Source organism: Homalodisca vitripennis, chromosome 3, assembly GCF_021130785.1.
Source record: "Homalodisca vitripennis isolate AUS2020 chromosome 3, UT_GWSS_2.1, whole genome shotgun sequence".
NCBI classification, from domain to species: domain Eukaryota; kingdom Metazoa; phylum Arthropoda; class Insecta; order Hemiptera; family Cicadellidae; genus Homalodisca; species Homalodisca vitripennis.
The window spans coordinates 80,080,311-80,657,026 of NC_060209.1; the positions used below are offsets into that span (position 1 = coordinate 80,080,311).

Genomic DNA, 576,716 nt, shown 5'->3' on the forward strand with positions numbered 1-576,716 from the left:
TAGTCCCAACCCAGAACCCTATGAAACACTATGCTCAACTAACTGAAAACTAGACAATACCATCCAATAGTACAACTTGGTATTTATCACTCAAATAAGATGCGAGAAGCTTAGAACTCTGGTCCACAATTACATAAAAGGACGATTTTCTTTGTAAAGTACCATGAGACACAGTGTCGAATGCTTTTGTAAGTTATACAATTTTCAAGCAACACTAAGCCCATTTTCAAGACTATTAGAACATCTTTGTATAAAGGCCAGCACAGCATTAGTGGTGCAATAACCAGCTATATAACCAAATTGTCAAGTGCTAAATAAGTTGTTTTTTAAATAAGATAAAAGTTGGTGATTAGTGTTCATAGGAATGTTTACTTTTTCTTATAACTGGGACAACTTTAATATTGTTCAAATCAATAGGAAATAATATAGACAACTGCTTGCTTCAGGATTATAGCATTCAACCCATGCACATCTAGGGCCTTACTCAGGCACATTAAGATAGAGAAGAGATAATCTACACTATCAGTAACAAAATCAAACGTAGTACGAGGGTTGGTCAGGCTACTGATATAGTTTAAATAGCTATTTTGCTGGTTAAAATACTAGCTACAACCTCTTTAACTTTATCAGTGAACGAGTCATTAAATCCATCTAGTGTGATTTTAACATTATTCAAATTAGATTTTCGTTGAGAATTGATACATGACAATGACATATAACATTCAACGTAGTCTTAGGTTTTTTAGATGACTAACTTATTAAATTAGAGTAATATTCACATGTATCTTGTTTGAATTTATTTCTATAGTCTCGTTTAAGTTTATTGTACTCTATTTTAAGATTTCTGTGCCGTAAAATCTAACGAAAATCTTAACTGTACCGTTCATCAAAATCGGATTAGTATTAGTACCCAATCTGCAGAATTTGATTGCAGAGTCCAGGATTTTGGTCCAGTCAGCAGCTAGTGTTTCGTGGAAAACATAGAATATACTTGAAAAGTTGAAACTTTTACTGTATGCAAATGATGCGTATAAAAAGCGATTACCAAGTTCGATCAAAATTGGATCAGTGGAAAGTATCCAGTCGTATCCAGTCAATAGAGTAGTGTTCCAGTCTAAGGGATTCTGATCTAGTCTGCAGGTGTTACATTATAGAAACTCATGTTTAGCATAAGCCCGAGAACTTTATGTAAATGATTTGTATTTAAAAGCTATGCTTAAATTTGATCAAACATATCTACGTAGTGTTATAGTTCCAATCTGAAGGATTATGGTCTAGTCTGCAGATGTTTATCGTAAAAAAGCATACTTCAGATAAACCTGAGAATGTGACTATTTTTAAGTATGTTAGTGATGCGTATGCAAAGGCGATGTAGAATGTTTGAATAAAATCATATTAATCTAAATACTCAGTCTGCAAAGATTTCTCTCAGTCTGTAAAATATTAAATCCCTAAAATGATAGGATTAGTATTTTTTTTTTTTAACTTTAGACAAAGATATGAAATAACCCCTTTTAAATTTAAGCCAAAACCGTCAATATAATATACACATTTATTTTCAACGGACGTACATCCAATTTATACAATATTAATAGCTGACACAGTTAAATAAAAACTATACAATGCAACAATTTAATAAAATACATAACTAAAAGTTTTCAGCAAAAACATAGTTCATAAAAAACCACATACAAGTAAATCAATTAGTAAAAAATATCATTATCACAGCATGTGTAACAAAAAGAAATAACAGATAAACAAGTGAATTACCAAGCAATACAATAAACTTGCTTTAGAGAATAATAAAAACAAGATAACCCATGTCAAAAATTTCACTCCAAATACAACAAAGTGTATCAAAGGCTTCAAACTGGCTAGGTGAACAGTAGAAAAAGTACAGGTACCTAGAAATTCTGTTTCCCATCCGTTGTATCCGCCCCATTGTGCTGTTATATTCCAGGAAAGATGACTGGTGCCTTTTCTCAAACAAATCCAGGGATCTTGTATAATGTACACACGTTCCAGAAGAAATGCAGAATCTATCAAATCGCTAATAAGCTTGTAAAGAAACATGGTATATTGAACGTCCCTTCGGGCATCCAGGGAGTTTAAATTTAGTTTTCCAAGTCGGACTGGTACTTCACTATAGTTGTATTCCAATAACCTATAGCCAACAATTCTAATACGTTTTATCTGCACTCGCTGGAGTTCTTACCTAAGATAAATCTGATGATGTGACCATACGGTGGAAGAGTATTTCAAAAGAGGGTGGATGTGCACACAATAAATTAATATTAGTCTCATTGGGTCATTTAGATTGCGGGAGACCCGTGACAGTATCTCCAATATTATCAAAGCCTAGCCACACACATTACGCACATGCTCAACAGGACTTAAATCATGGCATAGAAAAAATCCCAGGTTTTTTGTTGATGACGGCCTGTTTAGCAAATGACCTGACATAATTGTCACAAGTTACTGGAGATTCTTTCCTGTGAAACGACACGACAAATCATTTTCCCATAGTTTAAAGCCATACACCGATACTGAAACTCACATAGGCTATAGCAACCAATAAAGAATAATCATCCATAGTTCTAACATGGTAATAAAGCTTAGTATCATCATAAAAAAGACAATTAACTTCAGCTTGGTTGTGATCGACATTTATGAACAGATTGAACAATAAATGGCTAAGGTGGGGAATCGGAAGCACCCTTGAAGGTGCTATGAAGCCATTTGACAAAACGTCAGCAAACTTCACAACTCTTCTATCGGCCAGATAGCTCTTCATTCATAATGAAAGTGCCACACCGATACCATAGGCAACTCAAGCTTAGCAGTCACAGTCGAATGATCATCTTTGTCCAAAGCTCTGCTAAAATCCAAGTTGATTAATCAAGATTTAATTGACTATATGTTTATGATAAATTGATTGACAAGATTTGATGACATCTAGTTGACTTCTCTCTAAGAAGACTTCCACTAATGTTGTGAGACACAGTTCATGCAATTATCAATAAAAATTGTTCTTACGCTTTTTTTTGATAACACTAACCATTTTTTAGAAAAGGCCATTCAAAAATTTTCTTACGCTGTATTGTCTATAATATGTACAAGTTTCCAAGCCACCTATGAGGTAGTGTGCATAGCGTGTCTTTTTTAAAATCGTTTTCCCGGTAGGCCTATTCCACAGTCTATTCCAGTAAAATTTAATGAATGATTGGTTATTCTTCTTCTTTTCGGTCGTTGCACTCTTGTCAGAGTGGTCGTTGTCGATCAGCTCGAGTGACAAGTTCCGTTATATTTGGTTGTAAACATATTTTATTTGTCATCATTTTTGAGGAAAAACATTTACAGAACTTTCTTACGCTGTATTTTCCATAATAAGCATGACTACTTTGCCTATGATATCATTGGGTTTGTAATATAAGTAAAACTATAAGTCTGCGTGACTAATACGTTCAAATTGGCTGATAATTCTGTGAATATGATGTTAAAAAAACGGAGTTCCTAATTTTAAGAGACCTTGTTTCCTTGAATAAATTCTGCCTGCTATTATATTGTTTTTGTGGCTGTTCCGTCTGTTTGCTTTACTGAGGTCGCACCTAAAGTTAGTCTTGAAAATTTATTCAAAGTGAAAACACGTAGTAATTTCAAATATTCTCTGCTAAAGTTTGTGTTGTTGAAAATATGTTGCCATTCTGTTTTATTTACACTAAACTTTTATTTTCAAGTGAATGTGTTACTGTTGATCGCGGCAACTCAGAGACGCTAGTATTCAAAGGGGAGATCAATTTACTAATTACTTGAAGAACGTAAATTCGGTGACAATTCATTTGCAGTGTCGCAAACAATACAATCATAAGAGTACAATTGCAGCAGCAAACCGGTAACATGAAGAGGAATCAGCTAGTACCTTTCAAAAAAGTCCTTCTCGTACTAGAGCACGTGTGAGTCATATTTTTCTTTTAAAAATTGTGAATGGGGAATACGAAAAGAAACAAGCACAGAAGTTTCGTCGTAAAATTTGTAACGTTACAACTCTTTCATTTAAAGACTGTTATAAAAGCAGCTCAGTCTCGTTCTGATGACACCGCAAAAACTACTGTTGCTCTCATCGGGTTTGAACACAATTTAGTTGCTCCATAATGATTGATTTGTTTCATTTTTAAAGACGACAACTGAAGGTCAAGTTGGTCGTCCTCAAAATGAAACATTTAATCTCGCCATGGAGGTAATATTTTCATATATTGAAAGTAGTGATGACTGCCAGTTTACGTTAGAGGAATTAAAAAATATTTGTAAGTTGATAAAAGAACAGTTAAATTACGTTTAAAGTTAAATTATGGTAATAGAGTCATCATTACTCAGAAACAAGGACAATTCACATTTGTATGTTTTCTTAGTAATTATCATAATTACTTTTCAATCAAGCTTGGAGTGAAAAGAAAAAACCTAACGGCAAAGAAGAGCGATTGAAGGTCCTAGCAACAGCTGCGGCAGCAATTATTCGGGAAGATATTCACTTGGTTCAATCATATACTGTTTTACATGCTATGACTCGCTGTGATACAACATGAGCAATGTTTCGAAGGGGCAAAACAACAATTTTTAAATTGTTTGGAAAAGAAAATTTTATTAAAACATTATGTTTATTAAGACAATCATGTTATTACACAAGCTTTCGAAGATATCAACTCTTCACCAGAACCTCTAATCGCCACGGAATTCGCTTTCTTCAGTCTGTATATGGAGCTACAAAAAAAATACTTCCATATGCAACTTTCGTAGCTTATCTTTTGCAAGACAAAAAAAATTATTTACAAAATGTTCATTTTTATTGTGTATATTACCAGGTTCAGGTGTGGCTTGGTTATAAACTAGACCCAGAACAATGGGGTTGGAGGCATGTCAGTAATGTATTGGAATTTGGAACCAACCTACACGCTTCTTCCACCTGCACCAGAACACTTCCTTAATTCTATTTTTTGCTACTGCAAAAAGGGGGTGTAAATTAAGATGCGGCTGTAAAAAAGTAGGCTTATTTTGTTCACTAGCGTGTACCACTAGACTTGTTAAGGCCAATCGTGTTCAAATCCAAAAGAAGATTTTCACATCAACTACGAAACAGCTGATGTATCGCTTTTAGTACAATTTAAGTCAACTCAAGAAGATGAAGAGGAAGAAGAAAATAGATAGAGAGAGTGAGTAGAAGGTGGAGGGGAAGAAGAAGAAATAATTAATGACGATGATCTAAAAGTTTTGTCTGACATATCATAAAACTAACCGTTTTGCTGAAAAATTCAAAAAACCCATTTAGTGAACTTTGACCTTAAATAAAACTGTTTGCAGGCATGGGATCGATGGGGACTTTTCACAATTTCATAACAATGGTGTCCCTAACATCTATGCAAATTTTCAGCTTTCTGGGAATTTTTGCAAGGGTCAACGTCTAAATTGACCGGCCTATAAATAAGACAATAGCACAAAATTCTAAAACATTCCGGTAATACCATTTGGACCGCAACCTTTGAACTCGTCTAACCTATAGAGATGGAAAATGTCGTTGTTTAGCTGCAAACGCGTTGCGACGTTATTCTGCCAACCGATAACAGGTTGCGGCAAACGTGTTATTTTAGCAACACTGTTATCGGCTGACCGTTGCGCCTCGTCTATCCATTGCGCAACGTTGGTTCAATAACGTTTTCCAGTGGCTGTTACCTATAGAACGTTACTGAAATACCGTTACTAAAAAACATGGACCACCATTCAGTTAACGGACTTTGTTACTATTATTAAGTGTACAAAATTCGTCATTTAGCTGCTTAGTCTAGTTTACTATAATTTATTTTGAGATAATTAAAAGTATCTTTTGGTTCAATTAAGTACAAAATACAGAATCGGGTTTTTATTGTTTGAATGTAAACATTTCACAGCGCATTGTACATTTTACACTATAGATAAACATTAAAATATTCAAACTGAAAAATGAAATATTTTAGTGTATTAAATATAATGTTACACTAGGATTACTTTATAAAAGCTATAGACAAAATAATACAAACCAAATAAAACGTTTCTGTAAATATTATTATATTAAATGAACACACCCTAGGCTTTTTTTATAAAAGTAATTTATATACAAGACTAAAAGTTCTTTAAAATACATTTATCTTAAAAAATAACGTGTTTTAATTGCCCAAATTGGTATTTACACGGAAAATTGACAGTAAAATAAAACCGTTAAAATACGTGTTAGTTACACTACTAGTATGTAAATGAAGAATACATTAAATGGATACATTTACATCTAAAATATAATTATTACGAATGTGAAATACATATTTGATTATAAAATATATTGAAATAATTATAGCCTACAACTTAAGTAAGATTTTGTAAGTGTAAAGTAAAAAACGTTGGACAGTGATATTTAGCTATAAAAATGTACTGCTGTGATGTATACATTACATATTTTAAACTGATAACTTATATTAACTACAACAAATAGTAACACAAATGACGTTTTATAATTGCAAAATGTATACATAAAAAACTATTTATCACAATATAAACAAAATGGTTAACACTGCTATTTCTAATTAAATCATATAGGAACACTTTATAAATTACAAATATATACATACATAAAATATTATTGTTCAAATGTACATTACAATTACACTGTCAAATATTGTACTTTAGATTAAATGAAGATACACGAATGTATGGAGATTCAAAGACACAATTAAGCATATTTAGAAAATAAAATGGGCAATATAACCAAACTGTACACTATGGCTTCATAGAAGATTAATTGCAAGAAAATGAATTACATAATTTCATATATTTAACTTGCAGAACTTATATATAACTTAAATTTTTATGATTTCTATTTACTGTAGAAGATTTAGATTTCCATTCAAAACAGCAACTGCTCTGCTCGTTTTGAACTCAGTCTTGATCGGCGTTCTGTCAAAAAATTTCCTGCTTTAGAAAAAAGTCGTTCACATGGGACGGATGTAGCCATGACGTTAAATTTTAATTTCACCAATTTGCTCATAATAGGGTATACATGTTGATTCTCTTTCCACCAGCCCATAGGATCTTTTTTCCGTCCTAGATAGCTGTCATCTAAGTACCCGTTCAACTCGACAATTGCAGCGGAGAGGTCTTCGTACCTGAAACCAATTCCTTCATAGCAGTGAACTCCAAAAAGCTTACAACGCGTTAAAGTTAAACAAAAAGTAAATACGTGTAGTTACAAGTAAAAACCCTAATTTAATTTATTGAAAATTCTAAATTTATGAATAAAATTTTAAAGCGGTTACCTGTAGGTTTCTCCTTGGCAATTATGTTGTCAACGTCCTCCCAGACGGAAAATTTTGCGGAATCTACGTTGCCATCTTTGTTTTGAGTGTTACCAATTTCTTCATCATCTGCTGTGCAAGGTTTGCCATGTGTCTCTGTCCAGATTGCAGCTAAAAGTTCTGTACATGTTTTTTTGATCAATTGCTTTGCAGTTTCGTCTTTGAAGACAGCAAGTTTGAATCTGGGATCTAAAAGAGTAGCAAGTGCTATTGTTTTGCTGTGTTCAACATTTTCCATGCGTTTCTCGAGACCATGCAGCAGTTCATTAATAATATTTTGAATAACTGGTTGAATGGCTCCTTTTTTGCATTTTTTTACACACGGACATCAGGCCTCTTGTTAGGGGTATCACTTGGCTACCTGTCACGTAGCGTTCCCCACTAATCTGTGAAGTGACCTCCTCAAAAGGACGTAAGATTGTGCTTAGCTCTTTGCATAATCCCCACTCTTCCTCTGACAAAACAGGTAAATTTTTATTTATTAAAGCGATAGTAGTTTTTACCGCGTCCTGCAGCTCTACAAAATCTGGAAACCATATAAAATGTAGAGTTCCATCTCGTTGAAACCTCTTGAATAAGTTTTTTTTGGCTCAAGGCCCATATTTTTCTGGGATATCAACAGTTTTTTCAGTTGCATTTGTGCTCCTTTTAAAAAAAGTCACTATCAATTTTATTTTGTCAATTAACATTTTTACCAGCTTTAACGCATCCTGAAGAATCAAGTTTAAGGTATGGGCAAAACAACCAAAGTGCTTTCAATTTCAAGTCCTTTTGTACCGCCCCTTTGATGTTACTGGCATTGTCTGATACTACGACTAAAATCTTATCAAATAAATGAAATTTGTCAACAATAGTTTTGATCTCTTTTGCTAGATTAGCACTTGTGTGAGAATCAGACAATTTTAGAACATTCCAACAATATCGACTTTATTTCATAATTTTCTGAAATGTAATGGGACAGTTACACCCAAATAACTTTCAACATTTGTAGAAGTCCAGGTATCAGTGGTTAGACATACACTTTGTACTGAGTTTAACTCATTCCGAACAAAATTCAAGCATCTCTCATGTTCAGCTGGAATCATACTATTGGAAATTGTTTTTCTACTTGGCAATTTTATATGCGGGATTCAAAGCCGACACAAAGTTAACAAAACCTCTGTCTTCGACAATTGAAAATGGCTGAAAGTCAGTAATAAACAACTGTAAGAGAAGTTTATCGAGTTTTTTACGTTGAGTCTCACTCAGCTTTTTAGATTGGGGTAAAAATGATCTAATACTTGACTGGTTACCGTCACTAGAAGATGAAAAATATGCACTTAGTGGATTTGAATTGGTTAGCGCTTCTGAACTTGGTTGTTTCGGGGTTCATTACGTAAAATTGATGTAGAGCCTATTGTAGAGTTTTTAGTAGAAATTAAAGCTGTCGTAGGGCTTGGCAAGTTAGTTTGAAGTTTTATCTTTTTTTGGTAAATTTACAGTAGGATGGCGCTTTTTCAATGTGGTGTCTAAGATTAGTTATAGTTGACTTATAATTTAATACTTGCCCACATAAATCGCACTTAGCAGTTTTTATGTCAGCGTCAACCACAGTATAGTATGTCCACAAGTAACTGGTTTTTTGCTTCTTGTTACCACTCATTTTTAATATAAATTAATTACAATGTAGATATTTATAAATAATAAAAACAGTAAACACAAATTAAAACGTGTTATTTCACATAACTTAATCACTCTACAATTATTTGTCAAGAATTATTTTAAAGAAAACATTAAGAAATATAGTTATTTTAAATAAAAATTTAAACCACATATAGTTTAATAAGGCAGAGATTACACTGTATGTTGCTCTTGAACAAATTAAAACAATTGTACTGCGGGTTGTGGGAATGGGATCATAATAGAATAAAACAAAGTGAATAATCAGGTCAGGTTTTTCATGTTCCGAACAGGCACCATCCCCTCCCCCAAGCCGCAATGTCGCGTCTCCAGTATTTTGATTATTTTACTTTACTATATTATCGTTACGGGTGGTGTTGTAATAACAGATCAAGCTGCTGTTGTCATTGTCAAGCCGTAGATAGATTCCCGGCAATGAAATAATTGTCATCCTACAACTCTGTTGTTTGTCATAACACCGTTGCTCAAATAACAGGTGAAGAGTTTTCAGTCTGCCGCTATTGACTGTTACCAGCACAGGCTTACCGTTGCCGGCAACGAAACGAATGAATTCATTGTTCGTTGTCATCCTGTTATAACAGGGAGTTTCTGATAACACGTTGCGGGGATAACTGTTGCCGCGCGGCAACACTGTTATTTATCCTGTTATGTTAAATAACGCCCATCTCTACTAACCTAGATAGTTCGTCATTAGACTTCTTTATAAGCAATCTGCAACTTAATAAACAGAAACGAAACAGATACATGTGTTGAATTAATAGGTATAACTCTTATAGTGATGTATAGACAGATGAAATTATCCAGCGAAAACAAAATTTTTATTGATCTGAGGTTTTGTAATCGCCTGTTGCAAATTTCTATAAATTAAAAAAAATTAACAGTCAATAACTTAACAATAAACCAATTTGACTGTTAAGTTGTATTTTTTTACAGCTCTATAACCTTCACGAAGTTACTTTCATATCAAGTTAACCTTAATCCGAATACCACAACCTGTTTTGCCTTAGATTACATAAACAGAATTTTAATCAACCAATGATTTATATTTTCAAGACCAGTTTATTCAGTACCTGTAAATCTATCATAGTAAGTTAGTTTTCTTGTTGGAAGTAGTAACGTTTTGTCGAATATTGAATTTGTCGGTGAGTTGAGAACTGTATTTTGTTGTCCTTCCAAAATTTGGAAAGGTGTTTGTAGTTAAACAAGATGATATGATTTTTGCCTTTATATAGAGTTCTGTTTCATTACCTGAAGGGTGTTCAGCAAGGGATTGTCATTTTATATATCAGTGAAGTTAAAAGGCCAGAGTTACCAATAAAAATATCAACATTATTAACATATTCTGCTCTGCTCGTCCCCCTGAACAAAACTATACATGATTTTAGTGGGTGGGGAATAAAAAATTACTGTCTTTATAAAATGGAAATGTCATGTGGTTATATTTGTGTTCTGTGCTTCTTGTTATCAACTGCAGTATAGTACAGTAAGTGCCCACCACCATGATAAAATCATCAAATCTCTTGAAACTAAACTGTTGAACCAAATTACATTACAGATATTTAAAATTACAGTATAGTTCAACTGTTTTTATATCTAAACAGTAATAATTCAATGATGCATAACAAACTGTCTATTTATACAATTTACCTAGAACAAAACAGTGTAACATTAATTAGTTACTTTTGGCTATTATGAAGAATAAATGTGTCTCACAGCTTGTGGCAAATAACACATGCATATCACCATTTTGCTCATGGGTATTACTAAAATACATACAAATGGTTTCCCTTAGTATAAATCAATTTGAGAAAGTTTGGTTGAATTGTTTGCATTATTTTCAAATTTACTTTTATCCATATCAGTAATGAGATTCCGCTTATCAACTATCCTATCTTGCAGAAAAGGATTTTGTTGTTAGATGAATTTACAATATTTTTGTTTGCATTGTCAAGTTGCGTTTTCTAGTTAGCAGTACTGGCCGGAGGTATTTGAGATCAGACCCTGTAGAATTTGATCTTTTAGTGATAGTACCTAGAGGAATGTTTGCCACCATCAGCATGAGGAAGCATCTTGATTGAGTGTCTGTACTTGTGTCAGGCCGATATGAACATTTATTCTAGGAGGTTTAAAAGTACAAAAATGTCTTTAATGTGGGTAAAATTCACCTATTTTTCTATACATAAAAGCAGCTGAATTATACTGATATATGACAAAAAAACTACTAATCAGTTTTGAAAAAGTGATATTTTTGTGTTGTTTCGTTGTGTGTTTTTTGTTTTTATTTGTACCTTTTATTAACATGTGTTGCTCGATTACTAGATTTGAAATACATGATGGATTTAATTACATCAATTTCTAGATTTATGTCTCAGAAATGACTTAATTTATCTTATCTTTGTCCTAGAATATTTATGGAAAAAGGAAGATGGCTACTAGCACTTTGGTGAATTTAAAAGAAGGCACCATTCGAGGGAAAGTGTTAACTGCAACATCATTCTCTAAAAAGAAGTATTTTGCATTTCAGGGAATCCCATATGCTCAACCACCTGTTGGTAATTTACGATTTAGAGTAAGTATTACTTTTATATTATCAGTGCAAGTATATAATGTGGTAATGTATCAAATATTAAACAATACCTAATGTACCACTAAACATTATTGTATTGTCTGCCAGGATCCTCAGCCTCCTATTCCATGGCAAGGAATAAAAGACACAGTGAGAGAATCCCCGCCTTGTCCACAGAAACATATTTTGCTGCAAGACACTGTGGGCAATGAGGACAACTGCTTGGGACTCAACGTCTACACTCCCGATGTAAGTGATGGCTAGTTAATAAAAAATATGCGGAAATTTACATAGACAAATTCATGTTTTTGGTTTGTTTTTTACCATACCATATACAATACTTTATCATTCCTTAAAGTTTTTCAGAATAACAACACATTGAAAAAAATGTTCAAAATACATACACAGTATAAATTCAATACTCCCATACTTTGGAATAATGTCTAGCGGAATGAGTTGGTAGGTCTGTCAGCTAAAATACGTATTGTTCTTTTTAAATTTTAAATACTTCTAGAGTTACATGTGAGTTACCTTACGTCAGAATTCTATACTTCTGTAAAGAAAATAATATTTACAATATACTATTAATTGAAATTTTTGGTTGTTAGAGATCTTATTATTCATAATAAAAAGCAAGCAAGATGTGTTAAGTTTCTATATTCAATTTCCAATGTGCTTTTTTAAAACCTCCAAAAATTAATTTTTTTATACTAATTGTTATTAATGTATTATAATTCTTATGCATACGATTAGTATTATAATATAAAAGTCTGATGATATGTAAAAAAATTTGATAAGAACAACCAAAGAAGTGTAGGCTGCTTATTAAAGTCTCCCCTATAAATTTGTATCAACATATATCACAAGTGGAATTTTTCTTACATTATAAAAATTTTGATGCATCAATGGAGTCTTGCCTGGTAACTGAGTCATTAGCATCTCAGCTTTAAAAACAAACTCGGAGACCAGGATATAAATCTCAATTTGGATATGGCTTTGTTTGCATTGTAACAATTAATTATAGGCATAGATTGAAGTTATGGGTTTAATAGTTATGAGCTAGAGCTTCACATTGTCTGCAAGGGACAAATACGAGTACATATCTTTTTATCTCTTCAACCACGAAGATAAAAATGTTCATGTTTTAACATTACGATTCAATGTTGTTTTCTCTGTTCTCTGTTAAAAATGTTTAAAACCACTAATTTATTCCTCATTTTCATAGTTTCCGAATTAAATCTCATAAACAGCACAGTCAAACATTGTTGGTAAGTTACAGAACACCCCAGAAGTGCTCTAGGACCCATCCAAGCCATTCAGTACCTAATTAGTACATTGGGGAGAGAAAAGAGAGTCATTGAGACAGTATTTTCTATTATTTTTATAAAAGAAAACACACAATTATCCAATAGTTTTAATTTTTTTACACAAGGCCTTTCCACATCAAAGATGCCATCGTCAGGTGTGAATCAACAATTTTAAATAGTATAAATATTTGACCGAATCTAAATTCATCATTCGTCTAAAATATAACTAATTCTTTTTTATCTAAACTTTTATACATATATTAATATTGATTTTATTTTACTTTTAATTATACAAATCTTGTATTAAGCTTTATTCACCTTATAATTGTAAAATTTATACTATTTTAAATTGTTGATTCACACCTGACAATGTCATCTTCGATGTTGAAAGGCCTCGTATGTAAAGAATTAAAATTATTGGATAATTGTGAGTTTTCTTTTATAAAAATAATAGAAAATAGTTTTTTCAAATAAGTAGAGCTCCTCCTTCAATTAATTGAGAGAGTAATTTCTCAGGAGGGGAGGATAAAAAAATTATAGATGTACAATTTGGTTTTCCTCAGGGTTCTGTCCTAAGTTCTTTTCTGTAACTCATAGTGGTGTATTATTTGCCAAATATGCTACCTGTACCTTCACTGATGGTACTACTTTCTTAATATCTGACAATGATCTAGATCATCTTAAAACTAAACTTTTAAGAATTGATAAAATAGCACAAATTTGGTTTATTGTTAAGCATTTAACATTAAACAGTAACAAAACAAAGCAGATTATTTTGAACCTCAGTAATATGGAAAATAACTGATCTTCAAATTTATAGAAATTTACTTGGATACAAAATTAACCTGGACTCCACATGTAAATGAAGCAAATCGCTGTCAAGAGTTTTGCATTTATTATATAAAATTAAACCCCTAAATCAAACAAAGTTAAGAACTACAGTCTTTTCCATTGTCATTTAACATATAATATAATGTTGTAGGGACTTTCCGCTCATGTCTCAGAAATGCTTGTGAAACAGAAAAAGGCCCTGTGGAGCACTGCAGACCTCTGTTCAACCAATATAATAAACTAACTTTCTAATTTACACATGCAAACAGTTTTCAATCATACAAAATTAAATTTGTTTACTTTTATATCTAGAAAAGATATTCACAGCCACAATACTAGATTAAAATATAATTTAAATAGACCAGACTTTAAAAACCATTCTGAGTCATAATTATAATTCCTTAAAATTTTAATAAGCTTCCTCAATCAGCAAGGCTAGTCTGAAAAAGTAGAACTAAAAAAGTTTTGTATTACTGACTTGATGAAAATCTAATAACACAATAAGGTAAATTTTAGAGGATGATATCTAAATAAAATTTTAATCTGTATCGGTATAGGTTAGTGTAAGAAAAATTAGGTATTAATGTTAGACTTAGGAAACATGTATTTGTGGTTTTTTAGATTTTTATATTTAATTTGATCCATTCAGGAAGCTTATTTGTGTATATGACAGCTCAATGGCTGATATGTTTTTCAATTACTGATGGTTTTCAGTGAGTTTGTTTGAGACTTCTACCTCGATAGAGAGGCAAATGGAGGGGGAAATGCCATTTATTTGGTAGAAAGATATTTGTAGTTTAATACCTTCATGAGGGAAGATGTTAAAAGTGTCATGTTCGTATCTCCAAAAGATCCTAAGTTTGAATTGGATTAAATTTAGGGCTTTTTGTTCAAATTATTCCTTACAATTAGTGGTGAAAATGGGTGATAGAGGAGATCTAATTGATATTCCCTCATTTAGACATTCAAAATAAACACATATAGTGCATAAAACAGTTCTACGATCACAAGGATCTAAAGTTTAGTTCTCTCGTTTAATGTTTCATCTTCTTTTAACATATTGCATATTAGAGAAACTGATGCTTTAGTGAACAGATTTTCAATATCAAAGCCAACTAAACAAGATTCCACAAAACTTGTCTTGTATTGAATCACTTTATAAAATCTCTCATATATCTCATACAATGGGTGTAAAACGTGGCATTTGTTTAACATTTCTTTTTTGACCTTGAAGGGAGTTCACAAACTATGTAGAACACAAAATGCTCATTATTAAGACATGTTAATTTGTATTTCTATTAACAAATATAATGATATTGAATATTGAAAAATACTTAAATTGCAAATTATTTTTAATTTTCTTTATTTAAGAGAGAATTGTTGAATGCAGTTGTACCTTAAAGTGAATACAAGAGTTAGCCTATGAGAGCTAAGTAACGAATGAAGACTCTAACCGATGTGGTTCAGTTCTCCGCAGCCAAGCCGGTGATGGTCTGGATCCACGGAGGAGGGTTCACGTTTGGCAGTGGACACACAGACCTGCATGATCCCGAGTATTGGATGGAACAAGATGTTGTCATTGTTACCTGCAACTACAGAGTCGGCGCTTTGGGTCAGTTTGTTACTCTTTCAATCATTATACTGTGGGTCTGCTATGTTTCAAAAATTAAGGCATAGAGTAAGATACACACATATGCATTGTCCTTTTGTTTTATATTAACTGGTATTACTATTAATAAGTTTTCTTTTATCTTTGGTATTTTAAAGGATTTGAATAGAATGTGATTGTTGAGTTTAGCTCCAGTTCACCTTCCTGTTAGTGCAGCATCTGGGATCTAATGGTGTCACAGACTTGACTTCTAGAATCTGGAGTGTTCTTCAGATGACACATAAAACTACAAAATATAGAGTAATCTAGGTGAAGAAGTATTATCATTGTTTCATTAGGTGCGCAATTGATGAGATAATGAAAGTTTCTCTTCATCTAAATTACACTAAATATTGTAATCTAGGTATCTATTATGTCAAAACAGTTTAAAGAAGACTTTTAAGCTTCTTCATCGCAGACGTTTTTTGGATCTATTTAGACAAACATGACTCCATATTCCAGGAGTCAAGTCTGTGACAATGTCAGATTCAAGATGCTTCACTAAGAGGAAGGTGTACTGATGCTAAACTCAACATTCAAATTGAATCAACTCTTCTCACCATAGCTACGTTGAATACTTTTGTACTACCATAGCTTCTGTATGGATTTAAAAATTGATAAACTTTGTTTATAAGAAGACTTTAATTATATGCTAGCTATTAAATCATCGCCTTGCCATATCTTTATTTTGCTGTGGGAAGATTGCCATTCCAGTTTCTATTACTATATCTATAGGTATTTTCTATAGGTACTATATCTATAGGTAACAACTCCATTCAGCATTGTTTCCTCCAATTCCTTTTTATGAGAGAAATGGTGATAGATTTTAGATTTGTTATGGTAGAAGTAGATTTAACAAATTTTTTTGTTCTGAAACTCACATTTACTGACTAATTTGTTGCTTTCTGCTTTATTATAAGATTCTTCATTTTACTATTACAATTATTTATTGATTGGTGGTTGCAAATATTTGTAAACATCTATAAAATGAAATCTGACAACTCTAACAAAAGAAATATTAGTTTACTCATTCTGTAAATTACCCCTGAACTATTATTACTTATAGTGGTTTTTTTATTGCCTTTTGTTTTCAGTTCTGTTTTGTTTTAAAAACTAAAACTAGGCTTTGACATAACACTGTGACATGACCACCTAGTGGTTAATGATTTAAATGAGCTGAAGTTCATAGTAGAGTAAACGTTATTATATGGATTTCAAGTACAACAAAACACTCAAGACACATCACACATAAACACATAGATAAAAAGGTTTACCTTGAAAACTATCTTCTAGGTCAACTGATTAAAAAAACACAAAAGTAAAAATGTTTTACATAATTAGAAATTTTCTATTACACTACAATCTTTCTCAACCAGAAGAGAGTATTCTAGTTGTCTGTTCACTTTGGGTTGCAGAATCACTGTGGGAAACACGAAGCATGGATACCAAATAACTTTTTTCTAGACACATCACTGTATAACTGTTGACATTGTATGAGTACTATATTATGTATCTATGGAAACTGTTAGCCTGCTGAAGGGAGTGGAGGGGGGAGGTACTTATTTTAGGTTTAGGTTAGAAGGATTTGTTGATTTTGTTACCCATTGGCATGCTAATTCCCATTTTCTTAATTGTGAAGGATTGCAGTTTTTTGGCAATGATTTTACTATGTGGATTTAAAACAGTTACTGAATTCTGTGATGTTGTGGCTTGCAGCATGTTGGGTACTGGTTTGTCTTTGGAGCCTACTTTGACGCTTGTCTTTGTCCATTAATTCTTGTTATTAGACTATTGGTTGTGAGGCTTATATATTTTTCAGAAAAATGTTGACATTGTAGTACATAAATAATATTTTCTGTACAGCAGGTGTTGTGTCCTTTTATTTTAAAAGCTCGTTTGTTGATGAACATGTAAAGGTGTCAGTGGTTTGGTTTATAGGACAAGTTTTGAGTTTTTGGTTATGAACCTAGGATTGTATAGGAATTTTTTCACTAGATTTTAGAATTAAAAAGTAGATTTTTCACCTCAGGGGTTGTTTGAAAGTGGTAGTGTGAGCAGATGTTAGGACATTTTTTCTGAGAAGAGGCCTGTAAAATTTTGAACTATCTTTTAATGTGGAATTTAGTGGTGTAGGCCTTGGTTAAATGTTGTTTTGAGAGACAAGAACTTATCATATTTGGTTTTAGGTGGGAGTCTGTTGTTGGACTGAGCAAGGCCGATATGGTTTCAGACTAAATTCTGTTGTACAAAAGCTTCAGTGATGGTGCTGTTGAAAGTGTTCAATTCATTTTCAGGGGAACATATGCGCTGTCCTCTTATAGCTTAATGGCTAAATGAGATGGATCTTTTGTTGTTGTTAAGGTGGCAACTGTTGAAGTGAAGGTATTGTAGGTGGTTTCAACATTTCAAACCAACAATGGTGTTGCATTGGGTATATTCAACATGATTTATTCAAGTAAATGAAGACTGTGTATGTGCAGGGTTTCTATCACTAGGAACTTCAGATGTGCCTGGCAATGCAGGGCTGAAGGATCAGGTGATGGTGTTGCGTTGGGTCCAACGCAATATTGCCCAGTTCGGAGGTGACCCTGGTAATGTGACCTTGTTTGGTGAGAGTGCTGGAGGAGCTTCGGTCCACTACCACCTTCTATCCCCGATGTCCAAAGGTGAGGTGGCTGCCTACCTGTTTTAACTCTATATAGCAATAAAGTTTATAATATTTTACGCTCCATAGAATATAAGAGGAAACTGGCCAAAGTAGAGAACCTAGAATAAAAACTGTTGGGAAGGTCTATGTAACTGATAACAGCGAGTTTAATTGGCGGACATGGTAACACTACTTATTTAGAACAAAAGTTAAAATAAGCGAAAATGAAGAGGCTACACTGAAACTTTGAGAAGCAAATTTTGAAATGTCTAAGTTATAGTAAACATTGGGTAATTATTGGAAATTAAAATATAGCTTAGTGGAAGAAGCTCTCAAAACTTTTGGGCAAATAAACTAAAAATAATTGTTGACTATTGTGTATGTATTTGTTTTGGATGATGTTGAAAGCTTAGTTAGAAGTACAATAAATGGTGAGAACGATGAACTTGTTGATGATCAGTTCCAAATCTAAAGGTCTCTGGTTACAGGTCTGTTTCATCGTGCCATCATTATGAGCGGGAGCAGCCTGAATAGTTGGGCTTTCAGCAGTGAGGCTGTGGAGAAGTCTCGCCTCTTGGGGGAGAAGATGGGCTGTACCTCCCAGGATCCTCAGGAGGTACTCCAGTACCTGCAAACTGTTCCTGCCTTCGACCTTGTGAAGGCTCAGTACAAGGTGGTCACAGCCCAGGTCTGTTAACTTTTAAACTTTAACCTTAGATTGATGATTTGGGCCTATTATCAGCGGTGAAGAAGCTCACAATGAACCCTATATCATTTTGACATCAGAGACAACTAGATACAAAATATAGTGTAATCTAGGTGATGAGATATTCTCTTTTTCTCAGGTGCACAATTGAATGCACTGTCATATTTTAGACACAATCCCAAAGCATGATGAGCAATCCTGTAGGGAGGCTGTCGTATTTGGTTGATGTCGTGTTTGACCAAAACAAGATTTGAGGAATGAGCTGGTGCGTTGTTGTGGTGCAGGATCCAGTCACGGCTTGTCCACAGTTCAGGTCGTTTCCTTTGCACTGCATCTCGTAGCCGCCTGAGGACCTCAAGATAATACTCCTTATTCACTGTCTGGCCTCTTGGAGCATATTCGTAATGAACAACGCCATCCTGGTCAAAAAAACTGTCAGCATTGTCTTGACATTGCTTCGACTTTGTCTTGCTTTTTTCTGCCGTTGCTCTTTGCGAGTTTTCCACTGTGAATATTGAGCCTTTGTTTCAGGGTCGTAGCCATAAACCATCATCTCATCACCAGTAATAACTTTTTTAAATAGTCTTGGGTCACTTTTTATCAAATCCAGATTGTCCTGTGCGATTTCCAAGTCGACAGTTCTTTTGGTCTTCTGTCAGCAGCCGAGGAACAAATTTTGCCGAAACACGGTTAATTTTTAAATCTTTGTGTAAAATGTTACAAACTGACGATTTTGGTATTCCTAAATCTTCTTCCAGCTCTCGGACAGTCAATCGACGGTTTTCATTAATTGCTGCACAAACACCTTCAACATTTTCAGTGTTTCTGGCCGTTGAAGGCCTGCCAGATCGGTCATCACTCTCCACTCATACCACTCTTTTATTTGTGTATCGCCCATAGACACATCACCATAAACTTTCCACATCATAGTAATCATCTCTGATGCTGAATGGCCAAGTTTTTGCCAAAATTTAATGCAAATGCACTGCTCAACACGTTCACTAATATTAAAATGCGATGCACACACACGGCAGTACTGTAGGGAACAGAGCGCTGTGACTCACTGAGTGACCGGATCATATTCAATGCCTAATATGGGAAGGATTAGGCTCGCCCCTACCCTCCAATAACTGGTTCGAGCCGGTCGGTTACGCCGCGGCCGCCTACTGGTCGGCGGTCGGATACTTTTTGGACATACCTCGTATATATCAGGTAAGGAATAGCTGGTTACTACTTCTTTCCACTGAGTACAAGTGCTAGTATTAAAAAATTCAAGCCATGTTTCGCAAACTCTTCCCTAAATAGAGGTGAATCCCTTTACAATCTTTATGTGAATTGTAAAGTAACAAGTAACATTCTGGAAAATCAATATTATTTATTAGCAAACGCATGTACTCATGGTGTGGCATGCTCATGCCTGTTTTTAATCTGTATCAAAGTTGACAAATGAAGAACGTTGCACCACATAAAATATTGTACACTGATGATTAAAGGTTTGAATTTGAATTTAACAAAGTACGACAGCTATCCAAAAAGTAGATTACGTTTTGATATAAACAAAAAACAAATTCCAAGAAAAAAACTATTTTATTATATTTAAAGATGACTCTAAAATACTATTTTTTAACATAATCACCATAAACATTTAGACAATTATTATAGCGGTTAACTAGTTTTAAAATTCCATTGTTATAAAATTTTGCTTTGAAACTTAAACCAGGTAGTCACGCAAGCCAGGTCTTCATTGCTGGAAACATTTGATAGCCACTGGGTGTAAGGTCCAGACTGTAAGGCAAATTTGGAAACACCTGCCACTTAAAAGCATCCAGGACTTCTCGAGTTTGATTTACCATGTGTGGTCATGTGTTGTAGGGCAAAAACAAAGTTTTTTTAACTTAATTTCCCTCTGCACTTGTTTTGAATTACTGTTCTTAACGTTTGCAGTTTTCACAATACCTCACATATTTTATCCACATTCAAATCAATCAATAACTCAACAATAACGAAATCAACATGAATAACTATTTTCATGTCCTAAAACACAGTTGCCATAATATTCTGTACCGACAATGTTTGCACACATTTCCTTGGTTTTTGGGAGAGTGTGTGCCCCTACTCCGTAGACTGTAATCTGGTTTCGCAATACAATACAATCTTTATTCATGTATTTTACCCAAATCTCATCTCCTGTAATGATTCGACTGAACAGCAAGTCACCATCAGTGTCCAAACATTTCGATGAAACAGCCATGCACTGATTTTTAGGGGTTTTTGATAAGATTTTCAGAACCTATTTTACACAAAATTTATAGTAACCTAACTTTTGTGTAATAATCTTGTGTAACAAACTCCTTGAAATTTGAGAAAAACTAAGTGAGAGTTCTGTCATTGTGAATCTGCGGTCTTCTGTAATCTTTTCATGAACTTTAGAGACAAATTTAATGGTCACAATGCTTGTAGGTATAATATTCATAATAACTTTATTATTTCACATTTATTCAAAGTTTTTTTATCATTGTTCAATAATCTCTTGTGTAATTTGAACTATTTTAATTTTATTTTAACTGTAGAATGTGGTAGGTATTACACCAATTATTATACAATCTGTCATCAAAAGTTCTTTTGCAATTTGCATAATGACTAACCACTAGTTAAGAAGTCAGCAAGAACCCAGATAAAACAATAACATTAAGATTGTGTACAGGACAAGCAAGATATTCGAGTGTTTCCGTTCACCCCCAGTGTAGAAACGCAGGAGGGGGAAGGTGAGAGGTTCCTGACAGACCACCCCCGTTCTCTACTACAGAAGGGTCAGGTGGCTCCTGTGCCTCTTATAGTTGGAGTCACCGACAAGGAAGGCATGCTAGTCTTGAATGGTATGATCATCATAAGTAGTGTATTTCGTTACTAGTACCAAAAGTGGGTTTTCCTGCTATGCAATCTTGTTATCTATGTGTGTCATTATTATTTGCATCACACTACAACAGCTGATATTTATTCATCCAATAAATACTGGAACATTGTGTGGCTAGCATATTGTGTTCTGTGACTCAATCAGCTGTCAAAAATATTGCATATCTTTACTATTGTCTCACTTTACTTCTAATGGGGACAAAAGATTACTCCTTCTTTAGAGAAAGTAAAGTACTACTTTAAGTAGCAGGTTTCTTGTTTTAAAAAGTCATTTATTTGAATTAAATCAAATATTTGTAACGAATAAAAATGTAAGAATATATTTAGGATCAAATCAGCCAACTACTTGTCTAAATTTTGCTATGGATTTTTGTTGCTCTTTATATTACTGTTATTAATTATTTATTATTGTTGCAGATATTCCTCATTCAGATGATTACTTCAAAGTGTTGAACAACAATTTTTCCCGAATAGTCCCTGGAAATCTTGACCTTCCTACGAATGGTGCAGAGATGATCCGGCAATTCTTCTTTGGAGACAAACCTATGAACTGGGACATTGTGCCTCAGTATCTGGATGTTAGTGAATTTTATCGTATTTCAGGCTAAGTGAATCTACTTAAAGATAATATATACCAGTTGTATTGATCACATTATCTTTGAAGAATTTTGTGCTGAAAGGTGAGCCTAAGTACTATGTTACTCTAAAACCGTTAAATATAATTAGGCCTACCATTTTTATTTATTTTTTTTCTTAAATCTGATAGTATCAAGTTAAAGACAGAAACACATAAAAAATCCAATAAAATGTGATAGAGCATTATTTTTTATTACACAAAATGCTAGACTTGCATTGAGCAATGGATGCAGTGTTGTGTGAAATGCAAAAAATTGAATTACTTTTAAGGATTATAACTATCAAAGCCATAAATCAGTCTATTCAATCGTAATAATTCACCCTCCATTTCCCTGCTTAAAATTACTGACAGCTAGTATATGGTAGACCTGCTTCAAACAGTAATGTCTTATTCGAGAGAACAATTTGTAATCATATGATTTCATAAATTAAAAAGAAATAAGTATGCAATTCTTCCTTGAAAAAATACTTGTTAGGTTATGGTAAAATTTCTATTATTGTATGAAGGTACTTTTAAAGAAAGGATCAATCGGACATCGGAGTCTGTACAGGCTCTAATGTGGCTCCGGTCAAGGTCAGTCCCCACTATACCACTATTATATTTCAAGTCTTTGTTGGCTTTTTTTGTAGCATAGTGAATCAATAAACCTGCTGATCATGTGCGTAAACATGTAGGCTTTGTAAAGATGAAAGGACAAATTATCATGATGGAGTGATCTGATCAGTCTACTGTTATGAGTGAAGATTTAAAACAAATTTCTGTAAAAATGTAGTTTGCCAAAATAGGCATTTTATTTTTGAAAAACTTTGCCAGAAATTTCCACAAGTTCCAAGATCTGCAGTGTATCAAATTTCAACTGTCACGGAAAATAGCTGGTGGAGGCTGTTTTCTAACTGCATCATTCTGGTTCACTATAACCTCACGCCTAACATTGTCGTAAGAACAAAGATGCAACTGATCATCGTTCAATGGAAATGAAAATTTCTAGAATATTCATGAAACATTATCAGATATCATCTTTTTCAAAAATGAGAAATTGGGAAAACGATTGGAAGGTGGTGTCATTTAGAAACGTTTACTAAGTTGTGTAATGGTCAGGGGCCAAAGTTCCTCAATGAGAGGATAAAAAAGCTGGTGTTAAGGGATAATAAATGTTTAAATATTAATGATTACTATGTTGAAAAATACAATTTTTTTTGTTTTTTAAACAATTTACATCAGTAGCGTTGCCGGAAATTTCGTTTGGGGGGGTCAGTCCGAAAATTTGGGTCCGAAACCGGGGGATCCGGGGGACGTATTGTATATTTGCCAATGAGTTCACTGGTCAAAGGTAAATACCAAAAATATGGAGCTTTAGTAACTACGCCTTATAGAAAGTGAAAAGATGTAATAGGCAAATTCAACTCTCACAGCAACTCTAGTACCACAAATTTTCTTGTATAGCTACAGAAACTTTACGAAGTTCGATTCTGGCCGACTAGAAGGCACCAAAGTGATGTTGGATTCACTGGATAAGAAAGAAAAAAAACAAAACAGAGCTTCACTCAAGTGTATAATTGACACAACTATATTCTGTGGAGAAAATGAAATACCCCTTCGGGGACATTGGGCCACTGACGGCCAAAAACCCTTTAGAAAAGGAGGGCAGTTTTCGAGTGTTGCTCGGGTACAGATCAAACTAACGGTCGGAAAATGCACCGGATAAACTCGACTAATTAGAAGTTCGTCTACTTTGGATTTCACTGATTGAGGTATTTATGAATAAGTTATAAATGACGATTTTTTTTGTATCATTACACTGTAGAGGAGTACATAGGCTAATTATCGGGAAAAAATCAGTTTCGGTCGGAAATAAAATACACCTGAAAAACTCTAATGATTAGAACTTCAACTACTTCAGACCTCAGTTATTGAGCTAAACGTGGTATGTTTGATTGAGTTAGGACGACGATTTTTGTTATCATTAAACTGTACTCAACTACCTATATAATTATCGAGAAAAAAATCACTTTCGGTCGGTAAATACCAAAGAAAAGCTCTCTACAGATTCAAGTTTTGATGATTTTGGATTTCACTGGTTGAGTGGTTGAGGTAAAGTGGTACTTATAATTATGTTAGGACATTGATTTTATGTCTTAAAATTTCGGGGGGGAGGGGGGTCCGGACGCTACACCACTGATTTACATTATTGAATGAAGTTTCTCTTGCAATATTACAAAATGGTTCCTGACAAATGACTCTTGCATAAATATTTAAGCTTGTGTTGTACAGCTTAAGTGTAATTCTACACACAATTAGTATGAAAAAACTTCTAAATCAATTGTAATATAATGTTCTATTTCAGTATTATGGGGATATATTCTTCTACATCGGAGTGGACGAGATGATAAAGTTACACATGGCCTGTGGAGTGGCACCCATCTACTGCTACAACATAACCTTCGACGGTCAGCTTGGCCTCCTGTCCTGGTACCTTCCGCAGGTCTATCCCCAGTGTGACCTCAGAGGTGAGAGATTATAGTTGATTTTGTCTTACAAAGAATTAATTCTATACTAAGCCACAGATTGTTTGAATATGCAATATATGCAGGTGTGAGCCATGCTGATGATCTTGGATATATATTCAAGATGAACATCCCTGGACCACCAGAGATGAGTGTGGGATCACCAGAGGAGCAAGTGGTCAAATGTTTCACTGGCTTATGGTACCAGTTTGCTCTCAGTGGGTAAGTGTGCTTCTCTTCTCTCATAACTCACCAACTCTCAGTTATTTCTAATGTGTTATACCCATCTTCTTCCTTACTCAAGAGATCTGGCAAAAAAGGCAGATCATTTGTTTTTAAGTTTGTGCGTACTTCAGTGTTAAAAAGCACACAGCTGAACCGGGTGACATCCTCTCCCTCCTTTCCTGCTGCAGAGTCAGCTATCAACAACTGAGAATAACCTTTGGAAAAAATGTCAACCGATATTATTTAGAGGTACCTACTAACGTTCACTGTTAACTGAATAAAAATAAATTACGAGAATTGAAAAAATTCATGGATTCTTCTTCAAGACAGTGTTGAGACCCGTACTAAATTGTCAATATGACTTTGGTGAAGCAGATATTTCCGTGATAAAGCATCCACTCTCCTAATTCTCTACAATTCTTTGTATTTTCTACTGTTTCCAGTGATTTGCTTTTTTTTAGATTCTTTTCACTTCTTTTTTCATATAGCATGGTTGTGCTGTAACACTGCACTAAATGTCTCAGATTTCTAGATACTACACCACTAAAAACTTCCAAAAGAACCTGTATACCTTTAGTTAAACTCATCAAACTATTTCACTGATTACATCATTGTTTTCTTTTAATACGGTTTTGAAAAAAAACTGACAAAATATTGTTTACATTAAACAAATTTTAAATGAGTTGGCTGATAAATACTTTTTTTAATTGAAATTTTTGCAAAACTTTAAAACAACTTTAAAGAGTCAAGTACAGCAAACTCAAGAACAGCTAGATGTGTAGAATGAAGGAATAACAAGTAGACATGTGTTTAAAGGAACCCAAACGGAGGCGAAGCACAGACAGTTGTCTGGGAGCCAGTTGTAAAGGACCAGTCTGGCTGGAAAAACTACCTGGAGCTTGGCAAGGAGCCGACCATGAGACACTGCAGGCTCCTGCAGCAGAGGATGGTGTTCTGGGAGCGGGCGATGCGTCCTCACTCTGTACTGCAACAGAAACTGTGACCAATGTTAGGAAACCACGATCTTGCCAGCCAGCATCTTTGTAAAATTTATCAACATGTAAACTAGGGGCATAACCAATTCAGGTTGTGTCTGAATCACTGTGACACACTTCTAGGATAATAGTTATTCCCTTTGGAGCTAGAATCGTCCTTGATGTAATTTGTCTTGCTTTTAACAGATATCATGAACCAACCTTGTTCTCTTTTCATTTAAAATGTCTATAATATAGAGGCGAGTTAGAACTTAGTCCTCTCTTCTATTTAATTTCTAAACACCATTGTTTACAATGCTATATGTGTAGTTGTGTATAAAGATGTGGTCTGTAAGAATATATGTAGGTCTATATTTAATATTTTTTATCACGAGTATGAGAGGAGAATATTTGTCAAAAATTTCAAATTTAGAATACATATTATAAGCAATACAAATTTCAGCCTATATATTTTTTAAGTTAAACATATCTATTGTAAAACTGCATTTTATAAATAATCTAAAACATGAAAGTGGGAGGTAGATGATAAGACTATTAGTTCTTAAGATACTACCATTTCCTAGAACCTCTGCAAATTCATTAAAATTGCTTTGTATTCTTGGCTTACTTTTTCTGTTGGAAGGCCTCCAAAGGTTTAAGAATGACAAAAATTGGTTAAGTAATGATTTTATTTAAATTATACTTAAACTAAAAAAACAGTTTTTGTGATATGGAACTTGAGAATAGGAAATAAATTTTTTAAGTTTTGAATCAGATTAAAGATTAAAAAACTAAATTTCATTATCAATAATCCTGTGTATATTTAATATAATACAAATGCTTTATTACAATTATTATTTAAAAAATGTAAATTAACCTTTCTGTCGACCCAACCAGTTATACAAGGAAAGCTTTACAATATAGCCAGAACATCCAGTCAGTCAATATTCCAAGTTTACATTAGCAACATGAAACAGAGATAATGGGATTTTTTCATTTTTATTCAGAATCCCATCCTCCTTTGAAACTTAAGTAGATTGTATATCTATAATAAAAAATAATATATTCAGCACTCAAAAAGTGAGAACACCAATTTTAGTTCCATGTAACTATACGAGGACAGCTATTTCTTTTGAATTTGTTCTAAATAACAAATTGTATAGCACATAAAGTGTTTATTGATTTCTATAGTATAACAGAACTTTGTCACATGGTTCAGATACACCCTGTATACTAATCCATGACAGGAAAAGTTGTAACGTGAAAGATTATAAGCTCTCTGTGATTTACTAAAGTATAGTAGTAAGTATCTGTTCCTTCAAAGTGCATTGGTATTGCTATTTATCAGCATTGAGCTATTATTAAGTTTTACCATAATGAATAGTAATCTCTACTAATTATAAATATATTATTGGTACTTATTTTAAAATGTTTTATTCATTTATTAACTGGCATAGAGGTTTAAACTTTTAATAATACTCAAGTGTATCTCATTGTTATCTGATGTTATTTTGTTAGTTTTACATTTTTATTTTGTACAAGGTGTATGATAAAGTTGGTTTTAAAATAAATAAAAGACATATAAAATATATATATATATATATACAAATATATATATATATACAAATATATATATATATATATATATATATATATATATATTTGTATAATTTAATAACAAGAGTAATATATATTTCACACAGTATATCTTCTATAAAAGGTTGAGGTATTTTATGAATTGCATTTTATAAGTCTAACTATATTATCTATCACGTATGTCAAATTTATATTTGTAACAATAAAACTTTTTGTTATTGTTAAAAAATGTCATCAATTGAAATAATATCCATCTCTGAACAATCTTTTTTTCTCTTAGGATAAGAATCTTATAAACTGCACCCAGTCCTATAAGAACCTTTACGCTACTTCCGGAATGACAGGATATTCTGGATGGGTAAGGTTGGGGGTAGGGGCCGGCTCCTATCGAGATCCATGAGGAAGAATTTAGGGCACTAATCTCTAGTCATGTCTCCTCAAAAGGAGATGCCAGCTCTTAACCAGCCAAAACAGGCAGGGGATGGCACACCCTAATGTTGAGGCTAGCAAAAACCTCTGAGGTTAAGGGACGAACCGACCAACTCTAACAGTCATCTCCTGTAGTTGACTAGACCTATCGAATTGCCTTAGCACTCCAGAATCTCAACATTTGCGGTTAGTGATGTGCTGCTCCTGAACATCTATAAGGTTGCCCAGATTTAACTGACACATTGGTTTTTGCTGTGCCCAGTGGTAGATTCAACTGGAAGGTATAAACCAGCCAGAAGTAATCCCTGCTGGGTACTGATCAATCATTAGTTTATTGGAAAGTAATTCATTAATAATAAGGGAATAGTATGATAATTTCATCATACTATTCCCTTATGGGAGGGTTTCGGACATTTTCCATCGTTCGAGGGCCAGAATCTATCCTCTTATTCAGATATTAAAAAATCTTAAAAAGTATTCTGCAGTAAAATCACTTTCAGTTTCAGCCTTTAAGAAGAATGTTAAACCTCAAACTCTTTCGCATTATAATTTTTAATTGAGGAAGATGTGAATGTCATATAAACTGAAAAGTACATTATTATACATCAGACAAATTTTGACCAAAGGAATCAGGCAAACAACCATTAAAAAACTGCCCACAACTTATTTTCCAAACAAGACTAGTGCAGTATTACATTATTCGTATTATCCTGAGTTTATTTCACGTTACTTACCACTGGAACGAGTCAAACCAACACACAAAAAACTGAATCTGTTTTTCAGCCAAAGTTCGCGTAAAAACTCGTTCAACTTTTAAAAAATCGACCTATGCAGCCTGTCAAAACTTAACAAATATATTAAGACAGACCAGACCCATTACCCCAACATTTTGCTTTCTGAACTGTGGAGCATTAGTGTATTACAGGCGTGTCCCATAAGAGTGAAGGCATAATGTCATATTTTTCCTTGTAGATTCAGCTCTATCGGAGTTAAATATAAAGGTATATTGTGTACAGGCAATTGTAAAAGTTGGTTCCACTCTAAATGTTTGAACTGACCAGATAGCAAAATCAAAATGCTAAGTAAAATATAAATAGAAACTTGACTGTTTGTAAATTTAATAACCCTATCCCTACTCACACCAGATATTCTAAAATAAAAAAGGAAACTATTCCAGAAAAATTTCTAAATTTTGAAAACACAGAAGCCGATCTGGAAACATCCTTTAACCTGACTATTGTAGCTGGTGGTGTATTAGCAACTGAGAATAATGAGTTAAAACTAGAGCTAAATAAAGTTTCCACTAAGAACGAAGCTCTAAGGGAAGAATTGTATGCCATTAAACTAGCAAATTCCAGACAGCTTTTAGAGCTGGAAGATGAAATAATAACATCAAAAGAAAATAAACAACAAATTTTAAATGAAAAAATAATTGCCTCAAAAAGATACTGTTATGCTTGAACAAAAACCGCAAGGAGCAGGGGAAGTTCAATAATAAGTTAATCTCTCAGACTGGCAATGAAAGAACTGATAGCTAAAATTCAAAACTACAGTCTCTGAAGCCAAATTGCTCATTTGGAGTCTGCTTATGTGACAAGTATATTAATGTTGACTCGCTCACAAATGAACACACTAGGTTGAAGAGCTAAGAATAACATTGGAAGAAAGAGAGGAAGCAATATCTAAGTTGAAAGTTGGCTCTGAAGTCAGGCTGAAAAAGCTAATTGAACAACAAAATAAAACTAAAGCTTTCTTAAAATCCCCCATAAGTACAACTCGGGCTTATTTAATATAGACTCCACCGATAATCACAGAGATGACCGATCATACCAGAAAAACAGAAACCCTGCAAGCCAAATCATTAAAAACAAAAACATCTTACAAAACCAAACTACAGAGGTTACAAATTGCTAACAGCACAAAGCCAAGGCATTAGTAATGAACCTCCAGCTCATAATATCGTAGTTGTTGAAGCTGATGTTCATTACCCTGCCTCTATATTTAAGAGTAATAATAATGAACATTACAGTGGTGTTGCATTTTTAAACACATTTGCTTCACTAAGGTAAGGGCGTATTAAATTAAGAGGAGGGCAGTCATACGAGGACTTTTCAAAGAGCACATCAACAACGTAAAGATAACTGCCTCTTTTAGACAATAGCTCTAATAAAACAACTATTGAGAAATCTTTTTAGATCTGATCGAAACAATCAAATAAAGCCGTACTTCAAATGCATAGTAACTTACCTTGTCATTTTTTTTTATTTCATCACCAGTCAATGGTCAAGACATACCCGAGTTTGAAAGTTAATTTGTTAGATCCGATAGAAAAGATCCTATGGATAACCCTGATAATCCCCTCTCGTGAAGAAAGATTTGATAAATTTCATTATAACATTGAATTTATTAATTTTATTGAAATAGGTTTACTCTTTGTGACAAACTATCCAGTAGTGAAATAAATAAACTCTTGAGTACAAAACATTTATCGATAGTAATGCCGTTGAGTGAAAAGCGTTCTCCTGCTCAGACAAACCCATCAAAATCAAAACAAACACAACAGAACAGAATGCACAAGGTCTCTCGACGGAGCGGCAAGATAAAGTCAGCTGCATTGCAGTGCAGTGCAGAAGACACTCGAAGTGATAACTTTAGTTCTAAAACGGAGTTGTGAGTTATTAAAATTATAATCAGTAAAACCTTAGCAGTTAAACATCACAACTTAATTTAGTGAGGTTAAGTATTTTATGTTGGTTTTTAAATCACCAGCATGAATGTTCTTCGGCGAGGTTATGTAAGTTTCAACAAATTTGGGTCGCCGTTTTTAAGGTATTCAACTGACGCTGCTAAAAATGTACAAGATGATATTGATAAAATGGTTAAGAAAACTAAAATTGTAGTGTTTATGAAAGGAGTGCCAAGTGAACCAAGGTGTGGATTCAGTAATGCTGTAGTACAAATACTCAGAATGCATGCTGTGGATTATGATGCCCATGACGTTCTCAAAGACGAAAATATTAGAAATGGTAGGTACTACTCTAAGCTAAGATACTAAGATAAATAGCTTAATGTTCTATTAAAATCTGTTTACTTATTTTAACTTCGAGAAACTGTATTAAAAATGTTATAAGTGGGAATGGGTAAGTTGGGATAGGCTATATTCAGTTTGTCCATATTATTCAAATCAGCTCTTACAAAAATATGAATTACAGCTGCATTATAATAAGCGGCCACCAACACAATTGGATGATGATTATTGAATGATATGGAACATCGGTATTCAAGACTGGATGGACAAAGCAAAAAATCAGACTAAATAACAATAGATATTTCAAAGAACAATATCGTTTGACTAGTTTTCAATCTTAGAAATTTATGTATGAATAGGCCCATGAATATAGTTTAAAAATTAATATATAATTACAACAAAACAATAACATTTACTTACCCTATTTATTTTCAAGAATAAACGTGACTGCTTGTGAATCAAAGAGACGCATAAGTCACTGTTATTGCCGCCATTAGTCAATAACAAAACACATGATTTAATTTTGAATTTATTACACGTTTTTACTTTGAATACGTTTTTCATATTGAATTGAAGTTTTAGGCTTTAAAAATGTTAATATAGAGAAGCTATATTTTTATATGTAAAAGAAATGAATTAGTTTTTCAAATTTTATTTAAAGTACTCTTGAAATGTAGAGTACTAGGCCTACTAACTATTACTTCACAGGGTAGACATGTTTGATAGCATTTAAAAAATGATTGAATCGATCACCACCAATAATCATAATTTCTCATCAACACATGTATGCTTCGGTAATTGTGAAAGTAACGGCCGGAGTGGCCAAATACAAGTTTTGCGTTATGAACTTATTGGAACCGTCCTACAGAACATAGAAATATAAAGGTTTGATAGGGTGGAAATGAGAAATATTGAATTTGTAGAACATAAAAAATAGAACAATTGTTCACGCGCGCAGAGCAATATTTCTATGTTGTACATCTGCATCGGGTGTCACGTGACCTTTTGTGACCGTGATTTAACCTCGTGATCATGTCATTAGATGCGGCGCCAACTTTGGAAACATATTGAAAAATAATATTTAAATGAGCAGAATCTGACCCAAATGAACAATGTTTTTCTTAATTTCGAACTACAAAAAATTATTAGTTGTTATTGGGTTGAGACAAGTGCCTCCAGCCATCAGCACGGGCTGTGGCACCACTCGGTGCTGCCCCGCACTGATGTCAACGAAAGAAAAAAAATCCCTCGAGATAGTACCTATCAGCCATTTCAATAACAAAACAATAACTATTTGTGATTTGAACCTCCTAAAACCATATATTTTGTATCCAGGACGAGCAGAATACATTAATAACATCAAAATTTTGATTGGCAACTCCGGTTGTTAACATCACCAGTACCATCAATGTCGTCAGTAAAACTGGGATTACAGTTCTATAGCCTATTTTGGCTACTAAACAACCAAATAAAATATTGATTCCACTGAAATAATTGGATAATATTTACTTAACCACGTTATAAAATAATCTAAAAGCACTGGTACCAATTAGCTTATATTATATTAATTATATCTCAATTAGTTTATCAATGCAGGGAATGGAGTTTTTTTTCAGAGTGGGGCAATAACAAACTAAGGAGGGATAGATATAACAGGTTTATCAACATTTACATGATAAAAAGGCAGAACATTTGAGCGGAAGAATAGGTCTACTAACTGTATTTGGGGTTAATTTTATTATTTGAGTTTTCGTTACTCTCATCTGGTTTTCATAATTTTGGCAAAACCAGTCTCTAACTCTATGATGAAGGTTATTCAAAGTTTTTCTCTGTTACTTCAGTCTTTGCCATTGCACAACTTTGGGCATCACAGTGTTAATTTATTTTTTGCATTTTCAGATTGATTTCATTTTGTGGTACTAGTGAGTTTTTTCTGCCTATATTCAATATACAAGTTTTGTGTGTATCGACTCATGAGTGCTCTTTAACTCATTGTGGATCGCTGAAGAAATATCTCATCACGCAGAAGCTGGGCATAGTGGCACTGTGACAAGCTTAGGTCACAAAAGCTACAAACTTTGACTGCGTGAATGTCATTACTAGGTTACTGAATGTTTTAAATATTTTTCTTTAATTTTATCAAAAACGTTAGTTAACATTCTATATATCACACTTGATTATAGAAATTGAAGAACCAGCTGAATTTACTCTCTGTATGTAGACTTATAAACTTTAAGTATGACGTCCATTGTCCTCTTGGAACGTAAGTAATATTGCTAAATGAGGTTGTAATATTTTTAGCTCTCCTGTATTCATGATGACTCATTTTAAATCTTTATATTTTACTGATCAATACTATCTCAGGGGATGTTTTTCGTTCGTCACCATCAGCGTGCACTGATGTTAAAACTACTAGTTCCTTTTATGAAGTTTTTTAAAAGTATTTAATTTCTTTAAACTTGTACCTATTGCTATGTGTCCGATATCAAAACAGGAATCTCTAGGGTTTTCTGTTCATTCTTTGTAGCCATCTGAACCTAAGACAATCCCTATAGTGAAATAGTTGAAAAATGCAACTATTTGTTATTGTCTATTTTAACATCTGGTTTTTATCTTTGACTTTAATTTTTATTCATTACATCTTTCTGCTTTTGGTGCCAAATCTTGATCTAAAAAATGTAGTTATAATACCATTTATAATTTAACATGTTTACAAGTATGTCAATGGTGAGTATTTTAAACGTTCGCTACGGCAAAAGGCTCCCAAGTACTTTAGTTTATCCAGAGACCACTATTTTTGGAAGAGTTTTAACTTACCAGGGTCCTAAAAAGCTATATAATTATAAAGAACAGACTTTAATTGACTAACTGTTAAAATGACATGTCATTTTGACCATCGATTCTTGTTGTCTGCCTCCCAAAAGGAATCAATGTTGTAATGGCAAAATATTTGAACTAAAGGACTTGGTATTTATTTAATCACTTGAATAAAATAAACAGATAGTAGTTTTTTAAACATCCTATTATCCTAAATAATTAAAGATATTCTTAGGTACTTATTGAACTGATGTTAAAATACATAAACTTATTAGTGAAAAGTGTACTTGTAAATTCAACTATTCTCAAAGTATTGAATAACCCTATTAATTTCATTAAAAGCTTGTGATTTTAAAGTTTCTTCTGAATTTTATGTGAAAATACATTTTTTGATATGCCTTTTTATTGGATAAGATTTTAATTTCAAATACTCTGTTTGTATTTAACCTGTTTCCCTAAAAATTAAATAAAACAGGACCAAAAACTGATCTCTGACGATAATTAAATGTTATTTGGTTAGTTAATATGGATAGTTTATTTTCTGTTGAACTTGTTGAATTTTGACCAAATAAGTATTATTTTTAATCCATCTCAAATTAAATATTTTATTCATAATTATAAAAATTTCTTGTTATTAACACAGGAAAAAAATCTTAGATAAGTCTAAGAACACAGTTTAATTTTCCTCTTCTACTGTCTAATACTTTAATCACAAACTTAAATGTTTTATTGACTGTCTGTGGTAAGTTTATCATATTGTATGTTAGAAATTAGATACAGATAATACATCAAAACTTGTAAAATAAAATGTAATTTTAAACTCATATAAAGTCATAAATTTATAGCATTAAATTCCAACTTTACTGTACGTGAGATTTTGCTGGTGTTCGTACTCAACATCCTGTTTTAGACTTCTTTAAATTGTGTGCCTATTGCTATTTTTCTCATCAAAACATGAACAGATAGGGTTATCTGCTTTTTTCTTGTGATCATCTGAATCCAAAACAACCTCTCATTTGTTAAATATGGTTTATAATGGAGCTATCAAAGTTTTTAATGAAATAGTTTAAAAAAATGCAACATTATGATGTACCTTACAATTTACAACTTCTTTGTTTCTTTGATGAATGAAATATTAATTTTTGCGAGTGTGAAGATATTACTTTACTGATTTCCCGAATGGCCAGGTTGTGTTATTATACAGTAGAAAATTGGCTCTCATCTACTATTTAAACTTTTACTTGTATTCTTTCTTTTTTATAATGAGATCTTATACAATATAATATTATTTTTATAGTAAAAATGGCAATTAAAAAACTCTGAAACTCAACGTATCAAATTATTGTTTTGCAATTCCTTGTACTTTAATTAGTATGAATTACTGATGATCAATGTTTGTTTTCATTTTAATAAACTTACAAATTTGTTATAACATTTTTGTTAAATGAGTTTATTTTTGTTTACAGGTGTCAAAGAATACTCAAAATGGCCAACCATACCACAGGTGTTTATAAATGGCGAGTTTGTTGGTGGTTGTGACATTCTGCTACAAATGCACCAAAGTGGAGACTTGATAGAAGAGCTGAAGAAAGTTGGGATACAGTCTGCACTGTTAAACAAAGAGAACGAAGAGAAATCTAAAGACAAATGAGACTGGATGTATTGTTAGATAGAATGTTAATTTTGTGTTATTTATTTAAGTAGTTGTAAATAAATCTAAATGAATTACATTTGAGTTGATTATTTTCATACGCTAATGCAACACTACCTGCAAATCTCAGTTGTATTACTTATTATAGATAAACCGCTCACAAAGAATCCTGCGCAGAAGCAAATACCTGAGCAGTACCGCTCAGAAGGGGCCCCACTCCAGCGGGGGATTGTGGGACCAGCACCTTTTTGTCTCTGTTTATCAGCTGTGTGGATTGTGTCTCGCTCGAACAGTTTTGTTTACACTGCACCTACTTTACCTGTTTATAACTATATTACGTTTTTGTGTGTATACAAGTGTGGCTGTCTAAGCATAAAATATTAATTGAACTGATTAATATAACCATAGATGTGTCCAGGGAGCTTGCATATGTGTTGTTCGTCAGTCAGGTGAAGAAATGATCCGGATCAGTGTTTCAAAATATCAGTTCATCTCGAACGTTTTGTTTACTTTTTCCTGCCAACTGATATATACAGTATTTGATTTTTTTCAAATCAGATATATTATTTTTAATTATTGTTAAAACTTACAATATTATAATTAAGTTAATTAAAACCCCTTATCCATGAGAAATAGCTTAATATTATATGGAACTAACTATAACTAAACTATAGAGTTTATGCATTAGGTTACACTAGGTTAGGATATTACCTAACCAAGAGTATTAATGTCACTAGTCTATTCATTTAATTTATTACAAATTTTGAATCTCATGCGTGGATTTCCATAGCATTATTTATGAATAGAGATTTTTGCTCCAAACATGTCATTAGTTATGCAGATGGAAGTGAGAGTAATCATTCAGGAACATGACAGATATAGCTGACGAAGATGATAGCTTGTTGAAGAAAAAGATTATAAGTAATGCTTAAAATACTAACCCCCCTCAAAGTGATTTGACAGTATATGGATGCCAACCCATAACCCGAAAAATGATTAGGGGGAGAATCAGGGTTTAGCGAAATTGTAAGTGAGCCAGCTGCACATCCAAGGCATCAAGTCAGGATGCCTGCATGGTCTAAGGCACTACTTTTGGACTTGGGATTGGCCTTCGAGTGGCATAGAAAGTCTTGTGTTAAACTTCCACGTCAAATGGTTAATGATGTACATAGTGCCACTAACAAGAACGGTTCACCAGTATTCAGGTTTCTTGAATCTGTGCTTTAATATATTTTGTCAAAATCATTGCATATTCTTTACTATACAAACTATATTACTTGAACCGCAACAGACAAAAGTTGTGGCTGACATCTTATCTATATATATAAAAATGAATGTTTGTATGTTTGTCCTTTATGGAATCGTTGAACTATTGGACCGATCATGATGAAAATTTGTACGTATATGTATTTTTCCACGGAGAAGGTTTATAAGCTATGCCCATCCCTTTCCCGATTCAGGATTCCGCCCCACTGGTTACAGAAATACCCATAAGAAATGCATTGCAGCAAACATATGTTAACGTCTTTTCAAATTTTTAATCAGCTGTTCTTTGTAAACATATATTACACTTATAGTTTTAAAGCATAGAGTAAGCTTAAGAGAAACGACAAATTTTGTTTAAACTGTTTTTGCAATCACTGTTAAACATAGACTTTACTATCCAGATAATACAATTCAAATTTGACGTAAAAATTCACCTTTAACTGCAATATTTATTTAATATAAACCATGCTCATGCTTGATCAGAAGAGTAATGCAGATATCATAATTACTATCTTACGTTGGCTACAAATATAAAGAATGTTATAAAATCAACCTTAGTTGTTTTTTTTGACAGAAGTATGGTTCTCAAAACTCCGTGTGTACATATTCTCTCGATCGAGACAACAAAGCAAGCTCAATCGTGGCATCGGAGATATAACTAATTTAATCTAAAATTTATTATAGTAAAAAAAAAAATTTACTAAGTAATATAAGGACTTCGGTTCTTAAGATTTGCGTGCGAAGCCGTGGGTAACAGCTAGATAGAGGCAGGAATATGGTACATACCTTCATAATACGCCCAAGAGGCTCACGATGGAACGACTATCAATTATCTCAGCAATGTTTAGAATGTGATAGAAAAAGAATAAGTGAATATAGTGTACTGTTTTCAACGGGAAATTGCGTGCGAAGCCGCGGGCAACTTTTGCAAAAAATTATTGAAATGCGCAGCAAAGCGCGCCGGGCCCGCTAGTCATTAATATTCAATTGAAGTTGTTATTGTAGTTTTGTCTAACTTTAGGATTATCTGCAGACCACAAGGATTTTAAACTAGGTATTCAGATATGTTTCTTGATACAGATTAAAGATTTACTGGGTGTCTAAAAATTCCACTACACCTTACTTTTTGAATGGTTGAGAATTTTCAAATATCCTCAGGATATGTGTAATAAAGTAATCTGAGTATGTCTTTAAGGCTTTGCCACTCACTCAAAAGGGAGTGTGTGTAATACAGTAATTTTAAAAGAGGTGACCCAGTAAATATTACCTCAAACTAAAGAACTTAATAAGGAAAAATCCAACACAGAAATTCAAACTACTTGTATCTCAAATGGATATTTTTCCATCAAAGATAAAAATTAAATTCAATATTGCACACTAATTGTCAACTTTGAATGTTATTATTATGCTTGTGGTATCAAGAACTGCTTCTCCCCATAACTATTTATGTTGTCCCCATAACTGTCTCCCCACCTATCTGTTGTCGGGTAACTAAAACATATTTTACAGTATTCTCATTGTGTGGCACCTCAATTTGAAGGTCTTGATACATGAAGAATAAATTATTAAAATTAGAATACATTTATTGAGTTGACAATATACAGTATATATATGTGTATATATATATATATATATATATATATATATATATATATATATATATATGTACCAATAATGATACCGATTTTCATGGTATTTATCTTTAAAACTAAAGAGTTATCTTAATAACTACATTCTCTATACTTTCCATACAGTTGGATGCATGCACACATTCATACACAAACAAAATTCGTGGTATTTAAACACTGCCACGAAATATCAATCCCAAGTAGTGTGCTCTATGAACTCACCAACTGAGTAAAATTCACAAGATACCAAGTAGTGTTTTAATTAGATTTTTAAAATGTTTTTGGATTTTTTTTTGGAAAAGTTTCTAAATTTAATGTTTCAGAGAGACTGTTAATGAGTTTGATCCCAACTTGAGAAGGGAGGCGTTCAAATGCTGCTGTTGGGCTCAAAAGCACTCCAGAGCTCTTGTCCTGTCTCTTGTATCACTCACTGCCCTGTGTCAATATACACTTAAATAAATAGTAAAATGAAGTCTAAAATATACGAACTGGGTAGAGTGGAGCTCCCTGAAGGCACTTTGACACGACTCTCTGTTTTTCAATTTTGCGATGATTCTAACAGCTTTTTTTTAGTTTGAATACTCTTTCCAAGTTTGACATGGCATAACTACCCCACATAGTAATTCTATAGGAAAAATATGGAAAAAATAAATCCGTAGTTAGCTGTCATTAAAACATCAGATGTAAAAAAAGCTTTGATAAATGAACTTTCCAGGTCTTTATTTAGGTGTTTTCCTAGAAATTAAGCAGAATCAGTTTCCTCTAGAATTTTATCCACAATTACTGAAGTGGTTTCATAAGTATTTAACCTTTGTATAAAGAAGTTGAGTTCTTAGAGATACAGAACTTGCAGATTTCTAAGTTTGTATTATCCAACATAATGTCCAATTGAAGTTAGTCTTACTTTTGTTCACACAAAACTCTATTTTGTTCAAAGTTAAATTGGTTTTCTTGTTGCCAATGTTTTTGCATCATTATAAGCTATCATTCAGTAGGTCATCCCATTTAAAAAGTTGTACATCCTTCCGACCCCGATTTTGGGATAGTAGGGGGAAATTTTAAAATTCATTAAAAACATCATCATATGATATTTATTTTCATTCGTAAAGGAAATAAAGGGTGTTTATTTTGTACAAGTTTGAGAATAAGTTAGGCATGATAAACGGAAATGAGAAGGAATGTCTGAAGTTAGGACAAATTTATTTGAAAAAGGAAAAAATTAAAAGGATGATCACATTATGTTGATTTAACGAATGAAGTATCTCTCAGAATTAGTGGGGGGGAAAGAAAGAAATTTCAAGGAAGGAGTAATGGTTAACTGGAAAAGTTTAGTTACACGTTCCATGTACTAGTTAGTTGCGTATTGGACAAGGCAAGAGGTATATGAGAGACAGAATGGAATGGCAGAATAACATTGATGCAAGTCCTAATGCAAGAATTATAGGTTTCACATTGTACGTTGGTGGCAAAAGTCATGAGTTGATCACTAGAGTGACAGCTTAGATGTGGAGGAATGGTACCGGCAGTCGATGGAATCTGAACACCATACAGTGTTAGTAATGACTACTTACATGAATTTAATTCATTATCTTGAGCTGTAATCCCACATGCATTAAAAGAAATCTAAAATTGATTGGATGTGATTCTGTTGGACTGTCAGAAATAAATATAAGAGTTATGAAACTACTAAACAAAGTCCAGACATTCAGTTATTGCTCAGTACAATGCGGATTCAATGTAAGGATGTAAACATTGCAAACTCAGCATGCATTTTGGAGAGTAACATCACATGAAAATATGGATTAAACAATCCCTTGAGAATTCAACTATAACCCGAGGAAGGACCTGCCATATTCATAAGCATGAAGGATGACAGTTGCCTCTGGGAGGTTCTAATTTAGAGGAGATATATAAGATAAGTGGTATTTAATATAGTAAATTTAGTTTAATTTATAACATAATATTATGAATAAATGAATGAAAATGCCTTTATTTACAGGCTCTCATATCTCAGTACAGTTACTGTTTTTCAGAACAACTCGTCACTGAATGCCTTAAAAACTAGATAACAAAAACAAAACTTAATTTGAACAGGTACAATAAAATCTAGTGTCTAATTTAAAATAATGCAGTGGTAAAAACTGTAAAATTTGTTATTCTTACATACTAATAGCCTAAGTTAATTGTCAACAATCAAAAAGTTTTAAATGAGGAACAACTGCATTCTTTTAGGCTAAGGGGGAGGTCGTTGTACAACTTAGGGCCGAAGTATGAGAAACTCCTTCCAACTTCATATCTGACTCTACGAAAGTTTTTAGCAGATAGCCATGATGGGTGCTACGTTGCGAGACCTCCTCCCGGAACAACCGCTCACTAAGGTAACGTGGTTCCTTGTGTGAGCAATTTAGCAGCATCCCTAAAGGGGGATACGTGATCAAATCGTCTCAAATTGAAAATTAAACGTATAGCAGAGTTTTGAAGTTTCTGAATGCGATCGATGTCACTCCGCGAGATGCTGTTACCGTAAGCAGGATAGCAGTAGTAAATGACAGAAAAGACCATCGACTGCGTAAGCTGAAGCTTGGAGAATTCCGGCAGCAGACTTCTGAATCTGTACAGGCCTCTTAATCTGCCAAGAGCACGCTGGATAGCATGAGTGACGTGATCAGAGAAAGTTAGGTCACTATCAAGCAAGATGCCGAGAGTTTTGACCTGGTCACACACTACCAAAAACTCACCATCAAGAGCGATCCCCACACCTCTATCCGTCAAGGCCCGTACCAGATTTTGTGGGATGACATGAAGGACACTGCACTTGCCTACATTGAACCTTAACCCATTGTCAACAGACCATTTACTGATGTTCTCAAGGTCTGAGTTTATATGGATATTTCATCAATTCCTGCTGCTCTTGAATTTATTTAGTTCATTGCTGATTTTACATCATCAAAAGTGACTGCATGAAAGTTAAAGACAGCTGTCGCATCATTCATATTATTCACATTAAAGTAATCAATTATTCCATCGCTAGCATCACTTGCACTGCCCATTTTATTATAATATCTATTTAACTCGTTCAAATCCAAGTTGTGCGGTATATTCGTATTAGTAGATTTTCCAACAACATTACACTTCTTAAAGCAAGTCCAGAAATCTTTGGAGTTATTTGAGGATGACAGCTTTTCTGTAAAAAATGTTTTCTTTGCTTTCCACACCATTCGATTAAGTTCTATGCATTTGTGCTATCATAATTTCTATGTAACTTTATCATTGTTTTTAATATCTTCATTTTCAATATTATCAAAGACTTTATTGTATTAATCGTTCTAAATATAATTTACCTCACATTAGAAATATTTCTAATTGAGCTAGCAACTAATTCAAAATACGATAGTATCTAGAGGCCAAATTTGGATAAACATTGAATGTGTAAAAAGAAATTTTATACATTAACCTAATCTTGAGATGCACACCTCTTACACAAAAATAAATGTTAAAAAAATCATAGTTGTAACTTCAATGAATTTGATTTATCTGTGAAATAACAAAAGAAACTTATATGTGACAAGATTGTGGAATATTCTTCAACCTGTTGAAAAGTTGAAGTGTAGGGTGAAAATATCATCCATTAAATACTAAAACTAAGACTGCATTTACATTGCAGCCATCCACATTTGAATAGGTTAAATTTATTTTGGTGAAAAAGTATGTCTTCAACCAGAGCAAACTACAGTAACCATTTAAAAATATACTCAATGTTTTTGCAATACGTTACGTGATGAATTACATGTTCCATAATATTTAATAAGTACGTAAAATGAAAATAAAAATGTATACATGTTTTATTTTAACTGAAGCACAACCAAGCATTTCTGGAGACAGGAAAAATAAAATAAAATAATTTTCATACATCAAATTAATTACATACATTAAATTAATTATATTATTAATGATATCATCATTTTAAAACTAGGAATAACAAATTAACCATTTGTAAGAATTTAACTTAAATACTGTACTTATTGATTTAAAAATCAAACTCATCATAATTATTTTGCAAAATTGACTGGCTTGGTTGAGACTGTTTTGATTCTTGGCTTTTTTGGGAAAATGTTATTTGTTGAGTATGTTGATCAAATCCAAAATCTTCTTCAGAACTGAAGGAAAATTTCAGTTCTGGACTTAATAAATTAGTGTCAGCCAGTACCTGTAATACATGAAATAAATTATTAATTTCTTCACAAAATAATAACAATTTTATAAATGTAAGGTAAACAAATTTCCATTACGACTATACTGTAGATCTGTGTGACGGAAAGAGTCCAGATATTTTCTTCTTCCTATATCGGAGCTTTTATATAAAAAGTGCAACACAATAAATACTAAAAAGAATATATAGGTGCAGAGCAGCAGCTACATACTTTTTCAGGGGGGGGGACAAGCCCTAAATTTGCCGTGTTTTTCCACCAATCAGATTGTAAATAATCCAGAAGTGTTTAATGATTATTATTATATTTGTTACTAGCTAGCAGTTAACCCGCACCTTCATACACAAATTTTAAGATATAAGAGCTTGCTTCTTAATGAAAGCATTTAATAAAGGTCTTAGAAAGCTACGTCATCAAAAGCATCTACTTCCGGCCGTTTCTTCTTCCGGTATAAGATATCTCATGTTTAAGTTGAGTTAATCTTATTGTCATGATTAAGACATATACAGTATAAGTATGAAGGAGTGAAAAGACCTTTGTCTATGGCCTTTTTATCAAGAAAAGATCTAAAAAAGTCCATTCCCACCGTTCATAGTCTAATACGGTGCCACAGTTAAGTTTGCCCTGTCTTTATAAAGAAAATATATACATATGGTAGTTTTTAAGCCCTTCTTTATCAAAAAACCGTCTAATACCAACCTTTGTAATCTGCTTCCCATCTAAGAAACTTCAAGTGACATAGTAAGGTTTGCCTTTTTATTAAGATGACAAAAATATATATACTTACATGCGGTCAATTGTGTCTATTCCAACCATTTAAATTTACTTCTTGTCTCATTTATTTACAGATCCAGAGTTGAGTTTGTGTTGTTGCACCAATCAAGAAAATATATACACATGTAGGTTTTGGAAACTAACTTACATGAAAAGCGTCTATTTCTGGTCTATGATATTTCTGGTTTTATATATATTTTTATCACGATCAAGATAATAATATATGCATACGTAAGCTTAAAAAGACGTTGGTCACTTGTGTTCTTCCGGTATAAGTGATAGAATGGAAAATTCTTGCAACTTTGTTCATCACAAATTTCTAAATAATCGTTTAGAATACGTTTTGTGTTATAGAATTCTTGCTTTTTTCAGACTTTAGTCTAAAAAGCAATGGATCTTTGAGGAAAATTTGTGTCCATTCCCCGGTGTTTCTGAAGCCACAGTAAAAATATCATACACAAGGCTATGTCAAAGGGACCATCCAGTATCGAGTACTTTATGTGCAATCATTCACAGCATTGTACATTAAGGTGGGTTTTATATTAACGTTTATTAATAATAAATAATATTTCCCATTCATTAGATAATTTAAATTGGTCACTGGTTAAATCTGTGGTAAAAATTATATAGTAACTTTGCCTTTGCAACCTGCATAATACTACTGATTAAGGACTGTGTACTTATAGTACATTCTAAATGTAAAAAAATGTTTCTGTCTCGTTAGTAAACTTTAGCTGAAAAGTATCAACAGCTATTTACTGTTAGTTCAATTTGGATTGTAATTGGTAAATATTAGAATTATTATTCCAAATTCTAAAATATTCCTGGATACTTTTCTGATTTTTTCTCCATAAAAACTTTCATTGGACTCCAAAGAATATTGTAAAAAAAAGAATTAGCCACATTGGACCAGCAGTTTTTAAAATTAGTAACACGTTTAGTGATTCATTTTAATTTTTAAGATTAGAAAGATGAGTACAAACCAAAAGTGTCTATAAGGCCTCTCGAATTTTTATTGTTTTAAAAATGAATTTTTCTACTAAAATTTCTTTTGCCATCCTGATATCCTCCGGCTGGCTACAACACTGTTTGAGAACCACTCAAGTATAAAATTTACAATTATAACTTTCAATGCATCAAAACTGGTGGTTATATCACAAAAAAAAATAACTATAAAGTACGGAATATGCCACTCCACGTGTCACGTAACATGCTTCGATGTCACATACACAAATTCAAATCTATTTACCTCATTGCATTATCTAGATGTCCTATGGACAGATAAACATACATACAAGAAATTTTTTCACCCTCCATGCAGATAAAAGAAATTGTGTCAGACTACTGGGTGATAGGTGTCAATAACGCTCAGCCAAATCGCATGGTGAAGTGTCATGCTAAATTTAAAGTTTAGAGATAATATTTCAAGCTATTCTTGCCACATGATATATACACATTTTTTATCAAGACAGGTTTTTTTATAGCAGTGTTAAAATAATAAAAGTTCCAGTAAGCTAGTGAGGATACTACAACGGAAGATACAGTGCGGACAGATAGACAGAAAGAGAGACAGATAAAGAGAAATAAAAATTTACCAGCCCCTCGAGTGATAGACTTCACTAACGTTCAGTCATAAAATCATTGTGTTTTAATAAGAAATATACAATATATCTACGTACATATCTACAGGAGGGTTCACTTCTGGCTGGCTTATACTTTTGAATTGAACCCACACTGGGTACAGCAAAAAGTATGTGTCACTTAAATAAAGACAATTCTATGGATGCCCAGGAGCGGCACATTAACTGCAGAGGATGATGGGAGTTGGTGAGGCTCCTTAAGTGTTAAAGGCAGTTACCAGCCTGGACATAAGGGCGTGCTACCTCTGCCAGCTCACTTTACCTGGAAAGGCTGATACAGAGCTGTTCTCTTACTCATCCTGAATATCCTGTCAATAAGAAAACAAGTACAAAGATTCTTTTAGGACTGAATTGCAATTAGAGGTTTCTCGGTTTCTTGTCAAAAAATCAAAACATCAAAATTTTAATATTGTGCCAAATTTAAAATATATTAGATATATTTATGATTAAAGTTAAACATGTCAAGTAACATATAGAATTAAATCCAAATTATTGTTTAAAATTTTATTCTTTAACTATAAATATGTATAAATTATGTACAGCTTCCCGAAATATCAATATGCTGATATTTTACATGATAGAACAAAATTGAGAGTTAGGGCACTCTTTAGAATAACTTATATGTTGGATGTATCAGCAAAAAGTCACATAACATCCCAAAAACCTTTATTTTTGTTTATTGTATTGTATTGTATTATGTTGTTTGATATTTTAATATAGATATATTTACCATATGGTTAGTGTTGGCCACACAAGTTGAACTGCTAAAATCAAATTTTTCATTGTCTTGTAGAATAGATTCACTTAGCAATGTTTGAACAGGTTCAGTGCTACGGTTGTCTTCAAGATTTTTCTGTTTCGGGAGAGATGTAGCCAATGTTTTATCATTTGTTTCCTGAGAAACACAAATAATTTTAAAATATTGAAGAAACAAACTAATAGTACTGTCATGAGAATATTTTGATTGATATTTTAAATATTGTTTTATGCAGAGTCACAGCTGAGATATTAACTTCAGGCTTTCAGCTTTCTATTCACAGTAGTAATTAGTACTTATTTTTCAGCATTCACATTTATTACTTACTACAAAAAGAAAGTAAGAACCATTATTTGGAAAGAGGTTGTTATTCTTCTACAGTTATGTTGTTGGGATTAATGCTAATCTATACACTAAAACCATTAAATACCAAAAAGTTAAGTAGGTAAACACATGCTCTCATACACTGATATATCAAGAGGTTTAAATATCTAGAAGTACTCCAGTGTTGCTTTACTTTTTATTTTCATAATTGGAAATATTTATGTGTGCTTGCTCAGCTATTATTATTGCTCAGCATTATGACATCTATTTGGAAAAGAATGGTCAGTTTATTTATTTTTTAACATTGTACCTCAATACTTTTTTCCCCCAATATGTCCTTTCTCTGGTTAAAATGTTTGGTTACAAACTATATTTAAGCATGAAGTTTATGAGTAAATTAATTACAATGACAACATTTAACACAGGTTTTCAAGAGTTGAAATTGACCACTACAAATGGAAGTATATTATCTCATATTCATTAACTAAAAGTGGCTTATAACCTCTTAAAACAAAGACGAGCACATTATGGAATGTCTCCAGGGAGACCCAGTAAACAGCTGTTGTAAACATTTACTGGCAACAAATTTATGACATTGGATTCCATTGACCATCACATCAAGATAGCTAACTTAACGTAAAAAAGCTGTTCATTTTTACATATTCCATTTTCGGCTGATGACGACGACTGGGAATATTCTATGAAACAAAGTCACTATTCCCGTAACCTCACAACATCTCGTTCTGCCAAGATTGTGAAAGGTGACCAAGGTATGAAAAATTGGGGACTATATAGTAAGGGATAACAAGCTTAATTGTTTTGTGAAAGGTTTTTCTTGTTATTCTTCAGCATGCCAATCAGGAAGTAAAACAGGCATACCAAAGTTGTAAAATGCAAAACGAGTGAGCGAACCAATAGAAAACTATTACTTTGGTTTTCCTTAAATTTTTATCGAATTATAAACCTTACATGAGTTAAACTGTTAATTATTGATGTCTCTGAAGAGTTATATACCAGAATGAATGTAAACAAGCAGTCTCTTGTCTGTAGACTTAGATCATTGAGTTCACCAAAGTAAGAACTATCACAAGAGCCAACCAAGTCTTGCAAATCATTGGCTAGTTTTGTATGTGAGTCAGATTTGTTGTTCAAGATAACATATTAGAGACTAAATATACAATTAAGGTAAAACAAGACCCAGCAGTGGTTACTTCTGGCTAGTTTATACCTTCCAGTTGAACCCACACTGGGCATAACAAAAACCGATGTGTCACTTAAATCTGGGTAAATTTATGGATGTCCAGGATCAGCACATCACTAACCGCTAATGTTGAGATTCTGGAGTAATTCAATAAGTCTAGTCTACTGCAGGAGATAACTGTTGGAGTTGGTGGGGTTCGTTTCCTAGGTGCTAGCCTATATGTAAGGATGTACTACCCCTTGCCTGCTTTGACTAAAGAGGCTGATTCAGAGCTTCTTCCAAGGGGACATGACGAGATTAGTGCTCTAAATTCTTCCTCATGTATCCTGACAGGAGGCGTCCCCTACCCCCAACCTTACCTATCCAGAATATCCTGTCACTCCAGGAGCAACGCATAGGTCCTTATAGGACTAATTGCAATTTCTAAGCTTCTTGTCTTAAGAGAACAGTAAAAAAAGGTAAAATAAGGCCCATCTCACTGCTTATTATCATTAGTTTCCATTTAACTTAGGAAAATTAAGCTGTGAGAAAAGAAACTGTTGTTACAAGATACAAATTATAAAGCAGGCCACAACAAAATGTCAACATTGTCAAATTATGCCAACCAAGACATATTTTGGTTATTCTCATCTGATTAAAAAAAAATCTGTACATCTGAAAGTAACCACATTTCTACAACCATAATACATTTTGAAAAAAGTGTTATGTTGCATTTCTATATTAAAAAATGATTTTTATCAAGAGAGATATGTCTACTAAAATTAACACCACTATAACTATTACCGAAACTGGAAGTTCACCCTGGCTGATACTAAGAGTCCAAAATTCAAATTCATCATCATATTGAAGACTAGACTGACTTGGTTGGTTTTGATTGTCTTTTTTCAAATGGGAGAAACTGTTGACATTTACACCAGATCCAAATGTTTTATTTGGACTTGAGTAGTTATGATTTGCAGAATTCTCTGTTTTGTTAGTTGATACCTGTAACAAAGTTATTAATATTACTATCTCGGTTCTAATATTTTTTCAGTAATCCCTCATTTAAAAAATAATGCTTTCTTAAGCTTTAACAAATAGTTAGTGTTTTACTTTCTAGTAAATAAATATGTGATTTAGAAGAGTTCAATTTTGTAATTCTCTATAAGGTATGTGGGTCTGTATTTGACTACCACTTTTTAACCATTACCAAGATAAACCATCACCGGGTTACTTAGTATACTACTATTCCTGGCCAGTTGAGAATAATACTTGAGATTGCAGTGTTGTTTAGGGTAAACCCAGGCCCGTACTCAAACTGACAGGAAAACTCTCAAGATACTTGCCACATAATACATTCAAAGATAGGTTTCATAGCATTGTTCAAATAATAAAAGTTCTAGTGAGCTACTTACTACAAAGCAAGAGTGGGCTGAAATCAAATCTTGTCACCAATGTTTAACATTGACTTTCCACTCTATTATTTTTTTCATTTTAATCCATGGATAAGAATATGACATGTTCAAATCACATATGAATGTACGCAGTTTGTTTACAAATTTATTTATTCTGCTATTTTCTCTTTGTCATCTATGTTACCTATAAGACCAATGTAAAAATATTCACTAACGCTCAGCATATTCCCATGACATGCACCATGATCAAACTCAATGTTTCTCATATAGAAATAAGTCTTCATGCAAAATTTCAAGCCTATAGGCCATTTTGTTTTCGAGATATTGTGCGTAGAGACACACATACAGAAATGGAAATTTTCTTGTCTCTTGAGAGATAGGCTTCACTAAAGCTCAATTAATACAAATTTGTTAAATCAGTTTAGAAGTTCATTATTACTAATTTACCCTTTCCTGGGGCAGTTTGACCTGCAGAAGCCCAGTTTGGGCCAACTCCTGCGGAATTAGAAGTACGAAGTACTAATACCTTTAAAATTAAATATCTTTTTCATTTCTACACCAAAAATAAGGGCATTACACAATTTTTCAGGATAAGCATGTTCTTATAGGGCTAAAATCTAGATAGCCACCATTATTTCATTATTTTTGGACCATTGACTTTTCGACTGGATTATGAGTCTAATTTTCTGACATTCAAGGAAGTAATGGTTTAATACTCGTATCTTAAAATCTTTTTACTATCTCCAAAATTAAAACTAATTTAAATATTGTGGAAATTAGTATTTGACTCTCATTTCCCAACCATCACAGTTTTAATTGGTCCTTTTCCAAACCAGCAGATATGAACACTTGCAGAGTTATAATATAGGACAGGCACTTCCAAACCCCTTTGTTAGTGAACACCTCTCTCAGACAATGATTTTGTTCAAAATGTCAAAACTAAACAAAATTAAGTGAGGTATGTCACAGTGTACAAGGAAAACACTTAGTGTTGTACACTTAAAGTACAGTGTATGAATTTATTAAGTTATGTTTAGTGGATGACTCATTTTTCTTTGTAAGCAACTGCTGCTAACCAACAAAAAAATAATTATTACTTAAGATAAAGAAGCTATATAAGATACTCTACAACAAACAGACATACTGAACGTGAGAGACTTTGTCAAAATTATTCTTTAGGTTCTTAAACTTCAGTGAGACTTTTATAAAAATAACACTATTTAGCCCAATACTTACAGGTTGGACTTCTTACCTTTGATAGACTATTATTACCACATGTTTCTTTGTCTATTGTGGTTATAGTCTGAGATTTCCAAAATTCAAAGTCATCATCTTGGAGATCTGGCTGATGAATTGATTGTTGGATGTCATCATCATTACACATTTTATTGTTACTTAAATTATTACAAGAAATTGCTGCATTTTCTTGAGGACCGAGGATAGGAGTTTTCTTAGACTGGTCTGAAGGAGATTGTAGGTGTTTCCTCTTAAAAATAATAAAAAATTTGTTAATTCTAGTAAAATGTGGCAGTAACAAATCACATTTAGATTTAATTTTATGATTCTTCGGTTGATCATATTAGGTGAGTTAAAAATAAGATCACCTTTCCCACATTTCACTACAATATTCCTGATAGTCCTGTGATATGAAACTTCTAAATCATATCTTAAAATGCTTTGTTGCTAGAAGAGTTTTGAAACTAGAATTTTGTCTTTTGGCATCATTACATTAGGACTCCCTAGTTTCAACCACTTTAAAAAACAAATTTTCATAAATTAAAATAACAAGACTTTCTCTTTTTGGAATCAGGTCAAAATACTAACTAATGATTATCAATTAAAAATTTGAATGAAAATTGATAACCACACAAGTTCTTTTTAATATAAGAACATTCAGAACACTTGGAAAAATCAGGTGGACAAAGTTTATCCTGGTGCCATTTTCCTTCAAACACTTTCTTTTTGTGTAAAATGAGATGACCAGTGTCACAGTTGACCACTAACATTCCTCCATATACAGCTTTGAACAAACATTGTTGAGTGTATACAAACTTGCTGTGAAAATATTCTCTTCTGTCCTTTGTATATGATTCATCAATCCAATTTTATGTTCTGAATAAAAGAGCTCATTATATACCACACTTTATGGATTACGTAATGCAATATTACTAAGGATTGAACCAGATTTGAAAAAAGTACAAAACATTGCCCTGTAATCATAGCAGGGGATTGCCACTCCCCTACACCCCTCCCCCTCCCCATACCATTTAGAGGTCATGGGTATATCCTTGTCAGCGTCTTGGCCACATGAGGGCCGTCATGGCAGGAAATAGATCATCTCTAATGCTCAGCCATATCCCAAGGATGTAAATGCACCATTATCGAACTTCCACTTACCTATTTCAAAATGAAAATTTATGCAATATTTTAAGTTTATGGTTCAATTTGTTCTTAAGATATGATACGAAAGACAAACATACATACAAGAAATTAGCTGTCTACCGTAGTAACAGCAAAATACACAAAACTTTAAGTCTGTAGCTCAATTTTTTCTCCTTTCCATATTCTGGATAGTTAGGTTTTACTAATACTCACTCAAATACTATAGGGAAACACGCTACCTAATTGAACTCAATGTTGCTGGTTATATAGAAATGAAGCTTCATGCAAAATTTAAAGTTTATAACTCTTTTCTTTCTTGAAATTCCAAGCTGATGGACAGGAGAACATTTGTTGCCAGTACGCAGGTGATAGGTTTGCTAGTTCTCAGCCAATAACAACAACAAAACAAAAAAGCGAGTTTTTTTATTTTCTTTACCAATCTGTGTTTTATTATCAATAATGGAGACCTTTCTTCTTCAGATACCTACCCTGAACTCTCCATTGAAATCTGACACAACAGTGTATTTGTCTCATTACCAGTTAAAAGTTTCTGCTGGTGATCAATGAAGCAATTCTAGGTTCAATGAGCTGATTTTATTGTCTTATAAAATTGTGTGGAAGTAACTAGAAACATTTTCTTTGATGCCTAAAATCTCAATATTTTAAAAAGTGATATTTTCTCTTTAGCAAGGTCAGTATATCTCAAGATAATAGGATTTTGATTATTTGTCATCATTGTATGTTATAACAATAGAATGCATTGTTTCAAGGATTGACTCTCTTTTTCAAGTGTCAAAAAAATTCTAATAATTTAAGGTTAAACATGAACAAAAGACTTAAAAATAAAATGTGCGGCAATGAATTGTCACACACTAAACCAAATTTAACTACATATGTTGTACAAACTCAAGCAATGCCTGACTATACATCAATAGCATAAAGTCCAGACTGGTGATTGGGTGGAAGTTAGGCATTGGCATTTACTGTTGTATCACAACGCATCATCTGAAACAAAGACAACAAGAAGGTGATGGCATGGAGGGAGAGAGGTAAGGGGAAACGTGTTACACTCAAAGTCATAGTGTGGGACCAGTCTTCCATCTTCCCAGGTGCATGTGACATGTTTAGTGCTTTTAGTTCTGTATGGTGACATATATCCTTGGGTTCATTTTCACCAGTTTGAACTTTATGCTGTTGGTGTATCAGTCACGTATTACTAAAGATTTTGGCATACAACATATTATGTTGTTAAATATTATTTAGCATGTGGTAATTTTATTACAGCACTTTTTAGTTTTAAGTTTTTTGTGCATGTTTAACCTTATGTATAATAGCATTTTGATACCTTAGGAAGAGAGTTTATATCAATTCTCATAACTAAAATTCTATTTTTGTAACATATATAACAATTGTAAATGTCTTAAATCCTATTATTTCTACAAATTATCAATTGTTAATAAACAATCTTTAAACAAAGAATCTCTAGATAGTTGTAATAGCAATACTATGACGTGGTGAGAATTGAAACATTAAAAATATAGTCATGACACCAATCACACGAGCGAGCCTAAGTTAAGTCAATAAATACATGCAATGAGAGATGTGTTAACTTACTTTTCTTTTCAAATTCATGTTGGTTGTTTTTATACCTGCAAAATGTTTACTTTTGTTGTGCAAACCATGCCTTGTTTGTATCTCCTTTAGTTTTCTTTTCAAAACATGTTCAGCATCAGCAGTATTTGTTACCTGTAAAATATAAACTTTGATAAATGTAATGTATAACTAACTAATTTCATTACATAATATATAGATTATTTAAAAAATTATCTTCATGTATTAAAATTGTTATGCTATATATATATATATATATATATATATATATATATATATATATAATATATATATATATATATATCGTATGGGGGACAAAGGCAGCTATCCATAAATAAATAAATTAAAAATTACAATTATTAAAAAGTACGTAAGAACAAAGTTCTTGAGTCATAAATTAAAAATAATATTAAGATCTCCCGTCACAAAGCTAAATCCAAATTACTGAGCCAGTTTAGAGACCCATCCTCCAAACCACTTACAGTAGACCAGCCAGACCACCAGAAAACAATCGCAAAGGGCAGTCGTTTACAATGTGCTCCATTGTCTGAGAGTTTGCGCCACAATCACACGTCTGGTCGTCAGTAATACCCCACTTAAATTTCCAGTGATTACTTCTCCCAACCCCAGTTCGAAAACGATTCAATAAAACCCATTCCTTTCGAGGAATTTCCAAGCCACCCGCTGCTTTCGTAGGATCGGATATCAAGAACTTGTTCCGTCCATCGAATGATTCCCAGGATGACGCCCAGTTAGCATTAGGCGTAAAGTTCTCCTCTATCAACTGGGATGCTGTTCGTAGTGATGGCTTGCGTGATTTGAGCCGGCTATCTTGCTGAGGAAGGTCGGGCGTAACGGGCAATTCGGAATTGGACACGATCTTATTGAACTCTCTCAGGAGAGCCTCTTTGCATTTAATCTCAGGTGGTGCTATATTGCTCAGCACTGGGAGCCAAGGTGTTGGTGTTGCCATGAGAGTTCCAGTAATTGTCCTCATGGCCCTGTTAAGAACGACATTTTTATGCTAAGCAATATTGATAGAAGCAGAATGGTTTTAAAAGCAACAAAAAGTATGAAATGAATCCAATACTTTATGTGTTGGTTCCAAAATAAATGTTATAAACTACTAAGCTATTGTTTAACCTAATTAGGTAAAAGCATTACAACTTTGATTTGTTTATTAAATAGGTTGAAACTGCTTAGATCTCTCTGTCACTCTGAACCTAAGGTTCTGAATTCTTCTATAACTCACACACACTATTGAAGTGATTGTAAATAGATAGTGAATTCCACCTAGAATTGTTGTTTACTAGACTACTATAAAAAGCGACAACTAAAAGCTTACCATATGTTATTAATTGAAATATTTGAAATCAAAAGTTGGTGTTTGCAACCTTGTATATTTAGCATTTTTTTCAACTAATTACAAACCTAATATAAATATTTATATTGAATTAACCTAGCCTATATATTAAAATATCATCCTTGTATTTAAAGCCATTATCAAAACAAATTCTATTCCCTATGCTTGCAGATAATAAATTATATAAAATTATTGTCTATGGTACCATAAAATCTCTCGATATTATTATATAGTTATTTAGTTTTACAGTTATTTTTATTAGTTATTTTATACAGTTATTTAATACATTTTTTATAAAATTCAGTATTGACCTCTGAAACTGAGCGATTGTTATTTAATACATTTTTTATCAAATTTAGTATTGACCACTGGAACTGAGTGATTGTTATATAATAAATTTTTTATAAAATTCAGTATTGAGCTCTGAAACTGAGCGAATGTTATTTAATAATTTTTTTAATAAAATTCAGTATTGAGCTCTGAAACTGAGCGGTTGTTATTTAATAAACTTTTTCTAAAATTCGGTATTGACCACTGGAACTGAGTGATTGTTATTCAATACATTTTTTATAAAATTAATTATTGAGCTCTGGAACTGAGCGATTGTTATTGAATACATTTATTATAAAATTCAGTATTGGCCTCTGGAACTGAGTGATTGTTATTTAATACATTTTTAACTGCTTTTTTCTTTTCAGTAATTTTCATACCAAAATGTATCAAATTGAAATCATGTATAATTTCTTACAAATTAAAGGTACTCGGTTTCATGAATTCATTGATCTTAGATCAGTTCAAATTATTTTGTTTTCGTTTAAACAAAACTGGAAAGGTTGCCTTTATATATATATATATATATATATATATATATATATATATATATATATATATATATACATGATTAAACTTCTTAAGTTTAAAAATTTTATGTGGCTATAATTATCTACTCTAGCCTGGTTTACATATAGTAACCATATATTTTGGAATATGAATAAAAATGGAAATTCTTCAGTTTATAATTTAACAAATAAAATACAAGCTAATTTGTGTTTGGTTACATTTTTTAATATTGATTAACACATTCACAACGGCTTATTTCCGGAATTTTTTATTTGCTGTTGAATTTTTTTAATAATAATGAATATTATTTTTTAATAATACTCGTTTTTTGTGTTAAATGTCTAAGCATAACGAGAAATGTAGGTATGACTTCGCAATTTTTCACAAAAGCAATTAGCCTACTTCAATATTTTTTTTCAATTTTTTTCTGTTTACTCTAAGGGGCACCTAAAAAATTAATTTAACTTTAAAATTAAGCAATTGTACACCCGTTAGGGTACATGATAGTCTAAGGTGTTTATTATAAACTTACTTTTTAACTATAAATAAAAAACTGCAAAGTATTTTAATTTGATTAGTTGTGCTGATCATCCTGATAAAATACACAATCCATGTATTATATAACACATTTTGAAGTTACAAATCCTTAAATGTTTTAGAAGTGTTATACAAAATTATTGAATTAAGTTGAAAATAATCTAAAATAAATTAAAAAGTGTTACTAAAATGTGATGTTAAAATTAGTTCATAACAAAATACAAGAACGGCAGCACATTGATACTTGTTTATACATTTATTTATATAATAAAATAAATAGTCTGTAAAGTTTACTCATTATATGTATAACTTATAGGTTCTAAAGTTCAAGCTAATCAAATACCATAACCTATAACTTAATTTCATTAATAAAAGCCAGATAAATTATACAGATGCTAAAGATTAATTAGTCACACAGTATATTTAACATGGTGGCAGGTATATTATTTTATTGATTATGATTCAAACATTATTTTTAAGATTTACTGTAAAGATTGAGACACATTTACCCCAAGGCTTTCTAAAATTTTCTTTCGAAATATTTCATCAATACTTATTCTCAGTATATTTACACAAGATTTAGATACTTCACACATTTTCTAACCTTTATTAGGCCTACTTGATAATGTAACGAGTAGCGGAAAATTACACGTTATTCAATTGAATTAATTATATACAATTGTAAAAGTAATACTGTATTGTTATAATTAGCAATCACAATATTTCAAAGTAGGCCTAATATTTCCTTATATTACAAAATAAACATATACGACTGTTGCTGCTTTGACGTGAACGTACTCCTACTCGTACTTGCAGTCGAAAGGCGGAAGCGGATGTTTAACGATCAATGCCCACTCTATTATTGTTTAAAGCACGCTCTAATGTATATATTTTAGGGTGAATATTATATTATGCATTGGAGCGTGCTTTTAACAATATTGGTTTTTAAGTGGGTTGTATTAATTAGTATTATAATAAAATCTCTAACTTTATAAGGCTTTAGTATCTCACTGGAAATACTAAAGGCTACTAGTATCCACTGAGGCTACTGTTGAATAACCTTTCAGTACACTTCGAAGAGTAAAAACCTGACTGAGAAGTACAATACGAGAGGACAGATTGACTGGGTTTTGTTTGTGGAGTGTCCATACGAAATGCTTTAAGGAAATTGAGGACTGGTATGAAACGAGATTTATGAACAAGTTTTCTACAAATCCAAGACAACTTGTACTAGTGTAAGACATGTAATAAAAAACATGTTTTATCAATCAAATAATTGTAATTACATAGTTGATAGAGCACTGTTCTTTACTAAAACAATATTACGAATAAGCTTGCTTCTGTTAATCACAATTAAATAATTTCTCTGATTTCAATAATTTTAATCTCCGATGATCAAACTCACATGTGGTTTTCAACACAGCCACGATAAGCTAATTTTTTAAGTTAGATGCATACGTTTTCATAGGCACGGTGGTTCTAACCTTATCTCTCCAATAGTTTCCTAATTGTTGACTTCATCGTTGAATTTTCAAGACCCTACTGGCTTTTTCTGGAGTTCCTCGGGGATCACATTTTCACCCGTTCTTTTCATAACTTTCCTCAGCGATATTATAGACATCATTATTGTTAGGTATCTCTTGTTTTTGGATGACATAAAAAAATCTTTTTTTCTGTAACTTTTATGTCTGTCTGTTTTCTAAACAGGAGTGGTACCAGGACAACTCAATGAAGATAGCTGTTGGAAAATGCGCTTTAATTTCTTTTCATCTATCTACTAATGTCATTCTAATGTATTATCCATTTATTTGTGCTACCTAGGAACTCGTCCACTCTATGCATGATTTGTTAGTTCTAGGGTCTAGGCTTCGTTATAGGAGTGGTCATGTGTAAAATCTATTACATATGGCCTTAGGCAGATCAATATTGGGGTATTTCAGTCTTAGATATCAGACTGACTCACATCGACAGCAGGGGATAAAGATCGGTTCTTGGTTGGTGTTGGTTTAGGTTTCGAATACCGTGACGTACCAGCATTTGTCTCGGTATCCTTATGTGCTTAGCAACCTGATGTCTCCACGTATAGACCTGTTCAATGACTGCGGCTATCTGGCAAAAAAGTGTTTTGTCTGTTATAATTTCACCGTTGTTATATTTTTCTCTGGTAGTTGTATGTTTGCAGTAGGTATTTATTTTATTTCTCCGTTTAAAATATTATTGTCTGTTTTAAATTATTGCTATTTTGTCTGGATTATCATCATTATCATGTAACTTGCTGTATTTTAGATAGCTAGGGGTAACCTTTATAAATAGATAAATGCATGTCTAAATTATGAAATAGTATTTGTATACTAATATTTTGTTGTACAATATTAAACGCCTTCAACTTTTAATAAGGCAATAAAGTTACACTGCATCATTTTACAGCCTATGAATTAAGTGAAGGCGCGTTAAAAATGCTTCAAGATAAGATAGCCTGAGTTAATAACCGCAATGATTCAGATGATTGGTTATTTACTACCAGAGTATTGTGACCTTTATTTTGTAGTCCATTTTATAATAGTTAGTATTAGTTTTATTAAGTGCATATTTTAGAGATACTGAAAATGTGTTGACAAACAGCACGTTTGTGGTCTGATTTAGACGTTTCGTATCACAATGTTTTGATATGAATTGGTCATTTTAAGTAACTTTTGTTATTCTAGACTATAACTAATTGTTTGTTGGATTGGTAATTCACTTGAGGAAGTGGTTCAATTGAAGATCTAAAAATGTAGTCTTTGAAGGATTTGTATCATTGAACCATGGCAAGTTACCGAAAAAAATCCTTCAGCCTTTATTTTGTACTAATCATTCACAATTTTGAATAATATGTAACATGAAGGTCTTCATAAGAAAATCTTTGTTTAATTTTACTTTAATTTTTTTAAAGGTTTTAGTGCAATGTTTCTTATAGAGTTCGAGGGAATAAATACATGGTGCATAAATATGGTTTTCTTATAAAAAATGCCTCATTTACATAATGGCACTGTTCCTAACAGACCCTTGATTATATAAGTCTACGGTGTGTGTTTAAAGGAAAAAAATAACTGGGACAAATAAAGATCCTAAAGGGCGTTTTAGCCCCCTTCTCCGAAATAATTTCTATATACGCTACTAACCACACTGTTTAATTAAAGGCCACATATAAACTCTAAAAAGTGGGTTTGTGTATGGTAACACCGCTTACGGTGCCTTAGCATTCAATAGAAAAATACCATGGCATTCTAAAAAAATGAAGCAGCCTATTGTGAAAAATCTTTTCAAAAATTTTAAAAAATGCATGGGCTATAGAAATAGGCCTAAAAGAGAAGTGATCGGTTTTATTTGACGTATTTTCCAACAGTGCAGTAGTCGTATTGATTGTTAAATCATCAGGAAAAACGCGCTCAGACACTCAGGCATTATACAGATGCGTTAATATGGGGGCCAGTTCAATAGCATATTCTTTCATAAATGTTGACGATAGGTAAATAAATGTCCCTTGAATAACTATTATTCAAGGATAAAAAAGCCTGTACTGTTTCTTGAACTTCAATTTTGCGAAAAAAGAAATAATGTAAAAGTGATGGAATTGAAGTAAAAATATCTGTCAGCGAGTTATTAACAGCTATTGAAGATGATAATTGGCTCAGACGATCCGCAGCATCTAAGAATGAATAGAAACTATTTGCTTGGGACAACGCACCACCTCACCCGCATATTCCAGCTCACACACTCCACGGACAACGGGATTCTTGGATGGTCTGCAGCTATTAATAACCTGTCAGGTCGCTCTCGCAGGGTTACGGCAGCGAGAAATGTTCTGCCTGTCTGAACTTAGAGGCAAGAATAAGTTGTCGGTGACGATGCTTCATGAGGTTATAGCGCTACCGAATCTCATGAGGACCAGCAAACTGCAAAACGTATGCATCATGCAAACTACACCTGCTCTCCCGAACCTCTTCTGTAAGCCACTTAGGACTTTCTGGCCTCGTCACCACCTTTCTGGCCAATGGAAAAGAAGTATTTAGATATTTAATAAGGATGTCAGAGAAAGTTGAAAACCGTGTGATTATTGAGTGATTTTGGAGAACTAACTGCCATGATGCAGATTGAAAAAGGGCTCGGAATTTACTTTTGTTTCTAACAGAAATTATTCTGGTGTATATAACCTTTTCGATAGTAGTTTGTTTATTTTTAGGAACAAAATATTTGATTTGATTTGATATATGAATAAGCAGGCAAGTATGTTATATTGTCCAGCCAAAAGTTACACACCGTCATCAGTCTTTATTGTAATCCTATGAATAACGGTGATACTGTTGAAACTATTAATGAGTTCAGTGAACTGAAGAGACTCGTTGGTTGATTCCAGAATGTTGATGCTAAAATCACCAGCAATCAAAGCATAACCGGGGTCTTTGTTGATAATGGAAGGCACAGCATGGAGCATTTCCATAAAAAGAGCAAGAGTCCATTCGGGGACCGGTATACACAAACAAGGGTAATCTGCGATTCAGGAACCGACATCGCCTTCGGTGGAGTTTTTGACACCATGGCGAGGTTTAAGTTTAGTTGACTTTTTCACTCATGAAAATAGCAGAACTACCGTGAACCGCTAAAGTTCTGCTCAAAAAAGATAAAAGGTGGTTGTCTCTGAGGTTAACAATATTAGCTTCATCGGCAGTGAGCCAGTGTTCTGTCAAAGTCCACATTTGCGTTATGCCAGCATACTACATTTTACATGTCGCCAGCATACTACACTACGCTCTCACTCCGGCGACTTCCACATGAGATCCACCAATTTAAATTACTAAATTATAACACAAAAAACAAATTACAATCAATTACATTAGGCACTACATTATTTATCAATTTCGTTTAGAAAATATTTCTTTTCCAAATTACGTTTTAGAAAGCGCTCACAGTACATACCTGTATTTCCGATATTACTTGTATTATTGTTAATATCGTTATGTTTCCTTTAATTTTCCAAGCCATTCTTGCTGACTTTGGTCGTTGCCGCCCCGTACCCTGCCACGGAATGAATCCCCGTTGCACCTACCATATTTAGACCAAGTATTTCGTAATTGTTGGATTGGTTGTAGGTGTGCCGCTGACTAACAATGTTGACGGCATCTAAGCATCCAAATCTTCTAGATGTTTTGGGTAGCATCATAAAATGAAATATTTATACAGTACAAATAAGCTGGTCACCATTGTGAAGCTGGCTTGTGCTATGAAAGAATACAGAGTCACGGAATACACTCGAGGTCATAGAAAAGATAAAACACATAAGTCTCACTGGAAAACAGATCACTGCGCGATCCTACAGCCAGACCTAGTAACTGCCATGTACGAGACCTAGCGCATCAATAGCGAAATCTGTTGACTGGTCCTATAGTTACTAACATCACTAAAATAAACCTGGGGTTGGATCGTATTTTTAGAGATGCTGCAAAATGTGATTATCACATGATTCAACAGAAGCTCACAGAGCTCATTGTCAGCAGACACTTAGAGCTCAGATTACACAATGATCAAATGAGATAAAATGTTATCATTAGACAATAGAAAATTGTTATAAGAGGCACAACATAAACTACGCTAAAAGCTATTTTGATGGGTTAAGAATTCTTTGATACATCAATTTGCTTCACATTCTGCTTTTGAGATTGTGTCTCGTTTTCTTGTAAATCACCATATCAAAGAATGCCTGGTTCAATTTATTAATTATGACATTCAAATGGCTATAACTCATGCCAGGGATAACATTTTGAGGTGTATCTACCGGCGTTTATGTTCACTAAAATATACTTCAATTTGATATGCATCAAATTATGCTTACGCTGAAGAGCTTTGATTATACTATAGAGAGGAAATCCCGCAAGTTATAAATCTTTAAAAAATCAATGGATCAATTCCGAATAAGAAGTTAATTAATTGACCACAAATAATTTGGCTATGACTATTTCTGAAAATTTAATACTGTTCAAAGGAGATTTTTAATGGAACCACTCCACCTGGATGTATTTTTTTATTCTCTTTCGTACTACGTTAAATTGATAAGCAATTAATTCTTATTAGTTTTTTTGGTTGGAAAGCTCTTAATTTTTTAAGTTGACGTATTCTTGCATGCAATAAAACGTGGTTTGATCTAGTACACGTGTGTTGTGTAACACAGTTTTCTAATTATTTATATATGTATAACATCTGGGCACGTGAATCCACAAACAATGACAGTAATGCAAAGAAGAAGAAAGTAATGTTACACATAATGCTGACTGCTGACGAGTAGTTCCGTAATTTGCCGCTAGAGGGGGGGTGTGGGATGTCTCGCTGTGGTCGAGCAGCGCCAAGCGTCAGTGCGTCAGTCGCGTGGCCGCGGTTAAAGCGTTAGGGTGTAAGTGAAAGTCTACTGGTTGACTTCTGTGTTTGTTGTTCACGTCGAGTTAAGGATAACACTATCTCAACAGGTACACATTACAGAATTGTTCTGCTCTTAATGTTTATCAGTTTTTACGTAACACTGATTTAATTTGTTAAGAATAAGATTTCGTCAGAGAGTAGTATTTATCATTTTCTGGTCTTATAACTTTCCATAATAAGACTCAAATTAATAATTATATTGTTATTCTCCAATGTCTTCAATGTGGGACTTTACCTGGAGCCTGTCAAATTCCCAAATACTTATTTTAGGGATTCACCACTAAGCCAAATATTGTTTTCTGTTTTTTTTTTTTTACTCAGTTATCAAGTAATTGGGTCAGGTTTAAGACAAAAACATTCAAACTAATTAAGACATTACAAAATAGTTGACAAAGCGTGTAAAGAAATTGAGTGCTATAATGCTATAATTGCTAAACAAAATTAGTTTCAAGAGTGGATATCTTGTCGTTGTGTCTAGGAGACAAACGGGAGTAGTAGCATAACAGTCACCTTTGTCTCATGTGATTGACACTAATATTCCTATTATTTAGATAAATATAAAATACTTCAAAACAACACGAGAGTAACTATTAGCTCAGGAATATTTAAATTGACTGTAATATTAGTGGAGATATACAAATAAAAACTGGTGTAAATAAGAAGTGAAAATGGGCAACTTTTCAAGGATAGGTAAATCTAGTATGCTACACCTTTAATTCAATATAAACAATTTCTACACATAACAAAAGTGGACGATGAACGAACTACTTCACAGATCCCGCGCCTCAGTCAAACTTCACCAAAGATTTGTCAGGTTAAGTGTACAGAAATTATCATATGGTGAATAGACCCATTTTGCTTTTCTATTTTCTGTCTGAAGGGTTGTTAAACAAAATTCTTAACTCTAAAACGGTTCTAGTTATAGCGTTGGAATTTGAAATAAATATTTATCTTGATTTACGTATAATTTACGTGATTAAACATAAAAACGCACTGTGTAAGTTTCACATTGTTGACCGTGTTTTAATTTTCATGTCAAATTACACGAACACTGACGTAAGAACAAAATGTGTGAGACATCTGGACTGTCATAAGTATGTAAAACGTATAGTTCTCATTATTAATAATTGTGTGATTAATGAATTGAAAAATAGGATGTATAATAGTAGAAATACATCTATTTAGGTGTAGTTGTAAATGGTTAATCTAAACCAACTACTGTGATTTTACGTCTCCCATTTTTCTGTTCAAAGAACGACTTTAGCCTACCGAAGGAGATGTACTCTTATCTCTTCTCGTTTTTATTAGATGAAAAAGCGAAACGGCTCATCGCGAATAGTTATTTTCGATTTAAAGCACCGCCAACTTCGAGTAGCTAGAGACTACACCATATGCCCAACGAAAAACTTTCCACTATTGATTAATTCATACAGTGATGAATTAACTGTATTAATTATTCAAAGCTTATTCACGATGGATTTAGAAGGATGACATTTAGGTTCAGACGGTTACATCATCACGTGTTCTAATAATAGAATACTAAGTTTCGAGAACTGGAATCTCCTCCATTCACATCTGAATGTGTGTGCAATCACTAAAGTCAAATTAGACAACAGACAAAATCAAACGTATGGCTATGGCTTGACATTTTGTATCCTAAAGTACCCCACACTGAACAATCTCTGTGACTGTTTGTAATTTTTGTAAAGTCGGCATTAACTGTGCACTAAAAGTAACAGTAATAATTTTAAACTTAAAGTATGAGATCACCCTTGAAGGTATAATTGAAATTAAAAAACTTCGTCACTCTGTTAAAATTAATTGTAGCACGATTAAGTGACTATATCATGATTGCACGTAGGCTACTTGTTGAAGAGAAGACTGATCCTTGAGCAATTCGGTTAGTTTCAGCTATGGCACTCTACACGTAGCGTAGCTATATGGTGCGTAGGATTAATTCAATGTGAATGTTGAGTGTAGCTCCAGTTCATCTTCCCCTTAGTGCAATTCCACACCTGATGAAACAATGAGAATACCTCTTCCTGTCGGTGTCTCTGGTGTACAAAACGATGTAGAGTTCATTTTGAGGTTCTCGTCGCCGACTATTTTTTTTTTTTTTTTATTTAATCTCTTCAAACGAACATGACTTCAGTTCCAGGAGTCAGGTGTGTGACATCGTCATATTCCAAACGCTGCACTAAGAGGAAGGCGAACTGGAACTGTAATCAACATTCACATTGAATCAACCCATCCCACCATGGCTACGTAATGTGCAGAACACTCGGTTGCTGAACAGTGCTTTAAAAAGCACTGTTTTAAAGTGTTTAAAACATCGTAGTGCACTCAATTGTGCAACTGATGAAACGATGTGAATATCTCTTCACCTAGATTACACTATATTTTGTATTCTAGGTGTCTCTGGTGTCGAAACGATAAATAGTTTATTTTGAACATTTTCTTCACCAAATATTTTGGATCTCTTCAGACGAACATGGTTTCAGGAGCCAGGTCTGAGACAGCGTCAGAGTCCAGACACTGTAGTTAGAGGAACATGAACTGGAGATAAACAACATTCATGTGGAACCCTTCCTGGTCTGCGTCGTCGAATTAAGAATACACATGGTTATTGGATTTATCTAACTCGACTAGCATATTCATGTTTCTGTAAAAGGAAACATGGAGCTTTATGGCTAATTTTTACTTTACCCTTTTCCATGTCTTCCTCATATTCTATCCCCTCCTTGAGCCATGCGAATTCAGATGGGCTGTCGACTGAACTCTAATCTCCATAGCCGTTTGCTGGAAACCGTCAACAATAGTAAGTTGTTGTTGGCTTTGCCGACATGCCTCAAATAGCTTGAAACCGTGTTAGTAAAGTTAGCCACAGTAGTAGAGATCTGTCTACACGAAGTGTTGAGTTGACGGCTCCTTGTGCCGTCCAGGCCAGCGGTCTGCAGGGTCCCGGCGGCCAGAGGCGGGTGGGCAGTCTCAGGCATTGGACCGGTTATGCTAACCACCATCGCCAGGCCGGGGCCGGCCCGCGCGGCATCTGCTGCTATTGCCGTAATTATTTCTGCTACCTGTGCGGTGTAGCGCGGCAAGGCGACTGTATCGCGGCCTCTGATAACTGATAAGGTGATACTTGTTTTTTGATCTCCACATCTACTAAATGTGTGCCAGTGTTATGTGAAAGAATACAACACACTGTCTAGAGATCCGTGGCCCCTATAATACTAATTAGCAAATAGGGAATGTGGCTGGCTCAGGCACTTTCATACCTACACACGCGCATACCCTACACACAAATAGAGGGAATTAGAAACTGCATCTCCAATTAAATCAATATTTTTGTGGTTTTCATCGTCATCCGAAAGTGATTAGTACAAATATAGTATACAATTGTAGTAAACTTATTAACGAAAAAAATTGTACCAAACAACGCATATTACACGGAAATTGTCATAAAGTATTGCTTACCCACGTGATTTTAAGATGTTGCTGAATTGTTTTTATGATTGATGCGGCACGGAAAAAAGCAGGTGCCGGGCTGAGTCTCAACCCTCTGCGACCTCTACGCTCGTGAGTGTGGGGGTGCATACGAGCAAGGCGACTTCATGGCCCTTCTGCTGCAATCCCTATTTGCTAATGCTATCGTATCCTAAAGTAGGGAAATTATGATTTATAGAACTCTACATACGTTTAAATGTTAGCTTCCCAGTTTAAAAAGTAGGCTACCTATCGCATCTTGATAAATTTTCATTTGTTTTGGTATAAAGATTACACATGTAACACAATTAACTGTATTAAGTAAGAATTATAAAATAATACTTATTGGTCAAAGCACATTGGTGATACAGAGGGCAGTCAGACCACCTCTGTCGTGCGCATGCGTAGCGCTAAGGTCGCCGAGATTCCGTAATACGAGTACGTCAAGGGTCATGGCCCTATGGACAGGTAACATTTACTGACTTGTTCTGTTGCGGAAGTCTTTACCTCCATTAGAGAATAGAAGTACACCTCCAAGTCATGCTTTGCTAGTATCACGTACAATAAACAATATTAACATTTCTATTAGTATAATATCTTTTTCACTTTGTAATTCTTGCAAATATCCTACGGCCTTATCTGAAAAGTGATATACATTATGTTATTGTTGGTTTTTATGGTTACTTGTGGACTTGTTATAGTTTTGCATAACCAGATTTGTCTGTAACTAAAATCCAATTACAAAAGTAATATACTGTACGTAAATTAAGTACATTATTTAACTACCAAGTGTAATCTTTTAGAGGGAGGGGGGGCATAAAGTGTAGATTTGATACATGGCGGTGACGATCTACTGCTGCATTTCGAACTTGTCTTCAAACACGCGCTGCGCCGCACGGCCAAAGAGACGCTGCCCGGACCACAATTGCGCAAGAAGCTTGCCTGTAAGCCAGATCTCAGATAAATTAGCCTGAATGCGTATTGCCTCTGGGAATCGGCACAGAGTCCATTGTCTGGGTCTAATTGGGGTGAGTTCTACGCAAGTGCCAGCCGCCGGGCGAGGGCCTTGCTGCCGAAACAACTACTGCCGGCAGAGGTTAATCGCCGTTTTTACGGTTCAGCCTTTTTTACTAAGCGGCCTTCGTCATTGTTTTGTGAAAATACCAATAGTCCCATTGTTGGGTAACTGTACATAATGGTAGTGTACGGAGTATAAACCTCCTGTCACAAGTAGACCATCTGGATGAGCAAGTATAGGAATGTCAGTAAATCCACACCTCCTTCATCATTCGCCAGCACCTAAGTCAAGTGATTGGTAGCAACAACGAGCTACCATCTCTAGATACCATCTCTAGATTACATAAGATCATTCCGAGCCTTATCCCAGTGGTATCCCCTACTGTCTGCGGATACTCTAACTCTTAAAAAATATTTTGAAACCTTCATGATCAAAAGCAATTCAAACCTAGACCAGTTAAGTCAGTAACTAGGACCAGTCAATACAACGAACTGCTTTTTCGTTACCCCTGTCAACGGTAGTACTAGGCCTGAAAGTCGGATAGCGTGATGTAAGTTTGTGCCAGTGACTTCTGAGTTTTACCGCATCGGTGTCCATGAGGTTCTTGAGAAAGGTTTTATAAATCCTGCTGAGCAGAGATATCTGATTAGCGTCGAGGTACATCCAAATATCAAGCCGACCTGGGCTGGGTTTGTACAGCAATAAATCAGTCGGAATTCAATGGAAGGCTCCGCCGCGATCATAGAAAGTGGACCCATTACGACGGCGTGTTATTGTTTGAAATCTCCTCTCAATCGCAGGATCACGCCGCTCCGCGTTTATGAATGTAACGTTCGCTAGAAGGCCTCGCGCGGCTTTTTGTTTTATCTGAGGTTCAAACTTGCAGCGTTAGACGATAGAACTGAGTGTGACTTTCACCCTCAGTTTAAGTCAATCTGAAGCTCTTTTTTTTAAAGAAAAAGTAAATTACTTGTGGAATCAGAATATTGTATCTTTTATTTTATCTTTAGATACATCAAATTGTTTTGTTATAGTTAGTTTTATAGATATGAAGACAGACAAGGCATATACGTTTTAGTTGTACGCCATCAAAACAATGTTAATTTTTGTAGATGAAGTTTATAATTTACCAACGTAACGTGATAAATAATAAAATTAATTTTGTAGAAAAGTGAACATAAAATTTTAGTTATTAGAATTCCACGGTCGTGTTGTCATGATTATCATCTAAGCGTGTCCAGTTTACAGCTGTCGAAATATTAATAACACAATTATGAAATTCTTGAAATTTAGGCCTCGCTGGACACTCCATCTTCAGTCAACATATGTTAAGGCGGTGCAATAATTTTTCAGTTGTAATAATTATTTTGTTGCAGTTGTTAAATAAAATTGTGGTTACAGCCCTTTAAGATGCCATTTCTGAAAACAGGAAACCTTTCCCACCATATAGCTACGTTATGTGTATCAATCTTGGTCCCTTCTTGGTTGCGTCATGCATTAACAATGTTTCGACTGGAAAAATTTAGTTGGTAATGAAATATTTAAGCCCAACAGCAACGGGCTTCATTGAGCCTACAGCTGTATGCCGCATTGTAACAATTATTTCTTATTTATTTTCATTTTTATTCATTTCAGAAACAATTGATTTCTAAACCTTTTCGGATGACTTCGATAACTTGTGAAATTCGACTAAAGAAAAGTTCTTTAGACATTTATTCTTTAAAATAATTACAATCTTCCTTAAAATTGTTTTTGTTGGTGATAATTTTTCAAATTTTCTTCAAAAACCAAAATTTTAAACTTTTTGACCCTTTTTAATAGCTTCCCATTTCAATCGCATTGAAAATTCCTCTATACTATAAGTTTGGTGAAAACTTACACTGTGTGATTATACAACTCATACACTATCCTCATACTCTCGTTACGATTTCCACATCCAAGTAGCCGGCTTACAGAACCAAGCTTCCATTCATAGAAAGAAGAAATAAAGAGAGAGTGTGTGTGTGTATGATAGGGGGGATTAGTAAGCCGAAGCAACACGCACATAGTAAGAACTGTGAGTAATCCAGATCTCGGAGAGCAGAGGTGGTATTACCCGGAGATATATACTAAGTGGTCCGCAACTTTCCACTGGACCTGTGACTCACACAAGACAGTGATACAGCGCGAGATACGTAACTTCGGTCATGAGCCTTGAGCCGGCCGTACCGGTATCGCCGCCGGCAACGACAGAATGCGGTCATGGGATCTACTGTGAACAGACAACACACGGGACACGCTGGAATATTCCTTCATGAACAGACAGTCGATGCATATACTGTCATGGCTGTAGAGAGAAACCCCGATTTTGTTCATTCTACTCCATACTTTCCCCGAGGGGTCAGGTTCGTAAATGTTACTAAATTATCAATGTTATAAACGATTAATTTTTTACGTGGAATTGAAGCAGTTTATTACCTTATTATTATAGTAATTAAAGCTGAGTAGTAGTTATTGACTTTCGCCATAGCGTAGAGTTATGTTGTTCTTTAACCGAGAAGTTACTGTTTCGGTTATTAAGGACGTCGATAACAATTTTCTTTCACATGTGTATCTCGCTTATGCTTTGACGGATTTCTTTGAAAAAAGGTACCGTTGGAATTAAGTTGGCATCCTATGCTTTGTTTATAACTATACCGCTTTTTTATTTAACTTCAAACCTTTTAAACAGACGCCATTTTGAAACACGTTAAAGGATTTTGTTAATATTTTAATTCTAAAAAGGTTTACCAAATGTTAATGCAATTCCCAAGTTTCATAACTTTATCTCCACTGGTTCAAAAAATATTTATTTTTAATAAAAAACACATACTGACAGATATACGGCAAACTAAGGGTTTTATGACATACCTTAATATGACATTTTTGATCATTTTTAATGTGGAGGACAAAATCCCAAAATATTGAAACACTTTTACTGGAACACCCTGTATAACTGAGAGGTCACAGGTTTGATTCCCGGGGAGGTAAATAAAAAATTTGCGTATGGGTTTGGATCGTTTTCCCTTGAAAACGTTTAGTGCAATTGATTAGAATGTCACTGGTGTAGACAAAACAACCTTACAACAGTAGCCAATTTCAACTGCAATGTCGGTTTTTATGAAGTTGGATGTTGTTATGAAAGTGTCTGACAGTTTGTTTGTCAAGCTAAATATTAAGATGTGAGAAAAATTATCAAATAATACTTTTATTGTTTTCTACTCCCACAAAAAAATGGTGTGGCTGATTAATTTCTTTCTTTAGAAAAAGTCTTCTATCGCAGTGTTATCATCAGTAACCCCGTATAGAATATAAACGCAGGTAAGTGTGTATATTACTCGTGGTGGAATCGTGATTAAAAGAAACAGGTTTATTGGGATTTACTTAACATAATTTGCTCACAAAACAGCTGTGTATCAAAACAAAAGCGGAATGCCTTTCATGAGCCGTTTGAAATTTATAAAGCTAGGCAAATATCGTAACAACGGATCTTTAGATTTAAGATTAATTAGTCTAAAAAGTGGAAAATTTATGCCAATAATTATGCCAGTAATACCGTGTTATCGTTGACTGCAACCACCATGGGCCAGATCGTCTCCTGGTGCTGGGTTCTTCGTGTGTTTAGTACTTGAAACCTCTTCTGGTGAAAGTATTCCAGAGTAACTAGGGTTGCGCGAAACAAATTAATTTGTCTATCCATTCCAAATGGAATTGGCAGATAAGAATTGTTGATATTCTGACACCAAGCACCATCCTTCTAATAATACTAATGTATTGTCACTCTCCCACTCCAGTTCTTTTTTTTGTATTCTGCCTATTTCCGCGTATGTTATTGGTAATAGAAAAACTTCGTGTGCTGTTCTCTGGCGTTATTTTTACGTGTACCGTCTTAAAATAGTTATGTGGATATTTTGTATTGCCTTTTGTTTTCTTTATAGATGCACATTCTAATCATTCTTTGCGACAAAATTATGTACTCTAAGTTATTAAGTTATTAAGAAGGGCCATCAACAAGTCCTTCAAATCGTGTCGTTGTGTGAAGTTCGCCTGAACGATATCTATGGATAGAAAGATCCAAGAATATACTGATCGGTCAGTACCTAGGGTCCAAGGAAGAACCCTATTGCTTACAGTGACAAAAAGTTAAAGAGCAGTAAAGATGCAATAATTAGGGGATAGACTTACAGTCAGTTAGGTTAGGTCATCCTTTATGTCCCAACGGGTCTTTCGATACTTTGTTATACCGGCTCATTTCTTTCAGTTTACACTCCTTTGCTAAGTTTAGACACAAAAATATGGAGGCGAAGAAATATGGAGAGGCCACTATGTTGTTCACTGCCCAAGGCACCAGACTTGCCGCTCTGCAAGCCGCCGTACAAGGAGCTGCTCGGTTGCCTAGGCCACCGTCTGGAGCCTAGGGTCAACACCTCCATTATCTTTGCTTCTCCCACACTGCGCTGCGCGGCTTCCGCCGCATTATTTCCTTCTCTCGCACAAAATTGATACAAGTTCACATTTACGGAACCATTTTGTTTGTTATGTGTATCACTTTCAATTTAAGGGATCTTAACACACTATACTCGTTGAGTCAGAGTTTGTAATTCTTGCTAAGTGTTCAGTGCTTATATAAATTACCACTATGACCTTCCGAGGTAACAATCAGATCTGCAGGACTGCGTAAGGTTAGGTGTTGCATAATCTTATCCGTTATGTTCTTCGTCATTTTCCTTCCATACCATTAAATAAGATCTGTAAGCTATTCGGTTGTAAGTTCGATTTCTTTGATTAACAATGACTTACCTATTAACGGTAAGACTACCTCGGTCAAAACAAAATCAGCGGCCATAAACGCTACTTTCGACTACTAACAAGTCAATATCTTCTGACGCAAGGGCGTATTACAATTCGGATGATCTAATAATAAAATACACAATGTTTGATGAACCTGTAACAAAGATTTTCTAACAGGGCACAGTATCGCGGTCTGCAAAAGACATTACAACGTTTATAAACATAGTGCAGAGTGTCCAGTAATTAATCTATTAAACTTTACCATTTGATTTGTCAGTTAAAACTAAGTAAATGTTGTAATAAAGTGTAGTCCTATATTGCTCAGTTAACCGTCGGCCTGGCTGGGTGTTTTTTTATATAAGAAAGAAGTATATTTTTATATCTTATAAAAGATTGTAAATATATATGTATATCTCAAACTTTGCATAATGGTATACAAATGTTCCAGAAAATATCGCGTTTCAAAATGGCAGTCATACAAATTTTCTATTTTAATAACTAAAAACTGGGAGATTTTATGAAACATTTATAGGAATAGTGAAATATGGATTCATTTTAGACCAATATTTGATACCAAGATCATTTTTTTACCATTAAGAATAATCAAGTGTTAAAGGTTCTACTGAGCCGCATAATTAATGTCGTTTAATTCTAATGAACTGATTGTTAAATTTGTTGCCGAAATTAATACAAATTGTTGTCAGTTTGCACATTCAATATGAAATTGGTTTGCGTACATTTTTGTTTTGATTCATATAGTACATTGAAGATGTTGTATTTTCCCGATATTATCAGATTCCACTGCACTTCACTAGTCTTATCTTCTATCAACCGTTTTTCTGTGTTCTGTTGAAAATTTGTTTGTGACAGTTGTAGCACAGTTGTGTATTTTCGTTACTTATGTGTTCGTTATGTTTTGTGCTATTTTCGTTCAAACTATAACAACTCCAGATAATCGTCGATTTTTAATTAGTATCTCCACCAGAGGATGATCTGCTATAAATCGATACTAGTAGTGTTTTATCTCTAGTGTTAAAATGTTTGACATAGGTATGTATATTAATTTTCAATATGCAGCTCAGGGTTATTCTAGTATGAATTTTAAGCATATGCTTTAGAATGAACGGTTGCATCAAATATAAAGAAAAAAATTAGAGTCCAACCAAAATAATATGAGAATACATCTCTGTATAGATCTTCAGTTCGTCCACAAAAAAGGAAATAAGCAAATGAAACGATGGTGGTAGAACAGTGAATACACGACTAGTAATTGCTGGAGGATGTGCACTGAGCTTACAACTGGCACCTTCACCTTCACACCTGTTAAGACATAAAGCAAAGGAATTTCACACCACATAATAGCCGAATTATTGATAGCCTGTAGTCAAAGAGATAATAAATTATCATCATCAGTTCGGGATGGGAGGGAACAAAGTGGTTTTTGTTGGGCCAGCCCGCTTCGAGAACAAAGAAGGTCCCAAAACTGGTCCCTGCGGCGGCGCCGCCTCGAGGGGGATTGGAATGAGTAATTATCAGCTGTAAACCCAACTAAAATAACTCTTATCCTCATCAGGTACGTGGACGCGGCCTTACTTGTCGCCGAGTGTGTGCCTCTCGAGAGGGCAGCCCTCTCAGCACCACTGGCTGGAGTCTCAGCAACATCGCGTCGCAAGAACAGTGGCACAAAAATCACATTTCACAAACATTTGATGTGCAATCAATGAATGACTTTCTACCCATGACGCTTACAATACGATTGTGATGTTATTCCAATGTAAAATAATAACCTCTGGAGGTTGAATATTTACTTCCGTATTGCCAATAGTGACATTTTCAAAATAAAATTAGAAACACCGTACCGGTAGTTGATTAGCCATACCGAATGCTTCATAAATCAGTGAGACCAGTCAAAAAAAGTAATCTGAGTGGTTCTCGTCAGTTAATTCCATTGTAAAAGCAAGTGCTAACACTTGTTTGCTCATTACACAGAGCTTTGCTAAATAAAACTTGTCTTGCTTATATTTAACCTACATGTAATTTATAATGTAATAATTATAATGTATAAGTTACTATTTTTTTATATAAATTATTGATTGTTTATTAATTAAATCAAGTGAGACCACATAAAAGCCGGAATAAAAATGATATGATATGCAAGAAATAGATATGTGTAATATTTTCAAATAGATATTGTTATTTGAAAAGACTAGAGAAAAACATTTATTATAAAGAAACTGTACGTTGTCTCTGTCAGTGACACAAATAATACTGTCATAAAAGAATTTGCTACGCCACGCTGATTATTTGTTTTGTGCATTATTTGTCGTCAGTGTCGTATCATTGAGCACAGGAAAGTACCATTCTCTGTTCGATGCATCGTATGAATTTCAAAACTTTGTCAAAAGAATGTCACCAGCTGTGTGTGGGCTGTTAACTTTGACGGAGTTTCGTTTGTACACAATTTGTGCCGATGGTGAGAATCTTAATTAGGTTATTTTTATAGACAGTCCATCTGATATAGCAAAGAGTGCGCTATACCTGTGGTCCATTTCGATTGTTGTCAATACAATAGGCTGAGGACCATCCCGCCTCACCAGACCTGACCGATTCGGAGCGCAAGGGTTGAATATTTAGCTAGCTCTGAGCAACTATGATTATTAAAGCTCTTTAAACCAAGTGGCAAAACAAATCTGGTTTTTTTTTTAAGGAGAGGCCGATCCCCTTTGAGCCTTATTCTGTCCAGCCTCTTGGGCCACTAGCCTGTGCGAAGATCTCATCAGACAGAACAAGAAGGAGAGTCGATACAGTACAATGTCGATAGTACTGATAAAAAGTGTATTGGTCACTTGGGGCAATCGTGGGTGGTTAGAACTTTATCGTAATTATTTGAGGAACTAACAATAAAATGTTCTAAAAAATGTGCTTTACAAATAATTATTACAACTAAATTTAGTGAATGTATACAATTATGAAGGACTATTTTAGTAGATTATATAGATAACGGAAACTTATAATAGTTCTGGTGCATATAAAGTATATTTTGTCATGTACTTTATATTCATAAAACATTTTAACTTTATCTCTTCGACAATCTTTCTTGAAAACAATGAGATCAGTTCCGTTTGTTCTCATACAAATCATGTATATTTTATATTGGCCAAATCTTACCCTTTACCAAATGTTCAATGCGCGGTGGGTGTATTTCCGACTTCGCTATAATTTCTTCCATCCAACTGTATCCAGACAGAAAGTTGAAAACGGCTCTATTGTAAACCACCGAAGAATTTGTAGTGTCTACGTGAACAAATAAACACGAGGTAACACAGAGCACGAAGAACACGGCACTCGTGTGTTTGTGCGCACGTGCGGGGTGGTGCGCGTGTGAGTGTGGACCTCCTTGGCTCGTTCACCTCACAGTCTGGTGTGATGTCTGTCCTTCGCTCTTCCTCTTGCTCGGGTCCTTGTCCCTGCTTCGTCCCTCCCCCACCGTCCTTATATAGGTTGAGCCTGAACTCAAATTGCAAAACTCTGGAACATAAGCCTAGGCATATACCCCAAGACTAAAAACAAGAATAACCCCTCCCCTCCAAAAAATCTTTCTTCAAAAACCACATAACTAGCTAGGGTCCTCCGAATTGAGAAAGGCTTTATATTTTGGAGTGGATACAGTAGTAGCCATGTAACTTTGGATCAATTATAAAAGGTGCATTACTAGAGTATTGGAAGTGTGGAATCTATTTTTGGAATTGGATTCAACAATCATCCAAGACGCTTAAAAGAAGTTAGGAGAGAATTTATGAGTATAATATTTTTTTATGTTACAACTCAATTTATGTTACACTATAACGTTCGGATATACCAAATTGTGCATAAAATATTAAGCAATTTTATATCTTTTGAAATGAAATTAATTTTAAGTTGGGAGGCTCCACGTTTATCTGCTTCGGGTGGAAATTGAAAGCGGAACTGCTACAGTGGAAGTTAAGAAATGGCGTTTCTAGCTGACACAGCATTGTAGTTACGCCGTATAGATTCATAAACAGCGTAACTAGGCGTAGTTTATTTAATAACGTATTTAGTATTAAAAGTGTATATTTGTTATAACCTAACTTCGAAACCAATAATAATAATAAAATATATAGACCTTTATTGTTTAGTTTAGATTCAGTGGAGTATTTTGGTGTCAGTTACAATATATTTATTTCATACCATCTGGATGATTTGTCATTAATTTACTCATAGTTTACAACAAACTTACCTTATCTATAATGTTGAAACATAATGTATTTCTTTTGGCCAAATGAGACCGAATTCTATTTACATGGTTACTTCCAATTAGTTTTAAATGGGTATTATGGGGGGATCATGCCATTTTAAGAGGGATTCACCAAGCCGTCCTGATATTATCTCAGAGTACAATACTTTGTCAGAAAGACCATTAGGAAAACTCGTCCAAAATAGTGGCCTCTTGATAAGTAACCAAACAACATAAGTTTCACAGATAAAATAGTAGAGAAACAACATAAAGCTCGTATTTATGGATAGTTTGGAACCTATTGAATTCAGCTATCTAGCTATTTGCCCAAAATAATCTTCTACTATATAAAATACTATCGAAGTACGAAACGTCAAATTCAACGACACCGGCACTTTATGTACCGTCAAAATTAGCGACGCTGCGGCACTCAAAGAGTTATTATTGCTGGTGAATTCGGGCTGAAATGGGAAAGAGCTGATTAGCAAATCTGTAAAATTTACAAATATGCAGTTTCTTAAGGTAGTACAGTAAAAATTCTACCAGCTTCTTCTTATTGGAATCAATACTTAATTTATTCATAAGTTAAGTAGTACAGTAAAATTGATAATAACCGTATTTTGCCAATATCGTGAGACTGCAACCATATATAAGAGAAGACGACTGTTGTGGCTTTTCTTTGGACTTGTACGAGTTCCACGAAGAAGGATAACGGACTGACCGGGCTCACAGACGCGACATTGTGTAAACCCGGTCTGGCCTGTGTCGGACAGGTTTTTCTTGAATCACAACAGTTTTTTTGTCTTCGAAAGAACGGCTATTTGTTATTTTCAACTCATTGTGACCTTCCTTCCGCTGACCGTGCAGGGAATCATCGTTTGGGTGGTCAATCGTTCCACTGCTGTGCCCAGTCTGCGTCCTTTTGAGGTTATGTTGAAGTCATCCTTAATCATAAACGTTGCAATGCTGTACTTCTCTAATCGGTATGCTTTAGAAAAGGCGTCTGCTAGTGCGCTATCGATTATAAGAAACATTATTTGACTATAAATTGCAGAGGAATTAAGTAAGGCAACTTTGTAGATAAAGTACATCGCATTAGGTATGGAAAGGAGTTCTTCTCCAAACCTGCAAATAGTTATCCTTTTTCCTGCTCCTGCTCCTCCATGTAGGGCAATTAAAGAATAATTTCTGTATAACTTACCACCCTGAATAAGCTCCTGGCAGGGTATTAACATTTTCAAATCTGCTTTGTAACGTATTCGGTCCGTGTAATTACCACAATTTCTTTCTCAGTGTTAATTGCCACGGTAAAGACGGTTTAAACGGGTTTCGCACCGCGGTATTGATCGCTAATAAAGATAAACGTGTGTTATTACAGTAATTAAAGCGGTCTGCGGCCAACAATAGCCGAGGAGGCAGTGGAATGCACCTGGCCTTGGGAGGTTAATTTACATAGCGCCTACAGCGATCCGTGCGACCTTGCCAATGTCATCCTACCCGGCTCGCGCCCGCTGTGCTGCGCCTGTCTACGACGGGGCTGTTCTTGTATCGTGCCTACAACACGTGAATTATCTACATAAACAACGCTTAGACCGAGCCTCGCTTTGCCAGTTAGCGCAAGAATTAGACGTGGGTAATTGGTCCACTCATGCAATTTGATGGCGTTTGCAGTCATTTTTATTGCAATGAACCCCTATTACCATAAATACAATGATTACCGAGAGATTATCCGACTGGAGGGACTATATTTATGGTTCGCGTTTACCGCTGTGTGTTCAGATGGTCGCCGGAGCGTTATTCAGCGCCAATGAAGTGGTTGTTGAATTATAGACGCAACTACCTAAACGCCGGAACGCTTCAAGATCAAAATGATCTTTGCTGAGATAGAATCAGGGTTTTATACAGTGCATTATTATCGCTGAGCTGCTCTGTAATTATTGGGAGAAATCCAGAGAAAAATTTAAAAAAATGTAACTTAAAAAAAATAAAATTTAGTAATAACAATCTTTTTTACTTAGACGATTAAAATAACGAACAATTTAACATATGATTATTTCTTTACGTATTGCTGGAAACATAAATAGAAAAGCCCGGAGAAATGTATAAATGTACAAATATTAAATAAATTTTAGAAATAGCGGTTGTATTGTTTTATGAGTTTTTTCCCGTGTCAAAATGCGACGGAGCTGGTCTTTTAGGTGGTAAAGGTATCGATAGTGAATATGAACAATTCAGCTCATTATCAAGATATCGTTCGAATTCGTTAAAATGTAACTCGGTGGCCAACTTATTATAAAATATTTCACAAACAATTTGAATAGAAAAAGGTCTTCGAAGATGTTTTTAAATGGTTTCTTCTTGTTTTAACTTGTTTTCTGCAGTGCTCTCAATTTTGTTGTTCTCCTTCTGCGATATATCCAATAAATTAACAATTAATTACCCTTTTTATCTTTGTGGTCCTATTAGAGCTGTTGTCTATCCTTTGAAGCGGGTCTCTCATTAAAAATATTATTTTTGGACAACATTATACATAGTAGACTTTCATAGATGTAACGTGAAGCCAAGGCTGTTTCGTATCATTAGATATCTAATTTCCTGCCAATTCCGTGGATTCTTGCTCTACAGGCGATTATCGATATATCGTTACGGAGAAAATGAATGATTAAAATGCAAATCGGATACCGCTTGCCCAACAGCCAGATAAGCCGCCAAGCACTCGGTATCAGGGTTCCCAATTTATCCCAACTGTGTAAACGTGTCGTGATCATTAATTACTCTCTCTGTCACTTCCTGCTTCCTGCTGTGTCGCCGCTCACGAATACTTACAGTTTTAATTACATCGTTAGATACAAACGTAGTTCCAATGGGACTGGGTTTCTTTTGTGGACAACTCTGAAGTATCAGTTTGTTGTGTCTTTGTCTCTTTCATCTTCTAATTAAATTACTAATGCCTTCCTTGTTTTTCAGGTGAGCCAACTGAATATCAACAAAAATGCGTGGAACTGTAGCGGAGTAAGTTCGAAGTAGGTTTCAACTGTCACTTTTTATATTTTGTAGATTTACGTGCATGCTTAGTATTTGAAACTGGTATAGAACAATTTTTGGTACTTTAGTATTATCCGTCACTATCTTTGGAAGGATTTTTCTGACTGGGATCCAGAAAAGTAAATTATTAGAACAGACTTTATTTGATTTACTGTAAAGATTACATGTCATTATGATGATCGGTTCTTGTTTTCTGCCTCCAAAAGGAGCTATGTCGGCGAGAAGGAAGCTCTGTCCCTGGTAAGTAAATCTCTTCCAAAAATAGTGGCCTCTAAATAGTACCATAGCACCCAATTTGCATAGTTCATTGAGGGTTTTATAGTGATAAAATATACTTGTGTAAAATTTAAATGCAATTCAAGTACGTTGACATTGACGAAGTAAATCAAGAAAGTGCGGCTAACAAAATAATAATCATGAATCTTAATTTGTACCTTTTTAGAGGGTTACACGACTGAAAAACAAAACACAATGTGTTGGTACTTACACAAGTCTAGCAGTCTCTGGTAAAGGAGCCGTAATGATTGCTGATTGGTTGAGCGTCAGACGATCACGGTACAAGTCCTCACCTTTATAAGTGAATGTGTAGTAGTGGCTTTGCAATTTTGGTTTATAATATCTTCATTGAAGGTGGTTCTTGATGATAGCGAAGATCGTAATATTTGGCTGGAATTGTTTGACGTCGTGTAAACGGGAACACGTAGATGATAGTTTTGGGCTCATCTTAAAATGTTGTGAAAGGAAGTGATCACGTGTTTCAGCTACTCATTTAACGAAACTTTTCAAGTACACCTGGCACGAAGAGAATGGTGTATTCAGCATCAAACATTTTGGATATAATGGGATATTTAAGCCGCCAAGGACATTAAATAATGACTCAGAATATTCTGTGTTGTACATAAAGCAAGCGGGTAACAGAGCTGTGGAGGCCATCGAAACAGTTTAGCATCTCCAGTTCTCACGGTGATCAATCGCTACAGTGTCGGTCGCTCTCACATGAGTCGGCACGGCCGGCGTCACGCTCGCCATATATTACGATACTTCACACAACAATGTAGGCCATCAATACTGGCTGGGGGCTTCACCTCACCTTGGACCAATTGCGAGCCCTCAGCAGCACGGCGGTAACGAGGGTGACGCTCCTTGGGAGTTTGCGTCATGACCGAGCGGCCGATAATAGGTTGAGCGGTTGTGTCACAGAATTGCGTCAAACACGCTTCTTTAGTATCTCACAGTTCATCAGTTTTCGTTCGGAACTTTGAAAGGCCGCCTTCTTAAAAATCAGTCATCCTGTACTTATAGACGTATTTAGAAGAAAACCAATAGTCTGAAGAAAGCATACAACATTATGTATTAGTTTGGTCATGCAGAGTGTGCTGTAATCTGGAATACTGATATAAGAGAGGAGCGAAGAACTGTGTCATCCTTTTTTATGTCCAGTTCAAATTCTAGCACAAAGAGTTAGTAGGTCTACTACTGAATCATTAGTTCTTTGTTGGAAGCAGTTAACAGCTGAGCTTCCTAATAGGTTACTAAAGTTACACGGCAGGTTTTGACAAAGGTCGGCAGTTGTTACGCCAGTTTCTTTATGTTGTGTAATAACATTTATAACAGTTCTAGAAAATCACACAACTCGCGTTTCCGAATCGGCTATTGTCTCTTACACCATTGTTACTGCAGATAGTGGCTGCTACTGTACATCATGCTGAAAAATCTGTGGATCCCTGCTATCTCGATTCCAAGAAAATATGAATTATGTACTAAAAACTTGCGTTAAAATTAAAAACAAAAGAACACACTGAAGAAGCTGGAAAACCACATTTAGAACAATTTCATGTGACACCTGAAGCAAACTGCATGGCAACCTTTTTGGTTAAACTAAAAAAGAACTTACAATGCTCATATTATTGATCTTCCAATTAAAACACATTTTCTAATTAAAACCATGGAGCTACTCGTACATTTGAAATATCCTTTGAAAACGAATAACAAATAGAAAGCATGCTGTGAAATAAATAAAACGTTGACCTTTCTAAGATTTCTAGTGGTTTATGCCTGTATTATACACCGGGTTACTGAACATTCGGCCATTATCTTAGGTAGGTTGGGCTGTGATTTCCTTAAACCGTAAAATGAATCGTTCATAATTTCGGAGCGTGGCTTCTGAATAGAAGTCTGTGGTTCTCCTGATGGCATAATTCCGGCCCGTCGAGTCGTACTTACCGGACTTTCTCTATGTAAAATCGTTCATCACAAAGTCTGGCCGTATAATTTCCTGACGAACAAAGGCTTTGCTGTGGGGGTAGGCCGATATCTACAGGTGCAGTCTTCCCCGCTATAAATCTGGGACTATCAAAGATCACGCCCACACAAACTCGCACTGGCGCAGTATCGCCCAATTATCACTGCTTTCGCTGGCTTGACTTCCAGCCCCTGCCTTCACGTAAACTCGCGGAGAAACCACCACATCGTGGACCCCGCGAGGCGCGGACCGAGAGTCAGGTTTGACACCATTCATTCGGGCAGAGAGTTAATAACAACTGTCGAACCGTGGAGGATTCTGAATTATTTAATTACTTCTTGTGCGCTTTAGCGCCCATGATAAAATGTGATCTTCTACCTATTAAGTTATGTTCAGTGTTCCCTTCTCTGGAAGTATGGGGCCAAAAGAAGTGGCTCAGACAGAGATGACTTTCTCTCCAGTTTTCCCGACTTCTCCTCATTGTTAAAGGTAAGGTAGGATGAGTCATCTTCAGGAACTTCCGTTTGCAGAGTGGTTCTGTCGGGGACCATTTGGATGCAGAAGCAGCGCGGTTGCGGCGTTTCCAGACTTTCTTCACACGCGACCGCGACAGATGGTGGATGTAGGTCGAGAGAGGAGTGACCGGTTCGGGTCTGCGACATTGGACGTGCCCTAGCCTCCCACAAGGTCACATTTACATGTAAGGCCTAGTGCGGCTACTTCCGTGTCCGGTTATACCGGAAATCGGAGAGCAAGTTTTTAAAACGTGATTTATAGTAAGTTTAATCTATTACAAGGTTGGCGTTGAGTCAGCGCAGTAGTTGTAGCCATCTACGGTGGTTTTGGGAAATTGGCCTTCAACGTAAATTGATTTGGTAACCCTGCAAGCTCAATTCCAACAGCTATTAGCCCGTAAGTAAAGAAATTTATTACAGTTAAATTACAAATGAAATTGATTGATTAATGGCAGCTAAGGCATTGAATTTACTAATTTGTAATAATCGTATACTAAAAGAAAACCCCGGCTTTGCACACAATTTCATTTCGAAAAAGATGGACATCATAAACATATTCTTTTGTATGGCATTCAAAAAAATCCTGAGATAGCCACTAAAAAATATTCCAATCGGTTTTTATAAGTAATTCTGAAATTTCTCGAAATTCTCGCCAATATTTAATATTTTATTACATAGCTCCAAGAATTTCAGAAAAAATTAAAATGATGGGATTTCACTGTTTTTTATTAAAATACCAATAAAAACAAACTCAGGCGAAGAAAATCTTCTAAATATGACATGGCATTTGTAAAGTATTACTAACTTTGACAAATGAATAACAACAAACGTTTATTATCACCTGTTAAAACTTGTATAAATTATTTTACTTATTATTCTTGGCTTTGGCAGGTAATTAAAAACACATTTACTATCTGCTGATTAAGCCGAGTCCATAAATAAAATAGATAATGGAGTGTTAATGGAGTTTTCAAGACCAGTGGGTCAGAGTCCGGACAAGAGTTATGTAGTCGCGCTAATATTATATATCTGTAGTTACAGAACAGGTTGTTAACACGTTCACTGCGACTCTAATCACGTAACGACTTTATGTTAGCGGGGATAAAGCTTATACGTCCACCGAAGTGAATGTTTTAACCAGGGACCCTGAGAATGTCCATGTAAAATTTTAGTACAATCGGTCCAGTAGTTTTTACGTGATCGAGAAACAAACATACAACTTTGGATTTTATATACCTATAGATAAATTGTAAAAGGTTTAATAGCATTTATTACTAAACATGAATGGACTGGAAATGTTCAATATTTTGTAAATACCGTACACATTACATAAAAGAATATTAACAACACGCTTTTATTAAAATCTAGCTATTGCAAACTATGAAACGGACGCTTGAGTTATTTTTGCATGGTGTGCAATAATGTTCTTGTTCGAAGTGGTGCAATCGGTTTTTGATAGGAGTAGTGTTTAAACATTTCATTGCCGTTTACAGTGAAAAAACATCTTCCGTAAATACATGAACATATTTGGCCATTCTACAAATAATTTTAAGATTTGAAGTAGTAATCTTGAAAATAGATCCACTGAAAATACGGCTGAAGATAAGTATATGCTTTTTCAGTACAATACGGCCGGAGAGAATTAATTGTTTCAATGTGTAAACACTTTTTAACTATTCATAAAATGTTCTTTTATATTTTTATCCCTGACTTTTAAATAGTATTTTTCAGCACGGTTTCAAATTTCTCTAAATTACACCTTAAAACGCCCATATAAATTCACAAGTGATAAAACATCTTGTTTGTATTTTGTCTTCCGGACAGTTATCATAAAGGACTGTGACTTTTCAATACAAGCAACCAACAAAACCCTGATGCCACCATCTGAAGCGAAATTCTCTCAGGATCTGTCGATAAATGGGTTATCGGGACAAATCCATGTTTTATTTAGTCCTCTTCTGTCTAAACTAGAGCATGCCACCAGGGCAGAATTTACCGCACGGTTTAAAGAACTTTTACTTTTCCATGGAAAGTACATAAATCCGCGATTGGAGATAACACTGGTTATAGATTGTAGCTACATACGGCAGCAGTGTTGGACAAAAGCATGTAAGTGTCAATACCTTTCCCAGGTGAAGGTCCGTGAAAGTGAGACATGTGGTCGAGGCAGTTGCCATTTGGCCGGCTGCAACTGCAACCTCTCCTGCAGCAAGGCTTAATTCCTGCAGATCGAGAAATCACATTCCAAAACCGGTGAATGGAACCGAAGTGCGAGCAGTCCTTGCTGCCGGATGTTGCGCCGCGGCGCATCTCTTTGCTCTTCTTCGGCGGGAAAGTTTCTTACATTTAGAGAAGCCGGTGCTATTTTTCTTAGGTTTAGGCGCACTATTTTTGTTACAAAAACTAATATTGAACATTATAGATGTAGTATTAATTATCATTATTTGTGACCTCAGTTTCATGGGGTTTATTATATCCACAATCCACCTTTTTCAGCAAAAAATACATTAGATTTATTGATTACCAAAGAGTATTTCCGTCCAATCAATCTTACAATATATTTTTGAGATTGTGAATATTCTCAATACTCAATATCTTTCTTGTCTCAGCAAACTCTTCGTTTGCTTCTTTTAACATCCCTTCTTTCATGCATAGCTATATTATGTTTTCTAAGCCGTGGTCCTCCTTTCTATCCTGATTTATATGATTGCATTATCGGCTGTTGGAGGAGGAAATGGGGTTTTAAACAGAGCCACTAGTGAAATTGGAGGGAAATGAAACAAAGTATATATTTTACATTAAACATTCTAATCTCTGGGATTGCTATTCGCTGACCTCATACGGCATCCACAACACCTAATGCACCCCATTTCATGTGGTTGTGTCCCAAACCGGAGTCGTTTTGGATGTAGGAGTGAATTGAGTCATCCACCAATCAGAGCCATTTGTCATCCAAAAGAAGACTTATTTTAACACCTAGCCTCAGTATTGACAAGATCGATCGATCACGCAGTCGACAGTGTTGCAGAACACAAACTGATGTAAATTGCCAAGAATCGGCGAGTAGGTAAATCTGCTGATCGTAAAGAACCGGAGAATTGGACGAGATCTTAAATCACTTTTAAATTAGTTCTTATACAGTGTAATAAATTAGCATCGTTCCTGTCCCATTTCGACGCGTCCTTCAAAATACAAAACTGTTTTCCCTTTCACCGCCTAGCCGAGAGTGGGAGCGCATGTACTCCGAGCCTGACAGTCCAAGGAGACGCTCGAACACGGTGACTGTATCTCTGCAGTTTGTAAGGCCGGGGTAATCGCATCCTTGCGTCACAGACTCGCGTCGTGAGCCCGTTTGTCAGGATAACTGATTTTCGAATGTCCCTGGGCGGTCAAGGGTGATCCAGATTGTATTTAAATTTTACTGTCCGCGTCATACTGCCACTTTCTAACAGTATTAAACGGCTTATTTACTTAATGAAATATTTAAGCAGTATTATTTAGTTTGTTAAAAATTGAGCCATAACATTTCAAGGTCATTAGGACGTACTTACACATTTATATATCTATCAAATGCCTCCAGTGTTCACCTTCCGGTTACTAGACTACCTTTCCTACGGTAGAGACCATTGGTGTCCTAATCGATGTAATATATTAACAAAGCTCTAGGCGCTGGGTGAATTAAGCAGGGGCGGTATTGTGTACACCTTAGCTCATCATCCTATCATGCCTCTCCTAGTTATACCCATACTCATTTTCGCTACGAAGTACGTTGCAGGCAATATATAAATATGCACTTGCTGCTGGTAGAGAGACAGTCCAATGATTGGGAGTATACATGCAATGAGTTTATTTATCACCCAATTTAACAGAACAACATACATTATAAGAGGATGTAGGGGAATTGTCCTTAAATCACATACTCGAGTTTAAGTCCATTATGGACAGTTTCTTGTTGTAATAAATTGATAAATGATGTTGGCTAAATTATACGCGTGGTTTGTAATAACATACTAATTTTGAATCTTAATTCTTATACTTACGCGATATTCGGACTCATAACTATCATCTTAGTTTTCTGGTTTCGGCCTCATAAAAACATTGCTTGCACAAATCAATCTCGAAATATCTCGACCCCGCAGTGAAGAGCTATCTTCAGTCAACCAAGCTAAGGCGAAACTGCCCATAGTACATATTCGTCTGTACAGGTGAGTTGCAAGGAGGCGGATCTTCATCGTGATGGGCAGAAGCTTAACCAACCAACGAGCGTCTATGATAAATACGGCTTCTTCATCACAAACCCATTTGTTGGCTTAAGTTGGTTTTCTACAGCAAGGCTGAAATATTTCTAGAATTTCAATAAGTTGTAAGCAATATTTTGATGTCAAAAGGAAAGCTTGGTTGACAATTAAGATATTGTGGATTTTCAGTATGATCGATGTTATTCTACTCGATAGACTTTTATTTTTTCCCAGTAACCAGAACTTATAATACAAATATTTTACTTTTATATAGATTTTCACATATGTACAATAATTGTGAGAATCTATTTAAAGTGAGATTTATAAAACGTTATTATATTACGCTTTGTATTTTGTAACCATGCCGTTAATTAAGACCGGATGATTCTCGGCTGTTTGAAAATTCATTATTTCACTTCTGCGAAATTAGAAGTTAGGCGCGATTAATTATGGTGATTTGGGCCGAAATGTCTGTCCAGTTAGGGAAAGGATTTATTACCACGGTGGCCGGCGTGAAGCGATCACGTAATATCGGACTTTCGTCTCTCACCTGTGAGACGACCACTTAACGTAATTCGGCTCAAGAGTTATTACGCAAAGTGCTACATGCCGCGGTGACTATGACGAGGCCGTTTATGAAACAGCTTGAACGCCCGAGCTTGAAAGAGAGCTTTGTTCTGTCATTTTTTGTTCCATAAGGTATTGCGCACTTGAGGTGAACGTCCACACATTTTGACTGACACGGAATTAATACGGGTTAGAAGGTTACACGACTGTCGGTCAGCAGCGCGTTACGTAAATACCGTGTTGTCTAATCGAGCTGGTTATGAGGTATGTATTCCAGTTGGAGGATACTTCGCTATTGGCTGAACGAAGTGAAGCTTAACACTACATGGAGCGTAAAAAGTCTTTGGTTGACGGTCTGTAAACATTCAGATGCCGCATTTTCTTCCCGATTCCGCTAATTTGGGCTCAAAATGTCCTCTTGGAATTGCAAAACTTAACTTCACTGTTCAGCCCGTTTGGACTCAAGAGGGGAGACGCTCAGGATATAAACAATTTCTACAATTGTCAGTGCTAGAAACTTTGTTATTGGTGGATTCTAAATAGAGATTTTATGATTTGATTTGAAGGCCAAGGTCCGATTTCATTATAATGTATCAAAGGGGATCAACCCCTAGAGAATGGTAAATGTAAAAGAAACGAATAGTCTGAACACCCTATTTTGAACGGATCTTTTTCAGATTTAGCTTGTATAGGTCATATCTTAACTCAAGATTCATAATAAAAACTTCTGGGGCCAGGGAGGAGAGTCCTGGGTTGAAAAGCGTATTTAAAGGTTCTACTCGGGATTAGGGACATTGGACTTCGGTATATGTTACAACAACAGACAGAATTTACGTAGTGCTGTTATAATTTAAAACACCCTTCTTATTCAATTAACTTTCAACAACGAGCTTTGGGCTTTGGACTTTTGTTGGGAAGAGTCCCATGATTTGAAAATAATTCATTGTTGGGCCTAGTAGGCTTACGTGATTCACAGAGCGCACACGTAGTAACAGTAGGTTCATACCTCAGTAACCGACAACCATTTGATAATGACTAAGACATTCATCACTACTATAAAATTGACGTAACAATGAATGTATCATATTAAAGCATTGCAGTATAATATCAAAAATTTAAATAATGTTGGATTTGGATTATGTTTGTCAGTCAAGAATCAACAAAACCTCAAAACAGTAAAAGTCCTGGACTTAAAAATAGATTATGAGTAAGAGCATTTTCCAATAGCAAGTATTAAAATTGAGCCGACTGTAAAGGAATGACCGTGACTTTATTCTCGTGATTTAACTCTAGAGTCCAAGCAATTAAAGTAAATGCTGTTCGAGTATTTGGACTTGGTATTTGGGTTTGAAGTATGTTGAAATCTCCTATGTTGAATCTGTCAACAGATAAGATTCACTATAAATGTTTTTCACATAGTGCATTCTTTACCGTTAAGGTCGCTTTTACATAGGTCCGACTCCAACGTTAAAGTCGCTTTCAAACAGGCCTTCTCTGCCGTAAAATTCACCTCTAAAACCGAAACCCGATTTGAATGTTTGTTCTAAAATTAAAACCGTGAAACAAAAAGATATTATTTAATCGCGGTCGAAAGTTTATTGTGGGTGCCCAGCAAACCAGAACTGATAGCAAAGGATAAGTAAGCCACTTCTGGCTGCAGCCTCGACCTTGGTGTGCCGCTCCACTGCTCTGTTACGTGGACCGATCACATCTGATGGCTGCACCGAGATAATGGGTGTTCGGTGGATTGCCATTCAATAACAACGATAGCTTTGTTCTATTATGTAATCAAGCCTTCGATTGTTCCACATTAAATAACTGTTTTCAATTTTTTGGAAAGAAATGTTTTGAAATAAACAATGAACCGGATACATCGTAGTATCGAAGGGACCGACAGAACGTAATGCCTTCACTGCATGTCTTTGCGGGTGCAACGTTGGTGCCTTTTGATCCTTTGATCCTAAAATGAATGTTGTTCTTCATCGGACTATGGGGAACCTATGGACCAAGTGCAAGGCTCTAGAAGCTTACTATCAAGAGGTGTAGCTCAGTCGGATAGTCAGACCATAACACGATTTTAAGAAGAACCTTTCTGGTTACTCCGTGAATACGTTCCAAGATCCGGATAAGATATATGTTGTATAAATACGTGTATAATGAGTGAAGTTGTCCTGTTACTGTCATACATTTTAATAATTAGAAAGGGAAAATTTAGTTCGTTAACACCCCAGTAATGACGGTAACTATGGGATCTAGTTTAACGTAGATTTCGAATCACATAGTTATTGGTCTGGTTGCTTAATAGGTTGACTTACAAAGCTGACTAACAGTTTTCACGTCTGCCTATGCTCGATTGACGTCTTCAGTTCAACCTAATACGATAATTTTCTAATTTAGTTGTGATTTGTATACTCCAGCCATGTAATTAGAGAGGAAAATATAGTAAGCAAATTAATATTATTGTGAATTATGGCTTTGTTGATCGAAAAAGACATGGAGGCATATGCACCATCGGAATGACTGGAACCTCATCCCCTAAATACTGAAGTATTTGAATTCAACATTACCCGAGTACTGATTAGGTTTAGTGATACTAGGCATTAAGAGTAATTCAAACAATAACATTTCCATTTTTATTATTAGGAGAAAATGTTGCTTCCCAATAGATGTTTGTCATTTTCGTATCTGCATGTTTTCAACCCTCCCCCCCCCTGAGTGACGTCATATGCAATATATTACTCTACTCGCTCCATTGACTCGATACTCTTATGTTGAACGAGATTGCTGAAAAGAGGAAGCGGAATTCGACCAAAAATTAGAGCGGTGCGTACACCATTGTGCATCCGTGCAGAATAACTCAAAACCAGAGGTAGAACCGGAGAGACGTTGTGGCATGGCGCGGTCGCTGGATTCACTGGAGTGTGGTCCCGGAAGACGTGGACTCCAGTCCGAGTTGCAGATGACCACGAGATGACGTAACAACAGCAGTTCCGCGTGCGCCGTACCTTGACACCTCATTATCTCTGTGATAATATCAGCTGATAGTGGCCGGCTCGGCACGGCACGGTGCGCCAGTCGATAAAATTCACCTGCCGTGACGACTGGCGACTAGATAAGCTCATCTAAACTAGCATCGTGAGCACCTCATAGAGGGTTACCGTTATTGCGGAGAACATGATTCTCCTGCAGTTCGCTCGGTTTCGTGTGTGTTCTGCAACGTAGTTCCAGTGATGATTTGGTTTCGCCACAAAGTCTGAAGCAAGCATTATCCCATGGTATACTTGTCCCATGGTTACGCCGTGGTAAGCCAATGAAAACGACTGTTGAAACGACCGTCTCTGTTCATTTCAAGGAGGTTTTAATGGAAGTAAGAGCAAATGGGTGGAAATTGCATTGCGCAATGTTGCATTGCCTTTGATTAAATTAATGTGCGACGTTTCCACAGAAGAAGAAACCGGACTCCGCGTTTCGCCACGAGCGCAAGCGAAAGGGTCGCATCTCGCATCTCTGTTGGGCGGCGAAGGAGATTACAAGAGATGATATAACCCGGCGGGACGACGGTCTTCATTAAGATCTGAGCGTTTGACCCCGGGGCCGCGTGGGAAAATGAAAAATTAAATTAAACCGACAGCCGTCACGACATCTGTCGTGAGGTGTGGGGACATCGTGACGTGTGGGGACATCGAAGTGCAGAGCTGACCTCCGTGTTCGTTCTTGCAGCCTCGTGGTCCGACGACATTAATGGTCACTTTCATATCCCGTCCATTGCCGCTCGCACAGTCGTACTCCTCCCCGTCAATGAAAGTTGACATGCTGTAATCGGTGATAGCAGTTGCTCTTTCCGTGCATAAATGGTCGAGCATTTGACAGCGAGCACTTGCAAAATGCAGAGTAGCAACGTAGGTTGTATAATTCTTTAGGATATTAAAATTTATCTTGTTTTGTTTTCTTGTTTGATCAAAATCAAACTTTTAAGATTAAGAATCCTTCAAAGTCACTAAATTCAATATACTGTGGAATAGTAGCTGTTACTATATCTGAAGGTTTTGCTCATACGGTTAAGAATACGCCCTTCTCTAGTGCTCAAGTCGAAAACAGTCTGGGATAGACCCTTCCTCATGTCATAAGTATTTGACTAATGGGTATTTCCCGTATAGTCAAGTTAAGGCTAGCATTTTGGTCTAAGTGTCTCATAACCCAACTGCTAATCCCTAAATTCAAATTGTATTTTGATATTCAATTTTGTTATTTTCAGCGAAATATTTCATATTTAAAGATTGGTTTTTACAAAATTATGAATTGGCAGCCTTATATTAAACTTTTTTTAAAGAAAGTTAATTTTTGACATTTAATCATAATATCACAATGTTTGGGTAAGGTGTAATCTTCCGAGGACTTACATGGTGTTCGTGGCTTACACTAGGTGTCGTTCAGAGAACTCTGAGAGTTAACTTTCCCTACCGCACTTTGATATCCCTCGTAACGCTACGTGTTGGAGCCAGAACATTCCAATTTTCCAGCAGAGGACACTCCAATTTGACGGAAAACAATGAAGATACCGAATGGCTTTACTTGTCACAACCTGTGTGATGGTCGAGATGAGGCAACAACTGTCGGGGCTCTTTCCTCAGCCTGATTTATGATCCACAGCTTCGATCAATCTTTTGCTGTGACAGTCATCTTAGTACTCGATCAAGACCCTTGCCAAATCTTGCCGGTAATCTTGTCAGTAGTATTCTGATATTATCTGTCTAGTGTTGGATGCCGTGACTTTCGTGACTGGCTCAGAAATGGGTTTCGCCTTTCACAATACCAAAAAGCGCAATAATAATCCACAATACTAATACATTATCTCTTATACTATTGTGTTTTACTGCAGTGTAAAATTCACATAATAATAGTCCAGTTTATTATAACCCTCAATATATGTTTGGGCTATTAAATGAGTTATTAAAATCGAATGTCAGGACTCAGATGTACGGAGACGCTTGTATTTGTTTACGGACCCTAAACAGTTATAGAATATTGAAAATAACTCCGATATGTTGTGTCCTATATATCCCGCCTTGACATAGCCACTGAGCCATGTACAAGCAGATAATGATATTGTAGGGTCCTGACACAGCTACATCAGCTGTGACAACTAATCCCACGGTCTGTCATCCCGCCTTGACACAGCCACTGAGCCATGCATTAGCAGATAATGATATTGTAGGGTTCTGACACAGCTACATCAGCTGTGACAACTAATCCCACGGTCTGTCATCCCGCCTTGACACAGCCACTGAGCCATGCATTAGCAGATAATGATATTGTAGGGTTCTGACACAGCTACATCAGCTGTGACAACTAATCCCACGGTCTGTTATCCCGCCTTGACACAGCCACTGAGCCGTGTACTAGCAGATAATGATATTGTAGGGTTCTGACACAGCTACATCAGCTGTGACAACTAATCCCACAGTCTGTTATCCCGCCTTGACACAACCACTGAGCCGTGTACTAGCAGATAATGATATTGTAGGGTTCTGACACAGCTACATCAGCTGTTACAACTAATCCCACCGTATGTTATCCCGCCTTGACACAACCACTGAGCCGTGTACTAGCAGATAATGATATTGTAGGGTTCTGACACAGCTACATCAGCTGTGACAACTAATCCCACGGTCTGTCATCCCGCCTTTACACATCCTCTGAGCCATGTACTAGCAGATAATGGTATTGTAGGGTTCTGACACAGCTACATCAGCTGTGACAACTAATCCCACGGTCTGTTATCCCGCCTTGACACAACCACTGACCCATGTACTAGCAGATAATGATATTGTAGGGTTCTGACACAGCTACATCAGCTGTGACAACTAATCCCACAGTCTGTTATCCCGCCTTGACACAACCACTGAGCCGTGTACTAGCAGATAATGATATTGTAGGGTTCTGACACAGCTACATCAGCTGTAATCCCACAGTCTGTTATCCCGCCTTGACACAACCACTGAGCCGTGTACTAGCAGATAATGATATTGTAGGGTTCTGACACAGCTACATCAGCTGTGACAACTAATCCCACAGTCTGTTATCCCGCCTTGACACAACCACTGAGCCGTGTACTAGCAGATAATGATATTGTAGGGTTCTGACACAGCTACATCAGCTGTTACAACTAATCCCACCGTCTGTTATCCCGCCTTGACACAACCACTGAGCCGTGTACTAGCAGATAATGATATTGTAGGGTTCTGACACAGCTACATCAGCTGTGACAACTAATCCCACGGTCTGTCATCCCGCCTTTACACATCCTCTGAGCCATGTACTAGCAGATAATGGTATTGTAGGGTTCTGACACAGCTACATCAGCTGTGACAACTAATCCCACGGTCTGTTATCCCGCCTTGACACAACCACTGACCCATGTACTAGCAGATAATGATATTGTAGGGTTCTGACACAGCTACATCAGCTGTGACAACTAATCCCACAGTCTGTTATCCCGCCTTGACACAACCACTGAGCCGTGTACTAGCAGATAATGATATTGTAGGGTTCTGACACAGCTACATCAGCTGTTACAACTAATCCCACAGTCTGTTATCCCGCCTTGACACAACCACTGAGCCGTGTACTAGCAGATAATGATATTGTAGGGTTCTGATACAGCTACATCAGCTGTGACAACTAATCCCACGGTCTATCATCCCGCTTTTACACATCCACTGAGCCGTGTACTAGCAGATAATGGTATTGTAGGGTTCTGACACAGCTACATCAGCTGTGACAACTAATCCCACGGTCTGTTATCCCGCCTTGACACAACCACTGACCCATGTACTAGCAGATAATGATATTGTAGGGTTCTGACACAGCTACATCAGCTGTGACAACTAATCCCACGGTCTGTTTTCCCGCCTTGCCACAGCCACTGAGCCGTGTACCAACAGATAACGATATTGTAGGGTCCTGACACAGCTACATCAGCTGTGCCAACTAATCCCACGGTCTGTTATCCCGCCTTGACACAGCCACTGAGCCATGTATCAACAACTGTCATCTTCGCCTCCGTGTACTAATTCTGTCGTTCTCGACACTCTAATTAAATTTCACTCAACAATATTACCCCCTCTAGTATACCTTTTCTCACGTATAATATCCTTTGACTGAAGTGAACTTGACCAGGAAGGATTAAAATATTTGATTACGAATATAATATATACAAAAGGAATTTAGAAATAACTCCATTTTTATTCTATTTCGTCGGATATTATACATTATGATCACCGCCTTTTCGAAAAATTTCAGAAAGACCTACACTTTTTTAAATCTCGAGATGGGCGTTAGTAGTTGAACGGGCTAACAGTAATGCCTTTGGTCATCGAGCTGATGGCGGCGAACGACATGCCTCGAGATAGTACTGATCAGTAAAATATAAAATTCCAAAAGACTGATTACTAATGCTTACTAAACATTACAAATTCACATATAACCATTTTAAACCTCTCTAAAACAACAAAACAACAGTGTATCCTTAGCTAGAGGACAATGGGCGCCATATTTGTTGTGCAAAGAAAAGAAATGTAAAATGCCATACGAACTAAAAACGATTCAATATCAGGACTAGTCATTCTAACACAATAAACAAACTTGATAGAGCACCTACCACACTATTGTCCTTAGGTAAAACAATTTCTTCAATTGTTAGAAGGTAAATCCATTGGTCTAGAATCTTACTAGTAAACAAACATAACACAGCTCGAATACTAAATGACTAATGCCTACGGCAAAACTCTAGAAACGTCTTTATTTTGGAACGAACTACACAGCAAAATCTGACCAATCAATTAACGGGGGAAAAAATTAATAACGAAATGCGCAAATAATATGCGTATTGCCAAACAAGAACGAGGGCACAGAGGAAAAAACGACAATGAAATTTCACCATAGAGGTAGAAACTGTTTAAGAAATTACGATAAAGAGGAAGAAGTACCGAAAAACACTTAAATTATCTTCATATGTAATTGGTAGCCCTACTCTAACCTCTAAAATTCCTTGTACTTTTTCACGTAAATGTTTGTATCCCGATTATCCCCTCCACCAATGCCTACCTCTCCTAAGCTTGTTATTCCCCCAATCCATAAACCCCTATTCCTCTTGGTCCCCTAGATTAATGGACTATTTGAGATAAATTTCAAACATATCATTGTGCAATACAGTATATGGATCGCGACCGTCTAAAATGCAATCTGGAAATTAAAATACTTTAAGAAATTGATAAAAGAGGTTTTAGATACCTAACGTGCCTAACGTAAACTTATCCAAATTTAACTAATCCTGATGTAAAAATAACTATCCAATTACCTATTCCTAGTGTCAATCAATTTTAACTAGTAACATGACTGCATAAATGTTTGTCCTCAATGGCTATGAGAACAAAAATCCTCCATACGAATAAACGGGGTTAAGTCGATACACCCCCCGCTGGGACGATTTCTTTGTAAATCTTTTCCACTTGTAATAAATGTCCTAGTGACATCGAACTAAAGAAAAAGGTAGCCGAAACGTATAGTCCATCCATAAATATAGACGGTGTTTTGTAAAACAGGAAATGTAATATGTTACACAGAACAGAATTGTGCTGTAATCGTTGTACAAGATCATATGTTCTCTCCCCGGGGTGCCGAGCCAAGAAATAAGGACTCGGCGGTAAGTGACAAAGAAGGCTTATCTGGACCAGTCAGGCCAGGCTCTCTCCCGTGTAAACTGTATACAGCCTGTAAATCAGCCCGATAAGCCCCCACGGTCGAGTTGACCTCACCACCCACATCACACACCTTACCGCTTACACTTTCATCTACTGCCCCCAACTACACCCGAGACGGCCTGTATCATAACACCGGGTGGGCTGTACCTTCAGAAACTCTCGGTCGTGATAGAATGAAATTTTCTAAATCACATTTGGGATATTGCTTGATTTGTTTTAAACGTTTTTTAGAAAAGACATCCCTCTGTAGCATTATTCTGCCATTGTTCATTGGCCTCTGGCCATGATATGTACTCGCTCTTACTCCCAATTCCGAGTCAAAGTCCCACGTCTCAGACATCGCAGCAACCATCTCTTCCATAGGAATTTACAAGTTTTCTCGAAATCTTCAGCAAACTTTGAAAGAAATCAAATATTATTTATAAATTGATTTTTGTACATATTCGCGTTTTAAGAACTCTTTTAAATGCTGTTCTCCAGAAGTGTCGTAGACTAAATATTGTTTCTAAGCAGCCCCAAGGATTGGTTTATAAATATATCTATGCTATATCATGCGGCTTGTGAAACGAGAATTGTGCCAAAAACTCCCAAACAAGTTGAAACTCGGTACAAAGAATGATCTTATAAATGTATCAGAAAGTTAGTTGGCCGTTTTGGTGTACAATTTCGTTTTCATATAACGGGCGTGTAAACTTTTAAATTCACAGCTCTGTTATTTAAGGATCTATAGACAGAAATCAAAAGTGTTATGGAATGATTATAAGATTTACTAAATGTGTTGTAATAAACCATTTTTTTCGTATCACAATCATATCGCCAAGAAACTGGCTATAGGGTGCTTAAAGAAGGTCAAACTTCGTACGAACATTGATCTTTTATATAGTTCTGCTAAGTTCGTTGGCTAGCTTGCTACCATTTCTTTCCAATATGGCGGCCGTTTAAACTTTAAGAAAATCCATAACTTCGTATTGATAGACCTATAAAAAACTACTAAAACTGTTCTGGAATGCTTGTAACTTTTCCTATAACTTTTTGTTATAAACATTTTTTGTATTTCGAATGATTTTCGAGATACTGAATACATGTAAATCCAATAAGAATAAATTAATAATATTTCACTTGTCACAAAATCTATCTACTACCTCCTGAACCGGAAGGATTATTTCTTGAAAAACATTAAAAACTAAATGTAATTTTGAACCGTCCTAGATTCCTTGCCAAGATAAACGTATACAAGATTTGCTTCAAAAACACTGAGACATTTTAATGTAGGCCCATCTTATAATAAAGGTTATATATTTTTATCTAAACCAAATATTTTCTGAAGTGTCGTAGACAAGTTCATGTAAAGTATCCGTCCTCATATAGAACCTATAGATGAAAACATTTGTTCTAGGTGTATTGGTAAGTTAGTGTGAAGGTAAGTTACAGTGAACCTACATTACCCCGGTCAGTGGACCACTGTGGTGATGAATGGTGTCGTATAAATTAAGTTGTTTGTAAGTGTACAGCCCGACCGGCCGCCCAGAGAGCTACAAAGTGAGTTCTGGTTATCTATACGAGCTCTCCCCCCATAAACAGTACATTGAACCTCGAGATAAAGCTCAGTTCCTTTGCTACACGAGGAGACAAATCCCTTTACATGTACAACACAATTTCAACACTCTTTTACAATTCATTGTCAGAAATTGCAACTGTGGTTTATTCACGCCTCTCCGCAAAATGATTGCAGATAAATAATAAAATACGTTTGATATTATGTTCTTTGAATAATAAATTTTTTACATAATAAAATAACACTTATTAAATAAATACAATATTTTTTCCATAAAACTCTAAATAAATCAAAGTTTTAGGAGTTACAGTCTTGCATTGGTTCCTTATATCTAACATAAGGTGGTGCAATAGACTTTTGGATTTAGAAAATTTCATTCATTTTAAATTTATAGCTCTTCACAATAACTTCCCTGAATACAGAAAATGTTTAAAAACATGTCTATCACTGCATCTGAAATTATACGCATTTAAAGTGGAAAATTTAGGCATTTTTAATCAAGCCAAAATGGAGATATAAAATATGTATTTTTTACAACATATACAACAATGTAAAGAGATACCTAAGCTACATAGGTTAAGAAAGTGACATGTTTATTTATTGTTAAATAATGAAATATAGTTAAAAACAATTAATTTCTTGAATTACATTTTAATTAAATATACATTTTCCGTACGTCACAAATTATTTAAAAAAATCTTATTTCTTGAAGCTATAACTCACGTACCTACTTTAAATTTTGACATTGAACTCTAAAGAGATTTTATTTTGAAAATTGAATAATGCTGATTTATTAAAAAGTAGAGACAATTGATTTTGATGATCAGTTGGATAAGATGAGAAACATAAACATATTCATGTACTCGTATCTCGCAACTTCTGAAACGGCATTTCCCACAAGACAGATTTCTCTCGCACGTTGAATATTCCCAGACATGAGACGTGGCCTATTGCCAGATACGAGTACGTGGGGGGAGTGGTAGTCTCGATTGCCGGACTTGATTTATCTGAAGGGAGCAGAAGAATTCATTATGGCTGAATCATTTGACCTCCTTTGAAATTTCATATTTTATCATAAATGCATGCTTTCTTATCGTTAATCAAATCATTTCTACCATCATTATATGAAATGACTCGCTTTCAGCTCGTTAAATATTCTTCAACAAGAGATATTCCCCAGTTGGCAAAAATATCGGAATAGGAGAATTCGGGAAACCAGTTTCTAATGTCAAATCCATCCGTTTTCGCCAAAAACTGATTGGACTTCATTAAATCATTCTATTTCAATGGGGTTAGTGAGGTTGACTGCAAACGGTCTTAACAGTTTAGGCTTCAAGTATGTGGATCTGGGGTGGTCCAAGGCCATCAAGTAATATTTCATCGAATTTTCATATGACGGGGATAGATCAATCTTGTATTTTTTATATTATTAAAGATACAGAATGTTTGGAAAATGTGAACCAAAACTTTAAAAAAAGTTTAAAGGAATTTATTTTTACTGAAACGGTACAGAAACATAACAGCTTCTTCTCTGATTATATGTCGTCACCTAGTTATGAAAGTTCACGAAAATCCCTAAAGAGTATGTAACTTATAGATAATGTGGATGTACATATTTATTTCCCCTAATCTTGTATAAGTGGTGATCGTCTTAGGGAATATCTCGGGAATGAGGTTCTAGCTGTAATGAAAATTCTCAAACTTAAGAAACCTTCGCTGCAGTATAGTAATGCTGCAGCTCTGTAACCTAGAGGTCATGGGTTTGAATTCCTCGGGAGACCATTACAAATTTGCGAATGGATTTGTATATTTTGTCCTTAAAAATGTATAAACAGTAAAGGTTCCGTTGCCATAAAAACCCCACTTGAAAATGTACTCCTGGATTTTTTATACGGTTTAATTTTATTTGTGAACATTTCTATGATGTTTTTAAAGAGTTTATGGTAAATAACATGGTTCTATCTAATTACACCAATGTAAATTTCAAATTACAACTACCCTCATCCAGCAAAATTATATACGTGGGATCACCCTTGGGCTGATTGGAAATATTTTCGTCTTTGGGTGGGGTGAAAGTACCTGATGCAAATTTCCCAAAAACCTGAAAACCATGAATTAATATTTGACGTAGGCTAATGCTAGAGGTACAAATAAAATCCAAGAAAGTTCAGATTATCAAGAATCCTCGATTCAGAGGAAATATTGATCTTCTCGTTGGTGTATTTGTAAGGCTCGAGGGAAAGCCTTGTGTTGCAATCGCACAATGGTGTATTGTTGCATGCTGTATCAGATGCATATCTGTAGCTGACTCTGACGGAACTAACCATTGCTGTGCTCTGCTCTCCTGGTCTCTCTCGACTGATGGAGTCAGGGATGTTATCATACATCCGAAATGTTTGTTTAGGTTTCCCCCGGCTATGTCGTGCTCACTGGGCATGCATTCCGGTCTTTCGGCACCATTTGACATTTGGTACACCGTGAACTTTCTGCACCTTGCCGGCGTTGCTTCAATCCGCCTGGAGGCTGTTCTCGGAAACGAGCAATCGTAACTTTAATTTGACTCCATGAAAGAATTGGGAACAGTCAGTAAGTTGGTAGATAGATTACAATCCAAAGTCTAATACATTTCAAGTGCAGCCATTATGTGAAACACAAACAACGATTAACGACATTGGAATTTAGTTTGCAATTTATAGTAGAAGGAATCAGTAGAATATAAACTTATCTATTTGGGAACTGATTCATTCATGTTGATCTAAACATAATTAGGATGTGCAAAATGGATGTTGTATTCGTCGTCATTATGTTATTATCACTCTTCGCCATCCAATGTAAACAGTGTTGCAAGTATTTTAATTGACACTTAAGAATAACCCAGCTAATTGACTATATTGCAAGCATGAGAATTTCACTGGATGCAGTTTAGGATCTTGTTAAATTATTGAGGATCCACACGATTCTGTAAAACATATAATCCTTAATTGAGCTCATAAACATCAGCTGTAATGCAGGTTTACGTGTTGGGTGCTGCACCCAGGTCCTAAAATTCCTTCTCCAGGAAGCAATTTAGACCCAAGAGGTAAAATCCGATCGGCACATCTGACCGGTCATCACACTCCCAGATCGATCTTTGGCGGGACCGCTTAACGGGTTGGCGTAATTGAAACGAGTTTTTTAAACGGCGCGGCGGCGCAGCGAGCTTGGACAGGGGCCAATGTCGCAACAGGCTTGCGTCGGGTTGTTGACCAAAAGCACATTCCTGCGGCGCTGGAACAGGTTTGGTACCGTAAATAATGAGTTGTTAATAAGAACGTCGATGAGCAGTTTGTATTAATTAGTGACTGGGCGGGAGAGGAGAGGACGGTCCATATGGTAATGGCGGGTCATGTAAGTCTTCCGCCCGGATGGGTAACATGGTCGGTGAATTTGGTCATATTTGCTTTCTTGATGAACAAGACAACGATTACTGTCTTCACTAATTTTTTGTTCGTATCATGGAGGATCAGTCTTATTTCGACCGGTTCTACGCGTGCGTTAAAACCTTTCTATCTTCATCTTTGAACAGATCAACTATCCAAAGCAACACTGTCTGGATACCAATTCAACTCATTTCGCTTACATGCTCATGTCTATTATCTCTCTTTTCAAAAAAATGTTGGGTGCGCCCCTTCGATTGATACTGAGAACGTTTACCGTAGTGTAAAAGAGTACATACAGGAAAGAACGAATCAAGGAATGTGAATTTATAAAAAATGGTATGTAGTATTATGGTCTAATCGTACTGTGCATGTTTAAAATTCATCGTGTAATAATGAAAATTGTATTTTTTGTGTTAATGGAGTATTTTAAAAGGCTGCTACTAAAACATTTCAAAAATTAACCTAACCTTAACCCATTTTTTAATCACTGGTCAAACTATAGAATAATGTTGCATTCTCTAAGTTATAAGCAACTATTACAGCTACATCTACTTTTGTACAGTTCTTGTTCAATCCATATAAATACAAATCTTTTCTATACGTTGCCTGCAGCTAAAGCGGCGAAATTTGCGTGAAAATAGACATTTCAGTGATAGCGGCCATTTATTTTCTCCTCCTCTTCCAGGCTGACTCTGTACTTCCCTCACGTCCCTGTAACTCGTAAGGGTTAAGTGTAATATTCAAACGGCCGACCGGCTCTTACCGCCTTTCCCCCAGGACCTTCTATTCGGGAGAACACGCAAAGGAATGTTTATTTTGACCCGTGACGACCACTGTTCGAACAAACATTCACCCGGAGCAATCGAGAGATTTCATAAAATACCAAATTGACTGTAACTTGGACACACCCTAGACACTGGTTTAACACCGATTTTGCTTGTTTCGCCACGTCGTTACATAAAGTGGTATGTTTAGTTTTCAAGTGAAACCTATCTCAGACGAGGATATACGGAAGTTTACGTATTGGCTTAAAGTGTTTGGATGAATACAAGCGTAAAATACTGAATGTAAGAAATGTATATAGCTATTGACGATGCGAAGAGGTACTTGTTTTGTCAGGATATTTTGAAATTACAACGAATGCTATTTGCATGTACTGAGCTACGTTTTATAGTCAACGATCGCAAAATTGGGTTCACTGTTTTCCATTTGATTAGAAACCTTGGTATGGCGTTTCTCAGAGGATAGTTCCAACACGTTAGTAATTCTATTTTACGCTTGTTCAATATTTAAGTTACTTCTACACTTGGAACAGCACATTAATATAATGGGACGGAACAGGACCAGTACATGCTATAATCATGCACACAATCCGATCACACTAAAAATAATTGAAATGACTGAAAATAGAAGTATGAAATTTGCTATCGTCAATGTTACAAACATACTTTCAACTATAACATAAATTGTCCATAATCTTGTTCTTCTTTTTAATGGCCTTTCATCAGTAATTATGGTAATACAAATTACGTTCCTCTTGAATTCCTACTGTAATAACTGGAAGGGAAAATATCGTTAATGACAGTAACATTTCATATACATCATGCGTCGCGAGAAATATTCATGACAAGTAGGCAACAGGTACTTATGTACCAATATTTCCTCGAATTTACAACGCAAGATTAATTTAATCCACCATACAGTACATTGAAATCCACAACTCTACGTTTATTAAAGAGTGAATATTTTACTATTCTTGGGAGAGTATGAAATATTCGTTTGTAATTGGATGTCACTGGAGATTCTATTTACAATTGATCCTAAAATTTCTTTAGTGGTTTTCATATTGAAGTCGATGACTGCAATGAAGATTGTACTAACGGTCGCAATATTTCAGAGACGGCGAGATCCTTCTTTAGGAGCTGACACTCTCCGAAAAGGCATCGAAATGATAAGGAAATGCCTTGAAAATGGTTTCCACTGTTACTTAAGATCGAACAGAAGTGAATCAGTATACTCAGAGAATATTATATTCCACAATAATATCGCCCCACGATGGTTTCCACTGTTACTTAAGATCGAAAAGAAGTGAATCAGTATACTCAGAGAATATTATACTCCACAATATCGCCGCACGATGTTGAAATCAATATTCTAAACTCTTGACTTTGTGCAGTCTTAAAACAGATCAATTGAGTTCCTTTTTGATTGCCTTAACATTACATTTGATCATATTACATGATGCAATGATATAAGATCAATCGATAATTATCATTAGAGACACTGCGTTCTTTGTTATAGCCGGGGTGATGAGGTCGCTGAGGTCATCCTGTGCCACAGAGGGCGTGGCGATGAGGGCGATGGCGCAACACCTGATTCATAAACCCTCTTGTCAAGTACCTCGTAACTCGCTGCTTGCTGCGGTCTCGCGAGTTTAGTGTTCAAGGTATTAACTGTCAATAGGTGGAGTCATGGTGAGGTTAGACCAAGATTTGCATCCGTGAATAAAACTCGTCCTCAGATTGCTGTTCACGTGTGTGGTGAGCCGTATTTTGTTTTTCTACTGGTCCTCAATCATTATTGGGATCATGTTTGATACGTAATTTACGTGGAATGCTTCCTGTTCCTGGAAGAAAGTACAAGATTTTAGATATCAGATTATCGATCATATTCTTACCATTAAGATTACGCAACATTATATCTGCAACTTGATCAGTGATGGAATACAGATATCCTTGATTTAGCCAAAATTAATGTTGATCCGAAGTTCGGTTTTTTTTTTAGATTTTAGATAATGCCTCTGTTCTTCATTGATTTTGAAATTGTATCGCTAATAGACGCCAAAAAGTACCATCCTTTCGACGAAAAGCTTTTAAAATTGGAACCTTTTTACGATTGTAGCATGTCCATAATCCAATATAAATATCAATTTATTTTTTATCGGTATACATTAATTTGGTGCAATACTTACGAGTTATGTTATAGTTAATGATCACAGTTTATGAGTTTGTCATGATAACGATGCTTGTAAATCAGTCGAATACATGTTTATAATCTATATTAGAGTACTCTAAGTTGCTATCATATTTTGGGATGCAATTGACACAAATTCTTTAACATTGGCTAATCGTTGTTTCGAGCAGTCCATCCGTACTGACGCCGTACACTTCGGTATCCAGGCGACCACTGGCCCGAGCAGGTCCGAGGCCGCGAGTTTCCACCGCAGAAGCCGCAGCCCGAGATCAACTGGCGAGAAAAGCGATAGAGTTTTTGCCGAGCGAAATCTTGTTATTACATTAAATGCGCCGGTCCTAATTTGTTCAGCTCTGGCGCGCTCGCGTCCAGGCACTGGCTCACAGCCGCCTTTATTGGTGTTCTCTGCAGTTATAATTATTGTTAAGTTGTATCCTGACTATCTTATTTTACAGTACTCTTTAAGGAGTCTTCCGCTGACAATGAAAGTATTTAAGTACCACCCTCGGGAGAAAAGCTTTTTCTTGTTCAGGTTTTTCCAGTGATTGTTTAGACATGATGTTTAGCTTTGCGTACGAACTATTATATACTCTGCCCGGAGAGCAGTGGCTCTTGAATGTTTGTAGATCCTTATAATAATGAACGATAGGGCGTTAGAGCACACTTTGCAAATTTCCTGTTTCCGTAAATAAGTACATTTAGATAGACTCCTAACGTATAATACATTTCTAGTGATAGCCGAAAGGCACATAAAGAAAAATGTGCAATAGTAAAATGTTTTTAATCAATGATGGGCAGTTACGTTTTTAACCTCTGTTCCTCTTTTGGTCTTTTAAGCTGGTTTGAAATGTTCCATTCATGAGTGAAATTGAAAAACGACTGTCTAGAGTATGCAATGTTTAGTCCAGTAACATTATCATCTCGTAATCCCTGAAGGTCTTGGTGAATTTGGACATTACATCTCGGCTTTTGAAGAAATCATAATTTTTCCTCGCCTGGGCAGGTATTGTATGTATGACCTTCATTACGTTGACTTGAGGACCGACTGTCTCAAATGCAATGTTAAGGCCAATAACAATGTCACCTCGTCCTACACGTTCACTCTGAACTTCATTAAGTTCATATTCCATGGTACTTGAGGGGCGGTGGAGACAGTCTATAAATTGTCTTACGTACGGGAGTCAGGTAAATTTAAGGGTACAGTTTTCTGTTTATAGTTTACAATAAACGCTTTCGTTTCCTGTTTATGTCTCCATTCCCATTGTTTCCGAAAAACCTGAGTGCCAAAGGTTTTGCTTGGTGCGATTTTAAAAATAATCTCGTTCTAGAAGAGATCATTAACTTTGATAACATTTCGGTTTGCAAAAAGACACAGTTTGACTGAGACTTGTGTCAATATTGACACCTTACTAGTTTTATCGTGTACAACTTGAATGGTTTAAACCAGGACAACCTCGCAGAGCCGCGCTAAACACACAAAGACCGCGAAGTCTCAAGATTGATGCCTGGCAGGATGGGAGGCGGATGTGGCGAGATGAGAGAGGCCGCCAGACTGAGGGGTCAGTAACGGTAGCGCCTCTTGCACTATTGTCCATTGTCATGCTAAACATGCCGATGTGTGCTGCCAATATTTATGTTGATAAGCGAAGACCTCTTCCTATCCGTCATTCATTCGCGTCAGCTACCGCAATTGGGTTTCTCTTTAGGCGTCTTAACTTGGGCTCTAATTTTGTACCAATGAGGTAGTAATAGTACATTCATTAATACGCGTTGGTTTTTGGACCGAGTATCTAAGAACAGACGAAACGTAACGGCTTCACGCCATTTCTTTATGTAGGTACTGGCAGCTTTGCTGCCTTTTGACCTATATATAATACCGGTTTCGTTTCAAGTATATAGGACCTTCGTTTTAGGACTTTTTGCTATCGCACAGATGGACAAACAGAAAACGACAAGATCTTATAAAGAACCATTCAGAAATTATTGATGAGGATAAATTATGGTTACCTCAAAAGCCGAGATTTAAAGTCCAAATTCACCAAGATTCCAGGGAGTACGAGGAGACAATGTTACTAGCATCACAATTACATTCTTGAAACATACGGTCTTCAATTCCACTTACTGAAAGTCAAATAATACAAGTATTGTTGAGGACGAATTATGATTTCCTTAGCAGTCGATATGTAATGTCCAAATTCAGCAAGACCTCCAGGGAGTACGAGGAGACAATGTTACTAACCTCAAAATTGTATTCTTGAGACATCCGGTATTCAATTCCGGCAATGAAGGTCATATAATACCTGTATTGTTGTGGATGAATTATGATTTTGTCAACAGTCCAAATGTAATGTCCAAATTCACCAAGACCTCCAGGGAGTACGAGAAGATGGTGTAACTGGACATCATCAAACATTGCATACTCGAGAAAGTTGGTCTACGATGCTATGTAGACTTTGCTTGAAATTCATTTAATTCACTGTTATTGTTAAACATTGCCCATATAATTAAACAATTCGTGCTTGCTTTCTGATATGAATTATGTTAATAATAGTAATCAGTAAAAATTATATTTACTCGTATATATGACAACAATTATATCATTGCCAAGTGAATATTCTGGAATAAATAGCTGTTATTTGTTTAAAGTTTGCTATTGACGACAGAAGTTGTGAAAGGATAACAGGATATTTGCCATCGTTACTGGTTATAAAAGGTATAACACAACGTTTCGAGGATCGAAATCTATCCTCTTCGTCAGGTGGGGGAAGTATTAACACATAAAAAATAACGAACAGATAGAAGCAAAGTTGAGAAAGAAAAAAGTTCAAACATACCCAAAAGCTGCTTGGAGTCCAGTCTAGGCGTTGTCACTGCAAAGAGTGCAAGTCCCGAACACAAACCACAAGTACGAGGATAAAAATCACACATTTTTTTGTGCTAGCACAGCGTACAGTAGCACAGTATCTTACATGAAAGTAGTACAGTGATCAGAATTCATGAAATCGTTTAAATGTAATTTTCTAATGATGAAACTGTTACAGACATGCGTTACCTAATATTATACGTATGCCTTATTAACATCAAAGAGATTACTTGTTTAACATGTGGTGGTTACTTGGCACAGTACATATTGACAAAGTAAGTAGCAATTCGATTGCAAATAGCCAGTGCGGAATCTGTGTTTGAATCTCCGCGATTCATTATTTTGAATGGCCTTTTAAAAAGGTGTTGCTGAAAGAGCAAAGGTCACCTGTAGCATGCCGATAACCCCGGGATGTAATCTTGCTAGTCCGCTCATAAATAAAACATCGTCTGCTCATTCCATAGACGAAGAGATTTATGCGGCCGTGTACAGTCGTTTCCTATTTCGCACACAACACCGCCGCCGTCGAGTGTTGTGTAGATTTCAAGCCGTTATTGTCATCCTCCATTGTGTTAAGTGTTGGACATTTGTAGGAATTGCGGTATTCAATCTTAGAATATGTATTAAGATTGCGAAAATCATAGTTTTATTATTTCACTAACATCATAATATTATGACGGTAGATTATTTTTATCAAATGGCTTTTAAACAGATTTTGTATGTAAGATTAAACTAATGGATAAATAACTTCTGCTTTACTTCTTCATTATGCTTTTAACTTAATAGGAAGCGTTTTATTGGCAATGAGTGATTTCAGGGATTTAGACATTAATTTATCTCCTATATTTACCCAAAAATTACGTTTCTGAACTCTTTATCGGCTATCTTTCTCACGTGAAAAATGTAAATACCTGTTTACATACGCAAAATGTGTAATAAATGTAGAATTCTTTGCGAATATAACAAGAGATAAGTTGATAAGATTACAGTTCCGCACGGTCAATTTATTGTCAAGATTTAGTCCAGTGGAGAAAAAACGATATAGTTCTTTACTCATATCAAAAATAGATAACTTTGTTGAAAATTCAGAAAACAAAATTACATAATTTGATTGAATCTGTTATTGCTTAATATTGTAATTTTAAGAATTGCAATATTGCGTCACAAACTTAACTGATAGATAATGTAAATAAGCGACGAAATAAAAACAAAGCTGTTAGTGCTACGACCTTCCTGCACGAATACAAACACTTTCAAGGTCTGCTCTGTGGGGTTCTAAGAGTATGTGATAACCATTCATTTCAATGTTTGTTTGCTCGTTTGAAACGCAATTGTTATGTCATTTTTCAACAGCTAATGCGCATATTGTCCTTGCAGGCTGTTGATCCAGGGTGGCCTTCCAGTTGATTCCGCAGAACCGGAATGGAACAAAAATGAAGCGTTATTTTGTGATTTATCATCCAGTTTGGAGGATTTTCTATATTTCTTTATTTTACATTAATTTTGACAGCATAATATAGTAATATAGTCGACATTGTATTAAAAAAACAAATCTTTTAAAGCAATAAAATACAAACAAACTGGCATACAAGTCGAAATAGCAAAATCTTAAAAATAAGTTAAAAAAAAAACTAATTGAATTTGTAGTAAAAACAACCAACTTTAAGGTACTGGAGTGATGATCTCCAGATATAAGATATAAGTAGAACCATCAAAAACAGAATAGTAATTAAGTTCGGTGTGTGTTGTACTGGTAGGTTGTGATAGAAGCGTTTTAATCAACACAATATTTCTAAACAATCAAAAGTTGAGTTTTTATACAAACATCACATTTGCTTGAATCTGATGTTATAAACCTGGGAGTTGACCATATTCCTACTCAACAAGGTACATCACAATTGTGTTTTACACACCTCACGATATACACACAACATTTTGACATATCAACAACTTGTATGAGTAAAATTATGAGAATGGAGTGAATATTAAATGTGTAATAATTAATACTTTATAGGTAAATTAAATTAAAATTGAGCAAACAGAAAAACGGTAAACATCAACAAATTACTATCATTACATAATGAAACTGTTTTTAATTACTTACCTTAACTAATTGAGGTGTCGATGTTTCCAATTATGTGCTAAATAATGAGATTCGTGCTCATCTTAATGCGACTTTTCTCTATACCAGCTATCAACTAATAAAATACAATTATCAATTGAGGAGATACTTAGGTTTTAATTCAGGACCATTGAAGTATCGGTTATATCGGTAGGTTGTTAATGTTCAGTTTACAATTCCAAAAAACATGTCCTACTATCCTTAGTATTATCCAATAACAATACGAAGGTAAGGCGATACAGGAAGGATGAATACGCACCTTACCCGCTAACTATAGCATTGTACCATAGCAAATAAACATCCAAAATGCATGTAAGCCTCACACCATACTCAAGGCACCTTAGCCTCAAACCATACTCAACGCACCTTAGCCTCACACCATACTCAAGGCACCTTAGCCTCAAACCATACTCAACGCACCTTAGCCTCACACCATACTCAAGGCACCTTAGCCTCACACCATACTCAAGGCACCTTAGCCTCACACCATACTCAAGGCACCTTAGCCTCACACCATACTCAAGGCACCTTAGCCTCACACCATACTCAAGGCACCTTAGCCTCACACCATACTCAACGCACCTTAGTCTCAAACCGTCGTTAATACATCTTAGTGTAAAACCATCATCAATATATCTTACTTTAAAACCGCCATCAATACATCTTAGTGTCATTTCATCATCGATGCACCGTAGTCTCAAACCGTCATCAGTACACCTTAGTGTCAATTCATCAATGGTATATCGTAGCTTCAAACCATCATCAATTCACCGTAGCATTAAATCATCATCAATACAACTTATTGTCAAACAATCATCTATGCAACGTAGCCTCAAACCGTCATCAGTACACCTTAGTGTCAATTCATCAATGGTATATCGTAGCTTCAAACCATCATCAATTCACCGTAGCATTAAATCATCATCAATACAGCTTATTGTCAAACAATCATCTATGCAACGTAGCCTCAAACCTAGCTAGAAATATGACCTCTTAATAAATGGATCTTCTGGGCCACTGCACAATATAATTTGTCTCGAAAACAGTACAGGATGTTTGCCATTACAGCAAATCAATCTATGAGAGTTTTCACTACCTTGAGTAGAAAACGTTTAGCAAACGTTTAGCTAATCAACAATACCATACTGGATGTGGAAACCATGCAAAGAAGTAATGAAAGACGCTATTTGTTATTATGAAAGTAACTTGTTTTGCAAATGGAGGCGGACCCGTGGACAAGTGACGCCCTTAATACAGCAGTTGTCCTTGGGTCGGACACTTGCCGCAGGAAGTGAGTTGTTTCATAACTGGCAAGACTCATCAATATTGCATCAGGGTCAGCAGCGGATTACCGCGGGCTCTGGACTCTTCTGCCTCACTTTTGGGACAGAACTGTTCACGACTCGCGATAGTTTTCTCGTGGAAGAATTACTTCGCTGCCTGGGCACTGACTGCTCCGGGTAGCATCTAACGGAGAACTGATTGGTTTATTATCGAGTATTAGGACCGTATGCCATTTGTATTGGGTAACGTTAATGAACTTTAGAAACATCGATTTTATACACTTGCTTATGCCCATATACGAACCCCAAACACCCAACAAGCATTGTTCGAAATACCTCTGTTTGACGATTAAATAGTTTTCAAGAGAAAACATATTTTCTTTTTTTATGTTAAATTTATCTCTATCTTGTGGATTCGAAATTGTTTGTGTCATTCATCGTCTTGTACAAACTCCTGAAAATCGGATAACTCCTACATATAATGGTTGCTGAGTAGTGTTCTAATACCTCTTTTATCTTTAGTGAAATAAAAACTCAAAACTCTGAAGAGCATAAGTTAATAACCTCATATTCAAAATAAAATTCTCCTTGGGGGGAACAACAAGATATCCGATTTACGTTTTGGATATTACATGTGGGTTATCATAATTATGTATTATTGTACTTTTTAATTAAAAAAGTTCTTGATCATAAAAGTAGATTTCCTTTTGAAATGGAAATGCTTAGTGACAATTTTTTACATTTAGTTATCAAAATGTTATTCCTCTTGCTGCAACAAAAATCCCATTCCTTCGCATCCAAACATATATTTTTCATTAAAATAAAACATGCACGGTTTATAACTATTTCAGTTTAATTTACCGTTTATTTCTGTTCGTTCCTCATCTATCGGAATCAATCAAGTGACCTTAGTAAATTTACAACGCCACTTTTAGGCTGAAAATAATAGATTACATGATTTGTTGTTGTAGAATTTGCTACTTTCTATTACATATGTAAATTAGTCGTAGTCAGGCAAAAATACTTCTTTTTACGAGGGTTTAAATTTGCTTTTATAACTTCCGTTCTACTTAGTTATCTTTAGTTTTCTGCTCAATAGTCTCCTTGGTGCTCTTACTCCGCTCTTTCTCTCCCTCGCCTGTATGTTCACCTCTGCAAACAAAGGCTCGCACCCTGATACATGCCTGCAAATGAAGTGGTAAACTGCGCTGGTTTTTATTCTTGCTCTCCGACAAGAATTGATCACCAAGGAGATCACGAAGTAGCTGATTACCGGCAATAAAGTACAAGAACGTACATTATCCTTGGGGCACACCTAATATTGTCCATTGTACCAACCCAAATGCCCGAGTTGAGTGAATGCAAATGTGACCAGCCTTGATCCCGGCAACGGGAGGTCAAGAACAGAGGAAAGAGAGGATAAGACAAGAGCTCTGGTCTAGCCTGTGATGTCATCAGGAGCCGGTTTGGTCGCCAAGCCTGACTCGTCCAGACTGTGTGCAGTCTTTTCTCTCTAAAGGTTTACATTCCTCTGCGAACTGATTGGGAATGTAGAATTTGAGTAGCGATTAGGATTTAACTAGGAAGATTATTAAAATCCTAAGGTTATTAAAAATTAATTTGTATGCACTAGTAATTTAATTTAACACATCACAAAGCGGAGTGCCTGGTGTTGGCTTCAGGTCTCTTATCCCAACTTAAACCAAACTTCAATCGAAAAAATATCAACTACAGATTTTACTTTTTGGAGTGAAGACATTTTGAATAACTGTCTTCAAAATAAAATTTTGAAAAATATTTCAAATATCTTAACTGCTTAAACCTAACCACTTCCATCAAGCATACAACCCATAAAATCAACAGAACGTATTTTTTAATATTTGTATTCATAATATTAATTATGAATATAACTTCAATAATTTTCATATAAGAAACTCCATATGTAATACAAATTGTAAACCATTTGTATTACAGATAATTGTATATTTATCAATTCATTACCATTGGAGACACTGAAATAAAACTTTTTTATGGATTTTTACTATATTTATAATTATTTTTACTAAAATTATTTACGGATTTGAGACGAGTGTCTGCTTATAACACAGTTTTTTTTAGCCTCATGTTGGCCTAAAATACGCCGACAACTCACTAGTTCCTACCGCAGGTTTTGGACATTTTTATTGTTTATTTAGTAAAGAATTTCTTATATAGTTATTTATTTTATAGTTTGGATATTAAACAAGTATACGCTTTACAAGAAATCAAAAAGAGTGTTGATGCTTAGTTATCATGCCATTAAAATGGGATATTTTTCATAATTGTACGGTCATACATGAGGACGTAAAAGTGTTTGGCAATTTCTCTACAACCAGTTCTTAAGGATTTTATTATAAAGCCCGATCCCCTTTGAAGCCTCCGTCTTCATGAACCTCTGGGTTGTGCAGGAATCTTAATAAGAAGAGTCCATACATTATACCTGTAAGGTCGATGGTACTGATAAAAAGTGTTACGGTGACGAACGCCGCGCTCTCTTTGACTCAGATTCAAAGTCCAACGTCTTAGACCGCTCAATTGTTCTTCTTAAATTGTGTATTCTAATGATTAAGTAAAAGGAAAGGAATTTTAGACATTAGTCGTGGATTGTGATTTTCTTAGCTTGTAAAGTCTGAAATTAACGTTTAGAAGACGGAAAGATGTTTTAGAAGATCGACTTCAAGGTTAGCTCTTCATGCATGAGTGTACTCGTTAGTTGTATTGATCGCAAAAACGTGGCGGAACTGGACAGACTGTAGAACATCCTCATTTGAATACTGAACAACAATCCAGCCATCCTCATTAGAATACTGAACAACAATCCAGAAACAGATACTTAGATCACCCGGATCCAGTTTGTATTGGCACTTCTAATTTTGGTCAGCCGAGGTGCTGGTGATCTCACTGTTGCATGCAGAGATGACGATAACACGATCGGCCTCCGGCAGCTATGGTAATGGCCATACCACTGGGTCTTAGTCGGGAGGTGATGTCACTTCTATCGTCTACAGCTGTCTAAATCGTCTCTTAAGCATTGTCCTTCAAACTTCGTCTTCTGTCTGGGTTCATAAGAGGACATTCGGAAGGGGTGGTTATGGTACATGTCCAATCGTAAGACATGTATTACTACCAACGAAGACACAATTGTTACGCCATTTTCATGTTGAAATCAGCTACTACGAATTTAACTCAGTATTATACATACCGGTTAGTTATGTAAGTACCAAGCTTATAATAATAAATTCTAGATTATTTCATATTCGGTGTTGGCCTAAAATGTGATTCATTTAAAAATTATTAAACCATTTTGAATATATTTTAAAATTAAATTTGTTTAAATTTATATTAAAAAGGACAGAAGTGCTTACGTATTAGAGATCCTATACTCTCGCTGCGGTACCGCCCTCAAAGAGTTGGGAGTTGAAATTTATACTACTGAAAAGTTCATGCACGATGGTATTGATTCTGCATCTCAAATAAATTGGGTGGATGGTGGTACTAAAAAGTGATTGTTGCAGGTGACTTTCTTAAAACAACTTCGTTCCTGAGATATTCCTCGTACTGCATACTGACTATTACATAGTAGATATATCCCTACCAATATATCAAACGCGTTCTCAGCCTACGGTGTCATAATATAACTTTACTTCAGCCTTACACATAAACCTAGCATTAACCCTTTGCGTGCCACGGCGACGATACATCGTCGCCAAAAACCCTTGCGAAAAGTGCCACGGCGACGATCCATCGTCGCCGACTTACTTTGCGAAAAGTGCCAGGCGACGATCCGTCGTCGCCGTCTGTTATCGTAATTTTTAACGCTTTATTTTTCATGAATTCTTTTCACAACCAATATTGTTTTATTTGTTAACTATCCTGCAATAGATAAATAATAGTTCACATAGTACTTTATATTAGTGAAGATAAAAAAAACACAGAATAATAGAAGCAACAACAGCTGGCGGTGATCAACCGGGCGCGTAACATCGTTGACGCGTAAAACAACTCGCTACGTATAGTATGCGTAATATCTAAAATAATACGTTCGGTCAAATGGTTGTGTTTACATCGTTTTGAGGTTAGGATCTTTAAAATGATTTAGTTAAATTGATATCTCCCGTGCGTGCGTGCTTGCGTGCGCGTGCGTGCTTGCGTGCGCGTGCGTGCTTGCGTGCGCGCGCGCGCTTGTGTGTGTATGTGTGTGTGTGTGTGTGTGTGTGTGTGTGTACATATGTTTTGGGAAAATATGAAGACCATATTTTAGATATACTTTAGAACCAAAGGATAAATGTAAGTAATGCATTAATTATTTTTGTTTTAGTGTTGTGTTACCGGTACTGAAAAATGATTTTTTCATTATGTACATAATTTCAAGCATTGTTATGTAACTATAGTAATTATATAAAAAAGTTAACCATTATTTTTTTTCACATTAACAATGTTATAAAGAATATTAAAAAAATTCTTCCCATACTAAAATTGTTTCTTATTAATTTGTCAAAAAAAATAAAAACTAAAAATAAAAATTGCTTTATACATTTGTTGGTTTTGACATGCCAAAACTAATATTATTTTATGTTGTTTCATTTGTTTTGTAACATTTTATTGTAATACAATTTTTTACAAACATTTTGATACCTGTTTCATAAAAATTGTATGAAAAATAAAAAAAATATATTGTTTTTCCGGAAGCCCGGTAATACTTCTTATTATTCCCTGGCATTTTTCGCATATGACTTGCAATATAGTTGCTAGTGCATTTCTTTTGTACTAAATTTTTTTGCCTTGTGGCATTCAAAGGGTTAAACTGGATGACAACCATATCAGGGAAAGATTTACCGAGGTATCAACCGCTTTAAGATGACAAGCGGATATAACGGTGCCGCTTTAATAAGGCAGCGGTCGTGATCATGTAATCCTATACTGAATGTATTACTGTTAGAAGGTCATTTTCGACTCAGCCTTCACATTACGGTACTGGCGCAGGTTTATTTCTACAAGATTGCATAATTCCTATTTGGATTTCGAAAAATGAAAAATGGGCAGAGAGAAAGAGTAAGGTCGAAATATATCAAGGTATGATGACTAGAATTAAGGACGATAGAAGAATTTTTCAGGAAGGGTCAATAAGTAATATCGCAATAACTATGAGCTCGTAAGTAACCTCCACAACTTCAAAAGACTTCATGTGATCGAGGGATATCAGTAAACTTCAAATCCAACATAACTCCCAATTAGAATATTCTCAATCCAGAACCAAACATCCAGAAAATTAGGCTTGCATGATAACTACTGCACTTCCGCCACCCAGAATTACATTTCGCGGGGTACAACTGTAATAGTAGACGTCCTTGTTTTATATTATAAGATCTAATGATTATACTCATGCATATTATAATACATTGCAACCCATTATATGTTATTTACGATTAACATTAAAAAAATATCTAAATACAAAAATGGCGCTCCATAATCCCCCTCTGGAAAAGTTACTGCACGCTGTGAATATGATTGATTAAGTTGTTGATAGATTTAGATTTCTATTTCAACTTTTCAGTTATAGATATTTAAGATGTCCAAACGCAGTACCCTACTTCAGAATTTTAGATGTGAGAAACAGATTATTAATACACATAAGTAGCTATGATAGGAAGGGGTGATTCAGTTTGAATATTGAATACAGGTCCAACAGGCAAGTCTCAGACAGCGTCAGATACCAGTTGTTGCAATCAAAGAAGGTGACCTGGAGCTAAATTCAACATTCAGATTATTAATAGTTCAGTCACTAACACTAATTTGACCATTTTATTTATTGGTTTAGTTCATTTTCTACTGAAAGCCTTAAATGAAACTTATCGATGTAAGATCGTTATGTATTCATCGTATATTTATCGTGCAATGTAAAACTCGCTGTACTCCTCCAGATAAGATCGACGAATCGCCTCACCACATCTCTGCCCGACCAGGAGACGGCGGACCGTCGCCATAAATCAGCGTCGTTTCCCGCTGAGAACTAAATGGAGGAAATGTTAGATTTATTGAGTGACAGCCAGTTTAAGATTTGCATGTACCCCTCCGCGGCCGTATTACGTCCGTGTTATGTATGGTGCAGAGGTACCGAACGAAAGTGACCTTCCTTCCGCCTACATTAGTTAGGAGGCGAGATTGATCACCTATCGTTTATCCTATGCCATTTAAAGTCGTGGGTGAAAGGAACGCCTACCATCTGACAATTTCCCCTTTTCTTCCCGATCGGAAGATTTATTTCTATTTTATTATTATACGACTCTGAATTACGACTCGTAAACGACGAAACGGCGAGTTTTATGCACGTATCAGACGCTGTTAATGTCTAATTATAATGTTCTGCCTTTTGATTAGTTTATTCAGTAGGTCGTAACTTAAATAGCAACAAGGATCATTTCGTTTACGACGTAATTTGTCATTTCAAACGTGGGACCTATTAAGACACGTTAATGTTAATTTCCTGTAGAATTTTGTCAGAGGGAAGGAAATATCCAGGATTTTATTGAAAAATAACAGATGGCCCTTATTTAATCTCTGATACATTTGCTTTTTAATCAATAAAAAGGTTGTCAGTTTTTAGGCATTACGTGAATTGATTTTTCTCGGGATTGTTTAAATATCATTAAATAACTGTCTTGTTTGTTAATATATTTGACATTTATTTTTTTATGTAGGATTTCCACGGTCTTGATCGGCATTCAAATGCATTAGGCTATTTGTGCTATTATGTACTACCTAAGTTTTAGTAGCGAAAGTTTAGTTCGCTAACATAACATCTCTCTTCACACATTGGCGTGAAGATAATCAACAAACTTCCTGATGATATTAAGGTTACCGCTACCCCGAAACAGCTTTTAAAATGTGCTAAAAAATGTAATCTCAAAGGTAGAGTGATTTATTGATGTCTATATTAAGTGATTGTTTTACATAATTTAATTTATATTAATTATCCTAACGCTTTTCATACAATTGAGGATTTTTATGCGACAATATTATTATTATTATTATTTGTACTGATTAGGCAACGCAAGTCTAATCAGTTGGTATTCTCAAAAGCAAGCTTAAAGTAAACATTACAGGTTTGTAAATAAGTAAATTTACGAACTGTCTACCTTGTTAACTTAAAATAGCAGCCATTTTTCAAAATCAACATAGAAATTTAAATTTTCCCATATCATTATTTGTATTCCTCAGCACCTCTTTGAGTAGTATTCACCTTTACTACTGTTTTTACTGTACGTAGTAAATTACTTGAACTCTTTGCCAGCAACATGGACAAACGGGAAAGGGCTAAAAATAAGAGAACAAATGAAAGACAGGAAAGGCGCTGGTACAGAGACCTCTTTTCCGTACACCCGATTCCCGTTTGTGGGGTGAGTGAACGGACCGACCTCGCAAAGTTCCTGCAATTTTATTGATGAACTTGTTCCACTTATTCCATTTCTATAGATCACCAGTTGCTTCGGAGAACCTTAGTAGTGAGTGAACAGACCAACCTCGAAAAGTTCTTGCAATTTTATTGATAAACTTGTTCCACTTATTCCATTTCTATAGATCACCAGTTGCTTCGGAGAACCTTAGTGGTGAGTGAACGGACCAACCTCGAAAAGTTCCTGCAATTTTATTGATAAACTTGTTCCACTTATTCCATTTATATTGATCACCAGTTGCTTCGGAGAACCTTAGTGGTGAGTGAACGGACCGACCTCGAAAAGTTCCCGCAGTTTTATTTGTGAACTTGTTCCACTTACTTCCCTTTCTATAGGTCATCAGTTGCTACTAAGAAATTTAGTGGTGACTTCCCTAAGCACCCGTGAGACATAACCTTATTAATATGGCCACATTCATCAAAAAATTATTGCAGGCGATAAACGTCAATGTTATTAATGTCAATATTCCGGAATCAACCTCACCGTCTGGTTATCCTTATCCTTGTACACCTTCGTGAAAGCCATTCGCAGCAGGAACCTTACTCACTACCTAAATTTTAGACGCCTATCTAAAATTCAGGTAGTGAGTCATCATCAGGTCAATCGGTTACAGCAGCTGCCACCCTGTTGTATAGCGCATTGTGACGTTCACGGCAACAACTACATTACATGGCATCTTTCTATGTGCAAGATAGCAAGAATCGTGCCGTATCTAAATACCAAATTATCATTGTAGTACGTTTTCTTATTCGTAAGCAGATGCTCCAAATGTGAAGGAATTTAATAACTACCTTGGATTTCAATGGAAGATGAAATTTCTACTAATTACTGCAGGTTCGTAGTAAACAGTCGTTCTCCACCGGCACGAGTAAGAATTTTGTTGATCCACATGATTCGCTTGTCAGCCCCGTTGTAACGAGAATCCGTTGTAACTATAGAGAATTATGACATTAGTGCAAGCTTTAATACTTGGTAGCCAAGAAAGTCTGAGTAGAAACGCGAAGTTATTCGCTCCTCACGTTACCGGGCGAAAAGCGGGAAGGCAGATTTTTGAGCAGTCTAAGACATAACCGACCTGAAGCACGATCATAAAGATCCAATAATTCTAACTTTACCAAGGTCAAAGTTGTAAGAAAGAAAAGGTAGGAAAAGGAATCACATCATTAGTTAGATTAGCAGGTGATAGGAGACTCCGTTATCCGCTTAGGACGTTCCCGCCCACATGGAATCCTATTAAACCACTTGTCTGAGGTGTGAAAATGTTGAAACCCGTAGAACTCTAGTAGTTATCTGCGATAAATGTATGTTACACTGACTTAGAATAATATAGATCAAATGATTGAGATATACGAACAATTACAACTACGTACTCTCATGCGTACGATTTGTATAAGTGTGCGCTTTTTGCTTATTTGTTGTTCTTTCAAAACCAACTTGTTTTAGAAGCTGTGTTGTTTCCCTAGTGCAATGTTTCCTAGAGACAGACAAATATTAAATAAATTCTTAAATTTTGTGTTTATTCCATTTTTATTTATGTATTTTACCACTTTTTAATATCAACGTCGACATACAAGAAAACTCATTTTATTCAGAAATACTGTTTGGGAAGAAAAAGAAACGGAAGAATGTGACGTGGATCGATGGTTACGAATAAAGGAAGAAGCAACAAAGAGTTTAGAGGCAAGGCCACGATTTACATCGCGGCGACGGTGACAAAGACGCACGTGCAGACGCCATCAAAACGCAATACAGGAATATGAGTGGCCATAAACTGTGTCCTTGTAGCACGCCACACCACATCTTCAGGCGGGTTGAGCGTGGTCTCTCTGCCTTACAGCATCTATGTCTCTATCGTTGCCTTTCACGTGACGAGAAACTTAATTTACTGACTACAAGTAAGTGTTGGAAGCGTCATACAAAATCATCAAGACACACCAGCTGGTTAAAAGTAAGGTCAGTGTGACAGTAAGTTTTGCCCATTAAAATGAAAGATGTTTCGGTTTATTTTATTTGCAATCCCTGTTAGACATATTATTATTATATTACTATTTTTTTTAACTGTTCGGTAAATCGGGCTTCCAGAATGAAACAGGAAGTTAAAGTTTAGATTAGGGTAACACGATATTAAAGTGTAGCAATTGTATGTTTCGCCTTTATGTTTCTTGGATTATTATGAACGCTATAAGTTAATTCTAGTTTATTGTCTTTCTGGTGAGTTTAGGGCCTCACAAACAAAAAGGAAGGAAGAAAAGGATAATCATGACTAGAATTTTTCCAGGGTAACCATATGAACATACAGTAATAGATGCAAATGCGTGGCTTTCAGAGCTAGAGGGGCTACGCTCACCTCGTTTGCCCACTTATCTCACTCATAGTATTAAACGAGTTAGTATTTGGTATATATACCTTCTTATAACTTCATTAATATTTACTTCCTTTTAGCCAGCTGTTGTTGATGCTACGACATTTTTATGAAACGACTTTTCACGTAAGAAAATAATTACAACCGGAAAACCATATCACATGTAATTTCTTTGAACTAAACTGTGGCGTTTAATAAGAACTGAAACACGGGCTTAATAAGAACTGGTTCTTACGAGTCGGAGGATCAACTTCGACAATCTCAACACAGAATACTGTAGGTTAAAACCATTCTGGAAAATACTATTGAATAATAAACTAGTTTTTCCATTCATTACGAAGTAGACTTGTATTTCAACCTGTAGTTACTCTTAACGCCTTAGGACTTAGCTATGAGCGAGGTCAACTCGTTTAATTTCTCTTGTGTTTATACTTAAAATTAATTTGCTTATACAATCTTGGTTTAAGGTATATTTTAAAACACCTAACATGTTATAAATTGTAAACATTCCATCAAAATGGTGAGAATCTTAAAATAATATAAAGTTATCGAAGAATAACTAGTAGTGTACGAAAATTGAGTGTGCGATGATAGCATTGATTTTAAACTCATATAAAATATTTTAAAAGATTTTTTAAGGGGACAAAAGCAATGGTCGAATGTTTTCCTTCAGGCCTACCAAACGTCTGTGAGATCGGTCAATTGATGTAGTGAATATACGTACATTAAAACCGCTCTTGGAAACATGTTTTATTCATGACAAAAAATACAATTTTAACAAATTAGATCCATACAAACATAACATAATGTTGTGCAATCAGAACGTTTTTTTTTTCAAAACAACATGTTGAGGAGTTAATGTGGTAGACATCCGACAACCTACAGGAAACTGACGGGCACATGAAGCGATGAAGGAACTGGACTGGACGATATTCTTAGGGAAAGCTCTCCTAACACTTTCGGTTTCAACATAATTATCTGATGGTGTAGTAGAATGGCCAATTAGAAGACTTAGATGGCCCACGCTGTAAACGGAGGGCGGAACGTAGCTTTCCTCATAGCGTTCCTCTCCCTCACCTCTACAGCTCCTGCCTTCTTTACTGACAACTACGATAGCGCCTGTGCTCAAGGTGTAATACAGTTCAGATATAAATGAGTAGATTGGTTTATTTTAATATGTTAAGTGAATTTAACTGTTGAACAAGTAATTACATTTTTTAGAAACTCTCTTTCTGTTACTCTAAAGCGATTTTATGACTTGTATATGTTCGAAAATTTACTTTTGCACGCTTTAATGTAACTATCCTGATTATTTTAGGTAGGCTATGTGAGTGAAATTTTCAGATAATATTTGTATAATTGTACATAGTTAAAAAGTGTACATAAGCGTAATAGTGCATCCAAATTTGCTATCTGTATTCTAATAATTTTCAAAGATTACTATTTAATAGCGAATCAAATATATAGTTTGGTTTGGTGGCACTTTAATCCAAAGACAAAAAACCCAGATTAGCGCCCTTCTCTTGTGCTTTTAAAATGTTGTTGCTCATATTCAAAAGTTGTTAACGTTAAAGTAATATATTGAGAAATCACATATAATCGTTGTTTATTTCACAGTGCAGATTGAATTATTAAAAAATTTTAAATACGAGTATATTTAAAAATTAAATTTGTTTTAATTCATATTACAGCAGACAGAAATGCTTACGTATTGGAGATCCTATACTTTTGTTGCGGAACCGCCCTCAAAGAGTAGGAGTTGAAATGTATACAACTGAAAAGTTCATGCACAACGGTTTTGATTCTGCATCAATTATAAGTAGTATGGATGGATGGTGGTACTAAAAAGTGATTGTTGCAGGTGACATTCTCCAAATCAACTTCGTTCCTGAGATCCTTCTCGTGCAGCATATTGATCATTAGATAGTAGATATATCCCTACCAATATATCAAACGCGTTCTAAGCCTACGTTGTCATAAACTAACTTTACTTCAGCCTTACACATCCGTTTCAGGATATGTTCTATGTATTTTCACAATCTAAGTATGATTGGTCGTTTTATGTTACTTTAGTAATCCCGAACTACAATACTGAGTTATAAAGAAATTCACAAGTTCACAATCAGCCCACAAAATGAAATACCATTTTATAACTCCACGTAACAACCAAGTAACCATCAATACAGCTTTGCATATACAAGGGGTTAACGAGTGAAATACCCACGGGTACAAATGCCTACAGGAACTTTATTGTAAAGCTTTCAACAGTGATTGATGCTGCAGCGACCACCTGATTAACTCCATAAATATACAAGTGGCAGTTGCAGTATATCGATAGGCGTGGCTGTGGTACGGTGTGAGCCACGGCCAACCTGATACAGTTTGTATCACATTCCACAGCCACTCCTTGCCTCGGATAACATCTACCCACTCGTACCGCGGCTACAACAACGCTCTATCAATCAGACGATTGCGTCACCGCTACGCTGAGACTGCGGCTACAGACTACAGTGTTGTATTGAATAAATAGTTTGCAACATTCTCTAATTGTATGTAATTATAGTGTAAAAACTAGGTCGTACTGGGCTATCGTATGTTCTATACGGCTTTTTTTATCCCGGAGCACAGCGCTCTAGATACGGGTGGTAAATTCCCCGGCTCTAGTGTTCAAAACAGTGAATGGCAGTTGCTAAATGGCGTTGAGTAATTTTAGCTGCGTAATTCTATGAATAGTAGACTTCGCAATGGATTATATCTTCATGGAAAATTCAAAGTCCCCGATAGATTCAAAATGACATGTATTAATAAAGAGGTTTACGTATCACATATATAATTTTTTTCTCTTGTATCCTTGATTTTAAGTAAATGCAGCTTCGATCCTTGCTAGTTTATCATCATATCCCAGTGCCTTTTCATGATTTCTATCTAGATGATTTGGTCAAAATTAAAAAAGGTAAAAAAGAAAATAACATACATTATAAACAAACAATTACAAATAAATCGTTTGTCTAAGAGTACTACGACATTAAATCAAGAACGACTGTGCCGCGAGGTATTTGTCCGAACTGTTTCCTTACATCCGTCCAATCCAATGTTATCAAAACAATGTGTAGTAAACAAAAACATTGTTAGCTTCTATTTTTGGCTTTTTATGTCTTTCGATATTCACTATTAATTATGCAATGAGACGTGAACTTTTGTTTTTATTTAGAACGTCTTAATGAATTTAAAACTGTTTAATGTATTTATTTGGTAGTGCAACCGACTTTGGATTTAGAAAATGTTGTCATGTGAAATACATGATTTTTTTTATTAAAGAAGAAGTCAAAGCAGTTTTTCTATCTCTCCACGTGGCATACAGGCATTTGATGTAGGAAATTTAGGAAAATTTGAAATGAGGCCCAAAATCAACACCGATGAAGAAAAAAATGTGAAATTTTTACATTATATACATGGGTTGTAGCTTCAGAGATTGACATGTTTGTTATTAATAACAATTTTGAATTCGTTAAGAACAATTCGTAAAACATGTAGTTTTTCAAAATTATAGTTAATTATAAATGGATCAAGAGGTGCGAGGTGTGTAAAGCACGTTGTTAATATTCTGTCTTGTCAGATATGAAATGCGTAAGAAATCTCCCATAATGTTATAGACTGTGAGCCTAAAAACCTTGTTTTCATCATATATCTATGTGTTTATAGCCTAATCATATATAGTCAAAGTTACATCATATCAAGTGAACAGTAATCATATAAGAATCAAAATTGCTATACAACAGAAACCGCGATCAATTTGAAAGGTACATTACTCTTTATGCAATCTACTCCCAACGAGTGTGGTGGTGACCTAGTAGTATTTGTCATGAGTATTGGCCGCACACAGTTGTTGTTAACCGCAATATATGCAAATGTATGCCAGTGTATGCCGGTAATGAATCGCATTGCCCGTGTAGCGGTCAACGATATTGACAATGCCGGGCTTGCGGTTGTGTCAGCTTATTGTGATACCGTATCTTGGGTTACAGGTCCTGTTGCTGGTAGCCGTTCACCCCGCATCGCTGCTTCTCTTCTTATCTGGTGAGTCTAGAGACACTGTCTACTTTCATCTCGTCCTTCTTAGTGTCAGGACACCGATACATCGGAGTATCGAGGGATTTTACAGAACCTTTGACTCCAAAATCATAAGAGTTTTCCCTTAGACCAAGATGACCATCTGTTTCAATTCTCTAGAGACTCACACAGACGGCAAAATCAAGAGATTATGGGATCAATAATAATTCGTAACATTGTACTTATCTTAGTGCATAATATTTCATAAGATCTAACTTTCCCTCGAACAAAGTAATTTTATCGATAAAGAATTATTTTTCTTGTTATTATTTTCGAACGTGCCTTTCCAAACCGGAATTCATACATTGGTAATTTAATTGCCTGTGCTGTAGATAATATTGACCCATAAATTCAATTACTTCATAAAGAGGATAGAGTGTTGATCCAACTTTGGCTCTTTGCTATCAATATTTTCGTCATAGCGTCTAAAAAGTTACAGTATCTACTATGATTCGCCCTTGATCTAACTGTCAAGCTCTGCGCTAGTGAGAGTATTTTATTGTAGTGGTTTGTAGCTAAAGGAGACATCAAGAAATTAAATATATTCTTGTTTTACTCTTAATGCAAATATTTTAAAGCAAAACTTGTTTCTCAATTCAGTATCATTTAATTTTATAAGAGGTTTGAAATTATCACTTTATAAAATATGCTGCTGTCTGAAAAAGCACAGCCTGGTAATGGTACTGTATAATTATTTATTTATTAATCATACGCGCCCAAATTTAGCACTTCTACTCTAGGAATGGTTTTTGCACTTTTGTTAAAGCAGTGTCTTGTTCTCTTATATATGGCTATCCATAGTTGTAACCCTTTCACTTCAACATCTTAAAATAAGGCCAGTCTTCCAGTAAGGCTATTTTAGTAATATTAATCCAGGAAGTCATTTACTGGCGCTGTCTCTACTTGCCTGTCACTCCTCTCTGACATTTTCTTGGTCTGACTGTGACTACGACTGGGTTCTCCCTCAACTGGCTTATTCTCTCCCGATATTCCCGAACCGTGAAACCTTAAATCAACTCAGAAAATCCAGTTTGACCGCAGTCCATTGTTGTCTTTTAATGGTTACTGAGACATGAGATTCGTGGCCCATAAAAACGCTGTCAGAAGACCGCTTAACTGAGATCATGCCCCGCGTTTTGCCTCCGCAATTAAAAGTTGTTTCATCTCCTCCACATTTAACACCAAAATTAGAAACCAACCCGGGCGAATAAACTTTTCAAGTCGAAGATCAAATGTTCGTAACAAGAGAGAACACCACTCGTGTACAGAGTGTCAATAATTAGACTGGTCACAGTAAAGAAACGCAATCTGTGTATGCTAATTTTGGGTTTTGTAGTTAAGCCTGGAATGGAATATTTAGACCCATGTTATTAGGAGAAAGTATTATTTTGGTCCCAGGGATACGCTTCTTGGAGATTTTATATGTGTCTCAAAATACCCTATATAGTGGCTAAGTCTATTATTGTCGAAATATGCGTATTGCAATACAATTTAAGAAGAGTAAAAATGTAATTGCACATGAATAAATATAAATATTCCTTTATTTATAGGGCCTTAACAAATATTCGTAGCTTCTTTGGAATTGAACTTTGTATAAACAATTAAATCTATTCTATAAATGAACAAATTTGCATTAGCCAAGGCAACAATTTAATGAGCTTTGCGATCTTGGAAGTTTAATTATCATAAATAACAAGTAAAAAGTATTGGTAAAAGTAAATTTGAGTAAACTAATACATTTTTAATAACCAGGCACTGCTATGAAATACATATACAAGCAATAATATAAACTGATAAAAAGTACATAACAATTTTTTTGAAGCGAAGCATGGATTATGGACAAACGAGATAGAGGGAATGTGGAAGGAGCTAAAATGGGCTTGGATCGACTAATACAAATTGGAGAGAGGAAAAGTGCAGTAAAAAATTGTTAAGAAAGACAAATGAAAGAAGATAATTGTCATCATTATCAGGCGCAATGACTTCTTTAATAACATCTTTGAATGTACGATGCAAAGAACAGATCAAGAGTCATGGTTAGCTAATCTTATTTTCAGGACGTATAGGAACAAATGAAATGTGAATCGTCATCGAAGATGACTTTACCAATGGGCAGTGATCAGTGGCTGCACCGACTGGACACTTGGTGTTCAGTTCCTATATGTTCTATAGTGAAAATCGAATTTGTTGGGTCCTCAGTACAATCAGAGGAAAGCCTTTAGTGCAAATCTGTTGCAACGTTCTTGCCGTGACTTGGGGGAGCTCTTCGGCCAGGTCAATTTTCACAACGTGCTGCTACGCCCACTCCACTTAGAAGCTCCCTTGCACATTTCTCCCGAACCGGATTGAGTAATAAATTCATCTGGGCCTGATCAGCCCTCCATTAACTCGTGACTTCTTCAGAGGTACGTAATAGAAATCACGCGGGGCTGGCTGATTGAAGGAAACATAGTGAGGCCGGGCGTTGTGGCGTTGCGGCGTGGCGTCTTGCGCAGGCTGCACGGCACCCACGTATCTTCCGCATCGGGGTCGTGACACCATTGTCTCACCGGGGGCACATTTGTTTGGTTTCCGGGACGATGGCAATAGAATTTGATTGAAGTCACGAACCGTCGATGGATGGGTCCGACTCCCGCAGGTGCTCCCGAGCAGATTCCAGATACAATGTAAATGTCAGCACTTTCTCCGGGACCGGGATCGGGTAGCTCTTCTGGGGATCCCACGAGACTATGCTAATCTGTTGACGAGAGCGGGAAGCGGGAGCTGTCGGCAGAAACGTGCCAACTGTAAGTAGACCACCTGACAACGACGGAAACGACGGGGCGGGAGCGCCGGCCGTGTTTCTGCCCTCGGAGGAACGAGGGAAACGACGATTTAGGTAGTGAAAGCATTTATCTACTTCAGTTCGAAAAGGTTATTGAAACCGAAAATGATTACAAGTCGTGCTTTCGCTTGTGGATAGAGTAGAGTGTATTGTTGAAGTACTTCCTCACAAATCTGTATAGTCAAATATTCAAAATAGGTAAAGACATAATTGTCTAAATCTGGAATTTATGAATTCACGCTGTTAAACTTCGAAAAAATTACGTGTTTGAGTTTTAATGGTACGCCAATAAAGGGAAAACACGATGTATCAATCAATCGTATCAAATCCTTGCAGTCTGTTTATGCTCTTGACTAAATAGCCATATTAATTGCCCATTCGGTGAGCTTCAGTATATTACGTTACAGATATGTCCTCTGTACTCAACTGTATAAGCTGATGGTCATTACTGGTTCAGCTAATGTCGATATAACATATGTTGATGGCTGGCCAAAGCGAGGACACATTTAAACATTTTAATTGTGATAACAACGTTTTGACGTCTTATGCACTGGAAGATTTGGGCGTTACTTTGGTCCAGACTATAACTGACCGAGGGAATTGAATCTCTTTTTAACTTTAGAAGGAATATATTCCTATAGTTACAAATAAATTATTTGACATATTGCGATGATTTGTGATTTGGCCCTCCTCGCAAATAAACCGTATTATTGACTATTGGTAGTTTGAAAGGACAATAGGATTTTGGATATTTCCATCGTTATATTTGATATATATTAAGATTTTTACAACTGATAGAGAGGGTAGATTTCAATCCTCAAAACGTAGTGTCATACATTCTCTAAGATATAACGGTGGCAAATGTCGGAACTCCTATTATTTTTTCAAAGCGTATATATTATGAATACTCATATGTATGTCTAACTGCATAATTTAGGCTATTGTCCAATTATGTTAGCCAATTTTACTGTTATAACGGAATTACAATGTAGAAAATGTCTTCCAATCACTCTACACTTAAATTATTACTCAATGTGTTTACATTCAATAGCTACCGAGGATAGAAATAGTCAGGAGCGAAAGTCAGATAGGTTTGCTCAAGGGCTTTTGAACTATCACTGCGACTATCTTCTACATCTACATACAGCAACACTCAACATCAGGTGACGCAAAAACGGTGACCTCACACTTCTCACACTTTGATGACGTCACGCGTCACGTCATGTAGCCATACATCATTGTTGATCTTCGACCTTCTACACACGATTTGATATTTAAGTTTGATTTCAGTAGGCGTTGGATGTCGACACTGTCCGGAAGAATGAAGTCATGTATGTTTAATATAACTATGTGCTATTGTAAAATAGTTTTGAAGGTGTGTCTAGCAACCGCGTAGGTTTGTGGAACTTACGTCTTGGTTATGGTATCTCTGTAGAGTAAAAGTGGATAAATCAAAGATGAGATAGTGCTCAAATTTGTAAGTACTGTAAGATAAACAGATCGCTACGCAAAATGGCAGTAATGAACCCATACTTGCGTGATATGACGGCACTTCATGCTTAAGTTAAATTATTGTGTTAAGAAACTTTGTAGAGTTTAAATAACTATTATTCATATGAACATCTCTGTTAGCTATCTTCTCAGATACACCGCTACATTTGGCCACCTCTGAACTATTTTCCTATGTACGTCATTATTTCTTCCATAAATTTCAATAACATATGTTGCGTATCCAATAGTGTTGATTACAAATTTATGTGCAAGTAAGGTCGAAGTCGTCTTGATTTGTCTAAAATCTTTTTGTTTGTCTTCTCTCAGTTATAGGATTTCGTGGGGATTAAATGCGCATATTAAAAGAGAAGTCAATAAATTTTAGTAGAACTGGTTTATTTGGCATGAAAAAGTTGAATCCAATAAACACAGTTTTAGCAATTTTATTGTCCTGATACTGGCCAAAATGGGATAAAGCGAAATTGGACATTTGAGTGTTTCTTTAGTTATCTCTAAAAGCCACAACTAGGCAATTGTGATGCGTTTTGTAATTTGCACCACAATTTGTCTGTCCGTTTTCAGGTAACTCCAAAAGTACGAGTTAATGTTATCGTTTCAGATTCCTTCAGACAAAGGCCGGTATCCGTATCCATAAATAAGGAGACGGCGCAGCCGGCGGGTAAAAACTGGCTCGTTTCGGATGAGAACCACAGTCCGGTGGTCTGCAGACAAAACAAAGACGGCCTCAGACCGATATGGAAGCGGTCCCGACATTCCAGACGCTTGGTTCTGAGGCCGAGACTATACCCACATACTGCCAATGAACCCTAATCACGGCAAATCGATCTCCTAACCGCCCGACTGACTTATGTGTCTCGTTTTACACTCGTTAACATTCGTGATGGATTCGCGTCCTGAGCTAATTATGAAAGCTTCATCTTTTTGTTTAGACCATTGTTTTGTTTGTTTCCAGTATTGAAGGACAATCTGTAGACCAATGTCACAATGAAGACCACTCATAAAACGATTGCGCTGTTCTTTTAATTCAACAGTTAGGAAGGCGGCGGCCGATTTTAAGGATACTCGATATATTCCAGACTACTCATACCGTGCAAGGCAAGCGCCCGACAGTCACGACCTAGGTTTACACGATCGTATCAAGATTTCTTAGCGCAATACTGGTTTGAATGGGCTTGTATACTGTCGGAATATAATTTATTTGTTCGCGTGCACATAGTAATGACTGACTATCCTTTATAGGATTAGTCCTACTTTATCGTAACGCAATTAAAAGTCGTATCTGATTTAAGAATGCTGGAATACGTTTAGTATTGCTTGTCATTTCTAAGGTATGTGTAATTAAAGTAATTATTTAAAACTTGAAAAGTGATTATTTAGGTCTGAATTAAAATTAATAGAATGTCTCTCTATTTGTCAATAGACAGGGCCAACATAGGCCCATTCTCCAGGGCTACATTCTCATCTTTTATTACGATCCTGAACAGGAGGTAACTTAAGTGTTAGTGTTTAAACTAAAAAAACTTTGATGTTGCGGTCTCATTTTGGGAAAAAAGTGTAAAAGGTCAAAATTCCTACCTTCATTTTAATTCAGTGCAGGTTCAATGTAAGAAAAGGTCATGTAAACCAAACCTTACCTATTCATAAAGGCATTTTCATCCCACACGTAAATCACAAATCCCTTTAAAATGTGGTTAGGTATTCCGTCATATCAAACACATAGCACTTAAAACTTCAATGAGATGTTAAATAATTTATCCCCTCTCTGTGTGAATGTTCTCTCCATAGCGAGTACGCGGCAGTAGAGCCGGCTCTGGCCACGGCCGCGACTATCTCGCACTCGCACTCGCAGATGAAGCAAGGACGCCAAGCCGAGATCACATTCCGATACTCGCTTTGCCACACTCGCTTTCCCTCTATAAATATCTCCACTCCTCCACATCCCATGTTTGTCTGTCTATCCTTGTCTCGCCCCCGGCCACCCACTCGGACGGAGTCTACTTCTGAATCGGGGAAAGACGGTGATTCTACTGCACTAGGGATGTTTTAGCCAGATTCTTGTACATGGGGCATCCTCTTCAGCTGTCTTAGAAGTGTTATAAACATTTGTCGACATACAAAAAAGGCACACTTTTTTTAAATATCTTCAATATTTATCCATGTATTGTGCATTTTACATTTTATAACTAAAAAACAAACATTACTCATTAATAAATGTTTTTCTATAACACATTATTGTTCAGGTTCAGTCTGCAATAAAAAGTGCATAGACATAGAATGCAAGCAAAGGAGGGCGGGATGTATTGAATTGAAGACACTTGTGTGTTTCTATGTAACAGGTAGGAGTACAGTACGCCACTCCACATGTCGCGTAATAGGCTTCGCTTAGGTTGCATACAACAATTCAAGTCACATAGCTCATTTAATTATCCAGATGTCTTGCGGACAGATAGACATATAGACAATCATACAGAATAGAAATACTTGCTCTCGGAAGACAAAATAGAAATGGTGACAGTCTACTGAGTGATTTAAATGACGCTCAATAAAATTCCTTGGGTGGTCATACATCATGATATTTTTTCCTACGTAGAAATGAATTATCATGCCAAAGTTAAAGTCTACAGATGAAATCTTTTTCGGACTTTCATGGCAATATTAAAAAAATAAAAGCTGCGGTGAGCTAGGGTGGAAACTGTAAGGCTAGAGTGCGTTAAATCGAATATCACAGACACATTAACTTTTCCCTATATTATCTTTGCTATACGAATACAAATGTTATATGTTAAAATCTGATATGACTGTACTCTGATCTTCACAACTTTATTTATTCTGCTATGTTCTTGTTGTCACCATGGTTACTCATAAAACCGATTTAAAAGCATTCGTCAACGCTCAGCAAGTCTAATGAAATGATATGCACTATCATCGAACTCTGTGTTGCCCATATGGTATAGAATTTTCACTTCCTATTTTAACGATGGATATAAATGGATTTTCCCCTCCTCCTCTGCCAAATTGCATCCAGGCGCAAATTCACTAATTTTGCTTCTGAAGATTGCTCATCTTGGCAAACTGCACAATTCCAGGCAGACCTTTCTCTTTCACTCCAAAAATCAGTTTTTATTTCATTCGCTGGTTGGCGTCTTTACCAAATTCTGGATGCCTAACTTGCTGGATAGATAACCAACTTTCCTCCTGGAGATTTACACCTTGGCAACACTACAGAGATACCAGGCAGACGTTTCACTTATACCCCCAAATCTACTTCTATCTCTTTACGAAATCTTGGATATGCCACTTTATCTGTCTGTGACTTTGGAAATTGCACACTTTGGCAACTCTTCAGGGATTAGTATTTTGGTTATTAGCTTCCTGTCGATACTTATTTATTTTCTCTCATGACCCCTTTCCATTCCATAGTTGCTAGAAAACGAGTAACCAAACATCGGTAGAAGGGTATTTCGCATGCATAATTTCAAACAAATTGAACAATATTCTCTGCCCAAACTAAGAGTCTCGATTTTCAAAAATCTGGAGCATGTTTTGAACTCTGGCCTTAAACAAAGACAACTATTTCCTAGGACTCTTGAGTGGAGCGGGAAGGAGCCAAAGGGCTGTGTGTCCTATACATAAAACAGGAAGCGATCATGTCCCAGCGACATAGCGGTCTGAGGGTGCGTTTCTGACATAATTATAGGCAACCTTGATGGTGCTACCGATTTTAGTTGAGTAAATAAAAAAAAAAAATAATAGTCAGAATCCTTCAAAACAACCTCACTGAAGATAAAAAACCTTTTTGCACCACTTCACGAGGAATTGTAGTAGTTTTGTGCTATTTTATAATGACTACTTGTTAACATAGTACCGAGTAATTAAACACAATTAAAATACGACTCTCTTTTGTTGTTTCCTAACGGCGTTTTGCTCCTCGGGGCTCGTGGCCGGTGTTGCCGTGTAAACAGTAACAGTAACTGGTCGGTAGGCGTTATTTGCGGTTCCCTACATTACCGGCGGGAAGTGCGGCACTCTCTAGCAATTAACATAGGTTTAATTGTGATGGCGGCGCGGCGGTTTGTTGCGTCACCGCAGCGGGTCGTTGTACGGCCACAAACTAGGCGTTTGAGGGATCTTTACTGTCTGCAGTGTGGCACAACTGAAGTAAGCATTGCTAAGAGGTAGTGTTACCAACAGCTCCAAACAAGTCACGATAGAGGAGGTCCAATTTAACCTATTCTTTGCCAAACATCAAGTTTACGTGTATTAACAGGCTTAATGTTGATGAGGTTTAGCCTAGATGATAGTTAAGATAAATTGTTTTCTACCAAGTGTCAGAATGGCATGGCCATTGGTGTCCCAGGGAACTGTACAGTTTTACTTGTAGTCCAGTTTATAATATTAATTTCGATTCCTTCACCAACCAACGAAGTATTTAGACACCTTTACAAGTAATCAAGAGAGTTAGCGTAGGTCTGGGTTGGTATACCAACCTAACCTCAAAGCTTCCTCCAATAACATGGTTAAACTCCTCATTGACTCCAGATAAATTTAAATTGGAATCCATAGAGCAAGACACTACGAACCTAAATCTACAACTGTAGAGAAGCGTCTCCAGAGAAGAGTTAAATTTTAGTTTGCGGGGATCAGGAAACACAACAAAGCTGCCAAACACATATTCCTCATGTGATATTGTGGGTTACCAGAATTCAGTCCAACTCTTGGTTGTGTAGCAAACATTGCGATGTAAAAAGAATAGGTCAACAAGTGAATGGACTAACAATGAATGTTTCCCATACCACCAACTACGTCTGCCAAATGACCTGGCTGGCAGTGGATAAGAAGTATGTCTGTATGTCTTTCCAACATAGCAAGTAGGCCTATGAAAGAACTACCCAACTGGACAGCAAAGAAAGAATTTTTAATTAGACATAATACTCCTAGAAAGTTACCACTAGGAATTCCCCTGCCAATTAAATAGAAAAGCACAGATAAATTTGTGTGTAGTAGCAAACCTAATGCCATGCAAAGAAAAGAGCGTCCCGGATATATTGTACAGCACAGATGGTTAAACCTAGATAGTTTGGTTACATAAGGTGCTAATACGATGGTAGGAAATTTCACTTCAATCAACAAACAAATTATTTACTTAAGTAATAATATTATCCACGTGATGCATAACTTTGTATCGAACAGTAATACATAGGTTAGAGATGACATTCACTAATTAATGATCCCGTAATAGTAGGCTTTGGGAGAAAGTTGACTATGCAAGCGTCTTTATTTTGTAAATACGGCTATTCAGAGGAAACCCTGCAATCTCGCTTCGTAAATGAAACACTTTTAGATAACAGGGAATTATAAAACAATAATTATCTGTTGTGGGCGAGCCGGACCGCGGTCGATGTACGATAACCTCTTGAGGATCATCACTTTCGCTGATCCTGGATATCCCGGCTCCGAGGTGACCAGCAGTTAAAATGTATTGGGGATTGTCCTTTGTTGTGTAAACTCTGTTAAGATAACATTTTGATGGAAGAGCGATGTTCTTTTGGAGCCAATTGCGCAATTCCTTGGCTCGCAGGAATTTCCGATACGGTACGCAAACCGATGACCATCCAATGGAAGGTCCTTGTTTTAAGTGATTTGTATCTAATCAGAGTTTTCCTCACAATGTCCTTGTGGATTTGTAATCATGATTGTTTAAAACCCTCATGAGTTGTGAGCGTTGTGGTGGCAGCTGATAATGTCTTAATTTTTGCCAGTCAAATCAATGGATAAGAAGTAATTTCAAATTCAATTTGGGGACATCGGCTTAAATGTGACTTCCGACTGGTTACAAAAACAGAAACCTCTCGTAAATGAGTATTTTAATAGTTTATTTTTAAGAACTCTTTTGTGTTCGGCTTTATGCAATATTAGGTGGACTGAGTGACAATTATAGATCAATGTGGTATATAAATAAGTGGACGAACTGTGTATCGTTGATAATGAGACAGTTAATTATGTGATGAGATTCTCAGTTTTCTAGGATTTATTGTATGGACAATGTTGGTGCTAACAAAGTTTTAGACCACAATATTACATTATTCACCAACACTCAACGTAGATTCAAGTCGTCTCAACAGTGCCGAATTTTCAATTAATTTACCATTTACACATCCACTTATAGAATCACAAGTCTACTCTACACAAACTAGCCTTATAACTTAAATACTCTTTAGAGCCGATGGAACTTCACCCCTTATTTTTGCTGGCTTAAACTAAAACATCGCATCCAGAATTTGAACCACCATAACAGTCATAATTCCATCACCACTATCAATTCACCTTTAAGAGAACAGGTAATTCACGCACGTTGTCATTCTCCAGAAGTGAAGTTAGATCGAGTCTAATGTAAATTCAACTGAATAAATATTAGACCTTAGTGTTCTCTCAAAATATTTACCACTAATTGTGAAATTAACTTGTGTTTATTCAGTATTACTATTTTTGGTACATACTTCCTTCCACTGTACGTATATGACCTACTTCCATTCATCCTTACCCTCTTTGTTCTCTTCTAACTATTTTCAGTTGGTTCAACTGGAAATGTATTGCATTATTAATTTAATCTTTCTAACTTATTGCTTAGTGTTGATATTGTAGTCGGTAATGAGTAGCGGAGTGTTACGATTACGAAAGTATCCCAGAATTGTCTTCTGGGAATATCGGCTCTTCGGCGGTCTCTGTGGACTAATCCAACTCCCACATTATTTACAAAAGGCCTCATGTAAGGTTATTTCGTATTGCCGTTTAGCAACGCATTAAACCAAACAATGTTCGTATCAAACAATGAACCCGGGAAACTTCACGGGGCAATTCCCATCCCGCCGATACCGAGGAGTTAGATAATACGCTGTTGAACGTGATTTAAAACTGATTTTAAGAGCACCTAAGATGATCTTATGTTTCTGTTGTACTAAAATATACTTAAAAATGAAGCATTTTCAACTTATTGGATAATTTAATTGATGATTTGATACACATTAAGTGCACTGCTAAACTAGAAAAATATTACAGTAAGTAACAAGAACGTACTAAGTAGTATGAAAAAATAACCGATACGTACAATATAACTAATTTTGAAGTACGGGTAATTTGATTTTAAGAAATTTCTGTAAATAACTGTTAAAACATGAAATTACCTGTGGCGCTTGTACGTATGTTTAAGACTAACACTAATAACTCTATGGAGATTCAGACAACCAAAGTTTCTTCTCTAGTTGGGTGTAAAATATAATAAAAAACTAAACGAGAAAAACACAAAGTTGTGCTTGAAACGTAGAACTAGGGACTCAAAGAACTAACTGCGGTGTTCGTTCATTAAATGCAGCTTTCCCCCGAAAATAAAACTATTATAACATAGGTAGGCAGTCTATTTAACATACCTTCATAACTTTTATACCAGTCAACGTGGGATAATTCGTAAAATGAGCTGTACTCTCACTTTAAAATCTGAGCTATTAAGAGTTGAACTAGCCAGGATATCAAATGTTTAACACGTAACAACATAAAGTAGCAATATGGGCGCAGTTATATATTTACACCTAAATTTGGTACTCTTATCTACATGTATACTATAAAAATTCATATCTTTGGTTTCAACCGGTTTTCCTTGGGCATAGTTATGAAACTGCCCCAAACTGACACTGTAATTGCCTGCAACTTCTCGTGGAGAAATCAAAATATGGGTCCTATTTTAAAGGTCTGGGAATTCTCCAGAGAAAAAAGATCGTACCACTGTAAGCGGAAAGGATCCAGACGTTACGTAGAAACGTTAACAACAACCACGCATAGAAGAAAGCTGTTACCTCATTATGCAAATGACCGCCTTGTGAGTGAACCCTTAGTTTATCGCCTCTGATACTCGTTACCACCTGGAGCAGCGCCTTCCACTTTTGATTTCTCTAGAAGACGTTATATCAGGGCTCTAGTGTCTGTGGTCAGGGAAGATTGGTCCTGACCGCCAGATCTCACGCCATTACTGAACCATTATTGCCGCATCTCGGCGCCTGGCTATCAGTGGTGCTCATTATATCGTCTACCCCTGCCGCTCTCTCACACTGTCATAACACATCTCTCACTTATTGATGGTCAAATTATCTTTGTTTTGGTGTATTATGAATGAAATTCATCCAAATCTTTCTTGTATGATTGTACTTATGTCAAACTGTCCGAAGGACATCTAATAATTAAATGATCTATAGATTTAAAAATCGAGAGTAACACTCATTTTATGATTACAATTATCTCACTTGGACTGGTATCAAAATTATGAATGTTATGTTCGTTTAATTACATAATTTTTTTTTCAAAATCCTTCTGATACCGAAAACTTATTTTTTAGCTACAAAAGATTATATTAGATCTATAAGTCGAGTTCGTATACTTTTTTACGTAGAAAGCTCAAGAACAGTTTCAATTATTTTGGTGAAATAATGTTAAAATAAATTGGCATTGTTATATTTTAAACCGTATAGATAAAAATAAAAATACTATAAAATATGTTTTTGTTGATGTAAGCCGAGCTTCGCGATCTGAAGCTGGCGTTACTGCGACCATTTCTTATCGTATCTCAAAAAAATCGGAGTACACCACACCACGTGTCGTGTAACATGCTTCGTTGATGTTCCTTGAAGATTTTAAAATCTATAGATCATTTCATTGTTGAGATGTCCTGATGACAGATTGACAAACATACAAAAAACAAAAAAAAATACAGGAAAGAAATTATTACATTTCTATTTCATTTTTTTACATTTTGTCGTCGTCCTCCCCCCCCCCTCTGTATACAAAAGAGAAATCTTGACATCCTACTGAGTGATAGGCTTCAATGACGTTCAACAAGCGGTTGGACATGCACTGTCATCAAACTCATTCTTGTCTATGTAGAAATGATGTGTCATGTCAAATATAGGCTACAGATGAAGTATTTATAAAGATATCTTGTTACATAGTCAAATGTAATATAATTTTACTCAGTTTGTTTGTAAATTAATTTATTCTTCTATTTTATCGTTTCCACCATGGTTGCCATAAGACTAATGTAAAGAATTCGCTACCGCTCAGCCAATATGTTTCATTTGAAATATATAATAAACATGCATTAAAACGATTTTTAGTTTGGTGTACATATTAAACAAAATAAAAAGAGCTTTTTAATGCGTATTAATAATATCTATAAAATAACATATCTTCATCAATTCTATGACAAAAAATAAGCTCTTAAAAGTGTTTGAAGTTAACATTGTTCTTACGTTATAAATATCAAAACTCATTTATCTACTGCCTCTTTTAATTAATCAAACACGTTTTCCTTTCCCCATTTTCTGAGTGTCAGCAAATTCACTAACTCGTTTTGTTCGAAAAATTTAAGAAATTTGGCCGTATCAACTCTGTCGCAAGGTATCTCAACACCTATTTGATCCATATTTCACACATTCATTGCAAGTCGCAATACATCAGAACTCATCTTTACGGAAACAAGAGGATTACCTCAAGTAAAGTATGAAATTAGAATATTGAGTTTAGTTCCATTTCACCTTCCACTGGGTGCAGAGTTCGAAAATGGGGGCAACTCAATATTGGCATTGAATCAAAGCTTTCTACAAATAGCTCTGTTATTAGTTTGAAATTGTTATAACAGTAGTCAAACATTTTCAGTTTTATTACGAGGGTTACAATTACACTTTTAAAAAATCTCGACATCCCTTACCGAAACCAATAAATAATAAACGTGTAATAAAATCAAGGATATAAAACGATGAACCAATGTCGTAATCATATTTTATTGTAAAACCTTTGTTTATAATTTACATGTGTTAATAACATTCAATAGTTAACATAAAATCAGCGATTGAGTGCGTTTTAAATAGACGTTGCATGAAGTTTAGCTAAACTAAAAGCATTACAAAAAATTTAAGATTATGGTAATATATAATTTAGAATGACTTAAAACGCTCTGCTGTTTTTGATTGCTTGCCCAAGTGTCAGCATTCGAATAATATACACATAAACGATAGAACATTTTAAACAAAAACATTTTTTTAAAAAAAACGTGTTTTACTAAACGTAAGTTCTCGCATCGTGTTTCCAAAATTGTTTTTCTTACCTATTACCGGAGCATTAAACTTGTATTCAAAAAAATTTGCAGTTACAGTCACAAACTGGAACACTGTTTCTTTCATCGGTAATTTTGTAACGAAACTGGTACCTGTCGCTGTAACGATCGTGTGAAGAACGATCGGCGGAAAAGATTGCATGATATAAGACCTGGGGGGAGCGATTATTTGGAATCGATACCGTAACATGAACCGGGTCCGGCCGTTTACCCTTTCTGAGTTATTGAGGAAGGACCGACCGTAGCCGAAAACAATTTTGGGCCGGCGTGCCATTAGACGCGCGTGTTCAAAGAACAGCGGCGAATTTTTCACTTTTATCGCGATAAGGGCAATAAAAGTCGTGAGAAAGCGGGGGCGGGGAGTGGTGTCGGTCCTAGATCACCGGGACTACCGCACGAGCTGGAGGTACACGAACGGGCGCATGCGCGCAGACACTGTCGGGGTGGGACACTGGAAAGTCCTCGTAATTGACATATAGTTTTATTATATTAATTATCGCACCCGCTCCCAGGACTGTCGCGTTGTCATTACCGATTACGGCAGCGCGTGCGTGTCCCCATTACCTGTGGGAACGAATGGAAAGGTACCCATAAAATATTCAATTATGGTGATGACAAGTTTTTACATTGCTAATAATTGAGTTATGCCGACTCGTGTTCACTTCTTTTAAATGTTTCTTAGGGAGTTTGACAGCGTGACAGCAAAATAGTTTCACGTGGTGGAAAACAAAATTTTGTAGTGAAGTTTTTAATTGGCCTCTATCATTACAATAATGTGTAAGTCTTTATTATTATTTTGGACCAATTCCCAGTACAAATAACACAAATACTGTTCTAATAACTTTTAAAAGTTTGATAAAAATGTTCATTGTATGAGCTTAATGTTATTTTATAGCACTGTAATATGTTTTCATTAATAAAATTTTATTCTTCTTTAGTTACGAACTGTAGTCGTATACATTATACGGAGACGGCATTAAAAAGTCACGTCAACAATCTTTGTCTTTAATATTATGTAAATGACACTATGGTACAATAAGGTTAATTAACTGAACGTTAGCATACCAAATTAATTTAAAAACCAAGTACGTTTGTTTGAACGATTCCTTAAAAACCTTTGCATTAAAATGCTAACATTAATTTAGAATGTTGCCATATTGTAAAAAACGTCAACTAATTTTTAGCACTGTCACGTTCAGTTCAGGATGGAGACCTCAAGAAGAGGCCATGTGAAATGTTGAACCTAACATGAGTCATTTTGTAGACTTTATATTTTTAAGGCTTATATTTTTATGGATTAAACTAGGGAGAACATGGAAGTTATGAAAATCTGCAGAAAAAGTAAGAGGTTTTTAGAATCGACATGAGTCCACTTACTATCTTAAATGCCACTATATGTCGTCAAGTTGTAGGCCATACTGTAACAATTGTAGAATATAACTTAATTACTTAATTATAAATCTTGATACTAAAAGCTATTAGCTAAAAAGAGTTAAAAGAGTTCAGCTGGGTTAAGAGAAATGTTAAAGCTGGCCAGTACATAAAGGACGAGAGTGAACAGCACTTGTTGCTGGAATAATGAGGTTACTTCTAATATTTTGGTGACCAAAAGAGAATGAATACAACGACCTTTGCAACTGAACCAATTAGCGACGAGAAGATGAAGTGGGTCGGGAGCGGACCCGTGCCACAAAGGACGGTACGGCACTGTAATGATTGTGATAGCCACTGATGTACCCTCTATCACACGCGTGCCGACAGATGAATGGGAACCGCAATTACGCTGGAGACTTCGACGCGCGGTAACCCCGATGGCTTACTTTACTTCGACTGCCTTCGCTCTGGAATACTTCGTTGCGTACAACGTACGTTCCCATTGTTTTACTTAGCGATCGATAAACTAAACAAATGTTTCCAAAGTACTAGTCTGGTAGCCAAGAGTCGGTTTGCATTGTTTAAGCATACAACTTATTTTTTCGTGAAATCCATAGAGAATTTGCTCTAAGAAAGAAATCGATCGTTAACCTCATTAGTTTTGATGAGGTCAAAATGGAAAGGTATTACGAGGGTTAAAATTTCAAACTAAACTTTCGTTCTCAGATCATGTATTTTAATATGGAACACTTTGCGTAAATCCAGCCGACAGACGCGTAATAATAGTTTATTAACTATCCGTAGAAAACTGGACTGGTACTCGCCATTTGCATCACATAATAGGCCTTTATAAGATTGGCTGATGATTTGAAGTGTTTAAAGGTAAAAGAAATATTATTTGAGAAAACACTATCGATTGATAAGTTTGAACGGTATCGACGCCCTCCTATTATACCAATCCTCGCCAAAACTATCCGTATCGTCGGACGATCAGTCTAAACAATACAAATTGACTCTCGGCTCTTGAAGTGTAAGGCAAAGTTTCTATACGTTCTTATCGTTATTTTCATCACGAAAATGTCGTAGATGAATACTTTTGACGAAATTAGTTTTTTTATAACTACAATTTTCTTCTTCCAAGTGAACATACAGATTCGGAACTAGAATTATTATAATTTGAATATCCCACTGGAAAACATCTTTAAATGTCAATGTTAAGAACATTTTATACAATATTCTCTTTTAGCTAGCTACGTTTACATATGTCAAAAATTTAGATTTTCGTCTATCACTTGTGAATGTTTGCATTATAAAAGAAAAATAATTCTTTGTAACCTTCCCCTGAAGCAACGATGTAAGCAGATTTTATCACCCACTTCCAATTTAAAATAAATTAATTAATGGGATGGTTTTTATTTTTCCTAGTTGTTTAAGCACAAAATCTCTTACTTACCAGATACAAATTTCCTAGCCCACTAGGAAGTATTGTGTAATGTATGTTACAATTAATGAGATGGTTCACGTCTGTTTTTTAAACCAATAAATTGTTGTTTAGGTCGTAGAAGTCAGCGATACAGCTCCTAATGTAAATTATTGTCAGATGGCGAAGAGTTTTATTACTACAAAAAGACAAGGTTGACAGAGTATAATAAACTTGTGTATGTAGGTTGTGGAAAATAACAGGAAATCATGTACACAAGAATTGTATATATATGGATAACCTGTGCGAGAATAGTCGTTTGTTGGGTTTCCATGTTTGTCGTCATGTTAAACGTTTCTTGGATGGATTTCAATAATACTGTGGTATTAAAAATAGATGTATATTATAAGACGAGTTAAAATATGATATCCTTTATTTTTCAGCTTTTTCAAATATCGATACAGAATCACTACCAGTCTTTGTTGGATGTAAATATAAACTTTCATGTAGTTGATATTTTCGACTACCATCTTGGCTCTGCCAAGTAGTTAATTTTTCAAATGTTAGTATTGTCGTGACACATTACTTTCTAGCGCTGAAAAAGCCCCAAAAAGTTTTAAGGTTATTTTATATGCGTGTATTGATACCAATAAAATAACATTCCATATTACAAATATCATAAAGCACAATTGACAATAAATAAATCCTATAATTATAATAAATAATGAAGAGCACCTTTTTGTTGACATTTTCCAATATGTTAAGCAGGATCCCCAGTATAACATTATTAGTACTGCCAATTCCTACTACGTAGCTAACAAGGTTTCGGAAATTTCTTTACATATCAAAGAGATAAATTTTCAGTTTACTTAATGGAAGAATTCTCTCTTGACTGTAGAGACTGGTCCGGAGATTTATACATTTATACTGCAACTTTTGACTAGACTTACATATACCCTGGATATTCTCCCTTTATAAATACCAGGAAATACAACTTTCCCGACAAGCAATTATTTCTGGAAGTATTAAGAAGTTGCAGTTAGTGTATGGGTTTCTTGTTTGGGTAGGCTATAATCTAGGTTACTTGCTTTAAAAAGACATTTCACGTTTTAGATTTTGGCTTTTACGCTTTTGTCTAAAGTCTTAGCCAGTGACTGGCCACCGACTACGTCCAACACCTGTCCTGTCTGTCAGCGCCGCCCAGGGAAAGTCCTGTTCCGATAAACTCGGCGACCGGACCCTACTCCGTCAGCTGGCCGAGACTCGCTGTCGTCATGCTCTACATCCTCTGTGACCTCACCTCCCCTTATCTCTGGTACTCTTCACTGTCTGTCGTAGGCTTGTAGTCACTTCCACCTCGGACAGTTACACAAGCAGACGTGCGTGTGCCTATAGTCGTCCTTGTTCAGGAACAATGGAAGCCAACTTTAACCATGGAACGAAGTAATAATATTTGTTTTCATCTCTACTGTTGCCAGCATCATAAACCGGATAAATACCACTTACTGAGCACACGATTTATGTGGTAAGGTAAACTGAGTGCTTGTCATTTGGTGTTATCATATATCAAAACTCAATTTTGTTTTAAATAGGTATATATACCACTCACTGAGCACACTATTCATGTGGTAAGGTAAACTGAGTGCTTGTCACTAAGCGTCATCACATACAACAAACACAATGTTATCTGAAATAGGTATATACCACTCATTGAGCACACGATTTACGTGGTGAGGTAAACTGAGTGCTTGTCACTTGGCGTTATATCGCACGACAAGGTCATTCTGGGCGCTTCACAGTCGAGTTGTGACACTACTTATCACAAGCTCAATGTTGTCTGTGACTAGACCGATAAATTCTAGACTCGTCAAGCACGAATGGATGTAAAAGTGATCGTGATCACAGACCTATTCATTATAATATCAAGATGTTCGATTCACAAAGTGGACATATCGCAGCTGTTTATGGGTTTCGTTACTTGCGAGTGTTGGCGGTACGTTTTAATAAATCTTTCTCGTCGAGAGTGTGCTGAAGAGGTTAAATCGTGAGTGAATGAAAAATGCTGGAAAATGTTTCATTGTTCTTTTGTTCTGCAATTTATTTTCGTTGAATACATCATTCCACTAGTTTTTTCGGTATTCTTCCATTATTAGTAGTGCTGTTGAAACCCGTTTGTCTTCTGTAATTAGTCCCCCATTGTTTTAATTACATGGCTAATACTTAATCAATCAACGACCATAAAGAAACCATGTTTGGGCTGTTTGGTCTTGGTCCTTGATTGATTAAGATTCAACCAATCACCTACGGCTCCGCCCCCTTTAACTCACCTGTATACGCGGATGTGTAGTATATACAGTGTTGGTTTAATGTATGTATGTAGACTGAAGATGGTTCTCTAAAGTAATGCCGAATTACTCGTATTTAATGATCTGAATTGGGTTAACTGTGTTTCGTCGTGGTGTAAATCGAGAAATTCAAGTGACACCGGTTGCCTAAGCCTAAGAACTAAGACTATTCTACAATGGTGAGATATGGGAGTGAAACCATTAAAAACTCGCTAAACATCGTGTACGGAAAGGATGTGTACTATGAAACTTATCACAAAGTAGAACATAAGTTGTAGTGTACAAGTGTTCATTGAACTTTGTGTGTAATTAGGAGATACCAGTTCAGTCCCAACCAACCACATTAACCACTGACACAGTGCGCCTGCGTTATGTCTGTACCACTGACACAGCTGCGCAGTTTATACAGCCTGCACTCCGGTACTGGTGTTGCAGGTTGTCGGTGATCTATCGACGACCTACTGACTCCAACCAGTCCCTTGTCGTAGAATGTGATGGTATACTTTAATGTGTGTGAAATTGTACCGCGAACTATCTCAGCAATGTTTATGACTGCATCGTGATCCTTATTTTTAATGTGTCACTGAACAGTCGTATTTAGTTTATATACATTTTGATGTGTATTTAATTCATGGTTACATTTAATTAATTAGTGTATGAATGCTGAAAGCAGTGTTTTTGGTTTTGTGCACTATATACAGTAGTCTGACAATAATCCGACACAATTCATACAAGCCATGTGTCGGATTAGTCAAAAATCCGGATTTCTGGAGTTCAATTTAAAACACGCTTAAATTTCATGATATAATGTGTTGTTACTGAAAAAAGCAATGCTTACTATACAGATGTATAATAGAGTCAAAAAATAATAAAAAAGTTAGCGCATGTTATAAATGTTATTCTTTTTTTCGAAACTTTTCAGACTGAAGCACTAACTTCAGCCTTATGCAAAAGTGTTTTTTTTAAGTAAACGCCTCCAAAAAGTCCATTTTTGTCGGTATTTTACACCTGTTTCGGACCAAGTTTCAAATCACTGACACATTTTAGAAACTTTTGTTTATAAGGCTCATCTGCTGATTCATACAAAAACAGTAATAAAACCTTAATACAATGATGATTCCAATATCAGATAATATTTCAAACTACGAATAAAGTCACACTAACCTCACTGTGCCACTATCATTAACAATACAGTACAACATTTATCAACTTAACACACTACAAATACTAACCACCATAAATTATGAACTAAACAATTAGCAGAAAAAGTAAAATTACCACCAAAATATCTCACAAACTTCCTCTATTATATGTACACTATTCAAAAACGGGAAAACAGTGTTGATAATACATTGTCGTTGAGCTGGGATCGCAAATTGTCGGCTATGATGACACCCTGCCTTTGTCTACTGGCCGGATTACTGGGGGGACCGGACTATAGAGGGACTATTGTAATCTCTTCGCAGAATAATAAACTTCCCAGGTGCCTAGTAAAAATATTTATTTATTTAGCTTGGTACTTAAGCTCATAATTTCTCGCCCTTCGCGAGTTTTAAATACTATATATTTTCATCCAATGTAATATTATATCAGAAATTGGTGGAGAAGGACCTAATGTATGGGAGAATTTTTTCGTGATTCAAACTTATTTATTGATCATTATTAATTTATTTTGGATATTTTACCTAGTTGTCGCAGTAATTATATTTGCGATACATTTATCAATAAAGTGTGGTAGCTTAATTCAATATTTTGAAGTGTGTTGTCATATTCTATACAATTCATGACATATATAATAGGCACTTTGTGGATTTTGTTTACCGATTTAAATTGTAAAGTTGAACTTCCGTTTGTTCTTTTGTTTGTCTGCATGCCCCATGATTGTGACCAAAAGCAATGACCGACTGCCATGTTTTGCATATGAATGTTTCTTGTAGACGAGGTGACCGAAGAGACTGTGTGGTTGCGATCTAACCATAGCCGCATATATGTGGATATCACACCTCGTTTGATTGAGGTCTCCAGTCCTTATAACAATTAGTTAGATGTAAGTCTACTATCGTACTATTTACTAAGGCTAAATTGACTCCTAAAGAAGAGCAAAGATCTAGAAAATTAAGAGCCGGACATCAACATAAAGATTTGTAAAGGGAACCGCAATCCACTGTAATCACCTGTGATTTTGTGGGCAGTGTTGGCGGACCGTGGCCGAGGGCTCGGCAAGGTTGACAGATGCCCGGGGCGGACCGGGCCAGACCTGTGATCAGGTGGGCAGTGGGCAGAGCCTCGCGGCCTTCCGCCCCTCTGGTCGTCTACCGCTATCACTCACCGCTCAGCTGAAGCATTCAAGGCTGGAATGAGTCATTCCTCATAACACAGTGGATCCACCCACTTCAAATTAAACCTGCATATTTGCTGTAAACTCACCATTTGAAACTGAACGGTGTTACGTGTTTTGGTGTACAATTTTGGTAAATTGTTTTACCAATAACATAAAAATGTAAAAATTGTAAGCTGAGTTGTCACTTATAAATGCCTTTGCCATAATGAGAGAGTAAGATTCATATTTTATAAAGGTAAACTTAAATTAACCAAAGAAACCTGTTGGAGTGAACTTCAGAGCTTTGCACGTCTTAAGTATACTATATTTATTTGATTTCAAATAGGTTCCAATCACACTATTTTACCTAACTCATGTCCTCTCACCTCTAAAACAAGCTAGAAGTACACTATGTTATGTGACCCGTAACAGGCTTCGCTTACATTCTAAATTTAAAGTCTATAGCTCATTTCATTCTCGATAACCCCTTAGGTGTAGACTTTACCAATGCTCCGCCAAATAATGCAGTATCGATGTTCCTTGCTTAAAAATTAACCTTTATGCAAAATATTTCAAGTTTATAGGTTCTCGACATATCATATGGTCACATGACAGATGGACAAAACAGAAATCAAATCATTCCAGTCCCTAGAGTGGATAGCCTTCACTAGCAAAATAAAAGATCATAACAATTAATAAGACTAATTGAAGATTTTACATTATTCTTAAAATCACACGGAAAAGCAACAAATAAGCGGCCACGTCTGCGAGTGATCACTCTATCCAAGTGAGAGTAGACCACATTCATAATAACGACCAAGTCTGATCCATCTCTTAGCTAACGGATAGCAACAATATCGCGGCCAGGAATGCAAGTGATCACTCTATCCAAGTGAGAGTAGACCACAATCATAATAACTACCAAGTCTGATCTATCCTTTAGCTAACGGATAGCATTAAGATCGCAGCCAGGACTGCAAGTGATCACTCTATCCAAGTGAGAGTAGACCACAATCATAATAGCTACCAAGTCTGATCTATCCTTTAGCTAACGGATAGCAACAATATCGCGGCCAGGACTTCAAGTGATCACTCTATCCAAGTGAGAGTAGACCACAATCATAATAGCTACCAAGTCTGATCTATCCTTTAGCTAACGGATAGCAACAATATCGCGGCCAGGACTTCAAGTGATCACTCTATCCAAGTGAGAGTAGACCACAATCATAATAGCTACCAAGTCTGATCTATCCTTTAGCTAACGGATAGCAACAATATCGCGGCCAGGACTTCAAGTGATCACTCTATCCAAGTGAGAGTAGACCACAATCATAATAACTACCAAGTCTGATCTATCCTTTAGCTAACGGATAGCATTAAGATCGCGGCCAGGACTGCAAGTGATCACTCTATCCAAGTGAGAGTAGACCACAATCATAATAACCACCAAGTCTGATCTATTTCTTAACTAACGGATAGCATCAGTGATCGTGGCGGTGGATTTGTCACGGCCGAGCTCCACTTCATCTTCATCCGTCGCCCGTCGTGCGGGGATCACTTCATTTCATAGATTGCGGAACGATAGTAAGATTCTCCCCTAATCTTATTAACTTTCATGAACAAATTCGTCAGTTTCACTAAACAGTGATACATTTTGCTTTTCGTTTGAAATTGTAGAAAATGTACACTTTGGTAGTGTTTAAAAATGTTATAAGCTCATAAAAATCCAAACATATTTGAATACCTTGGTTGTTGAATGTCGCGTTCACTCTCTAGTTTCGCGAGAGTCCCTTATCTCGAACGATAATCTCTGAAAGTGGCCTAGTTCAATACTACTTTGGCTAAAGCATATGGCGTAAAACACTTCTAATTGAATGTGTGAATTGTACCACTTTGCTCCAGAACACCACTCTTAAACTCCGGCGAGTAACTCGGTCATCAGGAACACCTTATCTCGGGGACGCTGCTTTAGCACCCCCTGGAATAAGCACCCCCTCGGGCTCTGACGTCACGGCAGGGGGGTGCTAATTCAGCGCACGGACACGGACCCAGGCACGGAATTAGCACCCCCCGACTACAAGGGGGTGCTAAATCATCGCATGAACATGGTCGAGGCCCTGAATTAAACACCCCCCTGTTCCAAGGGGGTGCTTATTCAGCGCATGGACATGGCTCAGTCACTGAATTAGCACCCCTAGCATTCAACCAGCAAAAAAGGATATTTATCTTTTACATATTCAATTCAATCATAAATATAATAGTTGTTATCTGGATTTTTTTGACGCTGCCACTTATAAGCTACTATCTACGATTGTTTTGCAATTTCCGATGAACGATTAAATAATATAATAATCAAATATGGCTACTTTCTCTTAAAAAATTACCATAGACTTAATATTACATAATAATGCTCCGACTAACAAGGCTAATAGACCTTAGCACTCCTCCCTCTCATAGCGCATTGTCATATTTTGTGTAATAATTTTCACTCATGACTTTGCTTTTCTTAATTTGTTCTATATATCACCTATTAAAAATAATTAATTAAATCATATCCTTCATTTATTCTATTTTCAGTTTATTCTTTCAGTTAATATGTTTGTAAATTTAATTAACGCACTGCTAAATATATATTTAAAAAAACATAAAATTCTCTACGCACAGATCATCAAAGCCCATGTAGGCTCTTTTCCCCTTTACGTTTTTTAATTACAAGTATACAGTAATTAGAGACAAATTAAAAACTAATGATATAATGCTGCTCTTGTTTTAATTTTAATTAGCTGTCTTAATTTAGATGTATGGATACATTCTTTTGAGATATAAGATTTGTATTATTGTATATTAAGTTCTTTCATATCAACTATAAGAATACTATAAAAAATACCATCATTTGTTTTCCTCTCGAATATAAGATATTTACTGCTGTATCTACAGCTATACATTTTTGTGAAAGTAAAAGCTATTTTTGAGTCGATTTTTGGAATATTACGGAAGGTAAAATGTAATTATGGTTTTTAATACACAATTAGTCTAGTATCCTTTGCTGTGTCATTTTTATTGTACAGGTATTAAGTACTGGGCGTCCATACCAATGAAAAGATCTAGTCTACTCATAGTCTAGTTAAGGGTATTCACTGAGCATTACAGTTCAAGCTTAACCCAATCGTGAAAACTCAATGAAACATGTTTCTACATATAATTAATTAAAAACTATGTTTATTTGTATATGAATCCATAATTTAAAGTATTTATTTCATTTAATAGCTTCACGGAAATGGAATCTTCTTTTTTTAGTTTAAATTAACTCAAATTTAAAAACAATTACAACAAATAATTTTAGTAAACAATTTAGGCTCGTATTTTAGGCAAAATAGTTCACTGTCACACAGTATAGAATTTTTCTCTGCGGCATTTTTGTTTCATATTTAATTTTAATTACATTTCAAAATTAGGTTTTATAGAATGAAACAGGTGAAGTATGAAAATTACAGTTTTTGACTTGTCATTTATTACAGAAATAATTTCTCAGTACCTGCCCTTAAATAATTACTCGTAACCAATCTGCAGTAAGAAACTACATTATAATTTTTTATCTTAGCTGATGTGGCCATTATGTAAGCAGGTTGTCAGCGCAGAAAGAGCTGCCACCAAAAAGATATAAGTGTACAATGGAACTTACAAGTGAACAGGCTGCAGCTTTATTGAAGCAACCCTTATGTGGGCACCAGCAAATGAAACTACCTATATCGACCATGGCCTATAAAACACGTTTTAGAACATTGTGAGAAAGTATGTGCCAGTTCTTGGTACCGTTTATTATAATTCGTGATCCTCTTTAAAACAACCTTAATGTCTTTAAATCTGCCGCCAACAGGCATCAACGATGTTCCTATTGGAATGTTCTTTGAGGCGCTTATCCCATATCGGAGGATTAAGTTGCACTTTTGATACTAAATCGTCGATATCCATCGTAAAAAAAAACAAACAACACTCAATACACACACGAAAATCACTTTCCGACTAGCAGGTCGTCTGAAACCAGAATGAACAAAATCATTCCGGTAAAAATCGGAGTCAGACTGCCAGTGCGCATAAAGTCAGCGCGCAGGTGCAGTGTGGCCACTCCTGCTTAACAACGAGGAATTTTACGCACACCGACTCGGCGCTGACCGGCGCCGATCGCCTGACTCAGAAAACCAGCGTGCATCTTGGACGTACCCTTATGCACTATTAGGCGTACAGTGAATCATCTGCACAATGGAACAGCTACATAGACTTAACACTAGACACAAAAATCCGTAGAATGGTACTCACAAAAATATCTCAAGGTTACGCCCATAAGTATTACTATTGCTTTACGTGTAAAATATCCTCTATAGAATCATGCCTAACTATTTTTCATGATTAAAGGAATATATAGAAACATCAAATACATTTTCACATGAGGCTACAACTTGAAGATACATTATTAGTTTATGAACTTAACACTGTGATAAAAAACTTATGGATGAGGCATTGGTAGCTAAGGATGAAGTATATTAATCCGCAAAGGTTTTCTTCCTTAATGTTAATGTAAAAAAATGTTTGGTTGACTTCTGTCCATCTTACTTCTAGCAGATATATCCCTCTGGTAAAGGATTATACCCTCGATTATATAACTTTTTCTAACGGTATCGATGATAATTAGTGTAATATTACGAGAATGAATAATAGAATTCATATTGGCAATTTTCATATTAAGTGATATCAACTATTACATGTAAAATATTCTCACATATATGTTTTGTTGCTCCTTTTATGAGTAACCCTATTTTCAAATGTGGATCATAAATCTTTTATTACCTACAGTACTTTAGGAAAGGAGGGATCGTGATTTTTAATTACTTTAGAACATCAGTTCAAAAAATCATGGAATGTCGCATTGAAATTAAAATTGGAATATATTTCCAATGACCATAATTTATTTCATCAGTAGTATGCCATTTTTTAAAGACATGAATGAAGGAATGTCTATGACGTACCAGTTATTCTAAAAAAATTCCGTACGAAGGGGCGGGTATCAGCTAGTAAACATTTAAAAACTTGAAACTCGTTATTTTTGCCTTAACAATCGTTGCTCGTTATATACTGGCCGTCTACCAAATATGAAATATACAGAGTGGAATCAACCTGCAAATATCGATTGTAGGACTGTAGGTCCACACATAATTTTGACGAAGCTGACGAAACCCGTCCGTGCACTACCGACCCTACTTTTCAAACTGATGTGGCCGTATCGAGTGGTTGAGTAATAATATCGATGTTATTCTCAGTTTGTTATTCCTATAGTAAATACATAACTTATTATGTATAGTGAATTTGTTTGATGAAATTTCCTAAAAAAATATAAGAAGAAATCAAACAATGTTTGAGTGTACAGGCCCAAGGTGTGGCATATTATACTCTCTAGGTAACGGATAATTTTACACGAGTAAAGAGAAAAGATAAAGTAGAACACGGTAATGATGTATGTGACAAAAACTGAAAATCATCGCCTTTTGTATGCAGTTAAAGAATATTTAACTATTGTGTGTTACATTAGTCAGACGTGCACTTCTAACCCCATGTATCTGGAAGTGTCAAACTTAAGGATGAACATTCTTACAGTATTGTAAAAAGAAGAGTGAAGTCTCAGTGAAGTCTTTAATAAAGCGTCCTATAAAAAGGTAAAATTTAAAATTACACTTCAGCTTAGCTGTACTTTTATTTTAAGGCTATTTATAATCGGAAAGTGTAGAGAATTTTGTTACACTCTAATTTTCAATTCGTTTATAATTTTTATAACTGATTTGTAAACTAGGTAGTAAACAGATGTATAGAAGCATAAATATTACTTCATTAATAATAAAAAAGTACTATACAAATATACATAATATTTCATTTTGTATACAGTAAACTTTTCAGTTTTTTTAATGTTTTATTTTCCGGTAGAACAAAATCTTCAAAACCTCGGTTAGAAACAAACTTAACAACTGCAAACAAATAGCAATCTTTACTGAACATTTAAGCATCTACGTTTAACACCGTAATCAATAGCATATCTACAAACTCCGTATAAATTTACAAGCCAAAAGTAGGTCTGAGGTCTTCCATTTAAAAACAAAATATTAAATAGACATATAATAACTACAAAGACATTTTTAATTTTTGGTCTAGGTAATCAACATGTATTAGAGTGTTTTTTTTTCTGACGTCTCAATCAAAAGAAGCTTTGTTTAGAAATAATTAAGAATATTATGACCACAGTTCAGCAATGTAATGTTAAAATCACTTGATTAGAGCAGCTAAAATCAAAACAGCTGATTGTTGCAGCCCACATTGTCATATAATAAAGGCGGATATTGTTTGGTAATTGGTTTTAAAAAAACAGTAATTGGTTTTAAAAAACAAACTATCTCCCTTATTTCACAACCAATTTTTAAAACTTGGTATCGTTAGATTTTTTATTAAATTGTGTAATAATTTAAATCTTTTTTTACCATATATCGCTTTTAAGATATTTACGCTTAAAGATCTTTTAGAAATCACTATTTTGAAAATAAAGCTTGTAAGAAATTTAAATTTTTGGTTTTCCTTAAGGTTATAAAGGTATATACAAAATTTTAACCTAAACAATCCATCAAATATAAATAGTAAAGTAAAAAAGACAAAAACAAAACAAAATTGTGGCTATTAGAGTAAATTATTGAGTTTTAGAAAGGTGAATATGATTGTTTTTGCCTTTGGTCCCATGAATAATGTCTGAAAATATTGGTAGAGGTTGTGGAAACACTCTCTATAATAATTTTATGTACAGAGTGTCCTGTAATTCTTATGACAAGTCCATATACCGCAACTGCTCAGGTCATGGCAAACGCATTTCAGAATATGGAAATAGATCTTTGGTGCTTAGTTTCCTATCCGTCAGTCTGTATGTGTTTTTTATATACAAATTCGCTTTAATATCTTAAAACGAATAAACAAATCCTACCTAATTTGGATCAAATATTTGTGGTAATAAGGCCAGTTATAAACAATATTCATTAATACTTTCGAAATGGCGGCCATTAAATCTGATTAACTTTGAATGTCTTAAAATCCAGCAGGTATACAAGAATAAATCTGCGTGGATTGGTATCACAAATCTAATTACTCAAATACTATTTCAAACTAATAATAAATAACTCATTAAGAGCATCTTTACTGTAAAAAAAACATGGTTCGTGAAAATAAAAATAATATCAGCTTTAGAGTATCTTATCCCTATTTCCTTTTATTTTTGTGATTTATTATGCAAAACATTTGAAATACATGTTTCAGGCCTATCTAAGGATAGAATAGAATCATATATTTCATGTTTAATGAATTTATTTAATACCTGTTGTTTTAGGACATATTTATTTACGAAAATTTAGTCAAGCGACAATCAGATGTATTTCCAATAAAACCGCTTATCTTTGATTTGTCATCTATAAAAGCATTATTGTCTGAATATTACTGTACGAATTTTCTTGTTCTTTATTATTCTTAATATATAACAGATAACCTAGTCACTTTATTTAGGTTTTTTTCACATATATTGTAAATAAATTGAAGCCTTATGATAAATACAACAGTTTATTATTGTTAATTAAGATATTTGTTTTTGTCCTTCACTGTTCATAAAGGCGTTCATTGTTGATACATTTGCAATATCTCTAGTAGTTTTTAATTTTTAGAAAAAAAGTTGCTTGGCAACAGATATTAATGTATTTCCTGTACTTTAAATGAAGGGACTAAGATGTGAGCACGATTGGCATAAGATATTCTGGAGCTGCCGTTTACTCGATTTTTGTATTGTGACCTACTCGTTGAGATTTTTCCAAGATATTCCATTTTTAACAACAAAAAAACGCACACTAACCGACAGAGGGGAAATTAAGCAATGTAGATCCATAATACTCCAGTATATAAATGTATGTTTTGACAGCAATAACGCTTTTGAAAATACGGTAGTATATTTATTGCTACGTGTTTTTTAACATTGTTTTCAACTTTTTTTAAATTATAGTTCAACTAACTGATATGGATATAACTGAATGATATTTATTCTTGTAGATATAAAATAATATTTAAATTGTTTGTCAAGTGTGTTTGAATTATACTATTCAGTTTAAATAGTATAATTCAGTTTATGATGCGTCCTTAAAAATAATTGGCTCTTAGCCGTCGCAAAATTACAATTTCACGGTTCTAAATTTTCCCGCTTTTGATTGGTATTCGAAAATTAAAATAAAATAAATAATTGTTTTTAAAGTGGTTAATAGTGTTGATATAATCTCTGACCATGTATATTTATTACACATGCCGGATTTACGCAATATCAGTTCCTCTGCGTTGTTCGTATCACGATTTCAAATTAATTTTACTTTAAAATAAACCTGTATTTGAATGCCTAGAACCTAGTTTTTTTACTTAAGTATATTTGATGCATAGTATTTTTTAATTGGTAATGAACTGTTTGTTTTTGAAATTTTAAGTAAACCACAGCAATGCAAGTAAATATACTCATTGCAATATATTTAAATTATATATAATATATATATGTATATAAAATATAAATAATTATATATATATATATATAAATAATTATATATATATATAATATAAATAATTATATATATATATATATATATATATATATATATAATTTTTTTTTATTGAAAAATAAATCGCAATATGGTTAAAACGTTTATTACTATATTCCGTTGGAGTAATTATTCATCTCATCAATACGGCGCTGATTTAGCAGCCCCCAGATTCAAGGGGTGCTAAATCAGCACATGAGCACGGTCAAGGCGCTGAATTAGGACCCCCCTATTCGAAGGGGGTGCTAAATCAGCACATGAACACGGTCGAGGCGCTGAATTAGGACCCCCGTATTCGAAGGGGGTGCTTATTCAGGGCCTGGACACGGCCACTGTGCTGATTTAGCACCCCCTTTCGTGACGTCAAAATGACGTCAGTAGCGAGGGGGTGCTATGTCCAGGGGTGCTAATTCAGGCGCACCCTTATCTCACCATCGTTCCGCAGATTAGATGAGAACTGATAGGCGCCGAAATTGCTATTCTGTCCGTGTATCATATTGCATCCGCCTTTCTGGTTCCATTAGGCCACGTTGAGGTCTGTATAATGAGTGCGTTGTCTGGCCGGCCTATGCTAATCGCTGCTGATGACCCGGTGCCGATGACGTCACAGCTGGGCCGCGATCGCACGTTTTGACAATAATATAACTCAGCACAGACAAGCGTGGGTTTCGATTTTTCCCAGCGCGCATATTAACGAGCCGCCCGGTGTGGTCCGCGCTTCATCTCGACGTGACGCCCTTTCTTGGTGGAAATTTGAGAGCTAATTGCACTTTTTATTAGGTTGTGGTAATTTAGTAAACACGCAACATATTCTGTTGGGCTAAAAATTTATTTTGAGTCAAACCTTTTTTATTGATATACCTCAGCCTAAATGCTGCAGCAACATAGTTTCAGCTTTTCAATTACTTATGCTTGGTATAACACGGTATTAATAGATTTTTATGCAGTTTCGTGTAGTCCAAAACAATGAATGCTCATCTTTAAAATATGATTCCACATAAAACAGCAAAGATTGTTTGTGTAACTTATATTATATACCTAATATAATATTATATAATATTATATTACAATTATATACCTTACAAATATACTTTTTTATGCTTTAGGAATAAATTACTATTATTTTATAAAAGAATCAACAAATAAATATCCTTCATGTTAATCGGTATTAGCTTAAAAATACATAAATTAGACTCAACCAAAACATGGCAATTGAAACTTCCTCCGATATTAAGTGCTATATAGAAAAATGAGTTCGATTAGGACGTGTGGATAAAATTATCTTTAGTTAAATATTATGATATATTTTTTAATAAAAATGTATTTATTTATTTGAATTATATTACGCTACGTAAATAACCACGTGAAAAATAAATGCTAAGAGAGCTCTTAACAAATGTGAAGTAAATTAGGTATTATAGAGACATTTACAGTGCTATAAGGCTGAAATAGTTAGTTATTACTGGCCTAGTAGTCGCCGAAGCGCTTTCCTCGTAGTGCGCCTCCGCCATTCGTCACGTGACCTTACGGACAAGAGAACGTTCCTCAGCTTGACAAGAAACAAGCTTTAGTGATAATTCTCCAGGAGACCGTCTTCCCATCCATCACGGGTAACATGTCCTCAGCAGACATTACAGGTACCTTCTAGAGGCACTGGCGTGTCGGCGGCAGTCTCCATCCTCCTTCGCGTGCTTAGCCAAGCCTTGTTGCTCCCACTCTCGTTCTACTACTGATATATGCTCTGGAATCATATTGATTTTCTTCTTGTAGGATGAGAGTTAACAAGATAGGTCGCCTCTGTGCCGTCATGATCGATGTTCTATAGCGAACAAGTACAACTACACTATAGTTAATCTATCAAATCTTTTGTTAATTTAATATAATAGTCTACCACATAAATAATATACTGTGGCGTATCTTTGATGCTTATTTTTTGTAATATCGTTTCACAATCTAAATTGTCTAAGTATTTAATCTCCGTGTTCATTTTTATGGTTTTTTGCGACCCGATAAAAAGCTTAATATAAACTCTACATACAAAAACGATAAATTTTTCCTAATTTCTATTATGGAGCTATTCCCTACTAATTTTACTGGAACAGGAAGAATAATTTTATTAAGGCTAATGAATTTCAAGATTGAATTTTTAGGATGGACTTATTTGTTACCTGCTGTTTTCACTGACCTTTAGACGGTATTTATCACTTATTGTAAAAAGTTTCTGGGTAACGCTGACGGATGAACAGAAGGTTTTAGGTATTGGAAACCGAAGATTTATGATCAATACTTCATATAATGCTCAACGTAAAATTGTAAAACTCGTCTGTTATCTTTTGCCGCAAGATAATTTAACGATAACACCTTTTAAGGAGAGACCGATCACTTTTACCTCTGTCCGTCCTCATGGACCAATGGTCTGTGTTAGTATATATCAGTATCAGTATAAGTGAGAGAGTCAGTGCAGTATAAGATTGACAGTATAGATACAGAGTGCAACGGTCATAGGCAGGATCCGAACCTGCGTTTACTCAAAGTCCGCGACGCCCTAATATTTCCGGCAATTGGCTCTCCCAGGATACTTCATTATTTTCATAATACATTATATACACAAGCCAGTATTAATTTCATTTATCACGTTGACAACAGTAGCATTATTAGTAGTTGTACTGACGGGAATTACTGTACTTGGTTTACATAAACACTGGATTGTCTTTCATTTATAGGGCCAGGAAACTAACGGCTGTGATACAACTTAAGAGCCAAATCACGTTTCTTGGTAAGTTGACCTTGCACAAACTCTCCAGTTTTTAAGCTGAGATTTCCTTTTTGAAACATCATAGATCATATTAGCTTAATAACATCTGGAAATCAGACGTTTTGTAAGTGCTCAACAAAAATAGCTACTCCTTTGAAACTTCTGAAGCTCATCTGGGTCCAGCTATAACTTGTCCAGTCGTAAATTATTTCAAAAAGTACAATGTTTACGCTGTATTATACTTGAAGAGAGATTACCCCAACGACGTGCTGACGCCACGAGGCCAAGACGAGCTGAGGGAACAGTTAATCAACGCTGTTGACGTGATAATTGAAATATCCCGGTTCCGGTAGACTGAGGTTCCATTGAGCCCAGGGTCCCCAGGCACCGTGGCGCGTGACGCCACTCGACCCACGACACTCCACGCCGGTGATGTTCCTAATGTCAACAATTGACAATTGACCTTAAAAGGGCATTACTAATTTAATTTTACTCCGCTATCAACCATCCCAAACCGTTCTTGGAATGGGATTGGAACGATTACTACCATACAATTTTGAGGAGTTATGGATTTTCCCATTTTTGGAGGTAAATACTATCCAAATTATTACCCATCTGTAGTATACATAGTTTTCAATGTAACAACCTCATGACTCTGAGAATTACAGTGAAGATATGTTTGCAGAAGCCCCAGGGAACCTATTGATGGATATATCGATACCTGATGATGATCCAGAGGGTGTAGAACTCAGCTAGCTTAGAGATCAACAGACTAGTGGAATTGTATCCCTGGAGATTCAGGTTAAGGGGAAATCCTGATGCTTAAAACCCCTCTGGTCGACATTGATATCAGGAGATTCAGAGACCGAGGAGATCCTATGCCTGGAGATTTAGAAGCTGGGGCCTCACATCTCCTGATTTTGAAGCTGCAAGAATCCGGAGTTTAAGTTATCCAAACACCTTAAAGGACCAAGACATGTTATCTTAGAGATGAAATCTAAGAAAACGATCACGTACATATCTGTGGGCAGAAAGATTTAACACTCTGACTGAAAGGAACCATCGAAGATTTGTATTCCCGTTAGTGTTTATTGTATTAGAATGGCATAAGAAATTGTAGGCACTGTGTTTATATAATTTCTTCTAATAGTTATTTTTGTTTAAATCAACCTTTTTTAAATTAGTTCTTTATATTTAAAACTGTAAATTGAATATTTGAATATTATGACGAACTAAATTTTTTTATCACATGTACTATTTAAATGAGTCTTATCTACAGAAAATTCATTTTCCAAAGCAAACACTATGGCTCTGAGGCTGATGTTTGATAGTTTCAAATTAAGGAACCCACATACCCTGAGATGAAGAAGCTGGCGAAACGTCACGCCTAGGAATCGAGTTGTCTGGAAGGTGGCCAGAGGGACATAGAATACTGGAACTGAAGATGCTAGTGGGTTCTGAAACGTATAATCCGAAAAAGGCAAAAACGAATCAATCAGTATAAGCGGACGAACTCTGGGGTGGGAGAAACTCAACAAAGCTGGTCGTTCTGTGCATTTCAATATTTTAATATTATATTGTATCCCGACAATAAAGATTTGATCACCGTGAAAATTAACTTAAGATATATAGGCTCTACCCTATCTTTTTTTAATTGTAATATATTATATTGTATCCCGACAATAAAGATTTGATCACAGTGAAAATTAACTTAAGATATATATAGGCTCTACCCTATCTTTTTTTAATTGTAAGCTAACTTTCGATATGTAATGACGCATACGCGTCCAGTATCGTTTTTTAGAGACGAAGCATTAGTTGTAGAAATTTATATTAGTAATGATTACAAACCATTTAATGAGCACACGCTGATAATTTTGTGTGAATCGTCAATAAACATAATAGGAATTTAATCTTCCAGTTGTTCAATTTCTAGAATTTCTTAATTCTTTGTTTTATCCTAATTAAGTTTTTTAACTGCCTATCTTCGTATAGCGCTTGAGATTTTACAGTACTATTTTCGATATTGTTGTTTATTTATATGCATTAATAATTTTAGCCAAAGAGAAATCTCCTGAAAGAATACTCCGTAGAAACAATATCATAAAAATTGGCAACAATAAAGTATTGTATCAGGACAGACTGCCATATTGCCTTTCTTCTTTTGAGGAAGACAAAGATTTATCACTGATGAATATGCATGATCAATTTCAGTATTCTAGAAATAAGTGGATTTATGTAACAGGCTCAGAAAATATACTGCAAAGGAAAAAAGGGTATCCATCGTGCTTCCTGAAAACCATGGTATCCGTCTCAGTAATGACTTCTAAGAATATACTCGACTGACATTGAGAAAACAATCACCAAAATAATAAAGTTTATAAATCTTTGCTGGATGTGGGACATGTATATATTTATACATGACCAAACAAAGCGTTCTCCGATTGATTAGTTGGAGGTATAGCGTTACTGTATGTCGATGAAATATCATGTTTGAGATGGTCATCGTCCTCAGATCTTACTACCATGGCATGTCAACTAACACTTGCCACACACGGGATACTAATAACACTTGTGTACTCCCGTATCAACCAAACTACCTGTGTACTAGAGTTGTACCTGAGTGTGGGCCATCGCGCTCAGACCTTACTACCATCCCATGTCAACAAAAAATAACACTTGTGCACTCGTGTATCAACCAAACTACCAGTGTACTAGAGTTGTACCTGAGTGTGGGTCGTCGCGCTCAGACCTTACTACCATCCCATGTCAACAAAAAATAACACTTGTGCACTCGTGTATCAACCAAACTACCAGTGTACTAGAGTTGTACCTGAGTGTGGGTCGTCGCGCTCAGACCTTACTACCATCCCATGTCAACAAACAATAACATTTGTACACTCGAATATCATCCGCACTATACTATTTATACATGCCTAGTGCAGTACCAGCCACATTTTCGTCTTGATTTGTTACAATAAACCCAACAGTAACAAATGGCTAAATGTTTCTCCGTTGTAATTATTTTAATATTTAATGTCACACTTATCGATGAGTGTATTCAATCTCACCTCACCCAAGGCGTTTATCGAGAGCAGACAATCTGGTGACCGTGGAGCGTGACACTGTTGTTAAAGCGCGGTACTATGATTGTAGTTTGTAGTACCGTTGTTCGCCGCACCAGACCCAGCTAATTGGTGAGATTCCGATCACTTACCCTGCACCTCTGGTACTTTGGTTCCGTTCGGTTAATCACGATAGTTGCAATCAGTTCTGTTGTACTATAATCCCTGCTCTCTTCTTGGATCTCAACTTAGGTCTCCCAGCGGCATTTATAGTTCCTCACCACGCGATCCAAATCTTTTAGAATTGCATTGCCGTTATTGATTTGATTTTCACAAACGCTTTAGAAGGTGAATCAATATTGGCTTGGAATGATGAATTAAATCACAGAATCTATGCCTAGTATATACTATACCCAAGAAGGATTTCTGAGATGGGGTACAAACCTCTGTTTATTCGATCATCATTCAAACTTTTTGATCTTAATCATTATGCCAGACAGATATAAAGGAAAGATCAAAGACAGGTCGCCCCAATCTTTTCACGAGTTTAATGATGCCAAAAGAAATTACTGTCAAGTTCAATTACTCTTTTATCCTGTGCTCTCGGATAAAAGAGTATAGATACCCGAGTTTGAAAGTTAACCACAAACTAATTATATAGTATATCTGGTGGACCTACAATGACGAGTGTTACATTGAAATCTAGAAAGTATATAAAAAAAAAAAAAAAAAAAAAAAAAAAAAAAAAAAAAAAAAAAAAAAAAAAAACAATAACTTCCTGATATCTCGTCAACAACGTAGAATAGTACTGTGTTTGACTCTTAAAACCACCATTTAAAAAGTTTAATTCTATCAAAGATAACTTCAGCATGTTTTGTTAGTTTATCACAGCTGGCAGTGACGGTGCCTGCTAGTTTAACGTGCAAACTGTCAGATTGCCCAGGGCCAAAAATCGATATTTATTTTCGTTGTTAGCGACATGAAAACTAGGAGTTATTATTTGTAAATTATTCTCCTTATATGTCTAACCGCAGAAATAAACAATCAACAAATTTTAATGTAACTCTCGTCAGTTTACTTATACGAGTTAGTTTGTGATTAACGTTCAAACTCTGGTAACTATAACTTTCGATCCGAGAATAGTGTGATTATCCTATACCGAAATGTAATAATACCATAAACACTCCAGTGGTATTCTTGTTCCATCTAGCAACATCTTTACAGCTAAGCATATGAGTTTATGAACACTAAACAACTATTTTATTAACTGTTACTAAATTTTATCACGTATTAACCAATAAGTGCCATATTTTAATTTAGGAATCATTGATTTACCTAGTCAGCCAGGTAAATGATAAGATAAGATCAGGTGATGGTAAGATTTTTATTTGTATAGAGATGTTTTATTTTTTGGCATTGCGTATTTCGATTTCTCCTTAACTTCTAGACTAATTTTATTAATGGCAATTCACAACGATATATCTGAACTGAGCATTCTGGACAATAATAACTGTAAAAACTTTTGCGGAAAATCCTTTGTTGGTACATTAATATTGAATCGTTTATATCCCAAAACGTTATTATATATCCCCCTCTGCTTCATTACAAGCACAATAAGTTGAATAAACGTTTGCGCAGCCACGGAAACCTGTTAGTGATGAGTCTTCTTTACCGACATTTCAAGGAAAGTGGCCGAGGCCAAGGGGTCATGCCGAGGTGCGTCGACAAATGAGCCGAGGCCGACTATGACGTCACACTATTAGCATGCGTCGTGCTCTCCGCGCCTACACATTTCACTGCAATTAACCGATAATCGAAACTGTATCGCGAGGTTTCACTGCTGCTTTCTCCCCCGCTTCCAAATATGTAAACCTGAAGAGAAACTGGCCGTGCGATATGGTATCGTTTAATTAGACAAGGTTCCTGATTGTCCTTACCTAACCGAGTGACCTCCCTGCCACGGAGTTGCTGGAGGCTGTAGCTACCGGTACAGTAAGCTGGTAGATACCAGATGGCCGGTAGCATATACCTGCTTCACCCGAGTTACCGTCGCTCTTGTGTTAGTGACCAATCCAATGAAAGTTGTATTATCTTGTACGTGTTTCTGATATAACAGTTATATGTCACACCACAAGTATGGCTTATGCCCGAGAAATTCTAGTGTCGTCTAGAAACATTCTTATAACTGTTTGGGACTAGTGATGATTAGCCTAAGCGACCGAATTGTGAGATTCACAAATCTCTAGAATTATTCTTATTCCATTTAGAAACATTATTAACGCTGCCTCGTGGAATCCTAGTGGTGATTATCCTAAACAACCAAGATGTGAGATTTACAAATCTTTAGAATTGTTCTTGTTCCATCTAGAACCATACCTAAGACTGGCTCGTAGAACCTTAGTGGTGAGTATCCTAAACAAACGAGGTGTAGGATTTTCAAATCTTTAGAATTGTTCTAATTCCATCCAGAAACATTCTTAAGGCTGTCGGCGGACCCTTAGTAGTGATTATCCTAAGCAATAAAGATGTGAGATTTACAAATCTCTAGAGTTTTTCTTACTCCATCTAGAAACATTTTTTACAGCTCTCTCGAAGAAACTTAGTGGCTGTTATCTAACAGGAGACTGGGAGTTTCAAAAAAGATTAGAGGTTAAATAGGAGATTACAAACATTTAAGGCTTCAAAATGATTGCTTAAAGAAGATAGACATCTCAAAGTCATAGAGGGTTTCCGAAGCCAGGTGGTTTCGTTCCTTGAGATTTCAAAAGTTCAAAGTTTGCTGTAAACTACGTTGGAAAGCTTCCTAAATCATATGACAAAATTTATACAATATGCCTTTTTCGTATATTGTCTCCTTCTATGATTTTAGCTGTTCATTCAGATGAATCTTTACCGTTCCTTCTCGCGTTAGAGGTCCAAGGTTGTGTAATACTGCAAGTGAAGCGACGCTGAAGGAGAAGATCACCGCTGTAGAGATGGGAGATACAGTAACCGAGCCAGGTCGGCAAGGCAACACCAGGCTCGGTGACACAATCAGTGCCAGCCGCCAGCCGCTCACATTACCGTCTCCTGTCCTGTATGTGCTTACTGAGTGTCCTTATCTTGAAATGGCTTCCGTTCCACTGTTTATTGAGGAAGTCTTGCCAACATTCGGCTTCCAGGTCAGGTAACTGCTGCAATAGGTCTTTTAACGCGTGCTGAGTACGCTTTTATGGAAAGGAACGTACTCATAGTTGATTGAACAAAAAGTGAGGTCTCCGTTTTTATCGTTTGGCATTTAGTCTGTCCGCCTGGCTCACGATTATGGTCAAACACGTTGGCTGATTGCCACGGCTGAGTTTCTTGTAAACAGTGTATAAATCGCGTGTCAGCCCATTTGTCTGGACTACGATTAAAGGCCAAGAGTCTGACCAAATTATCTTTGTTTTCCACGCGATTGTTTGAGTGTTAATCAGGATTTATACAATGGTGTACCTATAATTAGTTTTGCATTACTAATTACTACTACTTGCATTTCTTTGACAAAAGAATTTTCACTATATTTGGTCTTTTATTGTCAGTTTTAAAGCCTCCTCCGATAAGGCTTCCAGTGGCAGTGAGAACAAAGTTAATTCGATAAATACTAGGCAATCGTGGTATTTTACTGTGGGAAACAATTTCTACAGTCGCAGTGTGTATTTAAAAATGTTACTCGCGTCATCCATTTGTTCAATGAATTTAGAATTTGAAGAAACGTGTTTAGGGTGACGCCTTTATCAATAAATCCCTGAGGCCGCACGGAGCCGAGGTCGTGCGAACCACACTATCACGTCAACCTGTCCACACCGGCCTCAGGCCTCGGGCCGCGCTTTCACACGCACATACATACACAATCGTACTGATATGGAAGCCGACCATTTACTCCGGCCACGAACAAGTCGTCTATTCTCTGTTTATGGACCGTGCTTATACATTCAATTTAGCTTGCATTCGTTATCGCACGTATGGCCTGTTCAATTCCTTCTTGCACGCACGCACTCCCGGCCACATAGGAACTGGCCGCTTGATTGTTTTGTCCCGTTATTGTAAATCGGGTTATGTACGCATGTACAACGATACTTCGGCTTTCTCTTCCACTTTGAACCTTAATCCCACTGTTGTATCTTGTCGTGTTTAACCTTACACTAAGTTGAAATGGTTAAAAATGGACCGATGGAATGCGAACAAAGAGTGTTTACATTTCAAATTTTCTACACAGCAGTTTTAATCTTAAGTACTTTATCAAATACATCAAATTGTATCTTGGTAATCGAGATTAGACGAACGGAAGCTTGAATAACCTACACAATTATCGGTTTAATATAATAAAGTTAAATTATAATTTATGAAAATAAATATATTTTTTAATTAGTGGTAAGCGTTATCCTTCGCTATACTGGCTTTAATATTTTTAATTTTATTATTATTAGTTCACGCTAATTTTGTGACCTCGGCTGTGGTCGAATCGTTGAACTTTCTGTAGGTGATTCTTTGTTACTCAATATTGGTAAAGAGCCACAATCTTTACCAAATTTGAAAGGACGAGACCAGATGTATTAAATAGTACCATATGGTGACGCTAGCATCATTATTTGTTGCATAAACGTATTATCTTTGTCCTTTTAAGGTACGTTATCTTAGAAAGAGTGGCTGATAGACCACGTGTCGTGTAATAGCCTTCGCTGAGGTCCAATGCAAAATTCCAAGTCTATAGATCAATTCATCATTGACAGGTAGAATGACAGACAATCATACGTAAAATATATTTTTACCCCCCCCCCCACCCGACAAACAAAAGACAAAGGGCGTCACAGCCTAAGTAATAGACTTCATCGACGCTCAGCCAAATTCCATGGTTAGACAAGCACCATCATTTCAGTCATGTCAAGTTGCATGCAAAAATTAATTCCTATAGATGAAATCTTTCTCAAGATATCTTGCCACATGATATAGGCCTATTCACATGTTTTTTCATTGAATTTGGTTTCATATCAGTTCTTAAATAGTAAAAGTCTACAACCAAAATCGTAATAACAATTATTTTGGATGTGTTAGGATAATTAATTAGGCTACAGGTATTAATATGTCACATGTCAAAATCTGTCACAAGTATTCTGATTCTTTTTACAAATTCATTTATTTTGCTATTCTATCATTTCTAGCATGGTTACCCATAAGACCAATGTTGGAATATTCACTAACGCTCAGCCAAATCCCATGAAGTGACATGCACCACCTTCGAACTCAGTGTTCTTCATATAGAAATTAAGCTTTATGCACAATTTGACCAGTCTAGAGGTCAATTCGTTTTCGAGATATCTTGCGAACAGAAATTAAATTTTTCTAGCCCCATCGAGTGATGGGATTCCCATAGTCATAATGTGTTAGAGTGCGTTAGAATCTAGAACCACCAGTGTAAGAGTGCATTCCGCATCCAGGACCACTTGAAGACGCGTGCTGCGCACTATAATGATGAATTTCAAGTAAGGAAGAAGTTCGAGTTAAGACGCGAGGGCCGCTGAAGTTCCCCTCCGAGTCTTCTGGTAGCAACCAACAACAAGCTTTAAGACTCCACAGGTAGCTGGGTTGCCTTGCCTCTATTTATTCCATCAAGAGACACTATAAAAATACACACATCTCGAAACAAACAACCCAGACCAATTTTGAGAACTGGGTTTAATAAGTTGCTCAAGCGAAACGCACTTTATAGGTTAAATAGAGTGGGACTTGAAGTTCTACCATTACTTATTCTGTATGCATGAACCAGAGGAATATAGAAGGATCTAATCAAACAGCAAGAAGGAGAGTCAGCACGGTACCAGTTGACAGTAAAGATTAGAGTACTACGGTCACAGGCTAGATTAGAACCTGGTTTGTCTCAAACAAAGAGAAACAGCGGTCGTCGCCTTCACCGAACCATTTGGTATAAAACTGTACAATCACTGAGTAAAACGAACGATAAGACAATCAGTTCCATTTTGCGTGGTGCGTTGAGGAATGCGTTAGAACAACACAATAGAGTATCACCCGATAACAATCGGTGCTCACGCCGGTAGAAACATGATCCTTCACTGATCATGGTTCCACCTAGTGAATGTTCACTCCACTTTTGTGTGAAAGTTGTCGTAGTTTTTTTGTCGACTTGCGTCGAAACGCATTTATCGTAATAAGAGCTCCAACGTCGACTTTCTACAAGTCCTATCAAATGTTCACTTACACAACTGAAGACCTCGGAGACACGTGCCAGCTGTAAGTAAGGTGACGGAGGGCGCGACTCGAGGTGTCTACACGAACTTGTGGCTTGTAGAAACCCCGGGACGGACACCTGAGTAGCAGTGGTTCCTCCAATTATAACGCGACTTATTTGTGTCATAGAAAGGTTGAAGGCTATACAGTCCATTCTAAAAATGTACTTTATTTATTTTTTGTTTTGCACAAATCCTAGTAAATGAGTAAACTCTTTATTGTATCATCGTGTTATCTGTCCGCGCGATTGTTCTTGATAGACAGATCCTAGAAATCTTAATCTTGGTACATAAGTTTTTACAGGTCCAAGGAATTGTAAGGCGAAAGGGTCACCAAAGTTATGGGTGGGGGGGGGGGTGTAGTTACAATCAGTTCGTTAAAAACGTTAGTCACGTTCTGTCCGATCCTTCGATTTTCTAGTTGTACCGGTTTATTTATTTTAAATCTAATCTGAGTAAAATTAGGCATTTGTAATGTTCAAAGGAAACATAGTTTTAATAGTAATGTTAAAATACGCACGTAGCCTACAAATTAATGTTTTAATCTGACAATAAAAATTTAATTTTGGGTTGCTATTTCAGATAAGAATGTTTGAAGGTAAACTTTAAAAAAATATAAATATTTAACGTGTTACTTGAAACTAGAATAATTTTCACAAAAACATTAACTTTACCTGTAGCAAACCAAGCTTGGTCGGTTATTCACGGGCCGTGGTGCAGCTATCATCCACCGCAAGATCCAAAGCAGGCGGTTCCCAAGCTCTCTAAACAGTTTCTAAAAGAGCTGGAGGAAATGTCACAAACGGCATGCAGACAGTTGAAATTATTTTTATAAACACCCGTTTTGTATGGTGAAGAGTTCTCAACGTCGAGGAACCATTGCGGCTTGAAATGACCACCATGAAGTGTTACACATTATTCAAATTGCACCTACAGTAAAACTGCATCATTTACTACCTTCAGTGGATTTGGCAAGCACAGTCCGTCCAGTACATACTATAGAGTTGAGCTGTAAAATTTATTATCCTTAGAGTTGACGAGACTTCCAATCTGCTAAGAGATACAATCACTGTCAACTGTGAGCGCAACAAGTCGAGCACAGACGTCAATGAGTGTTCTGCCAATTACGTTTACTACTACGGACATTCAAGACGGCAGTTTTACTCTCCAACAGAGTGAGAACATTATTGTTTTGTTACTTTCGAAACCATAGAGAGAGCCTCTCTTAAGTAGTTCTGTAGCTAGAGTTTAACTACATGACGTTAGGTTTCGTAGTGTAGAGTGGGGACTTGTAGGTCCTGGAATGAGTCAGGCATGGTGGATTTGGTATAGATGTAGAAGACAGTGTTCCACCTGTTGTCTAAATTTTACCATATAACTTGATACCTATTGTTAACTTCGTATTAGAAAATGTATAGTATGTTTTTATTTATTACACATTAGTATTCACAGATAATCATATTTGACAATTCATTAGGCCTTAAAATGTATAGTGAAACATTTTTGGATTTGAAAGGAAAGCTTCAATCTTCCCATTTATAAGCTTTAATCTGTAGTACCCTGTTATAAAGTAGTGTAAATTGCTATACATATTATTTTCGGATCACAATAGATACGAAATGTAATATAAAATATAGTACAATCTTGATTATTATACCTTTAGTCTGTCTGTTTTAAGAGAAAAATTATACCTTTGAATTGAATATAGATATAACGTTCAAATTTAGTACAATTTTCAATCTGCAGTTTATGATAAATTAAAAAGAATGGTAAAATATGGGTTACTTGTATATAAACATTTTCGTATGAAGTTTATTTCGCTGTGATAAATAATAATGGAAGGTTTCACTGAGCGTCAAACCTCCCTTAAAATAAGTTAACCGAATTATTAACGTTGCGGTTGTTGAACTGCTAGAAAACGTCAGAGACCTGTATTCTATAAGAGAGAGGCTACCTAGTCAAAGACAATAGTATCATTATGCATGGGAATAAGGAAAATGTAATTTGACAATCGGTTATGGCAGTTAAGTGCAGACTCGACGCACGACACAGGCACGCACGTACGTACCGTACAGAACTCGCCGACTGTGTTTACTCTGCGATGAGTCACGTTCAAGCCGAGCTTTTCAGATGGCCTTCACGCCGCAATGCCCGCGCCGCACAGCGTCCCACTCACAATCACAATGTCAATGTTAAACTAACACCAGTTTCCTCTCTCTCTCTATCTAAATAATAGTCAGTAATGTGTTTTTGTTGTTCTACCGTCCTACTCCCGTTAGTACAACTATGTACTTCGAGCTTGATTACATTACAGGTATATCACAAACTCGAAACCTTTGACGTGCATTCAATCTACATTACAGTAATATCACACCACTTGTCTAATATATTAAATTGAATGTAATTTATTTTAGTCAGTTTCAATTATTAATATTACTTCCAATACTGTTTTAAAGTTAGTAATAATAAACCGATACAACTAGGTATCGAAGAACTCAACAGAACATAATGACAGTCTTACCAACCGAACCAACAATGTAACTTCGTGTGTTAATAACTTACTGACAACTCGTATATGAATGCTTCCTGAGAAACTGATCGCCTTTTAAGCCTATTCTGTCCGTGTTCACGCAAGTAGCCTATGCGAGAATCTTATGAAACAGAATAAGGTAAGATAGTTGATACAGTACAAATAGGAGAGTCGATGGTACTGACAAAAAGTGCTATGACCACAGATAGGATTCGAAACAGCACAATATCTAAGCCAGATATAAAGTTCTACACCCTAGACCATGCGGTCATCGGCTCTCCAGAAGACAACTGTTCTTTTACTCAGCAGTTACCTACAAGGCACTAATGTAATTTTAGCATACTGTACCTCAATAAAATTACAACAGATTTAGATACAGTTTGTTCACACATTTGTGTATTCCCCAATTTTCTAGTTGCCATTATGTTTATCCCCAAAACTTATAATTTTATTTTTTCTTCTTGTTTCACCAATTTTCATGGTGAAACAGTAGTAAATTGTTTTTGTTAGTTTTGTCATTAAATTTTATTTTACTGATACTAGTTTATTTTATGTTTGTTGTGTGTTAGTATTAACATTTCTTCTTGTTTCAGGTAATACACCTTCCTGTGCCTAAAAGCTGTGCTCATTTTCTTCGTAAATATGTTAATTACGTTTGAAGGTATGGATCAACAATACTCATTATATTTTAATACTTTTCCTACAAATTTATTGATTTTACACACGTAGAAAAATGTTTTATTTAGATACTTTCTCTGTTACTTAAACATTTCTACTCGATTCTCCAAGTAGAAGCAGACCATATTCGAACTTTAGTTATATTGTTTACTGTTATCAAATCAATGCTGTGGAACGTCTGGAAGCATTGCCTCCTCTCATCAGCTAGGAATTCAGATCAGAATCCATTCCTAAAGTAGCTTGAGGGGTACTGTCGGTCCAAAAATACAACAAGAACAGGAAATGCCTGGGCAGACTGAAGATGCAGGAGAGGCTGGGTTCTATTTATCACATACTTAGATAACAGCGCATCGGTGTGGACTTCTTCACCCCAGGATTACCACCTATCTGGAACATAAATACAGGAAGTACAGGAGGTGTGTGAGTTATGAAATACGCCAAGATATAGAGGAGATCCTCAAGTTAGCATACATTTGGAAGATTAACTCTTAAATAATTATATTTTTAAACCTGAAACCACCAGATACTATTTTCTTTGTCGAACCCAATTTAAATGTAAACTCCTAAAAGTAGCAGTTTTGTAAGTCATATTTGTTTACATTTGTTATTTAGTACATTTTGTTAAAATTTTATCTGCTGGACATTTTTTCAATGCAGTTATCTACATTAGTTAATTAATCTTCTTCAACTCTTTGCATTATTAGAGTATAATTTCTCTTCAGAATTTGAAATTATGAAGGTCCGGAACTTCTTCCATTCGGGACGACATTCTTCCGAGAAACGGGAAAGTTTCTGGAATCATTATAGAAGTGATGGTCCTACCTTCATCACTTGGATGTCTTGATAACGCGGGGTCCAGGATGTATGATTTTGAAAATTATTAATCTTCTCTATCAACTATCTGAAAATATTTCTGATAGTTTTAAATAAACCTTTTACTTTACTCCATACCTATAGTAATTTATTGTCACTGTTTACAATAACTTTCGATTACATTCCTGATAACAACGAGGCTGTCTTTCTCTTTAGTTCGTTTATCCAGTTTGTGTGAGATAATTGTGCATCCTTATTTTTTATGACTCTTCCAGTGGCTGAATTTAACTTGTGCGTGTAGCTTTCATCCTTCAAACGGTGAATATATTTTCCTAAAGTATTACAGCAAAGGCACTAATAGACATTTAACTTAAGAGTTAAATTCTTCAATTAGATTAATATCTGCAGCGTTTAGAGCTATTTCACTTAGAGAGTCCTTGTACTATTACAGTACATTAATCAACCTTGACTAGTGAGCAGTTACAAGCAACACCTACAACGTGAGTTTCTACTTCTACATCGTTGGAAAGTATTTCTAATGTAGAATAGGTAATGGAGTTTCTCAAGCCTTCTTGATTGCTTTCTAGACACAATTTAAAAACTTGTAATTTTAATTTTGAATGGTTTTGAAATTGTATATAGATTTTATGGTAATTATGGTACTACTTTAGATTTTGATAACAATCTAAATGTTTGGTGTCCTGTTAATTTTGCTGAGCTTAATTATTGTAACGTGTCTATAGTAAGGTTATCTACTATAAACCAATTACAACTATTTTTGGTTTAGTATAAGAGCGATCAATTGTGTTCTGAACTAATAACCCTTTATTTTAAGAATGCACAAGTTCCAATGGAATTCAATAATCAAACTCAGTATAAATTAATATTAATTTTAATGAAATTTTAAAATCATTAATACAGCAACGCCAAGCTATCTTTTTTACTTTTTAATTTATTCTCAATTATTTCATTTTTTTTAACACACCAAAGGTTCACAAGTCCAGTCTTAAAATTAACAATCAATCATTCAGTAATTGTGCCCTTCAAGTTCTCAGTGCTAATGTATTCAACACAAACTCAAAATAAAAATCTTCATTAAACTTCAAAATAAAATAATCTTCTTCAAATATAAAATGAAACAAATAATAAAATAAGACTTCTTCTCAAAATAAAAATCAAACAAATTAAGGTAATATTAATATTTAATTTATGAACAAACACAATGTCCAACCAGTGAAACTCAAAATTGTATCAATTTCAAACTACTTATTTTCTGTAAATTTCCAATTTGCAAATTATTGAATTATCTAGAATTATCCGCTTGGCTTTGAATGTTAAATTTAGGAACTTGTTAAATTTAGGAACTTGTTAAAATATATATAGAATCTCAGAAGATTAAATAAATTTTCTTTTTCAGTAGATTATTCCTGATTAAACCAAATTGAACAGGAAAATATCATCAAGTAATTTTCTATTTCAATATTAAATTCTAACTTTCACAGTACCTCGCACTTCTCCTGAAGACTTCACCAAGTAACCAAAATGACTATTATAGATTAATTAATTCAAACTTGAGACTTTAAATTTTGAAAAGAAATTTTAATCTTACAACTCAACCTTCTTGCCGAAAAATCAATACGGCAAGAGTGGCTATCACTTAACACGACTACTCTCTCTGAGCACACAGCAAAGAATCCCGTGAAAACGTGGTTGAAGCCACCGGAAGGATCTAGAAGTCCCTCCCACCATCTAATCAAGCTAACATTGGCCAATCAAAATTGAGCAACACAATGTCTGAACTGGATGGTACCTATCCAACCCAGACCTGTAACCTATGCTCAAAACCTAGATACAAAAGGAAGCTTCTAGCATTCCTCGAACCCGAATTGACAAGAAATTCTGCACTGCTGGAAGGCTCACAATCTTACAATTCACTTATTATATTAATTTACAATTCTCTTAATAAAAATATAAAGATTCCTATACATAATTAAATAAATATAGGAAGCATCCTATAATTATGTGTACAGATTTAGTAGTGGTTACTGATAAAATCGCTCAGAAAAGTCATAAAGGTGTAGGGGCTAATAAAAAATGTTCGAAGTTCAAAATTTGGGTTATTCTTTTAGTTTTATTTTTAGCATATTTTTTTGCAGAAGGTTACATTTAACAATGAAATGACAGCGTATGTGACAATAGCATTAGGTTGGATGAAAACCTTTAAAAATGGTGTAATGCAAGTCTCAGATACAAATATTGTGGGTGATTGAATTGAAAATTTCCAAAAGAATAGTACCAGAGAGCCTCAGCCAGTTTCCCAATCCTGCCATTTCATTTGTGGAACTCAATTCATACATTACCTGGAACCCACATAATGCGGTATGATGCAGTGATGCAGTCCTACGATGCGGTGCGGTATGATGCAGTGACATCAGGGTAATAGCCTCCCACCTGCTCACGACTTTCGTCATTCCTCTGCCTAATGAAATTCTAACCCCATCATTTCCTTTGCCGTTGCTACGGTCTCGAGCATTTGCTTCGCGTCGGACTCTGTTTATAGCCCGCCTCTTATAAACCTCTTAGAAAACAATCTTCAGGTCTTAACCTTTACGACATTCTTTCTGGGTGTAATGACTCTATACACAGCGGGCTGAATAGTATCTTAATATTGAGTAGCTGTTTCAACATCGTATTTTAGTTTTAAATGGTTAGAATTTGTGTACTCGTAAGGATGAAGTGCAACCAAAAGTTAGGAGGTCTATTGAATTTTGTGGTTCCTTTTAAAACCCAACAATTGTTGCGAGGGTCAAAACTCGCCGAGAGGTAGCTACTTTTTGTATCAACCACTATGTCTGTTAACGAAAATAAAGGTAGTAAGGATAGTGGATGGAACACCAAATCGATTATTATGTCAAGTTCAATATTTTTCCCCATATTTATTTTGTTTTTAACAATAGGATCTGGAAAAGAAATAAGACAGCGATTTTCAGTCTTGCCATTGTTGTCGTATTTTGTTTGTTCAGGCTACACTGTTTTTAATCGAAAGTAGGTGTTTAACTAAGCAAAATAGTAATTTTTTAGTATTGCTAAAACCGGAATTCTACCATTACTTCTAACATTGTGAATTTTACATTTGCCATGTAGAAATTAAATTCTGCTAACCGAAACATATAATTTGTATTTACTACATAATTTGATTTTTAACTTATTATTACTAATTTGTCTATGCGTTGTTGTAGCCTACAGTAATACTGTTCAGGCATGAGCAATACGAATTAATTTGTCATTACGTTACCATGGTATTCTAAAGAAATCTCTATTAAACAATATGAGGTTTAATTAATAAAACAATATAAATTTATGAAATAAACCTGAGAATTATACATTTTCAGCAACTATTCAACATTTTGAGAAATATGTATGTATGTATAGAAATGTTTGTTATTAAAATTATTCTAATTATGAAGGCGTTATCTCTCATTAAAATAAGAAGAAATATTTGTTACCTACTCATTTTTATAAATCAAATATATTGATTTATAACAATATATAATTGAATACTGCTCAAAATTTGTTATGTCTTCTATAAAATAGCCTTGTCAGTTGTTGGGTTATTTCCAGGGTTTCCATGTGGAAAATTCCAATCATCACTATTTATTGCAGAGTTCCTTTATCTATGCCCGGAAAAACTTTATTAAGTGTATAGTAATTTGAGGTTACATAAATATTATTATTGATGAACTTATCACTATGTGTACTAGATAGTTATTATGAAGTTTCAATGATTACCCAAGGACACAAAGCGCTTGTATATTTGGTATATTGAAGTACAATTATTAATGAGTATAAAGTGCTTGACTGAAAGTTAACAAACATCTGAGGGACAATGAGTTGCTCGCGATTGGTCTCTGTGAAGTGTGCAGTTGCCGACTCAGAGCGCGGCATGCACGTGTGCGCCTGTAGCAATTACTAGGCGCCGTGCCTTGGCTAATAGCGCATTGCCACGTGGCGAATCGAACCCCAGACCTTGCAGATATCTTCCGGCTGTGTAATCAGCTTCTCAAAGACAACCGAGCCTCTTCTAGAAAAAGGAGTGCGACCGTAATAACAGTTAATGTCATCACCGTTCCGAGAATGATTGCATGTTTGCGAACCCAAGCCGTGGGGTGTGTTGGGAATTTCATTTCAAGAAGGTTTCTATAACATTACACGATGTTCATGATATTTTCTTGTGACTTGAATACAAAAAATACTAATACTAGCACATACCCGCGGCTTTGTTTCAATTCATATTACACAACTTTAGAGACCAAAGTGGGATTTTTTTACTGTTTTACAGACCAGTGGGGCGTAGCCCAGAGGGATTAAAAAATATACCTACATTCATCCCAGGAGCCCTAATAATGCCACGTAAAATTTCAGTACAATCGGTTGAATATTTTATGCGTGAAAACAAAACGAATAAACAAAGGTACTTTCGCATTTATAACATTTTTAGAATAAACATATGTTTAAAACGCTTTGGCTCTTTGTTTGTGTATATAAAGTTATAGTGCTGTAATTTGGCATGGTTATTAGCGAAAGTTTTAAACTTGTGTAAGATTTTTTGAAAAAAATTGAAAAATATTTAATAATGGTGGTTATTTGTACAATTTTGTAAAATTTGAAAACATCAATACAACCCTAAAATTATTTTTAAACATAAAACTGGCACGTTTTAAACAAAAGAGACATAATGTTTGATAGCTTCTTTGCTGAGATCGTATGATGAGACTATTGAAATGCATTATTTGTTTAACTACGTGTAAATTAAGCGTAATTCCCTTAAATTCTTATGTAGAATTTTACTTTCGTCATCGATCTCTAAGTGTGACTACTTTTACCGAAGTCTCCTCCGTATTTCGCCGGTTGGCGTCACTTTCAAGCCTGTCATCTTGCGGTCGCATCTTCTCTGTCCAGCGCCACAACCGTAGTCTCGGACCGGTTTGTTGCAGGGACACTTTCCATCATATCATAGAGAAGAAATGGGAGGAGTGTCGTCTGTCGTTCTGTCATCACCTCCTGTCGCTCCCGCGACGCGACGACATCGACGTGCGACGTTAACACCAGCTGTGATAGAGAAACGTCTTGTGCCCCGCTTGCTCTGAATCACTCAATGACAATAACATACTACGCCTCGAGATGTGTCCGGTGTTACATCTCTGTGACCTCGTAAATAACATGTTTTTATTTAGAAACATACAGTCACCTAGAAAAGTTGTCTTTCATTGAGTGTTATTAGCTTGAAAATATTTTATTTTGAATTATACTGTTAGAGCTTTAGTCATTAATAGACTAATAGATGACGAGAGTTGGACAAGATAAGACCTATATCTCACGTGTTTACATTAATGTTATCATCAGTGCGTGATCTTATAGTTCCATCGGATTTTACAATCGTCGTTCCGTATTTATTACTGTATAATTGTTCCATAACTTTGTCTTGGCATTCTATATCCCGCGCAAATATAATGCGGTACGGTTTGATTTTAATTCCAGACGTCTTCAAAAACTCTCCTGTAAATAATTGAATTCCTAATAATAAGTTCCTGACGGTATTCAAAATAGCTTTATTTTATAACCATTCCGCTATTTTCGCACTTCAGGCTAATTCAGTTTGCCCTCTTACAACCAACAACAGCAACTAATGCTTATCATTTCTATAATGAGAAAACGCGGAATAACAGGGAACTAACAGGAGGACATTTAACAAAGATTACAAATGTCACAGGAATAGGACATTTGTTGGTGGAAGAGAGAGTTCTAAGTAAGATCCACTTGACAGAAACCGGAAGTTGATGAAAGTTGTACTGGCGAAGACACCATATGTTATATACATTTTAGAGACGGAAAACGGACAAAATATGTAAGAAATGCTGCTCAGCTATATCAGCTAAAAAGTTGTTAGAATGTTCGATTTTGTCATGAAGAACATAGTTAAGGAAGGAGGATTTGTTCTTAATATCTCTATAGATTGTTTTTCCTTTTTAATTCATTGGACTATACAGACAGTGAGGTTTATTATTATTATATTTTCATTTTTAACGGCGTTCTTTTTTCGACATTGAAGTTTTAAGTGATTAAACTAAACAGTTTTTATGGAAATGCTCTTAACCTATTCGCAAAGTTTTATTGATCTATTCTGGGAATCGAACTCGTGACCTCTCGATTAAAGGGCCGCAGCCTTACCCACACGCCAAGGTGAAGGTCTAATTGTTTTAAAATGTATTGTTAATTCTTAATGTTTTATTTTGAATATATATATATATATATATATATATATATATATATATATATATATATAGTTTTGAGTATTATACAGATTTTTTTATTTCGGGTTAGTACGCACGAAAAGTAAATCCTCTTGGAAGTCTAGTTTTGACCTCCTATGACCCAGAACTACACCCGTACCGAAACAGAATGTTGAGCGGTATATCTAAATTCTAAATATACCGCAAATGCAAAGGCCAGTTGCTCACGGCTGAGGACAACCCTAAGTGCTAAATTGAGAAAGTTGTCCACTCTACCTGTCTAATTAGCCTTCAGAGCGAGGTCAGCCGGAGTGATGTCGGCGAGATCTCGTTAAACGTGGAGACACGGAATCCTCCCTTCTAACTGAAATAACTACCTACGCGGTATATTACAGTCCTAGAGATCGTTTTGTACCTAACTGTTCTTTCTTTGGTATTTTTTAATAAAATTGGCCATATGTATTTGTTTTGAAATACTAATAAGTGTAAATAATAGTATAAGTGTTATTTACGAATATAAGTCTGAACCTGATGATCCAGTACAACTGATATGTTTCTGTCACTGCAGACATTCACGCCTTGCATGGATAATTAAATAGTGTTCTCTTGATTTATTCCTAATTTCATTACACATTCTTATATTTTTCAGGTTTATATTTGAAGCCGCATTGTGAGAATTAAATTTAACTGATCTAGACTCTTGAAAAGACTGGCAGAGTTAAATTATTGTAATAATTTCAGAAAGTCGAGGAAAAGAAAGGAACATGCTCCCTGAATAAGCGTCACACAAGATCACATGACGAAAACACGTCTAAAAGACTTCTTGATATCTGGGATTATCTACAGTTTTGTCTGTAACTTAATGGAAGATGTTGTCAAAAATTAGCCTTCGGTGTCGATGGTATGGAAGGAAAGTGCGTCTATCATGGTGTTAAGTACTGTCAACAAAAATGTAGTTCTGAAAATTTTATTTTTATTTCGCTTAATTCGATTGCGTTCTCAATTTAATTTATATATGTAACAATTCATATTGTTTATTGCAACAAAGAATATTATTATCAGTGTCTTCAGGAATGCATGGAACCCGATATAAGGTGTTCCAATAATTTCCAATGAATGCAGTAGGTCTCCAAGCCCGATACGAGTAGCCTATACATGGTGGGATGGAAGGATAGTTCGTGTTAATCTTCACTGACGTCAGGAAGGATGTATCATCGCCCAATAGAGTTCTGGCTGTAAGTAATGGGTCTGGTGCACCACCGACCACAGAAACGCCTAGGCGTAGGTGCGCTTAGTGAGTGGTGGATGCCTTAGGACGTATTGTAAACTGTGGTGCCTTATTTTGATGCAATCATGTCTTACCTGTAATGTATCATTGAAGGCTAACCAATCATGTCTAATCAATGTAGATGCACCGCAGATCTTACTGCTAAGCTAGCGAAACCGTGAGTAACAACCAATCACGGTTAAGAACGAACTCTTTGTTACCGCAATTTGAAAGTTTGCATGCGCATGGTCTGTGGAATCAGTACAATCGAAAGGATCATTTATTGGTAATCCCGGTGTTGTGGTATATTCAGAACGGTAGAGTAATTTGAACCAAATCACAGGTTTCCTGTGATTGAAAATTAAACATGAGAGTTCGTTCCATTAACATGAGATTTCCATAACACTCCGGTCTAATTTGGAGAATTATGCAGTCCGTATGCTCTCAAGAAGGACTCTGCGCCTTACTTGATTCTCCTTTCTCGTACATCTGGTGAATACTCTTGTAGACCAGTTCCGCAAGCGCTCGCCGCGTCATTTCAGACAAATTGGTCATGATTCATACGCAAGACTGGATGAAGCCATTACGATAATGAGCGCATGTGGGCCTGTCATGGGGGACCACCATCAGCTCTACCCGCCACAACTCTGCGTGCTGGTGCTGAGTTCCAAGCTCAGGTGCGTTCTCGAGCAAAATATTATTGTGTCTTTGTCGTACCGTATATAAGTCCTTATGAACTGAATAGGCTCGATTAATAATGTAGATTGTTATCTTGAGGTGCAACCTTAAAGAGCTAAACGTGCCCGGGATGATGTGAATTGAGCCAGCAAATACACTACTACTTAAGGGTGTTTATTTGAAGATGCTCGAGGCTTAAGAGGATCTGAAAGTCTAGAAAATTGAAAAGCAAGAGGACGGATTACTCACGTTGCAAAAAGACTCAGGAACTCGGTAATTAAATGTATATTCGAACAATCTGTCAGAAAATTTCAGGAACGCAAGGGATTTAATAAATTTGAAAGAATTAACCCAAAATTTGAATATATTTACCATTATCGAAAACAAAGTTACTGTATAGATATTGATCCCCTTTCTCCATTTAATTCAACTCTGATATGGTAGATGATTGGACTACGCAACTTTGGTGGTTATCTTATTTCACTTTCTACTTTCACACCGTCTCGGACAACCCTTGTGATTGCTCTGATCAGCCCAAAAATTAGATCCAAACATATTATTACCTCTGCGCTCTGAATAAAAAGACACAGAATTTCGTTGCAAGTTATCGCAAAAATTGAAAATTGTCCAAACCACTGTACGCAATAACAGCACTGCATCTTTTCAGACTATACAGGTTTACGATATCCTTCATCTGTATCTAATAAGGCTGGGGTAAAGTAAAGAATGATGAAGCGCAATATTTTCATGTGATGCTGAGACTCCAAAAGACCCTACGTTATCTGGTTAACACACAAATGAATGTCTCACCTTCTTTTCAAGTCCAGACTGACCATTGCCATTGACTCAGAGGTAAAGCCATTTTGAAAGAGATCTGCGGAATAGCATTTTTTCCTAGTGTAAATGTAAGGAGCTATTGGTCGTCTTAGCATTGCTAAGTCGGGGCAGAAGGCAAAACTTGAAACTACTTAACCAGATTCAAGCAATGCCATTCCGTTTTGTCGACTGTATTCAGAATTATCGGAATACCTAATTTAGGTTTCGCAAATATGAGTGTGTTCTAATAATTTCGCCTGATCTTCAATCTCAAGGTCCACATTCGAGGTGAGGCCCTCAACATAACTTGTAAGGCAAAAGAGAATTGACAAGGATCAGACTTGTTTTACACCGGATTTCACGTGTAACACTTTTCTTGATTTCTCTCTGCTGCTTCAACTACTGTCAAGTTCAACGCATTGGCCATTTACACTCCCATCAATAATGCAATAACCTTAGGAGTGGCAACTCTCAATGTCAAATGCATTTGCAAGGTGTACAAATGCAATGTGAAATTGACGTAATTTTGACTACATCTTCTGTTAAGAGAAAACGTTCGAATGTGCCATTTTCAGTACAGAGCAACAACATTGATGCAAATCGTTCTTAGAGAACTCGACGAAGCGCACCGATATATCCAAAAACTTTGAATATCCTTGTAGAGCCTCTGGACGCTTTTGTAGCGTTTGCGTACGCTTCACTGCATTGAACCTAGGAGTTGTTTGTACAATACCTTGTAATAGTATGTTTCTAAATATACCTCAAGAACATTCTTTCTGTGTTAATGTAGTCTTCCATTATTTGTTCATAGTGGTTTGTTCAGTGATATCGTGAGGATTTTCTTACCTTTGGTTCTGATAGTCAACAAAACAATCATCATTGGTTTATAGAATTACGTAATGGACGGATCCGCTTACATGGTGACCACCACGTTGATACCTTGATACCAATTCTAATCTATTATATGTATCTATTATATATATCAGGGATAGATTAGATTATATGGATAGTTAAAATCACTTTTGTTTCCACCGCGACTCTAATTTGAAGGAACCTTTTTCAATACAATAAATTATTGAAATTACATGTTATTTTGTTTTCAAAATAGTCGTTAGGTTAAATGTTATTCTTTATGGGCTGTTGACTGGCCAAAGGCGGTACCATAACTAATAACAGCCTGGGACCGGGGCGCTCTTCCCCAGCAAATGTCAGCGGCACGATCCGTCCATCCCAAGTGGCCTGTTTAGCAAGCCCATCCATGACTTATCACTTTTACAAATCTTCTTACTTTACAGACCTACCCCTTTTTACATCATATATTCGGCTTTAAAGGTCATATCAGTGTTAATTCTGTTCCTGTGTGGTTGCTGACTGGGTTTTCTTTACCGACCATGTCAAATTGGCATATAGCCTCTGGTACTTCATTTCCATATGTACTACACCGGTTTCAGCTTTGAGCTGATGGAAATCCTTACATTTTGCTTCCTTCAAATTCTTCCTAAGGACCTTTAGTGATAACTGCCATTAGTATTAGATAACTGCCAGTACTCTGCTTTATTTAGTTATATACACATTCGCACGCAAAATCATTAATATTCGGGCTGCCCTTTCTACATCGATTTTATTTATCAGATTTGATAATAACTTTGTTTAATTTAAGTATCAATTTACTAACAAAATTAGTAACTTAAATACGATGTACTTATGAAATAATGTAACTGACGTTTAAATGTATAGAGTTATATTAAAACCATCATTAAACTACTATAACATATCATACTTTCGTTTTCGTTAATTTTCTTTTGTTATTTCACAGAAATATTGTATGTAATAAAATTATTTCAATTCACTTCAAAATTGAATATAGTAGTATCTGTACGCTATGGTATCAGTTGAGGTTTAACGTATGTTTTAAAATGTAGCCTAGCTTCCCTGCTCAACAAATAGGACTGTTTACACTTCATAGCCATGGCCACACCTGCTATACTACCCATGCGTGGCTATCAGTCGCTCGATGAGCGATCTATTGGAAATGCAACGGACATGTTTCAGGTTGCATATGCGCAGAATAAGTCAACCGACCACGTGCCACCCTAACTACCAAGCCCTATACCTGAGTTTGAGTTTTGTGTTTACAAGGCCTTGTTAAACTGGTTACGATTTAACCTACAATAAGTACTGAATCTTTAATCAGCCTCAAGTGGTGGCATTTGTCATACATCTTTCTTGTTATATTGATTGGTTGCATCCACTCGTTTCTTGATTGGATGGATGCCCACGCGGAAACCAAGATATGCCGCACAAAAATACAGATTCACACTACGGGACTGTCAGAGTTGACATATTTTAGAATGCTGACTGAAAAACGTGGTCGCTATGTCATCGCTGCTGTGTGGAGTGGCGCCTGGTCAGCGTATACTCGTGCAGTGCAGGGCGGGTTGCTGCACCGCTGTAGGGGTTTATAATTTATTTGTAAGAAAGTACAATTGTAAAGAGACGACGGTTCGCCGAACAGAGTTGTATCTGGAAAGTACAGTTTATTAATATTAAAAAACTCTTATGTATTCTCCTTTATTCTTTAGTCAAGTAGAGTTTTCCTTTTACGTCCGCAATTCTCGAATGGTTCCTTATTATTCAATAACGACACTACTAAAGCAAGATTACGTACCAACTCTAAACAAATTAGTATTTAATGAAGTAGATTTTCAATCAACAAACAGTTCGTGCTCAGAGTTGAGTCATCTTTCCTCACCTTGGCCAACCAGCTAACCGATTGTTGGATATCATCGTAAACAACTACTTCGACACGATTGGTTGGTAATTACTCGATTCGGTTCCATCACCGCAACTCATCGAGTGGTTGCGTTTTGAAATTCACTATTCACTATGCGTTTTATCAGGCTATTAAATTAAAGTTAAACAACCACAGAATCCATAACAACAGTGCAAGCTTACCTGATTCTGATGCTAGGATGTAGCCCATATAGAAGTCGTCAATTTTCAGTTGATTTCTCTATCCTCTCTTCGTCGACACATGGCCGCGAAGGGTTATAGATCTTATACACACTACCGACGAAACCCTTACAACTTGCCTACTGTGAGTCATCCTCTTGTACCATATCGTATAGAAGCTTTTTATTATATTTTGTATGGCTTTGAAATAATTTTATGATACTGCGTTCATAGGGTTTTAACGCAGTAAGTTAGTATTAATTATCTGTATGTGTTGTTTCCCAAGAGCAACAATTTGTCCTTAATGGTGTATAAATCGTTAATGGATATTTATAGTAAAGTAGGAGTAAAACTTGCGTTTTGTTCCATTGTTGATATAATACTCGTACATACAAATAAAATACTCGTACTATTCCAAAGTATCGTACACGTCAATTGTAACGGATTGGTTTTATGAGAAAAACTGTCAAGAATCCAAAAAACTTTTGATTCATACCCAATGAATATGTCACATTTTTAATTGTAACTTATTATTTAAAACAGTTAATTATACGAGGCCAAGATATTTTATTATCTTAAACATAAGCACGGCTTACAAACTCAGTGTAAAATTAACCTTAAAGTAAAAGAAATATAAGACAGTTTACTGACATTGGCTAATTTGTTTGTATTCCGACAACTCCGTTCCTAACCTGACAAAATGGCAACCCGCAGGATAAACAATTTGCAACAATTATGCAATTATGCTATTAGACATTGCATGCCTTCAGTAATTTACTAAAAAAAAGCAATCGATTATTTTCTCTCGAAGCTCTGTTTAGATCTCAAAGCACTCTTCAAGTACTGCAGTGTGAGTACAATCTCGTCAACCCTTGAGATTGAGAAACTCGTGAGTCGGACAGTAAGTCCCAGACCGTGAGCGTGGATACTGTGTCCGCCCCTCAGAATTAGGTTAGAAATGGTCCCGACAGTTGTATGGCGTGGACCTACGCCCGTTTACCAAGCTGGACCTGATACCAACCCCTAACCCTCTGCACTCGTGAATATTTGCCAGGCGACTGCCTGGTCCTTTAACCGCAATCACTATTTGTAAATGCATAGGCTCTGAGTGCGTGAGCGAGACTGCTTGGGTTAACTACGGTCTATAAACCAGTAGCTATGGTTCTAGCAAAGTATACATACATACAGGCTCTACAATGTAAAATAACCAAATCACAAAAATTCAAAGGAATTTTGCCATCGACTGATCACGAAGTAACCGAATACCTGCGCGGAAGGACGTCCACGTGCAGATTAGTCGAGTTAAGGGAGAGGGCGGGATGATGAAGCTGTTTAGCTGGACTTTCCCCTCTGTGCTCGTCCGTCTATGTCCAGGTCATGTCGCTACCGGGGCCGGAACCCGCGGATCCTCAGACAGACGATCTGCACGCCTCAGTCTCCCCTCAGCCCGACTGATCAAGTTATTGCTGACACACGTCCGGCCGTGTCGTGCTCTCCCAACATGGACTACGGATAGAAACTTGCCTTTCACTGCCAGTGTGCGCCTTCACATCGATTACGCTTTTGAATTGTATTGAGTTTCATTAGGCAAAAAGACTTTTCAACTAGAAGGCAGCTTTCATTTAACATATATTCGGAAAATCTACAACTAGAATTCCTCTATGGTAGAGTAAAGTGCTGACGCATCTCGTATTGATCCACTTTGGTGTGAGATGTATGCATGAGTATGTAGTTAAACAAAATCTACTTAAAATTAATAATAATAACATTTTGGAAAGTTGTTATCAATACTTATGTAAGGCTGAGAAATATCTTTTTCATTATTGAGGGATTGTCAGTTTCTATAACGTGCGTATTCGTTAATCGGCTATTACATTTTCTGTCGAAGTCCGACTTCCACTTATATTTTCCACTTTGGTACCAAGCTATGAAAGTTATAGCCTATGTGTTGTTCTTGTAAAGTTATAATTGATTATATTGTAACGTTTTTATAAGAATATAATGCAAATAATTCGAAAACGTTTTCTCCGTGGAAATACAATTCTTGACCTCTCTGTTGAGAACCAAGAAGGCTATTTTTCTCGGAGGTTATAGAAGGTTTTACGATCCCCACTTGAAGAGCTTAGTTGCAGGAATATTATCAATTATTCGTTCGTTGTCCTTTCATCATCTAAAGTAGTCTTTCCCGTAAAACTTCTCGAGCTCTGCAGATTACTGATAAGCTTTAACAGCTGAAATCATTTAGTAGTTCGTTCTAAAAGTCCAGGTTCAGGTTATGATCTAAATCTATTATACTATCAAGATAGTTTGACTCAAATATACGCTAAAAATAATTATGCTACACTTAATTGTGTGGCAGTACGTATCCTCTCCTCACACCAAATGTCACTAGGACACAACCTGTGGTGTTGAGCAGATCTCGTGTTGAAACTGGCAGACCTTGGGATTTATCACAACTTTCTTGTCGTCAGTGGAAACCCTCATTCCTTGAGACTTTTTGTGTATCGTTCAGCTCATCAAGGTGATAACGTTTACAAAACAGATTTATTTTTTATCGATCATAATTAATGGTCACACTTTTAATGTCAAGGGCATAATCCACTATGGTTGTCGAGAAAATCATTTCCTTATATGTGTGCACTATGCATACATACATCAACAGTTAGAACTAGATTAGTCAAATTTAATTTGTATCACTACTATGAAACATCACCAGCTGTTTCAGAATGATCGCGTCGCGGGGGGCGTCCTTCGAAGGCTCTCAAAAGACTATTCATCATATAGGGGAACCTACATCATATTAATTTATTGAGATTGAATTCTTTTGAGCTCTTATGCTAACGCAGCGATTTTCGTGACTGTCATAAAACTATCGTAAAATCATTGTAAACACTATTTGTTATCGCTATGGAAAGTTATCTTCGTCAGCTACAGAATACAACAGAAATCATCAATTGAGATGTTTTCCGCTTAACATCTGTTAACTGAATATGCCTCGGCACAGAAAGGACGATATTTCTAGATTTTAATTTTGTTAACAATGTTTCGACGTGATGTCAACTGGACAATGTTAAATGATACCCAGAATTAAATTTACATTTGGAATTTGGAAGGTTTCTGTACTCTAGAATGTTACAAAACTTGTGTTCTAAATATCATTTGAACGTCTCAAACTTTACCTCGAATTCCAGCCAGAACACAATAAGAGCTTCTTAGGCTTGTGAGGACAAAACGAGCATATCCGTACACAAGAGTCACAATATCTTTATCACTGTTAGAAGAAACTTTAATGTCACATACCCAGTGGCTTTTCTAAGATTAAACCACGTATAGCCTAGCAGGCTTCGTTGAGGTTGCTTGAAAACTATCAAAATATAGCTAATTCCATCCAATTAAATCAATTGAAAAGTATAAATAAATCTTACTTAAAATAGGAACCGTGTCAGCCTACTGCATAGCCTACAATGACGCTCAGCCAAATGTCATGGTTGGACATGCTTGGTGCATAGAACACCTTCTAGTGTTTGTAGAAATGAAGTTTCACGTAAAATTTAAGGACAACATTGGAAATCTTTCTCGACATATCTTGTCACATAATAAATTCCCACTTTTGTTTTTAAATTAAGGGTGTAATACAACGCAGGAGTGTGCTGAAATCAAATCTTGTCACCGAGTGCTAATTTGACTTTCCTCTCTTTTCTTTTTTACTCTTTGAATAAATCTCAAATGATTGGTTGAATTCAGTTTTTTTACATTTAAACTTTCATGCAATATTTCAAATCTGTTGGTGTGTTCGTTCTCGACAAATGGTCCGGACAGACAGACAGGACCACGAGTGATAGGCTTCGCTACAGCTCAGTCAAATAAGTGGGTGAAAATAGAAAGGGGAATATTTAATCCCTACCATTTTGTTAAATACTGTTTCATATTCGTTATATAATGTTTGACCCTCAGTAAGGCAACTTTCATTGTTATTGTGTTAGAGAAACTACAAATTCCAGCCTGGCGTACCGTTCTGTAAATAAATAGTGGCTGAGCCCGAACAAGGTAAAAGGGAAAGAGTTTGGACTGGAATCCCAGCAGTTTTAACAAGGTTTTTGACTGGAATCCCTGTAGTTTTAACAAGTACTGTAACCATATTGCTTATAGATCGTTTAGCACTTAGTAAGACAACTCCCATTGTTAATGAATTAGCATGAGCGGTACCGCTATCTAAATTAAATAGTGGCGGATCCCGAGCAAGGCGGTGCACTGTTACACCGCGACCTGTGCCGCTCGCGCCTCGGGATGATCTAGATTGATGGGCCGGTCGCTCCCATCCATTATGTCGTATCCCCCAATTTGGAGCCGTCTGTCGGGCCTAGATCTAGCGTGCGGTACTCTCCCTTCTCCCGCCCCCCTCACCGCCACGGCCGGAGGTTCGCTATTGTAAGGAGTGAACGTGATAGATAGGCGCTACGATTTGGCAAATAACCGGGTTCGGAGTCATTTCCCTAACAGATTTGTTGTCTGTGGTGTGATTTATTCCACGCAGCATAACTGATAACGGCGACCTGGGGACAAGGTACCTGGACACGCAGAACTACCTAGACTCTCAGTAGCGCTAACGTGATTAGACATGACGACACAGTCAATCCTTTTTAAATAGTAAATGTTCTTGAGATAAGTGATGGTCTCTGGAGAATTTCCCATCTCCAAGGATACTTATAGTCATAAAATATTGAATTTTAAAGGCCAGAGAGTTAAAGAGAGGGTATCTTGAAGTCTCAGATAAAACAGGTTAGCAAAGATATATGATATCTGATGAAAGTCTGTGGAAACTTCAAGGTAATTGACTGAATAGTTCCAAAGATTATTAGAGACAAATTTATTAAAAACCATAAGACTAGGGGACCATGTTTTGTAGACAGAGACTATATCTCTGAGGTAATATGAAAATCCATGTAAATTATCATAGTATCTAAGATTTCAGAAATTTTAGTTTTTAAATACCAGAGGAGCGGTATCGTAAGATCGGAGAGCACAACCGGAACCAAATAGCTCCTAAATGGTCGATATTACAGAAAATATCAAACACAGAAATCTCACCTGAACACTGCTCATAGCGCGATCATGAGGTCATATCAAGAACCTACGATTAACGGGATGTAGTGCATCACTAGCTAATTCTGTTTACTAGTCTTATTACTAACCTCAGTAGGGTGTTTGAGTTTGGATTATCTTTGGTCGGAATGGACATATAATTGATTATTTCATAATCCAGGTTTTTATAATTTGGCTCTGTACCAAATTGTTTAAATTTTATTCCTTAGTTCCTTAAATACACTTAATACGAAGAACGAGTTTCGTTCGTTGTTCACTTTATTAATAAAAGATAAATATTACGTGACGTGAAATTTTTTAACTACCTCAAAGTTATTTTTTTGTTATTGACTGATAACAGTTATTGTTAGTGTTATTAAGTTTGTCGAATAAAATCGGGTATTGTTTTAATGGCTGTAGATGATTAGAATATTGTAGTTAATATTGGTATTTTTACCACTTCCATTTCCGTATAATTTAAACGAGTGAAACAATTTAAACTAGAAAGGGGGTTATAGTTTAATACATATATTATTTACCTTTTTAAGTGGGTTATAAAATAATTTTGTTTTGTAAACTTAATTTTTTTAACTTAAATTTATAGTTATACTTTTTGCGTATAGAGTTATTTATGTTAATAAAGACATCCAAGATATTTTTATTGTGTATGAATAAGGCTCCAACAATAATAAATAACTCTCAAAAACACATATAAAAAACAAATATTTTTGCTTACCTCCACTTCAAAATCCCTACGTTGGTTTGAGAGGAATAATCACATACCAAACTATTTACCAGATTACAGAATCGCTGCTTATATCAAAACAGTGAACACCATTAGATAAGTATAAATGTTATATTATAAAAAACATAGTAGAAAGTCATCAATTATGCAAATTCGCGAATCACTTTTGGTCACGTGGCTTGACAGGCAACCGATATCCGCAGCACAATCAAGGTGCGAGATGAACCTTCTGTGAGAAGCAGTGTAATGAACCATTGTGTCAAGTCCCGGCCTAGCTTATTCTTGTACCAGAGTGCAACATAACCTCAATTATAACCACGGGTACAATGACGGTAACGAACCCCGCCCAGGCAGCTTCGCGCCAAGACAAGCGTCAACTAATCATCTGTCGTGTTAGCATCGGCCTGTCAAGTCGACATGTTGTGCGATGTCACTGTGCGTGATGGAACTTGCCGGCCATCGACCATCGCCCTTCAGCGTTTAGCGTACAATACGTAATCAACAAGTGTTAACGATCTTGTTGAGTACCCGGTGTCATTGAGTATGTTGTATCGTGTTACCTTCAGTGTCCATAATGGGCTTCTTTACTATGATGACCATCACATTCTAGGACACAAATTTAACGTTTACCGATAGAAATAACAGTTATCTCAATAATTGTGTGCTCTTAGTTTGCAATTAATTTATATCTTTAGTTAGATTAAAACCAGATGGGTATCGCGCCAGCTGTTGTTTCTTTCGTTTTAATGACTCCTAAACCTGCCTGCTTTTAATTTAACTTTAGTTTGCTGATTGAGCAATACCGAAGTATATCACTCAGAGCCCTTTAAAATAGTCTCCTTTGTTTTTCTACCTTTATATCTGTCTACCTGGCATCTCCAAAACGAATAGTAGACATCATCTTGCACGAAGCTTAATTTCTATAAAAACAACATGAATTTCGATTATGGCCCTCCATGAAATTTGGTTCAGCATCAGAGAAGCCTGTTTGCAAAATATCTGAAAGCAGGATTGAGCTATAGAAATTTTGCATGAACCTTAATTCTTACTCGTATGTAGGTAATATCGAATTCGAAAACAGTGCACGTTCGTCCATGGGGTTTGGCTATTTGTTACTGAAGAATATCACTAAGAGGGGATATCTTGAGAACAAATTGAGCTTTAGACTTGACATGTGCTATGAACATAATATATTTCCACATAGTCCTTAGAGGTAAAACCGAGTTCGATTAAGATGCATAACTGCCCATGAACTGTTCCTCGTCTAGTCACATCCTGTAAAAGATAGATATTGTCATGGCCTTCAAACAGTGGTGGGTAATCCAAGTGGCGGTAATCACCAATGCATGATTATAGGATACCGTTTAGTATGTTTTTTTTCTTTTTTCATATATGATCCAATTGTTGGAGGACAATGTAACACGATATGTGTTCAGGCGTACACATTCCTTGTAAATTTTTGTAGGCCTACTTTAAAAATTTTGCATAGAACAGAATATAATTATTAAAACGTTCTATAAAATTAAATAATGTACCGTATCTTTCTCGCTTTTTTAAGCATAATTCTGATAGTTTATTAAAGAGCAAACATCGTGAATAATACATGACAAGTTGTTGGTAGTATCCTTTTTCAATCTTTGATTTCAATTGTAAATACATTGTTCGTATAAACGAGGTAGAGCTACATTGAAATGGACGAAAAGGAGGTATTTGAAAGTTGGTGAGTCCAATAGTCCTCAAGCTCTCACTAGACCTTTATTTTATGTAAGTTCCAGGTTCACTACTCGCCTCATTACAATTGTTTCTGTTATCAAAGGAATTGGATTTCATTTTAGCAACACTGTGTATTAAGGGATCCAAATTATAATTTAGAGCATAGGAAGTGGATCTAGTAGAGCATGGATCTAAATCTTATTCATATTCGTCTTGCTACACCGCTAAATATATGTCTTGGAGGGGAATTTTCTCCATGAGCTGCTAAAACCGCGATTGGTTACCAGTGCATTGGTGCATTATCTGGAGTTGATGGGACTCTGTACAAGATGGACGTTGCCAACGACTGTGACTGCATCCTCGAGGTCGTCTGGCTTGAGCAATGTTGTAGTACACACGACCACAACACGACAGCACCACACACATGCACGTTCCGGTATATACTTCCCGCATACATTCGTGACATGTCAGGATGGCGCAGAAAGGTCGTGGGTGGTCTTCTCCCTGGATATGTTCTGGTTATGCTGACTATATCAAAATACATGGAATGTTTTTGGATTAAGAAGGAAGTCTTTAAGGGATATTTAATATAAGGACAACCAGAATTTTGTGGACAAGCTGAAACTATCAATTATAATTTACAGCAGAGAGATGGCATTACATAACATGGGAAGATTTAGATACCAGCACACTATGTATTTTTTTCCTTTCTTACACTGTTTCGACTGTATGGAACACGTCCATACAGTCCGACGCGGTTCGGACTCCATATACTCGAAATCCAGATTTTTGAGAGTGCGGATTTGCACCTAGAAACACGAATCTGTCATTTAGGACTCGACGAATTTATACTTATACTGGGTAATCTATCCCAAAAGTCCCCCACATACATCTATTTGAAAATGTGTAATAACACATCCTGAAGATGTTTCCGATAGATTTAAAAGTTACTCCTCACTTCTTCTTAATGGGGGTTATTGAACAACTCAAAATGAAAGATGTCTTGACTATTCTTCAAAAGAATACCTTCAAAGTGAAGTGCTACGCGATAGGGTCGCTGTTAATCATATTTTATTTTCATTAAAGACTCCTATTTTGGGGGATGAGGTTGTTAATAATTTTAATATTAGTCCCATTAGCACCTTATTTTGGAGAAATACAAAATGTTGAGAGTTATATATTTCTAAGTTCCCTCCGTCTAAAATAGAGTCCGGTTAGAGTTGGTAGAGTTGGTATTTTAAAAGTTGTTTAACCTATTTCCATTTATTTCTAAGTAGTAATTCAAAGTATTTAAGAAATAGTTTTCTTGGAGTCCTTGTTTTTGTCTCACCTTTTGGCTTAAGTGGTATTATTTGACGAGTCACCCCCTTTAAACTTTTAAGTTGTACTACCTCCCATTTTGGATAAGTTTCAGGTAATTTTAAAATCTATTAAGGACGTCCTGAGTGTGTAATTAGATATTTTTAATATGAGTTAAAAATTCTTAGTAGTTTTAATGTGGGGCGAGACTACTGGGTATTAGTAATAACAAACTCATGCTAATATGCTGTTGAGAGATTATATTTAAATTCAGAAACCTTTAATCATCTTCAGCAAAGACTGAATCATTTTAGATATAAAAAATATACAACACGTTCACTATCATCCAAAAAAAGAAGAAAAGAACAGTTTAAATGTTTCCTTTAAACAGGGTATTTTAATTGATGCTGTCGCAGAAACACATCAATTTAATATTGTTTATACGAGTAAAATTCTTGTAGAAGATGTCACATGACACGTTGCATGAGATCACATCACAACGACTTTAGCAAATGAGTAAACAGTGGCGGCTTCTTGAATGGCCACGCAACTAACTTGTAACTCTATTCAACGTGTGTTGACTGCAGCAACGCACTCACTGCAGTACATCTTGCACTAAAACCACATTATTCTGTTGCAGAAGGCGCCGCTCTATCCCAGTAAGGTAAGACCACTCCTAGCTTGTTTATTGGAGCCCATTGCGGTGTTAAAATCTAATTAGAAAGTGGCTGATGGATTCACTCACACTTATAAGGCTTGAGCGCCTATTGTGCGGCTCTGCCCCGGGGTTAATGTCAAGGTTTCGTAGAGTATCGCTCCACTTCTTCAGCGACAGCTGATCATTAACTTTGCTGCTTCTGCAGCGGCTGTCCGGTTTAGCGTCTCGCAGGATTGGCAATGTGTAATTTGTCTTCAGTGGAACTCGGTAGTGGCCGCCTACTGGTTTTACTTTATGTGTTTGTTGGCGTTCTATTGTAAACGATTTCATCTATGGCACTGAAACAGTACTCTTACTTTCGTACTGATATTGCTAACAAGATTACAAATATTTACGAAAGAAATAAATTTGCTGTAGAATCTGTTTGAATTTTCATCAGAAATTTTAGTTACCAGATGTGTATCCACATTTTAAAATTAAAATACATTAAAGATGTCCAAGGACTAATAATGATACCTATATATTCGCGCGTTATTTATCCTAAAGATGGACACTACTCTGCTCCGGGAACAATGTACTCTGAAGGATTACTATAGTATTAGCAATCAGTGATTGCGGCTGAGAGGCCAGCTACGACTATCTGGCCTCTCAGCCGTACACTCACACGAGCACAGAGTGAGTTTTTTAAGCAGATCGCAATAAAAACTGTTAAGAGATAAAAATATGAATGTTTTTCACTATGTATATGAATGATTCAGGGAGTTGCACGTTTTAATGATTCATAACTAAAGGAAATTATTTTTAAAATTAAATATAGTTTATGCAGTTTACAAGCTGTTAACAAATACGTGTAAATTACCGAAATAAAATAACTTAAGGAAATTTTCTTCAGTCATTTTTCACTTACGTGATGTAAGTTATATATATATATATCTCTATCTTCAGTATTTTTTCTGCATGATGGGCCTGAAATCTATTTCCGATGCCTAAAACTTTTCTGTAATGATGATTAATACATATTTTTCTATTTTTCAAGCCTTAAAAGAAAATATCTAAAGGACTGTAACCAAAAATTAATTTAAAATATTTCAGCGCATACCCAATTGGGCCGCCTTAAAGGTTTACAAATATTAAATAGAACGCCAAGCAGAAGGGAGTATGTAACATACAATATGGATAACATACGATGTGTCTGTGTTCACACGATTTCTGTTGAACGAGTACATCACGTGGAGAAGAGGGGGCGGGCCCACGGTTGTAGGTTAGGTCAGTTACCGGGTTACCTTGACCGCGCAAGTAAACCGCAATTGTTCAGTGTTCCCAAGGTCGCAAAGTGCCCGGTCAGCGTTCCGGTGCGCCACGAGAAACCGGAGAAAGTCGTCCCATCGATCCCTCGATTATGATCATTTCCGATAGTGCACTTTCAAAATGTGTGTCCGTCAGCGGTAATGACAGATATTTGGCCGGCTCGGTATTGTCAAAACACACACTGCCCCCCGCACGCATAACAGACTTTCATTTCGGGGAAAGGATACGGTAATTGACCCTCTTCTGATCGGCCCGGGTCCACCCCCCTCCCCGCCATTGGGGGTCAATCGCGCATCGCCCATTCATTAACTACTATATCACGTATTGGACTTCCTTCGCGGTGCTGCGGGCCTACTGACGGCCTAATTATTGTCCGATTGGGCGCAGAGCTTGCGTGTGGAGCTGCCGTTTGGTAAAGATGGCTCTTGCGATAGGTCGTTTAAATGCTCTTAAATACCATTCGATAGGCCATCATAAGGAGCCAAACCAGCGGGCTTCGATTTCGAACCTTAATTTGGGCTTGTGAAAAGAATTTTGGGAATTTCTCTAATATATTTCGAGGAATAAAAAAAGTTGCTACATTGATCTGAGTAGTTTTTTTCTTTACCAACGAGACCATAGTGATCTTACGGTTTTATATTAGATTAGAATTTTGGAACTGTGGCGAATGATATTTTCCATATTAAGACACCAACAGCAGTTTTGTCAAATGTTTTCTTATAGCACATTCCTATATAAAGTATCCAGATCAGCAAAATAAGAGCAAAGTTCTATTAATGAATTGAACAGTTGTGTATACAAATAATGAAACCTGGGCCATTTCTCATGTTTTGCTGAGTACACGGTTAACATTTCTGAGCATGATAAACCAGTTTTAAGTTATTCTTGAGACTTTAAAAATGTGTCGGTTTAAAGTTTACGTTAAGCGAAGACCTTAAATACATGATACAGATGTGGTACCCTTAAATGCGTGTTTTGAATTGCACACATACATAGTATAAGCATAAGACACGGCGTCTACTTGGCTTCCAGAAACATCAACTGCTAATATACGCATATTGCTTTGTGCAACGGCTATAACAGTTTCGTTTCTGTCCTCGCTGTTTACTGATTTAAAATAAATTCAGAATTATTATCAATTACATTTTTAATGATACTTTAAATATTTATTTATGTGGTCTAGCACCAACCTTCCTTCGCTATATTTGATATGTGATACCGTGTAAATCCTTAGTCTCTGAAGTGTAAACAAATTGAATTCTGACTAATACAAATTTTATACTATAAAAATTCGACGGATTATGATGGTACAATATTGTGGTTTTACACTACCGTATTAACATCGATTAAAATTCCAGGAGATTGAAGGATATTATATTCATAAATATACAGTTTATAGTCATGTTTCCCCGTTAAACCTGTTCAAGGTAGTTGTTGTAAAAACAATTGTTTGAAGTAATGGCAATTCAACGTTACCATTTAATGTTTTGTGTGTGTCCATACATATACTGTTGTTGTTACTTTCGGTTTGGCTAGTGTTTAGTAACCATCTAGGATTTAGAATTAGGTTAAAACCTATTAACTAGTTTTTTTCACTACTATTCAGAAAACAAATAAAATATATTCTATATTGGTTTAAACATATTTCCTAACAATTCAAATGCAATGTAAGCTTCAAGATTCTTAATCTATCCGAGCTCTCGAGTAACAACGCAGCCACATCTTGAAGGAGAGCAATATTTGGCCTTGAATAAAAAGCAACATAACCTCAAAGCTGCTACAAGAAAACATCTGGGCCACATCCACTTGTCAATAGAGTGACCGCGGCCGCAGCCATTCAGACACCTGACGCGCGGCCACGACAGTTACGCCATCTGTCAATGAGTCGTGACACTTCGGTGGCGAATGAAAAACGCATCAAGAGCAAAATTAATAAAAAGAGAAATGTAAACAGCAGTCGGCCCCGCCTTAATTGTCCTAATGACCCCACTTTCTTCGCTTTGGTCTCAACCGCTTTTTGGTGGTTTGCTTCACCCGGTTTTCCGTTACTTTCTCCGTTGCCGTGCCGCGCAGTAACTCAAGCTGGGCTCACTCATGTTTGTTACGGTTATATATAGGTTAGGTTAGCCGCACGCACAACTATTTCTCGGTTACACTCGTTAGAACCTGCAGTATCTCTTACGGTAATCGGCGTTTATAAATAATGTGTAGATTTCAATTTTATCTTTGCAGAATTTAAAGGTCTATCATTTAACACTCAACTGGGTTGTAAATGTGTTGTTTACTCCTAATACAAGGGCGGACATTTTTTTTAATTTAACTTCTGAGAGGTTATGAATGGCATTGTCTTCACATGAATATACGAGATGCTCTATGCAGTCTTTCTACTAGGGAAGGACAAGCATATCAACCGATGCATAGACAGACGTTTAACTTACTGAAAAATAATTAATGGATACAGTTTAAAGTGACATTCAAACCATTTTTTTTTTTTTTTTTTTTTTTTTTTTTTTTTTTTTTTTTTTTTTTTTTTGAGGATTTGGTTGTTTACGATTCTAATTCTCGATAAGCATAGAAATAATGTCGTTCCTGCAGAATCTTGTTTGGAAGTTGATTTGATTTTACACTGCAGTAATTTGTAGTAGGAATCGAGAGTCAATTTGCACTGTAAAAGCATACAAGTTAGTTTTTTTCTAAAATTGATAAAAAAATTTTCGGGTGAAAGAATTAATCATCAGCCGCGACAGTTTAGGTGTTTGTCGATTGGAAGAATACCAAAAAGTTTAAATTAAAAGAAATGTATTTTACTGGTTATTTATAATACAATCAGCGTCAGCCTACAGAATAAAGACTAAGAATATCTTTTGGCATATTTATCACCTCTTTAACCATATTTCATATTATTCCGTTTTTCGTCCACCAAAACTAGTGCGGATGGTTTTTAGTATCCTTTTTTAGGGTAAATTCCTGTATTGATTTTTTGAAAAATGACATTGGAATGCAAATTTTCTCGTGGCTCCCCATAGAGTTTCAGAATAACCAAAGTCCTTTGTTTGAAGGTTATTTTTGACGATTGAAGGATTGTGAAGGAAACAGGATTTTTCCGGACATTTGCCATTGTTCAGTGAAACAAGAAATCAGTAAAACTACGTTTCGAGATCTGCAATCTGATCTCTTCTTCAGGTAAAGAAACACCTAACACATACCGTAGACACATGTCGTAGGTGGTTAGTAGACGAGTGAAGACGTATTGGGACCTGTATTCCGTAGTTAAGTTTTAATGATTGGTGTTTTGTATAGTTTTATTAAGTGCATGTTTATAGAGTTAGTGAAGTTGACAAACAACATGTAGGTTGTGATTCCTGACTTAGGCGTGCCACAACGCTTTGGTAAGTTTTGTTTATTTTAACCTAGTTTGTAATTATGTATTAGGTTAGTTCTTTACCTGAAGAAGAGATCAGATTGCAGATCTCGAAACGTAGTGTTACTGATTTCTTGTTTCACTGAACGATGGCAAATGTCCGGAAAAATCCTGTTTCCTTCATAACCAAAGTATTGTTGTTTGGTGTTTGAGTCTTTTAAATTTTTATATGCCCTTTTAGCTGTGTTGTATCACACTGGTTTTTTACCAAGTTTAAAATTACACACCACTTAACAACGTTTTACTGAATGTAGTGTTATCATAATTATTAGATAATTTTAACATAAGCAAAAGCGATAGTACTTGATGCCGATGGCCTAGTAAACGTGAAAATAAAGCGAGCCGAGTGTTTCTGTGGTTTTTCTATTATTAAATTACTGTACATTCCTCGATGTCTCTGCTTGCAATGTACTAATTCAGGCAACTGTGTATGTAGTCTGCTCTGAACAAAATATTATTTCATTATTCAATATTATTGATCCATATCCATTGACGAACGAAAGAGCATCTGCTACTATAAATGTAGACATAAAGCTGTTTATTCAGTGACTGTACCGTTTGCTCAATAGCTACAAAGAGGCCGACGGTCCTGTACCGTTGACTCGCGCACGCGCACGCACCCTACTTGCTACTTGCTAATGGAACGCGTGCTGCCACTGTGCCGACTCATCCTGTTCCTTGGTCCTTGGTTCCTTAGTCTGGCCGAGGACAGTACCGCTATTGCTACATTGTGTCCTGCATTGACAATCGTCTTCTACCTAAACGACATGTAAAATCTACACACCGTAAGCATGTAAAACCATAACACGAATAGGTACTTTGTTGTATGCTACTTTATTTAATTTGTTGGCTGAACCTACCGTCTATCACTCGAGATGCTGGACAAATAATATTTGTCTATCTATTTATCTTTATGTCTGTCCGCTAATATCTCGAAAACGAACCGAACTATAGACTTGGAATTTTGCATGAAATTTCATTTCTATGTAATTAACTGCTTCATATAAGCAAAATAGAGTCCGATGGTGGTGCAGGCCACTTCTTGGAATATGGCTGAGCGTTAGTGAATATGTTTACAGTCGTCTTTTGGGTCACCATGATGGCAACGAAAAGATGCAAAAATAAATAAATTTGTGAAAAATCTGAGCACAGTCACATGAAATTTTAACATGTGTCACATTACCACATAACCCAAACTACTCCAACAGATACAACAACACAATCTTTTACGTAGTGTGAAGATTTTATTACTTAATTTAATACTAGTATGAAATCCAACTTTATGAAAAAAATTGTAAATGTAGACTATTATTTGGAAACATATCTCGAGAAAGATTTAATCTGTAGACTTTAAATTTTGCACGAAACTTCGTTCCTACATAGACAAGGATGAGTTGTATGATTGTCCATTTGGCTGAGCGTCTTTGAAGCTTATCACTTATTTGGCTGATACAATTTTTCTTTTGTACGCCGGGGTGATTTCTTCGCCGATACGATTGTCTGTCTGTTTGTCATCTGTCCGTTCGACATCTGGAGGTGAAATAAGTTATAGACTTGAAATTTTGCATGCAACCTCTGTGAAGCCTGGTTAAATCCTTCCTTGTAAAATTAAATATTTGGTAACACGGTTTAGTTGTTGAAGATGGAGCTTGTATTGCGGCTATTTTTAATTTAATCACTACATTGAGAGCACACCAACCAATTCTAATATATTTTTATTTTGTGAGGCATTTCGATAGCAAGGCTAAATCAGATATGTATTTGTACAAAAGTAAATACAAAATGTAAATTTGTTTTTAATAATACTTAGACATGTGTGATTTTAATATTAATTGTTCCTGTGTGGTGTGCAGTATGTAAAATAAAACAAAATCAATACTGGAATTATACTATATACGTTTTGAAAGTTATTTTTGTAACCTTCGTTAAAGTAATATTGAATTTTGTATTGGTCCATATTCTTTATTTTACATTTTCTGTATTTTCTTGATTTATGTAATAGGATTCCCATGCATTTAAACATATAGGTGTGTTAAAACACACGGTTTAGATTTGTAGTTAAAGAAAAGCACAGTTGATTTGTGGGTTTAATTATACAGTGATAGTGAAAATGACAGGACTTTTCAGCATTTACAATTTAACTCAATTCACACGAGAGTGGCAATTTAGCACCTTAAAAGTTACGGTTGTACGCCATTAACAATTCTTTATCTCTTCAGAAGACAGGCCGTGAGGATACCGTGGAAGGTTTCAAACGAGAGTGTATGTTGAGTTGGAAATCACTCGTAAAGGTCTTAATGAGACAATAGTATAATCAAATTTGGACAACCGTGAAATTTAGAGCAATTTCAATTTTATGTGTTTTGGTTGCAAAATAAGCTCTATAGTTTTAGAAGTAAGGTTAAACGTCAAATTATCAATTATAAAGAGATATCAAAGGAAATACATGAGAATTTGTGTTGCTTCAAAGTGATTTTGTCCCCAAAATTTGAGGACTTTATAAATCAATTCCTCTTCCAAACACGCAAGTAAAATATAACCGTAAAATATAACAGTCTTTTAATATTTATCTTTCAGATTTTTATTATTAAATTAATGTTTTTAAGTGTGTTACAAAGCTAGTCTTTTTTATACTATTGTACTATTGTATTTGGTATTGTACGCTGAGAGTAATTTACTACCCAATATTCTGCACCTTTAAATGACCGTCATCTAAGTTGGGATCTTCCAAATTAAGGAATTATTCTCGATTCATTACACTCTTTTAAATGCTGTGCAAATCTGCGTTGGTTGCTCACGGATCATTCCCAGGATATGTGAAGTTATTATTAATCTGCTTGAGCCAACGACTTGCTTGCCCACGCCCGTTATTGGCGAATATGAATGCGGTACGAGTGTCAAGAGTGAAATAGGCGTGTCGTTGTTATTACATGTAATTGCTATTCATTGTCAGTCATTATTTATTACTTGAATGTTTAATCTTACGGTTATGTGAAATTAATTGTATGACTAATGATTGCGAGTGACATGCGTAGTCGTCTCATTATTTAACGTAGTATGGCCCATAGAAAAGGCAAATAATTGCCTAGTGAATGCGGAAACTAAGCACAGATGATTTAACTTGATTATAACTTGTAGGAGTTTATTTGTATGTTCTAAAGCTCTTAGTCCGGAATATTTTATCACATTACTTCAGGATCACTCAGATCATTAGTGGATATCGTGCACAAATCCCGGGACCCTTGGGTTGATTGGTTGATATTCTAACCACTGAGCTACCGGGGACGGGACACCGGTGTTGTAAAAAAACTTTCATTTAGGACAGAGTTGGAAATATTGGATTTGTTCCTTCCTTGGAACAGATATGTTAAGCTCTACAATTGGATGTCTGGTAGGAAGCATGTATATTCAAAATATATGACGGGTTTTCTGTATGCATTAATTCTTTTAGTATAATACAATTCTTTTTCATTTTATGTAATAGAATTAATAAAACTGGTACGTAATACAGAGAAACATTGAACATTTAATTATTTTAATTTTATTTTAGTTTAATACTCAAATTTTAGTAATGAGAATAGTTCAGCAATAATTATTGATGTAAAATACATGCGGACTGCAATTTCCACGCCACCATAGCAGGTGAAGTTTTCATCAGATTTTATTTTCATTCGATTATTGTTATTTAGAGAGATTGTGATTCGAATGCGATTCAACTTATCGATAGTTTTAATCAACAATCGATTCTTATTGTGGCATTTAATGTACTCAACTAGCCGTAAGGCACGTAGGTACACGTAATCCCAGCCTAGACAGCCATGCGTGTTCACCGGCCACAAATCTCCCTGGCGGTGCTGGAGCTGGAACCCGTGATACGGCGAGGAATGTCCAGGTCACGCCGGCAATAATCCATAACCGTTCGCCTGTCGGCTGTCGACCTAGTGTGATTTGCGATTATAAAGTCATTAACTTAATTAACTGGTGGGCGTTCTTTGTAAACAGACAGGCCATTAACATTAACACCGATGGTTACGGATGTGGAAGAGCTTTAACACCTGGTGACCGGTGACCCTGGAGAACTGTTGACCCTACATGACCTCCGGCACTGCCACCGCGCATCCTCGGACCTCATCCTACCTCACGCTGTTACATGTGAACCCGCCTTTCACTGGTGAGAAAGTATATTTTACTTTTACTGTCACAGTTGGCGGTGTTAATTGGCTCACATCTGGGGGAAATTATTGCGGGTCAGATGTGCGAGTTGTGCTCGTATGGCCGCCGACCAACTTTGATCTTCCTATTAGAGATTTCGGCGATTCCGTTTTAATTGAGTTGTACGGTGGTTTCAGAGTTTCTCTTTCACATTCCGCGTAGAACTGGAAATCATCGCATTTGATTGCAAGACCAAGCGATTAGAACGGTACAAATAAACATATCAGGGATAGTAACACATGATTTAGCTATGATTGGAAGGGTTGATTCAATGCGAATATTGGGTTTAGCTCCAGTTCACCCTCCTCTTAGTGCAGAGTCTGGAATCTGTCTCACAGGGCCGACTCCTAGAATCTGGTGTCCAGTCCAAGTCTGTGACAGAAAGGATGGAAGTATTACGGACATTTGTCATCGTTATATGTTGCAAAACGTATGACGCTACGTTTCGTGATTGAAATCTCCCCTCTTCGTCAGGTGTAAGACATTGAATGCATAGAGAAGCTCTTAAAACCTACAACGTGCGATAATGGACTGCCACTAAAAAATACAAAAATATTATACCCAACCCCAGATAATGAACCCAGGCGTTGTCACTTCACGTAAGTCGTGACTTAACACTAACACACGTCACACCCGAAAACTGCTTGGAGTCCAGACAGGAGATAGGCAGGGGTCTGTGGCAAAGTCAGCTTGTAGATGCGCTCTAAGTGGAAGGTAAAATGTACCTAAACTTAACATTCGCAAGAATGGTAAATTTGCTCCGGTAATACTTAAATGAAACTATGTTGTTACGCTATGAAACTTGTTGCAGAAAATTGTCCATTGAAGCAAAACATGCTGTTGAACATTAGAAATTTGTCAAATTATAACACATAAATATAACGGCAATTCGATGGAGTTAAAGTTTCGAAATGAACTTGTATATAAATAGACATAATCCATACATTTATATGATATAAAATTTGGTTTAATTGAACTTGGTTTTATCGCCTTAAAGGTTTACGTATACAAATTTTAAATATTTAACGTTGCTGTTAGTGAAGTACAGTGGTGGAAATGTAAGAAAATTATTCTAGCAGAGCAATTGAGTGTTTTTATTAATTATTATTGAAAAGGGATAATTTGACAAGATTGCGGATTATTTTTATAATCTTTTAATATTATAAACATGACGTTCCGATAACTGTTCCATATAATCTTTTCTTCAGGAGTAAATGAAAAAAAAAAAAAAAACATTAAATCTGAAATAGGGGACAGGTCACTGGTCTTAAAACGTTGTGTCTCTCTTGTACACATAGCAATGGAAAAGGCGAATTTACCTTGGAAATAAATCAAGTAAAATACATTATAGCACACATTTGACAGTTAAAATCATAATATATAGAGCCGCGGGAAGGCTCAAAGGAAAACAGTGAGGGGAAGAATTTAACAGCTGATGATGCACAACTGATTATTCCTGCACTGTAATCAGTAACAATAAGGAAAGCGGTATTTTGTCACAGCTCGTTGAAATAACAATAGAATTCCTCACAGAGGTGAATTCCTATTTCACCAAATAATTGTGATCAGACCAACCTGAATACTTTAAATTTAAAAAGTTTTGAACAGAATTTTTATTACATTTGGAAAGTAAAAAAGGTGTTGTCCCGCCAACAACAATCTTACAAGAATCTATGGAAATACTTACATAAATTTACTAAAATAATATTCAAGTGCAGCATTGTAAATATATTTACTTTAATAATAATTTATTGCCTTACCTTACAAAAAAGTGTTTTGATCATGATAACTACTAAAGCGCATCATAGATACAATTCGTACTTTATGGATCTAAATTAAGAAAACTAGACTTTTTATCATGTCTTCTATATAGGGAGACTACTGCGACGTTACGTGGTGTGCTTACTTCCAATCTGACGTTAAAAATGTGAGCGCAGCGAGTATTATAGAAATATTCACTATCAATAAATTATTTCGCCAGACGCTACTGCATGCGGCATACCTAGTGAAACTATTTTATTTTTTCCGGTGAAACACATACCGGAACTAACGCCTTGCGTGAGAAGGAGCCTTTTAAGATGTATCCATGTTACCGTTGCATGGTAAATGAATTTCAATTGAAATTGGAATTCAAAATATAGATCTAAATCCAATGGATCGGACTTGTACAACTGTGCGAATTCTTCAGATTATCAGATATTATTCAGTAACCACTTGGCAATGTCTTGCCTCTTTTGGATAGAAGCTATATATCTCGACGGACTGAAATCTAAATGGGCGTCCGGAATAACAGGTTAAACAGGATAGATAGAGAATTCGGCCGCTTCCTGGCGAGATATCTTGAAACAGGAATCATGAGGAATCCTAGTGTAATCTCTTCGAGTCTTTGCCACCTTGAACGAAGTAGACTAGCAATGTTTTAGATCCACCAGATCAAACGGACAAGCAATAAACCGATACGAGGGAATGTCGAAGGATTCAACAGAACGTAACGAATTGACTCCTTTTTACCGGATTATTACAACTTTGCCTTTCTTTGACCTTTTGACCCAAAAATCAATAGGGGTCCTTCCTCAGACCAAGAGCTATGTCATAAAAAATTTAAAGTCCCTATGACCTATAAAGAGCTGTCATGTGCAACGGATAGATACGACTTTAAGGACTGTTTCAATGACTCCTAGGCGAGGCGTACTATACAGCTTCTTCATATGAAGAGATTCTCTTATTCCATCCATCAACCTCCACCCACCTGTAAACTAGATTTGTCTATCAAGTTAACCATCACAAGGTACCTCTAAATTTGCTATTAGTGACGTTCCCTCCTGGGCATCCGTTGGGTGCCCAGTTGTAAGTAACAACGTCACTAAACCAGTTACAATTAAATCCTTCTGGATGAGGTGTTCTGAATCATCATGGATCTAAAAAGAGAAACACGTCCATTACTACTGAACAGCTTGAGCTGCACCCTAAGTCGATAGTTGGCGACTGAAACAGTACGCGTCTGTGACAGGTAACACCAGTCAAGCCGTCAGCAGCCTCCATAGACCGCTGGCTGGCCATACCGTGACTGAACCTGTCTGTGCTTTGGCCTTGGCCACTGTCTCTCTGAGAAATATATATTACAATCTGGTGTACCGTTTGTAACACAGTAATAACACTGATTTATCACCTCGCTGTGAAATGTCTTTTGAGGAAAGTCTGAATGATCTTCAGTTATTAACGTGTTATGCGACAGTCTTTTCATTCGTCAGAAAAGTTTTAGAAACGTTGATATTGAACATACACCGGAATGGTTTGTGTAAAGGCAGTGAATATGGTTTTATTGTCCGTGCTTCACAACGAGAGTAGAAAACTACGTTTTGAAGATTTCGTGAAGGAGCAGACGTCTTCGGCCTTAAGAATTTGTCCTTGATCTCAAAGTGTGTCTGAATTTTATTGAGTTTCGTACGTAAAATATTGATTGTATCGTCTTTTCAAAAATCTATGCAGCCCTGAGTTCCTCATTAGTAAGCTTGGGATTTGTGGGAGGAATTTTGTTTAGTAAGAGACTGGTTTCTCAGCATACCGGTTACCCTGTTCCGCAGATAAGTGGGAAATAGCAGACTCGTTTCCAGTGACGAGTACATAGCTAATTTATGAGCCATGGAAAAGTTTTACACTTACATATATTTTGCGTACCTAACTTTATGAGAGGTTTGTTGACAACCCAAAAGAAGAAAATAGATTCGAGTCCTTCATTTTATTTTTGTAAAATAATAATAGTGGCGTAGGCTATGTCTAAAATCATGCTATCCTTTCAATGTTGTATGAAGGAAAGTCAAGAATGTATTGTTTAATGCACTATTCATATTCGCAAGTTTTATTAGTATGCCTTTTAACGTACGATAATAATATGCACACTTGATGTAGTATGTTATTTAAGTAGGGTTTGAGCTACTCAATTGCCTAAACATAACTATTGTTATTTTAATGGGAACATTGACTTTTACGAATAATTGTCTTACGCACATCAGTAAAATCATCCTAGTTCGAAAGATAAACTTGTAACCGTTATAAATACTGTGCTTGATTTACACTTTTAAAATGTAAATAATTGTGCTATTAAGTAAAAACCTCCTTCAAATAACACTGTGCTACTAAAAGGACAAAAAGCTTTTTATCTTAAGTAAGCTTGTTGTGCCAGGCAAAAGCACTATTGCAGTTTGCAGTCAGACTGCAGGAATGCGGTTGAACAGGTCATTGTTATTTTCACTTTATGCACTTTAAATGTACTAGGTACTTAGGCATATTATCATAAATTATCCGACTTCACTGTGTCCGGTGCGGCCGCTACCACATTACACTGGACTATGCATCTTACTGCACTCATAGAAACATACCATCAGCCTCTACTTCAGCTGGTGCTTATCTTGATGTTCCTACTCCAGACGGGTTCAAGGACATCTAATTAGCATTCCCGCCCTGGCGCGCCGCGCCGCGCGCTGTATCGCCTCGCCTCTGGTCGCGGTCATTGCGAGTCCTGTCGTTGTTTGAAGAGTGAGTGTGAAAACCTGTTAGCACTAGGGGGGATTGAGTTTACACGACACTTACAGTCTTGTGTCGTGCGTGCTGGTGTTGGCTCTACGGTCTGTTTGAAAGGCTATTGTCCTGAAGAGCTTGAAGTTTTTAAAGAAATTTCAGCTGTCGTTTAAAAAATTCATGTGTTATACACAGTGCGTGAAAACACTAATGCTGGTATTATAATCACAAAGTAAATCCTCACAACTTATTTGAATAATAATATGTTTTCCAAAAATCAAAGTTAAAGTACCTTTTTTCAAAATTATTTAAAAATTACTGGTTTATTATTATTGTTTTAATTATATACTATTATTACTATACACAAAATTGATTACAATTATACAGGTATTACGCCATAAATCGTTAAAGATTACAGAGAAATTACCTTGGTTCATAATTATAACTAATAATTAGATTTGTACAAAAATGAATGTTATGTAGTTTTATTTAATAATATTTTATTACTATTCAATTTTTCTTAAAATCTATTTCAATAGAGATACATAATACATATTCATCAAAAGTTACTTTGAAGAATGAAAGACATATTCTACGAGTAAAAAGTACCCTTATTGGTAAATATTTTAAAATTAACAGCTCGATCTATACATACATGGAAGTATGATTATAAAAATATTAAAATTTGTACACACGTTTTAGAAATTGATATTTTAATGCACGTTTTATTCTCAAGTACGGGTTTGAAAATTTTCCTTTCGTACGTGTCTTATGCATTGTTTGTTTATTAAATTTATTTTTGTGGCTAGGCGATGTTACATCAAATATTCATACAATACGTTAAAAATATATTTAAAAGATTTTATGTTACATTTGATCAAAAGTAAAATTTTTGAAATTGGTTGGGATGGTTTTTAGTTATAAATCCTGAAACATGAGTTTCCAACGTTAACTAATGTTAATATGTCTTAATGTGAATGATTACACTTTCGAAACAGCTTTTAACTAGGCAACTTAAGATTGTTCGAATAGCACACCCTGGTATGATAGTATTGCGATCTTGATAAAATGGTAAAATGATTATTATTTTCCAATAAAATAGCTGACAGTCAACCAATCGAAACGAAACAGGGTCCCGGGGGTAACCCAAGTTAACATAAAAATTAAGTTAATCAAATTGCCATACTGGTGTCGATGTTAACTGGTTTCCTTTTCAACAATCACAATTTCGTGACCTTCCCAGGAATTGAACTCGTGACGTTTTGGTTAGATGTGGCCTCGCGTCTAATAATTAATTGAAAACTGGCAGGTATTTTTGTATTTGTTATACATTTAGCTTTTTAATAAAAATGTATACATTTTAGCTCCTATTAAAAAATGAAAGTTCGTTTTTCGCTCTTGGTTTTAGTTTCTGCCAATACAATATTACCCTTAAGTAACATGTCATTAAATAAACACGGCTTTGAAATGTAATCTCCAAGTTAATAATACTCGTGTATTTGCTTAAATTGTTGTGTCAAATAATGTAAAGGAGAGATTTGAATTCATCTACTCCTCGTGATTTACTTTTACTCTATGTAAAAGTGTGGGATAAACAGTGGCACCACTACTATCGATACTGTCGGATGTGTTCAATAAACGATATCCGTTCAATAGTTTTCCGGATGCTCTGTAGGCTATAGTCCAATCGGATACTGATCATATCAATTCTAAATTTTAAAACATTCAGGATGATGTTGTAAGTTTTATTACAGTTTACTTAAATTTATTTTTTGAAACAGTTTACCACACAGTGAGGCCATCTATTCCCTTCTAAATATTGGACTACTATTTCAAAACCGTCAACTGGAAAAAACTCGCCTGTAAACGGAGCACTGGAGATACAACATATAACAAACATTTATATTGTACCATAGAGTGCTGTGAAAAAAAAAACCCGCCAGCAACGGTAAAATATGAGTGTTTTTATTTTCTGTTTTACTACCCCAGCCGGAGTATCCCATATTAGTACTGGTACAAACCAGTAATTCTAGGTTTTTATATATAGACGTAGAACCCTACTATAATATACAGTAATACGATTCTAAGATAGATTTTCCTTTTAAGAAACAGCTCTAGCTTAAAACAATATATTTGAGTATTTTCTGGTACCAAAGAATACCTCGCGACTGAGAGAGCTATCCGGAAGTCATTTATGCCCATTTAAGCAACATAAACAGATAAATCATACACAAGATAAAGAATAAATCTTTTACATGTAAAATGATTGGACTGGAACAAGAGGGTCAGTGGGAACTCAATGATTTTATTTTAACCTTTTCGACTAAACAAATTGAACATTACATTGATACATTAAAGTTAGTTTATAAACATAAACTTAACATTTCATTGTTCAACAATACATCACTAATTAAAGTTACGTTATTAATACTCGACGCAACGATATCCCAAAAGACAAGTATTAAGTACCTCAAAGTAGTCTTCCGATTCGTCTGCATGTATTTAAGGTTTGGAATTTTAACTTGTACTGTGTATGGATCATTGCATTGTGGATAAATATTGGAACAACGAGTTCCAAACTGGGTCGATGAAATCTCCCCTTCAGCATGTCTGGCACATTGCCCACTATATGTCTGGTTGTCATTATCAGTCGAGTTTCACGCTTTTTGTACCTTTATGCCAGTGGCAAGAGGATCTGAAAATTACATTTCACTTTCTCCAGAACATATCCTGTTCTTAATTTTAATTGGCAATTTGGTTAAGAAACTATCGGCCATATAAAGTCAGAATAGGCTCTGGAAAATATAGACTGTTACATGGAATTAATAGTTAACATGAATTCATGCTTCAACTTGTTAGTGTCGTAGTTGAATGGTATCTAGTTGATTAAAATACAACGCGTTTGTTGTAACTTTGACTATCCAGAGAAAGTACCTTGAATTTGTTTGGGAATTGTGTGGTAGAAATTTTGTTCGGTAAAGCTAGTTAAGTTCGTTAAAGCACAAACAGCGCGACTATTATAAATCTTTTGTTATGTTTCTTAATCCATTGGAACCTTTCTTCATTTTATCCTTAAGAATTACCTCATTTTTATGAATTAAATTTAATATGATGAGTATATTTTATATTCTCAGGGTTTTTTCAATACATCATGGGTTTAATAGTTTTCCTTCCTATTTACTTCTTTTGACACTAGATAGCGCACAACTACGTTTCATGTGGGAACAGAATTTAGAATTTTATACAATATCTTCTAACCGATTAATAGATAATCAAAGCCAGCTGTGAGCTTTAGTGGTTAACTATCATTAATCCCATCTCGGGAGCAATGAAAATAATTATTCAATTAAGTTGAAATTTGTAATTGGAATATTTATTGATTTAATTAAAAAAAAAGGTATAAATGTGGATTGTACTGTTAGAAGTATTAAACACTGTAATTTCAAACCCCATAATATGGTATTTATTTTAAAACGTCCATGTTTTTAGGCTTACGTGACCGCAAGATTAACACAAGTATTTATGGTTCACATATTACTAACACAGTTATAATTATGTAGTTGAGACTCAGTGTATACTAGGAGACAAACTTTTCATAAAGTACACGAGTTAGTGAACGCATTACCTTACAAAACATCAGGAACGAAAATTGGTAACAGCGGAATGCAGTAAAAAGCTAAACATGCTATAGAATTCAACTAAACGTATTTTCATAATTTCCCTAGTTACTGTCCAATAATAATAAATTAAAACATGGAAATGTTAAGAAAAGTAAAGGAGATCACATAAAATTATTAAAATGCTGGCAGCATTTGATAGAGACGCCATATATATAATCTTTAGGTCATATTAGTGATTACTTCAGTCAATCACAAAATAGTTCAACCCACATGTACAAGTAGATGCACATTACCGGCAGTTGTATTGGCGGATTCGTTTAATGGGAAGTTTTAGCTCGTTGAATGAGGGTGGATCTCCACAGATTGTATAATCTGTATTATTGTCAAAGAGGAATTTAAAATATGTATATCAACGGTTACAATGAGTAACCAATTAGAGTAAGAGTGGAAGCTATTGTGCAGCTACATATATGTATTCATAAGCGTATTAAAAAAAAAATTTAATGAAGTGAGTTATTTAAACTATTAATTAATGTATACCCTCCATTAAGTTAGTTTAAACAATACATTAGTCTTTAATTATATGCCGAGAGCAACCTGCTCTCTAATAATTTTGTAATTTTGTTATCCTTCTATGTTTAAGTGTTGACTCTCGTAATTATAAATTGATTAAAATTACTATAACGACTTCCACGCACTTTGCATAATCGAAAACGGAAAGTCAAGCCTCGAGTGAAAACTCCCTGCCTGTGGTCTTGGAGAGGATGTGTTGATTATGATTGGAGAGACTATTATCAAAAAACTGGAAGTACCGACAAGTCAAAGTTGCCGAAACTGCAAAACACGGGAAGACTACTTCTGGCCCTTGGGTAATGATCGTTCTGAGTTCTATTTAATTATAGGGTGGAGCTACAATGAAACTGCAACATTTTTTTGGAAAACTATATGTATTTGATTCAATTTTAATGTAGCTATTATTGGTCGGAATCTCCATCTAAGTTACATTATATTTTGCGAGTGTTTGTTGATTATCTCTCTAAGGGATATTTACCCTTATAATTTACAGTAGTTTTGTCATAATTATACAGTGTCTTGTGAGCAATTCCATAGACGCACTACACCAAAATTAGAGTCATTCAAGGAACGTGTCTCTAATTGGTTGGCGTTTGTAACTATTAATTATAATATCTCGCGTGCTGTAAATAGAATATTATCAATTATGTAAGTCTTTCAACTACTAGTTACATAATTGAAACATAACATTGTCAGTCTCATTTGCTAGTAAATATTTTTATTTGACGTATATTAATTTAAAATTTCTGTCACGTTTTTTAAGTAAAAATATTCACATTTTGTGGAAAAGAAGAATAAACAATTTAAGACAATCAAACACTTCCTATATACTATTTGTAGAATAAATCAATATCGAATTTATTTTTTGTAATAAACGTATTATCTAAATTTGTAACTGTGTACATTGATGTAAATTCCTTATTTTAGAATTTACATTCATACGGTTATGGACATTAGTCAAAAACCAGACTCGATTTAAGAGTTGAATGTTTATGATACTATTCCTCATTATTCCCTCAAGCCTATATGCCATTAATTTATTATTTAAGTTCGGTACAAATCCGAAAGATACTATTTTATTAGTCCTGAAATATATAGAATATTTACATTTTGTGTAATCTGCAGGAAATAATAGTCATTCCTCATTATTTTAAAATATAGATGTTCGCTTAAGTTGTTATAATTTCTTATCCTATTAACCAGGGCGAGCGGGGATGGGCAGCAAAATGCTGTGGGGAGGTCAGAGGGCGCCAGACTCTGTAATTGTTTCCATCAGCATTTGCTAATAGAGGCGGGACAGTCACGGCTGCGCCTCAACTACTTATCAGATCACCTTTAGAGCAGTCAGTCAGCCCTGCAGACCTTGAGCCTACCACTCTCTTTCTGATGGCAGCTTGGAGGGTGAACAATACTCCCTCGTGAGCGGATGGTTTAGTCAGATCTGCAGACCTTGAGCCTACCACTCATCTTCTGATGGCAGCTTGGAGGGTGAACAATACTCCCTCGTGAGCGGATGGTTTAGTCAGATCTACTGACCTTGAGCCTACCACTCTCTTTCTGATGGCAACCTGGATGGTGAACAATACTCCCTCGTGAGCGGATGGTTTAGTCAGATCTACTGACCTTGAGCCTACCACTCTCTTTCTAATGGCAAACTGGAGGGTGAACGATAATCCCTCGTAAGCGGATGGTTTAGGCAAATCTGCAGATGTGGCATAGGAATCAATACCAGGAGCGAAGGTCAGCCCCGGGGACCGGAGACAGTCTTCTGAATCTCAAAGGGACAAAAGGAAGGCGGAATCAGTCTATAGTAGCTCACCAAAAGAACGAGGTTTACAAACCCGGATATAAAAATTTCAACAAATAAATCACTGAAAAATACCCAATTATTACACTGAAGACATAAATATAATACAACACGCAAATAAATAACCGAACTAACCCATAACACGAGTTGTTGGTGGCTGCAAAACAGATCTGCCAAAGACTCTCAGAGGCTATACGGAAGAGATTAACCAGTTACAGAAGAATTGGCCGTCTCTATGGCACAGAACAACATACCCGCGTTGCTAATATTTCAACCTCAATAACCTCAATTTCACCTTGACTTTGATTCCAGGTTCCATGAGTCAATCTGTACCATTGTCAGATTTCAGATGCTGCACTAAGCAGAAGGTAAAATGGTTGCGTGTGCATGGGTAGAACGAGTCAGCCCACCACGTGAATTACCCCCAATTTGAATTATCCAGCACTATTCTCTTTTTTATACCTCAGTTTGGGTTTAGTGTTTATAAGGTCTAGTTAAAATTACAGTGATTTAACTGAATCTTTCATCAGTCTCAAGATTACTCCCCATTACGGTTTCTTTTTCTATTGATTGGGTGCACCTTACTCGTTTCTTGATGATAAACCCACTCGGAAACCAAGTAAGACACACCACGGACTGTCAGAGCTGTTGACTTTCCGAAGCCGACCGTCAAAATGAAACCGCTCTATCATCGCGGCTGTGTGGCATGGCGTATGGCTAGAGTGGCCAGCATGGGGTACATCCAGCCAATCTAGACAAGCGTAGTGTGAAGTGGACGTTATTTACGTTCAATCCAAACTCCCCACCATACCTATAATAAACGCGTGTCGTTTGGCCGAATGTAACCTGACGAATGTGACTGAACGTATGCTCCTCCCTCCATATTTGTTGTATTGGATGCATCCTACTGGTTTCTCGATGGAAAACCCACTCGGAAACCAAGTAAGACACACCACGGACTGTCAAAGCTGATGCCTTTCCGAATGCTGACCTTTATGGTCAGAGGCCGCTCTATCATCGCGTCTGTGTGGCATGGCGTATGGCTAGAGTGGCCAGCATGGGGTACATCCAGCCAATCTAGACAAGCGTAGTGTGAAGTGGACGTTATTTACGTTCAATCCAAACTCCCCACCATACCTATAATAAACGCGTGTCGTTTGGCCGAATGTAACCTGACGAATGTGACTGAACGTATGCTCCTCCCTCCATATTTGTTGTATTGGATGCATCCTACTGGTTTCTCGATGGAAAACCCACTCGGAAACCAAGTAAGACACACCACGGACTGTCAAAGCTGATGCCTTTCCGAATGCTGACCTTTATGGTCAGAGGCCGCTCTATCATCGCGTCTGTGTGGCATGGCGTATGGCTAGGGTGGCCAGCATAGCGTAGCATACATCCAGCCAATCTAGACAAGCGTAGTGTGAAGTGGACGTTATTTACGTTCAATCCAAACTCCCCACCATACCTATAATAAACGCGTGTCGTTTGGCCGAATGTAACCTGTCGAACGTGACTGAACGTATGCTCCTCCCTCCATATTTTTTGCCTCTCTACTTAGGAGCACTTTCTCTGTGGTATCACTCTAAAAACTATACATCTAAGGCTATACACAACAGCGCGTAAGACTAGACCTGTGAGGTATGAGTAACAGTTATTTATGACGTAACCACGACTCGGTTTACTGCTAGACCAGATTGCAATGCTGTAATAGACATTCATCCTTATTCACTCTTAACTGCAGAATTAAAGTCAATCACGATTCACTAATCTGTACTCAATAACTAAGTACCGTTGCAAGCGCAACATTTGCATGTTTCACTGAAAAATTCATTGGCTGGGCGTTAGCGAAGCTTATTACTCGGGGGATGGAAAAATTGTATTTCTGTCTGTCTGTCTGCCCCCACGATATGACCTACAGACTTGAAATTTTGCATGAAGCTTAATTTCTGTATAAGCAACATCCCATTATAGTATATGTCATACAATTTGGCTGACCGTTAACGAAAGTATTTACATTGAACTCGTGCGTAACTATGATATTAATAAAATAATTGCATGAACAATAAAGTTATAAATGATGGCACTATCATATGCCAATTAACATGTGATTTATGTAGTCAAACTTGTTTAATACTTACAAGATCATTACCTGATAACTTGGTATGTAGACTTTTATTATTTAAACACTGCTATGAAACCCAACTTAATGAATGAAAAATGTGAATATATCATGTAGCAAGATATCTCGAGAAGGATTTTATTGTTTTTTTTTTTTAATTTTGCATAGTACATGAGTAGAAAGAATTATTTTTATGATGGTGCATGTCCATCCGTCAGATCTGACTAACCGTCCTTAATGCCTTCTTGTCTATGAGTAGGGTGGCAATTTATGTTTTGCCTGTCGGAGGAGTATGTAATTCTTTTCTGTAGTATTGTTTCCGTCTCCGTCTGTACGCAGGATATCGTAAATTGGCATGAGCTATGAACTTGAAATTTGGCGTATGGCCTCCCCGAAGCATATGACGCGAGACATGGTGTGGAGTAATCATGCATTGTGTTGCACAGTAAAATTGTCATTTTCTTTATTTTTAATATTTTTACTGTTCAACTTTTTTTAATCATATGAATCTGCAATTTTATATCTAGTGTACGATAATAACAGCTTTATCGTTCAGTGATATGGTTGAATGATTATGATTATTACTAAATTAAAATTATTATGAAAATAGTTTGCTTTGTACAGAAGACGACTGAATCTTGAATCCGCCCGATTCTACTCAGAGATCTTTATACATGCGATCCGTTATTTATAAATGTATTGCTATTCAGTTCGTGATGTGTGAATAGTTTATTTCGAGAGCCAGAAAATACAAGCTGTAGACGATGTGACAAGCGGGGCAGCTGGTCATGCAATGTGTGGGTGGCAGCAGGAAACTCGATATATACAGGTAATAGGCATGGAGGAAGGGATTTATATTCAATCCTGATCTATTTTTACCGACCATCGTGTGTGACTAGTTGTGGAAGTACTTCGGTGTAGGTATCCAGAACACTGAGAAAGGTTCAATCAAAGATAGGTATCCAATTTTGGAATTAATTAGTGTTAGCTCTTAATATTTTAAAATGAAGCTAGATAAGGTTGATTTATTTACGATTACGATGCGATTTACGTTATTTACTGCAAGGTAAATTTGGTAACGCTGCGGATGATTTTGTGTCTTGTTTGGTTTACTAAAAATTATGAAATTAAGATAAACAGAGGTAAATTTGGTAACGCTGCCGATGATTTTGTGTCTTGTTTGGTTTACTAGAAATTATGAAATTAAGATAAACAGAGGTAAATTTGGTAACGCTGCGGATGATTTTGTGTCTTGTTTGGTTTACTACAAATTATGAAATTACGATAGATAGAGGTAAATTTGGTAACGCTGCGGATGATTTTGTGTCTTGTTTGATTTACTACAAATTATGAAATTACGATAAACAGAGGTAAATTTGGTAACGCTGCGGATGATTTTGTGTCTTGTTTGGTTTACTAGAAATTATAAAATTACGATAAACAGAGGTAAATTTGGTAACGCTGCGGATGATTTTGTGTCTTGTTTGGTTTACTAGAAATTATAAAATTACGATAAACAGAGGTAAATTTGGTAACGCTGTGGATGATTTTGTATCTTGTTTGGTTTACTAAAAATTATGAAATTACGATAAATAGATTACATTTTATAAGTAATGAGGGTTTCTTATAAAAGGCAATTTTTAACTTTTTCTGGAAAAGTCCCATAATTAACCCAGATTAAGGTGGTAGGCTACTATCGATCTTTAGTTGGGTTATTTTTACTTCCAAACTCCTTTTATGTAACTTTCTTGAAGGCAGAAAATATATTTTAAATTTATTATCATTCTACAATGATTTATAGACATTTCAATTAGGAATTTTAGATAATGTGTTAACTTGACAATGGAAAATGTGTGATTTTTTTACATTACAAAGTGAATTGATATACTTTTTAATGATCTATGGTTTGACAATAAAATTTTTAAAATTACATTTTCAAATAAAATAACGTTTACATAGTGGACAGTAGTGGCCTTTAGTTTATAGTTAAAAGTTTTAAACTAGTTACGTAACTCAACGCGTTTATTGCACCTTAGGAATTTAGAATATAATAAATTAATTTATATTTCTATGGCATGTTTTTACATCTTGTAGCGGTCAAACAGGGACGCCAGGGTATAGGAAGAATGCTCACGATTCCAAAGTACAGTTTATCCGAGTGACAATGGGCTCCAGGACGGCGCGACGCTACCGTGGCGGCGCCGCCTTGTTTGTCCGTGACGCTGAGCGTGTATTGTATTGGGGACCATGGAGCATGACGTCACAGTCACGTGACCTAGTGACCGGGAGATGGCGATGGTGTTCTGTGGTAGACGGTCCATTATTGTTATTGCCAGACTAATGATTGCGCTTTAAGATTGATGCGTATCTAGTAATGTTGTTTTAGGCTCATCTAGAGCTACATGTTCGTTTTTCAGCCCTCACGTGTTAAATCGCCTTATTCAACTTCTGCTGTAATGGATCCATAATTTATGATAACACAACAATAAACCTGGTTCTTATATAGTTGATCAATGGCTCTGGCCCAGAGGAGGGTACGTGTGGGTCACACATATGACATCTGACGAAATTTAATTAAATATTCATTACTGCTTTGTGATCATTTGTATGTTATCTCAAGCTTCATGATTTATGAGGTTGTTTATGAGATAACTTGACATGCTGGTCTTGTACTTACCATGATAACACACAGCTAATCGTTGTTGTATAGTTTTAAAACATATACATTTAGTATCAGAAGCGTTATGTAAATACACCTTATGTATGTAGGCTCCAAAAAATTCATAAATGCAACAGTCTAATTTAATCAAGTGTCAACAAGAAAGGATGGTTGTTACTGAAGTATTGTGCGAGTGTCGGTAAGAGAGGATGGTTGTTACTGAAGTATTGTGGCGAGTGTCGGTAAGAGAGGATGGTTGTTACTGAAGTATTGTGGCGAGTGTCGGTAAGAGAGGATGGTTGTTACTGAAGTATTGTGGCGAGTGTCGGTAAGAGAGGATGGTTGTTACTGAAGTATTGTGGCGAGTGTCGGTAAGAGAGGATGGTTGTTACTGAAGTATTGTGGCGAGTGTCGGTAAGAGAGGATGGTTGTTACTGAAGTATTGTGGCGAGTGTCGGTCGCTGTAAATACGTACATTACAGTTTTAGGTGTATTTTTTAGTACTAAGAGAAACGAAATGTGCTTTAATACTTTACGACATGTACAGAGTCTCAATTATGGTATATTACGTTTGATACTTGTCATGTCTCAGATGATCTTTTGATGCTTTTAATACTCGAGTATAGTTAAAATTTCTAAATTAAGTGTAACAGGTTATTATGTGAGTAAAATTACAGTTACCTTTTCTGTGTAATAAGCCGTTAAAGAAATGTTTCACAAGTTGATATGTAATAATTTAAATTGTCCGGATTTATCAAAACACTACGCTGTCTTCTTGCCTGTTGCAGATTTACAAGTAGTGTCTTAATTAAAGATTAAAGTTTCGTTCGATAAGAGTAACATTTCCGAACGTATGATTGGTCGCAGAATTTTTAAAGATTATAAAATAAGAGACATGGTTTACGATTGTTGGACCAAACCTCAAAATTACCTTAGATACTGTTGCATATTAAGTTTGAGAAGTAACCCCAATGTAAGAAAAAAGATACCAAGTCTCAAGAATGGGTAACCATTATACATTTGTCCCATATCAAAAATATTAAACGTTACAAATTTGTACTCCCTTATTTTTGGTCACATATCTTTTTCAATGCCTCTTATTATACTTTCCATCCATCTAATTCTTAATTTCACAATATAACTATTGGTTTTAAACAGTATAAAACTCGGCGTATACTCAACAAATGTTTCTATTCTATAAATTATACGAAATCCCCTAGACTCTGTTGATATGTAAGTCACTCTTTAAGACTTTTAGCAAACTGCCGCCACGCCCAAGAAATTTGGTGGAAATTTATAACACAGTCTAGAAGCTGAGAGTCGATTTGCGTTGTGGAAGCACACAACCTGGTTTTCGATAGAGAAATTTACCTTAAGAAAGCAATAATCAAACGTAAGCTTAGCTAGGTTTTTGAGGTTGAAATAGGAAGTATCAAAAGGGTTAACAATATGAAATCATTATTTTTCACACGACTTTTTTTCTAGCTTGATACACCAATCCTGAAACAAGTTTATAATTTTTAAATTAGCTAAACCTGACTATATACGTACCGCGAAAGAGAGGACTTTCAATCCCTTTATCTAATTATCTGACAGTAATATAACTATTATTTACGAGTTTAACGGTTAGTTTTAAGTGTACCAAGGTATAAAACATGTAATTTGAAAATAAAATTAATGTTTCATATTTTAACCCTTGTGATACCCTCTTTTTTCGACCTCCATTAAAACTAGCGCGGCTGGCGATCGATGTTTTAATGAAACATTGTTGTACCGATTTCAAGACAACCGAGGTTGTATGCGTATGCAGTGCAAATGGCTGTCGGCTCCTAGACTATTATGAGGCATTGTTCAAGGCTCTTAAGAGGCTTTCTTAATATCTGCTATAGTTATTATCGTGTTCCGTAATTTTTGGCCAATCTTCATGATCGATAAGGAACAGAAACTGTGGGTGGATTGACACGTCTGGGAGGAGTAGGAGGGGAGTGGAGAAGGTGTGAAAGGCGGATAAACGAACACATGCTCGAGAGATAACCGGCGACATTTGCATATTTAACTGAGCTGTGGAAGATATCGGGTGATCGCAATCACGAGATCATCATCTGCTTCATTAGTTAGTTGCCTTTACAAGAGCGCGGCCCTGCCCCAGAGCCGGGCCGTGTGAAGTCGTAGTTATCTGATGGGGCTGTACTGTCTGTGCGCGGTGATCGCTCATCAGCTCGGGTTTCCTGTTCAAGCATGGGTTTATTTAATTAGCTGAGCGTTAGCGAAGCGTTTTACGTATGGGGCTATCAAAATTACTCTCCTTTACCTCTATCTGTCCGCAAGATATCTTGAGAACGAATTGAGCTGCAGATTTGAAATTATGCATGAAACATCATTTTCACGCAGGCAACACGAGTTTGATTATGGTATACGTTCTTTCATGGGTAACATTCTTTCATTTAATTTGGCTGAGCAGTAGCGAAGGGAACGAAACTTTCTTTATGTTTATCTTGAACATGAATTTAGCAATATATTTGAAATTCTGTGCGAAGCTTCCTTCAGTGAAATCTCATATGTGACACGAGATGACATCGCGTACTTCTGCCTTGATCTTTACCAGAGGTTCTAAATTTTCTCTATATTTCAATATTAACAATAGTGCATATTCTGCTCTAATTATTGGTTGCATCGCCATAATACGTACAGCATTTTTTTACGTTGCTAATTAAGGTGTTATCAGAAACAAATAGTAACTATCTATTTGTAATAATATTGTTACTATATTTGTTATATTTTCTACCAATTTACGTATTGTATAAAATTTTTTATGTATTACGAAATGTTGGACTTATTGTAATTCATCAATACAGTAAAAAACCGTGATGAAGACTTTTTTAACGGAAAGTCAGTACAGCATGAGGAAGCTGGCGATTGTGTACGAATAGAGCCGCTGAACCACACTCGCCATCTGTGAGGCGGGAATAGAAAGCCTAACATTTTAATCCACTGTTTTGGCTTATCCGAATTTCACTCAGCGAGCTGGGCGGGAATGAGTCGTGAGCTAGTTAATTTCACCTAGGCGGGCGGCCCGTCCATCTGCGAGTGTGAGGATAAGGAAGTACGGGCAACCTCCGCAGCGCCGTCCGGGAATCACGACTCGATGATTGATTGATTAGAGGGCGGTGATAGTAGCGGTCACCGGGTGACCTTGGGCGGGCGACCCTTGACCTCCACTGGGAGAGTGTAGGCTGAATGTCTTATTGGAGGCGTGTCTCGTGCTCTCTGGAAATGACTTGATGAGTGAAGTTGAAATTTGACCACTCCTGAGCATGCAGCAGCACTGGAATGGCGTAGGCGAATTACGTAGGCCTATATTTGTTTAGTAGGATTAAAAAACTTGGTAGCATGACGTAAACTGAATTTTATATGGATTCCAATGTGCGTGATGTGCTGTTCGTGCCGCATGTTGAGGAAGTGATGCTTGTGCGTGTGCGCTGGACAGGATCGCTAGGGGTTCACATATGGAGGACCACCTAGATAAAAACAGCGAGAAAAGTGAAATTTGATTTACTTGTCAAAGTTATAAGGGAAAAAGAAGCTCAAAAGTTAAAAAATCTGATGTTTTGATATTTAAAATGTGTAGATTATAGGAGTAGAATCCTTTATTAATTATTTCAGTGAAACAAACAATACAATAGCAATAGTAGAATTGTTAACTATATTAACTATTTATTATCTATGTTTGGTATAAACACGAAGGAAATACGATTAAGTTTATACCAGTGATATTGGAATTATTTAGTCAATACATCCCATATTATGCTTACAATGTACTCTGTCATCGATTCTAATACTAAACACGTCACTTATCGCTTTCTGTAAGCGATATTTATGACATAAATGTAAGTAAGCAAAAATTCATTTCGGCGGAATCGGACGAATATGCTTAGTCTGGCAATCATTTTGTGGAAAAGTGATTCGACGATGACGTAAGATGCGCTAGGATGAAAAGATTAGCATTTTAGACATCTGAGAGGGTGGTGTGGGATAACTATGGACGGAATCGAACGAATATGCATAGTTTGGCAATCATTTTGTGGAAAAGTGATTCGACGATGACGTAAGGATGCGCTAGGATGAAAAGATTAGCATTTTAGACATTTGAGAGGGTGGTGTGGGATAACTATGTTATTATGAGTAATAAATATTCTGTAATCTCTTAAATAAAATACTTTATATGTAACTGATTTTATGACCTAAAAAACTATAGTGCAGTGATAAGCTGTTTTTTATAAACACTTCGAGTTTTGAATTTTGAAGGATGAGATTCCGACTGATATTAATGAACTGGCCCCCTAAGCGTAATGGGCTGAGGTGGCAGTTAGAAACAGAGACACTGAAGTTTGTGATATGTTGGTAATAACATTGTCGATGGCCGAACTTGATGTAGGGTTATCTCTAGTTGGCGGATTCACAAAATTATTTTGGCCTATAGTTGAGAAAATATTCCGTAGCCTCTGGGTGTGTGGACTATAGTTAGTTGTGACTCCGTACTATAGTTAGTTGTACTAGCTAGTTGCGTATAATAGTTAGCTTTTACTACATATAGCTAGGTTTATAGTTGTACTCAACACAGTAGCTGAACCACGGAGGTTTCAGAGTGGTTCTATATAAACAGGTGTATTCATATTTGTTTAACACGGGCTACAATAGAAACCAATTAAGTTCTCTCAGATAATTTTTATTAAACTTAATAGTTTTATGACGACTGGGATTTGAACATTATGTATAATACACTCGTAATGCGTACAATTTTGCAAACAAATATTACCTTTACACCGCTCCACAGGAGCTAGTACCTTTTTAAACGAACTCGGTGTAGAAAACTGGGTGAACCCTAATACTAATAAAACAGTTTTAAATTTTTCTATATATTTGGATTTTGCAATAAATCAAAGATATACTGTCATTCTACCAATACTGGACCACCTAAGCAAAAAAGAATTATGAAAGTCAATTTACATAAGTTTCCTACTTTGGAAAGTTCATCATATTGAATTTTCAAAGAATTCCCATCTCATTTCGTAGTATGCAACTGGCACTACGTCTCTCTCCTGGTATGCTTGACGTCTTGGACGGGTATCGTCCAGACATGCGAGACTTGCAAATGCAATTCCCGTTGGTCTAGAAATACCTCGGCATTGGCAGCCGATATGCCAAGCATGCAGAATTGTAATAAGGTCGCGTCATTGGAGATAGATGTGGCGTGATGAGCTCGCTGGGACTTCTCGCTCATATCTCCAAGTTGCGGTTGATGTATTTGACTTGCACGAGATCAAGCTGATCATACATGATTTAATGTGATTCCTATTCGGGTTGCACGAAAGAGGGATTTGGGCTAGGAGTTTGCTGATAATATATTTCGTGGTTTCTGGAAAAACTGGGGAACGACCTACTTATTTTCTTTAATTACGAGACCAAGGTCATGTTAAAAATTTGTAAATTTGAAAATCAAGTATTCCACACCACTTCACCCTTTCCATCAAATTGTGAGTTAGTGAATAGTGATTGTATATGGTCGTTAAATGCTTGTTTCATTATTCTAGTTGAGGTAATTATTTTGGCATGTAGTTTATCTGCATCTCTTATAAACAGCTCATATGTCAAGAGCCCCCACAAATGTGGTCATTTACATGGTAATAAGGGGGCAGTGAAACCGGATACTGGTGTTTGTGGACACAAAAAGAAACAATAAACTCTACATGTGTTCGGGGAATTTCCTTCTCAATGTACATTAATCATACCGGGTACCTCAAAACTAGATTTTCTAAGAACAACAAAATCTTGATTTTTTTTAAACCTGTCATCACACTTTTCCAACCCTCACCTTTCTATTAAAAAAATCCTTTATAAAACTAGCCAAACACCATACATTGGTAGAATATTTTAAACGGGTCTTAAATTGGAACTAATTTAAAATACTTTAAATGAATGATTTGTCTCTAACTATAAAATTCAAATTTGAAATTCTTCTCTAAAATTCGAGAGTCCTGTCGGAATACCTTTACTTTGCTCACGTTGCCCTGGCTCTATATACTTCAGATGATCATTTACTGTAAATCAAAGTGTGCTTTGGTACAGATTAGGTATATTCACCAATATGAGGCTAGGAGCATGACAACTACAGAGTTCAGCAACATAGACAGCAGCAAGTGCAAATGGAGAATGAATGATGAAACAACCTACGTGTGTAATTGATTGAATGTGAAAGACAAGTAATTGTATAATACAAATGACGCTTGCTCTGCACTGTAAACCTGTGTCAACAGCAATGAAGATATAAATAAATCTAATAAATAAATGTATTATATGAAATATTTTAAATATTTCATTTTTTAAACATATTTATACCTGACTTTCCTTAGTGAGGTTTTTCTCCAAACTTAGCTAGTTTGGGCAACAATATTATTGTCTTTCCATAACTACTGTGATCAGTTACAAAAATACAATTAAAAAAATCCGCTTCAGAACTAATTTCTTTTCATGGTTTCCACATTATTAGATGAAATAGTTAGTAAGAGGCTGCCATTTTGGATGGAATGCTCGGAAATTTATTTAAATTGGTGTAGATTATTTTGAATTATTAAGACCTTTTATGTTATTTAATACCTAGTTTACTTTTGTTGACTGATCTAAAAATTTCCATTAATCCTTTCACAAGATTTATTTGGAGGAAAATACTTTAAATTAAATATTCATAGGGCTGTTTATAACTTAAGGGACCATTTTAGTATAATTTGTTTAGTACGCTATGCAAATGATAAGAAACAGTATGGATAGATTGAGAAACTCTGTTTTCGAACCTTCAAAACTTTGTCCATTATAAAAAAGATGAAATCTCTTCCACGATAGATCAATTGGCTCGGTTCGATCGTTATCGTTAATTGTGAATGGCGAACGTGAAACTGTATCGATATCTGTGAAGGAGAAACCGATGATCGACTGTCCATTAGAGGAGATTTGATCAGCCGATTCTCGTGGGAATGCGGACCTCTGTGCAGGACCTTGCTGTCTCCTGGTGTAGTGGGCGACTGGCGGAGATGTCCTTGATCGTCTGGGAGTAGGACTGGTTGATGATCTTGGAGTAAGTGGAAACGCTGGTAAGCCTTGGAATTATGATACGCAGTACTATACGGCTTTCTACATCCGCCTACCATCTCTTTCTACGTTTATGTTGTTGATAAAGTCTTTGGAATTACATTGCTATCCACAGTATTCAAGTAGAAATTGCAGTCATTGAGTTCGATAACTTTTGGTGAAGACTTGGGGCATGATCCGGGTCCAGTGTAAACTCCCATTCAACCCTTTAGTTAGTTGATACAGTAGTAGATTCAAACTACGAAACAGACAGTTGCACTATTAAAATTTGTATCAGCCTAGTAAACGCATAAAATTCAATACCGTTTGGTCCCAAATAACAATTTTACCAAAAACCACAAGTCTCCACTAATTAATTAATCTCAAAAAGTTGCTATACGAGCACGGACAATCCGCACAAAATTTATTTATAATTTAAATTCTTCTTATAAATCGTACTTAGTTATGTAAATATTTATTTAATTTATGGAATTGTTGTATAAAGAACAAATATTACACTTCAGAGTGGGTCATGTTATCAAGCATCAACTATTGTAACAGAATACAGATCCGGAGAAGATTTCAACTACTAGCTGGAGATGTTTCTAGCTACTGACTGCAGATGTAGCCGTGGACTCCCACGATGTTGGGGGGAGGAGTCGCGGTCATCAACGGCATTCCCGCGCATGCAACTTGGAAATTAAATCGCCTCGGTCACCGTGTTGACGTCGCATACCCGGTTATTGTCCACGGCAATACGCGCACCAGCCGCGGGCTGGCGGCTCTGCTTCCCGTTACCCTGTGGGAACTCTTCCTCGTCGTCACAGTCCTGCTTCTGGTAGTTCTGGAATTATATTAGTATTAGCTGATGTTTGCTTCTCTTTGATCCAAAATCAAATTCTGTCAACGTTACTGATAAATCCTCTAAGCTGCAAAACCACAAGAGCATCACTGTGCTTGAAGCATTGCAGTTGTCTCAAACTCTTGAGATTATTTAGAAACGTTTAATTGAGGCGGTTAAAAATTCATAATTTTTGTAACCCTGCAAATAACTTATAGGCTAATACAACATTCATAGCGTTCATTATGTTTTGTTTGATAAATATTCGAGTTAAATAAGTATGGCAAATCATATGAAAATTTGTGGATTATTAAAAATATGGTCTCACGCAATTTGCTTTTTTAAATGCCTTACACGTGTGTAATTGATATTAAAATATACTTGTGTGTTTTCTTCTTTATACTAAATTTGCCGGTCAACCAGTTTAATTTTTCAACCAACTAGTTGTGTGTATACTAGTTTGAACCAATTGATGCTGCGCATTGCATTAATGATTAGATACGAGTAGATAGTGTTATTTGTTAAAAAATGATCTAGTCTAAATATAAACAGTCTTTTTTGCAAACCTTGACATTTTAAACACTCCAATTCACTTTTGAAAGTATAGGCTATATGTTTTTTACCATAACGAGTAGATATTTTGAAACAAAAATATACTAACAAAAATATTTTGAAAGTTTTATTTGTGTGAAGACATGGAAAATATTATAGTATACACAGCTCCTAGCTTGGTCATTATTATGTGGATTAGTGGACAACCAAAGGATTAAAATACGAATAGATGCCAATTTTTTTACCATAATGTGGATGAAGCTTTACTTACGCTTAGCCAACATGTTGGCGACATTATTCTTGCAAATCCGGAGTTATTTGTGAGCTATTCGTAATTAGTCTCTTCAGTGCTAGAGACGTAACAAGCAATAAATCTATGCTTACCAGAAGCAGCTTGGACTCTTCTCTTGGCTCCCAGACAGTAAACGGTTCTCTGTTGTTATTAAGTAAAGAGCTAGTAGTTAGCAGCGTTTACTTCTGTTATTCTTGGTACAAGTAGTATTAGAACTGGATGTCATATAGTGCTATAAAACGTTGCTGTATTGTGTACTTATTAAAATCATATTTCTAATCCGTAGCAATTAATCCTCTAATGTTCTTTCATATACAGGTATATTTTAATAATAATAATAATAAGTATTTATATAAAATGTGCAAACTTTAATAGATTTCTATCTTTATTCATATATTAAACTTATGTTTTGTTGCAGGTAAGCTGCTGAAATATACACTCTACAGCATACGTTTATGGTAACGTACAAACATGTTTACAAACTTTCTATGGTAGTAGATTAGTTCCTAATTTGTCTTAGAATTCCTCCATTAATTTTAATTAATTTACTTTACTGTACAGAGGTTTAAATATTTTGTATAGTGCTTGCTAATTATCATTACATTAAAAATTACAAACCAATTGAATTATTGAAGTGTTAGATCTGTCATACAAATATATACGTTGTAAATTTATCTGACATTGAAAATTGGCTTTGTCCATACAAATTCAACATAAGCATTTTATCTTCATTAAGTAAATAATTATATAGGCTTTCGACAAATATTTAACTTTGGACACTTTTCTCCTTCTATAAGGTAAGGATATTATGATTTTTGTGTACTATAATGGTCAGTAATTTCGAATTGTATAACCATCTTTATTAGCGCCTCCATAAAATGTGTTAATTAAGGTTATCAAGAAACATTTTAGCAAGTACTACAAAGCAACAAAATTCATTAGTTCTATTGATTTGAATTGTTAACCCTTTAAGTACCAGACTGACAGTACAACACTTGAAGGTGACTCTGGGGAGTGCTCACTTTTCCATCAGCCACTCAAAAAGTTCAGCATTTCAGTCAGGCTACCTTTTAAAGTCATAGAAATCGGCCAAAACCGTGACCATGGCTGACTGACGCACAGATCTGCCGGCCCAACCCGAAGAGACGTTATCAGGTCAAGATCCGCCGAGACACGCACCGTAGTTCTCTACGCGTGTGGTGACGTCAGCCAACACCTTGTATAGTAGCCACCTGCCAGATATGTGTCAGGGATACCTCAGCAGTCAGCACCTCTTGCTGGCGCTTACGACACGGCAGACCCAAAGCTGAATTCATCGCTTTTTCATGCCCTCTTAGAGAACATACACTTAATAACGGCCTTGCTTTTTATAAGCCGGTCTTCTACAGGGCCGACGTATTTACCAGAGTGATTCGGCGCTTATGTGTGAGAACAGATTGATTCAAAAGTTAGGCAACCCGTGAGGGCATTTTTGACAAGCACCGATACTTACTGTTTCTTGTTTGTTAGATAGTATTATTTGGCCATTACACTGTTTAAGCAACTTATCGTACATCATCGTCGCTGCCAGATACGTTATTTACGTTCGTTGTTTAATACTTTCCGTAGTCCACACTCCTGGCCATTTTTTGATCACAATGTTAATGGTTGCGTTAGTTCTGGAATGTGTATTTTAAATCATTTATTTATTTGTGTAAATATTGCGTACGGATAAATCTTATTTTCTTAAAAACGTGGTGATTTGTTTGTGAGAACACAGGATAAATGTTTTTTTTTATGAAATCGAAATTCTGAAGATAGCAACATCTTTTATCAAATCCTAGTCGTGCACATTTCCTTCTTTCAACATACTGACAGCGATACTGATCGTGTTTGCTCTGTGCACAGACTGAATAACAGATAAACGAAATTCTGATATGAACAAACACCTGTACCATTATGTTTTATCGCCTAAAAAAAGAAAGTAGAAAATTGTTATTCTCTTCACAGCACGCAACAATTTATCATTGTGTGCTTCTTTCTTATCAATTGTATCACACAACATTGTAGATTATCTATCAATACTGGAGTTGAAGGCACGTATATCCCCATTTAGCATTATTCTTCGTCTTCCGGAGCAATAATTATTCTTGTCTCATCAGTTGTTGCCGTGAGAGTTAATAAGAAATAAAAAATAACAACTTTTATGTTTTAATAAGCACTTTATGAAGTAAATACGTAAAAAATATAGGCCTATATTTAAGTTCACTAAGTATGACGTAATAGTAATAGCTACGATAATGACAGTACAATGTTTTATTTCGTAAAAGCATACGAGAATAGATTTATAGATCATATTTCCATTAATGTATTACATCTAGTACTCATTCACACCTATAATTTTCCAATCAAAATATTATTTATCGGGGATTTTTCTCTACAGTAGGCTACTAAAGGCTAACCTTGTGCAACCATCTCAAGAACTTCCCCGATGAAATTTGTTTTCCATCACCTCCGGGGCACTATAAATCGAATTTACCAACTTCTTTACGTACTAAGCCCGACATTTTAAAATAAAACTACCGTGAACTACCGTCCTATGTCCGCAATTCGGTAGTCCTTACTTCGAAGAGTGTCAAAACCGCTCGTACAATCGCATTAAAAAAAACAAGTGTCCAAAGTGAAGGGATAGGATAGTGCCAACAGTTTTAGATTTATTTAATGCTGATTTGTACGACTCTCTGTATTGAATATTGATTATTGTTTTAATGGCTCTTTATGGGGAATGAAAAGCCTGAACTAATAGCATTACTGATTAAATTTTGTCCTTCTTACTCCATTACACGAGTAATTATAATTGTACCAATAACAGTTTAATAGACAACTTTCAAAACTACAAAATACGTATTTTAATCCCCGCGAAAGTCTGACACCGGAACCCCATAATACATAGTCAGAAATTAGCCACAACACCAAACAGACGTTTTAAAAAGAATTGGTCTGTTGCAAACGATAATTATTTAAAAGTGACATTTCTATCTGTTGACAACTATTGTATTCCTTATACGACGTTGGATTTTAAGTATGGGTTAATCATCAAATTTATTTTATTATTATAATGTGATTTTTGTGCCAATTGCATTCTAGTTTAGAGAATTAGATGTCTCGAAGTGGGATACTATTCAAACCCATTTGCACACATTTATTAACCTCTCTGAGTGTAGAATCCTGAGTATGTGAAGTAGGTAGTTAGGTACTGAAGGTCTGTTGTGTTGGATGTTGTCTTGTTCACTGTAAACGCCTTGTAAAGAGCTTGGATTTACAAGGATGAAAGAACGATTCTTTTTCATTCGGTTGCTGTAATGATGTCCACTTGCACTTGTTGATACGGACCTTAGAGAGGTAAAAATTCAAAGTTGGAGTTTGAATCTAAGACGATATTCCGCAGCAGCTTTTGACGTCTTCGTGACACCGCACAGGCGACAGAAGGTGTTGTCACATCAGCCACACTTTCCCCGTCACGCCGTGACCCTGCCCCTCACCTCGCCCTCAACCTTGCCTCATTCCCCAACGCACATCGATATTGCCTTATACTGACTTCCTAGTTCTTTTATTATTGATTCATGATACATGATCTAAACCGCTAGTTTTGTATTTGTTATGGTTTTAATTCAGGTTAGTCTTAAGTACCCGTAGCAGGCTATAATTTGATAGTCTACGGAAATGAATGAGCGATCTGGGATTTGAATCTATATCCTCGGGACTTTCATTACAAATTGCCAAGTTTCGATTGAATGGGTTGGGTGGATAGAGACGTTATTAGTCAGTGTCGTTATTAATAATTCAGTTTTTAATAGAATCTGGAAAGCTGACTGTATATTTATATAATTATAGTCTTAGCTATATAGGTAGACTGCTGAAATTCACCAGCTAATTTCATTCTTTGTCATCTAAAAATAACTTAGTGTTATTTCTTATGGGCTATCCATCTCAATATCTTTAGGGCTTCATACCATTAAAGTGGTTAGAGTAAGGGCACCAGGTGACACAGTAATTGGATTACACGACATTTTCGGGTAGTTGCCTTGTTCACTACCCTTCGGTTATAAGGAATATGCACATTTTTAATTGTTAATTGGTTTAAATCTGTACGCTATTACTGAAGAATCTGTTATTTCTCATCCTTTCTGGCAGAACATACAGTAGACGTTGAAAATCTATTCACTCTATTCACAAATGTAGCAGTTTCAGAAACTATCGGAATCCTTAAATCACGTGAAAAACACTTTACCATAGTTCAAAGTTGCAAAAAAATCAGTAACACTACGTTTTAAGATCTGCAATTTGATCTCTTCTTCAGGTGGATAACTAAAATAATATATAAATACAATTTATGTTAAAAACTCTTCAAATATGAGACAGTAGACTAGTTATATTTTTCGGTTATGCTACTTGGAAGGCTAAAACCAAATGTCACAAGTAAACGACCTTGATGTTTTACAGGACTAATCAGAGAAGGATTATTCTGATTAGTATCTCCACAGTATTTTTAAGTAATTTTATCTCCACATTAAAGTTGGAACAGTTATAGTAGGTGGAGGAAGGATCTGGCTGCGGCGTTGCCAAGCAGTATTATCTCGAGAGGCAAGGTTCGAACAGATGAAGTATATTCACGGAAAGAATATCTGGCTGCAGTGTTGCCAAGTGGTGCTATCTCGAGATGTAAGGTTAAAACGGTTAAAGTATATTCGCGGAAGAAAGATCTAACTGCATTGTTGCCTAGTAGTCCTATCTGGAGTATATGTTATCTATTAGTACTAAATGCAGTTGTTAGAAGTGTACCGTAGAAAATAATAATTACGTAATAAGTAATAATAATAATTAAGGTAGCCTAATATATAATTACCAAAATTTACTAACTATTACATAGATTATTGTGTGATTATAATTATGTAGTAATAGTTATAAATTGGAAATAAAAAATTATCCTAACAAAAAACTTATTACACCATAATTATCTCCTCTACCATGACATCCATGTCGTAGGGAATCCGATATGTTTTTGTATTCGTTCATATATTGCATTTTAAGGTTATCTGTATCTGGCACCAAAGATTATTTATATGGTCCTATTTATTGACTGTTAATATGAAATAATAATCTCTTATATACTGCTTTATTAGAGTTTTATTGACGATGTTAAAATTGTAAATAAAAAAATGAATATACCTTTAAAATAGCAACCCACAAGAAGGAATTCATTAATATAAATTTTAACCATTTTTTAAAAACAATAAGTGAGTTTTATTGGAGGCATAGAAGTATGATAAATACTTTTAACAAAAAATAAAGATAGTGACTGAAATCATCATTAAAATTAAACTACAGCCAAACTTATTTTTTAAACATTAATAAAAAAAATGTGGGTTGACTTGCAAACAGTATTAATAGGTACTAGGGTGAAACTTAACACAGTTCAGTTATAGGATAGGTATGTAGCTGAACGCTAAATCACGTAAATGTCAGAAATAATAATTTGTATGATATAAACGCCATAAATGTACACAAATTTTCAAACACTTTCTCAATATTTTTAAAGTATTACTTTTATTTAATTGTTATTAATTTAATTTTCAACCTGACACATTTCTTTAATCTTCTTTTTCTTTTAGACCATGTTCACGTTTCCTTTAATATACAAACATCGTGCAAAATATTTCCTAATTTTATTGAACGAGTGTTTATTTATTCTTACAATAATATCTCATCGATCGTGAGTATTATTATAGAGTAAAATGTAATTTTCATAAACACGCTTATTTATGCAAAAATTCCACAATGTCAATTGTACTATTCGTATTGGCTTACATTGATGGTTCAGCTCTTGCACTATGATGATACGGACTAATGTTTTTGTCGATCATAGCCTATAACATGTTTGTATAACTCCTCTCTCTCTCTCTCTCTCTCTTACTTCCGCACTGTAGTAGGCCTACCCCCCCCACCCGTCATTGTGATTAGTGTGCTCCTCAATCTCTCAGCACCGCGTCGCTTATGACTTGTGCCAACCATGACGTGCGAAAGCAGCCATAATTGTGCTTGCCCGTTAATTACAGTGGTTGCAGATAATTCGGGGATCTCGCTGGCGTTCCAACCTATTGTTTGAGTATCCACGAGGCGCTTAAGTGAAAGTGAAAAAAGGTAGAACGTTACTTAAAATACTCAAATTATCTGTTGAAATTTTCGACAATTTGTTTAATTCTGTGAACATTTAGTAATGAAGCAAAAGACCATTTTATGTTTGGTTTTATTATTGGTATAATTGATTCGGTTCATATATTTTACCAATAAAGATGCGCACTGAGCGATTTACATCTAAATATAAAATACTTGAAAAGTGGTCATTACATTTTAGATAGTACTTTTAAATTATATGTTCTGTTTTAAATTATAATCCAGTTAATAAAACAAAACTGGTACAACACAATATGGAAGAACCCTACATAGAAGGAAACGAAAGTTTTGCTATCAATACAACAAAGTCCCACGATAAAATGTCATATGGTTGTACTCGTTTGGTTACCCTTAAAATTGATGTCTAGGATAGAATTTGGTTTACTTATAATTTTGACCTTTTCACCCCAAAATAATAGCCTTTCCTTAGAACAAGAAGAACTCGTGTAATAAGCTGCATGTCTCTAGAACTTTTCCATGAAGAGTATATCGCACGGAAAGACAACGACTTGATTTTAAGAAGTCTCTGATAAGTAAGGAATGATCAAATAATGTATTTGTTATTTATAGCAGCGTAAATCCCTTTTTATAAAATATAACACCTCCAACATTAATATCGCCCTTTCAGCACTGTACGTTTTAAGTAAATCACAATTCTGATTGTCAATTTAAGTATCGCAAATTCTGACGCCAAATGAAGAGATTGGTGGGACACCGTTTTATCTTTTAAAACTGTCTGAAAGTCAAAAGTAGAAGTTAAGTCAAAGAAAGGAACTCCACTGAATTAATCTTCATGAAACTAAATTTACTTTCATCGAAGCAATGAGAGCTTCAATAGGGTATATAAATAGAGATGTTTAAGATTGATAAGCAAGCCGGGGGCGACAGCGACAGTAGCGACAAGACTCAAGAGGAGGCGAAGGAGACAAGACAGCAGGACAGCTCGAGGGCTTCGTGTGGGAGGCTTTCTCTCCATCTGTCAATAGTGTCCATAAATCGATACCATTTCTCCCGAAGGAGTGACTGGACGGCTGGACGACAGCTTCCGCTCCTCCCGGCTCCCTCGATGTGGACTCCGGTCTCCGCTACTCGGCGCTACCCCGCGGCCTCTATCACCTGGTCTATCACCCGCCACTCCCCGTCGTGACAGGATCATTCGCGGCAAATGGTCCGGAAGGTACTATCTTGGCGAGTTGTCTTGTCTCCCGGAGAGAAAGTCCGATGTGCGGTGCCGTTTTACTTGTATCAGAAATGTTTAGTGGACAGGAAACCACATTTTGTTTGACGTCCAATACGGGCGATGGCTATTTCAAAGGATAACAGGATAAACAGGTCTTTTCTAATTGCCGTGTGTTGCAGAAGCACTGAACCGCGATGTTCTGGTAGTAAACTGACGCGTTCTTTAGATGTTAACTTTAAAACCTGAAATTGAATATGTAAAACCTTTAAAAATTCCAGAACGATGGATTTAGAGGACTGTATTAACAATGTAAAATAATTGTATATGATGATTAATTGTTGTTCGATAATGACTAAGATACCGCTTTCTTTATCTTTAGCAAACTTTTAAGCTTATTAAATTAAACAGTTACAAAATAACAATTGCGCAATAAAATATTTAACTAATACTAAACCAAGAAAAATTAAAGATAAAATATAAACAAGCTAGCTCTGTACAAAACTGAGCACTACAGAAGGATGTGTCTACCTTCCTTACACTATGTCACAGGTGTATCATGGTTTGTTTTGGTCATTAGGTGCCTTGCTTGTGTGTTTTGTTTAAAGAATGTAGGTGAATGCTTAATATTGTTTAAGATATTACACATAAAAGAGTGAACATATGTGTTATCGAAACATAATATTCCTTCAAATGGATGATATTTTGAATACCGGTAATGTCTTTTCCTTTTGTATTGTTAATATATTTTAATCCATTGTCTTCTTTTAATAATATCAAAGTTTGCATATATTTTTAAAGGACTCTGTAATTTTCTCTCTTTAACTAAACGAAAGGGGCAGCATTTTATTACGTTTTGGTTCCACGTATCCTAAAAATCTTCATAATGTAGGCTACTTATATTAAGTTTGATATAATACAACGGCTATATTTAGCCTACAAAACAATGCCGTTTCTAGGAAGTTATATAAATTACACTTTCGGGAACCAAGACTTTTTGAGATTTTGTAACTTTATCCGTCCACTGTAACGCACTCCCTCCTCGCTGCAGCAGACGCCTGCACGCTCATTCTCGGTGCCATTGCCATTAGACGAACAAATAAACAAATTTGCCGGACCCTCTTGTTCTAACCCACTCAAGACTGGGGACGGCGACGTCCCTAGTGGTGGACTCTGTCTTGTCACCCCTTGATGAAACCCAGCAACCCCTCTTCCTCTCTGCCATCCCTCTTCTACGATCGATCCCCACCAATCCCTGGAGGGGAATCATTAGGACCATCTGGCTGGTCACTCGTTAGCTGATTTAATGTCTTTCCATCGTTACAATGCTACCAGCATTGACTGTAGACCGTCTTAGATTTTCTCTAAGCTTCCTGTTTAAGAGAAAGAATTGTAATGACAAAACCACAGTGGCGTACTCATTATTTGCAAGGGGCATTATTTGCGGAAATGGAGGAGATTGAATTATATTTTGGGATAAAAAGTTAAACTGATAGACATGTTAAGTTGGATATGATCTAGAATAAAACGTTGGCATTGCGACAGTGGTGATCTCTCAGAGGCAGATGTTATTATATCAACTATATATGCCATGAACAGATATTGTTGTTCAACAAAATATAATATTGATATGTCAATTCTTTTATGGTTAATATTATCTTTCCTCAAAGAGAAGAGAGCTCCAAATCAAAATCAGTTTAAAATGTATGTAAAAGGATTCTCCTCTTGTTTTCCAAACTTCCAAATATGGAAAAGTGAAAGTCTCTGTCCTAAACACTTACCTTTTACACAAATAATTTAGCAACTATCTCTTTATCATAGTGTATGAATCAATTAATTTTGTTAACGGTTTGTTAATACAGTGACACAAGATAATTTTAACAATCCTCGATTGAATGTTTTCGACTGTTGTGTCTATTCGAACTTGTACGGAACGATCACAGTTGTCGGTTAATCGGTTTAAGTCGGTTAATTGCACGGTCGAAATCGTTACAGTTCGATTAGCGACTTTCCATTCCCGCGCAGCTCACTGAACGGTTGTAGCGAATGTTTTGAAAAATGGGCGCCATTAGTTAGCAGCAACATAAGGCTCAGCCGGTGAAAGGAATGCTGGGTAATGAGAAGTGGTTAAACAATCAGCTGACTAGATTGTAACCCCCCCTTCCCACCACCCGCAGCATTCGTCAATTCTACCTACTGAAGTAGTCACTTGGGCAATTTGTGCAGCTGTTGTAGATGTGTAAGCGCTACTTATGCCATGCTTGGTGACAGCTGTTAGCATCTCCGGCTCTCTTCTCAAGAACCTGGGTTCAATTCCCGGATAGGGTGCACCAATTTTTGCACTCTTTTAAATCTTCATCTGAACATTGATGTAATGATATAAAGGTAAATATAACAGTTCGGATTGTTGCTTCACATCATCCACAAGAAAAAAGTCAATTAAAGGTTTATTGAACGTAACATACAGTTCCATTAAACAGTGAGAAAGTAGTCGATGAACCCTTTTGTAATCAATGTATATATCTTAATCAATACCAGAAAATTTGTCTTATAATTTGATTACACAATAAGGATTTGCCAAATCTGTACATGCTGAGAATAAGTACATAATCAAATGGAAACTCTGTGAAACCAATATTGATGTGGCTGGCTATAAACTTAATTTTGCGTGTACCTTAAACATTGCTGGAATGAAGCTAATATCGTATACTCCAATTCACTTGTGTCACATCTTAACTGGAGAGCAAGTGGAACATTGAATTCCGAGATGTGTTACAAAGTGACTGGTGGATAAACTAGTCAAAGTGTGTGTTAGGCATTACATAACTTTGTCAGAGTTTTTTTATTGTAAAAGATTTAAATTTTAATATGTGAGCTGTGTTATAGAACTAAAAACAAGATTTTTTTACTTCGCCAGAAATAATTCACTTAAAAATCGACAACTAATACACTAATTTCACCTTAAAGTAACATACAATTGTTTTCTGCAAGGGAATAATGTAATGAATACTCTCTTCTAGGCCTCAGCATTCAGCTTTGCCGGCATCAAAGTACATTACATTCATGTCTGTAAAACGGGATTTGAACCCGTGATCTCTCAGTTGGAGAGCGAGACAATATCAATTAGTCTGCGAAGAAGGCCTAGTGGTATTATTATGAATTTCTCTGGGAGAAATGAATTGTAGCAGAATTGGCGCGCGCGGTCATCGTTGAGAAGTAGAGCTGTAATTGGTTTCTAATCTTAAGACAGGCACCGTCTCTAGATTTGTCTGTGACAGCCCTGTAATCATCCTGTTTTATACAGTTCCTATTAAGTCCCTCTCCTTCCAAGTGACATAAAACTGACTGTTTTATTATTTGGTCTCTATTTTAGACCACATTTTGCAATTGATAGTCAAGGAAGCTTATAGAATATTTCAGTTATAGCAAACATAAATATAAATAGATTCCCTTACAATTTGGAATGGCAAGTACCTATTCTCTTGTACTGCCATGTGTAATGTAATATCTGCAATCCAGGTATCTTTATATGACGTGTTTATTTTACGATTGTTGTGATTAATGATGTTTGTTCCGGAAATCTGAAAACTCAAATCTGAATGCCAAATTTCACCGTCACCTAGCCCAGAAGCGGTGGCTCCCGCACCGCTACAAGGTGTAACATAGGTTCAAATCCAATATATTTCACTACTTTCAACATTGTATGTTACCAACTCTCTACTTTTAATCCACTTGTTCAATATCTCGCTCATACCATACCTAATTACAGGGATCTATATCTTACACAAACCACTTTAGTTTTATGATTCTTATAACCTTTGGGGAATCGTCAAAGTAATGCCTTTCGACTTTGCAAAACAAAGCAAGAGAAGAGTTATAAAAAATAGACCACATAGTTGTTTTAGAATGATTTAAGATCAAATATACTACTCTAATGGCCAATTATTACACATATTCCATTTTACCTTGAAAATTTATTAAATTGTGATTTTAGAAAATCACGGAATATGTACATAATGTATCACAATGAAGTTTAAATTAAATGTTAGGTCGAAAAATACGAATATTAAAAATTTTTAAAAGATTCCTTTGGTTGTAACATTGGAGATAGGGGAGGGCGGTAACTCCACGTCTCTGATTTGATGTATCAGTACTGTGTTATATTGTATCTAACGTACAAAGTGTCAATGGACACATGTAATCTCCGATAACCCGCGGAAGTCATCTCTGGCTGTGGTGTCGCCGCGGCAAACTGAAAGGGACCGCCGATAAGATTGGCTTTTGTGGTCTAAGGGAATGTCGTTGTCGGCTCCGTGTCGTCGGTTTATCTCGCACCTCAATTCAATTGTGTCCGGTCCGGCGGTTTTAAATCACAAGCAGCAACCTATAATTGATTTTCAATTGTTTCGCGATATTATCTGCTCGACGTTGTTCAGCATCATTCAGAGCGTTGGCGCCGTGTGGGTCTACCTAACCACATAATAACCACACACACTTAAATCGCGTTTTGGTACTGTTTAATTATGGCTTTAAGGATTCATACGATAATACAGTGCATAAAGAACAACAAACGAAATGATTTCAGAATAATAAGTGAGTAATTATCTTTAATGTCTCTAATTTATTCAGCTTGAGCGAAGACTTAGCAGTATTGCAATAGTGATAGGCCACGTCTTTGCCTAACTATCTATCCGCAGGATATCTTCAGAATAAATTGAGCTATAGGCTTGAAGTGTTGCATGAAACTTCATTGTTACGTAGGCAACATCAAGTTCGATAATAGAGCATGTCCGACCTTGGCTGAGCGTTTGCGAAGCCTACCAATTTAGGTTTTATCTTTAGAACAAATTTAGCTATAAACTTAAAATTTAGAATGACGCTCAATTTACCCTGAAATAATGATCTTTGACTGGGTAAATGACTGAGGAAAAAAGAAGTGGGAGGAGATGCGTATTATACCAGAACCGACGAGATCTTACAAGAACTTCTTTTTGGCCCGGAGCATTAACACACGCCTTGATAGCCTTGCTCTTAGGGCAAGGTGCTTAGGTAGTAAAAATGTCAACACATCACTGACGAAGTACAACGTACGATATTGAATTTTAATACCCCAAGTTACTGGACACGAATATAACGACAGTAAATCTATTATTATTATTATAGCGCCAATATACGAAAAAAAAACGATTAACATGTTAATTAAGAAACAAATCGCTAACTATAGTACCATAAATAAGTGGATAAAGAGATTGTTGATCACCATTAAACTAAGCCGGCTTTGTCAGAAAAAACAGTTGAAAAAGGGAAGGATTTTTAACACCTGTGTTACCAAGGCCACCAGCCGGTCAACTATTTATTAATATCCAGTCTCGCGAATCTATTTTCAGATCGGTTAACAGATGTTAGGGCTTTACATATTCAAATCGCGACCTTCCAAACCTACATTCGACCTTGCTGCTTGAATCACTGCCAAGGCCCTCCCAGTACAATTAAACGTTGACAATAACAGGTATGCAAATGTTATCAAGCGTTGCCATTAATTATCGATGCTAGTTCCGTTTATAAATAGCCAGAGCTGGAAAAGGAATACGCAAACGGCTTGGCTTACATTAAGATTCATACAAATAGCAGTTAATATTACCGGAATACGTTGTACCAGAGTACAATTCCTTAGCTAAGAAGTAGTTTTTCGAGTTAGTTAAAGAGAGTCCTGCTTCCTTAATCTTCGTCCTAGTCGTCCGATTTTAAAAGCTCTATAATGACTCGTTATAATTGGTGTTTACGAAGCTATAAACCTTGTTAGAGGAGCTCTAAAAGGCTTGTTATTGGTTAATTAGGCGAGTAATGGTCAGAGGATTGTTTGATTGCCGAACTGTTCTCACCACTCTGCCACTCTTGATGGCCGTGGGATCTTCTCAACGCGGCCGTGGCGCGGCGCAGTGGTGTCTCAGGAAGTATTGACCCAGATTGGGGAAAATCGCTTGTCCGAAATTGATGTACTCGGGGAGAGATAAGAGATAGATAAAGGAAACCTTCTCCCTCAGCTTCCCGTACTCTACCATATTACCATCCCACGATCAGTTCAGACGTCATAAGCTGTGATTGTAACGTACCATAATTGAATCTGAGAGGCTTCTAGAAGTTTTTGAAGAATAATTTTAAAGTAAGCAATATTCTATTACCAACACTTTTTTCACAGTTTATATCCTAGAAAAGGCTAAACCTGTCAAATCTTCTAGAAGAAAATGAGTTAAATTTATTTATTAATTGCTTCCTAAAGTCAGGCATGGCTTTATATACTTATCTAATAACAGAGTTAATATGATTGTATACATTGTATCTTATAAATAAAAAGAATGTGTTGGTAATCGTTTATATCGAGAACGGCTGGGCCAATTCAGGTAATTCTTTTTGTAAAATATTCGTTGAAATCTGAGAGTATGAAGAGAAATATTGGATAAGTTTCCTAGAATGTTTCCGAACTAGGATGGTATAATAATATTTTTGATCAATAATAAAAATTTAACTGGAACTAAGCAGCGGTTGAAACTCTCAACTGAAGATAAAAAAATTCGTTGAAATATATTTTACGTTTAAATTTTATAAAATATTAAATATACAGTGCTTGACAAGTAGTGTAATGCAGATGGAAAATAAAAGTTAATATCTAAGTTTTACTCCAGATTGCGCCTCTGACGAATTAAACACATATAATGTATTGTAAATACTAGTAAACACTGTTATGAAACCAACCTTAGTAGACGAGGCGTTGAATGTTTTCTCATAAGTTACTACTTCAAACTGGCAGGCATCTTTGACATTGGTATAAGGTATTTTAATAGTGGTTTAAGCGAAACGGTGAAATGAATAATAAATGCCTAGACAATCCATTTTTTCCCAGAATACAGCCCAAAAAACAAGACTTCTGTAATGCAAAAACGATTATTTTGAAATACTGCTTGAATTTAAGAATATTTGGAATCCCCCGTATACTGGAAATATGTAGGTGTCGTCAGATTTCCCTGAAGATCGTAATAGGCTTCTCAGTCCTACGTATATGTGCATTTTAATCATCGGGAAAACAAAGGCAAACTTAACTATGGCACAGGAAATATCTTAGACCAAAAGTACACGCTTTTTGACCGACATAGAGTTTCGAGAGCTACATACGTGTCTAGTTTTCTAATCGGGACAATATGGCACCGACCAAAACAACTGTGCCATCTTAAGTGAATTTAAACGGTCGGAAGTAGGCACCTTTTAACCGAGATAGGCATTTAAGTCTTAAGTATGCATATATTTTGTCCTCGTCGAGATAACAGGTAAAATAGTCAGTTATGGCTCTTGACATATCACATACCTGAAGTAAACACTTTTACCGAGTTAGGTTTCCGAGACCTATGTATTTGTATTTTCTTAGTCGGGGCAACAAAGCAAACTCAGCTATGACAATAGATATATAATTAATTCGAACTAAAAAGGCCACTACACTAAGTACTATATGGACTTTGATTTTGAACGTTTCGTGCGAAGCCGCGGGTACTACCTAGTTAAAAGAATAAAACTTATTTTTGTTACATCAATAAATCCAAGAAAGTAGTATCTAATTACAGTAAAGAAATTTGCTAAAGTTATTTCATTTAATGTATGCATAGTTTAGCTGTAGTTATGAATTTATTATAGTCTAATAATATGACCTACGAGGCATAAACTTGCAAGATAACTTAATAGCAGTTAGTTACGATTGATGCCTTCCAGCATTTTTATATTTTTCATCACAGACTGTTTCTCCACTATTAAAAAACTATATAAACCTACTCGAAATATTCTTTACTTTTAATACATTCCTTCCATACGTTGCTACATTTAATTATGATTAAATAGTACGTTTTATTTTATAATAATACATTATTATTTTTCATGTGGCAAATTTAAGATTCATTAGATATTACATATTGTTATTTGGGTTACCATAACAACATACATGTTACAGGAACATGATAAGTAAGAATATGGAATAGTCTAATATTTTGTTTTAGATATAGACGAGGGAAAATGTCAGAATATTTAGTTTGGTCAATGAAGCAGCCTTACTACATCATTTTTAATTCAAATATTGCGGCTTCAATATTCATTATCAAAATTAGATACCACGCCTGTATACTTTAAAATTTTAACTTATAATCTTATGAGTAGGAGTGTAAAATTAACGGCGGCGTTAAGAAATTGGCAATTTGCAATGCAGAACCTGCCATCGCCGTGATATCTCTCGCGCAGATCTTTCTTCCCGAATTCTCATTCACTTTATCGGCTTTATTATCTCAGTTTGTCTTGTAATTATTTTTAACGGGGTTTTCTAAATCTGCTAATTGTCCGGGAGAGCGGTTAGATCACGGATATGTGTGAACCCCGCCTCATTAATCCGGGGTTCAGTCGACGATATCGTGTGAGAGCTCTTTTGTTGTAAATTAATCACACACTTTCCGGTCTCATGGGTGGCTCTTTAGTTCCCTTGTGTCACAGTCTGTGTTATTCCGTGTGTCCAAAAAAACGCGGGAAAACCGGGAAATCGCAACAAAGTAAGTGAAATCCTACAGACCACAAAGGAGTATTATATTATAAGGGAACTCATGTACAGGGAGGCACTGTAGGTTTATTAACATCAAATTTTTTCGTAAGTTTACTCTCTTTTTATTGGATAATGTTTTAAAGAAAATAATTTCAACAGAGCATGGTGCCAAAAAATTGGTAGGTTATGAAAAAGAAGCTATATTGATCGCCAATGAGTCACATTTATTGGTCAGTGGTTCAAAGTCAGCCAATAAAACTAACATTATATGCAGATGTGCATTATTGGCTCTGACATCTGTTGATCAAAGATGTCTCTCTTCAACAAGGCCGAAACATCTCAATATAACTTATATGCAGTGTTTCAACGCGGCATTTTATTTACCCATTCCCATGACAGAGCCAATTTCAAAACTTTTACAATCACGCCATACTTATTAGCTAATATTTAGAATATATGCAAGGCAACAAGGTGGTACCAAAGCGTTAAATTCTTAGAACCGTTGTAAAATTATAAATATGTAACATTCCTAATTTTATATAACAGAAATAAATTGTAAACATCAAAATTAAGAAGTGTTGAATAATACGAGTAGGCCTAAGTAAAAATAATACACCATCAACCTAAAATCACATAAAAACAAAAAAAATGCAATAACAGAATAAAGAGTGAAGTTAAGTAGTCACAAAATCAAGATAAGAAGAGCTCGCCGGAGAACTGCTAGAATTTTCCTTCATGGTTGCATGTAATTATGAGCACATATTTAATAATGTACAAAATTACAAAAGCCTAAAAGTGCCAACTAAAAATTTTAATATTCACAAAAACCAAAATATAAATATAAAATCGAAAATAAATCAAAATTTATTACCTCATTTGTTACATATGATAAAAAAAATTTGAGAAAATGCAACAATATTTACTATGTTATGTCAAAATATTTTTTCTTATTTACACATTTTATCTTAACAAATTAGGTATCTAAATTGTTATCTGTTTGACAGCAGCCATATTGAAATTAACGATGTTTTTTATGTATACAGAGAGTGTAAAAGAAGTAAAAAGAATATAATGCATAACTTAAATTTTTATGTAATAGAAATATAAAAGTAAAGACTCAGTTTTTGAAGTAGCTTTTAATTTACAAAAGCTGATCAATATGACCCCTTCTCAGCATTACACTCATCATATTTTATTTCAATCAGCGTGTTGCTTTACGCGTAAAAACATTGTTGATGATTTGTTCTTAAATAAGAAATCCGACGACATCGAGTTTTGTGAACGTGTAGGCAACGGAGTTTTTTTAATTAGAGCAAAATAAGTTGTGTTAAAAATGTAATTATTTTATATAATAATTTTTATTCATTTATATAATATTATAAAATATGATACTATTTTAAGTGACATGCTTTTGTGTCAATTAGTTACAAAAACTTCAGTAACAGTCATATTTAGACAGACCTTGTCTGATAATTTTTATGTTTCGCTAAATAACACTATGAACTGTGAAACATCAATCAGGTTTACCAACCCTCAGAATAGAATAACAAATCTCTTTAAACAACTATACAAATAACTGGTTTTTATGAATTATTTGACAAAACCCACAAGGGGAGTATAACGTATGTGGTATTTTTTAAATCAGTTAAATATCTACTTCCTTTTTATGAAGAAAAATGGGCTGTTGTGTTAAAAAAATGACTGAAACCCTGCATCTCCTGCTTGCTAGTCTTAAAGAATTTTTTTCATCATAATATTTAAAAACTAGAGGAAATTTCATGTGACAATAGGTTTCAATAAGAGCTGTGATAGTTTGAAAATTTAAACCAATAACTAACCTTACCACATTGATTTGTTTGTCTTGTTTTTACACACAACTTTGTGTGTTTAATCTTTCCTGTATCACTAATAATTTTCAAGATCTCTCCAGTGTGTATAACATTTGAATCACTCCTTATAACAAATACATGTATGTACGTTTTTAAGAACAAATATTTGTTTTAAATACTAATTATCATCAACTTGATTCAACCACACCATGGTAGTATTAGTGCCGATACTTATTCTGGCAGAGATAATCAAAGAATGAGTGCAGTAGGAATAAATATGAAATAATTTCATGAGACAACATCAAATTATAAAAAATGTGGCAGCAGCTGGCATTGTCCACTAAACATACTCCAGGGAAATCCATCAACTTGAGCCCAAAGCAAGTGAATTGTCTCGACTATAATGGTATGCTGCTGAAATTTAATACTGTTTCCAATGGCAAATTCCATTTCTTCGCCGTCGTAAGGTGATCCGGTCACGAACACAAGGCCCGATCCAATCGTCGGGAAAACCGATTCCGTCACACGTTAACCTCAAAACGTCCTTAAAATCTTATCTTGAACTCAACCGCACCTCAAATACCGTACTCCATCATCCTACAAGTCGTGTATGTGGAAATATTCCGATCGATTAGAAGAAACCCTGTGTAAGCAATTGTTCTCGGCCTCTGCAGCAGCTCCTGAACGGCGCGGGGGGCGGCGCGGCGCGGCGGTTACCCAATGCCAGGTCACGAGCCGAACCCACCTCGCCTAATCAGACTCTAATTGAGCCATAATTCCGCCGTGTGTCTGTGGCTCAGCATTGTGTTACACACATTCGGCGCAGTGCCGGTAGATCATGCGGCTGTCGTGAGGCGGCGTCGTGAGCAGTGCCGCTTATTGAATTCTTGGCAGGAAAGAAAGGCAAGTGCGCTTAAAAGGTCGGAGAGCGGTATTCGAAGGCGAACCTCTCGCCGCAACGGTGATATTCATGAGGTGGTGTTAGACTCGCATTTTTCTGTGTTGTGTCACGTGAGACCGTTCGTTGCGAACCGGATATCGTCGAGAGCTTGTTTTGCTCTCAAGGAATTTCCTTGTCTCCCTGTGCTGTCTGGTGGTTGTCTCGGTTATAGAGCTATTTCTGTCTCTGATCGAAGATTATGATGTCTGCACGGCTGTGCTATTTGCTGCAAGCAATTTCTCACGTGTATTACTGTCAGTGAGAGAATAACATTTCACTCGAACCTGCATCGAACAAATTTTCCTCAAGTGTGCCCATGTGGAAACCCAATAAATTGTGACGTGAATGATGAAAGTTCTTCATCCTTCAAAATGAGTTTCAACAACGTAAAACTAAGGACGTAAATAAATGTCACCACAGAATTCAAAATAACCGTCATATGTTACAGCACAAGTTACTTTGAGAAAACCAGTTGCTGATAAATTCACGCAGATGAAAGCCATTTTCCATGTAAACCAAGTGCAGGTTGTTTCGCTCATAAGCCTTTACAAAGGTGATATTTTAAGTGTCACATTATCCGTAAAATTTATTTTAGTTTTTCAAGAGTGGAACTTATCTATAACAAATGGGCAACTGAATAATAACCCCATTTAGAGTGGGTAATATGCTTGATAACAGATCGTACTAGTATAAGGCTTTGTGTAGATTCTCCTGTAGATCTGAGGTGCTATTGTAGGGTCACTTCTCTTGTGAGGTCAGTGTCTCACTTAACTTTTACTCTCTACAATACCAACAATGTGTCCAGCACCTGCTTCTCTCCTCACGCCCGGAGAAGACCCGACACAACAGTGGAGTTACACAACCAGGAGCGTAACAAGAGAGGTCGAGTGGTCCAGATGGGAGGTAGAAGATAGGCCGGAGGTCCGTGTCAATATTTGGACTCACGACAACACGTCTGCTCACAGGCACGACGCCATTGTCGAGGAAATGAAAGTTGGACACACAATCAATAAATAAATAATATCCCCGGTATCTGCGGATCTGGTCGCATGCGATTGCCGGAACTCGGTGCTGCAGTGAACTTCCTTGACCGAGACCGCGGCTTTGTCTCGGGTCATCGGTTCCATCAAGTAACGCCTCCGCATTGTCTTGTGATCCATGAGGATTTTGACTGTCATTGAACGTGTACTTGTTTTAATATAGTGCAATCAGATTTTGCTGCAGTTGACGCTTTTAATTTCATAGGCATATACCTTTAAGGCACCTTTGCTGAAAACAACAATTTTCTTTAGTTTTACGAGGAATTATAGCCATTAACCCATGTAAGCCTCTTACTACGTCCTCACACCACAGTGCACTAGCTAATCGAAAAAGTTCACAAAATACTGGTATTTTAGTAGTGTATACTACTTCCTTAAGAAAGTATAAGTTTTTTGCATGCATATTATTACGCATTCATGGAATGGTTTGTTTTCAAGTGATTTATGACTTAGGAAATACAATTTCTAGTAAAGGAATACATATATAAGAAAATGTCATATTTTTGGTAAAATTTATTTATGAAAGTTGCTTAATTAATTAAAAGCATAGTATTTCCTTCGGTCATCCTTTATATACACACAGTAAGCGGATCATATCCTTAATTTCAGCCTGATCACAAGTTGTATCTTCATATTACTTTAAATGACTGCAATATCTTACGAAATTATCAACGTTTTGTCCCCATTTTTCTTGTATCCAGAAAAGGTATATTAAAGGGCTGCGGCTAAAAACATTTTAAAATATAGATGACGTTGTCAACTTCGTGAATGTGCAAGGAATAATTCTTAAACAAATCCTTTATGGAAATTCTTGGCTGCCTCTTTAAGTGTTTAAGTATACTGTCTAGGATAACCGGCACGAACTTTAACTAAGAAATAAAGCACACATTAAACACTAAAATTGTCAGAATAAAACTGTATCGATTTGCTAAATTTGTTGATTGAGTGAACTCCACAAAGGTGACCTCGACCGAGACTCTGGCACAAGAGAGCACGACCTCCTCACCCCATTACTGCGGCCTCACATCTCTTCTGCTGACCCGTCCCTGCCCAGGTCATAGGTCACGATCCTCCTGCCATTTTCGATTATTCTCCTCTATTAGAATCTCATTATTCCTCTCAATATTTCCATTTCATTCTCTCCACTTCCAAATGCGGAGCGCGGCGCCAGAGATCTTCCTTTTGGTTGTTCCACTTCTGCTCCGCTGGTTCTCAGCATCTGGCAAACCTGGTCTAGTAGAGTTTAAACCCGACTCTTTCCTTTAAGGCAATTTCTCAACATTTGCATTAAATTCAGAACTTTGTAACGATAGTCATTGTAGATTGTATCTCTAATCTTCAGCATCTATGTTTGTTTCATCCTAAATTTGGCACTACAGACTCTCCAGACACAAATGTTCGATGAAGGTAAAGTGAGTGCATATGCAATCCATAGGTCTCTATAGAGTGCAAGTATCGGAAACGGTTTTACCACCAATTTCCATCTCTGTCTGGACGCTCTATAACAAGTTTGTAAACTTCAAAACTAACAGCTACAATTAATTGAATGTTCTTCAGAGATAAAAACACAGTAATAATTAATTAACTAACTTCATTAGTTACGTACATTTTTTCTAGTACGTGCAGGAATTCAGGGAAAAGTTGTTTTGTCTTATTTGTACAACTTAGAATTCCTATGTGCAAGAACGAATTATACACTTCAGTTCGTTCCCCTTTAACTACGAGTTATTTTCATGGTTGGGGCATCACAGGTTGTATCATGGCTCGTGCCATAAGAATAATGGTTTCTGTTTGTTCGCACCAAAATAGAATGTATGGACGTGATTACTTGATACAATGAGAAGATAGATCTACTTTTTCTAGAGCTAACAGGACCTGCTTGGCAGATCCAAGAACAATTTTTCCGTCAGAGCTCGAGATGATCTGTATAGTTATTGACTAGTTTATTAGACAGAGAAAGGTCGGTAACAATAGGTTGTAAACGATAGTAACAACAAAAGTAACTTTCAACTGAGCAATTCCGCGACTGTTAGAAAAGTATCGTGAAACACTTCTCTCGGCCTTCTCCTAAACAGCGGTCTCCGCCCCTCGACTCGAGAGCTTATTAACCTTCCCGAAGAATATGAAGACATTTTCAACGCACAACACACGACTTGAACATACTCACTCACTCTCCCACGCCCTTGTGGTGCAAGAGTGCAGCACCTGCAGCCCTGACACCCTCTCACGACTTCAACATTTGTCGGCCTCCCAGCGTGACCCGCCCGCTCCCGACTCTGCGCTATCGCGTAATCTGTTAGCTTCCATTGTAATGCGCATCATTTCCCCGCTTAATTGCCCGGTTTTGTAAAGAGAACTTTGTGTCTTGTGTCAGAGGCCATTGGTACTCAGGAGCTGCACGTCTTCCGTCTCTACATTCTTCGACAAGTTCACCCTAAACCGCACTGCGTCACTACCTACACTTCAAGCTGTGGTTTACGAAAAATAAGAGTGTTTCAGAAACTTAAGGTGCATGATCGGCTTTGGTGTGAGTTCATTTGTAAAGAGCAGAATCACAGTCTAAAAATTTATTCTCGAAAGACAAGAAAATAGATAATTTTTTACCTCTCCATGAAGTAAAAATGTACTTTATATGCATTTAAAGTGGTATTTTGGGTAGTTTTGTAACCGTGCTCAATGAAAACAGCTGAACATCAACTTAGTTAAAAAATTGTCAGTCATCGAATGTCAGTCGTATCTTTTAAATATACTGAAAAATACATATAGTTTTTTACTAAGCAGTTTTTTCTGGGCCAGATTCCAAAACAAATCAACATCTAAATTATTATATATTCTATTTCTCATGTGTTTAGTGAGGACACCTAAAAGTGTTTTTAATGAAATAAAAAAGTAATAAACATTGCTTTATTTGTCGCGAAATCAAAAAATTAAGTCCTCTATTTCACTGAACCGACTAATTGCTATTACTAGATTTAAAATTTTAAAATATCACAACTGAAAACCGATTGTACCACTTAATCAAGGTTTATCAGCATAATATTGACAGTTGTATAGCATAATTTTAAATACTTCTAGTCTGTAGATTCACGTATAAGTATAGACAAAAGAAATAGTATAAACAATATATAACAAACAATAAAAAAACAGTAGATAAAAATAGACACTTTTGTAATATATATATTCTAATAAACCTCAGATCGTAATATCTGTGCTCATTGCTCTGATTGGGTTTTATATCATATAAAGCATAAAATACCATTTTAAATAAATTCATAGTCAATTTTTATTCTAAAGAATATTTGATTCCCATGTTTTTTCCTTCTCAATGTAGACATAGTCCTTTATATATTACATTTGAACTGGCTTCGAGATGGAATGTCGCAAAGTACTTTTTTATATAGGATTGAACAATTAGCCCTAAGTACTTACTTTCATTCACGAGAGGCCTGTGTTTTGAGGCTAACTATATACCAGTCACCTATTGTTTAAGTTTTAACTACCTGGAATTTTAACTAATTGAGTGAGTCGAAGAATGTTCAGTACTTTGGCCATTGGTGCTGTAAATCAACCTTTCTATGTCCTAGAATCTCTGATAACGCTGCGCCGTGCTAGCTGGTATTCAATCCCATCCTTGTCTCAGTTCTTTAGAATCTTGAAGAATTGCTCCTTTACCTCATTATTTCTCCAGGCTTTTTTATTTTCACTCGCCATTTTTCAAAGTCACGTTTATTCGACTCTTAATAACCGTTCTCTGAGACTATCAATCTATAATACCATCCCAAAATCCACACTACTTAATTGCAAATACACTTAATTGCACTTAAAGGAACATCTCGTTACGTGTATAACTTCAGCTTATTAAAACATATATTTATTTGATGTAATATGGTCACAGAGCTATTTTTTACTAGGAGCATGGGCTATGAATGATGTTTGGTGTTTATTCCTTAGCCTACCAACAAGTAGGGGTAATTTGTTGTAGGATTTTGTTGTACGAGTATACCAGTTCTAAAACCTGAGATACTTTGTTTGCATCAAAATAAATCTCTTTGACTTAAGTTATGCTTTTTTTATACGTCTAACGCTGGTTTGTATCTAATAACCACATCATTGTTTTCCCAACTCCTCGTCGATGCCCAAATCACTATAACCGGTTCCAGGCTAAGGTTTCAGAGCCTTGTGTGTATCAGTCTAATGTTGTAAGAAACAAATTAATCTCTTAAAAAAGGAAACCCTGCTAGCGAGACAAAACATTAGAAACGCAAGACGCTACCTTTGATACCTAAACCTCTGTCACCGCGAGTAAATCAATGTTCTCGCCAGACACCACCCCCTCCCAGATCTGTGAAACCAGAGCTCTGTCAGGGGTCTCTGGTGTCGAGCTCATCTTTACACCTGCCCAGGTTCGGCGCTGACAGTCATCTCGGCGTGGGATATCTATCCTTCGTGAGTCTTTCGTCAAGTCACTCTGGATTTGGAAAGACATGAAGAAATTTCAACGTTACGTATAATTGGGCAAAATGTAAGATACTAAACATTTAATAATTCCTCGGACTTTCGATCTTAGCTAAGGTCAGCCCGGTTTAAATATTGCAATTTGGCACTTTTCTACCACTATAGTTCGTCTGTAGAGTGGCAATTTTCCGTCATCATGATGTGCCCATGGAGAGGGACTGAATAAAGCAGGAAATGAGATCGGCCTCTCCTTATCTATTGAATTTACGATGGATTGATTAGAGCTTAATGCTTCATATATCATATACAGAAAATATTATGGTAGGGCTGTGTCTATACAACTCGGCTGTGGTAGGTTTGTAAAACATTCTGTAAGACATCAAGAGTGGCATGAGGCATGTTGTAAGGATACATTATTCCATTAGGATACACATTTCCATAAAGTAATGCCTTGTAATGTGTATAAACATGGTTTGAAAAAGGGCAAAAGTAAGTAAACTATAGTGTCTGGTGGACCATATAAATCAACATGTAAATTGTAACTTTGTGTAAGGCATATGTGACAAACCACGGACCTTATAAATTAATCAGCTAAATCCATCTGATCTTCAAGCCCATCTAAGAAGTCCATGGTCCCTCGCTATATATCATTCATGAACCATCACCTATCACTCAAAGAGGCAAGTACCACTCTACAATTCAGATCACCGATCAGACTTGACTTGTTATAGAAGCGAAGGTCGTTCCATTTCCTTTGGCTATTTATGAACCCTGAATATAAAGTAGTTGCTATTGACTTTAGTTTAGTTATCTGTACAACTAATCGTTCCAACACTAACGAGCAGGTCTATCATGAATTGGGTAAGTGAAATTCCCCATTGCAATGCAGAAAACTGGTTTCTAGTTTCTCAATGGAAATACTGTCCTGATATCTGGTTAAACTATCTTGTAGCCAGTCCAATATCTTTGACTTAATCAATTAATTAAAAGTCCAGAAAACAGTGTAAAATAAATGAGTGGTTTATTGTGTATCTCATATACAAATCTCTTCTCAATGGAAGTAAGTTCCTATTTCTTTCAGTCACACTTCAGCTGAAATTCCAAACTTGGTAGTAAGAGACCAAAAGTACTAATTCCTGGAAGATCCAAAGCACTGATGTGATGAAATATTTGCAGACGAGTCACACATTAAAATATACTAACGTGAAATGCTGACATACTGAAGTTTTAAGGTCAGCGTAAATGAGGGATAAATGTAATGAGTGAGGTGTAGCCTTATTACGTACTAAGGTCGGCGTAGATGTTTCCTAGAAATTATCCCCTATTAAATAACACAATGGTTTAAGAACCATGGTGTTTCAAGGAGATTCCAAACCACAGGGATTTTGCTCTTCGCTAAATTGGTAGGATGCGAACAATATCTTCGTCATCAAAATGTGACCTTTGAAGGTCCCCAATTTTTAGTGCGGAGTTAGGCAATACGCAATATAACTCAGAAATACTAATAGTTTTGAACTATACCGCCTTCTTTCAGATAGGTTATGCTGGGAACAAGAGACAATAATTCGAAGAGACTAAAATCTCCCATGGGACGTTTTATTTAAATAAAACTAGTGTGTTATAGATTGAAACACCCCGAAATACGTGAACGTGAAACCTAAATATTCAGATATAGCAAAGTATTTAATGAAAGGATTCCGGTCTGATAAGTAAACAGAACACATAAACATGTTGTGTATAGGAGATATGAGTTTCAAAAGGGGTTGTTATCTCCGTGCACTAGGATCTAGAGACAGCGATTCACCATTACAGGATTTTGCAGAAGTTATGAGTAATTCATGAGCATGATGGTCATGATTCTGTAATGACATTTATAGAGTTAAGGTTCTCGTCGGTCAGATGAAATTCAATAACACACTGGAGCTTTCAGAGAAAAAGAAATATTAGAAATTAAAATCATGGGCATTGCGCTAGAGAAATAAAATGACATTTGGTGACGTTGACTAGTACTCGAATATACTAATCTCTCAAAACCGACTCAATTAGTCCTCTAGGTTTTTTAAATAGCTAAATACAGCAACATTATATAAATCTGTAAACTGTAATATGTGTCATCAACTTACGAAATAAAATGCTCATCCACATTGTTGTATGAAAAAGTTCACAGTCTAATTTCTACTTGATGGAGAGAAGGTTTGTAGTTTCTTTAACCCACTTCGTTTATTGTATAAGAATGTAGGCTGTCCGTACTGCTGTCCTTTTATTCATTAGTGAAGTAAATCTCTTCATCGTTTTTACCGGTCTTAATCGAGGATTAATCCAAGAATTTCTCTTAGGCCAAACACGACCAGCTCTTTCCTCGTATGTCTTTTTGTCACTCTGTTTCAGATAGTAAGAAAACTAAAGCGTGGCCGTACCTTTCAGTTTGGGGTGATGTAAACATAATGCATGTCACGATTCTCCCGGCTAAATACCGCAGGAGTAATGTGCGCCACCGTATAATCTGTGATGTCTGTTTTGCATAAAACCGCCGGAGGGAAGGGAACGATAGGTAGTGGTCGAGGTTTTGCGAAAGGCTAAATTGCTCTCTTCGACTGCACTTGAATAGACATAATGATGCCGTAACCCGCGACTCTAGAGATGTTTCTATTCTTGATTGCTTCATCTCTGCTTATCGTGATTCAATCGTTCGTTTGTCCTCTGTCCTCGAGTTGTTACCGACTATTGTCCCGTTTCATTGGTACTTCTGATCGAATTTGTCTGCGAATTGATGTTGTCGAGTGGTGAATTGGAATTCGGTGAGTTGCAGGAAGTTGATAAGGGGATTAATACTTAGACAATAGGGGCTGTAATCCATCGTTCCCCTCTCCACTAATCCAAGATAGGGTTGATGATCCTGTTTTCTTAGGAGAGGTACCGTACTTGAATCTCTTTGTTCTTAATTAAAATCCTATCTACAAATTTTGAAGTACACGACAGGACTATACAGAACTAGTGTAATCTTACAGCACTAATCTTCTTACAGCACTTGCCTTACAAAAATGAAACTACAGCCAAAAGAATGTAACATATTAGTAATCAGTACTGTACGAATTGACTTAAACTTCGCGTTCGAATATTAACAATCTCATTACACACAATCCACTCTAATAATTATATATAATTAGTATAGAGTATCTTGTCTTGATAATACGAAATAATGACGAAACCCTGTATTTCCTTAGTTATTAACTAATTACACTTTAATTTTAAAAATTATTCGTTCTGACTGCTACTTTGTTTGGTTGACGGAAATTATTTGTCTTCTATATAATATATTGATAGCAACAAAAATAGTAGTTTGATTTCCCACGTTTTTAACAGATTTAGAAAATGATAGTTACTTGGATTTTTATTTTGGTTAACATCTCTTTTATCACTTTAATAGTTGTACTGTTGTTGGGTTTGGTAATTATATTTAATGCAATATGATACTCACTCGTGCATGATAACTCTAAGAATTTATCATAAAAGCATTCCAGGACGCCGTGCTCTAGCTCCCTGTCCCTAACAACCCCCGCATCAGTTTGCGTTGTTCGATAACCCTTCCTTGTTAAATGTACCGAAGCCAATTCCGTAGCACCCTCCCCTTCTAACACGATACGTTCAAACACTTTCTCTGTCGCATTTACTAATTAATTTTGTCGTTACTCAGATGTACACAGGTTGAACAATTTTACATAGTCTCTCACCCTAACAGGTTTCTCATAAGATATATATATATATATATATATATATATATATATATATATATATAACTTTCACTGAATGCTTTAAAACATTCATAATTACGCCTATATGTGTGTGAATACATGGTGTTTCGTTAAAGGTTGGCACAATCAGTAAATGGTTATAGATACAAATACGAGGGAAGAATTCGTATGAATATATGTCATATCTCCCTTCGGTGAGTGCCCTGCTTGTCCATGTTTGTGTTGTTTTAACATCACATCTCAAAAAGGTTAATGAGAGTAATTCGAAACTTGGCACTTATGATAAGCTAACCAAAGATGCATCAACGACCATTAAATAAATAATATTAAAATAGTGTCATAAAATGTGTTCTAACTTAAATATATCGAAAACCGTTATTCCTGAAAACATTTTGTAATAATAATGTTTTGTTTGAGGTTTAATAACAAATTCCTATGTGTTTAAATTAGGTGGCAAATAACTCGTATTTTATTGGTTTGGTATACATTCATTCTAATGGGTAGAAAGGGTACTCTTAGATCCAAGTCCTGATTTTTAAAAATTCATTAACATAACAACAGTGGTTAATTAAAGTAGTGGATTTCTATTGACAGAACGATTTATCTTTTACATTTTCCCAACAATTTATTATTTATGTTTTTAATGTACCTATTTCAAAAAAAATCATTTTACGGTCTAATGCGGAGTATTTTGAGTTTACGGCACAAAAGGAGGTACAAACTTAATTTTCATAAATTAGATATTTATAGTTGGAAGATTGAATAACAAATTACCTGAAAAATGTGTTTTGATGAACATTTATAAATGCAGATTCTAAGTTATAAGATAAGGGCAAAAATAACGGTAACTATCACGAGAGTTATCATCTCCTTAGTTACATAAGGCACGGCCTACTTTACCACCAACTGCCAACTGCAGTTACCCGATAACCTTGTTACGGACGGTTTACATTGATAACACTGCTGTGACAGTTATGACGCCCGTTGCGACAACTTCATTATAGTTGTGGTTTCTTTATTGTTGTGGTGTTGTTTATGTTTGCAATTGTTATAAAAGCAGCGCTAGCATTATTCCACTGCAAACTGTTATCCAGATGCCTATAACATTGTTTGAATTTCGTGTATATTCATACCTATGAAAGTAAGTTTATTTTTATACACCTAATTATTCACACAATTCATATATGTGTAAATTGCTATTTTGTATATAATATGAACTTTGAATAGTCATATACATTAAATCTAAATGAAGCACCAAAGCAATATTTTGCTATAGAGTGCTCAGGCAAGCTGTATTCAAATTATCTGTATCCATCCTTTATTTACAATTAATTTTCGATTTTCAAACAAAAGTTGCCACTCTAAAAATGTTTTAAAACGCTAGTATCCGATTTTTACTAAGCTCTGCACTTGAAGTAGGTCTAACAATTTTTTTTTTTTTAATAGTTTTTTTAATAGTTATAACGAAGGAAAATGCCTGGATACTGTTATCTTTTTAAATAATCCATTGCCAATAATGTAATTAAATCAAAATAGTCTACGTGAGCGTTTTCATTTTGAACAACGAGAAAACTAGAGTGAGATTTAGAATAACAGCAATATTCGGTACTGACTTTAGTCACAGTTTCTTCATCTGGCCTACTAGTCTACTCGCATACGTTGTCCTCGGCTGAGAGGATGAGGTTGCCAATGTCATGTAGAGAATATGAAACAGAATGTTACTGTTCTTGATATTGATAACCAATGCTAAATTTCTGATTGACAGCCATATGGAGATTAATAGTTAAAACGTTTTAAAATTATATTAAACTTACTAATCACACATAACGTAGCTATGGGAGGAAGGGTTATGTTAATGTGAATGTTGCGTTTACACAAAATATAGTGTAATATAGGTGGGGAGGAATTCCAATTGTCTCATCAGGTGCACAATTGAGTGCAATACGATGTTTAGATACGATCTCATAGACATGGATAGACATACCGATATCTTTTAGACATGGTAGAGCAACTGTGTCAGATTCCAGGTGTTACTCTAAGAAGATGATGAACTGGGACTAAACACAATATTAACATTTACGAATTAGTTGTTGCAAAACGCGTTTCTATTTTAATCAGTGGTCGATTGTCTAAACAAGAAGATACCTACCTACTTGAGCTCCATTGTTGCAGATCGTGAATTGTTAGCGAGCCAGAAGCAGAGACCAAGTTTGGATTTTATGTTTGTAGTGTTTTTTGCAGGCACTAGCTGTATAATTTTGAAAATATGCTATAAAACCAACTTCCCTTTAGTATTACGCCAAGAGTATCCTAATTTCCAATTCTCAGTGTAATAAACCAGGGGTGAACTACTGTGTCTCCTTAAGACGTATCGATTTTCAGACGTATTGCCAAGTGTCCCCCTGATCCCACTACTACCGATTATCAAAGAGTTCATGAAATCGGCGACAGCGACGCGCTGCCGGAGGGGCCCTACCCCAGATAATCCGTGACACCCCGGCTTATTTATGTAGGTCTGGGGGTGACGGCTGGACTAATGAAACAAGGGAGATCGCGATTGGGAGGCGTGATCCGTTACTGGACATTCTAACGTTGCTGACAATTTTGGGGAATCTAAACTCATATAGGGTTCCAAAATCGATGTCAGAGAATTTCAGAGCATGTTCTGGGAGTCAGAATAAGACTTTTTCTCAAATGTACATATGCATCTCCTAGTAGTTAAACCCATTAAAGTAGTAGAATAGAATATTTTTCTTTACTTCCAAGTCAGTGCACTTGTCATGACGAAATTAGTCTAAATTCCTGTTATGAAAAACTTCATTTTAGTAAAATAAGATAGTAAACATTTGGAGGTATTTGAAATTTTATAACTTTTGGGAGATGTTGTTCTAAGTGCAAAATAAAAGTATCTGAGAGAAAAATATATAACAAGGAGAAGATAATTAAAAAAACATTGGTCTCTTGAAATGTTTGATTCCGACGCAATGTTTGTGGAGGTAACTGTTTAAATGTTATACCTCTCTAGGGCGTAGCGTGCGAACAGTGACAGTTGATCGAGGGTCAGATTGGAGATATACCTTAATTTGGAAAATTGTAGGGGTTTGAGAATATTTATTGCTTAATTATCGCTGAAAACTGATCTTTGCTGAACTTGGGGGGGGCTTGTTTCTTTTAAGAGGTTTTTCGATTATATGTATAAAAATTTTAAGAAGAAACAAATCGAAAGAGTACATTACAGATTCGCAAACGTTTTAATAAATGAATATCATGATACATTGTGTTGATTTTTCTCTATGCATGCCTGATGATTTCGACAATAGGCATAACACCTCGTTATTATAGAGTAACAACTTCAGTAATATAATTTTAAAAACATTTAGGACTGATTATATTTAAAAATATACATGCATTAACATATTTTGTGATTTTGCTGTTACTATTTCGATATCATAATTTTATCACGATTGTATATAGTTATGATTGTGATAACAGTTGTGACAATAGCTTAAAGACTGGATTTATCTGTCCGAAGACAGGTTTATCTCAACATTACACACGATATGCTCCCTGTACTAAAAATGTATGTTTCTCGGTGTTCCAGGTGGTGACAGATGTCTGATGAGTGGACGTAGTCCAGGGCCCCGTCGCGCGCTGGCGGGCACACCCTGCCTGTGCCTGCTGCAGCGATGTCTGGCCGTGCACCTCCAGAGGGTCGGTCTGGTTCCCCGCACCCCCGCCTCGCCATCGGGGGATCCACCGCCTCAGCAGTACTGGATGTACGATAGCGGCTACCTAGTCTTTCAGGTCAGTAGTAGTACCCACTGGTGAGATGAAAGAAAAAATATCCTGATTAGAGAGGCGGAGTTAGGGCTATCTCTCTCTACAACTCCTCCTCTCTCACACATGAGATCTCTACTCTTAGTGGTTAGTCTATCAGTAAGAAGGCGAGTGTTCTCACGGCCTTCAATCATCACGTCTGCTTTAGATGATTAGAGAAGTAACATGGTGGGTGGCTCTTTAACTATATATCGTGTAAGTACAGTTAGGGACTAATGAAAATAACTTGATATAAGCCTTTAAAAATACAGGTGGTTCAAAACAGTCCAACTTGCAGTACTCTTATCAAAGACGTGATTCGTACATAATTTTCGTAAGTACGTGATATAGTTCATAATGAACTGTGAGTTTAATTCTTCACCAATTTAATGTCACCATAACGAAAGATTTTAAAATGTCACTTAGAACTGTCAATTATGAAGATAGAAAGTGGTGTTACACTTAGAAATCAGTTTATATAATCCGTTAACATTTTAAATTTAGTAATAATCAGGAAAATTAAAGAAGTACGCATTGCTTTCAATCCAAAAAAATCATCCAGGCCGTCTATATCTTTATAGACTGTTTTAGAAATTAGAACTAGCCTTCAATAATACTAATCCTAATAGTATTATAAATTCGTAAGTGCCTTGTTTGTTTGTTTTGCTTTCACGTGCAAACTATTCAACCAACTGTACTAAAAATTTTCATGGACGTTTTTACGGTCCCTGGAATGAATATTGGACTATTTCGAAAATCTCTCCAGACTACGCCTTACTGATCTCTAAAATTGGGAAACATTCTCGTCTAGGCCTCTAAAGTTACGAAATATTAATTGAAAGACCTTGTTAAATTTAACACTATTTTCAATTTGTTTACATTTATAAGTGGAAAAGTACATAGTAAGCTTGATAGTAACAATACATCTTATTTCAACCTTCTCTGTTAATCAGTGCTGAGCACAGCGCAAGAAAATAAGGAAATTAAACGATTTTGTAAAAATACGCTTTACTGTATTTAGAAATTATTACGTAATAGATACAAAAGACAAAGTTACTATTTAACTTTTACTGTAAATTTGAAGACTGTTATATAAACCCATTTTAATTTTCTTTAGATAGAAGTATGGTTGTCAGATTTGGGTATGTAAATATATTTTCTTAATCGGGAAAGAATACAAAATCGACTATGAAACACAACTTACCAAGTTGAATTATGAACCACAGTTAAAATGATCATAAATATAAACTTTTGGCAGAGTTTCTTGATGGCAACAAGGCAAACTCAACATTGTCGGAAATATAATTTACTCGAACCAGAAATGCTCATACAAATGCAAAGCCTACACATTGTGGGAGAACCTACCAATGGATAACTGCAAGTAGTATATAAAAAATACGTTATAGACAAAATATATCAATCACATCCTGTAGACAACATTGGCCATGCATTTACTGCTGCGATCGGCACAAGAATCAATAGTAAGCTAAACGGAAGTAACTTAGCTATTTTCCTGCAAGAGTTTTTTTTGCCTTTATCTCGGCAGCCATAGGTCTTTTAACAGAAAATTTAATCTCGTATAGAGGTCTCCCTTCTACCAAAATAACGGATAATTGTATTGAAAATAAAAAAAAAATTACACTCATGTTATTCCCTTGCATTCTTCAGTTGGTCGAGCATTGTGCAAATACTTTCGACAAAATCGACTGTCAATACAAAATCAGCGGTCCAAAACGATAGGTTGACCGGTTGACCTCCAGATGATGACATAAGCGGGTCGTGTCATTACGGGGTATCGGTTACAGCTGGCTCAATGAGCCATGACACGAGGCGCCACGTTCGCCCCCGGCTCTGGTTCACTAGGCACGACACTGCACTGGACACCGCCGAGAATTTCACCTCATCGGAATGAACATTCTGTGAGCTCGTTTATCAACCAGATGTCAGTGATGCAATAGTCCGTTTCTTTTATAACGTGCAACTGGCCAATTGATTTCCTAAATTTATTACCTCGGAGATAGATCTGCTCGAATTTTGCCAGCTGTATGGTTCGGTCACGTCCCGGTGACTAGTCTGTGAAATTCGCCTTTACGGTCTTTAACGAACACACGAATTCGTGCATTTTCAACCACTGACCATTGGAGTTTGGTTCAAAAATAACAGTGAAGGGACCCACAGCATGTGTGTATGAATTGATGGCTAAATAAGGCCCTCGAGGTCCCTTCTCATACTTAGGTTTACATGAAGATTAAATAATATTAAAGTTACAAGTAATTCGAATTCCATGGAATTACATTGGAATTATAATAATTGGTTTTACCTCCATTCTAAGAATTTCAGTACTAAACCGACTATACAGTATACTGGTACCTGGATATTTTGTTGAGACTATTTGTAGTTGGAAACATTTCTTCGTTGAATTGAAGCATATTTTTACACACATTATGTCATTACTCTGGGACAAACACTTGTGTGAATCATGAGACTCACATATTACCAAAATTTAGAAACATTAAAAAAATATTCCGTTTGGTTATAAAGGCTGATCTGCCTCTGTCTACTGGAATTGATGAATGTGAATCAAATGTGTATTCAGTACTGAGATCCTGAAATCTAATAAAAATCCAAAGAATGGGTTGCCGCAAAAGAGGATGCCCCAGAAAAATTGAGCAACTGTTTTATCCCTGAGGTAATTTATATTGTTTTGATTACCCAAGACGTTCTTGGATTCATGTTGTCAAAATTTTCTTTCTAAACTATTTTGAAATGAGGAATCGATTGCAAGTATATATTATCCCTTACTAGTAAACTAACTGAAAAAGGTGTTATTCCACAAGTGGCCTTCAAAAAGACCTTTTACATCAGTCTCGGATTACAACCAGTCAACCAATATCAGCAGTTGGCTCAACGCCAAATGGCAAAACAAAGCCCCTTGTTCTGTCCAGTATACGAGAGGGACGTGCTCCACAGTTTATCCACGTTCACGCACGTCCTGCAGGCTGGACGTGTCAATCTGGTCACGTGTGATCGTCACGTAACTCTTGATAGCCTCCCAGAAGCCCAAGAGGTAGTGGTTAGCGTGTCAACACTCTTGGGTGACGATTGTTTTACGCCATTTCATTATTTCACCCTCAGCATGACTAATTCTGCTTTACTGCTATGTCAGTTGTTCTCTTTCTCGTACAAAAATAGGTCTTGGGTGCATTTCCAGGAAAAGACAAGTTTAGGTGACTGCAGCGTAAGTTTAAATTATGGTCAGTATAAATTTTAATGGAATCTATATTTCTCCTCTTCTTCTACAAAAATTCCGTCTAGACATATCCGGCAGTCAGATTTTATTACTTTATACTGAATGATTTTAACGGGTTGTGTGTACGATATTAATTTTATATGCATCTCACCAATTTTGTAGCTATGATCACAGAACAACAAGAAACTGAGTAAAAAACTTTACGCCATTTCATAAGCTACAGTGTACACAAACAGTATTCACTCGGAAGCTGTAAGTATTCCGGAAAAACACAAGTGAAAGTTGTTTAAGATATGGTGATGACATAACAAAGGTGATGATTGATAAGAAGATAAATAATGACAAGCTACGTGGTTTTTTTTTTTTTGGGGGGGGGGGGAGGCACAGATTGCGGGAAAGCGTAGAGGTCCAGGGATAGTTCATAGTAGCAACCAAGGATGAATATCAGTCGTTTACGTTATTCGCCAAGATTTTGTATTATTTATTGTTTAACGTAGACAAATATTTGTAGGCAAAAGTTTTAAACAACTGACTTGAACTTGCACACCTTTTGATATCTCTTAAGGTTTAAAGAAGCACTCTTTCACAGGTTCGAGAAGGAATGCTATATCTCAATTATAGAGGGAAAACGGGTATGGGCTTTAGAATTAAAAATCCATTTACAACTGTTTTGTTTTGTTGTGTTGGCTACATTTTTATAACGACTTATATGCTTATAATTATTTAAATATGTAAAAGTTTAAAATGGAGTTTTCAATTTCGTAAAAGTGTTATTATTAGTCAAACCATCATAGGGCGTACACACCGTAAGTTTTGTATTAATTATAACTAACCTTCAAAATTAATACTGCGTCTTCAGTTTCATGTTTCGAGATGACAGCTACAGATAAGAAGAGATAATGTTTCCTGTTTACTTAAAAGAGTAACATTTCAAACGAGTGCCGTTACGATTAAGTCTCAAACTGGTCTCAACTGGTTTTCAAAGAGAAATTTCCACTAGAAACGAAATCCCAATGGAGACGTCCAGTTAAATTATGTTCTTTTTAGCAGCTTCCTGTACGCGCGGGTGTTCAGCCTTTATTCGCTACGTGGTGGCGATGTGTGAGGAACCTGTTTCGCCGAAAGAGCTGCTGTAACAATATATGTAATTTACGTTCACTTTAATGAGATATACTCGTATAGCAGGCAGTCAGAATCTGGTACCTACCTGTTATGGAGATGTCGGAAGGATTATGTAAACTGGAACCTTTTTTTATACTGTGTTTAATTAAGTCAAGAAAAGCAGGGCAGCTTTATCACAGCTAAATATTACTTGAATATTGTTTTGCCTCAGGATAATGTAAAGTATTAAACTTTAAACGTAACAGCGCCAACATATGAGAATGAAGTGTTGGTGGTACATTCAATTTTGGTTAGGTTTTTTTAACTCAGAGCCACAGCCCTGAACATACACTTTTTGAAGACAGAAATTTATAGAAGAATATTATATTACTTAAAAAAATGCATTTGTAAAAGGAATATTTGATAGTTCTGTAACTAGGTTAAAAAAATATGTTCGAGTTAAAAATGTGAATTTATTTTAACACGTTCATCAAATAAAGCGTCAGATAGACTTTTTTCATAATTTATAATTGAAGTAAATTATATTTCTGTAATGAAATATAATTTAACAAAATTCAATATTGCTCTTTTAATGTAATGTTACTTAAGGAAATTGTGTTTTATTAATACAAAACATCATTCCCTCTGGTCATCCACCATATGTGTATATATGCATATATGCTGTAAAATTCATATTCTTATCTTCAGCCTTTTTTGGGCCTGATTATTGTGACCCTTTTAAATGCCCATAACTGAGTGAAAATAAAAAAATACTGTTCTCTTTCCCTGTTTTAAAAAGGTATTTTAGAGTGCTGTGAAGGAAAACGCCTTTAAACATCGAAAATCAACTTAGTGGGAGATCGACTACACTACTTTAATAGAACAAAATTCTCTTTGGTATTAAAAAGATGATAACCAAAGAATAGATCATACCTATCTTGATTGTATAAAGCCATTTTCTATCTTTGGTTCTAGGTCTCCCTCTGGTTCAGTGAGTTGTGTGTATTGTGAAGATCGGAAACTTATATTACGTTCAGTTACTTATTTGGAAAATCTTTTCAAACCTTACTTATGAGCTCTATTTTTGGCTAGGATTTGGGTTACACTTATTTTGTTTTGGCGGTAAAATCACTATACTGTACCTGCATATTACGTATGCATTTGTAAATCTTTATTAGGACGACTGATGATTTTACTAATCTTGTTCATATCTGTGTTGCAGGGGTTTCTAGAAGCGAACCAGAAATGTTTCTGGAACCCGGGGTTGTTGGAGGCGGTACGAGTCCTGGAGTTCCAGGGGTACGTGGCTCCAGGTGTGTTGCTGGTGCGTGCGAACCCCTGTGCTTTGGAGGTGATCCGAGCCGCCTGGGCCAGGAACGTGCTGAAGGCCCCAGCCAACTATACCATCGCGTCTGTCGGTAAGTTCGTCACATCACGTAGAGCCCGCTGTTCTCTTATCAATAGTACCGATTGATCTATTAACTATTTAAGTGGACACTCGAGTTGGTATTTCTCCTACTTAATTATTCCGAACCAGTTCGGATCGTAATTTACGTTGACCTTTAACGATCTACGATAGCCATCGCCAGAGACAATAGCAGGCTGATAGTCCTTGGTCTGCGATCTGTACGGGAGGACGTAATTACAATGGAAATCGGCAATTAGTCAGTGGTTAAGGCGATAATTGCCGAGTGGGCGGGATAAACTAACAAGTCCTTGCGAATCCGAGATCTGCAGTCGCGGCTCCGACAGTTCTCACGGCCGCGGCTTCAGCGAGAAAGTGCCAACAATGGCCCGGGCCGGTGCCGAGCTCGGCGGAGTAGTAGTAGACCTCGGCCCGGTAAGGAAGAGGAGAAACGTCGCCCCGTATGTTCGGTGCCTCTTTATGGCGTACGGAAACTATTAAAAATCAGCTCTCAGCATACTAAACACCTAGGTGATAATACTATAATAGGTCAGGTGCTTGGGGATCGACTCAGGTCAATAGACTCAATGTTTCTGTGTACTATAGGTTGGATACTTTGTTACGGATAAAGTCCAATTACTATAATAAAAGCACTCAATTTGGAATATGCATAATTACTTCTCTATAGTATGTTGGATAGCAGGATTTTTATGGATAATGATGAGCCAATCTTAAAGTTAAATGCACACATTTTGTTATGATGGATAACAGAATCCCTATGGATTATGACTAGTAAATCATCAAAGTTCAAAACTCACATTTTTAAAATTGCGTATTTATTTTACTTTAACAGTAAAACACTACTTTTACTTTGCTTCAATAACAGCATTTTTATGCTTAATGGCTGCACTAACGTTAAAATTATAAACCCTAATTTATGAATCTAAATATTTACTTAGGTAGTTAACAAGATTGTATGGATAATGATTAACTAATTGCTAAAGTTAAGAGCATTCGTTTCGGAATTTGCATTCCATAATTTTAATTCAATTAGAATGAAAATTGTCTAACTAAACGATTAGAGTGAGGTTAAATTAATATAATAGGTGTGATGATGGGGATTGACGAGTACGGTATTTTTATCAAAGTTTGCGGTTTCACTTCTCGCCAGTGGCCTTATAATTTTGATGGGGAATGGGCCGATCATTTACATGAAATTAATTATGTGTAGAGTGAATGTGCACTGTGTAGTAGATATCTATCTAAGATCAATTAATCCCTAGAAAGGTTCATTAATTAATGGCTCGTGACCATAGGACGTTAATGACCTGCAGTTTAACTATGTTTCTAACCTACATAGTTATTAGTTTTTTAGTGGAACTCCATCAGGTTTCTAGTTAACAGACTGTACAATTATTAATGTATTACAAACACCATGGGGAATGCTATAGTTCGGTGTGTAATGTATAACTACCGTTTTTTTTAAAACAAAACGTACAAATCGTACGTCTTTGTGTTTTTCACATTACAAAGAATGCTGAATAATGCTAGATTTAGTACAGGCTACATTGAAAATTTCTAAGCTAAGAAAATGAACTTTATGTAGTTTTAAAGGGTGCTTTGCTTCATTATATACACACCGGTTTGTGAGTGATCATTACTTGCATTTAAATACAAATTTGAACTAAAATTACGCGATTCTCTTATATGATATTATTGAGCACTTCAAGTATTTACCTTCAGTAGTTAGGTTGTAGCTTATAAACAGTGTACTACCATCTTTTGTCTTTGATTATATATCAATCTAAGAAGATGCATCACGTAATGCTAAAACTAGTTGCAACTTGAAGCATTATGGTTGCGCGCTATCTTACTGTGAAAAATAATAATTATAAATATAATAGATAAAAGTATTAAAATCATAATAAATAAACTGTGACGATAGTAAAAACACGTAATATTTAAAATTTAATCCATAACAATTAATTAGGTCATTACTAGAAGACTATAATTTATTATAACTCTAAGCAAATTATCGAACAGAACTAGACTTGCGTCTCCATGCAATCCCTATATTGATGCAAAGTATACTCCCATTTAAAGTCATAGCTTGTATACACCCAATTTAGACTCTACACGTATTAATACTTTTTAAATCTTTAAATGTCTTGGAAATGAGTAATATTCAATCTCCAAGAGCTGATCTTTGTTTCGTACCTTTTTTAGACCTATACCATTTCCATCCCCAGACGAATGTGTTATAAATGTCATTAATATTGATATAGTTTATAATCGCAACGTAAATTTATTGCCTTAAACCATAAACGTTATAAATACCCATTTCACGGACATTGAAGGATTAACGGTTAGACTCGTATTACAGCCGTGCGGCGGACTGCCGTGAGCATCCATATTGTTACCAACGCATTCTTGTCATCCAGCGTTACAGTTATGGCTCAAGGTACAATGCCTAGTTTACAGAGTTTATAGCTTGTTCGACAGTCAGCGACCTGTGGAACTGATTGCCTGCCTCTATAACCAGTTTGAGTTACACTCCTAAACGTTAGGAGTGACTTCAATAGCCAATAAGTTACGGTATCGCAAATGTTGATTATACACTGGGCAGTTGGCACTGATTCATTGTAAAGTGTATATCACATTTTAGTGATATTACGTGGCTGATCAATGGTGTGTGAATTTCAAGTTTAGATCTTCTTTCTAGCGTATATTTAACTATTTAAAACGATATTTTATTGTACCTCAGTACAGCTCGTCACAGGATACCATCTAAATATTACACGATTGGCCGAGCTTTAGTGAAGTATTTTTGTTTATTGTCACATCTGACATTTCAAGAACTTCATTTTTTATAATTTATTAACATTTTAGTCAGAATCTTTTTAGAGTCCGAGGAAAATTTAAATTTAATTATAGCTCAAGCTTTATTATGTATAATGGCGGAGTGTAGAGTGGCAAAAATCACTTATTTGTTAAATGTTAATTGTGCTTATCATTAAAACATTCCGCAGGTATTTAAAATCTTTCTATGTTGAATTATGCACATATACGACCTAGTTTACAATAATAGCTTCCTTATCACAATTTAATAATTTGCATGCATCTTATTACTGTAAACTAATTCCAATTTAATTTGAAATTTTTTCGATTTCGTCTGTTAATATAGATACTGGTATGCTATTAATGCAAGAATGCGATCTTTACATCGGTCAGTAATTATTTTTCATGATCTTTCCATTTATTTCACCGATGTTAATTTAGGTGAATCGACTGTAACGACAATTACACAGTACGTATACATTCATACTGTCAATGTCGTAAAAGTAATTAAATATGAAAATATTACTTAGGAAATGGTTCACTTGATTACTTATTTTACTAATGGCAGGAGAACATTACTAAAATTTGTAGATTTTCGATAAACACGAAGATTTATGAATATATTTTAGAACAGACATACGTGTACTTATCTAATAGCTTTGTCTTATCCCATAAAGATTCCCAACAAAGACACTTGATGATTCTACGATTGTAATCAATTAAAATGAAATATTATTGTTTAGCCCAAATTTCCCCCAAATAAACACGTTTTCCGTTTCATTTTCAATTCACATTCGGGTACCGTACAGCGCTCAATAGCGAAGAGAAATCCTAACCACTTTACACAATTGGGCACTTACGATTGCAGTAAACATTTCACCATGCTAACTTTATCTGTCCGTGACATTGACTGAGTCGCAGTACCCTACCTGTATGCCATTAACCGTTCACCCCATAAACTACATCTTATATGGGGAGAGAGTAACACATAAATTACGTTACCCGCTAAACTAATAGTGGCTCCTCTATTCTGCGGAGGAAAGTCGAGATTACCCACGGCAAATGAGGAAGACGGTCCGCGGAATAAACTGAGGCTAAATGGGTAACAAATTGAACGTTTATATTCTTATAACAGAAGCCAGTCATAGGGGACGCTTTCACTTTCATGCAAACACTTCCGGAGCCGGCACACGCGGTATAATATAAAACGGCATAATTACGACTATGGGAAGCCGTTCTTTGTGGCAGTGGCCGCCAGATCCAAGAAAGCTGTCCAGGAAGAGCTCTTTGTTACATCTCGCAAGAGCGATGCAAACCGCAATGTAGAGTCGCCGCTCGTCGTGTGTGGGAGTGTGTGTTACGTAAGGTGCCTGCCTTACACTAATTGGTTCGTTGGAATAAGATAGATGGTTAGAAATTGTTCAATGTGCTTTAAATACGAGTAGTTGGTGAAAACTTCAGAGCAATCGTAAAGCGTGTGTTTTATTGTTTTTTTGTGTGAAATTGACCGTTGAAACTTTAAAAATCGTTTATGGTCGTCCGTGAAGATAAAAAAAACAGATAGTATAAGCATCCAACAATCCGTTGCATATTTGTGGCCGTCTATCTTGTTCAAATACATCAATTAGGCACCAGTGTTTAAATTTAAAGAATACTAGCATAGACGATCTAATTGAATTGTTTAGCTGAAAATCAGACCATTCGAAATTTTGGAATCGGTAACAATTGTTGACGAAATCCTTAAATACAGTAGTTGCTGTTTCTGTCAAACTAGTTTGGTTGTATGAAATTAACCATTGGAATGTTTAGTAACTGATTACAATCGTTGGTGAAAAACCTCAGGAAGAATACGCGATACGATGACTGCCTAACTGGTGGATGCAAAATCAAACTGTTGGAAATTTAACGAACTATTTACGATCGTTGATCAAATTTTAAGAAAAGTAATTAAAATGCATGCAAAATTCGTTTCATTGGGTAACATTCATTTTTGGAAAGTTCAGAATTTGCTCTTACGATAGTTATTGAAGACCAGATATAGCAATAAATAAGAAAAAGGCCGGAGGTTTACAAAAAAAGCCAACAAATACATTAACAAATATAACATTTCACTAAGTTCTATTTGCCAAGATTGGATGAAATATAGCTAAGAACATAGATAGACATATTACTGCTTTCAGACGATCGTGAATGAGAATACTTGAATTGTATTTGTTAAGACTGATTATACTTGTATTTCCTATTTCATGCTATTTAATTAATTTTTCAATTTTGGGATTGTTATGTGTTTTTACTAAGTTAGATTGTTTCGTAAAGTTTGATATAAAGATCCTAATCGATGGCTACTTTAAAACCATGTTAATAATAGTTTTTAATTCTTGAAAAATAAGTAATGAATGAGAGAAAACATACATAAAATACAACACCGTAACTCACACTAGTTATGAACTTATTTACAATAAAATATAAATAAGCACACAATAAGCAAAGTTAGATAGGACCATATGTTGTGTAAAGTTTTTGTGCATCACTAGATTTATCATAGAGTCTCGTGCAGCTTGTACAAGTTATTTCGGGCCACTACTCGCTTTAATAGACACTGTACACAACTCAGTTGAAGTTATGGTCTGTGGATGGACCACCGCTCAACACTAGTGCGGATGTGGGTAACACGTATCTGGGCTGTCTCTACAAGGAATGCATAATGTAGTAGGGGCATGTTTACTCTTTAAAGAGTTCGCAAACAGCTGTTTGAGGAGAGAAGCTCCAGGCAACCCACTCAGCCTTGTCCCAGATATGTCTGGGCATGCCGGCTCCGCGTTAGTGTCATGTTTGCATGACACAGTATGTCACATCCATTCCCAGCCTTGGGAAATCATCGTACGAGTAAATGTCACGAATGACGGAGAAACACGGGTTCTGACGGTTTCTGAGCAAATATAAATATGTATGTCGAACTTTCCCGCACATCGTGTACTGTGACTGTAGAGCACATTCGAACGAATAACCTATACAAGAATCACAGCATACTGTAGGATAAATGAAAAATGTGCTTAACAACCGTATTAGTATTAACAACAAAATGACCTCAAAAAAATGACACTTAGTTAAATTTATAAATAAGTTCTATCTAGCCCAATAAGCAAGAAAATTCAAATGCAACAACTTGATCCAATGTGGTTTGAAAGAAGCCTATAATTCGTCTGATACTATGAACACCCTCTGGAAATAATTATATTTTACAGCAGACAAAGTCGCTAAGCCCCTGGACATCCTGGCAAGTGGAACTTGGTAGATGTAGTCGGGGAATTATTAAAGCTTGACAACAAGATCCAACGAACAAGTGCCAGGGAAAATCCTGAAATCGACGGCAGACAGTTCGGCAGGTTATATGTTTGTGGAAAGAAAATATTCATTACATGCCAGAAAGTTTGCAGATTAGGAAGATTAAGCGATACGTGCAGAATGTGTTCAGAAAATCTCTGGAATAGAAGATTTGTCTAGTTCTATGTGTTAGAAAGACAAGATTCTCTCATTGGACTTCGGACTCCGCATAGGACTCGCATACTCCCAATATTTACCAGGTTAGTGGGCGATATAGCGCCCTAGGTGTATTAGAATCCCTAATGCCTCGAGCAGAACGTGTGAGAAATTCCAGGAGCTTCCTGTTCCTTGTGAGAAACTCTCTTGATGGAAAGACCATCTACAAAGTATGGCCATTTAGCGATGAGCAACATATTGTTTTCCAGGGAACTAATTACAGCCTCCAAGCATAATTTGGATAAGAGATTTATGTAAACACTAGATATCGCCAGCAAACAGCAGACCGAAAGATGTCGTCAGCAACCGAAAAAGAAAGTATCCACCATGTCGACCGCGAAGTTGGATTTTTCCAGTGGGCAGTCATAGAGGACTACAACCTTTTGTGGCTTATCCCAGATTTATAAGACCAGAGTCTATGTTGATTAAAAGACAGAATTGTAATGTTGCAAATAAAGTTGCACTCCCAGAATTTGACAAAGGAAGGTGAAGCGATCACTGAAGGCTATGTAAATAATATATTATGGTGGGAAAGCGACGACTCAGACTGACACTTCTGCAGTGTTTCCAAATAATACAATCTCGGTAAACGTCTTGTATTGTACTAATTAACAATGCTGTACACTAGCCAACACGTCATTGTGTTCAAATACGAGTATCATTGGTTAAAATGCTATTCGGAAGACCTTTCTCTGACCCTCCAAGATCTTTATCGTGTTTGAACAATTCCTCGTTGTGGACTCAGATGGATCAGCTTTATGAGGCGAAATTTATCATTTTGCACTACGAGAGTTTTATGATACGGACCAGAAAAACATTTTTTCGCAGAGTACAAGTGGAGAGTGTCTACTTTGAACCGTTACGTGTGTGCAATAACAATTTTAGAAAGATCATAGTGATTTTTAATTTGGTACATTCATTCCTCTAGGTTCACGGAAGAACTCTATTGATTTTGGAGTTAAAGTATAAAATGTCAGCAAAGTTGCCTTAATAGTCAGTTCGATGAATACTTTCGATACGTTATGTCGAATCGGTTTATCTCTGTATGCCTCAAGAACCGATCACAGGTAAGTGGTTAAATCCGAAAGAAAGTGAGTTGCACAGAAGAATCGTTCAGCTTATTAAGATCTGTTCTGTTGTATTGTAGCGGGATAATGCGAGTTGTTCCATATGCATCGAGTAAAAGTTGGGAGAGAGGACCTCTACCGGCTGTGGCACCTTCACTTCCACATCACCACCTCTACTTGAATACCAATTATTATTTGGCATGAGAGTGGAGCGGCTAGTGTACATTAGTGAGGCTATTGTTCACGAGTGCCACAGCTCCCACCATAAGGAGCGAATTGGCAGTTATGTAAAAGGCAGCTACCATGTACTTGCCATTCAAATTAATTCTATTTTACTTACATATCAGTGCGTAGAGAACATTATTTGCAGATCTAATAGACCTGCACCATTAACACCATGGTGAAGTCAAACAGATGCTTCTTGTTGGTTATCCAAATGGATTGACGGACAGAATAATTACGGAGCCCTAAATACATATTTGGGCGCCAAATAGCGTAGTCGAAGACGGTCGGCCTGATAGAATCTGCACCAACAATAGATTTAACAAGTTACGTCGTAAAGTTTTAGAACCCTTTGTTTTCAACAGAAGCATTATGTAGAGTGTGTAAAAGATGAAGACAAGCGTTTGGTGAAGTATGAGTTTGAACTTCCGGAATCTCCATATCAAAGAAAAAATCTCCATCCGACGGACAGACGTAAGACCTACCGCAACACTAGCGAGTCTGATTGATTAGTTAGTAACTTCGGTGGGACGTCTAGTTTGGATTTCATTTGTTCCATACCTTCCTGGAGTGATATACGCTGGCTCATAACTAGGATGTAAGTGGCATACTTTCAGCTGTTGTGATTGTTGAAGACAATTTTATTATATGTAGCTGTTATATTTTCTATTTGTTTTTGCATAACTTCCCGTTTGACCTGTATACTAGGAGTTACATCCTCCACGACTCAACCTTTACTATTTGTTGGTCAAAGGTGGCCAGATGTTGGAATTGCTCAGGCTATATAGTGGAATTAAAACGTGCTCTAGATGATTTGGGTAATCTTTTCAGTAATAGTGTACTCCATTCAGAGTGATAAATGTTGATTTTTTGTCCATTTCATGGACATTATTTTCTACATATGTCAGCCAAGCTGGGGTCCTCCCATTGAGGAGAGAATAATTCGGTTTTCAGTGTTCAGTTAGAGATTTGGATTCGGTGGGTTCTCTCATATTGATAGTACAACCCAGTTTTCATGGTTTTTGTGGTGGATATAATTTAGGCTTTTCAACGCTAGGTCGTGTCCCACTTAGTACAAAACAACCTAGTTTTTAAGTTTGAAGGGGTGCCCTTGTAAATTTGGTGTCGATTACGTTGTACCTTCTTCCATTGAGGACAGAATAGCCTGCTCTTCGTTGTTTCTCGTATTTAGCTAGTTTGGAAGTACCTGATCACTTTCTGTCACATGTCAGCAATCTCTAATTTTACGCTGTTACAACCGATATTGTAATTTTATTTTCAGAGATATTGCTCAAAAATTAGTATGAATTTACTCAAGATATTGATTTCTACCTAGTTTAACACACAAAAAACGCATTAAGTGAAGGATGGTGTGAAACAATATTCGTGCTTTATGTACTTGATGCGATAAATTTCGTCTAGACGTAGCTACCCTGAAGTACTGCTGGTGATGCTGTTTTTGTCAAGGATAAGGTCTGAAGCTCTATCCCGGAATCGTTTATCACATTAGTTCGAGCTGAGCTCAGAAGATTACTTGTTATCTTACGGAAATACCGCCTAAACCGGTTACCAGGGCACTTTAGAAAATAAGCGAGGCGCTAACCAATCAGCTACCTGGGTGGTATATGCAGATATTTTACTAGTAGACTGAAACAACACTCCACGCAAGGATTTAAAGAAAAAGTGGCTTTGTTGATGGTAATGTATAATTAATTTTATGGAGCTGAAAGTGCATAATATCTCCAGTAAATTATATTAATATAGTTATAATTTAAAATTTATGATACCGTACTCTCGAATCAACTAAATTTAGGTACATTTTAGACTTTGGTGGATGTAATCCACACGAAAAAGTCAAGTTCAGCTACAGTATACAATGTTGACCATCGCTCGATACGAAATACAATCCCTAATGATAGACAATACATTTTACTCCCAACTCGTGAATCGAAAACTAGTATTATAGCAAATATAGGATTTGCATCGTGTTGTGTATGAGGCAACAAGGAAAATTGCTTCGAATTAAATTTTTTTACATAGAGTTTTGGGAGATTTTAACGAAATGATACATAACAACACAATTAAAAACTGTTTTTAAATTAGTAATAATAAAATCGAAAATACTAAAAATCACCATACTCAGATATTTACTGCAATACAAAAATAATTGTTAAAAATGTTTAACTTTACGAATGTACAGGGCAATGTTCAATGTAATTTCAGAATGGCTGGCTCTTGACCTACGAAAGTATTTGATACAGAACAACGATCGTTTTGCTAGTTTATGTAACAATACCGAGGTGCCCGACTACCTGAGTCAGGAGATGCGTGATTTGCCAATGAGCGTCATAAATACTGTCCGTGCCAAAGAAAGGGTAGACATGCATCAAAGTGGCGTGGGTGGCGGAGCAGAGTGCCCATAGTGATGTGCTGTTCGTGTGTACCATAGCGACCTTTAGGGCTTAGCCAGCGAAAGTCCGATGGTATATGGACTGGGATGGGGCAGGGTCCCGCTGCCGGCGAAAGTCTAGCCTGCCCGATGTTTGTAATAACCCTTATTAACAACCTTGTTATCTCAGCTAATGGTGTTTTCATGTCTCATGGACGGCGATACTCCCTGTAAGCCCCGACTTATCCCAGGAAGTAACGAATGTATGGGAACCCAAGGTCGGCGGTCAGCGCGAGCGGATTGACCCTGAATTCGCTTCTGTTTTATGTCCTTTAATATCTTGGGAAGCGTGACTCACTAAATTTGGAAATAGAGTGGCACGTTCCCTCTATTGAATCAGTGGGGAAATCATTGATGTACAAATCCATTTTACTAGTATTTATCAATACATCACACAATTTTAAGTATTATAAACCCCAACACTCAACAGTGAAATATAATAACTTTTTAAGTAATTCACTAAATGTACAAAGCTCATAAATACGAGAATTTCCGACTGGTTTCCATTTTGTGGACATTGGCTTCACCTTGAACACTACGGTTTTAATATTTTGTATGGCCAGTATTTTAAGCTCTTTATTTTATACAATTTTATAAACATTTCATAATTTTTTTTAGATACAGATTAAAATATTGAGTAATGGTATAGTGGTGCGTTTTGAGCGTAACGTAATAATACCTTGGTAATGAAAATTACAGTAACGGATGTCGAACGGCGTAAAATTAGAGGTTTTCGAGACATGTGACAAAAAGTTGTCTAATACTCCCGCGTTGCTGACCACCAGAAACCATAAAAACAGGATTATTCTGTACTCGGTTGGGAGAAAGCCACCATGGCCGATCCCAAATGTCTAACTGATAACTGAAAACCCAGGTTATTCTGTCCTCTATGGGAGGAACCCTACCGTAGCTAATCCCAAATATCTAACTGAAAACAGAAAAATCGGGTTTTCTGTCCTCTATGGGAGGAACCCTAGCGTGGCCAATCCCAAATATCTAACTGAAAACCCGGGTTTTCTGTCCTCTATGGGAGGAACACCAGCGTGGCCAATCCCAAATATCTAACTGAAAACTGAAAACCCGGGTTTTCTGTCCTGTATGGGAGGAACCCCAGCGTGGCTAATCCCAAATATCTAACTGAAAACCCGGGTTTTCTGTCCTCTATGGGAGGAACACCAGCGTGGCCAATCCCAAATATCTAACTGAAAACTGAAAACCCGGGTTTTCTGTCCTGTATGGGAGGAACCCCAGCGTGGCCGATCCCAAAGGCGGGTCCGTGATACACCGAGCGGGACGATAGCCGACAAGCGGCGCGTGTGTGATAATAACCGGCCTGCGCGGCAATTTGCAACGTTTCGCCAATTATTCAGATCACTTTCTCAGGTACAAAGCTCTGCCCGCTGGCGGCACTGAGCGTCTCGACTTCTCGCAATTTGCTCATTATCGGTATGGCTTACAAGATACGCTCCGTGCCGCCTATTCTTCTCCTGGAGTTCTATCCGTAGGATGGAGTTTTCTAGAGATAGATATCCATAAATAAATACCCCAGTGAAAATAAATCAGAACAAGAAATATAGACTCGTTATTTTCAACCGTAAGTGATTCCTCCTTCCAAGCCTCTGGGGTCGTATACGCCACTTTTTTCTTCTCTTAGGACAATAATATGAGAAATTACACTTAGTCCTAAAAGGACCTGCGCTGCTTCGGAAGTGACAGGATATTCTGGATGGGTAAGGTTAGGGCTAGGGGTCACCTCGTGTCTAGGTCCATGTGGGGATTAATCTCAGTCATATCTCCTTAGAAGAAGGGGATCCCAGCTCTGTACCAGCCTCTCCAGTCAAAGGGGACAGGGGTAGCACACCCTTATGTGTAGGGTAATACCTAAACACCTAGGGAGCCCTAACAATCATCCCCTGTATTAGACTAGATCTACCCTTACACCCCAATGTCTCGATATTTGTAAGGAAGAAAATCTATTCCTATAACTCAATATTCCTATGAGTGCTGTTCCTATGAACATCTGTATTAAGTTTGCAGTTTCTAAAGTGATTGGTTAAACATTTTGCCTTTTAATCTATTTATTCTATCCACAAATTAATGCCTTTCATTTATAAAATAAACACATCATTTGTTATACACAACTCTTTCTACAAATAACAGCCTTATCAATTCTAAATTTGTTCTGTGTAACCGTAAACAAATGAACCGATGTGGTTTATGGGATGGTTCCCGTGGAATGTTAAACTTACAATTTTACGTAAAAATATCTATTTAATTCCATAAATAAAAACGATCATAGTAACCATTTAATTCAATTCATACCATTAGTAGGTCGTTAAATTTAGAATAAGACTTTCATTTGAATACCTCTTAAGAACCTTAATATTATCAACGTGAAAATAACGAGATAAAATAGATAAAAAAGTACTACTTTTTTAACTTCGGTCGAAATGAAGATTTGAAATTGATTTTTATTCTCATTTAAATTCCTTTTGATTTTATAAAATTTTTATCGTTTAGGAAACTAAACCGTTGTAAAGACATAAAATCTCTAAAAAGTTCTCGTTTAAAGAGATTTTAAGATTTACTAAACCCCATGGTAGTATATATATATATATATATATATATATATATATATATATATATATATATATATATATATATACAGGGTGATTCATGAAGTTCTCCCCCCACTTCTACAGCACATTGTACTAGTAAAAATAATGAAAAAATGTTATATAAACATAGGTCCGAAAACGCTTCGTTAGCGAGTTACAGCTAGCGAAAGATTTCGCCTGAATTCCTGGGTAAAGAGTAAAATAAAGCCATACTGAACTTTTGGAAAGGTTAATTAAGTAAGAAATATCGTGGATTCTTATGTATTTTTACCTGATAAAGCTAATAAAATGGGTTTCAGAAATGTACCTGTAGTAATTTTTGAGGGATTCAGGGTTAAATGCAAAAAATTGGGGCACGAAACAATGTTTTTTTAAGTTTGATGTACAATAACTTTGTTAAATTGGTAATAAATACATAAAATCAACAAACATTAATTGTAGAGAATTTAATTCTGAGAAAATTGATATAATCAAAGTCTAAATAAAACAGAAATAAGTACCAAAAAATCGATTTTATTCAGTATAATACATTACTAGCTGTAAAGAAATACCGTACGGTATTTAGTTAAAATAAAACAAAAACAAAATGTTTGTTCCCTAATGATGAGATAAATTGAGAAAAAAAGATTAACTGTTAAATAAATTTGATTGCAAATAAAAATATCATGTTTTATTACGTTGTATTTTTTTTTTAATAAAAATTTACATCAAATGTTCGAAAATAAATGAAGCAAACATTTTCCCATTATTGTTTACTAATCATCGAAATGCATTTTTTTGTTTTATTAATTTCTAAGTTGGTAACGCACGAATAACAGCTGATCAACAATGGTATTCTCTACTGTTACGTTAGAACTGTGTATTAGTGGTGTTTTGCAAGCTACAGCAGGAGATCGGGTTCTGTGAATAGTGTTATTAAATGCAATTTTTCTGTGAGTTATAATTCGATTGTGTATTCAGCGAAAAAATGCCTTACTTATTTACATCAGAGGAATACGCTGATATGGTTTTTATTTTGGGTTACTGTAATGGTAATGCTAGAGCTGCTGTAGAAGAATATGAACTACGTTACCCTAATAGGAGGATTCCAGATACCAAAACAATCTCAGGAACTTTTCGTACTCTTCGGGAAACAGGATCACTACCAAGTACTTGAACCAATTATGAAAGAGCTGTCAAACTTGATGATGATATTGTTATTAATGCTGTTCATCGCAGTCCAGGTGGAAGTACACGACGTATTTCTAGGCGGATAGGAGTTTCGCAGTCAACGGTGTGGAGGTCACTTAATCGAAACAAATTTTATCCGTTTCATAAACAAAAGGTTCCAACATCTACAGCTAGGGGATGGTCCGCTTCGCTTGGAGTTTTGCAACTTTTTGAATATTAATAATCAACTCTACAAGCGTATTTTGTTTACGGATGAGGCACAATTCACTCGGGATGGTGTCAATAACTTGCACAATGAACACTCATGGGCAGAAGAAGATCCACATGAGGTAGTGGAACAGAACTTTCAACACCGATTTAGCGTCAATGTCTGGTGTGGCCTTTTGCACAATCGGCTGATTGGACCTTTCATATTACCTGGACGCCTAAATGCTGAGTTCTATTTGCATTTCCTTCAAGAAGAGTTGCCGCAGCTGTTAGAGAATGTTCCTTTACATCTCAGACAAAATTTGTACTTCCAGCATGACGGAGCACCTCCCCACTTTTCACGTGCCGTTTCTGCTTACTTAAATCATCAATTTCCTGGACACTGGATTGGTCGTGGAGGGCCTTACCCTTGGCCACCAAGATCACCAGATCTATCTCCATTGGATTATTGCATCTGGGGATGGATGAAAGACATTGTATACAAGACAAAAGTGAATTCTCGTGATGAATTAATTGCCCGTATTATGGATTCGGCTTTGCAGATACAGGGAAGTCCTGAAAACTTAAGAAACGCAACAAAAGCAATACACAAAAGTGCTGCAAAATGTATTGATAATGATGACCTCATTTTCGAACATCTATTATAAAAAGGTGCGTACGGTTGGCCCAACCTGATTAATTTTGCTTAAAACTAGTAATGTATTATACTGAATAAAATCGATTTTTTGGTACTTATTTCTGTTTTATTTTAGACTTTGATTATATCAATTTTCTCAGAATTAAATTCTCTACAATTAATGTCTGGTGATTTTATGTATTTATTACCAATTTAACAAAGTTATTGTACATCAAACTTAAAAAAACATTGTTTCGTGCCCCAATTTTTTGCATTTAAACCTGAATCCCTCAAAAACTACTACAGGTACAGTTATGAAACCCATTTTATTAGCTTTATCAGGTAAAAATACATAAGAATCCACGATATTTCTTACTTAATTAACCTTTCCAAAAGTTCAGTATGGCTTTATTTTACTCTTTACCCAGGAATTCAGGCAAAATCTTTCGCTAGCCTTAACTCGCTAACGAAGCGTTTTCGGACCTATGTTTATATAGCATTTTTTCATTATTTTTACTAGTACAATGTGCTGTAGAAGTGGGGGGAGAACTTCATGAATCACCCTGTATATATATATTGCTGTTTATATACTATATATATATATATATATATATATATATATATATATATATATATAAAACTGTACAACGTCTAGTATACAAAAGGAAAACTTTTGTGACATAATTTGGTACTTTTTATATTATGCAAATGTTCGTTGTAAAATCTTACCTACACTATTTTGTATCTCGTTTAAAGAGATTTTAAGATTTACTAAACCCCATGGTAGTATATATATATATTGCTGTTTATATACTATATATATATATATATATATATATATATATATATATATATATATATATATATAAAACTGTACAACGTCTAGTATACAAAAGGAAAACTTTTGTGACATAATTTGGTACTTTTTATATTATGCAAATGTTCGTTGTAAAATCTTACCTACACTATTTTGTACCGTTAATGTTTAAAACAATATTTTTTTAGGAAACAGACTTTGAAAGAGTACAACAGACTTTGTACCTGTATGTTCAATTGTACTGTGTAGTCTCCTCGTTGGTTCAGGCGCTCAACATTTTCAAACCATCTCTTTAAAAAGAGTATACAAAGTTTTTGAATGTAGCTTATAAAGACATTCTCTGAGTTTACAAAACTGAGTTTACAACGCTGACCATCTGGATATCGCAATAAATAAAACAATAAAACCATATCCAATTTATTTTTATTCAGTGACCAAATGATAAATGCAGATTGTTAATTTTACTAGTTTGTTATCGGTTGTGTATAGACAATATCAACTGGTATCACCACTTGACGGACAAAAACTGGTAGTTAGTTGGCTTCTCGTTTTCTGGAAGGACAGCGAGTAGGTTTCGCCAGATGAACCATCGAGCGGACTAATCATTTCTGCAGATTTCAAAATGAGGCAAGTCGAATTGTTAATGAGATGCCAGTACAAGCCGTAGGTCAGAGGGCGGCTGGGAACATTATAGCTCCTTGTTAACGGTGGAGTATCCGATGACCACCATTCTATTAGATACTTTATACTAATCAACTGTTCCTTTACAAATTTCTCTTCCGAATGAGCATTCTAATTCATTTTAGCTAACGAATCTTAAGGACTCATTAAACATGTTGTCTGTAATCTTTTGACCTTGGCTACTCTCTCTCTGACTATTTTCTATATGGGTGGGTGTCAATTTGCAGAAATTTATTGTGTGATTGTTATAAAGAAGAAAACAACGTAATGCCATTTTATGGAGTCAAATTTATAGAGCTGGAGTTACCAAAATCTTTTATAACACAAGTAATGAATGAAATGAAAAATCGCAGACTATAAATTGCTTTAATTGTTCTAGTCGTGGTAATATTTATATGGAATCCAACTTTGTCGATGAGAAAATGTTTAATTAAGTGTTTTTTCTTATTAAAATAGAACATATGTACTCATTAATGAATATCTGAGGCATTCTGGTAAAATTGTATGACTGGGCCAGAATAGCTATTGTGTATGTTTTATAATTGACATTGAAGATTTTTCATACTTAGAATTTTTTTAATACAGCTATTTCTTTAACGCCACAGATAAAAGAAAGAAATAAACTCGGTATTATAATGTAAGGGCCATTTCAGCAGTTGACTACGAACCATGCCGCCTTGTGTGTGAAACCGTTGAACTAATGGCCAAGACTGACACTCAGTATTAATTCGTCGTGTGTTAATCACTACGACTACTAAGGTAGAGATGCGTGCCGGGCCGGTTGGCGCAGTTTGAATGCGCGAATCACTCCAGGTATACGCACAAGTCCCAGTGCACCGATGTGACGTGATGCACGTCATCACTGTCAAGCTGGTAAGATAAGGGATGCGTGCCAGCTGGAGTAGACAGAATGCGCGAATCACTCAAGGTATACGCACAAGTCCCAGTGCACCGATGTGACGTGATGCACGTCATCACTGTCAAGCTGGTAAGATAAGGGATGCGTGCCGGCTGGAGTAGATGGAATGCGCGAATCACTCCAGGTATACGCACAACTCCCAGTGCACCGATGTGACGTGATGCCACTTTCCCGAGCCCGTGTTTTCCGCCCGCTAATTATCCCGCGCATGTCCCGCCGGCGGGCAGAGTCTCACTGTGATTCCACCGGACTACACTCTGCATGCGATGACCTCCCGTGGTGCTTCCTGCCGCAGCTTTCCTTGAGTTCCAAAATGTGCAATTAATCGGTGGCCTATAATTATCTGACCCAGGGACCCAGATTGTCCGGAATTTCACCGTAGCATTCCATGGACAGGTGTATGTCCATTGTCATTTCTGACAATGCAGACTCGTGTCATAAATCTCTAAATGGTAGCTGACCATGGATGTAAAGGTTTCCACGACGAACCCCTTTTATGGAAAACTACGTTCTGCACAAGGATCCACATTCTTTAGGGGCCTTACAAAATTTGAGGCAACTGGTATGGAATGGAATCTTGTCTTGACATCCATTTTTATCCAAACGAGGAAATCATGGAGATGAAGTGTTAAAAATAAATTTATTGCAATGAAAGTGAAAGTCTCAAAGAACAATTTCATTTGGCTGGAACTTCGAATGTTGGAAACTTGTTCCGAGCTCACTTGATAGATCTATTTGATAATCTACAAGTTCACGTATCTACAGTACGCGTGTGATTACAGAATTCGAACCCAAAACCTATCCTTACAGTTTAAAAACCATTAGTGTACTATATTCGGTTCCAGTTATATCCAGCAAATATTAAGTTGCTGTAATTTCCAGGTTATCATAAAATTATCTTCCAAGATGTCCAAGAGAACTTTAACATATTTAATATAAACTACCTCTCATTTTAAAAATATAGCGCAAGAGGACATATATGTTTCAATTATCTTTCGTTATATTCGAAACGTATGCTGCATCTCAGTTTGAATTCTGAGTCTTCTGGCCGTTAACTGTTGTATGGTTATAATTGAGGAGGTGCTCATTCACAAACGAAAGCAATTTTTAAATAACCTGATGCATATATTGGATGAACATCCAGCCTACATTTCTTAGTTTTCGATTTCCAATGTTAGTTCTTATTGTTAATGTTCAAATGGCATTTTAAACAACGCTATTTCTCTACAGCTATCCTTTATTTAACGCAGTTTTTATTTAATATTTCAAAAGCTCAATACATGGAGTGAAATGTAGGGCAATACAGCAATACTTAGAAAGCGAGTTTCAAACGAACTGAGACCCCAGTCAGCAAGGATTACACAACATTTAGACGGGTAATTCGTTGAATTACAAATGTAATGTGAATCGTTAACGCTATTTTATATTAGACAGACATGAATTGAGAATTCGATCTAGCATTATAGACAATGGCATCTGTAGGCTTCCCTCCCCTTCCCCCCCAAAAAAACCCCTGATTTGTGCCTAACCCCCAAATAAGACTTTTAGCTTATCGTTATTTATCTCCTTATCAATCATCACCTTTGACTGATAAAACAAACTTTGACTTAAGTTTTCCCTCGGATAATTTGAGCTTTCTAATGCTTCAGAACGAATAACAATATAAAAAAAAAACTAAAATGCGTATTTATTTTATTACTCAAAATATGGTCGTCGTAAAAGTGCATTAGGTTTAATATTGTTCTTAAGGGACTGCAATCAAGATGGTCACCATTACATCCGGTTCTTATGGTAGTAATACTGGTATACAGGAGATTTTGGGAGAGGTTAGCGCAATCTCAACAATTGATATGAGACACAAACATAAGCAAAGAAGTACATATAATCATGTTCTATTTAGCTTCGATGTGTGTCTGTCTCTCTGAACCTGTTTTTAATAATTATACAATTGTCACTTCTCACAAACTGTTATTGTGAATAACTCGAAAATTTTCAGTTCTGTTATTAAGCTAATCAAACGGGAGACATTACCAAAAATTAAATAAATACTATCATTACCCGTTTAAATACTGTGTCATTTGATAATTTTTCGAAACTAAATATCTTGAAACCCGTCATTGGTACACAATTTTCCAATCGCACTAATTTGTTGTACATTTAAAAACAAGTCCAACCATATCCAATTGTTTAAATTTGTAGAAAATTAAAAGTTACGCCTATTTTACTTGTTGGGGGTTATTATTTCTTGTGGGTAAAAATACCACTCATGTGTGATCACGTGACTTAATGTCATCAACTATTCGTTACAAATGATAAACTATCTCAGCACAAGTTCAGATTGAGACGAACCATGTACGCCTTAACTGTTAAAATTAATTAAAGTTAATTTTAAGTGATTATCATTAAGTATGGTCAAATTTTAATATTTTTGCATCGGAAACCACTTAATCTATTGTACTATTCTTGGAACTCTCATGGACCGTCTTCTTGAGTAACAAGGGTATTACAGTTGAACACTACAACTCAGACTGTTCTTGTTATAGCATGTGGACAGTGAGGCATGCCAATATGTAATCCTTTTGTAACTTAGACATCCTTGAGAGATCCTGTGGTCAATGAGACTTACTAACCCGCAATAGTTTTGTAACATCGTCTATTCTTGAGATGTTCTGTGGACAATGAGACATATTAACATGTAATTATTTTGTAACTTATACTATTCTTGACGTATCCTGTGGGCAATGAGACTTACTAACCCGCAATAGTTTTGTAACATCGTCTATTCTTGAGATGTTCTGTGGACAATGAGACATATTAACATGTAATTCTTTTGTAACTTATACTATTCTTGACGTATCCTGTGGGCAATGAAACTTACTAACCCATAATAGTTTTATAACACCGAATATTCTTGAGATGTTCTGTGGACAATGAAACATATTAGCATGTAATTATTTTGTAACTTTTACTATTCTTGACGTATTCTGTGGGCAATGAAACTTACTAACTCGTAATAGTTTTATAACATCGACTATCCTTGAGATGTTCTGTGGACAATAAGACATATTAACATGTAACTATTTTGTAACTTAGACTATTCTTGAGATCTCCTGTGGATAATAATAACATGTAATTATTATGTAATCCCGACTATTCTTGAGCTACCTTGTGGGCAATGTATACTATCACAGTATTTTTTTTGTAACTCCGACTATTTTTGAGATATTCTTTGGGAAATTACAAAGGTAACACACGAACAGCCCTTTTCGACATACTTGAGACTGAGTATTAGGTTTAGACAAAAATATTTAACCAGTCTGTTTACAATAATTGTAGAAGGCATTCTCAGCCACACTCGCAGTTAGTAGCCCATTCAGTTGTCAGCTGTCGTTTGATGCCTCAGCTGTCCCTGAAGTGCTGCGGAAGTCTCTTTGGTCGTTAATAAAGTCAACATCTGTGACGGCACTGCACTGTGGAGTGCATGGCGTGCGAAGTTGCTGTATATAATATGACAGTAGAATGAGGAAGGGAAGTTACCTGTATGTCTTGCGCTGGCAATATTTCAAATTTTAATTTAGCCTCATTAATACGACGCATCAACGAGAACTTGATGAAAAACTTGTTACGTTATGGACTATAGGACTTCCTAGAATGTGAACATGAGCATCCAAATAAACCCACTTAAAAATAATCGTACATTAAATATTAATTCAATGTTTTACATAAATTATTGTGAATCTTTTTATAAAAATATCGATAAAATATAAAAAGTTTGGGTGCGTATTAAGTATACCTTTAAAATGAGACATCCTATAATTCTGTACCAAACACAAGGACGTAAAAATATTTCAAATTTGGCATCGGTCTTAGGGAACTAAAATTATGATGTCAACCAGTATAGTTGGCTCTTGTGCTTTAATTCGAGGTAAATAGTTATGGAACAATTCACATTTAACAAACGTTGTCCTAAGTTCTAATTGTGTACTTCATTTCGAAAGGCTGTATCGCAAACACACTTTTATCAAGAAAATGTAACTTATTTTTGTTCACCACTTACAGTTTATGGTAATAAAACATCAAATCAAAATAATATAACAGTTACATTTCTCAAGAGTTTATTAAGTAAAGTTATGTCATTGCTTAAAATAGTTTATAATTTACGCCTAACAAATTGAATACAAAATATGTTTTTAAATTCTTAAAAATATAAATTTTCGCCGTTCAATCACTATTTGAGTGCGAGAACGCATATAATTTCGTAAATTTAAAAAAAAATAAATATTATGATAAACATAAATGGTGTTACTAAATTAGAAGCATAGGCGAACCTTATTTCTTGTTGTCTTTATTGAAACGACAGTATTAGGTAAGTTTTGTATACGACATCAGTGTATCGCAATTGTCCTCATTGTAACACTTTTCTGCGTGACTTCACCGAACATGACTCTCAGAGCCTAAACTCATTCCCATTCAAAATGTGTTATATATATGACGTGACCGGTAAACACGAAAATTGACCCAAAAGAGGCCAAACAAACAGAAATTTGGCACAAAAATCTTGTAAATATCTCGGCAAACTTGTTAGACCAGTTCTTTTCAATGCGGCGGGAGTTCAAACTTAACAATATCACAGCTCCGTTGTTTATTAACCTACAGAAAAACCAAAGTGTTCTAGAATGTTCATAATATTTATTAATTTATTTACAATTTGTTTTGATCTCAAACGGTTTTCGAGAAATGGAGTACATGTAAATCCCAGGAGAATACACCAGTTGTATTTTAGGTATCAAAAAATCTAACTACTTCTTCCGACTGAGCCGGAACTATTTATTATAAGTTGTACTAAAACCGTACCAAACATTCGACAGTTATGGGTTTATGAAGCACACTTAATAATTTTATTACGTGTAATATATTTGGGTATTTATATCTTACTTGACTAATAGATCCACCGTTCGGTGTTAAACGGAAAATAACTTCTACTACGGGACTCAAGGCGAGTTTCCCCGTAGTTTAGCCGCCTGTCCTCACAACCGGATAACGCTTTCTCACTTAAATGCATTTGTTTGTTGTCGCAGGAGGAGGACGTAGCCGAAACAACTTTCGTTTTCTTCCATTGCCCCTTCCTTGGACATCACTTATGTTAATTAACCCGTGTTATTGTTAGAAAAGGAAACTTTAACCAGAGTAACTTTTTTAATTGCCTTAAAGCTGATTAATTAGAGAATTCGGCGCATTTCTTGCAGTCTAACTTCAAATCAAATTAGATTTATTGACACCATTGATTAAAAATTTACATTTTTGGGTGCAAGTCGTATTACCAAAATAATACAACTCACTAAATACTAAAAAATATATTATAGTTTAAGTGATCAATTTCATTTTTTTTTTATTAATGCAAACAAATAGAAATCTTAGCGTTTCATCAAAACTGTATTAAGACCTTCTCAAAGAGATAGTCCTAATCTCCTCTTGAAAGCCGTTAGGCTTTGGGAAGTTAATATTTTATGGTAAATTGTTAAAATAACCATAAAAACCATTAAAATGACCAAGATAAACAATAATTTTCCAGAAGCAGCAAATTAACAAACAACTTTGGAATATGTTGTGAGCACAACAGGCATGTTCTGTAAGAATTAATTAATTTATGAAAACGAATAAATGCTTACACCATTTGAACATAAATCCACTAATTTTAGTCTAGGTTATGGCTTTCATATTTTATAATTAATCTGATAGAAACGAATTTCCTCCCCATATCGATCAGCACAATCTTTTAAGACTTGTGTTTTATCAGTTATTAAGTTACGAAATTAGGGATGAGCTAGTAGGACATTGCACAGTCATCACGTTGGAAATTCCGTCCAACTGTTGCAACAAAAGTGAAATTTTTGGCAGATCGGAGATAAAATCGATAGGAATGGCAGAGTCGGTGTAAAACAAGAGGCCATCGAATGTGGTCCAGAGGCAAAAGATCGCCCAGCTAGTTAGATGGGTTCTTTCCATCATTTTCAACATTACTTACTTGCATTGACGAGGGAATTCGCTGCTTGTAAAAAGCTTTTTTGCAATAACAATTGTTTCCCTCGCTAGTAATCTACGAACCCATCTACTCTATTCCAGTGAATGCCCAATTACTGCAAAAGGCTGTACATTTCCGGAATACATGTCAAAGACTATACGCTCAGACGGCTAAGCTCAATAAAAGAGCACGATTAACCATATTATCCTCTCAATGAATCAGCCAAAATCTGTGTTTTATATACAGCCCAGTAGACCCACTCGAGAAATCCCTATTCTCCAACTCGTAACTGCGGAGAAACTTCGCGTTATTCCGCAAAAGAACCTAATCTAAAGTAACGGGATGATCTAACGTAACCTGTCAGTTTCCTCATAAAACTGTGTTGATTATAATATGGTTTATACAGCGATTTCAAGAGAAACTGGACTTATCCATCTCTAAGACGTAAGTGGGTTCAGAGAGCGAACATCGCAGTGCAGCAGTTTCACGGCTGAATGTCCGAGGAAAGTAAACTGCTGAGATAGTTAGGAGATGGTCCGCGTGACAAGCCTCGAGAGGAGACCGGAGTGAAGGTGTGATGTGATGGGGTCAGAGGTCGGAGTGACCGCGGTCAGCTGCCCCAGGCTCAGCGTCTATGTCCCGCTCCCACGATATCATGTTCGCAGCTGATCAACTATAACCATTCAACGTTACAAATGGCTCTGCTGTGCTTTCACTTAGACACCCGTTGTTTTACAGCTTTAGCCGACGCTCTAGTTATCTTCCCCGGGGGACAACACTAAGAGTCCGCCTATATTGTTCGGTGCTGGCTTGAGTCTGCAGTTTGTTAGCGGACCTCAAGCATTAGTGATTATTTCATATAAAACGTGGCAATTTACTCTGTATGTATCTCAAGATTTAAAAAAAAATATGCGAATTAATTATATATATATAAAGTCACTAAGTTTAATTTTGTACTCCTCCGTCCTACTTTTTCTGAAGCAAAAATATTATTTTTTAAACAAGTAAAGTTCTTTTTACCTATAAACATTCATAAATATTCTTCCTAAACCTAAAAATGCTCTTTCTTATAAAAACAAACTGGTCACTAGAATACAAACATTTCAAATTTGCTCATAGCATTTACATTTCTTCAAAAAAGCTTAGTGTGCAATAAAAGAATTATTCTTTGTTTTCTTTGAATGTTCGGAATTAAAAGGTAACTAAACGAATTTATGTTTTATACGATTTCGCCAAACATCCTTAGTACGTCCACTAAATGTTTAAGATATAACCATAGTACGTGCAATGAATGTTCAAAATATAACCATTGTACGTCCACTGAATGTTCAAAATATAACCATTGTACGTCCACTGAATGTTCACAATACAACCATAGTACGTCCATTAAATGTTCAAAATATAACTGTAGTACGTCTACTGAGTGTTCACAATATAACCATAGTACGTCGACTGAACGTTCAAAATATAACAATAGTACCTCCACTGAATGTTCACAATATAACCATAGTACGTCCACTGAGCGTTCAAAATATAACAATAGTACCTCCACTGAATGTTTACAATACAACCATAGTACGTTCACTAAATGTTCAAAATATAACCATAGTACGTCCACTGAGTGTTCTACTAGATTTTCAAAATATAAGTACTAAAAAAATACGAGCAAAGTCTAGATTTGCTATTAACGTAAACATTAACTGTGACTGTCCAGTGTATGTGGGTCACAGGTCGCCTCCGCTCCTCGCCTACGTCTTGGCTCTCGACACCTGCACACCTGCACCTTACACCCATCTGACTCCCCTACAGAACATTTAACTCTCTGGACTACCGCTGTGGAGCCATCGCTTCCCACAGACCTTGCTCTTCATGTCACTTTCCCTCGATATAAATACCCGGTTGCGTGATTCTGTTGTTGGACCATGACCAGCTCGTGTGCAACCCCTGTAGTAAACCCACGTCCTATAATTTATTGTGGATTTCTTGGTTTAGTGCCTAGAAATCCTTGATTGGTTTCGGCATTTAGTCTTTTTTTATAAAGAAAATTATAAAAACGTTAAAATTGACTTCACAAAACATAGACTTCTGTAGACAAAACTGAAGGTGTATTGGTCTACTGTTGATTAGTTTAATGGATGCTCTCCTCATACTTAAGAAGGTAACAGATATTCAACGAAATGCTCCAATTTTATTTATGTTTGATATAGAAATGTTGCTTAGAATTTTTTTAATTTTTTTGATATTTTACAACTTCTAGTCGATGTTATTTTTTACATCTTCAGTCTAAAATTTACACCACTGACTTTGTATACTAATTTTGCTGGGCACCGCCAGTGAATATACGCTTTTCTTCGCTAAACGTCTTCTGACTTTATGCCTACTTAAACTAACTATTAAAATGAGCATATCCAAATGAATATTTTAGTGCATCATGGTTGTTTATTTTATAGGCTTTTCCTATTTTCTATTTTCATGTTCCTCAAAAGGCTTTCAATTTGACGTAACACTTGCCTTCATTGAGTTTATTTTAGTTACAATATAATTCTTCCAACTCCTTCGAAGACGATGGCAGGGTACTAAACCAAGGTCAAAGCGATACTCATAGCTGGAGGTTGATGGTGCAGGAAGTGTCAAGGACCGTGAGGTGAAGAACGTAACGGAAGCCGATAGTCATCACATGGAGTAACGTGTGGCTAGTAGCTAGCTGTAGATGCAGATGTGGGCTAGCATTTGTTCTAGATGCTATGAAAGTAATTATATGCTTCATATCCCCAGGAAATAACCCCTCGAGGTGAGAGGACATTTACAAATGAACCGTAGTCTGTATCTCAGATCGCGCTAAGTGTTGTGGAACTCGACCACAAATAGGGCGTGTTATTAGCCATTACTTGCCAGGTACCGATGGTTCTCGTCGTATTTATTGGGGAGAACCCAGCGAACAAAAGTTGATGGTCGGCTGTCTCCTGCGTTGCCCCGTTTTGTTGGTGTCCCGCAAGGTAGTTGCCTGGGGCCAATACTCTTTCTTGTATACACTGCAGACTTGAAAGACCAGCTGGAGTTCTGCTCTCTTCATTGTTATGCAGATGACTCACAGCTATTATTGTCTTACAATCCTTTGGAGAGAGCAGAGGCTGTAGGGAAGATAAATTCAGATTTGGATAGGGTAAAGTCGTGGTCGGATGATCATGGGTTTCTGCTTAACTCGGACAAATGTGCTGTTTTGCAGGTGGGATCATCTCTGAACTGTCAGCCACATGGTTGCATTAGTCAGTTAGTCACTTTGGATGGCAAACCTTTAGTTATGAACAGTTCTCTAAAAATCCTTGGAGTTACTTTGGATTCCAATCTTGATTTTGCGAACCATGTAAAATCCATATGTAACAGCGTTGTGACCAAACTGAAAACCCTTTATAGATGTGTAAAAGTACTGCCTGTGTCTTCTAAGCTAGAAATTGTCCGCTCAATAATTTTTCCCACTATATATTACGCTCTTCCATCTTTTGCTCGTTGTTTGTCTCAGGAGTATGTCACGGTTCTTACTAGATTGCAAAACAGAGCTCTGAGATTTGTTTATAATCTCAAGAAATTTGATCACATCAGTGAATTTAGATTAAGCTCTAAGGTACTATCAATTGGAAATTGCTGTGACTTACAGACTGCCCAACTAATCCACAGGGTTCTTCAGACTGGCAAACCTAAATATCTCAGGAAAAAAACTTATTTTTAGGCATGAAATAAATTCTCGCAGTACTCGGCAGGACAGCCTACTTCATTTGCCTAGGGTCCGCCTAGAAATTGGCAAGAAAGGTTTTAGCTACTTTGGACCTGAAATATATAATGCTTTGCCCCCTGCTTTAAAGACCCTTAGTTATAGTACATTTAAAAATCATGTTAAAGAGATTTTTATATAATTTTATAAGTTAGAATAATTATGTAATTTTATATCATTTAGAATAACTATTATTACCTGTAATTTATGTAATAATTACCTGTAAGTTATGACAAACGTTGTCTTGTAAACCAGAGTCTTACTTTGAAGAACGCTTGCTAAATAAAGACGCTATTATTATTATTATTATAACTCCATCTTACTCCAAACCTACTAAAAAAAGCTTCTTGAATATTCATAAGTTGTCAGGTTTTAGAGAAGAGCACTTGTAACCACCATATAGTAATCTAACTCAAGAAATAGTTTATGGAATTTAGCTTGGAAAAGATAACGAATGTACATTCTGCTTTATATAGAAGAATACAAATTTAGCACCTAAGTGGCGGAAAATGTAGGTAGGCCACGAAATGGATCTCTGTGGTACACCATGGAGGATTTCTTTGGGTGTGAAGAACCCTCCATTTAGATAAGCCGCTTGATGACTAGCCTCCAAAATAGCTTTTAAAGAACTTTAGTTGACAAAGCAATAAAATCATAGCTTATCGAACAAGACATTAGTTTTCCTGGGCTACAGTTTCCAGCCTTAGAAATGTTTTAGATTCTAAGTCACTTTTGGGGGCCTCAATGGAAGGTTTACGATATTTATAAAGCACATCTAGACTGATCCGTAAAATCTTTACCTCTTAGAGGAGTTGATGAAACGGCTCTAAGGCCTAGCTAGCAAGGGTGCAAAATAAGATTGTCATGACCGTAGTGTGCTAGAACCCGAAGTAATTTATTTATCGTTACATCAATGGTCGGTCCCAGGCCTAGTAACCAGCACATTACCCATGCACATTACACGTAGGTTGGCCAAGTGTATAATGACGGAGATGACAGACGGGAAGAAGCTCATTTGTATATTCTCGCTCTTCATTCTGCGTAAGACTTTCTTGTTGGACTGTGGGAATTAACAAATCGGCGCCGAGAGTCCTTGTTGCCTAATTACGTGAATCAGCTGCTAAATTCGCGTTTGAGAACCTCGACTCGTGAACGCTTCCATCCGGCCTCACTCTCTCGTCTCGTATATTACAGTCATTTTCTTATTGGTTCAGTTTAAAGTACTAGGCAGTGCCTTCAGAAATGGTGTGTACTGTATTAAAACCGATAATAACAATGTTTAATAATACAGTGGTATTCACGACCAGATTTAGAGAATCGACATCGGAAATGTAAACTATACTCAAGGAGACTGCTTAAACGTGTTGGCAAGCTATTTATTCAATGCAAAGATAAAGTCTTCAAAAAATAAACCTCATTACAACATATAGCATTCTAATCATGTATTCGCTTTGTAAAACTAAAAAAATTAAACATTATTAGAAACGTGTTGATTCGAAATGTCGAAGGTTAAAAAAGAGTCTGAGGCTCAGACTATCCTAATCATGGTTAACAAGATATCGGTAACGACTGCCACTTTACCAATTTATAACGTATACCACAGATACTGTAATATTTAATTGTTTCATTATTGTACAGGTGGATTTCAGGCAAGTGCAGGATTTTATATCCTTAAGAACCGAGGAACAACATATATAGATTTGAGGATTCCTTCATCCACAACTGCGATGTCCCACAAAAGCAACTTCCGTTTTGTTTGGAGGAGGACAGATGGATAAGTCTGTAATCTCCGAGAGCCGCGACTCTGCGCAGCAATGGTAATGAGGGAGAGGTTTCGTCGTGAAAGTGTGTGTCGAGGAGATAAGCGAATCTCAAGGCCGTGCCGCCAACAATGGTGTGGACCCCAACAGGCGGGCATCAGGCAGGGGACTTTCCTTCTAATTAAACCTAAGATCGCGAGAGGTCCTCCACGACCTTGTGTGACCGCCTGCCGGAAACACGTCCACGTCACTCCTACACTCCATTTCCGGTCCACTTGACTTCCGCCTCCACATGACTCACGGTTCGGGTTCACAGTCAAGGTCAACGACAGGTCGTGTTACCTACCATTGTTTGTTTGGTGCAGGCAAGTACGCGTGACGTGCTGGTACAGCGGGTAGCGGTATGCATAGTTGTTCATCTCTCACGCAATTTCATCAAAATTGCTCTTCAAGGAAGGTTTCTGCAGTGTCAAAGACCCCAGTACTTCTCACACGTCTGCTCACAATATCAGGAATATTTGGGATAAGTAGCCATCCTTGGCCAGAATTTTGGTTTGAAATGAAAACATGAGCGTTTGTCATTTCTTTGCTACAAAAACATTTAAAAACGACATTTCGAGGCATGGTATTCGCACTCTTCCTCAGGTGGAAAGTCTAAAGTAGAGAAATGTGTATATAAAGCAATAAGAACATCTTAAGTCAATCTATGAAATCAAACCACCTGAATACTCTTTAAAACCACCTAACTAGGTCACGTGGCTGATTTCGTTTTTTCCCACGAATTTTCAGGTTTTTGGAACTCACCATGTTAAACACTTACAAATACACCATAATAATCTTATCATCCTTTTAGTAAGGCTACAGCGATAAAATGTTGAATCTCCAAATGTAAATGTAAGTGTGGTCTTGTTTACACTTGTGCGGTAATGTACATGATTTCCTTGCAAGCTATGACATTAGAAAAGCATGTAAAGTAGTAACACTCCTCTCTATACAATTCGCTAGATACAAACTAGTGTATCTACACCACTAAATAACTTAAGAAAGTCTAGCCTACACATCTTTTGGAAAAATCATAGTAATACGTTAGCGTAAAACCTTTCAAAATTGATGAACATTCTTATTTGGTCATTGCAATTCTAATGCTAGAATGTTCCAGGTTCTTGGTAGTTCTTTTAAACTGTTAGATCAAATATTTTTTCCAAAATGAATTAAGATAATTTTGCATGACTAAAGTAATGAATCCAAAAATTGTTGTTTGTGTTAATTTTTTAAGTACAGTCTCCAGCAAATATTTCGATTGTACTAGGCATAGCATTATTTTAGGGGAAAACTTTTTCAAATTCCCAAAATAAGTTTTATTTTCATTCAAAGCTGGCCGGGTAAAGAGAGCGTCGAGAAATTTGTTCGTTGTTTAACACAATAAACAAACTCAAGAACAAGTGGTGAAGGGCGTGCCAAGAGCAGGAGTTGTAAATCACGCCTTCATAGATCAGCCCGCTTCCCGCCACACCTGCTTGCACTCGATTTGCATAACTCTTCCAGGCACGGCGCTCTTCTTCATTATAAACTCTCGTCATAACTAAACAGATGTACATGTCACAGTAATAAGAGAATGTTCATTACAACAAACACCTACATATACTTAAATTAAGGATTTAAAATTATTGAGCACATTTAAATATTTATCATATATCGAAACGAAAAAGATTAATTAACCTATAAATGAACAAAGTATAAAAAGTAATGTTTATATGCAAGAACAAAATAAAATAATTAAAATCACGACTCTTACTAACCTCCCCGTAGCACTAATTAATAATAAATTAGTGCATAAAAATGTTATCACGTCAGAATGTTTCAACTGCTTTTTATAAAGTCTGTCATAATTTCAATAATTTGTACGTTAGTGATATTTTAATAATTTATTAATATTATTATACGAGTACATTACGACTATGTTTATAACACTCTATTCAATTGTAATACTTGTTAAACTGCTTTTTCTTTAATTCGATTGAGGTGAGAAAGTTTTAAGATATATCTTTATTGTTCATAGTGTATATAAAATGCTTGAAACATAGCCATTGTATTCATTTTTAATAATGGATAAAATTAACAATATATTAAAGACTATACCTTTATTAATTATATTATATTGATTATTATGAAGAACTGAATTTTTCTCTAAGCGAGCACTTCACGTTTTCTAAAATTTACAAGTCAGCAATTTTGGGTTTCCTTCTTTATGGTACAGTTTTAATTAAAAACCGACTGTACATTGCCAAGAGATGAAATGTCTTACGTGAGAGAAGTCACAGAGGTTATGTGTGTGTCTCGATGTCGCGCCGCTTCATTCATACGTATAAATCAGTTCAAGGAAGAGAGTAAAGATGGAGCCATTCCGGTCATGTACACAGTTTCCGGTCACCATACCACTTCCGCCAGCTGCTCTCTTGTCAATCGAGTGTTGTTGCTTAATCTTCGGCGATGAAGAAATCGTGAACGTCCTTCCTTGGCGGGAGGTCGTGCCGAGCTTTAAATATTTACAGCTTATTAAAGCATCTACATCTTCATCTTTGAATGGACTACAAATCATCTGGTTTTTCTAAAATCGGCTTAACTGCTGATTTACGTGTCTGATCCAATCGTTCCATAGCCCATTGGTATTTATCGCCGAAGTAGTCCTATGTACAGAACTTGAGGTAGAGACAAAACTGTTCAATTTATATTAAAAAATCCAATATATTAACTCCGAGAACTATGCATTTATTCGCCAATCTTTTGTCCTCTGAAAGCATATCGGAAATTTGCCAATATGTTCCCCGTACAGTACAGTCTGGTCGTATAGTCACAGTCACGTGTCATCAGGGACTGTACCCATCCCCTCGGCTCCCCTAGCGCTTGTCTCGTCTGTCCAAACAGTTTTCCTCGTTAATTTATTGTCAGAGAATACATCAATATCTTTCTGTCCCGGTTATCGCGCAAAATCTCCGTTATTTCAGTAGAGACGTGCTGCGTTTTAATTTTGGCTCTTTGTTAAGTTTATACGTAGTTCTATGCTCCAATTCTATGTACAATCAATCGTCTTGGAACGATATTTCAAAATGGTTAGTCGGAAATTGAAATCGATATTGAAATGGACAATTCTACTGTCAAGTGCTATACAGATGGATAGTTTGTGGGACATATTATTACTCTGGGATGACACATTAAAGAGGTTAAATTACTTTTCTAAAGTATCAGGCTTCTAGGGCAGTGAATTAGGTCTGAAGGGCCTTTGAAAATAGATGTAATGAATTGTAGCTAAAATAGATAAAATTGTTTAGTTCCTTGTTTATTTAAAAATTAAGTCTATATCTAAAAAAAATCTCCTGGCAAAGAAAATGACTCACCACTCCATAATCCTTTATCACACCAATCCTTAGTATTCTTTATCTACTATTAACTTACCCCCTGAGTAATAGAGTCAAAACTTCAGGCTTACTCTGTTAGGGCTTGTTTAACCATCTAATTAGTAACTAAGTAAGGGAATTTACTATGTCCCATGAATTTTACTTGAAAAATTAATAAATGGTACTTGGACAGTAATAGGTAAAAATTTACAACCTTTAAAAAACAAAGAGCATACATAAAAAGTCTAAAACTGCCGCAGGAGATGAGAGTACTTTGTGTAGATTTGTCAAACAAATGTTGGAGCTTATTGTAATCTCTAGCCCACCCATAAGGCAACCAGAACAGAAAAAGGGCAGTGAATGCATTAAAAACTTGCCTTGCAAGTCTGAAAAAGGTTGCAGCCAAAGGTCAGGCATATCAACTATACTCTGGATGGGAACAGCACCAGAGTATTTAGTCTCACTGAAGTATCATATTTCATTGAGGCTGTCTCTGTTTCCAAAATATGTACTAATTTGAAGCTATCATAATTTTTTGTCATGTATGGTAATTCGGTGTTGAACCTCTCTTGAGAGTTTGCTGCTTAGTTTATGTTGGTACCTCATATTGGCTCTTTTTTGTTGGAATCACGAATGAACTAGAATATTTATAAGATTTACTATCAGAGCTACAGGGGCTGCAAGATGAGACAGTTTGCCTAGTTTCCCCCCATGTATGATTTCAGGGTGAATTACAAGGGTTAAGTAATAGAGATAGATAAGCGATACAATACTCTTCTTACTTGCCCTTACTTGCTCTCTCAGTTATCAATATGTTGAAAAGTAAACACTTAGAAAATTTGTGTTATTTCTTATAGCATTTATAATTAGAATCTGTTATCTCGTTTCCAGGGGATGTGGAGGATTGTCTGATCCAACCGATATCCCAGGGCCAGTTCACTCCACTGCCTGAAGCCCTATGCTGGGTGATCCTGGACCTGACATCCTCGGGCCAGGTAGCAGTCTTGGATACAATCCGAGCCGCCCTCCAAGTCGCCTTCCCCGAGATGGAGAGACCATCCAAGGAGCTTGTCTATGATACACTGGCCAAACTCATGACAGACAGGAAGGTGAGATTAATGATTATTACCAGGATAAGCTCATTCTTCCTATACAAGGCTGATGTTTCAGTGTGACTATTTTGTGCCAGTAGATGAAAACAAATCCACAACATGTCTAATAATTAAAATGTATGTATATTTTAAAAGGAAACAAAATATATAATGTAAAATTTACATTTTCAGAAAATGGTAAATAGCGTGGAATCATTATGACAATCAATTCGTTCGGTTTACAAAATAGATCAATGTGTCTGATTATGTTTTAAATAAATCGTATAGAAAGATTAAAGGATTAGATTTATACCAATGAGACATATTAATAGTCATAATCAAAATGATTCAGGAAATATTCATTTAAATTGGGACTACACTATATATAATATATATAATTAATTTAATTATATTATAATTAAATTAAATTTAATATAACTTGTAATAATCCTCCAAAAAAGTTACCATATTGTATTACCATGATAAATGTTTTAAATAAAACACAACTAATTTTAATGAAATTATAGCACCTCAAAAGTAAAAAATATCTTTTTCGACAGTTCAATTTTAGTTTTAGGCAAGTTATTTAACACACTAATGGACTTACAGTCCTGGGACCTACTGTATTCAGTTTGTCAGGTCAAAATTCCTATGAAATGTTCAAATGTTTGTCTTAATTACTGTTCTAATGGTTTCAGCCCGGTTTTGCTTCCATTTAGTCCTCTAAGTGGAAATCTGGACGAAATCTTTCGTTTGTATTATTTATCTTACGATTTCCAGACATATGTTTATATAAACATTGTTTTTTGTTTTTAGGTCTACAATAACCTGTAAAAATTTCTTTCCTCCCGGACCACCCTCTATATAAATACAATTATGCATTTAAAAACATATTTCCTTAGTATTTTAAAATTTGTTATTATCAAAATGAGTTCAAGCAAAAATATAACTGTAAAGAACAAGTAGAAAATTAAGTACAGTTATAAATACTTAGATCTCTAAACAGATGAGAAGTGAGCTCCATAACTTCGACAAGGAATAAAAAATTGGAATGTAGAGGAGAAAATGAATGTTTATATTTTCATACAAATATTGTCGTAATCCAAAACTGGTCAGACATGTAAGTGGAACATTTACCGAGGATTTCTATAAGCCAAACGCTTTTGTCTGAACTTTTCATTAACTTTGCTTATAAATCATACAGTACAATGGACTTTAGGTGGTTAGGGTGAGACAAGGGAGACTTTTATGTCCTGGATTATAGGGTCACCCCCCCCTCCTTTCACCCTGTTTGGCTTTGGGGTAGATTTGAAGTGGGACATCAGCTGTTTTCCTCTCCTAAGTGGCATAGAATTATCAGTGGTGTAATTCATGTAAAGGAAACAAATATAGTGTTTTGATAATTGTAATAATGCCATACAGGTAATTTTTTATAACTAATATTGTACACCTTCATATTGAGATTTCAGAATTTAATCAGCACAGAGTTTTATATAAGTAAAACAACGTTGTCAAAGTTAGTTTAGTTTATATTAATATTTTATTATATGCCTTAAAAGATATTGTTGCATTTTTATAAATTTTAGGACTCATCATGGTAAATAAAGCATTTAAAAATCAAAATGAAGCTACAACTGATATTTGATGTAAAAAATGTACTTTCGTATGTTAAACGAATTCACCAACTTTAGATGGAAACAAATTTTTACTATATTTTCAGCTATAAAAAAAGTATTTCTATGATAATTGCTGCTTACTTTCTACAACATTTTTTACTTCCTCCTGCATTATTTACATTTTTTAAATTCAGAATTTTCACTCTCTTTAATATGCAATTGATATTCTAAAGGATTAATTTGTCCTATTTATGTATTTTAATATGTGTGAAAAAATCGAGGTTTTGTTTGTTCTTTTAGTTGTAAATGATTAATGCATAGAAGACAGAAAAGTAGCCTTCAATAGAAATATTAATGTACTAGTTATTGTAAACAATAGGCCCTTTGTTAATACATTTGTGGGCATATCATGAGACTAGTTAAATAATATTTGTTCTCTGTCTTCACAATATCTGCTTATATCTATTACGTTTTCTTTCAGAAAAAATTTATTTCTGCAAACAGTTATATTTGGTGTTAATATAACTGTACCAAAGCCTACATTTTTGGACAATTTGGTTTATTATTTAAGTTGCAACACATTTTATCTTGAATTCTTTATTTATTTGTCTGTCTTTTTATCTTTAACTTTAAAAAGGAATAAAGGCAAAGACAGGAGGACTATTGTTGAGCTAACAATTTAGAAAATCTGTACTGAAAGCTTGAATACAATTTACTTATTACAATATTGGTGAATTGGACGATTTCTTTGTATACAATTTCTCGTACTCTTAACATGTTTTTTTTCTCAGTAAACTGTGCCACCTTTTGTGTGTTCATATTGTAAATTCACATTTACTAAAAAAAAATCTGAGAGGTTTCTTCTTATTTATACTACAAAAAAGTGTCAAAAAAACTTTCTTATATTCTTTGTTATTCTATTAAATTAGTAACTAAATAAATCTTAATTATGGTCAATGTCAACAGTTATAATGCATTATTGTTATCTCATTATCAATAAAAAGATTGTAAATATGGTCTGCAAGACATACAGGAATGTCATACTATATTTGCAGTAATGACAATATCACAATAACCTCTGATGACATTTTTATGTGCAGTTGTACCAGACATCAAGGGGTTACTTCGTGGTGACGCCAGAGTCCCGCCGACTGCGCAAGAGCTCCTCCAACGAGGACTCCAGTGCACGTACGATGCTGTTGAGCACAGAGGAGGCTGTGGCGCTGGTCCACGGGGAGATGGAGACAGTCCTAGATGGTGAGCGGACACATCAGGCCGTGCAGACCAACCTGGCTGACGTCATCTGTGGAGGTTTGTAGTAGTGTCTATGATGAGTGATGTGTAAAATAAATGTGAATGCCCTTAATAGTTAGACCCAGTGGTGTAACTTGAACTTGGCTTTGGGAGGCTTTAAATAAGTAAGATTGCTGATATACTATATTTTCATTTTTATATTCATTATATTTAGGCTTTAGGGGGATTCTATCCCCTCATTCCCTTTAACTTATGCCACTGTACCTAAAATTCGTATTAACCAAAACCAGAATTTGATCATTATCTAGCGAGTGCAAGAACATTGTATCACCTATGTAATGCATAACCCAGACTTTTGAGCAGCAGGATTAAGTATACCTATACCTTGAGTGTTGACCATAGATTTTAAAATTCTTTCAACCCCCACCTATTGTTCTATAACTTTATTTCCTAGTCAAAACTTTAACTTATGAAGTATGGAACTAAACACCTTAACATATAAACGGAATATATATTCCACAAATTAAAATTAACTCTACTAGTTCAAACAAATAACAATTAGTTACATAAAGACATCTGAGGTATAATATGGTTATTAGTCACAGTATATATATATATATATATATATATATATATATATATATATATATATCACATATACATATAAATTTTGCAAGTGATAGAAATGAAATTTTTGTAGAAATCTAAGTTAATAGTGATGTAAGTTAGTACAACCTTGCACATTACATTGTTGTACATAAAATATATTTCAATATCTAGACCAAAACTATATAAAATTTATATATTTTTATAAACAATTATACCATATAGAGTTAATTTTGTAATTGATTAAATGCTTAATGGATGTGAGAAAGTTAAAACCTGATAATTAAAATTGATTGTGAAATTCCTGTTGAAACTTTGATGAAGCACCTCAAAAAGTCCCATTAAGTTACTGAAAAATTGTTTTCATCTTTTAATTTCCTCAATTTTGTTTATTATTGTCAATGTTGAGTTTGGCTCCATTTCACCTTCCTTAGGCCACTGTTTGAAATGTGATGTTGTCACAGACTTGACTCCTAGAATCTGGAGTCCACATACATTTTAAAGAGATCCAAAAAAAGTCGTTAACAAAAAGCTTAAAATGAATTATTACTGTTGTGAATTCTTTGTATCGTTTTTACATCAAATTTGATCTCGTCAGATGGATGTGGACTCCAGATTTTAGGAGTCAAATCTGTAGCAGCATCAGAAGCAAAAGGTGAAATGAAGCTGAACTCAACATTTACATTGAATCAACCCTTCTCACCATAGCTATGTTATGTTATGTATAGTGGTTATTATATTTTACTACATATAAATTATGTCACATCATATGTATTGTGTTTATAATATTTACACATTTTGAAATTTTACTATAATGCTATTAATTAGTAAGAAAGAACTATCAGAGTTAAGAGGTACTTCAATATAAAACATTTATCAATAATTAATTTAACAGTTTATAACTCGAATTTGCTTGGTAATCTAAAAAGCAAATTGGTAAAAATATTCCCATCAATTACTATTTGCATGAAAATAAATAAAAGAAGAATATAGTTTTAAAAATTTTAATTTTTTATTATCTACAACCTTTAATTTGTCTTAAAGACCGTTATTTTTCTGTATTAACTGTCATAAAGGAGTTTTTATCTTTTATTAGTAAAAACAAGCACATATAGTAAAGTAGAAATAATGTGCAATGAGGCTGAAGGTGTACTTGAAGGTCAGGTCGGTGGCTCCACAGAACTGGTTTCAGTCGACTATTTCGAGCCCATTTGGGCACCTGTAGTACCCATTACTGAACCCCTTCTATGGAAACTTGTCCAGCAATAGTCGCCTGCACTGCACTTCTGCGTTGCTCATATGATGGCCTCATTTTATTTATGTTGATTAAAATTTACGATACTGCTGATACTGCTGCTACCCTGCTGCTACCCGCACCTTTTTAGAACCTTGTGTTGTAATTTTCCCATGTTGGTCTGTTAATTATGGGCTGCCGATGAAAAAGCTAAAGGTAGTAAAATATCCGTAATTTAAATGCTAAACTAGCTGTAGTAAATTACTTGTGGTTTAATTAATAATACACCACACAACTTTAATTACAACAAAGTAGATTATATGATACAATGTGGATATGTAATTTCCCTGAACAAGCAAAATTTGTAATTATACAATTTACCTGTAACTACGAGGTAGAAGTACACCACACAATGTCTGAATTAGAATATGTAAGAAATAATAATTACATATTTTACTGTATAACTACAGACTTTAGACATTAATTAACAAACACTGCGGTCGAGTTATCTAGCCACTGTCCTTCTGTCCATGTCTCCTGTTGCTCCTAAGGTGTTAAACGTATTTCATTTAAAAATATTAACAAATACAAATTATGTAGGTACCAAATAAGATATTGCTTAAAGGTTGTTCTTTTATTTTTTATAAAGAGGCCGATCCCCTTTCTAGCCTTATACTGCTTGGCCTCATAGGCCACTGGCTTGTGCAAGGATCTTATCAAACATAACAAAGAGAGTCAATACAGTACAAGGCCAACAGTACTATATCAGGTGATTTTCTGTTACTAGATCATTGTCTTGCCACACAAACCATTTGTGAACTTAACATGCTTTTAGTTACAAATTTGTAAACAAAACAAAACAAAAAATAAAATATTGTTCTGCAATCTCAGAGGAACATGACAAAGTATCACTATCCAGGAGATTGGAATGTCTGACAAGAGTTAGTGAGGAAATATCACAATATGATGCAAATCAGGAGCACCAGATAATGAACCTTATTAGCATAGAAAACAACCAACACTTGCCACCCATTATCATTCCAGGGTGACAGACGTTATTTAGAAGCACCAGTTAGTGCATCAATGGCCATAATTTGCATCAAATTACTACTAAGCATCAGCAGCGTGTTTTATCTTTCAAAATTGAATGGTCACAGATGGTCATATTTTTAACGCTCGGTTAAATATTTTTGAGTAAGCACTTTGTTTTGAAATTTCTTTGGATGTGAAAGGGCTGAAAATGTACTTTCAGGAAATTTTCTGTCGTAAAGGATGGCACTCAGACCTTTTAAATATAAAGAAAGGTTTTATCCATTGTTCAGTTTTCTCTGTGATCGATGCCTTGTCTGTGTTTTTGAGGAATGAAAGCTCCATTTGGCTCAGGCTTGGCAGTAGCTGTAATTGAGGAACCTGTTGGCTGGAGTTACAGGAAACCATACTGGTTTGTAATGGTTGGCAGCGAAGTGGTGAAGTGGGTCACTACCTATTACACTCATAAACTGGACCCTTTTCTATTCATTAATCACTTCCATTAATTTTATATCTAGTCTATAACATTTTCAGACCTTATCATTATTCTCATCAACACTGTAGACCAATTTCAAAATTACAATATGAATAATAAGGAATTGTTTCAGCATACTGAATGTTTTCTTCAAAGTGGCATAGAAATATCTAAGACATGAGCTAAACTAACAATCTCATTAAACTGAATTAATATCAACTTCACTAACCCAGTAATTTTTATGTCTTTTTTTATCAATAAAATTGACAAACAACTGATACCTGTCAATTGTGACATGTTTGGCACTCCTGGCTTGTGCAAGCATATCTTTAAAGTGGTTGTGCTCGTTTATGCATTGATGGATTTTGTTGAATTAAGTACCATTGGAATTCTTATAAAAATAGTTGGTATCTTGTAAAATTTTTCTAACCTATGTAAAACAGCTGATGCCTATGAAGAGACAAAATGTTTTTTGCTCTTGGTTTGTGGAAGTGTATGCTTGTGTTCACTTATGCACTGACGGATTTCATTGAAACAAGTACCGTTGGAATTGTAATGAATTGCTCAAATAGTTGGTGTCTAGTACATATTTTACAACTGTACAGGTTTTTTTGTTATTTGAATTTAAATATTTTCAACAGCACCAATTTATTAGTATTAAATAAAACAACACAATAATTTAAAAAATGTTCTCTTATCTATTCAAACCTATGTGCCAAATTTGGTTTCCGTAGCTGAAATAGTTTAATTTTTTTATAAAAAATATAAACTGGCAGCTATTGGCTAAACGACACATTTTTCAACCTATATTATCTGACGATAGGTTGATAGGTAATGATGAATACTATCTCCCACAGAAGTTTGTAACAGCCTTTTGTGAACAACCTGTATATATATATTGTATATATTATATGTATATATTATACATATAATATATAATATATACAATATTATGTATATATTATACTTTCAATAGTAAATAACAATTAACGCACATTAAACCCTGTCTTCCCCTTCCACCTAACCACCTAATGACAATCAAGGCTGTACATTTCAGATAGAGGCGATAGTTCTGTACATCTGAGTTGCAGTTTAATGTATGTGGTGATACTGTACAGGTAACTCCAAGGACAAGGTTTTATACGCTCGGTCACCAGCCAAGCGGGCACAACTGGAGAGGCGACATTCACTGCGGCTCTTTGGCAGCAACAAGCGGCTGTCGGCTCTGCAGCGGAGTGGCTCCATGAGGCACATACCTTCGCGCCAGACTTCAACAGATACCTCTCTCGTCGGAAACTCGCTAGCTTCCTCCTCCACCTTCTCTCGTATGTCACCAACATTATTATACCTATCACGTTAGATTAAAATACGTAATAAAATGTAAGTTTTTTTTACGAGCATGAAAGCTTGTACATGAATCAAACAAATTGTTATGGATAGTTAGTTCTTGGTTTCAAGATTACAGCATTGTTTATTTAGGTTAAATCTATATTAAAAAATGAATTAAAGATGAGTTTAAAGATACATCTGAATTTATTCAGTGTGAAGGGTTTATTACAAGTCAAAGTTGTTTAAGCTATTTCTTTAAGTAACTATCATGCAACATTTTCTTTTGGCAAGATACTTTTGTTTAAAATGTTCTGTCACTTCCATTGAGGTTTGTCCCTTAGATAGTAAAAATTTCAAGTTATGTCTTACAATTATAAAGGAGTTTTTAACAATAAAACATAAATTTAATAAGTCGGTCTGAAAAATATATTAAGATCCTTATGAAACTCTTGTATAGTTGTCAACATCCATAATGCAGTGTAAAGTTCTAAGTGAAAATAATCTTAAACATTTTCATAGTAATGGTTAAAATTAAAGTGTAAAAAACATGAACATGATGTATTTCTTAAGTGTTTTAAAACTATCAATCATTTTATTTCACCTGTTTTTCAAGTTTTTATCTGGTGCTTAATATTTTTATACTATAATTTTAATAGTGTTTTGAAACAAATTTGAAATGGTATACAGTTGCGTATCATAGCTTGCCAACTAAGGAGTATCAAATGGTATGTTAGAGACTGGTTTCAAAAACTGACATTAATTCAAAATTAAACAGACCTGTTTGTACTTTTGACATATCAATGCAGACAGATATTTCTTTAACATTATATTTGCTAATGATTCATAATGTTTTGGCTGTGTGATGTTTATTGCATGTTTCTGTATCTGTATATTCACCCATTGTAAAAATAAATGCTTTATAATTATAAAATCATTATTTTTTAATGAAATGTTTGAATAAATTTTAGTAGCTTTTAATAATGTTGCATTAGATCTAAACCTTCAACCCAGCTGATTGATCTATATTTTTATAGGCAAGTCTCTGTCACTGTTGTCACGGATATTCCGACGGTCAAAGAGAGGGAAGTCACAACCATTGCAGACATTCTCTGCACAGTTCCCGCCTACTGAATGGTTCAACAGTAGAGTGCGACACTTGCATTCAGTAGGCACTCAGACACAGGCCGTCCGCACCAGCACCAACAGGAGCAACAGTCCTGCCTCTTCCGTTCGGGTCAGTTTTGGTACTTAAAAATGTTCTAATTTATTTATAACCACCATGAGGGTTCACTTTTGGCTTTGTACCTTGCAGATAAACTTACAATAGATACAGCAAAAACCGATGTGTCACTTTCATCTGGGTAATCCTAAGAATGTCCAGGAGTGGCAAATCACAACCTGAAAATGTTGTTAGGGTCAAGGCTAGATCGATAGGTTCTAGTTCACTGCTGAGAATCACTGTTAGAGTTTGTAGGGCTCCCTACGTGTTAAAGGTAGTTTCTAGCCTAGACATAAGGGAATGCTATCCCTGCCCACTTTGACTGGAGAAGCTGGTACAGAGCTAGTCTCCCCCTCTTCCGAGGTGACATAACTGAGATATAGTGCCCACAATCCTTTGTCTTGGATCTCGACAGGAAGTGGCTCCTACCACCGGTCTTACACATCCTGAATATACTGGCACTCCAGAAGCAAGTGCAGAGGTCTTACGCCAGGTTTTTCAGCTTCTTTTCCTAAGAACAAGTGTTTTATAGATCTTTCAAGCTTTAATGTTGTTTTGGTTGGTTCAACTCAATCCAAGAGTATAGTAAAATTGTGTTCCATTTTTGTCTGCAGTTACCCCTTAAGTATCCAAAACAGCTGGACACATGCCAATAAATGTTGTTAACACTAATAACAATAAAATGGAAAAAAGCAAGGAAAGGAAATATAGGGAGGATAATGGTTTTTACTGTATTGCTTCATTTAATTCTTCAAACCCAATTTAGGGTTGGTGAATGGACTTTCTGGGGACTCTATAAAGCTCCCACAGTTGTAGTGGTTATTTTTATCCTCCTGGAGAAATCGTACAGCTGCCTCAGAGAACTATAATAGTGTTTCCCATAAAAACTTGACATGTGAAATCCAAAATAATTAAGAACTCACAGTTCTTAGTCAACCATATTCTGTGCCAAGTGACACACATAATAAAAAGACAATGGTATTAGCACCTATACTATACTTTAGTAAAAAGCCAGCATACCTCATACCACTGCATCACTTTGCACTCTGCAGAGAAAATAACCAATATTGGACAGAAGCTCTACAATCTTTTTCCAGAAGAAATTCAGTCAATATAGAACAAGAAAAAATATAACTACAAAATGGCTGGAATTGCAACTTTTTTACTTATTAGAGGGATTCCTGCAGTGAAGAAACAACAAACCTTTCTTGTTACGCACTTGAGCAATTCACATTTCAAGATAGCTTTTACTGTAACCCTTCACAGACAAATGCAGATATATTCATTCGCTAAAACTGATTTGTAGAAGATAGTTTGTAGATACATTCACTCAACGTTACACTGATTCTTCACCGATGAATTGTCGATATATCAGAAAACAATTTTCTTGTTAAACTAGTTGAAACTATTTATCAAGGATAATTTACAAAAATATAAATAAAAACTCTCCAAACAAAAACTGAATTATTTTTAAGGGAATGTTGTTTGTTTGTTAGCAACACTGCAGTTGAATATATTAGCATGTCTTTTTTACCTTAAAACCATAAAACAAATTATTTGCTGTAAATTTAGTATCACACAAAGTGTTACATCATAATGTGCCAGAGAAAAGTGTTTCTACAAATAATTTTTTTCCTGATCTTAACATATTTTACAGATTTTTAGTCACCCACGAAGGAATAAGACTGATGTCATTACTAATTATTATTACTAAATAAAACATCTTTGTCTTTCATATTCTGTTAAGTATGACAGTAGTTATTTGATTAGTTTGGTATTAAATCAAATAAAACTTGTCTTTCTTGTATACTTTTAGAAAAAAAGGAAGTTTTGAAAATGTTATTAATGATTCCAGAGCCGAGCCAACAGTTCAAGCCGTACTCACTTGATGGAGCGCAGCTGGGAGCGAGAGAGGGACGGAGAGGGCACACTTAGTCGCCACCACCGCAGACAGGGCTCAGCTACTACCACACCAACTCCCTCACGACCACCCTCACGTCGTTCCTCTCCCCACCCTGCACCCGCACCAAGCATTTCCCCATCCCGCAGCTCCCTGTCTTCCAGCAAGACTGTTGTCAACACCAAGTCCTTGTCTTCAGCCTCTTCAGGCTATAACTCCCTTCCACGCTCCACCAAGAGCCCAAAGACATCGAGACAGTCTTCTGCTACACCCACTCCGAAGAACTCACCAGTACATTCAGCCACAAATGCTGGTTAGAATTTTTAATAATATAATTTCCAAACATAAAATCCTAGACAAAATTCTTTCATATCGTAGTGGAAGACAACCTTCATGTAGAAGAATATCAAATTGCTATCATATATCATATTTATCTCTTTCCTATTCTAGGATTTCAGAGTAGCTATAATTAAGAATGGTTAATTTGGCTAGTAGAAGTTTAGGTTTAGGATTTTCAGTATTACTTTTGATTTTAACATTGTCTTCGGTAGTCTATATTAATTATAAATTTAAATTTAGCAACCAACAATAATAATATATTTCTTGCAAGTATATTTTTATGATAGTTTTTTAGTTTCTTGCAGTATTTTAAAGGTCATAAAAATCTACTGTGTGTATAGCATTTAATATTGATTTTAGATCAATTCATAGATGAATACGCTTCAACACTGATTTGATTTATATACTCAAAACTTTGAATAAGTTGTCTTATCATAAAACTGTTTGTTACAGGAAAAAGTTCCATAACACTACAAGTCTCCACCAACCAGAATAAAGGCAACTACTCCAGTCAATGTGACACCAACATCGGAGGTTTCATATCTTCATTAAAGTCTTCGGTAGGAGAAGTGCCGGATGATAACTCAACAACTATGACTACCACAATAAATGGAGCTAACACAACAAAAATATTTGTCCAACAGCAAAACTCACCGGTGCGATCTATCATAACTTTTGAAAATGGTTTGGGGAAGAACTCCCAAAACCGTGATTTGATTATCTTAAACGGAGGTAAACCTGTTGACACAAACAAAACTAATGATAAAGATGGGAACAATAAGAAGAACAGACCAAAACTGGAAAGGCCAACTTCACTGTACACAAAGGAAGAGACTGAAGATACAAAAAGCAATGAGAAGTTATTTGGTCAGCTAGAGACTCAACTGAAAATGAAATTTCCCTCATCGGAAACTATTCAGTTAGAGGAGAAGCTATTGACGTCAACAAAAAACAACAAAAACAGCCAGAAGAGGCCTGTGTTCGATTCCACTAAGTTAGGGACAGGAAGTCTAATCGACGTGGCTAATTTTGAATCCGAGCTGAACAATGTGAGGAAGGCTTCAATATCTTCAACTCCTCTGCAGTCTTACAACAAAACTGAAAATCTTAGTGTCAAGAACCTTCTCAAGGAATCTGAGCATCCTTTCTTGCCTTTAATCATGAATAAGGAGGCAAAAAACTTCAACAGCAATCCTCCCAGTCCTACCAAACCTTACCCGGGTGAGATGTCCTCTGACCTCGTAAAGTTGAACGGGGGACTGAGCACGCAGGATGTGGGTGGCAAGAAAGAAGGAAATAATGAGCTAGGAGCATTTCCGAGTTTAAGTGACCTTTCTTTGCACTTCACTTCGATAGCTGCACAGAATATCTTGAAAGGTGTCAGCATCAACTCTATCGACACCCTGGTCGAGGTGAATATGGCAGCCGAGAAGCAGAACAACTGTGATGTTACGGTTCACACCGACTTCGGTGTTGTTTAAGTATTCTGTTGTTATAATGTGAATTCAAATTTATTGATAATGTTTGTATTTATATGATATTGTACAAATTAACGTTATTTAACTTTTAAGTATTTTTGCTTATGTCTGAATTATTTTTGCTTAGGACACTTTAATATTAAATCCACTTTTGTTTTCCTGTCTAGTAAGTTTTCGTTCTGAATCATAGTAATTTTATGGAAGTACAATATAACTCATGATACAATTAAGTAATTTTACTGTTCAGAGCTATTCTAATAACGATTAAGTGTTTTAGAGATTTTGTTAATAAATATTTCATTTGAAAAATTAGACATTATTTACAACACATTATACATTTTCACCAGTGCCTACATTAATTTAGCTTATAGACAAATCAAATCATTAAGCTGAAGTATTTACAAAATGTCAATGTTAAGTTAAGGGTCTAATTTAAATCTTTTCAAGTGCTCCTTTCTCTTCATTAATTTAATCTGGATCTATTGAAATTAAAAATACTACACAGCTGTGTACATAATTAATTCTTCACATCTTATAAGAATAATTATTTAATTTTTTAATGGATAATACCCTCTTTTATCCATTATGCTTGAAACATTTTAAGTTACCAAATGAATTGAAACAGTAATTTTATTTCCTTCTTCTATCAAAACAAACCTCACAATAAAATACAAACCTAACTCACCATAAAACCAAAATATAAATGATTGGTTTTGTGAGATCAACATATTGTTTTGCGAGAGTTATAAAAAATGTATTACTTTTTAATTATAATCTACTTTAGTGTGACATATTTAAAGATAATTGTTATATGTCTAAATGATTTAATATGTATTTATTTTAGAATCATTTAATTCTAAATGTATACAATTACATGTTGTGCAATGCTGTTGGTAAAATTAATAATAATATACAAATTTTAATTTTGTGAATCAATATCATTTATAACACATTTATAATTAACTATAGCATATTGCAAATAAAAATGTTTATGTATTCATGTACTTTTCTAAGTACACTATTTTATTCGTTAAACAAGAGGAAAATTAATTATAAAGCAACATTTTACAAAAATTAAATAACTTAAATAGAATGAGTTGCAGATTTGAGTCCTGAAAATTTTAATTTCCTAGCATTTATGGTAGTTAATGTAAATACTTAGGAAGTTGTTGTATAGTCACCTGTACATGTACATGCACCATTCATAGCTTTATTTTTTCACAGTAAAAGAAATACAAACTTTGTAATTTAGTTTTGATACATACAGCAATATTGTTTATGTGCCATGTGCTGCATTGTTTAATATAATGTAAGTGTTTATGGTACTTTTGTCAGCGATTGTTATTGGCTTGTAATTTTTAACAGTTATTTAAAAATGCTTTTTGAAAACTCGCAATTTATTAAAAAGGCATTTTTTGAATAAATTGGTCAGAAATATTCAAAATCATTTAAAATCAAAACCAGGTGACAAAATTGTTATTGAAAAAAAGTGTGTATTACTCATTTTTATGAGGTTTTATATGTAAACTGTAGCTTGATTTGTGCTGTTACATATTATACTAATACATTAATAAAATATTAAAATTATTTATCGAAATAAATACAATAAAGACAACAAAAATAATTTTAGAACATATAATTCTATTGCGAATCACATGTATCAATGTCTCTCTCACTAAAATAGAAATAAAGGCATTTGGAAAGTTATGTGTCATATTATGATTTGAAATCAAAATTTAAATCAAATATTAATGATTAAATTAGTTATAAGCTAAATATAGATTCACATGTATTACATTGTTAGCCATAACTTCTAAAGCACATATGTGAATAATAAAAAAAAACTTGAATGTTTAACTTACTTTATAAGTATTGTGCCAATTCAGAATAATGAAACATCTCGTTTCAAAGTACTACTAATTGTCATTATAAAGTTAATCAATCATTATATGAAATATATCATTATTTCTCCTTTACCATAACTCTTTGAAACCCCTCGCCCATCTATTACAATTATCTATTGCCTTGTCTGCCTTGTGGGATACTCCAGTACTAAGTACTTTTCATTTAATTTCTTACTAAGTTAATTCTTCATTTAAGTTACAGATTACTATACCATTACCGATATTATGAAGGGCCAGGAAGTATCCTTGCACACACACACTTCAACACTCTAGAGAGTAGAGAGCCTCGGGCTTGCCGATCTCTCTCGTGTCATTCATATAAACACAAACACATTATTTTTTTAATATAATTTATCCTGTAGTGGAAATTTCAGTTTATTACATATTGTTTGGTATATTTTTCTTGTAATGATGCTTACAGTCTATATATACTATTCATTTTAGGATAAAATAACAAGTACAAAAAATCTGGTTTTGTTTGGAGAAGTACACTACGTGACCAAAGGATGGCAATACTGCCAATCCTAATTGCTTACACTTGTGTGTGAGTGAGGTCTGCGTATTTGTGGGACCCAGTCAGACTCCTGATAATAATAGTCTATTGTTGATTAAAAAATGAGAAGGGTTGAGGAAATAAAAATGCACTATATTTTAAGTAGATGGTAGCTAATTTTTCAATATAGCTATTAGACAATTTTGCAACAAACCTTTCAACCAGTTTGTAACAAAGCCAAAATTCTCATGTAATGTTTATTTTCTAGTTTAGAACATATCATGCAAACATATTTTATATCAAAATCAATATTTTATTTATAATTTCACAATTCTTTAAAATATCAAGTGAAATTCCTCAATTAAAAAATATATTTGTTTAACATTTAAGGTATATTAAATTAAAACTTTAATTTATAAACAAAACAAAATCTCTTAAAATGTTATTCATAATAAAAATTTGCACTGTTTTGTTTTTAAATATTATATGCTATGCCTGAACTTTACTGTTATCCAGATTATTCATTTAACACATTGAGTGCGGCAGACACCCGTGAGCTCACCACATTGTTAGAAGTTGGTCTAAATCAGTATAGACCAGCAATAAAGGTATTAAAAATAATTCTTAAAAACTATAAAGCTATAAAAACCATATTGAAAGTATGAAACTTGAAGGTATTTATTAAAATATTTAAACTAGGATTTTTCAAACTCCAAACAGGGTTTATAATCATTTTAAAACTGTTAGGAGGTGAAAACTTTTTCTTTTCTGTACAGTGCTGCTGTTCACAGTTAATCTTGGAACTAATACTACCTGTGGCTATGGACAGAACTGTTTTGCTTGATTTCATTACATCAGAGCAATGAAACAGGAACACTCTTATCATGTATCTATACAAGAATTTGTTTTCCTTGCTCCATAAAGAATGTGAGTGACTTACAAGATATAACTGATTTTTAATTCCAAATTAGAGAACAGTTGTAATGCATTACGTCATTGATATTTTAAAGAAATTATATTATAGTATAGTACTGTAATAATAGACCTAGTTTCCTTCTCTATCTTTAATTATACTGTGTTATGAATTTAAATTTTCCAATTTAAAATAACCTGGATATGATACAACTTTTATCAACAATTCTTTCTTTTTCCGAACATAACTGTACAGTCCAAACCAACCCTGAAATGTAATACAATTAACAGAGATAAACAACACTTAGAAATACATAGAAGGTTTGTATACTCTCTTGGTTGAAATAGTTGATTTTAAATTGTTTTAAATGGGGTACCAAGCTTATGTTTGTAAAATGTTTTATCCTAATATTCAGTCCTTTTAATTTAAATATAAATACCATACTATAAAATTAATAGAACCTAAAAAGATAATTAGGCACATCAAAACCCTTACTAAACAAATTTCATTTAAATGAATTAACTCACAATGTTCTAACAACGTTAAAAATGTAAAATCAAAATAGTGGCACACTTTTACTTATTATTTATGTCTTAACTTTTTGTGTTAATAGGTTTAATTCTGTTGATAATAATTTTATTAATGAATGTTAAGCTTTATTTTCTACTGATTGTACAATCTGTCATGTACATACTCCTAAAGGTTGTAATAAACTATTTCCACTTTATGAATTTGTTTTACTCTTGACTTCCTTTTCCCATATTTAATTCTCCTTCAATAACCGACATGGTGTTTAATTTCATGTCATATATTCTTTGTCACATAAATGTTTACATAGAGTATCATAAATAAAAAAAGACATTAAAGGAAATACATATAGGAAATGGTGCTATACTTCAACCCATTTTTATCAAGAATAATTTATAAATAAGGAAATATAATACAATATTAATTTATTTGTTACAAATCTTTATCATTTCAATACATGTAATTAATTTCCACTAGAAAGTCAAACAGGCTGTTCTTGAAAGAATGCATGTTACTGCATTGTTACTTTTTTCTTTCAAAATCGGTCTACATAATGAACTTACTAAATTCTGTACTGAACAACTGAAAAAATAACTGTAATAAAAAGAATAAGTTGAATCTAAAGGTACTTTATACTTTTCAAAACTAGCACTTGAAAACGGGCAGAGATTTCAAAATATATTTTTTTATTTTGTTTCAATAGAGTTGACAAAATATTAGAGCTTATTTCAATACCTGAGAATTTTATGTTATTGGACTGTGAGCTGGCTTAGAAAACGTACATATCTATTGAAAACATTGTAGTTTATCTGATTTGATTTTAGTCCATTTTTCAGAAACCTCCTTGACAACTCCTGCAATTAATGGTTCATTGGTTGTAATATTCAAGGAAGTTCAGTGATGTAGCCAGTCTATGTTTTGTATGATCTTCAGTTAGGAGTTTAGGAACTCACATAGCACAGATATTTTACTAACCAAATTTCCCACCACATTTCAAACACAAAATTTGAGGAACATTTTATGAAAGTTTTGTACATAAAAATGTTCACAAATCATGTTGTTAGTTTATAAGTCACAAGGCTAGACATACCATTGTGATAATCATTATAAACACTGTTACGACAAAATTTTAAATAGTTAACAGAATTAACCATTACCTCATTTGACATTCACTCATTACATACTTCTTCAGGAGCACATTCCGCTAATTGAGTGTTTGACACCAAAATTGTGGTCCTTCTCAATCAAGTGTGGTCTGTATCCAGTCATGGCAGTATACTAGGTATGGAATACAGTAAATAGAATAAAATATCTTGAGTAAAATGAATTCAAGAGTACATAAAAAGAATTTTGAGACATTTTGTGCATTTTGTTTTAAGAATATTGTTGATTTAATGTTTTGTTTTTCATGTACTAAAATAAAACAATTGTGTTATAAAAGTCATTGTTACACATACTGACCCTCCTAATATAGTGTTCAACTCCAAAAGGTGTGAAATTGAGTTACTACAGTGGAACTACAGTAAGGTTTAGCTCAAAATATTATTTTATATCATGTCTCCCAAACATGTTTTGTTGTTATAAATAGCCTAAGCCTAAGCAATAAAAATCCATTTCTTAAAAGAAGGCAAATCATATCACATTCATCCGATTTATATCTCAAGAAAATAAATTCTCTGTTTGACGTTTACATTAAGTCACTATGCTTGATAAGACCTTATTTATTATAAAAAGTATATAAGCGTCTTAACTGTAAAAGAATAGCTATATTTTGATATTGTAGATGTTTTAATACGCATGAGTTATAGAGACTATTAGTCCATAAATCATCTGTAAAATATCTAAAACAAAGGCAACCCAACCCTACCTGCCTCACTGAGCTTGTAAATGATAGTTTGTAGGTCTGGCTGTAGGATCATGCTGTGATTCTAGTTAGACCTCTGTGTTTATGTTTACTACTACTAAAAAAAGTTGTGTAAATCTGCTTACGTAGAGTTAGCATGTCTTACCTTGCTTTGTTCATGTGTTTTATAGATAATAATAATACATTCAAAAGTAAAATGCAAGTACTTTGAGATAAAATATTATCACAAACACATCAAATGATAGTATGAAATCCCTAGATGTTAACAACACAGACTAAATTGATTGAGAAATCTTTTGTTACAAGCGGGAGTTAGATCAATCAATAGACTCTCACAATATATAAAATTCAAAAATAAAGAATTTTCAAAAGAAAACTGTAACTGTTTATAATGACGAGAGCATTGTATACTATTGAAAAATTCATAACACATAATATCAAATAAAATTTAAAAAAGAAATGTTTTAAACTTTAAAACAACTTTAATATCTCAAAATTATTAAATTTGTTAACTTTGACTGGGGAGCCTGAAGAGGGCTTCCCCTTCTTCTAAGGAGACATAACTGAGATTAATGCCCAAAACTTTACATACATCTCGACATGAGGCGGTCCCTACCTCCAATCCTAACCATCCAGAATAACTCCGGAAGAAGCACAAAGATCCTTTAAGACTAAGTGCAATTTCTCAGTTTCTTGTTTTAAGAGAACAAAAAATAAGCTTATGATGAATGACCACAATGTACAGTATGGCATAGAATCTGTTGACTTCTTCCAATGTTCAACAGCTTTATTCCCACAGAAATCATTGTCGATGTCTAGAAGCTTGCTCTGAATACTCTGCATTCTGTACTTGAATAAATTCATTGTGCTGAAAGCAGTCATTCTGTGTGCTTTACTAATAGTTATTGTTATTTTTACTAGCTATTTTCAGGCTTCATACGCAGTTTCCTACCGAATATCAGGTATGACGTACGCAAATCCTTTTCAAATGGCGTACTAAATATTTTCTGAAATATGTGATGGTCAGTGGAAGGTATTTCAATCTCCTGATCTATTTTACTAGAATAATTCAACTTTAAGTTTCACAGTGCTTGGGGTTTTGCGTGTATCAAGGAGGATCCAGAACAGATTTTTGGCCATCTGACCAGGAAACCGGAAATAAACTAGGAATTTAACGCGCGTAAAGGCCGGAGATCTTCCTATACAACCGGGAAAATCACAAAAACAATGTTTCTGTCCTTAAGAAGTTACGAAAACAAGAAATAATTGGACAGCTCCTTGAATCAGTACTTTATTAATCTTGAAATATCGTATTTTACGCGACGTGGTCCCTAAAACTGTGGATGGAAGATCGACGCATGTTTGTGAGCCCCACTTGACGCTGGCTGGTTAATCGAAGGTTTGTCTCCACTGAGTTTATCTTGGTTAGTTCTATCCCTGTGTCGCGTTAAGTTCCCTACACATGTTCCATTAGGTGACTAAAGTCGGCCGACCGATCGTCTCGGGTTGGTCTATGAACGATTACTCTTCACACAGATTCCGATTGGATGTCAAATTACATAGGTTAAAACAAAGAAAGTGATGTTTTTTATATACTGTCACATCCTAACCTCGGCTGAAGTAGCTTCGATTACACTAGTAAGAAGTTGCGCTAGTTTTGTGTCTGACAATAAAAATCGCTAGTCTACACAGGCACAAGAGTGCTCGCGAGCGCTGTCGCAACCAATACGGACAATTGTTTGCAAGGACTGGAGAGCAGTCTCAGACATAACAATTACAGTTAAAGACATTGACGAGATATCATTGTCGTGTGTAGTACAACAACCAGTGGTACAACTTTCTCACGAGTAAAATTACTTGCCGTTGTTCACATTATGCGACATTAGTTGTGCAAATTCTATCGCAACTTTATTTTCTTACCTGTATAAATGCAGCACAATGTTTGCCGCCAGTCTGCAGATGGCCAGCCTGCCGATCTCCCTTGCACGTTAGTTTTCGTCGCCAGAGCGGCACTGGCTGGAGGATGGCTGGTGGAAATCCCAATTCGTATGAACGACATTTCTACCGACGTGACAATCGGTCGGACAATTCGAACTGTCCGAACCAATGAGTCCAACGTGTATAAGCCTTACCTTGTCCATGACAATCTTATGAACACGTTGTGCCTTAAACCACAACCTTTCGTGTGTATATTTACTTTGAAATGTGTTGTCATGATGGGATGATTATATTCTTACATTATCTTAAGGTAAATACAAAATATTTAAAAGCTAGTTACGTTAATGGTTACGTTAATGATTACATTATTAATTCAATTCAAAACAGCTTGATTCATTTAGCGTACACACACACACGCGCGTGCTCTCTCTCTCTCTTTCTCACACACACACACACGCGCGCGCGCGCGCGCACGCGCGCACGCGCGCACGCACACACACACACAAACAATAATAGTGTCAAGATTTTAATTCATGTCATTACTAGATAAAAAAAAAACTAGAATACATACAGAAAATGCTATATATGTATCACTGGAAATATAAACAGTTTAAAATACAATTATTACAGTTAAAATTTGTAAAGTTTGTAAATTTTGTAAAGTTACAACAGTTTTAATTTCAATACTTAAAATTAAAACAGCTTTTGGCACAAAACTATGAATTATGGAGTATCCTACCTCTAGAATCATCACGGGAATTCATTAAATGAATGTATAGCTTGTTGATGAGAAACTTTATACATTTTATTTTACATTTATTGATTGTGGACTCTGATTTAATTTCAATAGGATGATTGATATAAAGTTTGATCCAATATATTTTGGTTTCTTTATAAAAAGGTATTGAGGCTTATTGCTACACTATTACGATTTCTCGTGAAATGGTTGTGATTATCTCCTATCAATTCCACTTCCTGAAGTTTGCTTTTAATTGACAAACTTGTTTAAAAAATAAACATCCCAAACCGTCTTAATAATTTCTTCTTCAACGTATTACTTAACGGATATTATATTATGACAATTTAAAATGATTAATTGATTCTAATGGATTTTTCTGCGTTTTTAGAATAGAATTTAGATTATTTACAGCAGTAGCACCGGTAAAGCGAGATTCCAAAAGATATTATTGAGTGAATATACGAAAAATAAATAACATTTTATGTTTCTTTTTCGCACAGGTTTCTCAGTCTAATTAACGCATATAAACCTGATGAAATTTTGGAAAGTACGAGTAAATTTCTGCATGAATGTTCCAAAAGAGTTTTGTCTATTTTTAAACCAAAAAATTTAATACTATCCTTATTTTCATTTATTTTATTACAAATCGTGATTATAGGGTGAAATTTGTTTGTAGTTTGCCGAGTTTAAAAAGTTTAAAAATGTCCTTTGCAATGTTTTTGATATGAAGGAAACTATAGAAGGTACTGTCCTATACTGGTTTCTACTTATTCTACGGACTGCGGAAGAACCTCACTTCGGTAACTTCCGTAGCAGATATCTTTCTGATACATTCTTCACATATTGGCCGACAGTGGAATACGCATGTATATTAGGAGTCACGATACGTTCACTGGACTATAACTGAGTCTGCCTCCAGCGATGAAACCATAGAAAAGCGGGATAAGGCGTAAATTTCGGGTTCCGGGAGAAATGCGTGGATTGTGCGTGAATTTTTACAAGAGATGGATCGATTGCAATACTCGATTCCGCGGCTCTTCTCACTCGAGTTTCAATACCAACAGAAGTGCTTACACAATTTTGTACTTTTTGTATTCCAAAATGTAGATAGATAACCAAATTACCTTAGTTAAACATAAATATAATATTAGGTTATATTTATTATTTTCTATATTTTTTTTCGATGCATCGTCGCGAGTGTACTGTGTCTATTCGCGGATAACAGTTGACATGCAAATTACAGATTGCTAAAACGTGTTAACGTGTTTTTGTTGTTGTTTGTGTATAAACACTGTTTAGAAACATACACTAATAGAATAGCGTAATTTATAGATAAAATTTTACGTAAAGTTCAAATTTTCTATTTCTACATTTCTCAACGTCAGCGTATCTGCTGGTTCTATGCTTGGACGTCAGCTGATTGGTGATAGACTAATTTTTATTTTATATGACGTCGTACCTGTGCAGTTGTACATAAATAGATTCATTTAAGTATAAGTATAAATATACAAGATGTAAATTAAGTTCTGATACGCCTCGATATATTCCAAACGTATTTAGATATCGATGTACGACCTTCACTATACTTATTAAAATACTTTTTTTTTTTGGATTTTTTGAATGATACAAAAATTCCCCCCCTTTTCAAAGAGTGGTACGAGGGGAGAACTTTAAATTTTCAAATTTCAACCACTATCTTGTGACATATCATTTTAATAGTCTATTTAATATAAACAAAATGACGCTAATAAAACACCTCTACGCCATTTTTAGCAAAGGTTATAGGCAAATAACGCAAAACTGTAAGAGTTTCGTAACATGTTTTGATAATATGTTAATTTTTTGAAGAATGACATTCAAGTTAAACTTGTATAAGGAGAATTTGCTGACCACAGCTCTATTGCTTTAATCTTTACAAAAAACGTTTAGTAAGGGGAAAACGAAAGGGTCAAGTAGCTTTATGAAGTATAAGTGGATTCGTACATAAAATGATAATTTAATAGAACATTTTTTATTAATATATTAATGATTAAATATTTTTAGGAAACATTTGCTTATAAAACGTATTTGATGAGTTATTTTTTTAATGGATCAACTTGTGGTACTTTTGATCGTTGTTGTAAATAAAGTCTACAAACAAACAATTAAAAAAAGAAAAAGTGGTACTCAAATAAGATTGTTCAAGGTAAAGAGGCAATGATTACAAAAACTTAAGAATAAATTAAATAAAAAATACTGAGTCATACAATTTTTATCATTTAAAATTTGATGTAGGCTATAATTCAATAAAACAAAATGGGTTGTTTGAAAAACTATATTAAAATTTCTCAAATAAATTACTGGTTATAATTTTTTTTCAACTATTACATAAGTCAGTGAGTCCTTATCTTTTATTTTTGGTAAATGTATTAAAAGTGGTCACTTTTTTGATCTTTCAAAGGTGACAACTATGTAAATTGGTAGTTATTCTTATAACCCAATATCTGAGCCCCGGCCCTGCTGCGAGGTGCTGATCGCCGGCACTAACGACCTGGCGGTTGGCGGGCAGCGAAATATTTACCGCCATCTGGAGGGGTACATCGCTGCTGGATCTTCCAGCACCGAGATCTTCCTCACCACACTGCCGCATCGCCACGATCTGGACCCGACCCACCCTGTCCACTATCAGACCGTTCTCGTGAATGCCTACATTGAGGAACTGGCTGTTAGACACAATATTAGAGTGTTAAACTTCGATGACATCAGCCGTAGGTATTTTCACGAGACACGGCCAACATCTCTCCTGGCGGGCAAGCGGTTACTGGCTGGGATGATCGTGGCGGCGATGAGTCCAGCCACTCAAGAATCAAAAATGAAGGCGCAAGCCGCGACTTTGGAGGAATCCTCGCGCAGCGCCTGCTTCCACTTCCAGCATGCCAACGCCCGCTGGTGCCCGAGAAGAGTCGGCGACCACCCCTCAACGGCCAGCTAGCATCCAGGATGTCTCCTACGCGGACGCCGTGAGACGCTCCCCCAGTCCAGACATTCTGCAGATCAAAGGAGGCTCTACAAACCTAAAAGAAAATTCAGTTTTTTTAGGGGACCCACTTTACAGCAAAGGACTAAATTGACCGACCAAAATCGGCAAATCAGACAAATCAAAAAATTACATGTTCAAGGTTCCCTAAGACTACTCCACCAAAACGCCCAGTACGCAACCAACAAATTGGATGAAATTCAGCTGATGTGTGAGGAGCTGAAATCAGATATACTCGTTGTAACCGAGAACGGTTTTTAACAACGAAAACCTTGAACTATGCAAAATTCCAAATTACAACTTGGCAGAAGCGTACTGTCGCCAGACCTCCCAAAGGAGGTGGTGTAAGCAAATTTCTCTGAGACAAAATTTAGTTTTTACAAAATTTACGATCAAAGAAACGAACCGCGAAAGATTTCGAAGCAGTTGGGATCAAAGTACAAACTAACAGGTCAACATTAATTGTGATAGGGATTTACAGGTCTCCCAGTGGAAATGAAGATCAGTTTTTTTCAAAATTCGAAGTGTTACTCACTGACCTGACTAACCATCAATGCAATTACGTCTTGATGGGCGATCTCAACGTGGATGCGATGGACAGCAGCAACCATCCATCCACCAAGCGACTAGTCGATCTGCTGAGGTCATTCGGCCTTGAACTGCTGGTCAAAACTCCAACGAGAGTGACGGCTTACAACACAGTCGGCTATTGATAAACATCATCACAAACATTGAAAATGTCACAGTATCGGTGGTCAACACAGCTATCTCAGACCACTATGGCCAAGAGGCTATCATTAGTGGAAAACAAAATCGAGAGAGAACCAAGAATTACCAAAAACAATAAGAGACACGAGGCCAGAAAATATTGCTCCTCCTCAACGCTTCCCTTTCAAAAGAAAAGTGGAATTTTTCTAAATTCTTCACACCCAGTAAGCAGCAGTTTTCAAATTTTCAATGAATGTTTGAACTTCCATCTCAAACACCTGCTGCCCTACAAAAACGATCAAACCTCGTCCAAAGAAGGTAAATAATACTTGGGTCACTAAAGGCATTCTGGTGTCGAGAGAAAAACTCAAGTTTTTCTCCGAAATAAACAGAAAAACAGCCAATGAACAGTTCAAAATCTTTTTTTCGAAATTATAAAAAATTTACAGGAAGGTGATCCAAGCTGCAAAATCGTATGATGTCTCAAAATCAATTACTTCTTCAAAAAACGTTTCTAAAACTGTATGGGGCATCATTAACAATAAACATCAAGAATCCAAGCAAATCACAGTCAAAATTGGGGACACCCTTGTGAGCGATGCCTCTAGGGTTGCCGACGAGTTTAACGGAATTTTTTTGCGTCTGTTGCTTGTGGACGGGACGGGGCCCTCGTCCATCGCTGCCACAGGGGAATCCCACGCGTAGACAGAGTCCAACAGCCTCAATGGCTCTGACTCCTGTAGTTGAGGAAGAGCTCGATAAAATCATTCAACAATTCCCAGCTAAAAAATCGAATGATCTAGAATCGAGATCCATGTGGTTAATAAAACAATGCTCTAAGCATATCGTGAAAACCACTGACTCAATTGGTCAATTTGTCTTTTAACTCAGGAGTTTTTTCCTCTCTCTAAAAATTGCAAAAGTGCATCCAATTTTCAAGAAAGAAAACCCCTGTTCATTAAATAACTATCGGCCAGTCTCAATTTTGTCCTGTACTGAGCAAAATATTTGAAAAACTCTTTCTAACGAGAATGCTTTATTTTCTTAAACAAAACAACCAGCTTTCTGAACACCAATTTGGATTCAGGAAAAATAAATCGACGATAGACGCAGTGGTGAGTCTGGTTTGATATGGTTGTAGAGGGTCTAGAACGTCAGGATCACACATTAAGTGTGTTCCTGGGACCTTTCTAAAGCATTCGACTGCGTTGACCATGAAATACTGCTTGACACATTACATTCTCATGGCATCCGAGGTGTGCCGCTCTTATGGCTTAAATCATTTTTAAGTCAGAGAAGTCAAGTGGTTCAGATCTCAAACCAATTTTCTAAACCAATTCAACTGAGTTATGGAGTCCCTCAGGGCTCTAATACTCAGTCCAAATCCTTTCCTGATATACGTCAACGACGTACATTCATCGCTGCTGCATGGTAAAATTGTGCAGTATGCTGATGACACGACTCTCTGTTTTCAGAGATAACACACAAGAAGGTTTGGAGCTACAATCCTTTGTAGATATCAACAATTGTGTGCAATATTTCAAATAACCTCAACCTTCAAACGAATTCTTCGAAATCCAACGTGTTGAATTTCACACTGCGTCCAACGGACTCCCAATGTGGGTCAGCCGTCCATGTTGGACAGATTCCTTATTGGAAGAATCTACTCCTCAAAATTCCTTGGAATACTCCCTCGACCGAGGGTTGACATGGAATAATCACATTGACCATGTGTGCGCCAAACTGTCCTCAGGAATATATGTTTTGAGGTCCCTTGGCCCGGTACTGCCCCAGTCAGGTATTGATTGCGGCATATTATGGGCTAATTCACTCTCACCTTTCCTATGGAGTGGTGTTGTGGGGGGGCCTGTACAGGCAATAATTTCCTGAGGGTGTTCAAATTGCAAAAAAAAAGCTATTCGTATCATCGCAAAGTTGAATTTCAGAGAGTCGTGCAGGACAGCATTCAAAACTTTGCAACTGTTGACTTTGCCCAGTCTCTACATTTTAGAAACATCTTGGTTCTGTTTGTCTAAATGTGCCCTAACCAGGGGACGTGACATACACGGGTATGAGACTAGAGGCAGAGATAACTACCGTACTGGAAGACATAGAACGGTGGTTTATGAGCACTTACCTTCGCAGGCAGGTGTTCATTTCATCAACAGTTTGCCAAATTTTATTACAAACGCCCAAACGCCCAAGGCGTCAAAAGCTCGTCTTAAGCGCTTCCTGGTGTCAAATGCATTCTACAGCGTTGACGAGTTTCTGGCGTTTAACTGGGAGACCGCCCAATTCGATGACTGACTCCAGCGCTGAAAGTGGGTTGAGATTGGCGATGGATGAATGAGACTGGAATGCATGAACATTATGTAAGTTTGGACGTGGTGGTAATGTGGTATGCGAGTTTTAAATTTATAATTAATTCTGACGTTTGCCATACAATGTGTAATTGTGACGAGCAATAAAAGATTTGATTGATTGATTGATTGAACCCTCTCTATCATATTGTAATATGAATTTGCAGCTGTTTGTATTTTAAAAATTTTAAAGTGACAAATTTCATTGACAAAATGATGATTGAGAACATTTGTTCAAAGAAGGTTTATACATTGCTATAATTCAGATATTGATTTGTCTCAAACATGTGAGGGCAGTGCCATGCACTGACCGCCAATAGATTCAATAGTCATGAAGATTATTATGTCGTTAATACTACTAGTAAGTTGGTTGTTTTGAAAAGTTTGCTGAGAAATATTTATAAGAAAGTCTATAAGAATATCATCATGATCATAATAAGGGAAACTAACAATTTTACATGGGGCGTAGTTCTGAATTCGATTGTAAAGACATTTAAGGAATTTGTACCGGGGGGTAGATTATAGATTAGGCAGTAAAAATTATATTGTTTTAAAAGGTTTTGAAAATACTGTGCTGTGTGCAGTCCTGTTGCTGCTGTTATGTGATATCAATGCTATAATTAAAATCACCACTCACCAAAATAGTGTAATTATTTGAAGTCGTGAGGTAAGTCAAAAGGCAATCCAAAGATTCCAGAAAAATGTTTGGATCTGGATCGGCTGGTGGGGCTATTGGTGCGGCGCGGTGTGGTCAGTGGGGAGTTAATAGTATATCTTGTAGTGGTAATATTCTTGTAGTTTGTATCAGTAGTCTGGTCAGTGGGGTAGTAAAGTGACCCACTACAGTCGGCTGGATATTCTGTCCTTGAGACATCTAGAGTGAGTCATCTATTCTACGGATGGACGGCTTCTCTGGTCGCCCACTCAAGAATATAATCCCAAGGCGACTCAGCTGCTCCTGCATGCTTGACTCTCGCCTGGTCTCTGATGTATTCATGCAGGTTGGTATCCCTGTAGACGTGTTCCTGACTGACCATGGTGTGTTCGTCAGTTTGCGGAGCGTCCTGCCGTGGATAGCTTCCGGTGTCGTCCTTTTCGTCTTAGAGGTGTGTGGATACCAGGCTGAAACATCGTATGTCACGACAGGGCGTACTATCGTTTTGTAGAGCAGCAGCTTTGTGTTTGTAGGCAGTCCAGAGTGAGGTCTCAGCAGGGTCGGGCCATTGACGGGTAACCATTCCGAGACGGATACTCCCATTGGTGGCAAGCCCAGTCGTGTGAGTTCTGTTAAGGACGACTCCCAAGTATTTGATAGACTTGGTCTATCGCAGTAGATCCCTTTGCAGGTGTATCTTCTCACACTGTGCCTGGTATTTACGGTGTTTGGTGAAGCAAATGGCCTCGCTCTTCTGAGTGTTGACCTTGACCTTCCACTCCCTCAGCCAGGGGTCCAATCGTTCCACCTGTCGTCTCATGTAAACATATGGTTGGCATATGGTGGCCGACATGCAGTAGAACACCGCGTTGTCCACGTAGAGGGCGAGAGACATCCTGGGCATGACTGAGATGTAATTTGTGTACCACAGGTACAGTACTGGGCCCAGTACTGATCCCTGTGGTACACCCACCGTGATGCACCGAGTGGACATCGCGACCTGCTCCAATGTGACGGAGATGGTGCTGTCCGCCGAGTATGACTGGAGGAGCCGGGTCATACTGCGTAGAAGTGGACTGTGGGCCAACTTGTACAGTAGTCCTTGATGTCCATACCAGACGTGGTCGAAGTCCTTGCTGACATCAAGGGAGACTGCGGTGGTGACGAGTCCCTGGTTACGGTTGTCAGTGAGATCGGAAAACACTCTTCTTAGTTGGAGGGTGGTGGAGTAGCCCCAACGGAAGCCTTCCTGTTCATCACGGCTTTCCAGACGGAACTCCTCGAGAAATCGGGCCAGAATACGCCGCTCAATAATTTTTGAAAGAGAAGGGAGAAAGGGAGAAGGGAGTTTGGGCGGTAGCTGTAAGGTAGAACGAGGTTTTTGAATGGCTTCGGGAGGGCAAGCGTAGCTTGCTTCCAGTGTTTAGGGAAGTGTTTTAATTGAAGAGAGAGGATCCATTTTACGACCCATTCTGGCACGCTTGTGAGTGCTAGGGTGCCCAGGCGGTCAGGTCACGGCGCTTTCTCCGGACGAAGTCCAGCGAGGCCGCCGGCGACTTCTGCTTCTGTGATGGCGAGGAGTTCTTCGGTTTACTCACGGTCATCCTGATCGGTGGCCTCTAGGATGCCTTCCACCAATCTATTTCTGGGTCGTGTATTTGGTGGTTGGGAGAGAACTGCGCCTCCATGGTGTCGGCGAAGACCTCGGCCTTCTTCTTGGCCGTATAACCCAGCTGGGTCTGTCCCTGGATGGGCCAAATAGTTCTCTTATCGCCTCTGACTGTTCTGGCGATCCGCCAGATGAAGCCGACGTCTGTGCTGAGATTGTCAAAAACTCCCTCCAGCGCCTCTCTCCATGTTGATGCAGCAGGTGGGAGACCCTCTGAGATTGGTGATTAATGGCTGCCTTGTCGCCAGGAAACCTTGTCCGCTGCAATAACGGTCTGAGTTGTCGTCTCACCCAAATCCCATCCATGAGATAGCTCGGGAGGTTGGGACGGTGGACAGGCTGGTCAATTGCGGGTTTTGTGAGGCGATTCATGGCCTCCTGCTGTCAGGCATATATCAGACTTGTGTCGCTAGCGTCTAGTTCTCTGTCAATAGTGAGAATTTGAGGAGACTGTGGCCAAGTAATAGTAGTAACTGATCCAGTCCACGGTTTGTCTCCTTCTTGGGGGTAGTAGTCGGTCAAAGTAATGGTTCAAGGGTATAGTCAGTGGGAGGTGGTCGGATGAGTGGCCCTGCACAGCAAAGACATCGCGTGGGACAGATAGTTGACAGTGTAGTGCAAAATACAGTATGTCAGGACGATGTAGACGATGGTTGGGTATGTGTGTGTCATCTACCTGAAGAGTCAAGGAGATGTAGGGCGTCGGTCCAGGAAGTGGAGTAGTTGATGGTCTGCACAGTTTTTGGTAACACAACCCCAGGATGTGTCTTTGGCGTTGAAGTCGCCGGCCACAACTGCTGGGAAGCCCGGTCGGAGAAGTTGGTCCAGAGAGGCCCCGGCAAGCTGTACAGGAGAAGGAATCCATCTACGTCCTTCCGAAGCAGGCAGCGATCGTAGTCACCTCCGATGACCATCCGAGGCGAGGAATAGGTCGATGCGAAACCCAGCGATGGAAAATGATGGCTGTTCCAACGTAGGCGGTGATATGGGGGCAAGGTGAGAAGATGTAGTTCAGGGTGATGATTGGTGAAGTTTGCTGGCGTGTGATGGGTCTCCAGCAGCAAGGCGATGTCTATGTCGTACTCGCCTAGGATGTGCAGGAGTTCGTGCCGCATCCCTGGAAGGCCGTTGCAATTCTCCAGGAGACTATCCTAGGAGTCCTAGCCATGAAGACTGCGTTGTAGGATTCGGCCTGGGAGATTAGCATGCCCGCCAGGAAATGCAGCATCTGCATCACCGTAGGACCTTGACCAGAAAGAGATTCACGCTACCTCTGCCGATTACCGGGTGCACGGGTAGGCAGGGTCTTCTTCCGGTCTAGGCTACTGCCTGACTCCGTCCCTGGTTACTCCCACGTCGGATCCATCCCACGTGAGGTCGCCCCAGAACTGGCCAGTCGGGACCCGGTTACGGGGCAGCCGAAGTCTCCGTCTGGTCAGTCAGTCAGTCATCTGTGACTGTGTAAGGTTGCTCCCCCACTTCTAAATAGGGCTTCTGCCGTTCAGCTTTTGCCCTATGTCCAATGCGGGTAAAAGCCCTGGTAGCTCTCATTACCTGTCAGTGTAGTCTCGTAGTCAGTGTCGGTCTAGTCGTCCATTGGAAGACGAAGTCGGGGGACCTCCTGGTTCCGTAGTAGTCTTATGTGGTCCCACGACGAGGTTTTCTGCAGATTCTTCGAAGGATGCTAGAAGTCCGTCCACGAAGTTCCGTTTAAGTATGGACGTTGGACGATGCCCTAACAACGGAGTTCCTCACGAATCAGGGCGACCCAGTGGCCCGCCTGAGACACACTGGATTGCGAGCAGTTTCCTCCATGCGGACTTGCAGGTGAGATGGTGCCATGCTGGAGTCGCGTAGGTAATTACTGGTTGTATCAGAGCCATGCAGAGCAAGACCTTCGTCCTAGTTGGTAGCTTCGTGGAGTTGAGCAGAGGACTGATGCTGCCAAAGCCCTTCCGTGCCAGGCTGCAGATCCTCGTGACGTGGAGTGTCAGTGTCAGTTGACTGTCCAGGACTACCCCCAGGTACTTGACCGTCGTCTTCCATGGGATGTTGTCCCAGTTGAGCGACAGGTGTCGGCCGTCCGCTTGCCTCGGAGCATTCGTGAATTTGATTGTCTCACATTTGTCAGCGTTGATTTTGATCCGCCATTTCAGTAGCCAGGGCTCTAGTAGATCCAGCTGCCGCTGAACATAGTCTCTGGCCATCCTCAGGTTGGCGAAAGTGGTCGAAAGAAGAGCGTCATCAGCGTACAGAGACAGCCGACCTCTCGGAGCAACAGGGAAGTCGTTGGTGCACCACATGTACAGTTCGAGGACTTTAGCTGAGCGCGTGATCTTCAGTGTGTGGTTATAGGCGGGAGGGGTGGCGTGGTAGCATTATGCGCTGCGTCCCGAAAACATTTCCTGTGACTCATGGGTAAAACCCTCCTTTCAGGAATCGTAATGACCCAAATAACTCATCACATTTGCTAAAATCAGTCTGTTTTGTGACAGTGATGATTGTGGTGGAATTAAATAATAAGAGAATACCAAATAATAGCAATAACAGGACTTATCCTTGTTTTTCAGTTGATATAGTGTTGTTTAACGTGTTTTTGAAAATAACGTATTTGTCAATACTAATTGCAAATCTAAATCGTGAGCTTAAAGTCGTTAAAGAGATTGTTGCGCCTTCATCTCAGCGGCTAGCACGTAAACGCAACCCGCCACACAGATAGCGTGTATTTGTTGAAAGGGTAGTATTAGGGCCCTATGACAAATAGTGCGGCCTTGCATATGAGCACAGCTAAATTCCTCCAACTGTACAAGATCGGGCCCAGCACTGATCCCGGTAGCACACCGGAAGAAACTGGCCGAGACGTGGGCACGGATTGGGCAACACTGATGGAGAAGGGCCAATGGTGGAGGTAGCTGCGAAGTAGATCTAGCACAGTGTCTACAGAGTAGCATGTTTGCATCTGCGAATGAATTTTTTATACAATCAAAGTATTTTCATTATCTACTTGTTCGTTTGTAAGTAATAAAATTGCTCTCTCCCTGAACCAAACTATAGTCTTACACCTTATGCCATTGTTTCCGGATACGAGCATAAGGTGTATACCTTGTCGAGCAATTCTTGAACGTCATTTACCATAACGCAAACGTTTCTATTATCTAAATTTATTCTACCATTGACTTGTAGTAGCCTATATTTCCATTACCGATTTCGAGAAAAATTTCTGCAAAATGCCTTTTTCTTGATTAGACAAAGTAACTTTTATGTTAGTTTTAAGGTATATTCAATTCACATATGGCCAGATGTAAATTCATTTTAGTAATGTGTTAATCTCACCATATTAATCCAACAATAACTGCTCAATTAGAGAATCTAAAAGTATATTAAGGTATAAGATCTAATGAAAGGTTTTACTTGACCTTAGTTAAAGATTAGTTCATCTTTTATTTCATTATTATACTTCGCAATGATGTTATTATACTTCGTTTTACCGGGACTTGTTTGTTTGCCGTAGAATTTTTCTATAATAATGGCAAAAACCCGTAATTGGTTGTTTTACGTTAAACGTCTAAAAATAACGACAAAAGTATGTAGGCCAATTTTTTCATTGTTTTTTTTCAATTTTTCACTGTATACCCCAAGGGGTACCTAAAAAATTAATTTACCTTAAAAATTAAGCAGTCGTGTGCCCGGCGAGGTAGACGTCGTCGTGAACGCGTTAGGCCCCCCATCCACTTACAGTTCTAACTGCAGTCCTGGACTGAGACAGTCCGGGGACTGCAGTTAGAACTGTAAGTGGATGGGGGAATCCGGCAGGCGAATCGTTGGACTGTCACTGTCGCACGGTGCGACAGTTCAACGATCGGACTGCCAGGCGGAACTGCTAGTTAGTGGAGGCTCCCGTGACAGGCCACAGTCGACAGTCCAAGCTGCGAGATATGCGCATGCGCTAGCTCAGCTGCTCCGTGTCGGCCTCATGCGTCATTGAGTGGTGAGCGTTTGGTGGTTGCGCATTGTTTTGTTTGTGACGCGGCAATCATGGCCAGTTGGTCGAAGGATAATCTTTTACAGTTTATTAGAGGAGTTTAGGAAACATGAATGTGTATGGAAGGTTAAGTCAAAAGACTATCACAATAGGGAAAAGAAGGAAGCAGCACACCGTAGTTTTTACTATTAGTAGTGAAAGGGTTTGACAGTACTGCAACAAAAAGCGATGTGTTGAAGAAGATAAAACAATATCAGAAGTGCATTTCGTAAGGAACAAAGAAAGGTAACAGCCTCTCAAACGTTCTGGCAGTGGTACAGACGATATATATGTACCAAAGCTGTGGTACTACAGAGAACTTTTGTTTCTTATTGACCAGGAAGAATGTCTAGGAGGGACTTCCAACTTAGGAGAAGGAAGAGTCAGTGAAGACGAGGTAAGAGAATTAAATTACTAGTTTTGCGGTTAAATAATGTATTCACAATGCTACAACTAACTTACAGTTTGTCATCGGAGGTATTTTGTTTTCAAATAAATCATTATAAACTAAGAGATGTATCTGTCTTGCCATTCCACTTTTCCTTTGTTGCTAAAATAATGAAAAACAAATTTATTTCTTACTTCTTTTGCACTAGCCATTGGGCGATCGGTTTGTCTTACTTGTAATGCCATGTGATCGCTGGTTCTTGGTCCAGGCTTAGACACACCAACTTCGTCGTCATCTAAATCCAACCAGTCTTTAGGTGAGTACCTTTGAGGGATTGTCCTACGCAAATAGTTGTGCAGGTTAGCAGCACGCAACAACAACACTATTCACTTTCTTCAAGTCAATGAAGGTGATTGGTTTTTGTAGAACCTGAAAATCTCTCAGCGAGAATCCCAAAAACACTTTCGACCATTCGGCGTGCTCTTGAGAGTCGGTAGTTATATACCTTTCTAGGTTTGTTTGCAACCCTATAGGAAAAGGGTTTCATTATGACCTCAGTTAGGGGGAAGGCGTCATCTGCAATGAATACGTATGGAGAGCTTCGCCGTCTACAATGCCCTCTTCAGGTAAATTGAGGCTTTTATCTGTTAGTTTCTTGTTGAAGTCTGTCTCTTTCAGAACTCCTCCATCAGATACCCGGCCATTAACACCAAAATGAAAATAAATTATTTCATAGTTTGCACTAGCAATGCAGAAAAGTACCTGACTATGGAAACCCTTATAGTTATAGAAGTAAGAACCACTTCCAGGTGGTGGTGTTATGGCTATATGCTTTCCATCCATGCTGCCTAGGCAGTTGGGGAAATTCCATTTTTCCCCGTACTCCTGTGCAATTTGTTTCCACTCCTCGGCTGTATTCGGTACCTGAAAAACAATTCATAAACTGTCAGCTGTCATATTTCAGACCAGCGTTTTGTACGGAACAAATTTTAATGAAATCAAACCATCGAGAACCGTATCACCCCTCGTTTTCCGTTCGCCACCCCCTCTGTAATTTTTTCAATATAATATTTTGAGAAAAGTAATAAATAAGTAGTTAAGAATGTACTGTGGGTGATAACTGAATCATTATTGATATTGTGGTTCATTATTAAGTAATGACAGGGTGTCTACGGGCACGGAAATAAGGAAATCCGCGAAAAAGTCACGGATTTTGACATTTTTTTCAAAACATTTTTTTTTTACAGGAGATGCTGGACGATTCACAAAAAAGAACCATTAGATGCTGAGGAAAATGTACCAGCGCCCCAATCTCTACAGGAATCCTCCTCAAGTTGCTCGAACGCTTCCAATATTACCTCTGCAACACCTGAACCTAAAGATTCTTTTAAACGGCAAAAAAAATTGTCCCCGTGTGATCAAGTCTTGGTTAATATTGGACAACGACTGGCAACAACAAAAAGAAGAAGATCACTACGACGCCTTTGGGAAGAACGTTGCTCAAAAGCTGAGATTGCTGAACAATGAGCAAAGGATTTATGCCGCAGAAAAATCATTAATGATGCCCTGTTTGAAGCAGAACTAGGTGGACTAACACGATTTGCTACAGTTAACCCAGGTATTCTTTACTCACGTTCCACAACACCATCGGCAGCTAGTGTTACCCCAAGTTCAGGAGGTAAGATCAACCTATGAACCAATGTATGATGATACAGCAATGTCTGGCTTCAGTGTCAACTATACAAATCTAAATTAAGTGTTCTATTATTAACAAGTAGGCTTAAACCTGTAAACTTTTCACAACCAAGCTGTGCGGTTTTTTAGTAGGCCTACTCCAGTAGTTGAGTACATTGAGAGTTATATGTTGAACAAATTACATTTATTATTTTTTTTTTTGTTTGTGGTGAAAATATTTTGCACTCCAATTAAAAATACACTTTAATCTTTATTCATATGCGGTACTGTTGTGAGCTGCCATGTGTTTGTAATACTAGATTGCAATGTTATGTTTGACAGTGTCATAGTTTTTATAATTATTACTTTACTCATTTGTGGTTAAACATACACCATAGGTACGTATTACTTTTTATCTTTATACTTACATTAATTAAATTGATTTTTTACTTTTTCTTCCTTAGTTATAAAAAGTAAATGTGTTGTTTGTACAACGCAACAACAAATACAAGTATGGATAATATAATGTTTACAATAATTTTGTATGAGTTTCATTACCTTTTACTACTTTATAAAAATGGTTAAATGTTGTGTGCCACACAGAAATGAACTCGTAATCGTTAGAGATACTGGAGTTGTAATTTAAAATTAGCAAAAAGTAGTGGACATAATACAATGTGTAGGCTATGTTACCTTAACAAATCCATAAGCAGATTAAAAATATTGTAATTTCTTAACAGTATGTTGGCATTCGAAAACAACAAAGACCTACTTTATTTCTTTTTCTAACTTTTATCTGGTTTCATATTTTGGATTTTTCAAAACTACTTGAAACACACATTAGGCTACTAACCTTGCAATAGTCATTCAAGGCCTTGACAATAGCTGAGCAGGTCTCTGGAATTATTCTTCCTAATGTTTGGGGGGGAAATTCTCGTTGAAAACTTTAAATCTTCCATTGATTCTGCCAGTGCTTAGATACCGCAATGTCGCAGTCAGTTTTTCATGTGGTGTAATGGCTTCCCTCATTTTTGTATCTTGTTTGGTAATCAATGGTGTTACTATACGTAATAAATCAAAGTACGTTTTCTCGTCCATTCTTAAGTAGTTTTTTCCAGTCTCTAGGATATGCTTCAAGCTCCCTAAGAAGGTGAACGTGGTTAAATCTCTTCCTCTGAAGCCATTCTTTTTTCCACATTTGATGCCTTCGTTTCTTGCGTTTTTTAATAGCTACCGCTATTACAGCGTATGCTGCCAAATCTTCAAACGTAGACATTGCACTTTAACTTCACATACGATAAGAACTTAGAATGCACTTTTCCTACAGCCACAAAACGAATAATATAACTAAAAATATAATAAATAATATAACGAATAATAACTACAAAGTACACACCTACGGCAAAACACCGGAAAGGGACTGACCACGACAACCACGCCACCGAACGGACTGCGGTCCGCGACTGCAGTCCGTACTGACGTGAACATTTTTCAACAGTCCCACAGTCCACCGTTCACAGTTCTGACTGCAGTCAAGAATGCAGTTCGAACTGTAAGTGGATGGGGGGCCTTAAAGAGTGATTGTGAAGTTACTGGATTGTGAAGTAATTTTGTAGAGCAGAGCCGCAGGTACACAATTACCAGGGGGGGGGGAGCAAGCCCTAAATTTAGCACCCCTTTCCACCACTCAACTCAAGCAGTTTAATTTTCTCCTGTGATGCTTCTAAATCAGCTTTTAAATAATCCAGAAGTATTTTTATAATAATTATTATATTTTTTGTTACTAGCAGTTACCCGCGGCATCGCATGCAATTTATAAGATCTAGGCTAAGTGCCTTCTTCTTAGTGAAAGCATTTATGACGAAATCTTATGACATTTTTCGAGCAAACGTACGCATATATCTGGTATTTATTATTTCAGTGCTCATTAGTGCAAATTTTACCAGTGCTAAGAGATTAAAGGGTAAAGTAAGATTTGTACTGTTTCATTTCCGGTTTTGCGCGTGTCGAATCATACATTTTTAGATCAATTGAATTACACTTCTGGCTTCACAATTGAGTTCCTATCCTAATACCCCGATCAAGAAATATATACAAATAAAGGTTTCAGAAACAGGTAAAAAAACATCTGCTACCGACCCTTGTAATCTACTTCGTATCTAAGACACTTTAAGTGCCAACGTTGGGTTTGCCTTTTTATCTCGATATATATATAATATCATCAAGAGTAAATGTTAAGATGGGAATTTAATAACATACGTTTTCATATAAGTCTAAAGTTACCTACTAAAAACAGTACACTTATACCTATTATATTATATTACAATTTAGTGTTAATCGGATCTCAAGTTTCCGTGTTTTGATTTTTTAAAGTGCAAGTTTGGTCGGAAACCACAACAAACTGTAAATTCTTTCCTTTATTACTGACATAACTGGAGGTTATTAATTGTAAATAATTTGTTTTATATCTATAAATGTAGACATAAACAATATAAATTAAAATTAACTCCCGTAATTATAGTTGTACTAGTTATTTTGTGATTAAAACGTTCAAACACGGGTATCTGTACTTTTTGATCCGATAGTAAAGCGGTTCACGCGTATACTGGTTAAACTATACGTAAACATTAGTTGTAACACAACGACTCGACCTTCTGTAATTTTGCCACCTTCATTGAAATCAGTTAATGTTTTCGCACGATTAGTATTTCGTGACTATAAAGTAAATTATGAAACTATATGCCTTTCGTATTATTCCGACTAATTACCTGTTGTAATTTCCTTTCTGTTGATAAAAAAAAGTGTTTAATCTGTCTTATGAAATGTCACCGAACAGCAGAAATATTTTAGGCCTATCTGATAAACACTGAATAACAATGGCCATTGACATTCAAAATCAATTCTAGTTGCTTGTACATCCTAATCCTAATAATATTATAATAATGTGAAAGTGCCTTTGTTTGTTTGTTTTGTTTTCACGCATAAACTGCTCAGCCGGTTGTACTAAAATTTTACGTGGTCATTCTTGCGGTTCCTGGGATGAATACAGGCCAATTCTTATTTCGAAAATCTCTCCGAGCTACGCCCCACTAGTCTTTAAAGTAACGAAAAATCTCGTCGGTCTCTAAAATTGTGTAATATTTATTGAATTGAAGTTTATTTACATTTATAGTGAGTAAATTTTCTAATAAGTAACCATAATTTTAATGCCGATTTCAGCGATTAGGTAAGCACTAATCTACCTTTCCTAATTTCCTAAACATAAGGTAAATATTTGAAGCAGTCGATAAAAACTATGCTGGGTGAAATTCGCTGGACTGTTCTTTTGAACTAATGTACCAATTCCATCTCGTAATGGTAGCAATGCAGATATAATAGAGAATGTAGCCTAACTTTTACTAAAAATTTAGAGACTTATGAAGCCTTTAAAAATTGTCATTTTGACAAAAGTAGGCTTCTCAGAACTGTGGATGTATATACAGGGTGTCCAGCAACCATTCGAACAAACTTTGCCACATTGTTCAGCAGGCCAAAACTAACAAATAATGCAATATAACAGGTGCCCTATTTCACTTCGTTTAGCGTCTGTCTGTCTGTATGTGTTTTTTGGGAAAAAATTACTACTCAAAAACCACTTAAGATACAGAATTCAAACTTAACAGTTATGTTAACCTAGTGTTGGTCCTTTTCAGTGAAAAAAAAAAAAAATAAAAATTTTCAAATTGTATTAGCTTTGAAACGGCTACTGTGACAACAAATTCACCAGGATAACTTTTTTTAGCATATTTTATTACCAATTCAACAATTTTTGTTTCAAAAAGATTGAATAACAAATAACTGAGTTACAGCACCAAACGTAAAAACAGGTTAAATCCGTGCATTGCAAGTACATACAATAATGTAGTGGATTTTTACGAATGAACTTTTTAAGGTTCTTTATTAAAATAGTGAACAATATTATAACCTGAATTTAATATTTAATTTTTAAATTTGTTTTAAGGTAAATTAAAAAAAAAGTTCTTAACCAATTATGAATTCTGGTTTTTAAATCTTTAAAAAAAATGTTAATAGGGCTACGTTATGGTTTTCTTACATGGCAATTGTGTGAAACAGCGTAATTAATTCAATGTGTTTGAAAAATTTTATTGAACATGATATTTTTTATTAAGAAATCAATGATTACATTACTGTAAAACTTTCATAATCGTTGCTCAAAGTGGCGTCCTTGTAACTCGTTGCAGATTCTGAAGCGTCGTAAGCACAATTCTCTCACCCCTTCAAAAGGATTACTGTCTTGAATAACTGCAGCAGCCTCAACAACTCTAGCTACTAGATCCATTTCATTCTGTATGGGAGTGGTATACACTAATTGCTTCATGTGTCCCCACAAGTAAAAATCAATGGGTGTGAGGTCAGGTGACCGTGGAGGCCAAGGGACGGGACCTCCACGTCCAATCCAACGATCTCCATACACTTCATTCAAATGTTGTCTAGCAATCAGGGAAAAGTGGGCCGGTGCTCCATCGTGTTGGAACCACATTCTTTGTCTAGTTTCAATAGGAACATGTTCCAACAGCTCAGGTAAGATTTCCCTCAAAAAAACTTCATAAGTAGGTCCGTTCAGTCTGTTTGGTATAATGTGTGGCCCAATCAAATATCCGTCTACTATTCCAGCCCAGATATTGACAGAAAATTTGTGCTGAAACTTACGTTGCACAATTTCATGAGGGTTCTCTTCAGCCCATAAATGGCTGTTTCGGCTATTAAATATGCCATCTCGAGTAAATGACGCTTCGTCAGTAAAGAGAACATACCTTAAAAAATCGGGTTCATCAACTAATTTGTGAAGGAACCAACGAGAGCAGTCTACCCTGAGAGGAAAATCTGCAGGTTCTAAGGCTTGTACTTTCTGATGTCTGTAAGGGCACAAACGTTCTTCATTTAACACTTTCCACACAGAACTTTTGCATACATCCAAATTATGAGCAATAGCGCGAACGCTGGCGGAGGGGTTTTCTTCTACGAATAATAAAACCTCTTCTTCAAAATCAACAGTCCGTACGGATTTTACCCGTTCTACAACATTATTTTTCAAATGTCCAGTTTCCCTAAGACGAATATGAACGGCACTGAAGACGCTATGAACTGGGTGCAGCCTATCTGGAAAGCGCTCTCTGTACAATCTGCTAGCTAATCTGGCATTGCCTCCAGCAAGTCCGTACACAAAGTGAATATCAGCATACTCTTCAAAAGTAAAACGGTTCATATCGTACAAGAAACAAAGTAATAAAAGAAATTTAAATTAACAGGAAAAACTAACAGGAATTACAAAGAAGAACAGAACATTCAAACAGTGACAATCACGTTCAAAACATAGACTTGCTCAACAATGTCTTGATAGTTTGTTTATTAGTTTTTCTTCATTTAAAACACCTGATTTGGTTGCTGATTGTTGGTCAGCTGTTTTTTTGTAATATTATGCTATTGTTTTTTAAGAGCATTGTGAATAGTTTGTTTCTTTTTTATTTGTGTGTGTAACAAATTGATTACTCTAAATTGAACAAAAATGATAGTAATATTTTTTTAGGTTATAATAATTGTACAGTATTTTAATAAAGAACCTTCAAAAGTTTATTCGTAAAAATCCACTTCATTGTTGTATGTACTTGGAATGCATGGATTTAACCTGTTTTTACGTTTGGTGCTGTAACTCAGTTATTTGTTATTCAATCTTTTTGAAACAAAAATTGTTGAATTGGTAATAAAATATGCTAAAAAAAGTTATCCTGGTGAATTTGTTGTCACAGTAGCCGTTTCAAAGCTAATACAATTTGAAAATTTTGAACGGCCGCCATTTTGAAATGCAATGAGATATTTGTTTTATTTTTTTCACTGAAAAGGACCAACACTAGGTTAACATAACTGTTAAGTTTTAATTCTGTATCTTAAGTGGTTTTTGAGTAGTAATTTTTTCCCCAAAAAACACATACAGACAGACAGACGCTAAACGAATTGAAATAGGGCACCTGTTATATTGCATTTTTTGTTAGTTTTGGCCTGCTGAACAATGTGGCAAAGTTTGTTCGAATGGTTGCTGGACACTGTATAATTTCTTGATTGGGAAAGAGGCAAAATCAGCTTTATAAAAAAATACTAACACCGGAGTAAATTAAAATGACCATAAATATACACTTTTGCATATATTTTCTTGATTGTGGGAAGAAAGCAAACTCAACATTGGCGTCGGAAATATAATTCACTCGAACAAGAAGTGCTCATACACGTGCAAAACCTGCGAAATTGTGTGCGAAGCCGCGGGTAACTGCTAGTCATAAATAAATGTAATAATGAGTAAAATTAACATTTATTTGTATCTGTGGCTTTGCTTGCCTTATTAACTGCACAGCTCTATATAAGAAAGTTTCTCTTCAAACTGATTAGTTATAATATTTGTCAACATACTATGCGACCAAAATCTATAATAATTAAATATAAATTCAAATTTAGTGATACACTATACAGCACACAATTCATAAACAATCCAATTTTATTTTTTCTCGACTCGTTAGGTATATCGTACTCAAGTATAATACGCCAGCGGTAGTTTATTGATGAAGGCTCTTTCGCCTGTGTAAGTGATAACGTAAGTATAAAAATCCAATAGATACAATACTGTGATCAAATAAAGTCTATTTCCATTCTGTCTTACTAAAATTTCAATATTTAGGTGTTTAGTAACCATTCCACAATAATTTGAACGTTTCAGGTACATGTACAATATAAATTATAATGCTCAAATTTTAGAGAAATGTTTACTCAGAACAGTAACAATACTTTCTTTGTGGTGCTTGATACAGGACAAGAAATACCATACAGTCGTATACAGAAGTTTTTTCAGAGTTCTGTAGTTATTTTCAAAAGAATGAACACCTATTGTATTAAAAAAAAAAAAAAAAACAACATACAGAATCCCAATTTTCAGGTTTGAACACCGATAATATAAATAAATGGATAAATTATTTGCTGGAGGTCAACCACAAGTCTCCTTTCGCAGTTCATCTGAACCTTGACCCATTTTACAGATGAATGGTGGGCTGGTGGGTGGATGTTACGGGAGGAGGGCACGGAGGGATTTACTTCATTCATGCCCGCATAGCCAGTTCACAGTGATGCACACTTTCCTTCGCTTACAAAGAGTTTATGTATGGCACCAGATTGGATTATTATACATGAAGTAACAATTAATACTAAATACTTTAATTGTGTTAAACGTCTAATAGTGTGGGTATAGGTTGTAGCTGAATTAAATTACGCTTCAATTAATTTGAAAACAAACCAGAAATGAGACCATTCAAAAACTAGTACTGTAAGTCAAACATTAAAATGATAAAACGAAGATCTTGGATAATTATTATATTATCTCTTTTATTTCCCCACATATAAAACATGTTATCATGTTTTTCGTTTTAATTATGTTCGCGTATTAAACATTATCTCTAACCATGTGTTTTTGTAGAATCTTGACAACGAATAAAATTATGTTATTATTACTTTTAAGCAAAAACAATAATTTTTAAAATGTCCAAATATTATAGAGGAAGAAACATTCTTTTCTGTCATCATATTTTTCCGAATTATTAAACATATAAAAGAAAATATTCAGTAGACTAAATGTAAAGCTAAAGCTAAAATACAATGGTATTGATTTCTTATCATGAAAAAAATTTACTTATTCAAGTACACTTTTTTACCCTGAGAAATCGTAAAGTTAAATCGTTAGAAAGATTAGTTTATTTTGAATGTGTAATCTAAAATGTCAAATTTCGTGATATATCATTCACACGGGACATATTTTCCTCTATGTGTACAGACACCGTAACGATTCTAACTGTGAACAGGGCTGAAATCCTAGCTGTCAAGTGCCTGTGCAATTATTTTGAGTTCATTCTCATTGTCAGAATCGGAAGCAAAATGGCGTATGTGAATGTAGCAGAATGGAAACCGGACCAAGTAACAGACTGGCTAAAAGGTAATATTTATATTCAAATAAAGTCTAAAGTAGATGAGGAATAACCTAAAAACATAAGTAATAATTTAATAAGTGATAGACGATTAATATGAGGTCTCTTCTTTGTTACTGTTCTGTCGAGTATATGCTTAGAATCCATACCATGTTTGGTAAAAATCAAGGTGGGACTGGCACCTCTTATTCTGGAAAATAATATACTTTGAACAGTATGTATATATAGACTATCAGAAGATGATTTACCTCTGTATGGTGCACTTTTAATTTTATTTCTATGTTATATGTTTTTCTTTAATTTACAACATGCCTTTGAAGGCTGAAATACACAAAATAGTATTGGACATAATTATATGAAAATAGGATATTTACTTTTCTGCTTTAGCCTATAATAAAATTTTTCTTCTTTTATAAGTCTAGTAGAAGCAATTACATTAACATTATTCTCATACACAACCATGCCTTCTAGATTGTATAAGTTACAGGCCCGACAATTTTTTCCAAAGAAAAATCAGGCTAACTTTTTAAGGAATGGCTGCAGTATAATAAGTGGACACCACAACAATCGAATCGGGGAACAATTGGATTTCATAAATATTAAAATTTTAGTTATTTACGATTAATTAGCCTATTTTCAGCTCTTTTTAATGTATTAATGTACTAATGAACAGCAATGTTGGTTAAAATTCAAAGAAATATATAATAATTGTTATGGTATTAAATGTGTCTCAAGCTGTCAGAGATGTTTCTCCTTCAAAATAGCATTAAGCAACAAAATGATACACAGTTTTGTTTGTTACATAAATATACATAGCATAGATAAATTTGTATTTATCATTAGTTAAATTATTACTTTTAAAATATAAAAACAGCTGTAATCACATGAAATACAGTATATACATACAACGTCATTCAGTTCTGTATGTTTTTGTTTTGGTAGTTTAGATAATCCTACATATTGTTGATTCCATTATGGTGATACCCGTTTATTATAAAACTAACCATTAATTAATAATTAATAGTAATTAATAGGCTTTGACAGAACAGGATCGACACTTTATTTTGATTCTGTTGTAGATGCTGCACGAATATTTTAGTTTATAATAAAAGCAAAATATTATTGGGATATTATGTAGCTCATCCCTTTAATTGCTGTTGTGATTTTCTCACAGACTGATCCAAAACTGCTGTCTTACACCTGAGCTCAGTTTATCTCTGATGACGTGATTAATATTTAGGCTGGCAAACATAAGTTCACTGTTATTCCGCTTTTCAACATCTCTGCTTGTAAACAATTAATTTTTTAAATTTTGATTGTTCTGTTGTTTTAAATAAAAAAAAAATAAAGTATCTGTGTATGTTTTCATAAACTTTTCGCACAATTCTCTCATATTTTGTAAAAAATGACAATTTTGTCAGGTATGAATAATTAAAAAAACTAATATTTAAATAGTTTTTGTAGATCAGTAAGTTGGAGTATAGCAGTTAATCTAAATGTTTGATGCTTAGTTTTTTGTTTTGTGTTGACAGGTCTGGATGGCATCATAGTGCCATATATTCACTCGTTCCTCAACAACCAAGTAAGTGGACAACAGCTGCTCAATCTCGGTCCCGACGATCTAGAGCATCTCGGTGTCTTGAAGTTGGGCCATCAAGAGCTCATACTTGAGGCTGTTGAACTTCTTAGAAACTTTGTAAGTTGATGAGTATTTTTCACGATGTGTTAAGCTTTTGGCCTCTACATTTTGATTTTGATATCCAAATCTAGTTTACACCAAACAATTAAAATTGAATAAAATTTTCTGTTGGTTTCAGGAACACGAAAATACTCAACAAATTTGTTAAATTTGTAGGAATTTTGCACAATCATATTCTTTTTCATATAATTTGTAGACAATATATTTAAACAATATATTATACAATTTGCTACAGTTAAACTAGTTTACTATTTCATAAATAAAATGGGGCCAATGTTTTTCTGCAGTGAATGTCTTTGAGTAAATTAAAGAAATATAAAGCCAGAAAAGCCTTCTCTTAGTGACATTAACTGGGTGTGTAATGTAAGACCATTTTACATTTTTGCAATTTGAGCTAAGAACTGCCATTGGTTAAAAATATACAATTACCCAGTTGGTGATATATTCAATTTTTTCTGTTGCTTAAAAAATATTACTAAACGAATTACAAACATTTTACTTTTTAAATAAGGCAATAAATCAATTTCCCTGTATTAAAATCCTAAGTTCAAAGTTAATATTTAAAAAAAGTTTCTATATTTAAAACACACTTCCAAATAAGTACAATTTTTGTCATAGTCTATTGAAAATTTCACCAAAATAATATAAACCATGTTTTTGTGAGGACACTCCGTGAAATGTTTCCTCTAAAGTCATAAGATTGGTGTGAGTAAAAATAAAACTTGTAAGTTTTCCCACAAACCCATTTCTTCTGGTATTAGAGTGTGTGTAGTAGAAATGGCACTTGAATATGTGCCAATTGTAAAACAATTGTACAACTCCTCAAATTCTTAGGATATAAGTCTACAATATGTTCACAGGTGTTAATGATCGTGTAGGAATCCTCTCCATGCCCCTTGACTATAGCAAGAAGCGGTCATATACACTGATATTTAAGCTACTTATGGTAGGAAGATAAATCTTATGTAGAGGCTCCCAATTATTGAAATTAAATGGGTAGCAATTTATCTAATAGATAAAATTCCAAATAGGCTGCAGAAAAATTAATTCCTCTGGTTTTATAAATATACATCCAAAATGTATATTTTTAAATTACACATAATTTATATTAGTTTGGTTATATTAAATTCTGTATGTAAAAAAGAGAGTCCATGACCACCAAAAAAACTTGATATTGAGTTTTTTTTATATTTAATTGTATTTTATTTTGTGTAGTGTGTAAGTTTTTATCTTAGAATATAAAAAATAGTTTTAGAATGTAATTAATATATGTCAATGTGCATATTTTAAGTAGATTCTTTGTGAATCTTTATCAAGGATTGGCCAGTAAATTATAAACCACTGTATTATGAGTGAATTTCGAATAAATTTCAAACTTTTTTCAAATAGTTTAAGTTAATTGTAGGTGGATTAGTATGTAATGCAAAGCTTGTTTTCAACTTGTTTTTATCAATTGCCAAAAGTTAGTCCTCCCTTGAGGTGTTTTTATCTTTTCAAATGTTGGCTCAATTGGACAACTATGGGAACTGTGGACCTCAAATTCTTGGTATTAGTTCAACGTAGCAAAAATAAAAGTGTTCTACTGGAACTCTGTAGAAGTTGTTTTATATACTTCACTTGAATATTTCAATTGTAAAATTTCAGTCCAATCATTTCATGTACTGTTCTGTTCAGGGTTTTATTTTTTATTTCTATCTCAGTTGTTACATGTAATACTGTTTTTTAGGGAATAAATCATAGTAAGAGAATGCCACCATGGAAACAATATTTGAGAAAAATGTTACCAATTGATTAAAACTAGAAAAATGATACGTATTGTATTTTGGATGTATTTTACCAGATTTTTCCTTATTTTATACATTTTTTTAGACTGAATTACAGAAGTGTTTTAAAACAGAATAGTCAATACAGTGTATTTAAATACTTTATGAAACAAGTTTTAACTGAAACAAAATTATTTTAACTAGTTCTGAGGCGTTCTTAAATTGTTCAACCCATGGTATTTTTGTTTTGGGAACAGTCATGAAGTACTGTATTGTTTTAAACTATTTGAAAAGTAAATTAGTTTACTAGCTGTAAAGAAATTATTATTACTGGTGATATTGTGTTGCAAATGTTGCAAAGATTTTATTTATTAGGCTAGATGATGTCGCTGGTTGATCTTCACCTTCAACCTTGTTATCAAATCAAGTGCCAACCAGTTAATGATCATAAAATCCATAATGCTCTTAAAATAAAGTTTGTATGTAAACTTTTATGACAATCTTTCGGAAAATAAAATTTGATTAACCATATTCATGAGCACTCTTAAGTGTAATCAAGTTTTTTTGTGTTAAGTTCATTACAATAATTGTTGATAATAGCCCAACAATTTAATAAATTTAAAATGTTATCCCAATGTACAAGTGTAGAAGAATTAGTATTAAAGTGAAAACAACAAACATAAGTATATGTATATATATATATATATATATAAATATATATACATACACATTTTGTGTGTGTACACACACACACACACACACACACACACACACACACACACACACACACACACAAAATCCAACATCTTAACTCAGTAAAAAAAAAAACCTGTATACAAGGGATCTTACGCCCAGCAGGGATCACTTATGGCTGGTTTATACGCACTAACCGCAAATGTTGAGATTCTGGGGTGCAAGGGCATTTTGATAGGTCTAGTCTACTCCGGAAGCAGCACTAAGGTTCTTATAGGACTAAGTGCAATTTATAAGCTTCTTGTCATAAGAGAGAGAAAAAAAGATCACAAAGTCTGGATCTAAATTGTGCTATCGATATACTCCTGTGTGGAGGCTGGAGAGAGAAGACAAATGAGCTCAAGGTTGAAAGGGGAGTTAAGGTCAGACATTTTTAAAAAGTTTTTCAAGTTTTTTTATCTTGATTTAGGGTAATTTGCTAGTGGTTTTCCCTACATGTAGCAGCACTAAGCAATTAAATGTTCCAGAGTGTTAAAATTCCAGAGTTTGTTATAATACCACATGCGGATTTGTTGTTTGTGTTATTTTGAAGTCCTGTTTAAAACACTGGAAGACAGTGTTTTATTATACTATCTACATTGCTCTCCAGATCCCTAACATGTGGTATAGCAATGTTTCAACAAACATATAAAATAGAGATGAAAATTTAGTAATAAAATCTCATTACATAAATACTAATTAAGCGTGTTATGCTAATTTAAACCGTATTACGCTAAATAATAATTTAAAAAACTTGCTATTGTGCTTAATTTTAATCTTTTTCTAAATTTATTTTTATTATTGAATGTATTGGTCAAATAATACATCAAAACACACTATTTTTAAAGAAAGGGTAGTAAATAAACAGTGACTGTGTGCTCAGCTGTTGTCTTTCATGAGCGAGTTTACCTGCTTCGAGAGTAGAGACTGCAGGCTGAATGTGAGCGTAGTGGTCTAAGCCAACAAAAACTAATGTTGTGGCTGGTGACAACTGATCCTCACACTTGTATCAACATCACAGAAGAAGACCATACAAACGATGCCGTGCGTTTTTACGTAATTTCAAGGAACTAAAATGAACATAATGCTTCATTATAAATTGTAATAGGTGTTTTAATAATGCTATGGATACTGTGAGTTAGCCTCTTAGTGTGTTATGGGGAAATTATGATTGGCAATATATACCACTTGCTGTGTACGAAGGCTTAAAATGATTCCAAATGAAATTTTAAATAATTTTCAGGAAATATGCTCTGCCAGTCAACATAAATTTGCCAAAAGAAGAGTTACATATTTTTGAATAGTTATTTTTGCTGTTGGTTATAATTATTAAGTTTGTTTCATGCCTTTGTCTTTGGGTTTTATTTGATATTGGATAACCAAACCCTATTTATGCATTTAATAATATACCTAAAAATAACATTTTTCTTAACGTTTCACCTTTTAGCACATTTTAAGAACAAAAACAAAACTTTCACTGTTTATTTTGTGATTCATGCGCATTCTGTAAAAAAAGTAAAGAAGGTCTAATTTTACGAAACGTAGTTAGGGCTAAGTAGTCCTCTGTGAATCTCTTGACCCTTGGTTCTAAATTTTAATAATACTATAATGAAACATTATAATCTTGAAATGTAAACAAATAATCAGTGGTTAATCATATTGCACTTAAATTATGTTGACTTTGGTTCTTATTTTATGATAATTAAATAAATCCAAATCATGGAAAAGGTGTTTTAAAAGGAAGTATGTACTAGTCATTGGAATATAAACACAAAATAAAACCAAATATCATGGCGTAACTGAGTAAATGCTGAGTTGATTACAGAATACTGACCATCCCTTCCAGTTGAAGGTCTGTGCCATCAATTTGTCATTAGTGAAATAATGAAGCAAACAAACTGGAATCTGAAAAACAGGGTATCATGTTTGATTCCTTGCCTGGAGATTTGGGTAGGAATTTCCACCTACCAATTACAAAAGTATCATTATATATGAGAAACAAGAAGTAAGATGCTTATCATTCTTAAATTAGCATCCTATAAAGATCTCAAGATATTGCAGTGCTCTACATCTCTACGGAGATTCTTATACAGCTTACACTGTCTCAACTATATAAACTACAGTCAATGCAGAGACACCATTACAATAATGCAATACCTACTACAAATTTTACCCTACCACCTTGAAATTTGTTTCTTTTAAAGAATGAAAAATTCTGAAAGGAACCAGTGCTTCGGAATAGTTCTTCAAAATTAACTGCCAAAAACTAAAAAGTAATTTTACAAACAGCAGCTTTGTAATTTTACAAAGTAAGTTCCATAGCAGCTAACATCCATGAATTGTACTGTATTTGCAAAAAATATGTTACAGAGTAAATTCTTATTTTAAAAGATTAACTCTTTACCAACTTTGAAAAAAGTTCTCACATAACTGAGAAATGGATAAAAAAGTGACAAAGTAAAATATTTATAATCAAGACTTTCTAAATCAAATATAACCATCACCGGTCTCTTGGTTATAAGTACCCAACAAAATTTTATTTACTATTTTGATTCACATACTAAGGATATTTACTTTTAAATATTTAGACTTTGGGTTATTGATCACATCTGAATTGGCGAGATTTTGTGCAGGCATGAATTACATCCAGAAACTCGGATGCTGACATTAAAAGGATTAGTGAATATGTCCATAAACGAATTCCCATTAATATTATTGTTATCCATGTTTTCTCTCTTCAATATTTTCTCCTACATGTTATTCAAGAATAGTCTTCAAAACAATTTTATTGTTCTTAAGATAATTATTAATTTCTCTATACAATATGTTATCTTAGTTAGTAAATTGTCAACTTGTATTAGAATGGTTTCTCAATGGCCAGGACAGTCCCTAAACCTTTTCATAGAGCCGTTCCATGATTAGTACTGTGTTTGTGATAGTTTTCTGATATTATAAATTATTATGACATAATTAATGTACTGTATCAGAAATAATTTCTACTAATTTGTAGAAAAGAATTCTACTATCAAACAGTCTACGTATAATAGTATCAAGAAAGTTTTTAAGTTATGTGTTCCCATATGTTTGCGTTTACTTTCAACAAACAGTATTGATCATTATGTAAATACAGATCCTATCTTTTGTGATAATCAACAAGTTGTGATTTACTTTAGTTCAGAATTCTTAATGAGACCACCAGGACATGTGACATATTGTTTACAATTGGCTTTATCTTTTTAAAACAATCAATGGTACACTAATAATTGAAAAAGATCTTGAGATTCATGTTTTAAAGGAAACTTTAAGGTTGTAATGTAAGATAGTCATAATCATGATGATTGAAAAGTTAACAGTTTTATCAGATTTTGCTACAACATTTGTATTTAGAAAAAGAAGAATATATTAAACTATATGTTGCGTGACTAGCTTATTCCTATGTGTGACATTTTATTTTTTATAATACAAGAATACTTTTTTTAATTTCTGTAGCAGGATTATTACACTTCAAATTCTCTAAACATTTAGACTACTGAAAAGTGAACTAAAAGAAATTTTTTTCCAAAACTAAGAACAGTCTGGTACTGCAGCATCTGAAATTTTTGAAAGAACATTTGACAAAGTATACCCTATTTATACAACTTAATGTCTAGCTTGTGCAATGTAAACACTAATGTAAGCCAGTATTTATGGTAAATTATTTCTAGTTTGTTGAATCAGTATTGTTAAAAATCCAAGTTCCCATGACTAAAAATATTTATACGGAATATAATTTAATTTGCAGTTATTTTGATGCCACTAGGATGTTGCCTTGAAGGCTGATAGTAGTATCAGGAGTTTTGAGATAATTCTTCCATATCTTATGAGCATTTCCACTTTTTCCATATTCTCTGTTGGTTGTTCACCGTAATATGTGCAGTCAGCAGAAGTTTTTCTATTGTATTCTTGATCAATTACAAGTAAGGTTCACAATAGTCTTAGTCACATGCATATTATTTTATTAAATTTTATTATTTTATAAATAAATTTTGAATTTACTGTTTTCTTCTTATGGATTTGTGTGTACATTTTAGTATGCTTTTAACAATTGTTGTAGCATAAATAAACTATGTTCTTGTCCCTAAATGTTCTTGTTTGCACTTTCTGTGTTAATGTCTGCTACTTATAATAATTTCCAAGATGTTCAATCAATTCTAATTTTACGTTTGTATCTCTAAAACATGCAAATTAGTGAAGTCAACCTTCAATTGCTTAAGAGAAGTTGTTTTATTTCCCAACTTTGTAACAGAATTAAAATTCAGTCCTGAAAAGTTGGTCCTGTTATGCTATTTTTTTATTTAGTACATCTATGAGGCATATTTGAAGATTAAGTGAATATTTAGGGTGTGCCATATAGGGCGTTGATGACTTTTTTACTCCAAAATCAATAAATTCGTCCCTGGACCAAGTGGAACCTATGTGCTAAGTTTCAAGTCTCCAGGATCTTCCAACCAAGAGTTATCACAGACAGAAAGAAAACAAGGAAAGGATGCTACTAAAGCTATCTTGATTTATCTATAGATGTACAGGACGTAACAAAATTCTCTACACATACTTTAGGATATTGTTCTTAATATTTTATTATCTAATCACGTTTTAAGATAACAGACAGTTGAAGTTTTTAAAGCCTAATAGCGCAAAAACTAATAACATTGTGACATTTTTTAAAGAATAATAAAAGTTGCTACATTTAACTACAAAAGCTTTGCACACTTGGATGATAAAAATTTATCTGTAAATAATGTATATATAATCTTTGAACGGTTGTAATGCACAGTTAATGATGCTATAAACATGTAAACAATTAAATGTATGCTGTGCATTGCAAAAGCTATTATCTACATTATCTTTTGGCAGATTTTTATATTTTTTTAACTATTAAAAATGTTTATAATGTTATGAGATTTTATAGTGTGCTTTAAAAAACTTCAACTGTCCCCTATATGACAATATAATATTAATATTTTTCTTGATTGGAGACTGCAAGAAAGATAATTGTAAAAAATTTTAGGTTTATATATTAACTGGTTTTTAAAATAAATAATAAAAACACATACCGAAAGAAAAAAGAATGACCATTGGTTGTATTTAGTTTTTAGCTCCTCTTGATCCATGGAACAATATACTAAAGTCTGTGTAGAGAGTTTAGTTACATCCTGTGTGTAGCAATTTAAAGGGTTTTAAAAATCTAGATATTGCATTTTGATGAGAGCATTAAGAACACTCAGTAAATATTACTGCTAGTTTTAGATAAGCAGTATTCCATATTATATTGACGTGAATGTAACGTGTACTGTGCTGTATTACAGCATTATGAGTTGGACCGAGAGACCCTGCAGTTGTTGGCACTGCGCTTGTCCTGTCTCGCCCATAGTCTTCACAATGAGCTTAACCGTAACCACATGGATGCCGTGCTGGTCGCCACCCAGACGCTTGCAGACGTTGCTAACATTGTGCAGGCAGTGCAACCCCTGGCCTGCTGGCTAGACAGGTGAGAAACATCAAGTCATCTTTCTGGATTATACTTCATCAGAAAGTGTAAATACTTAATTTTTATACTGCAGTTAGAAATGTTACCAAATCTGAAAATTCTGTTTCCTTCAAAACACTTACCTTTGCAAATCTTAACAATTAAGGTTATCTGTTTCACTTCCTTTCTATCCCAATTATTAGGGGCATGTTTTCCGTATCAGGTTAATTTAATTTTGTTATAAATCCAGTTCACTTGTTCATTCTTAAAAAAAATTGTTTCTTTTAGGCTGATGAATTACTTTGAATTAAACTTTAACTTGATATTGAGACATTAATACCAAAGAGCGAATCTACATTAGTTGATCATTAAATCTATGTTTTGTTCACTTCTTGTCTAAATAAAATGTAAATGGTTTAATAATACCAACACTTAATTTTAATACATATTTCTAGTATTAATTTTTATTGAAAGAAAATAATTTTCCTAGTCAACAAATCTAAAACAACATTTTTCGCACTAAAATAGGAGTAAAAATATGGGAAGAATGTTGTTGTACCAGAAACATTAGCATGACACTATTAAAGACAGAGAATAGCACATTTCCAGCATCTTTCTATTATAGATAAAGGGGATTATGTCACTCAGTTCTTTGCTTGCTGTAACCTTTTATACTGAGGGTGCCCTACACTCTCCACAGCGAGACCTATTGAGTTAACTCCTTTGATATTGACTTTTGCAATTAGTGAAGCACCCAACGTCAGTTACATTGTCTAGATATACATTGGTTGTACTGTACCTGTATGCTCACAAGAGTGAATCCCTTCTTTATAATTCTATTACTTACTATCAGCCCAATATTGACTACACGCATGCAAATCAGACATTTCAGCATTGATATTGTGATAGTTATATGAAATACTCAAAACCCACTGGTCACAAAATACCAGATGTGTTCAACAAGTTGCATGTATTTTTACGGTTTTGGAGAGTCCAATTGTCAAGATTTTAAAAATTATATTAGTTCTCATGCTTCTGAAGTATAATAAAATTTACGGCTGTATTCATTCTTTACTTTTTCAGTAGCAGCTGCTAAGGAGTTACTAAATGAAGTAAACGGCGATGCAGGATTACTTAAATGTATTATAACGGGTGACGAAACATAGGTTTATGGATATGACATTGAAACTAAGGCTCAATAATCCCAGTGGAGGCATTCTGGATCACCAAAACCGAAAAAGGCTCGACAAGTGCAGATGAATGAAGGTTATGCTCACTGTGTTCTTCAATTTTAATGGCATAGTGCATTATGAATTCTTGTCACAAGGTCAAACGGTCCATAAAGAGTACTACCTGCAAGTTCAACGCATGAAGCAATCCGAAAAAACATCTGGATTTCTGGCAAAACAATGCATGGCTTTTACACCATGACAATGCACCTGCTCACACTTCATTGCTTGTTCGTGAGTTTTTGGCCAAAAACAGTACTGTAACAATGCCGTAGCCTCCATATCTCCAGACATGACTTCATGTGACTTTTTATTTCCAAAAATAAAGAGAACCTTAAAAGGCTGTCGTTTTAAAACCTTCGGTGGTATTAAAAATATATTGCTGAAAGAGTTAAAGGCTATCCTAAATACCTACGTCTTATGTATAAACAAGGGCTATTTAGAAAGTAAGAAACATTTACACCTGATGCCACCAGGCGCGTGCCAATTGCGTTTATATTAGTGTGCTTTTGCTCAGCACCTCCATTTGTAGCCAAAGTAATTTTTTATGGAGTAGTCAGAAGGCAGTGCAGTCCTACTTTGATTAATATAAAATAAAAATAGGTTAATATAAAGTTACACATATTGTAAAATTGGTTTACAGATTATATTACAGTAAAACTCAGATAATAAAAAAAATTTTATAGTTCAAATTTTTTCCAGTCCTTAATATCCCTATACACTAATAATAAAAGTCTGCATAATTTAAAATTTTGAATAGTAATAATTTGTGTTTTGGACGATTTTGTATCGAATTATTAAAATTCCACTGTAGTATCTCAAAGAAATTGGCAAACACTCCATAATAAACAGTTATGATTGCAGACCCCCGTTCTCAGGCCAGGTAGACTACTGTAACCGCAAGTCGGAGCTGCTGTCGCTCAGTCTGGAGATGGCCACCTGCGCTCAGCGGGACAGGTTCGCCGAACGTCCTGTGGAGGAGTTGAGGCTCAGTTCCTCCAAGATGGCAGTCCTTGCCGACTCCATTGTGCGGGACATCCAGGATCCCCTGCTGCTGCAACCTGCCTCACTCGAGCTGGTCACACTTAAGAAACGTTCCTCTGACGATTTGGTTAGTACGTTTTTAATTCAATTAAAGGCTAGTTGGTTGCTGCTTTGATTGAAAATATTCGTAATTGTTATATGCTGTAACAACTGAACTAAGTTACTGTAATTTACTTTTCTTCAGTTATCCTTCAAAGAAACCAGACTAGTATTTAGTTCTGGTGAAAATGAAAAGATGGCACCTATTAGCAACAGTTTAGTACTGCTGTTTAGTATGTGCTGTCTGTTCTAAAATTGTAAATAATATACTGGATGTATTTAGTATGAGAGAAAATGCAATAATGGTTTCACTTTGAGTGTGCCGGGAAATCCAAAGGTGATTGCAAATGTGCGAGTGATGACAGATGCAATTTTAATTGTGAAACGTGTATTCTCGTAAGAACTGAGTGTAACAAATCAGCTGATGTGGAAATCATAAGTTAATGATTTGTCAGTGTTTTATACATATAAAAATAATAACTAATCAATTACTTTACTCCAAAATGAAAATTTGAGGTTAGCTGGAATGTTGACAAACTAAGCTGAAGATATTGGTGATATTTAGACCAAAAACGTAGATAGGGAGTCATAAGCAGAGAAACTTAAGAGAAATCTTTCAAATGTTGATTGTTTAGTAACAACCTGAAATACTAAAACCAACTATAACAGGCCTAAGCCTTATTACCCCTAGAAGTACAGCTCTGCAAACAGTTAATATTGAGGATGATGTTAAACCTCAAAATACAAGAGTAATAAAATCTCTTTGGACCATCCAGATTCTGAAGACTGATTTCAAAGTTGTACCTATACAAAAAACAATTTAGAGCCAAGATTGAAAGGACTAATTTCAGTCAAAGCAAAGATTGAATAGTTTTATTACTGGACATGTAACCAAGAACAATAACCTAAAACAATTGAAAAGAATAAATTCTTATTCGTGCCTAGGTTACCACCTGATGTACTCTGTACTTCTCTTAAGCAGTATATGAAGGAAGGGGTAAAAGGTGAATATTAAATCATCCAGTTAAGAAATTTGTATCCAGGTTACCGATAATTTAAAGTTGGTGTCCCTGGGGCACTATAGAGCAAAGTTTACAAACCAGATTTCTGGTTTTTGTGAATTGATTCCGTTTTCCACACAAGAGTTATAGGCCTAGTGAAGATAAATGTTCTTTTTTGGGAAATGTAAACAGTGTATCACCAAACCCAAAGGTTTTGTCCAAGTAGACATGAATGTTCTGTGAAACTGTTTGTAAATGTTTTGCTCTACAAGAATAACATAAAAAGATTTTAAAGATCTGATTTTTCAGTCCAAACTAAAAAATGCATTATTTTATATTTATGTATTTATTAAGATTTATAATATGTTACAGCAATACACATGATCTTCCTTCATTCTTAATGAATAACTAAATAAAAATCATAAAAATATTTTTTTATTTTCTTATTTCCCTCAATATTTTATGTTTTATTACACAAATTGTTACCATTCATCAAATAAAATTTGCTTAAAAATCATGGCACAATAAGGGTCATTTATACATTATTCAGCAATAAAATGTATTCAATTTTAGTTTGTTTATAATACTTTTGTTTTTTTACAGGGCTTTTACATTGTCCCTTCTTTCCATGGAGTCCATCAGATTGGAGCACTTAAATTGAACAGTGCTGCTCATCAAAGTGGGAAACTGGAGCCTGGCGATGAAATAGTTCAAATCAACTACCAGACCGTGGTAAGTAATGAAATACTATGTTTCAAAGTTGGTTTTAACACTAAACATTTGTAGACTATAAAACACCCAAAAATCGATTTAAATGAGGATGAATAGCAGAGAGTGAGTATGGGGTAGACATCATGAGAGATGTTAGTACTGTCATTAAATCACTTACATTCACTAGATCAGTAATAAATACTTCTGTTTTTCTCCAGAACTTTAATGGCTTGAATTTTATAAATTGTGACTCTTTAAAAAAGCTAACCTTGAAAAATATTAACTACAAAAAATAATAGTTACCAACATTTTAATCTAAGTAAAATAACAGCTGTTTCTTTGAGAATACCAGATTCCATTTCAAGTGGTCACAGGTTTGACAGAAAATGGAAGTAGCATCAAGATGTTAAAATCTGCAACATAAAGCATCTTTAAATTGACAAAATTTTAGCCCTTGATAATATTTCGATTGTCCTCTACACTGGCCATGAAATAGCCGACTCAAAACCAGAAGAATTTATCTCTACTCTAAAAAAGTAAGAAGACCATACATATTATCACCCAGTCAAACAAAATCCAAGTACACCTAGAATAAGTAAAAAATGTAAAATAATTGCAAACATTTTGTAAATTGTAGTTTTGAGAATGCAAAGGAATCATATTATTACTAAACTGGAAGAATATAAAGAATTCTGAAGATAATTGTAAAAATACTAAACAGATTTTAATAATTATGTCTATTATTTTTTGTATCTCGAACGCCAACACACTGGCATCATTCACTGTTTTTAATAACATTAAAAAGTGGGAAAAATAAACAAAGAAACTTATTATGGTGATTACTGATTACAACTATCTGGTGATGTAAAATCGTCATTGTTACAACATTATAAGGATTTAGGCTGAAATGCCATATTAACTATCTCTTTACCTGATATTCAAGGTTGGATGGCAAGTAAAGAATATGAGGCACTATTTGAGGAATCTCTATTGTGAAGTGTTGCTGTTTAGAAGAGACCGAGGTACACTCTGACTGAAATTACATACTCAAAGCTAACTCTGTACTGGATGTTGAAGGTTGGGTGTCAAGTGAAGCAGGTGATGGCACTGTTCGAGGAGTCCCCCACTGAAGTGCTACTGACTGTCAAGAAGTGACTTGAGGCACACCTTGAGATGATATACTCAAAGCTAACTTTGTACTTGATGTTGAAGGTTGGGTGGCAAGTGAAGCAGGTGATGGCACTGTTCGAGGAGTCCCCCACTTAGCGACCGAGGCACACTTTGAGATGATATACTCAAAGCTAACTTTGTACCTGATGTTAAAGGTTGGGTGGCAAGTGAAGCAGGTGATGGCACTGTTCGAGGAGTCCCCCACTGAAGTGCTACTGACTGTCAAGAAGCGACTGAGGCACACCTTGAGATGATGTACTTAAAGCTAACTTTGTACCTAATGTTGAAGGTTGGGTGGCAAGTGAAGCAGGTGATGGCACTGTTCGAGGAGTCCCCCACTTAGCGACCGAGGCACACTTTAAGGTGATATACTCAAAGCTAACTTTGTACCTGATGTTGAAGGTTGGGTGGCAAGTAAAGCAGGTGATGGCACTGTTCGAGGAGTCCCCCACTGAAGTGCTACTGACTGTCAAGAAGCGACCAAGGCACACCTTGAGATGATGTACTTAAAGCTAACTTTGTACCTAATGTTGAAGGTTGGGTGGCAAGTGAAGCAGGTGATGGCACTGTTCGAGGAGTCCCCCACTTAGCGACCGAGGCACACTTTAAGGTGATATACTCAAAGCTAACTTTGTACCTGATGTTGAAGGTTGGGTGGCAAGTAAAGCAGGTGATGGCACTGTTCGAGGAGTCCCCCACTGAAGTGCTACTGACTGTCAAGAAGCGACTTGAGGCACACCTTGAGATGATGTACTTAAAGCTAACTTTGTACCTAATGTTGAAGGTTGGGTGGCAAGTGAAGCAGGTGATGGCACTGTTCGAGGAGTCCCCCACTTAGCGACCGAGGCACACTTTAAGGTGATATACTCAAAGCTAACTTTGTACCTGATGTTGAAGGTTGGGTGGCAAGTAAAGCAGGTGATGGCACTGTTCGAGGAGTCCCCCACTGAAGTGCTACTGACTGTCAAGAAGCGACCAAGGCACACTAAGGTCTACGGACAGATCTACATGAAACCCTACCGACTGCCCAGCAAGAAGAGAGCAACCCAGAACTCATTTGCTAGATGGGCGGACAACCTCCCCTCCCCTCGGCCTGAACTGCTCACGATACCCCACTTTGAGTTACCCATTGCGAAGTGAGTTTTTGCGTATGAATTCTTTTGCATCAGTTCTGACGTGGAAATGTTTCCAATCGTAAATCTTTTAATGAGATGTAATCATTATTAACGCAATATAAATAATACTTTATACTTCCATAAAAAGACATATTTGGGTCATTCCATATCAAACCAACAAGGCACTCGACCTGACCATTTCAGATTTGATTGAAACTTTGTGTATTTATACTCTCTGAGATCCTGAACTAAAATGTAATAACAAAAATTCCACCCCTCATAATTTTTTAGTTACAAGTTTTCAAAAATCACAAAATGTAGTGTTTTTTTATCGTGTGCTTAGATTTAAAATTTGCTATAACTATAGTTCTATTAGTGCTAGAGAGCCAAGAGATGCACATTTGTGTTGAAAATGTGATACCAGTGATGTATTTTTAACACATTTCCTGATCCCATCATGGTCCCACTGAGAACGTTTTATGGTGTAATCACATAATCATGTATTAAAAGAAAAATATATTTTTCAAATTAAAAATCACCAACTCAAAGATTTTTCAAAAACATTTTTGAATTTCACAAAACAAAATTTTCTACCCAAAGCCTTCAAGTTTAATATCAAATTAAAGCCCATAAACCACTCTTCAGAATGAGTTATGTCTCAGCTCTTTAACACTAGTAGAACTATAGTTATAACAGATTTTAGATTTAAGTGCATGTTAAAAAAATACTGCATTTTGTGATATTTGAAAAAATGTATCTAAAAAACCTATGAAGAATAGATTTAAAAAAATGATATTTTAGTTTGGAATCTCGGAGAGTATAAATAAACCAAGTCTCAGTCAAATCTGAAATGGTGAAGTTGAAAACTATTTTTTATTTGTTGATTTGACATGGAATGACTTATTTGCTGAAGAACAGCCCAGCTGGATTTTTACACTACGAGCAGGTTAACTACTTTCAGTTTAAAAAGGTCCTATGTTTCACAGGATTGTAATTAGTTTGAACATCTGTAATTAGTTAGATATTTGATTCCCATATGGTTGTGTGAAGCTTGACTAGCCCTTCAACGCACTATTTAATTTGAACTGAACACCCCCTAAGTGGTCCACTTAATTTCTTGTTTTTAACAGTTTTGTGACAACATTACCTACACATACTTTAAATGATTTTCTGTTAAGCCTATACTTGTAAAAGTGATTATATTGCTAAAATATAAGTATACCCATACAAACATGTACAAAATACCATTACAAGATTTTTTAAGATATGTTTACTTGAAGTTATTTGCTGTACTTATATTAGAAATTTGCAACTGTGTGATATGTCTTGAAGCAGTCCTCTAGGCATAGGCCAGCCTCACATTGGGGACACCAGTAGATTGTGTCCCTTCTTCTGCCATGTTTGTAGCAAACCACACATCTCCTTTGAGGCTTTGCTTTTTTCCCAGTTGGTGGAATCTTTTCAATAAAATGTCTTTCAGTTAGGCGCATTGGTGGAGGCTCAGTGAATTGTCTGCCTTGAACTGTTCTTGGTACCTCTTATTGAAATCTTTCCAACATTTCTTTTACTAGGCCTAATCTAATGTTAAGTGATCAATATTGTTTTGTTTTGACTTCCAAATAATGTATGAGTTCAGAATTGTAATGTTTAACATACGCTTGAAGACTTTCATGTACCATTTAGTACCTCTTTTCCTTTCCAGTAGATAGTTCTCTAGCATTTGATCTCTAAGGTCCACACCCCCGATATTCTTATTATATTCTACTACAATACCAAACATAACCAAACAAATAAACAGCTAAACACAAACAATAACATCGTTATGCCAGCAGATAAAGTCGTTTCACAGTCAATTGCGTAGTTAGAAACAGCTGACAGCAAGCGCCACTTTGATCGATGTTTTTCGTATACTATAAACTACATGGTGAACGGCTTTCGATACATAGGTATCAATATACCGATAGTTCATTTCATCTTCTTTCCAACGATGTATAACTCGAACGTATTACACCAAAAATAACCGAAATTCATTCGTTATAAGATCGGACTGCGCGATGCGTACAGCGTACATCGCGGGCCGAGTTCAGCGGTAAACACTTGACGTACGGCGTACGTCGCGGTGCGTCGAAAGGCTAGTAATGGACAAACCTGACTGTTGTCCCAGAATCAAAATGTTGTTAACCTACGTTTTGATTTGTTTGCTTTCACTACTTGTTATTATTACTTTGTTTTATTTTAAGTACATGTTCTAAATAACTTTAAACCGAAATACAAGGTGGTTTTTTTAAGTAAATATGTTTTAATTGATAAAAAAATTTAAATTTGAAATTTTTGTATGAAAGCTTACTCTTTTATCCATTGTTCTACATAGTTACCTGGAATAGAATATTAGACACTTATAATATAAAAAAACTAGATTTTGTACTATTGTCGTCATCGTGGCTTTAGCCGCAGCAGTGTAGTTTCAAAACAATTCTTGCTTAAAAAACACATTTAGAATTTATAAAGTAAGTTACTCAAATGGTTTTTATATTGCAGTTTCAAATTTAATATTTTCTTTTTATTTTGAACTGCAATTGCATTTTGAACTATGTATTTTGAGGTAGTAAAACATTAATTACTAAATTATATTTTTCAAACTACATTTTTCTGATAACATTTGAAACCAATAAAATAACAGATCTATAAAATGTGGTTTTCTTTAAAAAAAGTGGCAAGGTTTCCAAGGGTTAAAAACTAAATATTCACCATTATGCTGGTTAAATATTTTGTAAAATGTCTAACTATTAATTCTTTGCAGATCCGTATCCGTTGAATCGACTGTGAGCGTTGGTCACCTCCCGTCCAGTTCGGAGGAGGAAGGAGAAGGATTGGAGGGAGAGGGAGCTTCCTCCCCAACATCAGCACGCCTGTATCTGCCCAAACCTCGGCTTCCGGTACAGAGGAGAGCTACAATCACGGGAGCTAGTCCACTCAGCAAGCGAGCTCCAGTCAATTTACAACAGGTACGTACATGTCCTTGTTTAAATTAATCTGATATGTTTTTATACTAACTACTTCTATCAATAAATTGTTATAAAATTTAAACTCCGTTTCTGATGCCCCATTAAAACTAGATAATTATAAGTAGTGTAAATTGTTAAAGAGTGATGTGTAATATATAAAATATATACAACAAAATCTATTTTTAAGATATTTATATTACAGAAGAATATTTAGCATATACTGCTCATTGAAAACAAAGTTATTGTACATACAAGGCAGGACAGTTTTTAAACCAAAGACCATAACTATTAATTTGTACTAAAGCCTCTGTTATCTACTTTTCAACATAATTTCCATCAATATTTAAGGCATTAATCATACTGTTGAATGGGTTTTTGATTTTGTTATAATAAGAGCCTGTCTCTTGATTATGTAACCATGATAGAATGACTGTATTGACCTTTAGATGCTCTTTTCACAAGTGCCTGAGCTAGTGGTAGTTACATGGATGTAGATTAAAGGTATACAGAGGATGATCAATTTATTTCTAGTCACATGTGATGAAATCTTGCTTGGGCTCAACTGCCTAATGTGAAAGAGCAATGTAGTAAAGAATTTTTCAGTACTCTGTGTAAAAACAACTAGCAGGAGTTTTAAATGTTACTTCTTGAAACTTCATAAAACCCAGTGAATAAAAATAAAATTGTAAAGCATCTATTTTTATATAATTTTGCAAAAATCAAAAAATCATCAGCAATGACAGATGACTTCTTCATGAACATTCATATGGCCATCTTTAAATGCTCGTACTCAGTTTTCGTACCATTCCTTTACTTAAAATGTTTTCTTAACTAGTGAATTGTTTGTTATCAGTATACAAAAAATTCAGTATAGATTTTCTATCAAGAACTCAAATTTTAATATAATTTATAAACCACCAGTGTTTACAGGCAACTGTAATTTTAACAATTTGTTAGCACTGAGACAATAAAATCTATGTGCTTCATATATGATCAAACACTCCATAATCTATGTTTCTCAAGTGAAACATTTATGGATTTGAGACAAGTTCTTATTTACTGTATAATGCAGTTTTAACCCTGGAAGTGTCGACGACCCATTTGGTGTCACATAACTTCCAAAGTGCGATCTACCACAAAATGGTCAATTTGTATTTTACCGCTAAAAGCATTATTACCCGACAAAAACGTTTAAACAATACATAATTCCAGAGCCTATGAGTTGATTTTAATGTTAAGTAGTCTTTGATTTTCTTTTTTGTACGTTGGTTGATCTCTAAAGAAACATGTCTTTCATGGGTAATCATGGGTAAACATAATCTTATGACTGCATTGATACATATGTAAGTATGACAGTTAAAACAAAAATAAAATGAAATATTAAATTTGAATCCTACCTTATTCACATATGTACTTACAATATATACAAAGCTTCATCTTTCACTGAAAGTCACTGGATTCCTCACTGCGTTTGCGGCTTCCCTGTCAAACTGGTCTGGCATAGTGTTCGAGCAGATGATAGCACTTAGGGTGAACTCCACACTAACATCCAGTACAAAAGAAATTCTTATCCATTGTCAAATTTGTACACTCACATATGGCACACAAGTGACATGTGAGGGGAATTTCACGAGTCATGAATAGGGCCAAGGACATCATCAGATGGAACAACTTCTCTGTCTGACTCAGTCGATTGTAAGAGAACATTTACTAGGAAATCACATCTGCTACATGGTCTGCCAAGTTTACTCAATATCGGGATAAACATAATCGCTTGAAATAGGATGCTCCATAACGAGCTCTCTAAGATCACTTGATTGGTCTCTCAGTTTTCACCTATCATGAATAACTAAAACTATAACCTAAGGAAACTAAACTACAGTAATAACAACACTAAAATACTATAAAATAAATTTTTCTACAAATACTATTTGGATTCGTAACTCCAAACACAAAACCCAGCACTTGTTTACAGTTTCACATCAACAACATGGCTGATGTGTGTTATACACTCACGTCAGGTATCCATAGAGAACAATGTTTTACGGCAATCGAGGAAGACGATAATCGAAGTAAGAATAGTAAATTAGTGCTAATGTTAATGCTCTGCCAGAATATATGAAATACAAATTATTATTACCTTAAATGCCCAAAATTTAAATAACTGTAGATGTCTACTTTGGCGAAAATTATTCGTCTTTGCCAAATCAGATGGAACTTTGGTGATGAAAATTCTTTACATGCCAGCTGTAGAGTTAATCAGAAAGTGAAGACATAAGAATGGTGAGCATTAAGGATTTGAGACGAGTTCTTATTCATAATGTAGTTTTAAACTTTATCCCGTGTTAAAAGTAGAGCCTCAGATGTGCAGCCAGCGCCTAACTGGTGTTTTTAATAGCATACGAGGTGTGTTAGAAAAATAATGAGACTGATTTCATACTAACCAAAGTTTTTATTATTTTCAAACAACAATGTTATCCCCTTCAAAGTAGTTTCCTTGGGCAGCTATACATCGGCGGAGTCGTCGTTCCCACTCTTGGTAGCAGCGCTGGAAGTCTTCAATTGGTATGGCTTTTAACTGGTCGGTCACAGTCTTTTGAATGTTCTCCAGAGTTCCAAAATGACGTCCTTTTAGGACATGTTTCAATTTCGTGAAGAGGAAAAAGTCACAAGGACTTAAATCAGGTGAATAGGGGGGTTGAGGAACAACAGTAATGCGTTTTGAGTTCAAAAATTCACAGATGGAAATGGCCGTGTGACATGGAGCATTGTCATGATGAAGCATCCACTTGTCTGCAATTTCCGGTCTCACACGGATCACTCTTTTCCTCAAATTTTCAAGGACACTTTTATAAAACACTTGGTTGACAGTTTGTCCTGGTGGAACAAATTCTTTGTGTACGATACCTTTCCTGTCAAAAAAAACAAATTAGCATGGTCTTGATCTTTGATTTGCTCATTCGACATTTCTTCGGCCGAGGAGATGACGAAGTGTGCCATTCTTTACTTTGCCGCTTTGTTTCAGGATCGTACTCAAATATCCAGGATTCATCACCAGTGATCACACAATTGAAGAATTCTTGGTCATTAGCAATCCTCTCAAGAAGATCAACGCACACATTTTTTCGATTGTCCTTCTGTTCAGTTGTGAGATTTTTCGGCACCAATTTGGCACAAACCTTTCGCATGTTCAAATCATCTGTCACAATTTGATGCACGGTGAAAGTGTTTAAATTTAGCTGTTCACTGATCATCTTTATTGTTAAACGACGGTCTGATCTCACAAGCGCCCTCACACGATCCATGTTTTCGTCCGTTCTTGAAGTCAAAGGTCTCCCTGAGCGAGGTTCATCTTCAACGTGTTCTCGGCCTTCCAAAAATGATTTGTGCCAGCGGAAAACTTGTGCTCTCGATAAGCACTGTTTCCCATAGACCTGTTTCAACTTTTCAAAAGTCACACTCGCGGATTCACCAAGTTTAGCACAAAACTTTATTGCACAACGTTGCTCTAAATTTCGATGCTCCATTTCTGTGACGCACAATTAAAACACAACTTTACTAATGGCGCTGTCAAAACTAATGTGTTAACTGTACGGAGTTGTAACTCGGACTGAGGAAGTGGAAGGGATAAATAAACAGGTTTAGCGTCAGCCGGTAGACACAACGTTGCCAGATCTCCCGCAGTGTTACCAATCTCATTACTTTTCTAACACACCTCGTATACAAAAAGACACAAGCATTTTTTAAAGTTTGTGTTTATTCATCTCAATCTCTCTCTTAATCAGGAATGGTCAGAATTTAGGTTATGTACAGATTTGTTCTTTTATTTTAATGTATTTGTGTGATATTTGATGTTAGGACATCTGTTCATGAACTCTTCATTGTGCTAATCTCTAGCATCAGTGAATGTTTTATAGAACAAGTCCAAAACTATCTTATTAATTGAAATAATAGTTAATTTGTGAAATGATGTTGTTGGGTTATGTTTCAGTTTTGGGAAGAATTAAAGCTTGAAAGAGAGTGGCGTGGAATAGGGGGTAGTGGTGAGAAACCTAAAGTTGCTCAACTTATTCAAGACTGTGAATCGAGATTGGCAGGACCGAGGAAGTACAGTAGTTTTGATAGTCTGAAGGACCGAAATGCAGGTTGTTTCTTGAAAGACTCCAAACCTGATGTGGTCAGTTCTTGTCAAGACCGCCTCAAGTCTACAGGAAGTGATGATACCTTTAAAACGGCAGAAACCTCAGAGAGAAAATCATCTTGTAGTGACATCACTACTGTGGATAGTATTTGTGCGAGAAAAATATCAAATGGAAGTGATGGTGGCAAGAGTGGAGACTTATCTGAGAAATCAACAGGGAGCGATGATGTTTTTAAAGTTATTGACAGCTTAGGGAGATCCAGTAAGAAATCAACTGAATTAGCAGAGACTTTCAAAGATGATAGTGACAGATCGCCTTACCACCAGCCGTCACATGTCAGGAACAAGTCGGACGACAGTGATAGTGTTTTTGTCTCAGATAGTGATGCTAAAAGTGAGCCAAGTGAAGGTAAAGTGAGCTCCTTAAAGGCAAAAATTGAAATGTTTTCAAAGGTCAGTTCTGACCAGGAAAAGCCGAAACCTTTAGTCAACCGAGGAATTAAGCCAAAAGTTCCGGCAAGAACGTTCAGGTTGACTCCTGAGAATCCAGTTCCACCCAGAGTACAAGCGAGAGTTGTACCTTCAAATGATTCTGAAGAAAAACCAATAGAAATCAATCCTTCATATGCTCCCAAAGATAAAGTTTTTAAGGAAAGGGGAAAGTTAGACAAAAGTTACAGTACACCAGCATATGATTTTTCTCCTGATGCCGAAAAAATCAGTGTTACAGAGAAAATTAATTTACTCAAACAGAAGTTTCTGGCAGATTCCAAAATGGAAACCAGGTCAGATTCTGCATTCGAGGACTCCAGAAGTGATATTGAATCCCTTTCGGGAAAGGATGATGATGTGAAGACAAATGATAACTCTATAAGCACATCGATACCATCAATTTCAGAAGAGTTTGGTGAATCTGAAAAAGAAGTTCATGGTCAGATTGTTGAAACTATAAACAAGCATCTTTTGACTCTGGATTATGAGACAGACAGTGAGCCTAAATGGAAGGACAAAAATATAACAGCTAACTTGGATCCAGATCCATTGAGAGAGTCAGAACAGAAAATAGGTAAAATATTAGATACACTTAACATTTCAATAATTGAATACAGAAAAGAAATGGAGAGGGAGTCTAAAGTGAGAAAGTCTTCTACAGAAGGTGCTGACTTATCAAAAACCATATCTCAAGTTTGTAAGGAAGAAATACTTCAAACTTATAATCCAAGTGGATTTATGATGAGCAAACCCACTTCTCTGGAAAACCTATCAGAGCCTAAAATGAAAGGCGGAGTAATACCTGTGCCTCCTAGAGTGAGAATCACACCTCCTACTATTCACGAAGAAAGGCTGGGATTACCCGATGTGACAATAACGTCAGCTCTGCCTGAAACTCCTAGAAGGAAGCCTGTCTCCAGCCTCGACTTTGTCGACAAGCCAAATGTTACCCCAGCACCTGCACCTGCCACGTTCCCCAGACAGAAGGCAGAGTCTCGCCGCCCTATCACCCCTCCAGAACCTCCACCTCGACCGACACCCCCTGCTCCTGCTGTACAACCCAAGGGGGCCTGCTATCGTGCCATGATGGTAGCCAAGTCTATCAGCAAGACGACCAAGGTTGCCAGTCCCCGTTCACTCAGAAAGAAAAATCCACTTCTAGCAAGTAAGTTTGGAATTTTGGTTTTTTAAATAATTATTTAAATTAAAATCCAGTAAAACCTACAAATAAAGCGAAGCCATAGCAGAAATTAGATCTATTAATACACGATTTAGTATTATTTTATTTTAATTTCTTTAAGTAATGATTATTTTTGTATCAATAGGTTCTGTATATATATACAAGGTGTTTACTAAAGGTGTTCCAATATTGTAGTATTTTGTTCTAGACATGAAAATGAGCAAAAAACTTCATATGGAGGTATGTCCTAAAACCTTTAGTTTTCCATCTGTATGTGATTTTTAACCAAAAAAGTTATATATTTTATACCAGTAAAGATAAAGTTATGCAACTTTGTAGTTGTGTTGACCTTTTGTATACCCATTTGAGAACAAAATATGAACAAATTATCTTTACCCGTTTCAAAATAGCGGCCAATCATAAATTTTGATGTTAAATTCTGCAAAATCGATACTCTGTATGAAAATTTTACAAGAATAATAAAATGTTGCAAAGCTTATTCTAAATCTAACAGTGGTCGTTTCATTAAAATCGAATAAAAAACAACTGATTAGTACTACAAAACATAATACCATGTTTTACAACCAGAAAGCCTGAGTGTCACTGCGCTTGATAAAATTGTTTTTGCAACTTTCTCATTTTACTAGTATTGCTCGGTAATGTGAACATTTTAATAATACAAGTGTGTCGAGCAAAGAAATATTGATATTAACATGACCTGCCTGTATTGCTTTCATTTAGTGCAAGTGTATAAAGAAACTTTCAAAATAATTTTTGTAATATATGAATTTTGATCTGAATGTTCTTTTTACACTGAGCTATACAAGTAGCAATGGTCGTATCCAAGTACAAATTAAGACTGTTTTACAGAACACAGAAATGTTACTCTCAAAGATCTCGGAATGAATGAATGTGAGGGTTGGCTACAGCAGAGGTGTCGCAGAGGCTCAGGACAGTGGAACAGAGGCTGGTTCGTTATCAAAGGCACAACTTTCTACGGTTTCAAGCACAAGGAGGTGAGCAACATTTACAACAAATGGTTTATGTACATTCTCTCTTTGATAAGTTATAGTTTGCTGTTTGTTTCTATCCTGAGTATTTTTCATAGAAGATTCTTTGTGATTAGTCTAATAAATTACAGTTTTCTTTGGTCAACTGGAATATTTCCTCTGCGTCCATATTAACAATAAGAATCGATTGTTCAACTCTTTCACACTTTTCACCAATGAAAAGATTGAACCAATCATTTAAAAAATATAGTGCTTCTGCAATAGACTGCTTCTGCAGTCTAAGACCATTTTGAGTTAACTAGGACATTCATTCCACATTCAAAACTACTGCTGAGCACGAGGTATATTTACAAGACTTTTCTTAGAGTAAGTCATTAAAAAGGAGCACACTTTGTTCATTATGTCTAGCACTAGAATCAAAGTGAAACGTTAGTTTTTTAGTGTTAGTCAAATACTAAAAGACTCCAGTGGGAGCCTGAGTCTTCTACAGCTGGGTCAATGCTACCATTCAAATAGCAAAGTACATATCTGTACCCATTGAATAGCAAAAAATACATATTGTTTCACTGCTTTCGGCTGTGATCTGGTAGTGGTCCCAGTAGTTTGCGTTTGTCGCATCTGCACAATGCGGTCGGCTGTGATCTGCCAGCTCGCACTTGCTCGTATGGCCGCTCTACAATATAATTCAATACACTATAAGACCAGTTAGTTTCACATGGTCACAAAACGTAGATGAAACGCAAACTCAGCTTTTCATACTCTATCATCCACAAATCGCATACTGTTCGTCTCTTGGACTTGTGGAATTGCAAACAATAGGTGAGCATTGGTGCTTTTACACAGAGTGGCTGATTTCAGTGTCTAGCATTGTTTTCTTTACAGATTTTTATTATATTCAATAGTCAATAACCAAATAATCAAATCAGTAGAGTGATGTAATAAAACATGTGTAACTTCCACACTTAAATTAAAGTTTCTTTTTCTGAAGATAAACTCTTTATATTCCTTAATTTATTTAATAATTTCTTTAGAATTAAAAATAGTTTTACATACAACTGTTCCTTTTTAATATTATTCTTAAAAAAAATGTTATCATTTGGCAACATCCAGAAAAGTACTATCACATTTTCACTTCAAAATACGTATTTACACTGTTGTAATGCAGGTATAAGTATTACAATAACAGTTATGTAAATTTGTAATGCCTTTTCTGCTAAAACACATTTATTAGCACATATGAACCATTCCTTATTCAATCACTGTGTCAAATGCCAGAAGAATATTATTGTAGTTCACTGATTGGAGAGTAAGAAATAAGTACAAAATTCATATATATATCAAGTTTAAATAGGAAATATATTTAGGGAAAGAGACAAAGAGTCTCTGCACATAATATAGTTAAGTGATCAGAGTAATATAGTTAAATATTATCGAAATACAAATCATCAATGCTAGCACGTTATGTATAATTTTTAAAAGTCAAAACTGCAATATTTAACATTTTAATATAAAATACATATTAATTGATACATTAAGTTCCTGAAGTAATTTATAGTCTTATAGAGAATAACATTTGCTGTCTGAATACCAGGCATTACAATACAAAATTTGTAGTTGCTACAAATATTACAAAACTATCTAGCCCTAGATCTAGGTGTAAAAAAATTCAGAAAGCTATATTTAAATCTTTTATTACAGGCATCAAAAGCAGACGTGATGATATCTCTACCAGGTTTCACTGTGTCAGATGCAGAAGAAGTGAAGTCTCGCCGGTTTGCGTTTAAGGTTTATCACACTGGCACCATGTTCTATTTTGCGGCTGACAACCATGAGGAGATGACGTTGTGGATGGACTGTATAACAGTGGCCACACGTGCACAAGACTCGCATTCCACAAGTAAGACTACTTCAAATAAACTACTTTTAAGAAAAGGTAGTTATTGTTTATATGGAAAACATTTGTTATATTATTTAATGCTCAAAGTAGCATGCAAGTTAAAGCAGTGTAAGCTTGTAGGTGGTGGCAGTGTTTTTTGCCAACTAATCAGCAGTGTTTTTGGCTAACCCATTGTGTAGTTTTTTAAATTTATTATAATCACAACTAATGTCCAAATGTATCACATGTACTTCATTTTACTCAAAAGAGATCACAGAACATTATTTTGTAATATAGTAAAAGTATAAATAATTTTACAATACCTAAAACGCTAATAAAAGAAAATGTTATCACCAAATTCCATTCTATACTTTTAGTCTATATAGGAAGTAATTCAATGTATTAATTGATGATGATTTCAGAACTACAGTTTATACTGTATAATGATATAGTTGTTATGTACAATTATTTTTGAAATAATATTCATTCTTAAATTCTGTTATGTGCCTAACTTTAGGTTGAACTACCAGCTAATACAAAAACCCACACAGGATAGTAAAAATAAAATAAAACTCAACAAAACCCTTCCCACCATAGCTATGTTATGTGTAAAGAAAGCTAATCGCATAATGCATAGAGCTTTTCTAATGCTGGCTCTATTCTGAAAATTAAATTATGATGATTGAAAAATCTGTATATTTACATTAGCTTACCTTTACCAATAACATAACAGAATTGTCGCAAGAGAAGATGGAAATGACCAAATACTTGAAACTAAATAAAAATTGATATGCCTGGAAGACCACAAAATAATGGGCACACTCATAAGTTAATTTCATAAAGTTATTAATTAGTTTGCTAGAATACTATGAGCTTTAGTCGTAGATTGTAAAATTGGTGAACATTCATTTTATGTGATAACCAAGTTTCTTGACACAAATAGTTTATATATTTTGTAGTAGATTATATTTTAATATACTATTATATTAATTTTTTAATAAAATACTATTCTATTGGGTTGAATGGTCAGTTATTAATAAATGTTCATGATTGTTTTAATATAAAGAGGATAACTGTGACAGTTAAAATGAAGTAAATGAGAGAAACCACTGATAAGAAACCACTGATAATTTGCCATTACATAGCCTTCCTCAGAAAATATTGGAGGCTAGAGTATACTGTAAGTGAGACCATTACTAATGGTGAATTATTCATGATTTCTTTGATTCTTTCTTATCCTTGTATGGTTTTTTGATAATTCCTTTCAAATTGTCCTTTTTTACATTTTGAATTTTGTGTGTGTAGGTATTGTTTTATTATATGTGACATAACCAATCTAATAGTTATTTGAATTCGTTTATGTATTCTTTCTATTTCAGTTTTTAAATTATACCATTATTGAAGACAGTATAGACATACATGTTGGCTAGTGAAGAATTGAAATTTATGTTTGTAATATATTTTAATTACATATATATATATATATATCTTTGTAATGTGTGAGAATACAATATTTTTTATAACATTTCAGTTTAATTGCATATGTTTTTATGCTATTCATTACATTTTTGTGTGTGTTATTCACTAAAAATGTTGACTGGTTAAATGTGTTAATTTATACCAATCATCAGGAATAATGTAATTTAATCTATAATGTTTAAATTTGTTATTAAGTAAAAATATTTTGTAATGAAATGAAACTGAGTGTACACATCAACTTGCAGCCCCACTATTCAGTGAATCTGAGGGAGAAGGATCGGGAGAAGAGGGTGGGTCAGGTTCCTGTTTCCCGAGTCCAAAGATGAAGAAACTGGCTGGATTGTTGGGTTCACCATCCAAATCAAGCCCTTCCTCCAGCTCATCTTCCACATTGGATAAAAAGTGAGCTTTACTAAATACTATCATATAGCTGTTTGTAACTTGTGTTCAGAATATATGTATGTTAGAATTGATTTCAATCAAAGAGATATAGGTAAATAAAATTATATTTTATAATAATATTTTTAATTATGAGAAGACGTAATTATTTCTCTCCTCCTTCTCATGTGGTAGTCAGTTTATTATGACACGAAAATTTGGTTATCTTTGCCAATAAGGACTATATCAAAAATGTATTGGCTGTAAGCTGTCGTATTTGATGTATTCTTTTGCCAATTTATCATTTTTTAATTTCAACATGAATATTATAGCTTTTTTTATTGGTTTAGGATACTGTTCATATTTTTTTAAATCTTGAATCACAAATACATTATGTTGTAAGTAAAATGAGAGTGAATATTTTAAAAATATATATTTTTCTCATAGCTTTTATGCTACAGAAAAAATCCTTTAAGAATATGCACTCGAACTAACATTTATAATACTTAAATAATGTGTTAATTGATTGTTAAATCAAACAATGGTTTGCTTTTTTTCAATGAATTTCTTGAAAATTGTTAGTAATTAATGGTTCATTGAAACACTTATTTTGACATGCCTTGAACCTGAGACATCAGTTTTTTCTGCATTCAAAATTAAATTGTGTTTATTTTAACTGCCTATGTTCCCTAGTTCAATAAAACGTAACTAATTCCCCTTCTCCTAGAGAATTTTCTTATATCTTCAAGCTAGAGTTATTAGCATACAGGCATTCATCTATATAGCACAAGAATTAAATATAACCTCTAATTGAATCCTGTGGAACACCCACCTTAATAGATCAAGTGTCAGAAACAGTCTTTATATAATTGTTTTTTGTTAAATGATTAAACACAAGAATTAAACATAACCTAAATTGAATGCTGCGGAACACCCACCATAATAGTTCAAGCGTCAGAAACAGTTTATATAATTGTTAAATGATTAATGTTGTTTTTAATTTGGTTTCAAGTTGGAGTGATTATAGTTTTTGAATTGTAACATTAGCTATTGTATGAATTCCTTCTACACTGCCATATCCACCCAACAGCCTAACTAGTTAACTCCATAAAGATGGGAGATTTCCTTGACCTTTTACTAAACTGACTCTACTGTGCTTTGTTTACACGTTATTAAACTCTGAGCTGCAGTCAGACTTGAGTGTCATTTTGTTCATTAATACTACCGGTGCTCGAGCGTGGTACTGCTGTCAGTGCTATCTGTTTATTGATTTTCTCTAGTGATGCTGAAACGCCATCTGGTGGTTCTCAATATCAGGTTGGTTTTAAAAAATCAGTTGGGAGTTTAGACAACACCAGATATTTGGGGCTACTTTTATTGAATGATATTGTTTGTTTTTACTTATTTCTTTTGAAAATATGTTTTGAAAAGTTAATATCCTGTAAGATCCAGGTTATGAGTTGGTAAGCAGGACTAATTTTTTCACCTTATTTTTTTACTTTCTGTACTTTTACATGATTTAGTGTTTTACATAGCCTAGACATTGTCTGTTTTTACTCAGAGATGTAAACCTACACTTTTTTTACAAATGTATTTTTATTTATTTTTCATTTCTTAATCAGGTTACTATAATAAGTATGTGTAATATGTTAATTGATCTGTGTTGTAAATGTGTCTAAATATTTTTACAAGTTAATCTATATATATATATATATATATATATATATATATATATATATATGTATATATATATATTTTCCATATTATATATATATATTTTCCATATATATAGATTAGAAGTTTATATTATAGAAGTGTATTCATTTTTCCATGGAAAAGATTTATATGATATGCTCATTGATGTAACACGCCAACAGATGGCACTGCAAAAATATTTCAAAACGCCTGCACATTATAAACTGCAATTACAAGACAGTTCCATATACTAGTAGCCAAACACTATTTTGAAGGCACTAAGCTATAATGAATATTTGTCTTTAAAATAAATTTCTGGTTGAACTTAAAGCTTTAGTGTTAGACCACTTTGTAATAAAGTGCATGTACATGTAGCATGCGTTTTTTGATAAATTTGTTGTGGTTCGCAATACTACCAAAAATTTAAATTCATCCAGAATTCAATTTATAAATATAAGCAGAATTAACCACATGAAGTAATTTTCATTATTAATTATTTCAGTAGTTTCTTGATTAGTAAAGAGGCAAAATCTGCAGTGGAACAAAACCACTAACATCGAAGTACATTACAATGACCATAAATAACATACTTTTTACTGATCACTTTTTAACATATTTTCTTGTTCATGGGAAGAGGCAAACTTAGCTTCGGAAACATATATCTCTTGAACCAGAAGTGCTCAAAACAGGTGCCAAACCTATGAAATTGCATGTGAGGCTTCGGGTAACTGCTAGTATTGTAATAAAAATATCAAATTATTCTGTCTATAAATATAGTTGGTTTCGTAGGAACAAAATAACAAATTACACATGTAGGAGAAAATAGACCCCTTCAAAAACTTATTTACATGTAACAATATTATTTATGAAGTAAGGAATTCAAAGAGAGAAAAAAGAGTTTTTAATTAAAAAAAAATTTTTAATATAAAGAAAAATCCAAAATTCATAGAATTTTGGTGTCCAGGCTATTATTTCTATATATGATAGGTCAGGCTACAATGTGTTAAAGATTTATTTGACTTAGTATAACATTTGAAATATCACTTACGAGGGAGTACCCAAAAGTTCCTGGAATAGCTTTGCTGTGGGCGGGGCTTGTGCAGGACAAACTTCTGCCTTTAGGTGTCGGTAGAGCAACTTATCACCATTTCAGTGCCTCCTGGATTGTCAACCTGACTTGTTCTGTGCTTCTTGTGTGACAGTTTTTGCTGTTATTTTACGCTATTTTCCTTTTTTTATAATGTTAAGTTTGGGAACAGCTTACAACTGTGTAGTTTTGTTTCCTGCTCTGTAAAAATGCCGTTGAAACTGTTTTAATGCTGAACACAGTCTACAAAGATGCTGCTAAGGGTAAAAATAAATTGTACGAGTGATTTTCTTAGTTTCAAAAGGGCGACGTGTCCATTGATGACAAACCTCATTCGCTACATCCATTAAAAGCCCAAATAGAAGAAAATATTCTGAAAATTGAAGAAATTGTCGACAAACTATAAATTAAATGTCAGAGATCAATAGATTATCTTGGAGCTTGGTTAAGCGAATTTTATTTGAAGATTTGGGAATGAGGATGTCTCTGCCAAGTTGTGCCTCACGTTCTGACTGAAAATCTAAAAGAACGTCAAGTTGAAACGTGTGATTTGGAAGAAGAATTTGAAACTGATCCTGATTTCCTTCATTACTGGGGATGAGTCATGGTGCTACACTTGTAAACCAGAAACAAAGCAATAGTCAAGCCAATGGAAGATGCCACTGTCACAAAGTAAAAAGAAGTCGTCAAATCAAATATCAAGACATTGTTCATTTGCTTTTTTAATGTGAGAGGGATAGTTCTTTCAGGCCAGACCATTAATTATGCTTTTTATTTGGAAGTTTTATAAAGATTGTATTGCAGTGTTAGTCTAAAAAGACCTGATTTGTAGCAGACTGGAGTATGGTTTTTCCGCCATGACAATGCACTTGCACATACAGCCATATCTGATAACGATTTTTTTTATACAATAAATGGCATGTTTCTGCTGCCCCAGGCACATTACTCACCTAACCTAGCTTCATGTATTTTTTTCTTATTTCCACACTCAGAAAGGACTCAGATTCAATATCATACATGATATCATGAAAAAAGTGAAGAAGAAGCTGCCAACCATGAGTACAAACAATGTTTGGAATAGTGGAAGTATTGATTGGAAAAATGTATTAAGTGTAATAGAGAGTACTTTGAAGGGAATAAGGTTGTTATATAAAAAAATGAAATATATAGCTTTTAAAAAATAATACTAGTTTTTTTGGGTATCCCCTTGTATATGAAATATCATCATTAGTTGCGAATGTCAGTCACTTTGTATTCAGACCAGTAAACTTGTTTGGTTATTTACGTTTTACTCAAATGTCTTGAATTTTCACTCAGTTCTGAGTCAAGTAAGAAGTTTGGATCACTGAAGAAGCAAAGAGGGGAGAGTGAAGGTGGCTCAAGCCTGGATCGTAAGTACCTGGGATTCCTGGGTAGGGGACCAGCTGTACCAGTACCGACGGCTCAGTTCCGGAGTTACCGTCGTGTGGCACCTCCCCTTCCACGAACCCTCCACCAGAGTGCTGAGAGTGTGCTTACTCTGGATACTAGGTAAGATCATATACTGTGCATTTATTTCTGTGGTTTCTCCTTATCTAAGAATGATTGAAATTTAACAATTAATTTTGGCACTCTATGGCATTTTTTTAATTAAAAAATTGAAACTTTTCATCATTAATCTTATTTTTTACTAAACAATAAACATGAAGTATAACAATAAACAATAAACAGTTTAACAAAAGCATGAGGTAGAGCCAGAGTAACTAAAATTACTTTATTATTTTTCCTTTTAACAGTGGTTGAGGTTATGAAGGTAAATGCCTAACAAATGTGTTGATCTAATACCTGGTTTAATTGTTATCTTACATTAACCTCACCAGAGTCAGGTTATAAATACTGTACCTATAACTCTCTTGTACCACACTAACAACAGACTTACCTTTGCCAGTGTTATTGATAATCTTTTCTATTGTTTACTTAATCAAGTAATTATTAATAGCAATGATGTAATGAAAATTTATGTAGGCCTACCAAGAATATCTTTTAAAATCGTGAGTATTTCAGTGAGGGGAATATATGATTACGGACGGATATTTGGGATTGTTAAGAATTGCAATTATAAAAGAAACATCGTCTGACATCTGATCTTTGTAGTAAGATAATACTGAGCCCTTGTATTATATTTTTACATTTTTTAGCAGTGTTTACGTCTTTCAGTATTGAAACTTATTTAATTTAATTTGGTTTTGGAAATCATATTTACTAGGCCCTAACTCCAAATCTCTGTTATCTAGTAATGTCAGTTACTTAAGCCAGAATCAGCTAAAGTGGCGAGTTACTATCCCAAATAGATAAACTACTTGATTAACCCTACATCGGGCGCTAAACGGAGTTTTCCTCCGTGTATTTTTTACTATTAAAAATAGTACTACTTTTCTGATGTTGTCAGTCGTTTCCCGCAGTGTACTTTACGAGCATCTTTCGGGGAAGCGAAACAATAGCCTCCCGCTTATCTTTGTCAAAATCTGTCAGTATGAGGTCTACTTCCGTGCGAGACTGGACGATTCCTCCGTGAGCGCCCGATGTTGTCTTTGTAGTGCTTGGACGAAATCTCCGTAAGCGCCTTATAGTGTTTAGTTTTTATGGAATAATAATCCGTGTGCGCCTAAATGTGTGACCTGTGATGGTTTCTTTTTAAGTTTTACAATATATTTTATTTGAATGTTGTGAAATGAGAATGAAGACGAGACACTAACTTGTCAGTACAGTATCCGTGTGCTAGGGAACATTTCAGTACTGTTTATAGATTGAACATTGTCATTATAAGAACCAGAAGGAAAATGTTTTGAAACTTTGTGTAGTGATAAAAAAAATTTCAGTAAAGAATAAATTTTGATTTTAGAGTAATAATTGACATTACAATTGTATAATATCTCAAGAATTGAAGTAAGTTGTTTTTGTAAGAAGTTAAAAACTAAGTTAATTTTCATATATTATTACAGTAGTTTAAACATTTTTAAAATTAATTGCATTATTTCTTAAAATAAATCATGTTGTTATTATAAAATTCATTACATAAGAGAGTAATTTTTATTTAATTTCTAAAAAATGAATATATTACATTGTAATTAAATCAGTATGAATATTTAAACAAATAAAATTAGTTTAAACGACTATGATATCCATTATTTGCTAACCTGGAGGAAACCTCTGTGAGCGCCTGATGGTGTTTCTAATTTTAAGCGCCTGATGGAGGGTTAACAATAAATTGATTACTGTTATTCACTTTATTCTGCAAGCTTGGCTTTATAAAAATGCATGATAGTTTTTCTTTTTCAGGAAGGAAGGAAGGAGCAGGTCGGCAGAAAAGTAGCTTGATGCATGACTAAGGCATGTGCATGCACGCAAACACCAACCCTTACACATACTTAGTAACCCCATCCCCCCACATAGTAGTATCTAAACAGTTAAGAAAAACATATATAATTAATTAATTTATTGGGCAAACATGAACATTTCAACTTGAAAACTATAAGAGAGAACATACTAACAAAAAATCAAATAATGTATTTATCTTCATTTTAATCCATAAATACAATCAAATAATTTACATGACACAAATCTCAAGAATTATTTGCCATCCTAAAAACAATTTACTGTTAATAATAATGTAAATGTTACACACGATCTTAATAAACACTTATTAACAACACCTACTGTGTTGATTTTAAATGTGAATTAAAATTGTGATCCCCAAAATGAGATTTCTAAGGGCTCTCAAAAGTACCCTCATGTAGCCCCTCTTCGGTTTGCTGAGTTTGAACCCTTTCTGTGCATGCCTTCTTACTGCAACTGTACTGTAAGTGGTCTTGTTTTTCTTTAATCTTTTAATTACCTTTAGCATAATATTAGAACAAGTGATGTCTGCATGCCTAAGGAGATTTATCAACAGTAATTATTGTTACGTTTATGATTTTCCAATGAAGTTAAATGTATCGCATAAAGTTGTATTATAATGGATTAATTGTATTGTTCTTTTTAATACGTTTTGCTAAGTTAAGATTACATAACTGATTTGAAGGAGTGATGTCAAGAAATTTTTTAATATTTGTCAAAAAATAAATTAGAGTATTTATGATATTAGAACATTTTTAAAATGTTCGGATGTTTTATTGAACTTGGTTTTGAACAAATACAATTGACCACCTCAACACGTTCTGCAGACACCAATCACAAACTGACAGAACTGTAGATAATTAACTATGCTTTTGATCTCCGCAGATTTGATGTTGAATCCTGTCAATCAATTTTTGAATCCGAATCCTCATTGAAGATTTGGGATTCGGCTTTGACACATTACTAATTCCAATTCTGATTTTTGCATACGTGTTCATTGTAATAATTCTTGAAGCAACTGACAAGGCAGAGCTCAGCTTTGCAGTTAGGAAAGAGTATTTAAAATCTTATTACAAAAAAATATATTATCAGAAACACATTCATGAAACGATAGCAAAACATACTACTTAGCATTAGGTGACAAGGGGCTGGATGGATGATACATATTGTACTGTAATGTTCTATTCAGTGCCCAACAATTAAAATAACTAAAGAGGCAGTGGGAGCTGGTCTGATTAAAGGTCAATGGCTGGGTGTCTACATGTGAGCCAAACATACAACAAATCTTAACACAACATTGTGTCCTTATTTAAGTTTGATCTCGGTTCCAACCGTATTTAACTGTTTATAAAGCTAAACAAAAATTATCAAGGAATTAAATTTTCTCTTGAGTGCCCTAATTTTGATACATTTTTAAATACAACTAAATATATTAAAACACTGTAGTTCTTTTAATAAAGGGTTTTCTTTATTAATAAGGTGGAATAATAAATACATATTTACCATTTTAAAATTATCACTAAATCTAGTAACTTGTTTGTTTTCACAGCACCATGTTGTATGTAACAAGTAATCATAGCACTTATCCTCATAACTGTACTTTCCTCTCGAATGTGTTTAAATTTTGTTATGCTTACAGCACTATACTGTAGTAATATATTATATTGTAGTAGAAGTTTTGATTTTGAATGTCTCGTTACAGAAGTAAACTTTCAATATCAAGTAGAAATGTAATATATATTTACTTATTAAGTTACATTTCCAAAATCAAAAACTCCTATGCTGATTTTATACAAGAAGAAGGGGAATCGCAGGCAATAAAGGACTTAACTATTTGTGATCAGGAGACCACAAATGTGTTCTAAACTTATCTCTCACTCAGCTCAGATGAAGTCTCATATGGGTTGTCCTCTCAGCTCGCCTGGCCGCGCAGAGTGGCCTGCTGTGTTTGGTGCTTGTGTTACCATATACGTCACTTTTACTTTGATTCAAATGGCAGTATTTGACCCTCGGTCCTTTAAATTACAGATATTTAAATTAAGTTCTCGAATAATTTAAAAAGTTTATTTGCTTCAAGATTGAGATTTTATCGATTGGTTATTTATTATTTACTTTTAAACAAACCAAGTAATAAGCAATTTAAGTTATTGCTTGATCTGTTTTAAAAGTATTTTATTTGCAGGATAAAAATACAATCCATCTCAATTAGGTCTCTAACTGTCGGATGAAAAATTTCTGAGCGATGTGTACGATATATGCTGCGAATATAGAAATAGTAATTTAGTTACTTTTTTGGCTGAGAGGTATAACACCCTCCAGCCACAACTGGATAAGGATTTAATTTAATAACTGCACAATATAATGGGCCACACTTAGTGGCTTGGCAAGCCCAATGCAATAAAGTGAGGGCCACTAGGCGTGGACCACCGAGCTGAGGACCAGGACGTGTTCATCTATCACTGACCTGGTGATATGAGAGGACAATCATATGAATTTGATGCCGATCGCAAAGGGTTATGTAATAATTGTAACTAGAGCATGAATCCAATAAAATGTCAATATCAATTTGAGTTTACAGTTTCAAGCTTTAGTCAATTATAGTCAATTCCCTCTTATTAAGGCATGGATGTACCTTGTACATGAGTTTACTGTTGTGAAGTGTTTGAATAATAAAATGTTTGTTCTTCAGCGTTAGTTCATTTGGTGAGATGTCACAACGTAGCCCTCGTTGCTTACCTCAGATCAGCCCAGGTGTGCCAACCACGCAGCCATTACCTCCAGATATGGCAGACTACAGACTGGCTTCTCTAGCCAAGAACAGGTAATCTGTGTGATTGACTTAAAATTTAAAAATCTTGTTATCATTATTAGTTCCTTATTTAATACAATTTTAACAACTATTTAAGCCACAAATTGTTAAAAAAATACTGTATTATTTGAATTTGTTAAAACGGAAAACAAAAAAATGCTATAGATTTATGAAATTTAAAAAGTTTTTAACTATTGAAGAATTTGTAATACCCTTGGGGATAAACATAAAATCAATTTATATTGCTAAGCTGTACATAATTAATTGACTGCTTTCAATGGGGAATAATGACTATATTATATAATCACCAAACTTTTGAGCTCAGTTTTCTTATTCTCTATTGCCCACTGTACTTTCTGCAATTTTTCACAATACTTTTTGAGCATCGGCTCTCAACCTCCTTCAAGGAAATTAAACAAAATCCAGCCTCATTGTGACACTAAACAGTTTGCCATGACCATTTTGGTGGCTGTTAATAGTTTAAAGATATTTTCTCGGGTTTTTCTTTGAGAGATTGTGTGTCTCCCCATTTCATAGTCCGCCTTTTTGTTTCCCAATTAACATGCTTCACCCATGTTTCACCACCAGTTCTGATACAATCGAGAAGTGCATCACCATTTTTGCCGTAGTCTTTAACCCTACGAATGCACCTCAGGCGTCGATGCACATGCCTTTACGTTTTACGTATTTATTTCATCAGCTGTTGAATAAAATCCGTTTTTTTGAATGTCTGTAACTGAAGACACGTACTTCGATTTAATACTCTGTGAAAATAACTGGAGTTCTGCAAATGTTTTAATGTATTTTTTTGCCCTGTTGGGGTCATAAGTTTACTTGCCCTTGTCAATATCAAGAAATAAGCAAAAGTAAATAAATACTTTGTAATAGGCATGGTATATATATATATATATATATATATATATATATATATATATATATATATATATATATATATGCTTTACTTCAAGTATATACTACTTTTTGGCAGTACACTTATCCATATTGGTGTTTGATGAGTTCTTTGGGCAAGAGGAATATCAGATAATGTTGAATTGTTTTCACTGTCACTATCAATTTTCACAACCCAACTCACATTCTACCGGTTTATAATCATCCAGATTACCTGACAACAAATCTGACTAAGAAATATCATTATTCCCTTTATTTGCCGATATGTCACTTTCATCATGAGAACTAATATTTACATCATCCAATAGTTCACGTTTGAATTTGAACAATGAGGATCGAACATTTTACAACATAACAATCAATTTATAAACAACTAGCCTACATAATAACCTAGCAACATAGATCGTCAAGGCCATGCAGCACGTCACCAACTGCATAGTCCGTTGGCTGTACGCCATGCAGCATTTGAATCGATATTGGCTGACAATGAGTAATATTACGAATATAAAATGAATTAGTATTGATGAGTAGAGGATTCGACTGGTGCAAGTTTTGTCTGTATAACTTTTAACGGTTTTCACATAATAATAGCGGAAATTTGACCGACGGCTGTGCCGTCTTCATCAGTTCACAAGTGGTATTGATGAATGTCTGTGCCGTCGGTCATCAATTGAAGTGTTAATACACACAGAAAGTAAATATTCAGTAAGTAACCATACTTGTGTTATAGCCCAATTCCATGTCATTGAACAATCGAAAATGAACAGCTATGTTGCTATGCTTCTTTATATGAATCACTAATCGCCATAAAACCTGTGAAAAACCACTTTGTTTAGCCCTACAAAATTTCAGGCTCAAGAAAGAGGTTGAAGTCAGGAGCAGGAAAGTTAACTTAATCTGTTTAACTTTAATGCAGTGTGGCTTGGATCTGTTCAGGAGAAGGGAGGCCCAGGAACAGGACACTTCAGGGTTTGTGACACTGGAAGCTCTCATGTTGTCCAGGCAGGAGGAGGAGAGGAGAGCCCAGAATAATCTGCAGGCTCCACCCCCTCCCCCACCAGTAGTGCATAGAGGTAAGTCAGATTTAACAATGATGGTGTTTCAACCCATTGAGAACCACATTCAAATAAGTAAATTAGTATAATTAAAAATGTATTTAATATTAGTCTTGAATTTAGTTAATGTATATATGATGAACCAATAATCTGTCTTTCTGTCATTGGTAAATTACTTATGGGCACAAAATATTCCAATCTACTATTTTTGTATCAGAAGAAGATGTCTAATCTTCCACTTAGGTAATGTGAGCCTGCTCTTCTCACCATATTCAATCTTGTTTGTTGTATTCACTTATGAGGTGAATCTTGCTGGTTCCCAATCAGTTTTCATAAAAGGCTGCTGTAGTTTCTACCTTGAGTTTTACCCCATAAGAACAATATTGAACCTTAAACACTTAAACAACCTTATTGTTTGTTGTAGATTTATGGGAGAGGTCTTGTTTTAAAGATGTAATGAGTGTGTGTCCAAATGATTTTCAGTTGTTCTTGTAAAATGTATACATTTATAATATTCATGTAATGAAATACAAACCATTTGAGAATTTTTCAGGATAGCTAATAAAAATATTGAAAAACTAAAAAGCATTAAATGCATATCAGTTATATTTAAAAAGTAAAATGAGACATCACCCATAACTAGTATGACTGAAAATAAGGCTGTAAAAGTTTTTAAACTTTTAACATTGTTCTAATGTGGCTAAATTCAATTCCAGTACAGCCAACTCAGTCTTTTATACCCATTGCCCAGAATCCTTCTCAAATCTGACACATTTTCTTTTGCAGAAGATGTGAAAACATTTGGTATGTTCTATTTTTATGTGACACTGCATATTAAAATTTGTTTAGTGACAGTAAATAATGTAAATATGTTTAAAATAAAACTATATTAACTAATTAAATATTCATATCAAATGTACTTAAATAAACAAAAGATCAATTTTTTTATGTTTTTAATGATTAGATATTAGCAAACTATATTGAGAATTAATACACTCATAGATAAATTCATTTCTAAAATTTGTTATCAATATAATATTTTGTTGTAAAATGGTATTTGATGCAGTGAGGCCCAGCCCTCAAGAGAACGGACGACCAGTTCAGCCTAGAGTTGCCCCTAGGGTGATGACTCCAGCCCCTGGCCCCCTCACGCAACCTAGACCTCAACACAGCCGTTCCACCTCAGGTACCTCATTCTTATAAGAATTGATTGGCAAAGATAAAATTGTTAAATTTGATGTAACATTCTTTAGTGAACTATCCAACATGCTTTTGGCAGACTGAGATGTCTATACAGGCTTAGAAGGTTTGCTTCCAGAATTCACTAAGATTCATCTCATAGAGTAAATGGTTTGAGTCTCATTTTATTGCTGCTGTCTTACTAATGGTAACAGCATATAATATATGTAGTATAATGAATGGTCAACTAAAACCCTTTTTTCATTATTTTATTTCCAGGCACATATTATTTAGGTATTAAACCATCATCAGTGTGAACATTAACCACTAAATAAATAATGAACAATAAACAACTAAATATACACATGTGGACCATTTAAACAGATATTAAATTTATATGTCACAGAGCATAATTTGATTTGTAATGAAAAGAACTTATTCAAAACTGAAAAAATCACACATAGAAATGCTTGTAGATTTATAGAATTGTTTAATATTATTCTGTATACTGAGTGCACAATTGTACAGCATTCACAGAAGAAAGAGAGAGCACTGTGGTGACAGTTGCTAGGAGGAGCAGTTTCAACACACCTTCACGACTGCAACGCCAGATAGACCTGGACAATCAGGATTATAGGCGAGTACTGAGTACTATCAACATTTCAATTAATTTGTATTATCCTCAAATTGGGGTGAACAACGTTAACAATTTATTGTGCAGGGATGGGTCACCGGAGAAGCTGTGGATTGACTCTTTGCGACGGACAGACCGCCGGTATCCACCCACTCCCCGCCATATACACCAGGTACAACCCCCTGCCCCTGCCAAGTTGAAGAAAGCAGCTCTTTACCAGCCACCTCCTGTTGCACCGTTGGAGTCACCTGGTGAGTTGGCGACTACAAAAGCTTCAACTTTAAAAAGATATAATATTCTTTAATAATATCAAATTAAGTATACTGCACTTAAACATTACTACATTTTTCTGTGTTTATTTGCATCTTTTGTTTATTTAATTTGAGATGTTATTTAGTGAAATACGTTTGATTGTTCTTGGATTATTTCTAAGAACACATACCTTGTGGCCCTAAGTTATCTATTTTTGTTTATAAATGAAGTCATTTCCAATTGAACGTTATGGTGAAGATATTGGCTTTAAAAGTTTGGAGATTAAACAAAAGTAGAGAATGGCACTTGTTAATGTATACATTTTAAAATTAAAATTGTATTATACAAGGCTAGAGACCAAATAAAATTTGGTCCATAGTTAACTTATCTATCATATACTAAGTATGATAAATCTTTGTTAAAATATATATATATATATATATATATATATATATATATATATATATTAATTGTAATTTAACTATTTATAAGTATCATTGTTTCAGGGGGAGGTGAAAGTATGCAGTTGGCATTTGAAATGACCTTAGATCAGTCTGAAGCCAAACGCCGTTACTCGAAGTTGCCGAATACTCCTGCATCTCGGCTGAAGAATCTCTTTGGTGGAAGATCTGATCACAATTCATCTCAGAAAACATTACTTGGTATGCAACTCACCAAAATAAAACTTAATTTGTAACTAATTATTAATTATAAACACATTTTTAGTTCTTTTTTATGTTTTTTTTTTAATTATTGTTTATTGGTCTCATTAAAGATAAACTGTTTTGCAGGGTCTCCACGTTTGCATCGAGCAATATTTCGGGGAGCAGTGACCCGAGCTGACTCCAGTGGTGAAACCGTAAATTCACCTCCCCTCTCACCACCACAGGATTCTCTGGAGATTCAGGTAAAATGTTGGCCTAAAATATGTACCTGAGAAGTATATGGAGCCTAAGTCAGATTAGTCAATTTTAGAGGGTGCAGGAAACTGCAAACGTTTGTTATAAAATATAAATCATAAAGACCTGATTGTTTGAATTTGTGGTTCAACCTGTAATAGTTGAATGTTGGTGAAGTCAAATTCAAAGGTTCCGGTTTTTTAATATGTGTCCGTTGATGGTGTCAAATGATAAAATTCCAGTAAATGTTAAATGATGGAACCCCCATGTTGTTGGACACTAAATGTTAATGGTCCGTTTTAAATGTAGATAAATTTACACTCTAGGTTGGTGGTGCCAAAACGATAGGGTTCAAATATAAATAATGAGGTTCAACTCAGAATTCAGGCGAAAGTTTGTAACATCAAAAAGTTCAAATACGAAGTCTGTTAAAAAAATATCACAACTTTTTTAAATTATTTTATTTATTCCTCAATTTTAATTTTGTCCCCTTCAAAGTAATCCCCAATAGATATTATACAATTGTGCCACCGTTTCTTATAAAAGTGTTTTAAATCAAAGTCTCATCAATTATAATAGATTGTCCACCTCTAATAAATGGTTGCTAATTCCAATACACATCAACATATTCATTCAACCTTGCTGGTGAATGTTACTCACATTGACGAGAATTACTTTTTTATTTTGAATCACTAGTGAATGAATAAAAAAAAAAACAAATTAAAATACTAGGAGCACTAAATTACTCACTCTTTTTATATATTTAAAAAACACTTATTTATTTACAATTGAGTTTTCGTCACTTCAAATTCGCTATTGAATTTTAATTTATTGACTTACATATACATGTAGGTTTATGAAACAAATGTTCAGTAAATCATAACCATTAATCAGTTTAGTTAATGAAACCTCCTATTTTATTAGACCTAATTCATTTTTATAAAATTAAGACAATCATATATAATTTCACTACTTTGATATAAAATTTATAAACGTTTTAACAAATTGCAAGATGTACATGGTGTACAGATCACTTGTCCTAACTGCTCAAAGATGCTACTCAAAAAGGAGGCCGAGGCAGGTCGAGCAGGGCAGAAGATGCTTGCTTCCTCTTACAATCTCGAACCCAAACCGACATGGTCAAAATCCAGTATATCTCATTATAAAATACAAATTCAATACAAATACAAATATTAGTACTCTTTATAATTGAATTATTTCAATTTATTCCAATATAAATTTGTTTAATTTGATTCGTTTTTAATTCATTTTTACGCATAGTAACTTCCAACAGTAACTAGGTGGCCATATCACGTGATAAGATTGTATCCGCCCTCACCTATTTGCCACAAACATCCACTCGTTTGAATTTTTTATTTCTTTGTTGCTGATCTGTCACAAACCTTTTTTAAAAATGGCTGCAATTAAGTTAAAAGTGATCTGGGTTCTGGTTTACGGTTATCAATGCAAACCCCTAAAAACATAGAACTGTGTGGTTAGCGATCAGAGTAGGCAATAGCTTAGCAGTGCATGAGTTAGAGGAAAATTTGGACATACAAAATCTATCGTTGCCGAAATTATGTCCGAAGATTTGGGTTGGTATGAGTAGTTACGAAATTCACTCCAAAACTGCTCAAAGGTCAAATGGAGCAGCGTTTTGAAGTTGCATGAGACTTGTACGAAACAGTTTCCACGATTTCAACTTCTGGCTTCCGAAATTTTAATCCCTGCTCAAATGTAACCCCCAGTTTAATCAGGTTAGTATTTAATGTATACCACCAAAACATACTGTCAATTGGGAATAAGTTAGGAATGTTAGAGCAATGGTTTGATAAATTAAGCTGTGACATTTTAACACTAAATGAACACTCGCTAAATGGAGATGAAACCTTTTTGTATGTACCAAAAGAATATAATGTAGCCAGCTGTTTTTGCAGGAAACTTCCTTACATTTAAGAAGGATGCAGTATTTTTGCTAAACAGCGTATAGGTTTTAATGTTATTGATGTAGATACTCTTTGTTCTAGTAATGTTTTTGAAGTAATGTCATATGAGCACCTCTTTTCATAGAAATTAATTGCAAAATTTAAAAACATATAACATTGAATAATTAATCTGTTATCACTCATTACACTTACTAGTTATTTTTTACCAATATTAACTATTATATGTCCTCATTTATTTTCCTCATTGATATTATCTTTGTAAAATAAAACCTCACTATAATAAATATAATGAAATTTATGTTTCAGGTTACTAACCCGGCAACACCAGATTACCCAGGTCTGGAGTATCCGCCTGTGTTTGAACCTGGGACCTACAGTTTAGCAGATGCTTCCTCAGTTTTGCGTCAGCGCAATCGTGAGGCACGGTGATACAAACCCCGGCCCTTGCGTGAGGGCCTTATTTAGATCTGTTATAGGCTCCAGTCACAGGATTAATTAGATTAAATTTGTCAGCAAGTTACCATTTAACTATTTTTAAAAACATTAGATGAACAGAACAGATTGGTTTGTTAGAATCATAAAAGTAAACTAAATGCATGATTTTAGGGTTAAAATTAAAGTGTAAATGATGCCTATTCACTGATATGGTTTGGCTTAGAGTAGTTAAGAAAGGGTAGATTTAAAACCTAACTTACAGTTGACAAATAGAAAAACAACTATAAGTGTTTTATTCTGTCACAGAACTATCTTATCTAAAAACTGTGTGTGTATATATATATATATATATATATATATATATATATATATATATATATATCAACTCCCAATTATCTAGCGGGGATGTGGACTGAGAATATTAGGAAATATACAAAATCAGAAAACTATACAAAAAACTTTAAAAGCGATTATTAACTTTAAGCTGCTTGATTTCCACCATCAACTTGGCGTTTCTAGTCGCAACATTGATAAAACTACCCATCTCCACTTTGTCTTCCAGTATGGCAGCTCCTCCTCGGGTAATATACAGTTTCATATTCCGTATGCTTGGTACTGAAAGGGTCCAGCTCAGTATTTCAATGTGCGAGGTACAAATAATGCATCATGTTGGTGTGTTGAGGTAACTCACAGGTGGTGTCCTCCAATATCTTCACAACAGGATGTACTGTTACAATCCAGGGATCAGCAGTTCTTCTTTGCATGGAGTAAACAACAGGCACTTCCTTCTGGTAGAGTAGAGCGACATGGTTGCTATTGATCTCGTAATTATTTGAAAGTACTGCAGTGTCCTTAGAATGCTCAATTGCAACTGGAGTGCTCGATGGTTAGGGGTGAGTACAGTATGAGTTCTGTGTACTGTGGTAGGATTGCTGTTGGTGAACAATTTTTCAGCATACTTCTCAGTATCCTCATGCCAGGACGGGTTGACAACAATTGGCCTGCTCCATCCATAATTGGGTCTACTTTTAAAATATGAGCACTTCCACATAAATTTGTCAAGCAGTTGTACTACTTTCTTCACAAGACATTCCAGCAATTTTGCACTCCATGAGGACAGGTCCCATCATCTGTAATGGTAGTGTCCATGCTCCCCTCTTCTCAGTAAATAAATCTTTGCAGAAGTTTTTCCAGCTTAACTTAAAATTGAAAGAATGTATCAAATGGGGTCTGCAACAGAACTAAATGTTTACCACCCAATTTCTATTACAGTATATAAACTTTTTTAAAGTGTTTGAAAAGATTGTCTTAGAACAGCTCCTACTACCTTGAGCAAAATAACCTGCTTACAAATCAACAAAATGGCTTCTTGATAGGCAGATCAACACCCAATGCTCTAATACAACTTGAGCACATCATGGATAAACTAGAAGAGGTATACATACATACATTGTTACCAGTCTATTTTTAGATTTCAGCAAAGCTTTTGATTACGTCAATTACTATTTAAAAAAACTGAATGCACTAACTATAACAGAGAAATCAGTAGATTGGTTAAACAGCTACTTAAATGGCAGGGAACAGCTTGTTTAGTTGAAGCATATTATCAACAACCTAATAGTAAAATCATAATCAGCACTATTATATATACAGCAAAGAGTACCACAGGAATCGGCCATGGGACCAATACTAACTAATGATATGCCAACTCACTTAATGACTAAAGAGCACTGTGTTTCCGACCACTTAGACCTAACCAAAGAAAAAACAGTCTGGGTAGTATTCAAAACCAAAAACAAGAATACAGATACAGGAATGGCTGGCATTGACTGTAAAACTAATGTAAAGTATCTCGGGATAGTAAATGACTTCAGTTTATCTTGTAACCCACATGTGAATCAGCTATGCAAAAAACTCAGTTCAGGTACCTTTCTCATATATAGACTCAAGCAAGTATGTACTCCAAAAGTAACAAGAAAAGCCTATTTCACCTTTCTTAAATCTCATGTAAGACAGGAAATGCCTTCTGGAAAGAAAAAATTTCACAAATTAAAAAAAAGTTCTCATTTAAGAAAAAAAGAGCTGTTAGATACCTAGCATGTCTTGAATACCTGGATACTTGGAGAGAGCTGTAGAGCAGTATTTATTGAACTTCAAATTCTAACTGTTGTGGAACGTCATATATGGTTATTCTTCACACAGTCAACTTTAAATTCAAAACATGAAGACATTCACCACTATAACACAAAGACAGATCTCAAACTTTGTCCTACCACTCCATTACTTAAGTCTGTACAGCAAACAACCAACATGTGATGAAGCAAAGCTGTTCAATCTATTGCCAGAAGAATTTAAAAACACACATTCACAACAGCTGAAGAAGTGATTGGCTAAGGCCTTAGTACTCAGTGGATGAATGTTTGAAAGAAGAAACTATTTTTTACTCCTGACTATTTACGTATCAATATGACACATGTACTAATATTCAAGATTATGGGATCGCTAATGCTTTGATGTGGCTAACTAGGGTCTAAAAAACATTTCATTCCCTACTTATTCTTTTTTCACATACAGAGGTCACAAGGACTCTGTCATATGTCCCACCTTGGATAGTTTGAATATGTCTATAATATCAGGATTGCAGGATCTTCAATTCCAACCATCTACTCTCATTCCAATGTTTCTTTCTATTTATGAAGCTACTGCCATGGTGGTGGTTATTATTTTGTAACTGGTTTTCGATTTACTGATAAAAGCTGCAAAACAAGATGTGTGACATCAAACTTTAATAAAAGGTAGCATTTCCAATTCCCCTTTTTCTTTTATAGCTATCTTGGCTCCAGATTTAGATTTTGGCTACAAATATTTTAATTTTGTGGCTTTGAATAGTGCTTAATAGTAGTCAATGAAGTCTCATTGTTTTTCTCAGTTGTTGTAATCATTATTTTTTCTGACACATTCTTTGTGTTGAACTATTTTTAGAACAAGACTAATATTATGAATGTTTAAATAGGTTTCTTTGTAGTTTTAAATCTCAATTGGAATACACATATTTTAACAATTATAACATATTGTTTTACTATTATTATTAGGTGTTAAGTTTGTTCGAATCACCTTCTTTTGTTGTATTACAAACAGGTTGTTTTAGATAGATGAATCAAGCAGGAAGTGTATCCAATTAACACAGGAATGAACTTAGCTGGATATGAATTTAATCTGTATGGTAAATAATTGTAGATGTAGATATTTCATATCCAAGGTCATCCATGACAAAGAGATTGTGAAGAGATATTACAGTATTGTGGAAAAATATTGGTAAATAACATAACTCTACCAAACTGCATAAACACATTAAAGAAATAGATGTCTGTTTATTCCTGTGCATTTATTATCAGTTTATTATAAACATTTACTTTTCATAGCAAAACCTTTCATGATGTAGACGTTCTATTTTTTTTCTTTTTCCATCATTTATTTGGGAACTGAAATTAAATATTTTATTATTATCATCTCAGACTGTAAGATGAAGACTTTTTACTGAAGTAGGCTTCCCAGACCGTTTATGTTGATGTTTTTTAGATCCCAAAAAATCACATTCTACTCCATAATAGTATGTGAAATATAACTGATTTGAAATTAAAATGGTTCCTCATGTGTTAAACTGAAATAAAAGCCAGTAGCAATATTGTTTAACTTTTGAACCTCCTAACAATGAACACAGATATTATACACCTTAAATGTCTACCTACATTCAAAATTATCATAGACCTCCAAAGAATTGCATTCTATGATGTCTTCTCGCTAAGATTACTATAGACTTGGTATTTCTTCTCTTTGGTCTAAAATAGTTCAAGTTGTACTGGAATTGTTTATTTAAATATTATGGTATGTAGCAGAGTAATTTAAGTATTTCATTGTTACTTATAAAAACTGTTTCACTGTCTGACTTCACGGCCCCAAAACTTAAAATTCCAGTTATTCTGAAATGGATCAAGAGATTTGAATATCTTTCAGTGATCATCTCTTAATTCCTTGAGTGTTATTATAGCATTAGAAAGGATATTTCTATAACATGCATTGTATCCAGTAGAGAATCATGTGCAAAGCTGAGGGTAACTATTAGTTAATAATATTTCAGTTGTCACAAAATCTACCTACTTCTTCCGATTGAGCTGGAAGGAATATTTGTATGTATATTCACTTGATCTTTGATCAACTTAGTTTTTGGTCATGAATAATTATTGTTCCTTTAGTTACCTCGGATAATTGGGAGTTACTGTAAACCTTATACAGCCAGTACTAATTTTTACATGATTACCATAGTGTTGAAATTATAAAAGTTATAAGCAAATGAAAGAAACCTGAGGAACAAGTCAAAACTTTGGTGAATATAATATATTAATTAAATCGGTAACTCATCATGCACTATTAAATCTTCTAGTGCACAAATTGTAAAACTTTGTTTCTTTTATGAAGCATAGAATGATTTATCTAATTTTTGTATTGAAATGGAATAATATTCAACAAGGCATAGCTAATATTTAAATAAATAGTTCTGATCATAAAACAAATGCTTTCAACTCACATTTAAATTCTTTCATTAGTATGAAAATCAAATGGCTGAATATGTACTATAATTTTCAAAATAAAACAATACCTAATTTTACACATTTAAGTGGTATTGACTTTATACAATTTTGACTATTTAGTATCCATGAAAAATACTATATAGTAATGCATTTCACATTTAAAATATAAATTACATATTAAAGAAAAATATCTATTTCTAGTGTAGAAATTATAGCAAATGTTATATTATTTACTGTATGTTATTCTAATAAATAATACAAGTAAAAGCTGTATAGAGTGGCCAAAATAATAAAATATCTAAAAAAAATTATTTGACACTTAGCCAAGAATTATTTATACTTATTTAGATTTACTGAAGCAATTGCTAGTAATGTTTTTTCCAGTTTTTATTCATAACTTAATTCTATAAATGTATACGTAATACCATATTTTAAAATTTGTTTGTAAATATTGTAACTTATGTGTTGTGATTAATGGGAGTTGTGTAAATATGTCTTAAAATATTAGTGCATTGTTTATTGTATATTTAAAGCTTTATTCATTTTAGGCAATAATGATTTTATAAAGACAATCTTAAATTAAGTGGATAGCAGCCAGTAAGTTGATAGCTATAAGTGGGATACAGTATGATTATCAAATTTTAAATTTAATTATTACATATAAAAAATTGATATTTTTTCAGAAAATGCTAAATATAATGGATACAAATATTCAAGGAATGAGTTAATGTACCATCATCCGTGACTAACAGTGTTTCATTGTTAAAATATTGAAGTAATACATTTTTCCAAGTGAATTTTACCAACACAAATGATAATTTATTCAGTGATAACTAATACTGGCTGCTTGGTTGGCACATTGAAAGACTCGCCTGTGCCGTGCCAAATGTGTGTTCCTGGAGTTGTAAATTACTTAACACCAACCCGATAGATATTTACCAAGAATCTATGTCTTTCATCCTCATGTTGGTTAATTATTGATGTTTTATTTTTAATAAAAAGTTGAACTATTCTTGTCTATGTTGGTGGAAAGTCTATCACTGTTGGATATGTATAAATTTAATTAAATTTGTGCGTAAATGCTTTAGATTTGTTTGAATTAATTTCTAGTTAGGTTATACTATAATATTTATATAAATATTTGGGATTCTACAAATAATTGTGGTTGTAAGGTTTTAGGGAAATATTAGGTTTAGTGTTTATTGGGCTGTATATTGTCCTTTTATCTTTTTATTTTGTAAAATATTGAATAAAAATAGATATCAGTGAGTTATACCTTTTGTTAATAGTGTTAGGTATGATTTTAAAATTAGTTGAATGTACTGCTTTTATTTTAATTTTATAATGTTTCATCTGTTAATAGTTTTTATTTATTTTTTTTAATTGTAAGGATAATCATTGCTTTAATAAGGTGCTAATAAGTTTGTTTCCATTCTAGCATTATTGATATAAATAAGCAATTCTTAAAAGACTTCTTTAGCTTTAGTTTAAAAATATAAGATATTGTTTATGGTGAAGTCTGGCCTGAGAATGTGGCTAACTACCGGTGAATCATCCTGATGGGTGTATTTAATTTTAGCACAAATAAGCAACAGTTTTATTAGTAGTGGTAGGTGGAATAAATTATATTGCTATTCAGTATTATTGGATTTACAGCTAATACATTTTTTCGTGAGACAGTTAATTATATTTTTGCAGAGCTAAAATTACATAACACGGACTTAATTAAACCAAAAAAATTCATTTGTTTATGATTTGAGGTTAATAAGTACATCTTACACAGCCTTTGTTTCAAAGAACAAATATAAAAAATCGTAATCTACGTGGTTTTCCTCAGGAAGTGGTTTCATATTTGATACGAGGATAATCAGGCGACCTCATGCGTATCCTATGTTTTAATTACATAATCAACATTCTGAGTATGTTGTAAATTTGAAGAAAATGTGTCAGGATTAAACCATTCATATATTTAGCTAACGCTCAACTTGTTAAGGGGAGGATGTACCCTTTATGCATTGTTTGTTATAATATTTTTTTAGTTAACCCATTGTGGATCACTGACAAGCTGTGCTCGTCACGCAGCCGGGCCTAATGGAACGATGACGAGCTCAGGTCGCAAAAGCGGTCTTCTTTTAATTTTCCCTCCAAATAGTTCTATTAATGTCTGATAGATTGGGCGATCGTCTTCACTTGTCAATTAAGAGTGTTTAACAACGGTCTACGTTCAGAGGTTTCAAAAGTTTTATAAATAACCTAAAGATTGCAGTTGTATGTTGAAGTTGAAAAATCATTCATATGAGTTTACTCTCTGCTTTTTAGCGTTTCTAATTGGTTGTTTTCCTCAGATGGTATTATAATAGTAACTAGTATCGCATTTTATGGTATAATTTGCTTGTCATAATATGAGCTGATCTAAATGGAAAACTTACGATTGTCTGAACTTGATCGATATTTATTAGAGATATTTATTACAATAGTTCATAAACAATATATTGTAATTAATTATTTGTTTTTAAGAATATAGATGGAGATATTTTTATAAATCGGAATCCAGTTCAACGTAGATATGAAGTGAGTATACAGTCGCGAGCGATACAATGTGGCGCACCGTTGCTGTTCGTTCGGCCGCTGACCGTAAATTAATACGTGCCCACGCGCCAAAACAATACGATCCACAATTGGTTAATAATTATCTGTTATTTGATATCTTTTTATTAAACAAAAAATTAACATAATGCAAATGTATGATTTTATTACATTAGTTCTTATAATGTCTACTTAATGTATAAAAAACAGCTTTTGAGAAATCTATTTTAAAGTTTTAACAGACACTGCACTATTACATTAAGACCCAACAGGGCAGTAAATCTCAAATCTTCATGTTTCTCTTGTAATGTTTTTAAAATTCCTTGAACTAGAAGTTTTTGGCATAAGCCCTGGTAGGGTTATGTCAACTAGGCTAACATTACTTTTGTCTTTAATATGTTGATTACCACTAGCAGAATTTTTGTTACAACTTTTGTTAATACTAGGCATTGTTTCCAATTAATAAGAGCTCACTCAAAGTTGCTGTAAACTATAAAACTTACATAAACACTATACCTGCAAGTTACTGCCACAAAAATAGAACATAACTGTACTGGTAAACTATAATATCTACATCAGCTGTTGCTTTTGTTGCCTGTTGAAATTGTAAAAATCATTGTGTATGCTTTTCTGCTACCATGAATACCAACTACAGAAACAAAATAAATTTGTGATTATTTGTGAATGTTTATACAATATGATGAAAAATTAAGTGCCCAAGGCAAACGTGACACTATCAGTTTAAATATGAAGGACCTAATTGTAATGCAGACTTAATTTCAAATAAATTTTACACAAATATATAATTATATCTAAGATGTGTACTTAAAGGAAAATATATGGAGAATTTAAAATAGTATATTTCCCTAATTGATGTTTATAAATATAAAGGTACATGCTTCCCTTAAATGTACCTGCTAAATTACATATAGGGTTTAATTGTAAATTTTTTGCAATTACAGGATATCTTGAAAATTCAGATTGAAAAATAAGTGGCTGTTTGCCTGCCTCTATTGTCTGATTTTTACATTTAAAAGATGTTTTCATTAAAAAAAAAATCATAAACCTTTAGTTTCCTTAAATTTTATTTAATTAACAACATAATTTTCTCATAAATGAATAAAAAAGTGTTGTCAATCCCTGAAACTATAAATTTAAACAAACTTATTTATATATTTAATAAAATGATATTGCAAATTTTAATTTTCAGTCATTTTCATTTAGGTCTGATTATAAAATGGCCTTTAAATACCTGTAATTTCACATGGATTGATCACACCATATTGATTTTCATAGAAAGTACCTTGTGTTTAGAATCCATATTAACGTTGAAATTTTAGTATATTTTGATTTAAGAATCAGCTCCAAAAAGTCTCAGTTTTATGTAAGGCATTTCCACAAAGTTTAAACAGTATTTTTTTAACACGGTTTCTGCAAATCCTTATGCAGTTAATGTAGTTGGTGACGCATTTATCCAAATCTACAATATCATCCTGTCCGTGACAATAACCCATCACTTACCACCAAGTTTACACTTGTATGCAGGAATAAGGTAGCCAGATGGTTGTACATTTGGACTGTACAGTGGTTGATATAACTGTTAACTACTGAACTGGTTTAACTGAATATCACCAGCAAACAATTCCTTTGAGCATTCCTCTCCTAGTGTGTTGAATTGCACGCCAAGGTTATAAACCGTTCTAGTTCTATAGATAAATACATAAAAATCTCTTGCGTCTATAGATAAATTTTGTCTGACTTAACGTTTTGTGTAACATGATTCAGTTAGTGGGTTTAACGATGTTTTCGTTCTGGCTGCAGTAAAGATCAATGTAGCAGCATGAAAACTTGTGGGCGATTGAGGAACGGTGATAACTTCCTCTCAAGACAAGCCTCATATTACGATGTTTGTCTTGTTAAGTAAATATAGTGTTAAACAGATTTTCTGGTTGGAGCTGAGGAACATTCACATTTTGTGTTTTGGTTCGATTTATTACTGGGTTTTAATTGTGACACGTCATTTATATTAATTACCATATGTTTTGTGCCATTCAAACTGTTCAGCGTTTAGTTTTACTTTAATATGGTTGTATATTTTTTTCACTGCTACATTAATATTACTGGTTTTAATACATACTATCTTCTTTTAAGATCTTTCACCTTGTAGTGCTAATTTATTATTGGATGTTTATTTAACAGATTTATTATAAAGTTGTAAGTGCTCGTTAGGACTACATTAGTTAAATGAAACTTTACAAACTCTGTTGTACAGGTAATTACTGTTTAAGCCAAAGACACAGTGCATATCAGAAGCACAGAATTACGACAATACGCTTCATATACTCTATTGTAGTGATCATGTGTTTCAAGTCTCTATTGATATTGTTTCTTTTATCTTTATTTGGTGATAGCTTAAAAGCTGATGAGAGGCAGTAGATGAGATGAACAAAGGATATCATTATACATTGTTTTATTTATTTGTTGTATTTTGTGCAGTTTTTTCTTATCAAGTTGAGAGGTGTGTTTGCATACATATTTTAGTACAATAAACCAATTTCCTATTCTATGCAGTTTATTATTTCCTTTTACTATTACAAAAGTTTGTACTAACAAGGTAGTTTATTTCTAGTAAAATCGCCTGACTATTTGAGACAACTATATATTTGAAAAACGTTGATATGATTACATTAGTTTCATCATAAGTAGACCACAAAGGTCAATTCTGCAAGTCCTCAAAATAAAAATTTTTCACTGTTATTCTAAAACAAAATTTATTAGTTTAGTAAATATATTTTTCAATAAATTTAAAATATTTTAGATTTAATCCTTTAAAAATACAGTTATTTTATTATTGTTCAAAAACGCAGTAATTCAATTTTTGTATTAGATCTCGAGTTTAACTGCTTTTGATTGTTTATGATTTTCATTATTCCACAGAATAGTTAAACGATCCAAGATACACAATAGAAACAAATAACATGTATTGTACTATAAAACAAATTTCTATTACTATTTCTGGATTAGGGGGTAATTTAAATATAGAACTCGATATTCAAAGTGGAATGCCACATTTATGATGGATTTACAGGACAACAATAACCAGAACCATGATAGGACAATCAATTGTAAAATGAATCGACTCAAATTGAGCTTTAAGTTAAGAACTTGCATTCTTTAATATCAGAATGTCCAGTAACATACACTATTCCCTGTTTTTATATATTAACTCTTTGGGGTTAGTTGGGACAGCGTTTGTCCTGGCATACCAGGTTAGCCAATTATCGCATGGGATTAGCCCCGGGCTGTAATTCTCTGTTGTTTACTTATTTACTTGATGGTGAATTAACCTTTTTATGTCACATTTTCATCATTCGCTTTACAAAGATATATTTTCTAAAAACGAAATTGAATTTTCTGAATTATATTTTTGATATAGATAAATGTATGTTGCAATGTTTTTGTTTGCAATAATTTCCACCAGCAGTAATGACTAAAATGTGCTGATTTAAAGAATTAAGTAAATTCCGAATACATAGTTAAGTCAACTAAGGTTAAATATCTGATAATGGTTTTTTGATGGTTAAACCAATGATTGGGTACCATACTTGAGAAAGACCCAACTTGCATTTTGTTTTAAACAGTCATTACATGTGAACGCTTAGATAATTGTTAGAGATATAAACTTGTTCTTGTGTTTTTGTACAATTAAAATTTATTACTGTAGTATAATTTGCTAAGATGGTAGATTAATAGGTTGCTGGCGAACCTTATGACTGGTTTCAACAACAACAGGGTTATACTGTAGGTGAAAATGAACTATATGCACTTTGACAAGATACTTTGAGACAAACTGCAACATTTACAAGTCATAAATTTGCTCAGAATCAAAAGTACAGAAATGTGTCCCTCGCTGACCCATATTCAGGTTTACATGAATTTTGTATGTTATCAAAATCTTATAGTATATCACTGGCTAAACCAGTTCATTGAAAGGATTTCTTTTGTCTGTACTTCTAAAATTGTATTGGATTGTTTCATCTCCTAATCCATTAATAACAGTACCATACAAATGAGACTTTCTCATCCAGTCAATTTTAGACTTAAAGCTGCATGACATTTTACAGGCTCGTCCTTAAGGTTTAGTTGGCCGCTCCTGTTGGCTCTGTCAAACACATTCTATCAATTGGAAATATCTTTTCAAGATAAGTTTACTTTTCTTTGAGGTATTGGAAAAAGATAGGAAGGGGGAATGGCAAAGATGGGGGTTAAGGGAGGATTAGTGCTGAATGGAAGAGAAGGAATGGAGTTACTAGGAATGAAGAAAAGGTGGGAATTAATTTTTAATTAGTAGTTGCATAACAACAACATTTATTGTTATGTAGGCAATTTGAAATGTATGTTGAATGCATTTTTGAATTGCAGACTTACATCTTACTTTGAATGAATATTCAAAAAGACCTTGAGAAAAATATTTAATAATTTAAAATATCTATATTGGCGCTAAGTTGATAACTAGGGTGTAAAAAATGCCCAAGCTGCAAATTATGATAAAAATGTAGTCAGTTAATCATATACTACTAATTATTTTTACAATAGCATGACAAAACAGGCTCAATTATTTTACTACTAGTGTGTAGGAACTACCATGCTTTAAACTCAGATACACAGGTCTTATCAGAGAGGAAGGATGTGGTCTGACCTGCTGCAATAGTATGACACTGGATTGTCATTGCTTATGAAATAACGCAATTCTCTGCTATGTTGATAAATTAACTCAATTCAGTTTCGCAATCCTCGACAATTTGTGAAAAATCACACTGTTAAAAGAAAAATGTGTTTTTGCCATGACTTTTTTAAGTTATCAAATTGTTTAGTGAATAAAAGGTTAAACAGATTTGATCTTGACCATATACTTTTAAAACTAACTTATTTTTGCAAGTAATCATGCCTAAGTTTTTACTTGATTGTCCAAGCCTATCCTACTCGGTATTTTGTGGCATTTTATTCAAATTAGGGAAAAAAGCAACCACATCGAAGAATTCTATGAAAAATAGTCTATTTTCAAAAAATTAGAACACCTTACAAGATCATCTTCTTTCAAAGAGACAAAGGTGGAACCTGCAAAGATAATAGAGTAAGACAGAAGAGCTGACGTTTTCCGACAGTTCACGTAAACAACTCTCAGATTAAACTGGCTTATTGATTCTTGTCAACTTTGACCCTAAACCAAGCAGTGGTGTGAACAGGATATGACTTAGGTTGGCTGAAATCTATCATATTGAATTGATAAGGAGAAGTTGAACGACAGTTTTTTTATTGCGTCAAGATGCCAAATGTTTGGGAAATGTAGACCACAACTCAGAGAAATAGGTGAAAGGATTTAATTACACAGAAACTATACAGACAAGAAACAAGTTATTCCATCATTTATGACTTGTCATCTAGGTTTCTTAACCAAGTGCTATCAACTTTTGAAAAATAAAGGGAATTTACTTATATTTGCTATCCTTAGTTGTATATGTATGACGGTCATTCAGAGAATACCTCCGAATGTCCTGGCTGTAATCGAAGCCTAATAAATAAGCTATTTCGATAAGCAAGTAATGATTAATCAGATTAACATTTTATTTCGGTAATTCTAAGCAATATATGGGTCAACCTCGATTTTTCTCATATTACAATATAATGTTCCAATAGTCAATTAGAAAAGGAAATGACCAGAATTTCTTGCCGGAAAGCAGTTATAGGGAGCAGGCAACCGCCAGACGGTCATATATTGCTTAGAACTACCTATTAGTGATCAGGGGCACTGCCGTGATCTGGGCTTCAAATTTGGAACTACTCGAGTTAATTTTTTTTCTAAAAGAGCAAGCAGCGGGCAGGCATCGTGCGTGATCTGGGTATATACTGAATTAATTTCAGTCCGCGCGGCGTTATCAGTCATAATATAACAATTACCAACATCTTACTGTTAACCACAGTTACAATTTCATTGATCCCGATACCGGCGCACACACCCAAACCATAGAACGTTTGTGGCGGGAAGTTAGAGGCAATATCCCAAGGTACGGCAACAGAAAACATCATCTTGTTGGACATTTAGCTGAGTTTATGTTTAAAAGAAAATATTCAGATTATAAAACTAGAGTACACAACATCTTTCGGGCAATTTCACATGTCTACAACGGTGTCACAGCGTACGGTGACCGCTGTGAACAACAACCCATTGAGCCAGACTCCAACTCCGACGTTGACGACTATTAAGGTTAGTTGTTGGTTTTTGGTTGGTTTTACTTTGCTTTCCGGCATGTAATTATGTGTTTAAAATGGTTTTACATACAGTACATTACCTACATTATATTGTAATATGTAATAACAATTTATCAGTAATTTTTAATAAAAAAAAGGATCACGCACGATGCCTGCCCGCTGCTTGCTCTTTTAGAAAAAAAATTAACTCGAGTAGTTCCAAATTTGAAGCCCAGATCACGGCAGTGCCCCTGATCACTAATACGTAGTTCTAAGCAATATATGACCGTCTGGCGGTTGCCTGCTCCCTATAACTGCTTTCCGGCAAGAAATTCTAGCCATTTCCTTTTCTAATTGACTATTGGAACATTATATTGTAATATGAGAAAAATCGAGGTTGACCCATATATTGCTTAGAATTACCTTTATTTCTTTTGATGTCTATGATATTTATAAACATGTTTACAGTAGGAAGAAACAGGATTCTTATTGAATATTTATATGTAAGACTTTAATTATGATTACCCTGATACAGCTTTCAAATTTATGTAGATTTTTGCGTTAGTTTGTAGTTTTTTATAAAAATTTGACAGCGTCGCCGTAGAAATGCATTCGTCTGCAAGCATGTGTTTTGATTCTTAAGTATTTTCAAACAGACATTTCATATTTCGCATTTGCTCAATACAACCAACACTTTTGTTTGGTCTATAGATTTTTAAAAGTTTTTTATTAAATGGATTATTAAATAAGTTTAATTTGCTTTATACTTATCAAATTCATTTTCAAGCCTAATGTGTATTTTTAATGTAAGGGTCTAACCCTTTACATAAAAAAGGCTCACGCACTGAAATGAAAAACTATAGACCAATTTCATTAATTTCTCCATTTTCTAAGATTATTGAAAAGATTGTCCTGACTCAATTATTAACCTACCTTAACCATGAACAACTTTTAAGTGAAAACCAACACGAATTCTTGAAATGTAAATCTACTAATAGCGTACTTACTTGTATTTTCGAATTCATCATCGATCAGTTAGATTGCCGCAAACATGTCTCAGCAATTCTTATAGACTACAGTAAGGCTTTTGATTGCCTGGGACATGGACTAATAGTAAAAAAAAACTAGCTGCCATGAGTATAACAGGTAAAGAAAGTTTGTGGTTTGTCAGTTACCTCGAAGGGCGTACACAGATTGTAGAAGTCCAAGATATCACAAAAGGCACAAAGACTGCATATATGTCTGAGCCGCAGCCCATGAAAAGAGGAGTATCTCAAGGCTCAGTCCTGGAGCCAGTACTGTACATTTTGTTTACTAATGACTTGCCAGACATCATCGAAGCAAATAGAAACACAAAATGTATCATGTATGCTGACGACATTACTCTCCTTCTGAGAAACAAAAAAGCACAAGACCTTTATGAAGACTCGTTATTGAAAAGTAATTAACTATTGCAGCCAAAATGACCTACCATTAAATGCATCCAAGACAGTGCACTTAAACCTCAGTAGACTAGCAAAAAATGTTTTATATTAACCAAACATCGCCTCCGAAGAAGAAACGAAATTATTAGGTATGTCTCTTGATACTGGCCTCAGATGGACTAGCCACATTAATAGCCTTTGTAAAAAAATCAGCACTGGAGTATATGTGGTCAGAAGAATATATTGGGCAGCAGGACTGGATGCAGCAAAGACTGCTTACTATGCCATGATAGAATCACACATCCGCTATGGTATAGCTGTTTGGGAAGGGACTTCTGAGAGCAATCTTAATAGTATTTTAGTACTGCTGAAAAAAGCCGTTCGAGTTTTGTCGAATTTGAAATCACTAGACAGCAGCTGCAGGAATGCTTTCAAATCTCTTGAAATACTAATAGTTGTGGCTCTCTACATTCAAACTGTCTTACATCAAACAAGAGATCGGGACTTACATACAAGAGGGAAAAACATCCATTTCTACAACACCCGATATACCACCGACTTCTCCCTTCCATCTCATCGCACAGCACAGTTCCAAAGAAAACCAAGTTACATTGGATGCAAGTTATACAATGCTCTGCCCACATCTTTAAAAGCACTCAGAAGGAAACAACTGACAACAGGACTTCACAACTGGCTCAAGACAAGACCGCTCTATTAATTGAAAGAATTCTTTGACGCTACACATCAGTAAAGAGAAATAATTTCAACATTGTAATTTGTATTCACATATTCTTAATTATTTGTACTGATTGTATAATATTTTTGACGCCAATACCTTAATGTTACTGTAAATAAAGTTGATTAATTATTATTATGTTGTGAATAATTTACTCAAATTTTTAGAGAGATTTCTGTAATTTTGAATTTTACATACTATTACTGATTTTATTAATTACTAGCCGTTACCCGCTGTTTCGCACGCAATCTTTAGAACCGAAGTCCTTATATTACTTTATAACAGCAATTATGATGTAATATGATGGGAGTCCTATACAAATTTTAAAACGTAAGTAGGCATACATCAGGTAGATATTATTTAAGTTCATGGTAAATAGTATCAGAGTTTAACTTAATTATTATATCATGTTTGGCACGTGTATGAGCATTTCTGGTTCTAATTAATTATATACATAATTAATTATGTCACAGCTGAATCTGCCTTGTCATCCTGATCAAGAAAACTCAAATCTCGGATCACACAGGTCTCGGAAACTTACTTCGGCCAAAAAGCGTATATTTCCAGTCCTTGTCATATATTTCAGGTCTAAGATATTTCCAGTACCATAGTAGAGTTTGTCTTGTTGTTCTGACGAAGAAAAAATATATATATTTACGTAGGACCGAGATACCTACTTCGGTTAAAAAGTGCCTACTTAAGACCGTTTAAATTAACTTACCTACTATATCACAGTTTAGCTTCCCATATTGTCTCGATCACAATGCTATATACGTTCGATTATCTAGTTCTCGGAAATCTATTTTGCTCAAAATCGTGTTGACATAGTTGAGTTTGCCTTGTCCTGTTGAAGAAAATACACACATAAGTAGGACTGAAAAGCCTATTACGACCTAGGGGGGAAGTCCTACATACTTCTTATGTACTTTCTGTATAAGAGGAAAATCCTTATTAAGGTTATGCAACATTAAAAAATAATCGTTATTACAGTTTTGCGTTACACTTGTTTTTTTTATTGTAGCCAGGGAAAGAATGAATCGTTGAGGCATGTTAGTATTCATTTCTCTGTTTTTCCACAAGCCATTGTTAAAATGTAGTATCATAATGTCAAGGAAGCCCACCAGTTTGAAGTAACTTATGTGAAAACATTCATAACTTTGTTCATTAAGGTTAGTTTTATAACAGTATTTAATGCATTAGATGATTTTAATTCGTCACTGGCGCAATCTGGAGTAAAATTTATATATTAATGTTTTATTTATTATTTGCATTACACTACCGATCAAGCACTGTTTATTATTATTCATAAAATTTAAATGTAAACAGATGTTTCAGAAATTTTGTCGAACTATAGCTGTCAACAGCTGTTTAGTGTCAGTTTAATTTGAATTATGAAACGTAAAAACTAAAAATTATTCTGAATTCCAAAATATTCCAGGTAACTTTTCTTAACTTTTTCTTCATAACAACCTTCCTCGGATTTCAATGGACATTTTACAAAAAGAATTAACCGAATTGGTCCAGCCGTTCTCGAGATTAGCGTTTACCAACACATTTGGCGATTCATTTTTTTTATGAGACAAGATTAAGATTACATATTTGTATTATTTTATATTTATTAAAACACATATACTTTGTGAAAGATCAGAATTATGCATTTATAGAACTTTCCACCTCTTGAATCATCGTCCTGTAACCATACTTTTTTAAAATTTCTCATCACTCCATAACAATTTGACACCATCACAGGATTAATGAAGACTAGCAGCGGAGCATGATACAGTTCAGACCCAAAACATACATTCGCCTGCTGCTAAGTGCACACAGCAATCATTATAAGATTGTTTACATTGAGTAGGCTTAATTCAGATTTATCACGCATGAAACAATATAATTTATTTTTATATTAAAAATTTGAAAATTAACATTCGTGAAATGTACAATTTGATTTAATGCTAAAATAATGAGTAAATTGTACTCTTGTCAAAGGATTGTATTACTTTTCTCATATGGTTTGAGGGAAGGGATATCTCACTGAAAACACTTCTAGTCTCAACAATAAACGATACTCTAATCCTCTTCCACCCAGGCCAGTTCTTTCTCCCTACAGTTATAGGAACGGGAAACAGATCTCTTCATAATAATGAATGTTCCTAAAATACAAATTATTCTAAGATTACAAATATAAAATGTGGGCTTCAATGAGAATTCAAATTAAATCTTTAATATGGAATCAAGAAAAACTGTTATATAAGGTAATAATCTTTTTAGTATACATAGTTGTAGTAAAAAAATAATACCACTTAATTCAGAATTGATAAAAAATGTTGGAGCTGAGCACTTGGCTGAGCGTTGGTGAAGTCTAACTTTCTACAGGATTTTTTCAAGAATAGATTGAACTATGACTTGAAATGTTGTTATCAGTCTGTTGGAAGCTGACAAAATTTCTTTTCTATCTATTTGTCTCTTATACAGAATATGTCGATAACAAATTGAGCTATAGACTTGAAATTTCGCATGAAGCTTCCTTCAATCCTGCATAGACAACATTGGAAGTTCTATGATCGATGGGATTTAACTGAACAATAGCAAAGCAGGATGAATTGAGTTGTATACTTACAATGATGAATGAAACTTCAGCAAAGCCTGTTATGTGACGCGGAGTCTGGCTTACTCCTACCTTGTTGTTATTAGAAAGAAGCACTGCCATAATTTAACAAAATTTCCAATATATAAGCTACTAGCTGTTTCCCAAGCCTTCACATCTGTGTTATTTTGTAGTAAAACAGTATGACAGTGGTATACCTAGGGGTTGCCAAGAATGGCCCCAGCCAGGGGCGCAAGAGTAAGGGAGGTGCAAGCTGCTCTCTGAAAACATAAAGCTGCGGCATGGTCGGCCATTGAAAAATACTACTACTAATTTATTCTTCATTTCTTGGCAGTGCTTAGCTGCCAGTAATATATATTACTCAAGCTGAAACTCCTTATTCCATGAACTTTTTGAATCAGACCAACAAAGCACATAACCTTGTAAACCCATTTTGACATCTTCATCTTCCTGCAAATGCATAAAGTGCGATTGTGGTCAGATCCAGTTGACACATTTTCTTGTTTATTTTTGCAAATAAACATATACTGTATACTAATAAATAATATATAATTGTTATATTAGCTTACGGCAACAGTTGCAAAATATTCATAATAAAGTATCCAAAAAGTCATATTAGACCTATTTAATAATTTATATTATAACATAGGCCTATAAACAAGATTCTTATTATTACTGGCCTTATTAATTTTACTATGGTAATTTCCATATCAAATCTCCGCTAAGTCGACAATTTTTAAGCAGATTCATACAAGTGATTTGAAACTGCAAATAAAAAAAAATCACTGAATCCGAAAAACATCGGAATTTTTCGGATGACTGGGGTCCGAAAAATTAACCCCATCATAACACTGATTAATTAAAAATAGAGTAATCATTAGGTTACTTCCCTTTTACATTTACTTTTCATAATTACTTGTAGTTCCATATTAATCTTGTCTTAGCGCAGAACTGTTATTTGGCTGTTTATTGGCAAATTCATTTAAGTAATTTGATTCATCTGCCAATAAAATATCAGTAAATAAGAGGTTTTGAAGGAACATTCATCCTTTTGGTTTTATTATACTGTCACCAGATCATGGCAATTCGGACTTGCCCAAACTTTTGGGGATGAGGATTTTGAAGCTCGAGGCCCTACGAAAGCGAGGTAGAAACAGTCATTCTGAACGCAATATGTACACTCTCGGCATTACTTGGTTATCAAAATTAGAAATAATATAGCACTTAAAATAACAGATCGTTCGCAGTGACGACTCTCCTACCTCCACATACTGGTCGGCTTTCCATCAGGTTTCAAAATCGCCACTTACCTTCGAAGTGGTGGGTGTTGGCGAGAGGAAGTAACCCAGACCGGACATGCACCCCCGTGTTGTCTGTCACCAATTCGCAGAAGGACCTTGTAACCGACACTAATCCTGTCGACCGTGAGCCTAACTGCCCCCTCAAAAGCTCGCCGAAGATGCATTCACGGCCATGCAAAACTCACAGTTACTAGTTTATCCGTGGTTGTGTAGCAAGAGGAAGCGGATGGTCGTACATCAAAGGTGAATCATGTGTTCTGTAGTAGCAATATATTTCCTGTGCTCATTCTCATGATTCATAAGCAGCTACGATTTTATCATGTTTGAATGGAACCTTTTTTGTTTTATCAGACAGTTAAACATTTCTCTCGTTTTTCTCGTAGTAGAATCACACTGTTTATGATTTGACGCATCTTACGTATATCTGCTTTATTTAAGGACTAGTTTTTTTCGCAATCAATTTTATATTTGAAATGTGTAGCAGTAGATACAACTTCATAATAACAATATATACACATGAATATCTGTGGAAAGTAATGCATATGTCTCTATAAGTTTCAATAATAAGTGTTACCACTTAGGAAGATACTAAAATTTTCAGTCTTGTTAACGAGTACATGAAAAACTAGACTTTAACTTTTGATCATTCAAAATAATATGAACACCTATAATGCCAGTAATGCCATGTTTCTTTCGCACAACTACATTGATGTACTAGAATTAATAAATATGAACACACTCGTGTTTGATAATAATTGTAACATATTTGTTGTTTATTTCAGTAACATTTGATATGCTATCTAGAGGAATTTGCCTGTTTGCCACATTTTTTATAACAGACATACCAGTTAAAAGTACACATACATTTAAAAGTATTGAAGATTAAACCAATTGTTTTATCCAAAATGCCATAACATTTGATAAATATCAAAGTGACGCTAATTTCATTATAATCTCAAATGAATGTGTTTGGTAAAAGCAAGAAGTGTTAAAGAAGCAACTTTGATTTACGTGCCAAGTAGAAGCGAGATATGTGTAGATAATTTAAGTTTCGAATTCGCTTCGGTTGTTACGAGGTATTGATAGCATCTTTAAATATTTTCCACTGTACTACAACTATGATCAGAATTTGCTTTTGTGTCACGTGAGGCATGAGTGTTCCTTCTTGCATTCAAATGAGACTCTGGAGTTAATGAAATTCGGCAGAATTTTCTTGCATTTCTCAAAGCGTTTGTATGGAATACAGAATTACAACAATAACTTTCTTTAAAACAGAAATAAAGACTGACGTGTGAAAAGTGCTAGATGTTTATCTCTCTTTTACATATTTTATTATTTTCCTCCAGACTCTGACGATCCTTTTACAATTATTTTTGTGCGTAAAATTTGTATTATCAGATGTCAACCAAAGTTTCTGATCCATTTACACTGGTAACAATGAACTATCTAGATTAATAGTGGACATTATTGTATTAAAAAGTGCATTCATAAAACAAGCTCTGAGCAGTTCAGATTCAGTCATATCTGGTTGCGACATGTTTCTCGATATAAATTGTACCTCTCTATAGGAAATTCTTTTGAAAGAAATAAGCTAACTCTAAATTCTCAAGTTCGTACATAGTTAGTATTGTCTACTCTAAAGCAACAACGTGTGTGGAATGTGTTTTCTCTGGAAATAAAATTGGTTCGAATTAAAAAAATCTTAAAAAGTCACACATTTGCTAATGGCGCAGTGTAGCGGATACGGCGGTTATCGCAAGATAACCAGATCAAGCAACGTCGAGCGTGGCCGCTGCTTGGAAGGGTGACCGCTGAGCGATCTGTCCTTGCAAGCGGCCCGCCTGCCCGGCCATTGGTGGTGGTTCGGAAGTCACCTTTAAGCCGTTGGTCCCCAGATTAAGTGTTAGAGAGGGCCTGGTAAAATAAGACATTCTTTACTTTTTTTTACATTTATTGTTACCGTTATTTCTGATCTACTTCTATATTCTTTTACTGCTTTGGTTTTTTACCTTGATATTTGGCATTCAGAGCAAATCAAAGAGCCAATGGATGTGTATTTTAAAATATACTTAACTACATAGCTCACTATTTAAACACTGGTCTTCGAAGTGTAGCGACCGTTTAGGACATCTCATACTCTTCAAGGATGGTTCCTCTTCATACATTCGGATTTTTATATATTCCTATAGCAAGCAAAATATAACAAAATATTCACATCATCTGGATGATTAGCATGACCCCAACCTAGAAAACTCATTGTCCACCGTAAAAACCGTAATTATTGAAGAAATATATTCTTTTCATTCATTTTGTCTTGATAAAGTGGTTTAATACCATTCCTCATAAAATTATTGTGAGGGATAACCAACGTACCTCTCTTACGTATCGTTAAATGATTTCGAATGTACGGAAAACACGATAGCTAGTCAGCTAAACGGCTGCTCCCCTAGGAAAATTTCCATAAAAAAAAATCGACATTACAAGTCTGATTATCTCGTCTAGATTCGGCCTGATCCGGGGAGAGTACTTGAGCCCAGAGGGGGTTCTTTTGTGTGTTTCCCATTATAAATGATTCATTTTATTGTTATTATTATGTGCATATGTTCATTTTATTTTAATTTATATTTCATTCCAGGTGAAACCATTTTCGTTCATACAACAAAGAGATGAGACCTAAAAAATACCTGGAAGTGCATTAAAAAAAATAAAATAAAAGGAAAGTGCTGCAATTCTCCCTTCAGGACACTTGAAAAATTGGTTAAACCCCAACAAGGAGATGGGCACACGTAACACTGCAACAGATTAAGATGAGAGTAAACCATCACATCCATCAATTTCCCATTATATGACCCCACCAGTTTCAAAAAACAACTATCATCCACACATAGCTCTTTAGATAAGAAAGATCAGTAGTTGGTTGTGATGATTTACCTCTACTAGAAGACTGTTCATAAGAAATAGGTAAAACAATTTTTAAAGATCCAAAAATGGCCAATCTGATCCATTGATTACTGATAGTATTTGAATTCTGCTGGTTGAACGAGGCCCTCAAATAGTTGACGTACCAACCTTCAAGTTTCCCGTGTAGGATGGAGATAGACATTTCGATGGCAAGTGGTTTTACAAAACGCTCTTAAATGGCGAACTTGTGCGAAGACAATCGGAAGATTCTCTATTTTGTTTCCTTGTCTTCTCTTTGAGAATGATCATCGTGTAAAGTCGTTTTCATTTTTAGATTTTAATAAAAGCTCCAATGACTGGAAACACTTAATCCTCTCATTTACAACCACAAAGACTCGTCCAGCCACAGATTGTGTTGCATGCAGTGGAAAGATTTGCAAAACCGACTAAAACAAAGAAAACTGTAGAAACTGAAATTCAAGAAAGTATTCATAACGAGGTAGAGTGGTGGAGGAACGTACTGAAAGCAGTCATAGATGTAACTATACTTTGTGCTAAGAATACTCTACTACTTCGAGGAACAGCAAAGAAAGAAATCATTGGCGATTTAAGTAGTAGTGGATGTTTTAAGCACATTAGAAATAATAAGTCACTATCATCCTAAACTAGCAGAGCATATGGATTACGTTAAATAAAAAAAAATGCACTCAGTTACTTCCCCCTAAAATCCAAAAAGAGCTCATAAATTTAATTGGAAATAATGTGAGGCAGAACATCTGGAGGCAAATAAAAAATGGAAAAACTTTTCCATCATATTTGACTGCACATCAGACAGTGCTCACATTGAGATAATGAGCCAAGGTATTAGATTTGTTGATTTGTCAGATGGGAAGTGTTAAGTTAAAGAAAGTTTTATTGATTTCATCAACACTAATGAAACAATAGGAGAAGGGATTTTAGTGGACATTCTTAAAAAACTTACTGAAGATTGGCCTAAGTTTTGATTACAGAGGTCAGGGTCGTGATAATGGGAGCAATATGACTGGAAAATATATCGTTGTGCAAACTCAAATCCTCAAACAAAATTATAGTGCTTGGTTTGTGCCGTGTGTTGCACATACTTCAAACCTTATCGAATCGTGTGCTGCTGCGATTTCGCCCCGAATGATTACTTTTTTTGAAACAGTTCAAAAGATACTGTATTCTTCAGTGGCTCTACAGGAAGGTGGCAGTAATTTCGCCATTACTTTGAAGAATCATTGTGGCACTAGGTGGTCAACCAAACGAAAAGCAATCGCCGCTTTAAAAAGAACACTGAACAAACTGTATGCAAGTCTGGAGGAAATTGCTGATATTAACCAAGACAAAATGAACATGGAAACGTCAGATGGGGCTCAAGGACTCATCAAGCAAATCGATTTCAAATTCTTATGTCTTTTTTCTGTAATCCATGGATACCATCAAGCTAAGTTAAAATGTAGCCGTTCATTCAAAATGTTACAGTCAAACTTACTTTCCGATCCAGCAGACTCCCAGATTAAATGCCAAAGTCTCGACAGCACTATAAAATGCATGGGAAGCATTTCAACCGAATTTTGGGGGATAAAGCATTAATTATGAAATTTGGCAAACTGTTAATGAAATGAACTTATTCTTGTAACGGCAGGTGTGTGAGAGCACAGTTAGAATTAGAGAGACAAACAATGTTAGCAAAACATCAAAGTAAGGTAAATTCAACAGTTGAAACTCTAAGGTCTTCGGTTCTTGTGCCAGCATCCCACAGTGTTACTCCATCAGGGGCGCACCGACGGGAGGGAGACGAATGAGACCTGCACTCCCCCCCCCCCTTAAGAGCATTTTATTTCAAAACAATCGATCGTCTAATAGTATATTTTCTGCTAAAGGTAACATTTATGTTGGAATTTTGAAATCGATCATAATGCAATATACACATTTAAATTTGATGACTATTTTAATTTACGATATATACGGTACTCCACATAAAATAATTCAATTTTGTTGAAAACGTTAAATATTTGAATTCTACCGTCACGCAACAACTACGAAAGTGAGGTTATATATAACCATTTCTCGTGGCTTCTACTTGTACCAGATAATGTCAGTAATCGAGTATAATATGCACTCGTACCGATTTAAAATCATACGTTACAGAGTACTCCTAAAATAGTACAGATACATAAATTCCAGTTACTGTAACTACTAAACGAGTTCGAGTACTAAGTACCAGGAACGGCGGTAAACGTGTAAAATATCTATATCGTAAAAGTACCTGTAACAGTAACCTCTACCGGGCACTTTCAGTTTGCGTATAGGCGAGTACCCGGTACTAAGTATCTGTTACAGTAGTCCCGACTTGATCAGGTGTCACAGTAGTGAGTGAGTTGCCGAGCGCTCTATCAGTTCTGTACTGTGTTAGTTTGTTATCATTCGTTGTCATTATGAGGAAACACCGCCCTGAGCAGTCTGGTGATTTGCGCATTAAAACGAGCAGTTGCCAGTTACGGTAAATTAAGAAAACCTGCTCCATTTAATCTGCGTTAAAAATTGAACTTTTTAAATCGTAGTTTCCAAAAATACACGCTTAAGATAAAGCGTTAGGCTAGTTGCACACACACCGATTTTTGACGGCCGGTAAAAAATCGAAACGATGGTTTCAAGATAATCTTTAGTAAATTCAGGTACACGCTTTCTTCTTAACTTACCAGTGGCTTGGCATACTTCTTTTATTATTTTTCTTGCAGTGGAAATCCCAACTCTGAAGGAATAATGTAGGTCGTTAAAGGTGCACCCGCTCGCTAGATACCTGAAAAAATAGTTTTGTAGGAGTATGGTATTTATTAATATTTTTAAAACAAAAACCTATTATACCGGTGCATTTGGACATTAACCTGGACAATGAAACAACAGCTAATTTGGTGATTTTCAACCAAACGAAACGGATTTGTTCGTGAAGAAGGCGGAGCGAGAGCTGTGAGGACGATCGGTGCGTGTGCCAGCATGTGTTTAGTCACGTGCGCCACTGTTGTCACCGGCAACGGCGGTACGCAGTGGCAGTGGCCAGCTGCTCACCGGCATTTTACCGGCGCCGATCAGCTGTCGGCGTGTGTGCCAGGTTCCGTTCCCTCATTCAGTTCACTATTGAAATTTGGACGGCCGGTAAAAAATCGGTCGTCCAAAATCGGTGTGTGTGCAACTAGCCTGAGAGCTCCATAACATGACTAGTGCATGCTGACCAGTGTCGTATTTTGCTGACTACCCGGTCAAAAATAACAGTTTAGATGGTAATTTAATAACTTTTTCCATACTATTCTAAATTAAAATTAATATTCAATTACAGTACATTTGTATCTTCATTGTATAAACATTTGAATCACAAGTTTCCCAGTTATGAATTTTAAAATTTGCAGTGGTTGTAAAGCGACAAAAAACTATATTTGATTGTTGTTGATATACAAACTGGAAGTAATTGTTATTAACAATTTTAAATGTCGAAATGCACAAATAAGCAAGCTAAATTTTAATACTAATGTAGCTCTAGAAGCTTGTTTGTGGTCAACTTTTGAACTCTAATATCTATACTATTTTTATCCAAGAGTAGATGTCAATATTTAGGTTTTTTCATTATTTATTGTTCAAACTCTTTTACACATAACGTAGCTATGGTAGGAAGGGTTAATCAATTTGAATGTTGAGTTTATCTCCAGTTCATCTACCTTTTTATTGCAGTGTTTGGTATCTGTCACTGTCTCAGACTTGACTCCTAGAATTTGGAGTCATGTTCATCTGAAGAGATCGAAGAGTTATTCACTTGACACCGATTCCTGTAGTAATCCATTTGTTTTTCACCTTTGATGGATTACATTTTATCGTTTTTACTGAGCAGTAAAAGTTTAAGTGAAAGTTAAGGCGATTATTAAATTTGTAAAATTGCTGCTCCTTTGAAAGTGCAAAATTAGGAAACTCTAGTCTACTTTGCCTAAATAAGAGTTTACAAGAGAGATGTTGGAGGGCCTTCTCTCGGATTCATTTCTGATGTCCTGACTCCCTTTAACATTGCTGGTCAACCACTAATGATGGCCTCTGGCCATAGTGCTGATGCTGCAGTGTTTACCACTGATATTGCGATGTATGGAATGTTCAAAATTACTCTACTGATTGTGATTTTTAGATGTTGGAGCACTCTTGTGAGGGATTGAACAAACAATTTCGTGTCAAAAGACTGTAGCAGATCAACAAAACGTTTTGCTGGTGGGTTTTTATCCAAAGGATTGGTGTTAAAATATGTATAACACAGTATGAATAAACCTTTAACACTTTTTAAACTTTTATTTTTCTTTCGATGTACATTTCGAAATCTGTGATTTCATCTTCAGGTACAAATAAGGTTAAGTTAATTATAAAAATAAATAATTAAAACCAATTTGTCATGTGTTTTTTATTACCTTGGTGGCTAAATTTGTTGTATTTAATTTTATGTGAGATCAATGTATATTGTTTAAAAGTCTATTGAATAATACATTTTTTGTTAGAAAATCTTTGTCATTTCATAATATATTATGATTAATTTTGGCACTTTTGTAAATTTCAAAATGTTCTAAAGTAGATAATAAGTGACTTTTTTTGCTTGTGTGTAAAATTTCAAGATTATTTTCAATGTTAGTGTATGTATGGCCGGTGTTATTTAAATGGTCTGCATATTTTGAATTTGATGAAGTTTTCAATGCCTTTATGTGTTCATTAAATCTAATTTTGAAGGATCGGCCGGTTTGTCCAATATAGTGGGATTGACAATCGTTGCAATTTAATTTGTATACTCCACTATTGTTGAATTTTGATTTTGGTTTGTTGAATTGCTTTTATTTTTAATTAAAAGTCCAAGGTTGTTCGAGGTTTTGAATGCCAACTGATATCCTTGTTTATAAAATGATTTGTTAATTTTGTGACAATGTTTACCAAGGAAGTCTGGTATCAAATACATTCAATTTATACACACTTAATACACAACAACTTATACACACAATTTATACACAATTTTAACACTTTTTGAGGCTACATCTCTAACAAGGTGTTAAAATCTCCCATTAAGACAAAACTTTGTATGTTACTATTTAAGTCTGTGAGTAAGGATTCTAATTTGAAGAAGAATTCGTATTTATTTCCACTGGGAGACCTATAAATTCCAATTATTTGATTTCAGCTGCTTCAAAGTCTTTCTCTGTAGTTTGTTTGATTTAAATTGTGAGCACGTCAAATACTTTTTTACAAACGTCGCTTTTAAACTTGAAATAAGACGGTTCTTATAAACTTGTGTGTTTATTACTAAAATTTTACTATGACTGGATTACATTTTTGACACAAATTGTTAAAGGTGTAGTTGGTACAGGTAAAGTATAAAACACTAGTGCTTTTCATTATTCCAGTTTTAGTCGCAAAATTTTACTTAGGCATCTGTCGTCAGAGACCATCACACTATCACTACAGTGTTCACTTGAGAAGGTAAAGAGAACATTGTCAATATTTGAACACAAAGAATACAATGTTTTTGTGTATTCTGAGGAAATATTACCAAAAATCCAGTTTAAAATATAATATAATTCATAAAATTAATTATATTTGTCTGTATAAATTTACACTATTCATCATTCCTAAGGTGTGTAAAACTGCATCTAGTAAACAATTATATAAATGCTTTGTTTACAACATTATTATTACAATATTACGGTTAATGTCAGACTGTTGTAATTTTAAGTTGACCTTTTTCAAATTGAGGAAAATTATCAGAGAGTCATTTGAAATTTCTATACAATAACAATATAAATTTTCTTAATTAGCATTATTTGATTTGGCATTTTTAAAAGCTAAAGCTTTGAATTACTGTAGTTCCACTGTATTATTCTAAAAAAAGGAAATTTCAAAAATCCTCTCCAAGTTTAAACCAATTTATGTTTTCCATGTAATAAAAGCTTTTCAAGAAGTTTGTTCACAATTGTTTCCATGAAAGTCTTGTCGCCTTATCTAATCAGACCAGTGTGGCTTCATGAGAGGTCTTTTGAGAACCACAAACTTGTGGTTTTTAGCAGTGTGTGGTTTAATGTCAATATCATGTAACTTGTTTTTCAAAGATGACCTCTTTTCACCTCCATTTGGGAGTATTTCTGAATTTTCTTGTGATTCCATAAATCATCTTTTAGTAAATTAATTTACATTCCCGTTTAAAAGTATGTATTCTGTTGTTTTCTTGAGGGTTTGTACTTTAGAGTACCTCAAAGGCTCTAATTAAAACCTTTCATTTTCTTGTTGTTCATATTATCTTCCCTGGACTATGTTATCCTACTTTAAGTTGATGATATTGAGATTTTTTAAGTTCCTGAGTTTAACAAAAACCTATAGTACCTATATTTACTACTCTTAAAACTAATAATTAAATTTTTATTGGATTGAGGTTTCAAGAGCATAAATATAATTTTTTCAATAAATTCTTAATCCCTTTATTTGTAATATTTTGAAATAATTGTGCAAGCTGAAAGATTTTTGCAATGTTACAAGTCCCATCCAGAGACGGCCTGATTTTCAAATTTTATATTTAATAATAAATACAATAAAATATTCACCAAAGAACTGAAATCTTAACACATTGTAGTTACTTTTAAGTATGTATTATTTTTAAATGGATTAATTATTGACATTTTCCTTCCGTGCCCAACATATTTAGATGAATAGAATACATTCTTATTGTAACACGAACAAGATGTGTTAAAGTGGCCTATTATATGAACTGAAACAGACAGACTGTAGGCATTACATGTTGATACGTTCTGATATGTAATAATAGGTTTAGATTGCATTATTTTCTAACCTTGAATCAAAACTTTCATTGTACAAATACCTTAGCTTAAGGCTTTTGAGTCTGCAATATTAATAGTAGGTATTTTTTTTTTGTTAATAACTGAAGAGCGCTTTCAACTTTTATATCACCCCTGCAAATGAAGGATTTGTTGAAATTTCACTTTCTTAGGATGAGGATAGAAGTTCCAAATTTGCAGCTGGTTTGTAGACGTAGCTATAAACAATCCTCTCCATATACCATCCAAAATTTGACAGATTAAACTAACTTTCCCGTACATGCTTCTTGAATCACCTAAACCATTACATATAGTCCACTGAAACCCCTTTAATTGTAAGGGTGAATCACAACCAAATCTTTTAATCAGTCTTCATTAAACCTTTGTAGAATTTATAATAAAACATGTCAAATAATGTTAAAAACTAAACTAAAACCACTTTCTGTTGATTAAATATTAACTTGCATTATGGAACCTTTGTATCAGATAATACTATTTACATTACCTGAAAAATGTTAAAAGGATAAAAAACACTTATTTATTAAAACATTTTTTTTAGCAGCATGCTCTCCTCACATGGATTACTAAAAAATCACGTCTATTATAAATACAGAGGTGTTAAGACTCTGTATGTGAAAACCAAGCCAGTTTTTCATTTAGTTGATGGTGTGGTGATCCTTAACAACAGTTTGTTTATAGCCACTGATATTTTTCTAAGCACAAGGATGAAACACGATTACAAACACGATTTCTCAATTGTTTCTCATAAAAAAGTGAGAAAATGTCATACTTCTACATATAAACCTATAAGGCCTTTTCGGTCAACTATGGATTTTTTCATGTGGGTAAGCTTAAAAACAGTTTATACGAAACTAGTAATGTTTTTCATAGTAAATTCTCCAATTTTGGACAGAATATTTTTTTCAATCCATCTTTTACTCTTTATTATCAAGAACAACAGAAACCATTTTCATTCTGACATATGTGAGATCTACAATGAAAAGGGCCACCTTGAACATTTACTTTAAAGACAAAAAGCATTCAAGAAGGCCCTTATTTTATGTATTGGTTTGAAAAATTTCATTACATCAAATATTTATTTATTTATTTATTTGGTTTTATTTAGAATCTTTTACTGTGACAGTCAATTCATATTCATTGGCAGTACTGTAGTTTTAGCTACCTGATTTAATCATGTGTATTTGAGCTTTTACACAGTTACATGCCCAATTAAATAAATAATTGAAAAATTTAATGAGTTTATTTATACACAATAATAAAAAAACCATTAACATTTTATAAGTTACATTTATTTATATAACTTTAGAAAATGTATTAATTTACCTAAAAAATGTGATGTGAACTATAATAAAAACTAGATTGCTATAATCAATTTTAAAGTTGGGTGCTACCTTGGAAAACAGTGGTTGAATTACAGATAAGTTACACAATTCTACACCTGTAATAACCATAAAAATTTATGTAAATTCTCATATTTTCCTTACTTAAAAAATACGTAACTATTAGTTATTATTCAATGGTCCAAACATTTAATAAATTATATCTAAAAAATGATAAAATCTAATCAAAAATACTCAAAATGTGATCAAACCCAAACAATAAGATACGGAATGTTCTCTAAGAAATTTTTAAGAATGCGTACTAGAAAATGTTATTTAAATTCACAATAACAAAAACAAATTTTTATTTCCTATAACAATTTGGTCATATAAAATTATATTTTGTCATGAAATAAATAGTTTCTGAGATCTAAAATTTAGTTCCATTGAACACAATAAGTATCTGCATTATTATATTTGCTATATAATCAATACGAAAATCCCAAAAAGTTATTTCTATCAGTTCTGAATCCCGAAGATATTTATACAAAGCACTAAAAGTGAAGAAAGGAAAGGGCTTGTTTTCACTTTTACCCTTATATATATATGTATCACATTTGATATGAATTTATCAATATATTAGGGGGTTCTAATTTCCTTATGTACTAGGTTTAAGACTTAATTCATTTAATTTATCCTCCAACTCTGTGGATGAGTTTCTCTTTAGTAATAGTGTTCTTCAATTCCCTCCCAAGAGAGTGTTCCAACAAAAGGGTTGTTATTGAACTGGGATTTTGACAGTTGGTGATAAGCCAGACATTGAGTTGGGTGCTGGGAAGCACGGCCAAGCAATGGCTACAGCAACTTGTGGTTTCTTATCACTTCCTTTTCCTGACCAGTAGTCCAGATAAAATTATCTCCAGACCCCTTAGTTCAGTTGGCAGTCATATATTCTTCCATTCTCCTTCACTTCTCTTGCTGTAAGACGTCAGAGTCTTGGTTCTGCTCCAGGTACTGTTCAGTGTCTTCTATTTGTAAAATTAAATTAGTATTTTAATAATTTACCGAAACTACACTAGGGATAAATTAAACACATTGATTCTTCAGACAGTTGTGATAGATCTGTTATAGAATTTCAAAGCAAAAAAGAAAAACAATCCTTGGATGAATTTAGTATTAGAGTTAACTGAACTCTGTAAACTTCAAGTTTAAGTATAATTTTTTTAATATAAATGCTAAATAATTCAATATTACTAAATAAAAATTTAGTTGAGTTCATTATATTGCAATAAAGTTAGAAGGTTAACTAACTGTGAGGAAACAGGTCATAATTTAAAAATGATTCAATCTTTGACATTCAATGTTAACAGTAAAATAAAATTAACTACTTATTTCATAATACACCCAATATTATACTCTGATTTCAAAGTTACAAAATCATCTTTACGGATATAAATATCAATAATAATATTAGATTTATGAATAAAATCTCAGTTTGTAAAATTACAAACAAAAAGAATTTTAATTAATGTTGAAAATATTAATAAATGCTTTATAAATGCTTGAATTCATGGATAAAGTGGGCAATGGGATCAACAATGGGAAAAAAGTTTCAGGACTATTTCTAGACATTACAAAAGCGTTCGACACAGTGGACCATGAAATTCTCTTAAATAAATTATATGATTGCGGAATACGAGGAACTGCATACAGATGGTTCAATAGTTATTTGTCGGGGAGGAAGCAGTGTGTTAAAGTCAGTGACAGTATAAGTCAATTAGGTGAAATTAAATATGGAGTACCCCAAGGGTCAGTTTTGGGCACAGCCTTGTTTTTGATTTATGTAAACGATTTGTGTAACGGCAATTTTTGTGGTAGAGTGACTGCATTTGCTGATGATACCGCTTTGTGCTACGTTGAGAATTCATGGGAAGAGATCGAGGAAAAAATAAATTTAGATTTAAAGAAATTGAGGTGGTGGTTTGCTGTAAATAATATGATTTTAAGCCCACAAAAAACTAAATATATAAATTTTTCTTTAAAAGGACGGGCACATTTTTCAAATAAAATTATTTACAAATGTCTAGATTGTATTAACAGTAATGTTCAATGTAATAAAGATTGTAGTTTAGTTTTAGAGGAAGAATCCCTGAAGTATTTGGGGTTATGGCTGGATAGGAATTTAAGTTGGAAAACTCATATATCAAAATTAAAACAAAAACTTAATAATGTCATAAGAATATTCTATTTTTTGAAAAATGTTTGTGATAAAAAGCTCTTAAGAATGTTATATTTTTCCCTAGTTAACAGTAGACTGGAATATGCAATTTCGTGTTGGGGAGGGACGTACATCTCAAATTTAGAAACTTTAATTACTACGCAGAAGCACTTTATAAGAATAATTATGAATAAAACGAAAACTGAATCATCATATCCATTGCTTTTATGCTTGAATATACTACCTTTAAGATACTTGTTTTTATTTAAAGTCCTAAAAATTTTCTTTATGAGAAGCCAAAACTATAAGCCTACAAATGAATATAAATTAAAGCTACGAAACGCAAACGATTTATTAGTACCAAAACCTTTTAATACCTTTTTTACAAAGACATTTTTCTATATGGCACCAAGAATGTTCAATCTGTTACCACAAACAATCAGAAATGAAAATTCGTTAAATGTATTTTTAAAACATCTTAAAAAATGGCTTCTATCATTTGTAGATATTGAACCAATATTATTTAAGTTTGATACTTAAATGGTTACGTAATGAAAGTTTTATTTGTTTATCCTCCTCATCTATTTTTATGGAAAATGTATTTATTTATGCAAAGACAAACATTTATTTATGCTTACTCTCCTTAGTTATATTAATTTTGTAATTGTATTTTTTGACTTGTGTAATTGTATATATAGGCTCTTATAAATTATCTGAAATTATTTATAGTATTTCTAGCTAAGCGGAAAGTAATTATGATTTCAATTGGTGATTGTAAACTTGTATAATATATTGAATGTTTATTGTATTTGCTTGAGTTGCTGCTATATTTTTTTTTTCAGTTAATTGAAAGTGTGTAAAATTCTCCAATCAGGCATGCCTGGGAGATTATATCTTTATTTCTCAGCTTTACCCTATTGTGTGCATGTTGTATTCATATGGTATAAGAATTATATTGTATTGCATGTAATTTTGAAGAAAATAAAGATTATTATTATTATTATTATTATTATTATTATATTAACTAAACATTATTTTCAAAGTCTCGACAAGTGTTAAAACAATAGCAGTAATATGTAAATGTGTTTATAGATCCAAGCATTTTTGAAAACCTAACTACCTTGTAAAAGTAAAATGTTGTAATAAGCAGTCAAATTAAACATGTTCAAACAAGTTGGCAGTATTTTTGGTATATTTGGGTTTAATTGCTTAAAATAACATTTAAGTATAATAATAAAAAAAACTGTGAAAGAATGTAAAATTTGATTTGTTTGTTGTAGAGTGAAGCAATAAAATAGAATAATCATAATACAAATTATGTTATGAGGCAATGTTTGTGATTGCATTATAAATTTATTTGTAAATTGGGTAAAAGTAAAATATTTTGAGAAAATTGTAATGTTGTTGTAGGACTGAAGTATAGTTATTATCATTGTTATACTGTAATAATGCAAGTTAAATAAACTTTAAAATATTTATTTGCTTTATTATACTGGTGATGTGGATTTTGAATTAGTAAGCCATAACATTCTAATGCTGTTTTCGAATTCGTCACAACAAATTTTCTAGGTCACATTTAAAAATAAAACTTTTCCCTATTACTCGCAAAGGTTTCATTTTAGCGATGACCAGCAAACAAATCACATCAATGATGTAGAAAAAACATTTTTTTACATTCTACTGGTAGACATAAGATAAATTGTGTTAGTCTACTGAGAGATATGCTTCATTGACACTGAGTGAATTCAATTGTTGGCCATGCACCATCATAGAATTCATTCTTGTCTATTTAGAAATTAAATTAAATTTAAAATTTAAAGTCCCTATGAAATCTCTCTCTTGCGGTATATTTCATGTGGTATACTTTCACAGTTTCAAATCAGTCATATCATAAAAGTTATGTTGATTGAGGGAAAGTACTACAACGCAAGATTTATACTGAATATCACCGACTTTTAAGATTCAAGACGTCTTTATTAGTCATTAAGCACCATAATAAGATACAATAGACTTCGTCAAACTATTGGGCAGTAATACTTAAAAAAATAACAATTTTAGAATTGGAGACTTATTTTAAAATTAACAGGAACGTTGCAAAAGACATAAGAACTTACAAAACTAATAACTGGTATAAATAGAGAGTGGTTGTATAAAATTACTTAAGAAATAAAGAAAGCATTGCAGGGTAAAATAAATAAAAAAAAAATTGAACATGAAACACAAATAACATATCCAATTAAAGCCCAATGAAAAATGTAACAATATAAATATTTAAAATATGTAAATCAGGTGGTTAAAACTTAATATCTCCAAACTATAAAACAAAAGTTAAAACTTAAAACTTGACTAGATAAAATTAATAACTTAAGGAACTAATATCACAGGGCAAATATTCATTCACAGAGTAAAATGCCTTTTCTTTAAGCCATTTGCTTATAACTCTTTTAAACTTATTTATACTCATATTTACAATCCATCCTTCTTTTGGTAATTTATTAAATAGTTTTATTTTCATATAGATATGACTACCTTTTGTTTTTTTCAAGCCTGGTCCTTGGAAGCTCTAACATGTACTTTTTTCTAGTTAAATAAGTATGTATGGTTTCTCTAACAGTATAATTTTGCAGATTTGCTTTCACATCCAGTATTTAATAATATATATATGAAAATATCTATATGAAAATAAAACTATTTAATAAATTACCAAAAGGAGGATGGATATATATATATATATATATATATATATATATATATATATATATATATACATACACACACAAACAGAGCAATATTTAAGTCCCTAAAAGCTTGCAGGCAAGATTCCCTTTCATTAAGAATTTTTATAATTCTTATTGCTTTTTTTTCCCAGAAAAACACTTTATTTGAATGGCAACTATTTCCCCATAAAGTAATTCCATAGACTAAGTGGAAGTGGAAAAAGGCATAGTAGGAGGTTATTACCATTTCTTCAGTGACGCAGAGTTTCAATTTATGCAGTAGGAAAATTACTCTCGCCAATTTATTACAAAGACTTTCTATATGGCTTTCCCAGCTTAGTCTACTGTCTAAAAAGATTCCTAATAGTTTAACAGGCTTAAAAAATGTGTAAATAACATTGTCCATTGAAAAAATTACATTTTCTGTTTTGTTATTGTTTACAACAAGCCTGTTAGCCTGAAACCTCTCAGGTGCCACCTTCATTACATTTTCTTGTTGTTTTATTAAACCATTAAGTGTACTATGGTGATTTAGAAGAGTAGTATCATCAGCAAACAAAACTGACATACAGGGTAAATTGAAAGGAAAATCATTAACTGCCACGATAAATAAAAACTGACCTAAAACAGGCTTGTGGCACACAAATTTGAATGGTTTTTATGAGAGACGAATTAGAACCCTGAACAACATTTGTTTTCTATTTTTCAAATAAGATAGCATCAAATTCAACTCACTATCTTGCACACCATAGCAATAAAGTTTACTTATAAGTAACTGTTGAAGGCTTTAGACAAATCAATTAAGGTTGCAGATGACGTTGTTTTATATTCAAAATTATGAATAACATTACCAACTAGAGTTTCTACAGCTTTTGTAGTATTCAGTCCTGGTAAAAACCCAAACTGCCCTTTACATAAGAGACCATTTAGCATGAAAAAGTTTTGTAATTGGTTTTTGATACAGTATTCAAATATTTTGCTAAAAATAGGTATTAAAGATATGGGACGATAACTGGAAGGGTTTTGTTTTATCACCCTTCTTATACATAGGAACTATTTTTAAACATCAAGGAAATGTGCCTTCAATTAACATTCGATTAAATAGATAAGTTAGTGGTTCAGCTATGACACTGATAGTCTGTTTAGTAATCTTACTCAAAAAACCCATAGTAATCTTCACTACCAGATAGATTTAGTTCAGAAGCACGTTTTAGGACATCTTCAACAACAATTACTTTCCAATATAACGTATTTCTTGGAGTACAACTATTTACATAATTATTTACTAAGTTAAGAGCTATACTAAAATCAGCAGGTACTTGAGTTTTATTCATATCTAGTGCTACATTTATAAAATAATCATTAAAAACGTTAGAATCAATATGAGACTCATGAGATTGTGATTCTGCGCTTTTTTCAGCTTTGATAATATTCCATGCGGCTTTACATTTATATTTGGACCTCTTAATGTAATCTTCATTTGTCAATAGCTTTTCTTCCTTAATCAAGGTTTTATACTGTTTTCTAGATTCCTTATACACTAATTTAGCCAACAGTTCTCTTTCTGTACCTTTACTATTTTTTACATTGCCGTAACAAACTAAAAGAAACCTTCTAAAATTCTTAAGTTTTGACGTAAACCATTGAATAATTGGCCTTTTTGGATTTTTAACTATAACTTCTTTTAAATAACATGTTTCTTCATATAAACTAGTCAATAAATTAATAAAATAAGAAAATGCCTTGTCAACTGTATAAAAAAACTGAAGCCTAGTCCAATCTACTTCAAGAAGTAGTTTTTTAAAACTATCAATGGTGATAGGCGTCATCACTCTTATTGTTTTGTACATGTTATTTGTTTTTACAGCACATTGTATGTTCGTCAGATTAGATTTATATAAGCTAGCTAAGACGCCAGCATGGTCAGACAGGTGAGGTTCTACTACTCTACATTTAAGTTTTCCTGTATTTATATTAGTGATAATGTTGTCTAAACATGCCTCTCCTCTTGTTTTTTTCCAGGTTCAAGCAATACATATTGTAAGTGCGTAATAAATTAAGAAAGGACTCCTTTTCAAATGATTTTTTAATTATATTTATGTTAAAATCTCCTGACAAAACTATGGTTTCTTTGTATGTTTTTGATAAAAATTGTAAAAGTGTATCTAGTAAACAGAAGAAAGTCTTAACATCGGAATTGGGTGTGCAATAAATAGTTACAATTCAGAAATTTTCTTTTTTTAGTAAAATTGCTGAAGCATTAAACAAAAGATGAAGACAATAATTTTCCAAGCTAATTATCTGAAATTCCATCCCTACCCTGGCATTTACACTGCTTCCTCCTCTTATAAGGGGAGGTTTTCTGCAGTAACTACTGGCTAAATTAAAAGCTAGTGGAGGATATAAAAGTAATTCCTCTTCAACAAGCCAATGTTCATTAATTGTTATTATGTTGATAGTTATATTAAGTTCATTTATCCAAATATTTAACATGTCTAGTTTATTTTTGATCGACTGGATATTCAAATGAAAGATATTAAATCCCATGAATTTAATGTTTATTTCCACTCTACTTTTTTTTTACTCTATGAATGAAATGTCACATTTTCAAATGTCATGGGAATATTGATGGATAGTTTATTACAAATATCCGATCCGTTTGATACTTTTGGTTTTCTCTTTAGTTCATTTTTTAGAATTGGCAACCAAAGCGGCCTAATCTCGACTGATGGTTGACTGATTGGTTGGTCTGCCAATTTAATGTATGTTGCCTCAATTAATTTCCTTTTGAAGAAATGTGGTTCCCGATGTATTATGTGGGCTTCATCCCAATTCATATGATGGTCTTCGGACCAACAATGGTGTGCAATTTTTGACTTTTCTGTGAAACCCTTTCTCGTGTTTTCTTTGTGTTCTTTTATCCTTACGTTTAGTGGTCTTTTTGTCTCGCCTATGTATTCCCTATTGCAGCTACATTTTATACTGTAAACACAGTTTTTGGAATCCTGTGTGCCATTTTTTGGTTTTGTTTTTACGAGACTCTGTCTAAGAGTGTTGTGTGTTTTAAACACGGTTCTAATGTTGTACTTTCTACCTACTCTTCTAATTTTCTCCGATAATCCCGGCACATAAGGGATTGACATAAACGCAAATTTATCACAATTCTGTTTTTCTGACTCATTAATGATTCTTCTGGTTCGTTTGCACTTATTAATTACTAATTGAGGGTGTCCATTGCTTCTGAGATCCGATTCAATTTTCTTAAATTCTTTCAGTTCAAACCGAAGATTTGGTGGAGGTATGTGGATGATACCTTTGTTATTTTTTCTCATGGAGACATTGAATTAAATAATGTCAATCCCTTATGTGCCGGGATTATCGGAGAAAATTAGAAGAGTAGGTAGAAAGTACAACATTAGAACCGTGTTTAAAACACACAACACTCTTAGACAGAGTCTCGTAAAAACAAAACCAAAAAATGGCACACAGGATTCCAAAAACTGTGTTTACAGTATAAAATGTAGCTGCAATAGGGAATACATAGGCGAGACAAAAAGACCACTAAACGTAAGGATAAAAGAACACAAAGAAAACACGAGAAAGGGTTTCACAGAAAAGTCAAAAATTGCACACCATTGTTGGTCCGAAGACCATCATATGAATTGGGATGAAGCCCACATAATACATCGGGAACCACATTTCTTCAAAAGGAAATTAATTGAGGCAACATACATTAAATTGGCAGACCAACCAATCAGTCAACCATCAGTCGAGATTAGGCCGCTTTGGTTGCCAATTCTAAAAAATGAACTAAAGAGAAAACCAAAAGTATCAAACGGATCGGATATTTGTAATAAACCAATGCGGAGTCACAATATGGTTTTAAGAAGTTCATCTCGCATGAACCAATAATAACGAAAGGGCCCATTCCTGTTCCCCTTCCCTTGTATTTCCGCCATCTTGTTTTAGCCAGCCGTCACGATTACCATTGGCTAGTCCTTCTGGTCAGTCGTAGGTGGTTAGTAGACGAGTGAAGACGTATTGTGACCTGTATTCCGTAGTTTAGTTAATGATTAGTGTTTTGTATTAAGTGCATGACTTTAGTGTTAGTGAAGTTGACAAACAACATGTAGGTTGTGATTCCTGACTTAGGCGTGCCACAACCCTTTAGTAAGATTTGTTTATTTTAACCTAGTTTGTAATTATGTATTAGGTTAGTTCTTTACCTGAAGAAGAGATCAGATTGCAGATCTCGAAACGTAGTGTTACTGTTTTCTTGTTTCACTGAACGATGGCAAATGTCCGGAAAAATCCTGTTTCCTTCACAATCCTTCCATCGTCAAAAATAACCTTCAAACAAAGAATTGATGGATAATTAACTCCAGATGGATAAACCTCATTTTTAATACTAACTGACACCTGATAATGACTTATTAGTAGTTGAAACTGTAACACAGCGTTGGTAACGTTTTGAACTGTTTTGACAAAGGATGTGTTAATGTTAATGTAGTCAATTCGCAGTTCATGGCTATATAATATGGAAAATAATTAAAATCCCTTATGACTGTTCTCAGTACCTTTTATTTATTAATGTGATAATTCTTACTCTTGAGACCATTGTAAATATGTTCACTAATGCTAAGGCAAATCCCATAAAGTAATATGCAACATCATCGATCTCGATGTTCCCCAAATAGATATGAAGCTTCTAGCCTAAATCGATTTGTTCTCGAAATATCGGATGGATAGATAGATAGAAATGAAATTTGTCAAACCTCTGGAGTTCGCTAATGCTCAGCCAATAATAGTAGACCAGTTTTGTCTAATTAGAATTAAAGAACTGATTAATAACGATTAACCATCGCAACAGAGCTTGTATGTTTCTCAATTTTTTTTTTTATTGTCAATTTCTCTTCACATGTTATTTTGGTGACAATTTTTTTTACTTTTCTCTTATCTTTTTTCCAAATTATGATGAAATTGAATATTAACAATTTATGAATAAACAACATTTTAAGATTACTAATCTTATCTATGAAATATATTTCAGTAGTGTACTAATGATACAGAAGAATACTTTTTTACATATACATGTAATTTCAAGTCTTCCTTCCATTTCTAACTCATTTTAGCACAAGGAAAGCAAAGCCTTGGGACTAAAATTCAGCACTATCAATATTTAAAACCCCTGGTAATTTATATTTATAGTTTAAATTTGAAGTTTAAATGGCATATTCTGAACAGTTTTAGGCACTAGTTGCAAAATTAGGTACAAATTTAGTAGACTATTAAAAACTTAATAAGGGTGGTGTATTTGGCCTTTAAATTCAATGGAAATTTCACCCAAAATCACTTTTGTGATGATATTTGTATATTATACCAGTAAACACTAGTATGTTTGGAGGTTTTCTAAAAGAGCACCTTTACCAAAATTAATTACTGGGTAAAAAAATAAGCTCACATTTATGTGTTGAAATAGACATTGGCAACAAAGTAAGAACTTGAAACTAATCACATACCTATGTACATCATATTCAGGCAATATTTATAGGTACATTTCTCTCCATAAATTCTTGAATTGAATAAAAAGGGAATACAAAGTACTCTCTACTAACCAATCATATAAAAGTATTTTAAATGTTTTGGAAGGAATGGTTTTTGCTGAAAAATCTAATTGAATTCATTCGGACTGAATTTGCTGTTTTACTGAATTTGTGTTTGGGAACTTCAATTTTTTCTTTGTTACGAGTGTTATAATTGTGCATTCTGTCTGGTGGTTAAATTATATAAATTAGATTTTTTATAAAGCAGTATATGATAAATTATAAATAATGAGAATTCTCATGCTAGCAAACAGTGGGTGGCAATGTTCTCGAGGGCCAGATTTGCTCAAATCCCTAATGACTTTTCTTTGTAACAATAAGATTTCATTTGTCATGAGAGTGACTGGACAAAAATACGACTGGAACATAATGAAATAGATTCTTAGATCATAACATAATTAACATGTAACATAATTAATCTGTTATTTGTTTGTTATAATTTTAAGAATAACTCTAAAGTTTCCAAATTAAATAGTTTACTCTATTCAACCTTTCAATAATACTGTTTATAGGAGCCTGCCAATTCAGTTTACTGTCAGCGTTAAAACCTAACAATTTTACTGCAATGAGGTCATTAACTTGGCTCAATCTTAAAATAATTGTTTGGGTTTTTTCTGCGTTGCAAAAAGGTTTATTTAATAAAAACCAGTTAATGGCGAGATGTTTTGCATCTTCCATAATTGCCTCAAGATTCATTAGATTACAATGATAAGCCACTAGGGTAAAATCATAAGCATACATAATTCGTTGTGTATTTAAACTTTGTAGCAAGTTGTTGATTGTAACAGTAAAAAAGAAAGATCCAAGAATGGATCCCTGAGTAACTCCCATATTAACATTCAATAATGATGACTGTCCTCTAACTGAAACATACTGCTTCGTAATAGTCAGGTATGATGTAATTATATCTATGGATTTATTTTCAACACTCATTATTTATTTTATTTATTTATAATATCATTATTACTTAACAATTCCTTCCTAAGATTAGCTAAATTGTCAGTCAGTATACCAAATAGAATCTTATTTTTCTGTACATAGAAAGACTTAAGTATAAGAGGTGAACAATAATACCATAAACCTATATAAGTTTTATAAAAATGATCAAATAAATTGGCTACATTAATTTTATGCGGTTTTAATCTTCTATAATAGTCCACTCATCCTCCTTTAATAATTTTATAAATTCTGATATCAGTTGTTCATTTTGAGTCCTTTTTAATAATCTATTTTGTTAGTTTTGTAGTTTTGGCTTTGATTTACTTCCATATAATTTAAATACGATTGGTTCATGGTTACCAAAATGACCATACACAATGTTATTTTCATAAAAATCTGAGGAAAAATTAACTAGGAAATTGTTAATACAATTCAAACATCTAGTTGGTTTTTTTATGTGTAGGTGTGAATTTAGCGATCTTAATAAATGAAGAAATTTTATTTGTCACTGGATTATATAAATAAATAAAATTTGTCAAAAAATAAATTAAAATTATAAGCTTTAGTAATAATTTGAGTACTTAATAATTTTGCTTGAATTATTTGAAGCACTAAAAAGTTATCTGTTAGGATATTATACAAGTTGTGTTTATTTTAACAATAAAAATAGGTGATTTATTAACGTAAATATTTTCAACAAAGTATCTTTCCTGAATTAATTAAAATTGATGTTCATGAAAGGATATAAACTGATCTTGAATTATTATTACCAAATAGAGACTTATACTGGCAGTACCAAAATTTTTTAAACAAACTGTAATACACAAATAGTAAGAAGTGAACTATAACCCTTGGTTTAAAACATTTTACTAAACTTTACAAGACACATGTTCCAAACAATTCCAATTTCACAGTGTACAATTAACCTCTTACCGAAATATATAAATAATAATTTCTAGAAATACCAATTTGTTTGACTGTATTAATAACATGGCTTTCTTCCCTGTAGAGGAGTGTCTCTTATGTGATAATTAATGAGTAGTATGTTATAAAACTATTTTAATAGGGTGCCTAAATTAATGTACTTATTATATTATATATATGTACTTATTTGTGAAGTACTTTTTTAGAAGCTTCTTTTCAAAACGCTTCTTCATAATTAAAAACTGTCTTATAATAACAGAGCCGAAAGTGTTATTTTTTAAGTATTGCATTTTAGATCTTTTGTATACTTGGATTATTTGTTTATTGTAATACATAGTGTAGGATTTAAATATAAAATAAATTGTTATTGTTTTGTAAATCTCTAAGTTAGAAATTTTATAATGGTGTAAATTTGATTGTGTTCACCAGATATAACAGACTCCTAATAAAATGTATGTTTATTTAGTTTATAAAAGTTAGATTTGTATTTTTTGACGATAGATTAAATCACTGTAATTGTTTGTCCTGTTTTATAATACCATTTTGGTGAAATAATATTTTTTCATTGATAAATAACTTAAGGTATCTACATTGTCCAAAACTTCAAGCAAGCTACAAATTGTGTTGAACTTCCAAATCATTCAAAACTAATGAACCCAGAAAGCCTGATGAGGATGGTTAGCTTGTTGCGGCCTTTCAACGGGCGGCTTGCCGTTATTAGATTGGCAGCTGCCCACTGAAGGGCAAAACCGAGCAACCACAACTACAAATATTTCAACTCTTCTTCCCTGAATCTTCACCTCTTCTTCATCACCAATGCTTGTACAGTTTATTTATCAGTTAGTGTATATAGTAGCAAGTTTGCCTTGAAAAATGATTGACAAAATCATCTCAAACAACAAGACAATGTTACAAACACAAATAAATAAAAAGTTTAAAATATACCAGAATTCTTTTGTCATTTTTCTGCTCAGTATAGTACATAAAATCGTTCAATGAGCTTACTTAGTATATTTATAATGATTTTCAAAATTACTGAAAATATATTTACTAATGGTACACATAGTTTACAATATCACTTTAACTTAGATTTATATTTTATATGTTAATTTTGTATGTATACTTACAAACAAAATATTTCAATCATAAATAAAGATGTGTTCTCTGAACGGATGGCAACTTATGATTTAAAAATTCTTTCTGATAGTTTATCTTCGTTATAGTGGTGTATACTAACGTTTAGTAGTATATTTAAGTTTAACCTTATGTGAAATATTATTTGATAGATGTATGAACTGTATTAAAATGTTTACATTGATCTTTGATTGAATCTTAAGAATTTTATTATAATATTGCATGTATTCCTCTCTTTTTCAAGATTAATAGACTGGGGACTAAATTTTAGTTTAATCTTATGTGCAATATTATTTGATAGACGTATGAACTGTATAAGTCAAGACATTCAAATGTTTAAATGAATTTTTGATTGAATCTTAAGAATTTAATTCTGATATTGCATGTATAGCTCTTTTTTCAAAGTTACTATACTGTGATGATTGTTTTAGTATGTAATATTTTACTCGAGGGGCTGAGAAAAATTAATTTCTGTCTGTACGATATATTAAGAACAAACTGACTTATAGAAATACAATTTTGCATGAGGCTTCACTTATATATGAGGAATATTGAGTTCAATGTGTATTTGAGTGTTACAGGACATTTTTATATATGGGTAACCATGATGGCAACAAGAAAATTAGAGAAAAGACTAATTTGTAGTGACTTGATTACAATCATATGACATTTTAACATGTGACGTTTGGTAGATTGATTCGTAAAACTTTTGTTATATATTCTATTGCGTCCTTCGATAATCTGTTGTATGAGTTTATTTGTATATAGACAATGTAAAGTTTGAAGATGGTAAATGTCCCTCCATGTGATTTGGCTGTGTTAACAAAGCCATAACTCAGGATATCTCGAGAATGAATTGAGCTATAAACTTTTGGTTCGCTCTCATTAAGGGTTCTGGCAAAATTCCTCTTCTGTCTGTTTTTGGTTGCATAAAACTTCAATCATTTCTACAGAGACAAGAACGAGTTTGATAAAGGTGCATGTGATGTAAAGGTGTGTGTGTGTGTGTGTTGGTGATTTGATGTGTATTATTGAAGTCTACCACTGAGTAGGCTAATAGATTTCATTTGCTGTTTGCCTGAAGGCTGTAAAACATGTTTTTCTCTCTGATTGTGTGTCTGTCAGTACAACATTTCGAGATTGAAATGAGCTATAGCCTTAAAATTTTGCATGCAACTTCGGTGAAGACTATTACAGTGTTTCAAGCCTGCAAGTTTTATCTTTCTTAGACCAATTATGATAATTGATGTCTTTATACATGACAAAATACAACGTTAATGTTATAAATTGAGGCGGTAGCTGCTAGAAGGGCCTATCTCAAAAAAATATGTTTTGAGAAAACTGCATTTAAATGTTTACTATTGGATAAAAGCCATTTATTTTGATAATTTATTCACTTATTATATTTTTTATTTTACAGATTTCTTTTTTATATTTCCACAGTGTAACTGAGTTTAATTACTTTTATTATTTTTAACTGTTTAACTGTATTATTAACTTTCGGAGGAACATCTTTTCCCGAAGTGGTAGTATAACCTAGGCCCGACTGCCGCTTTTGTTTCTGAACATTACGGCCCCACTGTTCAGTGCTAACTACTTTTCTCTTTACACCTTTTGAGTTAGATTTCAAAAGAAGTTCACCACTCATTTCTTCAGTATCTAACACCAATCTAAATAAAACACTCAAAAACTACTTGTAAGCTACACAATCACAATACAAAACAACAAGAAGTGAGGTTATATTGTACAGCAGAAAACACAAACACACAGCCAGCTGATGCCACCATTTGTCTATGCTAGAAGGGCCTCTCGACACATAGACGTTTAAATAGGTTTATCTTGACAACAAAGAGGAATATTTGAATGAGTGAGATGGAGGTTATACTTAAACATATGGAGAAAAAATATAAGTGATCTCCGCAAAAAGGGCCCATCTCGAGATAGGCCCTTCTAGCAGCTACCGCCTCAATTAGTAATTTGTATTCACTACAAGAAATCTAACCAATTTCAATTTATTTGTTTTCATGTTATAATTTTTAAAAATTCAATGAGATACGTTTAAAATGTAATACTACTAAGTTCTCAAACTTTTCTAAATCACTTCGGAATTTAATGAGGAAAAATAAGTAACTAATTTATTGAGATTGTTGATAAAAAGAGTTAAAATAAAATTATAAATACATAGTACTAGTAAAATGAAGTTTTATCGTACTGCTACTTATCATATGGAATGTAGAAAATTGATTAAAGCAAATCACTAGTTTGATAGAATGAGGAAATTGTGAGGAACTATTATCACATTGATAAAAACTGGTTACATTGTGAACAGCTGATAAATTATAAAATATTTATTCGCTGATTTCAAATATTATTATTTATGTTTTTAATTGAAATTAAATGAACTTGAAGAAAATGTACAAAAATACAGCAACTCCTCCAAAAACTTAAGTTTTCTCGGAAACAGCACAGCATTCAACATATTTGAAATATATACACGGTTTTGTACAGGCTATAATTGAAGTTTTTCGGCAGAGCTGAAACAGCATTTTTCTAAGCCAACTGGACCATTTGTCAAAACTTGCAACGTTTTTGCAGAATAAGCCAAGAACGTGTTATAAAGATTTGTGGAAAAATAAAACACAATTCTAATCAATGTTAAAACTTTTATTTTTATACCTAAAAGCAAGTAACAAAATAATAAATACATATAAAATAGTAAGTTGTACTAGCATGTTCTGCCCCAAGTGAGCCTGGCAACATGATCAGTCTTCTTCTTGGAGGCTTTGACGAAACCTAGGAATTGGAGTTCAGAGACGGCCCTTGTGAATCGTGCTCTGCACAGGTGTTAAGAATCATTGCTTTCAGAAGAATCATTTTAAGTACAAAGGTCAATGTAATATAAATAAAAACGTGTGAATCATAGTTATTAATTTGTATAAATATTACTACATTTACATTATATGTTTTATAAAATGCATTATATACTATTATGTTAAATGATGAATGAATTGATTGCACACTTGAGTTTTTAAGAGTTAATACAGTTTAAGAGTTGAAATACAAACAAATTTCAATTTTGTTATTCACCTGAAATGACTGTTCCTGGACCGACTTCTTAATTTTCTCAAAAAACAAAATTTTGTCTGATCAACAATTTGGTTTCAGACCAGGAAAATCAACTTTTGAAGCAATCACACAACTTGTAGATTTTATTGTGGAATGCTTTGAGACTCATTAAAGAACACTCAGTGTCTTTGTTGATGTCTCAAAAGCAGTTGATACTGTTAATCATGGTATATTGCCACACAAGCTGGAAGGCTGTAATGTACGGGAGATAGCACACCAGTGGCTCCACTCATACTTGAGCAGCAGAAGTCAATGTGTTCAGGTCCAGTATCAAGTAGTATTAGAATATACCAAGGAGTCCCACAGGGATCTACCTTGGGTTCTGTCCTTTCCTTGATTTATGTGAATAACATCTATGCATAAGACTTATATGGGAAAATCATCCAATACACAGATGACACGAAGAGATTCAAACCTTCATTGATATCAATTCCTGCATCCAAAACTTCCTGGTAAGTAATCTTAAAATTAATCATGAAAAGACAAATTACAATAACTTCTGTACATGTGAATTGAATACTTATGTAACTCCAACAAATGGTGGATAACATTGTTCTGGAGGAAACTAATTCTGCTAAATTTCTAGGAATACACCTAGACAAAAGGGTTAACCTGGAAGTTCACATTGAAAGCGTATGTGCTAAATTTGCATCTGGAATTGTTGTCCTTCAAAATGTATCAAAGCTTTCTATGTCTAATGTTTTAATGATGGCTAACTATGGATCATCGCAATTATTTCCAACTAATACAAGGTTAGTCATATGTAGAAAGAGATGGTAAGAAACATATGTATTATCAGTTATTATCTTATCTATTATGAGCTAGTCTGGTTAACTGGAAATGGACTAATACTAACATTGATAACAGTAAGTGGGGGGGGGGGGGAGAAAATACTACTTCCTATTTCAGCTGTAACCTCTATACTCAGTCATAATTATTAGTTACTTATGTGATATTATATGGAGGAAGACACAAACCTATTTGTACAGATCCTCCATGATAATTTTTAAACATATCTCTGCAATAATAAACACAACCATACAAGCAACAAATAAGGATGCACTTTTACATAGTTATTTTTGATCTCAGTGTTAAAATAAATAATTTACTTTTGTTGTGTACACTTATTTGTTGTCACTTGAAACTACAAATACCTTTCCATTATTTCACATCAGTTCATAGTTAAATGGTTGTTAATAAACAATCAAATTGTGGTGAACAAAACCAATTTGAAACATATCCATGATCTCCTTCAAATCAGGTACAGCTAATGCAGCTATATACTTTTTTAAGCTGAATGGCCGGTTGATCTGAAATTCCTTGACAATTTTAAGTTCAACAATGATATGTATTAGTGATTTGTTGTTAGGAAACTACACTCAGTTTACAGGGGAAATATCTGATGGAAAACAATGTTTTTGAATGGATTATATTGTAAATAAAATTAAACTTTAACTTTCTTTTAATGTTCTTATACGTAAAAAAATTGATACTTTATGTGCACAAAATGTACTTTATTTTAGAATCTCCAAAATATTATTATTCAATGATGATGTATAATACATTAAATGGCCCTGGGTGATAAAACACTTGACTTTATGTGGAAAAGAGTAATGTGTAATACCAACTCGTGCATAGTATTTAAAACTAAACACATTTTATACCAGAATTTAAGATATACAAAATTACTATGTTTCTGTCCAAAACATGTTTACTTTTTTTATATGTATGCAAATAAAAATAAAAATCAAACAAAAATATAAATAATATGGATCATACTGTGAATCATATCTAGCACAGCAATGTCATTTTGACTGTCATACACTCATTATTACTCAATGCCTCCCGCACATAACCACTATCCACTTTTGATTATTAAAAAAAAAAAAAAAAAAAAAAAAAACAATACAGATGACAAACAGTTACAGCTGCAGAGTGCATGATTAATTTTTGGCTTTCAGCACTAGCGACAGAACAAAGAATATATTATGAATACAGTATATATACAAAAAGAACACATAGATTCTGCCCATTTATTACATAACTTTTAACCTGAATTAGGAGCAGATTATTTTTATTGTAACATAATTAGCAACTCATATATTACGATTTTACCAGTTCAAAGGTATATAAAATGAGTATCTACTAGGGTGTTTATAAAAGGATACTGTAGGCCAGGGTCCACTTTCCTGTCATCTCTGTCGCTGTCCTCTGGTGACACAATTGTCACAAATGACTGTAAAATTAGACAAAACTTAAAAAGCAGCCTTTATAATATAGTATATGTGATAATGTATGTAGATAATAATAATCATACTGACAACACAAACAAGGTCAATAGTACTATTATACAGATCTTCCGCTCGATTCCACAGATCACTGAGGAATCCTGCCTGCACGTAAACTGTCCATAACATTATCTATAGTAGTTGTCACTGTTTTTTTTTTTTAATAAATTTAAAATAACTGTACATTAAGAACAGGTTGTAGTGTAACAACCTTCAGTTTTCCCCCATAAGAACAATGTTAAACTTCTTGCACTTGTACGCCCTTATTTTTTATTGTTGTGTTATGGGAGATGTCTCAAACAGAAAGATGTGTTGTATTATAAAGAAATAACTAATATGCATCTATGCTAATATGCTTGTTAATGTATTTTTTTTTTATTCAAACAATGAAGTAAAATATGTCATATTTTTTCTAAATAAGCTATAAAAATATTGTAAAAAAACCTTTGGATATGTATTAATTATACATACATTATACATGTATCTTTAAAATGAGACATCTTCCATAAGTCTACGACTAAAATTAAGATTGTTATAAATATTTATGGTCGTTCTAATGGGGGTAAAAATCAAGATGGTCACCAGTACAGCCAGATCTTATAAAAGTAGGGTACGGCCTGATTGCAACCATATTTGGTCAAACATACTGAATGGCAACTCTCTTGGTAAAGAGAATAGACAATAGACCTTTATTTCCCAACACTCTATGTACAAGGTGTACAATACAAACTATATAATACAAACAATATGACACAAACAATGTGTCTTATAAAGGTTAACCCATTGGCCTAGTAGTTTTTCTGGTGCTGCATGGACCTGAACTAGCAATTAATTTTGCTGAAAGTGTACAGGTTTCGTATAATTTTTATAGAAACCTAACTAATTAAGTTATTACCATGGTAATTTTACCATCATGTTTCTAAGAAACTAGGCCATTTTTATACAACTATAAAATTAGTTTTTATTTAGTTTTAAATTTACTAATAATGTTAAATATAACAAAAATGTTTATATAAAAAAACTTTAGTTTTAATTTTTTTTCACTATTAAAATTATTTATTATCTAAAAACTGAATAAATGTTATTGTTCAGTAACTCTTTGTCATGAAAAATAAATTATATTAAAATTTGTATTTGAACATTTATTATTTAAAACAAATTATATTTGAGTACTCATCAAGCGCAGTTTTTCCATCAGTTTGCACGGGTCGCAGATTTTGTAGCATTCACACACAATTTGCATATAAAAACACAGAACTACACTAAAATAATACACTGTAAAAATAAAATAAAAAATAATAAAACTTCACAAACAAACGACGTTGTTTCTATTTTGCAGGCTAGCCTTTAGCCTTGCACCAAAACAAAATTTTACTGAATATCATAAATATTTAAATGGATTTTATAAAACTACTGTAATAAACTTTCAATAATATTGTCAGAAGTGCTAGCCGTAATTTTAGACGTAACATAATCCTAGTATCAACACAAAATAAGCACTGGTAATAGATTACAATTATTGAAAAAAGTAATATTTTTGTGCCATAGTTGGCACACCTGAACTCAACAACTCAAAAGGTCTGCAGAAAGCGTATTGGCATACCATCTAACAGGAAAAACTATAAATACTTTAAATAGTACATCGCAACGTCACCAGATCGTGCTCCGCACGTGAGGCCAGGTTCGGTCCGTGCATCACTGCACGTGGTATATACGTGAGTCTAGGCCAATGGGTTAAAGCCATAAAAAAAAGACTGAAAATTCCACTGAAAACCGGTGGAACCAAGAATTGGAACCACCTCATTATTAATAATTTTCTCATTCTTAGAGGGCCATTTAAAGAATCTTAAATCTTTTTTAGATACCATTTTTGATAAAAAAAACACACTTTTATCAAGAGAATTAACATTTTTGTTGTTTATTTTTATAACGGTTTTTCTTTTTAAGCACGTTTAGTGTTTAAAAAATTATAAAAATATTTGTTATCTAAAAAAAAGACACTGTAGAGAGTTTAGTTACATTCTGTATATAAACTGTAATTGGGGTTTGGTTTTGGGCTTTAGGGGTCATGTTCGATGTTCGATGATGTTACATTGAAATGTTTCTTAAGCGCTACCACCAATTGTTATAGGCTGATTTTATATACAACATTTACCTAATTCTTATCTAATGCAATAAGTCTTAATGTTTAATAAGGCCACTCAGTTTACTACTAAATCTGCAGAAAAAATTGTGAAATTGTACCTGTAGCCAATCGTACATATTGATGAGAGCTCCACTCTCCAGATGCAGCTTGTAGACAATACAAACATCTGGCATCGTATGGAGAATCTCCCCATCACTGGACATTTTGCAGCAGTCACACTAACACAATGTTACAGATCAGTCTTTATGTCAATCCAAATAGTCATAATGTAATGTACTCGTATTGCATAAGTGACAAAATTGTACCACCAGAGTTTAAGGAAGTAGAGGAACTGAGTTCTAAACCTGGAATTGAAAAGGATGTAATCAAAACATGTAAGCATTGTTAAATAAAAATAATAGGGATTGTTATAGACAATGCAATATTTTCTTAACTTTTGAAAACGCCTTTGACATTATAAATAAATAATTATTTAGGCTAAAGATTTTCTCTGATTTATACTTGTAACTTGTACCTATATATACATATATTTAAAGAAAGGGAAGAAAGATAACCCCTGTCATCAGTTACATATAAATTACTTTTAATTTTGATGTTATCCAAGATGTTAAAAAAATGTTTAATTTTTAAGTAAATAATTTACATCATGCTGTTCAATTTGCCTACATTCAGCAAAGTTTATAAGCACTCAAGTATTTATAAAACTTGTTGAGAAGAGCTAGTAATGCATATCCTCTCATAAAGGCGAGTGGAGCTGTACAACGATCAGGAGAAATCCAACAGCATGATCAGTGTGAGTACTAATAGATTATCAAAAAACTGGCAGCCTATGATAAAGAAGGCATATTGATTGCTGAGGGCGGTGCCTAAGCGGCAAAAAACATCCTCTTAGTTGGTGCTGCTACCTTGCGGAAGTAACGGAAACTACTTGGACTCTGATCTATGCAGAGAACGATATATACTGACGCATTAATACGTCAAGAAACAAAATAAAACAGGACAAACGCACTAAACGTAATATTACGTCAGTGGCACTTTTTTGCGCACAGCCCACTGACTTAATATTACGACGGTGGCGGGCAAGGGGTTAACCATATGCTAATCATGATACATCTCCACCTCCGCATTTACCTTTGTAAGTGGATGTGCATTACTGGCTCTGCCAGTTTTCTCTTACCATCTGTTGGCAGAAAATGGCTCTTCACAGCAAGGATGAAATATCTCAGGATTTCATTAGTGTTAGCAATATTTCGATAGTGTGTGAATCACAAAACGTAGATGATAGTCATATCTAACTGTTTAAAAGCCCGATATGAGGTGTTCTGTCTGATATTGCAGTAAAAATAATTAATATAAAGCATTTGACAGTTAAGGTGTAACATAGACAAAAGGTTGTTTCTTCACCTGCAAGTAATGGTGAGGGTTATGCAGAGCAGTGTGTATGGCAGCCCGGGGTGCTCCAACTATGTGTCTCTTGGTGGACACATTGTCGATTAGGAACACCTGTCAAACATTAAATTAACAGTTTTCTTCCTGTTAATGGGGTCCAAACACAATATTTTTAGTAGTTAATTATGTCTAGTCGAACCAACATGTATGAAACAAAACAATAAAGTATAAATAAAGATTAAATATAGCAACTCCTCCACAAGGAACATTTTACTGATGAGATGTGTCATTACTTTTCATCCATTAGGATGAATGAATGGTAACAGTTATTTGTGTATCAAGGCATTAAGATGCCACTTTGGTCTGACTTCAAATTAAATCTGTAGGCAGTAATTATCTTATAGAAAACTAAACCCCCCCCCTCAATCTACAACTTTACAAACAGCACATTGTCTATAATCTGAGTCAATATCCACTGTAAATATTACCGATTTGTAGTAAACCTAATAGCTCAATATTTTTCTAGTACCTATGCCCTAATAGTTATAATAGTACATCCTTAGTCATTTATAAGTTAGTAAATACCAATTCTGTGTCACTGGTGGGGGAAAGTATTTTAAATTCTGTTTTATACAACTAGCAATAATACAACAAGTAAAATAGATGATTTAACCCTTTCGCTGCCACAGTAATTTGGCCGATTTGTGTCGAAAAACACTGCGCATAGTTTGCAGATGTGTGCCGTAAACCGCCTGCGCTGTATCGCATGTTACTCCCCAAAACTGCCACGGCCGATATTGACAAATTGTAAGGGTTTAGTAAAACGTCAATAAATCTGTCAAAAATTGAGATATCTGCATAATTTTTGTTTTGTTTTGTAGACATTAATATTCTCCGTAATACTACATATTGTGAATAAGTAATAAAACAAAACTGTTTTTTATCTTAATTTTTTTAGTTTTTAACTTTGAAATTTTTGTAAATTTTTATTTTTAAAATTAGATAAAATATTTGTTCTGTTATTAGTTTATGCGTTTTATTGAAGAATATTATGGTAACAACATTTCCTGCAAATTTCAGGTAAAAAAAAACTAGAAATAAATTTTGTATAGCACTTTAATTAAAATAACACATTTTTTACGAAATATAGGCATAGAAGAAATACTAAATGTTTACACATTTTTTACATAATGCTCTTCATGAAATCCTATACAACAGGTTGAAATAATAATATTAACACTAAATAAATTAAATATACCTAGTAAAAATGAGTTTTATAATGTAATTTTGTAGTAATAATAAATTACATATGACTTATCTTATAAATGCTTGGTGTACTGTAAAAGCTTGGCACAAACAAACAAAAGATTTTTCCACATAAAAAGAAACAAATATTCTAAATTGCACACTCTATATAAATGATATGCATTTATAATTTTTATAGATAATAAAATTATTTTTATATAATAACATTATTTTTATAATAATAATATATTTTATAGTAGCCACAATAAAACAAACTTGCAAACTTGAAAGGTTACAGTACAAACTGTAAACAATAGACTGAAACCAAGTTTATGGGTTGACAGAAACATCAAACAGCTGATGTCTGCCACAGCTGACTAGATCCTGTTTCATTGTTCGTATTCCGTAATATACACTATTCATAGATTATATACTTGATGTGTTTTTCACATTGAATGCCTTTTTTTCTTTCGCCACATGTGTAATAATGACTTGTGATCACTATAGTAACGAAAAAATAAAATTATAACTAAAAGCCGATGACATCGGCTCATGGCGATTTTCGGTCCAAGGACGTAGGCCGATGTCATCGGCCCTCGGCGATTTTGAGTAGACATACGCGGGCGATGACATCAGCTCTTGGCGTTTTTACGATCAAACTGCAAAGCCGATGACATCGGCTCTTGGCAGTGAAAGGATTAAACCACCAACAAAGTGTTACAGAAAAAAACAAAATGTAGGCTATGCATTTTTTCATTACTCTACCGCTATCATATTATACTTTCTGTAACAAACATTTCTTTTTGCAAGAATCATATTAATAACTCTTAAAATGTTATGAAAATAACAGATTTGAAATCAATATGTTACCTGGAAACATATTTTTAAAGAAATTGTAAACATTAGATCAGACATAAATGATATTACTGTTAATGAGTTTAAATAACATACCGCAATAGCGCAAATAATACTAACATCACTTAAAAATATAGATAAAAAAAATTACTTAGATGAACATAAACATAAAGATGAGAAGAATTATTCAAATATTATTAGTCTTTCAATAATCATGTTTAATAATTTAATGTAATTTTAGAAGCTTGTTTTGTTAAAAGGTTCAAAAATGAATGAATTAAATTATTTGGCAGAAGCTAGCTGGCCCGACTCACTACACTATACATTACTCATACGACACGTTTCTGACACCTAGCAGATGTGATTAGAACAATAATTTGCTTTTTGCAACAACAAGTTTCGAAGGATGGTTGTTTAGTTCACACAAAAATAAGTAGATTGCATCATATATACACTGCTATAAGACAAACATAAAACACAACAGTGACATAGCGTTATATTTACACTATTTTGCATATTAAAAAAACTGCAAGAATTATATGAAGTCTGTTACTATACATTTGATATTGCAACATCAAATTTTGAGAACAGGTACCAGAACAAACTTTACTTATTTTAGGAAATTAATTATATTGTGGTGCACTTAGAGCGTTTTAATCCCTTGCAGTAAATTACATTACAGGGCATTGCAGAACAATTGTCAGACTGGCTTTTACATAAAAAAACAATCCTTGTTTATTTAAATAGTCAAATGAATAGTAAAATACATTTACTTGGCTTGTAGTGTACTGACGTAATATTCGCATTGTTACTATTCAAAGGGTTAAAAGTCTTGCTACAATTAATTTTAACTCACAAACACTGTTTAAACTGACCCTAAAACGGTTAAAACATGCATATGCACTTTTGACATAATTGAAAAACGGTCAGGCAGCGTAAAACAGATTGAAAAAAGTGAAAAATTTACACCATTTTTTATTTTTGGGCATCAATAAATGCAATAGTCTATTTGTATTTTTAAACTCGTTCAAGTTAGGTACAAAAATTTACAGAAATATTAACTAAAATCAAAGTATAATATCTACTGTTTAGTAATTTTAAAGATACATTATTATATTAAGTTTCTTAAATTCGTTTAGCTGTTTTTACATATGAAAGTAACAAATATTAACCAGATACATTGTCATCCTACCTCTAACAAGATTAAATTGTTTGCTAGGTTTGGTTATGTACATAAAAGAAATTAAAATGTAATATATAAATAAATATCTATATCTTGTTAGTCTTTTACGGGAAGAAACTGGTTAAAACAAAATGAACAGAAGTGTAAAATAAAGAATATTTGGTTCATAAATAAAATAACTTTCCACAATTTTTATAAAAACTATAAAACAATTCGTTATCTTTGTTTTACTATTGTAAAACAAAGATAACGAAATGTACGAGTATGCCAGAAGAGAAGTAATTAAAGACTTTCCTTAATACAGGAATGGCTCTATAAACGGCCCTTAAAGACAGAGTAAACTAATTTCCAAAATTGTTTATTTTTTTTTAATATTACCCGATCTGTGTAACTTACCTCATGCAGTGGCAATGAAGAGGGTGAGACCAGATATTTTTGAAAAACATTTTTCCTCAAGTAATTTAATAGTTTAGATCGTGCTTGTTCAAATTCATTCTCTATCCTTACATTTGGAGTTAGGAGTTGCTGAAAATAAGAATGAAAGTGATTAAAAAACAAACATAATAGACCACAATTTTTATGCTGGTAAACACTGAGGTAAAACACTTAGGTTTTACCAAAATTATTCATAAGTTGGTTACTTACATTTTTATGAGAATACTTTTGATGCCCTGTACTTTAAAAATCATTTGAATTTTCCATTACAACCCAAGAATTCCAGCATTTCCAAGTTTGTAAATGAGGAAAAAGTAATTCAGATGATCGACTAAAGATGCTATACTAAAATTTTAAAAACTGTAATAGTTAGTAAATGTTTGACTGGTAGTAAAATAGTAAGCACATTTATCAAAAATTTAAATACAAAGTTTTTTATCGTTTACCTACTTGATTTCAATTCAAATTAAACAAAATTGTGTGAAAACATTTGTTTGAATGCCTCTGTGAATATATCAAAAGCTAAATGATACTGTGAGTTTTAAATAGCTAATGGAGATTTTAATGACAATGTCTTCTCATTACCTTTTTAAAACTGAACTGGCAGGTTTACAGTGCAGGAAACATGAAGTTTAGTTTCAAATAATTTATTTTACTGCACGGCTTTTTCTTCCTTACAAATTTGCGATTCATTAAAGTGATTTTATGATAAAAAAAATCGCTAAATTTACAACTAGATTGGATACTGGAGCCAATTTCTATTACACTTAATGATGTAATTTGGATGCAATTAATGCAAGTAAATAATATATAATACTTCTACAATACTATACAAATACAGGAGATCACAATACAAAATGTATATATTTAATAATAGTGTGCATTAATCTTATTTCACATACAAAAATAATTATTTCCCTGTCTTGACTAATCAAGACAGAAGATACCATTTGCAAATAACTTATAAGTTGTGTATTTTAGTTACATATTAGTATTATCACAATATATATATACCTCACGAAGACCTTTCCTATCTTTACACATGGTGATTGCTCTATTTTTAGTTGGGCTTTTTGTGGGACTGCGCATGTTTTGGCCAGCACTCTCAATACCTCTTCGCAGGTCCATGAGTTCATCTTGAACTTCAGTCAGGCACTCAGATTCCTCCAGAATTTGATTCATCTGAAAAAAATAAATTAATAGATGATAAATACAAGGACCGTTTTATAATATATTTATAAGTTATGTAATTAAAATAATATATTAACTAAAATAAAATTAATTAACTAAACAATTAAATTATATCCAAATATCTTACGTAAAGGAAAGATCAGTTCTCTTTTAAATACACAATAACGAAATAGAAAATATTTTACTATACATTTAACGATTATTTAAATAAGCAAGGATGGTTTTTAACCATTTTACTCTTAATAGATTAAAATGGTTTTACTCTTAGTAGATTTACTCTTAACATTTTAAGAGTAAATCTGAAAATCTTTTACAATGTCCTATAATGTCATTCACTGCATGGGATTAACACACTCTCTGTGCACCATAATATAATTAATTTCCTAACATAAGTAAATTTTGTTCTGGTACCTATTTCAAAATTTTATGTTGCAATATCAAATGCACGGTAACAGACTTCATATAATTTTTATGGTTTTTTAATATGCAAACTATTGTAAATTTAATTGTTATAAATGTGCTGATTATTAATAACGCTCTTTTACAAAATCTTCAACTTTTGATATAGATACTAATAGAGTCAATACTGTTTTAACAATGAAAAGGATGTTTTAAGTTCGTTATGATTAAAAAGTAAATTTTGACTTTAAATGTTACTGAAAGTTTAACGAAAATTCTAGTGTATAATGTCTTTTTAAGAGTAGTATTTTCCAGAGGTAATAGCAATAATTGGAGCATGCCAAGAGTAAGATTTAGAAAAGATAAATAATAACGTCTTACCTCATCTATTTTTTGAAGAAGCTCTTGCTTTGACATCAAGTTAAGCAGTTTAAAGCAGTTTTCAAATTTGGGGTGCTGTACAATTGGGCCGGACATCACCTCTATGTATATTTCTCTCACCTGGTGGGAAGAAACATTTTGTAAACCCACTGATTTCCAGTTTGAACACAGATTAATATTTTATTGGTTAAGATTTGATACCTTGTAAGTCGATGTACCATTATGGAGCAGTATCTAATACCATCAGACACTCAAACAGTGTCAAATGGGCTCTTTAAATAACATAAACATTTTTAGGATACAGCCATTATAAATCCAAACCATATCACACACCACCTATCAATTCTAAACCAACTTATGGTTAATGATGGATATCTATATAAATTTTATCACATGCGATCAGAGTGCAAAATAATATTCTCTTCTTCCTACCATTTCTGACACACACATACACCCTCTCAGTTATATTTTAAAAATTATATACTTAACATTGAAAACTGAAATTTAATCAATTAAAAAATTATAATTATTTAATAAGAACAAGTACCTAATTCAGTTAAATATATAATATGAAATAACCAAATAACTCATTTTCAACTGAAAAATCATATTTGGGTACAGTTAGAACTGTTTATATGATTATAGTATAAGACATATCATCGCAAGCCATAAGATTGTGGCAAATAAACTGATGTTTAATGCACTCAGATGTATTGATTAAACTTCGCATGAGTATAGAAGATTAGTTGCTTGCAACACTAGTTTTAAAACTATCAATTGAGATATCTTTACATTATTAATAAATAATAAATCCAAACGTTCAGGCTTGCAATGATATGTCTTGTACTATACATACAATACAAGACCTGCTTGCCAAGAGGAGCCTCAGGAAGATCGTGGATTAAAGAATGCAGGAGCCAAACTGCTACTAGTAGATTGTCCTTGTGATCCTGAAGATCTTCCATCAGAGTCAAGATAGTGTCCTGTAACAGATACAACTTGGTTAGTTTTCTTTTACAGACTCTAATCTGGTGGATTCTTGTTCATCACATCTGGGCAATCAACTGTGAAAGTGTTATGTTCTTAATGTAGATGCATAATTTTTTATATTAATGAAAAAGATTATGTTAATGATTTATCATATTAACTATTCTTTACTTTCCAAACATTTACAGACCAGTTTCTACTTTGCCCATCATATCAAAGATTATAAAAAAAATTGTATATAAACAACTGTTCAGATATTTTGAAAAATAAAGGTTTCATTTGTAAAAATCAATATGGATTTCGCTCAGGCTATAGCACTATACGAGGTATGGCTATTAAATAACGGGACTGATATTGTAAAAAAATTTATTTTCATTTTAAACATAATTACTTATTATCACCTTCAATATACACCCCTTCTCTATCCCTGCAACGCTCCATGCGAATTTTCTGTTGTTGGAAACAATGCTAAAAGTCATCTACTGTCAACTCTTTCAGGAGTCTTGCCGCTTTTTCTTGAACAGCTTCTACGGATTCAAATCTCGTACCTATCAATGCAGATTTCACCTTAGGGAAAAGATAAAAGTCACATGGTGCTAGGTCTGGCGAGTAAGGTGGATGTTCTAACACTGGGATGCTGTACTTGGTCAGGAACCGCTTGACAGATAACGCGGAATGAGCTGGCGCATTGTCTTGGTGCAAAATCCATGATTTGTCCTTCCACATTTCGGGTCGGTTTTTTCTTACTCTTTCACGTAGTTTATTAAGTACCTCAAGATAGTAATGTTGATTAATTGTTTGACCTTCAGGAACCCAGTGAAGGTACACAATCCCACGAATGTCGAAAAAAACAATCATCATTGCTTTAAATTTTGACTTGCTCATTCTTGCTTTTTTGGCTCTCGGTGAAGTTGAGGTCTTCCAATGCATGGATTGGCGCTTCGTTTCCAGATCATAAGTAAAATCCACGATTCACCACATGTTATTATTCTTTCCAATAAATTTGGGTCATTTTCAATGGTATTCAAAGTGTCAGTACAAACATTTTTACGAGCTGCTTGTTGATCAATCGTAAGAATTTTTGGTACCATTTTTGCACACACTTTTCGCATGTTCAAATTGTCATGTAAAATTTGCCGTACACATTCTTCATCAATGCCTACAAATTCAGCAACTGCACGAATGCTTAATCGTCGGTCAGACCGAATCAAATTAGCAAATTTTTCTACATTGTCTTCCGTTTTTTGATGTTGAAGGACGACCTGGCCGTGAATCATCTTCGACGTCTTGTCGACCATCTTGAAAATGCTTAAACCATTCAAAAACATGAGTCCGCGATAAACATTCACTGACATACACTTCTTTTAGTAAATTATAGGTTTCGGTAGCGGTTTTTCCAAGTTTAACGTGAAATTTAACCCTTTGGGCGCCAAGGGTAAAACCTAATGGAAAGAGCCAACGTCCGATCCATCGAACGTTACGCAAAACAGCTATATTTTCCAGACTAAACAACTTTATTCAGTCATATTCGGTATTTGGCCTTCCAATAAGTTGGTAAAACTGTATTTATTACTTTTTTTATGTTGGTATCACTGGCAGCACAAAGAAACTAATAACCAATCGCCCTGTTTCCCGCCAAGCGCTCAGTGAAGCTTTCTGTGCTGTCATTTGTTCGTGTGTCGCTTATAAGTAGTGGACATTGCTGGCGTTGAATCTATAATTCTATTATTGATTTTATGTTATTTATAAAGTGTAATATATAATAATTTATAATGAGTAGATTGCCTTTGAGTGAACGTACAATTCAACGCTTAGTTGAAAATGATTATTTGAGTGACAGTGAGTGCAACGATGTGGCTAGTAGTTCACATGATGAATCTGAGCAAAGTGATGTCGACGACACAGATTTAGATCCTACGTTTGAACCAAACAATTCTGGAAGTACTGTTTCAACCACTACGAAACCAGTGTTGTCGTTGTCAGATGAAGACAGCGTTGAGAACCCAAGGCCGGGACCTAGTCGCGTGACTCACTTGCCTAGGCGCCGCGGTCACCCGCCTGCTGCTACGCGAGATCCGCATACCATCACAAACTTCGACTCGGAATCAGATGAACTTAGTGATAATGACGAATGGCAAGAGGTTATTGAAGGCAACGACCCAAGTTTCACTCACACCTTCTCATCTTGTGAGCTTCCAGGACCTAAACATTGTCCACCCAGAAATTCCCCTCCTATAAATTATTTTGATTTATTTTTTCCATTTACTTTTTTGCAAATTTTGGCAACAAAAACGAATAATTATGCAAGGAATTTTATACACAAAAACCAAGGGAAATTGAGTAATCAAATCCGAAATCGCACATTCAGGCCTGTTGCTTATTTAGAAATGAAAGCTTTTATTGCCGTCCTTTTCAATATGGGACTAAATAAAAAACCAACAATTGACATGTACTGGAACACCAAATCATCTCAAAATTGCCCATGGTTTGCAAAAATGTTTAGCCGGAATAGATTTGAGTCAATATTGAAGTTTTTTCACATGGTGGACACTGAAAATTTGCCAAAACCTAAAGAGCAAGGTTATGATCCATGTGCTCGTTTTACTCCACTAGTTGAGCATGCAAACAGTTTTTAGGCATTATTATACACCACATAAGCAACTATCCATAGATGAAAGTCTAGTAGCGGCGCTCTAGCGTGGCGCTCTCAAGGTCGGATGTCCTGCTAAATCGCCCTACAGTTTTTTTAGACCGCAACAACTTAATAAACAGCAAGCAGAAGTAATTGTCAACTCTCCAGCCAACCCGGACATGCCCACTCCAGAAGACAAGATATCAGAAAAGGCTTTAAAGATACTACACCAGAATATTGACTCTCTGGCATCAAAGGCAAATAGACTTAAATAAATAAATAAATAAATAAATAAATAAAAATGCCTTTATTTCAAGCGTCTCTCAGTGTACAACTGTTTTACAGAGTAACTCAAGTCAAACTTAAAATTAAAAACTACACATTATTTTCATGGTGCACATAAATGGTAACAAAAAATATAATTAAGACGTATTCATAAAATGAGATTTTACTCTAGACTTAAATGCTAGGATGCCCATTTGTTTGAGGTCCCAAGGGAGGTCATTATAAAGAGTAGGGCCAAAATAAGAAAACCCTTTTCTACCCACCTCTAGTCTGACCTTTGGAAAATGGATTAGCGCATCCTGCCGGGTGCTTCGCAGAGCCACCCCCCCACGAGCAACGAGTCTTTCCACCAGGTACTGAGGCTCCTGCTGTACCAAGACCCGGTGGATGAGGTTGCAAGTCTGCATCCTACACACGGCATCAGTTGGCAAAAGACCGGCAGCCTCACGATAGGCAGATATACGCTCCCGTCTACGAATGTTGTAAACGAAGCGCACTGCGGTGTTCTGCAGCCTCTGCAATCGGGACATTTCCTCCCTGGTAATGCTGCTGCCGTATGCAGGAAAACAGTAATAGAGCACTGACAAAACTAATGACTGGACCAGCTGCAGCTTAGCAGATTCTGGCAGTATTGATCGGTACCTGTACAGACCTCGCAGCCTTCCTAAAGCCAACTGGGAAACATGAGTGATGTGATCTGAGAATGTGAGGCCCCTGTCAAGCACCACTCCCAAAGTCTTGACAGTATCACTCACCATCAACATTTTGTCACCAAAGTTTAACGTGCATATCTCCAAGCAGGATTTTTTGACAGACAGTTGGCGGGGCAATATGAAGAATCATGCATTTTTCAGCGTTCAACTTGAGACCATGCTTCCGTGACCAATCATCTATTCTCTCCAGATCAGAGTTTACCCCTGCGAAAACTTGGTTAATGGAATCTGACTCATAAGAAAAATGCAATTGACAGTCATCAGCATAGGCATGCACCTTGCAGTGATTTACACAGTTGGACAGATCTGCAGTGTAAAGGGTGAACAAAATGGGCCCCAGACAGCTCCCCTGCGGCACTCCCCTTAATTTCTCAAGGGGAGGTGAGATATCGGTACCCAGCTTCGTCACCTGCAGTCTTTTTTCCAAGTAAGACTTGAACCAGACAATTGCACTCTCATGGAAGCCGAAGTGCTTCAATTTCGCAAGGAGCAAACTATGGCTTATGGAATCAAATGCCTGCGAATAATCAAGCATGATTATAGAGCTACACCTGCCGGCGTCCCTCGACCCAAAAACATCTGCAAACATATTCAGCAATGCAGTGCAAGTGCTGTGGTTCTTTCTGAACCCTGATTGCAATTTTGGAAGCAAATTTTCATAATTAAGGTATTCAACAATCTGGCGAATTGCTAATTTTTCGAGTACCTTGGACATTGCTGGCAAGACTGAAATTGGTCTTAGTTCACTGACATTTGAGGGATTATGTTTTTTAGACAATGGATGAACTATACTTTTTTTCCATGACTGTGGGAACTCACCTTTTTTCAAGACTTGAACACCTTCTCCAAGACCTCAATCCTGATATTGTGCTCATCACCGAACATGGTCTCAAGGATGATCAACTCCGCAATACAAGACTCCCTGGGTATAATCTGGTTGGTGGGTTCTGCAGGAAAAACTCTAGAAAAGGAGGAGTTGCCTTTTACTAAAACGAGGCTCTTGGAAACACTATACACATTGTCAACACCTCAAACAAACCTATTGAGCTTACATGCGAACTCTACATGATAAGCTTGAAAATAAACATGAAAAACATAAACCTGTTCGGGGGTGTACAGGCCACCTGAAGGAAATTTAGAAACTTCCCTGGACATCTTATCCAACACTCTTGATCTGGTCCCAACCTGGAGGGCCCAAACCATCATAATGGGAGATGTTAATGTGGACGGACTTGCAGAAACAAAGAACAAGAAAAAACTTGATAACATGCTAGCACGGCACAACTTAATACGACTCAACCTTCCACCTACGAGAGTCACCCACACTTCATCATCTTCCATTGATTTTGTGTGCTCCAATGTGAACAGGGAGGATATAAATGTTGAAGTGATTACCACTGGTCTCTCAGATCATCGTGCCCAACTCTGCACCATCAACTTGCAAACCAAGAAATCAAACTGTCCAAGCTCTACTCATAGAAGACTTTCTCAAGAAAACTTAAATTATCTGAAGCACCTATTGGCTGTGGAGTCATGGGACAATGTATACAACTCCCCAGATGCAGACCAAACCTACAACTTGTTTATTGGGAAAACTACTACAGCGCTCAATACAGCCTGCCCCCTGAAAAAATCCAGACCAAAGGGAAAACTCAAATCAGCTCTAATAAAGAATGATGATGTCTGCCACCTTAAGAAAGAGTACCTGCAGGCACTCAGTAATCAGATACTCCGAGGAGGAGAAGAGGACAAAGCACTAACAGCAGCAAAGAAAAAAGACTACGACTTAAAACTAAAACAACTTAAACAGCAAGACACCACTAATTTTATTCAAAATGCTGAAAACAAACAAAAAGCACTATGGAAAGTAGTTAACCGTGAAAGACAGCAGAACAACAAAATAGCTGAACCCATAAAACTACTAATGGACGGTACACTAATTAAAAAAACCCATCAAGTGACTCACAAACTCAATCACTACTTCACAACAGTAGCAGATAAGACTCTAGGAGATGCTGATCAAGCTCATGCACACAACGGCCCCTTGAACCAAACGGAGACGAACCCCCCGAACTTATCCTACAGCCCACAAACTACCAGGAAGTGGAAAATATCATTTCCTGCCTGAAATCCAAAACATCCGCCGGAACTGACGAAATATCCTCCATCATCCTCAAACACTGTAAGGAAGAACTGACATCCCCTCTCACATACATAATAAATAAATCCTTTTCCCAAGGTATCTTTCCACAAACCCTTAAACTGGCAAAAGTGTACCTAAAGCTTAAGAAAGAACCATCGGACCAAATTAGCAATTACAGACCAATATCCTTGCTCTCAACAATATCAAAGGTGATCGAGAAAGTCATGCTAAACCAACTGATGAAACACCTGACTGACCACAACATTATTACCAGCCAGCAGCACGGTTTCCTCAAGGGAAGATCCACAACCACTGCCCTAATTCAACTTGCCGAATTCATTATTGACCAGAGAGAAGAAGGAAAAGAGGTCACTAGCCTGCTCTTAGACTTCAGCAAGGCTTTTGATTGCCTGGGTCACAACCTTCTTATACAAAAAGTAAGAGCCATGGGTGTTAAAGGGATGGCAGGAAAATGGCTGGCAAGCTATTTAGAGGGACGATCACAAATGGTAGAAATAACATACAAAAAGAACAACACCATCTACAAAACAACTTCAACACCATTACCTCTAAATAGGGGTGTTCCACAGGGTTCGGTTCTTGGTCCTGTACTTTTCATACTGTTCAGCAATGACCTTCCCAGGTGCCTGGAAGAATACTGTCAGATAATTTTATACGCGGATGACGCTGCCATGCTAGTGGCAAAAAAAGAAGTACAAGACCTTGAAATAACATCATATGTGTCTTTAAGCCTGGCAAAACAGTACTGTCAACAAAATGACCTTGTGCTAAACGAACAAAAACCCAACAACTTACTTTTAGAAGAAGAAATACAGAAGCTGCAGGTCTGCCAGAAATAGAAGCCAGCTATGAAGCCAAGTACCTGGGAGTTATCATTGACAATAAACTGACTTGGACACCACACATTGACCAACTAATCAAAAAGCTCAGCAGTAACACTTATGTCATTAGGCGGATAAAAAATATTAGTAACATGGACACAGCCAAAACGGCTTACTACTCTCTTTTCGAGTCCCACCTGAGATATGGGATAATAATCTAGGGTAACTCCTCCCATTATAACCTGCAACGTGTTCTAGTGGCACAAAAGAAAGTCATCCGAATACTGGCCGACCTAAACCCATTTGACTCCTGTAAAGCTGCTTTTCCTGAACTAAAAATACTTACTGTGGTGTCATTATATATACACGAAGTTATCTGCTTTGCCATGTCCCGCAATCTCAAAAGATTAGGAGAAACACACCCCTACAATACAAGAAACGCTAACAACTTTGCACTGCCCATTCATCACCTTGCACTATCTGAAGAGAAACCCAGCTATACGGGACCAAAGCTGTACAACCTGCTGCCAAATCACCTTAAGGCAATAACAGAGGAGCGGCACTTCAAGAAAGAAGCTCGACAATGGCTACTGGAGAGGACATTCTATACTATTGAAGAGTTTCTCAACTGGAAAACCTAATCTTAAGATACCTATAAAATTGTTAATATTTGCATCTATGACACCATTGTATTTCTCAAAGAAATTATAATAAAGATGATATGACTATGACTATGACTAGTAGGCACCAAGAATCATACACAACTCATACAATACTTACCCAACAAACACCACCACAAGTGGGGTATAAAGTTGTGGATGCTTTGTGACGCAGTTAACAATTATTGTTTAGGATTTGTTTGTTATAAAGGGGCAAAAAATAACAATGAAATCCAGACAAATAATAATGGACAGGGCTACAATGTTGTTATACAATTGTTATAGATGGGAAATTATCTAAGAAAAGGATTTCATGTTTTTTAGATAATTTTTTCACATCCATACCTCTGGCAAAGTATTTGTATTCCCAACTTACTCATATTACTGGAACACTTCGAAGTAACAGGAAGGGAATCCCTCCGAAAATGTTAACCAAATTTTCTGTACGGGAAACAAAATACTGTCGTAAAAACAGTATGCTTATGCTAGGGAGCAGACAAAAAGCTTCTCAGAAAAAGCAAGTTTTACTGCTCTCTACTGACAGTACCGCCATTAACGAAATGAAAGCGAAAAAAAGAGGCAATAAAGTTTTTATTACAAGCAAACCACAAATGATTCGAGAGTATAATGCATATATAAAAATTCACCATGAACACCGTTATAACACAACACAGACAGAAGGTTTCCACACACTAGTTAACATTATTTGTAAGTTTGCCAAGTTATATGGAAACTATATTTTATAATAAACTTCCTGCTCATACAAACAGATGACAAAGTCTTGTTTTAAGAATGCAGTAATAAATGTACTGATTAGCAAAGCTTGTTATGGAATATCAGATTTCTTGCAGGATAATCTGTAGTGTTTTAAATTTGTTACCATCACATGTTATGTTTGTAATATTTTATATGCAACTTGTTTTTTTTTTGTTAAACATTTATGTATTATATGGCTACCCATAGCACTATTGTAAATTTATATATGTATAGTATTTTATATATCTTTCTATAAATATTATTGATGAGCAATCTGTTCACACAATATAGATAGTTGTAAAATTATAAATATCATGTGTCAATAAAATTATTGATTCCTAATATGTTTGGCAGTGCCCAATGAAAACCCTTCTTCTTGCCTAAGGTTCCAAATACCTAGAGCCGTGTGTAATATTGTGGACTTCTCTACAAGGTCTATAAGTAACACTCAATCTTTAGAGTCTGACTCCATCATCTAATTATCCTGCATGCAGACTCGGATAACAATGGTGCCAGTAAAACTGTTAATATCTGGTTTAATTTTCTTTTATTACCTTGTTTAAAAAAGCACACTGACTAAAATGGTTTTAATCTAGGCAATTATTAAGATAGTCTTAAAAGTATTTTCCATTAAATACACTATGACAAATTTTAATTCAAACTTAGTCTAATGTCTCATATTGAGTGACAGTTAGCTCTGTTCAGTTCCAATGTTGGCAAAAATATACAATCTTTGTATTTCTAAATGTTTGATACGAAGATTGGATTGTAACAGGTATTGGCGATCTTCATGGCTTACGTCTAAGCTTCAATGCATTGTTTTGAGACCCTTAATTTGATCTCTTATTCTGGCCATTATGGCTACTAAAACTGAATTTGTAGTTTCACTTTTACTTCAACACTTTACAGATGCATAATAAAGTGCAATAAATCTTGTTAGTATTCACAACATTCATTGACAAATTCATATTAAGTCACATTTACAACTCCTGACATGCCATGCACTGGTTTGAATTTCCAGCTAACAATTACTTGCATATTCAGATTTTCAAATTATGTTTCTTGTGTTTTCCAACTGACTAATTTCATGTAAATAAGATTATTAGTTATACTATAAAAATTATTTTGATATGATGAGAATAATTTTAATACTTGCAAGATTGTAATTATATTTCTTTACTGTATATCCTTCAGTGAACATTTTTCTAAATCTTTAATTTCAATAATTGAAACTATATAAGTGTGCTTAGAGTTGACAAATACATACCATGTAACTAGGACCAATACAACATTTTTGTAAATACAAATTTATTTTTAGTACCAAGATAAGAGAGACAAAATTAAGAGATTTTGGAAAAATATAATTAGTGAATAAATACTCTTTTAAACAACTATGAATAAATGAAAAGAACTTTAACGAGTTTGGAACTACTAAATTTGTATACAATGCAAGAGGCGTTGTATACAACGTTATATACAGTACTAATACGCTGTATCAATATTGTGGAATTGGTTACCTTAAATGGTTTGTCACTCTGTAGAATTTGTTCCAGTTTGCTTTTGGGAAGTTTTTCCAGATATGAACGAAATTCTTGATTTTCTTCAACATACGACAGATCCTCTTTATCCAACTCTTTTATGGCTTGGGGAAGTTGTTCTCTTGGACAACACAGTTTGCTCAGTGGATTATTGTAAAAATGTTCCATCAGACAGTACTGCAAACATGTACCAACAATAACAATGGTTAAATGGTTATAATCCAATATTACAGAGCAATAACTTCAGTTATACGTACTTGTAGCAGCAAGTGAACTAACACAATTAGACAGTTGTCACACAGTGTAAGGTCATGGCTATTAGTTCACATACGGCCCATTAACTTTCAATATTTGTTAGGATATTGAACCATGGTTCTAATTTTTCTTATTTCATGACTATTCTCGTTCTTAATGAACTTTACAAAATTACTAAGTAAAGATTCAACATTAAGTTAAGTTTTTGGAAAAATCCAGGAAATACACAAAGAAATTACATGTTTAGGGGAGTTTACAGTTATAATACACTATTGAAAAGAATGATTTCATAGTGAATGAAAAATTTAATTTGGCTGAGCATCAGCAAAGTCTATTACTTGAGTGGCTGGAAAAATTTCATTTTCATCTGTTTCTGCTCACACAATATCTCAAATATGAACTGGCTTATAAAATTTAAATTTTACGTGAAGCTTCATTTCTATCATCATTTGTTAGAAAATGTTATGAAAGATGGCAGATGTCCGAAATCCTATTATCCTTTCAAACCTTCCATGGTCATTAACATTAAACAAAGAATATTTAATTCTACACAGGCAACACAGAGTTCGTTAATGATGCATAATTACTTGCAACAATTGAATTGAAAATTGAATTTCAAGTCTAAAATCCATTGTTATTTCAACTTTGTTAAATAACACCTGACAATAATAATGTAGAATAATCATTAGTATCAAAATCCTAACTGTAAAACTGGGCTAGAAAAAGTTAGCATACTTCAAAATTCTCCCCACCTTACTAATAAAAAAAAATGTTGAGAATAGAATGTGTCACTGAATGGAAATTGTACTCCAAAAATAGTTTTGAGATCTGTGGAATTTTACTTGTTGGGCCTTAACCCTAGAACTGTTAATCGACATAATTATGTCGGTTAATGCCGCTTTTGTGGTGTTAACCGTCAAAATTTTGTCGATCAAACATTCCCTCGTATAATTACTTTTTTATAATATACTCCGGTAACGTATCGATATAATTCATGCACCATTGGATTCGGGAAGAAAAATGCTAAGGAACAGATGAGTTTTATTCCTCTTTGTATTATGGTTATGACGTAGCAAGCTTGTTATTTTGAACGTAAAAGAAAACGCGACGCCGTTTGTTGTGACCACCATATTGCCGCTGCCGTTCTGTATCACTTTCGTGCCGAGCTGTGGATATTTGTAAGTTTTAATAGTTTTACGCGTGTTTTAGTGTCGTATTTAATGTGTAGTGTGTTGTTTGATGTCGTAGTAGTGTAAACATATATATTTTAGAATAAATCAATTTCTATTTACTGAAATATGTTTGAGAAATTACCAGCTTTGTGTAGGCTATGGCAAAATGACTTGGCTAAAATTCATTTCACATAGTTTGTTATTGTTTTCACTTAATAAACGTTATTTAATAGCACTCTTTTAGCTCTGAAGTAACTATTTATTTTTGGTAAATAGATAGTTTTCACAATAATATATATATTGCCTGTAATTTCTTTGGTTATATATATAATAACTGTTTGGGTTATTCTATATTTTTTAAATATCTTTAGTTATATTTATAGTTTTCTAACTACATAATATTTCCTATTACTTATAAACCATAAATTTATAAATTTTGATATAGTACAAGCTTTAGAAACTATTTTATATTTTGCTGAATGAAAATTTTTCGCAAAATTTTTGAATAATGGCAAAATTTAACTTTTTTACTTTTCAAAAAATAATTTATGGTAATTATTTCATTACTACTGTATATTCTATTTTATTCTAAGTAATAAAATATGCAAAATAACATGTATTCATAGATAAATGTATTAGCAAAACTTGTTTTACCAAAGTCTTACGTGTACACCCGATTTTCAGAATGTATACGCATCGCTACTTTTTGTTCTATAGCTTTATGATGCTTTCATAAATGTGTATAATGTTTATGTTTTTCTGAAACTAGATAAAATTTGACACAGAATGGCTATCTCACTTATAAATATTTCTCACTATAACTTCATTTGCTAGGTATGGTCCCCCCCAAATTTAAGAAATATTTTTCGTAAATTTTATATTTGATTAAAAAAAGTGTATTAGAAAATTTTTGATGGTTAATTTTACAATATAGTGCAATTCTACGTTTAATTCTGAACACAAAAATATATACTCTTATTTATATTGCTTTTATTTTATATTTTTAATAATTTTTTTTAAAAAACCTTGCGCGAAGCTCCAAAACAGCCCGACACTACAGGATGAAATGACCGCCAGTTCTAGGGTTAACATACTGGAAAAAATTTCATTTTCATCTGTTTCTGCTCACACAATATCTCAAATAAATACGAACTGGCTTATAAAATTTAAATTTTACGTGAAGCTTCATTTCTATCATCATTTGTTAGAAAATGTTATGAAAGATGGCAGATGTCCGAAATCCTATTATCCTTTCAAACCTTCCATGGTCATTAACATTAAACAACGAATATTTAATTCTACACAGGCAACACAGAGTTCGTTAATGATGCATGATTACTTGCAACAATTGAATTGAAAATTGTCAGTACACCTGACAGTATTGAGTTGTTGCGTAATGATTTAATCAGATTCCATGTTGATTATTAAATTACACTATTAAAACCTCTTAGAATCTTGTAAAACTTACTGTTGTTATTATGTACTTTTCTCACTACATGTGAATATACTGTACTGTAAGTAATTTAGTTTTGCCCCATTAATTTTCTAACTGGAATTAAACTACATGTACAAGTACTTAACAGAAGGAGTTTAAGATCACTAGAAAATCCATCTTTTCTGCTCTAAACTGACATCCATAAACCTCTTATTAAAGTTAAGAATTACATTTTATATGATTTATATATATCCTACCAATCATAGTATTATGTTATTTCTGGTCGCATTGTCATGAGTCTGGTGGATGATGATTGAAATGAAAAAAGCCCGGTCAAGATTCATCAAAATGTAATCATGTTCAAAAAAGATACAGCAGGGGGAGTGTAATCTAAACTGAGAGTCCTGAGTATGTTTGCCTGGTGAAACAAACTCTATGTATTATCTATATAGAACTTTCAAATTGTTTAAATTTAATATTTTTCAAGCACTGTTTGATTAAGAAAGTACAACAAAATTAAACAGGATAAGTTTTAAAGAATTGTAAAAATGGGTATATTTTTACACCTAAATAAATTTCCATGCAATAAAATACAAACAGTTTAAAGATATGTTTAGATATATTTTACAATTTAGTATATCAAATTTGAAAAGCTAGAAAAAATTTGTTTTTTTAAATAATAGTTATGTAATATAATTTCCTTGAATGGTTTCAGTAACGTTTAAAGCATTGATCATATAAAAAATTGAAATTAAATATGCCCTTTATTCAAGAGGCGGAGTTAGGGCTATTTAGCCCTCTCCCCCCCCCCCAAAAAAAAAAACATGATTGATGATTGTTTCTCGTTTAGAGAAATTCAGTAAATTTATCAATAATATAACACTAAAAATGATGGTAAATTATAGTGAATTCTCAGAAAATAATATTAAGTAAAATTTACCAACAGATAAAATCATTTTACACCTAAAACTCTCTTCAGAATATGGCTCAAAACATTGAAATTCAATTCTGTATAGTATGTAACTTGTTTAAATTCAATTTAAGATTTATATTTTACTTCACAGTTCCCCGCAGAATTCATAGTGTTCGCTAAATTAACTGAGAACATTCACAACAATTGTAACAGTAGCTCTCATAGCATTTTAAAATAAAACAGCTGCAGCTCATAATAATTCTTAAATTATTAATTTGTACCTTTTCTCAACGATAGATTAATTCAGACACTACTCTAGTTCAACTATATTAGGCATAGTTTTATATAATGTTAAAATTGCAATTTTAGATACCTTTACTCCTTGAATGAATCCATGCACAGAGAAGTCATAGAATATGAATACATCAGTGAGAAATTTGAACATTTTTGGTCCAAGAAGAAATGGACATATAGAAGGTTTTTTCCAGGATAGAAATACCTGAAAACAGAGAAAATCGAGGCTTCAATCAATAGTATTTAAACTATTAAAAAATTTGATTATTTTGACTTAAAACTATAGTACATTTTTTAACTATGAAGATTACCACTATACCTGGAGGGGGTTCAATTACTTTACATGAGTCATCCTAACGCTGATTTTAAGGTAGCATTTTTTTGTAAATTCAATGAAAGAATTAAGAATCAAAGAGTGATAAATTATTAGGAGTATGAGTCTAAAAATTGTTTTATCACTAAATACATACATTTTTGTCCAAATACTTTTGTGTTGATTTTGAGCCAAATTGTATGGTTCAAGGATGGTTTGAGTTATTTTAGTCAAGTTTTTAGAAAAATACCATAGTTGAGTTAACTTAAAATCTAGCAACAAAAAAATATATCCACTTTGTACTAAAAAACTTGGAGTGGTCTGGAGTACGAGGGCTATTCAGTAAATAAGGAATGTTTTGAAATTTTAAAAAAACCAAGTAAAAGAAAAACATTTTATTATATACAATACTATTTTTCTACATAAACACCATACGAATTCAGGCACTTATTATAGTAGTGCACAAGCTTTAAAATTCCTGGGTCATAGAATTCTGCTGCCCGTGATCTCAACCACTCAGTGATGTGTACTTGGAGTTTTTAATCGTTGTCAAAACGCTGTGTTGCTAGCCAGGTCTTCATTTTTAGGAACAACTAAAGTCACTTGGAGCAAGACCAGAGTACAGTTTGTCGTGTGAGGTTGGGTATTGTTATGCAAAAGCAAAATTTGGAATGACAATTTTCCTCGGCATTTGTTTTGAACAGCTCTCCAGAGGTTTTACAATGTTTGGCAGTACTGTTTAGAGTTTATTGTTGCACTATGCTTACGAAAATCAATAAGAAAAACAACTTGTCTCTCCCAGAACACTGTTACCATAACTTTCCTTGCTTTGCTCCAGACATTTCCAATACTATAGTAGCCTTCCAAAAACGTCAAGGATGTCTCCATTTGTTGTTCTTGTACCGAATGGATGAAACACATGGGGTTGGATACCGTTGAGGTTGTAGTAATGAATACTCAATTTGCCAAGTTTACTTAATGTTTATTTGTGCCAACTAAATATAAAAGCACCGCTTCTAGATGATAAAAATAAAATAATGTATTGCCACGTTGCTGCCAAATAGAGTGATAATGAACTAAATGATATCATGGGAGTGGACATGGTTCCAATGTTCTAAGGACATTTTTAATACAAACTTAATAATTATTACAACTTTAAAATTGACTTCCCTTCACATTGATGTCAACTAAGAAGCGCAGGTGTCAGCATCTTGGCTCGACATTGCAACTGTAGTTGGAAAAAGTGAAGATTAGTAGACTAGAAGTCTAAAACATGAATGCTGGAAGCACTCAAAGTTGTACTCACAGTTAAAATCAAACTCAGAGATTCTAAGTTAAACTCGCAGACAAGCGTGCGAGGTATTGCTCAGCAGCAGGAACGGCAGCTAAAAAGTTCATGAGAGAAAAAATTAATACGTGTGCCTATCCAGGTAACAATGAGCTAATTTGAAGTTACAAAACATTAAATATACTTCTCAACTGTATGTTTGTAAACACCTCCTGGCATTGAAAAACTGTAATTGACTATTGAGGTAGCAAATAGTTTATACTTAAGAGCGTTCACACAGTCAACACTTTAGATATTTTAACCCTTTTAATGCCAACGTCCGTATGTACGGACATTTGAAAAACTACCGAGAAATGCCAACGTCCGTATATAAGTCATACCGCAATAATTTTTTAACTTGTTATAAATTTGTTGGTATACAAACAATCAGAATGAAGCAATCTACATAAAAAAAATAATAATAGTAATATAGTTATAGTAATATTACCAGGCAATGTTAGGACTCTACACAACCTGGGGACGAATAGCTTGAGGGTGACTTCTGAACCACCGCTAATGGCGGTTTAATGGCTTGGTAGTTTAATGGCCTAGATCCAGTAAAATTTTTAAAACATTATTGAAGATAAAAACATACAGTGTATCTTTAATGTGTAATAGTCCACCTCTCATGAAATGACTTGATGTAGTTGATCCTCCCAAACTAAAATACTGGATACGCTTAAGCCTAATTATTTACCATCCCCAACTTGTGACCTCCCAGTTGTTGGACTACTGGACCTCACCACCAGTACCAATAAAAAAGTACATTTTTATTACAAACATGGTTTCAACCAAGCACTCATGTGTTTTCCATGTTTTGGCAATTTTGACTTTCTCTTTTCTTTGTGACAAGAATTCTTGTCTCATACAGAAGTATTTACCATTTAAAGTGTACTTTTGGATCTATCTTCTGATCTACTTTTGGATTAAAATATTGCTCATTCAGAAAAAAATACACAATAACAATGCAGGACAAATTTGCTATTCCTGAGTGTGTACTACATTACCTCGTTAATAGTACTGTTGAGGAAGTGGACTGACTGCCTGGACTGAAACATTCGAACATCCATCCGGGAGGTGATCCGGTGAGGCAAACTACTCTGCAAGGCTTTTACTGATGTTGCCACTCCGAACACCAGGACCAATGGCAAACGGTCCAGATACCCACTGGGAACACCACACAATTACTAGCCAGGAGGTGAGTGAAGAAACTAGATGTGCATGTGACAGTGGAAGTAACTGGTGACAGCATGGAATTCTATTCTCGCGCATTCTACCAGTGAGTAGTGAGGAGAAAATATTAAGTTGTAAAGGAAAATGTATGAATACACCCCTTAAACTACTGTAAATAACATCTTATATAATGCAACCTACCTCAATATCAATATGACATCTTGGAGTACTTTTGTGGAGAATCCTTCAAAATCTGGAATTACAACGACAAGTTTTCCAGTGGAAGACCGAGTTTTACGTTTTTTAGGACTGGTGGTTAGTTTTGTCTGCTTTTCGTACCACGTTACCAGATTTGGCATCGTGCATTGGGAGCGCTTCACTTCATCAAACACATCTTCCTCTTCACTGTCGCTGTCCTCAAGTTCAACCTGACACATGATTACATTAATAATGGTAAAAACAAAGAATGAAGAACAATTCACTACAGGATCATAGAGGTTGAGGGATGGCAGTCCAGAAACTAGCTGGGGACATCCATTAAAAGTGAATGTTATAATGCTATTGGTAGAAATTACCATAATAAAAAAATTCAAGTCCTATTTCTAATTTGAATGATTAAGTTATTATTGTATCACAGTATTCTAAAATAACTTGTGAAATCATAGGCATCCAGGTACTTAACCAGGAAAGATTTAGATTATCCTTAAAAAATTACAACAATGTGTTGTTTACAACCGGTCTCATGATTCTGGAAAATGTTCATGCTACTTGTTCAAGAATTGTTTATCTACATGATAGTTCTGTCTATTTTAAATCCTCCAATTCCATTGCAATGGGTGAAAATAATATGTTCATGAATTAACAGGTCAGTGGATAAGAGTTGTGTTCCGTATTGCTTATCATAGGCATACTGATTTTATATCTATGATTAATTTGATCTTTAATATCTAATGAATTAAAACTAGGCTTGCAATCAAAATAACTAAAACAGTTTGTCTATTATATTGGTTAAAACTATTTTCTTGGATATATGACTACAAATTAATATTATACTATATTTTATGAATTATAAACAATTTCATGCTTTCCTCTCAACAAATCAATAATAATTACGTAAAAATACTTTGTACTTAGAGTTTTTCATGCTATATGTATACAAATATTTTGTTATTGCATTTCAGGGATTATTTAAACTCATTCATGTATGTAGTATTTATTCAGGCATCTGAAGGTGTTTAAAATGTTAATTGAACACATTGTATAGCAAGTGTTTTTAAGACAGAGAGTTAAGAATACATCTCCATTCAGAATTGTTAACCACAATGGCGATATGGAAATGAAATTCTGGTGGGGAATTACACATCCTGATTAAATCCTGCTAACCCAGAAATATTTCTTGGAAAATTCCTCTTATTTAATTGCAACCACGAAACATACAGTTGTGGGTAGAAGTTTATTATATTTTGTCCCTGTATAAAACTCTAATGATTCGTATCAAACTGACAACTCTCCTAAAATGATCAACATAACAATGAAATAATGTTAAGTCTTCATTAATTTAACAAATGTATAAAACTTAAGTTAATCAGCTGAGAGATAATCACCTGGGGGTCCAGTGAAGCTGTAGAACATCTGAGGAACTGCGAGGTCAGTTGTTCTATTGTATTTTTCACAGTTGAACATTCGCTGGACAGCAACACTGACACGTGTGGTGTTACTTCATCACGCAATCTGTCAGCAAATGCTTGAAAAAGTACTCGATGGTCCGGCAGGTTAATACCTAGAAAATGTTCAAACTCATTTTAAATACAGTGCAAAATACAGAAGAGGTATGACAGATATTGCCAAGACATTTTAGGTGAAACTCAAGGTGTATTGTTATTGTTGACGTTCGTGGAAGTCTGGTATTTGGGAGATTTTAATCAATAAATTTGACTAAGACAGTATTCTGATGTTGGACAGCCACGTCCCACTTCCCAAGACGACATGAGTTTTACTACAAACATTTCCTGTAACATATTGATTGTGGCAAATTCCAACTAAGTCCATTCCATAACAATACTAATCAGACAGAAAAAAAGGATTCGTTAGAAAAGGTGCCGTTAACTACACCTAGTGTAACTAGAGGAATGTTTATAGGGTTATGTAGACAACACAGCATTCTATACTAAATATTCATAACATCATGTAAGTAAGAAAGATTATAGAGTCAGACTGGATATGTTAACGTACTAGTTATGTCTTTACAACAGTAAAGAATTGTAATAGATTATTTGTATACTTTATTGCGTTTTATACCTACAGGGTGTGATTCTTTCCCAGAAAATTTGTATGTTTAGACTGGATTAATTAAAAGATAATAGTATTTTAATGTTGACTGAATCATCAGTTAAGTTTCCAAATAAATTTATGTTATCTCTTAAATGCTCATTGAGAAACGGTTCTGTTCTTCATCCTCAAACTTTCCCCCACTGGCCTTAAAACATATTATTTTAGGCCACTAATGTTACAACATTATTTAAATCTTAGGAATGATTGAATAATGTTTGATGAAATCTTGCTAAAACAATTATGTTAATTTAAAGGTGTAATATGAGGTCTTACTTCCAACTTAAAGTCTCCGCTCACTGGTATTCAAATTTACAATTACTTTTATGTATTACCATTAGTATTAGTAGGATTTTACGGTTGACAACTGAATTTCTTATATTACAACTGTAATTATGAATTTTGTTCACATGTAAGAATTTTTGATGCTATTTACAAATTTAGGATACTATACTGTACAGAAAAGTTTCCGATTTTTGTCTGTATAACCATTACAAATAATAAAAAGAAATAAAAAATATTTAGATGCATGCATGCTAATTATATCTTTGAAATGAGATGCCTCCCATGGTTCTTTGACTAAGAATAATGTTGTAAAAGTTCATGCAGTTTGAAATTGTCAATATAAGGCTATGATCACCCAAACAACTGGCTCTTAAAAGTGATATTCATTAAGGATCAACATTTACCTACAATATATCCAAAAACAACTAATAAGATGTTGTGACAAGTTACAGGTTTCAGAGATAATGCTCTATCATTAGACTGCAGTAAAAAGTGAATACATTGAAAGGTTTTGTTTCTATAGATAAAATACATAACACATCAGTAAACCGCGACATGAACAGTTTGACAACATGTTACATAGGCCTAATCCCCACCTTTGCACTGCAATAGATGTTTTCATATAAAATAGGTGAATGTTAGAACATGTATTTATACTTATGTAGAGTCACAAGAAAATAACAAAAAACACACTAACGTGTTTGCAGTGGTTTAGAGGTTACTCAGTTAAATTTTTAAGAAATTACCTTAGAACATAACAACTCAAAACAGGGCACCAACACTTAATTTTCACAATACTCCTTTCATATTTCTACATGGCTTAACGTCTAGGTATTTAAAAGAAATAAGCCAGCATTATTAACAAGAATTTGACTTTAAAGATTACTTTGGTGGTAGCTTGATGGATCGGATACATTTTTCACTGTATTCTAGACTTTAGGTAGTTTACACATGGTAACATTCTAAAATATGGATCCATTATGAATAGCATTTGAGGACTGGAAATACTGCTTTCAACCCAAGAACGTGGTTTGATATTATAATTTAAATTGTTGTGATTAACTTAAAATTAACTTAAATTGTACAAGTATATTGTTATACTTGTACAACTTGTATTTATTTATTCTGAGTGTGAGAAAACAAATTCAAGAGGGATCAATGTATAAGTAGGCTATTTATTTGTTACATAGTAAGTTTACAATAATGGAATGATGCAATGCAACTTTTGAACAAAATATAACATGTAATTTTCGACTCTATACACCATATTGGTTTATTATGGAAATATTTCATTATTAAAATAATAACTTAAAAAGTTCCTGAGGCAATGTTAAAAATTGCTTTACAATACAATAAATCTAACTGTAGTTGAATACACTATGAAAAATTTTACCTGTAAGCAGGACTGCTGTAGGGATGGCAAAATCTGCATTAGGGCAACTGGAGATGAACTTCACCAGGTCTTGAAGCACTTCATCCGACGCGTTATTGTTTATTGTCTGGATCAGTAAATGACATGATAAGAAAATGTAGGTTATTATAACAAAAGTCCTACAAAATGCATTGTATGTCAACTTAAAAATGTAAAATACAAGGAATCTATTGATGTCTATGTTTTTAATCGTTCTCTGTCAGATCTTAAATTAAATATAATAAGTAAGTATATAATACTCAAGTTAATGGAGTTTTGTATGTTTTTAGACAAAGCATTATCAGAATACAGTAATAAAATCTGTACGGTGTTCTGATTGTCCGATATTTAATTATTTTTAAGTTAAAAATATTATTAACGAGACTTTCTCCTAAAATCTTACATTTATATTTTAACATATTATGGACCTTGTTTACTTTTTGAAAATTCAAGTGGTGTACAGTAATTAGTACACAAAATGTGTTTAAAATTGAATGTCACTATTTATTTTCCAAACTAGCCAATTCTTTGTTATTAAAGACGAGGAGTTTTATTTGCATGCCTCTATATAAAATTATATGAATTGCATAAAAGTTCCAAGAAAATTAAGTAAAAAGTGATACCAACTTGAAAATTGTTAGAATGAGTGAAATTTGAAAATAGGGATTTCTTATTTTAAATTAGTCTAATACTTTCAGTAAGCTTAGTAGTGATTAAAAAAAAGCTTAGATTTAGGATAACATTACAGGAACCACTAAACTTACTTTAAGTTTTTCCTCTATGCAATTAATAACTGAGGAATAAACCGAAACTTGAGGAATTGAATAAAAATCTTCAAACTCATCCTTTTGAGAACTCCTTTTCTTCTTCTTGACTTTTGACGATTTTGGAACAAACGCAAAACAACCCTGAAATAGAAGAGCAGACAAATAATACACTGTTTCAGTAATCATATAGAGGACATGCACTTACTGCTTGTGCATAAAATACTGCAAGGTAATGAAATAAGCAAACAGTAAACAAACATAACAGGTGAAGTTGCAAGTTCCTTGTTCATAGTAGGAGGACTCCTTTCATAGTAGTCACACACGAAAATCTATGAAAAGTACTATGAAAATCATAGTGAGAAGCCTCCTTTCATAGTAGTCATAAAGGACTTCGTTGACATAAAGAAACAGCCAACCTTTTAAAAACTGATTTATCCTCACAATTTAACCTCAAGATTTTTGACATAAAGAAACAGCCAAACTTTTAAAAACTGATTTATCCACATCTGAATTTTAAGATTTTTGACATAAAGAATCAGCCAAACTTTAAAAAACTGATTTATCCATACATCTGAATTTTAAGTTCTCGACATAAAGAAGTAGCTACACTTTAAAGAATTGATTTAGTTTGACACCTTAACCTTTTCATTTTTCTTTTTGACATTTCAGAATGCCCACAAAATATCCCTGTGGCACATGTTCAGTTGGTGTGAGATACTCTGGGTTAAAATGCAATGGTCCTTGTCAGCTATGGTACCATGCTGGCTGCCAAAGTATCAGCGAAAAAGCTCTGAAAAAAATAACTTGTACTGAAATAAATCACTGGAAATGCGTCACCTGTAAAAAAGAAGACTCTTCAACAAACACCTCCAAAGTCGAATCTCTGCCATTGACTAGTCAAATTGAACTTCATAATGAAATAGAGGAAGTTCATGATAAGATTAAAAATCTTCAAGATCCTGACGACTTGGAATCATCCCTCACACTAGCTGCTGAAGCTGGAAATGCTTTGTTAGCTGAAAATAGAAATCTTAAAAGAGAATTGTATGATATGACACAGAAGAATTCTCAACTAACTCAGCACATGAGGGTCACTTTTGAGCTTGAGAAAATAAAATATGAGGCCAACATTGAAGAACTTGAAAGTCAGATTCAAACCCTAGAAAACAGAAATTCCAGGTTAGCTGAATCTTTACAGGAAGCTGAACTTCAATTTTGTAGAGAAAAAGAATCACACACCAATCTTATACAAGCTTTCGAAGAACAGGATAGGGAAAAAGAATTGGCAATTTTAAACTATGAGAAAGAAATAAAACAATTACATACAACCTTAAAAAATCTGAAACGGTCTCATCAAGAGAATCCTGACTCAGATAAGGAAATCAAAATTTATAAAACCTCGGAAACTCAAACAGAAAACATACAATCACAGTTACTGGTACAAAATTCTGGAAAATCAAACAACCTTACCCTTATTCAGGATATGATAAGCCTGAAAAGCCGCCAAGAGCAAACGGAAAACTCAGTGAAAGCACTACAGAACCAGTTTCAGAGTTATGCCAATAAAATTCAAGACTGGCCACAGGCACGCATACACTCTAACAGAAATAAAATAAAAACAAAGACCCATTTTAGTGTATCCTTACAAATGGCTAAAAATAGGTCAAGTAATCAAAATCAAGTTGTAGCTCCTGCAACACAGATATCTAATTCCAAGCTAACAGAGCAAATAGAAAATACGTCAGTGGTTTGCTCGGATACTGTCTTCAAACTGACTAAAAGCCCGCCTCTTAACTCAAAGCCACGAGCCAAGGATGAGACATGTGAGGAGTTTTTTGCCAAAAACATTGTGTTTTTCAAGGACCACATGATCAAGCATTACAACTGCTTGACAGAGAAAAATAACTCACTGCCTATCTTTCATCCTCGATCTCCTGTGCAGGCTGAAGTCCACCAACCACACAATTTTTTATGCCACAGCAACATGACAAACAGCAAATTAAAATCATAACCAGTCCTTTGATTGGAATCCCCTCTCAAAAAGACCGTATACATCATTTAACAGTCCTTCATCAGAATGTAGATAGAATTAGTAATAAAATTGACCGTTTAAACCATTTTCTCCAAATAGTGAACCCACACTTAATTGTACTAACAGAACATGGACTGACTCAAGATCACATCAGTAATACTCGACTTGAAGATTTCTGTTTGATAGCAGAATATAGTCGACAAAATCATTTGAAGGGAGGTGTTGCAATTTATTGTAAAGCATCTCTAAGCGATCAGGTGGAAATGGTACAAGTGCAGGATTTCAGTATTGAACTTGTGTGCGAGATAACCATGGTGCGAGTGAAAACTTTAAACCAATATGTCTATATAATGGGCATCTACCGTCCTCCTCAGAGCTCACTAACTGAGAGCATGGGTGTGATTGCTTCAGTGTTAGACACGGTGCCAACCTGGAAGAGCCCAATTGTTTTAATAGGTGACATTAACATCGACTGCCTTAAACTCGAACATGACCAAGTGCTATTTGATGAGACACTTTTTAGCTACAACATGACAAGAATCCCTCTTCCTCCAACTAGAATAACACCACAGTCACAAACATCAATTGACTGTGTATGTACTAATCAAAAAGGGGATGACGTGTCAATTGAGATCTTAAATTCTGGGATTTCTGACCACACAGCCCAAATTTGCACGCTCAATGTTTTTACAGAAGATACTGGTAATGTTAAAGGACAAAAGAGAAATTTTAATGATGACAATATCCACAATTTAAAACTGGCATTATCTAATGAAACCTGGGAAAGAGTCATCAACTGTAATGACACTGAAATCGCTTATAAAAATTTCTCTAACATCATTACATCAGCACTGAACCAAACATGTCCTTATAAAAAATATAAGCAATGCAAAAGCAAAGAAAAACTATGGGACCCTGAACTGCACACTTTGAGGCAAGAATTCTTAGGCGCCAATGAGCGTTATCTTCTTATGGGCTCATTAGAACACAAGCAGGAAGTTGCTACTAAGAAAAAGAATTATGACTTGAAGATAAAAGAACTCAGACGTCAGTCAACGGTCGACCGAATAGCACGTTCAGAAAATAAAACTAAAGCCCTTTGGAATATTATAAATAATGAAAGAAGAACCAAGAAATCGTCTGTAGGACTGAAAGAACTTAAAATTGACAATAAAACTATCAACGATCCTCAGCAAATTGTGGAACATTTCAACACTGTTTTTACGACCATGGCTGACTCTGCTATTTTAAACAACAACCCTCTAAAGAACAGAACTCCAAGTCCTATTCAGCAGCTTGACACTCGCTCTTTTTATCTCTATGACACAACAATTGAAGAAGTCATCAAAACGATCAACTCACTGCCAGCTAAAGTCTCTGCAGGAATTGACGAAATCTCACCAAAGTTGTTGAAGGCTTGTAAACATGAAATAGCCTACCCTTTAACCACTCTAATAAACATGTTCTTCCAATCTGGTAGATTTCCACATCAATTAAAACTATCTAAAGTAATCCCCATTTTTAAACAAGGTGATCAGTCTGAAGCATCAAACTATCGCCCAATCTCGCAAACTTCAATATTCTCTAAAGTTATTGAAAAGATTGTGCTTAATCGTCTCCTAAACTACATGACATACAATAATCTGCTTACTGATCAACAGCACGGTTTCACCAAAAATAAATCTACATCGACAGCTTTAATTAGTTTTATTGAATACGTAATAGATCAAATAGAAGCTAAAAATACAACAACAGCAATATTCTTAGATTTAAGCAAAGCCTTTGACACCCTTGACCATGAACAACTGCTGACCAAACTAAATACCATGGGAGTACGGGGCACTGAAGCTGAGTGGTTCAGGAGTTACCTAACCAATAGAGAACAGGTAGTTGAAATCCGGCATACTCAAAACAATAAAATTGCACACATCAGATCCAGTCCACTTCCAGTTCTATGGGGCGTCCCCCAAGGTTCAGTCCTGGGTCCTGTACTCTTTACTCTATTTACGAACGATTTACCTAAGTACTTAGATGAATTTGCTACAACTCTGATGTATGCAGATGATACCGTTCTACTTTTAGCCGATAAAACCCCAGAAAACCTGGAGATAGAGTCATTCACTGCAATGAACATGGCGGTACAGTACTGCCATATTAATAACCTGGTAGTTAATGAAGCTAAAACCCAGCAACTCATATTGGGCCCAAAAAAGGAACAAACTGTGCACGTGCCTAACGTCCAAGCAGCATCAGAGGCAAAGTACTTGGGAGTGACAATAGATGAAGATCTCAAATGGACAACGCACATTGACAACCTGTGCAGGAAATTAGGTACTGGACTGTATGTTGTTAAAAGAATAAAATCAATAAGTGATGTACCCTCTGCAAAAACAGCCTACTTTGCTTTATTTGAATTGAACCTTCGCTATGGTCTCCTGGTCTGGGGTAATTCATCTGCAGGAAATCTCCAACGTGTGCTGGTAACACAGAAAAAAAACAGTGAGAACACTTGCTGACTTACAGCCAAGAGAGAGTTGTCGACCAGCTTTTATCAACCTCTCAATTCTGATGGTTGTATCCTTGTACGTGCTGGAGGCAGTAACCTGTGTGCACGAGAGAGGTTTTCCCAGAGGATGTAACACACATCATTACAACACAAGACGAGCGACAGATTTTCATCTTCCTGGGCATCGACTTTCTCTATTTGAGGAGAAGCCCTCTTACACGGGTTTAAAACTGTGGAACCACCTGCCAGAAGACCTGAAGGGACATGGTGCGGCAAAATTCAAGAAGGAGGTGAAGCTGTGGCTGCTGCAAAATCCATTCTACTCGTTAGAAGAATACCTGAACAGAGAGCAAAACTAACAACCAAACTGGACATTTACCTGTAAATTCATTGTTTGTAAACTACGCAATTGTATTTATATGATCTGTAACAAATTTTGACGAGTTACAATTCTCAAAGAATTTGTAAATAAAGAATTTGTCTATTGTCTATTGTCTATTGTCACACACGAAAATCTGCCTTTTTAAACTCTTTTGAATATAGCGTTGACTATCAAACAAAAGCATTTTGTATATAAATCAATTAATACTCCTTTATATAATTAATATCTATTAAAGTAGACCTAAAGTTAGTTGCATATTCTATAAATACAAAGTCTAATGAAGAAATAATATATTTCTATCTGTTTGTCCGTACGATATATTGAAAACTAACTGACCTATAGACTTGACAGTATGGATGCTTCTTTTTTATATGAGCAATACTGAATTCGATGATGGTTCTTTTCACTCCATGGGATTTGGCTGAGCGTTAGCGAATATTTTATAACTGGTCCTATGCGTAACCATAATGGCAACGAGACAATTTACAAGAAACACAATTTGTAAACAAACTGAGTACAATCATATAGCGTTTCATTATGACATTTTTATTCATACATTTCAAAGATTAAATAATTTAGGTATCACTATGTCTGTCTCTAAACAATAAAACATTAAATACTAAGTGTGAAATGTATTTATGTAAAGTAACTAAATAAATAAACAACCTAATACTTAGATCAGAGATGTTTTAACCTTGAGACAGCAACATTTGTTTAGATAGATATTCAATATTCCAACTTTCAAAACCAATCTCAGTATGGAAAAGTTAATAAATGAATAGTTAAAAATTTAAACTTATTATACAACATTTAATTACACATAAATTAGCCTATAGTATTTCAGCACAATTATCATATTAAATTATTGGCAAATAGAAGTAACCAATTCTTGATATGAAAAGGAATTAGCTTATAATCTGTCATATTGTTAAGAACAATATAAATTCTTACACTTTTGATTTCCAGGTACTGTTCAATCTGATTGGGTTGTAGGAGTATGATGGGCACAAAAGAAAAGCTCATTAATTATAGTAGATTCCCTATGAAGGTTTATTTATGACTAGTTTTAACCTACCAGAACAACCAACACTTGGTAAAGACAAAACAAAAATTGTCGCTTGGCTACAGTAGGCTATAATACGCGGCCACCATGATGCTCTCATCATCCATATTTCTGATTATCTAAATAACTGAACAATCAAAAACGAAAATGATAAACAAAATTACATAATAGGTATTGAATATTTTAGTATTGTTAAGCTGTGTTTCTATATCTAAAATAGTAATAATTTAATGAGTTTGAAAACTATCTGTGTGTATTTATTAAATGTAATAAATAAATCGGTGTAAAACTTACTCCTCAAAAGCCTATTTTGAAGGGTAAACGTGTCTGACTAATACGTCCATCATCATTGTATTATCGGCCATAACTCAAATACCACATAAATGTCTATTTAATGGGGTAGAGGAACAACTTGATACACAGATCTAACAATATAATTAAGTGGAAACTATGGAGGATGATTTTTGGATTGGATGGGGCTCCCTTACTGTAGTTGGCTGCAGTATGATAAGCAGCCAACAAAAACAATTGAATCTTCGATATTTCTGATTATTATAACTACCAAACAATCACAAATCAAAGGATGTGCCAACCAAGCCCGCACTGATGGTCAGGGTGATTTCCGAATAGTACTTTCTCAACCTCAGATCACGTCCCAGATTGCTCAATGTGATCTGAAAAGTTTTGACATCACCCCACACTTCTGGTGATGAAAGAAAAACATTCCTTGAAATAGTACTCAAATTCAAGCTCGGATCACGTAGGCGCTTGTAAATGTTATCTTTAACTGTTAGTATTTATAATAAGTACCTATGTTTAAACTAATAACAAATAGTAGATAGCCGGGACATATTGATCTACTTTCCTACATCGCTTCCCTGGGAGGCAGAAAAAAAACCGATCTTCATAATGAATGTAATTTTCACAGTAGGCCTAAGTTAAATAAAGTCTGTTCTTTCAAATAATGTAGTTTTGTGGTCCTCAGTAAAACAATCTTAATAAAGTAGTGGCCTCCGGATAATATTATAGTACCCAAATGATAGATAGGGACAGAGTGGTCTCAGGACAATAAAAAGTACCTAATATTATTATAATACATTAATAACAGCTAGCTTTAATGAATTGTAAATAACTATAACAAGAATGGCTTTATAGGCCTATTCACTAGTTTAGGTATTTATAATCAGTAATCTGGTTTGCTGTTTTGGTAATTCTAAGCAATATATGGGTCAACCTCGATTTTTCTCATATTACAATATAATGTTCCAATAGTCAATTAGAAAAGGAAATGACTAGAATTTCTTGCCGGAAAGCAGTTATAGGGAGCAGGCAACTCATATTACAATACAATGTTCCAATAGGCTAGTCAATTAGAAAAGGAAATGACTAGAATTTCTTGCTGGAAAGCAGTTATAGAGAGCAGGCAATCGCGAGAATTATCTATTAGTGATCAGGGGCACTGACGTGATCTGGGCTTCAAATTTGGAACAACTCGAGTTAATTTTTTTTTCTAAAAGAGCAAGCAGCGGGCTTTAAGCATTGTGCGTGATCTTCGTATATACTGAATTGATTCAGGCCAAAGGAATGACACAGATTCCTTTACCAGATTTTTTACGGAGATTTTGTATTGGGCGGATTATATTGGTTTACTTTGCTTTCCAGCATGTAATTATGTGTTTAAAATTGTTTTACATATATTACCTACATTATATTGTAATATGTAATAACAATTTATCAGAAATTTTTAATAAAAAAAAGGATCACGCACGATGCCTGCCCGCTGCGCAGCGCTTCGCGCTGCTTGATCTTTTAGAAATAAAGTTAACTCGATTAGTTCCAAATTTGAAGCCCAGAACACGTCAGTGCCCCTGATCACTAATATGTAACTCTAAGCAATATATGACCGTCTGGCGGTTGCCTGCTCCCTATAACTGCTTTCCGGCAAGAAATTCTAGTCATTTCCTTTTCTAATTGACTATTGGAACATTATATTGTAATATGAGAAAAATCGAGGTTGACCCATATATTGCTTAGAATTACCGTTGTTTTGATTGTCGTGTTGGCCACCTATTATACTGCAGAGCTGTGTAGTTGTAGCAAGCTTAAATGTGAATGAATAATCTTCCCTTCCCGTTTTAACTGATATGTCTCCCTTTCTTTCAAGATGGCATGATGAAACAGTGCCCAATATCTCTACATTCAGTGACTGTATTTTGTAATTTCAACAGGAGGCATCACTAATTTTTCCCTCTTACCCCTTCTGAATTACCAGTCACTCCAGAAGCTGTGCAAAATTTATAGGTTTACGTGGGAACTTGCTCATTCTTGCCCTAAAGAAAAAGAACACTACAGCAAGTAATGTTAGCCTAATCCTTGTATTCCTAATTCTAATAATGTTTATTTAATATCAAAGCATTTCACTTAATCTTTGAGTCTACTTCTGGGCACAAGAGTACAAGGATTATGCCAAACTCATATGTCTATTGTAGGTCTATATATTATGCCAATGAATAGCCAATCTAAATTGGTTATAATAGGCCTATTCAATGCATATTTTAGATCCAACTTATTTTAAAGATTTACAGTCTTACATGGTGAAGATAAAGCCAAATAGGCTAATTCTATGTCAGCCTCTGCACACATCCAACAAAGTAGTAACCTCAGTCTAGTATCAATTATAAATGAATTTATATGCTTTAATATGAATCCCATACTACATAAAACACTACTAAAATAGCAATCAAAATCAAAATGAAAGGCTTGTTAAATGACCATAACTTTAGTGTCAACACAATAGGTTAGTTTTCAGGTATCATTTTACTTATAAAATTAAGGCCTACCTTTGACAATGATGTAGTTGAGTCCATGTGGATTGAGTGTAAATATATTTGAAAAAATTAATATCATGAGTAAAAATTAAGATAAAAGTAGACTAAATTCTGTTCATCTTTATGTCTGTTCTGTTTGTTTCACCAGCTGATCAACGGGATGAGATTCCCGCCAATTTAGATAAACATAGAGTATAATAATTTCATTACGGTTTAATTCTCTTGGTTTCATATAAAATAATTACCTAGATCTTGCATGTAATAAGTATCAAGTAAAAATGTAAAAATAACTTTGCTTAAAATGAAAAATAGCCAACTTTAAATGAGCATAATGGAAACGATTTTCAAAATCGTTTGGGCCAATCGGTAATTTTGAACATGCTATTAAAAAAGTTCAAACCCTCAGCCACCGCAGTTTCTCACGTTTCGGTCGTTTTATGAGGAACAGTTGGGTTTCAACTGTGTGTTACTAACTTCTATACACTAAAATTCAAGGGTATTTGAAGTAGCAAGTGAGATTTTGAGAGCTTATCGTTTAGGCATGCAGCAAGCGGAACCGCATTTGTTGAGCTTGTTTTGCCTCAATGTAGACGTTGTTTTTTTAAGATACCTCCACACGTTGGCTGTGAGATTTAGGACCAGTGAGACACTTTTAGGTTTGCTTAAATGAAGTTACTATCATACAACTCTGGATATGGTGGAGGAGTGCCGTAAGTACCAAGGCTTGTCTGAACTATGTAATGTATTATCACCTGAAGTGGATTAGCCAAACAAACCTAAAGTTAGTATGAGTAAGATAGTTAAATCTCCAATGATCACTTTTGGATAAAATATCACTCTATGGACCGTCAGCAGTGTAAACCACAGAAAGTTCTCTTCATATAACGTAGCTGTGGTGGGAAGGGTTCATTCAATGTGAATGTTGAGTTAGGTGAACTGGAGCTTAACTCAACATTCACACAGAAAGTTGTCTGTAGCGTAAACTTTGTTAATTATTGTGGCGAGTACGTTTATCATGATAAACAATATACAAAGAAATGAACTATTTTTTCAAAGAAGTTATTGCATATAAAACTTTTATTTCGTTCAAACATGACTTATGGGGTTTTCTATTTCAACAAATTAAAACGTGTTATCCCTTTAAGTAGCATGAATCTATTTAAACACATCATCATGAGCGTGTCTTAGCTCAGTAGTGTGACTCATTTACTATATTATACTGCCAAGTCAAGACAAACAAAAATTTCAGATTTGACTTTTTCAAATTTGCTTAATATGGGTTCTAAAATGAAAATGCTTAAAAAGTACAATTTTAAGTAATTTCTATAACGATCAGCATAACTTATTCAACTACAATTGTAAACAATAATGCATTTGACATTCTTTCTATCTTTTTGGCATCAGTGACACCTAGATTCCAAAATTAATTGTAATATAGACGAGGAGGCGTTCTCATTATCTCATCAGAAACAACATTGACCTCTAGAATCTGGAGTCTGTGACTGAGTTCGATTTCAAACGCTGCACAAAGCGTGAAATGGAGCTGAACTCAACATTCGCATTAAATCAACCCTCCCACAATAGATTCATTGTGTATAGAAAACACGGTTGCTTTGCCGTGCTTTGGGGTCGTGTCTGAAACATTGTAGTGCACTCAGTTGTGCGAATGGTGAGACAATGAGAACACCTCTTTATCTAGATGTCTCTGGAATCGAAACGATGCAGAGTTCATTTTGAGCTTCTTCGCCGCCGACTTTTTTTTACCTCTTCAGACAGACGTGGACTCCAGACCCCAGGAGTCAATTCTGTGACAGCTTCAGATTTCAGACGCTGCGTAAAGCGGAAGGTGAAATGGAGCTGAACTCAACATTCGCACTGAATCTATTCTTTCCACCAAAGCTTCATTATGGGTAGAAAACTCGGATATCCGGTTGGCTTGTGTCCGTTTCTTGTATGCAACTGAAAATAATAATTGCGATTTTGCATATTGTGTCTTATTAAAATTATCTAAAACGGAAAAAAGTACAAAACAGATTATACATTTTTTATGATAACTGACGTATACCCATAAGTGGGAGTATAACCCATTGATTATTTTGAAAGTAGCACTTAATAAATACAAAACTAACCATTGCCTAAAATGGCAGTTGGGTTAAAATTCAAAGTGCTATTAAATATATTGTTAGAAACCCTTGGTTAAAAATAATTATTGAATTAAAAATCCATGTACTAGTCATAAACAGCTTTTTCTCAAACCCATATATAAGAGCAAAATGTCAATTATGTTGAAATATTTTTACTGATTAAAAAATTGAATTAGATTTACTTAAAATACGGTAATTCTAAGAAGAAAATAAAACATTAATATATTGGAATAGCTGAATCCTGTCTTTCCAGACAGGATACCTTCTAGGTATGTGTGACTTGCTGATTCGTTGTCTTCAAGACGATGATTGAGCTCAGGACATTTCGTTACGAAATTCCCCTATAAGTGTACAATTCATGGAACAAAGAGTTATGAATCGAAGAGTGAATGGGAGCTGTTCACTGAATGAAAGTCGTAGTAGCGTAGTGATGGTGATTTAGAAAGGCTTTCTCTCTCTCCACGAAGTGCTGTCATGCCATTCCGACCTGATGACTCATGGTATGAGCAAACCTTCGCTACGTTGGAGTAGGTTACACTTCGCACAACAGGTTGGCTGAACCCCGTCACCATAGAGTAAAGAATGAAAAATAATCATATCACAATCTAACTAATAATTTATTTTCAGATACATCAGTTTTCTAAAATAATTCATGTAATTTTTATAAAGTGCTATTATTATTCATTAAAAACTAATATCTTTGATTGATTTTATAAAAGATAGATCTCATATTCATATATGAACTGTATGGCAAAAATTGTCTACGATAATATCAAATCTGCGCGAAGCAACTATTTATAGATAGCATTATCGTGCTGAATCTTTTGAAATCAGTTTAAATCTTTCAGTAATGACCTCATATTTGATATATTAAATTTAAAAGAGAGGATACAGGTTTTCGGATATTTGCCATTTATATGTTCAAAAGTTAGAACGCTACGATTTGAGGATTAAAATCTATCATCTTCATCAGGTGATAAAAATTATTATGGGCCGCGCGGCGATAAAGTTGTTCTCCCACTACTCTCTTCATGTCGTATTATAATTTGGCTTTACAATTAATTCTTAACAACAAATATATGACGGTGATAAATTGCTGGTTTCGTGCATTAAGTGTAAGAGTATTCTACCGGAAATTGAGAGTCGTGGACTCAAACTCCACCATGACGAAACTTTTCGCCGTCAAAACAAGTTTTATTTTCTTTTCGATTCTTAGATTCGAGATTATCGAAAGACGTCTTTCGACAGTGAAAGGCTAGACAGCCGAAGAATGCGAATATCAATACCATCGTATGTTGGTAGAGTGGTTCTCCCACGGCAACACCGCCCAGAACATACTGGCGGATTACGCGTAAGACGCCGCTTCGGTAAATTAACAAAACCTGTTTAATTAAATCTGAGACAATGATATTCGTGTCCATACTCATACGTGGCATCTCGTGCGGCCCATCTTAACCCGCGGGTCTAGTTGTAGATCCGGCACTTTTAACGTCAACAAAACTCAAGTTACCACCTGAAGGTCCAGATAGAACCAATCGTGTCCCTGTCCATGACATGTGCACTGAACAAATGACCGTAAACAACATTGTTTTACTATCAGAGTTTACTCAATATGACATGTTTAACACTTCTTGGTAATGCATGTATAATTACTATTTCTGACATTAGTGAGTAAATAACGCACAAGCTTAACATTTCAACCGATATCATATTTCAGCAATGAATTACTCACTTTCGTGCCAATTTTACTGCGGCAGACGCCTTAATGGGTAGTAGTCTCGTGACAGTAGTGAAGACTACCCAGTATAGAGCAGAATTGAATGTTTAACTACATTTACTATAGCTGGACAGAAGTTTAAATATTCTTACACAATCAAAGGTAACACGGGAAACTACATACTTCAATTAATTTTAAAAATTCTGCTGCAAATAATACTAAATTGCAGTGACGTAACTATGTGGGGACGAGGGGAATAGAACCTTACTCCTCCCTCCCAAGACCATAAAAATGAAACAATATTAATCCAGTTGATTGAAATGCAGAGTTAAATGTTTTACTTTGGGGCTATCTAATTTATTTAAATTGAGACTTTTTCAGATTTATTCCATATGCGCGGTGGGATGTGCTCTTTAATATTCCATCCTTCCTCCAAAGGTGAGACCTATTTATACCACTAGGTACTTAGAATAATTTTAATGTGTTTTTAGTAATTTTGTATGATGTAAAAACTGTTATCTTTTTGAAATATTTTCAGATCCAGATAAAAAGTCTTCTGGTAGCTGAATAGTTAAATTTATATAAATCCTATATAATTGTAGCCATTTGTCTAGATTTAAGTTACTTCTGAAATATAGTAACAAATCATAGTAATAGGTTTAGAAATATTAATGATAACAATTCATATTTCTAAACTTCAGGTTTAGGTAATATTTCACAACTCTAACCTGATCTTTATCAACTAATTTATATACAATCAAAACTGCCTTTCACCTTTTGGAATAATCCATTTTTTAAAAACCTTATGTTTACAACACCACATACTAGTTTTAAAGGTTTACCACATACTAGTTTTTTACAGATTTCTTGAAAATTCATGAAGCATTGTTTCAAACCTCTGTGTGAAACTTGTAGGGTAATATCAGTAAGTTTGTTGAAAACCAAAATTACAGTATGTAAGTACTCAAATGACGTAATTTTAATCTAGATTTGAATTTTTTTAATAAAAACTATACATATACGGAAGACCTCTAATCCTCTTTTAATTCGAACGACAGGACATAAACCAGGGGGCATAACCACAACTAAAATTAAAGCTGTCATAAATTAAAACATGATGTTGCACAGTACAACAACAACGATTTCTCAAACTTAAAATAGTAAAATTTCTCAACAGATGATATGAAGAATAAAATTACCATTCGTTCTGAAATTTAAATAATAATTTGTAATAACTTTACAACTTTTAATACTTTGTATTGTATTTTACACTTTGTCTCCGGTAGAACATAACATGTAGCTATAGTATTACATATCCTCTATGTAACATCCCTTATAAACATCCACCGTTATTGCCGAGCCACTAACGAGTGAAAGTGTAGTGGTTTATCGATCTGTTCTATTTCTATATTACCGATTTTGGTTCTAAAGTCTCATCTAGTTATTTAAGAATCCAAAGCTATACAGTATATTCATTCGAAAAGAGATACAATTGTGATATTGATGTTAGCATTAACAATTTTTTTTGTGAACGTGAACTTATAAAAAGAGCAATTATTTCGTGTCATATAATTTCTAATTTGTTGTGCATGAAATGTTTATAATATATATTATAACATCTATGTTTCTTGAATTTAGTAAGGTAATGTTTGGTTGGCAATACATGAGTTTATTTTAAATTCACATTAACATGACTCCTGTGAAGACAACAACAGTAGAACTTGTTTTGATTACTCCTCATGTATTATATATGCGTTTTAACAAGTCAATTTTGCCAATTTTGTTATTACGCTTAAACTGATGGAGATAAAAATGTGCAATATTTACAGTATGTACACGAGATATAGCTTGGAGGAGTGACATGTTTTATAGTTATTTACGATTTTAGAAAATTATATTTTTAGAATTAAATCATTTTTTTAATAGTCGGTTTTAAAAACTACAACTAAAGAATATTAAATGTTTTATAAATAAAAAAAATATATGTCACTTTCTCCAAGCATCTTTTATTCTGTAAAGAGTTCATATCTTTATCTTCAACCGATTTATTGGGTCATTAAATGTCCAAAAATTATGCTTTAAATTTCCACCACTGATTGTAGAATAATGAAACATTTTTCTAATGTCCTGCCTTCATAAGTGGTACTATAAAGGGCTTATAATCTGAATTTTCTTTAAAAAATATATTCCGATAAATAAAACTGTTATTACTACTTTGACGCTTTAGAATGTTTATTAAAAAGTTTTATTTTAAATATGTTGCATCTCTCTCTAATTTTATGGGAGTATTTTTAAGTAAAATAGTGAATAATCTGACCTCAACTTGGATTGGAAGATGTTGAAATCAAATCTATCTCTGTGTGTTGACTATGCCTTTTATTATAATTATGAATACTCATTCGCGTTTTATATTTAAAAAATATAGTATGTACAAATTAATTGAATGAAATTTCAATATGCAAAGCCAGTATCTGTAATTCCATGAAATATTTACGGTATAAATACCTTATTTGTAGTTACTTCACTTGTGCCAAGTAAATGTCATATTGTGCTTTGTCGTAGACCAACATAATGATGACCGCCTAATGATTGAAACCAGCAGGTAATGAGATTATTATCGAGTTCTGAGACCGTTTTCCTACCTTCTCCCCCTTCGCCAATCCCCGGACTCTTGTACTGATGAGCTTCTATGTGTGTCGCAGGTCGGCCTCTCGGATATCCAATCATTATCCATTGTGGTGCCGCCGAAATGCAGCTATTACAAGTCTAGTATAATCCTCGACCGGCTGAACTGAATATGAGTGGCCTGGATTCCTCTGGACCTTCAAGACTACGTTGCTTGTAATTGCCATACAACAATTTGGTCAGGCAGAATAGGCCGATGGCAATTTTGACAGAATCGGTTGAGGCATTTCACCCGAACAGTGAAAGGCACAATTACCTAAGTTGATACAATCGGTTTCCGCTTGGATTTTATACATTTTAAACGAAATCTTAGGTACAACCCTTTAGGGTGTCTTTTCCGAAGACAGGATAAAGTAAAAAAACTTAATCATTCTACTTGTAGGAATTAGAATTAGAATTTAGGGGTATCTTATAATCAGTCCTGAAGAAAAATTGTTGAACAAAAGAATGAACTTTTACCATCTCTTGTCTAGATGGTATTGTCTCCTGCTTGACCATCTTCTACTCTGTTATCGCCTCTTTTACACATGCCTTGGGCTTGCCACTGATGTCCCACCGCCAGCGCCACCCCACTGCTATAAGCCAAAGTCCTCCTCAGTCGATACCATGAGCTGCTTGTTGTCAACTTTTACTCTTCTTCCGTTCAAACCTATTCCCTCTTCATATCATTTATATTTAACGGACCAACCATTACAATTGTGTGTAACATACATTGTACATCATATAAGATTAAATAAAGTTAAAATAGCTGCCTAGTAGAGATGTAGCAAACAAGAGTCAATAAATACAGTGATAAACTCGTACTGTAACAACACAAATGATAGATAAGAAGGAACAGTGTTTTGTTATAGATAATATATATCTATAACAAAAACAATAGCAAAAGCAACAACTATAAGTAAAATAACAACAAATATGAACCCCAAAAAATCCTAAAAATTTAATCACAACCAAAATAGGCGTCCATAGAATTTTTTATGATCCTCATCTCATCTAGTATAAGATAAAGTCACAGCCATCCTCCATCACGTTCAAATTCTACCACCATCAGTTTGAAAGCAATTTTTTGTAACGTGATTGGCAGTTCTTGATATGTATAAACCTCTTGGCACTAGATCCAATAATATTATAAATGCGAAAGTGCCTTTGGTTATTTTTACGCTTAAACTACTCAACCGCTTATACTGAAATTTTACTTTGACATTCTTAGGGTCCCTGGGATGACTATTATTTCGAAAATCCCTCCGGACTACGCCCCACTGGCAGTTGAAGTAGCGAAAAATGCCATCTTGGTCTCTAAATTAATATTAATTGATTTAGCCTGTCAAATGTAATCAAGTGTTCTGTGCAAACATTGCTTATTATTTTATATTTGTTTACATTTATAGTGAGTAAATTGTCTAAAGAGTAGATTTTGTATTACGAATTATGAATTTAGATTTCAACGCTTAGATAAGTACTAATTTACCTTATAAAATGTCCTAAAACATAAGAAGGTCAGAATTTGACTCCGAAGACTCCTTTTGAAGCAGTCGAAAAGAACTATGGTAGATGAAAACTGGACAGTTCTTTTGAACTAGTACCAATTCCAGCTCTAAATTTTCTAAAATATAAAAAACTTTTAAAAGTAACAATCCTTTAAATACCACTTATTTACGTAGTTTTTTTATAAATTTAAAGACTGATAGAAAACATCTTCGTTCTGTTTTGACCGAGGTAGGCTTCTCTGATCTGTGATATTAGTGCAGTCATTGAAGCGAAAAATACGGTCGGTAAGCGAATTTTTTTACTGTGAACCGATTTGCATGAAATTTTGGAATTAGGCTCATCTTACCCTTAACTTCAAAAGTGAAAATGATCTGAACTCCGCCTATTATTTTTAAGGGGTGTAAACAACCCCTTAATGGAAAAATTGACATTGAGCCATTTTATCGCTAGAAAACATGTCTAATAGTAAGTGGTGAAATTGTAAAGTGTTTTCTAACACAATTACCTCATATTTAAATAATTTTCAACCCCTTGAAAATCTTACAACCCTTGCAAACAACCCCTAAATTGAAAAAATCACAAAAACATACTTTGGTATGACAAAAAGATGTAAGTATGGAGTAAATAATATTTTATATTCTCTATAATAATTATCAAATTTTTAGCCCCCTTTCAACCCTTGAAAACTACCCCTTGATAAAAAATTATTAAAAAATGTTTTTGATGAAATGAAAAGGATATAAATATTATCCCAAACTCTCGAATATGATTATCATATTTTTAAGTTTTTCTACCCTTAAAACTACCCCTAAATTAAAACAATAAATATATATGATTACATATTTAAAAATAATTAATTTAGAGTAAAAAATTGCCATTTGTTGAATACAATATTTATAAATTATATAAAATTCACTCAAATGTGTTTATACAGGGTGCGGCAGTCAATCCCGCATTTTTGAAATAGGTGTAAAAAATAAACGGACGTAGATATCAAAATTATATTCATAAATAGTTTTCTACATTAAAAAAGCATTTAAGAAACATTGAAAATAATCACTGTTTGAAAATAACATCAGCAAGATGGCGGCCTTCCCGAGTACGGCATTCGCGCAGGCGATTTGCGAAGCTGTTCATAACATCACGAAGCATTGGCTGAGGAATTCTCTCAATTTCTAGCCGGATTCTTGCCTTCAGTTCACCAACAGTATGAGGTCTTTCTTCGTATACTTTACTTTTTAGGTAACCCCACAAGAAAAAATCACACGCAGTGAGGTCTGGTGAACGGAATCGGGCCATTGCGGGAAATCACTCGGTTTGGGAAAACTCCGTTAAGAACATTCATGCTCACGCGGGCTGTGTGACTTGTTGCTCCATCTTGTTGAAACAATGTTTCTTCATTCACTTCATGTTGCCGAAGCTGAGGAATGAAGAATGTCCTTAACATTGTCGAATAGCGCTCAGCATTCACGGTAACAGATTGCTCTCTTTCGTTTTCAAAAAAATAAGGGCCTATGATACCCGACGAGGACATTGCGCACCAAACTGTTACCTTAGATGAATGGAGAGGTTTTTGATGTAATTGTTGCGGGTTCTGGTCACTCCAATACCTAAAGTTCTGTTTGTTCACATATCCCGATAAATGAAAATGCGCCTCGTCACTCATCCAGAGGTTGTGAACAAGCTCACCATTTTCTTCAATCATTTCCAAACAATTGTTACAGAAACGCAGTCGAGCATCAAAGTCATTCTCATTCAAAGCGTTAACCACTTGAATTTTGTAAGGATGGTGATGTAAATCTAACCTCAAAATTCTTCTGACGGTTCTGTCAGAAATTCCAAGTGCCGTACTCTGTCGACGCGCTGATCTCCGAGGGCTTCTTCCCACAGCAATTCGAACGCGTTCAATATTCTCTGGAGTTCGCACTGCCACCTCTTTTCCTTGTCGTTTCACCAATATTTTCAAAGTTTTCGATTCACAACTTAATTGCGTTTACCGAAGGCACTGGTCTATTGCGATTAATTTGAAAATGCGCTCGGAAACGACGCATAGCGGCTACATAGCTACCACTTTGATAAAAAGCTTTCACGGCAAACGAACGTTGTTGCTTAGTCCACGGCTCCATGTCTACTGAAATGCTATGAATAGGAGAACACAATGGTGACCTTGGCTGCTCGGCCCCCACCACTCCTACGCTCCTGCGCGCTATTTATAAATGCGGGATTGACTGCCGCACCCTGTATATAGCCTACATATATAACGTTGGTATGTATTCATGCCTAGGTTTCCAAAATATATGAGCCATATTATGTATATAGATACACATTACAATAGTTTTGGGTCTCTATTATACTGCGTACTTTCACATTGCTCCAAATATTCACACTCCGAAATGTTCAGTTACTAAGTAGAAAAAAATATAAGTTTTTGGACCATAACTCCTTCAATTTTCATGCTATCACAATTTATAAAAAACCATTGTAAAGGTAATTAAAAGAGCTACAACATCCTTTATTGCAATATATAATAAAAAACCTTTTTCTAAAACGGTGAAGGGTTAAAAGGCTTAAGAGAGGCTGTGATTGCGCTGCCACGCGCTCTTTAAACAATCATACCTCCGTCAATTTTTGTTTGACATAAAAAACAAAAAGACCAAATTGTTTTTCAGAAACATACCTAAATTTGTCACCCCTACACTTTTATACGTATCTGTCGTCATTTTTTAGATATTATGAAAAAAAGCTGGTTTTTTTTAAATTTGAATTTTTTTTAATCGTGACTTTTTTGAAAAATATGTGTCCTGAAGCAGCCAAACTGATAAAATCCATCAAACTCTTCATAATAAAGTTAATTCTAGGCGGAATACGATTACTTTTAATTTTGGCGGAAATTGCACTTATGAAACCCATTGATTTAAAAGAAAAAAACATTAGATGCTCCTCTTATTCGCAATACAGCTCACTTATTTTACGTGCAAAAGACTTTTAATAGTGCTCATTTTAAAGCTTATTTCAAGCACTACAAAACCCTTTTTTATCAGAATGCCTAAAATGCATCTGCTCGCCGCTAGATGGCATTGACCACATGGATTAAATTTCAGACAAAATAAAAATCGGATTTGATCTTTAATATCTAGCTTAATATTGCACTTAGAATCTTTATAAAAAAACCAAATTGTTTATTTTTTAACCTACAAACTTTTGTTCTTTATAAAATTTTCGATAAAACGTTTATTTTTGGAGATATTTGCAAAAAACCGATGAAAAACGTGAAAAAATTACGAATTTTCAATTGCCAATAACTTGAAAAGTATTAAATTTTTCGAAAAACTTTGTAGATGATTGTATGCTTAAAATTAGACCTTCTATCGATATCCGAGGTTATTTTAAAAAAGAAAAAATTCACCCTTGAGAAGGGGTGGCAACCACCCCCAGGGTGGTTGCGGAGTTCAAATCATTTTCACTTTTGAAGTTAAGGGTAGGATGAACCTAATTCCAAAATTGTATGCAATTCGGTTAACAGTAAAAAAATTCGGACCAATAATGCTTCAATGACTGTACTATATATAATTTCTTGATCGGAAAACAAAACAAAATCAACTATTGAGTAAAACCAACTATGAGGAAATAAATTACTATGGCCATAATTAGGAACTTTTGACTTATTTTCTTGATCTAGGCAACAAGGCAAACTTAACACCGGCGTCGGAAATATAATTCACAAAAGTGGTCATAAACATGCAACCCCTTACGTGCAAAAGAGCGGGTAACTACTAGCAATACAGATATAAGATACAATTTAGTCTAACTTTTACTATACATTTAAGGACTGTTATGAAACCTATCTAAGTTGACTTTGACAAAAGTAGTCTTCTCAGAACTGTGTATTTATATACATTTTCTTGATCGGGAGAGAGACAAAAGCAGCTTTGGAGCAAAACGTACTAAGACCGGAGTAAATTAAAATTATCATAAATATACACTTTTAAACACATTTTCTTGATCGTGGGAAGAAGGCAAAGTCAACATTGGCGTCGGAAATATAATTAACTCGAACCAAAAGTGCTCATATTATATGTGCAAAACCTAAGAAAAAGCTTGCGAAGCTGCAAGTAACTGCTAGTATCTATATAATTATGTTACCTTGTCTTGTGTTTATTCTTTTTGGAACAGCGATAAACCGTGAACAAATAACTGAAAAAATTGATTTCGAGGGAAACTGTTCACACCCGTGTGCAGTGGTAACTTTTCGCAGTTTAATGCAGTGATGGTGTAGCCCTGATTTCTGGCTTACTTACCTTACACCGCCATCACGATTAAGTGTATTCACTCCCATAAAACCCTACACGTCCTCACTCCATACATCCTTTCGTTGCATAGATGCTGTGAATATACCCCAGTTCATCAATGTTCGTTTTACGGTCTCGGAGACACTTTCTAGAGAGCTGTAAATCAGAGGTCAACAAAGGCCGTGTTGTGTAGCGGTAACTGCTTCCATAAAAATGGTATTGGTGTGGTTGAATAGTTGAGTGGGAGGGACCAGCTAGGGTCGATGACCGTGGCTTATTGAGACTTCTGGCCGTGACCGTGGCTCGGGCTGCTGTGGGACGTGGACCGTTCACTTGTCAGACACCTTCTGTTCTTTTCGGTTACGACGACTACAGTCCGCAGGGTTATATGTTCTTTGTCTGTTCAAACAACGCGGCTGGCAGATTATAAAACTCTTCTTCATTCGTGTACGAATCCTGATATGCAGTTAAGGTGCTATGTAAAGTTTGCTTACTAATGTTCAACAATTGTATATCGTTTCATGATGAATGTAGGCATTCAAATTACTATTTAGGGACATCTTATAATCAGGCCCGCAGAAAATAGATTTAGGAAGAAAGGATTACAATTTTCATGTGTATATAATATTACTGGAAGGAATGACATATATTTATCTTTAACAATTTTTCTAAGCAGTATTTTATTTTTAAACATATAATTTTATTTAATTAAACTGTACTGAAAATATAATTCTTAAAAGAATACATTTAAAAAATAAAATAAAAAATGTAGCATTCCTTAAAGTTTTTTAAACACAATATAAAATTCCCATTTGTTGTTTTTATTTTGGTATGGTTAAACATTTCCAGATTTCTATTGTCTTATATGCAATACATCTTATGGAGTTTCTCGAGTATCAATTATTCTTCGGCCTGTGTTTTTCTCCTTTATGTAACTCACCTTAAATCATAAAACATCATCGCGGAAAGGTGAGTCAGTGAACGAACGACATGACTCCTGTGTTAGAGGAAAAAATAGTGAAGAATTGGAAATATAATCTAATTTTGCTATAAATTCATGCATCAAAAGATTGCCAGATATAGATTTAAAAGTGAACAATTTGAAATCAACCGCCATAAGCGTTAGCCTTAGGCAGTACGAGCATGACAGTTTATTTGCCATGAGGATGAAAAATAATTGTATTAAAGACACTGACTACAGAGCATTCCTACGTATGCACCTCGACCTAATTTTAACTTGGAATGAACACATTTAAAGCGTCTAATCGAGAATTACCTCAGGCATTTATGTTTTATGTAAACCTGCCAGATATTGTTCTCCAGAATGTCACATTTTGGTCTAATATTCGTACATACCCATTCGTAAACAAGTGAGTCGAGCAAATACAATGCTTTCGGCGAGCTTTGATTGCTGATTCTGTTTTGCGTATACCTTTGAATTTCCAGAGAATAGACCTTGTATCCATATGGGGATTATGTGGCAGACATTTTGTTCGGTTACGCTAATTCTGTTCCGTAAAGAGTAGAGAGCACTGCTATAGTAAATCTTTTGTTTCGAGTTGAAATCTTAAAGTAGTTACCTCACTTTAATTGATGAAATTTAAAATATTGAGAATGTTGTATTAATGCCAGAGCTTACTCTATTACAGCATGTTTAACATTTTTCTTTTATTTATTATTTTTATAATTTGCTGTTTATTTTGTTCGCCGCTACATAGCGCAAAACCAGAAAGTTTCAAATGGTAACAGGTTTCGGCATCGAATGCAATATCTTATATACTGTTACGTAATCAACACCCCTACGTATATGAACTAATAATATATTCCAGTTACTTTAGTCAAGTGCAGAGACATACATCTGTATAAGAGTAGAGGCAGAACCTGCTATCGGGTTCAGTACCACATAGTTTGATCAGTTACCTTGACAAATTGAATTAAAGTTAATTGACATGCTTCCTGGGACATTAAATCATTAAATATAAATCCATCCAAAACTTGCTTAAAACACCTGTTGGTGTAAAATCCATTTTATTCTGTGGAAAATTCGTAGACAGTCATTGGAAAAAAATTATTGATTTCGAAAAAACTCCTGGGTTTTGTAAGGCATGCGATGATGACGATGAAAAGTGTGAATATATAACCCTATCTTGTATGAGGAATTTATAAGAAAACTTTTGGTGTTGGTGTGAAAGTGTGTTGATGGAAATTGAATTATTTGGCATATTTATTAGATTTTTCCAAATGAAACCTCTAGTACAGCTGTCATTTTTCCAGCGTAATGTATTTAAGAAAATATCAGCAATAGTAGAAACACGAGATATATCCAAATTTTTCAAACATTTCAATTTAACAAATTGTATTAGTTCCGTATAATTAGTATTTTTATTCTTCTTCAAATACCATACGTTATATTACTGTTACTTAATTTTAAATCTAATTTTATTATACGATTGATGAATGAGATTGGAAGTGTTGCCACTGCCGTTAATGTAAACAGTGCAATATGAAAATTAACCATCGTAAGCCGAGGATTGTTAACATTTTATATCTTTCATGTCACATGAAGCATGCAATAGAAGTTGGCAACATTTTGAAATGCTACTTAACCGCAACTTTTTTTAGGAAATTCTACATTCTTCACATATTGATGTAGCAACATCGATCCTGACGTTTCGCTATAAGTATTGAATTGGCTTAAACATTTAGTTTCAATTTTTTACTAGTTTAGTTAACTAAAACATTAATTAAATAAAAACTGCAACTTTATAACAGTTAACTAAGCTCGCATCATGAGACCCGTCCTAATTAGGGATAGAGAGAGCTTGTAATACTAAGCCTAAAGAAGATCCCAGGGCAACAGCTCTACCTTACTCAAGGGCATCCATAATATCTCAGCTTAGCAAACAGTTATTACCTTGTTGAAGATTATTACTAGGTAACTGTATTTGATCTGTAATAATAAGATTTCGGAAATGTGCCATCGTTATATGTTACAACATGTATATAAACAACGTCTAGGTTGCGCGTATAACGATGTGTGACATATAACGATGGCTAATGTCTGTAATCCTGTTATAATTTCAAACCTTCCATCGTCAATAACAACCTTTAAACAGAAAACTGTATTTAGTTTGTGTTTTTAAAAGTTATATAAATAAATAAATGTGTGTGTGTGTGTGTGTGTGTAATAAATTAAAAATTAAATAATCACGTCTTTTTAAATATATATATACTCTTCCAAGTAGTTTGAAGTTGAAACAAAAACAGAAAATCCAGTGTTTATGTTTTAATTTTTGAGTTCACAGAACCCTTCATCAGAAACGCACTGAATTAATAAAACATAGAAACAGAACCCAAACCAAGAATTAAAAACATAAACAAAATAGAATTTTATCAAATAAATACCATTAACAACAAGATTCAAATCAACTGTATGTAGAATATTTGTAAATGTTTATGTAGAACTAAAAATTTATATAAGAAGGAAAAAAGAATCATCTTACGTTCAACCCATCTGGTTGCCTTGATTTAAAAATTAATTGATATGCGATTTCAACATTTCTTCAATTTATCAGATTAGTATTTTGATTGGGATTTGGCTCTAAATGTAAATTCCTATTTGGCCGAAGCAATTTTCTAATTTATTTTGGTTGTGTTGAATCACATGAGCAGATAATGGTCTCTTATAATTTTGATGAACAACATCAAACCGATGATTGGTCATTCTCACCCTTAATGGAGTGGTGGTATTTTTAAAATTAGGTTTTTGGGAGAGAATTTACAAGTTAGTTGATAAATGACGTTTGTTGTAGTAAAGTCAATGTTGCCTTTAATAGAATATTCTTTTTCAATGTACTACTTTTAAAAGATTTAGAATTTATTAACATCTTAAAAATGCCGCATCATGGCTTGTTACAGGGATACCGAAAAATATGCATTCTAATTTCAATTGCACTCTATGCATGCACTTTACAGGCCGGATGGTTGGAAAACATCTGGAACGTAAACCTAAGAACGTCTAACTATTTCTTTCGGTCCGAAACGTTTGAATTGAACTTTAATAGACCGCCATTTAAGAGTCATCACAAACCAATGGCTGGGTTTATAACCTGAAATCCTAGCTTACCTCATAACTTCCTTAGTTCAATTTAGTTCATGTAGAATACAATAATTGTAGTCAATGAGACTGTTGTGAATGATGTAAAGCCATAGTGAAGGTCAATCAATCTTAAGAGAGAATTGTCAATTAAACACCAAGTGACCCACAGATTCACATGACTCCGAATCAATTAAGAGGTGCTGATCCTGTTCTATTATCTACCATTCGTATATTGTTTAAGTGATGGCACTTACTAAGAATTGCTATCTACTACCTAACTTGAAAACATCAGCACCGGCAAGCTGTACTGCTCACTCTCAAACTAATTACATTTCTCGCCCCTAATGCTCTGCTTATTCTGTAAATTGGCTTGGATTAATAATTTATTGAAATTGCGGCTTTGAAATTAATTAACAGAGATAAATTAAGTGCTTGGCTCCAATGTTTAATTGTGACTGCGTGATAATGCCACATGCAAGTGTTACAGAGTAATTATTTTAAATAGACTTATTTCTCCTGTTGTATTAAAATTAAGCAGGTAGTTTTTTTTAATAAACACTCTATGTTCCATTTAATTCAATAACTAACTTAACACAATAACATAAATAATGAAGAACAATACATAAATATAATAGTAGTATGGATATGTAATATGTATGTGTATTAATAATAATAATGAGGTAAAAAATAAATTCCTATCAAATTGTACGGAAAACTTATTTATAACATATAAACATCATACATACGCCATGGCTTTTTTTATGGTCGATGTTTTATAAATGTCCAGGTTCTAAACACCAACTAAACCATGTATGCGTATTAGGTTAGATGAGTTAATCATTTCAGAAACTTTCCTCGCCCTGAGGCAACAATCTTGTGTTTAACACTAGTAGAGCTGAAATATCAGACTTTTGTTGTTTAGAAGTTTGATGAGGATGCAAAACTCGTCCAAAATGAGTTTTCCGGGCATGGACGAGTTCTTTTGGCTCACTATAACGCACCAAAAAGTGTGACTTATCCGCACATGATCAAATTTTATGGCTTAATGTAAATAATTGTGCGCTCTAGTATTTAGAGGAGAAATTTAATTTGGATGAGTTGGCAGACTAAGGAGATTATACATTAAGCATTGAAACTATACTGTAACAGAATTGTACATGAGAGCCTAAGCTTACTAACACGATTGAGTAATGTCAGGAGAAAAAAATCGGAATATCTCTGAGGAGGATGCTGGTTTCGGAAACAATTAGGGTCTCAGTAGGCCTACTAAAGATTTCCTCAATATTGTTAGGCACTTTCATCCAATTTGGCTTAAAAACGAATATACATTCTAATCTTTATTTAGTAGTTTTTATGATTGACAGTCATCAAAACTATGTTTTTATAATAAAAAGAATTTTATTCACAACAAATAAAAATCTTACTCCCTTCAACGCAAATTTTAGAGAAATTACGGTTCGAAATGATTGCATTAGTTAATTTTAAATAATTCTGAATTGAGTGAAATCTAAACATACATCCTTGGTAAATGTTATCTCCATATCATCCATCAACACACCAATTTAAATCTGGTCAATACATAGCCATACATGGAAAAAGTTTGAATATTATATTGCAATACTTGAATTGAATTTCAACTTTTAACAGGCCGACAAGTCTGCTCATAAAAGCAGTTTATATTATTTTATAACATACATTATTTACTATTATGTGCCTATTTTTGCATTAGTTTGGTACCAATAAAATGCTTTAATTTAGATACTTTCCGCTGATGCTTGATTAGAAATCATTCCCTGAATTTAATTAAAATGTACACTAAACCAACTTACTTCTCTTGAATTATTAATTACAGCAAGAGTGACGGTATCAATTTTCCAGTTCCATGTTCACAGTCTGAATCACGAAATCAACAAGTGGATCAAAACGGATCAAAGAGAATACCACACAGCACTCAGCGACTGAGCATAGCCAGTGTCAATTTACGTCTTACACCAATATTACACGCATCGGGGGATTATGTTTCTAGATGTACGGAACCCCTTTACGCGGTTGTGTACAGGCAATATTTGAATCAGTTTTATTTATTTCCCATTTCCAATGTATAGAATTTTCAAATTTCTGCACACTTTAAGTTAAGAACGCTCTATTTCTCTGGTTCTTGATTTATCTTGATGCTGTGATAAAACGAGGTCATACAATGGGCAAATCGAGCATTTAATTAGTATTTTATAACGATGGAGGGGTAAGAACTCTCAAATTACCCTGTTTACACCTATGAGCGAAAGAGAAAGGCAATCGGAAATTCAATCAAGTGACCCGTATTTTCAGTACTTGCATGATTTTGAGGAAAACGTTTCAACGGCGTGTATTTTAAATTGTTAAGCTTAGGTTAAGATTTATTCTTTGTTTTCATTGATTTACGAAATATTTAGTGCATACCAAATTTAATAATGGACTGAGAGTGAAAATTTACAAATTGCTCCTAGTGCAGTATTGTATGGTGAACACTTTACTGTTTAAAAAAAATAAAAAAACACAATGTAAACAATAATATTTACTGAAAATAAAAACCTTTGACAGTTCAATGCCATACGGTAACATGGGAAGGAGCGGTGCCTTTTCTGAAGTGTATCCTTATTTGCATTTTAAACCAAGCGTTGATGTTTTACAGTTCAACTTAGCATATCTTCTAAGCACTGGTTCGTTGTGCAATATTTAAAATATGCAGTCTACATATAAGTAATTTTCCATCACTGAATTTGGAAGTCATATTTGCTTATAACAAGAATATATTCATATCTTCGTAGTTTAATTTTGATAAAAAGAAGTAATGAATGAATTACCAGTAAGTGAAAATGTAATAAAATTATACTTGGTCTGATTTTTCATTTTAAAAGATTTATTGAAAACTATGAATATAATTATATATGAAAAATAAAAAAATCTTAAATATCATCAATATTTAAAATGAATTATCTTACAAATGATATTTGTCTTGTTAAAACTTACTGAAATGAATGTGTAAGTCCTAATTGAACAATGTATATTAACTTAAAATAAATGCAGTTGAGATATAGCCTAAGTTAAGTTTTTTAAAATTAAAATTGATATCCTGGCATGTGTTGAAATATTAATATGGATAATTATATTGAAACACAGAAAATATGTCCTCTGTGAAAATAAAAATGAAAACTACTAACCCTCTTTCCCAAAAGGTTATAAAGGCTTGAGTCAACTAATATTGAAACCTCAATATAAAAAGATATTGGCAGTTTTGAGTTAATGTTGTATATTATGAACAAACTCTGAAATGTTATGGGGTTATTTACTACAGATTCTAGTAGAATTACTAAAACAATTTATGCAGAAGAACATTTAGCAATTTTTTACTTTGTGACTATAGAAATGGAATTGGTTTTGGGATAAATTTAGAGGTAGTGTTCAGTTTACTATTAAGAATATAAATTTAATTGCAAATATTGATCAAAATAAATTACTTCCGTTAGTTTGCTGATTTTGTACATTCTATGTTATATAAAACACAGTTTATATGGTTAAAATGTTGTGGTAATGCAAGACGATTCTGATAAAGGTATGCATATTTATAGAATAGTTAGTGGTTGTGGAAAGGAACATTTTTAAACACAGTAGTGTACTCAATTGTGCTCCTAATGAGATAAGGGGAATACCTCTTCACCTAGATTACATTATATTGTGTAGTCTAAGTAGCTCTGATGTCGAAACGATGCGATGATGTGATGCAAGAGTCCATTTTGAGCTTCTTCATGGTTTTTTGTTCTCTTCAGACGAATGTGACATTGTCAAATTCTAGAAGCTACACTAAGAGGAAGGTGAACTGGAGCTAAATCGAACATTTTTTTACAACACTTACTATCAAACACTTACTATGGACAAGGATTCATTATGGAAAAACGATACCAGGAAGGCAGACTATCTTTAAGCATCGTCTCATGCATGAATTTATACATATTCGCCGTACCTGAAGCGCCCTCAGTACGGCCCATTTCAAAATTGTTCTCCTGTGTTTCTGGCACTTTAAAACAATTCTAGTTACATTTTTCCAATTCTTTTGATTGTGTTTAAAGATTGATATTTCAGTAAATACGCATGAGCTGCGGGATCTCCTCTACCAGCAGTGTCCCAGACGATGGACTGGGAGAGACGGCCCTTTCCACTGGCCTCTAAGAACCCTTGACCTTATCCCACCTAACTTTTGTTGTGGCTATGGTGCGAGACACCAATAAACAAGTAGAGTACTCATTGCGCATATTGTCAGTGCATTATCAGAATAAGTGAAACCCGCAAATGTCTGTAAATGCTTGACAATAAATGTTATATATTGTATTGCATTTATTCAGAGGCTTAAATTAATGCATAATATAACTTGCCAAATGAATTTAAAAACATTTATTAAAGCTAAAGTCACTAATCCTAAAATGTTACGCAGACCTTGGTATTATGTTGATACAACGGTCTTTTTCATCATAAAACTCTAGGTGGACTGGAAAACTAGACCACTGGCGTAAAGGAAGATTTAATCTTCTTGGAAACGGAACATGGGAACCCTAAGTTTAAATTTCCAAAAATGTTCACATGTAATAGCCTTCATTGACTTTGAACAGATGTGGACGTTTACCAGTATCGCCCAGTATATGTTATCAATACTTCGTGAATATAAGTTATTTATACTCAATGTAATGATAAAAACTCTCTCATGGGAGAACAAAAAGAGAGAATACAAATGATTATTAATTTTAACAATTTAAAGATATCATACTTAAGTATGAGAATATATATATATATATATATATATATATATATATATATATATATATATATATATATATGGGTTCGAAAAATAACTAACATAGGTTTTATAGCAGTCTTTAAATTTATAGTAAAACTTAGATATAAACTTTCTCTGATATCAGCATTACTGTGCTGACTGCACAGTATACTTAATATCCAAGCACTGCATACTTAATATTTGCTAAAATGTACAGTTAAAAGTAGATTTTTACTAAAACTTTATTTTCCTATCTAGATATTTTCTTAGCTTGTGTTCCACAGTGGTGTTGCAATAAAGGTTGATATAAGAAGTGTTGTTACTATCAAACTTATTGTATGCTTTCAAGACTATTGTAAACAAATTCAAAGTAGTATTAAATTTATCACCGTATGGTTGTGATGTCATACAACAATGCTTAGACAGAACAGTTGATTACACTTAACAGGCTCTTTCAATTAATAGTATTTGTTTTTATGTTATGCAAATTTAGAGACCAAGATGGATTTTTTCGCAAATTTAGAGATCGGTGGGGTTTAACCCGGGAAGATTTTCGAAATAGGAATAGGCCTATATGTTATCCAGGGACTCTATATAAATGCCCATGTGTGAAAGCGTAACAAACAAACAAATTTTCGCATTTATAATATTATTAAGGTTTAATTTCAGGATTATATAATAATGACATAAAAGATATGAGAATATGGTTCGAATTTGTTATAATTAAATTCCTCTTCACCCTTCCAGAGTGTTCCAAAACAGAGCTGTGACAATAATTTGTGACATACAACGTAAAAATCTAGTAGTGGGTAGAGGGGGGGAGAGTTCACTCACTCGGAATCCTGAAAATCCCGTCATATTTATTTTCTATGAATTTTTATTTGTCATACAGGATATGGAGGGTGGAGGTGGAGTAAAGAGTCATCAGTGGTGAGAGTGCGAAACAAGATATGAGAATTATCTCCATACACCAAACCATCATCCTTCTATTATATAGTAAGATAATATTTGATTGTTTCCTGTATAAGGTATTAATACTATCTAATCGACTAATTAGAGCTAAATGACTTTATTTATGACCCCAATAACAGTAAGAATGCTTTAGTTCGTTTTTAGTTGAAAAGGTGTATTATAATATACAAGATTGACTACTGTAGATAACTAAAACATTAAAAATATTCTAAAACATTGGAATATCCTTCTTGACATAATTTTATTTTGTTCACTGTGCTTAAACAATGTATTAACTTTTTCACGATGCAGTTACAACAAAATTTATTTTTGCTTATATTTCAACCTAGATAATACACTGTCTGTAAAAATACGTATCTTACTCTGAATAAAGAGGTTAAAATTATCCAAACGATTGTTATTTTTCTATTGTGTTATCAAAACACTGATATACATAACCTTTCTTGAATGGTAAGATGGTGATATAGTTATAACAAAAATAGTTTACCTGAAATTAGGTTTAATTAAACACAATTGAGCTACGCCCTAACAAAAAGAAACATAATCAGAGTTATAACATTTTCATAAATATATTCAAATAAACAAAACTTGAGAATAAAACAAATTAACATATGACCTATTACACAAGGTTTCACCATTTTGACATGGAATTAAAGGGGTGAAAAAGGAGAATGATATGTTGCCATAACGACATGGAAATGTATTTGTTTGATCTGTACAGTTGAAGGTGGTATAAAGTAAATGTAAAGGTTGATGTCAAACAAATGTTATTGTATACAGATACATAGATATGCTATCCACTCACTATCTTGTAAAATAAAAAGAATGAGAGAATTTTTATTAAACATGTTTTCCTACTCTATCAACCACATTTAATTTGTTTGAATATTTGGTGCTAGTTTAAATGCTCCGCACCTAAGAAATTGAGAATATTATGTGTTTATTGTCAAAAATGCTTTTAATATTTTATTAACAAGTTATTTATAGGAAATGTTATAAATTAATTTATTTATAATAACCCGCGTTACACGTTTTCAAAAATAAAATTGAAATTTTGTTGAAATACAACGCGCTACTAATTAAAAATATTTACTTCTAAAGCTAGGTCTTAGACCTCTGAATGGAAGGCCTTTAGACCTAACCAATTTATGTACTTAAATTTAGTTTTATATTTTTACTGAACTAATTTTATAGTTTTAAGCTGTATTCCGAGATCTCAATTCTTTACAGTGATTATTTCAACCACGTTTGTAAGTAAAATCTAAATAAGCAAATTAAAAAGTCTGTCCCGTAAATATGTGATTTAACTTACGCACGTTCAGTTATACACCTCAATCAGATTGAAAGAAAGAAATCAATCAGCCAGTTTAACGATTTCTCTGGGCCGTGGTTAACTAAATATCTATATACTATAACCGGCCTACTTATACTATTACATCAAAAAATATGAACATCACATGGAATTGACTGTATCTTCACACATAAATCTTACAGGTTTTTCTTTTTAAACACCGATTAACAAACTTTAACGATAGAAACATAATATTTATTCAGTTTTAACAGATTTCGTTCTTTTTAAATACATTTTTAAACTGAATTTCATTACATAAGTTACACGTAATAAAAGTTATGTATTGAAAACAAAGGAATTGATACGTATAAATCAAAATAATTTTATTACCAAACCCACTTTGGACACTAAGTTTCTTCTATTTCTGAAAATATCGATTAAAATGTTTTTGAGGAACCACTATACTGTGATATGTGTCACTAAACGTTATTGAGTCTTCCACTAAGTTATTCATAGTCTGTCACATCTCCAATCCTCTGTCTACCGAGATATCGGCTAATGTACAACATCAATTGCAGAGATGCTGCTTCTTGGCTATCAGTGATATGATCTTTGGTTTGCATAACTGTCAATATTAATTAGGAATCAATCACCTAACATAGCGGCATTGATGTCGTAGAAATTTGCATGGTTACACAAGGTATGTATGTAAATTAAACGAGTGAAGTGATTTCTAATTCAAAATATTTCCTTCTTACAGTATTGCCATGATGGTAATAACAAAATTGCACAAAAAAAAAAAAAAAAAACAACGTAAGTGATAGAGTTATTATGTCGTATATAAACAGGTCTAGAATTTTGAAGTTTCATAATAAAAATAGTTTAAGTTTGTTGGAATGGATTTGCATGTGCTGTATGCGTTCAAATTTTGCAGATGATGATCTGATGATTTAAAATAATAATTTATCTTTGAGTGATACGTGAAAGAGTCATCGTTAGAGACAGCAGTAAAATGTTGAAATTTATATTGGAATACTGAATAGTCATCTAATTCTTTGTAATTTACTTGGTTACGTAAGACATAGTTTTATATGTTTAGTGAGTATACTTACGAGTATTTCTGGCCATGAAAGAACTGGTCGCCGTAGGGTCTAAGGCTCGGACTCTGTATCTGAGTTACAGATGGCGTAAATTCAAATTCTGCCTGTGACTGAAGTACTTTTATCAGTTTACTGTACCCACTCTTCTCTTATTTTGTGTCATAAAAACCTTGAACATTTCTGGGTCTTTAAGTATGTTTTTAACGCACTCTTCGTTGAAGATGCATGAGTGTTCAAGCATATCTCTATAACAACGAGTTGTAAAACACTCTTGTATATACACAGAAATATTTTTAATCAAATACATTAGAAGCCGGTTCCAATTTTTAGCCATATTCTGACCGTCCTCATGAGCCACTGAATCTTGCGAGGATCTTATCAAACAGAATCTCATTAATTCATGACTGTGATGAAAATATGACAGGACTTATGTGTATGCATAGTAAACTCTTTCTAGTTGTTTCATGACTTTTGAAGTACGCATTTTCTTGACGCAACCATCCTCACAAACAACTCCGCCATTGTCACTTACATTAAGTGGTGAGCATTTTTATTGCGTTTTAAATATAATTTGCCTATATGAAACATTTGTTAATAAATTACCATTTTAAATCTTAATCATGCCGGGCGTTGGTCACAATATGTAGCTTTCAAAACCTATTATCTTTGGCGTGTAATTTTATAACCCTCTATTTTAAAAGTTTAACTTCTAACACATATTTAATTAAGCAGGCTTTATTAATTTACCGCGAACGTGTTCGTTTAAAGGCACTTCCCGACAGACTGCCGAGACATCGCCCAAATGCTTAAAGTCGTATCGCATATGTATCAAAAGTATGAGTTCAAGTAGAACCTGGAGCCAACCTCACAATTCGGGAAATCCAGGGTGAAGCAAATCTTAAAATGGAAAAACTAAAAAAATGGAATGACCTTTGGACTAATCGTAGTGTCCCGAAGATAGGAATAGGTCTAGTCTTAAACCTAGAAAATATTAGTGACATCTGAAACTGGGAAGACCCAGAAGTCGGAGATGATATAGGTTGTATAAACTAAACTAATATCCTCTGATAGAGACTCAAGAGAGGGATTCTATAGGAATCTGAAGTCCCTAGATGTTAAATAAAACCTATTCCTATTGAGAATCTTAATGTGATCTGAACTAATCGATTACTATGAATCTTTTGTTGGTATAAAACTAATTGGGGCAGATATACAATGCCGGAGAAATCCCTGTTTGTGATATAGATATCTGAGGATAGAATGAAAGGAATATAAGGGAAACTGTAAACATTATCTCTACCACTTAATTTATAACTTAATAAACCACTGGAATCAGGGATTCCTGATGATAAAATGTTTGGATGGATTCAAGAACCATGGAGTTCCTAGCATATCCATACCACCAGAAATAACTTTTGAACTTTAGTTTTTTATTTTTTGTCATACAACTAAGCATTGTTTTCCAATATTTAAAAGGGAACGAAAACAAAATAACATGAACACAAAATGTGAGCAGCAAATCATTGGTACAAACTTAGATTGAGTTAAGAAGAAGAAAGATAAACAGTAGAAACACTACAGTTGTCCCAACAGTTCTCTCCTACACCTCCATCGGAGTCTTCTTATTCTGGCTTGTCGTCTAGAATATTATTGTATCAGGGGGTTTATCTTGTTGATCTTAAGCAACAAATTTCTGGTTACTTCTTTAATTCAAAATATTTTTAGGTTCCATCTAGTTTTAACGGGAACGTCAGTAATATGTTTACGTAATTTAAATTGAGGGGTTAGGGGATTATTTTAATTGCTTTTTTGTACTGTGCCAAAAACTGTTCTTTATCAGAGTTGGTTAGGAAAGCTTTTATATGAGCAAGTTTATATTTTGGCGAAAGAGAAATAATTCTATGAGTCAAGAGGATTTATTTGATGAGTCATGACTCAGTATCGAACGATGATGCTTGATCGGATTTGGAGGATATTGTATCTCGTCGAAGAGTATAAAACCTTTAAAAGGACGTGGCCGAATACCTTTAAATTTTCAATTAGTATGCCACTTTGAGGAAAAAATGTGAATTTATTCTAGCATATAAAGTATAGATACCCAAGTTTAAATTATAACTACAAAATAAATAGTAGAAATATAATAGAGTTAACTTGAAATTTAGCTTCTTTATTTATGCGTTTAGAAAAAAAGGCAAATTATTTAAAAACAATTACTTTCCGTTTTTATGTAGGTAAGAATGTTTAAAAAGGATCCGGGTTTTAGTACTTTCAATCATACTGCTACTTTTAAAATTCATACCTTGCAAACTTGTGATCCAACTAAGGTCAACATTTTTATATGAAATTAAACTACATACATGTTTTTGAGTATGTAGTTTTAGAATTATATATCAAAAGTTGTTATTTAAATTATACCGTCTTAAATTTAATTCTTGATTTTAACTTCATATTGGTCACGTAATATAACTTTTACGTGAGCCCTATTAATTATAGTTGAATAAATTCACCCAAATAATAAAGGAACACATCTTTCTTAATCTACGAATAACGAAACGAACTAATGGGACCAGTATAATATTTCGAATATCCAAGGAACGGATATTACATCGATCACTTTTTAAAATGTAAGGAGTGCGCTATGACTTTGATCAGATCCAGATACGAAGTTGTCCTGCGGACCTCCTATATCTCCCGGTTATCGGCGGTCCGGCCGTTGACCGCCGTTACGCCCGCAAACGGCGCGGCGCCGATATAATGGCCTTATTGACCACCAGTTGCTTTCCAATACAAGTTTTATGAGGTTAAGTGCGAGTTCTGGGAGATATAATAAGATATTATTTTTGTTACTGCCACCCAATTAATATTTAAAATCAATTAGTTCTTTGAAATTAATTGTACATTAATAACACAAAAATAGGCTACACAAGATTGATTACACATTTCATATGGTGTACCATTCTAAAAACTTCTTATCATTAATATGTCGAAATACAGTTAATATGCAGGAAGCACTTGTATTTTTTGGTTTGGTCAAATAAAAAAATAATTACAGATTTGAACATTTCCATTAGGTTCACACAGGGCAACCCATTCAGATTAATAGATTTTTCATGGGCTCCACTTCCACTCAGGCATTCAAGGCGCTTTCTTTACCTTAAAGCGTAAAGCCATACATCATAAGTATGTCTTTAACATGTGATTTCCTCCCCGCGCCAAGTAAATAACCTTGATCAAACCATTACTACTTTGTCCTGGTAAATTAGCACTTAACAAACCTAAACCTTTGTCGACACCTTGATGATCTAATTTCATTCATTGCATTCGTGAAACATCTATTACATTTTCGCTGTTTTGGTTTAGCTAAAAGAATTCAACTCATTTAGCTAAGGTGGACGTTTTAATCTAAAATGTCTTAATATATATTATTTATATAAGAAATAAACAAAATTTAAAATAAATCTTGAGTATCTTTTTGTTTATTAAAGTATTTTAATACTTTTGTGTTAAGGTTAAGCTAAAGATCGAAGCAAAATCAAATGAGATCGATACTTTTGTAGGCTTTGAATCTAATTTGAAGTTATATAGACACAATATAATTTTACAAAATAATGTTTAATTGGAGATTATTAACGGCTCAAAAGATTTACTAAAAGGTCTTATAAAACTGCCCTCCAAGGTAAAAACATGGTACTTTTTGATAGGATTGGACGAAGAATATAGGAATAAGAAAATTGGAAACACGCAATTTTATAATAATGTTAAACTATTGGACAACTGAGTATTTTATTTTACAGCAATAATTTGTTTTCCACAAAGAAGAGCTCTCTTTTAAAGAAAACAGAGTTTACTAATTAAAACATAAATCTAGTGCTAATAATAATGAATTTTAGAGTACCAGGGAAATAAATAATGTTTCTCAGCTCTTTTAGTCAGGCAATAATTAAGATTTAGTTTGTTGATTGCTTGCCCTGTTATTGTCATCTTTCTTAATATTTTTGAACTTGTATTCATTTTATAAAATTGGATATGACAATTTTTAAATGAGTTGTAAATTGTATATTCATAGTAGTTAGTTTATTTTGTTTTGATTTTTTCTGTGGCATCTGTTTTCGTGTTAAGTTGTAATAATACAAATATGGATTTAAAATTACAACGTGTAATTAAAAATAATTATTGTAACATGCATCGATGGCAAATGTAAAAGATCCTATTATCCTTTCAAATCACCCTTCACCAATAACAAACATTAAACAGATAATGAAGTAAAATTGTTTGAATAATGTAAAAGTATCAGTAAAAAAAGCAAACAGACCTCTACAACATTACTCACCCAGTGAATTGTCAATAGAGTTTTCTAACCTTATGCCCTGTTCATTTAAATGTGATAATTTTAACTGTTATTCAAATTTAAAAAAAAATTCAGATGGGATATTTATAGATCTATTACGTCAAAACATTATAGACGTTATCTATTATACACATCTATACGCCTATAAAATAAAAGAAAAAAATGGAGGGATTAACATTGAAAGTACAGAAATGGAGACGACCTCCAGAAAGATAAATAATGTTACCTGCGAGTTTGTTCACCCCGTGGAAAAGTGAGTAACGAACGGTTCGAGGTGGCGGTGAGCGGCACAACCGCTTACACCGTTACAGTAAAAGTTACAGGGCCAGCCAACACAGGCCAGCTGATGCAGGTTACTGTCGGTCGTTGCCACAGATCCTGACGTAACCCCTTCCCGCGCATCAAGCTCTTCTGGGCAACGGTAGGATGATCAAGGCTAGGTCATTGCCACCTCCTCTGACTGCGAGTTACCTTCATACAATCTCATTGTGGAATATCAGTTTTGATAAAGCGAGTTGGTTGTTTGTTAATTATCCGGTGCTTGAAGGACCAATTTTTTGGAAACTGAATTTATTACTTATTTTCAAATTGGTCCTACTACTTTCATACATCAATACGTTCAGGAAAGATAAAATGGTCATTTATCATCGTAAACTGAATACAAGGCTTTTTAAACATCTGACTATTAAGCAAAAGAATAAAAGTATTACTTAAAGTCCCTTTTTGAAAAGTTGAATTACAATTTTTGTAGTTATAGCGTTTAAAGGTGTATAAACAAATTTAAGAATGAAGTTCTGAGAAGTAGGAGTTACAGATTTCAATTCAAATTTAAATAAAATTCAAAACATTGTTTCACGGAAATGTTAGAAAATATTGTTCACGATAACTCTAAAGCCTGAGCTATTTAAAATTATTAAAGAAAATACTAATGAAATAAAATAAATAATAGAAAGTGCTTAATTGCTGCATTGAATACTTGAGGGCGAGTTAGACGCATTTTCTCATAAAATGGTCTTGAAATTAACATTACTAAATATAGTAAATCTCTCCAACAAAGGAATGAGCCTGAACTCCTCATGAAAAATTTACAGTTTTAACAGAGCACTTGAATGATAATTATATTATTACGTAGCACAATATTCATTCTTCCCAGTTCGTTGTTTTGATTACAAATGTTTTCCCTAGCTCCCCTAGCGTTAGCATTATTGGATGCAGGCAATTCTATTTTTGTTAGTAGTTTATAACTGTTTTATTAAGTTAGTATGTTGTGTCATGAATATGTAGACACAAATGGCCATGACAAGTTTATGGAATCGAAAATGATGGGAGAGATATTTTCTTTCGGTAGCTCTATAATACAAGAAAATCCATAGATCAAATATAGACATCTATATTTGTTCTCCAACAGTATATACTATATTACTGCGTTTTGTACTTTACCTAATCTGAGTGCCTACAGGTAGATACTGTACTTGCAGTTTGAGGACATAATCCAATAATGATGTTTTTTAATGAAATGGTTTAAACGTTTGTAATTTAATGATAAAGATTAGTGTGAAACATCCGAGCATGAAAGAAGAGTAGAACACTGCATTGGAAGGAATGCGAAAGAATACAGGTTTCAAAAATAACAAGAATTGAACTATAACTCCTTACATTAAGTTTCATATTAATATCATCCTGTCGTGTAGAAGGAATAAAAATGACTGCAGTGGAATATAATTTTCATCAATAGCAAGAGCTAAGTTTGTAATACGTACGTCCTGGGTAGGATGAAAATGACCACTAAAGTAATGAATAACTAAAATGTATGGTTTCATTTATTTGAACGCGCTTTGTGAATAATAATAATTGTTGTTACACATTCTTAATATTAGTTATGAAGGATAAATAGAACTTCTACATTGTAATGGCTCAATCTTACTCAAGGTTTATGCATTATATAACTATAACCAATAATATAATAATAATAATATAAGCAACAGATAAAAAGAACCATGCAATACTTGGCACAACTTGCTGCTTTGATGGATAACAAGCAAGTGAAACAAGATGAACATATGAGGATGGTGAAACGACTCTATGTTCAATGAAGTGACCCAATCCATTACTCCTTCCACAGTATGGCACACATCATACTAGTTTAAATACGATGCCCGTCAGAACTGCAGGGGCTTCGAAGTCTATCTCGCGTGTAAGAGATGTACTGATTACGAGAGGCGAGTGTGCTCCTGGCGATGGTGCAACTTTTGTTTCTATCACTAGTTAGTTCTGTAAAGTTCATTTAGCTGACTCTGTATAAAGTATTCGAAATTTAAAGCAAAAAACTTCAGTTGCAAGTGATCGTTGACGACAAGAAGACAGAGCGTTTAACTTCAAACCTATGGTTTTAAGTCAAAATTAGTCTCATATTACTGAGTATTTCATCACCCGCAGATTGCACAAATTCACAATGAAAGGCTCTATCAAAATTACATAGAATTATTGGTTATCCGTTCAACGAATTTTTCAGATTAATGCTAAGGCCGCCCCTAAATCAAACCCAAGTGAGACCCTTTATTTATTAGAAGACATACCTGTACCAAATGAAAGCCGATTAATTTTTGTAAGAATAGTCATACGTTTTGAGAGTGAAAATCTCGTTGCCACAGATCCTGACTTAACTCCTCTGCTCTCCAACTCCTCTCAGTGAAAGATAGTTACTCATTGTTAGTCTGTTCTGTCTTGAGGTTGATTAGGATATCCCTAGATATGTAGGAGGAAGACAACCACAGCTACTGAAGGGCTCCAGTGAGGCAGACATTGTTGTGGAGGAAGGTCGAGTGCGAGTCTACTCGCGGTCATTGCCACAGATCCTGACTTAACGTCTCTGCTCTCCAACTCCTCTCCGTGAAAGATAATTACAAAATGTTAGTCTGTTCTGTCTTGAGGTTGATTAGGATGACTCCCTAGATTTGTAGGAGGAAGACACAGCACAGCTACTGAAGGGCTCCAGTGAGGCAGACATCTTTGTGGGGGAAGGTCGAGTGCGAGTCTACTCGCGGTCATTGCCAAAGATCCTTAATTAACGTCTCTGCTCTCCAACTCCTCTCAGTGAAAGATAATTACAAAATGTTAGTCTGTTCTGTCTTGAGGTTGATTAGGATGACTCTAGATTTGTAGGAGGAAGACACAGCACAGCTACTGAAGGGCTCCAGTGAGGCAAGACATCTTTGTGGGGGGAAGGTCGAGTGCGAGTCTACTCGCGGTCATTGCCAAAGATCCTTAATTAACGTCTCTGCTCTCCAACTCCTCTCAGTGAAAGATAATTACAAAATGTTAGTCTGTTCTGTCTTGAGGTTGATTAAGATGACTCTAGATTTGTAGGAGGAAGACACAGCACAGCTACTGAAGGGCTCCAGTGAGGCAGACATCTTTGTGGGGGAAGGTCGAGTGCGAGTCTACTCGCGGTCATTGCCAAAGATCCTTAATTAACGTCTCTGCTCTCCAACTCCTCTCAGTGAAAGATAATTACAAAATGTTAGTCTGTTCTGTCTTGAGGTTGATTAGGATGTCCCTAGATATGTAGGAGGAAGACACAGCACAGCTACTGAAGGGCTCCAGTGAGGCAGACATCTTTGTGGGGGAAGGTCGAGTGCGAGTCTACTCGCGGTCATTGCCAAAGATCCTTAATTAACGTCTCTGCTCTCCAACTCCTCTCAGTGAAAGATAATTACAAAATGTTAGTCTGTTTCTGTCTTGAGGTTGATTAGGATGACTCTAGATTTGTAGGAGGAAGACACAGCACAGCTACTGAAGGGCTCCAGTGAGGCAGAACTCTTTGTGGGGGGAAGGTCGAGTGCGAGTCTACTCGCGGTCATTGCCAAAGATCCTTAATTAACGTCTCTGCTCTCCAACTCCTCTCAGTGAAAGATAATTACAAAATGTTAGTCTGTTCTGTCTTGAGGTTGATTAGGATGTTCCCTAGATATGTAGGAGGAAGACACAGCACAGCTACTGAAGGGCTCCAGTGAGGCAGACATCTTTGTGGGGGAAGGTCGAGTGCGAGTCTACTCGCGGGTCATTGCCAAAGATCCTTAATTAACGTCTCTGCTCTCCAACTCCTCTCAGTGAAAGATAATTACAAAATGTTAGTCTGTTCTGTCTTGAGGTTGATTAGGATGACTCTAGATTTGTAGGAGGAAGACAACCTCAGCTACTGAAGGGCTCCAGTGAGGCAGAACATTCTTGTGGGGGAAGGTCGAGTGCGAGTCTACTCGCGGTCATTGCCACAGATCCTGACTTAAACGTCTCTGCTCTCCAACTCCTCTCCGTGAAAGATAATTACAAAATGTTAGTCTGTTCTGTCTTGAGGTTGATTAGGATGTCCCTAGATATGTAGGAGGAAGACACAGCACAGCTACTGAAGGGCTCCAGTGAGGCAGACATCTTTGTGGGGGAAGGTCGAGTGCGAGTCTACTCGCGGTCATTGCCAAAGATCCTTAATTAACGTCTCTGCTCTCCAACTCCTCTCAGTGAAAGATAATTACAAAATGTTAGTCTGTTCTGTCTTGAGGTTGATTAGGATGACTCTAGATTTGTAGGAGGAAGACACAGCACAGCTACTGAAGGGCTCCAGTGAGGCAGACATCTTTGTGGGGGAAGGTTCGAGTGCGAGTCTACTCGCGGTCATTGCCAAAGATCCTGTAATTAACGTCTCTGCTCTCCAAACTCCTCTCAGTGAAAGATAATTACAAAATGTTAGTCTGTTCTGTCTTTGAGGTTGATTAGGATGACTCTAGATTTGTAGGAGGAAGACACAGCACAGCTACTGAAGGGCTCCAGTGAGGCAGACATCTTTGTGGGGGAAGGTCGAGTGCGAGTCTACTCGCGGTCATTGCCAAAGATCCTTAATTAACGTCTCTGCTCTCCAACTCCTCTCAGTGAAAGATAATTACAAAATGTTAGTCTGTTCTGTCTTGAGGTTGATTAGGATGTCCCTAGATATGTAGGAGGAAGACACAGCACAGCTACTGAAGGGCTCCAGTGAGGCAGACATCTTTGTGGGGGAAGGTCGAGTGCGAGTCCTACTCGCGGTCATTGCCAAAGATCCTTAATTAACGTCTCTGCTCTCCAACTCCTCTCAGTGAAAGATAATTACAAAATGTTAGTCTGTTCTGTCTTGAGGTTGATTAGGATGACTCTAGATTTGTAGGAGGAAGACACAGCACAGCTACTGAAGGGCTCCAGTGAGGCAGACATCTTTGTGGGGGAAGGTCGAGTGCGAGTCTACTCGCGGTCATTGCCAAAGATCCTTAATTAACGTCTCTGCTCTCCAACTCCTCTCAGTGAAAGATAATTACAAAATGTTAGTCTGTTCTGTCTTGAGGTTGATTAGGATGTCCCTAGATATGTAGGAGGAAGACACAGCACAGCTACTGAAGGGCTCCAGTGAGGCAGACATCTTTGTGGGGGTAAGGTCGAGTGCGAGTCTACTCGCGGTCATTGCCAAAGATCCTTACTTAACGTCTCTGCTCTCCAACTCCTCTCAGTGAAAGATAATTACAAAATGTTAGTCTGTTCTGTCTTGAGGTTGATTAGGATGACTAATCAACCTCAATATGTAGGAGGAAGACAACCTCAGCTACTGAAGGGCTCCAGTGAGGCAGACATTCTTGTGGGGGAAGGTCGAGTGCGAGTCTACTCGCGGTCATTGCCACAGATCCTGACGTAACGCCTCTGCTCCCCGTCTCCTCTCAGTGAAAGGTTGTTGCTTGGTAACGTTCAACGGGAAAACTAGGGGTCATTGACGTCTGTGACCCTGGTGTTGGTCTATGGAGATTTGATATGATATGATTCGTGTCGACTTGATTTTGGTACATCGGTGATTAAAATGTTCTAATACTCAAATTATTCAAACCATTAGTTTTTTCACTCTCTAGACAAATGTAATATTATTCATATATTTTTATTTTATTTTCGTTATTTACAAAAAAAAAAAAAAAAAAAAAAAAACATAAGTATATATTCTCTCACTGTAAATGTGATCATTGTTTTATTAAAGCTAACAAATATAGGTAGAATTTTAATACTTTTTGTAGCGTATTTGTCAAAATTTTATAGACAAGGGTTTTTATATTTCTTTTTTTTAACTAAGTTGTGATTGACTGGACAAATTATGTCTTTTTATACTTGAAATATATTATTTTGTCATTTTAATATACTATAATTTATTAATTAAGAATATAAAAATAGAAGATCCACCAATTATTGTTAAAATGTTATTCCCGTACCTGAATTTACTTAAAACATTACACACTGATCATACGTAGTTAGAATTTCGTCATAAGAAATTAAAATGAATTAAAAGTAAATATGCATTTCATGTTCATACAAATATATAGATTCAAACAAATATACTGTCTCAGGCTATTTCTTTTATACACCTTGAATGTTGTAAAAAATCAAGTATAATAACGTATTTTTGGGGATGTTTAATTATTACGGCAAATGTTAATACATTTTATGTCATTCTTGTTTTATATAACGATTATTCTACAAATAAGTGTCCATATTTCAAAACAATTTACATAATAAATATAAATATAACTGCCCATATGAACAGTTAAAATTTTTATACAATTTCATATTTTCGATAAATTTTGAATGAGTTGTTTAATTATCTTTAAAATTAATTAAAGCATTTGACAAATTTTTAATGTTTGTAAAAGCTTTCCTATTATAATTCTTTTGCTAATATTATTAATTAAGAGCGATTTTTGTTGTAATACACATTTTTAATATTTGTTGAACTGGGGAATTTGCTGAATGCACGTGTATATTTACACTTATTTTGTGGGTTACACAAATGCCGCGTTTGGTTGATATCGTAACACATATTTAAGTAATGTGTGAATTATCGGACACATTTAAATCTGCATAGGAAAAAACAAACACGATTTCAGGTCAATGTGAGTGGGAGGGTTCTTGCTGACAGTTTCGTAACATTCGCCGCTAAGTTTAACGATTCGTAGTGACTGAAGATTGTCTTAGTGATAGTTCACGTCCTGATAACTATATCTGCACGCTGCCATTCGTCCACCTGCGATCTCCGCGCCATTTTAGCACGCTTACTTTGTAGATAGGTACTGTACATAGTTCCTATTTGAACAGACTATTCATATTGTTTTTATTTCAATAATATTTTTGTATAATTTCGCTACCTCATTCATTTAAAATGAAATGATACTTTTTTTGGCGATTTATACTATACTAACATTTAATTACACAAAACGCAGGCATTATAATGTTTTTCAAAACCGTACAATACTTGTAAAAATTATGCTATATCCGATTATTGCCAAATGTAAACAAATAACTTTAATTTGTCCTCGAAAATAGAATATGAATCCTTTAAAGAACATTCGTTTCAGGAGTTTCCCAATACTAACATTACGTAAATTATGCAAATGTATTAACCATTTTTAAATACAAATATTTACTTTGGTTGTTTAAAACCCAATTATTGTGTTTTGAATATTAATTCATGCATATTGTCAAAAATATAAATTTCCGATTGTTTCAGTATTTCTCTGTAGAACACAACATAGAGTAACACGAATGGCAAAAAAGACAAGCGATTTCATTACTTATCTAACATATCGGTTTGTAAGCCACAATGCATTTCATATAACTTTGTAGCTGGCAGTCTATTATCTGTAATGACAATTAAGTAAAATGTCCATTTAAATAACTATATGATTAATCGTTCTTTCTCTCAGGTTATACTTATTTCTTAACTACGTTCGAAGTATTATAAAGGCACTTTTATTTACGTAAAACAATGCTTATATGATAGAAAAATATATTTGCGTTTTAACTTTAAACACTGTCAGTGCAAACGGTTGTTCTTTTGTTGAATTTTCAAAGGAGATCTTTTGCTCTAGAAATCCTTATTTTGTTTGACAGAGGAATTAGTGAATATATCAAGCACATGCTGATATACCTGGCTGACAGTTGTGTGGACGGCGAATGTCTCGACAAACTGAGGAAGAAGCTTCGCTTCCGCTCAGCAAAGAAAGAACTAGATTGTCGAATGGTAATGTGCTATCTGGGACACGTTTATATGATTCAATTTTAATGACTTGATCTAACTCCGATTGGGAACGGGACGTTATGATTTATATTCACCTGTTGAATTCCACTCTCAATCTCGACCTAGACGATCAGACAAAAGTGCAGGGGGAGGTGAAGCGGCAGCGTATGTAGTACCTGTCGGAAAGGGAACAGAGGGGAAGGAAGAGGGGAGAAGGAACGAGGAGGGGAACGAAGAGGAGAGAGAGTGAGGAAGAATGTGGGGTAGATCTGTCCGGTTAGCCGTGTTACTTTCGTGCATCGGGTCGACGAACCCAAGACACTTTCCTACAACGGGATCCTCGACTCGGGCCGAACAACGGAGATACGACCGTTAGCGGGGCCTTCACTCACCTCACCGTAGTAACTGCAGATGACCGAGCCGAGCTCGCTTTGTTTTTGTCTTCCCCGTTATATTAAACCGACCTCTCCCCCTCCCCCAAGAGCCGGTCACAGATAGGGTTTTTACCGGTCCGCATATCATTACGCCCACTGACAACTTTTGGTAGAAAATTCTGAATGTCTAATCCATGAGGAGTATTTGGAGTGCTGTAATCGAAAGTTATGTATTTTAGAGTGACCCCTCACAATGTCAGTCTGATATAATCTGATGATTCTCAACCACACAACTCAACGTAGGAGTCTTCCAAATAAAGGCTAATAATTAGGAAACTGTCTGACATAAAGCCAGGCAACACGATGTTTATGATAATACCGTAATCGTAGCATTTCTAAGCTTCCTTGCGTAAGAAACGATACAAATATTGTTAGATACCTTATGTATGTAAAGTCTGGGGTAGATATGTGGCCATAGTTAGTAACTAAAGGTAGTTAGTATACGAAATTTGTATGATTTCTATGTTTGTTTGTTTTATCATCCGTAAATTGTGTGGAACTTAAACAATTATCTTTGATCCAATATAGCAAAAAGATTTGTAGCGCAATAGAACAAAAGTGTCGATTTAAAGAATATATAGAATAATTTAAATATTAAATAATGAGATACAAACATAAATATCACATTTTAATAATTTGTTTCAGGGTGTTATTTACTAAGATGTTTCAGTGGATTGTGATAAGTGCTACGAAAAATATTAGTTTTGAGCAATTTGGAATGTCAGGTATAACGTATAGTTTATATTAACCTGATGACATAATGGTCTAAATATTTCACGTAATATGTAACCTGTACGTCTGACATGTTGTGTATTTTTGATAAGATAAATCCTTGATAACCAGGTATTTCTGTTCTTACGTTTCGCGGGTTTTCCCTTCCCTCTTTTCTCCCGATTGGGAATCCCACGCCACTTGGAACGTAACATTCTCTGGGATTCTCGTTTTTGAAATGACTCATGTTGAACCGTAATACAGGGATTACAGAGCATATGCAACCACATGGTCTCCTAGATTCACTTGGCTTGTAAAAACCCTTGTTCTGGGACTCAATAATATTCCAAACGATAAGTGTCCTCCCAATCTTTAGATTCTAGAAGCCTATGGTATTAATGCACTTACACCTGAGACATGACTTAAGGGATACTCTTGTTCCCAGAATAGACACCTGTTATCTCGTAGAATGGGTTCGCCGAGCACTGGCATCGCGAATTCTCTTGAAATTCTTGATCTAAAAGACTCTGAACTGTCCTGTTCTTCAGGTGACATGGCTCCTTGGTGTCTTCATGTTTCTTTAAATTTTAGTCCCCGAAGAAGGTCTCCTGTGCCTGACCATCTCCATGTTCAATGGTAACGTATCTCTAAATCTCCATAAGCTCCTACTAGTACATTTACAATGACTTATAATTCCCTGACCTTCTGGAGCTTCTGGATTTCTCCGTTTAAACGTTCTGGTACAACCAAGCCCCTTTATAAAATATATCTAGTTTCTGGGTAATATCTGTAAATCACAAAAATTATGTGATAATTTAATTTTTCTGGATAATATCTGTAAATCACAAAAATTGTGTAATAATTTAAAAACATACAAAATTGCCAGATATTATTTTTTTAATATTATTAATTGAATTCCAACTCAAACATTTATATGTATATATATATATATATATATATATATATATATATATATATATATACAAGTACATATATATTGTACTTGTACTCTATATTTTATTACATATGTTTTTAAATGTGATCTAAATTAAATGTGAGGAATTGGTAATCCATCCACAGAAGAAATTCAGGTAAGATTGTAGTTCTTAAAAGGTTAAGAAAATGTGCAGGTTTGACGCATTAGGTCGAGAAGAAGGAATAATTGTATTTTAATATAAGATATGCTACGAATATGGCACAGAAAAGTATCTAGTGTTATCAAATCAGATTATCCAACTAAAAATATTGGTATACAGCCATTCTTTTGTTGCGGACGTGACAGTTACACACCTTCTCATTAGAATAAAAATTAAAGTTTTTTTTTTCTATAAATATTTAATACCAAGCAGATAGACAAATTGTGTATACAATTTTCATCCTGAATAATAAAATACATAACATTAATTTGTTTTAATGCCATATCTAATAGAGTTGGTGTTACGGACGTGACGTGAAAAGCACCTAGGTTTCTGACATAGTATGACAACTGTTTAAAAGTCTGTTAATTATTTGATAAATATGCAATTTAAAATTATCTGTGATAGTCTTAAGAAAATTTCCTACTGGGAAACATTAATGTCTAATCAGAAAAACATTGGAAATAAAAATAAAAAAATGTAAACATTGTTTACGGACGTGACAATGACAATAAAGTAAAATTTCTCACCATTAAAAACCATTTATTTTGACACAATGCACACTTTAACATATATTTATATGTAATAATATAATTAAATAATAATATAATCATGTAATATATGTGTGTGAGGGCTAAAATCGCCATGGGCGAGAGAAAAAAATCACCGTGAGTGGTGGAAAAACTTTACCTGATCTAAAACCTGAATAATGTAAAAAAAATTACAAGAAGAATATTACTGACTAGTCGTAACAATAAAATAATAATAAATAAATAAAATAATGACTAAAATTGTCTTAGTGACAGAGCTTGACAAAAGTCCAAGTCCTAACTTTTACAGAGCAACATCATTTTTAAACTGGTAAAGAATTCTACCTCCCTTGGTAATTATATCAGGTTTAGGCAAAATGCCAACGATCTGGTCACAAGATATAAAGCTTATGTCATTTTCATTAGGCTTAAACGTAGATTTGCCTCCATAAGGTTCCATAAACATAACTTCAATTTCACGATCAGGCCTGTACTTCTCCTTGAGTTACTGCCACAAAATTCAAAGTCTTTTTACCCGTGGTAAATGAGACGACAAGGTACACATCCAGCTTCAATTCATCAAATGTGTATGGAGCAGGTTTCGTTGTATTTTCTTCTTCTTCTTTAGAGCTGTCCTCAGAGTCAGTATACACATCCTTAAACCTATAGAAGCGGTCATGATCTTTTGTTAAGAGTCATTGAACTAGAAGGGTTGTCTTCTTCTTCACTTGAAGGTTCATCACTTAAAGATTCTTCTACAATTGGAACTTTTAACATCAAAATCAACCGATGTCTTACCAATGAGCATGTAGTTATCGTCATACCCCTGAAAGTGATGCATAGATTGTATTTTAGGTATCTCAATCAGGTTGTCCCATCTTTTTAGTGAGGAGTGTTGCAACTGAATCTACTTCAGCCTGTGGGACAAATAAAAATGACAGTCTCTTTGCACTTTACTTTGGCTGTCTCATAAAAATCATAAGGCGTGCTCACAAAACATTGCCTCCCTTGAACTTCCCTCCAGACAGTTCTCTTGACAGAACCTCCCACTCATCAACTGCCCCTTTGCCGTGCCCCGAAGCAAAAAAATTCCACTCCAACGTAACTCCAAAATCTTTCTCAGCGTAGCAGACAATTGCGACATTATACCGGCTCTTAAATTGGCCTGCACAGTTGTCTGAAAAAACAATCAACTTATTTACTTGTGGAAACTACTTCCTTAAATTTAACTATAATTGCCTTCATAAAAGCAAACACTGAGTTTTTGCTGTTGTTTCAAGTCATCACTTATGACAGCAAAACTGTATACTTTGTCATTGTGCCAAAATACATACAACAGGTAAATATTGTAGTTTGGTTATGAGCCCAGTGAGCGCTTTGAATTTCATCCTGTTGGATGATCGAATAATTTTCTGCAAAGTCTACTTGCATTACAGCACTTTTGGGGTTTCTTGGTCAAAGATTTTTTACACTTCTCAAAGTATTGTGCCTGTACTCTTTTAATATATGTGTGCGTCTTAAATGCAGCTAGTTGACTGTTTAATGTTAAAAACCATCCTCTTCAACGTTTAGTATTTTCTACCAACTTAGGTCTATTATTTACTGTTTTCCACTCCTTCCACTTGAGCCTTTTATTCATATCAACATCAGAACTCAGCAGAGTCTCTAATTTTTGAATACAGTTCTCGCATTCATTTGTCATACAGGTCACTGATTCTGTATCACAACAAAACTGACCCTAAAAGCTCATTATGAGTTTTTGGGAATGCAGGATGAAATTTAGATATTGGTTCAATCAAGAACGAGAAGTTGGCGTGTTTAATGCAAACACATACTGTTTGGGGCATCTCACTTAAGGGCAGGATGTGTTTAGGCCGCAAGCTATAAAACTTAGATTTTGAAATCTTCTCGTCTGGATGCGAACTTTAAACTGTTCATAAGCCTCTCTAATTCCCATAACCATATGGCGAATTTGGATCAGGCCCCGTTTCCCAGTAAGAGGGTCCTTTACAGATTTGACATCCCTTTTTTCCTGGAGCCTGACGGCTAATCTCATCATTGTTAAAAAATTCAATCACGCTCTGTTTGCACTCTTCTGATAGTTGTCTTGATCCAGATTTTCTTGTTTTAAAAAAATATTTTTAACTATCTCAGGACCAAGGTTTTCATACATTAAACGCTTAAAAACTGCACGTTTTTTTGACGGACTCTTAGGCAACAAAGCTTTTACCTTCTTCACAGCCTTTCCTAGGGTTCTTGGACTTTTGTAAGAGCCAAGATCAGACCCAGAGACTTCAACATTAACATTTTTCTTTCTCAACCTGCAACGACGCTGTCTTTCCCTATCTTTTTTCCCTTTTTAGGAAGTAAAACGTTTATTATCACCATGTAAAATCTTCTTTTTCCTTAGCTCTGACGGCTCTCTTACGCAACTTATCTTTCTCAAGATGCTCTTGCCACTTAGTTGGATTTTCCTTCTTCTTCGCTCTGCATTTGGCAACACGATCTCTACTCGACATTTTTCTGGAAAAAATAAAACAGGTTATATTAGTTTTAAATAACCACTCCAAAACTTTAAGTTTAAGACTATAACATAAACTAGAAATGTAAACCTCTTTGTAATCAGTAGGCCTAAGCGGTGATCACATCTGCCCACTTCATACAGTTGCGGTGTGGGTATGTCCAGTAACTCAGTAACTGGCGAATAGGAATGCCCCAATGAAGACAAGTGAAGGTTTAACCTTTACTGTTGTTTAGAATCCATTAAAATTACAAATACTGTAGGCTATCTAAGGGTTTGATATCACCACTCACCCACAACCTTAATTATATTGGCATATTTTACTCAAACGAAGTTTAATGTTTAGCATGTCTTTCTTTCATTTATTTTCAAATTTTCATTAGTCAAGTATGATTTGTTACAAATTTTTTGGTTCGTCACTAATACTAAATATAATATAAATAGTTAACCTAAAACTGTTTTACAGGTAAATTTTCACCTATATCTGTAACAACCGCATAACGCACAATTTCAACTTTATTGGCATCAGAATATTAGAATTGTGTTTTCATCCTAAGAACTAGAAATTCTAATGAAACGTCTATTAATAACAACGCGTTCTGATAGCAGAACTGCCTCAAAAGTTGTATGATATTATATGTGGCTGAGATAGTAATCCTGGCGATGACGGAATGCAACTTAGGGGTTAGAACTTAATTCAAAGCTTACACATGAAATATAGAAAATGAGCAGAGAACACGGTTTACATTCAAAACTAAAAACCGAACTGGCAGAGCCAGTAATACATATCAATTCATGAAGGCGAACTAAAGAGGGACGAGCTATGTTGCTAAAACTCAACCAATCGGCAAGCAATATTGGTTTCTTTATTGCAGGTTGTCAGTATGTTAATAGTTTGATACTGTCTAGTCGAGGTAATTTTCTAACTCTTCTCTTGTTAGTCTTGAGCTTAGCTTAGTAGCTTAGTCTTATTATCGGATTTTGCTATTACATTCATTTTGTCAAATTCTCTCAATATAGCATCAGATTATCAAAATACTCAAAATACTGACAGCTCGTGATAGAGATGATTGCCTGTTGATTGTTATAGTTCCAGCCGATCAATCCTTACCATTCCACTCGTTTGTTATTTTCAAAAAATCCGCATCATCCTTTATCAAATGGACAAACAAGAAAATGGATGTTGAGTTTGGCTCCAGTACACCTTCGTCTTAGATTAGCGTCTGAAATCCAACGTTGTTACAAATATGACTGCTGGAATCTAGGTATTCTTCTTCGTCTTAAATTGCTATCAAAATTGTTTTACACTTTAAAACTCTCCCTTACATCTTTAAAACCTCGAAGGAGCTATTAATTTTAAATTACAGTTTTTTTAGTAACACGTATAGTACATGTTGTCTTTAACAAGAGGTAGCTTAAAAATATGAATTAAATATAACAAATAAGTCGTATAAAAATTATGGTATAAGCAATTAAAAACATTTATTAGAGAAATATTGTAACATTTTTGCAATAATCTGGATATTTTTCATGACAATATGTTACAAAAAGAACATGAAATTAATTCAATTTGAAAAATCATATAAAGCAACAATATTGCGACGGTTAACACAAATTAAAAACCCGCTGTCTGTTAAAATATATACTACTGTTAGTTAGTTGATGAGATTTAAATATAAGTTCATATTTAACTTTTTACCACTGAACATTAGTACTGCATTTTAATTTAATGTACAAATCAAATTTCAATTATTGTAGTAATTTGTTGTATATCAGTTTCCATAAATGTCTGTATAATATGTATTTTCCTTATGAAATTCATCTGTAAAATCTTTTATTATTTTGTATTTTTTGAGAAACAAATTATAGTATAAAGAAAAATATTTTTTTTTTATACTGTAGAAACTTAAACATCCTTATTTTATGAATAGATGCGAAATAATCCTAAGGACCAAACTAAGTAAAAGTTGAACTTATAAAATAATGTAGTTTTTTAAAGTTATATTATTATACTAAATTGAGGGTAAATTTTAATTTAGAATAGTTTGCAACGATCAACCAACTGGAGTAATCTTTTACTGTGTGTAAAATACTAAGCATTCATTGCGTTATTCATATACATATAGCATGCAGTGTTGCCAACGACTCTATTCGATCGACAACACATCTCATGTTTCTGGAGTCATTAGTCATCATAGCGCGCGTTTTCACTCTCGATTCGTGAACAGTTCTAAGTATGGGTCTAATAGGAATGAAATATAATCGTATCTGTAAGTACACTCCACATTTTAGTCACTTTAGGTTCATTTATGAATATGACATACTCGATATCTTCGGACATTGATTCAAATTTCTGTATTTCCACAAGTGGAACTTTGGTTTGGTGCAGTGATTAAATTAAAAATATACATCAATAGTCATACAATACACATGAAATAACAGTCTATACAATAACTTATGGGTAAAAATCACATGCAGCAAGTAACCTGATGACCTCAGGTCATTTTTTCCTCAAGTGCTTCCCAAAGACTATAAAAATCTCTCGCAATCAGGTTTTTAAAAATTTGTTTTAATTACTAGCATTTTTTTTAAATGTAAAGGCAATTACAAAATCTTAAAAGAAACTGAATTTTGAGACAAAAAAGACGGAATCGATTAATAGACTTGCCTTGTCATAATTATGACTGGAGACTGCGAAGCTATTTTTAATTTTAACACAAAAACTAATGTGTGGTAAATGAGGAGCCATACCAGGGTGGGAGTACCACTTGATCAGAAGAACTCCCTGCAGCTGTCCCGCTGGTTTAGCCCCTAAAAAACCTTTAATGCCCTCTTTTGGATGCCGAAAATCCTATTGAACGAGTGAGCACTGCAAAAATCTCAGAATATAATATCATAGCTAACTTTTGATTCGAATAAGCCATTATAACCCAAGCTGAGAGTTTCTCTGGAGACAAATTCAGTAAGGCATCTCAGGTCAAAAATAGAAGAAGTTGATGTGTGAGTCCCACTTTAGGTTGAATTCTATCTAAATGAATCCCTAGAAATTTTGTAGACTGCACGTTGTTGAGAATAAGAGTGTTCAGAAAAAAGTAGTTAGGGATGTAAAGAGATTGTTGGGAATGGAATTTCCATAATATTTGTTTTAGAAATGTTTATTTGTTTTAGCTTGTTTGCCGGAAACCACTCTAGGAGTCAAGAAGAAGTTACATAAAGCATTACAGGACTGAACGTAATTTTTTCATTCAAATTCAAGGTGATCTTCACTAAACCAGCATTCTCCCAGCTTTTGAGATACACTGATAGTGTGCTCAGAAGAGATCATCCTGGTGTCCACCAGAACTCCACTATCATGAGTGACAATGATTGACCTTTTACGAATTCGGTAATATCATATAGTAATGTGTTATTTGAGTAAATATTTTAACACACATATATCATCGAATTTGATTCCAAAGAAAATTCCAATTTTTTGGTGCAATCCTAACTACAAGCGTCCGAACTATTCACTTCAGTATTGTCCACAATTTACGTAATTACTACTAGACACTCAGAGTAACCTTTCAATAAAAAGTGCTCTCGTTATTTATCACCCGTATTGTAGATATGAATTAATTGATTTTTTTAACTCTATAAGGTAAAGTTAGGACTAAATAGTTTTTTTTTCACACTTAACTTCACTTTTTCACTTTACCTTCGATATTTCATATAATCAACTTTTAAGCATTTTTGAAATGGAAAGTCTTAAAAAACGTAGAAAATTAGCGAATTTACTTTTTCTTTTTAAATTGCTGAGAGGTGAAGTAATGGATTCATTTTGCTTGTCAAAAATTAATTTTTACACTCCATCATTTTATAATAGATCCCAAAATTTGTTTCACATTAATTTTTCTCGTACAATGGCACATTTTTTCATAACCTTTGAATACAATGATGAGATTGCATAATTCTTTGCCTGGGAGGTTGATATATTTTTACATAGTATTAATCAATACAAAAGACTTTGTCAGAGGGATATAAACTGAGCTAGACTATCTAATACCTTACATACACACATTTAACAAATTACTACACTACCAATATTTTTATTAAGATGTTTATACGTGATTAAAAACGCACACACACGCGCGCGCGCACACACACACACACACACACACACACACACACACACACACACACACACACACACACGTTCTTTTTGTTATGGCTTATCTTGACTTTGTTAATATTTATGATTATTTATTATTGTTGTTATTTTGTTTATAATTTTATTATAGTTACGTTGTTATATCTATATATATGTATCTGTTATTTATCTTTAGGCTTAATTATCTATTTAATGGAACTATTTTGGTGGAACACTGGACTGGATTGAATTTATTTGAATGTGTGAATATTATTGCATGTCATCTTGATTTAAACATGCACAATGTAATTGGATGTGTAACCTGTATTGTTGCATGTAAATAAAATAAAATAAAATAAATAAGTTTAAGAATTTTACGTCATCCACATTACATTTAGTAATGTATTCTCTTTTTATTTACAGCTATTTTACAGCAACCATGAGAATGTGATCATTGAAATATAACCATAAAAAACAGAACAAAAAAATGAACACTTGTAATAATTGTAAAGTAAATAAAGTCAATTTTATTCTTACATTAGGTAATACTAATAATGAAATTATTGAGGATTTAAATTTAAAAGTACAATTTTGTAAAATAACTATTAACTTGTCATTATTAATTCTTCGAAATAATCACAAAGAAAAGATAAATCTGAGAAAAACTAAGAAGACCGCCGGAGTCGCAATAACAGAACTCTCACTTAATTTTCCTCAAATTTCAAGGAGTTTGTTACAAGAAATTTTTACACAGAAGTTAGGTTACCATAACGTTTTGTGCAAGATGGGTACCGAAAATCTTAAAAGAAACCATAACAATCTGCCTGCGGCTGTTTCATTGACATTTTTGGACACTTATGAAAAAGATAGTGACTCACTGCTCGAGTGAATCATTACAGGAGACGAGACTTGGGTAAAAAACACGTGAATTGCGAAACCATAATTACAGTCTATGGAATGGACGCTTTGATAACGACATGGAACTGCGGAAAGGTGTGACTGCCTGGTTGAAGTCTCAGGCGGCAGAATTTTATAATGCTGGAATTTCAAAATTAGTTCACCACTATGATAAGTGCCTAAATCTGTATGCTGACTATGTTGAAAATAGTATTTTAGTGTCACTTTCAAATGTATATAACACAATGTTTTCTTGGAATTTGTTTTTATTTATATCAAAACTTTATCTACTTTCTGGATAGCCCTCGTATTAGTTATAACATTGATTAATGAATAATATTAATAAGTAACAATGTCTTTTAACGAAATAGTATTGAATTAAGATGAAGTCATGTGATGGTCATTAGTTAGACTGTATTTATTAACACTTATTAGTTAAAGTGGTCCAAATCATTTGTAATATTCTTTAAACATTATTTAATAGAAAGAGATTCACCTTAGTTATATTTCAAAATATTCTATTATTGCGGTAGAATAGATCTATATTAACCATAATAGTGAATACTCTTCTATTCAAATACTCCATTCTATGAAGAATAGATACCTGCTGATAGATAGAGCCTGCGAAATCGCTAGGTTATAAATAGAATACAAAATAATATTATTTATAGAAGAAATATGTTGCTTCTACTCGTACACTTTCCTGGAAAGTAATCTTATAAAGGAAAGTTCAGAAGTAAATAAAATAAAGTTTATCTATTTACAACTATAGAGTTATATAGTACTGTGAAATTTAAAACAACTTCCTACACGACCACTGAGTTTATCTAAGTGGGGCTCTTGAAGTTCAAAAGTGGGGCATGCACAAGCCGCTTAAGCTTTATATATGGGCACAAGCAGGATCTGTTTCGTACTTTATCACCCCGTACTTGCTTTGAGTACTTAGCGGTTATGTTGGCCATTACGTTGGCTTTATAGCGGAACCCATTTCATTGTCTCTTCGATTAATAATTCTGCAATAAAATCTTTCTTCTTAAAGGTAACACATCACTATTATGTAGGTTTTAATGGCCGAGAGTTAGTAAAGCCGATCACTCGAGGGCTAGAAAAATGTTGGCTGTCTGACTGCCTTTCTGTCTGTCCGTCCACACAATATTCCATCCAAATGATCTATAGACCTAAAGAAATCCATATTTCTAAATTTCCGTTTTCATTAGTTTAGCATTAGCAAAGCCTTTTATTCGAGGAACTGGAAAATTTTCATTTCTGTCTGTTTTATCGCACGATATCACGAGATCGAACTGGTCTATAAACTGAAATAATGAATGAGGCTTAATTTGTATATAGCCAATATTTGAGTTAGACGATGGTACATGTTACTCCATGTGATTTTGCTGAGCGTTAACAAATATTTTACACTGGTCTTATGGGCAACGGGAAAATAGCAGAATGAATAAATTTTACTGTAAACAAACTCAGTCCATTCATATGAGATTTTATATAACGAGTTACATGTTGTCACATATAGCCTAACTACCTTCAACACATGGATCTTAATCTTTTCGTTACTTAGTGTTTAGTGATATGAATCACCAATATGAAACCCAACTTAATGACAAAAAATGTAATCAGTACAGTTTACATTTTGCATGAATCTTCATTTCTACACAGACAATAATTGTTTGCATGTCTATCTGTCCACAGGACATCTCGAAAGTGCAATGAGTTATAGACTGGTACGCGACGGGTTGTGGTGTAGTCCTATCTTCTTTATATACAAAAAGGAAACGTTTACATTAATCGACCTGGAGTTACCTTTAAACATAGGTATGTTTGCGCAGAGCTACTCAATGGGTTTGCAGTACATACAGATTTTGTAGCTCTGTGTTTATTTTATTTATTAATTTAAATTCTCATAGTATAATCATTTAGCAATTGTACAATAACTTAAGATAGTTAAACAGTAGAGACAAATATTTATGAAAGAGTATGACTCATAATATGAATACATAAACATACATAAAATTTCAACAATCATGTAACAGCTAACGTTGGCTAACATATTAAATAAAACGAATAAATAACTATAACAAAAACAATATAACAAAGTAAACCGTAACAATAATGTATCTAAGATAAACAGCAACGAGAACAATGGAATGAACTATAATATAAATACTGTAACAAGACTCGACAGGCTCAATCAAACTCAAAATATGCCTTCGACCTCATAGCCAACACTGCAAGCCAATGCGTGTTTGCGTTTATTGAATCTTCCAAGACTATAAAATTTGACACAAGTAGAGCATTTGCCACATATGGAGAACAAAGTACATAATACTAACTTACAACTTTAGAACAGTGGTGGTTTGATCCCACTGTTTTGGTTTCCTTCCTTCTGAGTAAAGCATAACACTGAAATGACGTTGTCAACCTGAAAACTCAAGTAAAAACACACAAAGTAGTATCGTAGTTATGTGGCTATGTGACCGGTGTTATTACTACTTTTCCAAGTCAAACCGAATCGAAACGTTCACACAATTACGATCCTGACTGTCCGGAACTGCCAATAATACATATCCGTCTGTACAGGTGAGATGGGGTGCAGTTTTTCGGTGATTGGTTGAAGTTTAAGCTATCAACGACCAATAGAGCTATCAGTGATCAATATGGATCCTTACCACAGGCTGCCGGCTTATTTGACAATATAACGCTATACCCTTTGGTACAGTAGTTTTCTTTCTTGATAGCTTCTGTTGTATCATATTGTGTTGTTTTTTCGACTAGATTCGAACAAGAAGCAATCTAGAATTATTTTGTTGCTTATGTTATTATCAACTTACATAATCTATATTCGTTTCTTGTTTAGAATATTATATATAGTTTATTATTGTTAATTTTGTCGCGGTATTGTCGATTTTTTGTTTATAGCTGTTTTTGATGATATCGGTATTGATCCAATTAATTTTTAATTATTAATGTATAAAGAAACTAAAATATTTTTACAAGTTACTATTTTTGTTTACTAATTATATTATTTCATTTATTAACTGAGTATGTGTTACTTGATCGTATGTTCTTGTTTCTTTTAATAAACTAAATATTATAACGAGGTGTATTGTCAATAATTTAAATAAATAAACATTAAAATGTAGGTCATAATATCCACAAAACGTGTACATGGCGGAGATCTCCCTCTAAGATGTGCAGCCTTTTAACACGAAAGTTCAACAACTGATGGTATCCAACAAAGTTTATTGGATACATGATAAACAATATTCTCTAGGAAATGTTGTCATACAAGATTGTTCCCACTCCCGTTATACCCACAGCTGCGGTTTCAATCATTCCTCAACTAGAAGTAATCGTTCCTTTGTGGACAATATTCACTTCGTTGTCTTATTGTGACGGTATTGTCAGCGGTCAGCAAAGTACACAAAGATTTTTATGGACATTTAACAGTGAAAAAGGTACTTTGAAATTATAGTAAAATTTATAATTGAAATGCTTTTCCTTTCAACACATATTTTGAGGAGATGAGGTTGGAGTGTCCACTTGGTCTCTATGTTTTCATAATCGACCATGAAAAATTCGCTTTGTACTACATTAGTTTTTATGTAAAAGATATAAAAAAACAAAATACATAGTTTTGTCAAAAGTACTCATAAATGAATGCATAGAAGGCAGAACATGATACCACATGTCGCTTCTGGCTTTTCTGAGGTTAAATGCAAAATGTCAAGTCTATAGCTACATGGATTACTACGTTACGTGTTAAAATATTATATGACTGTACTCGTTTGTTTACAAGTTTATTTATTCTTGTAGCCATCATGGTTACCCAGAACAATGTGTAAATATTTTACAACCCTCATCAAAGTCATATGAAGTGACATGCACTATTATGGAACTCGGTGGTGCTTATATAGAAATTCAGCTTCACGAAACATTTTAAGGCTATAGATCAGTTCGTTCTTGAGATTCTGTGCTGAAAATTTCACTGGTAGACAAAAATAATATTTTCCAGCCCCTTCAGTTATAGGTTTCGCTTATCTGAATATTCCACCCCAGAGCTGAGAACTTGGGAACTATGGGGAAACATAGACAGGAGCTGCAGTTGTGGTAGATATTGCCATAGCTATCTCCCAGCTCACATTTTTTCTGTCCAAAATTTAAAGTTTAACACATAATTTAATTTGATCATTTTCCAAACCAAACGACTATTTAATTTTTAAAGATAAATGTTGTAATCCAGGCTAACCATAAATATAGTTCTCAAAATTCGTTACTTTTTGATTATTTACTAAAAAGTTCACTTCAATAATTGAATCAATGTTTTTACCAAAGTACGTGATTCGAGTCTGAAGATGCCTCTAGCACAAATTTTATATATTTAGAAGTCGATTCAGAATGCCAAAAATTTAAATATATTGTGGCAAAAACAAAAACTGTATTTAGTACAAAATACATCCTCAAGAAGACGATCTTACTCGCCACTAGAGAACTGTAGGGGTGGGGAAGTTACCACATACCAACGAATGAATATATTAAAGTCACTCACTCAATATTAGTGTGTTTATGCACTAAACTGTAATATTTAAAAAAGTTAGATCAAAAGTTTGCTACAAATTAACAAGAACAAGTTAAATCTCAAATATATACTGGCATTGGTTATTGTAATTGTATTTCCAAGGACTATTTACGTTCGTCGTAAAAGAGCCCCTTTTACAAAATGTGGTAACATTAATAAGCCCAGAAGTACATTTTACATACTTCATACATTTAATAATGTTCTAAAAGTTTTGCATTTAAATTTAGTTCTATCGAGAGGACTCGATTACCACAGTATACCTCCATAGGTAATGAGCTACTTTACATAATTCACTTACAACTCAGATATAACTACTTTAACATACGCTGAACACATAATGTATTTTATATTTATGCATCACTTAACCCCTTTTCATGTATCATGTTAAAGCTCTTCATGGGTATGATATTTTCAATTCTGATTAAATATCAAAATTTTAATACGATGTACGTGCATTTTTATTATTATTAAAAGCTAAATGACGGTTATTATCTTGGTTCTGGGTTAGAGTCTAAGTAATGATATAGAGTATCATTAAAGAGATAGTTTTTTTTTTACAAAATAATAACGTGTTTCACAGAAATCACTCAAGTAGTCTGGAAAGTTCTTCAGAAGTAAAGTAGATTTCTCTAAGTATGTATTGCACTGGAAATAAAGGTCATATTAATACGTAAGGATGGTATGAAGTGTTATTCCAATTAAAGTTTTTGACTAACAACAATGTTTTATATAATAATGTAATTGCCTTACACACGTTCCTTTGTATAGAATTTAGGTAAATTTCTTAGGTCTGCAGCGTTGTATAACAGATGAAAATACTGATCATTTTTTAAAATACATTTATTATGATAAACCAAATTTGTTTTGACGAGTTGCAATAGAGATCACTCTAAAACATAAATATTTCATGTCGTGACGCATTGAAAGGGAAAGGTGTACAAAGTTTTTCACAACGATAACTTCTACTAACATTTGTTTTATATGTAAAATCATTCACAGTAAAAAACATATAAAAATATTGCTGGGTTCAGAAACAACATATATCACGTACAAATAATAGAAAAATCAATAAAAATTAATTTTTATATTATAACTGGTGATATAACATGTATTTTGTCTCAATTTAAACTAAAGAACTCTCAGCATACGATGCGCTGGAAAATATGAGAGTTACTACGGCGCAAAATGCAATCTGGTTACAGTACCGATATGCGGGTTTTGCCTACAATGTTGTCGGCCAGGCGTTCCACTAGAGGTGACTTTCGTCATGAATGAGTAATCGCGGTCAAAAATTTGTTTAATGAAATATGAGTAAAAAGATACAACATGTATTACTGCTACGTTTTGTAAGTAAAAGTAGGACTTCAGGTTATTTTCTACAGCTATATATTATGTTATTTTTATAATCTTATTATTTTTATTGAGTGTTTCGCTATGTAGTAAACGTTAGAAAATTCAAAATATTTGATGATATATTTAAAAAAATTAAATAAATGTATTCATACATTTATTTGCTTTGTTTTTAAAACTATAAATAAAAACTTTATCACGTTGGATTGTCGAGCGATCTGACGTCGAATTATGAGTTTGAGATAGCGCAGGTTCAAATCCTGTTTGTGACCGTGGCACTTTTTATCAGTAACACCGACCTTGTACTGTATCGACCCTAACCCTTATTATGTTCCATATGATCCTTGCCAAGGCCAGCGAGCCATGTGGACGGCCAAAAAGGCTTAAAATATGATCAGCATCTCCTTAATTAAAAAATAACAATAATAATAAATACATAATTAAGATAAGAAAATGGGCTGAAGTCAAATAAATATTCATAAAATCTTTGGCTCAGTCCAACTTCCGCGTTGTGGAGTAGGCTTATTTAGACATACTTATACAGTTTAAGAGGGGTCACGGAAGTTTGTTCAGGTGCAAAAGTCTGGGTGGGATGTTACTTTATATTTACTAATTACCCATGATACTATCCTAGACAAGCAGCGGTGTTAGGATCAGCTGTGAGGGAGAGTGGGGCTACGACTGTAAGTAGGCCTACGACCGCCAGTGGCCCCTGAGTAGGCCACACAACCTTGCTCTTGGTCTCGCTGCAGTGCGCTCGTCGCGGCGCGGAGTCCGCCAGGGCCGCCAACTATTCACATCTTTCTAATTAATATGATATTTCAGAAATCATGTGCTGAAAAATTGGATTCTTAGAAAAGTATAAATTAAATTGGTTTCACAAAGTAACCCTTTGTTCTCATCTACAACCTGCTTCGTACGTGTAATTTTTCTTATCGCCGTTGCGATCTAAAACATTAAGCTCACTTTTAAATTGTCCGTTATGAAAGTTTAAGTGATGATTTTAAAATCATCATTACAAATTCGATCAGATTTAAACAGTTTCAAACAAACCATCACATACATAAAACATAATATAAGGAAAGAATCATATGAAATTTGTTATGTTTTCTTTCCTCCGCTAAGTAAAAAAACAACCGTGAGGTTTCAAAAGTTACAGGTTTCGGATAATAGCACCTTGTAATGCTCCATCATCAGACTACAGAATAAAATGGAATCCGCCTAATGGCTCGTGTTGTGTTGTGCTGTGTGATGTAGGCCTGCCAGGGTTTTAATTCAGCTTTGTGAAATAAGTGTTTGTTAGTTTGTTTGTTGTGTTAAGCGACCTTCAAAAACGAAGCCATTCAGTGAAATTAATTTGTATGCTGTTGTCTGCTGGTGGAGCATTATCCGAAACCAGTATATTTTGACAACACTCGGTTGTTCTTAGATTTTACAGAGGTAAGAATTTAGTTGCCAATTTAATCCAAAATGGGTATTACCAATAAATTGAAATCGTATGAATATTGAATATTTTAGTTTCCATGAAACTAAATTTTACGAAGCATTCAGTTTTAGATATCCCTGGTTCAAATCTGGCGGCCATACCTCTCTAAGAAAATATTTTATTCAGTTTCTGTGTTTGCAGGTGTGTTTAAAGTAAGTGTAAGTTACAATAATGCTAATTCTGTGACATCAAGATATAACTTTGTTTTGGTATTGCTATGTGGTTTCTGCTTGAAATAACAATTTTATATTCATAAAAAAATAATATGAGGAATCGATGTTTCGTTTGCAAATTTGCCTATTAATAAATAACGTTCTTTAATTAATCATATTTACATATGTAAATTCGGTTTATCCCTAGTTATGTGACTTTTTCACAGTGTTATGAAAAACATCCAGTTTTTTTGTTACTTGAAATTACTAATATAACAATGAATGTGGCATGTTCTAGGATTATTATGTTGCCGAGTCTGTGAATGGAATAGCTGATAGTATCTAAGCCTGACCTCCTCCACGTGACCGATGCTGCCACAGAAGTACCAGTACCAGTACAAGTACCAGTGCTGCGGTGTCGGGACAGTTACAGTACTGGAAGTCAGGGCATTGACCTCGCCAAAAACCGTAGCCTTCTCACTCCTCACACCGCCACGGCTCGCGAGTCACCCCCCCCCCTCCTACTCAGCGGGTCACCCACTCCAGACACTTCTACCTTGCTATGGTCGCACGATAACGCGGGGACAGACACCTCTACCTTGTCATACCACACCAGGAGCTGCCTCTGGCTGCAATGCTAAAAATAGATTTCAACTCACTGCCAAGAAAAACTTACCTGTTCATAACTGTACACACACAATAGTGAATGAGATTGAAATGAAACAAATTGAACACATACACGTAATTTCCAAACATTAAATTTTGAAAACAACTAAAGAGTTTATATACTTGTTTTTCTAAAAGTGATATTTAATATAGAATATAGAATTAATGTATCCAAATAAGACACTTGAAATGATACAGTTCGTAAAAATAAGAAAAGATTATTATTACATAACATTCGTATAAATTCTAAAATATCATATTTTAGCATTTTTCTTCAAGAGAACATACTTTTGTAGCACAAAAACACGGGTAATTTAACCCGTTGGAACATACGTAATGAGAATAAAATTGTCAGCATCTGCGTTACTTGATATGTTTTGTACGGTCTTACAAATAGTTAAAACTCTCCTTCACTAGGGGACGTGACATGTGCCGATATGAGAAAAGTCAGAATAATAATAAGAGCTATCATTACAGTTATTTTTTAAACTATAGCATCCCTTCAGATATAGTATATGTTCGCCTTCACTACGCCACGATCGCGGTTGGAATAATAAGACGTATCCGCTACAGTTAATGTTTTAACTATAGTATACCTCCAGCTATAGTATAAGTTATCAACACCTTCACTGTGACACCATCATGGTCGGAATAATGATAAGACGTTTCCGCTACAGTTAATGTTTTAACTATAGTATACCTCCAGCTATAGTATAAGCTATCAACAACTTCACTGTGACACGATCATGGTCGGAATAATGATAAGACGTTTCTGCTACAGTTAATGTTCAAACTATAGTACACCTCCAGCTATAGTATTAACACCTTCACTGTCGGAATAATGATAATATATGTACGCCGCAGTTAATGTGTGACTCATAAAGTAACATTAGGAAATGAATAAATATTGACAATTGTTCTACTAAATTATTTCCATATCCGTAAACAGCCCCATAACACTCATTTGATTGATAACCAAATGTCAACAACTCTACCAAACACATCACCTCTCAGGTCAACAGCCTCGGGTTATCGTCTTCTGGTATCACACAAATGAATAATTCAAAGAGCCTGAATAGCTCAAAATAACTTGAGATGACTCCCATTGACACAATGCAATAACAGGATTCCACGGATTTGAATGAATTGCAAACATCAATGAATTTACAACCAAAATGGATATAAAACGAAATTACATTATAAACCGGAGATGTATCTAAATACGTATTATACTGCAAAAATAGAGCCTCAGCGTAGTGTTGTGGTAAGGCTGCGGCTTCCTAACTGAGAGGTCACGGGTTCGTTTACTGGGTGGGGGGGGGGAGGCAGAGAATAATATGTTGCAAATACTCTGGCTAAAAATGATAGCTTTAAGACATTGCATCCGCTTGGCAATGCTGAAAAGGTGCTTAAACTTGACAATATCTTTAATTTAAACCCTGTGTGACATTTGATATGACACATACTTCATTTTCTGCACTGAGTACATTTAAAAATTTGGGCTGTGCGACCATACATATTTGCTGCTAAAAATTTCAATTCAGATTCACGAGAAACGTCTTTAATTTACCATTTCATGCTGTAGGAAACATATTGAAGTTTCACTTCTGTACCGATTGAAATTTTAACTGACATTTTTATTAAGATTTCATTATTTTTGGCGGTAATAGTTTACATGGCCAGAGAAGTAATTTGTTTTTAAAATGGAGCTGTAAGTTGATTTTCTAAACGTGTCTTATTTCAGTCCCCATTTGAGGATGTAATTTTGATTTTACGTAAACAAATAATTATCTGTTGCAATTAAATAATAAAACAATTCTGGAAAATAATGAGTTAGTGTTGAAAATTTTTAATATATGTTGTTTTCCTATCTAATTTGATATTTGATAACCCCAAAATAATGATATATTTTCTGTTTATAAAGCTTTTGCGCGTGCCAAATTCCACATGTTTTCTTTGTTTTCTTATGTTTTATATTTTTAAGGTAGAAAGCTGCAATACTCTTTTATTGGGAGCATAAAAGGGGCAAACCATCTTTGATATTTCTACATAGAAAAGGACGATATCAAAGAGATTGTAAAACTTGAAAATGTGAGAATGGTTGAGAGTAATGGTAGTGAAGAAATGTAAAAAATGTACGTTTTACTTCTTATGGACATATAACCTTGCATGTTATTTTAGCACTGAACTGCGTTTAGACAATTAATTAATATTAACATATAGATTAGTCTTTTTTGTTAAAATTACTATTTACAAATGCTTTGTGCTACGTTTGTGAATTTTAACTATGACGACTCCAGATGGACAATCCTCACTCTTAATACTTCTTGACGCCAGAATGAATTGAATTGAAATGAATGAATAAAAATTAATTTATTAGATAGGCGGAGTTAGGGATATTTTACCACCCCTTTTACCACTCAACCTCAAATGACTAACTATAGCGTTTATAGTAGCGTTTAACACAATTATTTGAACTTTTAGACGAAGACATGTTTTAACATTAATGGACATTTGTCATTAAACTTAAAACGCACAACAAATGATTACTTTGATTTCTCTTTCTAAAATATGTTCCAAAGCTGTGTGGATATACCCTAAAGTCGAAAATGTTAATATGACAGAAGTGATAAATTATTAATTTCAAGAGGTCATGGAATACTTAGAAGGTTAGAGACAGTGGAGGTGTCATAGTCACAGTCAGCTGAGCACCCTAGGGTCAACGTCTTCTAGTGATTATACCTTGACCTTGAGTGAATCATATTGGCTAAATTGAGAGCTTTCATCATCACTACTTATTGTTGCTCAATGTGTAGTCATGTTGAACGCCAAGCTGAGCATATCTTTATATACATAAAAGCATTAAATCCGCACGATATATTTAAAAAAAGTTACAGTTAAATTTTTGAAGTCCACTATGAAAAGAAGGCTGTCTATGGTTTTAAGCTCTTCAATAACTCCAATGAAGTCACGAGCAAAATTATTTCTAAGATGAAATCAAGCTGGATATTCAAATGTCTTTTTTGGTGAAAGATAAATATTTAAAATTCATGATTTTAAAGGGTGATAGAATTTGCTACAAAGGTTTACCATTGTGAAGCATAAGAAAATAATTAATACAAAGAATTTGGAGAATGTTATCTGATTTCTTCTTCTGGTTAAAAGAATCTAAAACAGACATTAAAAACAAAGAAAACACTTAAGCAACATAACAGAATCTTTGTATTAGACATAACACAAGACGAAATAAATCCACAAACAATTTTGTGGATAGCTTCTACTGTGTTGTGGTGTCTTTTTTTTAACGTTTCGTGTTTCGTCTTACATGGGGATGTGCTTAATATGTCCAGCGTTATTCGTTTTGATTCGCTAATCCTTCGCTTTTCTAACATCGTTTTATATTTTTTAACACGAAACAGAGAGCAGATATCGGTCTAGAAATGTTGTATACAATCCTATTGGTACTTATTGCATCAAATAAGTTTTTAAATGTTTATAACTATAGCTTGGGTAAACATAGGCCTATGATTCGTCAAGATGAATTAAAACCAACAAAACTAGAATGACCAAGAAACAAAAAACCAACAATAACTTAAGCCTATACTTATGTTAAATATAATTACTAACTATAAAAACATAATTTTAAAATGCTGGATCAGGAGAAATGTCAAGATAAACTAGAACAAACTATGAACTAAACTTAAATCGAATACACATTTTAACATTACATAACATGATTTAGGGTTGTTTTCGGAATTTATAAAATCTTTAATTGAATAAAATCCCAGTTCAGAAACCTACTTTTTAGACAAAACTAAATTCTCTCGTTCAAAATAAATTTGATAATTTCGTATACAATTCGACATATTTCGGTTTTTTTAATGTTTCTTAACGGAAGATAACAATTAAACATTTTTAATAGGGAGGACAGAGGGGTTTGATCATGGGTCTTGAAATGGTTTGTAGGGTACTAGAAATGAAATAACTGAGAGAGTACAGTTTTATGTACTGTCATTATCTAACAAATCATAGGGTTTGCTAATAAAATGGCAAAGCTACGTAAAATATAAACATGGAAATAAACATAAGTTTTTGTATTATTTAACTAATAAAATACTCTACATGATGAATTGAACTCATAGTAATGCTCTGTTTAGTTTATTCCAAAAATTAAATACATGCTCTTTTCAATCCATATTGTAGTCAAAAAGCACTGAAGCAGCCTTTTTTCATCACATAGTTTTAAAATATTCACCAAAGAATAATTTGAAAACTGCAAAAGTTTAATTTTGGATAACTTAGCATTAATTCATTGGAGTCCATCTAGGAGCTGGTCCTGCGTATCTTGTTATTACCTTTTCATTAGTTCACCATATTGTTGTCCTCAGTTAGGAATTTTGTTATGATATCTACTTGATTGCACGTCTTCTGATATCCTTCCAGTTTCCCTCGTACAAAATGTCACAATTCCCTAGGCTTATTTTTCCTCACCTAATCCACATTCTTGGTTAAGTTCTCAATCATTTATAATATTTGTATAATATCCAATGAACTCAGGAAAATCTTAAATATGTCACGATTCATACAAACTGCTTTTATATTACATGTATTTTTGGCCTTGGCTTAGCCATAAAACATATTTTATTGCTATTTTATGTTTAATTGAAATTAATAACAAGGATTTCTCAAAACAGTGGTAGAATGATGTATGAAACAGATAAGACAGTAGTAAATCACTTTTATTGTCGACTTTGGTGTGATTTATTATTCATATCCATTCTTAAATTAGAGCATAATCGAGTGTGAAGGGGTGTAATTTGAAATTGCGACATCTCCAGAACCTACTGCAATACCAGCCATGGCATTACCCCACGAGTAGCAAAATACCAGAGCATACCCTTTTTGCATGTATTTATGAGTTTCTCTAGAGAACTTGCGTACTAAAACTGAGACGGTAAATTTGAATTCCTCATGATTCCAAGGCTTACACTTATTTTAATTACCCCTATTATAATAAAAAAACCTTTAAATCCTCGAAACGTTGCGTTTTTTCATAACAATCTTTAATGATGACGAATGTCTGTAATTCGTTATTACTTCATTTAATATCATTTAATCATCCATCATCATTAACAAACTTTAACAAACCATTTAGTCCACATTATGAAAACTAAATTATTTTTCAAAAAAAATAAAACATTAATTGCTTAATTCTGGCTTCCGTGGTCGTGTTTAATGTTCTTTACGAATAATGATCTTCACAAAAGTATAAAAAAATATTAAATACAAACATTAAAGTACAATATAGGCTAGTTGTTATTTTATAGTTTTCGTTATTAGCTGAGCGTTAGTGAGGCCTAACACTGAAGGGCTGAATAACTTTTAGTTCTATATGTCTGTCCGGACGATATTTCCTTTATTTTCTTTATAGACAAGAATTAGTTCTATGATGATGCATGTGCAACCATACAATTTGTCTGAGGACCATTGAAGCCTAAGTAAGCTGACACAATTCATAATTTGTCTGCCGGGAGGATATATTTTATTTCTGTATGATTCTGTCCTCAGGACATTTCGAGAATCAAATCACCTACAAATTTGAAATTTCGCAAGCAAACTCAGCGAAGCTTGTTACGCAATTGGCGTGGCGTACTCCTACCTTGTAAATTAATAAGGTTAAAAGAAATAATAGAACAAAATTAAAATGAAATGAACTTTAGTTACATGCAATAAAATATCAAGTTTATACAAAAAGTGATGAAATTTTAATACTTTCCTCCAAAAAATAAACTATGTTCAAAAACTCTGCTAACAATAGAAACGTAAAATCTCACACTGACCTTATGTTCTGTGGCAATCAATATAAACAAAATATTTTAAGTAGTTTTCACACCATTAAATCACTGGTGTGATTACAGATTCGTAATTACTAGGTTTACCTCATGTACTGATGTAGACCAAAGTAATTTACTGTCAGCGATCGTACAACACAATCCCGGTTCCTGCACCTTAGTATTTGTTTGACCTTCGGCCTCAAATAAGAGGTTGGTTTCTCCGTCTGTGGAGCTGATGTTTTAGCATCGGAAATTTGACGTTTTCCACTTCTTGGACCAAACAGATAGTTAACATTATATTCAAGCTTGTAATCATTTTTACATCTTTGGAGAATCGAGATGGATGTAATTTCACTACCGTTTTATCGTAATATATGTCAACTGGAAACATTTTGATTTATAAAAAAATTAAAATGGCACCGTAGCTTCTCTGTAAAGTGGAGGGGAAAGATATCCCAACCCACCTTCAAAAACTGGCAAGATCCAAGCCACCATTAGTCAAATAAATGAAACAGAAACTGCACATTAGTTTATAAAAGTAAGTGTATGGAAGCGGAGCTGTGTCGAGATTGGCTAGAGTTCAATGAATTAATATGGAGCGATCAAAATCACAGAATAGTTTTCATTGCTACAGGCTGCCAACTTTTGAATGATCTAATGTTGTTATCTTAATTGAAGTTATTTCCTTGAAGATTTTCGAAAGGTTTTACGTCACTATCCCTGGATAAAAGTATTCCGTGTTTGTCTAAAAAACTATTCTTTGGTCGAATTGCATTGCATATTTAATTCCGTACAAGATGAAACCCTAATTTTGTTGATTTTTTCTAGTAATAAATGTAACTTTATATTAAAACTTAATATTCCCTTTTACGACTTTAATGTGTAAAGAGGGTATATTTTTGTCCGAACGGATATTGTATGCTTTATTTTAACGGAGATTGTTATTTTGAATATTGTTCTCTATGATTTTAAAAGGGTAAAAGTCCCCTCCGCCTATTATGATTGTTTGAGAACATTTTAAAGTGCACAAGTTTAGTTTTGATTATCCAATTGTAGTTTTTTAGTTCACAACACGCCACAACATTACATTTACTATCTTGGTGTACTCGTAATCTGGGCTATGGATAAAAATCTTCAGTCAAGAAATGCTAAGCTGAAACATATCTAGTTTCAATTCCCCACCAGTTTTGGTTTATAACAGCTGTGGACTGAAGATGGTTGGCTGCAGGGAGGTCGGATTAGGTCTAGATAGTAATTGTATTAGCAATATTTACAATACAGTGTAGACAGGATAATTTAGAAGATGAGTCATGATACCTGTTGTGTAAGAACTAAGAGTTTTACCTCTCTAACTAATTGTATACAAATATTATGCTAACGTATTTTTATTATATGAAGCTCAAACTCAAGCAGTACAATACACCTGTTTATATGTTTTACATGCATACAGAATTGTTAAATTCCATGCGATAATTCAAACAAATATGGCCTAATCGTTATTTAAGTATACAAAAATAGCCATAACATTAGATGTTGTTGCGCTCCCTTTAGATATCTCTTCTATTCCTTTGTCTTAATCCGATCTTCTTCTTGAGCCCTTGTTTTTAAGCTTAGACGTTATCTTTGTAATGCGTAGCCATTTTTCATCTAAAAATCTTTTTACTCTTTTTTAGTTCTCTAATGTAAAAATCGAATATTCCGATCGCTTAAAGCTATTTACACTCTATTATACACGTGTAGTATAACTCTCAAGAAAGTATATGATACTTTCCTAGATCAATATCAAATCATTTTTTAAATTTAATAAAATGATTTTTACGTTCGGCAAAACTTTAATATGTTTGAACACAAGGTAAAAAGCTAAAAAAAAATCACAATACGTTTGTTTTCCATTGAAATATTCACGGACACTTTATAGTCCTTTCACTAAAAAACCTCCGCCAAGGAAAACGAAACTCTTTCAAAAATGTCTAATAACGGTTCGGCCATCCAAGGCCAGATTCACCCCCACGACTATCGGAGAAGAAGCAAAAAAGTCGGTTCCGGTAAGGAAGGGTGCGATCTAACGGTGCGCTCACCCCTTAGCACCCACGCTCGAAAACCCACGGCGTCGACGATCTATGCATCGTACAGTTACATTCGGTCAACCACCCCTACCGTCACTTACAAAAACTACTGTCAATGCATGTTGAAAGGCTCAACCTGTCACCGCTTTATTTCCTCATGTATGGCATCTGCCGGGAAAGTGTCCAATTTATAGCGTACAGTTATCCTTCCCCAACTAGCATCATTCACCAGAAGGTTCCGTTGGTGTTTCTTGGTAAATTGGTTTCAATGCCTTTCCTGGACTTTTGTCTTTTACTTCTTTTAGCAATGCAAGCTTCTACTCATTAGATTATCAGTGGATTTTGTTACTGCTATTCGTACAGAATGCCTACGAAAGAAGAGCACCAGGATTCACAGAAAGGATATTGAAATTAAATTAACCTTATTTCGTTTTAAGTGGTATAGATGGATGAACACCTGCAGCTCTGGTAGCCTACTTAAATACATGAATGAACATTAGGAACCCTGGCTGGTTTTAAGCAAATGTTTTACATATTACCTTTGACACTCCTTATAAAACTGACATTGTTAAAATTAACTTTATAAACTGGTAAGAAACAAAACCAAAACTTACCATTTTCATACCAAACCAAATATTTTATGGTTGGAAAACCGTGAAAAACTAACAGAACAAACTAACCTTTAGTTATACTGAAAATATAAATTTGTTTACTACTGCAAGGTAGAAGTAACGCTACACCCAGCGATCACATAAGACCAATAGATGGAGCACTCCTATTCCTACAACATTACTGGTGTTGAAGCCAGTGGCGGCCATCTTGAGAGCATCTAGAAACGCCAAAACGCCGTCCAGAGAAGCTTAAAAATTGCAGTGCGCGCGCATAAATAAATCGCCACCTAGCCCACTTAGGATTAAGCCAAAATGTTCAAATTTGGTGTACGTATATCTCATAAAACACCGATTCCAATGGCGCAACTCAAATTACCAGTTTTGATCTCTATATAATTTTAATGAGCAAAAAACTTTAAAAGTTTTATACACATTTAAAATCGTAATATGAAAAAGTCGGTCTGTGAGGAATTTTTTTTGTTTTTAGGACAGGCAAGTTTTGTAAGCGGGAAAGTTTGAGATAAAGAGTTGAATTATTTTTTTCATTCGAAACTTTTTTTTCTAAGACCAGTCGTTTTCCTGATATTATCGGCAGAATATAGGCGAAAACCCTGACCGCATCGCCCGACCTAAAACAGATCGCCTACACTCCAGGCCGCTCTCGTCTCTTAAATTAAAACTCAACATATCGTTAATTTAAAATTCATTTAAATGTAATTAATTATTTTTAATATGTTAAACATTTTTAAACCCCATTTATAAGGCATTCGCTTATCATTTCATTTAAATAGAAACTGTCATTTAGTGTAATTAAATATTAACTAAACTTGAGGCAATATAAGGTACAATAAAGTAAACCACTAGACATAGACTTATTATGTTTATAAACAATTATTTAATATAATGGAAATTACAATATGAAAATTAGAAACATAAATATCCAAAGCTTACAATAAAACGTACCTCTCTACTGTCCTAAAAATGTTACAGTTTTTAATAAATGACTGCGTATTCTGCTTTTGTGTAATGAGGCACTGACATTTTTGCAGTGGTGATGTAGTCGCACTTTGAAGTATTGTTTACAAATAGTTTTTTTAACTAATATAAGGTGATTTACCCCAGGATCTTGTTCAAAACAATGCCCTCCTGGGAACAGATTTGCACCGATACACTTTCGTAACACTGAATTTACCATTATGTTCTCTAGTTTTTTTCATAGTTGTCACGTCGCCTTTATTAATACGCAACTTTACTTCTGTTTCACATAACAAACAAAGTTTCACAACACCTTCAGAAGGTTGTAAAAGTCCTCCTCGTTTTTTACAACTTATCAAACTGTTGCGGTATTGCGTTTCCTCATTAGCCTGTTACAGCTTTAGGCACCAGGCTATTTTATTTCTTAACGTTCTTACTATAAAACCAGAAAGGTACTCCACAATATGCGTCGTTACATTTGAAGTGTTTCCTACAATATCATAGAAATAGTCGAGATCTTCATCTTCCATATCATGTTCTAAAACCTGCCAGACAGCAGCGAACACAGTCTGAGCGCTCGCCACTAGGGTGAATCATCCCAAGGTCGCCGCCATTGTTGTAGCATCGCGCGCCAGAGTCGACTTCAACGGGCAACCCCACTGCTCCATCTATTGGTCTTATGTGATCGCTGGCTACACCACATGTTCTAACAAGGTTCGCTGAGGTCACATGTAAGGTTTCAAATATATCTCATATCTCATTTCATTCTGCGAACTGGTAAATAGACATACAATCATATAAATACAGTTTTACACAAAAATGACGCATTACAGAAATCTGAAATATCTTGCAACATTTATTCCTTACATATGTAAAAATCTTTCTTGGCATCTGTTTCATATCAGTATTTAAATAATAAAATTATACATAATAAATCACTATAAAATAATGAATCTCTTATGGGAAAGTATTGAGTTTATTTACAAACTAGCTGTTACCCGCAGCTTCGTACCCAATCTTAGAACCAAAGTCCTTATATTACTTAGTAAAAGCAATTATGATGTAATATGATGGGAGTCCTATAAAAAGTTTAAAACTTAAGTAGGCATACATCAGGTAGATATTATTTAAGTTCGTGGTAAATAGTATCAGAGTTTAACTTAATTATAATATCATGTTTGGCAAGTGTAGGAGCATTACTGGTTCTAATTAATTATATACATAACGTCACAGCTGAATCTGTGAATCTCAGATCACACAGGTCTCGGAAACTTGCTTTAGTCAAAAAGCGTATATTTCCAGTCCTTGTCATATATTTCAGGTCTAAGATATTTCCAGTACTATAGTAGAGTTTGCCTTGTTGTTCTGACGAAGAAGAAATGTATATATAAATAAATATATATATATATATATATATATATATATATATATATACACGAGGCAGTAGCCTAATTTAATTTCAATAAATATTGAATCGCAAAAAGTACTTGCTCCGCCGGGACTCGAACCCGGATCTCTCACTTGCCCAGTGAATGTGCTACCATTACACCACAGAGCGCTTACTATTTCCGATTCAATTATTTTGTATTTCGCCGTATCTGTCACATATGCGTTTTAAATAAGGCTATTGCCATTTATACAGTTTAATGTGTATATATATATATATATATATATATATAAAATTACGTAGGACCGAGATGCCTACTTCGGTTAAATAGTTCCTACTTAAGACCATTTAAATTCACTTACCTACTATGTCACAGTTTAGCTTGCCATATTGCCCCGATCAAATTTTATATACGTTCGATTATCTAGTTGTCGGAAATCTAGTTTGGTGAAAATCGTGTTGAAATAGTTGAGTTTGCTAGGACTGAAAAGCCTATTACGACCTAGGGAGAATACTTCCCTAGGTAGTATACCTTCTTATGTACTTCCGGTATAAGGGGGAAATCCTTATTAAGGTTATGCAACATTCCAAAATAATCGTTATTAAAGTTTTGCGTTACACTTGTTTTTTGGACTGTAGCCAGGGAAAGAATGAATCGTTAAGGTATGTTAGTATTCATTTCTCTGTTTTTCCGTAAGCCATTGTTAAAATGTAATATCATAATATCAAGGAAGCCCACCAGTTTAAAGTCACTTATGTGAAAACATTCATAACTTTGTTCATTAAGGTTAGTTTTATAACAGTATTTAATGCATTAGATGATTTTAATTCGTCACTGGCTCATTCTGGAGTAAAATTTATATATTGATGTTTTATTTACTATCTGCATTACACTACCGATAAAGCACTGTTTACTTATTATTGATAAAATTCAAATGTATACAGATGTTTCAGAAAGTTTGTCGAACTATAGCTGTCAACAGCTGTCAAAATACGTTTCGTTCTGATCATAACATTCGAATGTAAACAAACTAATTTTTCAATTTGAATTCGACTTTATTTGGTAAAATAAATGTGTTATGGGTCGTAAAAAGCACTGTAAATGTTAATTCAGACCAAAAGCTATACATGTTCCAAATTTCAGCACAATCCGTATAGCAGTTTCAGCGTGATTCGAGGACAAACCTCGAAATATCGAAACATCAAAATACCCAAACCTTCAAACTTTCGCATTTATAATATTAGTGGGATGTACTTATTCTCCAATTTTATCGATGTTGCCATGGTCACCTATAACACCAATGAAAAAATATTATAGAGCTCAGTGAAATACCATGGAGTGAAATGCACCACCAACGAACTTAGTGTTCCTCATATACAAATAAAGCTTCATGCATAATTTCAAGTCTATAGGTCAGTTCGTTTTCGAGATATCGTACGGACAGACAGACAGACAGACATGAACTTTTTCCAGCTATACGAGCGATAGGCTTTGCTAAGGCTCAGCCAATAAATAATGAATGAGCTTACTATTTTCTCGGTAGAATTCTGTATTGAATTCCCTCATTAAAAAATCATTGCAATATTCAATCGTTACTAAGTTACTAAAATTTCTATAGTAATATTATTAAAAGATTAAGATTTAATACTACGATAATGCTATTCCAGTAAAAATAAATGTTGGTAGTAAATGTATTTTAATTTTTTGATTACGGTACGTTTTGTTTTTCGATTTAGCACATTAAATAACACACGTTATATAAGTATTATATTTTTGATAATTAATTCATTTCAATTAGTTGAATCATATCCTAGAGGAAATAGCATAAAGACAAACAAGGTATCCTACAGAATGCCGAGGTTATGCGGAGACGGCCACTGGCATCACCCTCTCTAGCCCGTCGACCAAGGGGTCATCCACCTCCCATATTGCATAATTAATCGATATAGTCAGGCAGGCTCTTTATTGCATAATTGTGTAACGTAGGGTTTTATGGAAATAGCATTCCTATTATCATCGGAGATACACGTGCCCAGCCCAGTCAGTGACCCAGGGGCCTTTGTTTACCATGACGTACACGCCGCCTCGCATAGGCGAATGGTCCGAGGAATGTGACGTAAATTGAGAAAACAGAGAAGTTACCGATCCTTTATAAGATAAGAAACGTTCACTGTTAACTCAATCACTTTGTAAATTGACTTACAAGACTAGTACATTTCGTTCAGTTACGGAAACCCTGGAGTATACTGCAAGTTACTTGGTTACTTAGCGTGAGTCAGCTTTACTGATTGAGAACTTCGTAACTGCAGTGTAACACGTCGATCAATATTTTTGCGTCTGCAGCCATTCGTAATTTTATTAATACTAATTAAAGAACTCAATATTTTTAAATTTCCGTTTTATTGGCTGGTGTACCTGTTCACTGGGTAGTCGACACAGATTAAAAAATACTATAGGCTGTCAAGACTGGCACTTCCATCTGCCAAAAAACGCATCTATATCACTTAAGGGGCTGGAAAACTTTTATATCCGTCTGCACTATATCGCTAGGATCTGAGCTATAAACCTAAAATTTTGCAGAGGCTTTATTTATATAAGCAACACCGAGTTCGATGATAATGAATGCCACTCCATAGATTTGGCTGAGCGGTTACAAACATTTTTACATTTGTCTTGTGGGTAACCACGATGGCGATATAAAAATTACAGAATAAATAAGTTTATGAAACTGAATATAATATTGTTTTAGCATGGGATATAGTAACACATCTAGCCTAATAAATTGAGCTGTATACTTAAAACTTGCTATGTAACCTTAGCTAAGCCAGTTATGACACTTGGTGTGGCGTAATTCTCCTTTGTGGTATTATGAGTTAGCCACGTACATTTTCTGATGTCTTTGCTGTGGTGAGTATTGGTTAAAATACTGACCACCTGTTTTCCTCCGACTTCTTCATTCTTGTTAGCAATGTTGACGATGATCATACACTCTGATAGAGCAGTAGGAAGAGTCTTAGAATATCCTGAGTGACGAGGGTTGGGGTTACTGGTTACATATTAAAACATGTTAACAATTAACAGGAAAACACGTAAAGGAAGATAATAAAGAAATGTTTTCTAGGCTGTATGTAAATTATATTAAAACCACTTTTAGATGCAGCATTAATTTATGTTGAGTATTTTTGTAGCGACAAAAATTAATATAGTCTGGCCGATAGCCAGTTCACACTGTATAATAACACAACTGGGTATTTGTTTGAATTGATAAAGGACATTTTCTTAAGGAAGGAATTAATTATTAGCCGCGCTAGTTTTGGTGGAGGTCCAAATGGAAGGGCGTCGGAAGTTTTAAAAATGTGAAACTATTATTATTTTCTAAGGTTATATTTTTTACCTTGATAGACTTAAAAAGGACATTCAGACACAATAATAATAATTATATCTCCGTCAGAGAACTATAAAAAGACTATAATGATAGTCTTCATTTTAAAGATATGTATGTGATAACTAATGCAATATTTATTGGCGGTTTGAGTGGCAAGGGGGAGCACATAAACCAAACATTTTTAAATTTTTAGGTACAATATTTTTATTATTATACCTATGAAGGGCATTGTGGAAGAAGACTTTTGATACCATATTTTACTGTTTTTGAAGCTCCCCCGGAAGTTGGGGGTTATATATAAAAAATATAGTTTACAGTTGTAACTTAAGTTTTATTACAGATGGACCTATACGTTTAAAAAGATCTAAATGTATAATTATATCTACAAACTGTAGCAGTCTTCAAACCTAGTAGTTGCAGATATAAAAAAATTTTCATCAAATTTACTTTTTTAAACTAGTTTCTATTTTATAAAATGATGTTAAAATATGTTAAAACGAATTTTGTTAATACATGATAAATTACGCAGATAATATTACATGCTTTCAAATAAAAATGTCAAAGCTCTACCTATAAAAAATTTGATTTATATACTAAATAAGTTGTTCCCAGTGAATATTATTAAAAAAGTGAATAGTTACCACAGAAAGCATTAAAAACTATAATTTTCGGTAAACAGCCTCTAGAGTAACACAGAGAGTGGAAAACACATATACCACATTTAATTTGAAAATTAACTAGCGTCTAACGTGATATTTACTGTTATTACCATACGTCATAATGTATGTACTGTACTTCGTTACTATCAAGTATCGAAGTTTTTGTCCTCGGATAGGTCTTTCTCTGATTGTTTAAGAGTGTAAAGTTCATTGATAATTTCTTAAAATGTTTGCGTAATGTTATCGTGATTAGTATGCGCTCTACAAAAAGTGTCCACATTTTCAGGAAGCATTCGGGACTTAAATACTTACAGCAAAAATAATAATCAGTAATCTATAAATGGATTTGAAGCACTTGAAACATAGAATAGTTTGAGAAATATATTGAGAAAAATAGCCATTGCCAAAATATTCAATTTATTTGGCACCCCGAAATTTTTAAAAGCTGATTTCACTGCTTGCTACTGACGTAATAGAACAAATAGATCAGTCATTGAGTTCCCTGAAATACTTCAGCGACCCGACCACAGCAATGGGCAGCGGCAACATAAGGTTACCGACCCCTACTGACCGATCCGATAGTCTAGTCTAGCATTAGCTAACAGTTCAACGCGGCTGATAGCCTGTTTACATGTGATAGAGCAACGACAGCAATGTCATACTTTGTGGTAATTGGCTGAGCGTTCACGAAGAATTATAAAGCATTTACCACTACACACATACTAACACAGCTGTCCGCTGTAACCCCAGGTAGTGCTGATAGAGCAACGACAGCAATGTCTTACTTTGTGGTAATTGGCTGAGCGTTCACGAAGAATTATGAAGCCTTTACCACTACACACATACTAACACAGCTGTCTGCTGTAACCACAAGTAGTGCTGATAGAGCAACGACAGCAATGTCTAACTTTGTGGTAATTGGCTGAGCGTTCACGAAGAATTATAAAGCCTTTACCACTACACACATACTAACACAGCTGTCCGCTATAACCCCAGGTAGTGCTGATAGAGCAGCGACAGTAATGTCTAACTTTGTGGTAATTGGCTGAGCGTTTACGACGGATTATAAAGCCTTTACCACTACACACATACTAACACAACTGTTCGCTGAAACCCAAGGTAGTGCTAATAGAGCAACGACAGCAATGTCTAACTTTGTGGTAATTGGCTGAGCGTTCACGAAGAATTATGAAGCCTTTACCACTACACACATACTAACACAACTGTTCGCTGAAACCCAAGGTAGTGCTAATAGAGCAACGACAGCAATGTCTAACTTTGTGGTAATTGGCTGAGCGTTCACAAAGAATTATGAAGCCTTTACCACTACACACATACTAACACAACTGTTCGCTGAAACCCAAGGTAGTGCTAATAGAGCAACGACAGCAATGTCTTACTTTGTGGTAATTGGCTGAGCGTTCACGAAGGATTATAAACCTTTACCACTACACACATACTATCACAACTGTTCCCTGCACTCCAGGTTGTGATGATAGAGCAACGACAGCAATGTCATACTTTGTGGTAATTGGCTGAGCGTTCACGACGGATTATAAAGCCCTTACCACTACACACATACTAACACAGCTGTCCGCTATAACCCCAGGTAGTGCTGATAGAGCAACGACAGCAATGTCATACTTTGTGGTAATTGGCTGAGCGTTCACGACGGATTATAAAGCCTTTACCACTACACACATACTAACACAGCTGTTCCCTGCAACCCCAGGTAGTGATGATAGAGCAACGACAGCAATGTCTAACTTTGTGGTAATTGGCTGAGCGTTCACGACGGATTATAAAGCCTTTACCACTACACACATACTAACACAGCTGTTCCCTGCAACCCCAGGTAGTGACGATAGAGCAACGACAGCAATGTCTAACTTTGTGGTAATTGGCTGAGCGTTCACGACGGATTATAAAGCCTTTACCACTACACACATACTAACACAGCTGATCGCTGCAACCCCAGGTAGTGCTGATTGCACTCACCAGTCATCAACAGTTACGGTGGCGTACAAAGTAGGAATACGCCACCCCACGTGTTCGCGTAACGGGCGTCGCTGAGGTTACGTGAAATATGTCAAGTCCATGGCTCATTTTATTAGACTACGTATTATGTCACGTCAAAACATATTTTTAAATTGTACTCAGTTTTCTTGGAAATTTGTTTATTCTGCAAAATTTTTGTTGCAATTATGGCTAACCACAAGACAAATGTAAGTATGTTCGCCAACGTTCAGCCAAATCTCCTGGAGTGGATGCAACATTATTGAACTCGATGTTATTTACAAAGAAATTAAGCTTTTTAATTCTATAGCATTCTATTATGCTAGGTAATATTTCACATGGGAAAATTTCTTTAATTGTTCTAATTTGTTTTCAAATTTATTTATTCTGAATTTAGACACTAGTAATCTACCTAAAATTTACCAGCAATTCTGATGAAACATCTAATTTCTAAAAAACAGTATTAATCTTTTATATTTTTATTTGTTGTGAAAATTTAAATAAAGTGGTTAGGTGTGTATACAAGTTTATTTTGTACGAGTAAGTCTTTTCCTAGTTTAATATAATTAAGTATTTTTCACTTCTTTATCTTTATATTTGATTGAGAAATAATAAAAAAAATGCCAAAGGTTTGCAAAATAATGTTAACAAAATAGTGTTGGAATTCTAACAGATCCCTTACCGAATGTTATTGAGATTTGTATACATACTTTAATGGTTGGACCGAAAAAATAAGAGTAAATCAATTAATGACAAAAGAAAAACAATTGAGATTTGTTATTTTCAGGATCAATTTGAAATCAGGTCACTCCGTTAAAAGTTATAAAAAGTAGAAAGTTATAATACTTGAAAAGTTTACAATATTTAGTAACCAACTTTGTACTTAAACTTGTTACAGAATAACAAGGTTTTAAGATTCCTCTATTACGAGAGGTTTAAATAAATGCTACCATATTAAAATGTACTTCATTCTGAACCAACTTTGTACTTAAACTTGTTACAGAATAACAAGGTTTTAAGATTCCTCTATTACAAGAGGTTGAAATAAATGCTACCATATTAAAATGTACTTCATTCTGAACCAACTTTGTACTTAAACTTGTTACAGAATAACAAGGTTTTAAGATTCCTCTATTACAAGAGGTTTAAATAAATGCTACCATATTAAAATGTACTTCATTCTGAACCAACTTTGTACTTAAACTTGTTACAGAATAACAAGGTTTTAAGATTCCTCTATTACGAGAGGTTTAAATAAATGCTACCATATTAAAATGTACTTCATTCTGAATGAAGTGAAAATATTATAATATGATTATTGGTGTCCCTCATACTTATATAGAATGCAACACAAATTATGGTGGTTATATATTTACCTCACAAATGGGTTTAAAAAATGTCATATTAAAATTTTTGTTCTCAAAATTTTGCATTTTAATATATAAATAATGACTGTTAAAAACACCATGGGGAATCAGTAAAGCAGTAAACAAAAACACCAATTAGACCATAACTGGTGACAGCTGGTGAAGTTAGCAATCAAGTGTTAACTTTAAAGTGCCAAAATGGCTTCTAGTTAGACTATTAATACAATTTGCAAAATTATTACCGAAGAACACTTTTCATAGAGAGTAGAAAATTATAAATAGTTAATATTACATATTCTAAGCTATAATTCGCTTAACTAAACTTCCTTAGAACGCCTGATTTTAAGGACATTCACAATCTTTTCAACATACAGTCATCATCGGCACTGGACGGGTTACAAAAACTGTTACTGTTAGGATATTGCAAGTTACCTGCGATAATGTAACAGGTTCTTAACCACCCATTAACCACAGTAGCGCTCGTCATTTGACAGTCAAAGGCGTAGGCAAATGAGGGACTAGGAAGCGGAGCGGATGGACGTTGGAGCCTCGCTAAAAAGCGGCCCAGTGCATGTATAAATGCTAAACCGGCCAAAGGTTGATGGCCTGCCTCTTGCGTAAGTGTAACTTTCGATGGGTCAACATCCTGTACGGACTTTAGCGCCTCGGTGCCAATAGTCGCAGATTTCCCTCGGCTGTATAAGTCGCGAATATTGACAGAGGCATGCAGGTTAGAACTCACATGGAGATACAACACTGTCCACTACGCTGGAGATAACAGTAGCAAAGTTTGTTGGGGTCGGTATTTAAAATAACTTATCACTTAGTGAATTTTTCAACCTATTGAATCCATATTTTTGTTTTTTATTCCTTTACTTATTACAGTTGCTAACCTTGTCCACTTTCACTATTGTTTAAGCCATTAATTTTAAGTTTGATTCTTTCTTCTAAGAGTGTAATGCATTTCATCGTAAAACATCTCATATTCATAAATAAATATATTCTAACATCAAACATGATAAAACACAGAGATGCACGTAATCAAAACAAAGAAACAACAACCTGTACTGGCACCTGGTCTAATACACAATTAAAATTTCGAAGAAACGTGTGCAATCAATTTAATTAATAAATGTCTCAGGACTGAAAGTTAACAATGTTATACCATGGAACAAGCACATAAGCTTGTCATAAAATTTAATTGCCAAGGAGACATGGTAAGCAAAGTGTATCTTAAAATATCAAATCATATGTTAACAATTTTATCAATTTTTTGCAACGTTGTCATTGATTTATATTTTCTATGTTGATGTTTGTACTCTTTATATTCATATTTCAAAAGATTATACACTTCTGAAAACTTGTGACGACTATCACAATTGTTACCTGTAATTGTATTTACTCATACTTGTCTGTTTGTTATTTAACTCTATGTATTGACTTTCCGTTTATATTAAAATATTTTCAAAAACTGCTTAAACTTAAATTTTTTCATTTTAAATTTTCAACCATACACTTAAGAATGGTCAAAAATAACAATACATGTATTGACATAAGTTTTAAAGTGTTATAGTTCTGTTGTTGGGAAAACATTTGTGTTTTTATTTTTACATTTTGCATATTTGCGCGGATTTAAATAAAGAACATATTAAAATTATTGTAAATCATAAGAATTTTCAATGTATGTTATGAGCCAAAAAAGTCATGATACAAAACCGTAGAATCAGTTTGATCGTGTTCGCTATCTTTCTCGTCCGAATACTGATTATTTCTTGTTAAATAGTTAAAGTAAATAAAAATAAATCGTAAAACTTATAAAATAATAAACTTTATACAATTCAGTGGGTTCAATAAGTTTTTGTACTAAATAAAAATTTTATTTGGTAAAGGATTACACCATTAAATTTACAAAGATTTAACCCCTTATTTTAAAGTTAGATTAAAATACGCAATTGGAATGCCCGGTGACCAAGACACGATCTGATTTTTTCTTTTCCAAGAATTCAACCTCGCAGTTTCAAGCTTTTGATTAAACCAACTATTCTTACCAAATATGAATGAATAAATGAATTTTATATTTACCTTTCTTGTCAGTTAGGTATAAATGTTATAATAAATTTTAATTCACGAAAACATAGCTAGAGACTTTAATTTTTGAACATGGCCTAGAACTTAATAACTATGAGATAATACGTAATAAAAATATGTTTTTATGGGGAAAGGAAATCCCTTTTAATTTTCTTGTTGTGAGGCTAAATTAGGACCATTAGGTCCAAAGACGATCTAAACACAGACGTTTACACCAATGTTCATAACTAGGGCCAGATAACAGAAATCGCTGTTGTGCATTCCCGTCAATGGTAGGTCCTAGTAGTGGCCGTCAGATCGTGCTATGAACTGTGTACCAGTGAGCCATCTGTCTGATATGTTTTATGCGATGTCCTTTCTTGGACTTAATGTGCACTTGTGTTGGTAACTTAACACTTGATTACGCATCAATCTGTTTATTACACACGTTTCTCTTTGCCAAGATTTTTAGTATTATTCAAAGTCAAAGTTATTATTATTTTATATTTTACTAAACAAAGATGATTCTGGGGTAATGGATAACACCAATTTATTTCAAAGGCCCAAAAACCTTGGGATCCATTTAACAAGATTAGATTGTGAAGGAAACAGGATTTTTCCAGACATTTGCCATCGTTCAGTGAAACAAGAAATCAGTAACACTACGTTTCGAGATCAGCAATCTGATCTCTTCTTCACGTAAAGAACTAACCTAATACATAATTACAAACTAGGTTAAAATAAACAAATCTTACCAAAGTCAGGAATCACAACCTACATGTTGTTTGTCAACTTCACTCAAGATTAGATTGATAGGATTAAACTTAGGTTCTTAAATATAATTGTTTTGGTTTTGGAAAAATGTACCGAAGGCCGTACAGAAGAAAACTAAATTTTCCAAACTGGATTTTTAAGTACTGAGAGTCATTTATGGGCCCTAAAAGAAACCGTCAAATCGTTTGGGTATAGCTCCAGAAACAATCGACGTAGCTCATACCTAACCATGATGGTTACACCATTTTCGAAGAATAACGTTGCAAAACCGATTCAATGTCAACCTTTTCTTGTAGTATTACTCTTTTTCTTTTGCTTGTTATTTTTATTAGCCCTGTGAAATCGAAACGACCCAGGAAACAAAGGGTATTACAGGGGCATTGTCGCAACACTGGAGCCAACATTGCGAAATAGTCGGGGAATACGCAGAAGCGGGGTGAAAGTACAGGCAAACACATTGTTGAGCTGTAACTCTTCACGCAAGGGGTGTGCCATAAATTGCGAAGGGTTGCGCAGGGTTTGGCAAGCAAGAGTCACCAGGGTGTTTGCCCCCGCGGCCAATAAAGGAACGCCTCAACACTAACATCTTTACTGGCCTCACGTCAAGCGAACAAAATACTATTCTGTTCTTTGTTATAAATGGTTTTGGAAAGCTACGTTCTCAAGGATGCTTCCGGTCAAAATGGCAAAGGAACAAAAGTTGCTCGTGGACGCAGATTGACTGTCGTAACTTAAAATATTGGTGAAACACATTTTTAACGTTGTTGCAACTGTATGGTTGCACACGGATATACATTATGAAGATTTCGTTTAATTTGTATAAAATCTGTTACTATTCTATGGATAAACATCTATGATTCTGTTTTGTTTTTGTTGTACAGGGCTATACGAATACTCACTAAGCATACTGTATTTCTTATACTTAGGTCATGCTTGTTTTATTGTTTACCTCTTTTTAGGGGGCATGAACCATAACTTATATGTCCAAGCCTTTATTTTGATTGTTTTTATTTTATATTTCAACGCCAAGCAGTCAGTTGTACGAAATCCTTACTTCGGTATTTCATCATTTCATAGCAATATCGTTTCAAGGCGGGAAATTCTCACCTATCCATGAATAGTTAAAATAAACAAGTGTCAATCAGACCTTGTTCAACGTTTGAGTAACTGATTCTGGTATAAAGAGTGAAGGAGCATGTGACATTAAAACATTTTAAATTAATCTATCTAAACGATGATTAAATAATTAATTATACAATCATTGCAAATGAAATTGCGGTTAAACCTTTAAGGCTCAAGAGTAATTTAAGTGCTAAATGTTACGAACAAGTAGATGTAGATTAAAATTTATTTTTAAAACATTTGTGTCCTCCAAAGTGCTGTGTTTGTAAAGTAACATCAAACATTTTTCAAGTTATTGCAATACGGTAGACATCCAACCGTTATTCTTAAAGAAGGATTTTCACTCACTCCTAAATTCCACCGATCCTCTCAATGGTTGAGTATAAAGTGACTAAACAGCCCTGAGGCAGAAATGAAGTTTTGGAGCAAGCTGGATAAATCGCCATATATAGTAATGCCCTTCAAACGAGTGCGTTTAGAAAAGCCTGCAACATTTCTTATAACATAATCATGATGGAGAGGTTTCCTACTTCAATATGTCTAGTTGCCATTAGTAACACCAAAATCAAGTACTTTCCGCTGAAGCTAAACTCCGAAAAAATATTTTGCTATAAATCAGTCGGCATAAAAGGCAATGGCACCTTTCTCAGATCTACATTCATCTCCTGAAAATTCCAAATTTTCCACGAGGGAAGGGTTTCCTAGTTGCTATATCTAGTTGCCATTAGTAACACCAAAATTAAGTACTTTCCGCTACCTAAAGCTAAACTCCGAAAAAAATATTTTGCTATAAATCAGTCAGCATAAAAGGCAAAGTCACCTTTCTCAGATCTACTTTCATCTCCGGAAAATTCCAAATCTTCCACGAGGGAAGGGATTCCTGTGCACGGCCTCAATTGCTACAAAAGTATCACTACAGTTACTGTTGTAGACGTTGGTAGCATACGCATGATGGCTTTGACCAAAGGCATTTGACTGTTAGTCGTAACTATCATTATTGTTAAGATTCGATTCAATCAACATCATAATACTAAAACTAATCCTACCATTTGAAACAACATTACGTTTATGTGTTCTTGAAAAATCATTATGGAATCTGTAAGTATACAAAATTTTATATGACAAACTTGGTTTTTCAACCCATAATCCAAGAGGAAAGCGTAATCACGTTGTCTAAGTTTTGCCAACGTCCAAAGGGTACAATTCAAAGGTCTGCTGAAAAACCTCCCAGAATTTAAAATGTAAATTCTACTACTTAATTTTATAATTATTGTAGATCCTTAGTGCTACACTAACTTAAATTGTAATGTTTCTTATATAATGAGTATTTTTATAAAGAGATTTATTACATATAATAGTTATTTTGTGCATATCCTAAGTGAGATAATATTCTAATTCTTCGTACTTTCCAGTTCGCAGTACGACTATTCATTTAAACTTACATGTCTACAATTTTTAACAAGAGGTTACTACCACCGGTGTTACTTGAGTGGCGAAGTAAAAAATACTTGAATACACTGATACCAGTTCTTTAGATTTAGGACATTTAAAATAAGCGGACATTTTTTTATAGAAGTTAATTAATATTTTTGTACCAAGTAGAAATTAAGTGCTTTCATATACCCCACGCAAAAGTCTATGTCTCATCACGGCCACAAATTTTTAGCAGAGCTTTACGAAAATTGCATTTTCTACAAAAATATATCTATAAACTTCAAGTTCAAATAAAGTTCAAATTCACTGTTGGGATAGCTGGAACGGTGACGATGACACAGATCCGAAATTATATTCTACACGTAATTGTTGAACGTCTTCCAATGGGTTTTAACCAACATTTATCTGGACATTCTACCGAATAATGCATTTTGACCTGATATTTGCTCACGGATTCGTTGGGTAACCCCTCATAGTTTCATCCCTTTTAGCATATAGCCCCTTAGATTAATATAAAACTACTCTCCTTGACCTCCTTGAAGAGTGTTTTGATTTAAATCAAAATTGGTATAAAACCTGTATGAAACAAATAAGATGGCATAACGTTAGTTCTTTTGCACCTTGTTTGTATTAAGAAGACGAAGTCCCAAAACTAAAACCAACTTACAAACAACAGTTCAAGGACGTTCTTGTCGCCTTTGATTCTATTTCTGTTTTTGTTTTAATTAAATTTGTATTTTTATGTTAGGCTTGCAAATAATTTGAGACCAAAATTACTTTAGGGGTCATCATTGCCTGGCCTTTAGCTCAAAGAATTGGAAAAAATTCATTTCTGTCAAACCGTTCGCATGATATTTCGAGAAAAAACTAACCTATATAATGTAATTTTGCATTAGGCGTAATTTCTATAAAAACAAAATCGAACTGATTTATACTGTATGTCACGCCATGTGATTTGGCAGAGCTTTAACGAACATTTTCCATTGGTCTTTACCGCGATGGAAATGAGAAAATTACAGAATAAAATAAATTTGCAAACAAATTTAGTACAACTATATGACGTAATTTTGAGATGTAACATAGCAAAACCTAAAACGAAAAGACGAACTTCCGCATGCAACCTCGCCGATGCCTTTTACGCGAAACGTGGATTAGCGTACTTTTACCATGTTTTTTTTCTATCTAGAGTGGACATACTCAATGGGCTCGGGATTTCAACGTAACTCACTTCAACTGCAAAGACAATCTAAAATTTGAGGCATCTTGCTATTAGAGCCCCTAATCTAGCAGACTCTTTGAATAGCTTCATAGAGCGCGTTGTAGCAATGAAAGATTGCTGGCGAGACACCTTTTTTCCAGGATTGTGGTTTTGTGTTGCTATTGTTCGCTGATTTCGTCTATTTGCTCTCTGCTCTGGAGTACCTTACTTTAACTATAGTTTTATTTCCTATCCGCTCCATGTAGTAACAGCAGGCATTGATTGTTTACCGAATTGGTAACACTTTGTTGTATGAAACCCAACATTGGAAGCGTGCTTATAAAGCTACACTGGGCTTTCTCTATCCTCATCTAACGGCAATCTTACAGAAGTAAGTATTCGTAAATATTAACCCTTCATTCACCTCACAATGTCATCCCACAAAGTTTCTGGAAATCTGATGGTCATCTTATGAACGTGAAATTGATTCACTTCCAACTCAATTCACCATTAATTATTCACCGTTTAGCTCTCAATGGAAGATTACTGATGTACCTGGTTCGACCTTCCTGAATATAATCGAATAAATAGTAGGCGAGGTCCAAATCTGTCAACTCAAGCAACAGATTTGATCCATTTCATTTTGATGCTGAGATTTTGGTATGCAGAAATTTAAATATGCTTCACTCTGATAGATTTGTTTCTGTCGCTCAAAGGACCTTGGTTGGAGGCGCGCCTCTCTGCAACACCATGCTCGCTCTACAGTTATGTCACTTACAATATGAATAGCAATGCTATTACTGGACATTACCATGATAATGGGCAGGTTATGCGGTATGGAGTCGGTCGTGCACTCCGCATCTTCACACTGGAGCTCGCAGCTATTATCGCTAGGTTTGGCGTGGTGCAGTTCGAGCTGTTAAACTGTGTAGTTCAGTGCGGCCATAACGTAGACTTAGCTTTCACTGTTAAACCTGGTTTACGTGGTTCGTATTACTATATGAGTCAGTGGTCGGATGGGCTGGCAGTGGATGACTGGGTCATTTTTTATGGGTGAATTTATCCGATATTGGATCGCTTATATGATACTTAAGGCACATTCTTGATACTGGCTTTCTTAATGATAGGCATACAATATTGTTTATGTGATACTTGATGATCGCTTATATAATAAATAGAGCCTAATCCTGGTACTGGATCTCTATATGATATTATGTCGTTTATAAGATACGTAGAGAACATTCTGATAATATATAGCTATATGATACTAGGTGGCTTATGTGATACTGGATGCATTCATCCAATATTGGAACGCCTATGTGAATCATTATGCTCTCACCCGATACCGGATCGTTTATATGATACATAGAGCACATTCCTGATACTGAATTTCTGTATGATACTAACTGCTTATGATACTTAACTCACATTACTGACAATAGATTGCTATATGATACTAGATCGCTAATGTGGTGGATCCACTCATCCAATATTATAACGCTTATATGATGCTTGGTGCACTCACCCAATACCGGATCGTTTATACGTATGATAAGTATCTATGTAGTACCAGATTAGTGATACTGAATTCTATATGATACTACATCGTTTATGAGATAATTTGGGCACATTTCTGATACTGGATTGCTATATGATACTAGATCGCTCATATAATACTAAATAACATTTCTTATACTGGATTGCCATCATAATACTACATCGCCTATGTGATATTTAGAGCACATATCTGATAATGGATTGTTATATGATACTAAATTGCGTATGTTGTTCTTGATGCAATTTTTCCGGTATTGGAACACACAAGTAACGAGTAAATAGAGCCATCGTACATCGGACGTAAACTGTATAATTCATTACATGAATTTACTGAAGAACCTGAACACACAACAACTAGACACAACTCCAGGACTGGCAGATGGAACGACCTTTATATACACTGGAGGAATGTTTCACCAAGAAGTATACCTACTAATTTTATAAAGCAAGAAACATGAACACAATTTTTGTATTTTTTAAGTCATTACATTTCTTAACTAAATTGTAAAGAAGCGTTATATTGATTAATTATTGGATTGTTATATGATACTAGATTCCTTATACAGGGTAAATAAAAAGTCAGGACCCTCCCCTCCTCTATTTTTTTCTACAGTTCAGAAAAGGAGATATCCTTTGGGTAGTTTCATTTGGTGATTCGTGTCCACCAAAAATGCGGGATTTTGGCTTAACTCAAAAATTTTGAATGTAAACTTCCCTCAAGTGACCTCTCATTTTGAAGAGCATAATAAAACTTAAAGAATTGTGAAAACTAAGAGATCGCTATCCTTTTTCCCATCTAGACTAATAGGTATTAGTTAGTCTAGGTAGCGTTATCAGAACAATATTTTTAGTAACTCACCACGTTGCCAAGTTAAATCAAATGTTCAAATTGAATCCTCCTACCATTTGGCAGTGAGACAAGCGTAGAGTGAGCTCCTCTCTCACGCTTTGAAAAGTCTGAAGTGGTATTTGGTTGTAGCCACAAACAATACTGTTTCTTAAATTTTCAACTTCTTCTACTGATGTTTTGTAAATTATAGATTTAATGTGACCCCATAAAAAAAGCCTATGGGTTTAAGGTCCGGAGACCGCGCAGGCAGTATTATACCACTCCTACCAATCCACTGACCACGTAGTTGAGTTCCCAGGAAATATCGTACAGCACGATGAAAATGTGCTGAGGCACCATCCTACTGGAAGTGAACGATTTACTCATCATATTCACGCCCTTTTCCCTAATAATAGTAGTGAATGCGGGGGAAATCGATTCTTGTAACATTTGCATGTACAGTTAGTTCTCCATTAAGATTTCCATTAAATAAAAATGGTTCCATTTCCTCACAAAATTGTAGACGACGGTTTGGATCGTTTTCATTTAACTCATGTACAAGCTGAATTTTATACGGCTGAAATGTTTTTCAGTAAGCGTACCACACAGCATTGGGAAACGTCAAAAAGATTTGCGGACCGTTTATATGATACATAGAAATCATTCCTGATACCGTATTTTTGTATGATTCTAGATTGCTTATATATTACTGGGTGCACTTTCACAATACCTGATTTTTATATGATATTTTGTTGCACGTACTGATACTGAATTACTATATGATACTCGATCGCTAATATGATACTAAATGTAGGCCTACTTTTCTAATACTGGATGCACTTATACGATACTGGATGCTCTTTTCTGATACTGGATTGTCCGGCGTTATATTCCTTGTATGATGGACTACACACACACATTACCTGATAATGGATCATTTATATTCTTGGTGGGCGTACTGCTACTGGATTGCTATAAAAAAACTGTATCGCTTTTCTAATACTGGATGCACTTATACGATACTGGATGCTCTTTTCTGATACTGGATTGTCCGGCGTTATATTCCTTGTATGATACTCAGCACACTTACCTGATAATGGATCATTTATATTCTTGGTGGGCGTACTGCTACTGGATTGCTATAAAAAAAACTGTATCGCTTTTATAATTCTGGATGCACTTATACGATACTGGATGCTCTTTTCTGATACTGGATTGTCCGGCGTTATATTCCTTGTATGATACTCAGCACACTTACCTGATAATGGATCATTTATATTCTTGGTGGGCGTACTGCTACTGGATTGCTATAAAAAAACTGTATCGCTTTTATAATTCTGGATGTACTTATACGATACTGGATGCTCTTTTCTGATACTGGATTGTCCGGCGTTATATTCCTTGTATGATACTCAGCACACTTACCTGATAATGGATCATTTATATTCTTGGTGGGCGTACTGCTACTGGATTGCTATAAAAAAACTGTATCGCTTTTATAATTCTGGGTGCACGTGCCAGATAATGGATCGTTATATGATACTTCCTTCTTGATTGTAAGTGATATTGAATAGGTTGTTCGTATTACAATACTAGATACACTCATATGTAACTGGATGTACTTATCTATACTGAGCAACAATCATACGACAAGAAACGTACTTTGCCGTTTTTTTTTTTGTTTCACAGTACAATTATATGATATTTAGACTTGACGAGGGAGGGGATCATTGTAACTTGCACTGATTACTAATTACTAGGACACTCCGCTTAAACAATATTTTTATATTAATGATTACATTTTTTTATAAGCTATATAATTGCATGGTGGTATTTGATTGCTTTATTCGTATGTATTTCAATTGTATTGTCCGCTATATTAGTGTAGATTCTCATAGTTTTAATAAACACATATTAGTAAAATTCAAACTTTAGAAATTTACATTTGATTGAGGATTCACTTCTATAAACAACTAATATTGCGAACACAATACAAGTCAGATATTAAGGTAAACACTATTTAAACGTGCACAAAACTTATTTTGTTGTAACAAATATCCCTCCTACCTTATGTATTACGTTATTCAAGAGTAAACATTTCGTATAAGAAAATAACAATTTCACATTTGTTATATATTGTAATTACTATGAGTATAAAGGTAGCACTTTTCACTATAATACAACAGACATGGCGAGTATTTTTTATCAATTTCAAATGTAAAATTTATTGGAACTAATAACTTCTTCTTTGAATACTTTTTTAATAATGAGTTATATGTAATTACAACTTATTCTCCATTACAATGATTTATCATTGAAGCAACCATAAAGGGGAAATGGCAATCCCCCGATGAAATGTAAGTCAGATAAAGAACAAGATCTCACCTGAAATAGGTCAGTGGCACCAGAAAGACATTAACTCAGGAAACTTTCAAAAAATGGCGCCCATTGGAGCGAGAGACCCCCAGAGTGTGGGAAACTTCCGCGTGTAGGGGTTGTAAATCTGGGGGCTTTGTCCCGTAATGTCCGGCAACAAATCAGCGACAAAAACCAGCAAAATGGACGGGAACAGTTAGAACAACAAACACTTCCTCACCAGCAAGAAATGTGTCTTTATGCTGTGACCCGAAACCAAGCCACATTCAGTGAACATTGACCCAATAGATGGGATTTTGGAACTTGGAGACAATAGTAGTTCACGTCATATCGCAACCCTTGGTCGACTTCCATGGGGGTAGAAAAGCGGTTACTAATTCGATATTAGAATGAATTCAAGTTATTGACTATTCAGTTTATTTTATGTAACAATGTTAACGTATTAGTTGTGGTTGTCACTTATACGTAATGACTGTACACACAGTAATTTTAATTTAGAACCAAGTATTGTTCCCTTTTATTAAAAATTCAATAAATTCTACCAATTTAATTATAAATTTAACGTTATTTAAAAAATGAAAGCATAAGAAGTTCATAATATCTGAGATTTTTTTGTGAATAATAAATACCATTATATAAAATGTATATATTAATAATTATAATAAAACAAATTAACAAATATAAATATAAAAATATTGATTCTATAAATAATAAATACATTTATGTTACTAAACAATGTCTTATTTCTCAACAACAATCCTTCAATAAAAATTTATATGGTAATTACTATACATAAAATCATTCAAACAAAGAATACTTAAAACAATCTGTAATTTTTGTGTTAATTGTTTATAGCCTCAGCTATAAATATTTTATAGAACGATTTAGTATATACATGTATATATATATATATATATATATATATATATATATATATATATATATATATATAGATCTCTTCCATATTGGGATGGAAAATGTAAATAACAGTTAGATTATTTTTAATATCGACAGGATATTTTTGTAACTGTTTTACTTGGCAGTTTGTAGTGAACGTATGAAGTAACTCAGTACAACCACAGCCAGCGCGATATATTTAAATGTATATGCTATAAAAGGAGTTAAAGTAAACTTTTGTAAGCTGTTGATTGTTTATCGGCTGTCGTCTAGTTAAATACGGTAACAATAACTCACATAATGTATTGCAACTGAGGTAACTTAACTAGAGGAATAAATTATTTAGGGAAGGAAACGGAACTAAAATATTCGTATAAATGAAAGGCTTACAGGTATATAACACTAAATATACAATGATAATTTTTGGCACAATAAAAACTGTTAGTACTCTGATGAGTCGTCATAAGAAGAAGTGGGGAAATGTATTCTTTTCGCAATTTTTAGTCCACTTAAAATTTATTGGTGAAGTTAACTTTGTATTTATGTATCATCACGATTACACTAGGAATTTTCAACTACCGATTCAACAGCATACCGATTCAAGTTGACTTGAACGTTTTAAAAGTAAATGACAAGTTCAGTTTCGCTGAACACAATACGGACCGAAGTTCATAACCATTTTCTACGACAACCAATTTGGTTTTTATTTCCATGAAAAAGATAATAGTACGGTATGGTATGCCAGGGTTCACTAATATACATGCAAAACTTCAAATGTATGACGCTCAGCCAACTTCCACGGCTGGACATGCACTATCATAAAACTTATTATTTTCTATGTAGAAATAAATTTTCATGCAAAATACAGAATAATAAGGTTTCTTGAGATATCCTGATACATAATACGTTCAAAATTTTGTTCAGTAAGTTACGCTTTATAACAGTGTTCAAAAAAGTTCCGGTAAGATACAACTACAACTTAAGAGTGTGCTGATGCCAAAAGTTGTCAATGAATTGAACATTGACTGCAATATTTGCATTTTGCTCTCTGAGTAAAACTGTCACTTTGTAAAATGTTTGATGATTGTACACTGTTTTTTTACAATTTTATTTATTCAGGTATTTTCTTGTTTCCATCATACTGTCTTATCCATAAGATCAATGTAAAGATATGCACTAACGCTTACCTAAATCTCATGGAGTGACATGAAGTATCATCGAAGTCAGTTTTTCTCATATATAAATGAAGCTTCAAGCACAACTTCAAACCAGTTGGTCAGTTAATGTGTGAGATATCGTGTGGAAAGACAAACAGAGAGACACGCACACACAGAGAGATAGAAATGAAATTTGTCCAGCCACGAGTGATAGGCTTTACAAGAGCTAAGCCAATTACAAGTAAAGTTAGCAAGACCATCCCATGAAGCAAATAAATGTTCACACACCTAAGTTTGTAACGTATTTTGAAGACAAGAAGATAGAGCTCCAGTCCAAAATCATTTCCACACAACTACCCTGACAGTTTCATGAAAGATAAACTAAACCTACATAGGTATGTTATGGAAATAATGTAAACCCAAGTTAAATAATTTGTGTGAGCTAAGGCAACGATCCAACTCGTGAAAGTAACAACGGAGGAAGCCACACAAACACGAGCTAAGTCCAAGTGCTGTGTGACATAACCACGTGTTGCACAGTAATCGCCCTGGGGGTATCAAGGACGGGCTCACGTAACACTGTACATCCACGGGTTACCTTGGATGATCATCAGTCAAGGACGTTCAACGATGGTTTTACCCGGATGTAAAAAATCATTGAATGGACGTAGTGCCATCATAGAAGTAATAAAAATTTAGTGAATAAGATGACAAGAGGTTAAAACATATCAGTAATTTGGAGGTGAAAAGCGTTCCCAGGAAGAATGAATTTAAAACTAAGATCAAAAGAACAGTGTCTAATTGTACAATAGTTGAGAATTCTTATAGATGTTTGAATATAATTTCTGAAGTTTATAAGTTTTCAAACACTATTCTACCAGGTTATATCGGTTTCTGTACAACATTTGTTCCTAGATTGATTAGAGATTACTATTCTTAAAAACATGCGAGATTGAATAAGTCTAATTGTTCAATCAGTTTTTTATTGGGATATTTTTAAATTTTACAGTAACTTTAAATAAAAAGAGCCATTTGAGATAAATTTTCCGAAAATATAAAACAGATAGGTACTTTAAATATATTAAATTCCTGAAGGAGTAATCAAATTTTCTATTCCTTATCATCTGAAAAGACATTTTAAAGGACTATATTTAACAAGTTTAAACATTTAAATTAATTATTCAAACAGAAAACAGATTGCATAATCCAAAAAGATAAAAATTTCTACGCCAAACGTTTGCTCTTCATATTTTTGTATGCTGAAAGTAACAACGTGCAACTTCCTCTTTCTTCCTTTTCTGAAGAATAACAAATCTTTCTGAGTGAGAGCTTTTACGCGGAGCTAGAATAATGCCCAAAATAGAAATGCAACCCTATCACAGTAGTGGTGGTTCAAAATAAAGGAAGAAAGTGAAACAAATATTTAAAATAACTTTGAGTTTAAATTTGTTTCATATAAAAGGATTAACATGACTTTGCTGGACTGCTTAAGGTTTGAATGTAGTTGTAAGACGGGAGGGTTAAAATGCAATTACGATCTGTTATGTTTTTGATACCGTTTTGTGAATATATAATAGTTTCGATTTTTGAAAAGTCTTTTTCCTTTCAATATATTCTTTACCCTGTACTAATAATAATTCATAACAGAAAGTGGATTGCAATGATATATTCGAATTTTTTACTAAAAACGGCGTAGTTTGTGTAATTGCATAGAGAACTTGTATTACTTTAATGTAAAAAAATAGTTTAAGAACAAACTTGCAATACAGTTATCACTTTTGCTTTTATGAAAAAATTGCAACTTTTTAAAGGCCACATTTAGTTGTTTTATTAGGTAAAAGTTGGAAACGCCCTTAGATCTTTTTAACCATTTTATCCAGGAATAAATAAATAACGTGTATACCCTAGAATGGCATGCTAAGTATGGGTTGTCCTGGATTAATCGGTTAAAAATATATAAGGATGTTTCCACTCTTTTCGCTAATAAAACATGTTAAAACTTCAGATAGGCATAATTTTCCTATGAAATGAGATTGAACTCTCTATTTTTCATACATATACATATTCTTTTAACACTACCTTTAAAATTAGGTTTCACTTAATGGGACTTTCCTTGAAAAATAATTAGGTTTGAAAAATGGTAAATCATAATGAAAGCTGACTTATTTACTACGTAGACTTCCGAAACTTAGCCACCAAGACCTTTTTCGCCTGTCTGTGTTTACTCTGCAACCTTTTTAAAAGTTTTAAAATTTGGCATATATCAGTCCAAATTTATGTTTATATTCTAATTAAGGTAGATTTAGATTCTGGGGGTCATAATTGGAGAAAATGCAAAACATCTTCCAGAAATTTCGCCATGAGGTCGATTGCAATAGGCAGATTTCTATGAAATCTACCTGAAAACGCTATATATGTTTTCCAAAATGTCCCTTTCAGTTTTGTGCATCGTCGAATTGTGTATATTAATAGTTAATTCATACCAGAACGAAGTTTTATTTACAGATTAAATTTCTTGCAGTGCTTTGCTCACAAATATTTCGTTGCCATAACAATACCACATCACGTCCGACATTTTCGTAATTTTTTACGATCTATGCCTTGAGGCTTTCTTACGAACTGCGTCAATAGGCTAAACTGACTAGAGTATTATATTATAGTTCCCTTCTTAGCTTTCCACAGCGTAGATGGCCTAATTAGCCCCATTAACCTAATCTCCTAAATGTCTTCCACACACGTCCGGAAGGATCGCAACTCATGGAGCTCTGTTCATTTTCTATCATCTTGGCTGCCTTTGAACTATGAATTAACATTTAACATTAATTAAGGTTAAAATAACTATTTTAAATTATATGTCTATTTGCATTAAAATGGGTTTCTTTGATATCGCATGATTTTGGGCATAGTTTGTTGCACCAAACTCAAAGGTAAAGATAATCAGGACAGAAACATAGAATATGCAGTTTAAATATTATTGGACATTGTTGGGCCCAATTATGATTTACTCTTTTCATAACTGATGTTTTACATATATATATTTTATATTATATATATATAAGTAACAATACAATGTACAGTTCACAATAAGGATACCGTAATATTAATAAATCTACTGATAAATTGTACTTTGTATTTTCAATCTCATCATAAAATGCTTTAGTATAAATTAAAGTTTAATCAATGTCTTATGAAAAAGGAGAATTAAGTAATTTTCGACAACATCTGCTGACAACCAACTTGATATTTACTAATATGATTGTTAGCTATTAAATTTTGTTTATATCGGCGTTGGTAAAACGGATTATTAATTACTTTACCACTGCTAATATGTAGTATGTTTTAACATGTAGACGATAACTCTGAAATGCTCTTATCGTAAAGCAGCTTTAAGGCGGTCAATATTTCCCAGAAGGGAGCTTGCAGCGTCACGTAGTACTCGTACTTTGAACAATTGACTGAAACCACTAAACCCGAGCACTCAGCGCTACACCGGCATCGATATGTCGGCACCCCTCAACACCCAGCTGCAGTTGAAAGTTTCTAGAACAATGCCAGTTACTATTTGAGTCTAACAGGAGAAAGTACGTCGCCCTTAGAGCGAACGGCTCAGGGGGTCGCAGCGCCCTATTAGAAAGTCCACTCGATTTAGACTGAGGAATGTCCAGATCGTCAATCCGTGGTTCCACCTGCCGAACTCGTGAGGGCGTCTTGGCCCAGCGACTGGTTTCCGAGGAAAGGAAGACCGAATGACGAAGTCGATTAGCATAGTAAACACGGCCGGAGGACCTCGTCGAGTCGCTAGCGGGATTAGTATTTGCCTCTACACTTTGTCATATTTTCCAGTGGGATAATTTTAGGAAAATTTACACCTACAAAACAGAGAAAACGGCCCATTAAACTAGTTTTGTAAATGGCGATCTACCTAAAAACACCTACATGTTGAATTTAACGTTATATCCGGGATTTTTGTAAATAGAACAATATGATACCTTTGTACAATTAGTAATTTTGTTTTCATTATTAAAACAATACCTAGGGGCGATTTCGTTAGTTTTACACTTTCATAAATTATTGATATAAAGTTAATAGCAAATTGGGGTCTCTAATTGCAGAAGACAACCACTACTTAAAAAAGTTGTCTATAGAAATGGAATTCCTTCATGTATGTTTCGCTTACTAATTAATACATGAATGAATCACTAACGTGCACTGTAGCGTATAGAAGCGTAGGTTCAGTATATTCTATATCGAGGGATGTTTATCGTTTATCGCCACCACTACGGGGGCGGTACCGCTGCAGCCCACGCTACTGATCGGAACCATTCGTGATCGGATCTTGTGGAATATTCATCTTACAAAACGGATAAGTATTCCAGATGGCCTGTTCACAAACCCCTTTTAGGCAGATCTCTCGGTTGTCCTCTTCTAAAATAAACTCCAAAATTGAAATATAAAAATACGGAAATTCTTGGAAAATTAAATTAATAAAACCTTAAATAATCATAACATTTATTCATCTTGTAAATATTCCAAATATTTCTCTCCTCTATAACATGCTCTTTATTATGACACAATATAAGTCAATGTACGAAAAGTCAATAATGCAAGGCATGGGGTAGTCTTAGATAAAGTTATCTTTGACTGTAAATAAACCCCAAACTAAGACTACTTTAACTATTTTAAACATAAAAATGAAACTTTGAGGAAGCGGTGGTACATAGGTGTATTTAAAGGTGAATATTCGACAGCACTGTAAATCATATTAGCGTTAAACACCTCTAAGTTCCTTTCTTCCACTTGAGATGTTAAAAACTAACAATATGCGGATCTTTGGATTCATTTGAACATAAATAGTTAAAGCAAATAATGTAGTAAAATGACAATTTTCCTTTGAATTTCTTAATGACTCAAGATGACTAAATTCTTGGTACTTAAATTGTTAATAAAAAACGGTAACAAGCTGACTGTCGGAATCAGTATATCTATTGTATTCTTTTCTTCAAAACCAAGCAATATACAGTAAATTTGAATTAAATACTTTAAATTAAATGGGTTTAGATCATTATATGAGTTTTTAACATGCATTTATAAAACTTCCAAAAGTAAAAAATAAGCATTTTGAAATATTTCAAGGATGGACTGTGTTCGGTTTTCTAGGTTTTAAGCTTTGAAAATGTATAGGAGTCAAAAGCACATGTATGCACACTTTTTTGGATGTGAAGTTGCCTAAGTAAGTTTGAACGCAAAGCCCTTCTAAATCCGTTAAATTAAAATATAAATTATAACTGAAAACTTGCTAAAAATTGCTAATAACAGGTTAGTAGGATCAGAGTAGTGTTCCATCTAGTATTAGCAAAGGGGAAAACAAAAACTATATCTCTTCAAGTTGTTTAGCCTATCATTGAAAGAGGAATAATAGAACCAGTCACCCCGAACAAATAAAAGTTAATTAAACTATAAACTCTGCAAAGTTGTACACTGCGGTGATTTTGTTTGTGTTTTGTATTTCGTAATTTCTTGGCATTTACTTTCAGGTAAGAAGTACAACGTACAATATTTGTGTTGTAATGGAACTTGGGGTGTTTACTGTTAAGTTTCTTAATTTGCTTCTTCGTATCAAAATTTCAAAGACACTATTACATTATGTTAACATTGCACGTACAGTGTTTATGTTTTTGTACCAAATTAAAACAGTTTTGATACATGTTACTTAATATAATCCTAATACCTTTCAAACCATTCCTTGCTAATAAGGGGGCTTTTGTCAAAATCTATTATGTGCTCGTAACTCTAAGAATATTCCTATATACTCTAAACACAATAAACCAATGATTTTAGAGATTTTTTATCGATCCTCTAGAATTGTATTCTGTTACGTGGTAGGGATTGACTCAAGGGATGTTTTCATTCGTCCCTCGATACTGCCCGTACTGATGATCGGAGACATTAGTGTCAGACTGTTCGAAAACTTAAAACTATTTCTAATCTTGTTTAAACTATCATAAGGACTGTTTCCTTCGTTTTATTCATTATTTAAATAGTTTTAGATCTGATTCTAATGCTTCCGGCCATCGAAATAGGCTATGGTGACGAATTAAAAACCTCTTGAGATAGTGTTTGTCGCGTTACGGAATAAAATTCTAGAGAGTCTGATCAGAAATGTTTGAGAGACCTATAAAATATTATAATGTCCTTTGCCAAGATGTATTTTGTATATTTTGTAGCAAAAAGCTAGAATTGGAAGCTCTAGATCCATCCAATGTCGTTATCTTTATACCGATAAGATGTTTTTAGTTTCACTAATAACACGGTAAAACGGATTCTCAGAAGTCATTATTGATTTAGAACAATTTATACAGATTTTGACACGAGTTTTAAGCAAAGAATTGCTACGTTTGTTCACATGTTAAACATAAAATCTATTCATTCTGTAACTGTGCACTGTATGATCCTGATAAAATTGATTTGTTCGTACAAATTTATTAATATTTTAACTATTATTTTCTACGGCCGAATCAAAATTGTAGTTTCAACCACATGTCAGCTTTTGACGAGATTACGGTCGAGCGGATGCACAAATTACACCGAAACATAACAATTGCAGTAACGAGAACTCGCTGGAGGCGAGGTCACACCCCTTGCTTGTTTTATTGTATAATATGTCTCTGCTTTAATACAAGTTAAGAACTTTTTCGAAAAAAAAAAACACTTTAAACAGTTGCTTAAGAATCTCTAAACAGATGATACGGTTGAACATACGGTTCCCACGGAAATATTCTTACTTAACAAATGGTTTTGTATATTTTTTTATTGATTTATTTTTAAACGTGACTGTCGTTTTTTCCCTTGTTTTGATAAGGTATGGAAACTGTAAATGGAAATTTAAAGGAAAAAAAATAAAGTTGTATTTATGAAAGATGTTTGAATGCTAGAATTAGAGAAAACTGTATGTTTGGTTCAGTTTACATTTTAAAATACATGATTTAACTATTAAAATGTTTGCAATTTTATATTTCTGTATGCACAGGTAATTCCGAAAAATAGAAGGAGCATCTTTAGCTCGAGAACAAGGCTGGGATTAAGGACATCCAAGAAGTGGACGGGTTAATTCCTGGAGCTAGTCGGCTATATGGCTCCCACAGGAGGTGGTATCATAACCTGCATCACGAGTCCTGCGGGAGGGCGACGGCAGTCTCTCGTGCATAATATCGTTACACTGAATAATCTTGAGAACACTGAAGTGTCTAGAATATTCGTGCCCTCGCCGAGCTTCCTTTAAAATATAACACGGTTGGCTACAAAAACTGTATTACACTATTTCAGTATATTACACTTTTAAGGGGTAAATCTCAAATTTGTATCGGAACAAAGTAAGATCTGCAAAAACTTCAAAAGTGTATTTTCTGTACAATGTATTGTAAAATTTTCTCAATCATTTCTCTGAGTGTAACTACAAAAAGTGGGTTTTTCAATAGGCCCAGTTATACCCAAAGAGGAAGTGTCAAGACAAAAACTATATTTCACCACTTTATTTGTGAATGTTGAGTTTAACTCCAGTTCACCTTCATTGTAGTCCAGCGTCCAAAATAACACTCTTATCACAGACTTGAGTCCTGGAGTCTAAAGAGATCCAAAATAAGTCGGCAACGAAGAAGCTCAAAATGAACCCTAATTGTTTCAGAGACACCTCTAGACTACAAAATATAGTGTAATCTGAGTGAAAAGGTGCACAACTAGAGTTAGACTCAATATTCATATTCTGGTGTAACTGTTTATTGGATATTTGAAGCAGCTAATGGAAGGCCATAGGGTGGAAAACTTGCACCATTACATACAAAAACGTGCTTCTATATTTACAGGCCTAATGCAAAAATATTTGTTTTTTTTAAACTGTGGAGAACTATAATATGAAGGAATAACAAATTAATTTAATAAGTAAAAGTGTACTTTTACATCTAGCATCAATAAAATTCACTTATTGCACAACACAGAAGTTGTTCATGGTTACTATACTCGTAGCACAACATAATTTCTGTTCAACAATAATCAAACTAAATAGAATTTGGATAACTCTTTATGTATTTGAGTAAACTGAATTAAAACGATACACCATAGCGATATTTCGCTTGTACACTTTTATTGCAATTGAATTACTTTTGTAACTTGTACAAGATTCACTTTCACTCAGCTATACAGTACAGTATGAGATGATTATCCGAGAGCTGAGCCACAGACAGGATCTGTCACACCGCACCAGCAAGCTTGAGCTTAATCATGATGAAAGGGCCATTATGGTGATGCGACTCTGAGCTAAAGTAATCAATATCGAATTGAGAAGGTGCAGACTTTTAAGTAAGGAAAGGCTTAAGTCGGGTTTCTACTTGACGTGAATTTTGTTTATTACTAGCTCTCAAAGGGCTATCCAGGAATTTTAATTTTTAGAGCCATAACAATATTTATAAATCCACTGTTTTATATATATATATATATATATATATATATGTGTGTGTGTGTGTGTGTGTGTGTGTGTGTGTGTGTGTGTGTGTGTTATTAGTTACTTGGATTAGATTTACCAAGGAAAACTATACACTAGCTTATGTAATTGGAAATTATAAATACAAGAAATCCAAAATCATGATTCATCGACTTAGATAAATATCAATTCTTTTAGAACGTGATACATCTTTATCATCAGTTCTGGCACGCTTGTGCTAATAATTAATGGGTTATTAAAGAATTGAGTATGTCCAAACAAAATATTGTAACATTATATTACTTAGTACATTTATATTAAATTGGAATCATGGGAGAAAATCAACAGTAGTGATAGTTATTCAAAAACAGCTCAATAAAGTCACTGAAGAGAGCAAACCTGTGGAAAACTGAGAATAATAGGCTTTCGCCATCCATAAGCCTATTATTAGTTTTTCATAAATAGTTGAATAATGAAAAACACGAACGATGGCGAAGCTGGCCATTCCAAAACTGGACACCGTGGGAAAACAACATGCTTTCAGCCGTCCAGTTTGCCGATAAGCCAGTCTGCTGAAAACTATTAAATATTGAAGCGGACTAGTTTTACATTTTTATCTAATTTTAAAATATTTGTACAATGGGTAAATATATTTAATCTGTAGAAGTGAGTATCGAACCTACGGACCAAAATGAATAATGGTAGCTAGTTTAAAAGGGCGGAGTAAAAGGGTTATTTTATTGTAATATATATTTATTTTATTAGGCTATTTTGAAAATCACTTAATGTAATTAATTAACTATTACATATTATTGTTGACGCTAGTTTAGTGTTATACTGTCTGACAATAAGGAATTTCTGATTTCTGATATTTTAAAGACTTACCTTATTCTTAAAATTATTTCTAGTCCAAAATAGCGGTACATTGCTGTACCTTATATAATACAGAGGCAATTAAAATAACATGTTTAAGTTAGTTTTTCAAAATATTTATTACTGTAAATGAAGTTTTTCTTAAAGATATACTTAGAAAGGAGGCGCTCGTTCTGTCTTTGAAGGTAAAGAAAAGTAGTACAAATCTGGTACTCGAAGTCTTCAAAATTTTTTTTTTCCAATCCTAGTCTTGTTATTGATGAGTAGGTTATTTGATAATTCGCATGACTATTCCTTTAAATAATCAAGACAAGCACATTTTTAAAAGAATGCGTTATCCATTAATATGATAGAAAACCGTTTCTAAAGATCCCCAGGGAAGAGAATAGACCCGTATCGAAATTGGCGGGTGAGTTTTTTGGCCACCACTATTGAGTCCTATAGACGAGGAAGCGGAAGAGGGTGGCGGTGGTCGTTTCTGCAACAAACACAGCCCATATATCACTCAGTGGCCACGGTGGATTTCGCAAGTCCAGGAAGTAACAACAGAGAGGTCAACGTCTGAGGACCAACATAGGGCCTAATTGTGGGCACTACAGGAAACAACAGCCTTCTACAAACATCGTGTCCCTCGGACAAACATGCGGTCAGCCCTCGTGATCCAACACCCTGGGAATGGAGAGACACTTGTAAATATCCTCCCTGATCCTAGTAAAAAATCCAAGTCCCGTTTATAGGAACCATTTCGAGAGCGAAATCCATCTATTTTTAAAATAAGAAAGAAAGAAATTAATTACTCGTACTGTAAAAGATCCACATGATAGTCATGTTTCAACACATATTTGTCACTTATAACATGTACATAAATTTTTGAAATAGCAACTGAATATCTATTTTATATAGGGTGTCTCAGAACTCTCTTCAAGTATTATTTCTGAACCAAAATATCATATTCAAACATTCAAAAACTCAATAATTACCGAAACATCCGCCGTTTTATATTTTTTATGTATCTATTTTTAATTTTAGAACGACTTGATACAATAAGTTGAAAATTTGGTACCTATCTATATAATATTTACTAAAAAAGAGTATCAAATTAAACTTGGTATCGTTGGGTTCTTAATTACATTGTCTAACGAAAATGTAATAATTGTGATTTATTTTATCTTAAATACTTTTTAAGATATTTATGATTAATGATTTTAAGCCGCCATTTTGAAATTAAAGCTTTTACACAATTATTATTTTTAAATTGGAACTTGAAGTTGTAAACGAATTAAAATAACCCGTTTTAAAATGAAAAATAGATATGTGAAAATCCGAACTGACGAGTGTTTGGTTATTTATTGATTTCCGAAGGTTTTGATATGATATTTTTGTTTGTATTTGATCCTGAATAACGCCTGAAAAGGTTGGTACAGAGTTGTGGGACACTGTATAACATTAGTCTACTTAAAAACTGCAATACAAGTTCTGTCGTGACTGGTAATTTTTTGGGATTACGACGATGCCCAGTTTTAGGACAAAACAGGGAGGAGTTTGGCCCGGGTTCTTGTGGGAATGGTGATTATTGTGACCACTGGGTCCAGAAAACGTTTGTAGTTCGCCCCTTACCCCATTCAGTACATTACGCGAGGCGGAGCGTCTGTAGATCCAAACGTTGCATATCAAGTGAAGGTGTCCATCTCCTTCTACAAAATTCTTGCCCTTGTAGCATGTCATTATTAAAGTCATATTGCAATATTTCAATTCTAAATTCTGTTTATTAAACAACTGCTTATTTTAAAATTACGATCTAAATAGCCCACTTACATTTCAATCTACAACCAAATATCTAATGCAATTACATTTTTCTAACTTTTGCACAACGGGTTTCAATTGTGATTATTGCAAAATCTTGGAAGTAATCTCAGCTTCGGGAAAAGAACGCCTTATTTTAAATCCACCTGAGTTTATTAAGTCAATACTAAATATTCAATATTCCCGGAATTTGTTTGTTGTTGCAGTTAGCCCTCACATGCGTCTTTCTACTGTTTACATATCTAGCTTTGGACAGAAAAAAGAAAGGAAATCGTATAAAAATATTGGTATTTTGTAGTTAATGGAAGAAAAGAATACCTGAATAGTATTAGTGCCCATGCGGGCAACATAGATGAACTACACAACCCCTGTAGCAATGTGTAGTTGTGGTCATTTTATAACACCAACTGTAAAGTTCATACTGGTTGACGTGAGAACCTTAATTAATCATAATCATTAGAAAATAAATAAATCCGTTAACTATAAGGCGCCTTATGATAAAATTGTCGGCAAGTTAATAAGGATTAAAAGTATTAAAGCACTAAAATAAATACACATTCATGATGGATGTTCTTAAATAAGGCCCTCAAAGTTCAGAACCTACTTAATTGAAGTAAATGTCAAGTTTAATGATATTTCTTACTAAAAACTACATTATAAAGTTAAAACGAAATATCCGACGATACTTTTTTTTAACAAATGGTTCTTTACTGTATCAGTTTTTATTACTGTACTATTTCAACGTGAATATTTAATGGATAATTTAATATTATATATTTTTTAAATACATAGTTATTATAAAAGAATGCCAGATAAAAAAAACTTTACCTTACATGGCGTAATATAATATTAAAACCGTACCCTAAAATAATACATTTACGGTAATTTATGAATAATACGAAAGATGAAACTACGTAGTTCCTTAACAGTATATATATATAAACTTCTATGTACTGAAGGACCTGAAAGCTCTGGACTTCGATGGACAGTAGATCGTATCTGGAAACACCTAATCTGTAGAAATAATCGTTTGTAGTAGCCCTTCGTTTATTAGAATAACTCAAATATTGCTCTACTATGACAGCTGTATGGCACCTGGTTCCCCGGTCTTTGACCAAAATGGACTTTACACCTACCCTTTGGTGTAAATCCACTCCATAAAACGCTTATAGTAACTTTCAATGTGCAGATACGTGTGCGGATAACGTTTGTGCCCATTTAGCTCTAATACCTTGGTTCAAAGGTCAATTCTCCATTGACCATTACCTTGTAAATCCACGAAATGCATGTTTTTTGGAAGTCTAGGACGTCGAGAAATCTCTGTCTGTGCCTTCTTGGTTCCATATTTTCTAACAGAACATTCATGGCGGTTATGATTGAAATCCAACCGACAATGTAGCGTCTAAATGTTTCGTTGTGTAGAATAATATTGTAGATTTGAGGCTCTGCTCTTTCAGTCCGATCGGTCCTATTAAAGAACTTTAACGTATTCAGTGTTTTAGTTTACATTTAAAACTGTCAAGCCAGTTTTTATGAAGTTTCGCTAAGAAGTGTGGACCTAATTAGGTCCATCACGATTGTGATAGTAGATAAAAAGTTGTATACACTATGGTGCAATAAGAAGGTTAGAAGTCTATAACATAAAATATACTACAAAAACATCACAGTTAAAACTTTTAGTGCATCGTCCTTGTTAACTATGATTTAAGAATGAACTCAGAACTCAAAATTCTGTACTACAATGTTCAACTATACAATAAAATTAATAGATTTAGTTTCAAATAATAGTAATTACAAAGAAATAACTATTACTAATTAAAAATATACACGTACTAAAAATGTTATATTCTTCAGGAGGCCGTTACAGTATGGTTAATAATATTCCTGAACGTTGTAGAGTAGTTTTAAAAATGTTAAAAGAAGTTTTCACACCTCTTTACAAAGCTGTTACGCCGCTTTTGGTCTTGAGGGAGTCAGGCAGTGCATTATTAAAAAGGTTAGCGCCTTTAAAGATGGAGATGCCGATCACAGAAACTTTAGGATACTTAGGAATGTTTATGTTGTTGGAATACCTAATATTGTAATTAATTAGGGTGTTTGTTACATGACACAAATCAAAGTGTATTCACACAAAAGTTAAAAAAACTCAAAAAGTAAATGGATGGAGAGGCAATAATATTGGATCCTTGTTACATAGACGAATAGTTAACTATAATTAAAGAAGGCAATAGTTATAACTATTACAAAATCTTGATTATTATAAACCTAATAATAAAGTATATTATCAGAGGCAAGAGTTTAGAGCAAATCAACTACGGAAGACTTGTGACGTTCATTCCTTAATTTAGTCAAGCTATTAATTGAAAATCCAAGAATATCCAAGAGATTATTCCACACACCATCCATCTCTCTAAACGTCAGACCATGGTTGCTGATACCATCGTAATACTTAGCCCTTACCCCAATTATTCTCGTCATCGGTGACATATGAAATGATGGAACAGACTATTAAAAAGAAGAAGAAACTAGCTAACAATACTGCCGATGGTGGAAAGTAAACAGCCAAGGCTATGATCCTGTCAAGGGGATTGAAGAAGTTAAGAATTAGTATTTGGAACAAACTATATAGACAAGTTATATTGAGTGGTTATTGCGTTTTAATCCATTACTGTTACTTAGAATTTAAATTTCACAAATTTGTGAAGAACTTTACAGCTTAGCAAGAGCTAAATCATTTGAAAAATAAATGGCGTTACTAAATATCAAAATAAAAGCAAAACACTCGTATACATCGATTATATTCGTATTATACAATTTTTATAAAAATTACGTTGTACTGATTTAAAGAATTTTCCAGAAATTACAATTCAGAAACGTGCAGATATGTTATGAAAGAAGCGTTATATAACAGACACACCCCCACAAGTCTGGTCAACGGGCACCCCGGAAACCTGTCCGTTTTGGGGAGTCCGGTGCGCGAGAATGTAAACAAGAAGGGTAGGTGGACTGGAAGGGTTCGAAACTGACCCGTTAACCCACATTGGCCATTGTTTAGCGTAAACCGCACAAGATTTACAGTGGAAGAAGAACAGGTCCCGTTACAGAAAGGGTGGCAGGGTGGGAGTGGACCGTTAGGCCGGTAAAGGGGTAGGCCAGGACGATTAGAGCCGAGTGTAAATCATGAGCAACACCCCCCAGACGTTCCTGGACTCCCCATTGTCTCCCAGAGCACCGTTGCTCCTCATTCCATCTGTCATTTCACTCGCTTCCAAGTTTAAGGCATCTCTCCCGGTTGGGTGGCCTCAGCTCTCCCTTTCTCACGGCCCTTACAAGGATTCTATTTTAAAATTTAGACAGTTTTCACAAAACAAAAGACTGTTTATGATAGAGTCCATCATTCCTCTATAGCAGTATGATATACCCATTCTTTCAGTTTGAACGAGACACTTGCAAAGAGGTCGCCCACGTAGCAAAATATCCATCTTATGGGGACTAGTAAGGTTACTGACAACCATTTTGCAGACTATTAAAACATTCTACAACATTTTCAGATTCAACCCCGTATATGTAATAAATCATTTTAAAAATATATTTAGAACAATTATGTATCTATATATATTTGACATAATATTTGATAATCTTAAAATACAAATATGAGAGGTACCAAGCACTCTGTTATAAATAAGATCGATGGAAGTATTATCGATTTGTGTCCTGATTTAGATAGTGACAGGAGCACTTCATAGAATATGAAAACTCATTAGAATCTATCTGTCACTATTCATGACCGCTAACTTTTGTAACTATCTCTGAATATTTTAGCAACTCATTTATTATTTAATTTTCAATTTCCGCACTATCACTCTGCATAGTTCACCACAATTCTCGTTTCCTTCCTTGAGTTTTTTTTAATAATTTTTATTAAAAATAGACGTATTTAGGGGGTAAATATTTTACAAAAGATTTAAGTGACAGTGTAAATAACCTATGTTGACCTTTTACTTTCTTTTTTAACTTCTATTGAAATTCCATAAAATGGTTGTCCGATTGCAATAATTTCCCAGAATGTATTCTATCTCTGTTTTCAAATTTATTGCATAACTTTTAATTGAAGGTCTCGAAGATCTTTTTGATTTTTTTCAAGAAGTCACTTAAACGACTTCCCTACCAAACCTAAAAACATCAATATTAATAAAGATAAGGGTATTTCCTAAA

At 34.6% G+C, this 576,716-nt stretch overlaps 6 protein-coding genes across 16 annotated transcripts; 4 read left to right on the forward strand and 2 right to left on the reverse strand.

Annotated features, from left to right (window-relative positions):
- The first annotated feature begins 4,932 nt into the window (after positions 1–4,932).
- LOC124357104 (esterase FE4-like) lies at positions 4,933–27,836 on the forward strand. 7 transcript variants are annotated; one of them, XM_046808552.1, is made up of 11 exons: positions 4,933–5,207; positions 11,458–11,622; positions 11,728–11,868; positions 15,225–15,369; positions 17,886–18,071; positions 18,541–18,740; positions 21,463–21,634; positions 22,089–22,249; positions 24,653–24,815; positions 24,899–25,034; positions 25,854–27,836. In XM_046808552.1, exons 2-11 carry the CDS (start codon positions 11,479–11,481, stop codon positions 26,038–26,040), a joined length of 1,635 nt encoding a protein of 544 aa, XP_046664508.1. In that variant the 5' UTR covers positions 4,933–5,207; positions 11,458–11,478; the 3' UTR covers positions 26,041–27,836. The 7 variants fall into 7 exon arrangements, with proteins under 7 accessions (XP_046664508.1, XP_046664509.1, XP_046664504.1 ...); XM_046808553.1 differs by lacking the exon at positions 4,933–5,207 and adding an exon at positions 9,719–9,814; XM_046808548.1 differs by lacking the exon at positions 4,933–5,207 and adding an exon at positions 9,964–10,139.
- A 2,797-nt stretch (positions 27,837–30,633) lies between these two features.
- Positions 30,634–35,611, forward strand: LOC124357105 (glutaredoxin-related protein 5, mitochondrial-like). Its single transcript, XM_046808556.1, has 2 exons — positions 30,634–31,062; positions 35,348–35,611. The coding sequence occupies exons 1-2, from the start codon at positions 30,807–30,809 to the stop codon at positions 35,530–35,532; spliced, it is 441 nt and encodes a 146-aa protein (XP_046664512.1). The 5' UTR covers positions 30,634–30,806; the 3' UTR covers positions 35,533–35,611.
- A 6,639-nt stretch (positions 35,612–42,250) lies between these two features.
- On the reverse strand, positions 42,251–56,271 carry LOC124358672. 2 transcript variants are annotated; one of them, XM_046810977.1, is made up of 6 exons: positions 56,170–56,271; positions 52,721–52,853; positions 49,977–50,210; positions 48,114–48,314; positions 45,779–45,943; positions 42,251–42,633 (listed from the first exon to the last, which is right to left on the reverse strand). In XM_046810977.1, exons 2-6 carry the CDS (start codon positions 52,736–52,738, stop codon positions 42,454–42,456), a joined length of 798 nt encoding a protein of 265 aa, XP_046666933.1. In that variant the 5' UTR covers positions 52,739–52,853; positions 56,170–56,271; the 3' UTR covers positions 42,251–42,453. The 2 variants fall into 2 exon arrangements, with proteins under 2 accessions (XP_046666933.1, XP_046666932.1); XM_046810976.1 differs by having other exon boundaries at positions 52,721–52,852; positions 55,967–56,250.
- A 5,585-nt stretch (positions 56,272–61,856) lies between these two features.
- Positions 61,857–311,518, forward strand: LOC124357106 (storkhead-box protein 1). Of its 4 annotated transcripts, XM_046808557.1 has the most exons (11): positions 61,857–61,954; positions 122,940–122,991; positions 191,210–191,233; positions 255,851–256,053; positions 261,639–261,834; positions 294,803–295,020; positions 297,719–297,929; positions 302,335–302,541; positions 303,580–303,779; positions 305,620–305,977; positions 306,457–311,518. In XM_046808557.1, exons 4-11 carry the CDS (start codon positions 255,868–255,870, stop codon positions 307,482–307,484), a joined length of 2,604 nt encoding a protein of 867 aa, XP_046664513.1. In that variant the 5' UTR covers positions 61,857–61,954; positions 122,940–122,991; positions 191,210–191,233; positions 255,851–255,867; the 3' UTR covers positions 307,485–311,518. The 4 variants fall into 4 exon arrangements, with proteins under 4 accessions (XP_046664513.1, XP_046664514.1, XP_046664515.1 ...); XM_046808558.1 differs by lacking the exon at positions 191,210–191,233; XM_046808559.1 differs by lacking the exon at positions 122,940–122,991.
- Positions 311,519–338,277: 26,759 nt separating this feature from the next.
- On the forward strand, positions 338,278–393,958 carry LOC124357108. Its single transcript, XM_046808561.1, has 21 exons — positions 338,278–338,380; positions 339,905–340,068; positions 347,912–348,093; positions 350,166–350,412; positions 351,989–352,117; positions 354,164–354,402; positions 357,182–357,386; positions 361,378–363,184; positions 364,070–364,215; positions 365,908–366,106; positions 367,810–367,966; positions 372,042–372,254; positions 374,043–374,060; positions 376,789–376,920; positions 378,754–378,890; positions 379,939–380,058; positions 380,580–380,688; positions 380,773–380,936; positions 381,444–381,599; positions 381,729–381,844; positions 384,089–393,958. Exons 1-21 carry the CDS (start codon positions 338,323–338,325, stop codon positions 384,209–384,211), a joined length of 4,821 nt encoding a protein of 1,606 aa, XP_046664517.1. The 5' UTR covers positions 338,278–338,322; the 3' UTR covers positions 384,212–393,958.
- Positions 393,959–430,998: 37,040 nt separating this feature from the next.
- LOC124357109 (origin recognition complex subunit 3) lies at positions 430,999–474,196 on the reverse strand. Its single transcript, XM_046808562.1, has 16 exons — positions 474,039–474,196; positions 465,213–465,356; positions 464,431–464,536; positions 462,029–462,204; positions 460,626–460,852; positions 460,259–460,418; positions 457,691–457,816; positions 453,522–453,719; positions 443,854–443,970; positions 442,988–443,107; positions 442,031–442,198; positions 440,978–441,106; positions 437,314–437,412; positions 436,008–436,127; positions 433,644–433,711; positions 430,999–431,183 (listed from the first exon to the last, which is right to left on the reverse strand). The coding sequence occupies exons 1-16, from the start codon at positions 474,063–474,065 to the stop codon at positions 431,075–431,077; spliced, it is 2,094 nt and encodes a 697-aa protein (XP_046664518.1). The 5' UTR covers positions 474,066–474,196; the 3' UTR covers positions 430,999–431,074.
- Between the last annotated feature and the right edge of the window lie 102,520 nt (positions 474,197–576,716).

What these genes read in the sequence shown, in the direction of transcription:
- LOC124358672 (XM_046810976.1), bottom strand. Translation starts at nt 56,053, where the DNA reads ATGTGTGAAGTATCTAAATCTTGTGTAAATATACTGAGAATAAGTATT. An exon ending in AAATTTTAGAAAGCCTTGGG is followed by an intron (nt 52,853 to 55,966) that starts GTAAATGTGTCT and finishes TATATTTTACAG; the next exon opens with GTAACAAATACTGCTGATGC. An exon ending in GTAATAATAGTCTATCAAAG is followed by an intron (nt 48,315 to 49,976) that starts GTAAGAAGTCCA and finishes ACTTTGTTACAG; the next exon opens with GTATCAACTAACAAAACAGA.
- LOC124357106 (XM_046808557.1), top strand. Translation starts at nt 255,868, where the DNA reads ATGAGTGGACGTAGTCCAGGGCCCCGTCGCGCGCTGGCGGGCACACCC. An exon ending in CTATACCATCGCGTCTGTCG is followed by an intron (nt 261,835 to 294,802) that starts GTAAGTTCGTCA and finishes TCTCGTTTCCAG; the next exon opens with GGGATGTGGAGGATTGTCTG. An exon ending in ACATTCAGCCACAAATGCTG is followed by an intron (nt 305,978 to 306,456) that starts GTTAGAATTTTT and finishes TGTTTGTTACAG; the next exon opens with GAAAAAGTTCCATAACACTA.
- LOC124357105 (XM_046808556.1), top strand. Translation starts at nt 30,807, where the DNA reads ATGAATGTTCTTCGGCGAGGTTATGTAAGTTTCAACAAATTTGGGTCG. An exon ending in AGACGAAAATATTAGAAATG is followed by an intron (nt 31,063 to 35,347) that starts GTAGGTACTACT and finishes TTTTGTTTACAG; the next exon opens with GTGTCAAAGAATACTCAAAA.
- LOC124357109 (XM_046808562.1), bottom strand. Translation starts at nt 474,065, where the DNA reads ATGGACTCAACTACATCATTGTCAAAG. An exon ending in AGGCTCCTCTTGGCAAGCAG is followed by an intron (nt 443,108 to 443,853) that starts GTCTTGTATTGT and finishes TCTTCCCACCAG; the next exon opens with GTGAGAGAAATATACATAGA. An exon ending in AAAGTGGACCCTGGCCTACA is followed by an intron (nt 431,184 to 433,643) that starts GTATCCTTTTAT and finishes ACACCTGTGCAG; the next exon opens with AGCACGATTCACAAGGGCCG.
- LOC124357108 (XM_046808561.1), top strand. Translation starts at nt 338,323, where the DNA reads ATGGCGTATGTGAATGTAGCAGAATGGAAACCGGACCAAGTAACAGAC. An exon ending in TTGAACTTCTTAGAAACTTT is followed by an intron (nt 340,069 to 347,911) that starts GTAAGTTGATGA and finishes GCTGTATTACAG; the next exon opens with CATTATGAGTTGGACCGAGA. An exon ending in AACGTTCCTCTGACGATTTG is followed by an intron (nt 350,413 to 351,988) that starts GTTAGTACGTTT and finishes GTTTTTTTACAG; the next exon opens with GGCTTTTACATTGTCCCTTC.
- LOC124357104 (XM_046808548.1), top strand. Translation starts at nt 10,089, where the DNA reads ATGATTTATATTTTCAAGACCAGTTTATTCAGTACCTGTAAATCTATC. An exon ending in CTACAGAGTCGGCGCTTTGG is followed by an intron (nt 15,370 to 17,885) that starts GTCAGTTTGTTA and finishes GTGTATGTGCAG; the next exon opens with GGTTTCTATCACTAGGAACT. An exon ending in ACAAGGTGGTCACAGCCCAG is followed by an intron (nt 18,741 to 21,462) that starts GTCTGTTAACTT and finishes GATTGTGTACAG; the next exon opens with GACAAGCAAGATATTCGAGT.